At 39.7% G+C, this 576,716-nt stretch overlaps 2 protein-coding genes across 3 annotated transcripts; one reads left to right on the forward strand and one right to left on the reverse strand.

Annotated features, from left to right (window-relative positions):
- Window positions 1–18,832: 18,832 nt before the first annotated feature.
- XKR4 (XK related 4) lies at window positions 18,833–457,570 on the reverse strand. Its single transcript, XM_036999479.2, has 3 exons — window positions 455,484–457,570; window positions 198,601–198,800; window positions 18,833–36,292 (listed from the first exon to the last, which is right to left on the reverse strand). Exons 1-3 carry the CDS (start codon window positions 456,257–456,259, stop codon window positions 35,352–35,354), a joined length of 1,917 nt encoding a protein of 638 aa, XP_036855374.2. The 5' UTR covers window positions 456,260–457,570; the 3' UTR covers window positions 18,833–35,351.
- Window positions 457,571–523,500: 65,930 nt separating this feature from the next.
- LOC140847909 (uncharacterized) lies at window positions 523,501–531,453 on the forward strand. Of its 2 annotated transcripts, none has more exons than XR_012128183.1 (2): window positions 523,501–523,915; window positions 530,486–531,453. XR_012128183.1 is itself a non-coding variant. In XM_073229549.1 (2 exons), the coding sequence occupies exon 2, from the start codon at window positions 529,049–529,051 to the stop codon at window positions 530,822–530,824; it is 1,776 nt and encodes a 591-aa protein (XP_073085650.1). In that variant the 5' UTR covers window positions 523,501–523,915; window positions 528,988–529,048; the 3' UTR covers window positions 530,825–531,453. The 2 variants fall into 2 exon arrangements, 1 of the variants encoding a protein (XP_073085650.1); XM_073229549.1 differs by having other exon boundaries at window positions 528,988–531,453.
- The last annotated feature ends 45,263 nt before the right edge of the window (window positions 531,454–576,716 follow it).

The following is a 576,716-nucleotide window of genomic DNA, read 5'->3' on the forward strand; positions in this document are numbered from 1 at the left end:
AGAATTTTTCCTTTGTGGACTGGTTCTCAATCGCCTTTAGCTCAAAATTACCCATATGCCAAAGAGGCATACTTGGGGTTGCATATGCTGAATATGAAAATTTCATATTGAGTTGCAAGGTCGATTGTGTTACACAAGTGCTTTATATCCTTTATTTCAGTTTGTATAAATCAGTTGATTTATGAGGGAGAAGATCTATTGTGGCTTTTATATATCTTCTATAATATTTCTAACACGTTGTTTTGAGGTTTTGTTTTCACGAATGTATCTAATTGCTGGATTGAGGCTTGTTATCAATGTAAAATATCTCTTTGTCTCATAAATGTATCAGGTATTAATACTTCCATTTCTGTTTTCTTTTTTATCATTGGTCCAGTTTATCTGTTAATGCTTTCAACTGCTCTGGGTTCTGCAAATTCTATATCATTTTTTTGGGGTTGTTATTCCCATTTTATTTCAGTAGGCAAATTAAACTTAATGACATTTAAAAAATAAATTTTACAGTTGGTCCTATCCTTGATGTTTTGCTTTGTGCTTTCCATAAGATGTATTTTTTTGGTTGATTCTTTTCACTTTGAATTTTGTCCATTTTTCCCTTTTGTGGCTACCCATTACATTTTAGGAAAATGTTTAAATATAATATATTTGTCAATAAATATAAAGAATCACTATTTATGAGATTTAAGCCCCTTCTACCTTGGTCCAAATCATCTGGCCAAGCCAAGACCCTCAGAAAACTTTATCTTTTATTTTATAATTATTCACTTCCTACACATAATTCAGTGACCTATTGACTACTTTCTTAATTTAGATATTGTATTTTCTCTGTGTGTCTTATTCACAACTAGGGGATTCTAGGCTTTTGATTGCTGAAATTTGTTCTTGAACCAATTGGTCTGATTACAAATATTATGCAATCTCTAATTGCATCCAGAGATGAGCATTCATAAGAGTGCATGTTGTGGTAACTGCTCTTATATTAAAGTAATGTGCATATTTTATACTTTGCATTTTTTCTAAAGTAAAGATGTAATGATATTCAATTCAGTGATTTCTGCTAGTGAAACACCTCCAGTCATAATCTCTTTCAAAACAATAACTGAAAACATGTATGCATATGTAATTGATATAAACTGCACCTGTGTGAAGGCAGAGGGAGCATCATATCTGATAACTGAACCGTGCACACTCTCTGGGGTCCTTAGAGACACTAGCAGTGCATCTGAGGGCTTTGGAGTGGCCCTGCTTCACCTTCTTGCAGAGCTGCCTCTGCCTGAGCTACCTGTTTCCTGGGCCAGCTGGCTCGTACACCTTTGCCTATGCTGTCTCCTCTGCTTGTAATGGAGCAGGTCCATGAGAACAAGTTGAAAACATACTGCCTGAAAGCTGTTTAATAGAAATAAATAGATAAAATATTAAGTATTATGGTAGTATTTGATTAAACATAATGTGTTAGCTTGCTGGGGCTTCCATAGCAAAGCATCACTGGGTGGGTGGCTTAAGCAACAGAAATGTATTTTCTCACAGCTCCAGAGGTTGGAAGTCCACAATCAAGGTGTGAGCACATTTGGTGTTCCCCGAGGCCTCTCTCGTTGGCTTGCAGATGGCTGCCTCCTCACCAAATCCTCACATGGTCTTTTCTCTGTGCCCTCATGCCTGGCATCTTTTTATGTCCAAATTTCATTGTCTTATATCAGTTTGAACTCCATCCTAATGACCTCAGTTTAACTTAATCACTTCTCTAGATGTCATATCTCCAAATACAGTTGCAATCTCAGGTAGGAGGGGTTAAAGCTTCAACATGTGAATTTTTGGGGGGCCCAATTCAGCCTATAATACAGATCAGTGAAACGGGTGGAGGTGAGGGCTTGAAGATGAAGGAAGGAGGGAGAGACCCCAAGCCAAACCAGACATGGAGTATTCCATGTCTTTCTCAGGCTGTCCTCCTCACCCCGCCCCGTCTCCATCTTCAACTTCTCTAGACCACCCTTCACCCTACCAAGTGGTATGGTGCCTAGAGAAACTCAGGCATAAAAGTTACTGAGAAGCGTAGAATTCTAGGTTGAGTGTAGGCATCAGTAGGCCTGGCCTGACCATTGCTTAGGTGAGGAACTTGGTAAAACAGGGAGAAACCTGGCAGGTGCTTTGTTCTGATAGACATCAGGCGTGGTACTAATATCTTGAGACTCCTCACATGAGGTGCTGTGAGAGTCTATTTCTGAAACTTCTCTCTGCATATTTTATCACTAACAATCAGCTGCACACATGAACGCACCCACACCCCAGGCCCACTAGGTCTCCAGCTCCTTGCTTCTGCCCTCCCATCTCACTGGAACTTCTAACTTTGCTTCACTGGAGAATGGCAATACTCAGTGTTCATCTTCTCTAAGCCCAATTTGAATATATTTTCCAAAATATCATTGAATAGCTGGTTCTGTTTGAAATTATGACTCTCATAAATAAAGGACTTGGTATCTGCTGAGTGTGGCTACATTAAATTGACTAGATACTGAAACACATATGCTATGGGAATGGAAAGAGTGGGACAAGAAACATGTACGTGGATCTTGTTTGAAACATTTTGGGATTAGCAACTCCAATTTTCAGGGCATTTCTTTTACCTGCCTTTTTTAAAAAATTGCTCCTTTTGGCAAAAATTTATTGCTGCTTTTGGCAAAGATGTCATTACTTTCTAACTGACTTAAGTTTCTTTTCTTGTTAAAGACAAGTTTAATGACTGAATTCATTATCTCAGAATTTAACACTAGTTTTTAGCAACTGCCCATCATTGCAGTACCCCAAGTAAGTATTAATCCAAAGAAATCTGTATACATGTTATTTATCTTATTAGGGTCAGTTAAAAGAGAATAAAAATTCAGACCTGGAATGGAGTTCTTTTACAAATTGCTATGAAGTGAATTGTGCCCCTCCACCACCACAATTTATATGTTGAAACCCAATGTGAAGGTATTAGAAGCTGGGGCCTTTAGGAACTAATTCAATGTTGATGATAAGATTGGTGCCCTTATAAGAAGAGACCAGAGACCTTGCTTTTTCTTTCTCTATGACTGAGGAAAGGTCATGTTGATGCTGGGGTTCTTGTTCACGATGCCAAAGAATGAGCTTCATGAACACTCAAGGTAGGGAGCAAGGTACAGGGTTTTATTTAGAGATGATGTGAGAGGACAGAGCTCCTAGCTCACACCAGGAGGGGACAAGAGAGCCTTTCGATGGTGCGTTGTCTAGGGGTTTTATAGGCAATTGAGGATTTTTGTGAACATGAAAAAAAGGCTTAGGGGTGTGGACTTGTACCACCTGCCCTGCCCTCAAGGTGGGCTGGGCTATTGTCTGTTTGCTAGGGCTGTTTACAGTGAAGTCATGGGTAATGCTGAGATACCCTGGTGGAACACTCAAACATTCCAGGCCAAGTTGCTCCTGGCCTTTTGACCTTTACCTGATCTCACTGAAGATGTCTATATTCTTAGTCTGATAGCTTTTCCCTAGAGAATTAGTGTGACCATGACTTTGCATAATGCTTAACACAGAGTTTCAATAGGGACTTCTTTGTCCATTGTTACATTGCTCTGACTGTAAATATTCTGCCTTGTTTTTCCTGGAGGTCCTCACCATACTCGGGCTACACCCACAATCCCTGTCTCAGTGTGATCAGTGAGAAGGCTGGAAGTGGCTTCTTTCTGGGAACTGAATCTATCAATGCCTTAAACTTGGATTTTCCAGCTTCCAGAACTATGAGAAATAAATATCTGTTGTTCAAACCCACCCAGTCTATATTTTGTTATAGTAGCTTGAGCTGGCAAAGCCATAACTATTCACATGTGATTATCATATTTAAGAACTATGGATAAAATTGCAATATTTCCAAGGATTAAAGATGGCAGCGTGAGAGGAGAGAAAGAGGCTTTCTCCTAAAACCGTATACAATTAGAAAATATAGTTGGTGCAACTAATCCTGAGAGAGCAACAGGAAAGAGGATGGTGCCAGACTGCATACACCTGGAGAAAAGAGCAGACCTCACAGAAGAGGGTAACTTACCAAAGCTGTGGCCAGGTAGGATCTGAGCCCCTCCCCCACCCCAGCTCACTGGTGGGAGGAAGAGAAACGGAGCAGGGAGGGAGTGGAAGGCCTGGGACTGCTGAATACCTAGCTTTGGAGATCTGCTCTGGGAGCACAAACCTATATTTCATGGTGCTTTCATGATACTCATGTGATTATGGGGTTGGAAAGCTAATACAGAAAGAATTCCTGGAGAGACTGAGATTCCAGCCGCTTGTGGAAAGCAGGGATCCATACCCGGCTGCTCTGAGACAAAAGCTTATACCTGTGTGCTTGGCCCACTGGTTCAGGCAGTGGAGACAGGCATAGCAGTCGGGAAGCAGGAAACAGCTCTTTCCTATCCCCAGGCACCAATACCGCTCCCCTGCTACACCAGACATTGCTTCAGGGGCTGAGCAGCTCCAGAGTAGGGCTTCTGGACACTAGAGGGCGCCATATACAAATATGAAACACCAAAGGAACCTGGTCCAGGGTAAAATTAATATAACTCCGGAGAAAGATTTAAATGACAGGGATAGAAAGTGTCTTTGAGGAGGTAGTTGCTGAAAACTTCCCCAACGTGGGGAAGGAGATAGTCTCTCAGGCCATGCAGATCAGTCTCTCAGGCCATGGAGATCCACAGATCTCCCAACACAGGGACCCAAGGAAGACAACACCAAGACACATAGTAATTAAAATGGAAAAGATCAAGGATAAGGATGGACTATTAAAAGCAGCCAGAGAGAGAAATAAGATCACATACAAAGGAAAGCCCATCAGGCTAACATCAAACTTCTCAGCAGGAACCTTACAGGCCAGAAGGGAGTGAAATGATGTATTTAATGCAATGAAGCAGAAGGGCCTGGAACCAAGATCACTTTATCTGGCAAGATTATCATTTAAATTTGAAGGAGGGATTAAACAATTACCAGATAAGCAAAAGCTGAGAGAATTTACCTCCCACAACCATCTCTACAGTCTATTTTGAAGGGACTGCTATAGATGGAAGTGTTCCTAAGGTTTAATAGCTCTCACCAGAGGTAATAAAACCACAGTAAAGAATGTAGAAGAGCTAATTACTAAGCAAATGCAAACTTAAATTAACTATTCCCAAAGTCAGTCAAGGGATAGACAAAGAATACAGAATATGATACCTAATATATAAATAATGGAGGAGGAAGTAAAAGGAGGAGAAAAAGAAAAGAATCTTTAGATTGTGTTTGTAACAGCATATTAACTGAGTTAAGTTAGACTCTTAGATAGTAAGGAAATTAACCTTGAACCTTTGGTAACCATGAATCTAAAGCCTGCAATGGCAATAATATATACCTATCAATAATCACCCTAAATGTAAATGGACTGAATGCACCAATCAAAAGACATAGCATCACTGAATGGATACAAAGACAAGACCCATCTATATGCTGCCTACAAGAGACTCACTTTAAACCCAAAGACATACACAGACTAAAAGTGAAGAGATGGAAAAAGATATTTTATGCAACTAACAGAGAGAAAAAAGCAGGAGTTGCAGTACTAGTATCAGACAAAATAGACTTCAAAACACAGAAAGTAACAAGAGACAAAGAAGGATATTACATAATGATAAAGGGGCCAATCCAACAATAAGATATAACCATTATAAATATCTATACATCCAACATATGTGAAACAAATACTAACAGAATTAAATACAGAACTAACAGAACTAACAGAATTAAAAACAAATATTAACAGAATTAAAAGGGGAAATAGAATGCAATGCATTCATTTGAGGAGATTTCAACACTCCACTCACCCTGAAGGACAAATCAACCAGACAGAAGATAAGTAAGGAGACAGAGGTACTGAATAACACAGTAGAACAGATGAACCTAATAGACATCTACAGAACTCTACAACCAAAAGCAACAGAATACACATTTTTCTCAAGTGCACATGGAACATTTTCAAGAATAGATCATATACTAGGCCACAAAAAGAGTCTCAGTAAATTCCAACAGACTGAAATTGTACCAACCAGTTTCTCAGATCATAAAGGTATGAAACTAGAAATGAATTATGCAAAGAAAATGAAAAATCCCACAAACACATGGAGGCTTCACAATATGCTCCTAAATAACCAGTGGATCAATGACCAAATAAAAACAGAGCTCAATCAATATATGGAGACAAATGACAACAATAATTCAACCCTGCAAAATCTGTGGGACATAGCCAAGGCTGTGCTAAGAGGAAAGTACATTGCAATACAGGCCTACCTTAAGAATGAAGAACAATCCCATATAAGCAGTCTAAACTCACAATTAATGAAACTAGAAAAAGAACAACAAATGAGGCTGAAGATCAGTAGAAGGAGGAACATAATAAAGATTAGAGCAGAAGTAAATAAAATTGAGAGGAATGAAACAATAGAAAGAATCAATGAAAGCAAGAGCTGGTTCTTTGAGAAAATAAACAAAATAGATAAACCTCTAGCCAAACTTATCAAGAAAAAAAGAGAGTCTAAACACATAAACAGAATCAGAAATGAAAAAGGAAAAATCACTATGGACACCACAGAAACACAAAGAATTATTAGAGAATACTATGAAAAATTATATGCTAACAAAGTGGATAACCTAGAAGAAATTGACAACTTTCTAGAAAAATGCATCCTTCCAAGGCTGACCAAGGAAGAAACAGAAAATCTGAACAGACCAATTACCAGCAATGAAATTGAACTGGTAATCAAAAACCTACCTAAGAACAAAATTCCTGTACCAGATCGCTTCACCGCTGCATTTTATCAAACATTTAGTGAAGACCTAATACCCATTCTCCTTAAAGTCTTCCAAAAAATAGAAGAAGAGGGAAAACTTCCAAACTCATTCTATGAGGCTAGCATCACTATCATACCAAAACCAGGCAAAGAGACCACAAAAAAATAAAATTACAGACTAATATCCCTGATGAACATAGGTGCAAAAAAACTCAACAAAATATTAGCAAACTGAATTCAAAATACATCAAAAAGATCATCCATCATGATCAAGTAGGATTTATGCCAGGGATGCAAGGATGGTACAACATTAAAAAATCCATCAATATCATCCACCACATCAACAAAAAGAAGGATAAAAACCACATGATCATCTCCATAGATGCTGAAAAAGCATTTGACAAAATTCAACATCCATTCATGATAAAAATTCTAAACAAAATGGGTATAGAGGGCAAGTACCTCAACATAATAAAGGCCATGTATGACAAACCCACAGCCAACATTATACTTAACAGCGAGAAACTGAAAGCTTTACCTTTAAGATCGGGAACAAGACAAGGATACCCACTCTCACCACTTCTATTCAACATACTACTGGAGGTCCTAGCCATGGCAATCAGAAAACACAAAGAAATAAAAGGCATCCATATTGGCAAGGAAGAAGTTAAACTGTCACTATTTGCAGATGACATGATATTGTACATAAAAAGCCCTAAAGAATCCACTCCAAAACTACTAGACCTAATATCTGAATTCAGCAAAGTTGCAGGATACAAAATTAATACAAAGAAATCTGTGGCATTCCTATACACTAATAACAAAGTAGCAGAGAGAGAAATCAGGAAAACAATTCCATTCACAATTGCGTCAAAAAGAATAAAATACCTAGGAATAAACCTAACCAAGGAAGTGAAAGACCTATACTCTGAAAACTACAAGACACTCATGAGAGGAATTAAAGAAGATACCAATAAATGGAAACATATCCCGTGCTCATGGATAGGAAGAATTAATATTGTCCAAATGGCCATCCTGCTTAAGCAATCTATAGATTCAATGCAATTCCTATCAAAATACCAACAGCATTCTTCAACAAACTAGAGAAAATCATCCTAAAATTCATATGGAACCAGAAAAGACCTAAAATAGCCAAAGCAATCCTGAGAAGGAAGAATAAAGCAGGGGGAATTACGATTCCCAACTTCAAGCTCTACTACAAAGCCACAGTAATCAAGACAATTGGGTACTGGCACAAGAACAGACCCATAGACCAATGGAACACACTAGAGTGACCTGATATAAACCCAACCATATATGGTCAATTAATATATGATAACGGAGCCATGGACATACAATGGGGAAACGACAGCCTCTTCAACAGCTGGTGTTGGCAAAACTGGACAGGTACATGCAAGAGAATGAAACTGGATTGCTGTTTAACCCCATACACAAAGTAAACTCAAAATGGCTTAAAGTGTTGAATGTAAGTCATGAAACCATAAAACTCTTAGAAGACAACATAGGCAAACATCTCTTGAATATAAGCATGAGCAACATCTTCCTTAACCCATATCCTCGAGCAAGGGAAACAAAAGCAAAAATGAACTCATGGGACTACATCAAACTAAAAAGTTTTTGTACAGCAAAGGACATCATCAACAAAACAAAAAGGCATCCTACAGTATGGGAGAATATATTTGCAAATGACATATCTGACAAGGGGTTAACATCCAAAATATATAAATAACTTACACACCTCAACACCCAGAAAGCAAATAACCTGATTAACAAGTGGGCAGAGGATATGAAGAGACAGTTCTCCAAAGAAGAAATTCAGATGGCCAATAGACACATGAAAAGATGTTCCACATCACTAATCATCAGGGAAATGCAAATTAAAACCACAATGAGATATCACCTCACACCAGTAAGGATGGCCAACATTGAAAAAGGTAAGAACAACAAATGCTGGTGAGGATGCAGAGAAAGGGGAACCCTCCTAAACTGCTGGTGGGAATATAAGTTAGTTCAATCATTGTGGAAAGCAATATGGAGGTTCCTCAAAAAACTAAAAATAGAAATACCATTTGACCCTGGAATCCCACTCCTTGGAATATACCCAAAGAATACAACTTCTCAGATTCAAAAAGCATATGCACCCCTATGTATATCACAGCACTTTTTACAATAGCCAAGATATGGAAGCAATCTAAGTGTCCATCTGTAGATGAATGGATAAAGAAGATGTGGTACATATATACAATGGAATACTACTCACCCATAAGAAAGAAACAAATCCTACCATTTGCAACAACATGGATGGAGCTGGAGGACATTATGCTCAGTGAAATAAGCTGGGCAGTGAAAGACAAATGCCAAATCATTTCCCTCATTGTGGAGTATAACAATGAGGCAAAACTGAACAAAATCACAGCAGACTCAGAGACTCCAAGAATGAACTAGTGGTTACCAAAGGGGAGGGGTGTGGAAGAGTGGGTGGGGAGGAAGGGAGAATTATGGGGTTGAGGGGTATTATGTTTAGTACACATGGTGTGGGGGATCACGGGGAGAACAGTGTATCACAGAGAAGGGACATAGTGGATCTCTGGCAACTTGCTGCACTGATGGACAGTGACTACATCGCGGTATGGGTGGGGACTTGATAATATGGGTAAATGTAGTAACCACATTGTTTTTTCATGTGAAACCTTCGTACGAGTGTATATCAATCATACCTTAATAAAAAATTTTAAAAAAATTTGTGATGTTTCCAGAATCTCTTGCCTGGCCTTAGTGCATCTCCTTATCAATAGGGGTTTCCAAAGGGTGGAGAGAAGTAGTCCATCTCCATATCAATAGGTAATTACAAGGTGGAGTGAGGGAATATCTGGACCAGAGAGGGTTGGGTGGGGTCCCTTTTTGGCAGCTGGGTCGTGAGGGACATGGGCGAGCAGAAGTAGATGACTGCTTGTAAGCAGTAAATGGGTTTCTCCATTTCTATTTCTCCCTTTGACTGATTTCAATTTTGAAGGTATTTTGCCCCAGGCTGGGAAAATATTTTCCTCCCAGAGTTACAAGAACATTCTACAGTTCAAAACTTTATGAACTTTGGGGTAGGTAAAGCATTCAGTCCATGTAAAAACAGACTCTATTCCTTATCAACTCAAATCTAGATGCTATCCAGTCTGTCTGCACTGTCATGATCTTATTAGCAAGTACCAGAACAGGATTAAAATAAACACATGAATCAGCAAGTTTGTATTGAAATTTCTTTGTGTTCTATGTATATGGCAGGGCACTGGGAATGCAATGGTCAACAAGACACATAATGATCCCTGATGTTGTGCTTACAGTACACAGGAGATAGCAAGAAAACAGACAATTATAAGGACAAGTGTTCTGAAAGCAGCAGAATGGACTGCACTGGGAGCTCCGGGAGTCTGTGGAAGGAGTATGCAGAGAAGCTGAGATTAAAGGTGGTCAGGAGTTGGAAAAGTTAAAAGCACAGGAAGAATTCAAGGCAGAGCACTATTTGAGAAACTGAAATAAGTTGTTTGGGGCTAGAAAACAGTAAGAAAACAGTGTCATGAGAGATGAACCTGAAAGAGTTATGCCCATCTAGACTATTCAGGGCTTTCTGATCCATAGGAGTGTGAAGTTTATTTTAAGGGCACTGATGAACCACTGAGGCTTAATGGAATGAATTGATTATATTTACATTTTAGAAAGATTATTCTGGTTTCTGTGTGAGATGGATTGGATTAGAACAAGAAAGGAGACAAAATACCCAATAGCTGAAAATGTAACAATCCAGGAGAGAGAGAATAGAACTGGGCAGAATTTAAAGGTAGACTCACTTTGGAAGTTGACTGGGAATTGGAGGAGTCAAGGAAATAACGATAGAATAATGTACAAGAAAACAATGTCCATTGGCCTTTGTCATAGAACGGTCTGTGAGGACATTGGTGAGAGCAGTCCCAGTGGCATGGTGGCCAAACTGGGCAGCCTGAGATAAAGAAATGGAGTTAACAGGGGGGACCCTTCTTCGTTGGAATACTATTTACTGAAACACACCATTGCCCATTTGCCACATAATATATAATTGGGAGAGAATGATGTGGGGGAAAACCAAAATACTGTGTTTTCATGCTGCTGGGCAGATGGATTTCCAGAATATGGTTCTGTGGATTGATGATATTTCTCATAATATGCTTATAGGTTGGGATGAGGTTGGAGCAGAGCGGATTTCTGACAGTTCTTCACTCCTGACATTCCAACACCACTGTGCTGAATCAGAGTGGCTCAACTTTGCAACTACTTGTATACCAGAAGCCCTGAACCACTGCTTATTGCCTTGATTTGAGTTGAAAATAAAATGATAGGTTGTGGTTGAACATCTGGTCAACCAGTTGTCTTGGCTTGGTCCTAAGGTGGGTTGGGAAACAGCCTGTTTTATTCTGGCTTCCCCAAAGAAATAATACTGTTTATTCAGAGAAATTTAAAGAAGTCCTTAACCAGCCACAAGTCATTTCTACATCTAGCATCTTTTAAGACTGGAATAGGTGGCTTACAGGGAAGCTGCCAAGAGAAGCCTTGGGCAAGTTTCTTGGGAAGAAGTCAAGTTATGGCTTCCAACAGGCCAGTTTTTTCTTAAGCTGGGATAGTTAAGCTGGGAAATTCAAATAGAAGTCAATTTAGCAATTCAAGTGAGAAATAAGAGTCAATTTAGTAGTTTAAGGTGAGAAATGACAAAGATGTGAAATAGAACAGTTAGGATATATTTGAGACATTTAGATACTATAATCAACAGGACTTGGTGACAGATTGACTGTTGGGGAGGAGGGAGTGTGAGTAATTGAAGATACCACTGAGATTTTTCACTTGATGTACAGTGATGCTTTAATGAATGAGCAGAAACAGAATGATAATAATGTTAGTTCTTTATATATTGAATTTCAAGAGCTTCTGAAATGGTTAGGTAAGTGAAATTTGGTAAGCAAACAAAATTAATTATGTAGAGCTAGGGAGATGTTCAAGGTTAAGGATCAACACTATTAATCTATTTAGTTTTCTTTATTTGCTTATTTTTATGCTTCCAAATTTCAAAATAAACCAACTGAGGTCATTTTCAATATACTGGTATACCATAAAAATTTTTTTAAAGAACACAAAATGAAGAATCATCAGAGTGGAATTGGCAGTGGAGAGCAGAAGTGTTAAATTTAAAAAATCCCCATTTGTGCAGTACATATACACACAAGCCCACCCATGTGTACTTTTACATTTTGTTAGAGGTAGGCTTCTCTGAGTTTCCTATGATCCAATATGAAGAGGGAAACATTGATTTATAGTATTTACAAGATAGAAATGCTATTTGTAGATATAACTATCTTTGGTACTGAAATCTGAAAGACTTATCTTTTGGGAGTTCTCATAAAGGGCACAGGGAACAAGATTCTTGACAATATCCATAAAACTAATAATAAGGGAGCTTATATTTTTAAAAAATCATTTACAATGGGCCAGTGGCATAACACCAAAGGCAGTTCACTCACCATAATTGTTTATGGGGAATATGATGGGGGCTGGGTTTATAAGCTATCTGGTTTCAACAACAACAAAAATAAAATCTAGATCTACAAAGATCACAAGTGGTTGTCCATAGGGCATATCTGGTCAGTAGACATTGTTTTGTTTTTTTTCCCCTAATAATACAAATTCAAATAATTATTTAATAGATTAATTATTAGGTGTTTTCATATAAAACACTTATCATCTTTTGCTTTTCTTGAGCCACAGAACTTGGCACCATGGGGCCTGCCTTCCTTTACGGCACCACTTGGGTAGCTCTCTCTTTAGATGGGGAATGTGCCCCTTAGTTTGCCATAGACACCACTCATTTACATTACTTGCCTGACCTCTGTAGATATAAAATGTGCAACCTCTGCTACAGAGAGAGATATGGACTACATGCCATTCAGGAAATCCTTAATGTGTATTGTTCATTACAACTTTAGACAATTATTGTGTGGCAGAGAAATATAAGGTTATATACTATGATAACAATTTGGAACACAGGTAGTATATCAATCAGCATCTTCAGAAGACAACCATGCTTCAATAGCCAATTGCCCTTGAGTCAAGGTTGATACCATTTTATGAATTCAAAAAATTGTTGCTGAATGTAACGTCACTCTCTCTTCACCCAGCAGTGAGAGGAAAGAGGCCTGGCATGCAGGGTAAGGGTTCTCCTCAGAAAGTGTTTTGAATCACCACTGACACATGAAGAATTGCTGATAGAAGTCCCAAATGTCTGGGTATGATAATTTAGCCTTGAATACATTAAAGTTGATGTTGTACCCAAAGAATCATAATTCTGAGTAATATCATTTCTTTTTTTTATTTAAGTACTGTTGATATACAATATTATTATATTGGTTTCAGGTGTACAACACAGTGATTCGACAATTACATGCATTAGTAAACACCATGATAAGTGTAGTTACCATTTGTCACCACACCAAGTTATTACAATAGTATCAACTATATTCCCTATATAGTACTTTTAGCCCCATGATTAATTTATTTTATAATTGGAAGTTTGTACCTCCTTATCCCCTTCACTTATTTTGCCTACCCTTTCCCCGCTTCCCTATGGCAAACACCAATCTGTTCTCTGTGTTTACAAGTCTATTTCTGTTTTGTTCATTTATTTTGGGATTTAGATTCCACATACAAGTGAAATCATATGGTATTTGTCTTTATTTGACTTATTTCACATAATATAATGCCCTCTAGGTCCAAGCATGTTGTTACAGATAGCAAGATTTCATTCTTTTTATGGCTGAGTAACATCCCAGAATCATGTTATTTCCTAATGAACCCTCCAGGTAAAAAACTGTGTCCTAGATAATTGAATATCTTGACTTGCTACATGTATTTAAACCTTGCTTAAATTATGGAGATTATTTACAACACTTCTGATCTACATCTAGAAATTATGATCTACTTAGTCAAAGGGTAATTAGTTAGCAGGGAAGGTTGTCTGTAGAGGCTTGAGCCAGTGAATGCCAGTAAAATAATTTCACTGGCACATAGAATATTTCTTTCCACCACATGGGTTGGGAAGGAAGAAAGAGGATGTATCCAATTCACCAAAAATGAATATTGATTCATGAAGGTACAAGTTAAAGAGCAGGATTAGGGGCAGAACACATTCCTATTTCACCCACTGAAAACATGCACTGTATGATAGTTGATAGTCTTGATGTCTACGTAGTTTTGCCTAAATCCCAACAGAGGTGGATATGATGCATTTATAGCCTATGAAAACAAAGGATGAACAAACACCAGTAATACTAACAAACAACCTTATGCAATTCCTGACTCATTTCTCCTGAAGGCAATAAAGAATGGACTAAAATCAGTAGTGAAATAACTACATGAAAATCCCTCTGATCTTTGTGGAAATTTATTTTGGGAAATCCATTCTTGGATTATATCAAAAAGAAAGTGGGAACACCTTTTGGTTGTCTGATGATTAAAATCTGGGGGACTAGATTGTTTCTTTTCTTTAGGTCGGAGCTTATATGTCCAAGCCTAATGAAAGGAGAACCTTTACCCTGCATGCCAGGCCTCCTTCCTCCGCTGTCTGGATGAAGAGAGAGTGACCTTACATTCAGGCACAATTTTTAGTGATCTTCTGGGTAGAAGATGTTAGTTAAAGCCACAGAAATGAGGAGACTGCCTAGAGAGATAGAAGAGGAGGGCTGAGAAAGGGAGCCCCACATGGAGGCAGAGGACAAGGAGGAAAGGCCACTGAAGAGGGGAGAGGGAGAGCCTAGATGGGGGAAGATCTGGGGGGAATCCACTTTCCTAAGTTTTAGGAAGGAAATGTCCAACAGTGCCAAATGCAGCCGGAAAGGTCAAATAGGAGGAAGAAAAAGGCCATTGAACTTGTGAATTGATAAGTGATTTATATTTTTGATAAGTAATTTGGCAGCAGTAACTTGTGTTATTTATTACTGTCTACTAAGTTGTACCTTCTGAGCTAGCTGATTTCAGAACAGAATCTTTATCTTCCCCACAACCACCGTCCTTTAGATGAGAAAAATTAGGCTCCAAGAATTCAACAAATTTATCTATGGTAGTGTTCATTCATTCAAAACAACAAAACCATGATGGAATTTATGCTTTTATTTTTCTACTTATGAATGAATACTGTTATATTTGTACATTCTTCATTCAAGAAGAGTAAAACAAAGGGAGGAGACAGGAAGAGGAAGAGGAGGAAGGGCAGGACAAAAATCTAGGGTTTTGGTTTTGTCTGGGTAAGTTCAGCACTATGAGAGACAGAATGAAAATGGTCTCAGAAAAAACAAAAGACAGGAGAGAGAAGATGGAGAGATGCTCTACAAATGAAGTAAAAAATAGTTGAATTAAAAAACCTACATGGAAGTTTAAGCCTTGAGAAAAGATGTAAGAAATGTCTCTGAGTCAGTGGCAAGGATGGTTCTAAATAAGATGGATTTTGATTTTCAGGAGGAGGGCCAACATTGCTATCTATTATTTTGTCTGAGAGAAAGGCAGCAAGGGTGTCTAATCTGTGAAGGATTGGGATGGTACCAGGCACTCAGCAGGCTGGGTAGATACACAGAAATGGTACGGCATTGCCTGAAAAAGAGAATTTTAAAGACAGAACTGATTCAATCGAATGGTTTGGGTGGTTATTGGCTTTGGCTCTGCTGTTCAACTGAGATCCTATTGCATGTGGTAGGTGCTGTTACACTTTGACACCATTGCATAACCGCAAGTGCAACCACAAGTGGTTTCTTTGTAAGACTCCAGTGGTGCTGCCTTCCTGCACATGTGTTCTCAGTGTGGCTGTTTCTTATTTTCTCTCTTTTTTTTTTAGCACTCACTTGTCTGAAAAATGCAATCTTTACCTAAAGTCTCTCCAGACCCAATTCCTTTTTGCAAACCAGCTCTAGGTACAAATCCTTCAGAGCAACATGCAATTGCTCTCCTGCATGGTTACATCTTTTTCAATAATCTGTCAGATAAATTCATTTCACACCAGGTATACTTGCCAATTTCATTCTCAGTGATCGACTGGTGTGTCAGTCAAGACTATTCTCAGAGCTCCGCATATTTAGCTAGAGCCAGTTCTCTTCCCTTTCAATAATCTTTGCTCACTATACCATAATTTGCTTGGTATCCTAATACACTACTGCATTCTGTTTATAGTTTACCAAGACACTTGTTTCATTGCTCTTTACTTTCAAATGAAGTTTTCCTAATTAATATTGTTACTTAATGCAATAAAGACACATTCTGTATTATTTTTAGGTATTGCAGGGTTTTCACTATAAGGGTGTGCCATCTAATTTATTTCTTATTGCTTATTTTTCTGTTTCTAATTTCTATTCTTATTTTCCCAGTTACAAACATTTTTGTAGATACATATTTGTCCAATTGAGCAGGTTCAATTTTTTTTTCAGTTGATTTTGAACAATTGTGGTTCTTCTTTAAGGGAAGTAATGGAAATACACACATATATCTGTAACCAAGTGAAAAAGTGGCATCTCTGCCTTTATATTATATCTGTCTCCTTTGCTGCTTACTCTTTGGGTCAAAAAGCTTCTGCTCAGCCCTGCAGCACTGTACATGGGCTGGTTAATCATCAAAAGAAATTTCGCTCATGCCTTAAAATTGAAGCAACAAGTCCCTTACCCCAAACTCGCCTCCTCTGAGGAGATAAAGAAATATGTACAAAAATGATGATGAGATTGTCAGGACTTATAGGAAAATCATGGCCAGACCAATGTCAACAAAATGACTGGAGTCAGCTACCCAGGGATGAGGAGTTTCACCACCTCCTCAGGCCCTTTCTGGCATTCAGATGTCTCAAGTCAGTCACCACCTCCTGACCTCAACTTCCGACTGTTACCCACCTTTCCTAACATAAAAGAAGGTTTCAATCAACCCCAAGTTAAGATAGTGTTTTAGAACATTAGTTCCAAATAAAATCGCTTTCCTTGCCCCAACACCTTGTCTCTCCACTAACTAGTCTTGTCATGCGATGAGTGGCATGAACTTGGACTCCGTTAACATATCCATCTCCTTAGCCTATTCCTAATTGCTTATAATTCCCACCCCGCCTCTGTGTCTCTTTCACATTTGGAATAAAATTTAGAAAATATTTCCCACCTCAGGTGAGATTAATATACCATTTTTGGAGTTGTACTTTCTCACCATTTATCTTCAGTCTCTATGACCTGAGTTTTGGGTAAGAGATGTCCCTAGTGGTGAGCTGGTTATCCTAAGACTATCTGTCAAAGAGGCCATACTTTTTGTACTGATTTAAAATGATCATATATTGAATTAATTTGTATAATATGAACAGATTCTATTTTTGGACCCTTAAATATATTCCCGGGCTCATAGCACACACTTATTGTAACCTTAATAGGATGGGAGGGTAAAGCACCATCAATACATTCATTTGAAAACAAAATACTTTATTATTCTACTGCTTTATTCTTCATATAAACATTATAATCATTTTGTCAAGCTTTTTAAAGTATCTTTGTGGCTTTGTTTGGAATTATATTGTTTCCAAATTCATTAGAGGCAAATTGCATTCTTTATCAAATTAAGTTTTCTAAATACGGTGCATTTTCTTTTTTTAAAATTTCCCCTTAAGTACAAATTTTATTTTTCAGATTATAATAACAATACCTACTCATGTAGAGAATATGAAAAAGTACAAATAGCCATTTATTTTTCTCCATTTTTTGGAGGTCAGACAGAGAGAGTTGAGCTAATTCTGTATCCCTGTGGTCCATCGAATGCTCCTTTAAAAGTCAGAAAAGGCTAAGTGCCATAACAAACAACCCAATGTCAACAGCTCAACACAGCAGAAGTTTACATTTTGCTCATGTCCATTTGGTTCAGTCAGCGTAGGGTAGGGACTCTGCTCCATCCATTCATTCAGGGACCCAGGCTCCTTCCTTAGGATGACTCCCTCACCAGCCCCACTGTTCTGCGGGCTGTGTTAGATCCTCCCAGAATAGTCTGTACAGATCTCTGCTTTTGCTTTTACCACCAAATACTATAATATTACGAGTATCTGGACTCATTTCTAACTACTAGACTGTCTTCTTTAAGAAGAAGTATATCGTATTCACATTTACAAGCCCAACACCAAGCATGTCAAATGGTTGTGATTTGCAAAAATATTCCTTAAAAATCACACTGTAAAATAATATAAATGTTTGTAAAAGAGACTGGAAATAAGTACATCAAAAGGGTGGGCTTCCAGTGTTTTTACATTTAGCATGTGTTAATTATAGTCAGAAAAAAATAAAACTCTAATAAAAAAGGAAACAAGTGAATTCTTGAGTTTTTTTCATTCCTTTGTTCCTTCTAATAGTTTTCTTTATCTGTTTCTATTTGTTACTTATAGCAATTTTGAAACATATTCAGAGCTTATGCTACAGTTCCCTTTCAACATTTTATAAAGGAAGGGTTTTATAACCCAGAACTCATACCAAGTTGTGTAGAAAATGGAAAATTTCTTTAAAACAAGATAAATTAGAATGTTTTAAGAAAAACAACTGTATAAAGCCTAAACCCTAATTTTGTAGAAAACTCAGGCACTTAGACACATCATCTTTTTGAAAAGTACTTTTGTTCATTGCCAATTGTCCTTTTTATTAATGTTTCAACAAATTATTTAGGTTTTTAAGTCTCTTGGTGATCAAAGACACCTCTGAAATGTTCTGTAGCACTTTCCAGAAATAAAATAAATAAGTGAAACATATCCTAGAAATTGATGTAACTTAATTTTAAATTTCAGGCTTGATCAAACTCAGCTTTGTTTATCTTCAGGTTTAAATCACTTTGTCTTGAGACTAAGCCTGTGAATACCCCCTTCTCCTCCTATTTTCCCATCTTAGGCCCACAATGTCCTTGCTCTCTTCCTAGGGTTAGAAAAAATCAGGAACTCAGACTTCTGTTAAAATGACCACAGTGTACTTTATTTAATGATTTTGGTACCTTGTGTTGCAATAAAATAAAAAAAAATCTACAAAATCCAAATATATAAAATTTCAAGTTTTCTTTTTTTTTGTTTTACAAGAAAAATCATGTAACCAAGGAAATTTGTTCATTATGAAGCACTACTCTCCACTTCATTTCATCACAAATTGAAACTTACTTAACAGACCAAAATAGCTATGGTATTGTAATACATCAAATACGCCACACACTGTGCTTTCGACTAGAGCACACAGGGCCTCAGCCCAGAGACGGCAGCCTCCAGCCAATAAAGACACTCTTACAATCCGAACGCTAAAGAAATATTTGGATACATGGAGCTTGAGTATATATATTTACAGGAAGGAAAAAAATTTAATAACTAGTTTAATTCTTCATTTCAAATAAAATTCCAAATCCATTTGTACAATGTTTACAAAGGAAAAGCACAATAATTGCCAAGGTTATCATTCGGTCCAGGCCCTGTGCTCGCACTGGGGGAGATGTCTACACTGTTCCCTGAACACATAACCCAGGGTCTCCCAGACTTTCTGCAATGGTCATGGGAGACAGAAGCCCAGGAATGGCACTTGTCACATCAGAATGTCATGTGGAGTTGACAACAGGGAACTGAGAAATGACTGGTCCATTCTCTTTAGTTTGCTGTCCATCTGCCACCTGGTAGGTTTCCTTTTCAGAGAGAGACTTAAAACAAACAAACAAAATTGAACAGGGAAAGAAGCACAAAATGTTTAAGGCAAATTAAGCAAATATAGAGCAGCTTCTCTTGGTGTTGAGTGGAAACGAGAATTTTACCCCAAATCAAATTTAGAAAAAAGCAAACAAAATTAGGTACAACCTCCTGAGGCTGGGTTGCTTATTGTCATATACAAATTTTTGAAAATTGCTTTGCACCAAGTATCCTTTTGAAATTTTAAATGAAAAACTTGTTGGTTACAAAGTGCATGATTTCATGTTTCTAAATAAAACAACAGTAGCTGAGGTAGTTAGATGTGAAACTTACTTACTTAAAATAACTGGAGAATGAAGAACAACTGTCAGTAGCAAAAATCCTTGCATTTAGAAGCAGGTTAATATTGTGAAATGGTTTAATGCTGAGCAAAATACTCCTGTTTTTCTATTAGATGTTGTTAATTAAACCAGAATATTAATGGTGGTAGTATTTGTTTCCAATTTGCTTGGTAGGATGTTAGTACAAAGTCTGTGTCCCCAGTAATTTTGTTTGTAACTCAGACGTTAACTGTTTCTGCTTTGAAGCTGTAACATACATAAAATGGCATCAGTGATCCTGAGTATGAACTTCTGATGTAAGCTGTAAAAAAGAATTTAGTAAAAACTGTGAAAGAATAACAAGGATGATTTCACTCATATTTTATGTTTGTGTTTTAGCCCTAAATTCAATGTACTCAAAGGGGGAGGAAAACTCTGGCTCACTGGTTGCCCTCCTTCTTCTAAGGGAACAACCTAGAAGGGAACAACCTAATTTGCACATCCATCATTTCTCCCTCCTGGTTAATGAGCTGTCTGGTAACTGAGCAGAAAAGCAGGAACAATCCGGTAGAGGCAAGGTCCTTACTCAAGCCTCTCTCCCTTCCTGCCCCCCACCCCCTATTAGTAAAGAGTAGTTTCAGGTGGAAACTTCAATAAACAATTGACAAAAAGCTTCATTTTTCAGCCATTTCATTCCATCTAAATATGAAATGAGTGCTGTGATAATAATATGTCAGGGATAAGAATGGATATAAATGAGTTGGGAGACATTCCTTTTGAGCAAAAAAGAGCTTTCCATGTGTTTCCTACCATGTATTCATGGGACAGAATGTTAATGGGAAGTAACCATGAAAGCTGACTATATTTAAAAAGCATCCCATACATGATGATTACATAAGGACTGGTCCATAGTAGTGGTTCATCTCTGTGAAAACTAATATCCTGTAAGAGTCTCTTATTTTCAGGGAGAACTTTGGAGAGTTTCCCTTTGGGCTGGAAAGCCTTAAAAGAATAAAAGTATGGGGCATTCCAATCTCCTTTTTCCCAGTAATTATATGTATAGCTTGTATCTAGTAACATGCTGTCTTCACTTGTTTTTCCATCTATTTGGTAAAGGATTTAGATTCTGTCACTTCAAAGACTTGTCCAGCTCTAACAATTAAATTTTGTTTTGGACCTTTGTGGTAAAGCCTCTTAATGGCATAGTCTCCCAGCTGCCCTCTGCTCATCCTGGCCAAGCCACTTGAAAGCTTGCCACACCTTTCCTGATTTCTGTGCTCCTGCATCTAGTCGAGGTAACTGCAATGTTTCTTATGCAAAAATAAAGGAAAGTCATGGATGTTTCCTTTCAGAAATAAGGATATTCTGCTGCATTTCCAGTTTAGAAGGTAACTGATGCTAGCAACTGGGAAAAAAAATCCAGAGATATCCAAATTATTCTGACTCACTACACTCATATTTTGAGTCAAAACAACCAGCATTCATCTTAAGTCTGGTGTGGCAACTTAAATATTTTTTAAATGGATGTGATAATTGCCTCCGTTAAATTCATGCTTCAGAAAGCTTAACACCATGCATTAGAAATGTTTAACTAAGCTGGAATTTCAGCCTTTGCTACACCATTGGCAACTAGGTTTTAGAATCCAGAAGAGATTATGTTGAATGTGCACATTGTCAGCTCCAGGTGTAACATGGTGTTAAACCCACTTATCAAGATAAATAAGAGCACAATGATAATACTTATGTACACAACTTTGCCTCATGAAGTCTGATCATTAAGACATTAACTGGATTTTTAGTATAGATTCATAGGTATATCCCTGTTTATATTATTGTCTCCATGACTTAAAATGACAAATGTTTAAAACCCCAAATCATTTTATACTGGTAGTTCTTATCAAGACTAAATATTTAAGTAAGAGGAAACATTACTTTTGGGGAAGTTGTACATGTTCTCTGTGGTTGTTTCCCCATCACCTCCTTTGTCCTTAGTAGTACTCAGATCTATGCACGCAAAAGGGCATATATATATATATATATATATATATATATATATATATATATATATGTATCTCAATGTATACCAGAAGTTCTTGTATAAATACTTCTCTGAAAAATTTAAAATGTATTTACAATCTGAAAATGAGTCAACTCAGAAGTTCCAGGCAGAAATAAGGCTTTATGTTCCTTTATTGGGTTGTAAAGGGTAAGATGTGTCATCTTAGAGATGAAAAATAACCTCACTGTAAATAACACAAAATCTATTCTCAATATCTATTTAAAATGTCCCCTCCTGATAGTGGGTCGCTGAACAGCGCTTGGCAATCATTAGTACTGAACTCAGGTATCATGCATGCATTCTGGAAAAGGTGGTTTGGGATCATGCAGGCAAACTCCTTAGACATCAGAAGAAGCCAAGTTTTCTGGGTACATTTAATGAAAATGAAGTAAAATCCAGTTTTGCTATGAGGAAAATTGTTATTTTATACGAAGCTTCTCAATGTTTGTATGAAAGGGGTTACTTTTCTCCTTAAAGAGCAGATAATTAAAAAAGAAAGTTCTATGTAGACCTTTGAACACATTTCAATGTTATTAAGTGATCAGGAATAATCATACTCTCTGCTTGTGGAGTCATTGTGGTGTGTCTGTGAGCTCCTTCGCCTCCTCTAGGACAGCCTCTCCCAGGCTGCTCATGGTTCTTCTCTGCTTATGCTACTTATCAAGTGCAAAAGCACTTTACAAATCCTAATCTTCTCAACACTACGATGAGGTAGGTAAATATTCTCTCTCTTTTTCATGTGGGAGAAACCAGGCTGGGTGAGTTTCTGAGGCTGCAGTGACCCACCTGTGATGAGGACTCAAAGGTGCTGGGGTTCTCATCACGGGCCTCTCCCCTCCATATCCTTGTCTCCATAAAGGAACAGATTTCACAGTGTAAAAGGATACTGTTTCACAAAATAAATTTGAGTATACTTCAGTCATTGTATTCAACACAGGGATTTGGGGTTTTCCACTAAGCCATAAATTCCACCCAATTATTAAATAATGAAAGATAACTGAAAAATATGCCTACTGTATTTGTAGTTGCAACTGATTGCCACCTCTTTGTTGCCAATTCAGTGAAACACTGCACTGAACAGCCTGTCAGTGACATGAAGGTAAGATTTGGAAAAGGATTTAGTGGAGCAACAATTTCAAGGAAGACAAAAAGCTGTGCCAAGTCGGATTGGTACGCATCTGTGAGTGGAAGCAGCAGCTATGTTGGCCCAGAAGCTTTCACATGTCGTGTGGGATAGCAAAACAGACCTGTCTTCCAAATTTGGGTTTACAGAATGCAATTAGCACAGAGTAATGACAACACGAGCTGGAGCATGCATTTGATTTCAGGGAACTTTGGCACCGGTTGGGAGGGGGGACCCAACAAGGAAGGAGAAGGGACTGTCCACCCCCTGAAATCATTCTAACTGGGCACTAAATGTAGAGATTGACACACTCAAAACACTACCCAAGAACCCATGAAACATTTAGATTTTCTATGGAAATCCTGTCATGATCTTTGTGTAGCTGAATACCTTCCTGTGCTCTGGGTGCCGGCTTACAGTCAAGACCTCGGAACAACATCTGCAATGTCACTTCACGTAATAGCTTGCCTGGTTTCCTGTCCCACTTCAGAACAGTAAATGAGGTAAGCACAATCTGATGAAATACACACACTCACCAATCTAGAGCCAAATCAGATGAAATAAGGAAGACATGTCCACAAGTAATCACAAATACAAGAGTCAGATGAATATCTATCTCAAATTTCCCTTCTGGAAAGTGAATTTCCCTTTGACGTCACTTCTTTTTTCTGTGGCTACAAGGAAAACATCAATATTCCAATATGTGTAACCAGTTGGTCCTTGGCAGTCAGAATGACATCAAGAAACCAAAACAAAAAAGTAATGTATTTTGTTTAACTTGAGAAAAATAGCTTTTCTTCTATGGACATCTTAAAATTCACCATGAAATAACTGCATCAAATACCTTAAAGTCTTTTTATGCTTACAAGGTATAAGAAATCCTTAAAGTTAAAACTTCCTATTTGAAGAATGAAAAGTTAACAAATTTGTTTTTCCTGTGAACAATTCTGTTAAGTAGACTTTGTGAATAATTAAGATTGTGTGAAGAGAAAAGGGGCAATTATACAATCATGAAAGATGGAAAGGGCTAAGAAAAAGTGTCCTTGCCTGGAAGGAGTGGAGTGGCAGGCCTCCAGAACCATTTTCTGAATATCTATCTGTTTACAATCATGTCTGAATACAACCAAGCTTACCTTCCAAACGTCTTCCATTTGTGTTTGTCTATAGTAAATAAAAATCAAATAGCATTTGCTGTGCATTATTTATTTCTCTTTGCACAACAAAGATATTTTTAGCAGCAGAGTATCACCAGTAATAGATCACTGTACAAGAAAGTTCAATTTCATTGCCTACAACACCTGAGCACTTTCTGTCTATCTAGGCACCACCAGACAACCAGATTAAAAACTGTGTAACTCAAACATCTGGATTTTCTGAAATATCCAGATGTTTGACATCACAAAGACCCAATTTACTTGGTCATACTTTTCACTTTTCATTGGTATATTTGCATTCACGTGGACACTCTTTATGTTTTAATACCACAACTACTCCAGTTGTGTGACGATGGTTCAGCGATCATCTGGAAAATTCAGAGGTTGAAAGCTACCACATGAAAAGAAACTTAGCCATGAGGGAAAAATCAAAGCTTTAGGGCTATCTAGTGGTTTTGTCTATTTTGAAAAATTGCTTACTTGTCCACTTTTTTTACTTTTATTATTCTGAAAATCATTCTCACAAGAATTACTTTTTCAGTTTGGGGATAGATACACAGACTAAGTACTTGTAAACTGGTTTAGTGGATCTGAACGCAGAGGCTCTCGTGATGTCATGATATATTTACAATGGGATGATGAGTAAGGCTCTGGTAACCCTGAATATCATTGCTGTTAAAATTAGGGATAATTCAATGGTTCATATTCTACAAGCAAGAGTACTTACAAAACCTTAAATATCTCATAATCCATCAGAAGCTCTTGGCGTGCAGAGTTACCTAGCAGCGCAGAGGCCAAGGGCCAAGAACTGCTCCCTTCAGGACCATTAGTCTCAGATATGAAGCCACTGATGTCTCTATGTCCCGCTTCAGTCAGGTGTTGGGCTTTCATAAGCGCACGCATCTATTGTCATCATCATGGGGTAGCAGGGGCTACCTTGAACCTCTGGTCTATAAAAAGGCAAAAATTCTGTTGAGACACTGATGGGCTTCCCCTTTGACACCACACCTGCCCCTCTACAGTAATGGAAACCTTCTGTCTCAACACCACTTATCATCACTCTGACTCATGAGCCTTGTTTAAGAGGATTGTATATTGCTCCTGTGTCCCCACAGGCAACCAACTCATTGTACAGTACAGAGTATCTTTGTGCTCGTTTTGGCACTGGGGTTCAGGAAATTAACAATTTCTTCAACTTGTTAGTTTTCATTGCCTTGCAGTTGAAAATGAGTCAGGGTGGCAGGCCACTTTTTTTTTTACTATTACATTTCAGTGCTTCTGCCAAGAGCTATTTCTGAAAAATGCCTTACCCAGGAGGGAATGCAGCATGCTACTGGTGCCATAACAGGCTATCATTAGTAGCTCTTGGTACATCTTGGAGATAATCACCAAGATGGTCACTTTAGGAAGGAGAAACATCTCTGAAACACAAGAAATTATCCTTATTTATCCTTATTATTTCTGTTAGATTGCTTATGGGATAAATCTGATGACTTTCACTCATTTATTTAGGGTTCACTCTAAAACTGTTATACCAAAAGGTGAGGCAGAAAACCTTGTAAGATCATTTGGATGCCTGATTCTCTTGCAAACTCTTAAGTTACGATCTGAAGTACATTCATTCTTGTCTTGCATTCCAACCTTTTTTTAAAAATGGAGAAGCAGGTAGGAAAGAATCATGATTTTTAATTACGAGACTACCTGTGCCTTGTAAGTGAGCACTTAGGCATTAAGAATGTCAGATTGGTGATCTTAAAGCTTGTAAGCAAGGTTTTGCAGGCTCTGAGAAGCAGTAAGAAAGCCAATTCTACATACATATATACCTTAGTTTGAAACTGGCAATGCCAACACCTAGGAAAGCAGGAATCCAATTATTCAATAGCTACATCCATGTAGATTTTACTTCTGAAAGTGAATTTTAAATTCAATATTTATAAATTGGTTAGTACAATGCTGACAATGGTACTCTCAAGAAATGAAGGAAGGGCAGCAGCTGTACTCAGATCAGTTATTAGAGGTGACAATGACATTTCTTTTCCCTGTCCAAACACAAGTAGATGTGTAACCATTTAAAGGGAGTCTCTGTGGTCCAGCATCCATTCTCTGAGCTGTGCAAGCCCTCAGGATTCCATTGGCTGTCTTCCCTTTTTTCAAAGCAGTGTTACTGGCAAAAACAAATGAAGTGGCTGAATGGTCATAGCATGAATGACAAGGAAGTAGCACAGAGGCCTTTCCCTTCAGGCCTGGGCGCGTCATAACACAGCACGGAGCAAGGGCTCCTTTCCACTAGCTGATTAATTTTCCCTTGCAGTACAATATTGTAAGTCAAGAATTTGCCAGATTAAAGGGTCTGTGGAATTAATTAACTCAAATCACCTTCAGTAAAGCTGGACAAGTCCCAAGATGTTTCTGTAGAAAGAAAAGGGAATCGATAGCATCAGCAATATACAGCTTTGCGACAATCGAGGCTCACACTTCTGAGCTCCCCGCTCCTGTTGGCACCAGAGATTTTATTCTTTTCACAGAGCACCACGCCTCTTCAGACTAAGGAAAATGTTTCACCCCAGGCTTTCAAAACAGACTTCAGAGATCCATTTCCTTTTCTATATGCAATACCTTTGAAAGGTTAATAAGAGAAGTTGAGTATTTTCCTTCTTTGACAGAAGGATAAAATAAAATGACAATTATCTGACTAGCAGACAGATCTCCTTTGGTTACTGGATGATATGCTCTGGCTCCTCATGTGAATAGAATGAGAATACACAGTGGGACCTACAGAAAGCCACAGGTCCAGGGTTAATTGCTAAGTTAATGTAGCAGTACTCAACACATCCGAAGTAGCACTCATTTCCCAAAATCACAATGGCTGAAATGCCACTGTTGATTAAGACATATTCTACTGGTTTGTCATCAAAATAGGAATTTCTTACAATTGCAGAAACTGGAAATATGTTTTCAACACACCTAGGAGTGTTTTAGAACTTCTGAGAAATGAGTTAATTTGAAATAATTAAGAGTGTTGATGTAATACAACTCCATATCAGAATGCCACTAAAACAGTTAAATTAGCTTAAACATAACATCTCTATTTATTAATATTTGTAGCACTTAAATGAGAATTTGATTAGTTCTATTTTAATGCAAATCAAGCAATGGAGAGAGGAGAGGGCCACCAGCTTAATTTGGTGGATGAAAATACAATAAAAGCATGAGACCTTACATTTTCTGAAATTCTAATAACAGAGTAGGTGACAGCCTTTAATAATAACAGGAGAAAATTTCATGTTGTACTATGCTGGTAATATTTGCTTATCAAATTGATTAATACATTTTGGTGTTGATCTGTTTTGTTAAACATGATCTTTTCTCTGCAAACATTGTATCAGTAACTATGCTCTTCTCCTTGGGTGCAATGGCTAAAATAGCAGTAATCACAGTAATGAACTATAAATGGTGGCATGAACCTAGAAATCATGCCTTGGATCTTGCAGCATTATTAAGTCAAATGTTTTATTGAGGCTTAATGGGACTCACCAAGGAATTTTTAAAGTTATTCTGTGCTTGCACAAATTAATATACTTTTATCTCTCTTCCCTTTTGTTCCACAGAGGACCTATTGGTTTATGCATTCCCTGACCAGAATTACTACACTTAGAGAAAATTAGTTATGCAAGTTAATAGTTATCTTTAAACAATACACTCCTTGTATCAGTGGGAAAGCCAATCACTCAGGGCCATATTGTAGGAGAGACTTGGACTGGGTGGGATGTCAGCATGAGTTTCCGCATGAGGTGGGTCTGGCTGTCCCAACTCCTCAAGGTAATGCAGCATGTCCTGGACATCAGAAGTATGGCTTTAGAACAACCTCTCAGGCTGCAGTAACTGAGTTTTATGTCTGGAAATTTGTGACTCCTCAATAACTGGTATGCTAGAGACATATTTTATGAGCTAATGAAGGATGTTCCCTGAAGATAGAGAAGCAGCCTATTAGAAAATTCTTGAGACATTTTAGAGGCATCCTAATTTCATGTCTCTTATTAACAGAAATGTTCAGGAATATCTTCAGTGTTTATCCAGAGATGATTGATTTGAGTCAAATACTGTGTGCCAAAAGAGTATTTTAATGTTTTCATTGCTTTGTGGCCTTGTTTTAAAAAAGTCTAGTGTTGAAAATGCATAAAAACAAATTATAAAATTAGTTTCTCTTTACAGGCAGTCATCCATGGTTTATTTGTCTTTATACTTATGTTTCCTTATATTTGTCATTGTGTGTGGCAATTGTTTATTGTGAGGCTTACATAATACAATCTTGGAAAAGCTTATCTTTATTGCTCTAGTATAGAATTAAATATAGATGCAGTGGTAGAGTAGAAAAGAATTATAGTTGAAGTTATAAGATTTTAATTCTATTACTAATAAGCAAAGTGTGAGCTGCTGAAACATGGATTCCTTTTGCACTTGAGGGTATATTGCCTGGCACTGCTAATGATATAAACCAGGCTTTTTGAATGAAGGACTGAAGGAATCCTGATCACAAAAACTGTCTGATCACTTTGGATCTCAATTGTCTCATCTACAAAAAGAATGTGCTGAAGGAACACTTAGATCACTTTTAGATGCTATTTTCTGTAAAAATTAGTGACTTTTAATTTAACATCACTCATAGAGATATGCTTAGATTTTATGAAAGTAGGAGGCTGGATGATCACTTATATTTTTAATAGGTTAAATTCAGAGTGATCACTGCATATTTTTTAGAAATAAACACCAGGGTTGAGAAAACTTTTGGTTTATTATTAGCTACCTTTTTAGCATCAATTCAAACAACGCGCACAAAGCTTACTACACAACATCATCAAATGGCTAATAACTCCGTCATCCTGTATGATTAGAGCCTGTTACATCTAAGGTAAGGAGAATAAAGGGTACATCAATTGTTTTATAATCAATTCAAAAAATATTTGGTAAACATTTGCTATCTTCTTGTACCTAACCTTTCAATCTAAAACAAGGCTCCTAGATTTATATGACAGGTCAAGTTAGTGGTATAATCATCTCAAATACTAAATTTTGTGACCTGAAAGACACTGAATAAAATTTAGGGAAAATTATGGCAGTGGAGTAGAATCATGTCACTCAAGATTTGTTGATCTTTCTTTCCCTCCTTCCTCTCTCTCTGTCTCTCTTTTATTTTCCTGTCAGAGTGCTAAAATAAGTAGTTGGGCTAGTTCTCAGTCTGCCTAATTGGATGACATTAGTGCACAAGTGTGGAATAACAGAAAAGAATCATCAGTTAATTTATATTTATCACTTGCTTGAGTGTAGAGTAGGGCCATGGGTGGACAGTTGTCAAGATGGAGGAGCAGCATTTCTTTGCCTACCTGAATTAGGGAATTGAAGTAAAATTCAGTTGTAGGTGGTACAGACTTCCATTCTCAATGTTGACTTCTTTAACTTTTTATTTTGGAAGACATCTTTTACTTTCAATGAAATTTTCCTTGAACAATTTGATTGTTAGACCATGATTTTGTTTCTCCTGAAGGCTTGACAAATGAGGAATAGATTTTTTGGGGAAAATAATATTCCTTGGGCTTCTGGTAGGATTTGTGGTTGTTACAAGTTGTGTTCAACTCTAAGACCCACTGTTTCTTAGCTGTGGGACCTTTGGCAATTTGTTTAGACCTCTGAGCTGAAACTTTGTCTTCTGTAAGTGATACTTAACTCATATATGGTTGTGAGAATTAAAATGATATCCCATGGATAAAGATCTCTAGTAGAGCACTAAGCACATGACAAGCTCTCAATCACAATAAGCTACTATTAATACAGGAAACTGCAAGAAAATCTAAGGGGAAAAATAGCCAAAGAAAAAATTTGCTTTAGTTGGCATTTCTGACATGTTATTTCAGTATATTATTTATGTCCGTAAAATATTTTAGCAAAACAATTAGACACTTCAGAGTTATTAGGCTATCCCTTACTTAGCAGGACATTCCACAAAAAGTTCACTGAAATCTTACATTTCTGGGCTAGATCATTGCATGTACTTTAACAAGTCTGTTTTTTTTTTTTTTCTTGTGGAATCTAAAGGAAAAGCTTCAATAGGTTAGTGTGAAACAACATACTGCCTCAAACACTCAAGGGAGAGTTTCTGAACCCCTCATTTCTGTGGGCAAGTGGCTGCTTGCCACTTCTTCCATTTGGCTTTCTGCTGTGAGAGCAAGGCTGCATGCGAGCTAGCCTAATTGCTATAATTAGCAAAATTGAATGGCTCATTGTGTTTTTGTACAATTCCACCATATCCTGTAGAGTTTCACTTTGGAACGAGTAATTATACTATTGAGGTTGTTGCTCACAGGCTCATCGTAAGTCTTTCCATGTGCCCATTTTTAGGAGAGCAACTCGACAGGACATATGTCCCCAGAGAGAGCTCGGCAGCAGACAGTGACACCTGCCGGAGTGTGGAGAGGAGAGGCAACCCAGCTGTCAGATCCTGTACAGCCTGATCTAGGTCAGGGCTGGTGGCTTGGAGACGAGGGTTGGATGGGGTGGGCATGTGCTGGAGGGAAGTGGCCCATCCTTAGCCATTTTAAAATGCTCCAGCTTCATTTGGAAGAAGGGGTTTTATAAGTCACAAACTGGCAAAAGTGATCATTTTGATTGTTTTCAAAAGTGACAATGAATGGCTGAATTGAACATAAGTCGATCTGCGTCCCCCACTGGATTTATAGAAACGACCACCTCAGCCCTGCTGTGTCTTCACCATGCACTTCAACCATCCTCTGAGCTATACTTCTGAAAGACAGTCTATTTTTAAAAAGGCTTTAAGGAATTCTCCTTAGAAACATAAAAATTCAGGCATCTCATCCAAGTTTTTTATAGAAACAGTAATGGCTAATGGAAAAGATGTGTGAGAATGCACAAGAGCATGTATTTAGTCTAGGAAGTGGTTCTTTAGGAAAAAACATCTCTGGATTCTTGTCTAAACATTGTGCCAGAACTTGTTTCCACTCAATGGCACATGGTCCATTGAGAGGCAAACATGTAACCTTACACAGTCCTGTACCAGAGGTTTTCCTTGCTTAATTCAATCAGTTCAGAGAAAGAAACTTTGAAATGACTCAAAACTATTCTATTCAGTTGCTTTTCAAGAATGAGATCCTTAAGGAGTGATAAAGCTCATTCAAGCTCAAAGAGCTAAATTATGTTTAGTTATTTCCCACAGCATCAGAAGTGTGTTGATATCTTATAGAAATGAACTGTAATCTTGAGCTAATGTTGAAAAAGGAGTAGGAAAAAGCTTTTCAAATGAAAGTTCATGTGTTGGTAACATACCACACTATACACATGAAAGGGCAGTATTCATTTCTGTTGCTTTAGTTGTGTGTGCGTATAAAAACATGTATATGTGTTATATATATATATATATAACATATACACATTATAGTATTTTTTTAAAAAGTCACTGAGATTTCAGTTATTCATTCATTTTTAACTGGTCAGTCTATCATCTCATTTCTTCATAGAGCAAAATAAACTGGGTATTTAGAACTTAAGCATAAATACTTCATTATGCTTTTACCTTCAGATCATCTTTGTATTTTATATTATGCTAATATTTGAATTGCATATTCCTGCCATAGCAGTAAAAGAATTTATTTCATTTGTTGGGCTCATCGCATTATCATAAATGAACAGTAACCGAGTGTCTGCAAAGCCAATGTTACTGAACCAGACAGTGCATAATTAAGTAAGGCAAAGTAAAGGTGCTAAGAGAATTTAAAGGACATAGTCATTTTGGTGGACCAAACTTTGACTTACGTGGCAAAACATTTTTTTTTCACACAAATACTTATAGTCTCAGTATGGTTAATATGTGTTCCTTAACTTAAATATGGTTTCATTTATAAATACTAATTTGAAAGTGAAAATATTTGTATTTTCTTTAAAAATATTTTATGGTCCTATGCAAAAAGCAAACATTAAAAGCAGACCACCCTCTCAAAAAAGCCAAGTAGGTTCAGGCCCAGGCCATGGTATCCCACAGAAGAAGAATCCAGCATTTCCAGTTTGTATGCTCACCGTAGCTCGTTCCTTTTGGATTCTCCAATTACTTTCTGTGGAGGGTTAAAGGGCAGATTGAAAATGAAATCTTAGGAAGAACTCAAATATGAATATAAAAATCAAACTTTGTTCCTTTGTACATTGACAATGTCCCTTTAAATCCTAATACTTTAAACTCTCTGTTATCTGTGTCTTTGGAAACTAATCCAGGTTCTGATCACCACACAGTCTGATGACAGTGCAGGGCTTTCTGAATCATGGAAGCAGGAGCAAGTCATGATTTTCCTTGGAAGGAAATTTTTTTGTTTTTGTAATCTGGAGAAAGTATGTAATTTATAACATGGTGAAGATGTCCTTTCCTTAGCAAGAATTTTGGACTAACTGAACACACATTGTTATCTTCGAGAATGTTGGATAACAGAGTATTTACAGTATTTGGGAAATCACTGAGAAATTCAAACTTCTTACAGCCTCCTGACTGCAGTCTTAACTCCCAGACAAAACACCGTACATTATCTTTTGTTCACATAGCACTCATTTTGATTCTTAGCATGTTAAATGAGGGACCAAGTTGGAAATAATGTAGGACTTAAATGATTGATGAGTGGTAGGCCTGTGGTTTGTGTTGGTTGACAATATTATTCTGTAATCTGTTATTTACTTATGGAATTAAAGGTATAGTTCAACTGAACAATTTCCAAAGATCACCAATTAAAAGTTGTCTTGGAAATAATGAAGCTAATGACTTAAGTTCTGCACAAAAGTGAAGAATTTGCCAATATACTTATTATTTTTTTTCCTTCTACAATGGGGGTAGAATGTTTTCACCAGTTGCTGACAAGAAGAGCATCTTCCTGGACCTTTACTGGTGACTAGGTGATCTGTTCACATCTGAACAAGAGATTATTATTTTTTAGAGGACATCTTGCTTGGAGGATCAAATCATGGAGTACTAGGAAAGTATGTCTACTGATTAAAAATCGTCTACTTTCTACATATTGCCTTTACATATTGTACCATAAGAAGTCCCAGGTTGAGCCCACTGTCTCTTCCTGTGGATGTCATCATGAGGACAGCAGTCTCTGTGTGACACACCCACTACCGGGGTGGCTATAGCACTTGACTACTTTCAGTGACTTGGACAGTCCAAAGAACTGAATACTTAAGTACTGACTTTCTCCTTTTCCTTGACTTGACTAATATTGAATATCAGTTGGATTAATATAAAACCAGGGAAAGAAGTTTAAGACATCTTCCACTGTGGTCAGGTTTGTCCTAATGGATGGATGAAAGTGATCATTTACAGCTTTGATTTCCTGGGAAACATTGGCCAGTCTTGACAAGCCCTTTCTAGTTAAGCTGATTCTCTCATCACCTGATAGATATTTCTGATAGCACCCCTGGCCAGGTTCCTGGGGGCACCAACATTGCAAAGTAGGGTGATCTTGCAAGAGATAAGTATTTTCAATCTGCCAAGGCAGGCTGATGGAATTTGTGGACCAGTTTTGTGACCATCCCAAGTAATTATGATGCTTAAAGTATTTTAAATAATTGCAGGTCTATAAAAAAAGTGATGATGCCTATGTGTATACCCTATATTTTTTATTACAAAAATATTGAAATAATCCATGAGTTATTCCACTCTGCACCAACTATAAAAAAATACTATCAAAGTTTGACCGGCACTTTTAATGCAACAAAAAGCACCATGACCGAGGACACTGGGAACAGAAAGCGGGGAATGTTAACTTGCTGTACGGAGGTATTTAAAACCCAGAAGCTTGTTGAAAGAGCGTGACTTTACAAATGATTCAAATACAAATCTTAGCTGGATCTAGTGATAAGCCCTCAATCAGTTCAGATGGGTTTTCTCATTGTATATTCACTGCATTTTTCTGCTCATACTTACTAAAAAGTGTCCCAAAGCCTCTAAAAGATACATCATTTTGACCTTGGACTGGGGGGTGGGGTATCTGTACACAGTGGAGAATTTGTTCATTCTCACGTCCACTTTTGCGGGGCTCATTTCCAGTTGTTGGGGGCTTCCGTGTCAGTCCCGTGGTTGGATGGCGTTTGGCACGAGAAGGGTGTGGTATGGCGTGTTCTGGAGTTGCCCGCCTGTATTCACACAGAGCCACGCTTTCCCCGCCATGGAGAGCTGTTACCTGTCTCGCTGCTCTGCACCTACTCCAATGTGAGCTGTGCAGGCCGGGAAATCAGATGCTAGTTTTGCCTCGTTTTCCTACTTCATCTTTGTGTATTTATTAAATTTTTGCAACTGAATACTGAATCATGATTATTATTTAATTTACATTACTAAGTTATCAAGCTCCTTGGTCTTGTCAAAAGCCATACGTGTGCTGCATAGGATTTCTATCATAAAGAATGTTCGTAACTGACAACGTAAAATAAAAAACAAATCCTGAAATGTGTCAAAAACGAACCATTCCAAAAATTCTAATACATGTGTAAACACACTTGAGTTTGCTGTCCATTGGATAGGCTTTTCACACATTGGTTTCCAATCAATTGGTTATGAATTTGTTTCTAAGCAGTACTATCTTTTTTTTCCCTTGAAGACTTGAGGGATATATTCTCTCTGTTTTTATATTCCTGTGGAAATCAAAGCATTGCATCAAGAAAAATCATCTAAGCTATGTTGATAGAGGACTGGTGTTGTGTGTGTTAGTGTGTGGATACCTGTGTGTGTGTATGCGTATGACTGAATATTTTTTTATGCAAAGATCGTTAATTCCATCCAAACACCCAATCCAGTGGAGGCAACAATTTCCATCATAATAGTGCCCCCTGGTGGATATGGTGAAGACTGCACAAAGGGTTGTTAGCAACCAGGAGTCCTAAGGGGCTATGTCCCCTCTGGGTGGAGCAGGGGACTCTTTCTGGTCGCTATTTTGAAAGGAGACGGGCAGCTGGCAGTCAGCTGATGGAGGCAATAATCATGACGATCGCAGACTAAGAGCATTATGGCTCGTTGCCCTCCTCTCGGATGAAATTTCATTATTGCCACAGCCCTGCTGTCACCCCTTCCTCTGGAGGTCAAGGCCCCTCCAAGTCCTTCTGTTTTATAAAGTGGTTTCGTACTCCAGCCGCTCCTGAATGAGGGCATCATCTTTGTACTGCAGCCTTGGAGGAGATGGGGAACATTCAAAGGCTAAAATGGCCTTTCGTAGGCTTCGGTCCAAAACGTGTCTCTCCCACGCTGGGTACCTGTTCCTGAACAGGTCAATTTTAATGACAGATTCTTCAATCCGTGGCGGGCGAGAAGAAGGGGTGGATGGAGCAGTGGGCCTCACCTGAAACACAGGCACACAGCCGTCCCGCTCTGCGAATTTCTGGTCGCTGACAACACCACGGTTGTTGGAGATGGAGCGTAGCGTGCTTGAGGCCACTTCTGGAGGCAGAGTGAAGGCAGCAACTGGGTCTTCACAAGCGCAGCTTGGTGACTGCCCGAACCTGGGTCCATTGGGGTGAAAGAAGGCATAATACATCAGCATAAAAACAACGCCCGTTAAAAAGCTGCTGAATACCACACACAGGGCTGGGATGGCAAATGCATCTGCAATCTGGGGAGCCTTGTAGAGGTACCAGAGGGCACTCAAGGCTGTATTTTCCAAAAGGATCACAAAATAGTAAATGAAGAGCCTGCAGCGTGTCCTGCCTTCCTTGACATTGAACCAGCTGAAGATGTAGATGATCCCCACCACCATGTCGAACACAATCTCTTCCCATTTGGTGATACAGAACTCTGTCTCACAGTGGACGATCCAGAAGGTCATGATGCACCAGTGTAGGACGATGAAGATCCCGAAGTAGAGCTGGAAAACTGAGGCAAAGAGGGCGAAGGTGATGACCCTGGCGGCGATGGTGAAGAAGTGCCAGCAGAACTGGATGATGACAGCCATGTAGCTGATGGGCTTCTTGTCGTCTCGAGAGTCCCGGAGGGCCTTCTGGTAAGAGGCCAATGCCCAGGCCAAAGACACGAGGGAGGCTGCAGCTGTGAAACCTGCAGAGGTGAACAGGAAGACATTTGGTCAGAAGTCATCCCCTGGAAATAAGCCGTGTGGAGCTGGGGTTGGGTAAGGGCTTGGCACTGGCTCTGACCTCTGCAAAACCAGAATGTCCTTGAATTTCAGCGGGCCTGCACACTCAGGTGGGGTTCTAGCATCTGTCTTCTTTGGGTCCCCGGCCGTATGGAGAAGTAACAAAGCTAATGGGAATGCTATGCACATGTGATGTGGTGTGGGATCTGCAAGCGGGGTGGGTGTTGATATTCTATATATTTAGAGGAAATGTCCTCACTTATAAAGCAGATGATCTCCAAGGCTCCCTGTCAGCTTTGAGATTCCGTGATTGAAAGGGTAAATAATCACAGGAAACTTGAGGGGCTGACTGCTTTACTTTTCTGCTTCTAAACAAGAATTAATGTAGCTCATTAAAAAAAGAAAGTTGTCTTTCTTAAAAATAAGAAAATGAGTCTACAGACCTCCCTGGCAGCGGTTCTCCTGATGCCTGGTGTGCTGTCTGTCCTAACGTAGTCTGATACTCTTCCTACAGCTTCGGTCTGTCCCTTCCTGCCTTTCCCTTAGTAGAAGACTTTCTGCTTATGGTCATTCATCTCTTATTTTTTTCGTAAATTAAAGATTTTACAGAAGTCACTTCTCAACTATTTCTCTTAACATTTTATGAACTCTATTTGGTCAGTATTCCCTCCAAGGGTATGTTTCTAAAATTCTTAAAGCATTTTTGTTGCTTCCCTTCAGTGTTATTCCACCTACTGTGTCTGAAACATCACCTCTGTGGTCCAGATGTGAATAGGGCTTACGTAAAACCCACTGGCCTCCTTGAGAAGAGAGCTCTTTGGGGGAACCCCACTTTATCACTGAAATGGTATGCCAACCTGCACTGTAGTTGGTTTACTTAATGAGCTGTAACAAGACTAAGAATTTTTTGTGTGTATTAAAGTCCATCTGGCTTTTCTTCACCAAATCTATTTTTAATCATACTGGGGCACATTAGAGTCATTGGACTATAGTGGAAATAATAGGAGAGGATTTGTCAAGAACTTGTGATTGTACTGGTGGTTTTATTTTGTATTTTGATAGAGAAAATCTGTTGTCTGTGATTTTGAAAAATAAGTTTGAAAAAACTGACTCTTGTGGGAAAGAAGCATACTGATAAAAAAAAAATTCCACTTCAACAATCACTTCTTACACCTTCTCCTTGAGTAAGGTGAATTCCAAAATACAGTATTGATAAAGAAAATATTTTCCAACAGCCATTTCTCATATCTACTCCCAATAAAACCAGCAGAATACCCACGTCTTACCCTGGATCCTCAGTTTTTTTCTGGCCAGTACAAAAATCTTTCATCACCATAATGCTCAGGCAGTCAGGGCAAAATTTTTAGGTCGATTAGAAACCAGTACTTAAAGGAAATAGTATAATTTTTATGTGGTGGAAAACATCTACATCAATTACAAAGAAAATTCAGAAGTAAAAAGAGGGCTGGAGGAAAAGTTAATAAAAAGAAAGGTCAGAGGATGGGAAATAAAAGATGATGGAATAATGACTATACAAACGATACACACCAGTTTAGGATTTAAGAACGAAAGGCAGTGAGCCATTTTAATTTCAACACCTTTGTGTGGCATAGAAATAGCTAATGACCTCGTTCCTTGTCAGTGCCATTTGCGAATGTACGGATTGCTTCTTGAACCGACTGACTGTACGCTCCTTGTGCGTGTAAGCAAGCTGCGCACTGGCTCGCCCCTCCGGTCGCACGCCAGCGTCCTCTAGAACAGGGCTTAAGCACAGCGCCGCCTTCAGGAAGGCGACTGCATTGTCGGTCAGGCGCGAGCAAACAGAAGCAAGCCAGGGGACACCATCAGGATGGTCAAGGCAAAGTAACAGTTTTCACAGGAAATTGTTATTAAAGACTGTTTTAAAAGCAGTGAAAAACAGTAAAAAAAAAAATATGTACACATTATCATGAAATTATGTTTTCATATTTAAAAGTACTGTAAAATCGGCTTAGTCCAAATTCCACAGTAATCTTCACCCTTTTTTATTGCACGCCCTAAAGAAGTAAATTCAGGCTGCATTTGACACTCCAGGAACTTAAAACGATATTCTGGCAGTATTTTAAAGCCACTAGAGTAGGAGGGAGCTACTTCTAGCTTCTCAGATCTCTGATTTTGACTTGTTACGGACACTACTTAGTAACTCAGAGACTAGTTTCTCAGATGACTAAGATGCTTGTCCATTTTGAATAAATAATTTTTCAGAATAAGGGTTATGAGTCTAATACTAGCGAGTCAGTTAATCAGCATTCCATAGGGAACTGGTAGAAACTGGTATCACATTGTTCAAGTGAAGAGCAAACTTCTGAATTTCCTCCCTCTGTCTCTTTGCTTCCTATGCTGTCTTTTCCCATTATGGTGTCTCCATGACCCCTTTCCTGTCCCTCCATCCCTTTCTCCTCCTTCTACCCGTCTCTCCTTCGATTTGCTTCTGTTCTACCATTCACTTTTTCTCTATTTCCTGCTTTCTTGAACATAACATGGAATTGAATTACTAAAAGAAATACTAATAAAAAATGTGTTGATGAAATAGTATCTGGCGTTCCCCATATCTACCCTCACAACTGTTCCTAAAACTCAAATAGACTCAAAATTTGTATTTAAATGTCAATGGTCTTTTGCAAGTATTTATCTCCCTCCCCTGCTCTGAATCCTATGGCCTTGCTCCAAATGCAGATTTACTTTCAAGGCTTCCACAGCTCCCATTACCACTAACCTCTGTTTTTCATCACAAGTTACTTCTTTCTTATAATCTTCCTCTAATTTGGATCTAAATGCAATCTTAATGAGAGAGGTAGGGAGTTCTTTATATTTTATTTAGGATTATACAAAATAACAGCTTAGAGGTCTGTGGGAGGAGTTTGTGGGCAAAAGCTGTATCATCTCAATTTAAACATTCTTCCTTCTCAAAAAGAATGGATAAAGAGTTAGTATGGGGTGATTTTTGGAAGTATTATAGTCCAAGAGACCTTGATTTTACAGCCTCTAGACTAGGAAGGGGCTACTTCTGGTCTTGAAACATAAATTCATTCTCTCCACCAGCATGTATTCATATCAAATACCTCATCTGCTTCCTTCAGAACATTTACCCCAGTTTAGAATTATGTTTCACTTTGTGCTTGCTTAACTACTGTGTCTCACTGGAGTGGACATTTAGGTAAAGATACATGCTGGCCTTGCTTACTTTTCTGTCCTCTGCTGCTTGGTACAGTGCCTGGCTTATACTGAGAATTGGCACTTTATAGAGAAAGGAAGATGGAAGGGAAGGAAGGGGGGGGGAAGAGAAATCTAAATACAGAGTCACCACTACAGACAGAATGAGATATTGTAAAAATCTGTACAATTCTTCTTTGCTCTCCTATTCTGATTCTTTGCAATTTTAGTCTGAGCTGCAAATGTCAAAACACTGTGAAATAAAATCTGTACTCTTATCTTGTTGTTTGTGGTCTGGGTATAAACAAGAATTCCTGGAAATCCACAGAGAATGTGTTAAAGGATTTATAGTCTATTTCTTTAGAGGTAGGAGGCTCAGGGGATTGAACCAAGCACTCTAATTCTGTGATTTTTCAAAAAACAGAATGAGTCTGTCTCTCTTTTTCTCCTAGAAGGACATAACCACAGCCCTCCCCCTGCACTAGGCCAGCCCAAGGTTATGTCTCAGGAAGACACCTGATGGCTGGCCCATGGTCACCACCAAGCTGCAGCTGGTGAGAAGGGCCCTTTTTTTTACAACTTAAAACATTTATTATTATGCAAAATTTCAAACATATACAAAAGCAGAGAGAATAATAGAACAAATATGTCCTTTATGCAGAATCAATGAAAGCTCTGAAATTCATGACCAGGGAACTAGGGCCTTTGGCCCGCAGGTGGACCCTCTTGATGGAGCTTTGGATCCTCTCCTTCCTGGATCTTCCTGCATCTACTCTCCCCCCCACTCCTTTCCTGAACTGACAGGGAAGAGCCATGCTGATAGACTAACTTGCTGATCACTGATGTTTTATGGCACATCTTGGGAAGCCTGACCTCATAGCTCTCCGGGCCACCTAACCTCTCTGGCTCATCGTGTCCCTGCCTTTCTCTGCTGCAGCCACCCTCTCTCTTCATTCCTCACCTGCTCCATCAGACTACATCCTCTCCTCAGAGACAGGAAATGCTGTATTTCCCTTGAAAAGCCACTTCTCTCCAGTTAATCACTGCTTGTCCTTCAGTTTTCAATCTCAGCATTAGTCATTCCCTAGAGAAGTCTGTCCTGGCCTCCAACCCAATCCAGTCACCTGTTCTAAGTGCACACAATCTCGGCACTTGTTCTTCAGGCATCTCCTCAGCACACCTGTTGTAGGCCCATCTGTGTAGGTGATGATGTGCTTTCCTAGGTGGGTTGGGTCTGCCTCCTGTGGCTGATCGCTGTGTCCCCAGCATCTGTCACTCTTTTGTGTATCACTTTTGGAAATTTGTACATTTGTCATCTAGTAGCTGCTCTTCTATTGTCTCCTAACTGCCCACCATCTTGACTGTAGGTATCTTGACTTTCCTTCTCTTCACCCCATTTCTTCATTCTGCCTGTCATTTCAACAATATGGAGGAAATTAGTTTTCTCACTACTAGTTTTGGAATAGATGCTTTACAGCATAACCCTCCTCGGCTATGACAGCAAGATGTGACTGCTCATAGCATGAACATCTTTTTATAATGCACACACAATAATTTACCCCCTAATGGTACAGTGCCAAAACAAACATTGAATTTTAGATGATAATATAATATTGATTTATTGTAGTCAAAACCTTTATGTTTTCTTTGAATTTGAATCTCATGATCATAGACAAAGGAACAAGGAGCTGGTTTGTTGGGCTCTAGCTTTGCTCACAGAGATGTGCGAGTTACCTACATCCTTGTCCAATTTAAAATTTGCCGTAACACTCTGAGACAGGCACTGCTTTGCACTCAGGGGAAACAGACCCAAAGAGAGGTTACATAAGTTGCCCAAGCTCATGTAATTAGCAAGGAGGGCAGGCGTCAGAAGTCACAGATTCCAGACTCTGTCCACCATGACAATAGACAGGCATGATTATCTGCACCATCAACCAGGGAGATGAGATGTAGATAAGTGCACTGAGTTTTTTAATCACCCACAATCTAAATTCATGTGATAACAACACAGTGGGGTGTAGAGGACCATCTTCTGACAACCAAGGGGCTACATTACACCTGCTCCTTCAGGTTTGCAGTAACCACATTTGTTCCCAGGCCAAAGGATCCCATCTGGGATTCTTTTCACACAATTGGATCAGAAGCACAAGCAACTCGGAGGAAAACCATGCTTTTCCCTTCTTCACATTTTTTGAACTAAAACTGCCCTCCTAGTTTTCCTGGATTTTTATCTGAGGAAAAATGTTGCCCAGTTTAAGCTGATTCTATGATCTAAGAGCGGCAAGTCACAAAATGAATATCGTGAACCAGACCGGTTTTCCATTTCTTTAGCATGTTTAGAGCTTGTCTGTTAGTTACAGATATAAAAGCAGAGGATCCACTTAGACAAGTGAATTCATATAGTAATTGAAGAAAAGGTAAAGCCCTGTTCTGATCTTTGTTGAGCGCTGGGAAGGTAGGAACGTAACACAGCCCCACTGGTTCTAAGAAGTTCCAAAGCTTCTTGCATTGAAACTATTTTATCTCTGTTTCAAAACTTGTAATAGTCCTGATTAAAAATATTTAAGTGCTTTAATATGTTTAGTTTTGGTAAGGATACACATTCTTTTTGTAATCCATTCTGAGGATTTCAACTTCATTGCAAGGTAATTGTAAGGCTGCTAAGGTATTGATAAGGGAAACACTGAATTGAAATAAAAAGTGTTTTAATATGAAAGTACATTAAGAAAGTTGTTGAGAGAAGCAGTGTCTCCTCCTTCTAATAAATGTGGAAAGTTATTTCCTTCTGATTGGAAAAAATATCTCAGATAATCCCATTTAAAATTTTAAAATTTTATTAATTTTAGGTTTTTACTAAAACTGTCCAAGAATGTAAACATTTTGTGTGCGGGAATTTGAAAACACCCAATACTTTCTCTAGGAAAAAATTATGTGTACTGAAGGCAAGAAGTTGCTGTTCTTTGCTACTCAAAAGACAAAAAATGATAATAGAAATTGTTACTCAAAAAAAAAAGTGAGATGCCCAATGGAATTATATTTTCCTTTAGAATAAGTTTATTTTCTATAAGCATTTTTTTATCATCATGCTATTTTTCTTGAAGTTTTTCTTCTTTGGATGGTAGGGGGAGAGTGTCATTCATGGGCAATGAAGGGATATAAAGTGGAAAAGAGACAGAATTTGTGTTCTCTCATCTTTCAAGAGAGACGTGGCTGGATAACAATAAGATTAAAATAATAATTTAAAAAATCCCAACATATATCAAACATTGCTATGTGGTTGGCTTTTTCACATTTACTATCTCATTTATTTCTCACAGTATCACTTCTTTCAAATAAATATTTTGCCCATTTAAGAGATGAGGAAACTGAAGCTTAGAGAAGTGAACTAATCTCACTGGGGGGGCAGGGGGAAGGGGGGAAGGGAACAGCAAATTCTTTCTGTAAAGGGCCAGACAGTAAATATTTTGGGTATATGGGTCTCTGTCACCAGCATTCAGCTCTGCCATTATAGCAAGAAAGCAGCCACAGGCAATACCTGAATGGATGAAAATATTGGCAGTGGGCTGAATTTGGCCCACGGGCCTTATTTTCCTGACTCCTCAACTAACCTGTGGAAGTAGCAGATTTATATTCACATTTTATACCCACATTTTTCTGACCTTAAAGTCCTTACATTTTTCTCTAAGCTCTTTGAAACATTTTGGGCTAGTGATGAAACCCGGTCCCTTTGGGAACACTTTGTTAGGTGTTGTGCTGCATTGGCTGTCTGAACTAAAGCCCAGAGGCCCTGGGACAGACCAGCCAAACAAACAGAACCACAGGAAACCTCTCAGTGTCAGCACATCCTATGCACAGGATGAAGTTGGGGCATGAAGTAAGGCCTTGCAGGTTGACCTTTTGCACCTCAAGCTATCTAAAAATGAGTACAAATGCCATGCTTCAAAAACTTCTTGATCATTTCAAGGACAGCTGGTAAGCCAGGAGCTGCAAAGTGAGAGGGCAGCGTGGTCCAATGGTTCATATTGCATGTTATCTTCTGTCTCTGCCCATGGGAAGGCAGCTCCGAGACCTGGCTTGGGCCCTAATCCAAGCAGACGCATCTGAGACAGAATCAGTCCTTGTTTCTCCTTCCTTATGTTCCCAAGGTCTGCCATGCATGGGACTTTGATGGCTCACATGCTAGAAATCACCTGATAGCATCACCAGTATTGACAGTTACCAGCCTATTTAGGGGGATCTGTAATTCAGGGCATCCATGGGAGAGTGTCAGAGTCTGAGATCCCATAGTTTATAACCGAGTGTTAACTCTAATGAGAACTACTATCTGATCGCACACATTCAGAGTTATTCATGCTTAAAGGACTTGGAAGAGGGCCCAGAAGACGGCGAATGGTGACAAACCATGGCCAGGTAAATAAAACTAAGGTAAGCATGGCATGCTTGGAATGGCAGGTGTCGGGGTGGGTGGCAGAGGCAGAGCCAAGGACCTGTAGGATGGTGCTAGCATGTGATGACCATGATGACGTGAAGTGGCATAAATATTTCTGTTCATGGTCACTGACAGTAACAGCCAAAGCCCTTTTCTGGTAGGCCAGTTGAGAGTCTGCTTAAATGCAACTCTGCCTACCTTGGAAAGAGGAAGACAGAAAGAAGGCCCATGGTGGGAGAGTTTTCAAGGGAGAAACCACATCAAGAACACACAGACCATGCCCACTTGTGCGATGTGCATTTGGCACCACCTTCCGATGACAAGGGGGTTGCATCCGAAAGGCCCAACTCAGGTCCTCCCCTCCATCCCTCCCTTTCTCCCCATCCCTCAGTTCCTTCCTCTTATATTTACTGAACACCTATGAAGTACCAGGCACTGAGGGCACACATGCAGGAGGAACTGAAAATCAGTGAGGGGAACTGACATATGTTTGCACCACACATATTTACAGCCTGCTGAGCAGGCTGTGGAGAAAAGAGAAACAAGTGGCTTTTCCTTTGGGACTTTGTCTAGGATGGGAAGGCAGCTCAGGATGGGGTGCACACACCACAGCTTGTGGTACAGCCTGGCCACATTGGAGCATTTGAAGAGGAGTGTAGAGCTGGCCAGGGAACCTTGGACATAGCATAACAGATGCAAGGACTTGGACATGGGCCTCATCCTGGAGGCAGCGGCAACTGCAGTAGCCTCATGGCTAGGTGTGCATGATGCTTGAGGTGCAGGGCAAGCGAGGTGGAGGAAATGCTCCAGGCAGAGGTGGGAGGCTTTGCAATACATGTGGGGAGATAGCAGTGAAGGTGGGAAAATTTTATACCTACTAGCTGGTCACTCTGGGCAAAATACCCTATTTTACCTGTTCTTCACAGGTCAGGATGAGAATCAGTGAAAGTGCCCATTATTTGTCATCAGAAAACTTTCTATAGAAGTATGATAAGTGATTCCAAATCTTAGCTTTCTGCTTAATTTTGCCCCCTTCTGCCAGATTCTCCCTTCCCCCACTGTTTTATGTCTGGATTCAAAAGAAGTCTTACTTGGGGAGGCTGGCTGTAACAGAATAATAGGGCAGAGAAAGACTAGGATGAGAGGTGCAATCTGCTCGGTAAAGACTTTTTTCTTTACAGATATTAAAGAAATTCTTTTGACAGGATGCTATTCTAAAAGTCACTTTGAAGGAGGAGGAAAAAATACTTGACATTATTTACATAGGTGGAACATGTATTTCACTTTATTTAGGTTAAAGTATGATAAAGTAGAGGCCACTCAGATGGAAGAAAGGGATGTGGGAGAAATGGTTTCTGGGTTTGTAGAAAAAATGAGGCAGAAACAGGTTTCAGTGGCCTGGTCTTGGGAAGCCCAGGTGGCAGGGACAGTGTAGGTCCACAGGATATCCTCAAATGCATACAAGAAAGGAGGATTCCTAAAGGAGGGTGGGGCTGGCCTGGAGCCCAGGTGGGAGACCACTTCCACTGTTGCAAAATGGAAAAACTAGATGTCCGTGTGACGGCGCCTCTAGCAGGAACTTGCTGGCCATTTGCCTTGGCATCCCCAGGGACTGATGGAGCCGATGACTTGGTGCAGCACGGCAGTCTGCCGAGCTTGTTAGGCAGAAAGGGGGACATAAGTGGGTGGAGGGAGAATAAAGCCAGTAAAGCCCACCAAAAGGGACTCAAAGAGTTAACCAGATAAAACCAGAGAGCCAGAAAAGACTCACAGAGATGATTAGTTGAAGTTTCAAAGACTAGGAGTTACTTGGAATGTCCAAACACTCCCCAGATGGAAAACAAAAACAAATACAACATCAGAAAACAATAAGCACAGAAATCATCAGAACGGCCCCTGTCTTCTTTTTATCAATTAGACCAGGCCTCCAAGGCCAAAGACTGTCAGTTAAAGACTTCTCTGTCCTGCCAAGACCCCATAAAATAAGCCTCAGAGTAAACTGCCTGTACCTATCTAACCTTAGGCAGGCCCACTCTGCTCTATAGGGAGAAATAAAATTTACTTTGTCTTCCTAACTTTGGTTTTGAGTCTCAGTCTGACTTCCCTGCATCTCTGAACCAACTTTCTTCCAAACAAGTTCCCTCCCAGGGATCCTGGTGAAGCTGGAGAGGAGGCTGTGGAGACAGGACAGTGGCCTGGTTGGAGAAAGGCAGAGAGGGAAAGGGGATGGGCCCCAAACCAGCTGAGGTCCTTGGGGAAGTCAGAAGACACCTCACTTACCTGCTCTTACTGCTTGTTTTCCCTGGCTTCATTTCTCAAACAATTTCTGGTGGAAATGGATGCCAGAAAATCCTTTCAAAATAGTTTGCTTTTTATAGGATGTAGCTTTCCGTAAGGATCCTGAGTGTCTGTTTGTTTGAACTGCAGGGTTCAAGTTGAGCAAGAAGAGGCCATTTTGGAGTATGGGGTGGGGGTGGGAGTTGGAAACCCCACTTGTGTCCTATTTTCCAGGGTCCTGCCCTTTGGGCTGCATCATCTTTACAGTCAATAAAAAGAATGTGACTTGCTGCTGGACCATTTAATAAGGCAGCAATAAGTTGTGCTTTCAAGCCCAGCAATGTCTTACTAGGTGATTTACAAAACATGACTCAATCCCCCAGGGCGCAGATGTGCAGCATTAACTGTTTTTATGGTTGGACTAGCTCAGAGAAGCTCATGCTGCAAGGACCCCAGAGGGTTCACAGCCAGCACAAGGCCTGGGCTAGGTTTGGTCTTTCCAACCACCCTTTCCACTTTGGTTTTGAGTCTCTGACTTCCCCGCATCTCTGCGAATAACTGCAGAGCAGCCCCCAAAGGTCATGGTAGGGAACTCAAGGCTGGAAGGTGAAAGCACTTTGCAGGGAAGTTGTGTCTTACTATTGTGGCCTTCTCTCCAGGTGCTAAGACTTGTGCCTGGCCCCACCTTGCAGGGGTTACCTTGTGTATTTCCAGAATCTCTTGCCTGGCCTTAATCCCTCTCTATATCAATAGGTGTCTACAAGGGGTGGAGAAAAACTGTTCTCTCCTTAGTCCATTTCTATATCAATAGATGTTTACAAGGGTGGAGTGGTGAGCTTGTGCCGGGATGGAGAGAAACAGGGGAGTGAGAGTAGCTGCCCAAGAGGGACAAACAGAACCAGGCTTCTTGTAAGCAATAAATTGGTTTCTCCCACTTTAGTTTTTCCCTCAACTGATTTCAGTTTCATGGATTTATTCACCCCAGGCTGGGAACACGTATTCCTCCAGAGCTACACCTGGCAGTAGTTGGCAGGACCTCTGATCCTGAAATCTGTATTCATGGGTACAGTGTTTGGGTGGGCTGCCCCTAGGGATGGTGGGGAGATACCCAGAAATCCCCCTGTGGATGGTGGGGACCTCTCTCAAGGATGGTGTAGCTTTTTCTGGGAACCCTCCATCTGTGGGGCTTCTACTTGGAGAGCCCCTAATGGGGAACTGGTCTAGGGTAAAGTGCCTAGACAAGTGGGCCCCTCCCTAGAAGCAGGGAAGGATGGAAACACTGGTAGCTGTGGAATTAGCCCTCCATGAGATAGGGGACTGCTTAGGGGACCTGAGTGGCCAGGTGGCAGCAGGAATTGTGGAGTTATTGTTTCTTGGGGCATTGGAAAGGGTTACTGAGGAGAGAGACACACTTCGGTGTTGCTTGGATGAGCTGGGTGATGAAATATGGGATGCCTTTAAGAAAGAGAGACAGCTATTAAGAACTGAGGTCACACTGCTGAAAGACACGCCAGTGGTGAGGAAGGAGGCAGCAGGAGATTCTGAGCTGTAGGAGGCTGTGGGGGAGGGAGGAAGGAGCAGTGCTTTCAGCCCTGGTGATGGTAGAGGAGATGCTGGGAAAGGATGAGGGGATGGGGCCGAGGGTGGAACTGCTGCTGAGGCCACTTTCTGAAGCATGAGGTCCTCCCATATTAAAGGCCCACCTGGTTGTAATTAAGAAAATAAAAATGCAAAAACTGCGGGCTCCTCAGTGGGAGAGCAGCCCCCTCCCCAGGTTGTGGAGCACTCCATGCTCCACCCCTATAGCCAGGATGAGCTGGTGAATTTGAGCATCAGGTTTTGGTAGATGCCTCTGCCTACATAGCTTTTGAGTCTTTTGCATCTCTGGGATATGGGAGTGGAAATCATTGCTCTGTCGGGTTCTGAAATGGGTAGACCGGCTTCCCTGACAACTCACCCTTCCCTCTGGAGCCAGTTGCAGTGCCTGTCACACTGCAGGGAATCATGCGCTTCTGCATTGGCTGACAACAGCCATCAGGGCAGTTTGGCCTAATCAGGGTGATTTACCATACTTACCCAGTAGCTGGAAAACATATGCAAAGCTCCAACAGGTGTTACAGGAGTTGGGCTTGAAAAATATCATCTATAATATGGACCCCCAGGGCCCCGATGAGGAGTTGTTCATCCCGATGAATGAGAATCTGGTGCTCCATACAGCTCTCCATCTCTTTTGAGTCCCTAGTGACTATTCTTGCCCCCCACATAGCACAACCCATAAATGAGGCTACTCATACTTTAGCAGATCTGGGGGAGGTTGAAACAATAAGGGCACAGAGGGAAGTATGGGCTATGACTGAAAGGAGAGGTGCAAAAGGCCCCATGAAGGTCTCAAGGACCCAGATGTATGTTGATTTGATAAAGGCAGGTGCAGTGAAAGAAAAACTTGATGGGCAGCCCAGTAGTATCTTGTTAGAACTGTGGAACCAATTAAAATGAGAGCAGCAGTTCCAGCCACTGAGGTTAAAGACATGGAAGCCGGAGCAAAGTCCCATGCCCAGCTTGTGTTCCTTGAAGGACTTCCTGGGGAAGGACATGCAAAACCCTCCTGGACCTTTGCCAGAGGACAGTTTGGTGTTACAGTTTGACCAAGGGGAGGATCAAAGAACCTGCCTTGGGGGGCTGGCTGGGTCCTCTTGCAACAGAGGCCCTGTGTTGAGCAAATGATCAGTCCCCAGTGAAGGTTTAGTGTGTCCTGGCTTTGGTGAACACAGGAGCTGGATGCTTCTTAGTTTACTGTGACCCTGAGCAGTGTCCTAGGGCCCCCACTCCTATACAGGGGTGGGGCTATCAGAGTGAAATAAGCCTGACCCCCCTTGGGAATAGGGCAGTCTAATGTTGTTTATGATGTTATGCTCACCTCTGATTCTCTTACAGATAACTTTGGCATTATTGCAAGAGGTTTTGGGTCTTACAGGCTACTAGAGGATGTTTATCCCACAGTTGGCACAAATCTGAAGTCCTTGTGCCCCTTGGCACTCAGGGGCATCAGGTAGGCTGGGATAAAACATGTGCAGTCCTCCACTATTGCAAAATGGACAAACTAGATGTCCATGTGACAGGTGCCTCTAGCAGCAACTTGTTGGCTATTTGCCTTGGCATCCCCAGGGACTGATCGAGCGATGACTTGGTGCAGGGCAGAAGACAATGTGGGCTGTGGTCCATCAGTGAGGCCTGCCTCTGATGTTTAGAGAAGTCAGGAGAGCCTGGCAGGAGTGCACTGTGTGACTGAGGCCCACAGTGAGCTGGAGGCTACATGGTCTTAGACATCTCAACACACAGGCCAGCGATGGCTGGCCCTTCTGGCACCTTGGGACAAGGCCTGAAAGCTGGCCTCCTGTGTGTTCCTGAATAACTGCAGAGCAGCCCCCAAAGGTCATGATAGTGAACTCAAGTCTGGAAGGTGAAAGCACTTTGCAGGGAAGTTGTGTCTTATTATTGTGGCCTGTGCCTGTGCTTCCAGGAGTGCTACATCTACCCCTTTCCTGCCACTGTCCTATCACAGGATCACTCTCTTGAATGCATCCTACCTGATGGACAGGATTTCCCTATGTTGGTGTCATTAAAACATGCTCTTGAGGTTATTCTCTTTTACAGTCTTTGCTGCTTGGGTTCACCTCCTGGCTACATCTGACTCAGTTCTGGGAATCCTCAGGTCTGCATCCAGCCAGTGACCTGCTCTTGCATTGCTGCCTGCTGAGTGTGCACAGGGCTCCCTACCGGTTCAGCTGCTGGCCTCCTGTGGAACAAGTGAGCCATGGACTTAATCTGAATAGAACTTTGAACCTGGCTGGGTCCTCCAGGTTGAGGATTCTAATGATTTGATTGCTGTTGTTATTGTATGTTTTTTCCTTTCCAGAATCTCTCACCTGGCTTTAGTCCATCTCCATATCAATAGGTGTTTACAAGGGGTTGAAAGAAGCTGTTCCCTCCTTAGACCATTTCCATCTTAATAGGTGTTTACAAGCAGGGAGAGAGACGAGCACACATGGGGATGGGAGAAACAGTGGAGCCAGAGCAGCGGCCAGAGAAGTGGGTGAGTGGGAGTAGGTGCAGGAGAGGGATGAACAGAGCCAGACTTCCCATAAGCAGTAGGTGGGTTTCTCCCACTTTAGTTTTTCCCTCAACTGATTTCAGCTTCATAGGTTCATTCACCCTGGGCTGGGGACACGCGCCTCCCTGGAGCTGCATCTACAGGCTGTCTCTGAGACATGCTCGTGCTCCTGAGAAAGGAAGGATACGTGCTACCCTGAGGAGAGGATGCACACCTCTTATATCCTGACAACGCTGGCCCTGGAGGAGAGCTACTAGCTGCAGCTGTAAGAGGGGGTGTGGCACAGGGTTTAGGCCCAGCTGGCAGGGCCCTACCGGCTTGGGGTGAGCGGTCCCCTCCTCCTGCCCAGCTGCCCCCCTCATAGCCCCACTGCACGCAGCCTCCTGGCCTCTGGGCCCCTTCTCCGAGCTCTGCGGCCTTTTCACTGTGGTTCAGGAGAACTGGCTACAGTGAACAACTGTCAAATCCTTCCTGTGAAAACCCTCCAGGCCTCCTGTGGGCCCGCAGGATATGTGAGACCTAAATGCTCTTCCAGAACCCTCTGGCTGTGCCCCCGCCCCTACCCAGTCCTCTTGCCCCAGCCCCTCTGTGGCCTGGGTCAGTACGGGCCCCTCTTCAGCCCATTTCTGTGCTCCTGGCTGCAGCCTCCCTGCTACTCCCACCTCCTGGGCTAAGGCCCTGCACTGCCTTCTAGCAGCTTCTGTCATGGCTGGGAACCTGCAGTGCCCACCCCCACCCAGGACACAGAGGGAGGAGCCATTCTGCCTGGGAGAAGGGTCTTCCATTACTTGTGTACAAATAGGCTCAACAGAACTCCAGGCCTGCAGCTAGGAGTAGGGGGCATGGCTGTGAATGTGCTTTGTAAACTGTAAAGAGCTTTACAAATATTGGTTATCTACATTGTTCAAATAATAGAATCCAGAGGAAAGGACCTCACAGGATTATTGAGTAATACTGTGAGATATCTTTTAATAAACCTCTCAGTGTGACAGGTCTTACTTTGTGAAAGGAGAGACTATCAGGTCAAGGACCTTTCAGAAGGTCAAGGACCCTTCCCTTCTGGGAGTCTTAAAATGACGAGATGTCTGGCACTTTGGGAGTCTGCAGAAACTTGTGAGTGATAACCAGCTCCCAGGTCCTCCATCAAGGGGTACTGAGACCAATGCCACCAACCTTTTCTCGTATAATCTTATTGAAGAAACAAATGAGCCCTTCACCAGCTCAGGTTCTATATGTACCTACATGATTACAGCAAGGTTCCTCACCACACCTACTCCTAAGAATAGAAAGAATCACCTTTTAATGCATCTGTCATGTTTTCAGGTGCTTTCTCAGTTACTGTATATTTGAACCACAAATTCTGTTTGGAAAGACACAGTTACTTAAAATGACCTACATCATTTCTGGATTATAGAGATTTACAGACTGAATCAGTGAGAGAGAGAGAGAGAGCAAGAGAAAAGAAAAAAAGGAGATAAAGAAAATTAACTCAGTTTAGAAATTATTCTTGAAAGTATTTGTTCACAATTAAGTTTTGGCTCTGATAGAGTTCAGGACATTCTGTCCCCAAATATGACACCTTGGCACATTGAATATTTCAAGCTGAATTTGAGAAACAGTTAGTGCAGAAAGGATTTTTCTTATCTCTCCTTAAAGCAGGTCATAAGACCCTCCTGTGAGAGGCGCCTCACTGTACCTGGAGGAAAGGAACAGCCTGATCTCCAAAGATTGCGTGACTCAGAGAGGAATCTGAACCAGCAAGCCTTGCTTAGTTCCCCCGTTTACTATATACACTTAGCTCATACCTGTCTAGTCCTTACACTTTCCCATAACGTTCCCATCTTCATCAAACCCAGCAAAAAAATGCTCAGGTTTATCTGCCTTTCAGGTCTTTATTTCCTTATGAAGGTTTATGTGTCATGTAAAACTTAAATAAATTTTATTAGTTTAGATTAAACAAATTTGTATGCTTTTCTCTTGTCAATCTATTGTTACAGGGACCACGGCTGAGAATTTAGAAAGGTAGAGGAAGAGATATGCCTCCCCTGTAGCTCTTACAAATTATGTTTTTAAAGCAACACAGTAGGTGGTTATATGAAGATCACTGATAGCAAATGACAACATGTGTCGGGTGGCATGGTCTCTATCAAGAGTCTCAAAGACCTGCTCAGAATCTGCAGTGTCTTGAACAATGCAGGAAGAGGGCAGAGCAGTGCTCCTGAAACTGTCCTAGATGACTAAAACATGGTGACGGAGGAAAAAGGTAAAATTCTTTAATCTATGTATTAATTGATAGGTACGTGTGACTGAATCAAGTTAAACAGTCTAAATAGGTATTCAGCTATTTCATCTCAATCCCCAAATGTTTATATGTTAAGCTTCAAAACTATGTTCTATCTCCTTGAAAAAAATAGAGGGTTTGCTTTATATAAAGAATCACCTTAAAATCAGGTAACTACACTAATCCCCAGTTCACACCAGTTTGTACTCTGAATTTGGAACACCTTTACAGAGCCATACAAATGAGTAGTGGTCATCCCTTCACCGACACTGTTCACATATTGTGCTTTGTTTGAGATTCCTTCACACTCTCATGTTCAATTTCATGAACATTTGCTGGGCACCTTCCTCTCCTGCCTTGGGTCTGCCATTGGGCTAATGCTGGGAACATTCAGGGAGATTGTGGTCCTTCACCTCTCTCAAATCTTTTGGGTTTCTTGATCAATGTTTGGGCCTGGACCTCTGTCCCATTTCCCACCCCTGACCCTATGTTATCTGCATGAGACATCTCCTTTGGGAAACCTGTCCTGTCTTCCAACTGTATAAGTTCCTCTTCCGTGGTCTCTTACCACCTCAAGTGCAACTTTGATTTTAATTTTCAAGATATTTATTAGCCTTTCTTTTTTGTGGAATCCAGATGGTAGCGGACTGAGTTCTACTCATTGCTATACTCCCAGAGACTCAGAAAATGCCTAGCACACTTGATAATTACTTGATAAATTGCACTGAATTGCACTGAACTGAATTTGGAAGTGTTGTAAATTGAGGTATTGCTTGGATGCCATTCTTGCTATAATAAAGAGATACAAATGACCTGCACCTGGGATGTTTATTAGTGTCCTGGGGCCAAACTAGCCCTGAAAGACCCGACTGAATAAATCACAAATCATCAAGATTCCAAGGTGCATTTCTTCCCTGACCAAGACATGTTCCTAATAGGACAGAAGTAAATTAAATGCATGCCATCAGCAGGTGTAAAGGTTTTTCAATTAGGTTTTGTATGCTGGCAAGCAGTAAAAGAACAGTAATTTCCCAAGACAGTGACTTTAAAATGGAAATGACCAACTCCAGATACATGGCTCTAAATCTTCTAAAATTGACCAGAATAAATTATTTTAAGCTTTCTAAAATACATGTAGGGACAATTTTGATTGTATTAAGGGAAAATTAAGTCTGAGTAAAACTCTGGGATTATATATGTCTCCAAATTTTTCCATTAGTACAATGCAAGTCATGGTACAATTTGGAGATCATATTCAGGTGGCCCAATGACCATGACAATTACATGATCATTCTGAAGCAAATAGCATTTAGTTTATTCTGAATGACAGACTTGTGAAAAAGATTTTCAGCAGATAATTATAAAATGAACATGTTTAAGTAATGATTAAAAGAGAATAAGAAAAAAAAGTGATACTGCAACTCTAGGCTAATATTATAGCTCTAATTGAGCACTGAAATTTATGTCTGCATTTCCAAGATGTCAAAGTCAAAGAATAAAAAAATAAAAAATAAGCTAATGGGTTAAGTAATTCTCAATGTTGTTTTTGTAGAAGTACAAATAGTATTTGTCCTGTCAGAATATTCTAAAAGTATTGGACCAGCACATAGTCACTACACTTTTCATGGGATAAGTGGTAGGTTCAAAGACTACTGTCTGTACTATAAATTTTCCCCAAAATTTAAGTCAGGTCTGTTCCTCATGTACTTCTCCTTTCAGGTATTAGACAGAATGAGGGCAGGATGGACCTAAACTCTAATTCAAACAAGTCACCAAACCAGCTTTTACCAAAAAAAAACCAAAATCAGTGTTCTCTACAAAGTGGAAGATAGGGAGTTGGCCTTCATAGGGTTTCAACAAGGTTCTTGAGGAGACACTGAGAAAATGCAGACATGAAGACATTGCTGCTGCTGGGCAGTGACTGAACAACTCATTGTAGGACAGGCCTAGAGTACATGCTCTGACATGTTGTTGTTCCTATTGACGGAGGTCTAAGTGGGGACACTTGGATCTGGTGAGTGATTTCTACTGGGAGCTCTTCAGTCCATCTATTTGATCTGTAGGTGGTAGAGACTGCAAACTGGTGCAGGAGTCCTTTCTGTGCACTACCCACTTTCCTAAGCCCTCCTAGGATGTCCTGTGGGTTAGCAGAAATCACCAACTGAGTTGTATCTGCATTTTATGCATTCATGGGAGTGGGGGCATACCAAAACCTGTACAGAGTATAGGCTGTGCATTGGGAGGAGAATTGCAATCTACCCTTCCATTAGCCCAGGGCTATGAAAAGGTGGCTGCTGGCCTGCTAAAAGAAAAATCCAGTTCACAAATCTAGACCAGATGGTGCATAACCTGTATGACCAAACATCACAGCCCTAAAGAAAGTTGCTTCAAATGTTCAAATATATATATTTTGATATAGGAAGCCTATTTAATGTGTGGTAGATAAAGCCTGATTTGGAACAGATTACTTAAAGTATTTTGGGGTCTTCTTTATTCCTAACAATTTTTTTTAAATTAGGTGATGACCAACCAGAATGAAGACCAGTAAAGAAACAGAGGATTTGAACAACAGTGTGTACTAACTGGACATAACAGACATATGTGCAGAATACTCCATCCAATAATACCAGATATATGTTTTTCTTTAGAACACATGGATTATTCTTCATGGTAGACCACATGTGAGGACACAAAAAAGTCTTAATAAATTTAAAAAGATTAAAATTAGACCAAACATCTTTTATACTTAAAATGGATAAAAGTAGAAACCAATGGCAGATGGAAAACTAATATTCACCAACATGTTAAAATTAATACACTCTTCAACAACTAACTGGGTGTCAAAGAAGAAATCACAAGGAAAATTAGGAGATGTCTTGAGATAAATGAAAAAATATTACAACATACCAAAAACTATGTGCTCTTATATTTAACAATCTCATCTAACCTTCCCCAAACCCTACAAAATTAATGCTGTTAACAAAATCATTGTTCCCTTACCTGCCAGGGCCCCAAAGTTATTTAGGTTTGAAATCTATGAAACTCCACCTTGCATCTCTCCTGTTTCCGTCGATTTGCCAGCACACATATTTCTTGGGTAAATAGCTGTTCTCAGTTGCTGGTACAGACATCTGATAGACTGGCAAGAGATTGGATTTGGACTTCAGTTTAGATGTAGAATTGCATATTAGTTCAGCCTTCAGCAGTCCTACAGCACATGGAGCTTCCTTGTCTTATGTATAAAGTAGGGTTAACAACATTGATTTTGTAGGGTTTGGGGAAGTTAGATGAGATTGTTAAATATAAAACCACACGGTACGTGCCTATTGGTCACCAGAGGGTTCAGCAACTGTTGGTTTCCTTCTTCTCTTTGCCTCCATAAACTGTCAGTCTTCCTGTGAAAGGGAATGGTGACCATGCCATGTGATTTTCATGGATTAGTGGTAGGAGAGGATGAGAAGGGTGGTTTGGTAGTCTGTGTAAGGGACTCCTGTGGTGAGTTAAATGGTAAGATCCTAGACACTAAGGACTGGTCATTGTCTTTTATCTATAGGTCTAATATGCTGCTTAATGAGTGCATAGAGAATAATCGTTGAATTTTGTCAAGGTTGTAAAAAAACCACCAAAATGGCATTCACCTCTAGCTTTGATGACAATCTCAGGGAGAAAAATATAGGTCATCTGGACTTTTGGGAATAGAATATATCTTTCAATACTGGTGAAGGTAATACCTTATGCTTGCAGAAATCTGGAGAAAAATTAAAGGTAGGAAAAAAGGAACTCAAGGATTATGTCATTTATGATTCATTTTTCCCTTCTTGCAGCAATATTCTCATTTCTTTGTTTTTTTTTTTGGCCCAATTTGCAGGAGCAGATGCTTGTCCCATAAATTCTGACCAACTTGCTCTAAACCTGTCTTTCCTCTCTTCAGTACAGAGCATCCAGGGGCACATTGTGGGCAGACAGTGTTTCCGCTCACCTTTACTCTCAAACTCCAGAGAAGTAGGATGGAAGAGATCAAGGAAGAAAATGAATGTTTATCAAGTTTTTGACACTGGCTATTGCTTTTCTTCGCTTTTACTTTCAACCATATGCATGCCCTGTTTCATAACAGAAACTAGGAAGGTGCACCTAGGGATTGGTAAAGTCATAGGCTGGGGGAAAATCTCTAGGCTCCATCCTGAATTCCAGCTGTAGCCCAAACAAAACAAAATAAAACAAAATCAGAAAGGAGAACTGTGAGCTAAAGCTGGAGCAACAGCTGGATATTTAGCTGACCACTAAGTAAATAAATAATTAGAGACCAAATTAGTATTATTAGTGCATGATGGCTTTTCTTGCCAAGCTGCTGCAATCAGTTGCTTTGAATTCTCCCTGTAACCTTTGCAAATTTCAGCTCCATGTCCTTATAGGTCCCAGGGGCCATCTCACAATAGGTCACTGCAGATGTGGAGAGCTCTCTCTCTCTCTCTGTTAAACAGATGACACTTCTGGAATACTTTTCAAGTTCTTATCTTGTAAATTTGCAAAAAGAATACCAGACATGATATTTTTCTAGTCGTTATTTTTCCAAAGATGAAGCCCTCTGGAGCTGAAAAATTCTGAGATCCCAAGAACTAGTGTGTGCCACATGGTAAGTGGGAAATGCTTTTCAAATGGCAGGAAGAATGATCTTGAGAGAAAGTTGCTTTAATTTAAGAAACATGCTAATAACCCCTTTCTTTAATAGACCTCTATCCTCCAGGCATTCAAAATAATAATGACTCCTTGATCTCAAGTTAATGTAATAGTATTTTCAGTGTTTTTTTCATACATCATTTAGGATTCACTGTGGTTTGATATTCTTCACATTTAATGTTTAACTTCAGTGCCTATAGTTTCCATGAGATTACTATCTAGAAGTCAGTCAATACCTCCTTCTGGATTCTGAAGCTGTTTATTAAAATTTCCTCATCTAAGCAGAAGATAACCAAATTTAAAAAGATGGTATTTTATCTTATGTTTGATTGAAACACCAGTGGATAAATCTGTGGAGGCTTTATTTATGGCCACTGAAGACTTCTTTCTCACTCCAAGCTTTACCACCTAGGAAGGTGCTTGAATATCCAGTGTTAGTTACAAACAGGGTCCCCAAAGCACACTGCCTGGGTGTGAATCCTGGCGCTGTGACATTAGGCAACTCACTTTAGATGAGTCAGTTTCCTCATCTACAAAATGGAAATTCAGTTATTCAGCAAATTATTATGAACTACCACTTGCAAATCTCCAAAGCTGGGCTGTGGCGGTGAGCAAAACCCAAAATGTTCTTGATCTTCTAGAATTTATATTTTATGGAGGAACAGAACAATAAACAAATGCCTTAGGGCGAACTTGTTCTGAAGAATATTAAACTGCGGAAGAGGGTGGAGAATGATGGGTGAGGAGCGCTTGTTCTCGAGTGCGTGGAAGCCTCCATTGGGCAGCATGTGACAGAGGCTCTCAGGAAGTCCCAAAGGAGCCCTGTGGGTTTGGAGAGCGGCTGTAGCAGGCAGAGGAAGCAGTCATTGCGAAGCCCTGAGAAAGGGCCAGCCTGCACGTTAGAGGAACAGCGAAGAGGCCAGCAGGGCCGGCTACCTAGGCAAGCAGCTGGTCCCATGCAAAACGAACAGTGGGGTCCTGGCCAGGCGCGGGAGCGTCCCTCTTCCCTTACCACGGCGTCACCACACTACAGGTAGACGGGAAACACAAAGTGCAACCTCCGTGGCAGGACGCGCTCAGGGCCTGACGGGTGGCTGGGGGCACGCGGCCCCCGGGCACCGCACGCCCTGCGCAGGACCCAGCGGGGAGCGCGGGCTTCCGGAACCAGGGGCCCATACGTCCAAAGCCGCGGGGCCGGCGGTCCGGGCGCCAGAGGCGGCGCGCCAGGCGGCGAGAGGGCGTCCTGGAGACGGGAGTGAGCTGGCGGCGGCGTCCAGCCAAGGCAGGCGCCAGGCTCTGTAGGCCTTGCTTACCGACCACACTCAGAGATAACACTATTCAGAGTATCAGGAGGCGACACAGCGCCAAGCCCCTCGCGGGGGCCCTAGCGCCCTGCACCCAGTGGCAGGGTTGCCGCGGGCCCTGTAGGGCCCGACGAGGGGCGAGCGGAGCGTGGGAGGGGAGGGAGGGCCTCCCGGCCGGCCAGCACAGAATTGGCGCCCTCTCCGTGGGGCGGAAAGGCGCCCCAGGCCTTGAGCGCAGGGTGACCTATCCGGCCTCTGTTGTAAAAGGAACACTGGCTGTTGTGTGGTCCCTAGACTTCGGAGGACAAGGATGGAAGCAGAAAGGTCAGTTAAGGGGGAGCCATTAGAACAGTCCAAACAGTGGTTTGGAATACGAAGCATCGAAAATGCAAACATTCCAAATTTGCAGTTTGCTGATGGAATGGATGGGGTGGGAGTGAACCGAAAGCATCTAGGACGGCATCGCCAAAGCTTTTGGCCCGAATAGATGAGGAATGGAGTTACATTTTCTGAGATGGGATCTTCTTGGGATGAAAATAAAGATAACAGGGTAAAAAGTCAATAAAGCAAAGTTTATAACAGTGACATATAATAAACATTCAATAAATACTAGTTACTTTCCCCCCAAGCTATAGCACATTTTAAAAATACAGTAGAATAAAAATGAACTGCATATCTGGTACTGTGGTCCATTTAAAAACATTAAAGTTAAAAGAAACAAAAAGTCCCCCACAGCAGTTTTGCAGAGTTCTTATCAGAGCCTTTTTCATTATCATATTTTGATGAGCACATACAAGTTTATAGTCAATCTCTTAACTGACTTTCAGTGTTCACATTAAGTACTAAAAATAATAGGGACATGGCAATTTGATAAATGGGCATCTGGGAAATACTCAGAATTTTGATTTTAGAGCGTTAAAATATTTTTCACTGATCACTGAAGCGAGGGGAGACATTTTCATAGACCAGCTGCATTCATAAGTCAATCTCCTTTTCTTGACGCATATAGGATGAAAGCACTTAACGCTTTGCTAAATGGTAGGGCGTGGGGGGAATTCCCGGACAAGCTCTTACAGATGGAGAGCACTACTGATGGAAGAGATACACTGTCATGAATATTTGATTTAAATTATCCCCTACAACTATTCATATCTACTGAATAAATCTTGATGTATCAAAAGCTACTTTATTATGATGGGATTATAATTTACAAAAATACTTCAAACATTTGATAAGTATTGCATTTGGGAAATTAATTTCCCACTTCATGCAGGATTAGATATTTCGTGTTTTGTTTGAGATGCACTTGTAGTTTGTATGACACATAGATATTCAAATACAAAATCACATTCAAAAGCCAAATAGATTTCTTTTTGGAGTGTAGCTTTCTGCTTAGTTTTTAAGGAGGTTAATCATTTCAGAGTTGCCTGTAATTACAGGTTAGGTTTATAATAAAAATTTGCATTACTTATGCAAGAAGTATACTCTTCAATCTTGAAACATTATCAATGCTCCTAATTTTTACATGAAAAATCTGAGACTCAGGAGGCAGACTGCCTTAAGATTTCACCCTTTGTAACAGGCAGAGTCAGAATTTGAACCCAGGTCCTTGGTTGACTCAGAAGCAGGTACATTTTAAAAACTACACTATGAGGTCCTTTTGGCTGCTGTTTAAAGAGAGATTCATGTGACCAGTGCTGAGTCTGGGAATTAACTGAGATGCTGAACAAGTGATAGTAATCCTGTTGGACGTGGAAAGGGTCTGAGTCTTTTAACGTGTTAAGCATTAGAGCTTAGAAGGATTCTCCTTAACCTGAATATGTCCATCCACCTCAGTAAACTTATTTTTAAATAAACCAAGTACTCAGTAAACTTAATACTATTACTAACTTATGGTAAGTAATACTATTACTTACTTATGGTAAGTATCAGGTTGGGTTTATAATGAAAAGTAAGTACCTGGCATATTTCACTTAGCATAATACTTTCTAGGTCCACCTATTTTGTCACAAATGGCAGAATTTCTTTTTATCGCTGAATAATATTCCATTGTGTATATTTACCACATCTTCTTTAGCCATTCATTTGTTGATGAACCTTAACATATCTTGGCTATTGAAAATAATGCAGCAATCAACACAAGTGCATATATGTTTTCAAATCAGAGATTTTGTTTGATTCAGGTAAATTTGCAGGAGTAGAATTACTGGATGATCATATGACATTTCTATTTTTAGTTTTTTAAGGAACCTCCATACTGCCTTCCACAGTGGCTCCACCAATTTACATCACCACCAACAGTACAAGAGGGTTTCCTTTTCTTCACATCTTTGCCAACACTTTATTTCTTGTTTTTTAGATAGTGGCCATTTTGAATGGTGTGAAGTGGTATCTCATTGTAGTTTTGATTGAATTTCCCTGATGATTAGCTACATGGAGCATCTTTTCTTGTGCCTGTTGGCCATATGTATGTCTTTGGAAAAATTACTATTCAGGTCCTGTGCCCACTTTTTAATTGGGTTATTGTTTTGGTGTTGAGTTGTGTGAGCTCTTTATATATTTTGGGTGTTAACCCTTTATCAGATACATCATTTACAAATATATTCCCCCATATTTTAGGTTGCCTTTTTGTTTTGTTAGTTTCCTTTGTTTTGTAGAAGCTTTTTCATTCGATATAGTCTCACCTGTTTATTTTTGCTTGCCCAGGAAGATGCATCCAGAAAAAAATTACTCATGCTTATATTCAAGGGACTTTTGTCTGTTTACTTCGAAGAGTTCTATGGTTTCATGTCTTATATTTAGGTCTTTAATCCTAAATTTTTACTTTTGTGAAGGGAGTTAGATAGTAATGCAGTTACATTCTTTTTCATATAGCTGTCCAGTTTTCTCAACACCATTTATTGAAGAGGCTATCTTTTCCCCATTGTATTTTCTTGCCTCCTTAATCGTAAATTAATTGACCATATATGTATGGGTTTATTTCTGGGCTCTGTATTCTGTTCCATTGACCTATGGTCTGTTCTTGTGTCTGTATGTACTGTTTTAATCACTGTAGCTTTGCAGTATACCTCCAAATCAGGTTGGATGATCCCCCCAGCTTTGCTCTTTTTCAAGATGGCTTTGGCTATTTGGAGTCTTTTGTAGTTCCATATGAATTTTAGGATTATTTACTCTAGTTAATTGAAAAATGCCAGGTATTTTGATAAGATTGCATTGAATCTGTAAATTGTTTGGGCAGGATGGCCATTTTGACAATAATAATTCTTTCTATGCATAGGCATGGGATAGATTTCCATTTGTTTGTGCCCTCTTCAATTTCTTTCATCATTGTTATAGTTTTCAGAGTACAGGTCTTTTACTTCCTTGGTGAGGTTTATTCCTAGTTATTTTATTCTTTTTGATGCAATTGTAAATGGAATTGTTTTCTTGATTTCTTTTCTAGTTCATTGTTAGTATATAGGAATGAAACAGATTTCTTTATATTTATTTTGTATCCTTCAACTTTTCTGAATCCATTTATTAGTTCTAATAGTTTTTGATGGAGTCTAGGGTTTTCTATAGTATCATGTCATCTGCAAATAGTGACAATTTTACTTCTTCCTTCTCAACTTGGATGCCTTTTTTCTCTTTTTTTTGGTCTGATTTCTGTGGCTAGGACTTCTAGTACCATGTTGAATAAAAGGGGTAAGAGTGGACATCCTTGTCTTGTTCCTGATCTTAGAGGAAAAGTTTTCATCTTTTTACCATTGTGATGTTAGCTGTGGGTTTCTTTATTATGTTAAGGTATGTTCCCTCTACACCCATCTTGTTGACAATTTTTATCATGAATAGACGTTGAACTTTGTCAAATGCCTTTTTAGCCTCTATTGAGATGATCATATGGTTTTTTACCCTTTTATTTCCTATTAATATACTGTATCACACAGATTGATCTATGGATATTGTACCATCCTTGCATGCCTGGAATAAATTCTACTTGGTCATGATGCATGATCCCTTATATGTATTTTTGAATTCAGTTTGATAATATTTCACTGAGGATTTTTGAATTTATATTCATCAGGGATATTGATGTATAATTTTCTTTTTTTGTAGTGTCTTTCTCTGGTTTGGGTATTAGAGTGATGATGGCCTTATAGAATGAGTTTGGAAGTGTTCCCTCCTCTTCTATTTTTTGGAATACTGTAAGCAGGATGGGTATTAGCTCTCCATTAAATGGTTGGTACAGTTCACTTGTGAAGCCATCTGGTACTGAACTTTTACTTGTTGGGAATTTTTTGATTACCAGTTCAATTTTGTTATTGGTAATTGTTTTGTTCAGATTTTCTATTTCTTCCTGGATCAGTCTTGGAAGATTATGCATTTCTAGGTATTTGTCCATTTTTTCCTAAGTTGTTTGACTTATTGGCATAATTTTTCATTAAATTCTCTTATAATTCTTTGAATTTCTGTGGTGTCAGTTGTAACTATTCCTTTTTCACTTCTGTTTTGGTTTGTTTCCTCTTTTTTTTCTTTATAAATCTGGCTAGGGGTTTGTCTGTTCCGTTAATCTTCTCAAAGAACCAGCTCTTGATTTCATTGATTTTTTCTATTGTTCTATTCTCTATTTTATTTATTTCTGCTCACTCTTCATTTTGTCCCTTCTTCTACTAACCTTGGGTTTCATTTATCCTTTTTCTAGTTTCTTTAGTTGTGAGTTTAGACTGCTTATATTGTTCTTGTTTCTTGAGGCAGGCCTGTATTGCTATGTACTTCCTTCTTAGAATGCTTTCGTGGCATCCCACATATTTTTAACTGTTGTATTTTTGTTTTCATTTGTCTCCATGTACTGGTTGATCTGTTTTGATTTGTTCACTGATCCACTGGTCATTTAGAAGGTTGTTTAGTTTCCATGTGTTAGTGTTTTTTAAAATTTCTTTATGTAATAAATGTCTAGTTTCATACCATTTGTGGTCTGAAAAGATGCTCGATGCAGTGTCAATCTTTGAATTTATAGAGGGTCTTTCTGTGGTATAATATGTGATCTATTCTCAAGAATGTTCCACTTGAGAAAATGTGTATCCTGCTGCTTTTGGGTGGGATGCTATGTACATATCTGTTAAGTCCATCTGGTCTTATGTGTCATTTAATGCCTCTGTTTCTTTATTTATTTTCTGTCTGTATTATCTATCCATTGATGTAAATGGTGTGTTAAATTTCCCTACTATTTTATTGCTGTCACTTTTTCACTTTAGGGCAGTTAGTACTTGCTTTATATATTTAGGTGCTCCTATGTTGGGTGCATAGATTTTTTACAAGTGTTATATTCCCTTGTTGGACTGATCCTTTTATCATTATAATGTCCTTTTTTCCTTGTTATTTTCTTTGTTTTGAAGTCTATGTTTTCTGATATAAACACTGCTACTCCTGCTTTTTTTCTCCCTTTTATTTGCATGCAATATCTTTTTCCATCCCTTCACTTTCAGTCTATGTATGTCTTTAGGTCTGAAATGGGTCTCTTGTAGGCAGAATATAGATGGGTCTTGTTTCTTTATCCATTTTGCCACCCTTTATCTTTTGACTGGTGCATTCAGTCTGTGTACATTAAGGTAATTAGTAATAAGTATGTACTTATTGCCATTTTGTTTTATTGTAGTTCCTCTCTGTTCCTTTCTTCTTGTTTTATCCTCTTCTATGTTATTTGATGTTTTTCCTTAGGTTATTCTTAGACATTGTTAAAAAAAATTTTTATGTATCTATTATAGGCTTTAGGATTGTTGTCCTGGTTTCCTAGATATATGACAGTCTATATTAAAGTTGATAGTCACTAGATTTTGAACACATTCTAAAAAAACTACATTTTTCTTCTTCTCCACACTTCATGAATAAGATGTCATAATCTAAATCTTTTGTGCATTCCTTGACTAATTTTATGTATAGTTGACTTTCCTACTTTTGATTTTATAACTTCATACTTGCTTTGTAGATTATTGGTGTACTACCTTTACTATAGGTTTATTTTCACTGATGAAAAATATTTGGACTTAAGAATATTCCCATCTAAAGAAGTCTGTTTAACATATCCTGTCAGGCCTGTTTAATAATGGTGAATTCCTTTAATTTTCATTTATCTGGGAAACTTTTAATCTCACCTTCAATTCTGAATGATAATCTTGCTGGATAGAGAATTCTTGGAGTAGGTTCTTCCCTTTCAATACTTTGAATATTTCATGCCACCCACTTCTGGCCTACAAAGTTTCTGCTGGGAATTCTGCTGATAGCCTTATGGAGTTTCTCTTTTAGATAACTTTCTGCTTCTCTTGCTGCTTTTAAGATTCTCTCTTTATTTTTAATCTTTGCCATCTTAATTACTATATGTCTTGGTGTTGTCTTCCTGGGGTTTCTTTTGTTAGGGGCTCTCCATGCTTTTAGGACCTGGGTGTCTATTTCTTTCCCCAGATTGCAGAATTTTTCAGCTATTATTTCTTCAGAGAGATTTTCCTACCATTTTTCTCTCTCTTCTCTTTCTGGGACTGCTAGTATGTGAATATTGTTTCATTTGGAGTTGTCACACAGCTCTCTTAGAATCTTATTTTTAGAAATTCTTTTTTATCTCTGTTCCTCAGCTTCTTTTCTCTGCAGTTCTTCTTTTGCCAACTCACTGATTCTTTCCTCTGTTTCCCTGCAGGGGAGCATTGATTGAGTGACTGTATTAATTTATAAGCAAACATTTTGAGTTCATATCCTCAAGTTAATTTAACTTGAGGCAATTTTTCTGAAATATTTCTTGCATGGTGCTTTTAAGGTGTATAAACCTATGCATTTGATAAAGAACTGCGTTTACTATAAATGGATGGATACAAAAGTTATTAACTAACACAGCATTCAGGTAACACAAGCAACTAATTTCACTGTGAGAAGGAAATCAATAAATCTTTCTTTTATCCATCCCTGAATGGATAAATGAGAACTGTGCTAATAGTAACATATTGGGTAGAGGATAGTATCAATCACCTTTATGATCACCTTATGTTTCTCTAAGATGAGTCCAGAGATAGGTTGACTTTTCATTCTGTTGCTCATTAACTAATAATAAAACAAAAACCACAGTGATTTCTTATGAGTGTCCTATGTGCCAGATACTTTTCTAAGAGCCTTAGGGACTATACCTCCTTTAATTCTTGCAATTACCCTGTGAGGTAGGTACTGTTTCATCACCATTTTATGGATGAAAAGACTAAATCTTACTAGATGGAATATTTGGCCCAAGAAACTGTGCCAAGTATTATCTGTTGACAAAAGCATTTTTCTACTGTCCCTTTTCTACTTGGACTTTCCTAGTGTTCCCTAAACTACTGTGACTTTTTTTCCTATTGTCTCCTAAACCACTGTGGCTGGAAACATGAAAATCTCATTTTCCAGATGCCTTGCTTACCTGGGTCCATGGGAGGCAATCATAACTAAAAAATGTGTGAAGAAAATAGAAACTATCATATTTTTGGCAGTGGCAGGCGACTACAGACCACTGCAGTAGTTGCCAGCAGTCCTAGTACCACAAAAGTGAGCATGGATACACACACACACACACACACACACACACACACACACACACACACACACACACATACATATATACCACATCTTCTTTACCCACTTATTCATTTATGGGCAGTTAGGTTTTTTTCCATATCTTGGCTATTATAAATAATACTGCATTGAACATGGGGGTGCAGACATATTTCTGAATTAGTGTTTTCACTTTCTTTTGATGAATTCACAGAAGTAGACTTTGTGTGAGAAACAATCTTACTGTTTTCCATAATGATAGCACCAAATTACATTTCCACCAATAGTGATCAAAGGTTCCCTTTTCTCCACATCCTTACCAGGACTTGTTATTTCTTGTCTTTTCAATAATAGCCATTCTGACACATTGAGGTGATTTGCATTTTTGCATGTCTCTGATTTGCATTTCACTGATGATTAGTGATGATGAGTACAATATAGCTTTCCATTTATTTGTGTCTTCCTCAATTTCTTTCATCAATGTCTTACAATTTTCAGAATGCAGGTCTTTCACTTCCTTGGTTAAATTTATTCCTAGATATTTTATTCTTTGATGCAATTGTAAATGGTATTGTTTTCTTAATTTCTCATTCTGCTAATTCATTACTAGTGTACAGACATGCAACAAATTTCTGTGTATTGATTTTGGTATTGTGCAACTTTATTGAAATTTGTTTTAGTTCTAACAGTTTTTTGGTAGCATCCTTAGTATTTTCTATAGATAAAATCGTGTCATCCTCAAACAGTGATGTTTTTACTTCTTCCTTTCCAGTTTGGATGACTTTTATTTCCTTTTCTTGCCTAATTGCCCTGGCTAGGACTTCCACTAATATGCTGAATAAAAGTGATTAGAGAGGCATCTTTGTATTATTCCTGATCTCTGAGAAAAGCTTTCAACTTTACATTATTGAATATAATGTTAGCTTGTCATATGTGGTTTTATATTGAGTATGATGTGGACTTGTTATATATGGCCTTAATTATGTTGAGATATATTTCTCCTATATCCATTTAGTTGAAAGGTTTATCATAAATAGGTGTTGATTTTTGTCAAGTGCTTTTTCTGTAACTATTGAGACGGTCATATGATTTTTATTTGAATCTATGTTCAAAGGGATATTGGCCTATAATTTTCTTTTCTTGGGATTGTTGTTTGGTTTTGGTATCAGAGTAATGCTGGCTTTGTAAGATGAGTTTGGAAGTGCTCTGACCTCTTCAATTTTTTGGAACAGTTTGAGAAGGATAAGTGCTAAGCCTTTAACTGTTTGGTAGAATTCACCAGTAAAGCTGACTGGTCCTGGATTTTGCATATTGGGAAGTTTTTGATTATTGGCTCAATCTCCTTACTATTACTTGCCTATTCAGATTTTCTGTTTCTTCATGATTCAGTCTTGAAAGATTTCATGTTTCTAGGAATTTATCTTTTTCTTCTAGGTTGTCCAATTTGTTGGTGTGCAATTATTCATAGTAGTCTTGTGTGCTTTCTTATTTCTGTGGTATCAGTTGTAACTTCTCTTTCATTTCTGATTTTGAGTCCTCTCTCTTTTTTTCTTGGTGAGTCTAGCTAAAGATTTGTTAATTATGTTTATCTTTTTAAAGAACCTGCTCTTAATTTCACTTATTTTTCTATTATACTTGGTGTTTAATGTACTTACAATTTTTAGGAAATGTGAACTATTAAAAAGACAGTATTTCAACTTAAGAAAGTTTATAAAACTTTGACAGACTGTTCAGTACTGGATTTTCCCTCTTGCCATAAAAGGCTAGACCTGGACAAAATAGACAACTTACATAGATACTAGACAACATGCAGTGCAGACATGTATCTTAGAAAGGAAATAAATCATATAAGACCAACAATTGCCCTTGTTTTTTGCCTGGAGGAACTTTCTAAACTGTGGTGTAGGAAAGGGAACTCAAGTGGAACACTGCCCTGAAGATAGATATCAGTGTTCAGGAAAGATGAGATGTTTGGAATTTGTTGGGAAGAATACTGAAGAAAAGGATATGATGCAGAGAAAGAGCTCCATAAATCTGCATTCAAATTTTTTGCTGAATGCCAAGCCACATATGCATAAGCCAAGCAAAAATCAACTACTAGGGAGCTGTAAACTGAATAATTCTCAGAGCTTACATGGAGCTGGCAGACTGTAAGTTCTGACCAGCTAGAAATGAAAGACCTCAATTAATACCTGGAGCACTGAGAAAAGACCCCAGAAAGACATGCTTGAAAAATTAGGGCCAGCGTAATGGGTACCCCAGACTTGGCTTGGCAGTTCTTTAAAATAAACCCTGAATGATGAAGCTCATCCATAGGCAAATTAGCTTGCTAGGTCAAAACTCAACATTCTTCAAAAGACAACAAAATTCAGATTCACAATATCCATGATCCGATAAAGAAATCACTGGACATGTTAATATGCAGAAGCATGTCGCCTAAAACTGGGAGAAAAACCAGTCAATAGAAACAGATCCTGAAATGACAAAGATGATGGGCTCAACAGAGAAGGACTTTAAAACTGCTCTTACAAATCTGCAAAAGAATGTAGAAGAAAGCATGAACATGATGAAGAATGGGAGACAGAAAAAAGACCCAAGTTAAGCTTTAGAGATGAAAACTACAAGTCAGAAATAGAAAATACAGTGGATAGGATTAACAGAATATCAGGTCTCAGAAGATTAAATTAGTGAACTTGAATACATAACAATAGAAGCTATCTAATCTGTAGCACACAGAGAAACAAAGCCTGAAATAAAAAAGAGACCCAGTGACCAATGGAACAATATAATACAACCTATTATATGTGTAATTGAAGTGACAGAAGGGTTGGGGGGCAGAAAAGATATTTTAAAGTAAAATGGATCACCAGATATAAACCCAAGCATATATGGTCAATTAATAAACGATAAGGGAGCCACAGATATACAATGGGGAAAAGACAGCCTCTTCAACAGCTGGTGTTGGCAAACTGTACAGCTACATGCAAGAGAATGAAACTGGATTATTGTCTAACTCCATACACAGAAGTAAACTTGAAATGGATGAGAGACCTGAATGTAAGTTATGAAACCATAAAACTCTTGAAAACATGAACATGATGAAGAATGGGAGATAGAAAAAAGACCCAAGTTAAGCTTTAGAGATGAAAAATACAAGTCAGAAATAGAAAATACAGTGGATAGGATTAACAGAATATCAGGCCTCAGAAGAGTAAATTAGTGAACTTGAATACATAACAAGGCAAAAATCTCTTGAATATAAACATGAGCAACTTTTTCCTGAACACATCTCCACAGGCAAGGGAAACAAAAGCAAAAATGAACAAATGGGACTACATCAAACTAAAAAGCTTCTGTACAGCAAAGGACACCATTAGTAGAACAAAAAGGCATCCTACAATATGGGAGAATATATTCATAAATGACATAACCAATAAGGGGTTGACATCCAAAATATATAAAGAGCTCACATGCCTCAACAACCAAAAAGCAAATAACCTGATTAAAATATGGGCGGAGGATCTGAACAGACACTTCTCCAAAGAAGAAATTCAATTGGTCAACAGGCACATGAAAAGATGCTCCACATCGCTAGTCAGCAGAGAAATGCAAATTAAAACCACAATGAGATATCACTTCATACCAGTTAGGATGGCCAACATCCAAAAGTCAAGCAACAACAAATGCTGGCAAGGACTTGGAGAAAGGGAACCCTCTTACACTGCTGGTGAGAATGTAAATTAATTCAACCATTGTGGAAAGCAGTATGGAGGTTCCTCAAAAAACTAAAAATAGAAATACCATTTAATCTAGGAATTCCACTCCTAGGAATGTACCCTAAGAAAACAGGATGACAGATTAAAAAAGACATATGCACCCCTATGTTTATTGCAGCACTATTTACAATAGCCAAGATGTGGAAGCAACCTAAGTGTCCATCAGTAGATGAATGGATAAGGAAGATGTGGTACACATTCACAATGGAATACTATTCAGCTATAGAAAGAAATAAATCCTACCATTTGTAACAACATGGATGGAGCTAGAGGGTATTATGCTCAGTGAAATAAATCAGGCAGAGAAAGACAAGTACCAAATGATTTCCCTCATTATGGAGTATAAGAACGAAGCAAAACTGTAGGAACAAAACAGCAGCAGACTCAGAGACTCCAAGAAGGGACTAGTGGTTACCAAAGGGGAGGGCTGGAGGAGGATGTGTGGGGAGGGAGGGAGAAGGGGATTGAGGGGTATTATGATTGGCATGCATGATGCATGTGTGGGGGTCACAGGGAAGACAGTGTAGCACAGAGAAGACAAGAAGACTCTGTAGCATCTTACTATGCTGATGGACAGTGACTGCAGTGGGGTGCTTGGGGATTTGATGTCATGGGTGAATGTAGTAAGTACAATGTTCATGTGAAACCTTCATAAATTGTATATCTGTGATAACTTAATAAAAATAAATAATAATAAAAAATTAAGTAAAATGGCTGGAAATTTTCCAAATTTGATTAAATTTTAAGCCAAGAATCTCAACAAACCACAGGCAGGAAAAATGCATGCACACATACACATCCACACACAGACACATACACACCATAACAGTCCCCAGAACATTTCATAGTCAAATTGCTGAAAAGCTGTGATAAAGAAAAACAATCTTAAACCAGTCAGAGACAAGAGATATTTTATGCACAGAAACAGATAAGAATGATTGCTGACATTAGAAACACCACAAGTCAGAAGACAGTGGGAAAGAATCTTTAAGCTGCTGAAAGACAAAAAAAGCACCTGGCAAGCCAGAGTCCTATATCTAGAGAAATGTCTTTCCAAAATGAAGGCAAAATAAAGGCATTTCAAAAAAAAATAGAAGCTGAGAGAATCTGTCACCATTACAACGACACTATAAGAAATGTTAAAGGAGATTTAGGTTTGTAGGGAAGTAATAGATGCAAACTTGGATCTACACAAAGTAACAAAGAGTTCCAGAAACAGTAAGTTTTGGGTAAATACAAAACACTTCCCTTCATTTTAAATTATTTTAGGATAATCTACTGGTTAGGCGAAAATGATTACGATATATTGTGGGGTTTACATCATTTGAAGCATAATGATGACAACAGCACAAGGACTTGGGAGGGGTAACTGGAAGCACACTATTGAAAGTTTTTAACAGAGTGGTTTAAAGTGATTTGAAGGTAGATGGTGAAAGACAGTATGAAGAGCCAAGACTTCATCTGTTCATTCCTAGTTTAATTTTTGAACGTAACATTCCAGGTTTTTGTTTTGCAAAACTATCTCCAGGTTTTTATTATAAACGTTGCCTCTCTTTTGTGGAAGTCGTTAAGTAGTTTTTGAAAGGGTGGCACTGTTACTGTTATCTTTTACAAAAAGTAATAGATTTTATATTCTAGAGCAGTTTTAGGTTTATAGAAAAACTGAGTGGGAACTACAGGGAGTTCCCATAAACATCCCCCACCCTAAGTTTCCCTTGTTATCAACATCCTGTAGTAGTTAGGATACTTGTTACAAGTGATGAGACAATATTGATACATTGTTCTTACCTGAAGTCCATAGTTTATGTCACAGTTCATTCTTGGTGTTGTACATTATGTGAGTTGTGACAAATGTATAATGACATGCATATACCAATACAATATCATAAGGCATAGTTTCATTGGTCTCAAAATCCTCTGCGCTCCACCTATTCATCTCTGCCCCATGCCCCTGACAACCACTGATCATTTTACTGTCTCTATAGTTTTGCCCTTTCTGGATGTTATGTAGTTGGAATCATGCAGTATGTAGCCTTTTCAGATTGGCTTATTTTATTTAGCAATATGCGCTTAAGGTTCCTCCATATCTTTTCATAGTTTGGTAGCTCATTTTCTTTCATTGCTGGATAACAGTCCATTGTCTGGATGTACCAGTCTATTTGTTCATTCACCTACTGAAGGAGGCATCTTGGCTGCTTCTGAGTTTTGTCAATTATGAATAATGTTCTTACAAATATTTGTTTACGGGTTTTGTGTGCACATATATCTTCAACCCATTTGGGTAAATAGCTAGGAGTCTGATTGCTGGATCATTTGATAAGACTATGCTTAGCCTTGTAATAAACTATTGAACTGTCCTTCAAAGAGGCATACCATTTTGCAATGAGAGTTCAGCAGTGTGAGTTCCTTATGCTCTACATCCTGTCCAGCATTGGGTGTTTCACTGCTCTGGCTTTGGCCAGTCTAATACATATGTAGAGATAATCATTGTATTACATGGCTTTTAAATTTTTATTTAATTACATGTCACAAACCATGTGATAGGATCATATTCTTGAGTCGTTAGTAACTCCTGCTCCCCCTCCCAGAGGCAGAATTGTTGTAGAAGAAGATTGGAAAATTAAAGGAAAGGGCCATGGAGCTTGGACAGGCAGGGTTGTGCTTAGTGTAAGCTGAGGCTACTTGATTTGGGAAACTGTGTGTGCCAGGACTACCAGACAGTGACCTGCAAATGGTTCTGTCTGTTCAGGCCAGCTTGGCACAGATCTCCCCAGCCAGAGGGCTTTGTGTATAATTAGAAAATAGGCCATTCCTTCTTTCCTCTCTGCAGCTTCTCACAAGCTCTGACCTGTTTTCTCAGCGTGACTTCTCTGGGGTGAAATGGCACCCATTCCAGACCAGGGCAGTGGTTTGCCTTCTGTACCCCTATGCCTCCTGCTCAGCTCTCAGCCATGGCAGCAGCCAGTCCCTTCCCAGTAAGTACTCCAGGGCCTGGGCTGACCAACCAACAGGAGAGAAAGCAGAGGGAACACAGCAGCCAGTCTGTAACCAGTGGGAGATGTTTTTCACAAGTTTAACTTATTATAAATTTCCTGGCTGGCTTGTTTACCTCGCAAAGGCAATCATCCATAGGTTCCGTGGGTGCAGAGACACTCTCTCATTCTGTTTTTCTATGAAACCTCATCAGCTTTGTTCAGGTTCTCTTGTTGGTGCTAAGCATCACTGTGCCCTGCACATCTGAGGCTATAACTGGGCTGCGGAGAGTAGAGGAGAGCCTTTGGGGGTTTACTCGGGGCTGCCCTTTGGCTCAGAGGCTTCCAGAGACTTTCACTTCCTCTCCTCTTAAATACCCTTTAAGCTCTGTCTGCTAATCCTCCTGAACCCATTTTCTGAATGCTAAATCAACCACCTGTTTTATATGAGAATCCTTGTGTGTACGTTATTATTTGCATTTAACGAACTAGAGAAGTATTCATCCTTTGCAGCAGTCCTGTTCTACGTGTACCCCATCTGGCCTTGCCACAGCTAACTTTCCTCATTATCCAGTTCTCTATCAGTTCTTCTCTTCACCTCCCCTTCCCCTCTCATCACAGCAGGGAAGGTCTCTTTATTCTTTGCCTTCATTCAGCATTTCCCTACATTTGTTGATTCATTCATTTATTTAACAAGTACTGACTTTCTGCTTTATGCACGATAGTGTGCTAGGTGCTAACTACAGCCAAAAACTGATGCCAGCTGGTGGGGGAGGAACAGAGGGGCATGTTAATGATGATAACAAAGTGCTCGTTGCTTCTGTGGGTAGAAGTAGTGCTGCAAGGGCATGGGAAATAGCACCTCTAAGTCTTAATCAGAGCTGGGGATGGTCTGGCGAAGCTTCCTGAAACATGACCAACTTGGTACCCAAAGGCAAAAAGGGATAGATAGGAGAAAAGAGGAGTCCTGGGGGAATGTACCAGCAAAAGGGAGCTGCTTGTAAAGAAGGCTGGAAACAAGCATGTGAAGGATCTGGAAGCAGTACAGTGTGGCCAGGTCGTAGGAGAAGAGTTCTTGGGCTGGTTGCATAGTGAGTTCTGAGGCTCACTGCACAGAGACAAGGAGGTGCAGTGCAGGAAACCATGCTACTAGGGCTCTATCTTGAGAGAAAAATGGAGCCACTGAAAGCTTTAAGAAGGGCTGTGACATGATTGTGTTCATCAGTGGGAAAGACTTACCATGCAAAGTGGGTTAAAGTGGAACAAGTACATTTAAGAAGATGTTTCAGTAATCCAGGGAAGAGAGGGAAAAACTGGAATAAAGGGTAGAGGGAAGGTGACAGATTCCAGACACATTGAAAATGAACAAGTGCTCTTGGGTATTTATTTGTGTTAGAGAGAAAGAAATCAAGTATATTCCCAGTATTTTTGGCTTGGGAAACTGACTTGACAATGGTGCATTCACCTAGGTAGGTGAAATTGAAGAGGACAGCTAAAAAATATTAATAAATTACTTTTTAGGATAGTTTTGGGTTCACAGTAAAACTGAGAGATTTTCCCATATACCCCCATCCCCATATACACACGACATTCCCCACCATCAGTCTCCCTCACGACAGTAGTACATTTAATACAATTGACGAACCTGTCCTGAAAAATCATCACCAAAAGCTCACCATTTACATTAAGGTTCACACGTGGTGTTGTGCATTCTGTGGATTTGGGCAGATGTTTAACAACATGGATCCACCATTGTCACATCATACACAGTAGGATCGCTGCCTTAAAAGCCACTGTGCTCCATTTACTCATGTCTCCCTCCTCCCCATCCTGGCAACCACTGATCTTTTTACTGTCTCCACGGTTTTGCCTTTTCCAGAATGCTGTATAGTTGAACTCCTACAGTATGCAGCCTTTTCAGACTGTCTTCTTTCTTTTAGTAATGTGCATTGAAAGTTCCTGTGTCTTTTCATGGCTTGATAGTGCATTTCTTTTTAGCACTGAAAAAGATTCCATTGTCTGAATGTACCACAGTTTATCCATTCACCTACTGAAGGACATTTTGGTTGTGTCCAACTTTTCGCAATTTTGAATAAAGCAACTGTAAACATTTGTGGGTGCAGGTTTTTGGGTGAACATGTTCTCAGCTCATCTGGATAAATTCAAATGGGTGTGAGTGCTGGATTGTATGGTAAGAGTGTTTAGTTGTGTGAGAAACTCCCAAACTGTCTGCCAAAGCGGCTGTACCATTTTGCACTCCCAGCAGCAATGAATGAGTATTCCTGTTACTCCACATTTTCACCAGCATTTGGTGCTATTAGTGTTCTGGATTTTGGCCATTCTAATAGATGTATGGTACTATTTCATCATTGTTTTAATTTGCATTTCCCTGAGATATGATTTGGAGCATCTTTTCATAAGTTTATTTGTTACCCATATTTCTTCTTTAGAGAAGTGTCTGTTATGGTCTTTTGCTTGTTTTTTAATCACGTTTGTTTGTTTTCTTATCATTGAGTTTTCAGAGTTCTTTGTGTATTTTAGATAAGTTTCCATTATCATATGTGTCTTTTGCAAATATTTTCTCCCACTCTGGTTTGTTTTTCTTTCTCTTGACATTATTTTTCACAGAGCAGAAGTTTTTTATTTAAATCAAGTCCAGCTTATCAGGTCTTCCTTTCATAGTTTATGCCTTTGGTATTGAAGACAGAGCTTTGAGAGAAGATGCATTCAGCTCTGTTCTTGTTGGAGCCGAGTGCCCTCTGGATGCCCGTGAGGACTGGCTCCCTGTGGACGTCCAGCTGGGTGTAGCACACTTAACACAGAGAGAGGCTTTGTCTGGCTCACTGGGGGCCCGTCTTCTCCTTGTCTTCTTCCCCGGTGCTCATGCGCCTGCCTGGATGGCAGCCCTGCTCCCCCTGTAGGCACTGCGACCACATCATGGTCTCTCCTGGAAGCCTCCTCACATTGCCATTGGTGGCTTCCTTTGCAAAAGTAGCAATACAGATTCAGAGACAGGGAAAAGCTGCTGTTTCTTTGGCATTCTGGGGCCAATTTCCTGCTTTCTGCTGTTCAGGAAGCAAAAGCTTTCTATATACACTGTTCTCTGGTGAGAAGCTTGGCTTTACTCTAAGATATTCTTGGCTTTGCATTCCCAAATAGGGTCTGGGAAATTTGATGTTTAGTTGCAAGATGGCACATGAGAGACTGGTGGTATAATTTGGGCTCCCAAGGGATTTTGGCTCATATGATCCAGAGCCAAAGCCTGTTGGACTGACCACAGATTCAAAACCACAAAGGAGGAAGATGCAGCATGTGACAAGGTGCCAGGACATGCAAAACAGTTTAGCACTTTGCTTTCTGCCTGGAACTAGGGGAAGAGAGCGTGTCCCAGGCTGACCCAAGTGGAGTACACATGGCCACGTGGTGACTAGACCTGTTTGTGTTGCCAGTTCTTTGGCATCTGGATGGCTGTTTGCCTTAATCTCAGAAACTCTTAATAGGGACAGTCCTTCCATCTTCTGGCTTGGATCAGTTAATAACAAATGCTTAGAGATGAAGTAGAAGGAGATTCTGTAACTAGCTGCCCAAATAGCTGCCTCTTCCCTGATACCTGAACAGTACTAAGTATACAGCCTGGAACTTAGATCACCACCTGGCAGAATCCTGAATTTGGCCTAGTCATTCACAATAGACTAATTTGCAAAACAGGAGAGACTGAGTTTGATGAATGAGTGGGGCTAAGATATTTTTTTCCTTTTTCCCTTCCCCTCAATATAAATCAGTGCTCTCAAGCAAGATGTGTAAAACAGGCCCAATTCTGCACAACTGATAGAGAGTGTGAGATTCTGTATCTTTTGTCCTATCTCCCATGTCACTTCTGGAACACGAAAGCTTTTGGTTCTCAAAGTCCATAATGTCCAATGACAGCATCCTTTCCCTAACTTTGCTGCTATGAACATTGTGTCCCATTGCAGCCCACCTGTGAGGCATCTGCTTATGCTCTTCCTCTTTACATGGCTCCCCGACAGCATCTCCAGCCATTTCAATAGATTTCAATATCTATGTTGGCCTTTTGTTACTGTCTTTAGCCTCACGGCTCCTTGACCTCCTTGCCAATTAAATCACTATCTGCTAATAGCAACCACAGAGTAATACCTTACTGTTACATTATGCTGCTCTGTTTTCAAAAGTGTGGAATTGGTGTGTCCCTCTGACTTCCTTTACCTTTCTGCAACCCTGTGGAGCCTTTAGCTTTTGGGACCCAATCAATTCAGTCAGTAACCTGCTTCTGGTCTCATCTATTTCTCTGTTCAACTTAGGTACCACAGTCAGCTATTTTAACATAGCTCTGTTAATACTCAAGGCCTTCATAAGCATCCTGCCATGCCCAATTTCCTACCATTGCTATATTCATTCTTCATTTCTGCTTTTGAGACAGTGTTTGCCAAAGATAATTCTGGAACTTTGCCAACTTGATTTACTACACATTCATGTTAACTTCAAGTGGGCACACATTTCTGCTCGTAGGTCCCATCATTAATGTCTTTTATATCTCTAGAAGACTACAGTGATCTTCTAAACCAGAGTACATCCTAAAATAATTTTGAAAATCTATATACATCTTCATACATTTCAAAATGGAAATACAAAAGCTTTTGGCAAAAGTTTAAACAGTTAAAAATATGTACTTTCTGGTACAGTTAATATTAATCTTTTAAAATAAAAGTGTTGCCTTACTCCTTTAAATGAGTCTAGTATAATAGAAATGTATGGTAATTTGACAGCTGGCATTATCCATTTAAAACACACAAAGCCTTTTTTAATAGAGATTTTACATTATTCCTTTAATTTCTTGAGCTTATATTCCATTCTGCTTCCCCCCAATTTTATCTGAATGTACTTGTATGTTTAATGCTATTTACCACTCTATTAGACTTCTATACAATAAAATGCACATGTATCTATTCATTCATTTTTATTTACTATGAGTACAAGACTGTTGTATGTTAAAACATTGTTTTCTGTACTGGGTTATGATGAAAATGATTATAAAAATAGAGTTGCTCCATACCTTATAACTATATGACAGCTTGAGATATATTTATTAAAACAAATGCTTATCAGAAAGGTGTATCTTCATCAGACAGTAAGAATGGGTTATCTGGTTACTTAATGAAAGCAACTGTTGAGTTTTTTCTCTGTTTTGTACACCTGGGCAATGTATGGAATGGGTGAGAGATTTGTGTACTTTTGAGGAAGTGAAGGAAGGGAAGGTTGTAAGGGAGAGTGAAGAGAGAACTGCAAGATGCACCAACTCATAGGGTCGAAAGGATCCAAGGATCCAGAAATCAGTTTCCTATGGCACTCCTTACCTGGTGCTCCCAGGGTTCCTGGGATCCCGCTTTGAAGATCAGTGTCCTTGAGCACACCTTTCCTTGAGCCCCAGTTCTCAACCAGTGAGAAAAATGGCCCAATAGGATCTTCATTTTCCATCCCTGCTGCTGTAAAAGATCTGATCTGTTCCTATTTTCTTTTCTTTCTCCTTTTTAGAAGATGCTTCCTTGCTTGTTAAGTTGACTTATTTCTTCTCACGAATGTATTTTCATATTTTTAATTGCATCTTCTCTAGTGAACCACCTTCAATTTCTTTCTTTATAGATGCTTTTCCTTCCAATAACCTTGTGAGCTTTCTTCTGATTGTATCTTCAAAGAATTTTTAATTAAAAAAAAAATCTTCACTTGAACTTGCTGCCTCATCAACATATACGCTATTTCCCTTCTCTGTGAAGTTACATTTTAGAATTGTGTATCCAACTCCTATGATTAAGTTCTCTCAGTATTTTCTCCCACCCCCAACCTGCAATGACCAACACTTACATTCCTCCCTAGAGTCTTATCCATGTAGTCCACTCCGCAAGTACATTGATTTACATTTTCTGGATTTTCTACCTCTTGAATGCCAACTAGTCTGTCTCCTTTCCCTGTGTCCCCACGTGGTGTACTCCCAATGCACCCAGGTGGCTGTTTTTCCCCAGAACCTTCACAGACCTCTGCTTGGTGCTGAAGATCTCTTCTGATTGGGGATTACTCACTGGCTCAGACAGTCGGCCCCTTATGCAGAAGTTCAGTTAATGTATTTTTGAGACTCCATCTCTGACCCATTTTGAAGTGCATTGTTTAGCTTCCAGGTGTTTCCACCTAGTCTCCACTACCAGTGCAAGAGGGAGTGGATCAGCTTGCCTTGCCTTTTAAATCCTCCACACTCTGGCACAGTCTGCTTTCTAGCTCCATTTCCTGTTACTGCTTTCAATGGAAACCTGATTTCCAGCCTAATTTCATGTTCCATACCATTCTTTGAGTATTACCTTGGCTTTGCATTTTGCTTATATTTAGAATTCTGTGATGATCATATTTTCTTCTAGTTTCCCAGATAATGGTTGCAAAGTTATTTTAAGGCTATTCTATTTCTTAGTTTATAACAAGACTGTATTTGAAAGTATGGAACAATAATGAGTGTTGATTCTGGAGGAAAAGATACAACCTAAAAAGAGTGATCAGATTAGTGTGTAGGGTTTGGGTTGTTAACCACATACCCAACTTGTTACCAAACAATACAGAATACAATGCCTTAAAATGCATGATGAATGTCTGTTGCTATCTGAATGAATGACTATATAGTCAATTCCCACTCATATTCATTTGCTCTGAGAATTTGAGCAAATTCCTCATGTTTTCTGAATTTCTTTTGAACAGGGCTATTAATAATGATTCATTTTCAAAATGCCTGGGGTAAGATCTCATATTTGCAAAGGTTTTATATATATATATATATATATAAAATTACTAACAGCACGGTTTGAGGTCTCACAGGATATTATTATAGTATTTAATCTAAGAGAAAAAATACAACTAATTGAGGCCTGTTAAATAATGAAGAATAAAGATTTCTTTTCTGGAAACCCAAAATACCTTCGATGAAAATTATTAGGTTAGCAAATTTAATGCAAACAATATCATTCCACCATAACCCTTTGAATTTATATTGTATTCCTTCTGAAGTTCAAAGAATTTAATTAAATGACATTTTTTTTTACAAAACCAAACATATAATCATCCAATAAAAATCTACTGATTAGTAAATGAATCACAGAATAATAGTTTCTGTGTACGCCTGTACATGCATTTATAATTTCTAACATGAAATTTCACCAGTTAAAATGGTATCTGTTTCTTGTGGTGAGTGGCATTTTGACCTTTGGAGGGATCATTCTAAAATTCCTTTCCCTGCCTATGTAGTACCTATTACTTGTGGTCAGGAACACTGTGAGTCCTCTTATTGGCTTCTACCTTACAACACACATGTGCTGGGCTGGTGTGAACATCCGTCTCAGTGGGCCTCACACTGGTGTCCTTGAACTATCTCTGCCCTTAGAAGATTGGTGAAAATGCCATTTCCCAGGCTCTACCCATAGCCACAGAATCAGAACATCCAAAACTGATCCTGAAATCTGTTTTCTCTTTTAAAGCACCATAAGTTAAGTCAGAGCTCATTAAAATTTACGAATCACTGGCCTGAAACAAGACAATCTGTATTCTCAGGCATGGACTTGCTCTGTCCATACAGTAATTTGGTTCACTTGCCCACATCCCTGGGGCATTAGATATACTATCTGCTTCTGAGAGCCATTTTACATTACTTTTGTATTAGCTGGTAGGGATAGAGGTCTTCATCTTATCAGTAGTCATCAGCCTTACTACCTTGATAGCTGTGTACTGTTCAGTATCACTAATTTTATACTATATTTCTATGTTTATAGGTTATTACCTTTTGGTTTGTAGTTGCGTAACATGCATATGTTTTGAGTCCCTGACCAGATTCTATACTCCTCAAAGACAGAGAGAATAGCTTGTTTCCTTAATATTCTGGACCAGTGCCTTGCTCAGAACTCCAAGGCCAGCAGGTGTTCATTAAATGCACTTTAACAGACTGGTTTTCTGCATACATATATTCAGATTTAGAAGAACAAGTATGCCCTGGGAGCTCTATGGTAATGCAGTGACTGGATATCCATGTATAGATTACCTAATGAGATACCCAAATACAGCATTAGATACATGGCTCATTTGGCACCTCGTGAGAGGGAAAGGGGCCATTTTGGTATAGCCTTATTAGCATCCAGGAGGGATCTGTGATTAATTAGAAACGTTAGTGATCATCAGTGCCTGAGAGTCAGGGGAGATGGTTATTCAGCATCTGCTCTAATTATAACTTAAATGCCAAAAAAATTTTGCCTATATTCTAGTCACTTCAATGTATAGTTATTCCAGGAACATCTTAGAATAATAGATGGCATTTCACTTAAACCAATTAGCATATCCTAAAAACCCAAGAACACTTTGGTTTCTTCTTCTGAAAAGAACTTTGTACTCTTTTGATTAAATGGCAGTGTGTGTGTGTGTGTGTGTGTGTGTGTGTGTGTGAATAGTGTATATACAACCATGTGGACACTTAACAAGGCAACCTCACTTTTAGCTGTGATTAAGGACAGAGCACTAATATGTTTGCCAAAAACTTAGAGCTAAATTTAAAGCTCAGCTATGACAATTATGCAGAGATTTAACAGCTGAATATCTGTATTATTTTATCATCCAGTCTTGACATTTCATTCTTATTATTTTCAGAAGCCCCTACCTGGATCTCCATGGAAAATGTGGAATGAATGCATTAATGAAATAAATAAATAAAATAGGATTATTGCTTTGTGATTTTGTAGGGATAAAGATGTTGGACAAGTCATAGAACCTTAATTTTCACCTGCAAAATAAGTAGAATACTATTTTCCTCCTACTTTACAGAATGGCTGTGAGGATTAATTTAGGCCTGGCCACTTGTGAGGGAGAAATGGTGTTTTTGTAGAGGTCCCAGGTTTATAGCTTAGGCTATATGCACTCTGAGGATTCAGACATGTCATTAAGGTATGTGGGGCAGGCCCTTACACTGTGAAGGATTAGAAGAATCCTAGAAAGGAACCCATCCTAGGTGAAGGGAGGATTGAGGTGAGCTCAATTGTTGTCTAATGTTTGGGTCAATATCAGGGAGTGAAATAATTTTATTTTATAGTACGCTAGCCCTTTCATGGCATATTTATGCCATGGCCCTGGGGGAAGAAAGTACAGGCATACCTTGGACATATTGTGGGTTCAGTTGCACACCACTGCAAAAAACGTGAATATCACAATAAATAGAGTCAAATGATTTTTTTGGCTTCCCAGTGCACATATAGTTATGTTCATACTATACTGTAGTCTATTGAATATGCAATAGCATTATGTCTAAAAAAACAATGTGCATAACTTAATTAAATACTTTTTTTTGCTAAAAATTGCTAACTATCCTCTAAGCTTTCAGTAAGTCATAATTTTTCTGTTGGTGGAGGGTCTTGCCTTGATGTTGATGGCTACTGACTGATCAGGGTGATGGTTGCTGGGTTGAGGTGGCTGTGGCACTTTCTTAAAATAAGACAATAATGAAGTTTGCTGCATCAACTGACTCTTCTTTTCATGAATGATTTTTCTGTAGCATGTGATGTTTTATAGCATTTTACTTACCATAGAACTTCTTTCAAAATTGGAGTCAATCCTCTCAAACCCTGCCACTGCTTTATCAATTAAGTTTATGTAATATTCTAAATCCTTTGTCATTTCAACAATCTTAAAATCATTTTCACCAGGATTAGATTCCATCTCAAGAAAGCATTTTCTCTACTTATCCATAAGAAGCAACTCCTCATCTGTCCGAGTTTTGTCATGAGATTGAAGCGATTCAGTCACATTTTCAGGCTCCACTTCTAATTCTAGTTCTCTCCCTATTTCTACCACATCTGCAGATGGTTCCTCCACTGAAGTCTTGAACCCCTTAAAGTTATCCGGGAGGACTGGCATCAACTTCTTTTAAACTGTTAATGTTGATATTTTGACTTCCCATGAATCATAAATGTTCCTAGTGGCATCTAGAATAGTGATTCCTTTCCAGAAGGTTTTCAATATACTGGGCCCAAATCCATTAGAGGATACACATCTATGGCAGCTATAGCCTTATGAAATGTATTTCTTAAGTAATAAAACTTGAAAGTTGAAATTACTCCTTGATCCATGGGCTGCAGATGGATGTTGTGTTAGCAGGTCTGAAAACAACCTTAATATCATTGTCCATCTCCATCAAAGCTCTTGGGCAACCAGGTGCATTGTCAATGATCAGTAATATTTTGAAAGGAATATTTTTTCTAAGCAGTAGGTCTCAAGAGTGGGCTTAAAATATTCAGCAAATCATGTTATAAATGGATGGGCTGTCATCCAGCTTTGTTGTTTCATTTAAAGAGTACAGACAGAGTAGATTTAGTTAATTCTTGAGAGCCCTGGGATTTTTTGAATGGTAAATGAGCACTGGCTTCCACTTAAAGTCATCAAATGCATTAGCCTCTAACAAGAGTCAGTCTGAGCTCTGAACTTTGAAGCCACACACTGATTTTTCCTCTCTAACAGTGAAAGTCTTAGATGGTATCTTCTTCCAAAAGAAGGTTGTTTCATGTACTGAAAGTCTGTTGTTGGGTATAGTCATCTTCATTTGTTTCTTAGCTCGATCTTCTGGATAACTTGCTGCAGCTTTTCAATCAGCACCTGCTGCTTCCCCTTGCACTTTTAAGTTATGGAGACAGCTTCTTTCCTTAAACCTCATGAACCAACAACCTCTGCAGCTTCAAACTTTTCATCTGCAGCCTCCTCACCTCTCTCAGACTTCAGAGAATTGAAGATAGTTAGGGTGTTGCTCAGGATTAGGCTTGGCTAAAGGGAATTTTTTGGCTGGTTTGAGTTTCTATGCAGACCACTGAAAGTTTCTCTAATCAGCAATAAGGCTGTTTCACTTTCTTATCATTAGTGTGTTTACTGGAGCAGCACTTTTAATTTCCTTCAATAACTTTTCCTTTGCATTCACAACTTGGTTAACTGTTTGTCACAAGAAGCCTAGTTTTTGGCCTATCTCAGCTTTTGACATGCCTTCCTCATTAAGTTTAATCATTTCCAGCTTTTTATTTAAAGTAAGAGATGTGCAATTGTTCCTTTCACTTGGGCACTTAGAATTCACTGTAGGGTTATTAATTGGCCTAATTTCAATATTGTGGCATCTCAGAGAATAAGGAAGCCCTAGGTGAAGAAGAATGATGGGCTATAGCTGGCCCATGGAACAATCAGAACACATACAACATTTACTGATTAAGTTTGCTGTCTTATATGGGTGTAGTTTGTGGTGTCCCAAAACAATTACAAAAGTAACAACAAAGATCACGGATCACAGATCACCATAACAAATATAAAATAATGAAAAAGTTTGAAATTTTGTGAGAATTACCAAAATGTGATAAAGAGACATGAAGTGAGCAAATGCTGCTGGAAAAGTGACACAGGTAGACTTGCTCAATGCAGGGCTGCCGTGAAACCTCAACTGGTAAAAAGTGCAGTATCTGTGAAGCACAGTAATTTTACACAATGTCTCTATAAAAACTAGAAGAGCTGTTTCACTAAAATTTCTGTAAGATACTGGAAAATAAAGTGACTCTTTTGAACCAAGAAAAACTTCGAAGCATTAATCTACCCTTGTTGCCTCTATTCCCTCAGTTCCTATCCCGATTTCTAGACTGACACAATAGGTTACAATACTTAAGTGTCCCTTAGGAAGTCTAATTCAAACTCATTATCTTTTGCCTTCTATACTGACCAACCTACCTGGAATTATCTTAGATTCATTCTTCCCTCCTAGCCACTAGGTTGCTTTTATTTCTGTACCATACTTCACAAATCTGTCCGTTTCTAATGTAAATCATTAGAGATGTAAATTAGTGGTATTCACACTTCTGTGGTCCCAGCTGGTCTGAGGCTGCCAAAGGAAGGGGTAAGAGTAAGCAAATCACACCTTGAGAAGCACTGATTTACATCTCTACTGTTAGTACCCTAATTTTTTCTCTAATTCTTTCTCACTTGTCTTGGTCATTTTACTCTCCCTTCCCCCAAAACTCCAGTGCATCCTTTATACCATACTGTATAAACTTTCTATGATGATGAAAATGTCCATTCTGTGCTTCTTAATACAGTGGCAAGTAGCCATATGTGGCTCTTGACTCACACTTGAAATGTGGTTACTACAACTGAGGAACTGAATATTTAATTATTAAATTATTATTTAATTTTCAATGTGACTAGTGGCTACTATATGGAATGGTGTAACTCTATACTGTTGTCAGGCTGTTCCAAGACAAGAACCCATTCATATTTCTTCTTTGTTTAAAATATTCTAATGGCTCCATATGGCCTACAGACTAAAGATGAATTATAGTGTAATACTGGCTCTAATACTTAAGAGCTATGTTGCTTTAGGCCATTGAGTTCATTTTTGATTTTCAGTTTCTTTGTCTGCTACATAAATCACTTATCATAGGAAACATAGCAAGTAGTCAATAAGCAGAAACAATTTCTTATGGTAAGCTGATGATCATTACTAATATTGGTGGTAATACTAATAATTATTATTCCAAATTGCTTTATAGGGCATACAAATCCCTTCACAATTTGGAGCTTGATTCTTGATTTTTTTTTCCAATTTTAATTTTGATATGTGTCTTGTATATTAACTTCCAGACTCTCAAAATTGTTTGTGTTTTCCCCAAATACTTTTACCAAATTCATGCCTTTATGCCTTTCATTGTGTTGGCTCCTTGTTGGTCTATCCTGGTGAATACTTTTCTTTTTATATGATGTTCAAGGGATTACCTTACCTATGAAATCCTTCTGCTTGCCCCTGTCATAGCAGGTAGAGTTGACTACCTTATCCTCATTGTCTGAATAATACACACTACCTATTACAACACATATCACTCTTTCCTACATTTAACTGTCCACAGGTATCTCCTAGCCTGTGTTACTGGAAAGCGGGACCATTTTCATTTTTGTGTTCCCAGGACCCAGCACATCGCAGGCACTAAATACCTATCTGTTGAGGGAATGATGGCCCAGGACCTGTGAAAAGCTAGGTTTTGATAGTTACTTGAACTATAAAAAACTGTTCACCTCTTTGGTTCAAGATTTGTTCCTGAGTAGCTATGTGACCTTATTAAGTTGCTTCATGTCTTTGGTCTTTACCCATGGATGACTGGAGAAGAGGCTCTCAAGAGTCCATTTAACTCTAACATACTCAGCTTTCAGTGTCTTCTGCACAGATTTTTAAAAATTTTAAACTTCAGCTGTATTTCACTAATATGTAATATGTTTGAGTGAGGATATGTTTGAGTGAGGATAAAGACTTAAAATTACATATTATTTTTTCTTTTTTGGTGAAAATAGACATCCCAAACATTACAGAAACTTTAAACACTGAAAATACAAATTCAAATCAAACCAAAAAGGCAAGGAAATGGCAAAATGTAGGATGTATTCAGGAAATAATGTGTGTCTTGGATGGCTAAGACACTGGGCATACACTGGGGGTAGACAATGGAATGTTTGGAAGCTAGTCTGGGCACATTGTAAAGAGGCTTCATTACCAGGCTATGCAGTTTGTTCTTAACTCATCAGACAATAGGGAACTATAAGAAAGTCAGCTGGGCTACAGGGTTCTGGATTAATCAAATCAGGAAAGATAAAAGAATTTTAAACATTGAGTCCTGGAATGATATACTAGGAGCCTGAACTTATATTGGTAAGAATTGAAAGGATGTTAAGGAGACAAATATTGCAGTGGACAGGAATTTGGCCTAGGATACTGATTAAATATGGGGAGAGAAAAAAATGATGAAAAATGATCCCTTATTTCATCCCTTATTTCATACCAAGAAGGAGAGTAGTAAAAATTCTAGGACTATGGAAACCAAGATGTTTGAGGGAATGGCAAGAGTTTGACTTTGAATTGATAGTGGAATGTTTTACAAGAATGTATACTAGGAATCTGAAAATTAAAAAGGAAGAACCTAAAGACAAGACTTAGGACTGGGAGTTTTGAAAGGTCCAAAGAAAGAAAGGAAGCAGAAAACCCTGAGTCAAGCATCATGCAGAATGGGAATGTCATACTTCAGTAGGATCTCAGATGTCAGCTAGTGTAACTTTCTCTTTCAATAGATGAGAAAATTTAATGCCCAAGACTTCAAGGAAGGCTAAGGAACTTACTTATATCCTTATATTATGATTTATTCATCTATAAATGAAGGGAGGACTTGAGGCTACTCTTTAGCAGATAAATCATGAAATGATTTTGTTTCTGCCAAGGAAATACTTCATCGTTATTTCTTTAATTCAGCAGGGAGAACTAATCTTGCCTGAAAGACATACTCTTTCAGTTATCCAAAGTGTTTCATTAAAAAAAAAAAGAATAGTTTTAGGTCACAGAATAAATGAAAATATTAACTATAATATGAATTAGTCTTAGAGATGGGGATAAAACTCAAGATCAAAACTAAGAGCTTTAAAAAAAAGCCATCTCATACTTCTGTTTTAAAAAACTCTGAGCTGTAATTTGACAGCCCAAAGACAAAAAATGGAAAACTAAAAAAATGGAGCTGACACCTGGTATCCTGGACTGTTAAGAAAACAACCATCATATATTTCCCTCCATCAAGCCATTTGAAAGAATGATGTATTCATGACTCTTGCTGGATACCTTGGGTTAAAAATTGGTTTACATAACAATCAGAAGACTGCTGGGGGGTGCGTTATTAGGAACTTCATGTGTATTCAATTTCCCTAGTCTAGAGTCCCTGCCATGTGAGATGGGAACTGGAAATCCCATCTGATTCTTTTACTTCTGTCTTTGTAGAAATAAAAAGCTCTTTTTGCAAAGGAAAAGTAAAAATTGCCAAAGACTATACTAATCTTGATGTTAATCAGGAAATCCAAGACTTCTTCTTTTATTGCCATACCTCTGTCCCATGGTATCAAGCCAGCAGTACTTGCCTGTCTTTGTCAAAGATTAAGAATTATGATAATATCCAGTACTGGGAAAACTAGAATTCTGTGGGTGGGGATGTAAATGTTCCTTAGAAAATTTGGCCATCTGAATCATAATCTTAACAAATGTGCACTATCTTTGTGATAGACTTCTAAGAGCCCTGATTTTCCTGTCTCCTATTGTACTTATCTGTACAATTCCCTCCTCTTGAGTGAGGCAGGGCTGTAACATGACAGGTTGGCACTCCTGTGATTAGGTCATAATATATGACACAGGCAAAACCATTTTTCAGATGCAGTGAAGGTTGCCAATCACTTGACTCTGAATTAACCAAAAGCAAAGTTATCCTCAATGGGCCTGGCCTAACCAGGTGAGCTCTTTAAGAAAGGGTCCAGAGGTAAGCAACAAGGTTTAAGAGCAGCAGATGCTCTTCTGCTGTTTTTGCAGAAGCAAACTATCATGCTTTGAGGCTGATTACATGATGGAGAATGCACATGGCCTCTAGGAGCTGAGAGACAGTCCTTCAACCACAAGGAACTGAATTCTACCAACATCACTGAACTGGGAAAGGACCCAGTACCTCAGATGAGACTTTGTGTTGGCTGACATCTTGAATGTGGTTTGGTGTGATCCAGTGCCAAGAATCCAGCTAAGGCCTAACCCACAGAAACTGTGGTAATAAATGGGTGTTGTCTGAAGCTGCAATGTTTGTGGCAATTTGTTCCACAGCAATAGAAAAGTAATATATATTTTGACTGACTAATTAAATCTTACCTTGGGGATTTATTGTGAGATAATAATAAGGTATGCAAAAAAATATTGTATATGAATGTTTCTTTTAGCATTAACTATTGGTGAAAGACTAGAAACAATCTAAAAATCCAACAATAGTGTGTAGATTAAAAACATTCTGGTATGTCATATAATATATGGAGGACTATACACCAAAGTGATAGCTGATTATATGACCAGTAAAATTCTGAGTCAAGAAGTTTGTTTTCCCGTATTTTCTGTTATTTTCTTTGATAAATATCTATTGGTTTTTAAAACAGCCTTATTGATGTATAATTGAATGCTGTTAATATTTTAAGCACATAGGTTGATGATTTTGAGTAATTTATACAGTCATTACTATAAACCATTTGAGAACACTTCATTACCCCAAAGTGTTCCTTGTGCCTGTCTGTAGCCAGTCCTCACTCCCACTCCCAGCCTCAGGAACCACTGATCTGCTTTCTGCTTTTATGGTTTTGATTTTACAGAGTTTTCACATAATTGGAACTATATGTAGTCTTTGTGTGTGAATACTTTTATTTACAATACTTTTGAGGTTCATCCATATTGTTGCATCTATCATAGTTATTCCCTATGTATTGCTGAATAGTACTCAACTATCAATATACTATATTTTTTATTGAAGTATAGTTGACATTATATTATGTCATAATATTATACTACTTTCAGGTGTATAACATGGTGATTTGACAATTACCTGCATTCAAAATGTTTACCATAGTAAGTGTCGTTACCATCTGTCACATTACAAAGTTATTACAATATTCCCTATGCTGTACTTTTCATCCTCACTATTTTTTTAATTTTGTAATTGAAAGTTTGTACCTCTTTATTCCCTTCACCTATTTCACCCATCCCTACCCCTACCAGTTTGTTCTTTGTATTTATGAATCTATTTTTGTACATTCATTTGCTTTGGTTTTTAGATCCACATATAAGTGAAATCATGTGGTATTTGTCTTTCTCTGTCTGACTTATTTATCTTAGCATTGTACCCTCTAGGTCCATTCAAATTCACCATATTTTGTTTATGCACTCACCAGTTGACAGTCATCTTTTTTTTCCCCCCGGGTTTAGCTCTTCTGAATAATGTGGTTATGAACATTAGTGGACAACTCTTTGTGTGGACATGTTTCCATTTCTCTTGGGAAGATACCTGGGAATGGAATTACCACTAATGTATATTTAACTTCTTAAGAAATCACCAGACTCTGAAAACTACAAGACACTCATGAGAGAAATTAAAGAAGATACCAATAAATGGAGACACATCTCGTGCTCATGGATAAGAAGAATTAATATTGTTAAAATGGCCATCCTGCCCAAAGCAATCTACAGATTCAATGCAATCCCTATCAAAATACCAAAAGCATTCTTCAACAAATTGTAACAAATAGGTCTAAAATTCGTATGGAACCACAAAAGACCCCAAAAGCCAAAGCAATCCTGAGAAGGAAGAATAAAGCTGGGGGGATCTTGCTACCCAACTTCAAGCTCTACTACAAAGCCACAGTAATCAAGACAATTTGATACTGGCACAAGAACAGACCCATGGTCCAGTGGAACAGAATAGAGAGTCCAGATATTAACCCAAGCATATATGGTCAATTAATATATGATAAAGGAGCCATGGATATACAATGGGGAAATGATAGCCTATTCAGCAACTGGTGTTGGCAAAACTGGACAGCTGCATGCAAGAGAATGAAACTGGATTATTGTCTATCCTCATACACAAAAGTAAACTCAAAATGGATCACAGACCTGAATGTAAGTCATGAAGTCATAAAACTCTTAGAAGAAAACATTGGTAAAAATCTCCTGAATATAAACATGAGCAACTTTTTCCTGAATGCATTTCCTCGGGCAAGAGAAACAAAACAAAAAATGAACAAATGGGACTACATCATGCTAAAAAGCTTCTGTACTGAAAAGGACACCATCAGCAGAACAAAAAGGCATCCTATATTATGGGAGAATATATTTGTAAATGACATATCCGACAAGGGGTTAACATCCAAAATCTATAAAGAACTCAAATGCCTCAACACCCAAAAAGCAAATAACCCTATTAAAAAATGGGTGGAGGAGGGCGGGAGCCAAGATGGCGGCGTGAGTAGAGCAGTGGAAATCTCCTCCCAAAAACACATAGAGCTATGAAAATATAACAAAGAAAAATCTTCCTAAAATAGAAACCACAGGACACAGGACAACATCCAGACCACATCCACACCTGCAAGAACCCAGCGCCTTGTGAAGGGGGTAAGATACAAGCCCCAGCCCGGCGGGACCCGAGCGCCCCTCCCCCCGGCTCCCGGCGGGTGGAGAGAAACCGGAGCAGTTTTTTTTTTGGCGAGCGCTTTTTGGAAGCCTTAGAGGGACGGGCCCCCGTTGCTGGGGAGGCAGGGTGGCGGGACCGGTGAGGAGGTGCCTGGGAACAGCGCCGGAGGACAAAGAATATCCCGCGTTTCTCCCTGCGAGACCTGGGGGCGGGTGCCTGAGACCGGTGCCTGAGGACGGAGGAGGTCACGCGTTTTTCCCCTTTTTTTTTTTTTTTCTCTTTTTGGCAAGCGCTTTTTGGAAGCCTTGAAGGGACGGGGACCCCAGTGCTAGGGAGGCACGGTGGCGGGACTGGTGAGCGGGTGGCTGGGACCGGCGCCTGAGGACAAAGAATATCCCCCGTTTTTCCCTGCGGGACCGGTGGGCGGGTGCCTGAGACCGGCACTTGAGGACAGAGGAAATCGCGCGTTTTTCCCCTTTTTTTTTTCTCTTTTCTGCGAGTGCTTTTTGGAAGCCTAAAAGGGACAGGGACCCCGGTGCTAGGGAGGCAGGGCGGCGGGACTGGTGAGCGGGTGCCTGGGACCGGCACCTGAGGACAAAGAATATCCCGCATTTTTCCCTGTGGGACCGGTGGGTGGGTGCCTGAGACCAGCACCTGAGGACGGAAGAAATCGCGCGTTTTTCCCCTTTTTTTTCTCTCTTTTTGCCAAGTGCTTTTTGGAAGCCTTGAAGGGACAGGGACCCCGGTGCTAGGGAGGCAGGGCGGCAGGACTGGTGAGCGGGTGCGTGGGACCAGTGCCTGAGGACAAAGAATATTGAGCGTTCCTTCCCTGCGGGACCGGTGGGTGGGTGCTTTTTGGAAGCCTTGAAAGGACAGGGACCCTGGTGCTAGGGAGACAGGGCAGCAGGACCAGTGCGCAGGTGCCTGGGACCGGCACCTGAGGAAAAAAAAAAAAATCGCGTGTTTTTTCTTTTTTTTTTTCCTTTCTGTTCCCTCTCTCATTGTTGCTGTTGTTGTTTTGGTTTGGAGAGTGCTTTTTGGAAATCTTAAAGGGGCAGGACAGGTCACTTAGACCAGAAGCAGGGAATCTGGGGATCTCTGGGCACTCTAACCCCCTGGGCAGCAGGGAGCACAGAGGCCCCTTACGGAGATAAATAGTCTCCTGGCTGCTCCCCCTCTAACGGGGCTCCACCATTTTGGAGGAACAGCCCCAGCCAGGCCAAGCCCACAGCAACAGTGGAGATAAACCCCAAAGCAACTGGGCAGGAAGCAGAAGCCCTGTCTGCGCACAGCTGCCCAGCACAAGCCACTAGAGGTCGCTATTCTCCCAGGAAAAGGCTACAAACCAACAAGAAGGGAAGCTCTTCCAGCGGTCACTTGTACCAGCTCTGCAGACTATCTCTATCACCATGAAAAGGCAAAACTACAGGCAGACAAAGATCACAGAGACAACACCTGAGAAGGAGACAGACCTAACTAGTCCTCCTGAAAAAGAATTCAAAATAAAAATCATGAACATGCTGACAGAGATGCAGAAAAAAATGCAAGAGCAATGGGATGAGATGCAGAGAAAAATGCAAGAGCAGTGGGATGAGATGCAGAGAAAAATGCAAGAGCAGTGGGATGAAGTCCGGAAGGAGATCACAGATGTCAGGAAAGAGATCACAGAAGTGAAACAATCCCTGGAAGGATTTATAAGCAGAATGGATAAGATGCAAGAGGCCATTGAAGGAATAGAAGCCAGAGAACAGGAACGTATAGAAGCTGACATAGAGAGAGATAAAAGGATCTCCAGGAATGAAACAACACTAAGAGAAATATGTGACCAATACAAAAGGAAAAACATTCGTATTATAGGGATACCAGAAGAGGAAGAAAGAGGAAAAGGGATAGAAAGTGTCTTTGAAGAAATAATTGCTGAAAACTTCCCCAAACTGGGGGAGGAAATAATCGAACAGACCATGGAATTATACAGAACCCCCAACAGAAAGGATCCAAGGAGGACAACACCAAGACACATAATAATTAAAATGGCAAGGATCAAGGACAAGGAAAGAGTTTTAAAGGCAGCTAGAGAGAAAAAGGTCACCTATAAAGGAAAACCAATCAGGCTAACATCAGACTTCTCAACAGAAACCCTACAGGCCAGAAGAGAATGGCATGATATACTTAATGCAATGAAACAGAAGGGCCTTGAACCAAGGATACTGTATCCAGCACGACTATCATTTAAATATGATGGTGGGATCAAACAATTCCCAGACAAGCAAAAGCTGAGGGAATTTGCTTCCCACAAACCACCTCTACAGGGCATCCTACAGGGACTGCTCTAGATGGGAGCACCCCTAAAAAGAGCACAGAACAAAACACACAACATATGAAGAAGGGAGGAGGAGGAATAAGAAGGGAGAGAAGAAAAGACTCTCCAGACAGTGTATATAACAGCTCAATAAGCGAGCTAAGTTAGGCAGTAAGATACTAAAGAAGCTAACCTTGAACCTTTGGTAACCACGAATCTAAAGCCTGCAATGGCAATAAGTACATATCTTTCAATAGTCACCCTAAATGTAAATGGACTTAATGCACCAATCAAAAGACATAGAGTAATAGAATGGATAAAAAAGCAAGACCCATCTATATGCTGCTTACAAGAAACTCACCTTAAACCCAAAGATAAGCATAGACTAAAAGTCAAGGGATGGAAAAACATATTTCAGGCAAACAACAGTGAGAAGAAAGCAGGGGTTGCAGTACTAATATCAGACAAAATAGACTTCAAAACAAAGAAAGTAACAAGAGATAAAGAAGGCCACTACATAATGATAAAGGGCTTAGTCCAACAAGAGGATATAACCATTCTAAATATATATGCACCCAATACAGGAGCACCAGCATATGTGAAGCAAATACTAACAGAACTAAAGAGGGAAATAGACTGCAATGCATTCATTGTAGGAGACTTCAACACACCACTCACCCCAAAGGATAGATCCACCGGGCAGAAAATAAGTAAAGACACACAGGCACTGAACAACACACTAGAACAGATGGACCTAATAGACATCTATAGAACTTTACATCCAAAAGCAACAGGATATACATTCTTCTCAAGTGCACATGGAACATTCTCTAGAATAGACCACATACTAGCTCACAAAAAGAGCCTCAGTAAATTCCACAATATTGAAATTCTACCAACCAATTTTTCAGACCACAAAGGTATGAAAGTAGAAATAAATTCTACAAAGAAAACAAAAAGGCTCACAAACACATGGAGGCTTAACAACATGCTACTAAATAATCAATGGATCAATGAACAAATCAAAATAGAGATCAAGGAATATATAGAAACAAATGACAACAACAACACTAAGCCCCAACTTCTGTGGGATGCAGCGAAAGCAGTCTTAAGAGGAAAGTATATAGCAATCCAGGCACACTTGAAGAAGGAAGAACAATCCCAAATGAATAGTCTAACATCACAATTATTAAAACTGGAAAAAGAAGAACAAATGAGGCCTAAAGTCAGCAGAAGGAGGGACATAATAAAGATCAGAGAAGAAATAAACAAAATTGAGAAGAATAAAACAATAGCAAAAATCAACGAAACCAAGAGCTGGTTCTTTGAGAAAATAAACAAAATAGATAAGCCTCTAGCCCAACTTATTAAGAGAAAAAGAGAGTCAACACAAATCAACATAATCAGAAATGAGAATGGAAAAATCACGACAGACTCCACAGAAATACAAAGAATTATTAAAGACTACTATGAAAACCTATATGCCAACAAGCTGGAAAACCTAGAAGAAATGGACAACTTCCTAGAAAAATACAACCTCCCAAGACTGACCAAGGAAGAAACACAAAAGTTAAACAAACCAATTACAAGCAAAGAAATTGAAACAGTAATCAAAAAACTACCCAAGAACAAAACCCCGGGGCCGGACGGATTTACCTCGGAATTTTATCAGACACACAGAGAAGACATAATACCCATTATCCTTAAAGTGTTCCACAAAATAGAAGAAGAGGGAATACTCCCAAACTCATTCTATGAAGCCAACATCACCCTAATACCAAAACCAGGCAAAGACCCCACCAAAAAAGAAAATTACAGACCAATATCCCTGATGAACGTAGATGCAAAAATACTCAATAAAATATTAGCAAACAGAATTCAACAGTATATCAAAAGGATCATACACCATGACCAAGTGGGGTTCATCCCAGGGATGCAAGGATGGTACAACATTCGAAAATCCATCAACATCATCCACCACATCAACAAAAAGAAAGACAAAAACCACATGATCATCTCCATAGATGCTGAAAAAGCATTTGACAAAATTCAACATCCATTCATGATAAAAACTCTCAGCAAAATGGGAATAGAGGGCAAGTACCTCAACATAATAAAGGCCATATATGATAAACCCACAGCCAGCATTATACTGAACAGCGAGAAGCTGAAAGCATTTCCACTGAGATCGGGAACCAGACAGGGATGCCCACTCTCCCCACTGTTATTTAACATAGTACTGGAGGTCCTAGCCACGGCAATCAGACAAAACAAAGAAATACAAGGAATCCAGATTGGTAAAGAAGAAGTTAAACTGTCACTATTTGCAGATGATATGATACTGTACATAAAAAACCCTAAAGACTCCACTCCAAAACTACTAGAACTGATATCGGAATACAGCAAAGTTGCAGGATACAAAATCAACACACAGAAATCTGTAGCTTTCCTATACACTAACAACGAATCAATAGAAAGAGAAATCAGGAAAACAATTCCATTCACCATTGCATCAAAAAGAATAAAATACCTAGGAATAAACCTAACCAAGGAAGTGAAAGACTTATACTCTGAAAACTACAAGTCACTCTTAAGAGAAATTAAAGGGGACACTAATAAATGGAAACTCATCCCATGCTCATGGCTAGGAAGAATTAATATCGTCAAAATGGCCATCCTGCCGAAAGCAATATACAAATTTGATGCAATCCCTCTCAAATTACCAGCAACATTCTTCAATGAATTGGAACAAATAATTCAAAAATTCATATGGAAACACCAAAGACCCCGAATAGCCAAAGCAATCCTGAAAAAGAAGAATAAAGTAGGGGGGATCTCACTCCCCAACTTCAAGCTCTACTACAAAGCCATAGTAATCAAGACAATTTGGTACTGGCACAAGAACAGAGCCACAGACCAGTGGAACAGATTAGAGACCCCAGAAATTAACCCAAACATATATGGTCAATTAATATTTGATAAAGGAGCCATGGACATACAATGGCAAAATGACAGTCTCTTCAACAGATGGTGCTGGCAAAACTGGACAGCTACATGTAGGAGAATGAAACTGGACCATTGTCTAACCCCATATACAAAGGTAAACTCAAAATGGATCAAAGACCTGAATGTAAGTCACGAAACCATTAAACTCTTGGAAAAAAACATAGGCAAAAACCTCTTAGACATAAACATGAGTGATCTCTTCTTGAACATATCTCCCCGGGCAAGGAAAACAACAGCAAAAATGAGCAAGTGGGACTACATTAAGCTGAAAAGCTTCTGTACAGCGAAAGACACCATCAATAGAACAAAAAGGAACCCTACAGTATGGGAGAATATATTTGAAAATGACAGATCTGATAAAGGCTTGACGTCCAGAATATATAAAGAGCTCACACGCCTCAACAAACAAAAAACAAATAACCCAATTAAAAAATGGGCAGAGGAACTGAACAGACAGTTCTCCAAAAAAGAAATACAGATGGCCAAGAGACACATGAAAAGATGCTCCACATCGCTAATTATCAGAGAAATGCAAATTAAAACTACAATGAGGTATCACCTCACACCAGTAAGGATAGCTGCCATCCAAAAGACAAACAACAACAAATGTTGGCGAGGCTGTGGAGAAAGGGGAACCCTCCTACACTGCTGGTGGGAATGTAAATTAGTTCAACCATTGTGGAAAGCAGTATGGAGGTGCATCAAAATGCTCAAAACAGACCTACCATTTGACCCAGGAATTCCACTCCTAGGAATTTACCCTAAGAACGCAGCAATCAAGTTTGAGAAAGACAGATGCACTCCTATGTTTATCGCAGCACTATTTACAATAGCCAAGAATTGGAAGCAACCTAAATGTCCATCTGTAGATGAATGGATAAAGAAGATGTGGTACATATACACAATGGAATACTACTCAGCCATAAGAAGTGGAAAAATCCAACCATTTGCAGCAACATGGATGGAGCTGGAGAGTATTATGCTCAGTGAAATAAGCCAAGCAGAGAAAGAGAAATACCAAATGATTTCACTCATCTGAGGAGTATAGGAACAAAGGAAAAACTGAAGGAACAAAACAGCAGCAGAATTACAGAACCCAAAAATGGACTAACAGGTACCAAAGGGAAAGGAACTGGGGAGGATGGGTGGGCAGGGAGGGATAAGGGGGGGGAAGAAGAAGGGGGGTATTAAGATTAGCATGCATGGGGGGGAGGGAGAAAGGGGAGGGTGGGCTGCACAACACAGAGAGGACAAGTAGTGACTCTACAACATTTTGCTAAGCTGATGGACAGTAACCGTAATGTGGTTGTTAGGGGGGACCTGATATAGGGGAGAGCATAGTAAACATAGTATTCTTCAGGTAAGTGTAGATTAAAAATTTAAAAAAAAAAAAAGAAAGAAAGAAAGAAAAGGGGGATTACTCCTTAACAGGATAAAACTATTGGTAAATCAAAGATCAACGCATGCTTTAAATATCCTTAATGTTGATCACTTAAAGGGTGTCAGATGATCAGCTATGGAGGTACTCTTTTCTGATAATATTCCTTTCTCTTAATTAAAAAAAAAAAAAAAAAAGCAGTTCCTGTGTGCTGACCTCCAATGAGTTCTGCACAGTGGTATAGAGGGCATGTCAAAGTGTGGGCAAAGGGTCTGTTTGTTTCTACGCAGAAGATCAAGGCCTAGCTTGGATACCCAGAAAATGAACTAAGATACGATATGAGGAGGAGCTTCCGGCATCAGCACTCTCTGGAGGACTCGTGCCGGGGGATGATCATCAAAAAGCCTCCACAGGGATCCGGACGATGCTGCGGTTGTGGCTGCATCCAGCCCACCATCTCCTGGACTTGCCATGAGAAGGAGGAGGGAGATGTCTAGGCTGGCATGTGCATACAGTGAGACAACGAATTTGACTGGATCTGTACTGTTGGAACTCAACCAGGAGTTGGGAGGGGTGCAAGTTGTAGCACCCCAAAATCTCATGACTATAGACTATCTATGGTTAAAAGAACATATGGGATGTGAACAGATCCCAGAAATGGGCTGCTTTAATTTGTCTGATGGTTCAAGTACAGTTGGAAAATATCCATCATATCATAGATAAATTTTCACAAATGCCTAGGGTGCCTAAATGGTTTTCTTGGCTTCACTGGAGATGGCTGGTAATTATAGATTTGCTTTGTTTATGTCACCGTATTCCTATTATGTCAATATGTGTGTGCAAATTAGTTAGTAGTTTAAAACCTATACATACTTAAGGTACTATACAAGAAGATATGTCAAAGAAATAATCAATCCTCCCAAGTTTCCTTCATATGCTATATCTATAGCTTTTCTTCTTCCTTCCTAATTACAAACTTTAAATAGAATTCGTGCCTCATATCGAATTTACCGAGTATCATAATTCCTCCAGGTGGTAAAGATACCTCGAGACAAGTGCTGGGCATAGAAGCCACAGGGCATAAATCTGCAAAGAAGTAAAAAGCTAACCTTTGCAAACAATATGGCTTCTCTCTCACTTACCAACTTTACATTTCCCTGTATGGCCCCGGAAGATGACTGGTTAGCCAGAGACGGGTAAGATTCCTCAAGGGAGGAACAACCTAAGACAGGCACAGTCGCAGGGGGGCCATCAGGTGAGAATTTGGGGATCAACAGAGGTGAGGCTCAGAACCTCACCCCCCCTGCTTTGAGAGAAATCTTCTGCATCCGTGGATGTCTTGCTGCCCTTGTCTAGCCTGGATTAATACTTAGTCCATAGGCACACACCTGATCATCTGATCATCTACATTTGCCTTCTTACAGCACTAAACTATGTTTTCTACCTTTATCTTGCATCTACCTACCACTTCAGCATTTTATTAAAAATAAAAATAATAATAATAATAGGAGAAATGTGGGATCAACATATAAATCAAGTACAAAAATCAAATGAATATTCATATTTGACCTGATGGTTTATAGGTCATATTGCATGATCAAAACCGAAAGTTTCTGTGATGACTGCCCTTGTACTGTTCACCATGTAAGAATTTATTCACTCTGTAAGAATTCGTTCACCATGTAAGAACTTGTTCGTTATGCTTCAGAAGATTGGAGACTGACGAGAATTAGGCTTGAGATGGATTAATGATTGTACATTGAGCATTGACCCCCCTATACTGAATTTTATTGTTGTTAACAACCATTTGATCAATAAATATGAGAGATGCCCTCTCAAAAAAAAAAAAAAAAAAAAAAAAAAAATTATGTTGTAGCTTTTTAAAATTACGTAAGACTTGAAAGAGAATGTATAAAATACTCTGGCGCTCAATCATTAATGCGTTTTGGTGCAGATTCAATATTAATACTGTTAACTCAATACTGTTAAATACAGAACTTCTGGATGTAGTTAACACCAGAAATGAATAAATGCTATTCTGCATTTAAAAAAAAAAAAAAAAAAAAAAAAAATTATGGGATTTGAATAAGATTGCATTACATTTATAGATAAATTTGAGGAGAACTTACATCTTTACAACAATTTAGATATGGTATCTCAGCTCATGTATTCATATCTTCTTAGAGTCCTTCAGAAGAGTTTATGTATTTTTTGCTGATGTTGTAAATGGGATCTTTCTTCCATTTTAAAAGTCATAATTACCCATGGTATATAGGGAAGCTTTTGAGGTTTATATGTTGATTTCTTGATTTTGTATCTTGGTGAATTCTCATATTATCTTCAATAAAATTTTGCTTGATCCTCTAAAAAAAAAAAAAAAAAAAAATGGGTGGAGGATATGAACAGACACTTCTCCAAAGAAGAAATTCAGATGGCCAACAGGCACATGAAAAGATGCTTCACATTGCTAATTATCAGGGAAACACAAATTAAAACCACGATGTGAGATATCATCTCACACCAGTTAGGATGGGCAACATAGAAAAGATTAGGAACAACAAATGCTGGTGAGGATGTGGAGAAAGGGGAACCCTCCTACACTGCTGGTGGGAAGTAAATTAGTTCAACCATCATGGAAAGCAGTATGGAGGTTCCACAAAAAACTCAAAATAGAAATACCATTTGACCCAGGAATTCCACTCCTAGGAATTTACCCTAAGAATGCAGCAGCCCAGTTTGAAAAAGACATATGCACCCATATGTTTATCACAGCACTATTTACAATAGCCAAGAAATGGAAGCAACCTGTGTGTCCATCAGTAGATGAATGGATAAAGAAGATGTGGTACATATACACAATGGAGTATTATTCAGCCATAAGAAGAAAACAAATCCTACCATTTGCAACAACATGGATGGAGCTAGAGGGTATTATGCTCAGTGAAATAAGCCAGGCGGAGAAAGACAAGTACCAAATGATTTCATTCATCTGTGGAGCATAAAAACAAAGCAAAAACTGAATGAACAAAACAGCAGGAGACTCACAGAACCCAAGAATGGACTAAAGTTGCCAAAGACACATTACAATTAGCACACATAATGTAGGTGGTGGTGGGGCAAGGGAAGGCAGTATAGCACAGAGAAGATAAGCAGTGACTCTGTAGCATCTTACTATGCTGATGCACAGAGATTGTAATGGGGTACCTGTGGGGGACTTGATAATGGGGGGAATCTAGTAACCACAATGTTGCTCATGTGATTTTAATTAATGATACCAAAATAAAAAGAAAGAAATCACCAGACTATTTTCCAAAGTGACTGGATCTTTTTATGTCACCACTAGCAATGTATAAGAGTTCTAGTTTCTTCATATTTAGGCCAACACCTGGTATTATTGGTCTTTTTTTTATTACAGTCTACTGCATATGTGGTTTTAATTTGCATTTCCCTAATTGTTAAAGATATTGAGGATCTTTGCATGTGCTTATGTGATCCATATACCTTTTTTGATGAAATTTCAATTAAAATCTTTTGCCCATTTTAAGAAAATTGGATTGTTTGTTTTACTGGGTTGTAAGAATTATTTATATATTCCAGATTCAAGTTCTTTATCATATACATCATTTTTAATATTTTATTTCAGTCCATGGCCTCTCTTGCCATTTTCTTAGAGTTGTGTTTGAAGAGCAAAATTTAAAAAATCTTTTATAAAGTCCACTTTCCAATAATTTTCTTTTGATGTCACATACATTTAATAAATTGTTTGCCTAAGCCAAGATCAGAAAGATTTTCCCTGTTTCTTCCAGAAGTTTTATAATTTTAGTTCTTATAGTTACATCTGTGCTCTATTTTGAATTAGTTTTTGCATAATGTGAGCCAAGTTCATTCTTTTCCCTTATGAAATATCCAATTGTTCTAGCATTGTTTGTTGAAATGACTCTCCTTCCCACATTGGATTGTTTTGACCTCTTTGTCAAAACTCAGTTGACCATAAGAATGAAAGCCTATTGTTGGACTGTATATTCTGTTTCATAGATCTACAGATCTGTTCTTACTCCAGTATCATTACACTATCTAGATTTATGTACTTTTATGATTAGTTTAAAAATCTTGTACATACACATTCACCAAATTGCATTTCTTTATTCAAAATTGTTTTGGTTATTTTACATCTTACATTTCCATACAAATTTTAGGACAGGCTTGTCAATGTCTCTGAAAATTGCCTGTTGGAATTTTGATAGGGATTGAGTTGAAGCTATACATATGGAATCTGGGGAAGAACTGCCATAGTAACAATAAAGTCTTCTGATCCAAGAATGTGTATGCCTTTTTAAATTTAGATCTTTAAATTCCTCTCAGCAATGTTTTATAGTTTTTGGTTATAGATTTTGCCCATCTTTTTTCAATTTAATCCTAAATATTTTATTTTTTAATGTAATTGTGAAAGGGATTGTTCTCAATATAATTTTCAGATTCTAGATCTACAATTGACTTTTTAAAAAGTATATTTTATTTTTCAGAGCAGTTTTAGGTTCACAGCAAAATCTGAGTATAAGGTACAGTGACTTCCCATACAGTTGATTATTATACATGGATCTTGCATAGTATGGCTTTGCTAAATTCATTTACTAGTTTAAATAGATTTTTTTTGTAGATTCTTTAGGATTTTCTACAAACAGATCATACCCTTTGTATAAAGTTTTAACTTTTCTTTCTAATCTGTATGCCTTCAATTGATTTTTCTTGTTTGATTGTACTAGCTAGATCCCCTAGTACAAAGTTGAATAGAATCCTTGTCTTGTTGCTGATTTTAGGTGAAAAGTATTTGATTTTTTACCATTAATTATGTCAGCTGTGGATTTTATATATTTTTTTATGTGTGCACTTATCAGATTGAGGAAGTTCCTTCTATTCTTAGTTCCTTAGCAGTTTCTATTGTGGATTGGTTTGGAGTTTTAAAAATGACTTCTTATTTTGGATAAGGTTGAAGTTCATAGTAAGCTCCAAAAATAGTGCAGAGTTCTTGTTCACTCTACATCAAATTTTCTCCAGTAATAATATTTTAACACAACCATAGTGCATTGTCAAAACCAGAAAATTAATGCTGGTACAATACTATTAATCCAAGTATACTTCATTTGGATTGAGTATTGGTGTTAAAAAATTTTTTTTCTGCATGTATGGAAATGACCATGTGGTCAGTATGCCTCTCGTAAGATAAACTTCACATAGTCATTATGTATAATCCTTATTGGTTTGCTGATATTTTGTTAAGGAGTTTTGGGTCTATGTTCATGAGATATTGTTTTGTAGTTTTTAAGTCATGTCTGTGTCTGGCTTTATATATTAGGATAGTACTGACCTGATATAATAAGTTCTGATTATTTCCTCTACCTCTAGTTTTTTGAAAGAATTTGTATAGCATTTTTGGTATTCTTTCTTTCTCATATATCATTAGAGACTCTATTAGGACCTGTCCTTTACTTGTGGGAAGACTTTAAAATACTAACTCAGTTCTTTTACTTAATGTGGTAGGAAGAATTGGAAAACAGCTCAACTCCAAAGTTTCCTGCTTCATGATATACGTGTCCTGTCCTTGCATGCTGAGGGGAAATCAGAATCTGACGGCTAGGTTATGTTAGAGCAAAAGCAAAGGGGAAGTGATTTTTGGAAACATTAAGGTCTCAAGTCAGTTGACTTTGAATTTTAAAAGGGTAAATATGAATTAATCAGGGGAAAGCCCTTAAAAGAGGGACTGGGCCCTTACTGAAGAGAGATTTTCTTGCTGGGCTTAAAGAATTAAGCTGTCATGTTATGAGAGATGCTGGGAGAGGACTACATGAGAGGTCACTGCAGGCTGCCTCTAGGATTTAAGGACACCTTCCAGCTGACCACCAGCAAGACACTGGGGTTCCCAATCATACTGTAGCAGGGAAACTAATTTTGCAACAACCTCAATGAACTTGGAAGCCATCTTTCCCCAGTCAAGCCTCCAGATGAGAACAGCCCTGATGAACCCTGGCTTGTAGTAGTGTGAGACTCTGAGCAGGAACCCAGCTAAATTGTACTCAGATTCCTTATCCACAGAAACTGAGATAACAAATGTGTATTAAGATATCAATTTTGTAGTAATTGGTTACACAGTAATAGGAAAATAATATACTTGATATAGATCTATTCAGATTTTCTATTCATGAAAGAGATTTGTTAAACTGTGCCTTTTAAGGAAGTTTTCCATGTCATCTAAGTTGTTTAGTTTTTTGTTATAAAGTTGTTCAAAATGTTTCCTTAAAATCTCTGGTTCTGTCTGTACAATGTTTCCTCTTTTGTTCCTGATTTTGGTGATTTCTATTTTCTTTGTTGGTATTGGCTTATCAATTTTGTTGACATTTCAAAGAACCAAAATATAGATTTTTTTCCATTGTATTTATATTTTCTATTTCATTGATTTCTCCTCTAATCTTTATTATTTCTTTCATTCTGCTTAATCGGGTTTTGATTGCATTTTCTTTTACTGGCTTCTTAAAGTAAAAGCTTGGATTACTAAATTTAGATTTTTTTCCTAATATAAAAGATTTAAAACTGCAAATTTCTAAGCAATTTTTTAATGCATCCGAAAAATTCTGATATGTTGTGTTTTGATTCATTCAAGGTATTTTCTTAGTTACCTTGTGATTTTTCCATGGATTATGAGGAAGTGTGCTACTGAATTTTCAAATATTTTGAGATTGCCTCCATTTCTGTTGTTAATTTGTAATTTAATTAAACTGTGGTTGAACAAACTTTGCTTGCTTTCAACTGTTTTAAATTTATTGAGACTTCCTTTGTAGTCTAGCAAATAATCTTTTCTGGAATATGTTCCACATGTACTTGAAAATAATGTGTATTCTTTTCTTGTTGGTTGTAGTATTTTATATTAAGCTAGGTTAAGTCAGTTCAAGTTTTGTATATCATCATTAATTTGCTATCTAGTTTTTTATATTATTTACAGAAAGATCATTATTACAACTATAATTATTGAATTTTATTTCTCCTTTCAATTTTGTTAATTTTCCCTTTTTTTTTGGCTCTGTTGTTTGGTGCAAATACATTTATGATCATTTTATCTTCTTGATTAAGTGATTCTTTTATGATTGTGAAAAATCCCTTTTGGTGTCTAGTAATATCTCTTTGTCTTAAGGACTATTTAGTCTGATATTAATAACTCTAGCTAATTATTTACTGTTTGTATTTTTTTTGATTCTTTCACTTTCATCTTATTTGTGTATTTGAATCTGATGGATATCTTTTGTAGGCAGATTATAGTTGCATCTTGCTCTTTAATCCAGTCTAAAAATCTCTTCCCTATGTATAGTACATCTAGTCCATTAACACTTAATGTATTATTGATATAATTGGATTTGTGCCTGCCATTTTGACATTTGTTTTCTATGTCATGTACATCTTTTTGTTCCTCTGTTCCTTCTATGCAATCCTCTTTTGTGTTACACAGGTATTTTTTTAGTGTATTAACTACTCTGTTAACTTTCTGAATATTTTTGGAGTTAATTTTCTTATTGGTTATTCTAAGGAATGAAATATTTATTATGTTTGCTGAGCTTATTACAGTATACCTCAGGTTAATGCTGACTTAATTCCAGTAAAATACAGCAACTTTGCTAACAATATAGCTTGATTTGTCTCCTCTCCTCTGTGCTATATAGTATATATTTCATCTATATATGTTACATACTCAACAATTGTTTTGCAATTATTATCAAAAGATTTTTTTGAAGGAAATTAAGAAAAGTCTTTTAATTTACCTATATATTTACCATTTCCAGTGTTCTTCATTTCTCCTTATGGATTTTAGTTTTTGTCTGGGAACATTTTAGGGCTTTCCTTAGTTCTACTTACAGCTCAGGTGTGCTAGTAATTCATTCTCTCAGTTTTTGTTTATCTGGCAACATGTTTATCTTGCCTTTATTTTTTGATGAATAGTTGATGTAGAATTCTTGGTTGATAGGTTTATTGCTTTTGTTTTTGTTTGTTTTTAAATAAGCACTTGAATATGTCATTCTGGCCTTCTGGTTTCTATTGTTTCTAGTGATGTCAGTCACCAAACATATTGTTGTTTCACTCTATATTATGAGTTATTTTTCTTTTGCTGCTTTCAAGATTCTCTCTTTGTCTCTATGTCTCATTACTTGACTATAATGTGCCTAAGGGTGAATTCTGTTGTTTATCCTATTTGGGATATGTGGAACTTCTGAGAGTTTTAGCTTTTTTTCATCAAATTTGGGAAGATTTTAGCTGTTATTTCTCCACATATATGTTTTTCCCTTCCTTTCTCTTTCCCTTCTGGCACTCTCATTTCATATATGCTGATATGCTTAATATAGTCTTGCATATCTATGAGGCCCTTTTAATATTTTTAAATCTTATTTTTTTCAGAGATAATTTTTATTGATCTTTCAGTTCCTTGATTCTTTCTCCTTTCCTTTAAAATCTGTAGTTGAACATAACAAGTGAAACCTTCATATTGATTATTGTACATTTTAGCTGTAGAATTTCTACTTGGTTATTTTTCAGTTTCTATTTCTTTATTGAAAGTCCCTATCCATTAAGTTATTATATTTTTTCCTTTAATCCTTTGGTCATAGTTATAATAGCTGCCCTAAAGTCTAAGTTTTCTAAATACATTATTTGGGTCTACTCAGAGACATTTTCTATTGACAGTTAGTTTTCCTGATTATGGGTCATACTTTCCTGATTCTTTTCATATTTAGTAATTGCTCTGCTTTAAAATTGAAATTTTACATAATATATTGTAGCAACTCTGAATTCTGATTAATTCTTCTGAGAATTTTTCTGAGAATTGTTGTTGTTTAAGTAACCTCCATAGACATAAACTTACAGTATTTCTTCCCCATGACCTACAGCTATTAAGTTGACCCTGTCTGTATAGGTCAGTGGTCAGCCAAGATTTCAGCAAACAGAAATAAACCCATACATAAGTGGTCAACTAATATTTGACAATGGAGTCAAGAATACTCAATGAGAAGATAATCTTTTCAATAAATGGTGCTGGGATAATTGGATATTCACATGTAAAAGAATGAAACTGGACCCCTCTGTTATGACACTCATGAAAATTGACTTGAAATGGGTCAAAGACTTAAATGTAAGACATGGAACTCCTAGAAGAAAAAATTAGGACTAAAGCTCTTTGACATGGACTTTGGTAATGATTTTTTGCATATGACATCTAATGCCCAAGGAACATACTAAATAAATGAGTGGGACTATATAAAACTAAAAAGCTTTTGAAAATTAAATAAACTATCAAAAAAGTGAAAAGATAACCTGTGAAATGGGGGGAAAATACTTTCAAACAATGTATCTCATAAGGAGTTAATGTCCAAAGAACTCATGAAACTAAATAGCAAAAACCCCCAAATAACCCAATAAAAAATGGATAAAGCCCCTGAATAGACATTTTTTCCAAAAAAATATATGAAAAGCTAACAAGTATATGAAAAAACGTTCACCATCACTAGTCATTAGGAAAATGCAAATTTAAACCACAATGAGATATATCACCTCATGCTTATTAGAATGACTATTATCAAAAAGTCAATGGATAACAAATGCTGGCATGGATTTGTAGAAAAGGGAATCCTTGTCCACTGTTGGTGAGGCTATAAACTGGTACACCCACTATGGAAAGTAGTACAGAGGATCCTCAAAAAATTAAAAATAGGACTACCATATGATCCAGCAATTTGACTTCTGGAAACATAGCCAAAGGAAACAAAAGCACTAACTTGAAAAGATATCTGGACTCCAATGTTCACAGCAGCATTATTTGTGACAGCCAAGATGCAGAAACAACCTAAGTGTCTATTAATGGGTGAATGGATAAAAAAGTTTATGTGTGTATATATACATATATATATATATAATAGAACATTATTAATCCATAAAAATGAGGACATCCTACCATTTGTGACAACATGGATGGACATTGAGGGTATTGTGTTAAGTGAAATAGGTCAGACAGAGAAAGAGAAATATTGAATAATCTCACTCATATGTGGAATCTATAAAACTGGAAAACAGAAAACAAAAAAACTCATCAAAAAAAAAAAAGAAAAGAAAAAAGAGATCAGATATGTGGTTCCCAGAGGAGGGGGTGGTGGGAGGAAAGTGAATTGGAGGAAAGTAGTCAAAAGGTACAAATTTACAGTTACAAAATAAGTACTAGGGATGTGATGTATGACTGATGACTATAGGTAACACTGCTGTATGTTATGTGGGAAAGTTGTCAAGAGAGTAAATCCTAAGAGTTCTCGTCACAAGGAGAAATTTTTTTTCTCTTTTCCTCTTTCTTTTCTTTTTATTGTATTTATATGAGATGATGAATGTTAGCTGAATCTGTTTTGATAATCATTTAACAATGTATGTAAATCAAACCATCATGCCATATTCCTTAAACATATGCAGTGATGTATGTCAATTCTTTCCCAATAAAACTGGAAAAAAATGACTTGGGCAGAGATCTTTCTCAAACACTATGAGCCCATAATGCTTTACCTTCTGCTAATCAATCTTTTATGAGTTCGAAAGCATGCTGAATTTTACCATTCTCAGCTCTGCCTTGGTATTAATTTCCCACCAGCCTCTCTTGAGTCTCTGCCACACATAAGCATAGGCTTCCAGGAGGCCAGGAATATATGGAGAGCGTATCCAGCTCTTCTATGGGTCTCTCATTTCCAGCATTTCTCTGTTCAGTTTTTCATTGGGCTGCCGCTTGTCCTAACTAGGATTGCAACCTCAGGCTGGCATAGCAACAACTTTCCTCTTTTGTTTCATACTCAGTCTGCCAATTTTAGAAGACAAAGCTATGGGATTTTGAGCCATTTCCTCCCTCAGCCCCCAAATGGAATCATTCCCCTCTGGCACCAAAGCTGATGGTTTCCATGTCCAACCCCAAGCTGGTAAAACTACTGTTTTCACTGATAAACTGGCACAAGGGATGGAAGCAGTTCTTGTGCAGAAGGTCAAAGACTTCCACTGGACCTGTCTGGAACTATATAAACTTTTCAAGAACAAATGGGTCTCAATTTGTTGTTTTCCTTTAGTCAATTTGCATAGTTTTAACATGTTTTGGCATTTTTTTCCAGTTTAATACGTTTTTTTTTTCTCCTGAGAGGATTTTTTGAGCTCTTAACATTACCATGGTTGCAAAAGTTCAAGTCCTCTATTATTCATATACTAAATAATAAAATTGGATTTCAGGTCTACTAGAACACTGTTTCAGGTCTGTAGGGCTCTTGACCACAGAGCCATAAGGAGTGTATTCTTCCAGGGTCACTCTCTGATTTCTTGATCTGTATACATGGCTGCCTTGGCTGGTTCACCATGGTTCTTTATAATATTGTGAGCAGGACATAATGTGCTTGCTTGGTCTCTAGCCTCATTTCTGTTCCAGGAAGCAAAGCTCTAGAAAACTGGGTTGATCACACTGCATTTCAGTTGACTGATTGTGTTGGCCATAAGGAAGATCTTCAGTGGTGGAGATAAATGGTGGATAAAAAACCAGAAAACCAACAATCATAATCATCTTATTAAAGGGTAGAATCTCAATAAGAGAAAAATACATAAAATGTGCTAGTTAGGAAAACCACCTGGAGCCTGTATCTCAGACCACAATCTCTCCACTGATTAAAAGTATCTCACTTATGAAATAGACGTTACACCCAAAAGTAGATTTTGGTTTAATTAAATTCCAGTCGCATGGGTTTCCCTGGATTCATTTTGATTGCAAAGATCTCTTCAATCAGTAACTTGTAAAAGAAATGTTTAGATTTTTGAGACCGAGTTTTACTTTGCAAAATGGTTTTCATTTCATTGATTGTTCATTGTACACACTGCATCTTGTTTTCTGGCTAGAAGTCCAAGTATATGGGAAGATGAGCACTTTATTGAGTCAGTCTTTTCCAGAGCAGTGACTATTTTGTATGAATAAATTGAAGTTTATTAAATCATCTGGTAATGACAGGCTTATGAATAGAAATATATAAAGCATAGAACGGGGAACGGATTTCTGCCAACCTAAAAATACACTGAAAAAAGAAAGGAACTGCAAGATTGTGCAAGCTTGGCTGTTCCTACTTTTACTGTTCTTTTTAGCAAAATTGACAGGCAGCTTGCTTGCCAGCGAGCTTTGTACCCACAACTGACTCAATCTCAAGAGTGAGCATGGCAGCTTGGTGTCATTCACTTGCTGACTGATATCCTACCAAGAGTATCTGACAGACGGGCACCATTTACTTTGAGGGGCTAATGTTACCCTCCTTCAAAATGAATAGTTTAATAAACCAAGCATCAAAAGGGAGTTAAGGAAGTCTCAGATTCCCCAGTCTCAGGCTCCAGATCTGCTGGAGACAAAACACAGATGGAAATATAAGGAGCTTATTGGCTGTCTGTTAAAATTCTACAGGTTAGAAAGGGCCTCAAGAAAAAAAATCTTGTCTGAATTTTATTGCAAGCTGCAAAAGGATTGCTGGTGATGAGCAATTTCTTTTCTGTTAAGGGAGACCTATGAGGTTATCTTTTAGATAGTAGAGGACAGATGCCATTTCATGGCACTCAACAAACTCAGTGAAGGAATGATAATGGTGTATAGTGATGCTAACATAGCAGTAAAAAAATATCATCAAAGGACTTGCCAAGTGAGTCTTTGCTTCCGCCCTTGCTGTTACTCTTGTTCTTTCCTTTCTTTCTCTGCCAGCCTTCTTGGAAACCAGGCTGTATTTGCTATTTTCACTTCCTGCCCTCTTAGCCCATGACAAAAGCTGGAGGGTAAGAGTGTGCTGTCTGTCTCCCATGGTTTCACCCTCAGAATGATGTACCAATTTGGCTTTCACTATGCATCTGATTTAAGTCATAGCCTCTTTTCACTCTTGCCACATAAAGTGGTTTCTAGTATATTCCTGTGCTCTCTGGCCCAACTGTTAGCATGTTCCTAGATTTAGCTTTGATAGTCTCATAACTGGCAGATCATACCGCTCCTATCTAGATAAATGGCCCACATAGGTCTCCATCTGTGCATTTTCATTGGTAAGGGCTTTATTCACCACTTCAACCCTTGCTTTATTTTTTCAACCAGATAGGCTATACCATCATTTCAAAAAAATGGGTGAGAGATAAGACTAAGTTTCTTCTCTGGGGTTAATTGAAATTAGATTTTGTTCTATCCAGTTTTTTTTTTTTTTTTACAAAAGAGAGATTGAAGTTTTTTTATAATAAACATAAATGGGAAGTATACTATACTTTTCTGCAAGGTTTTCCTCCTTGGAGATTCACTGTCCCTCACTTTGTAGGTATTGATTGACCCAAGCAGGTGGCCACATCCTTGAATAGTTGGAGGAATCTCTTCTAGAAGATACTGGAAAAAGGGCTTGGTTGTCACTGAGTAGGTATCTATTTGATGGTGGATACATGAAGCCACTTTACTGGGCAAGCTCATCGCAGTAGAATTACGTTGCTGAAACTGGTGAGCTAAAGCAGTTTTGTTTCAGTCTGAAATCTCCCAGTGTCAAAGTTCTGCAGGAACTGCCAAGCCTGCCAAGTTCAGGCCCCATGAACACACTGTAGCATGTAGACATGTCCTATCCTTCGCATTCCTAGGGATAAGGCTGTAGATTTGGGCTGGAGGCAGAGCCTGGAATTGGGGTGCGGAGAAGCAGGAGGACTAAGTCCAGAAGCACAGAGGCAGCAGGTTAAGGACAGTTATCTGCCTGGCTCACTCACAGTCAGCCCTGCACGCAGAAATGGCTCAGAGCCCCAGACAGCACGAAGAGACTTTTCTTTGGAAGATTAACAGGCATGCAGTTGGGGACATGGGGTTATGCAGCTGGCATTGCAGACACAGAATGGCAACCTATTTAGCAAGGCTTGGTACTGAGCATCCATGCACGTGAGTAAGAATAGCTGGAATAATGTTGCTACTCTTGCTGTGGTCAATTACTTTTATAACTGCTTTTCTTATTTGTCAAAAGCTTTTGGTGTGTGTTGTGGGGAGGGACAGATCATGTCTTCTGAGTTAACTAAGGACAATCATGCCTTATCAGCTGGGGAAATGGGAAGGCATCCCATTCAAATCTTCCTCTCCAGCCAGAGCATGTTCTGAGGAACCACTTGCTATCTGTTCATGGTCCAGAAATGCCCCATACAAGGTATAATTTCAGGCCAGACCAGAAAGTTCAACCCATTATTACTAGGCCCTTTTCTTTTAGGGAAGAAATATTTAGGAAACCTTCTTTAGTTCAGTGAGAATCTCATATTAATGGGGGCAGGCATATTCATATAATCACTATATATAAAATTAAATGTATATAAAATAATCAGAGTGCAGTGCCCTTCTGTGATTTGCTTCTCCCCCTCCATTCAATATTATGTTTTTAAATTAACACATGTTAATATAATTGTGGTTCATTCATATTCATGGTAGTATAGGATTCCATGAGATGGAATTTTTACTTTTCCTCTTTACAACCAATTGACATTCAGGTTGTTTTGTTATGATTACAGATAATGCTGCTATGAATAATCTTATACTTATCTCCTGATATGCATGCAAGAATTTCTCTAGTGATTATGTATTGTGGTGGAATTGCTGAGTCATTGGATGTGTGTATATTAATAGGTAATGCCAAAAATATTGTTTTCCAAAGTGATAGTATGATGTATAATTACCATTTGCAGTATATGAGAGTTCCCAACTCATCAACACGTGATACTGTGTAACTTAAATTTTTATCTATTTGGTAAATATGGTTTTAATGTGTATTTCCACAATTTCTAAAATGTTTGGGCATCCTTTGCAAAGTTTATTAGTAATTTGTATGTTTCTTTTTTTAAATGGCCAAATGGCTTATTTTTTTATTGACTTAAGAGAATTCTTTATATATTCAGGTTATTAATCCTTTGTCTTGCAAATGTCTTCCAAATAGTGACTGGCTTGCATACTTGCATTATTGCAACTGGGCCTGAAGGAGTTAAACACTGGTCTCTAGCTCTCTGTGGCTGGCAGGAGGAAGATAAGGGCAATGGGACAAACAGGACAACATTGTTTTGTTCCTGGTGTTTAGAAATGGAAATAGTCCAAAGACAAACCAAGGATGGGGGGTTTCATGACTCTCCTCAGACCCTTACTAATGTCCAGATGTCCAGTTTTCTGTCACCAAGTATGACACAGCATGCTTTTTCCTTCACATAAAAGGAACTTGAAATCAACCCTAAATTAAAATGGGCCTTTAGGACAATAGTGCTCCCATCTTCCAACCTGCTGGCTTGTTGAATAAAGCTCTTTCTCTACTTGATACTCTGTCTTTGAGTGTACTGGCTGAATCTGGTGGCAATGGAGCCGAACATTCATGGTTACATTATCATTCTTTGGTGAGGTGTTTTCATGGAACAAAATTTATTTGTTTTAATGAATCTGTGCATCATATTGTTTATGGTTTCTTCATTTTCTGTATCTCAAGAGAAATTAACCCGTATCCTGAGTTCATGAAAGTTTTTTTCCTTTACTTTCTTTTAAAGATTTAAAGATTTTGCCTTTTATAGTTTCATATCTTATATTTCTTCATCTGGAATTGCTTTTATGTATGATGAGTCTCCTTTAATTTTCTATACCTGTATTTAATCCCCAGAAGGGTCCTTCCTTTCTCACTGTTATAAAGTACCAGTCTGACATATGTCAGGTATGCATATAGGCATGGGTCCATTTCTTGGCTATATTATTTTGTTTCTTTGATCTCTTCATTTATATCTGAAGTATTGCTTTACAGTTTTAATAACTAGTGTTGTCTCTTAGTCTTCATGTTTGGTCCTCTTTGAACTATTTTTAAGCCTTTGTTTTTCTGTATAAATATCAGTTATCTTGTCATATATACAAAGCTCAGCAGTAAATTTTATTAGAATTACATTATATCTACATATCATTATGGGGATAGCTAACATCTTTACAATATCAATATTTTCCACATGGATTTCTCTCCATTTATGGTCTTTTAATGTTTCTGAAGTCAGATTCTGAATTTTTAGATAAAATTCTTATGCATACTTTAACTCTGTTTCTAGGTATGATGCATTTTTCTGCTGCTTTGAGTATATAATATCTTCTTGGAAAAAATTTTCTAACTATTGTTGTTAGAGGAAATATAATTGAATTTTTCATGTTGCTGTCATAGTCATTTAATTTTACTGAACTATGAATAACTAGTAATTTTCCCATAGATTTTTCATGCTTTTTAAAATGTAAATGATTGTAAGTCTGAAAATACACAGTGCTGTTTTTTTTTTCTCAATCCTTACATCTCTTGTTCATATGGAGTTAAAAAAATTCAGTCATTCAACATCATTGTTGCTGAGGAAGTATCTTCTTTTCATCACTACTGATTGTTAAATTTTATCAGTAATGTTTCTGTGTCTATTGAAATGTTATTCCTTCATTAATCTGATAATGTGGTATATGATTGTCATATATTTTCTAATGTATTAACTTGATACTGGTCCTTGACCCTGGTGAGTTATCTTATTATACATTGTTGGATTCAGTTTACTACTATTTGTTTATGATTTCTGTATCTATGCTCAAGAAAAAATGTCCTATACTTTTTCTTTCTTGGTATCTCTTTGCTGTTTCATGATTAATATTGTACTAGTATGATAAGACGAGTTGTGCAGCTTGACTTTCTCACCTCTACAGAGTTTGTTAAAGACATAGAATTCACTTGTAAAATCAAACGGGCCTGATGTTGACTTTGTAGAAAGATTTGAGACTACTGATAAGAACATTCAGACTTTCCATACCCTCTGTTTATTGAGTTGTAATTCACATGTCATAAAATTCACCTTTCTAAAGTGTTGTACACCATCTCCTCCATTTAATTCCAGAAGATTTTTATGACTCCCCGAAGAAACTGTTCCTCTTAGCATTTACCCCCCACCACTTCCCTCTCCCTCCAACTCATGGCAGACTCTAATCTGCTTTGTGTCTCTTTTGAACATTTCATATGAGTGGAATCATATAGTATGTGGCCTTTTTTGTCTAGTTTCTTTTACTTAGCATAGTGTTTTCAAGGCTCATCCATGTTATAGCTTGTATAGTATTTCATTCTTTTCTGAGGTTGAATAGTATTTCATTGTAAGGATATACCACATTTATCTACTCAACAATCCATGAACACTTTTTTCCCTCTTTTGGCTATTATGAATAATGTTGATATAAATGTTAATGTACAAGCTTTTGTGTGGACATATGTTTTCAATTCTTTCGGCAATAAGCCTAGGAACTGCTGTGTCATGGCATGTCTATGCTTCCTCATCTTTGGCTGCTTCATTATTTACTGAGAGCTGTGTTAAAGTCTGCTTTGGTGTTGAATTTGTAAATTTCTCCTTACATTTCTGAAAAATCTTTGCTTTATATATGTTGTTGGTATATTATGAGATACCTATAAGTTTATAAGTATTGTATTTTCCCAGTGATTTATTTATTTTTAATTGTAATTACCTTCTATTGCTGTGTTGTACCTTAAAGCTTCTATTTTGTCTCCTGATAATTGTACCAGCTAGCTAGCCAGCTAGATTTTATCATATTTTCATCTTTTAATCTTTTTGAGTCCTTAGATTTTAGGAGCATAAGAGTCTGAAAATTCTTGTATTTTAATTGTTGATTATACAGTCCATTCACAACCATTGTTATTTTCAGTATGTTTTCATTTATCTACCATATAATTTATACTTTATATATGCCCTACTCTTTTAGTCTCTTTTACTTTCTGCTTTTCTCGGCATTATTTTAATGATTAATATCTCCCCTTCTTTCCGTTTTTCTTGAAACTAGTTTGGAAGTTATATACTCTATTTATATTCTTTTAGAGGTTGTCTTAGAAATTTTTTAACCTAAAGTTTAAATTGAAACCTCAAGTAATTCCAAGACCATAACTTCTTTTCAATCTGATCACTCTGTCCAGATTTATAAGCTATTACTTTAATTGTACCTCAAAATCCAAAACAAAATCATCCATTGTTGTTTATTGTTTAATATCATCACTGTTTGCTTAGATTTACCTACACTGTGATCTCTTTTTTTCCACCCTCTGTCCCCATCCGTTCATGCATCTTCTTTATGGAATCATTCTTATTCTACCTGGAGTTTCACCTATGTTATAATTTCCTCTAGTGAAGGCCTGCTGATATTAAAATATCTGTTTTGTTGCTATGAAAATATCTTTATTTATCCCTTTCATTGAAATAGATTTTGATTAGGAATATACTTCTAGGCTGACAGTATGTTTTCTCTCCACACTTTGAGATATTATTCTAACATTGCCTGATTTCCCTTTCTGTTCTTGAGACCTAGTTTTTAATGTAAAACTAATTTTTTGTAATTATCTGTCTTCATTGTCCTTCTTCCCACCCCACAGCACCTTATATTCCTCTACTTATCATTATTTCTTTGAGGTTCTCAAGCTTCACTATGTTATGTCAAGTTGGGGATTCACTTTTATATAGTCTGCTTAAGGCTAATTGTTAGGTTGCTTGAATATGAAGATAGGCATATTTAATCAATTCTGGAAAATTCTCAGCCATTATCTCTTCAAATATTGCCTATCCCTAATTTTAATTTATTCTTTTGCAATTGCCATTAAATATATGGTGACCCTTTTTAGCTCCATCTTCTACATATTTTAACATTTTAAAAATAGTGTCTATGTCTTTGCTTTTTTGTGCTGCATTTCTTCAGATTTCTTTTCCACCTCACCAATGACTTCCCTGGATTCATCTAATGTGCTGTTTAATACATCCATTGAGATTTAATTGTTCATTGTTTTACTTCTATACATTCTATTTATAGGATTCTAATTCTATCTCAAAATCCGAAACCCCTAAATTTGACATCATTGTTTATTGTTTAATACTACCAGTGTTTGCTTAGATTTACCTACATTGTGATCTCTTTTTTCCATCCTCTCTTACCATTCCTTTGTGCATCTTTTTTATGGAATCATTCTTTTTTTTTTTTTATTGAAGGGTAGTTGACACACAGTATTACATTAGTTTCAGGTGTACAACACAGTGATTCAACATTTATATACATGATAATTCTAGCTACCAGCTATCACCATACAAAGTTGTTACAATATTTTGACTATATTCCTTATGCTATACATTATATCCCGGTTACTTATTTATTTTACAATTGGAAGTCTGTACTTTTTGTTTTGTTTTGTTTTTGTTTTTTAAGAGGGCATCTCTCATATTTATTGATCAAATGGTTGTTAACAACAATAAAATTCTGTATAGGGGAGTCAATGCTCAATGCACAATCATTAATCCACCCCAAGTCTAATTTTCATCAGTCTCCAATCTTCTGAAGCATAGTGAACAAGTTCTTACATGGAGAACAAATTCTTACATAGTGAATAAGTTACATGGTGAACAGTACAAGGGCAGTCATCACAGAAACTTTCGGTTTTGATCATGCATTATGAACTATAAACAATCAGTTCAAATATGAATATTTGTTTGATGTTTATATTTGATTTATATGTGGATACCACATTTCTCTTTTATTATTATTTTTAATAAAATGCTAAAGTGGTAGGTAGATGCAAGATAAAGGTAGAAAACATAGTTTAGTGTTGTAAAGGAGCAAATGTAGATGGTCAGGTGTGTGCCTGTAGACTAAGTGTTAATCCAAGCTAGACAAGGGTAATAAAACATCCACAGATGCAGAAGATTTCTCTCAAAACAGGGGGGGTGAGGTTCTAAGCCTCACCTCTTTGATCCCCAATTTCTCACCTGATGGCCCCCTATGGAATCACTCTTGTTCTACCTGGAGTTTACTTGTCTTATTTCTACACTATATTTTCATTTCTCTGAAAATATTAAAAATCCTTATTGTATATTTAACTCTGACAATTCCAACATCTGCTGACTTAGCAGATCTGTTTCTGAGGTCTTCTGGATCTCACTCATGGTGGCTCGTTTCCTTGTATGTTTAGAGAATTTTGGCTGGGAAGGAGCTCATGTTCCTTGAGACTTCATATGTGAGAATTGTTTGAGGTATATGTATTTAAAGTGCAGTTGTGTTTACTTCTGACAAGTGCTTGGGGAAAAAAAACAACCCATGGCATTTTCAATTAAACTTATAGCATGAAAATTTTCAGATCCCACAAGTAATGGGAATTTAAGACACATATTCATGTCAGACTGAGCAGCGGCTGCAATTTCTTAGAGGAGATATTTTAATTTTATTTGCTTCTCTGCTTAGAGTCCAGGCTGAGCTATGTAAGTTCCCCTGTGCAAGATTGTTTCCTCCATTTCTGCCCTCCTCTCTGCTGTAGTTTTAGCACATTTGGGGTTTCTGGCGTTATGGGAAGGGGTCTGTGATAGGCTCTCTTCACCATAGGCTCTCTTCACCAGGTTTTCTGCCTGAATGACTGGATGATTGGATGAATGGATGATTTCCGAGTATAAAGTGGCTTCATACTCAAAACTCTGGCTTTCCTGTTGTTTGTAGCATCTCTTCTTCTTATATTTATGTCAACTCAGCTATGCCTCAAAATATACTTTACCCAACATTTTATGAGTTTTGCACCATAGGGTTTTCTTTGTCTGTGTAATAGGCCATATTGCCTAGCATAGATGACCATGGATTCCTTAAAATTGATTTGGGGAGGTTCATTCCTTGGCATCTTCTATAAGCTTCTCTCTTTGTGTTTTGCTTCCTATTCCCTCATCTATTCACCTTCAAGGCAGAAAGGAACTTGTCTGCATTACTGCTCACTGAACATGCGGGGCTATGTTGGCACATCACTTTAGGTATTCCTCTTCGAATTGAGTTCAGGCCTAAGTGAACTTCTTCTGGTAATATCATTTGGTAATATGCCCCTAGGGTCCCCCTTCCTGAGTCATTCTGGATCCAAACTCTCTCTTCAGCTGCTCTAGCTATCGTAGCTTCTCTTATGATTACTTCTGGGACAGTTTCAGTTTTAATCCATTCGTCTTGTTTCTGACCCTTTAAAGGAGATCCCATGATTCTGCCTCTATGTTCTTTGTAGCTCACTTAATATTTCCTTTTAAAATTTCACATTCTTATTGCTCACTCATTTAAATCAACAGTTGGGTGTATTTGTAAACTGCATTCAAAACAATTCTTAGTCACGATTTATAATAAATGTAGACCTATTATTTGCTAACTTGACTTGGGTATTTTCTATGTTCCATGTCTTGGTTTAATCACTGTTTAGCATTATCTCATTTAATCATCCCAACCTCCCAATAAGCAGGTATTACTTTTACTTAAAATTTTAATGTATATAACTGTTGAATCACTATGTTGTATACTTGAAGCTAATATGTCAATTGTACTTCAATTAAAAAGAAAAAAAGTCCCCATTTTATAGATAAGGAATTTGAAGCAAATTCAGATTAACTAACCACATTATTGTCTGTGAGCAAGAGTAATGCCATCTTGACAAACCCACTCTGATGACTGCTGCCTCATCTTACCCCCTCCACACATCCTGTATGTCCATTAAACAGGGCACATCCCATAGTTAAGATCTCATTTGGAACAAACAACTTTGGGAATATGTCAGCTCTTGCTTTGGCTAAACACACAGATGGCCCCTGTGTAGTGGACCCTTTTTCCTTGCCTCTATAAATTAGCATCCTTAAATCAAAGTGGTGTGGATATTTAAGCATCTGTGACTGCCCAGGACAAGCCTCTGTAGATAAGCTTTCTGCAATAAACCTCTATGGAATTCAAGTTGGACTTACTAGCCTCTTTCTTTGGTCTCAAAGCCCCTTTGGACTTCAGGGGTTGGTTCTCTCTTCTCCAAGTGGAACACCTATATTTTATTATTATTGAATAGTGTAGGTGGATTTGACCTAGACAGTTGATTTCAGAACCCCTATCTTTTCCAGTATGAAACTGCTTTCCAATAAATAAAAATTATGTATATTAACTAGCACTGTCCATACCACACAGTAGGCGCTCAAGAAGTGTTTGTTCCTCCTCATTACATCATTCACATTCACTCAGCTCAATATGGTTTTGGAGAACTGGTGGAATTTCTTTACAGCAAGTCTCTAAAATTAGCCATGCAGGTAGCTGGGGAGCCCAATTACAATACGGAAGCTTTGGACTCATGCTATGAACTCTTGAAATTAGATCAGAATCCCTCAGCCACCTGCTGTATTGCTACTTAACCCTGATTCAAAAATCACATGTAAACTTCTAAACTTGATTTGGGCTAGAAACCTCCCTCTTTAATATAGCAAATTGAATAAGCTACTTGCTAAAATCATCTTCTGATTCAGGTTGGGTATTAGAATCCTGCTATCAATACCTTTATGCACAAGTTCCTTCCTTGACAAAAACTTTTTTCTATGAAGAACACATATTCAATCTTTAATCTCTGTATTGAATTCTGAGCAGAAATGGCAAATCCCACAACCTGTGTAACATAGATTTAGTTTCCTTGTTTAGAAAACTAGATAGGACAGAAATAGCATGAAAGTCATGAAAAATGCTGAGCACAGACATATGTGTCTGAGAACCCTCTCAGAGTACCCAAACCCAGGGCTCAGATGTACCAACAGCCAGACCTTCTATGGTATCTTGACCAATCAGCTCTTGAAGCATGAATGGTCCATAATGATAATCAAGTCCAACACTTTTACTTTGCAGAGGAGCAAATGGAGGCTCAGAGAGGAGGGAATGACTTGCAGGGGGCCAACCCTGAACCCTGTGCCCAGTGTCACAGAAGCCAAAGACCAAGCCATTTTTCTCTTCTCTGTATGTGTGTGGTTTAGAATAAAGGACATTTCTTTGACCTGTTTTATAAATAGCTTCATAACTGAACATGGCTGCATAATAAACTGTGTGTAATTTCTGTTTGTTGCATTAAGTCTGTGCTACCTGTATTTTTCTATTTCTCCTGCAGATGAAGACCTACAAGAGATACAGGATTTAGCCCCAAGAGATATATGGATACTTAGTTTGGCCAGTTTTCTGACTATGTATTGGTGAATGACTACTTGTGAGATTCATGTGCCCACTTGTCTGCAGTTCAGAAAGCTCAGGAGGAGCCTCTGTGGATTTTCTTTGATACTGTTTTAACGAGGCCTCAGATCTAAAGTAATGGCTGTAATCTATAACAGCACTGTTCAATCTAGGATAATGTGTACAGATAAGTTTATTTTTATTTGAAAAGAATATTTATTTTATGGTTATGTAGAGTTATCTATTTAGTTTTTAGGAAAAAAAAACTTTTTCCTTTATGTCATAGGCAGCATTGGTAGCAATAGGAGCAATATTAAGGGCCAGGCCATTTCTGATGACATGTACTTGGCAATAAACTGTCAATGTGGGATGTTAGAGGTCCAAAGACCATAGGGAGAAAAATCCTCTTTGAGTTATAAGAAAAAGTGTGGCCCAAAAAAGCCAAAAGGTCTTTCTGAAGTAATGGAAAAAGACTTCTGAGGTCAAATCCAAACATATTTCCGGAATTTTCCAGGATAAACTTCAACTTCTGTGCAACACCATTCTAATTTGGTTGTGGTAAATATAGGTTTCTGATCAGCAACTTGTCAAATACATTTATTTTTAAACCCTCTTTACTTAAAAGCACATCTGTGGGCTATTCTTAGAAAAGCTGCAATACCAGTGACACACTCATTTCTTAACTGATTGTGGTATTGAAGGATTCTCAAGGGTTAAATTTTGGTTGGCTAAATATTGTCATTAAAAATAGAAGCACCATAAAGTAAAGCATCTAGGCATTCTGTGCAAATCAAGAACCTGTTAATTTACCTTAATAAGGAAAATGTCTGTGATTGAATATATTAAGTGGCTGTTTTAAAAACCCAATTCATCAAATGGCTTGTACATTAAAGATTAACATAGATATAATAGATTTGCATGTGTAAGGAAAATGGAGAACTTGATAAATATGTAGCATTTGAGGAAAATGCAGTAGACCCTTGAACAATGAGGGGATTGGGATGCCAACTCCTATGCAGGCAAAAACCTGTGTGTAATTTTTGACTTCCTAAAAAACGTAACCACTAATAACCTACTGTTGACTGGAAGCCTTACAAATAACATACAGTCAAGTAATACATATTTGGTATGTCATATGTATTATGTACTGTATTTTTATAATAAAGTAAGCTAGAGAAAAGGAAATGTTAAGAAAATCATAAGAAAGAGAAAATACACTTACAGTATTGTACTGTATTTACCAATACCATAAGTTTACATTGTTTATAAGTAAGATGAATCATTTTTGTCAGTACCTACAATAATATTGTCTTAGATGATACAAAACACTGTAGATGTCATTTGTATTACTTAGCTTAGACATCAAAAATGAAAAGATAATATGAAAAAGAAATTCATATTTATTTACAGGAATAACAATTCATACAAAGCAGCAATATGATTGCTTTATGGTAGCCTAGTATAGTCCATACAATTGCTTAGCCTATATATGCATGATTAAATCATTAGAACATTTTATGGTATAAAGAATTATAATCATATTCATAATACAGTATTAGACATACCTAACTGGTTCTGATTTTTTTCAATATTTCTAGGCTATGCAGTTTGCCTGCAAGTTTTTCCAAATTGATGCAAATCTCCAAAAAATTTTCCATCATATTTATTGAACAACATCCACATGTAAGTGGACCCACGGAATTCAGACCCGTGTTGTTCAAGAGTCATTGGTGCACTGTATTGAAAAATGCTTTGTAAGAGGGCAGCTTGTTTTGGGCAGCCCAATGTGCAGAAAATTTTGCAGTGTTACACCTTTTTGTCCTCAAACACAGTACTAGCAGCACTTTGAGGATGAGAAGGATGGTTTCAGGAGCAGCTAACTTATCTCTAAGTATTTTAAGTGGATTAAAAGTTAGGATTCTTGTTGGGTCAAACCATAGGCAAAACTATGAAATGGGCAAAATGTGCCTGGATGTTCCTTTCGTTCTGCTGCAGGCATATTCTGGACTCTTTATGCCACTCTGTGCCTCACCCTTAGTGGGGTCATGGTGATCTCACTGGATGATCAGGTGCACGAAACCCTTGGAACACCTTGCCTTCAAGCTAGTTGGAAGTCCTATTCACAGCAGACTTATCTGTGGGACTTGAAAGGAATACAGCAAGAACACATATGTACACCAATGTTTAGCCATCCCATTCTTTATAATTAGGAGCAAGTAATGGACAAGGGTTCGATGCAGTGTTCAATCACAAAGTTAGAGCTTAGGCTCATAGGAGCAATTTCCAGGGCAGGTTTGAATTCAGCTTCACCAGCCTTAAACAGCAGGCTGTTTGCAAAGGGATTGCCACTCTGTGCCTCACCCTAAGTGGGGTCATGGGGTCCATGAATGCCCTAAGCTTCAAATTTGTCTCCTTTCTTCTCACGGATGCTTTCCTCTACTGCACTCCACTTTAAGGAAGGAGACTCCTGTGTCTAGGGCACAATGGGTAATAATGGGTCAATAATTCAAACTAATCATAATAATGTGTCATTAAACTAATATATGAACCTTATTAAGTGGGTTGAGTCTTTGAACCTTGGCAAAATTCATGCGTCTTCTGAAAACCCTCAGCGAGTGACCCTGAAGCTGGGATTGGTACTACTCTGGTAGACTGATGGGGTATGGGTAGACCCATACTGTGTTTTGACCAGGTAAGACTTCTGATACTACTGTGTGGGTGAGTGCCCTGTTTTCAAAAGCATGAACATTCCTTAGACTTTTAAAAGTGCCTGTACGCATGCTTAGGTTTGTGTGTGTAGTAAACTCTTTGAGTTTTGTGGGATGAGGAATTGTATGTTGGGCTGCAGGGTGAACCCCTCCTTGCAGGTTAGGAAAGGGAGAGCTGACTATGCGTGCCTGCTTTGAGTCTTTGAAGCCAGACAAAATAGTTCTGGGGCTTAAAGAAGCAGGCATGGTGTAACCATGCAAGGAATTTTTGAATTAAACTGTCCTTCTACCGAACAAATAAAAAGGCAGTTAAGTAGAAAACAGTGGGATTATCTTTCCCCCACTGAGTGGGTGGAAATCCCATTACTAGGAATAGATTTACACATGTAAGTCCAACACATCCACAGGAGACTGTTTGCAAACATTGTATGATGAATAATAATGATAAAACTAAAATCTTAGGACTGATTATTCTGTGCATGTTAATAGGGTATCCATGATGGAACCTCATTTTCAATCTGACTTGTACACTGTGATCTGATTTCACCCAGTTAATTAATATCTAAACAGTCTTGAATGTCAGAGGGAAGTTTAGTATCAAGCAAAAACAACAGAAACGAAGATTTTCAAATTCACATTAAGTTCTTCACGAGATATTTTCAAAGCTGCGTTTAATTCTTTTCCATTGGTAGAACTATTCAAATTGACAAATATTTAAAATAGGAAGGCTCCCTACAGAGCTGATTGAATTATGTTATAAGTTTTAGAGAATACAGAAAAAATATGCTATAGATTTATACTGTGGTTCATTATTAAATGTATCTAATATATATACATAAGCTCATCATATTCCACATGTATGTATATATATATTCTAAAGTAAACAATTTTAAATAATTTTAAATAAAAAGAGAAGAACATTATTTTGACTTGGCTTTTTCTTTGGTAATAGCTAATTCTTAAAAGAGCTGGACTTGTGCTCTCCATCCCTTCCTTCCATTCTGATGTGGAGTTTTACATCAGAAAATTAGCTCCTTTCTCTCCTCTTCAATCCTTCTGATTAGTCTTGCTTTCCCAAAGAGTTTCATTCATTCAAAGAATATTTGTCCCTTTGGAGAGATGATAATGTTTTTTTCTCTGGGGTAAAATTCAGACTCATAGAAACTCAAACTTCTTTTCATTTACTTATGACATCAATGAGCCAGAAGAAGGGCCCCATTTAAATCAGGAGTCTTGAAAATAAGAGTATAAAAAAGTAAAAAAGCTTGAGTTAATGATTTGCTATTATTGTCTATCTCTATATTAACCATTATTCAATCACAGCTATAATAAAAGGAGCTCCCAGATTCTATTGGCAGATAACTAAAATGCTATCACTTACTGAATGTTGTATAAATTCACTATTATTGTATGCCATTAATGAAAAAAATCCCTCTGTGGTGTGTTATAATTCAAAGCAAAAACTTGCTTGTTAACTGACATTGAAGAAATCATAAGCCAATTGCATTTATAGATAATTTTTTTCCCCTCTGTGATACATTTTGTCTTAATGTTTTGAATGGGAAAAAAAATTCTTGGGCTCCGGAAAAAAAAAAAACACTGCCACTGTAAGAGAAGTACCATATATACTTTCAAAAATAATTTGTATTTTAAGTGTAAATCTTAAATGTTTTAAGTAAACTAAAAAGCAATGCCCCTCTAAGAGCCTGTTTGTCTCCTTGAAGGGTGGACACAAGAGGGCAGACAGGGAACAGTGAGTTACTGATGATCAGAAAGGAGGGGCAGCAGGTTAAGAATCTACGTGCTACCTTGGTGAGATGACGGGGGAGAACCGCAGAAAGACCCAAACTGACCCATGTGTTCCACGACCTCCCTTTTCCTTGCCCTTCTCTGATACAAGGAGGGTATAAAGTCAAGGAAGGAAGAAGCTTGGGCAAAAGAGAGCCAAGTATGGCCTTTTCATGGAAAAAAAAAGGGATAATAAGGTCAAGGGAGGCAGTTAGATAAGAAGCCTTTCTGGAAAAAATGAACAATAAGGATGTAATTCACATAATTGCTCTGATAAATAGAATTTCCTGAGAACTTCATATCCCCCCACAAATATTTTCATATTCACAAAACAATAAACATATATATGTATTCATCTACCCACCCTTTAGCCTGTGGTGAGGATTACTGCCAATACCCATGAAGTTCCCAGGGCTGCTGCCCCCTCTTCCATTCCCCATTTCTTGCCATTATCTGCCTTATTCTATCTAGCTGGAGGTAAAGCCAGATTGGATACCAGGATAATAGAAGGAGTAGGTGATTTACAACAGCTCAGGATGAAAAATATGCACTTACACAATGCTTATTTGTGTCAGGTGCTGTTTTAAGAGCTTTAAAATAGTTAATCTTCACAAAATCCCTAAATGATAGGTACTACAATTGCCCTCATTTTACTGATGAGGAAATGGAGGCACAGTGAAGTTTGAGATAGTTGCTCTAAAACACATAGCAAATGAATGGTGGAGTTGGAATTTCAACCCATGCAGTGGTGCTCCAGAGCTCATGGCCTTAAACACTATATTCTGCAGAGACAATAACCCGCTTCGTGCCCCCGCTATCTCCTGTCCCTCCACAGGTCAATGTCCAGATTGCAATGGGCTCTTTGTAGATAAAATAAAGCTCTTACAACCACAGAGAGATGGTTTTAAATTATAGAGAAAGCTAAATGCTGCAATTCATAATGTTATATAGGCATGACTGGATTAATCATCAATGGGTTTGCTCTTCCTGTCCATGAAGAAAGAATCAGATGCTAGAATGGTTCAATTGAGCAACACTCAAAAAAAATGCGTCTTCTCTGATAATAGTGAGTTTTTCTTGAGCAGTTTGTTAGCCTTCCCAGGAATACAGCTAAGAAAATATAGGAGAAAGTATAAGATGATAAAGAAATTTAATACAAAAATTGTTTATGCCAGGAACCCAAAAGTACAGTTTCAGATTAATCTTCACAAAATCCCTAAATGATAGGTACTACAATTGCCCTCATTTTACTGATGAGGAAATGGAGGCACAGTGAAGTTTGAGATAGTTGCTCTAAAACACATAGCAAATGAATGGTGGAGTTGGAATTTCAACCCATGCAGTGGTGCTCCAGAGCTCATGGCCTTAAACACTATATTCTGCAGAGACAATAACCCGCTTCGTGCCCCCGCTATCTCCTGTCCCTCCAGGAGGTTGTAAGGGGTTGAGATGTTGCACACACTATATATATATATCAGACATTTTTGCTAAATGCTAACAAAGAATTCACTTTGACAACATAGACAAGCATGCACTTCTTATGCTCAAAAGAATAGGAACAACATGAAAAGTCCTCCAGCTAGGAACAAACCTACATTCCTGGAATCTCAGCAGACCAAGATAATTGATCTTTAGTTGTAGTTACTGATATTATTAAATAGTGGCATTAAGGGCATTTTGAACTTTGATTCTGAATTCCTTTTAACTTGAACTGAATTTGCATTCAATCTGTATGTAGAGTTACACAGTCTAGTAATGTTTTGGGTATTAAAGGAATTCTGTCAATTAAAATCACTTAAAAGCTTCTCTCTATATAAAACAAGCAGGCACTTAGATGTTCTTTCTCTCTTCTAATAACCTTTTGCTTTATCTCAGGGAGAAGACTAAACTTCTTTGGGAACAACCCTAATTACTCCTTCACTTAATCAAGGTCTAGTTACTTATAGTATATTTCACTTATTAATCAAGCACCTTTATGCATGCTTTTTTTTACTTTATTTTTTGGTATCATTAATCAACAATTACATAAAGAACAGTATGTGTACCAGGCTTCCCCTTTCACCAAGACTCCCCCCAACAAACCCCATTACAGTCAGAGTCCATCAACGTAGTAAGATGCTGTAGAATCACTACTTGTATTCTCTGTGTTGCACAGCCCTCCCTGTGTCCCCCACTCCACATTATACATGCTAATCATAATGCCCCATTTCCTTTTCCCCGCCCCTATCCCTCCCTTCCCACCCATCCTCACCATTCCCTTTTCCTTTGGTAACTGTTAGTACATTCTTGGGTTCTGTGATTCTGCTGCTGTATGTTCCTTCAGTATTTCTTTGTTCTTATACTCCACATATGAGTGAAATCATTTGGTACTTGTCTTTCTCTGCCTGGCTTATTTCACTGAGCATAATACCCTCTAGCTCCATCCATGTTGTTGCAAATGGTAGGATTTGTTTTCTTCTTATGGCTGAATAATACTCCATTATATATATGTACCACATCTTCTTTATCCATTCATCTACTGATGGACACTTAGGTTGCTTCAATTTCTTGGTTATTGTAAATAGTGCTGTGATAAACACAGGGGTGCATATGTCTTTTTCAAACTAGGCTACTGTATTCTTAGGGTAAATTCCTAGAAGTGAAATTCCTGGGTCAAATGGTATTTCTGTTTGAGCTTTTTGAGGAACCTCCTTACTGCTTTCCACAATGGTTGAACTAATTTACATTTCCACCAATAGTGTAGGAGGGTTCCCCTTTCTCCGCAACCTTGCCAACATTTGTTGTTGTTTGTCTTTTGGATGGTGGCCATCCTTACTGGTGTGAGGTGATATCTCATTGTGGTTTTAATTTGCATTTCTCTGATAACTAGCGATGTGGAGCATCTTTTCATGTGTCTGTTGGCCAACTGAATTTCTTCTTTGGAGAACTGTCTGTTCAGCTCCTCTGCCCATTTTTTAATTGGATTATTTGCTTTTTGTTTGTTGAGGAGCATGAGTTCTTTATATATTTTGGATGTCAAGCCTTTATTGGATCTGTCATTTATGAATATGTTCTCCCATACTGTAGGATACCTTTTTGTTCTATTGATGGTGTCCTTTGCTGTACAGAAGCTTTTTAGCTTGATATAGTTCCACTTGTTCATTTTTGCTTTTGTTTCCCTTGCCCGGGGAGATATATTCATGAAGAAGTCACTCATGTTTATGTCCATGAGATTTTTGCCTAGGTTTTTTTCTAAGAGTTTTATGGTTTCATGACTTACATTCAGGTCTTTGATCCATTTTGAATTTACTTTTGTGTATGGGGTTAGACAGTGATCCAGTTTCATTCTCTTACACATAGCTGTCCGGTTCTGCCAGCACCATCTGTTGAAGAGACTGTCATTTCCCCATTGTATGTCCATGGCTCCTTTATCGTATATTAATTGGCCATACATGTTTGGGTTCATGTTGGAGTCTCTATTCTGTTCCACTGGTCTGTGGCTCTTTTCTTCTGCCAGTACCAAATTGTCTTGATTATTGTGGCTTTGTGGTAGAGCTTGAAGTTGGGGAGCGAGATCCCCCCCACTTTATTTTTCCTTCTCAGGATTGCTTTGGCTATTCAGGGTCTTTCATGGTTCCATATGAATTTTTGAACTATTTTTTCCAGTTTGTTGAAGAATGCTGTTGGTCATTTGATAGGGATTGCATTGAATCTGTAGATTACTTTGGGCAGGATGGTCATTTTGACTATATAAATTCTTCCTAGCCAGGAACATGGGATGAGTTTACATTTGTTAGTGTCTTCTTTAATTTCTCTTAAGAGTGTCCTGTAGTTTTCAGGGTATAGGTCTTTCACTTCCTTGGTCAGGTTTATTCCTAGGTATTTTATTCTTTTTGATGCAATTGTGAGTGGAATTGTTTTCCTGATTTCCCTTTCTGTTAGTTCATTGTTAGTGTGTAGGAAAGCCACAGAGTTCTGTGTATTAATTTTGTATCCAGCAACTTTGCTGAATTCCGATATTAGCTCTAGTAGTTTCGGAGTGGAGTCTTTAGGGTTTTTTTATGTACAATATCATGTCATCTGCAAATAGTGACAGTTTAACTTCTTCTTTACCAATTTGGATTCCTTGTATTTCTTTATTTTGTCTGATTGCTGTGGCTAGGACCTCCTGTACTATGTTGAATAACAGTGGGGAGAGTGGGCATCCATATCTAGTTCCTGATGTCAGAGGAAAAGCTTTCAGCTTCTTGCTGTTTAGTATGATGTTGGCTATGGGTTTATCATATACGGCCTTTATTATGTTGAGGTACTTGCCCTCTATACCCATTTTGTTCAGAGTTTTTATCATGAATGGATGTTGAATTTTGTCAAATGCTTTTTCAGCATCTATGGAGATGATCATGTGGTTTTCGTCCGTCTTTTTGTTGATGTGGTGGATGATGTTGATGGATTTTTGAATGTTGTACCATCCTTGCATCCCTGGGATGAATCCTACATGGTCATGGTGTATGATCCTTTTGATGTATTTTTGAATTCAGTTTGCTAATATTTTGTTGAGTATTTTCGCATCTACGTTCATCAGGGATATTGGTCTGTAGTTTTCTTTTTTGGTGGGGTCTTTGCCTCGTTTTGGTTTTAGGGTGATGTTGGCTTCATAGAATGAGTTTGGGAGTATTCCCTCCTCTTCTATTTTTTGGAAAACTTTAAAGAGAATGGGTATTATGTCTTCTCTGTATGTCTGATAAAATTTTGAGGTAAATCCACCTGGCCCAGGGGTTTTGCTGTTGGGTGGTTTTTTTTTTATTACTGCTTCAATTTCATGTCTGGTAACTGGTCTGTTTAGATTTTCTGTTTCATACTTGGTCAGTCTTGGAAGGTTGTATTTTTCTAGGAAGTTGTCCATTTCTTCTTGGTTTTCCACCTTGTTAGCATATAGGTTTTCATAGTATTCTCTAATAATTCTTTGTATTTCTGTGGGATCCATCATGATTTTTCCTTTCTTGTTTCTGATTCTGTTGATGTGTGTTGATTCTCTTTTTCTCTTAATAAGTCTGGCTAGAGGCTTATCTATTTTGCTTATTTTCTCAAAGAACCAGCTCTTGGTTTCATTGATTTTTTCTAATGTTTTATTCTTCTCAATTTTATTTATTTCTTCTCTGATCTTTATTATATCCCTCCTTCTGCTGACTTTAGGCCTCACTTGTTCTTCTTTTTCCGATTTCGATAATTGTGACATTAGAGTATTCATTTGGGATTGTTCTTCCTTATTTAAATATGCCTGGATTGCTATATACTTTCCTCTTAAGATTGTTTTCACTGCAACCCACAAGTTGGGGCTTTCTGTTGTTGTCATTTGTTTCCATATATTGCTTGATCTCTATTTTAATTTGGTCATTGATCCATTGATTATTTAGGAGCATGTTGTTAAGCCTCCATGTGTTTGTGAGCCTTTTTGCTTTCTTTGTACAGTTTATTTTTAGTTTTATACCTTTGTGGTCTGAGAAGCTGGTTGGTAGAATTTCAATCTTTTTGAATTTACTGAGGCTCTTTTTGTGGCCTAGTATGTGGTCTATTCTGGAGAATGTTCCATGTGCACTTGAGAAGAATGTGTATCCTATTGCTTTTCGATGTAGAGTTCTATAGATGTCTATTAGGTCCATCTCTTCTAGTGTGTTGTTCAGTGCCTCTGTGTCCTTACTTATTCTCTGTCTGGTGGATCTATTCTTTGGAGTGAGTGGTGTGTTGAAGTCTCCTAAAATGAATGCATTGCATTCTATTTCCTTCTTTAATTCTGTTAGTATTTTTTTCACGTATGCTGGTGCTCCTGTATCGGGTGCATATATATTTATGATGGTTATACCCTCTTGTTGGACTGACCCCTTTATCATTATGCAATGTCCTTCTTTATCTCTTGTTACTTTGTTTGTTTTGAAGTCTATTTTGTCTGATACTAGACCTGCAACATCTGCTTTTTTCTCCCTGTTGTTTGCATGAAATATCTTTTTCCATCCCTTGACTTTTAATCAGTGCATGTCTTTGGGTTTGAGGTGCATCTCATGTAAGCAGCATATAGATGGGTCTTGCTTTTTTATCCATTCTATTACTCTGTGTCTTTTGATTGGTGCATTCAGTCCATTTACATTTAGGGGGATTATTGAAAGATATGTACTTACTGCCATTGCAGGCTTTAGATTCATGGTTACCAAAGGTTCAAGGTTAGCTTCTTTAGTATCTTACTGTCTAACATAACTCAGTTATTGAGCTATTATAAACACTGCCTGATGATTCTTTATTTCTCTCCCTTCTTATTCCTCCTCCTCCATTCTTTATATGTTAGGTGTTTTATTCTGTGCTCTTTTGTGTTTCCTTTGACTGCTTTTGTGGGTAGATTTTATTTTTTGCCTTTAGTTAGTATTTGGTTGGTCTGCTTTCTTTGCTGTGATTTTGTTTTCTCTGGTAACATCTATTTAGCCTTAGAAGTGCTCCCATTTTGAGCAGTCTCTCTAAAGTACCCTGTAGAGGTGATTTGTCAGAGGCAAATTCCTTCAACTTTTGCTTGTCTGGGAATTGTTTAATCCCTCCTTTATATTTAAATGAAAATCTTGCTGGCTACAGTATCCTTGGTTCAAGGCCCTTCTGTCTCATTGCATTAAATATGTTGTGCCATTCTCTTCTGGCCTGTAAGGTTTCTGTTGAGAAGTCTGATGATAGCCTGATGGGTTTTCCTTTGTAGGTGACCTCTTTCCTCTCTCTAGCTGCCTTTAAAACTCTGTCCTTGTCCCTGATCTTTGCCATTTTAATTTTTATGTGTCTTGGTGCTGTCCTCCTTGGGTCTCTTGTGTTGGGAGTTCTGTGTGCTTCCATGGTCTGAGCGACTATTTCCTCCCCCAGTTGGGGGAAGTTTTCAGCAATTATTTCTTCAACTAAAGTTTCTATCCCTTTTTCTCTCTCTTCTTCTTCTGGTACCCCTATAATGCGGATATTGTTCCTTTTGGATTGGTCACACAGTTCTCTTAATATTGTTTCATTTGTGGAGATCCTTTTATCTCTCTTTGCATCAGCTTCTCTGCGTTCCTGTTCTCTGATTTTTTTTGCATTAATGGCCTCTTGCATCTCGTACATTCTGCTTTTAAGTCCTTCCAGAGACTCTTTTATTTCTGTAGTCTCCCTCCCTACTTTGTCCGCTAGCTGTTGCCGTTTTCTCTGCAGGTCCATCAGCATGGTTATGACCTTTGTTTTGAATTCTTTTTCAGGAAGATTGGTTAGGTCTATCTCCCTAAGCTCCTTCTCAGGGGTTGTCTCTGTTTGTCTGGTCTGGATCAAATTCTACTGCGATAGAGGTAGTTGTGGGGCGCTGGTTCGTGTGTCAGCTGGGAGAAAGTCCCTTCTTGCTAGTTTGTGGCCTTCCTCTCCTGCAAGAATGGTGACCACTAGCGGCTTATGCTGGGCAGCTGCACTCTGATGGGTCTCTGAGACTGTCCCAGTGGCTGTGCAGGCAGCTCTGCGTGGCTGCTGTGGGTGTGGCTGGCCTCATGCTGCTGCTTCACTATGGTGGAGCCATGCCGGAGGGGGAATGGGTGGGAGGCTGTTTATTGCTGTGAGGGGCCTCCAAGCTGCACTGCTGCCCAGGGGGTTAGGACGCCCAGAGTTCCCTGGGATTCCCAGCTGCTGGGCTGAGTGTGCTGGGACGCTCCCGTCCAGCTGTGGAGTCCCTGTCCCTTTAAGACTTTCAAAAATCACTCGCTTTTCTTTTGTCCCAGGTGTGCTGGCTGCAGGGACCTGCACCCAGATTTTACTGTCCCATTTTCCTCATATCCAGCACACCACACATTGTGTGTCTGTGCTCCAGTGAGGATGACTAGGGCTTGGGTATTTAGCAGTCCTGGGCTCCCTCTCCCTCCCTGCTCCGACTCCTCTCCTCCTGCCAGGGAGCTGGGGTGGTGGGCGGGTCCCGCCAGACCGTGGCTTGTATCTTACCCCCTTCATGAGGTGCTGAGTTCTTGCAGATGTGGATGTAGTCTGGCCATTGTACTGCATCTTCTGGTCTCTCTTTTAGGAATAGTTGTATTTGTTGTATTTCCAAAAATATATATGGTTTTGGGAGATTTCCACTGCTCTACTCATGCCACCATCTTGGCTCTGCCTATGCATGCTTTTTAAATTAAAAATTTCATTTTGAGATAATTGTAGATTCACATGCAGTTGTAAGAAATAATATGTAGAGATCTTGTATACCCTTTACTCAGTTTCCCCCAGTGGTAACATCTTAAAAAACTATTGTACAAAATTACAGCCAAGACACTGACATTGATACAATCATGATGTGGAAGAGTTCACTAACATTAGGCTCCTTCGGGTGCCCTTTTATAGGAATGCCCACTTCCCTCCTGAATGGGGGCAACTACTAATCTGTTCTTCATTTGTGTGATCTTGTCATTTCATGAATGTTACGTAAATGGAATCATATGTTTGTTTAGCCATTCATCCACTGAAGAAAATCTGGATTGTTTCCATTGTTTGTGTATTTTGAATAAAGCTGTTACCAACATTCGTATATAGCTTTTTATGTGAACATAAGTTTTCCTTACTCTAGGATAAATGCCCAAGTGTGCAATTGTTGGGTTATTTGGGATTTACAGAGCTAGTTTTTAAGAAATTGGCAAACTGTTTTCCAGGGTGACTGTACCATTTTAATTCCCACCAGCAATGTATGAGGGATTCAGTTCCTATTTATCCTTATCAGCATTTGGTGTAGTAACGATTATTTACTTTAACCATTCTGATAGGCATATGGAAATATCTCATTGAAGTTTTAATTGATAATGATGTTGAACATCTTTTCACATGCTTATTTGCCATCTATATATCTCTTTGGCAAAATGTGCTTTATGTCTTTTACCCATGTCTTAGATTGCTTATTTTTTTTGCTGTTGAGTTTGGGGAATCTTTATATTTTCTAGATACTAGTTCTTAGTCAGATATGTGATTTGCAAACACCTTTTCACAGTCTGTAGCTTGTATCTTCATTCACCTAACAGAATCTTCCACTGAGCAAGTTTTTAGTTTTTATTAAATACAATTTATTAATTCTTCTTTTTATGGATTTGCTTTCGGTGTTAAGTCTAAAAATTTTCTGCGTAAGTCTAGATCTCAAAGATTTTCATCTGTATTTTTTTCTAAATTATTTGTAGGTTTGCATTATACATTTAAGTCTATGATCCATTTTGAGTTGATTTTAAATAAGGTTGGAGACTTAGGTTGATTTTTTCTCCCTATGAATATTCAGTGGCTCCAGCACCATTTGTTGAAAAGGCCATCTTTAGCCTATTGAATTTCTTTTGCATCTTCATCAAAAATTGGTGATATTTCTGTGTCTGTTTTGAGGGAGTTCCACTGATCTATGTACCTTCACATGACTTGATTACTGTAGTTCTGTAACACCTCTTAATATTTCATGGACTGATTCCTACCATTTTGTTTTTGATTTTCAAATATCATTTTAGCTATCCTATTTCCATACAAATTTTAGAATAATCTTGCCTGTATCTAGAAATAACATTGCTGGAATTTGAATCAGAATTCCATTAAACCTATTTATCAATTTGAGAAGAATTGACACCTCTACAATGTTGAGTCTTAAAAGTGATAAGCATGGTGTATCTCTCCATTTACCTAGGTCCTCTTAACTTTCTTTCATCAGTGTTTTATAATTTCCACTCTAGAAGCCCTGTACATGTTATACTGGATTTACACGGAAGGAGGAGAGTGGCTTGCTGACAGCTGGTGGAGGCAGCAGTCTGGGGTCCCCACATGATCCCTCCTTACAGGAGGAACTCATTACTGCCTGGTTGGAATGGAAGTACAGGTTCCTTGCTTGCCTTTTCTAACATCACCCTGATGGGGCTTGGGCAACTTGTTACAGCCTGATAAGGGGTAAGTATAGGCTCCCCACTCAGCCTTGCTGGTGTGAGTAGATGTAGGATGGCAATGTTTTTTGTGGTATTTGATTGGAGTACAGCAGCTATTGTTAAAAGTTTTCTATTTTGCTAGGTTACCACTCTCCTGGTCTTTTAGTTGGAGAGAGCAGGTTTTCTCAGGGCTTTGTTCTCTGCGCTCATTGGTATTTCTAGGTTTTCAGGCTTAAATTTCTAATCTGAGATATATGTAGTAAAAAGAAAACTTGGGGAACTCACTGCTGTGCTGTTCATTGGGTACCAAGGTCCCTCAGTAGTTTGGTTTATTCTCTGTACCTTTCAGAGTCTTATATTTGTTTTATATATAATGTCCAGGATTTTTAGTTGTATTTAGTAAGGATAAGGATATGAACATATATTCCATCTTCCTAGAAGTGGAAGTGCTACAAATATTTTTTAAGATACAGTAAGTTACATAAACCACATTCAGTTTCCATAGACTGAAAAAATTACACAGCATTCTATTTGTCTCAACAGAATTTAGTTCACACAAATGATAATCTTCCCTTAGAGACTGCCTATTGCAGCTCCATTATGAGACTCTGAGTACTGGTTTCTCAAGTAGCTCATCTGCAGAATTGGAATAATGACTCTAAGCTCCTAGAGGAGGGACCATGCTTATTTTTCACCATTACAGACTTGAACACACACTAAGGGCTTAATAAACATTTGTTGGAGGGATAAACAAATGACATCTCTGGGATGATATAACTATTAAGTAGGTATTGACTTTTGGAAGTCAAGACATTTGTTCAAGAACATTTGTTTGAGAGCCTATTATTTAGTTGGGAATAACTAGTGCTTCTAAAACTAAATTAAACAATTACACAGAGTGTGTATGACAAATGGACCTTTCGATCATGTTATTTATAGAGAGATGGAGAAAATGATTTTCCTTTGCATTATGTATTTGCTTGTAACCAAAATTTTAACATACAGTTAAGCATTGATTCTAATTAATACCATAAAAGTATATCAACTGTGATATACTTACTCATATCCAACCACAGATAATTTAGAGTTAAACCATCCTTTTATCTTTTAACCATTTTGGTAATAATCATCTAACATGCTTTCACTTTGATCATATCTCTTCCAGTTATTGGATATCTATTCTGTATACAGTAAAGCATTGTTTGTAACTTTTAAGATAACCACAGAATATCAAATTTAATAATGTTGCTATTATCCAAATATATGTTTACATGAATGAAAAATGTAATATTACAACAATAATCTAAAAGGCTGTTACTAATAGTGACCATCTTTTATATGTAGCACTGACCTAATTTGCTTTTACTACCTGGAAATTCTGGTAAATTTGCTGTGAATGGTAAGAAATCATTATTTCACAAACGGTATTACATCATCTAAGAATTTACAGAAAGTCAATACTAAGAAATCAATTTATCTCTGTAGTCAAGGGACACCATTCATTTGTCTAAAAATACTAAGATATTTGGAAAAAAGAAAATATATCCAACTGCTCAACTTTTTAGCACAGTTTGGGTTGGTTTCCTGATTGGGGATGATAAAGATGTCATCTGATTTTAAATTATTGGTTTGAGTTGCTTCTAGCTCAACTTATCCTAAACATCAGACCCTTATTTACTATCTGAGCCACATTTTAAGTTTCTGGTGTCTTTTGTTTGCTCATTCATTCCTTCATTTAGTAGCTTTGAACTACTCTGTGCTTGGTTCTGGGAGTCTTTGCCCTTAGACATGTACAGGTCTAGTAAGGGAGATACAAATGTGAAAAGATAATTAAGATATGATTTATTAAGTTCCATGGTAAATGTGTGGACATATCCTTAGGGGAGTATAAGTTAAGGGGACCAAACCTAGCCTGTTGTGTGTGTGTGCGTGTGTGTGTGTGTGTGTGTGTGTGTGTGTGTGTGTGTGTGTGAGACAGGGTGACAGGGGTTGGGATGCTGTGAGTTACAAAGAAGGACTTCCAGGAGACTGTGCAGAGTTTTCAATACCAAGTAAGAATTATCCAGGCAAAAACAGAGGGAAGAAAAGGAGTAGAGTTAGCATGACTGAAGCAAAGCAAACTCTACGATCGTTTCTACCTAACTTTGAAAGATCAAGTTCTTTCAATTAAAGCATGGGCTTCCATTGCTATGTTTATGAACAAGAGTCTGTCTTACAAAAGTCTCTACCTTTTCATGTTCATGTCACATCAGAGATCATTCCAGTCATTCATTTAATTTTTACTCAGGGAAGTCAAAGCAGTTTGGTGGTGCTGAGGAACCAAGAGGGAAGTAAACTGTGGTGGGAATTCAGTCTGGAGAAGGGGTGGGGCAGAAGCGGCTGGACCCTGAGGGCCTCTGTCACAAGGGAGGGAAAAGATTTTAAGCACTTGGGGACACCCAGAATATTTATTTTTTAGCTGGTCACCCTGATGTTTCTGTCGGGTGGCCTTGGAGAAGCCATGGACAGGACAGCTGTTACAGGGGATGGGCCAGACCGTGAAGCTCAAGCCAGGAAGCAGCAGAGAAAATACATTAAAGATGATGGGCTTGAGAAATATTTAAGTGATAGAGTCTCAGGCAACATGAGAGGGGGAAAATCACAGGACACCCAGACTTCTGGTGTTGGTGACTATAGGGAGCCATCAACACATACCTCCACAGGGGAGGAGATCACAGAGAAAGATGCATTTGCAGGTTTGGACAAGCTGAACTGGAGACTTCGCCAACACCTTCAGGGTGATGTTAAAGGAAATGGCACATGACAGCCTGATGCTCAGGAGAAGGGTCCAGACTGGGCTTCTCCATCTGATGATCACCACCCTTAGGGCAGTAGCTGCAATCCAGACAGTGAGCAAGGCTGGGAGAGAATGGCAGAAGGAAAATGAACAAGTGGGTGGGCACAGGTGATGACAGATTAAATTCCCAAAGGGCGAGGAATTGCCCTGTAGGTAGCATGTTAATTCCAGAATTGGCACTCATGCTTTCTGTGACTCTGAAATTATGGATGGCCTAACTCCAGGCTGGACTCTTAGTTACTCTAGCTCTGAGTTTACTATTTGCCTCAAGGGGCCAGGAAAATAACATTAGTTAAGGTGCTTGACTGAAAGGCAATAAATAAATGTCCAGCTACTGAGGGCTCCCATGCTGATTTAACGATGCTAAGGCAAGGTGGTGCCTGAGGCAAGCAGAGTGTGCGCCCATCTGAAGAAGGCAGCCATGGCTCGCAGAATGTAAGTGGAAGTTGTCAGGTCTTCCAGTTTTTCATAAGAATTAAGAAATTGAGATTCTTACGTAAAATATTCCACTTTTTCAATCTTGGCAGCTAATTAAAATTCAAAACTCAATGCAGAGAGCTAGGGGAAAGTAAAAATGTCTGTGGTCTCCTACTTCGTATTTTCTGAAACAGGCAGTTTGGGTGGAAACGACAGAGAATAACATTGGGGGTCAGAAAGTGGTGAAATCCCATTCACAGGGACCACAAATCCCATCAACAAGTACTTATTTCAAGCCTGATATGTGGTAGGTTCAAGGGAGTTAGTGGTGAATAAGAGAGTCAAAACTCCTGAAAAAATGAATTACACATAAGGAGCTATGCCCCCCTCTCGTTTTTCTCTTTGTGATACTGACATGTGGTTGCAACAAATCTGCATGTTTGTGGTGGAAGCATGAGGCCAGTGCTTGCCGGCATCACATGGCTTCATATTCAGCCTGTGACTTATTTGATGCCATATATTTGTCTCTCCAACTCTTAGAAACAGATCCTGGAAAGGTTCTTGAATTTTCTGTGCTTCTAATGTAAATACTAACTTATAGAATGACTGTGAAAATAAAGTGAGGTGATGTCTATAGAGTGCTAAGTAAGCCCATGTTATGGCTCATATTACCTATGAAAGAGGTTAGCCATAGTGATCATTATGGTATGAGACTTGGCAACCTGCCCACATGTCTAAAACAGTGATTTTATAATGCTTACAGGATGCAAATATGATTTTTACTCATGGAAGTATGAGTAGCCTTTTGAGAGGCAGCCCTACACATTTGAAATCTGCACTGAAAAGAAATTGATTCCTGGAGTACAGGGCAATGTCTGGAAGTGATCCTAAACAGGTGCAAAATCAAATTAATTGCCAGTCAGTTTCATGCACTAATACAAATAAGATCTCGCCTGCTGAACTCCAGGGCACAGATGTGTATTTGGATCCTGTCGGGACTGGGGGTTGCTCTTGACAGTAGAGTTGCTCCAGAAAGATTTGTTCACATGGCTACAAACTGACATTTCTTGTACTTCAAGTGAACTGATTCACAGAAAATCATTTGCTGACCCTCTGTGGTGAAAGGGTCTGGCTGAACTCATGAGACAGAAGCTGTGAGTTTGATTGGGTCTGACAAAAATTACGCATATCAAAGAGTCTGTCTTGTAACATAAAGCATTGCTTCAGTATCAATTGGGTGTTTCCTATGTGCTAGGTGCTGAGACAGGTGCTGGATATGAGAACAAAACAAGAAAATTCACAAGCCTTCAAGGAGCATAAGTTAAGGCTCCTAGTATAGCACAAGAGGGAGCACTTAATTTGAGGGCTAAGCAATGGTTTCCCAAAGGAAGTCATGCAAAAAGTGACACGTAAAGTTGAGTAACACAGAAAGCCAGACAAGGGAAGAAGTTGAAAGTGCAAAGATGAACGTTTATTCCGTTACGAGGTCAAATAAGGTGTCTTTTGACTCAGATGACCACCATTTTGCAATGTCAAGGTTTGGTTTTGGTATAATTTCCAAGACATGTTGTTGTTGATCTAGTAGTTTATATTATTAAAGTACACAGCCTAGGAGCATCATCTTGGACTTACTGCCTTTTTAAAATGAGCATATCACCTGTCAATTTCATGGATCTCAGAGACACTGCATGTGCAATCCATGTTAGAGACAGATAATCCATCTCCCATTTATCCCTCTCTCTCTCCCATTGCCTCTTCTCACTTAGATCTTGTTACTGAACTAATACAATATCGTCTTCACTGATTTCCTTACCTCAAGTTCTTCTTTTCCCCACTTCAATTCCTTTTATGCTTTGCTGCAAAATTAAATTTCCTGAGGGGCAACTCTGATTCTACCATCCCCGTGTTTGCAGTTTCTCATGGAGTCCCTACAGCTTGAGATGTTGGTAATAATTCATTCATCCTGGCACTCAAAGCCTTCTGTCTGATTCAGCCTACCTTCTCAGTTGCTCTTGCACTACTCTATCCCATGGGAGTCAACACAGACTACTCGGTGTACTGCTTTCCCGTTTTATTATTTTTAGTTTACAACATCCTTCAGCTCTGAATGCATAGCTCCAGCCTGTGCATGTTGAAACAGCCACTTCATGGACCAGCTCAATTGTTCCAGTGACTGTGAAGTCCAGGATGAACCTCCTCACTGTCTTTTGTATTTTCTCCTTCCTTTAAATCCCCAGCACTATACCCACATGCACAGTACCATGTGTATATCTCTTGTTTTGTACTTGTAAAATTATGTCTTATTAGCATAACATGTGTATATAATCTGATGCACTTGAGGTAAGGGTCATGTATTCCTCAACTTTGCCCCTTTTAGACCTTTTAGCATAGGATCCTTCACATTGGAGGTAACTAATATTTACTGAAGTCTAGCAATTCTGCTAGCTAGTAAATTTTTTTTCACTGCTGAAGTGTTATTATTATCAGAAGAGGGAAATTAAGTAAGACTTTGAATTCAATTCTGTTAAGAAGTTTGAGTTAAAAGTCTAATTAACTTACCTGCGAGGCTAGTTTTTTTCTTTATCAAGCCAAGATAGCATAGAGTTTGCTAGGTTATTCTGAAGTATTACATACAAATACTTTATATTTTCAACTTCATTAATCAGCTTTAATAATTAAACTACAAGGAATGAGTACAACATTCATAATATATAAAAATAATAAAATATAAAATAAAAATGTACTTTAGCAAACTGAGCATGATTGCAAAAAAGATACTTGTAAACACCCTTCTGGACTTTTCTTGCTCTGGACTAGGAAGATAGCATGACTTCCTTTCATGCATAATATTTTTAAACTAAGAGGGTTTGATTCCATTTATTGTTCTTTCTGCATTCTCAGGGAGAAAGGTTTCATCTAAAAAGCAATAGCAACATAAAACCTAAAACAAACACCAATTCTCATCAAAACAAAACAAAAAAAGAGCTTTCTGTGTACATGGTGGCTCTTCACTGAAAATACCAACAAGGCTTTTTATTACAATGATTTGAGTGATTCTTAGTTCAGAAATCAAATAGCAATAATTTTCCCCTGACTTCAAAAGGACAGCCTGTTGTTATCATTGTGTTATTAAAAGAACTGGGGAGAAGAGGAAGGAACTAGAAGAAGCTGATGAAAGCTAGTGATAGTTCCAAAATCTTTTCCTTTCTACCCATCTGATTCTCTTAATTATCCTAAGTGAAAGCAACAACCGATCCAAAACAAACAAACAAAAACTTTCTTGAAGCTTTGTGTGATGAAAAGAAAATGGTCAGCTATTGAAGAGAATGAGAAACTGGACATCAAGGAACAACAAATCAATCTGTTATTAATTTGTTAAGTAGTTGGACCCTAACTAGGTGTCAGGAATCATTTTGATTCATTATCTACTTAAGAACATATCATTGCCTTTAGATGCCCCAGGGAGCTAGCTCACTTACATCGTGTATCAAAAATATTTGAATATATCAGTAGTAATAACAAAATGCTACACTGAAAATTGTTAGAACTAGTAGTAAGTATTGCATAGAGGCTAAAATGGCTGGTTTTAAAAGATGAGTCTAATACATCAGAACATCAGTGAGGTGTTCTCTGAGTTTTGCAACTTTTGTTTCTTTCTTGGTATTTCTATCGATGGATTGAGCTTGGACCATGTGCCAGGCATTGCTCTAGGGGTTTGGAGATTCCAGTGAACACAATAGACAAAAACCCCTGCCTGTCCTAATGGAGCTTGCCTTCTATGGGGAAAGACAGTCAACAAGTACATGTAAAAGGAGAAAAAGGCAGGACAAGGACTGGAAAGGCAAAGCATCAGACGGAAGCATGGCCAGGAAGGCCTTGCTACGAAGGTGACTTCTGAGTAAGCGCTTGAGAAAATACAGGAGGGGGCCAGATGGATGTCAGGAAGGGTGTCTAGGCAGAAGGAATAGATGCTGTTAAGACCCTGTAGAGGCTGGAAGCAGCAAGGGAGAAGGGATGGTGGCTAATACCCTTCCCTGAAGTTGGAATGGTGACTTTGTGTGGGTTGTGGGGGCCTGAGAAGACCTGGGAAGATGATAGAGAATTTTGGACAGAGGAGTGAGAAGATCTGCATTTACATTTAACAAGAGCACTTTGCTGCTTATTGGAAATAGGCGGAGGGGACAAGGGCAGAAGAAGAGTGACAAGTTAGACCAGTTTCTCACACTCATGTAAGAACTGGACAAAGTTATTGTATCACAATAATGGGGGTGGAGGGTGTGAGACACAGTTGAATTCTGGATTTATTTTTAAGCAGAAACCAATAGGGTTTCCTGATGGAAGAGATGTGGGTGTGACCAATACAGTGTAGTTGAGGACAGCAGCAAGGCTTTAGCTAGAATAACTGGAAGAATGAACTCACTATTAACTGAGATGGGGAAGTATGAAAATTAGCAGGTTTGGGGAGAACTACCAGGAGTTCATTTAAGGTTCAAATGCTGTTCCTATTGATGGCTCTTGGCTGAATTACTCTCTGGGCATTACCCCCAAAAAGGTGCTGCCTTGCCAAGGTTGTGCCTCCTCTATGAGGACAGCCTAGTTCCAATCCAGTGGCTACTCGAGGTGGCCTTGCCCCAGGGGAAGGCCTTGTCCCCTGGCCTTCATGAGGGACCACTGCAAGGACTCCTGGAACTGGCTCAGGCCTCTGAGGCAACTACATCATCTTTCAGCACCCCCGGGCCCAGTGCTGTTCCCACTCCTGCCCCCAGACTCCCATATACACACAGTGTCATACCTAAGAGCATACCCCAATACATTTTCTGTACACAAATAAGACACCTTCTGTGGGTCCCGCCAAATAGAAATTATGTCTTTCTTCTTGGGGTAGCTGACCCTATCCAGTTCCACTTAGCACCTGCTTTGCAAAGAACCATAACGATTATCTCCTCACCCAGATTATACTGGCTCCAGCATTGTGCTACACTTGTATCTATAGTTGGCTTCAAAAAGTTATGGAATCTTGGATAGATGTTATGTGGTTAACAGATAACTGAATGACTCTGAACAGAAACTAGAAACAAGAAACTGAAGAGGAAAAGCAAACTTTTAAATTGAATTCAGATATATTTCTGTTTCTTTGTGATTCATATAGATCAGCAAAATAGGAATAACCCTATAGCTATTGTTTTCTTGAAAATTTGAGTGCTGTTAAGTCTGTCAGCATAGTGACCAGTTTGCTATTAACTGGTTTTCTCCTCAGGCCTTTAATGTACATTTGGATCTGCAGTTTATCCAAAACTTGAAAACTGAAAGATCTAGGCAACTATAAGCAATTATTTTTGTCAACATTGCACCAAAGAACATCAGATTTGACTGTATCTTTTTGAATGGACTGATCTCTGAACTGAATTAACATATTTGTGAAACATTTGGCCATTCTGTCAGCGTGGGAAGAAAATAAAAGAGAAGCATTTCTTACAAACCCGTGAGCTGGGTGCATAATGGACTTCAAGGCCTCATCTGGTCCATTTTCAAAATGCCCCCTCAGAGAAGACCCATGTGACTCCTGAAAACTGTATTTAGTGGAAAAGGGAAATAGAGTTTATAGCATGGTTAACCCAAGCAGTCATTCTTCCAAGTCAGTCTGTCTGTGTGATACTAATGTGTAGACAAGGTTGCAAATCGCTGCTCATCAGGTAAAATACATTTGTGGCTAAAAACAATGGAATGGAAAGCATCTGACCAGATACAGTGTAACTAAAAGCAATTGATGGTAGCAAGTTGCTTGGTATGATCCTGCTGCTGTCCCCTGACACTAACCTTTTCCTGTCATCCGCTTGCTCATGATGCTCCCTCCAGCCATGCTGGCCTTCTGGAAAAAGCCAAGCTCTTCCTGCTGCTGAGGACAGCGTGCCCCAGATCACTTTGAGCATTTTAATGTCACCCAACTTCCTACTGATGAAATTGATCCCAGCCAAATAACGTCTAGTCGGATGCTTGAGCGCTCTGCCATTGCTAAAATTCCAGCAAATGACATTGGGAAGCTGTGGTTCAGAGAGCTTAAGAAATTGGCACAGCAAGTAAGGGGTGGGCATGTAATTCAAACCCACAACTAAAACATCTTCGAAAAAGATTCTGAGACTTCCTGTGTTAGCAGAGAAGTTTCTTCTGTATTATCATCTAAATGAAACGAGTAACAAACCATCCTTCATGGCCCCTAAGTTAGCATCCTTTACAGGACTCTTTTCCTTCTCAGTAGCTTCATTTCTTATGGGCTTATCTCATTGGCCTGCTTTTCCAGCCTTTTAATCACTCGCAGTGCTTTCCTCAGGGAGCTCTCCTAGTTCTACACATTCCTTTGACTTGCAGGGTTCCAGACCAGGCCTTTAATTACAAATATTTAAATTATGGCAGGTGTGGAAACATAATAACCTCATATTACTTAGTGCTATGCTTGCTTCTAGAGCCAACATCATTTTGTTTCTGTTGCATTAGCTTTAGTTCAAGGTTGCTCTAAGCCACGAGGTTATAATTATTCTTATCAGTGTGATTATTATTAATAATGATGGCTTCCACTTACTATACAGTTACTATACACCAAGTTCTGCACTAGAGGCTTTTCAAGAGTTGTATTATTTAATCTTCATAACTCTGTGAATTTAAGCCTTATGTCCAAAGGTCACAGTTTTTAACTTGCAGGGCCATGAGCAAGCCTAGGTCTCTCTGACCCCAAAATCTATGTGTTTTTATTACATAATCATTCTGTCCTTAAAACAATTTTCGAATTAGGTTTTATTGTTTGAATGTTAGAAAATAAAAACGTTGGGACCAGGAATTCTTTGTAATAGTAGCCTTCGAAGGAGTCTACTGGTTTCCAAATACAAAAGAGGATACTAGTTTCCTCTAGCAAAAAGTTGTTGATGTATATTCAGATTTTTAGAAATTCTTCATCCATGGATTCAGCAACCACTCATAATAGGAATGCAATAAATGCTTGCTGAATGCAAGGCAAGGGTCTAAGGGATTTCTTTCTTTTCCCACATTACATGAAGGTAACTTAGTTGCTATGCCTTTAGCTTCTAATGTACTCATGACTTTTTACAACTGTGGTTTTCCTGGCCAATTAACACATTTTTTTCCAACCTATCCCCACATTTAGGCCTGGCTTGCCAGTTCCAGGGTGCTTCCCTGCCCTCCCTGCCTCACACAAACTTAACAGGGTAATAAATGGAAGTTCTGAAGGATAAAATTTCACTTGACTCCCAATCTGAATCACCTGAGATAAAATCGTGACTTTGAAAAGGCAGTACATATTGCTGTCTGGCATTTCTTTGTGAAGCTGTCTTTAAGATTTCAGTTCTTTCTACTGCATGATTACAGACTATTGTTAGCTATGCAAGCTGTGCTCTGCCTGTTTTGACAGGACTAAACATTCTGAACAAGAAACAAGGAGAAGAGATGTGAAAAGCGCTCCTGCACACCTCGGTCTCCTGTCCTGGAAGCACTTCAACACCACATTATTTTCTAGCATGTAAGATGCTTGAGATGGCTAGAAAAAAAATATTATGAATCCTTAATAATATATAGAAGGCAGAGGAAACATAGCATGTTTGCCCCCTTCCTAGAGTTCTTATTAGACTTTGGATTCAAGATAATTTTGGAAAATTGGATGGGCAACTCTAGACACAGCAGTGAACCTTGTTGTCCTGTGTTCGCATTTAAGTAGGACAGTGGTGGGCAACCTTTAAGATGGCCCCAGGGCTCCCCCTGTCCTTGTCTGCCTGTGCTTGTGTAATGCCCTATCCTCGGTTGTAGGCTGGACTTAGTGAACAGAATATAGCACATCTGAGATTAGGCTGTAAAAATACTGTGGCTTCCACTTGAGTGCTTCCTCTTAGACCAGTTGCCATGGAGGAAGCCAGCAGTCAGATCATGTGGCAGCCCTATGGAGAGGCCATGGGCCAAGAATGAAGGCTGGCCAGCAACACAAGAGTATGTGGGAGAAGATCCACCCCTCCCCACCTCAACCTGGTTGAAACTTCAGATGAGATGGTGGCCACAATCTTAACTGTCAGCTCATGAGAGACCTTCAGACAGAGGAACTCAGTTCAGCCACACCCACAATCCTATATGACAGTAACTATGAGATAAATAAATATTTGTTGTTGTAAGCTTCTAAGTTTTGGGGTAATGTATTGAACAGCAATAGATAAATAATATATTAAAGGTGCAAAAGCTTTCCTTCTATTAACTCAAGTGCATTTTCTTCCCCTTGTCCTTTGTGATAAAATACCAACACATTCTCCTATGGCATTCACTACTTTGTAACTTTTATTATATGGGTCATTTTCCTGCTTGTCTGTAAACTTCTGGAGAAAACTCACTGCTGCTGATTTTTTAATTTCTCTAGGTCCCAGAAATGAGTCTCACACAGAACAAATGCTAAATAAATATCTGATTAGTAAATATGTGAATAAATCTTGTCTTTAAGGACCAAGATGCAGGGGGTAACTTGATGTTAGACAAGGCTTCTGCATGACCTGCTAATCATTGCCTTGATTCTTCACACATCTTATATCTTACTATATTAATAACTTACTTTCAAGTGTAGTTGCTGCCAAGATTTCTTTTTCTACATAAGTTTGGGTAAATGACGTGGGTTCATTATTTCTTTATGATGTAGGTAATTTATAACCTGCATTCATAAATTAAAGGATAATCTTCATTCCTATCATCAAAAAAAGGATGCATTTAGGTAAAAATGAGTAATCATTTGAAAGTACAGAAAAAATGAGCTGTCTTTATCAGCAAGGCACAGAACTGCTGCTAGTAATCAAAGCAATATTTTCACTTAAAAATTTACTTTATATTGTTGGCCAATCTTAGTTTGTTATTGTTTTCTTTTAATACAAAACATAACTGGCATAGGAAGGAGAGGAGGGTTACTGAGAAGTGGAAACTGGGCCTGACATACACGATGTCACCTGTGTAACAGCATGTGCCACTGTGATTATTATGTGAACTGGTAGAAATCAGACTGAGTTTTGAAGGACTTGAACAGAAACAAAGGTTTTAAAAATTGTTTACAGAAAAGGACTTAAAAAGGGCTCTCTTTTGCTGCCATCCCAAAAAGAAGCAATAAGAGAAACAACTTAAAAGTGAAGACTGTCAGAGGACAGTGAAGATATGTCATTGCTGTGTGGTCAATAGAGCCAGTGACTTTTTCATCTTCATTTCTTCTCACATAAGAGGAAACAATCACTAAAATGCTGTCATGTATATGATTAGATGTGGACAACTATGACTAACTAAAAGATCTGGAAATGTCAATAAAATTATCCAGGGTGCATCTGGGTTCCTTCGTCTCCGGGTCCTGCCCTGCAGCATGGACATCACTGTCGATGGTTCTGTTATCTGACTCAAACATACAGATACTACTGCTGGTGGCTTTAATTACTTTCTCATCAGAGCCATATTGGACAGTCTCAGAAATTTCTTCTTTGCCTCCCAGGACACCTTAAAGGACAAATGATCCTCCTCCCTGTGTTGTTCATCAGCAGTGGCAGGAAATCATTTGGTCTCGCCAACTTGAGTCAGGTTCTCTGGGAGCTGTGTGTGCACAGTGGCAATGGAAGTTGGTGGGGAGGGGCTTCCCATCTTCTCACAGCTTAACTCAGTCAACACAGTGGTTCTTCCAGAGCCAAGATTCTCCGATTCAAATCAGGCTGACTAGAGTTAAGGAACTCAATGGTCTTTTTTTCAATTATTTCAAATATCCTTTTATAAATGAATTCTTTGAGGGCTTAAAATGCTTCTGTTTCATCTGTGTCATATGGCCTCTTGTGACTGAATGAAGGGGACAGTGTGTGTTGGGTGAGCAAAGGACACCTGGAGCAAATGTTGCAAATAAATGAATGTGGGGTCAGGAATCAGGGCCCTGGGGGCTCGTCTTGGCTCTGCCACTATAACTTAATGGATTTTACATTTTTTTAATAAAAGAGAGGGCTATTTTCCTCTTTACTTATCTGAGAGCTGTGCCTGGGATCACAGTTCATAGAATGATAACTTTGGAGCTGAGAAGCAGTTTGGATATCATGTTGTTGCCTGCTCCTACTCAGATTTACAGTGAGGCCAGTTCTCATGTTCATGGTTGATGGATGAATGCCAGGGCTGCACAGACAGCTGGTTCAGACCCAGCCCACAGCCACCCTGTTTTTCTGTTTTCCCTCAGTGACTGCCCAAAGGGTCTCTATAGCCTCCACCCTCTGCCCTTTCTGACTGCCAGCCACAGATTTGGGTTTCCTCTCTCTGGAGCCCTACGATAATTTCCAGCTGCCCAAAGGAGGCTGATATGTGATACCATGTTTCCCTGAGTCATCCTCCTACCTGATTTTTGGGAGACTACATGTGAACCTTCTAAGATGTGCAACTTCCAGAGAAGCAGGCTTTTCAGGGAAGCCACTTCCAGTCCATGAGCTGACAGGATGTCTTGTCACTGGGCTTCATGGACGAGTGCAGCCTGAGGGCTGGCAGGCAGTGTTGAGCCCAGGGGACCCAGGTGCCCACTGTGATTGATCGTTACTGCACCTGGCCCAGTTCCCTCCACTGGTGATGGAGAGGCCACCCGCTTGATCAAATTCCATTTCACTCAGCTTGAAGCAGATGCTGATGGCCAGGGGGGAGAATGCCGACCTACTTAATGAGGCTGCCCTCATTCCCACATAGCCAGGGGGCTTTGGTCTTTGGTTTCTAGCCTGCTTTTTCCATTTGTGTTCTGGGCATCAGTGTTAGATGGGCAGGTGGCCAACTGACCAAGAACTAGCAGAAGCACTAACTTCACATCATTCTTAAGTTGCTTTCATGTGACCCTGAGTCTCTGGATTTAACACTTTTTTGAAATCTCATTGAGTGCTTTTCTATTTTTCTTGGTACAAAACTGAGGAACGAATAATAATTTATAAAATCAAATCTCAGACTTATGGAACATGTGCAGGACTGTGTGCTAAGCACTTTACCCATGTTGTGACTGTCAGTCTTCCTGGGAATCTGATCCTCATCTAACACCTCAGGAAAGGAGAGCGATTTGGCCATTGGAATCAGGTTTCTGGTCCCAGGGTCCTTCTCCAGGGAGGCCTGCCAGGGGCCAGGTAAGAGGTGGCGAGGTCACAGTAGAGCAGGGACAGGTGGGGATGGGCATGAGTAGACACGTGGAGCTGGAGGTCTGGTAGGCCAACTACATCAGAATCTTGGGACCAGGGGAGGACTCGGGCTGGGGATTAGATTCAGAGGGAAGGAGGGTGAGCCAAGAGACAGGAGGAGAGGCCTTCAAGACAGAAATTTTCCTATCTCCATTTCAAAAGGCCTTACTTAGTTTTTAAAGGCAAATGAGAGAGATGAATCAACCAGCCACACAAACAGAAATGCAGCAATCCCCCATCATCTCCCAGCTCTAGTCACACTGTTCAACACCATTTATTTCAAACAGATGAAGATGTGCTTCCCTGTAGCTGGGAGCAGTCAATTAAAGAGATTAAAAGCAGAAAAGCTACTGCAGCAAAAGTATTTAGGTTCTGGTTCCTTCTGCAGCTGTGCTTTCTCTACTTCTCAGCAACCCACTTCCTCACCCTCTGTTCTCTCTGACTGTTGGAATAGAAGGGAAGTTATTTCTTTTTCTCCTACAGGATTTTTCTTTGTTTACAAAAAGAGATACTAAGGTCATAGATTTCCATTATTTTCAGTATTTATATTATGTATCGCCTAAGCACAGGAATGTTTTATTTAGCTTCAATTACCTTAGCATGCCCAAAGAACTCATCCCTCAATCCCTAATTTATAGCTGAGCGTATCAAAGTTAAAGGTTTTCCTAGAATTACATATTGTAGGTCAGGCAGCTTCAAAAAAAATCGAACCTTTGATTCCTGTTCCATTGATCTCTCCAGACAAATCACCCTTCAATATCTATTCTTGTTGATTTGTGATGCTTAGAAAAAGTCAGAGACTTAAAATTGGAAGGTGCTGTGGAAATTATCAAATCCCACTTCTTTTTACTGACTTCAGCTCCCTCTGGTTAAATAACTTTCCCACAGTCCAGAGTGCCTGAGCATCACCCCCCACCCCCTGGGCAGGAGGGACTTCAGAAAGCCTAGCCGTCAGGGCACCTGCACTGGCTGCCAGACCGGGGGTATCTTTCTGGCCCAACTTTGAACACACAACTTCGGTGTCACTGCTGAGTGTGGGACTTCAGCACCCCAGTTTCAGTAACTGAAGGTCTCTGCTGTCTCTGGGCCTCAGTGTCTGCCTTGGACCTATGCCTAGTAGCTTAGTCCCTCCTGAACACTGGAACCTGCTTTCCCCACCTCCACCTCCTGATTCCACAGCTCTGTCTTTGAGTTCTATCAGCCAGTGCTTGGGGCCCCGCCACCTTCCCAGAGATTGTGAGCTTGGACTGCTCATTTCCTGCTGCCAGACTGCCCACCTGTCAGGAGACCTCAGGGCTGTCTCAGGTCCATTGTGTCTACAGCCTCCCGAAGTGCCTCTGCCAGGTACTCTGGACTCCTGGTCCCCTTGGGGTTGTTCAGCTCCTGCAGGGCCTGCACCAGCGCTGGGGGGCTGTTCCTGAGTCCTGCCCCCTCACCTGTCTTCTTCATCCTGGTGCCCTGGTCCACAGTCTGAGATGTTACATAAAACGAGTAACAAAGCCAGGACCATGAACTTCTGAGCCTGCAATGTTTTTTATTGAGTCATGCTTTCTCTTTCATTGCTGTGTGACCTGGGCCTGCCACTTGCTAGCAGTATAATAGGGGCAGATTCTTCCACTTCTCTGGGCATCATTGTCATTGGATAGAAATCAGGTGATAATATTAATTTCCAAGGGTCACTAGGAGGATTAAATGAGATAAAAGAGTTTGTGGTATCTACTTGGCCCTCACAAAAATCATTTTATCTTAACTGAAGGTTCTTGTTTTTTTTAAAGCAACAGATATTTATTGTTTTACAGTTTTGAAGGCCAGAAGTAAAAAATCAAGCTGTTGGTGGGACTGGTTCCTTCTGAAGGTTCAGAAGGAGAATGTGTTCCCCGACTCCTCAGTTTTGGTAGCTGCCAGTAACCTTTGGCATTCCTTTGGTTGCAGCTCCATCATTCTAATGTCTACCTTTGTCTTCACATCTCCTTTCCCTCTGTGTGTTGTTTCCCTGTTCTTTCTAAGACGATGTCATCTCAAGATCATTAACCTCATTATATATGCCTAGACTCTAATTCCAAATAGTCGTATTCACAGAGACTGAGGGCTATGACTTGGACATATCTTTTCTTGGAAAACACAATTCAATCTACCACTACACTCCCCAGTGAACCACCTGGTATTCATGTCTTTGTGTAGTCCCCTCTTTTGTATGTGGGTGGGCCCCAAGACTCACTGGTCACCAATCAAGTGCCTCAGAAGTGATGCTGTGTGACTTACACGGCCAGCTCAGGAAGGGCCTTGCAGTTTTCACCTTGATCTTTTGGAACCTTCATTCTCAGGGTAGACAGACACCACATAAGAAGTCTTACTGCCCTGCTGGAGGTATCACTTGGAAAGGACTCAACTAAATATAGAGAGGGAGTTGGGTAGCCTTCCAGACTTCCTACCAGGGCATCAGGGGAGTGAAACCCATTTCCTAGCTTCCATTTAAATAGTACCAAGTGACTCCACTTGATGCCATATGGAGCATCTATTGGTTACACAGCCAAGAACTGCCAAAATTCCTAACCTACAAAAACATGACAAATAATAAAATGGTGTTGCTTTAAGTCACTAAATATTGTGGTGGTTTATTAATAGCAACAAATTGGAAGGTTCTTGTTTTTTAACACTCATCTTTTTTTTTTTTACTACTGACCTGCCTTCTCCCTATGCTAAGAAATGTAACAGGGAGTCTTCAGCAAGGCAAAGCACCACCTTTTGTGGATCTACACTGGAGCAGCCTATCAGCTAAGCTCTATTGTGGCTTGCTATTGAAGGAACTACTCATTCATGCCTTCATTTATTAAACTACTGATCTGGTTAAGTGCTGAGAATGCTTTCAAATGCTGGTATCATGTCTTCAGGTTAGCTACACAAGGGCACCGGATATTCATGAAATGTGATCACTTGGCCCTGTTTTCAAGGTTCCATTGAAGCCTTCCTTGGCCTTTGTTGTGTTTTTCATGAAAGAACGGGCATGATGATGCTCCTTTCTGAGGGTGTGAGAGCAAAAATAAAGGCACATATCCCACATGGAGCAAAATCAAATGAGACTGGTTCACTGAAATGCTTACCAAGGAGAAGTGGCCTGTCTAGTGCTCAGTCTCCTCAGGAACTTCTTAAGGTTTCTGCCAGCACTATGGTACTTGGTGCTCCATGTACATTATCTTGGTCCTCACAACCACCCTGGGAGAGGGCATTTTAAAATTCATTTTGCAAAAAGAGAAAACTAAATCTCAGACAGACTGAGAAACTCCCCGGGAGACACCAAAAGTGAGTAAGAGGTGGAGCTGAGCTTTGAGCCCAGGTGCATTTGACCCGAGGGCTGACTCTGCTCCACTCTGGGATGCTGCCTCTCCAGTCAGCTGGCCTGTGAGCACAAGACAGGGTCTGTGACATAAGGGCTGAGAGCTGATGACAGTGGGACCTGTGGATGACACTGAAGCTCTTGTAAGCCAGTAATTCTCAAGTGTGATATTGAAAATCATTCTAATGACCTCTGAAGACCTATAATCAGATGCCTGATTTCCTTTCCCTCACTTCACAGGACGATGATTTAAGGGGACAACTGTCAAAGGCTCAGCTTGAGTCCTGACAATTTCCCCTTTTCACTGGAGACGACTTCTGCCCCTAATCAGGACCTGAATACTGTTTAAAAGCCCAAGTGCGCTCCATGTGAAACCGACCCTGTGTGGTCCTTTCTAACCGTGGTCCTTGTGGGGTGGGTGTGTGGCCCTGCCTCTCAGACTCCCTGCAGTCTGGAGTCTGTCCAGCTGGGGGTCTGCAGACATCTCAGGACCTATGGAAACCCTTGGTGAGTGATGATAAAGGCCAACGGGGCCAAGAGAAGGTTAACTGTATTTTCTCAACTTCATGGTTTCCTGGCACCAAGAGTTTGGATATGGGCAACAAGAACAAAATGATGTGAATCCTTTTCAATACGAACTACTATAAGCTATTTATTTATTTCTAACAAAGTCTTATTGGATATTTTGGTCAGCAATCATGACCTGTCTTCCTCCCTGCCCTCTGTATTTACTGACTCTTTGAAGGAAGAAAAGGAACCAATAATGAGAGTCTTGATAGTTCATTCATTTGTTCATTCATTCTTTCTCCCATGTATTCCCTCAATAGACACTGAGTGATTCATATGTATCAGATACTGCTAGACTCCATTCTCCCCATTTCACCTTTTCAGCAATGAGTTAAGTATTATTATCCCCTCTTGCAGCTGGGGTAAATTAACTTCAGAAGCTTTAAATAATTTGCCTCCCCTCACAATGTTAATAAAAGTCAGGGCTGGGATCAAATGCTTGTTGGCACATATACTGACAAATGTTCATTGGCCAGAGAGCAGAAAGCAGGGAACACCTTAATTCTGGGGTCAGGCTGAGCTGGGTCTCTCTCTCTCTCTCTCTCTCTCTCTCTCTCTCTCTCTCTCTCTCTCTGTTGGATATTTATGTATAAGCTGTGCAATCGTGGGCAAGGTACCTAAGCTTTCTGAGGCTCAGTCTCATCTGTGTAATGAGATGGACCAGCATCCACCTCAGAGAGTTGCTGTGAGGCCTGAATGGTGCATGTGCAGGCCTGAGCACTGTGTCTGTTCAGGTAATACTCTGAAGTAGTGGTGACTATTACTGTTATATTATTTCTCATAACAAATCCAGAGGCTGGAAGAAAAGAGGCAAAAAGGGAAGCACTTGACTGTCTTCATTAAAGTATTAGCTAAACACATTTTACAAGTCTTATGGTGGTCAAATCACTGTTATCCAAAAGCCATGACTCCAGCCAGATGTCCTTCCCCAGAGGTTGTAGGAGGAAAAGAGCCAACATCCCTGTGCCACAGGCCACCTGATCAATCGCAAATGGTTAAAACTGTAAGATCCACCTGTGGTTTAATGATGGCCCAGAATCGCATGGCCATGGTGATAGTCACGGCTGTGGGTCCAGACGCTGGTCAGTCCTGCATGCAAACGGAAGGACTCACTTAGGAATAAGGACACCTACCATGGAGTCACGAAGGTCTATTTCCACAGTACGTGTTCCTTAAAGGAGGCCCTCCGAACATACCAGCTAAGGAAAGCTGTGAAGTTATTCTTGTAAAACGACTCCATTTTTCATAAGTCATACTCCTCTTGGCCTAAGAGAGCACTTCTGAACCCACCTTGTTGTCCAGATACCCTGGAAGTAACCATTCTCCAACATGAAGGGATTCGGGGGGCCGAGGAGCACCAAGAGCGCTGCCCGTTCAGTACCTACTGTGGCCTCCTCACCAGCTTATCAGGGCCTGCCGAGTCCTCGTCAGAGCCAATGGCTACAAGGCGTGAGTTATAATGTGGTTCCATCTTAACTTGTTGCCATGTAACTGATAGAATCTTAGAAGCAAAGAGGATGACACACTGGCGTCTCTCAGCTCTCCTCACCATCGAGAAGAAGGTGCGGTTTCTGAATTTTCCGGAAGCATACAATAGAGCCAGCTAGCTATGCTTTCCTGAGGATGGGTGCCGTCCTAACTGTCATTTAAGCTTTTTCAGGGAGCAAATCCTAATGTGGGTGTGGTTTTACCATCTACTGCTATCAGATTTCTTTGTTTTTTCTCTTACCCCTTTCTCGGCTTGCCCATCCAGGCTGCCAGGCCTGATTCTTTGCTACACATGTCTAATCTGACCATGATAATACTGACAGGTGGACTTCCAGAGAGGATGGGAGGGTTTCTCTTCTGGCCCAAGTTAGACCTAGGGTATTACTGGTATTTCAGGCAAACAGCCCACGATTCTCACAAAGCAGAGAAACACTTTAAAAGAAATGTCTAAATCACCTGGTGTATTAAGGCATCAAATTCTCGCACAAATTGTAACAGACATTCTTTTCGTTGCGGAGAGACAGAGATTTTGCGAAGATGTCAAATCGCGTAAAGCCTCAGCACAACACAGCATCAAAGATGTAATCTGTGCCGGTCGCTTTGTGAGGCAGGAAGGCAAGTAGGCATTAATTTATCCCTTGAGTGAAGTGGATCCAAACAGTTTATGCCTCCACCTGAGGAGCAGGTGAATGCTTTGCAAGAGTTATCGTCATCCTCTCTGCCCCTAGATATCTGCTTTCTTTTTCTCATCTGCAAAGCAGCCAGCAAGACAGGCTGAAATCAAGAGCTGTATATATTAAGAGCTTTGGTCAAAATCTTATTCTTGAGAAATGAGATGAGCTGGGACCAAGCAGTTCAAGCATGTGAAACATATGGCTTGTTAAGTATTGATCACAAAAATTAAAATAACAACAATGGGATTAAGAAGATAAGTGGACACAAGGGCATTTCTGTTGGTAGTGTGGAAATAGAGGTTTACTTGATCTTTCTTCATGCTGGAAGCTCTTGGGGGATGAGTCCACCCTCCCGCCAGCACAGAAGATGCAATACAAGATTTGCTGCTCATCACAGTTGCTAAATACGACTTCAGGTAAATTTCTCTGATCCCTAATCATGGAATGAAGGTATTGTGCTCTAAATATCTATCTATCTATCTATCTATCTATCTATCTATCTATCTATCTATCTATCTATCTATCTATATCATCTATCATTTATCTCTTGTCTGTATTATCTATTATCTATTTCTGTACATACACACATACATCATTTACCCCTCCTCATATTAACAGATAACAGTTGAAAATGTTAATATTTTGAAATTAGGATACGATAAAGCAGAGTTTAAGGTAATCGAATATATATATATATATATATATATTTATACACATACAGACACACATACACATACATACACATATATATGTACGCATACAGAGACATCTATACATATGCATATGCACTCTTTCAGAAACTGCTCCTGGGACTGTTGTCTATGCGCCTCTTTCTCCAAGGCAGTAGCAGGCTAGTGGAGAGCATAAAGGAGTCCCAGCCGACTGATAAAGGCTATGTTGACGTCAGGCTGGAAGGGCGCAGCCAGCCTGTGCTCTGGACGTTCTGTGAACTTCTGAGATGTGAAACATTCCAGGTCTCAGGAGCGAATACCATAAAGTTTGTGCCTGGGGGAAACGCAGAGTTCCTTACTACATGAAGGTGCTTACTAAACGTTTATTGAATGGATGAGGGAAAGAGGCAAGGGAGGGGAAAAAGAAGAAAGTTGGCAAGGAGAGGCTAGATGGAAGCTCTGGTGGTCTGTTTCAAGCTCTCAGAAGACTGGTAATGTTAAACTGTCTCAAAAAGCAACTTGCTTTCCATGGTTTTGCTTATAATGGACACTCAGTGCAGAACTGCCAGATTAACACACGGTGACGAAACAAACGCAAGCAACCTTTTAATTACTTAATTGCTGGTCATAAAATGATGGCTGACTGCCCAAAGGCTAATGCTTGTCTGCAAAAGGATGGCATCTTTTGAAAGGTAAGTCTATTTATAATTTATTTGTCCTTCACTGGCAGATGTTCACAGTTTGAACGAGATACTTCTAATTTACTTATCTTACTAAAATTATAAGTTGTTCCCACATAAGTAGCCTAGCTATAAAGTGAAAACATGGTAGAAAGTTAGAAACTATTTAAAAGCCCAAGTAATAAGTCAGAGGTAATTTTGGACCTTAAAGGCAAAATTTGCAAAGTTAATGGAAATGGCAGTTCAAAAAAGATGTTCATAGAAATCTTTAAATGCTCAGAGCAGACATGAAATATTACATTTAAAAATTAACAGGATTTAACTACTCATAAAGTTGAATATCCTATTATGTTATAGATCTATAAACTATCCTATTATAGAAATGATGTTAGATATGTTCTGTACAGACACCTTATGGCTTCAAGTGGAGCAACCAGCAAGCCAGCCCTCAATATCTGAGACAGCTCTCACTGCCCACATAGTGTTTCAGGATGGAAGCCAAGCCCCAGCCTGCCCTTGCCCTTTCTGATTCTGATTTGTGATGCCCCTGACCTTGAGCTGAGTAGGCAGGGGTCTGTTTTCCTGACCACGACTGGGCAGCCTGACTGGCTGGTGTTGCTGACTGCTGTATTTCCCTGCTGGGCCCTCATTGGGGTTCATCTGGCTCCAGCTTGTTAAGCTGACCCAGGGCCTTGTGTGCTTCCCTTGCTTGAAGGTTCGATTCAATGGCCATTATCCTGAATGCTACTCTGACTCTGCTTAACCAGCCCCACAAGGAGAGAAGCAGCCAGTGCCCACTGTCTTGCCCCATGACAATATGAGGGTCTATATGTTAGCAAAAATGAAAGTAGTGCTTTGTGGTAAATGTCTCAAATCATTTTGAACACAAGCTGCAGATACACAGAAGAAGGAACTTATGATGGTCAGTCTGGAAGAGTGGACCTGTGCATGGCTTCCCAGGGTGTGGCAACCCCACTTTCTAAGAAGCCCAGCCTCGCAGGCATCACATGAGTGACAAGGCTACTCTTTCGGACCCACACTGGCAAATGGGAAACCATCTTGTCCTCAAAGGAAGCCTTAACCCTGAGATCCTTGGAGCAATGTTTCTAAGACTGATTTACATGGTGGTTCATGATCTAAGTGACAGGCCTGCATTGGTGAAGGTGGCTCCAGGGTACTGCCCAGGGCAGACCCCACCAGTCCCCTGCAGGGTGTATGTCACAGTGCAGCAGTTCTCAAACTGTGGTCTGGAAATGGAAATCCCTGGGGTCTCTGACACCCTTGCAGGGGGTGTTCAAGGTAAAAACTATTTTCAAAATAATACTAACATATATTTTATTCATCACATGAGATCCAGTGGACCTTTCTAGAGGCTATATGATAATAAAGGAACAGTTTGAATATAGAAGAATATACAAGAATCCATTAAAGTGATTTGCAAAAAATGTAAAACAGCATCATTCTCATTAATAATTTTTTTGTTTTGAACAGTAAGGTTATTTTTCGTAAGATAGGCTGTTCTTATTTACACTTAATGTTAATTGTATTACTGTTAACTTAAAATGAATTAAATGTATATTTAAAATTTTTCTGTTTTTATTTCTAAGATGGTAAATGTTGGTATATATAAGCAATACAAACAAAGGCCCTTTGGGGTTTTCAGTAATCTTAAAGAGTGTAAAAAGGTCCTGATCTCAAAATGCTCGCAAACTGCTGCCCTATTGGGAAATACATGGGCTTTGGTGTCAAAGAGATCCAGACTTGAATCTGGAGTCAACCCAAAGCACTAAGAACTTTAGCAAGTTTCCAACTGTCTCTGTCCTTCAATTTACTCATTTTGGAGTGAGGATAATACTCAGCCCCAGGGAGACCCTGCAGCCTAGCTGAGTGAGATATGGCATGGTGACTAGCAGGCACTCTGAGAGTGGGGGCCATGGAGGAGGGTGGCAGCTATAGCTGTGCCCACAGCCACCCCTCAGATCCCTTAGCTGCTGGCTGGGGAGGTGACCGACAGCATCTGCTCCTTTGTCCTCAGCCTGGCGTTAAGGAGAAGGCTGCTTTTGGTGAACTTCAAGGACCTGATTCACTCATGTAGGCTCCTGCTCCTTTCCTCCTTATCTTGTCCTCTCCTGAAATGCATGATAATTAAAATGCCTCCTGCCACTTTATGCTTTGGAATACCAGATGGTCGGAGATGGGCCATTTCACTCACAAAGGGAACCACCCTCAGGACAGCCAAGTAATCACTAGCTCAGCTGGCATGTCCGCTCTGGCTACAGGTGGTGCAGGTGGAGCACAAAGCATCTGACCAATATCTGCCATCAGTGGTGATCCACATGTAAATGATACCTCCTATGTATCTTCAGTTGGCTGCTCTTTGCAGATGCTGTGCTTTCCCAGTGGCAGGTACCTGAGGTTGAGGGAATGAAGCACTGTGCCCGCATGAAGGCACCACAGTGGGAGCCTGCAGGTTGCGAGCTAGGTGTGCAAGGCTGAGTTGATGCATCCTGCTCGTTACTTCCACTGCCTCTAAGACTATGATCTCAAGGTCTTTCTCTGGGTGATTCCACAGGGTGCTCAGGCATTCACAAGGCAGCTTGGAGTGTCACAAGAGCATAACACACAGGTAGGCCAGCTTGTGGACACAAGTTTGAAGAGGGAACACAAAGCACAGTTACTTCAGGTTTTGAAATCAATGTGTAAGTATGTCCAAGTCTATGTCATTTAGGAAACCATTGCTCACCCAGCTGGTACAATCTACATCTGTTGATTCACTGTTGGGATGGAAACCTCTTGGGATGTGGGCTAGACCTATTCATTTGGAAGCAGGAGGAAAATTTGACTTGGCTATGGACTCTCACGCTCATGCTGTCTTACTGCCATCCCCCTGCCTCAACCCTGCTCTGACCCACTCAGAACGATGCAGTGGGGTTTCTTCCTCTAGCCTTGTCCCTTGACCTCAAAGAGATACGATCCCACAGGGACCATGCATGCCGTATAGTTCCTGTATCATCAAGGTAATGTTTCTCCAAGAGTGGTGTGGTGACCGTACGTTCGTGGGAGCCACTCAGGCAGGGTGCATCAGGATGATTCGGATGGGCAGTCTGAAGGGAGGGCTGCCTTTATCAGGCCCCAAGATGGTTCTTACATAACCCAAATTTAAGAATTATTGTGTAATGATATCACATATTTTCATATAGTGACCTTAATTTAAAGGAAGTTTTAAGAGCACACTTGCCTGAGCTTGGGGATGGGATCTACCTGAGTTTTTTCATAGAAGATTCCAGAGTTGTGTGTAACTGATAACTGGGGCTAGGAAGGAGGTAATGGTTTTGGAGGTGCAGAGAGTTGCAACCTAGTTATGAACAGGGCACCAGAAACTAGAATTGTGGGGCCATGGGGAATCTAGGTCTAAACTAGATGTTTTTGCATTTCTTAGAGACGATACTTAGGCAGATCACTTCTGTGCAGTGGAAAGTAAGATGGCCAAGGGCGGCCCTGGAGGGAAGGAAATTTGAGGGCACCTATAACAGGTTAGAGAATTTTAGGTCTAGGAAAGGCCTTTACTACACCTGTTGGTTTCCTCCATATCTAAAACCTATAATTTGGAAAGCTGAACTTAAATGGTGGCTGTATTCTCCGAAATGATTTTCCCCAGCATATAGGTATTTGAGACTTCCAGCCTGTCTGAAGGGTGCCAAGGACAAAGGTACAGATGAAGCCTTATCTGTCCTAGAGTGTGAATTTTTATGTGAGAGTAGCACATACTTAGTATGTCGGGGATTGTGGGGAAACCCCACAGGGTAGGAGCAAAGTGGGGACACGGAAGTGCCTTGAAGTCCCTCCCAGGGCCCTGGGCATGCTGGGCTGCTCCTGGCTTGACAGTTCCATGCTCTACATACTGAAGCCTCACTGTGGCTCTGCCAGGCTCTCCCTCTCTCTGCTGGTCTTGCATTCCTGATGCTTACCCAGCCCTCCTGCCCAGGAAGAAGGCACCATCCTCCTGTCTGACCCTTGGCTGTCAACATTCAGCTCCGCCCTCCCTGGTGGCTGAACTGGCAGGAGCCCCCATGTCAGAGAACTGTGCGAACACTTTCCTTCTCAAGGACAGCTGCGATTACATACTTAGATTCCTGTCTGTGCCCTTATTTTAAGATCTCAAGGTCTTGATTGCATTTCTACACATTTTAGAGGTGGGAATGGAAATAGGAACATGCATTTTAAATAGACAGAAATAACATGAGAGGTCTAATAAAGTCAGGTAAAAATCAAAATTACAGACTATTCTGCTCACATAGTGAACATGTAACTTATGAGCTGTCACTGGGAAGAAGTTAACTTACAAACCTATTGTTTAGCCCTGGCTTGTTTCAGAAAAAGTGGCTATAAAAGCCACTTGTATTTTAGGCTGAATTATACTTTTTTCCTTTGGTCCCTTCTGTCTCCTTCCATGTCATACATCCATCTTCTATACATGGGGGCAATAAGAGGTGCAGAAAATCCTAGCCCTGTAGAGGGCTATGCCTAATAGTCTTGTTGGGGCACATGTTGTGGGAAATGAAGTTGGGGGCAGAAGAAAGACTCCAGTCCCACTCTGAGTAAATCTCTTTCCTGGAGGTAAACCAGGACAACAACTCAATAACTTACAAATTCTGGAGAATCTTTGTTGGTGGAAAACAGAGAAATGGGAAACAGTGCTTTTTTATATGAAAATATTGCCATGATGCAAAATAAAATTTGAATTTGAAATGTTTATGAAATCAACAGGCAGGTGAACGTCTATAGAAAATCATTACTGTTTCTACAAAGCCTCAAACATGTCAAAACATCATCTTTTCAGATGATGATATTTGAAGGCCACAACTTTAAAGATCTTCTGGCAAAGGTTCACCCTGAAACAAATCTGCCAACATGTTTTACTTGGTTTCAGAATTTTATATATAAATTTTCTTCAGGTTGCCAACAAGCCCTATTTCCTTACAACTGTCTTTTCACTCATTACCAATTCCTTCTTGTCCCCTCCTGATGGTTATGAAGCTGATGCTGCCTTTTTCCTACTGTTTTCATTTCAAAAATAAGGGCCCAGATTGTTTATAGTTCATGATGCATGATCAAAACTGAAAGTTTCTGTGATGACTGCCCTTGCACTGTTCACCATGTAAGAACTTATTCACCATGTAAGAACTTGTTCATTATGCTTCAGAAGATTGGAGACTGTTGAGAATTAGGCTTGGGGTTGATTAATGATTGTGCATTGAGTCCCCTATACAGAATTTTATTGTTGTTAACAACCATATGATCAATAAATATGAGAGATGCCCTTTCAAAAAAAAAAAAAATAAGGGCCCAGAGAGGTGATCTACCCATAGTCCTAGACCCTATTCAATACCCAAGCAAAGATTAACACCCTATCCCCTACCTCCACTGTGTCTCTTTCACCCCATGATGATGCCTCACCTTAATTTCTTAAATCCAGCCAACGAAGAACAAACCTATTCTGATGTATTTCTAGGTAGCATGCTATTTTGGACTGATACAGAAATTTTCAATGACATAAGACAATGTATCTGCAGAATGACTGTGCTGGACCAAGTCTAAACCATATGCAAACAAGGACCTTCAGCCACTAGCTAGCTTTCATTTTCTCCCTAAGTTAGCCAGGTAGGGGGAGGAGGACAGTCCTCGTTGCCTCTTTCCTGCAGCGGCTCTGGTGATCTGGCTGGCTGAGTGAGCAGGTGGGGGTCAGCATCACTTCTGGGGACTGTTTTGGCTCCGGGCAGCCTGTTTTGAAGAGAGAAAGATTTGGAGGAGAGAGGGGAAACTTCTCTACCTTCCATCCTTTCAAAGTGCCCCTATACTCGGCAGGGCTTCAGGAGTCTTTTCTATATATAAAAACTAGGTTCTGTTATCCCATTACTTGAAAAGAACTACATAGGTTTTCACTAAAATTGGGAGATATTTGAGTTGGCCTGATTTGACATAATGTCACAGCACATACATGGATGACCCCCAAAGACGAAGTCATCCCTTAGGGGATAGATTGGAGCCCCTAAGGATGGTTCACACTCTCAGAAAAGTTCAGATCCTGGGGATGGGGGTCATGCTCTTAGGTGGTGCCCTGCCATGAGTAGTAGCAGGAGGCCCCGAGTGGTCCTCTAATCCTACATCGAGTCAGGTGACTGTCTCAGGACACTGAGGGCTGGGCCAAGGCAGCAGGGTTTTTCAAGATGGTACAGTGAGGCCTACAGACCACTGACCAGTAAGAACCTTAGCTGAAAACTAGCTGGCTGTGATAAGGGGACTTAGAATGCACATGGGGCTTGAGAGGGGTGTGTGTGTGTGTATGTCTGTGTGTCTATGTGTATGTGTATCTGTCTTCATGTGTAAGTGTCTGTATGTGCATGTGTTTCTGTGTGTGTATATGTGTGCATGTGTCTGTATGTGCATGCATGTATGTGACAGGGTAGAACAGCAGGAAGGAGTTTCTAGGAGATATATATAGAGAAAGTTGTACTTCATTACTGACAACTCAGATAACAGCAGAGTCCATCCCACCAACTGTTCAGCATAGATCATGGTTGTCCCTGACTGGGGCACTCAGACACCTTACTTCCAGGTCACAAGTTTCTAAATCCAAGTTAATCCACCACCGAGAGATGCTTGTTTTACCTTCCATGCGCTGCCCAGAGATAGGCAGCCACAGCCTTGTGAATACAGCTATGTGAAGGGTTCTGGTTTTCCTTGCATTGTTTCTTGAAAACCTTTCTATTGAGATTATATGAAAGAGGGAAGAATTAATGTGGCAGAATAAATTTTAGATAAAACTAGCATTATTTACAGATATTTAAGTGAATGCTCATACAATTCACCTCTTAAAATTTTTTCAGTTGAAATAAAGAGAATAAATGAAGCAAAAATTTTGCTCTGACTTAGCTACATATTGCCTTCTTTCTCATTTTTGTACATGTTGACATAGAATTAGGGGTAGAAAAATGATGCGGAAATATCAGTCTTAAACAAAATGACAGAATTTAAAAATTACCCTACATTTCCCTTCTCTTACACTGTTTTACAGGTGACTGACCATACACAAACTACTCTCTGAAAATGGAAAGATGGCAACAGTAAGTAACAGATGTTGGAAAACAGTTTCACAGAGATTTCTCAGTAGATTTTATGTTTTACTTATAAATGACATGACTACAACTCAGCCCACTACAATGGCTAGAAAAATCCAAAGTAAATACATATGAATTCTTAAAAGCATAGTTTTAGTTATTGCAGTACTATTAACCTTACTAATTTACTTTAAAAAAATGAAACCATGGCTGGAATGGGGCGTGAGCACAGATATGTCCCTTTAGGATATACTCCTCAAAGAAACCACAACAATACGTTTTCCTTTCTGCCTTGCTATTCTAAAGTCAGCATGAAGAGTGAGGAAATGAAGAAATACAAGGGGAGTTGCTGGATTACGAACAGTTGTGAAGAAGGGGAAACCTTTCTTCATGCCCCTCCTTCTGTACTATTCTTGTCTCTCCTCCCTCTCTGGGGCTCTGCTAACATTCCTCTTTCCTTCAGCCACGTGATGCACTCAGACTGACCCCCGAGTGCCCAGAATTTTCCACAACATCAATTTCATCCCTTGCCGTGGAATCCCCTTGCCCTCTATCCCACCAAGAAATTTGCAGGGTGTCTGCCTACCCCAAGTGATAACCCCATGAGAATCAGGTGTAGATTTGCTGCTGTGCATTTTCCCTAGCCAAACAGCAAAGGCATTTATTTTCAAGGGGCCTTGAGTCTTGTATGCACTGAGTAATATAAAAATTGTCAGCAATATATCAAGTATAGTGAGAAAATATCTTGTGAAAGGCAGTTTTCTCCATTGCCCCTAAATCGCACTTCCTGGAAACTACATTGCTACATGCTTGTCCCCCAGACCTAGGGAGCAGGATGGCCCCGACAATTTAAAAACTCTCCTAATGGGCCTTTGCCCTCATCTCTTGCTTATTTAGCCCATTTATCATGTTCCTCAAGATGAGGGACCACCTGACAGTACTAAGGGCCAGGCCCCCCTCCCTTCAAACCTCCCCTGCCTCCCCATTACCTGTTAATCCTAAACTCCTGTTCTGTCATCCCAGGCATCCTCCTTCTAGAAGGCTGGGCCAGCCCTGCCTCGCTGGCTCTTGTTTGACCGCGCCCCTGCACGAATCCTGTGCACGTTACTTCCCATTTCTCAAACACCTGCTCTCGTCTTCTTCATGGCCATGTTCTTCCTCAGCCTGGACCACCTCTCCCTCCACTCTCCGCTGGCAAACTACCACCTTCCTATTTCCAGATTCGGCTCGCTTACTCCTTCCTCAGAAGTCTAGCTTGAGTCTTTGCATGCCCTATGGCATCCTCCACAGTAGAGACCACACTCTTCTGGGTGGCTCTCTATTGGAAAGGGGTATTGGTCCTATTCATTTGAGGACCATTCTCAATGACTCCTAAGCTCCCTTTCCCTTTCCCCAGACCACTTCCAAGAGTTCCTCAGCAGATGTGAGAGGAGGAGAGGTTGCATGCTACTGTTCGATTTGTACAGTGCTTGTTGTCTGAGTACTAATTGTCCAAGTCATAACTAGGCCACTTCACAGAGAAGTAAATATTATGAATAAACTGACCACTTATGCAACTAGTTTCCTCTTCAATTAACACTAGCATCTATTTTGATGGAATATCTTGGTCAGTCTTGCTGATTTTTGGATGGCAATTCAATGTAGTGATGATAAAATGAGAGAAAAGACAGGAAAATTTATGAAGTTGATGAACTGATGCTGGGAACTCTAAAGCACAAACCAGATAAGTGGGTATTGGCAAGTGAAGGCTAGATCAGTGAAAAAGAGAAAATAAAAAAACAATTGAGGACATGATAGATGCTTCTAGAGTGAATGATTTGAAGAGAACAGAGTCAGAGATACTTATCGGAAAGCTGGTACAATGTGTGTGTGTGTGTGTGTGTGTGTGTGTGTGTGTGTGTGTGTGTGTGTGTGCATGCAGTTGTGGTGTGTTTTATGCTCTTTATGATCCTGCTGTGAGAGTCAAATGGGAAGGGAGAAATATTATACCATGTAAAATATTATATCATGTTATTATAACATTCGTTGCTAAAGATTATGCCCACACCCTCCATTAACACACCTAACTTGGTGTTCTGTGAATTATGGTGTAAATATAAACTATGTCTTATTAAATGCGATAAAATAAATATATTTTCATGATGTTTAGCTTTATTTTTTAAGATGAGGACTCAATCAATCAATATTTTATATGCCCACCTTTTCTATGAAGTTTTGGCCCTTACTTATGAGAGCTCTTTTAACTTGTCCTTTTCTGGTATCAATTTTCTTCAAATAGTAAGTACTTCCTATAGTTATGCAGTTGTCTGATGACCTTAGCAGGGGGTAAGCATCTTGCAGGCATGAACCATGTCTTCATTCTTATATGTACACTATCCAGTCTGTACTCAAGGGGGATTAAATGAAGGGGAAGCTAGTTAAAATCAATAGTGAATGGCAAAGTTGGGTTGGTTTTCCTTTGCTTAGCAGGGTGCTAAGAATAGGATTCTCTTGGGCTTTAGAAATGCAATCTAGTCTCATAACTTGGTCTACCAAATCCAGAGTTAGATTTGTTTTTTTCTTATGTCTATTTCTTAAATTTATTCTATGTTCCCAATTAAACTCCTCATGATCAGGGTCTGTGCTTTGTTCTAAATGCTGTGTCAACTCAAAATTCCTGTTGTAATTCTAATACCTAATCCTAATGTGACAGTATGGGGCCATTGGGAGGTGTGTAGGTCAGGAGGGTGGAGCCCTTATGAATGGGAGTAGGGCCCTTATAGAGAGTATCCAGAGATCCCTTGGCCCTTTTACCATGTGAGGACACAATGAAAAGGTGCCAGCTCTGAATCAGGAAGAGGGCCCTCTGCAGAGAACATAATCAGGTTGGCACCTTAACCTTGTACTACCAGTCTCTAGAACTGTGAGAAATAAATTTCTGTTTCTAAACTACTGATGCTTTGGTGTTTTATTACAGCAGCTCGAACAGATGACGACTGCCTTCTTTTTTAACCTTACTGTGCCTGAAATGCATCTTTCTGTATGTCAGACAGAAAGAGCTCCGGCTGGTGGACTAGCTTGCTTGAGCAGAAGGGGATTACTCAGATGGGCTCACAGGCACAATCTTAAATTCCAGAAAAGAGAAAATTCTAGTTCTCACTTATTCCAGTTCTCATTATTTATCTACATTTTACATTAGTGTTTTAAGATGATTCAATTGCTTCAAAAAGAATGTTTGTTTATTATGAGCAACCTACCATCTACACTTTGGATCCTCACCTGAAACTAGCAGCCAGCTTGCTGTCTTTCAACCATGACTTTATTGCCAGGTACCATGTTATCTACAACTGGCTTGATTATTGCAGACAGCAGGGCAAGACAAACTACTCCAAGGTTTCTTTATTGCATAAAATGTTTTCTTAATTTTTCATTAAGATTCAAACAAAACCAAAGTGGAGAAACTAGTCTAACAAGCTTCTGCATATCTATCATATAATTTCAACTGTTACTGTTTTGCCACATTTGCTTCATTTTATCCTTCCTTCTTTTCTTCTTTAAGAAGTATATTCCATTCATTTGTCATTCCATCCTTCCTTACTGTTTGAACAGTACCAGTTAATGCTTTTGAAACGCCATCTTTTAGAATTTCTGCTTGATTCCTTGTGGCGTTAATTCAATTTGATTATATTTTTGCTCTTTCTGGAGAGGAGGTGGTGATGGGCCCTTCATATGGCATCCTTTTAGGAGAAACACAATGTCTTGTCCCCTTTGCACCATGCTAAGATGGTCTGATTTCTACCTTATAAAGTTTCCCATTAAACTTTTCATTGAATGGCTTCATCCACTAATGATCCTTGCTGAGCCTGTTATTCCCTTTGGAGTTTCAAAATGATGATTTTTCTAATTCTGTCACTTTTCAGACATAGGAACTAAAATTCTTTTGAATAAGGATTTTTCCTCAACTGAAGCAATGTGAATACTGCAAAATGCTGTTCTTATAGGAGAGCAAGCTAAATGTCTAGTTCATTACTTTTAACTGCCAACTTTTGGAGTAAGAATTTGGAATGCTAGTTATTTCCAAAGTGCTTAATAAATTTTTTTCTTCTTTGGGCTTTTTCTCTTTTATTTGTGAATCTCCATTCAAACATTCCTTTTATATATATTAATGTACTTCTATCAATTGCATTCACTATTTTTTTTTAATTAAAATCATTTACTCTTTTGCCAATGGAAGTTCCTTCATGTTGCCTTTGGTTTCTTTTTCATATAATCTCTGATTCTTTGGTAGCTTCTTTGCTTTCCAGGACAACAAGATGTTCCAAGGCTCATCTTGTGTGCTTCCTCCTCTGGCCTGGGAATCAGCCATTCCTCCAAGGAATTCCCTTGCATAGAAAATAATATTCAGACTTGCCAGGCAGGGCTCTTGCTGTATTAGCTGCAGCCAGGTTATCGTGTATTCTATTCCTTTTTCCTTTTTAGTGGTCATGTATACAAAATGTATTTTTTAAAAGAATCATTGCTCCTACTATGTGTCAATTTAAACTGGAAAGAACAAGCTTTTTATTTATCTTCTACCATTGTATAATTATAACTCTTCTTTTACATTGATGGACTTGGTTCCTAACATTAGTGTAATTACTTTTGCATCACACCACAACATATACAGAATAGTTTCAAAATGATTGGTACTAATATTACAACTGCAAATGTGACTGCTGAAGGTTCAGAGGACCTTGCAGTTCTATTTTTCTTTAGAGTATGTTACACTAAGTTAACATAGTCAAAATGCAGTTTTAAATATCTTTGAAATAAATTTTTTCTTTATAGTTATGTTATTAATTAGGCCCAGGTAGATTGATTCATATACTTATTTTTATTTTTTTAAGTATTTATATGGTATCTTATGTCAGGTTATTTCCCAACTCAACTCTAAATAATGAGGCATATATAGAGAAGTACCCTTTTCCTATCCTATTCTTAACCATTTTCTCATCCTATTCTTACCCATTTTTATTAATTTTCCCTTCCAGTGTTTCCTTTTGTAAAAATAAGTGTGTGTGTGTGTGTATGAGCTTGTGTATGATTTTACCCTACATAAAGGACTACCTACTATACATACTGAAAAATATTTCCCATTTCTCACAATATATCTTGGATATTGCTCCGATTAGAACATAGATTTACTTTTTCTCTTTTCTTTTTAAAGCTGAATTCTGCCCCAATGTGTCTATGTCTCAATGTGCTCAACCAGTCCCTCATTGATGGACATGTGGGTTGATTAACATTTTTGTTATAAGTAATGCTATAATGAACCTATTTGCTACAAATGGCTTCATATCTTGGAGGTGTATCTTCAGGGCAGATTCTCAGCTGCTGCAGGGTTGAGGACAGATGCAAAGACAAACTGTGCTGGCTGCCCCGCAGCACGGTCTCAACCACCCACCGGGGCGTCAGTGCACGGCGGCTCCTGTTGGTCCACAGATCCCCAACAGACAGTGTTGCCAAACATTTGGATTTTTGTCAATGTTAGAGGAAAGAAATGCTGTCTCAATGTAATTTCTCTATTATGTATTTCTCTATTTGCCTTGAAGGGAGGCAAAGAATTTTTTCCTGTTCATATGCCAACAGAGACTGTTGTCAAACTTTTGGGTTTTTTAGTGTGAGGCACTTAATCAAACTCACCATGTAACCTGCCAATTGGGAAACTCAAATTTATTTTGAGGTTTAAAAACTTGGTAGCAGGAAAAGAAAAAGATGAGAATGACTTTCAAAGTTTTTTTTCCTACAATTATATTGGGGGGTTCCCTCAGATAATTAAAACTCTCCCGTACCTGGCAATGCACAGGGAACAAACTCATTGTCATGGTCACCACTGTGGCCCTGCAGAAATGACAGGCTCCAGGTGCTTTAGGGTCAGAAGTTGATGTATGGAACATAGCAGCAGAGAGAAAGCAAAACAACATTGGGCAAACCAACATGCGAGAAAAGTGACTACAACACAGGTGCCCAGCACTGCACTTTAGTGAAACAGGATTCTCGTCCCCATCCCAAAGTCTGAACTTGTTCAAATGTGGGTTTTAATGGGAAAAGAAAGTTCCAAAGTCTCAATCTTACAGATGTTTACAGAGTCTCCCATACGTCAGCAGAAACAAAAAAAACATTTGGTGCAAATTATCACGTCTGTTGATGGAGTAAAGATGCAGTGTGAAAAAGCCTTTCTGGAATCCTCTAATGTGAGAGCAAATGGTACAAGGCAAAGATGAATTTCCTCTTGATATTAAGATTTTATTCATTATCAAGGCTTTATATTACTAATCATAAAATTTGGATTGAAATTGATAAATGACATCAGTAACCTAATTTCTTCAAGTTTTTGGTGTGACTCACAAAAACATCAGTAGAAGCCTGAGACCAAGAAATTAACTAGAGGAAGAAAGAGATTTTCTTTTTGTTTTTAAATATACCTCAGCCAGAAACCTCCACAGGCTCACAAATGAGTTGTGAAATTTATCTCTTGACCTATGGGGAACCTTGCGGGAAATTGAGATAACCACAGGCCAATTCCCATTTGTCAAAATTTGGCTCTTTCCCTTAGTATTTTGTCCTGGGATCTAGACTCACTGCAGAGGCCTCCGTACACCCTGCACAGAACAATTAGGGCACAGAGAGCAGCCTTTGGCACAGACTTGGTGAGCCCTGGGTCAGACTGAGGAAAAGAGAATCATTAGATGTACAGGGTCAAGCAGGCACCAGGAGTCTGAGGGCATGGATGTGTTTCCAAGTAACTGGAAATCACAGTAACTAAGCAGAGATGAGAGTGGGTTGCCAGGGACTTAAAGGCAGGCTTACAACTCCACTTTATTTCAGCAGATATTTAATAAGCACTAGAAAAGGCTGGCAAAGCAGACACTTACTCAGTAAATATTTGTTAAGCAGTAGATGCTACAGGAGATAAAATCCAGCACTAACTTTATTTTTCTCCCATGTATGGTGTATTCATGTTCCTTCTTTATTATTTGCCTGTTGACTTATTTCATTTCTCCTTGAAATTTCATATTAAAATGCACATCTCCCGATACATTTTCTGATGGACTCCTTGAGGCAAACAGTATCCATCAGCCACTAATGTGGTCTTCATCTTACCTTGTTCTTCCTTTTAGAGTTAATTTAATAATCATTTTGGGTCCTCTGAACATTATGTAAATTCTGAGTGGGTTACAGGTGACAGTTCCGAGTGACACACTAATCAGTGAGCAATTGTTCTCCATCAGTATGATGACTGCATTGGTTGGCTAGGGCTGCTGTAACAAAATGAATGGTGTAGACAACAGAATGTACTGTCTTACATTATTGGAGCTAGAAGTTGGAGATTCAGGTGTTGGCAGGGCCATGCTCTCCTTTAGGGGAAAGTCTGCTCCAGGCCTTGCTCCCGCTCCCGGCAGCTCCTCAATTTATTGCCGGATGACTCCCTTCTCCACAAGGCACTTTCCTTGTGCACATGTCTGAATCCAGATTTCCCCTTTTTAAAAATAGACTTGTGATATTGGATTGGGGCTTACTCTACTGACCTCATCTTAACTAATTAAATCTGCCAAGATCTTATTTTTAAATAAGGTCCCATTCTGAGGTCCTGGGGGTCAGAACTTCAACATATGAATTTTGGGGTATCACAATTCAGCTCAGAGATCACAGTGATGAGATCATCAGTGGAAATTAATTGATTTTAAATGCATGGGTACAATCCTAGTTAACAGATCTTAACGTGGAATTAATGGAACCTAATATCCTCTTGTTGTGAGGTGGACATGGCTGTGAGGCCTGTCAATAAGAAAAATGTAAGGGTAAAAAACTGTAAATAAATTAAAAAGTAAATTTTTTTTTATTCCAAAAGACGTCTTCTGAGAGTATACCAAAAAGAATACAAGATATATCTTGTCCTTAAAGGAAATTGTCCTTTGGATACCTGAACACATGTATTAGAATTTATAGAGCAACCTCTTAGTTAATATTAATGACAGTCTTCTGATCCTGCAATGAAAAGCTGAATATTCAGATAGATATGATATTAAGGTAACTGTCATATGGCCCTAAGGGACTATTTCAAATGGGGAAGCATCTATTCAAGAAAATCTAAATCTCTGTAAGAGAAGCAAGACACTGTGGTATTTGAGCCAGGACATGCTCACATTCACTCCCCACCTCCCCCAGCTCAGTGTGACAGAAGCCCCATTCTGGGTGAGTATGGTTAAGAAGATGAGGATCCCTTTCCTGTCTCTCAGTCTGTAGCCAGAGTCTCGCCATAGCGGGGGCAGGCTGTTGGCGTGACTCACTGCCCCAAGCTTCCAGCTCTGTACTGCATAATTTTGATTCCAGATGGTTACAGCCACAGGATGAGGCAGCCTTCCCCCACTGAGGCCCCACTTGTAAGTCTAAATTCTAATCCAGACCCAGCTGGTTGAGAGCACTGGGCCCTGGGCTCCTCCCCTGCCCCAGCTCACTCACTGGGCAGAAGATCCATTCTGGGAGCAGCTAGCTGAGGAGACTAGGATCTACCATCACTACTGTTCTGAGAGAAGTTGGCTGTTGCCACCAGCCCCGGCTCAGGGGTAGTGGCAGAAAGGTTCTATCTGGGAGAACAGGCAGACCTTGAGAACAGAGAATTCCAGTGTGTCTGCCTAAAGGGAATGACCTTTATTTGGAACTGACCATGGGGAAGTTGATGCCTAAGGGCATTGTCAACCTGGAGATCTTGGTGGTGAGCAATAAAGAAGGTGATCCATGATACAGCAAAAGTGAAATGGTTAAGGGAACCAAGAAAACAAATTGGGAAGAACCCTCTTAAGATTGCAGCAGCCTCAAAGACTGGCAGTGCCTTGCTCCTATAAAGGGACACGACTTTAACAGGATCAGACTATGGGGCAATTTATGCCACAGGGTGTTGTCAAAACAATTAGAGTGTTCAGCTAATAAGTAGTGGAGACTAGTGGCCAGGCTTGATACCAAGAGAGGCAGACCAGGCAGAAGCTTGATGGGAAGATCAGGAAACAGAAAAAGAGCCAAGCTAAAACCATACTAAAATTGCCAAATGAAGAAAAAGATTTTAAGTCTCTGATTTCATGTGGTATTTCATGCAGCATTTAATGCTGTTAATATTTGCTATGTGTATGTAGATCTGGATTTTTTAGAAGGGAAAGACTATGGTATGTAACACATGTTTAATGAAGTTTCTTCACAGAATAGAATATTTGCCTAAAATTAAAATGAAAAGAAGTGTTAGAAGAGAGAACTCCACCAATTGAAAAGGAGGTGCATTCATTCCAATGGTTTGTAATTCCCCTCCCATTGTGCAATACAAGGGTGCAGAGTTTGGCTATTTATCCTGCTGCATACTTACGTGTTCTTTGCTACTGTATTCCATGAGAAATTAAAACCAAATTCCCTAGAGGCAGCGTGAGTAGACTCACCTTCCCTTTCATGTTGTCAGTACTGGGTGGGACTTCACCAGTTCACAAACTGCTTATTGAACCAGCAATTACAAAAGTGGGAAAACATATTGCAAAGATGTCAGTTTGCCTGGCCATTGTTTGAACGAATGCCTTTTGGGTTCAGCTATACCCAGATCATAAGATGGGCTTTTATAAAAAGGCTTCAATCAGTGCTTTGTAAGGTGTACTAATTGACTACTGGAGACGAGCAGCCACGATGAAAGGTCAGGGCCCGAACTCCCTCTGCAAGGACTGTCAGGCTCCCCGAGGCATGTGTGAAGGTCACGTGTGGAGCAGGGCAGGCTGTGGGAAGGCCGAGAGGATGCATGCGTGGTGATGCAATACATTCCCAGATGCCGGTTGGGGGTTCCTTAGGATTTGTATGTTCCTGAATTTGCCATCAGGGACATTTTAGCTCCTGTTGGTGATTATTTGCTCTTCCCTAGTCCTTTAAGTGGATAAGCATTTTGATGTTGTGACATTTCCTCAGGCACAGGTGTAATCTCCTGCAGAGAGTAGCTGGGCTGCTTTCAGAGTCTCTTTACATATGCTTTGCATAAAATGATTGAAAAATAATTTTTAAATCTTGTACATATGAAATATATAAGCCATTAAGAGAAAAATACAGGTAGCACACAGAATTTGATGGCATCAAATAAATTTTTGTTTCTATTACCTTCATTACCAGTTCTTTTCAGAGTGTTTTTGTTGGGACAATAGAATGTCTGTTCTCTTGGTTCTTTCCAATGCATTAAGCAAAATATGCATGTCAGTGAGACTATGTACTTTCTAAAAGCTGAGACTAAAGACGAACCAGTTTCTTAACAAACAGTGCACATCAAAGCTAGAATTACTGATTTTTCAAAGCAATTTTCTTAGGAGGTTGTTCTGTCTCCTCTCTTCTGTGATGCTACTTTGCTTAACATTCACTGGAAGTGGCTTATTTCATTCCATCACTCAGCAAATATGTACTGAGCACTTATTATGTGCTAGGTACTCTACAGAAGCTACAGATACAAAGGCAAATAAAACAGGATTCTTCAAAAAGCACATGGCCTGGCGAGGAAGGCAAAAATAAGGTACATGCCAGTGGGTGTGTGTCTCAATTTCTACTGGGGGTGAGAGACAGCTTCACAGCAAGCAGGTAATACCTGAACCAAGTGTTAAAGGGCAGGATTTTGCCCAACTAAGATGGAAAGGGCTCATGGGTGAGGCCTAGTGAGTTAAAATGAGGACCCACAGAGCCCTGGAGTATTGAAGCCTATTAGCTAGCCTTCTAGGAAGCTGTGTTTTTCTCTCAATCAGGGTGAGAAGGAAAATGCAGAAACAATGGGCCAGCTGGTGGGCAGGGCTTCTGATAGAAAAGTCTTAGTGAAACACTATAGATCCTTGTAATCACAAATTTTGGTTAACCCTAGAGAACACTGAAAATTTAGAGCATCTTTCTTTACCAGACTGAATTTGTTTTTTTTTTCACATACTCAAAAAAAATCACACCTACTCCCAAAGAAAAAAAATAAACTATTCATGTATTAAGGACATTCAAAAGAATGGCCTTCAGTCATGATGGCAACTCTCAAAGATTTTTTGGTATATTTTTAGCTATGACAGTAACTCACTAAGTTTACCCATGGAATCTGCTTTGGAGGTGCCAAAAACTATTTGAAATTTGTATGTTGGTGTATTTGCTGAAGAATCAGACCCACTGCCTTACAAACACACTCATGTGGGCTGATAGATGCTTTTAGAAGCAGCTTGCAGTCACTCTCTGCTATTAGCTTTGATTGGTTTGCTTGACAGCCTATATTTACTACCATTATGCCTAATCCCCTGTTTACTAATTTATAGGTAAATATCTCCATGGTGTTTTGCTGTCTTGCTATTTTCAGGGATCTTTTTCCCCCAGGTAGAGTAAACTTATCTCCCTGAGTCTCATAGCCAGTGGTTCTGTTAAACACAAACAAAGCCAAAAGCACACAGTCCTCACCTGGAATTGCCATTTCTTATCCCATCTTTTGGCTATTATTTTCTCCCTTGGTAAAAATATTTCAGCAGTTCAAGTCTTAAGTTACAAGGCTACTATTTCTACTTTACTGTTCTGACCCTGCAGCCATTCTTACTCTAACCATGATCTGACAAGTTAACCACAGCCAGTAAAATAATACAAAATAAATAACACACTTGATCCCACACATTTTTCCCAATGTGCACTTCCCTTTCCTCTAGAAAAGTGAAAAGGATTTTCCTGAATGCTTTCTTCTGCCTGCAGGAGCACCTGACCCAACTTATTCTTCCAAACTGAGCCCACAATTCCTGTAACAGGCCTCATGCCCTGTGCTTTGATGTGTGCTTCTCCCTGAAATATTAACACTTTACACACTGACGTTCTGCACGTCCAAAATGATGCAGTACCACTAAAGAGAATTTGCCAGGGGCACTCTGGATTCTCCTTGACTCCTCCCCTCACTAATTATATATTAAAATATAAGGCCATATGTGAGACAATTTATGGGCGAAGATGGTTTGTAGTACAGTGAGGAGGCTGCATGTGCTGTCCCTGCATCCAGAATGCCTCAACTGGAGTCCTGGTTCTGTCCTTTTTCTTCCCAGGACTCCAGACAAGTTACTTCTCTGCAACTTCTCTTCTTTTAACATGACATCCGGGTAACTAAGTACCTATGCAACCTTCTCATTACCCTCAGGTACATAAACTAGACATTACTGGAACTTTAAAGGCCTCTGGAAGGATTAAATGAAATTAATACCTTAACAATTAGAACACTGCTCTAATTATTAGGAAAATAGCAATCATTTCAGAAATGTTAACTATTTAATACTTATCATCTTAGCAAATCCCAAATTACCAATTCACCAAAAATAAAAATCAGTTATGCAAGAAAATGAATACCCAAGCCCCAAATGCCTGTTCTTTCAAACACTCAGAATGCCTAAACTGAGAGTGCCTGGGTGGCTCCCTTTGCTGTGATTAACTCTCTTTCTCCTTGTCCCTCTAGGCACTTAATGCAGTTCCTGTAGCTCTTTGCTGTTTGCATTGAGGATTAAAAACTGTGCCAGAAACTTCAGATACATAAGAGAGCTCTTTAGGTTCGAGTCGTGATCAGGCAGGTGAAGGCCAGCTGAATGCAATTGCCCTTCAGTCTGTTTAGGTTAGGCATTTGCATATTCATTTACTCACCCCACCTTTGCCCTGGTCTGTCACATACATGTCTATGCATCTTACACTCCCTACCATTCCTCCCAACCAGGGGCATATTTTGGAAATTAGTAAGACCAGGTACCTAAAATCCTGAATGATTAAAAAAAGAGCTGCTTAAAAATTAGTAAGCATTAATAGAACTTTCAGATTACAAGCTGATAAAGCTTGGTATTAGTTGGGTGCTCACTCAACCTTCTGTAACAAAACAAATTTTTACAAACTAATTTTCCACCTCTAGCATGTTCTAAGTGTCATTGGAATCAATACCTAATTGTAATCTTCCAGAATCGAAGTTCTGACCTCCAAATGCCCTCCTTTCGCCTCCCTTTAATGGTCCCACTGCAACACTCTTGGCAACATTAAGAATCACCTGATTACCTTTATTGCTATAAACTCTAAAACAAACCACCTCAGCCATATCAGCTAAAATATATTACCCCTCAGTAAGTCACTGTCATATTTTATTCTGCCTCTCAAAACCTAGTAGCTAGCATTTTATTCTTTGGAATATATTCACAACTGTCTTTAAAAAGTGGTTGTATGACAATAAATGCTATTGCTTTGTGTAATAGTGTCATGTTCACAGTGATCTTGTTCCAGGTCAATGACCATTTTCATTCATTACTGCATAGTCCTGTTGGAATTGAGTTGAATACAAGTCTTACTTTGAGTTCTTCTACTTAATTGTCAAACCTCAGCATCAGACAGATAATTATTGCTTTTCTTAGCCATTTAGGATGAGAAAAATTGACAAAGGCATCTCTAATTATAATGTTTTACAGAGATAAAGAACAATGCTTTCTTTTAATAGCAGCATTTAGAATTTGCACAATATTTAACTTTTTGAGGAGCTTTATAACAGAAACACAACGTAACTGGAAAATAAGGCACAGGTCTCTTCCTGACCCTCATCTGACCTCTCCCTTTAGGCCTGGTGTTTAGCCCTCTGGATCTCAGCTCCCCATTTAGAAAATGGGAGCAAGAATATAGATTCCACCTGTGCAGAGAGGGGAGGCAGGGTAAAGGCAGAACCACTTGGATGAAATGATGCCATCTAAATGTTTATTACAGGAAGTTCCACTTAATTTGAAAACCTATTAAACATCCTCAAAGAATTCGTATTTAACAATATTAAGACACCTTATTATTGATTCTAATTATTATCCTTTGCCTTGGCAAAAAAATATTTCTCAGTTAAGAGAAAGAGGCAAAGGAATAAATAGCATGAAAAAATATGAAAGCTGAGATCTGAAATACATTGTATTGAAAATAATTTTATTTTCTTCTTGAAATGAAAATATCATCTTTTTTTCAACATGTCTTACAAATTTGGACTTTTTTATAATACTTGGTTTTATTATCAACTATATGGACTATATGTATTGCCAAGTCTCCTGTGTTGGATGTTCAACACATCAGAAATTAATTTATTTTTAGATGTGAAATGATTTTTTTTATTGTATGAATACCAATACATTTTTATTTATTTATTTTTGTATTAGAATGAAATCTTTCAAATCCATACACATGGATGAAGTCATAAAACTAATTTGGCAGAATGTTCCAAATACGTACAGATTTGTCTTATGTTAGGTTTTTATTCCATTGCTTGCATTCATTTCTGTTCCTTTCAATACAAAATCTATGATTTATAGCAGTTCCTATTTTCTTTATCCTATAGGTATTTCTTGCTGAGATCTTCCAAAATGTTCTTCTGTCCTTTGCCTCAATTGAATCAATATGGGGCTTCAGGAACATTTATTGGTCAGCTGAAATAGATTTCCCACTACATAATTTTTTTTTTGAGAAGGCATCTCTCATATTTATTGATCAAATGGTTGTTAACAACAACAAAATTCTGTTTAGGGGACTCAATGCACAATCATTAATCAACCCCAAGCCTAGTTCTCAACAGTCTCCAATCTTCTGAAGCATAATGAACAAGTTCTTACATGGTGAACAAATTCTTACATAGTGAATAAGTTCTTACATGGTGAAGAGTGCAAGGGCAGTTAGATGTGAAATTATTTTAAAGGATAACTGTTACCTTAATATTAGATCCACCGAAAGAAGGTGGACAGAGTTTTAGTAAAACATGTTTTTGACGGAAATAAACATGATTTTGCTTATTTTGAATCTTAGATTTAGAGATGACCTAGCTCAATTCCTTCTTTGAGTGCATAAATCACCTGTGCAGGATTCTGTTCAGAGTCTTCCATGATAATAACTAGTTGGCACAAAGCACAGAGCAGTTGCTAGAGATACAAATTCTGCAAAGCCAACAGAGGGAAGTCCTGGAAGCACACAGGTGGGCTGTTAGAGGCATGGGTTCTCCTTTGCGTGATTTAGTGGATAAGCCTAGTTTCTGTGTTTGCAGGTGGGCTTAAACCCTACCTACTATCTCATACGAAGTCATTTGCTGGTTATCTGAATAAACAGAAAACACCACAAATAAGTAGGAATGAACAAAATGAGAAAAATACAGCAGCTGGAAGTTCACTTAAATTGTAAGTTTTTGTTACTCTCTAGATGTCTGCATAAGCAGAAGAATGTCCCAGAACTCAGATTTAATTTCCTGAGGGGTTTCCTTTTCCTTTTCACATTTAGAATGAACTTCTCTTTTCTCAATAATTTCGATTATTATAGGAACAGCTTGTACTCTTCTACATGCTGTCACAGACATTTTGTAAACTTCTCTTATTAATCCTTGAAGGGGCTGGACTAAGGAAAATGGCAAAATCCAGCAGCCTTTTGATGACATCAGTCTTTTGATTTTGCTTCCCAAGATGTCACGACACATTCAGTGCCCCTGGCCCCTTAATTTAAGCATATGCTTAAATCTGATTATTCCTCAGGGATACCTGGACATATTTGAAAGACTAGGATGCTGCCAGATTCCCTCAGCTGGGCTCTCATCAGAACCATCAGAGCAGGAAGGCAGCAGGCAGTTCTGAGGACAGGGGCTTTCCTCATTGTGCACTTCATTATTTTAGGACAGTAAGAGGATGTACACGTAATGTTTTAGAGTTAATACTAAGTGCCAGGCCTTGAGCTCAGTGCCTTAGGTGTGTTAGGCCATAGTAAGTGTTCCCAGCATTCATTAGACACCCAAGGAGGTTCTTTGTTTCAGAGGGAATAATTTGAGCCTCTGAAAACTTGCGACATTTGCCTCAGTTTTCAGTGTGTGGTGCTCAACTTGAGAACCCCAGTGGTGGGTTCTCCCAGGGCCTCTGGGAGTTCTGCTTGCAGGTGGCACAGAGTTCAGGAAGGAGTCTGAGGAGCTGGCTGGGTGACAAAGTGCATCTTGCTCCACTGACCTTGAAGCCTGAAGAAAAACCAGAAGTGGAGGACAGCAGCCCAAATCTCTCTATTCTCATTTCCCATACAAATCCAAATGAGTAGGAGGGAACTCCAGGACCTGAGAAATTACTACAATGTCCCAGAGGACATTTGTAACAATTATGTCTCCTATCTGGGCTCTGAAAGTAAGTAGGAACCAGCAGCCAGCACAGGGCATTGTGCACTGTAGGCACTCTGTAAAACCTTGTGGAAAGAAAGAAGTAAGACGATGGTTCTGTCTTCTTGATTCTGCAAACCAAAAGGGAGCATCTTCTTGAAACTCAATTGACACGGTGATCAGCGCAGTCTGAAAAGCAAGTTATTTCTGGGTAGTTTGTCGGGGGAAATGAAGCACCTGATCACTGAACATGAAATAATTAGATGCCTCTTAAGTTCAGCATGTTGCTAGTTTGCGTGCAGGGAAGTTGACAAGCCAAGCTGACAGACACAGAGAGAAGTGCGAGTGTTGGTGTCAGACAGGACCTCTGACCCCCACATTATAAGTTCCATCATCAACCTCATAATATGGCATCTTGTAAAGCATCTCCAAAATTCTGCTCAACAAATAGTGGGATTACTTATAGTGGGGCTCAGCTAGGATAAAAGACTAACTTACTCTGTAGTCAAACTGAGGTAGATGATTGGATGGTAACTGTAGGATTTTTGGTTTCGCATGACAAAAACATAGTATTTTCCCAAAATGATTAATTCAGCAATATCATATTCCATGTGATAAATATAGAGTGGATAGTTTTCAAGCTGGGAGGGAGGCTACTGACCATTTAGCATGCCTTATTTTATAAATGAGAAAATTGAGGCTCAGCCAAGGTGACATGCTAATAATCACTTAGTTAGTTAGTAGAAGAGTCAAGACTTGAATCCACTGCCCCTAGTCCATTTCCTTGTGATATTTTATTCTCCCACTCTACCTTCAAGTGAATTTTTATTGTGAATATATTTCACTACAATACCCTTCAATTTAAGAAATTGAAATTATCCATGCCTATGAAGCCCCTTCCTCCCTTGGCTTCATCCCCATGAGCGACCACTTTCCTGAATTCCAAGTTAATCATTCTCTTGTTTTACTCCATAGCAGGCTACCTCTCTTGATTTGAAATCTCTTTTACTATGAGAGCCAAATGCACAGATGTTCCCTGAAGCACAATGGCTACTTTATAGCTCTAATATAAGATCAGATTTTAAAGTCGTAAAAATAGCCAATTAGGCTTCCAGATCAATCTTGCCCTGGCACCCCATTAGTCACTGACTCACTCTCTTTGGCTCTCAGATGACACTGCTTCTCTCCTGACCATTAAGAACTTGCTTTTTGGCATTTCCACATCCTTTGATAATGTAAATGTAAAGAATAATGAGCTCCTTTGGGGGATTCTTTGTTTCTTTAAACTCACAGCACTATTTCATACCCTACTCATTTTAATGTACTATGGTTTCAAAACCAGGAAATAACGACAACAAAACTAGATCTCTCCTTTCCCCAAGCACTAACAGAGCTTACGGGGACAAACACAGTTACACTCCAACGTTGTCAGTTTTAATTTCCATTCCCAGATGAAGACAACAATCTGATTGGTACCATGGCAACATGTTGCCTCGAGCATTGAATAGGTATTACTCGCACACAATCTTGCTCACAAATTCTCTTTATAAGTGTTAGGAGAGGTGTGATATTCTCCTAGAACTCACTAAATTAAAAAAGGCTGAGGAAAATCTAATTAGTGTTTCCAGAAGTGCCTTTCTGGGGTCTGATAGTATCAGATTACAGTTTCATATTTTTTTACTGAATCTCTGAGGTGAAAGGTGCAGCATGTAGAACTCCCATCAAGCACTGAGTATGCAGAGAATTAAGCCAACAATGGAACGTGCAGGCCCAGTGAACTGATGGAGTTCTGGCGTTTTTCTTTCAATTTTTGATATTTCAGGTTGTTGAGCTTTTCTCCTACCTTCCTGCCATCTTTTCTCCCTCCCCCTTTCCTTGAGGAAAAAGAAGTGGTAGAATTCCTAACTAAATCCCTGAGTTTGTTTGGTAGGGAAGTCTTGGTGCTGTTTGATATTTTGGTTATAAATGGTCTGCTCTTTATTGTCTGTACTGACACATCACAGTTAAACATTCCCTATGGAAGAGAAGCTTCTTGAGTAGCTGCCACCTGCCAGGTATGATGTGGGACATTTACCCTTTAGTGTCTCAGCAGGTTCTGCCAGACGCTTGCTCTGTGAGATGGGGCTCACTTTTCCCATTTCTTCAATGAAGGAATAGATGAAGGCAGGTAGAGAAATGAGTTACAGCTCAAAGATATTAGGTGGGGGAGCCAAGATTCACAACAGTCTTTTGAATCAGAACTTCCTCTTCATGATGGCCCTTGAGGAGCCAGCCTGCATCTCTCTCTCATTCTCTGAGTTGTGGTGGAGGTGGAGGACAAATGTCATTGTCATTAGGCATCATGACTTGTAAGTTTGAGAAGAAGTCTGTGCCTAAAACACTAGGCACATTTGTGTTTCTGTGTGTGTGTGCATGGCAGGGAGTGAGAGAGGCAGCAAGAAAGAGGGAGAGAGAAAAGGGTGTGAGATGAGGAAATGGAAAGAAATATAATCACTTATGATTATTCATTTATTGGACTAATGCTTTTCATGGAAATAAGAGTGAACCCTCTGTAAACTATGGATTTTGTGTGATGATGCATCAACACAGTTTGCTCTTGGTAACAAATGTGAGATGTCTCTAACATCAAGAAGATATGGCAGGGAAGGAAACAGAAGGTGTACAGATTGAGAAAGAATACAACTATCTTTGTTCACAAATGACATGATTATTTATATAAAAAATCTGAAAGAATCAACAAAACCACCCTGGAACTAATGTGATTATTGCAAGGTTGCAGGTACAAGGTTAACATTGTTTTCCTATATATAGCAGTGAACAAGTAGAATTTGAAATGAAAAACATAATACCATTTACATTAGCACCCTTACAATCAAAATACTTAAGTATACACAAAACAAAATATGTTCAAGAGCTAAAGGGAAAGCTACAAAACTCTGGTGAAAGAATTAAATAAAGACAGAATTAAATTCAAGACAGTGTGTTATTGATGAAAATTTGGCAAAGAGATCAGTAAAGAATAGAGTCCAGAAATGGGCCCACATATCTTTGACAAAGGAGCAAAGGCAATAGAGAAAAGACAACAAAAATCTAGAAACAGACATTATAATCTTTACAAAAATTAAGTCAAAATGCATTATAGACTTAAATGTAAAATGCGAAATCACAAAACTCTGGAAGATAACAGTGGAGAAAATTTATAGAACACAGGGTATGGTGACTTTCTTAGACGCAACACCAAAAACACACTCAGTGGAAGAAGTGGAAGATAAGCTGGACTTTATTAAAATTAAAAACCTCTGCTTTTCAAAAAGCACTGACAAAATGATAAACTACAGACTGGGAGAAAATATTTGCAAAAGGTATATCTGATAGAGGATTATTATCCAAATACAAAAAGAACTCTTAGAACTAAACAATAAGAAAATATAACAACTCAACTAAAAAATGGGCCAAAGACCTTAACACATACCTCACCAAAGAAATACAGATGGCAATAAGCACATGACAAGATGTTCCACATCATTTGTCATCAGGAGAGCATAAATGAAAAGAACAATGAGATACCATTATACATCTATTAGAATGGCCAAAATCCAAAACACTGACATCAAATGCTGTGAGAAAATCTCATTCACTACTGATGGGAATCCAAGATGGTAAAGATTGGAACCATCTGTACCTTGGAAGCCAGTTTGATGGTTTCTTACAAAACTAAACATACTCTTACCATGTAATCCAGCAACTGTGTTTCTTAGTACTTACCAAAGGAAGACTTATGTCCACACCAAACCCTGCACATGGATGTTTATAGCAGCTTTATTTGTAATTGCCAAAAAGTGGAAGCAACCAAGATATCCTTCAGTAGGTGACTGGATAAACACACCATGGCACATCTAGGCAATAGAGTATTATTCAGTGCAAAAGAAATGAGCTATTAAATCATGAAAAGAAATGGAGGAACCTTAAATGCATATTACTAAGTGAAAGAAGGCAGTGGAAAGGCTACATACTGTGTGATTCCAACTATATGACATTCTGGAAAAGGCAAAACTATGGAGACATTAAAAGATCAATGGTTGCCAGGAGCTGGGGGAACCAGGGCAGCACAGAAAATTTTTAGGATGGTGAACATACTCCGTATGATACTACAATGGTAGATACGTATCACTATACATTTGTCCAAATCCACAGAATGTATAACACAAGAGTGAACCCTATGTAAACTAAGGACTTTAGGTGATAATGATGCATCAACACAGTTTAGTCTTTGTAATAAATGTATCATCTGGTGGGAGATATTGATAATGGGGGATGCTATGTATCTGTGGGGCCAAGGGGTGTATGAGAAATCTCTGTACCTTCCCCTCAGTTTTGCTGTGAACCTAAAACTCTTCTACAAAATAAAGTCTATTTTAAAAAAGGAGGTAAAACTACCAATTTAAGGAATCTTATACTTTTCTAGGACTTTAGAAAATATCTCAACATTGATGATATGAATGCTAATAAGCTTGTGTGAAAAAGAAATTTTGATGTCTAATGAAGTGAAGATGATGTGTTTTCTAAATTTTCTAAATTTAAAGACAATGCACAACATTTTTTTCTCCCACAAATGTGCATTCTTTCAAAAAAAAATCAAGGTTAAAGGTATTTTGTGCTAAAAATATAGGTCAGTGAAGAGATCAAAGCCTAAGTGGTATTTGCTAGAGGATTTCTGAGGTTCATAATCCTCAGGGAAGACTCTAAGTTCAAGAGACAAGAGCACAGCAAATGCACTTGGTGCTGGCTCCAGAGGGCGTGAGTGACCTAAGGCCAGACAGAACTCTTGAGAGAAAGCAAGTTGATATTTAACTTTAAGGTTAGGTAAAATGAGTTCAAAGTGGTCTATGGTCATTTAAAAGAGAAATCAGATTGAATTATGAACCTCATTTTACAATGCAGACACATGCTGAGGGTGCTCTTCCCCTTCTCCATGAGACAGGAGGGGAGGAAGGGAGAAGATGGCACAGGGGACCACTGAACACCTCGTGTGCCACACAACAGGCTTAGGTTCTTCACACTGTTTGATCCTAACACAACACTGCAATTTAGATATTCGATTCTTTTCTGGTCAGAGAAGGTAGGCTTCAGTGTGGTTATGCAACACCCTTAAGGCTGCAAGGTGAGTGAAGATATAAAGATGACTCCGGATGGAATTTCTCTACATCAAGGTCCTTTGCCAAAGGGAGGGAGTCTGGATGGAACCCTGGGCTCTGGTCCAGCTCCCTCACTGGTAGGGTCTCCTTTATCAACTCACTCTAACCTTTGTTAACCATCAAGGTAGCTGAGCAGGACCTGGATTAGAGAGAGACATTGCTTTTGTTCTGCTTCTAAAGTCTGTCCTACAATGATTCCTCGACCATAGTCTTGTTTGTGTGTTTTTCCTGAAATTTGTAAGCTTAGGTACTTCACTGATTGGATTCTTCCCTTTATGGTCTCGAAATTCTGTACTTGCTACCACTATTTCATCTTGTCCAATCTGCATTCTCACTTCTCTCCTAAACTCTGCACTCAAATGTTCTGGTGTGTTCAGTGATGTCGTAATTGTCAGATCTAACTGATGAGGTTCAATTCTCTTCTTGACCGCTCTCTCACAGCATTTATTTTGAAACAGCTGCCTTGCTACCATATCACTGTGCTCTTTGATCTTTCCCCTTCTCTTGATTTCCTTCTGCACACAGGCTCCTCTTCTATTCTGCACCCTTAAAAGGCAGCGTTCCACCAGGATTCTGTTCTTGGCCTTTTTCTCCACCACTGATCCCTATCGCCGTACCCACGGCAGCCTTTGCACTTACTCATCCACATGTCGCTCGCTCTGACTGGGCTGGAAGCCCTGCAAGGGTAAACGGTCTTAGGCATCTTCATTTTTCCAGGATCCAAACCAGTGCCTGCTGACTGAGTGAATGAAGATTTCCTTCAGGCCCTAAGTAAGACATTGCAGCCTATTGTGGAAAGATGTGAGGCTGGACCTGAAGTACAAAGAGTGATTTTCAGGACCCCCAAGCTTCAGAATCCTGTCCTGTTTGCTGGAACTGGCAGTCTTAGCACCCACATGCCTCATGATCTGACTTCCCTCTCAGGGCCCACAGATCTCCCAACCATTTCTACATCCAGACTCATTTTCCTCATTCTTTAAGGTCCCATAGTCCCTCTTTCACAAAATGCCCTGGCATCCTTGAATTTGAAATACATATCTCCTTGTGTGTTCATAAAAATATTTCAGAAATGAAATTTACTTCAAGTGGTGTTTGTAGTGGCTTCACTATGTTGATTTTTTAAACCTGTGATTTTAAAAATCCGTGCATGTATTTATTCAGTCATTTATCCCAAAAGCCTATGTTAAAAATATTTGTTTCCTATTTTTGTCATAGGAGATGCATTTTAAGTTTTTCCAATTTGAATTTTCACTCAGTGTTACAGCTATCAAAAATCTGGAAGTACTTCATCAAAACTCCTATGTTGGCTAAAACCCCACAGTTGGAGAACTTCATGCCCTATAGAATTGTCCAAATTGATAATATTATGCACATTTGAAAAGTTTTGGAGCTTGGAGTCTCGTTAAGTCTCCTGGGCACTCAAGCTTTTTCTACAGCTGAGTGGAAAGCTGTGGAAATTTAGGATCACAATGAAAGTGCTGACAAAACCTCAGGCAGGCAGCACTCAGCAAGCCCATCCTTCTGCAATCAGCACTTCATTGTCAGCTTTGAGGAGAGAATCTCCATGCGGTTTTAGACTAAGGGACGTTTCCATATCAATTGAATCACTTGCTCTTCTCACCGCCTGCTTGCATCTGGCTCTGACAGTACGCGGGTTACTGGATCTCTCTCCACTGCATACATATACACTGCTATGCATGAGCAGTACATTTTCTTAAAAAGCCTTTCTTGAATCATTCAACAGGAAATGATACCAGTTTTTATTCCTGCTGAGTCATCAAGAAGATATTAGCTTACATGTCAAAGGGCTGCTTTAAGGCTCAGTCTAACTCCAACCTGCCTGATGAGCGCAAAATACAGTCCTAGGTCAAAATGTGCACTTTATGATGGCAAATGTTTGCTCATAGTGAGCAGGCTGCAAAGTGAAAACTATTTAAGTGGTTGTGGGAGCTTCCCTCATCCACCCACCCAATCAGACCTGGGCCAGAAAATCCTGATCCTGTCACTGCCTGTGGCTTCCTAGAAAAAAAGCTATTTAGGAAAATACCTGAGTAAGCCACTTCTGAATTTTGTATTAGGTTGACCTCAATTTGCCCTTGCTTGGTAGCATTTTGAGTATTATTCACACTACTTATTTTTAGTATTTAGAAATAATCATTACAGAATGTTAATATTCAGTGAAAGTAAACATCTGCTCTGAGCTTGGGCTAAAGTCAGGTAAGTGGAAAATAAACATGGGCTTCCGTGCCCTTGAAGGTATGAAGTCTGAAACACTCCTGATATCTGGGGAGGTTGGCAAATTAAAAAAGGCCTTGAGAAAGGCAAGGGACAGTGAGTGAATAGAGACAGAGTCACTGCAGACTCACCCACTATTCAAGTAGAAGCCTCTGCTCCCAACAGGGTGTGCCAACCACTGTGCACTTGTCTATCAGATCTCCTCTCCCCAGCCATGCATGTGCAGTTATTTACATTCTCTGTCACCCCCTCTAACCCACAGAGCCCAGTGTATTGCCCTGTGCCCGAACATACACACAGGCTCACCACATCTCCCAGGGATGGAAAGAAATGGAGAGAGAAGGAATACTGAGTGGAAAAATACCAAGATTTGTGCTTGATTATTGGAGATAATTAAGTAGAACCCAAAAATAGTCAGGCCTTTATTTCATATTATGTTCAAAACGATTCAAATTCAAAACTATTCACAGCTGTGCTGGGGGCTGATAAGCCGCATAGAGTTGATTTCAAGCAGTGGAATCAACGATGAGCAAATGAAGCTTCTCTCTGTTCTTCTAAGTATAACTTGGGGTGGTACCATCATGACTGAGAGGCTATTGAATATGAAATAAGGATCAGTAACATCATTACCCCCATGGCACTTATCTTTTACTCTGCCAATACTTTCCAGTAGAGTGGAGCAGTGTGGCCAACATGCCATGTCAGTTTTACAAGTCTCTCCTTACAAATATGATGACAACTCTTTAAAAGCTCAACTTCATATATGTATTGATTGAGCAGACTGGCATTGTACTACTTTATTGATTTATGTATCGGTAATCCCAAGCACTGAGCAATGCAAAAGCACAGGCTGAAAAGTAAGAAATATAGGACAACAGGTTGTGTTTTGCTTAAACCATATATGTAAGGATTTACCCTGCTACTGGAAAGACCTTTCAGTGACCTGATTATGTGCTGTAAATGGCATCAAGAATCCCATTGCTTCAAGGAGACTATCATCACCACCATGGCGGAACAGACAGATGTGGACAAAACCACCAGCTTCCCCTTTCTGCTTCAGTTCACATTGCTATCCTTTCCTTATAGAACGATGAAATGTTAGGCATAGTTTGTGATGCAGCTCAAAGGCCACTCTTCTCAAGAAAACTTTCCTGATCCTCCCAATATTCCCTGACCCTCCTCTTTTGAACATGGACAGCATGGCATTCTACTTCCTTGGTGCCATTTTCCAGAGATCATCCTGTGTCACCAAAGGGTCTTAACATGGCCACCAGTAGGATCCAGCTTATTGAGTTACGATAATTTTCTGGTCTTTCTTTTCCATTAGGTTGAACTCCGTGCAAGCAGGGGCTATGCCACTTGGTTTTGTATCAATCACACCTAATGAAGGGCTTTGTCACACATCAGGCATTCATTTTTCCTTTTATTCAATACATATCGATTGGTTGCCTACTATGTGCTAATTGTGGTGGTTCCATGCTGCTGGGAAGGAATGTGTAATGGCCTTTGAGTTCAAGCACTGCACTGGTGTCACCTTGTCTGCACAGCCTCTAGGAATTTGTCAGCACCAGCAGGGGAGAATATGCTGTCTTCCTTATACCCTGTAAGGCTTCACACTAAATGCTGTGGAATACATTTAACATATTTATAAAGCCAAAGAAATCACAACTGTCCAGTGGAGGCAGCTGCTTTGTAATCTCTTCAGGGTTTAGCTCTTTACAAGTTTTCTTTGGTCAAATTTTTGGCTTGTACTTTGAGGAATTTACATTTGCTTTCCTTATATTTTGTTTCAAATCAAGTATTGATGATGCTCTTCTTAAAATTTTGTTTCGTCAGTAGTGAACTGCTGTTGCTCAATGGGCTAGATTTAATAAAGTTTAAAAGGTGTGGACAATGAAGTAACAAGGGAAGAAATTAGGACGCTTTCTGGAATTAAGCCCTGCGTATACAAATGGTAACTATTAAGAGTTCTTTCTCCAGTTCTCAAGTGATTTGTCCCATTCTCAGTCACATTTATTGCCCTCATTGACTCCCTGTGCATTTGGATCAGAAACCTGAGACACTGCAGAATTCTTCTTAAGAAATGTACTATAAAATTGCCAGTGTAACAGTATGTATAGAAAGTCTTCAAACCCTGCTTCCTCTTGAGTCCAGTAATTTCCCTTTCAGATATTCATCTTTGACCTATAATTAAGACTATCTACAAAGATTTGGTTCTTAATATGTTTATCATAGGGCTATTTATTATAGCAAATATAGATGATAATGTATGATTTCAAAAACAGAATTAATGGAAAAGAAAAAGATAATCCTTACATTGGTAAATGATGCAGTCATTAGAAATGATGTAGAATTATGTATATTTTAATGGGTGTATATGTTCATGAGGTGTCAAAAAAAGGTTACAGAATAGTATCTATATATTAATTATGTTTTAATGTCATATATACTAAAACAGGAAAGAAGTCTATAAAGATAAGCAGCAAAATATGATAATTATTTTTCAGTGGCAGGATTTGTATTATTTTTGAGTAGTAGGAGGCCATTTTTATTTTCTTCTTTGTGCATATTTGTGTTTTCTATTTTATCTCAACTATCAGGTGTACTAGAGAGTAAAAACTTAATGTTTTAAAAATTCCAAATACATAGAAGTTTTAAAAATATAATATTTGGCAGGGGTAACTCATGTCTTTCATTTATATTAAAAAAAAAGTATGATTTTCCGTGGAAACTTAATCATCAGTCTGTACTGCTTAGTTCTGTTGAGAAGCCAATAAAAAATAAAATAGCTCCTAAGTATGCTAATTACATGCTAAATTCTGTAGTCAGATACTATTTCAGGCTAGTTTCTATACTCCTTGCCTTCCAGGAGGGGTGACAGAGAAGAACAATACTAATACATATGAATGAACACAATTTCAAGTGGCTATGGAGAAAATAATGGAGATAGGAAGAGTCTAGCAGTGGGGGAAGGTGACAAGTTTTAGACATGATGTTCTAGTGTGGTCCTGAGTAAGGAGAATGAACCATGTGCAGGTCCAGGATGACAAGGCAAAGCAGCAGCAAACGCAGTGTCTTTGATGGGGAAGCAAACCTGGCTAATCCTCAAAACAGCAAAAGGCCAGTGATGCTGGCCTGAGGGAAGCAGGGAAAGGGCAGAGAGGTATGGACATTCCAGACCAGGGTGCCTTGTCACACATTCGTTACAAAAAGTTGTACTTGTTTTAACTGCAATGGAGAGTCATCAGGGTTCAAAAGAGGGAAGTAAACTGACAAAAACCAAAGCAAACCCCACTATGGCTGCTGCATGGCAAACAGACAGCATGGAGGCAAGGAAGCCAGACAGCAGTTCATTGGAGAAGTTCAGCCAGGAGGTGGCTGCGATGAGGGAGTGAGGGTAGTGGTGAAGGGCGATCAGATTTGGAATGTATTCTGAAGGCGGAGCAGATAGGACTTCCTAATGGATTGGGTAAGTGGGTGAGGAAAGAGACTTCTTGATCTAGAATACTTTTTACCTTGATCATTATAAAGAAATGCAAATTAAAATCACATTGAAATACTGCTCATCGCTAGAATTAAGAAGACTATCAATGCTAAATTTCGGAAGTGATTTGCAGCAATCTCCACACGAAAGTACTGCTGTAGGAATGTAAACTGGCACTATCACTTTGGAAAACACTTAACATTATCTGCTACAGTTCAACGTGCCTGTACCTAAGACTCTGCAGTCTCACTTAGTATTAACCCAATAGAAATATGTGTATACATGTATCAAAGACATAAAACCCATTCATAGTAACATTAGTCATAATGCCCCCAAACTGAGAAGTGTTCATCAACAACAGAACCGATAAACAAATGGAAGTTCATTCTTATGACAAATTATAGAACAAGAATGAGTTACAGCTACATGCAATTATACTGCACAAGCATAAAGACCAATGAAAGAATCCAGAAACACACATATGTGTGTAACACACACAATCATATATGATTCCATTGATAGAGAGCTCAAAACCTGTAAAATGCATCTATTCAAAATATTGAGCACACTTGGAAGAGGGAGATGCTGATCTGGAAGGGTAAGAGTAGGGCTTCTGTGACGTTGCTAATGTTTCCTTGGTGGTTAGTTTCTTGTAAGTGCATACTTTCTGTGTATATGTTACACTTGAGAAATAATGTTTAAATACTATGAAACAAAAACAGAGACAGAATAGGAAGTGAGGAAGAGGAGAGAGTATAGACAGATCTTTCAAGGAGTTTGTGAAGAGCAAGGAAGTTACACGTTAGTAGGTGATGTGGGCCAATATGTTAAATCAAGATGAGGGTTATGACAGTATGCTTGTTTATGTGTGACTGCAATGATCCGGTAGAAGGGAAAACTCAATAATGCAGGAGAGGGACAGAGGGGATAGTTCCATGAACAGGAAGCTTGGGCAGGGGACGGGGGATGGAATCCAGTGCAGAAGAGGAGGGGTCGGTAGATAGGGGCCTGGACAGTTTATCCACTGTAGACAGAGGGAAGCCAGGTAGATGGAGGCAGTGCATGTAGAGTGGTAGATTGAGTCATGGAAAAATAAAGCACTTTTTATTTTATTGCTCCTTTTTCTCACTGAAGAAGTGAGGTTAGCAGTCAGAGTGATGGCGGCAGATCACTGGGAGTGGAGGACACAGGAGAAGGTAGGAAACAGTCAGTTTGGAGCAGTTAAGTGCAATTTCGAGGAGAAACCAGGTTGGGTTGCTAGGCAATACTGTGTGAACACCTGAGATCTGTGGTCATAACGTTTAAGGAGCAGCGGAGCTCGGCAGCTTGGACTTTTTTTACACGGCACAATCTCCATGACCTTTGTGCCTTTGTCCCATATGACAGTCTTTAAGGCTTTTACTAGGAATAGCTTTAACAAGCTTGGTTTTCAAGTTTCTCAGCTGGAAGCAGACAAAAGCAACAGAACAGAATGGGGAGTGTATGCCAGTCACCTCTTCCCTGGGAGGCAGGGGCTGGGACTGTGGCTGTTTCCCAGCTTCTGGCCCATTAGGTTCTGCTGAGAGGGGGCATTAGCTGGGGCGGGAAGGTGGGAGGAGAGCACAGGAGACTTTTCCAGCTTCCAGCTCCCATCAGCATCCTATCACCATTGAACCTCCAAGGCTCCTGCCTGCAGCCGGGCTTCTTACAGCTCGCCCAGCAGGCAGGTGGCTAGGACCCATGCCCTCAGCAGAAGGGATACTGGGGGATGCTTTGCTCCCTAGCTGCCTGGCTCGCGTCCCGGGGCAGGCTCAGCAGCTGCTTGGCTGACCCTTTGATCACCCAGCACTCATCAGGCTGGGCCCTTCCCCAGGGATGTGAGCACTTCTTCCTTCCTTCCTCTGGCCCTGGAGGTAGGAGCGCCCTCCTTTAATTAGGAATCTCTCACTTTTATGAGCATCTGGTTTTTGTCCTCTCTGCTTTCCAGCAACTGTGGAGTAGTTTCCCTGATTTAAATCCTTTCTTTTTGAAAGGGCTAACATGTGATGCTTTCCTGCTTGGGGATGGTGCTGTACTCGACACCTCATCATAAAAAGCAAAACTCAGCAGGTAATAATCAGAGATATGACACCAAAACCCACAGAGTGGTTTGGGGACATTGGAGGTATGTGCATACAGCTCTTGGCAAGCATTGTACAAAGACGAGTCAGTGGTGCACAAAGCAGGCTGCAGAAGAGCAGAATGGCAGGTGCACGGCCCTCATGATCCACAGCATTCTAGGGCAGCACTCGCCCCCCTAGGAGCCAAACAACGGGAGGCAGGAAAGGGGTCCTGATGCTCTGATGCTGTGTGATTACAGGAGCACACTGCCCTGCTCCAGTTCCAAAGTTGTCAGCATAGATCTCATAGAAACAGCTCTCTTCATTCTCTTATTCCGTCAGTAATAAGCAATATCAATTAAACTAAATGGTTGCAAGAGCAAGGACATTAAAATAAACAGCTTCAGAAGCCCAAACTGGCTCTTTGCAGCCTTAGTGGGGGAGGGTGAGCTAGTATGCCCTGAGGGCTCCCCCCCAGATGGTGGAACTGCCTGTTCTGGAGTACACCCAGATAAATTAGGTGTTTCTAAATATGTTTTGTCACATTGTTTATAATGTCACATCACAGACTTTTAATAAAAAGTGAACTTTTTTTAGGCCATATTCTTCAGAGCTTCGCACACCATCATGCACACAATAGACATTCAGTAAATGTGTTAATTAACTAATGAAAATAGCAACCTCAAAGTAGACAGATCTAAGGGGATGTGGGACGCGATCCCACTCACAGACTGGAGCTCTCGCCTTTTCCTCCCCTGCAGAAGTCCAGAGGTGGGGCCAGGCACAGGCAGGGACAGGGCACTCAGCAGAGGAGGAAGGCGGAGCTCCTGGGGGTGGCTGGGCTTCTTCTCTAACCTGGGCCTCAGACAGGCAGCTGGGTATGGCTCACCTGCTTCACTGTGAAGTTGAGCAACTGAAATTCAATGATGTGGATCTGGAAAGTCCTATCAGGTCATGACAAGTGAGGTGTTTTCACACTTCAAGGTTCACAGTTACCCACTGGGTACAGTCCAATCCCATATCCCATGTGGATTAGCTGGGGACAGAGTTTGCCAGATGTTTGAGGGCAGTACCCTCACTTCTGACTTCCCTGGTAGTCTCGGGATGCAAGACAGGAAAAGAAGAGGAAACTCCCTCTAGTCCTCTGTCCTCCCTTCCTTTTAGGAAGTATTCAGGGTAAACTGTCAGCAGTCCTGGGCACATGACCTGTGGGAGGGCGTTTGTTAGTAACTCACTTTGCACATCACAGCTCAAGATTGTAAAATGAGAGTTTCCCACAATTACAAGGAAAGGTAGAAATTGGAAGTGAAGAACTAAAGCCATCTGGAAAGAGTAAACATTTGAAATGGTAGGTTGGCATCCACTCACATCTGGTGAAGACCTTATTTTTTGTTTTATCTAAGTGGTTTCTTAAATGGCTCCATTGGGTGGGCCGTCGGTGACAGATAACCCCACGCTGCGGGCAGCCCGGCTGTGGTTTGCACGCACTCATCGTGAAGGTTCAAACCGTGAACCATGGTGTGCCACGGTCCTGCAGATTCCCAGGGCTGCTCCTAGGAACATGGCCCTAAGCAGCACTCTGTTGCTAGCGAAGGCCTGGGGACAACTGTTTGCATGTGAATCAGTATTTTCTCTTCCAACTATGAGAGGCTGGGCCTACACAACAAACAGGGTGTTCAGATAGTCATGCTCACAAAACTAAAAGTGACCCTCCCATCCAGCCTGATTATTGCACACGTTCTCCTGGTCACCCAAAATGCCAGGTAGGCTAACTTCTGTCTCTGGAGGTAAAAAACTTTCTACCTTGGTTTGCACCATTTAGATAGAATCAAAGATCCTAGATAGGTTTGAGATGTCACTTGAAAATAGGATTTATAGGTCTTGGACCACATCTTACATCTTTAGCACCACGAGCTGTGTCCTCTACATGGAGACTAGTAGGGCACCACTGCACACCTCTGCTTACTGGGCAGAGTGTATATTCCTCCTCCCCTCTCTCCATCCCTCTGTTCTTCTTCTTGGCCTCTCTTTCTCTCTCTCTCTCCTGGTGTGGACATGGGATCGGATTGGAAAACCATAACAAGGTGTGAACTGGAACCTCTCTAAACACAGAGTACTGTACCGAGAGCAGCCTTACCTTACTACGTGCATCTTAGTCATGCATGTAGAGAAAGGCTGGCTTCCTTGGAAATTTTCTATACTCCAGATATAAATGTCAGCAGTCCTGGGCACATGGCCTATGGGAAATTCCAGGTCTAAAAAAGAGCAGCAGCTTTGTCTAAGGTGACCGTGTGGACTGAAAAGAACTGGATGTTCATGATCGCGGTTGCACTCTGCCCTGATTCTTGGTCTCAGAACAGGAGTCAAACTGTCCTTTCTGGGACGGTACAAACTGAGGCATGAGAAGCAATGATGTTTTTCTGAAACAGCTCTCCATGGAGGCTGTGAGCCTCCAGTACAACAAGGTACCTCTGACCTAACTATTCAATAAGTAAGGAGAGCTGGGGTGGGATTTTCACAGCTAACAGTGTTTTAGGGATACACCTACTTCCATAAGGAGGATACAGTTTTTAAGCATCAGTTTTGGAATGTCATATTTCCTGTTTGATTTTCTTATTGGTTTTAAAAGAGTATCCTTCAAAGAGTACTAAATGGTTGAAACTGGGTTAAAAAAAGCAATTTTCCTTCTATCTGTAGAAAAATAACAATTTTAGACACTCATATATGGAAATGACTTGCAGACTTAGGGCCACTCTCTATCTGCCAAATAAGAATATTTGAAATATTCTAATTCAGATCTGTTTTCAAATCTTTCACAGGTTTTATGCCATTGATTCTTTGCATTCATTGCAGAAAGTTGTGTTTTACATACGAGTCCCAGGAATCTTTTACAATAAAGATGTATGAAAATATATGTTGGCCTAGAGTCTATCACATTTATTTTTCTCTTCCTAGAGGGGAAAAGCTCTGTTCTTCTAATTCACATCAACTTATAACCTGGTTCATTTGTAAGTGGGGCCATCTATCAACAGAGAGTTGAATTTAGAAGTTCTCTCCAAAGATAGGTTTCTCTTCAACATGCAGAAGAATTTAGACAGTGTTTTCTGAGATGGTCTTCAGTTACTGGAAGTAGCTGTTTGTTGTCAGGTATTTCTACTCTTTGGTCTTTTAACAAAACTTTTGGTCCACCTCTCTTGTTAAAAAATAGCAACAATAAGATCAGCCTAGTGGGCTATTCCTCATCTCATGCTCAATGACTTGCATTGACCTTAGTGATCTTTGGACTAACCTGTCTTTTGACCACTTTGGGAGTGATACAGAAGGTATTTTCCTCATGGCTTTCTGATTCCAACAGCAAACCTTGCCTTGGTGAAGGATGAGGTCCAGCTCCCAGTCTGCAACAAGCCTGATATAAATGTGAGCTTAGCATAAACTGGGGGCCCCAGGTGTCTGGGAAGAACCACATTTCTTACGAGACATTTTGACTCCTATGTTCAGAATGAATAATCCAATAAAGACTAAGGATTGCCTTTTTCTACTTTTTTTTATAAAACTTCACAGAAAACTCTCAAACTGAAAAGTTGACCTCATATTCTTAGACTCTCTCTTGCCTTTCCTCCTCTATTGCCATCATCTTTAGGATAAAACTTTTTGCGATTTTCTACATGTTTTAGAAAACTAGTAGAGACACTCAGTGATTAATCTTGAGCCACAAGAAGGTGACTTGCAACATTCTACATTTGGGTTTGGATTGCCAAGTTGTTCTGGTGATGAGGACTAGCTTCTTTGATAGAGATTCAGTTTGATGCTGCCTTTGAGCTTGTATCCTCATTTACAGACCGCTTCCCCCTCACATTTCTGGCCCTGCAAGTTTACTGGACACTCACTGATGCAAAGATGTTAAGGAGCTTGGAGATCATCTAGTTTAGTTTGTGACCTTTACATTTGAGAAACCAGGGCCCCCAGAGAGATGGGGTGACTTGGCCAAGGTCTCACAGCAAGACAGTGAGATACCAAAGCCTTGCTGTGCAGCTCATGGTCTTCCCCACTAGGCATGGTTGTCCACAGCTAATATATATGCCTCACCTTCACCATACTTTCTTCTTCTGTTTCTGTGCCCACACATCATTTTCTCTTTCTTCCAATTTGCTTTCTAGTATTTCAGAATCACACCCCATGGATCTTGTTGACACTTTTCTCAAACTTCTTGAACCCAGCTATTCTAGTAATGAGCCAGGGTTGGGCCAGGAGTTCATAAATAATGGGTCATATAAATAAATGGCTGCCAGTACACCTCCATCTCTCTTTTCCTATAGTATGCTTCCCCCCACCCCCTGTCAATTAAAGCACTCAGCCTAAGCTAATGTGCTCCCTGCTATAAAAAGTTTTAGGGACACTGTGGCGATTCCCTAGACCAACCAGATCAAGTCTCAAGTTAGAGCATGGCCCAGAACATAACAGGGTATGTGTACATAGGAGAAGTCACAGCAAGGCTCTGCTGAGACTGAAACAAAATGAATACATTATGATGCATTTAACTGTTTCACAACATCTATTTAGTTATGGGATTGACAAATTACCAGCAAACTCTTTACTTAGAAAATGGCTACCATCATTTTCTAAGTAAAATGGTAATCCATCATCCATACCCGCATTTACTCATCTACCTACCCACTGGTCCTGTCTAGTTTTTTCCTGCTTCTAGAAAAGATTTGAGCAGCAGGTCCTAAGGAAACATCACAGCAGATTTGTTATAAATGGAATTGTCTTCCTGACGAGATTATGAAACAGGAAAGCAAAACACAAAAATATTAATCTGATGTTTGTTTTCTAAAACTTAGTATGTAAGCAATATATTGTAAATATTGACAACATTTTTTCCATGTCACCATTAAAAAAAAGATATTAAGGTAATCCTGATCATTTCCTTTAATCTCTCTCTGTTTCTTAATGTCAAAAGGAAGTAAAGGAAATAGTTACCCTAATAGTCAAATACATATAATATTTATTAAATATATATATATATATATGATGTTAGAGAGAGAGAGCTATGGCTTTTTTTTCAAATTTTTGGAAATTACTCTGTCACACAAACCAGAAAGCCTCAGTTGACTCTACTATCATATTCATCAAGTATAAAATCATAAAGATTTTTTTTCCACTCAGAGGGCCGGCTGAGGGCAAAGAAGAATTGTCTTTCTATAAATTAGCCATGACAAACAACAGCAAAGAAGAAAATATGCATCTTTCACACATTCCCGCATCACACAGCAAATGAACCACAGGGGGCACCATGGCTGTGCTGACAAAGGGTATTAGAACAGTTCCTTGGATTGTGACAACAGTAGCCAGCCAATCTTCCCCCAAATTCAGAAACCAAATTGCAAGCCCTTACCTTGGAGGGCCTGTAAGCTATGAGTCTGTACGATAATGCAGAGCTGCAGGACCAGCTGTGGAGCACTTTCCAGAAAGGTGGCTAGCAAATGCAGCATACTCACGTCTGCATACTCATACACCATTCTCCAGTAAAACCTCCATCTGTCACTCTCCCCACTCTGGCGACTGCGGATGCCTAAGTATATTGTGTGGAAATATCTAGAAAGAAAACATGGAGAATAAGAGAGATGAGTGATAATTTGTCATTGAAACACCAGGGCTGTTTTTCTTTTCTGCAAGTTGCCATCTGCGAGCACACCCAAAAAAGAATTATCTAGTGGCCTATAATGAAAGTCTGAAAGTTAACCTTTTAGGAGGACTCTTATTATTCAATCTTCACTTTGAGAAGTCACTGTAATTTTAGTCCCCACTAAAGGCTTTCCACTGAATTGCAATGGGAAAAGTGAGGTGAAATGTGTTGGAAACTCACGTATTGAAGGGATTTGCTACTTTGAAAATCTATGTTGAGACTTTCTTGTCAGTGCCTCTAAGAGCTCAATGATAATCAGGAGGTGGATTTCTCTAGGGCATGATGCAAATTTGAAGTACTAGAATGTAAGTGCCTGTAACCCTCCTGACATCTTATTAAGAACTTGTAACTGAAAATTTCAAACCTATATAAAAGGAGGAAAAAAATAGCATACTGGGTCTACCCAGATTAATTATCCATACCCTGCCATCATTTTTCATTCATACCTCTATGTACTCCCTGATATTAGATTATCTTGAAGCAAATCCTACACATCTTATTATTTTATTGGTAAATATTCTATAAAAATGATTTATAAACATAAATGTAATAACATTATTACAAATAAGGGTAGTTTCTTGATAGTGTCAAATACACATGTGTTCATATTTTCCTGATCATAGTTATTTTTTCAGGTTGTTGAAGTACCACCCAAACAAGGCTCACACTTGATGATTATTTGATATGTATCTTAAGTCTCTTTTATGTTTCTAACATTTCCTGCATATTTTTCATTACCTTGCTTTAGATGACTGTACTCTACTCACAGGGTGTGACCAACACATCAGCCCTTTGTGTTTTCTTCATTTGGAGAGTTAGTATTAGAAGTCTGATCAGATTCAAGGTGGATCATTTTTAGAGGTGATGTTAAGCGCTTTCTCTTTATGAATGTCATCATCCGAAGATGATCCTTTCCCAGATCCACTTATTCACTAGCAGGTGCCAAAGGAGGATATTCTGTGTCCACCACCATTCTTTTTTTATGGGCTAAACTACTTTTCCAGCCTTGTGTCAATGTCTTTACAGTATGTTTTACTGTCTGGAGCTTATTCTCTAGTAGATTCCATAAGAAAGGTACATAGGGATAATGTTCTCTGAGTTCTTGCGTATTTATCACAGTATGTGCCTATCACTCTTCTCTTGGGTGGGGAAATGATACCTTTTTCTATGCAGACCATGACACCTCACAGTTTTAACTGGACACCAGTGCTCTTTTTTGGAATCTGTGGAAGAACTGCACCTACCCAAGGCTATGACTCACAAATACCAAGACAGAAAGATACCAACCAAGTGCCGAAACAGAAGAGCTGGGCGACCTTTTCACTGGAGAGTCAGGTCGGATAATAGGACCCATGCAAAAGTGAAGATCTGCAGTTTATTTGAGCATATTAAATGTTACTTCATTGTTTAGTAGCATTAAGTGTTGCTATGGAAGTCTGATAAAAATCTGATTCTTTCTCTTATAAGCTACTTGATCTTTTTGCTTACATGTACAAGAAATACTGATTCTTTTTAAAGACCTATAGTTTTATTAGAATGTATGTTGACAGCAAAGCTCCCTCTCAAAGAGTTATTTTATTTCTAGTTTTCACCTGGGGGAGGAGATTATGCAGATTCTCAGCTCTTCTGCCACAGGCTAAAAAGTGACAAAATGTGTCTCTCAGGCCTGTGGCCCACAGGGACTTGAACTCTTCTGGTGCAAGGAAGCACTTGGTTTTGTGGCCTCCAGGAGCTCCCAGTTAACCTGATACTGGTGATAGGTTTCATCACAAGTATTTGTCCTCATGGGGTTTTATATAATAAGACACAAAATCAAGCCTTCCAATAATGAACACAGAGAGTTCAGACACCTATACCAAGGATGGTAAGAAAAGCTATTTCCAGGTTCTGAATGGGAGTTGTGTTTTTTTTTTAATTGTGGTAGAATACACATAACATTAATTTACCATCTTAAATATTTAAGTGTTTAGTTCAGTGGCATTAAGTACATGCACACCAATGTGATTCTATCACCACCGCCCTTCTCCAGAACTCTTTATTGTGCAAAAGGGCAACCATGAAACAGCTCTCCCCTCCCCTCTCTCCCCAGCCTGTGGCAACCATCCTTTTATTTCTTCCGTCTTTATGAATCTGACTACTATGGTAGGTATATCATATGAGTGGAATCATACAGTATTTGTCTTTTTTGTGATCCTTCCTAAAAATTTAACATAATGTCCTCAAGTTTTATCCATGTTATAACAGGTGTCAGAATTTCATTGCAGTTGGGGAGTGCAAAAATGCTTGAATCTTTGTTTAGGAGGAAACTGTCCATCCAGATCCACCTATGGTGCAGGGACACAATAAAGTGCTCTCAGAGCAAAGCCTGGAGGGGATGGAATTAATCTGTAGATTCTATACAATGCAGTAAATCCTTGATGAGTCCAGCTCACAAAAAAGTGAAATGGGATACTATTCACCAATAAAGCTCCATCAACTAGCCTGAAAGTGCTGCCACTAAGGAACAGGGGGCAGGGTCAGCATGGGTAGAGTGCCAGGTGTCCCAGTCATATTTTTGCTCTTTAAAAATAATAAGTAGCACACATACACAAACAGTTCCCTAAAAATTAGCTAAAAAGATATAGAGCATAGCATTATTTATAATATAAAAAATGGTTAAACTCCAAATGTCCAACATAGGGTTATACAACAAAATTACATTACATTCGTTGTATGTTTTTAAGGCAAAAGGCAGGTCAAAACAGCATGTGCAAAGCATTCCATTAATAATTTTCAATGTGTGTGTTTGTGCACCCAGAATAAAGATTAGAAACTTAACAACAACATAATATTAACATGGTAATCTCTGAGTGGGTACCGAGCATTGATTTATTAGTCTTGAAATTCATAAATGATGACGTGATAAGCTTTCAGATAACTAAAATTTGAGTTCTAAAAGAGCTTTACTATTTTTTATATATTGTATATATTGTAAAATTGCTCTCTAGAAAGACTGTAACAATGGCAGCATGAGTCTCATTACTTTCTTAAACCCTTATGTGCTATCATTAAAACGGACTTCTTGTTAATTTTATGAAAAATAACATAGGTTTCAATCAATGACTTCCTTATTACTATTGAGGTTTAACATTGTGTCTACTGTCCACTCATTTTCAACTTTTATATGTTAATTTTTTAAGGCCCTGATTCTCAAATTTGGCTCCATCTATGGACCACACTAATTAAATCCCTGACAAATTCCCATCTCATAACTTACACTATAATATTACAGACTAGAGTTATGAAAGGCTGCATGTAACTGGGAAGATTTAGGAAGAAGTGGTCCTGGGTTCCATGGCTGAAAAAAAAGCTAGGTCAGGACCCCAGATATTTGGATGCCAAGTCTCATGATCTTTTATTAACATACATCCAGATCTAATTATTCCAATATTCACTATATACACAAACAAAAAACCCAGACACAATTTGGTGTATTTATTCTGTTTTCTACATTTGTTTGTTTAGGTTAAAAATTTTTTATTCTGGGGATAGAACAGACTCCAATCTTGGCTCTGCCAGTTTCAGGACTCTGAGAAATTATATTTCCTAAGCCTTAAGTTTCCCTTCTGTTAAAAAAAAATGATGGAATAATTAAAAGTGAGATTCAGTGATGTAAATGAATTACCTAGCAAGCAGTCAATAAATGTTACATGTCATTAGCAATAAGCTGTTTTAGTTTTCTCAGAAGTAAAATGGGAGGTCATGTCATGAGACTCAAGGATATGAGTCACCTTATCTCAGAGGACTCTAATTCTATGAAACATTATCATCTATCTACTATCTATATCTGTACTATCACCTGTCTTTATCTATCTATCTCAATCTGTCATCTACCTATTCCATTGTCCAACCATCCATCCATCTCTGTTAGTCTTTCCAAAAAGAAACCAAAATAAAACAATAAAATTACCCCATTCACTGAAGAAAGTTTCCTGATAAATAATCACCACTGTGATAATATTAAGTGTTACATGTTAATATTCCCAATATGGAAAAGTATGAGAATGAACAGCAGCTTGACAACCCTAAAGCCAGTGTTGTTTCTTCCTGGGTGTGAAGGCCAGTACATTTCATCCTGACACACCTGTGTTTGTTCTCTAACAATGAAAAAGAAGCTAAATCATCTTAGGGAGAGACACAGACAGGAGGGCATAGATACGACAAAGAATGCCAAGCAGTGAGTCTCTGATCTAATTAACACTCTGCTTTCCTGTTCCTGGAGGCACTCGACATGCTCATGGCTTTGGATGAGTTCTCAGACTCTGGACCTGGAGTATGGCCAACCCTAAGAGGGACAATGTTTCTGAAACGTTTCCTCCCTATCCTTTGCTTTTGGTTCATTCCCTAGGGTCATTATAGAAAAAATTCAACCATCTTTCTATACAACCTTTGAAATACTGGAAGACAACTGGGAGTCCTTGGAGAATTCCCTTTTCATCTCCTCCGTGATGAAAGTCCTAGCATCCACAACAATTCCTCCCCTGACACCCAAGCCCCCTGACCATGCTGGATACTCTGATCATGCTTCATTTGCTCCTTCACAGCACTTGGAAATCTAATCACTTGTAAAAATAATATGGATTTATGTTATATTTTCCCTCACTGTGAAGCCAACTCTGCTACCATTGTCTGGGTCAAGGGTATCACGGGCAGCATTTCCATGCTGCTTTGACACAGTGCTGACTTATTTATGTAAACTAGGTTTGTATATTATCCCTTTGTGTTCTATTTCATTTTTCATTCAATAAACAGTATTTGAACATTTGATTCTGGAACAGAAATAGAAAGTGGTTTTGCTTCCCCTCTGATGTATTAGGGGACAGGGCATCGGCAGTGGGGAAGGTAGGGAAGTTTGTTACCAGAGTTGCTGCACATTTCATGCCTCAAATCACTGAATATTAGGGTTGCCTTCTCACTTGCAGAAGGTTGACCAGAAAGTTGAGGTCCTTAGAATAATTTTATCTATTTAAAAATTCAAAAGTTACCCAATACATGTATGTGTACATATACATACATACTTTTTATACATGTAACATCCATGTGCAAAAGATTTCAGAATTTTTGAAATTCAGAACTTGCAAAAAAAAAAAAAAACCTCAAGAACTTCAGGCCAAGGGAACTACATATGCAAAGGCACAACCCAGGGAAAAGTGTCCTGTATTCTGAAAGTAAGTGCCTTTGCATATGTAGCTCCTTTGGCCTGAAATCTATTTTGCACATTCATGTTACCGTTTTTTTAGAATGGCCTTCCTTCTTTTCTTCACTAAAGAAATTTATATTTGTGGTTTAAAACTCTGCCAGTATGTCTCACCACAGCAGACCTTCACTGATGGCCCCCAACCAGGAATCACTCCCTGCATCAGCCTGATGCATACCCCCAGTACTGTACGTCTTTCCCTGAGTTGGCATTATTTACTGATATACTGGCTTCCACCCAGACTTTCCAAGGCCGGAATATGCCTTTTGATCACTGAAGCTATACCACTTGACACTATATTTGTGTTCCAGGGATTCATCAAATGTGTGTTGAATTAAGGGAAAAAAATCTCAAATTATACTTCTTTATAAACAGTTATTTTCATGAGATTAACAAGTAGCCTATATCATATCAATTTTTCTTTCAGTGGGAAGCACACCATGGTTTATGATAGTTAACTAACTCTAGCACGGTTATGAACGTAACTTAGTCCATCACTCTGTCATGAGGAAATGTCAGCTTGGGCTTTTCTCAAGTTTATGCTGCAGAAGATGGTGAGTTGAAGAGACTATACAATCACATTGGTTTTTTTTTCCATCTTGTCATTATGTAAAGAGTTTACCACATTTTGGTCATATTATTTTTTAACTTTTTCTTCATCTGCTGCCAGAAGGAAAGGTTGAAGTAGGAAAGAATCAGTGAGGGTGAACATAAGCCTGTACTATGTGTCACACATGTTCCCATTTATTCCTCACAATGCCGTGAGAAAAATTTGCCCAAGTGAGTGGGAGAATGGAGACATAAATTTGCATCTCAATGTCACATTCTTTTCCCTCTGCCATTGCTACCGCCTGTATAGGCCACTTGACACTTGCCTTCTGGTTGTAAAGCAAATCCTGAGAGAAGTCTTCAGTTCTTCAGCTTTTGTTCAACATAGGACCACTGTTCAACCCACATGTGCTTCCACAGCATGTATGGCAAGAGGTTTGGTTTCAGGGAGGGCTGATATCAAAATGATTTTTTTCTCAGGACAAGTATTTCTGTCTGCATTGACAAAGAGCCTCAAACAGCTGTCCCCTAACTAGTAATATGGCCTGTTCTTGAGACAAGCCATCAGTGCAGAGAGCAAAGAAAGACTGGCAATATTTGTCATTCAATTCTAACAAGTGCGGAAAAATGTTGTATTGTTCAAAGAAGCTACACTGGCCTTCCATTATGTTTTTTGACTAGTAATTTTCATAGGGGACTGAGAAATAAATGTAGAAGGATGGACCCATGAGTTCCTTTTATACAGAAGTTTAGAGTAACATGAAGAAGAGCTTGCATTCCAGCAAAAATAATTGTATTCCTGAGACAGAAGCAAAATTGTCAAGTTTACTCTTCCACGGAGGTATTTTTGTTTATTTTTTTAATAGCTACCTGGTCAAGAACCTTGAAGTTACTTCCTATGTAAAGCATCTTTAGGCTTTGATTGGGTTTCAAAAAGGAAAGGGTTTTAAGAGTGAGTATCTTCTGTAAAGAATTACAATCCATTTGGCGAGAACTGACAATGTGCTAGATATGAGGCCTCAGGTCTGGAACTGAATCCCAGGAGATGGGTCCCTGACTAGGGATGGCAGTGTAAGATCACTCGGAATCATCACAGGGACAGAAGAAACTTGAGAGGTGCTGAATTCCACCTGTTGGTCATAGATAGATACAGTAGTAACATTAGCCTCTGCTGTCTACCATCCCCGTACGGACCCTCATCATGACCGCCTTTGCATATTCACTTAGCAGATCTGATAAATGCATCTACCGTGCTCTGTCAAATACACCAGGGGAAGTCAGGAACTCAGATGCTTGTCAGAGATGTGCAGGTGGTACTCTAGGCACTGAGATGGCAGCAGCTTGGTCCATATGACACCCCATTTCAGCTTTTGAATGGTTTTTGGAAGTGATCAAATGGGTAAACAGAGTCAGGAAGTTCATGTTTGTGAGCTACCCTCCTAGTCTAATCCCTATCCTTCACACTGCATTAGAACTACAAGTCCACTCTGACCCTGGAAGAGAGCACAGCTGTCCCTGAGAAATGGCCCTTTCTATAGATGGAGGCAAAGGCCACACAATCTTGTCCCCTTGGCATCCATGCTATTCTCATCTCACTGGAGAGGATTCTCTCACTCTGCTTCTTACAGCCACTTAGCTTTTGAGTCAAGTGAGGATGATTTGCCTCCCTCACCAGCCTCTGCGAGGGCTCAGGGAGAGGCTGTGCCTTGCACACATGCCTGGCTCATGACAGCAGCACTGCTGTTCACCAGGGTTGCTGATGTTCTGGGTTCTTCTATATGCTCATCTTTTTTACCCTAATAATTTAAGATAGTTTGATGTCTCCAGTTTTCCCCATTTTCTTTAGGCATTTTTCTAGGGAGTGTTTCCATCATGTTGGATCTGGCCTTCCCTTGATCTTCCAGAGGCAGATGAAGATTGCCTAGAAACAAGACACTTTCTAGAGCATCTCTTAAGTGTCAAAAGAATCCGGCTGAGTTTTAGTGGGGAGTCAGGGGGACTCACTAAGGTTTTTCTCCTTAGGATTCTGCTTTCTGTCTTGATGAAAGAAACAATATCTCTGAAGAGGGCATAGATGACCAAGGCAGTTCATAGTAATGGAAAACTTCAGTGCTTCTTAGACACTCATACAGACAGCTGGGAGGACTCATAGAAAGCCATATCTACTGTTAAAAATTTAGCACATTTACCAAAGAGTATCATTTAAGATGGGAAAAAGGGTTCAAAGCTTTGCCATTGAGGATTAAATATGCCCTGAGTGCGAGAGAGCAGTGCCTTATATACACAATTCTCATTAACGTTAATGGGAGATGTCCCCAATACATGCTCTCTCCGAAATGTCAGTGTGTCCTGCCTCCTCCTCCGAGGCAAACACACTGAGAAGGCATTGGCTGGCCCCACTGTGCAGCTGATTCGCTTTCTAATTGAGTCATTCTTACTATTTACTGCCTTGGAAAGCATACAAATGGAAGATACAGTTTTCTTGCATCACAAAGGTCACCAGGAATTCTGCACTTTATCAACATAATCTCAATCTAAAAATATCTTGACTTTGTGATCTTGTCAGGTTATTGAAGATGCGTACACAAACTCATCTACATAACTCCCTACCACGCTGCACACACAGACCCCCAGGCAAAAACCCCTCTTCCCATACACACAGACACAAAATCAAGTTCAATGATTTCCTGAAGATTTAAATTGCACTTAAATTCCAACTTCCTTTTCATCCATACTTTCCAAGTGCAAAGAGCAGCCTGGACTAAAGTCACAGCATTGCCTCCCTCGTTGCCAACTTCAGTCTAGACGTAATATGGCGAAAGCAAGAAACTTGGAAGGAAAACTCCAAATCTTTGACATGTCAGGCATTATATAGCTGGTATGTGTTTAACCCAAAATTTAACATGATTGAGATCATCCTTCCATTATTTGTGGAGAAATGAGATGTGTACAACTCATGTTTCAGATAGCCTGTATTTATAATAAATACCTCAATTTTAAACAATATTTGATCAAATGTTAACTACTGATGTCTAAATAATTGAATCAGAAATCATTAATAGCTCTGAGGACGTGCATATATATATTCTAATATCTTATATTCTTTTATAGTACATTAAAGACTTCAGCTGTTAACAGCTATTATTTTTAGTATCTGAAAAATACAGAGTAAAAATCTGTGCAGAAGAGCTTTAAAGAAACAACATTAATAACCAGTGATTCCAGCAAGTGGTATTTTCTTCTGTTGCCTGGCTACAAACAAAGCTGTACACTCTCTATATGTATTATATTTATGGTATATTTATATTTACACAGCCACACATGTATAAATCTGCTCAACAGTGGGCACTAGTAAGTAACATTTGAATGGTTTGTCACCTTAAGAAGTTCCTTACTGGATACATTAAGCGACAACAAACACTACAGCTTGTTTCCACCGCAGAACATCAGGTTTCTACCATCTCCATTTACGCTGAATAACAGTAAAATGACTAAAAATTCTGGCCATATTTCCATGCTGTGGGAAATTTTCTTAATGGCAATTGGTTTAAAATAAGATCTATTTCTTAGTCATCATTCAAAGGGGAGAAAATGTGTGTTCAAGGGGGAAGATGGAATTGGATGACCTTACATCTGACACAACCTTAGGGGTCACAGCTGTAAGAGGATGGTCTGAGCTGCCGTCACCCCGAGAGGACGGCAGTGAGCTGTACCCACACCACGGAGCCGCCTCCTCATGCCACCCCACTCAACACTGTGACAGTGCCCTGAGGATGCCATCTCTGTCCAGAAGCGCACGGGGCACCCAAACCAGTGGGCGTGTTTGCAGGGCACCTTGCAAGTTCATGTTGTGGATACTTGGCAATATGAAAAGAGAGACAGGTGCATATACCCAGGTTCCCTCAAGAGATCCTTGAATGGGACAAAAACCTGAACACTTTTTCCTCATTTATGGTATGTTGATTTTTTCCCTGAAGGGTAACGCTGTCTCTCAAACTAACATGGGTTTGGCTTTTTCTGCATGTATTTGACTGGTGAACTGTATTTTTGTTGCTTTAATCTCCTGCTTGCATAATTAGAATTAGTTTGGGTCCTCAGTAAAGAATAGAACTCTGCTTCTCATGGTATATAGCAATCTTATATAATATAAGCTTATACAAGGTAAAATCATGGAGTTATAACTTCTATTTGATAAAAGTCCTTTTTTATTTATTTTATTTTTATTCTTTTGTGAAAATAAAATTTATCTATGGGACATAGTTATTTTTTTTTGTTTGATTTTCATGCATACCTCTTATAAAGATAGTTATTACATAAATAGGCAATCTTCATATATTTCCTCAAATCTGGAGTAGAATATATTAGAGTTATTTTTCCACCAAATCATTTCCCTGTAATAGGCAGTGTGGCCAAGGCCTCCTGAGAAACTTGGTAAGTCCAGCTGAAACAGGTGAGAGAGTTACTGAACTTAAAGATTCTTTATTCACTCGTAACACCTCACAGCAACTGTTAGTTAGCTCTTAGCAAGAACAAAAGAAGCCTTTCTTCCCTAATTATTCTTTTCTTTAGAGTCCTAATATACTAGTATTATAATAGTAAAATGTGTGATAAAATGGAGAAAAGTGGTATGGAGAAAATATAGCAGTCTACTATCTGACATAATATTGATATGGTATAACTTACATTCAAGTCTTCAAATGATTAAAAGATGACAGGCAGAAATTATTAACCATATTTTTTTTCAAAAACCAGGTTAACAGAATATTGTTCTTATATTTGTTATATTTGTTCTTATAAGAAATAGTGATTCTGATAGAATCAGAATCTTCCTACTAAGCCCTTTTTAAATGGATTTTATGGACAAGCAAAATTCTGAGAGTGTGTGTATATATATTTGTGTAACGTTTTATTCTTCTTAAAAGACAAGATATTGCCTTGTAACCTTTAAATTCTTGACTTCAGCAGACTTATGGACATTATAGTTTTCAGAGTTACCTGAAAATCTATAGGTCTGGGACATTTGACCTGTCACATCCCTTGGGTGGCCAAGTGTGGGAGGGAGAATGAGGTGGCCAAAGGTGTCATACCATGGACACCTTCTGACAGCCCAGAGGGGGCTGAGTTCCTGGGTGGCTTTGGGGTCCTGTCTGAAGTAGCCACAAGCAGATGTACATTACAAGGTCTATTTCACCAGCATCACTGAATCCTTAAAGTTGTTTTGGGTCCAAATGCAATCATTTTGCATTCTCTTTAAGACAAACTTTATTACTGTTCATATTATTGTCAGTATAATTTTACTTATTCATTCACCCAGAATCTTGGAAGAATTAGACCATGTAAAATAGTGTTGTGGAAGGATGAGGGAACTAAAAAACCACAGGTCTCAACACCTCATAGCAACTGGTAGCTAGCCTATAGGTCTGGACAGATTGGGTCGGAAATACTGTAGTGCTTGTGCCCAGGAGAGCTCTACCATAAGCAGCGATTCTCTGCCTTTGTGTCACAAGCCTGCATGCGTCATTTTCTACAGAGGCCTTCAATTGTGCCCTGTGTGGCAAGATTCGGAGATGGGAACATTAAATGTTTGCCTGCCCCAAGTCTATATTGGCTGAGTTAGTCTAGAATTTATCACACTTTTGCCCTTGGCAGCCTGACTTCCAAAATTGGAGAGCTGAAAGGCTCCAAGGGTCAGAGATTTGAAGCGTGTATTTCAGTTCAGTAGGAGGAAAGTATGATAGGAACTTCCTGTGCTGAGCGCCAACTCTTGTCCTAAGACTGGAATGTTCCCTCTTGGAGGTGGCTAACATGATGTACAATACAGAGTGGTTCATGGAGATGAATCTAGGAAAGCGGGAAGACCTCCATCATTATAGACATAATGATTTTCTTATCCTATTTGTTCCACAATCTGTGTTTTCTGTTTTTAATGCCCCTAGGAAAACTGTCATACTGCAATTGGCTGTAAAAATTTAGCAAATGGGATGTGAAAAAACAATGTGCTAAATATGGCAGGGCGCTAAGCCTTTGTCCAAAGAATCTAAAGGCATGTAGAGTACTGTTTGGGAAGTTCACAGTCTCAGCTTCCACAATCACCTCTAAACTATTAACTATAAAGATTGTTCAATAGGAATTGTGCTTATAAATGAAAAGTTCCGTGTTTCTAAAGGCAAGTCCCCTTTGCCTAAAATAATGAATTAATTTACTCATTCATTCAAATATTTATTGAGCACTTATTTGGAGATTGGCACTCCTTTGACTATGGGATTATAGCAGGGAATGAAATACGTACTTACATCTACTTGGAGAAGGCAGGCCATAAGCAAGATAAACAAGCAGCAGACAAAATATTAAAGCTCAAAGTATAAAATAAGCCAGAAAGCAGGAAGGAATGTTGGCCTGCTTGTCAATTCAATTATATAGCCAGAGAAATATACTGGTGAAATGAAATCTGGGTCAAAATCCAAAAGAGAAAGGGGAAGTAAGCCCTCTTCATTTAAAAATCTGTGGAAGAACATTCCAGCCAGAAAGGATATAAGGATTAAGGTGCTGAGGTGGGCATGTGCCTGGTCCATTCCAAGAGCATCAGGTAAATGGATATGAGCAAGGGGGAAGCAGTAGCAGTTAAGATCAGACAGCAAATGGGTGGGTCGGACCACGAAGGTCCTTGTAGGTTCTGTACAGACTGTAGTATGAGTGTATAAGGAAGCAATTTGAGGATCTGAACAGGTGAAGGACATGATCTGGCCATTTTGCAATGAAAACCTAATAGTTGTGCTAAAAAGAGAATGAAAAGCAGCAAGTACAGAATCAAAGGGCTATTGCAATAATCTTGGCAAATGATGATGGTTGTTTGGACACAGATAGTAGCAGTGGGGACTTAGGCAGATTCAAGTATTCATTCGAAAGTCAGGGTCAATGGAATTTGCTGCCACATCAGACATGGGTGTGAGAGAAAGAGGAGGCAATGCTGAATCCAAGATGTTTGTCCTGAGCTACTACAAAAATGGAGTTGTCATTTACTGAGATGAGGACACTGAGATGAGCAGACTAGCAGGTGATGATGATGAATTTCACACAGTTACTTTTGAAATGTTTCTTAAATATTCAAGTGGAAATCTTGAGTAGGTCATTTGATAAGTTTGGGATCCAGGCCCAGTCTAAGGATGATTTGGAGACATTATAATATTTCAAGCTACAAGACAAGGTGAGAACTCCCCTACTTATGGTGAAATTGAGCAGCCTTAACAAGTTGGTGCCCCTCTTCACTAGGTATGGGTTTGATGACCACCAAGGGAGAGTATCTTACTTCATAAGGCACCATGCCTAAAAATATATCAGGTGACTTCAGGCACAGGAAATCCAGGTTCTCTTGGGGAAGTGTGAATGCTCAGGGGTCTCTCCCTTCCCAAGGACTGAAGCAGGGAAAGAAGGCTGCCTAAGGGTACAAGGATTATTTCAGACTCCTAGGAGAAAGTTGAACAGGATGGGTTTGAAAGTAACATGATGATAACTTATCCATTACATCTAACCTTAGGTGCAATCAGGTCACCTTTTCTCAATAGATATGCCGGTGAAAATGACAGTTTTCTTCTGAAAGTTCTTCCTTATAGTAGCCAGAAATTGCTGGGCTAGCCCTTAATTGGAAAGGGAGAGAGGAAACAAAATCCAGGTCACCCTCAGAGTTTTTCTCTAAACCTGTATGGGCAGCTTGGAAGGACTGAGGAGTTAATGCCCTGGGTCAGCCCTCTGTCAATGACAAGGGGAATGGATGGATAAATACCCAGCTGCTTCGGGTGGTGTAATCTCTACTGCCTTGTAGAGTCCCTGGTGGCCCAAGTCCCAGCTGCCTGCAGTGGTGACTACTCATTAACACACACTCTTCTGACTGCCTTCCCTTCCCTGTACACTTCCTCACCCCTACCAGTGCTTCTTGGGATAGCCTTCAATGAGCCATGTCGTACACTCAAGTCATCTTTATTTCATCACAGGTTCACAGTGGCACCCCGATGATATGCTTTCCGCCTCTGGACATAAGTCCTCTAAAAATACACTGGCATCATATCAGCGCAATCCTCAATTACTCATAAATGCCACTCAATTTTCCTGTGTGTCTTCATTCCTCTGCTAAGCTCCCCAAATTTTATCTTATCAGGTCCAAATTCATGGGATATCTTCTTGTGTGGCAATGCGTATGTGACCCATGTGGACTGTCTCTCCATTTCCGAGTGCCCCGCTACTTCCTCCGCTGGTGATCACTCACATTAGTCCTTCTGCTCAAAGTACTCAGCCACATCCAAGCACTGTTCCTCCGTGCTTAGCTTGCTTTCCCTCACCACTACTCCTGCCACTGTGATCCTTATCTCCTGAGAGTTTATTGAACTCAGCACCAAAAGTTTTGATACCCAATCATCCCTAATCCATGACTGAAAAATAGGTTTTGTTTTGCATACTAACTCTGATCCCTTTGAGGAACTGTGCTGAGAAGGATTCTGAGCTAGTCTTTGAGCTTCTTAGGTATTAATTATTGACACTTGCCATTTGATGAGCAATAGCCAATGCAACAGGTATTTGCTCAAATTGCTTCATGTCTTATTCAGTTTTGACTCATGAAACTATAAACCCTCAAGTTCTATGGTACTTATTTTCTCCCTCCTTTGCCCCTATCAAATTCATGAATCTAAAAAGATTCAGTAATCTAAATGTAAAGCTGAATTATGAGGTTTAAACTTATATATATATATATATATGAGGTTTAAACTTATAATATATATATATATTATATATATAATATATATATATACGTGTTGGGTGTATTGAACACCACCACCATCACCACACACACACCACACATCACACAGGTCAGGTTAAAAGGCATCTCTGTTGGCTGGAAGTTGAGAGTTAGCTATGTATGCAATCAAACATAATGGCTTTTAAACCACTTTTGTTCTCATCTTCTGAGCATTCTGCTATACAGACCTTCCTCTTATGCCAAATCATATTTTATTATTAACTTGTGTGTCCCACCCAATTTGTCTCAAAATCACAAAATAAATCAAGAGAATTGGGGGTGTACACTTGTTCCTTGAGGATATAATTTGTACTGTTTTGGTAATCTATGAACTGAAGTAGTATGTTGTGCTTTGGACTCAATTCAGCAACATCAGGTCAATGGGACCTGATTTTGTGTTTTCTAACATAGAGGAGAATCCAATTGATTTCACACTTTATTTAGAGAATGGCTTTAGTTGAGGAAAAACAATACTTGTAAAAATCTTACACACTCTTATAAGCTTTTCCCAAATCTGTATTGTGGTTTATGGAAATGTGATTCATGACAATGTATTAAATATTAAAACAAATGTAAGATTTAATTGAAATTTATAGGGCAGCTTTTCTTAATTTACTATCTATCGCATAATTTTTAGCATGCTACATAAATAACAAACACTGCCTACATCCTTCTGTTGTTTTACCCTATCCCAGAATTAAAATTAAATCTGCTGACACTATAAAAGAAAAAAGGAAGGCACCATGCAACCCAGACTCAAACTTCCAAGTTGGTTTTGAGTGGCAGCTGAGAGGCAGTACATGGAATTAGTCTAGTATATGTGAGCAGTTTCAAAGTTTCCTTCTGCCTTTCAGCCTTCTGCTATGAATGTGCACAATCAGGCAAAGGGAATTAACTCTTCACCTAAAATACACAGGCACTGGATAAAATGCTTTATGAATGTTTTTTGAAGGTGATATCATTTACTGCCTTTGACCCACAAGGAATCCTTGCCATAAGAAGCTTAGGTCGCTTACAAAGGTAACACAGTTAGTGAGCAGTTGAGCTGACCACAGATGCCATTTCTGTCGGCTTTCAAAGTCCATATCATCCAGACACAGGCTGACCAGTGTGTGCAGCATCCTATGGTGTCAAACAACCTCTGTCTCCCAGTCCAGTCAGCTCCCCAAGCCCAAACACCACTTGGTCTTATATTACAATGTAATTTGGGCCAGAACTAACCAGTTCCCTTAATATGACATTGCACCTGATAACTATGTGGTTCAGAGCAGGCTTTAGAGTGTGAACTTCTAGAAGGGAAGGCTGGGATTCCTACCATGGGTCCTCAAGCAATTTGTTTGTCAACAGCTGCATGAGACAACTCAATTGATTGATCGATTAACTTTCTACAAACAAGCATGATTTCTCTTGAACATGTTTTTAAAATTGTCTATGCAAATCCAAAACATCCAAAAATCAAACCCTAAGGCTTGACCTGGTTGAGGAGCCCACAGCTTCAAGTGTTGAGGAGTGACTCTGCTTAACTCCCCTCACTATGCCTGCCTCCGCACCTCCAGCCCAACTGGATTTCAACTGTTGCTGAGTTCACTGGCATCTCACGAGGAAATAGGATAGCATTTTTTTTTTCCCCCCATCTTTGCCTCAGATTTCTCACCCTTGGGGCCACTCTTGATCAGTGAGGATCGGAGGAGTCACTGGTTAAAAGCTCCCCTCTTCCTCATCCAGGATCCAGTTGCCCACTGTGGCGACCAGCTGGATAACCCCTGGGCTGGGAGTCCCTCCTTTTCTGTCTCCCACTCCTGTTTCCCGGGACCACCTCCCCAGATGAACCGCATGCACACTAGCTCTTGTTTCAGGCTCTGCTCTCTGGGGGATCTGGGCTAGGACACTTATCATAAGGGAATCTAGAGCTCCATTTTTCTCATCAAGGATTGTGTGGGAAGGGGGACTAGGTAAGTGACAGTTGCCCACATTAAAGAAGCAAAATTGAAAACAAAATTTGGGGAAGCAATTATCATTTTTAAAAGCAGATCCTATTTTTATATTTAAGAGCAGATCTCAAATCCATGTGACTTTCCATTTTCATGACCCCTGACAAATTTCTTACATTTTTTAACTTATTGCTCAATTAAGTTTGTCATACAGGGTATGCCAAGCCAGTTTATTTCTGTAATCAGTTTTTGTTTCCAGGCATCTCAGGCAAGAGACAATACAGGAGACACACTGCTCACAGCCAAAGGAAGACACTTGATATTGAACACGGCAGCAAGGTAATCAAATGTCACATGTTTGCCTTATAACACACTGAGGAAAATACCCTGCCTTTTCTGTCAAGAATGAGAAAACTACTTATCTTATTCTTAGAAAAGACCACAGGATTCAGAGGTAAGAAAAGCTAGCAAAGGGTCTTCCTTTAGAAATCTTCATCTAAAATAATTCAGTAATGTTTCAGATCATGTAAACTTTTCAGAGCCATTCCTTGCATGCCTACCTATTTATGGAAATACCGATTTATTTTACCATTATCCCTCCCAGCACATACACATTTTCTCTCTCACCCCCTCCCTTCTTCCTTCTCTTTTACAGCTTTCACCCTTCTCCATGTCAATATTTGAAATGATAGGCCCTTCCTTTGAAATGATAGGCCCTTCCTAGATGTTTTCACCCTTCCCCAGCATAAACTGAGAACAAAGAGTAAGAAAACACAGCCGGGTTTATTTCTGAGCAGCCTTCATTACACATTTAAAGACTGCAATTACTAGTTGAGAAACATGGCCTTGATTCATAAAATATCATAAAGGAATATTAAATTATTTGCAGGCCCTCTTAAGGTAAAAGAGAAGCATGAGGAAAATATAAAAACTACTGAAACAGAAAGTATGATTTGATTAATGGGGCATCATATTCAAGAGTTCAACTTGGGTTCCAGAAACCAGCATGTTGCCATTTCTTGTAACTATAATATATCTTCTGTTGAAAGGCAAATCTTAGTAGAGGAGAGACTTAGGCCCTGCTCAGTGATGAGACCACATTGCCTCTACATCTGCTATTTCTCACTGAATTCATGAATTTATTGACCGCAGTCACATCCATTTTGGGGTAAAAGCTGGACATGATGTAATTGTATCACACAGAAATGTTTCAGACCCAAATATAAAGCACGATGGTTAAAGTATGTATGTACAAAGTGTCAACATTCCACAAAACAAAAAACTAAAAAAACTTGTAAACTTAAAAAAACTTGTAAACTTAGAATTGTTTGCTTTTGGAGATCTGCTATGAAATATATTCACTAGTTCATTTGTTTAATAATAGAATGAGAGTTTAATGTGACCCTAATTTATACACAACACTATGCTAGTCACTGAGAGATCCTGAAATGATTAATAAACAATCCTTGACCTCCTGGTGTTCATAATTTAGTAACAGAGAACTGTAACTGGAAAATGTATGCAACATTCTAAGACACAGGTATTCATTCTTGCATTTATTCTGCTTGCCTGCACTTCTTTATTAAACAGCATTGCGCTAAAAATATTTTACTTTCTTTTTCCACCCAGTGTATGTTTTTAAGATCCATAGGTATTGCTAAGTGTATATCTAATTCACATAAAGATTATTTCCTTTAATTACTGCATAGTATTGCAAAGAAGCTCTTGATTTCAAATAATCCTATAAAGAGCCATTCTGTAAAGTAAACAATTCCTTGGAAATATATATATCCCATAAATAATTTGCTTAGTGAATTTAGGTTTCTATGTATTAATTCTTCTTAATATACTGTTTATTTTTATTGTCTCTGTGTTTGCTTCATGGTCTTACATGTTTATGAAAACATTATCAGATACTAATAACCACTGTCTAAATTTCAATCCAGGGCATGCATGATTAATGGGGCATTATATTCAAGAGTTCAACTTGGGCTCCAGAAACCAATGCTGTCTGAGAATAGTCTAGAGCTCATAGCAGCAGAGCTAACCACCCATGCATGGAACAGTTCCATAGACCCATGCTCTTCCTGTAGGTTGCTATCAAGCTCACAACAGCTGATTTTGAGATCTGCTGATCTCAAGCCTACGACTGTAAGACCCAGAAATAGCATGAAGTAATCCAAGAGCAGTGTTATCATTAGCAAAAGGCCCAGAAAAATTAGCTACAGGCTTCAAGTACATGATTTTCACACAGGACTAGAGGTCACATCTCCTTAGTCCTTCAGACACAAAAATGTTTCTATTTTTCTGTGCAGCTTTCTCATACAGAAGGGAGCAATTTTAGGCAAGGCCCACATATTATCTATTCTATCTCCATGCATATCTCAGGTGATCAGGCCATCAGTTGCTTTATTAAAAATTTTTTAAATTTCCTGAAGGCACAGGTATAGAAGGATGGTATTTTTGGTGATTATAGGGAATTGAGATTGGAGAGGCGGGGTTAGGAATATGGGTACAAGTTTGATCAGATCAAACTCAATCACCTGGACAGCTGGGTAAAACAAAGGTACCAAGACGCTCCCCAGGAACTTCTAATACTGAGATCACAAACAGGGAAGAAGAATTTGCTGCTGCTGCTGGTCTGGGGGACCACATGCTGAGAATCTCTGCTATATATGGGGTTGGACAAGAACCCAGTTCTGAACCCCAACTGTGCCAGATTAATATGTACACCTGTATCAGCCTTCCTGATTTTATTTGTATTCTGTAGACTGACAAAGGACATCCATAATTGTATTTGTATTTACCCAATATGTAGTTTCTGGCACAGTGAATTCTGTTCCCCTACATAGTTATTTCATAGCAATTACCAAATATGAGTTTCAACATTCCATGCCATTCATTCCTCTCAGTCATCTCTCCTCCAGTAATGCCCACCATGCACATATCTTAGGGTTAAGTAGGAGATACTCTTTTTTGTTTCTATTTTTTTGTTTATTAAAATTGTACAGTGAGTGGTATCAGCAAAATAGCTACCTAGCCTTACTCTCCAAAAGAAATATTAAATAAATAATACAGACTGGCTAAAATAACTATATAGGAGCTATAAAAATTAGTTCAAAGATCTACGGCAACCAAGTGAACTCCTAATCAAGAAAAAGTCACATTGAAAATGGTAGTAAATTCATAGTATGTTTACTCACCTTTCACCCACCTCTGCCACCCCTGCATTGTGCAGCATGGTTTGGGGCAAGCAGTGGCCAGGTCCCTAGGTACCTTCCACAAACCAGGAATAGGAGAGCAGACAAAATATGCAATGCTTTAATCTGTCAGAGGGAAGCCTGAGGGATTGGTCTCTGTGTGACCTCATCTGGAGCAGACAGCTAAAAGTAGCACAACTCAGATATCAAGTTAACTGAATCCCTGGAGGCAGTAGTCATGGTTCAAAAAAACTGCAAGGGGACTACAGACTTGAAGCAAGAGAGTACTGATTGAGGAATACAGTAGAACAGTTAAGGAAGGCCCTGTGAAGAAGCAGAGGTGAGACTCCTAGGAAAATTAGGACCTTTAAAAGCAGTCACATATATAGGAGAATCAGAAAGAAACACACACATGCAGGCTCAGGGAAAAGTACTCATAGTCACTGGACTTACTGGATAAGGACTTTAAAACATCTCTTATATATGCTCAAAGAGCTAAAAGAAAACATGGACAAAGAACTAAAGGACATCAGAAACATGATATGTAAACAAAATGACAATATCAATAAAGAGATAGCAATGATAAAAAAAGAAACAAACAGAAACTGTGAAGCTGAAAAACACAATGATTGAATTGAAAAATTTACTAGAGAGATCCAATACCAGGCTCAATAGGTAGAAGAAAGAAAACTTGGAACTAGGTAATTTGAAACTATTGAGTTTGAGAAGCAAAAACCAAGAAGGATGTAGAAAAGTGAACAGAGTATGAACTTGAAGAAATAATGGCTAAAAACTTCCCAAATTTTATGAAAGACATATCATATGGTATACAAATAAAAAACTCAACAAACTCCTCCAACTAAGATAAACACAGACACCACACTGAGATACATTATAATTAAACTGCCAAAAGTCAAAGACAAAGAAAGAATACTGAAGAATAATGAAGAATACTGAAACAGAAAAAAAATGACTTAACTATGTGTAAGAAATCTTCAACAAGATTTCCAACAGATTCTTCAGGAGAAATCTTACAGGCCAGAAGGCAGTGGAATGACATATTTAAAGTACTGAAAGGAAATGAACTGTCAACTGAGAATTCTATATCCGGCAGCATTGTCCTTCAAAACGAGGGGGAAATTAAGACATTCCCAGGTGAAAAAAAGCTAAGGGAGTTCACTTCCACTAAACCTAAATGTAAATACACTAGCAATAACTTGAAGTCATATGAATAAATAAAGATCTCTGGTCAAGGTAAATACATGGACAAATGTAAAAACCAGCATAATTATTTATGCAACAATCCTGACCCAAATAATAGCAAGCTGAATTCAGCAATATATTAAAAAGATTATCTATCATAATAAAGTGGAATTTAATTGTACAATGCAAGAATGGCTCAATATATGAAAATCAATTAATGCAATAAACCACATGAATAGAATGAAGGGGGGGAAAAACCATATGATCATCTCATGCAGAAAAAAAACATTTGAAAATATTCAACACCTTTTTTCATGATAAAAACATTCAACAAACTATCAATTAAAGGAAATTACCTCAACATAATAAAGGACATATATGAACAGCCCACTGCTAACATCACATTCAACAGTGAAACACTAAGTTTTCTTCTTAGATAAGAACAAGCTAAGGATATCGGCTCTTGACACTTTTGTTCAAAATAGTACTGGAAGTCCTAGTCAGAGCAAATAGGCAAGAAAAATAAATAGAAATAATTCAAATCAGAAAGAAAGAAGTAAAAATAAATAAGTAAGTAAAATGTAAAATTTAGGGTAGAAAACCCTAAAGATTGTACAAAACATTGCTAGAGCTAATAAATTCAGTACAGGTACAGCACAAAAACCAGCATACAAAAATAAGTTGCCTTTCTATACATTAAATTTGAATGACTTGAAAAGGAAATTAAGAAATAATTCCATTAACAGTGGCATCAAACAGAACAAAATACATAGGAATAAATCTATCCAAGGAGGTAAACGGCCTATACATTGAAAATTATAAAATATTGCTGAAAGAAGTTAAAGAAGACACAAATAAATGGAAAGACATCCCATGTTTATGATTAGAAGACTTAATACTGTTAAGATGTCAATACTACTCAAAGCAATTTAAAGATTGAAGTTAATATCAATGCTGTTTTTCACAGAAATGAAAAAACACCATCCTAAAATTCATACAGAATTCCAAGGGACCCTAAGGCAACACAATCTTAAGAGGAAAAACAAAGTTAGAGATCCCACACCTCTTGATTTCAAAATTCATTATAAAACTACAGTAATAAAAACACTAAAAATATGTAGATCAATGGAATAGAATAGAAAGCCCAGAAAAAAGCTTTTCTATGTATGGTCAAATGATTTCCAAGAAGGTGACAAGGTGGTTTGATGGGGAAAGGACAGTACATCAACAAATGATGTTGGAAAATTGGATATCCACATACAAAAGAATGACTTTGGACCCTCACTTTACACCATATGCAAAATTAACTCAAAATGAATCAAAGACCTAAATATAAAGACCTAACCTAACATACTCTTAGAAGAACACAAAGAAGAAAAGCTGTATGACATTAGATTTAGCAATTATTTCTTAGAAGTGACACCAAAAGCACTGAGAGAAAAAGAAAAAGTAGATTAATTGGATTTCATCAAAATTAAAAATGTTTGTGCATCAAAGGATACTGTTAAGAGAGCCACACACAGAATGGGAGCAAATATTTTCAAATACTACAACTGATAAAGGATTAATATCCAGAATATATAAAGAACCTTTAAAACTCAACATTAAAATATAAATAACTTGATTAAAATATGGCAAATGACTTGCATATATATTTCTCCAAAGAAGGTGTGCAAATAGCCAATAAGCACATGAAGACATGCTCAACATCACTAGTCATTAGGGAAATGCAAATCAGAACCACAACGAATTATCACTTCACTATCATTAGGATGGCCATTATTTAAAAAAACAGAAAATAAGTGTTAGGATGTAGAGAGATTATTATCTTTGTGCATTGCTGCTAGGAATGTAAAACGGTGTAGCTGCTGTGGAAAATAATATGGCAGTTTCTCAAAATTTAAAAATAGAATTACCATATGATCCAGTAATTTCATTTCTGGGTATATCCACAAAATAATCAAAGCAGGGACTCGAACAGATATTTGTTCACCCATGTTCATAATAGTGTTATTTACAATAGTCAAAATTATAAGCAATCCAAGTGTCATCAATAGATGAACAGGTAAAACATAGTACATACATACAAAGGAATGTTACTCAGCCTTAAGAAGTAGGAAATGTTGACACATGGAACAACATGCATGAATCTTAATGCATTATGTTAAGTGGAATAACATCACAAGGACAAATACTGTATGATTCTACTTATATGAGGTACTTAGAGTAGGTACATTCATAGAGACTGGAAGTAGAGTGATGGTTTTCTGGGACTGGGATGGAGGACTGGAGACTTAGTGTTTAATGGGCATAGGGTTTCAGTCTGGGATGATAAAAATGTTCTTGAGATGATGGTGACGGCTGCATGACAAGGTGAATGTACTTAATGTCACAGAACTGTACACTTAAAAGTGGTTAAAATAGTAAATTACATTACCATGCATAGTTTACCAAAATAAAAAAGATTGTATAACATGGAAATGATCCCTATAGACTCAAAACCTGAATAAAGTGCAGACCTTGCTGGCTAGTCACATGAGCCAGCACTGCGGTCCTCCCCCACCCTGCCACCTTGTTCTGGTCAGCAGGAAGCACTTATGGTGAGAATGCTATGACCCCGTGAGGAAGAGGATGAACCCCATCACGGAGAACTGTGAAGCATGCCTGGATATGGACAGCTAAGGGATATGCAGGTGAATTTCAGGAAGTTTAGGATCTTGGTAGAAAGCTTAGGGTGAGCATGAACATTACCACTGACTTCAATCACTTTGGGTAGAAGAAGCAACCTCTTAACTACATTATATCAAGAGGAGTCAAATGACATTTAGTTTACTGTGAACCATAATACATGTTTTTATAGAATGGCATGTTTTTCTCAATTTTTTACTCTTAGAGAATTCAATACTAAGATGAATCATAATTCACTACTTTTCATGTGTCAGATACAATAGTAAGTCCTTATGGGCATTTCCTCATTTAATCCTCATTTCCTGCCTCTCCCTGTGGTAAAAACCATCATTTTTCTCATTTTTCAGGTGAGGAAACTGGATCTTAGTGAGACTGGGTAACTGGAGAGAAGTCACCTAACTAGTAAGTGGCACAGCTGGGCTTCAGTGTCTGTACTATTAACTCCTTAGCTATATTGTCTCTTTATTTTGGGGACAGGTTCTAGCAGAAGAGAAATATTACATGACAATTAAAAAATCATCAATAATGTCTAATCTGGCTCAAAGATGATGATGATAGTGATGATAATTATGATAGTATACCTTATATTTATAACCACACTCAATTCATAAAGGCTTTTACATATGTTCTTTCACTTCATCCTGGAATTAACAGTGAACTCATTCTTGTTCCCATTTTCCAGATAGATCTTAAGGCTTGATGAGGTTAAGTGAAAACTAGAAACTGGTAGAGATCATATTTAAACCAAATCTCTGCACTCTGTGTCTAGTATCTTCTATCACATCATGTTGCTTCATGTATTGGTGTGTGTGCTTTTGATAGTTGAAAATAGGCCCAGACATGGAAACATAAAGCAATATTCTTGATGATAAAATAAGAGGATTTATTTTTGTGGGTGGACTGATGAAACCTTATCATTTCACAGTCACCTTTTATATGGAACATTGGAAAACCTTATATATCTTTGAGAAAGAGCAAGGGAAGGAGATTCTGTAAAAAGTCTGAGAGGTACAGGCTAATAAACAGATATTACATCTTCAGAATCTCTAATTATTAAGTTATGTCAAACGTAATTGTTTTACCTTTTATGTAGTATAGTATTATTGCTTAAATGTAATCCATGTGGAATTTTATGTAGACTCTGTAGGCTAATATGGGATTGTAGACCCCTCTTTCCCTCTACCTTTTCTCTACTCTATTTTTCTTCATGATTTTAAATACATCAACTATGTTTTTTACCACCCTGGGGTAGCGGCCAGCACATGAGGAGATTTAGAAACCCAACATTTCTGGTTGAAAAGAAAGTAACAGACAATCAAATCAGGGTCACTGGGAAGATCCACACATATTCACTGAGGGTCTACCTTATTCCATGCACTGTTCTAGGTGCTGGAGAAAGAGCTGTGAGCAAAGGGACCCTTGTCTCAGGGTATCTACAAGGTTGTGGAAGTGAGACCAGGAGCAATACATGAACAGAGTAATGTCAGGAATAATAATAATTAAAACAGAGAGTGCACATACATGGCGGTGGAAAAAAACTGAGTCAGCAGTTAGGGAAGGATTCTCTTAGGAGGGGCCCTGTAGGTGAAATTTGAATGAGATTGCAGTGTTAACCCTGAGGAGTTTCAGGAAACAGAACTGCAAGCAGGAGGGTGGTAAGTGCATAGGCCCTAAGGCAAGCATGGGCTTGGTATGTTCAAAGAGGAGGGAGAAGGCCATGTAGAGGGACTGCCATGAGCAAAAGGAAATGATATTAGCGAGGGAGCAGGCTGGGTGAGGCAAAACGAGCAGCCTGAGCCTACCTGCTACCATGTGGAGGCTGGATTGTGGGGAGTACAGGTGGAGGCTTTTGTATTCTCGGGGTAAGACAATGATGGTGAGGTTGAAAGGCAGTAAATGGGTTGTACATATGTTCTGGAGGCTAAATCAATGGTATTCCGAAGAACTAGATGTACGAAGGAAGGAGACGCTTCCCAAGGTAATTTTAGAGAAGAGGCATTACTGAAATGTTATTTCATTATGGATAACATTCTCTGGGCCATTGCTGTTAAGTTCTGGAGAAGGTGGGCTACCCAAAGATAAGGACTGTCCCTTCTGTGTCACCATGGACTGCTCCAGTGACATCATGAGACTTTCATGTGAAGGTAACACATGACAATTCAATCCACAGAGATTGGAATGTGAACTTTTCTAAGACTTGACATCATCACTACACTATACTAGCACTCTGATTCCAAAGCTGTATCTCATTTTGTACTGCAAGAGTTAACAATGGGAATTTGGTAACTGGCATCTGATTTGTTGTGGATGAAAGGTCAGGCAGACTTATTTTTCTCCATTTAAAAATGTCAAAAAATTTGAAATTATTATAGGAAACATTTGTTTTTACTCCGTTCCTTTGCTGAGTTCTATGTCAAATATGGTTCTTTATGACTAAAAAACATTAATTAAGCTTGAGGCAATCACTGAAAAGATACTATGCTACACTTGTAGTTACTAAGGACACAAATACTATTTGACTACATGGTCTCATTAACAAATAGCTTCTGCACAGTACAACCTTGAAGCAATTTAAACTTATAATGAACTTAATAATCATGAAGCAGATAGGCTTAGTTGAACTCCAGTTTGACCTCTGTGCTATCTACAGCAATGAATTAATAACAGTGTTTGCTAGAAATTAAGGGGGAAACTGCCTTCAATAAATATGTGGGCAGTTTGTGTGTTTTACAGGCACCACTTTTCCTTCCTCTAGATTTTGGGACAGTATAAGAGGACTTCAGAGCAAGGAATGGATTCTGAGTGTATATTATAAACGGTTTATTTTTTCTAATGAGGAAAATAAAACCTCTCGACTTTAATAAAAGGTCTCTCTTACATAGGTCACATCTAGGCAAACTGTGAAGTAAGTTCACAGGGTTCTTATCATTGCCCTGCTCCCCTCGTTTCTGGGACAACTGACCTTTTGATTTGGTTTCTGGATGAGCTAGTAGAAGCCTTTTATCTGATATGTTTTATATAGGCCTTGGAGTGAACTTAATTGAATGTGTTTCTTCTGGTACTATGGCATCCTCGGTTTGCCTTGGGTAAAATGATTCCATGCATGCAGAAGCAAGTGGGAGGAGCTTCCTCATCATTCCTGAGATTATCTTGTGTTTGTCCTGCATTTGACTCTCGGCCATGTTCATTTCCTGGCCTCTTTGGGTCTCCCTGTCTTTGAAAATTGAAACCAATTAGGGTCTGGAGCTCAAATAAAATTTTTCAGCCTACTTTCAAGCCCAAATAGACTTAACTTTCACAACTTGGAAAACGAGTTGAGGATAACATTATGTAATGTACCTTAGGATTCAGTGACCTGATTCATAAGCTCATCAAGAAAATCACTTAATCGCTGCGAAACTTTCTTCATCTGCAAGATGAAGACAGTAACACAGACCTTGTTTGGTTACTATGAGAACTGGAAGTAATGTATATTAAGGTCCCATGACAGAGCCTGGAATAGCAAGTACTAAACAGATAGTTGTCATTATTATCACCAATATCCCCATCCAGGTGTATACAGTTTCCTGTCTGGGCAATTTTAATGCACCCCTACAGGGTTGCCTGCCTCCATGCTTCTATCCTCTACATTTATCTTCTTAAATATCACTCACATCAGATCGTTCTGCAACCCAGATGTTTCACTGGTTTCTGTTGACAACAGGATCAAGTCCAAACATTTGGTTTGGCATTCAAAACTGCATACTACACAGTTTGACTCAATCCACACTTCATCCTTATCTCTGCTCTAAACTGAGGCACACTTATGTTACTGATTTGAAATCTATCATACTCTACCTTGTACAATAGCTTTTTTTCCTTGTGAACAAACCTTATCACCCCCAACTATATATAAATTTCCTAGAGAGGAATTATCATGATTTATTCTTTTGTAAAAATTTTCCCATAGAATCTATTTGTATAGTGTCTTTTAAATAGGAAGCTTCTAAAAAATTGTCTCATGACAGTGGTAAGATTGTAGGTCAGGAAGACAGGAAATCATCTATCATAATAATCAGGAAAGTGGACAATATTTTAGTAACTGGTGTTTTTGAATTCTGTCATCTCTTCTTGAATCCTTCTGAAATGAATTAGGAAAGAAAAAATAATATTGAAAGTTGACATAAAAACATTTGCATAAAGGAAAAGGAAGCTTTTCTTACAAAGTCTTCAAAACTCTCTGGGTTATAACACATTTTATTTATATTCAAATTCAAAGGGCAAAGTTTTCAACTTAAACTGAAGGCCCCAAGAGTAAACTTTTTACTCATGCCTACACAGTAAATGAATAGAGGATTTGGGATCAGAATCAAATCTTTCTACCTTGCTGTCTGGATACTCAAAACAGAGATTAATGGAAAGAATTCCTGAAGTCAGGAAGCTGTGGAAGCAGACTCAAAGGTTAGTTTAGCATATATATAATTAAACCTACCCCATCAAACTCAAAATAATTATATGGGCAAATATATAGGAAACATGTTTTACAGTGTATGCTCCTCTGATTTTGTTTTCTGATTATACCATACCAATATTAACATCTTCCAAATGGACTATTCTTTGCAGCTACTGGCCAAAACATAGCTAAAATTATGCCTCATATCTTTACCTTTGACTACGGCTTTATTTTTATTCTTTATTTTTTTCAAATCTCTTTAATATGATTTTACTTAGCATCTATTTTGTGATATGTAAATTTTGTGGTACATGAAAGACGTACATATTTTTTGAGAGATACATAAAACACAGTTTTCACTCTCAAGAGTATTTCATTCTTATTGAAGAAATAAAGTATACATTAATCAATGAACCTACAGGATTATGTACTGAGAAAGGTGGTAAAATATTTGCATAGGAGGCCACATTGAAGGCTTTTAAAGTTTGACATGGTAAAGGAAGGCTTTGAGAGTGTGAGGGAAGTGGTGGTAAAAGAATAGGTCTTTGTGTTAGACCCCGCTCAGTTAGAACCCTGCTGCTGATGTACTAGTTGTATAATCTTAGAAAAAACTATTGCCTGTACCCTAGTTTCAACCTTCTTCTATATAAGTCAGGGATAAATATACCCACTTTACTGGGGCATTGCTTTCTAATACAAGGCCTAGTGTGTACCAGGAACTCAAGAAATGACAGTTTTCTCCTACACTGAGTTAAGCCATAGTAAAATGTGACAATGTAGAGATAGAGGGGAAGGTATTTGAGGTTAGTAAACATTGAGCAAATCTCCAAGTTCAGAGGAAAATGGTATGTTTGTATAATAATGAATATGTGTCTACTTAAGCTACAGAGCCATGGGAAATCAAGACAGGTAGACAATCAAGCAGTAGTGTGGGAACCTTGGGGAATCTGGATTTGTAAATAGCAGGGGAGGAATTAGGATCTGAGCTCTTAAAGACGTGACCTTTCTATATTAAGATGTAACTGAAAGCTCATTTTACTGACTCTTGTTTTTTGTCTTAGTTTGCAACTAGTTTGTTCTTCCTAGATTCTTCTATACCCTTAAGAGTAAAGGAGGGGGAATTGCTGTAAAAATGGAAATAGACTTGGCAGAAGAAATTCAGGGATGTGAATGTAGATGAGAGAATGTAATAAAATACTTCCGTAGCTTTAGAAAGAGGAGATGGAATGGGCCAATATGCTAGAGAATGAGAAGGGAAAAAAGATCTGAGAGATATTTAAGTATTGTCATGATTAAGTAAGTGATGGTTTGGTTCTAGAGGAGGATGAGAGAGAGACGAAGGTATCCAGAATGACTCCTGGGTGGCCACACAACAGGAGGAGGGTGTTGCCTTTCACTGAGAAAAAGAATTATTGATGAGAAATAAGTTAGCAAACTGCAGGTCAAGTGTTGAGTTTTGGATATTGAGTCTGACAAGCTTTTGAGTCATTCAGATGGAGAGTCCCATAGGCAGTTTCATATCTGTGCTTGGACTGAGAGCAGTGGTTCTCAACCTGGAAATTTTGTGCCCACCCCAAACCCCTCCAGGGGATATTGGTCAAAGCCTGGAGACATTTTTATTTTCACAGTTGGGGGAAGAAGTATTATTGGTGTCTGTCCAGTGGGTAGGGCCAGGAATACTGCCTAACATTTTACAGTACAAAGGACAGCCACCACCCCAGCCCCAATTAAAAAAGTATCTGGCCCCAAATGTTACCAGTGCTGAGGTTATCAGCTCCTAAGAAGAAGGAGGAAAAAAGGAGAAGAAGGAGATCCCTAATTCTGTGTATGAACCCAAAGTGTCAGGCTGCTTTCTGAGCTGTGTTTACAAGCAACAGATGCAAAGCACACAGTAAAGGTTTTGAGGACCAAACTGATATTCAAACCACCTTCCAAATCTCACACTAACCTGAGAGCGGTGCCTGCACCAGAAAGATGCAAATGAGAGGCTTTGAAAGCTGAATTGAGATTAGAACTGCCACCCAAAGAAGCTGAGATATAAATTGTGGCCTGCATAAAACTGGATTGATTTCCTCTTAAAGGAACAAGCAAGGCAACATTAACATACTACAGAAGATAATAACAAGATCGAGGACACAATCCAAAATTACACAACATATGGAAACTAGAAAAATATGACCAATTCTTAAGAACAAAAACAACCAAGAAATGTCAACTCAAAGAGACGCAGATATTGGAATTATAAAAAATATTAAAGCAGCTATTCTAACTATGCTCTATGAGATAATGGTAAATATACTTAAATAAATAGAAAGGTAGAATGAATAAGCAGTGAAATAAAAGTTATAAAAATGAATTAAATGGAAATATTATAATTGAAAAAATGTAATTTCTGAAATTAGAAAAAAAATCATTTCCCAGAGTTAATAGTGAAACAGTGATGACAGAGAAAACAGTCAGTGAACTTGCAGATGGATTACTAGAGATTATTCAGTTTGATGGACAAAGACAAAGCAAATACTGGGGAAAAAATGAACAATGCACCAAGGATGTATGAAACAATGTCCAACAGTCTAATGCAATGATCTGGGAATCTCAGACCTAGGTTGTTTACACAGGAGAAATGGAAATCTAGGTTTATACAAAAATCAGTATGTGAACATTTATAGTGGTTTTATTCAAAATTTCCAAAACCTGGAAACAACCCAAATATTCTTCAGCTGGTGAACAGATAGACAAATAGTATATCCCTACAATGGGAAATTATTCAGCAATAAAAAGGAACAAAATACTGATAAACACAACAGGGCTGAATCTCAAATGAAGGGATCTCAAATCTCAAGTGAAAGAAGCCTTCCTCAAAAGGTACACACTGTATGATTCCACTTATATGACATTCTAGAAAAGACAAAATTAACTAGACAGAAATCAGGTCAGTGATTGCCAAGGGCAAGAACTGGAGTTGGGGTTGACTGCAAAGGAATAGAATTAGTGAATATTTGGGATGATAGAGCTGTTCTATATCTTGATTGCACTGGTGGGTACAGAACTGTATGTATTTGTCAAAACTCAGAACTGTACACCATATAAATTTTACCATGTGTAAATTAAAGAATAATAATATTAATAAATTCACATTAATAAAGGAACAAGATCATACGATTATTTCAACAAGTGCAGAAAAACAGCTTGTTATAACACAACATTCATTCATGATTTAATTTCAACAACTTTAGCAAACTAGGACCATAAGAGAAAGTTCTCATCTTAATATATTTACGTACAGACCCTTCCAGGAAACATCATACTAAATGGTGAAACATTGAAATATTAAGATAAAGAAAAGGATACAAGGTTGACTCTTTTCACTTTTTTCCCCAAACATTTACATTGGAGGTCCTATCAGTAAAGTGGCAAGAAAAAGAAATACATGATATAAAAATTGGCAATGAAGAACAAAGTTGCAATTTTTTGACAGATGTTATGATTGTTTCTGTGTTATACCAAAAAGAACCTAAGATAAATGATTAGAATATTAGCAAGTTTGTATTGTAAAAGGTCAGCAGAAGTCAATTACAAACATAATTTTAAAAGAACATGTTCCATAGCAGGAAAGTGCAAATTAAGACTTTGATGAGATACTATTCTACATGTATCTGATCAGCAAAAGTAAAAAAGTATGATCATATCACATTTGGTAGATTATACAAAAAAAGTTCTCAATCTCTAATAGTAGGAATATAAATTATTTTTAAAAATCAGAAAACAATTTGTTAGTGACAGGGAAATTTAGAAATGTTCATATCTCATGGCCTGGCAATTTCAAGGTAAAGTATATCCAAGAGAAACCTTTGCACATCTGTAAAACATGACATGTGAATGATCATAGGTGCTTTGTTTTTACTAGCAAATAAATTGGAACAACAAAATTTTCATCAACAGCAAAATACATAAATAAAAGATGATACATATGATATGCACATATACACATTTTAATACTACATATAGGTGACAATGAAGGAGTTACATTTCTAAACAAGAACATGGAAGAGACTTAGAAACATATCATTGAGTGAAAAAGTCACTTTAAAGAAGACTACAATATGGTTCCAATTTATACAAAATTCAAAAACATGCTAAGTTAAGCAGCTGCTTAGTGATAAAGTACATGGCAAAACGGTAAGCAAGAATGTAAGCATAAAGCACACAAATTAGACTAGTGGTTATCACCGAGGAGAAGAGAACAGAAAGAATGGGGCTGGGAAGGTGAAGAAGGGATTTCGAAGATAATGGAAAGCATGTATTTTTAATAGGTGGTGGGCTCAGAAATGTAAGTTGAATCATTCTATTTTATACCATTAACATATATTACAGATAGTCTTTTTATTTCTTCAACACTTAGTAAGACGAAAGGTAAAATATCTAATGGCTAGGTTGGGAAGGACAAATCTACAAAAAACACGGAGAATATGGAGGAGTAAAAAATGAAGCGTGATGTCACAGATGCCAAGGCCACTGTCTACAGTTTCAGGTGCAGCTGAAAACCCCGTAAAAGGACAAAAAGTTCCTGCAGAGTTCACTGTCACACAACTCCTGGACAGCTTCAGAAGAATGGATTCAGTGAAGTAACTAATGGGTGGGATGGGTTGTGTAGAAAGTCAAGGTTAGAATTGGAATCCATAACTATAGACAACACTTTCAACAAGCTATAGTTAGTTGGTGGCTGGGGTCACTGGTGATTTGGTTTTATGAGAAAGCAGGAGGAAGCAATGATTAAAAACAAAGCTAGATAGAGGGATTGGTCCTAGATAGAAGAAAAGTTAGCTCCTCTCTTCTATTATCAGGAGAGAAAGAAGAAAGGGGAGGTGAAGATGGAGATTTAATGGAGGCAAGCTAAGGGGTTCAGACCTGACTCTTCTTTTCTCTGTAAAGAAGGATGTTTGGAGAAGGTAAGGAGGTGGATGTCTCAGGCTTAAAGAATGTAGAGAAGGTTTGAAATAGTCCTTTTGGATACAAAGAGTAAGTCAATCAAAGGAACAGAGTTAGGTTATCAATACTATTGAGGAGAGCATGGGGTGGGTGATGATGCATGTCTAGCGGCACTAATCTGTCTTGTTGGAACGGCTGTGGCAGTGCTCCACTCCGTGGGGCTCAGCTGCTCTGATTCAGCTGCAGAGCTGGGTTCATCCAGGACTGGGACTTAGCAGATGTAAGTGACAGGAAAAAAGAGTATCTTGGGAGTTTAGGATCCTGGTAAGAGTATTATGTCAGAGTGAAGACAGGAGAAGACTGATTGATGGTCCTTTCATTCAGAGAGCTTGTGGCTACCTTAAATTTAGAGGGAGACACACAAATAAATAACTATGACAGGAAGCTGCTCTGGAAGGCACAAAGAGGGGATCATGTCCTCTGTCTGTGAGGGGATCATGTCTGACTTTATGGAAGGGATTAACATTGAGTTGATTCTTGATAAATGATGCAGCATCTTATTGAGGTGGACTACCAGAATAAGGCAGGATTGAATCAGGCAAGATGCAGTGCAGATGGAGTAAAAGCACATTATGCTCCCTAAAACACTGGCATATTAGGCAGACCTAACGTAATGTAATTAATGTACCCTCAATTTAAAGTCCAAAGAAAACATTTCTACTTTTGTGAAAAGAAACCCACCCACTGTGAGTTTTCGTAGTACCCGTGCAAAAAACAGAGCACTCCTTCCTCAACAGTTTCCTGGAGCAACCAACTTCTGCTGCTAGGGGCTGCTAACCCCACATTTGCACAATGGTTCAGTACCAGTAGGCTATTTTTTGACATAATGGTGAGTGACTTGATTTACACTGAACTCAAAGCTCTTCCATTATTCTGCATAGTTACTTAAGGGCTAGGTAAAGTACATGAACACCTACACATTACCAGGGCAACTTCTGAGCCTAAAGGGTGAAGTGCTGAGGCTACACAGAAGTCAAGCAAGGGGTCTGGCTTTTTTTCTTCAATAAAAATATTCATTGTTTGAACCTACTTATAATTTGTTGTTTTGCTCTGTTAAGTACTGCCTTTGAGTGACTTTTTCAGATCAATACATAGTAACGCTTTCCAGCCTGCCTTACCTGATAAAACTCATTGCAATGTGCTGGCTCCTTCTTAAGCCCTTGTGTTCTGCAGGAGAGGGCAGAAGGAGATGAAGTGGAGAAAATGACAGAGGATAGAGGGAGAAGTCAGTTTCACCTTTCCAGCAAGGAACTGGGGGAAAAATGATCATAACTGCTCTTAAGCCTCCTTTATTTTACTTTGATTAGTGTGACCCCCTCTTGGTCACAATGCTTTGCTGAGAGTTACCAATTATAGGTTGCACAATCATACAGACATCATTTCTGCCACTGCCTATCAGGGAAACTGGGAGAATTGTAAAGATTCAGAAATGAAGATAGCTTTTGCCTAATGTAGGCCTTTAATATTTATGTGTATTTTACAGACTTACCATGATGTGTCTTGAATGTCACAGTTAAGTATGTCTACATTGTTTCCTCGAGTTGACTGTAAGCCCCTTAAGTGAAGGAGTCACAACTTATTCATCTTTGTGACCAGCAACACATATTACAGTTTCTTGCTCATGAATTAATGCAAATTGGAGAATGGTTATTTTCACATTTTTATTCTTAGAACAGAATGGCCTTTAGGACCATGGCAAATGACTTCAGTATAGTAACCTTGCAGTAGTCAGCAGTGTGTGCACCAAAAGAGCGATATATTTGATATGCAAAATGAATTTAGATACTTATATTTCATGATGTTAATGGTTAAAGAACAATGCTTTTACTTTTCTGTAGGGAAATTATTTAAAATTCACCAAAGAATCACAAATTGCAAAATGTACTTTATGTCTTAGTAACAAGTAAAAATATGTGAATATAGGTTCTACATCTTTTATCAGAATTTTTGTTATAAAAAAATCACAGAAAAAATAAGTAATGTAAGAGTTTCTTTGATCTGACTTGATTATGAATTTTTCCCAGTGCTTTTCTCTCTTTTCTCTCTCACTCTCTGTAACAGGATGTCACAATGACCTTAATAGTTCTCCATGGAAAAAAATTAGATGCAAAGAGAGCAAGCTACCACAAAAAGAAACAAAATGAACAAAAGTGGACAGTTTACAATCTTGGGAGGCACTGCTTTTTTGTTTTGCAATATGTACTGTACTAGAACATTGTTATCCTACAATTTTAATATTGAAACTGAATTTATTATACCCTAATTCTCTTTCTGGTTGTGGATCTACATTGCCCTATTTGTTGATTTGTCACATCTGACAACAGAGGACCTTTTAACAACTCTTCCTGCAAAGTGGGAAGCACTTTCTTGTATGAAGTACTGGAGTTGAGGTTAGGTGTCTTATGGGAACAGACATGCTCCATTCTAGGGATGTGTTCTGTGTTCTCTTTGCTTCTAGACTGTAAGCTATGTCAGGACAGTAATCACTCGGTATTCATCTCAGCATTCCAAGAGTCCAGTGCAATGTTGGCCACACAGAAGGTTCTCGATAAACGTGTCCAGATGGTTAAGCATAAACCCCATTTCCCAATCCTGATATTTCTCATTTCACAAAAAAAGCACATTTGCGCTTTCCCTGCACCCCACTTTGAGGCCATGCAAGGGAGAACAGTCCTTTGGCTTCTGTCTGAGGTTGAAACAAACTACTATTCAGAACAGAGGAGAGGCACTGAGGCCAGAATTGTTTTGTTTCTGCCATCTTGGCTCCCTGCACTTTTTCCAGTTGATAATAGGTGTTCAATAAACATTTGTTGATATGAATAGAATAATTTCATTAGATCTTTACTGGCAAACAACCACTTCTCAATGATCAAGATATTTATAATGCTACTTCTGCCTTCACCAGTCTCAGGATTATCTGTTCTTTTTGTACCTATCTGTCAGGATTCAAATTAGATGGAAGAGATGGGCCAATGATTCAGGATAGTCAGGGTAATTTTTAGTAAGATGTTTGCAGAATAGAGGATCACTCTGTCTCCTAGCCCCAAACCTAAAATGATCCAAAGCCGGCAGACAAGCCAGCAATTGAGACAACTTAGCATCAAGGCAACTTTGGACTGACTTTAATCTGACTATGAACATTGGTTTTAGTAAATGGGCTTGGCTTATTACTTGGCCCCTGTGAATAAATTATATCCTGGTACTACATTTTCAGGAAATGGCTTCCTGTATGGCTTTTGCTTTTGTTTTTGTTTCTGGATTCTTCAAGTGTGCCATCCTTGGGCTACATCACACACCTGGAATCAGGTTCCCATTCAACATCTAATCTCTACACCAGTATTTCATACAAGACAGCACTTCCCACTTTGTAGGAAGAGTTGTTACAGGTTATGAAATATGACAAATCTGGTCCTGTTCTGAAGTTCAGTCTCTGGGGACAGACCCTGCTACTTCCTGTGGACCTCTTTGCCACCAATCAGTTCTGTACAGCTGGGTGATTTCCAAACCGTTTTCCTGACATCATGCTTTTTCTGATCACCTGCTGCTCAGGCTGTCACGGCAGTCTGTCACCCACAGTAGTGAAGTGATCTCCATACAGAGCCTCCCATCACTGCCTGGGCCCAGCATGGATGACAGCAAAGTCTGTCATGATCACTGGCTGGTGGTGAGGGCTGACTCTCAACAAACTCTGTGCTGAAAAACAACACAGTAGCATTTCTTCTCCATAAAGATACCAAAGCCAAGTTAACATACAAATGCCATATAATATGAGTCCTACTTTCTCAGAAGTGGTATGAATTCTTTCTTCTAACAAAAATGAAATAATAGGAGCAATATTTTAATTTACCAAAGCCTTGCTCAAAGAACTTAGACTAAAACCCCAGACTCAAAGACAAACAATAAATATGAGGTTTTACAAAAATGAGGGCTAATTACAGAGAGGGGGTTGGCTTTTTTTACTTATCTGTGATCAATCTTTCAGAGACATTTAGATGCAAAACAGACTAATTCTATGCTACTTTAGATGTGAGTAATTGTTTCTGCCACTCATCATCTATGGTAATATGCCAAGTAATTCAGATAAATATTTGAAATGAGAGACCAAAATCTTTCAGAAATGAGCAAGCTAATGATTACCTCATTTTTTTCCCCTAGTTTGAAATTTTCTAGGACAGATGTCTTTGTATACTCTGGCATAAAAGAGATTTTTGTTAATTTAGAGGGTAGTAGAGGTGGTAGGAGAGATGAGGGTGCATAGGGATGGGGGGGGTGGATAGTGGAAGAGAAAATAAAAATCAGTGTTTAAACACAGAAAATTGATTTGTGTTTATTCTCTTCAGGTATTGCACCACTGTCCTACATAATATAGGAACAATAACTATTTTAGGGTGGAAAGATCTGGCACAAGGCCACAGTTATTTTTGCAGGGGCAACCTTAGAGAGTTCACACAGGTAACTTTTTTACTTTGTAGATGAGGACGCTGAGGACCAGTAAGATGTTGAGAGCATGACCCACTCTTACAAATTCTCTACCTACCACATTATGTAAACTTCTACATAAACATACATTTGGATCCCTCTTTCTTTGGGGAACTATGTCAAAGTTTGTTAACAAAACACTGTATTCTATAAATTAAATGGTTGCTGTTCTAAACTCTTTGCAGGACAGATTCAGTGAGTGAAATTTTAAGGACAAAGGGGAAATGACCCAGAAAAGAAAGTGAGGTAGAGCAGGGACATGGGATAAGCATCATGATTAATTTTTCCTGCCTATGAGCAAAGGCCTAGTTTATTCTTTAACTTAAAACTTTACCATGTTGTTTCCCCTTGTTCTAGTTACATTACTCAATTAAATACTACTGCATCTGAGACAGGGGCCATACCTCCAGAGTGTAACCAGGACAGAGAGCAGACTCTGGAGTGTTAATGAACCTATGTATCTATTTTGATGGATAAAGAATGGCAAAGTACAAATCAACAATGACAACCCCATTCTTAAGACAAAACTTCCAAGGAATTATTAACCACCTGTATACATCATGCCTTTTACTGGCCCCGACTCAAAAGGCTTTATAAAAACCTATACACAAACCTTTAAGTGCACCTCTTCTCTGAGGCTGTCCACACTCCCCTTTCTTTGCAATGTGTACTTTGCATTAAATAAAACCTTCTTGCTGCTGAGCTTCTTACACTTTGTTTCCAAGTTCTTTCAGGCCTTTTGGGAGGTAAGAGACCTGTTTCCATCACTGGTAAGTGACTTTGCTACCTTGCTATTTTGTTCAACTTTCTAGTCATAAATGCAAGCCTTTTCTCTCTTCCTATTTTATTTCAGACAAGTAGGGAAGTGGCCGTAGAGACCTCTGATTTGGGGGCTTGCACGTTCCCGTCACCTGGGCGACCCAGACAGGGCTGCAGCCATACATACGATCATGTTCTTTAACAGCCTGCCTGAACATCTCCTTTTCTTTATTTTGGGAAGTTCTAAGACCATAAACTCATTCCATCCAGGGTTCTGCAGCTTCCCAAGTTCTGGGGTGGTAGGGATATAATCCCTACACCAAGCAGATCCAGAAGGACATTGGAATGCCGCGCGACCCCGGCTTTAGCAGTAAACAAGGGATTTTCCCTTTGCTGAGCTGTACTTTAATGAACTTCCCTCTCCTTCCTCTGTTCTTTCTTGTTTTCCACTTACGTACGTGACTGCATGTATAAATGGGCCACTCTTTCTGGCACTGCTCAACTTTGACACTTTTTTTTTTTTTTTTACTTTGTTTGTAGTGAATTCCTTCTCACTTCTGCTTGTTCGACCTCCTTGTGAATTCTTTCTCAATCAGAGTCAGGGACCTTCTCCTGGGTTGAGGTTTCATCTAGAGTGCAGAAAAGAGACCACCCGAGACAAGACTGCCTGGCAACAAAAGGACATAAAAAGAGGAGGAAAATGTAAAGTAACATGACTAAGGATAGAATGCAAGTGATGCTTAAAGTTGAAAAGTTTTAAGTATAATAAGCAGGTGCTTTAAAGAAACAAAATTCTGGAGAACTCCAATGAGTTAGGTGCTGATATCAGCCACCACTAATTCAAGTCTTCCTGACACAATCGTTTCATGGGAGATACTGGTTACAGATTTAATTGACCAAGTGCCTCTTATATGTCAGGAAAGAAATATTAGTCCTTAACTATTACAAGTAAATTTAATCAGCCTCAGGCTATTTTTAACAAAGGCTACAGAGTCATCTCCACACTCTCCCTAACTCCTCTGGCAGCTTTATTTTTTAAGCCATAGAAATTAAGTGTTTATTAAAAGCTTCCCAGCCAGTGATTCTTTTCAATTAGCAGTCCCCTTAAGATCTGATATCCTTCTGTTATTCCCTTTAGAACCATTTTAGCAGCAATCGCACTTAATATTGAATTTGCACCAGAGAAATTCACTAGATACAAAGAGTGTAAGAATTCCTTTATACATTGCAGAGGTTCTTTTAATTCAGTTCAAACCACTGTGCCTCCTAATCATATCAAATACGCTTGGGGGTTGAGGTAGAGAATGGGTGGAGGGAGCAGGACCAGAGGAAAGAACAAGGTGAAAGAAGGGGAACTGGGTGTTCCCTCTACGTTAGGGACAGTACAGGGAAGAGGTGGAGCAGGACCTGAGGAAGGGACTAAGGCAAAGAGGGAGGAATGGGGATTTCAAGTGCATTAGCTGGAATACGAGGCAGCTGACTTTGTAAACCATATTTCTAAACCCAGGTCAATGTGGTTTTCTTTCATGCCCTCTAAAAATCATAAATCTCCATAACAGCATTTCAGCTATAGATATATTTGGGCTCTAATCAACTTTGAAAAGGGGGGTTTATCTAGACAAGTCATGATGTTATTCCTGAATCAAAGGTACAGGCATGTCCTAACCTCAACCACTACGAGCATGAGTGCGGGGTGGACTGCCACAGCCGGAGCCTGCATGTCCCCTTCTTCACAGCCTGAGACTTGGTGCTGCTGGTCACAAGAGCAAGGACAGGAAGATTCGGCATTTGGGTAAGGAAATTCCCTCAAGAGACGTTCAAAATAAGAGAAAATGCATGTGACCATGCTTTAGAAATTGTAAAATATCAACATGAATGAGATATCATTGTTGTGGAGGGGGATCCCATAAAATGGTTCATCTAAAATCTGGCAGAGCCTTAAGTTTTAAAGACTCCACTGCATCAAACAACCAGCTTGAAGGGCCTTTACTTTCTGTTGATTTTGGCTTCATGCAGCCGTAAGCCAAGACCTCCCAGCCCAGGACAGTAGGAATCTAATGAAGCTCATCAACGAGTCTTCTTGATTTTAGTTCAAGTCACATTAAACCGTGAGGGTCCACCCAGGTTTTAGGATTTCCAGAGAGATGCTATGTTTTCCTGTGTTAAGCATTTTACTCAGGGAAGCGCACTGAAAATATGGGAAGTGCATTAAAAATGTCAGTGTTTCTTTAAATCTGTAGTTGTGGACAGCCACTTTCTCCTTTTCACAGAACACTGGTTAAGCACATCTTGGGTATTTTCTGGACTGAAAAGGCATAAAGAGGTGGTTTCGTAGAATGAAGAGTTTTTCCAGTTTGAAAGGGTTCTAGGTTCCTCCTGGGAATGACACAGCCCAAGGGTGTGGTCACCAGCGGTGGAGCTGCCCAGAAGTCTCCCTCAGAGAGCAGGTTAGTTGTCCTGGCAAAGCTCTGTTTATTTATTCTGCAACATTGCCCAGAAAATGCTCCTTGCTGACACTGACTCAGACTGGACAGGAAACTCAACCCTTTATTGCATTTCCAAAAACTCCTTTGGAGCCATTGGACGGTAAACTCCTGACCTTGAGCACCTGGCTTGCTCATCTCTGTGTCCTTGGAGCCCAGCACAGTGCTGGGTACACGACAGCTGGTCTATGAATGAGTGAGTGCTAAAACTAACTGCTAATGAAATTACTACCTGCCCTTTAAAATTGGTCTCCCTTTCCCATTCCACTCAGGTATAAAGTTGACACATTGCTCTACCCTGGAATTGCTCTTTCAGTAGGACAATCAGGAAATACACTTTTAGTCTTAAAGATTGTTAGTAATGAAAACAATGCCATAAAATCACCCAGTTCAGGAACAGCAAATGCATGGCATTGTGTTCTCTCTCACCTCTCCTGACCTTGTAGTCAACATTGCTGGTCCATCAGGACATTCCTTCCATGTGGACCCTGAGCCTTCTCCACACTGAGCTAGCACTGCAGGAGAACCTGCCTTCCCTGCCTCATCTACCTGATTGTACCATTTTATGGATAGAAAAGCTGAGTTCTTCAGAATCAGAACGTAAGCCGGCTCTCCCGACAGTTGGGCCCGAGGACAGGATTAGCTCCCAGGCGTCAGCAGGGGACTCTCATTGTGTTCTCTGTCCCTCTGTCCAAGCTTTTTTTGTTGTTAACTGCTTTGGGTGCAGAGAGTAAGAACATACGGATTAACAGCAATGACAAACTTTGCAAAAGTGTTTTCTAAATTTATGTTCTTCCATAATCATGAGCAAAATGAGGGTGAACTGACTTAAAAATTCTAAATAGAAAAAAAGAAAGCTTGAAATTGTGTACTTGTTTTTAGCTATGTCTAAATATCACCTCATGAATACCATACTGGCTGTATACTTGCTGTCATATAAATAATGCCTTTCTTTAACACTGATGGGGAAAGTTTTCTCTACATATGAATCTTTACCATGAATCTGCTCACAGTTCCTAAACAACAAAAATTTAAAAAAGATTAGCATTAGTAGTATACCTTAAAGGCAGAATATTTATGCTGGAAGGAAAATATTATGCTCAAAAAATTCTACTCCTTAAAGAGAAACACTTACACTTCATCTTATCAGAAATACTAACCAATCCTCCAGCAATCTTTGTGTAATAAAAAGGTGTTTGTGTTAGCCTGGCAGTTTCTCAAGGAATTGAATGTCAGAACAAATAGTGCCCACCTGCTGCTCTTCAAGGTCAGTACCCCAGAGATGTGGGCTTGGGGCAGGAAGAGCATCCCAGGTTATCTTCAGCCAAGGAAGACCTATTAGGACTACCAGGTTTCCCAGGGTCAAAACCCACATGCCTGGGGTTGGGATGTAATTGAATTACCTCTGGTACAGGGAATAACCTCCCTGACCTAAATTCAGAGAGCTGTCTGCCATCTTTTGTTTGGCACTGGGTGGCTCATAATTTGATTCACATTTTAAAATCTTAATTGCTACAATAACCGTGCCTGCCAAGTTCACCATTTGGCCAAAGCCTTAAAAGAATTTTAACCAAAGGATGGAATTTCCATCTGGGGTTGGCTGAACCCTGGAATTACTGCTGCTCCTGCTGGGTGCTCTCTTCCTCAGATTCATTCACTTAAGGGCTGACCACATTTGCAGCCCACCTGTAAACCCTAAGTTACCATCACCTTGGAGAGCTGTTGCTGACAAGAATTAGTCTACTCACTGGGAAGACAGAAACTGTAGGGCCTCAGGGTTTAAACAATGGGGCCAGAATTATTCCTAACTCTGGAGAAAAACTGAGCAAAACAACTCACTTTTATTCTAATTAGGCATTCTGGAATGACTGGTTTCCCAGAGGACCACCACTTTCTACCAGGAGCCCCAGGGAGCAGATCTATGGCCATCCTTCCCTGGTCAAACCATCGGCGGCAGCAGGGGCCTCGGCAGCCTTGAAGTCACTTCTGATATTCAGTACATGTCCCTTTCTATAAAGGAATGGCACCCAGTAGTATGGAACTTACTTTTGTAAATTACCATTATAACCTTTCTTTCTTTCACACCAGCTGGCTTATGGGTTATTTGACCAGACTGAATAAGCAGACACCCCCATCTAGTGGCTTCCATAGCTGCCTGCTATCTCTCAGCATCTTGGGGCTCGTGGCTACCCAGACATCACACTGCTGCTGTGTAGCTCCTGCACTTACTTCTGTTGGAGCCAGAAACTGCCAAGGGTACTGCATCCAAAGCCATAATGCCATTTTTATCTTTTTCTGAAGTAAATTTCAGCAAATCAGCTCTCCCTTCACTCCGCCCATTGCTCTAATAGCGTCCTCAGAATGGGTTGGACAGTAAGCTTGTACAAATCAATGTTACAGCTTCTTGACAATTACTGTTTATCCAACCCTAAAGTATCCCTCCTACTCATGATACTGATGTAAAAAGAATACAATGTCTATAGCAATTTTTATTTCAAAGAGTGAATTAGGGAATCTATCAAAGCACTAAAAGACTGGGAAATGCATAATAATAACACTTTTTACTAGGGATTCAATCTACCAAGGGAATTATGTGTGCTTTATATAAACCACAATATTAAAACAGCAATTAAAATGCTAAATTCCTATAAAGGAAGGAGAATAATGTAACCAAACAACTATGTCATGTGTTTCTTTAAGCAAAAATAATCAAATGCTCTGTCTTGTTTAAAGAATCTAAGTGCAAAACTAAGGGACAAGACTAAAAGATGACCATCTAACGACCACAACAATCTGGGTCTTTCCTCTTTCTCCTTGTCTTGAGCCTCCTATGAGCTGAAGACGACAGGAGGGGTCTTAGACTATAGCTGGCTTTTGGATTCTCGTGATTTGAGCTTTATCAGAAAGATTTCAATTAATTCTATCTTTTTTGCCTTCATTATAAAAACAGAAACTCATGAAATTCATGAAAAGAGACTACTTCTAAACAAGATCCTGATGGGCATTAATTACACTGATGATGGACTATTGTTCTACCACTATCTCAATAGAAGGAACATTGGTAACCATGTAATCGATCATATCAATGAAACAAGTATCATATGTATTACTTAAAGTCTCATGTAATGAGCCTTGAAAAAGACAAAGGTTTTATTGTAGGTTGGCAAGGTACAAATTATTGGTAATGTGAATCAACAGAAATATCTAAAGTGAGTCTCCTATTTTCAGAAAGAAATCTCTCACTTTTCCCATCAGGGTAAAAAAAAAGTTAGGGTGGGCACAGACAAAAACTTTAGTACCTACACCTAAAAACTACAGAACAGGGTTAGAAGTGGTTACATTTGCAACTAAAAATCATAAGAGGCTCAGGGCTAAAAGCTTTTGGATAAATTATCCTCATTTGACCATGAAATTAAATTGTGCTAGAACAGGCTTTTCAGAGCAAATCTAAACAAGAATCTACTGATTTGATGGTAGACTACTCTGGACCACAGAATGAGGAAAATCCATAACATTATTAACATAATCAACCATGGAAGCTCTTCTTGCATTAATTTTTTTAAGCTGAATTACAGAGACATTTTTTGTTGCTTAAGGCTTTACATAAATTTTGTTTCATCTTACATCATGCAAAGATTATAAGAATTTTATGTCTACCTAGCTTCAATTCTTTAAAAACAATTATGTGTTCCCAGTGACTCCTCTCTCTAAAATAGGTGGATGTTAACAGGAAAACAGAATCTAGTCTACAGGTTATCATCTCATTGTAAATTAGGAAATTTGGATCCTCTTCTCCACTGATACCTGTTTCTACTCAAACTGTGTATGACGCTAAGACTACAAATTAACTCACATCACTCACTTCCTGGCCCAGCCCCTCCTCACCTTCTAGCCTTTAGCTGTTCCTCTCTCCTTCAACCCACTTATCCTGGCCTTATTTTTAATTCCTGGAATGTCATGTTCTCTTTAGGTAGTTGGACATATCTCACCATTTTCCTATTTTGCTTTGCTAGTTTTTTCTTTTCCTTCATTTTTCTCCTTAATTACTCCCTCAGCTGCTCCCTGGCCCCTAGGCTGAATTAAGGCCATCTCCTCTGTGTTCTTCCACATCCTGTGTGCATTTAGCCCCTTCTAATCATGTGTCTACATGTCACTTTACTCCACCACATTACAAGTGCCATTAAGAGAGAAAAGCTCTGCCTTGCAGATGCTGCCAATACCTTCCCCATGCCCCCTTGGGTCCCTCTTTCATTTTCAGGGATGCCAGCTCCCTGTGTGCTTTCACTCTTCTAAAAGCCAACAGTTGCATTTTTTGCCAAAGCGCTGCCCTCAGGCCATCACAAGTTGCTTTGCTAGCTCATGTGCAGAGCAGGTAATGACTGCGAATTTTCCTAAGTGCGGACTGCCTAAAATAATGATGGGGGGTTGGGGGTATAAGTATCACAGTTCCCTGGTAGAGATGATGCTGGTGGTGATTTTTATCATCTCTAGCGCTCTCTGCAGGACTGACCCTAAGACACCCTCTGTAGGTCTTAGCTTGACCTTCTCTATCTCACAGCACCCCCTGCCCCATTTTTCCTGGGTACTACAAATAAACCTATTCTCATGAATCCCCTGCTCAGGGTCTGCTTTTGGGGGAACTCAACCTGAGTCTCAGGGACTCCCCATAAATGATTCTTGAGTGAATTGATGCATCTTGGTAACTGGTGCAGACACAGAATCACTCCAAATCAGAGTCTTAACCCGCTTATTCTATGGTTTGGGGCTCAAAGATGGTCTCACTTGTCCAGACTTGGTGAGCCAATGACAGAGCAAGTTTGCTAACACCGATGTTCCTTCCACTCAATTGTTTACCCTTTATTCTGTGATTTTGCACAGTTCCTTTGACGAGAATAATCTGAACCTTTAGTTCTTTCCATCTGAACCATAATAATCAGGCCACTGATAAGAACTAATATTTATTGACTTCTTGCCATGTGTTAAGCATTATGCTAAATCATTTATTGCATTACTCCATTTGAAACTCACAACAATCCATGAAATAGGAAATACTATTTCCTCATTTTATAGATAAGAAAACTGAGGCTTAGAAAGGATGAAAGGATGATAACCTTGCCAAAGGTCACAAACCTACTGGATACAAATTAAAGTGTTTGCAGGTCTGTGTTATTTTCTGAAGGTTCTAGGAAAGAATCCATATCCTTGCCTTTTCCAGCTTCTAAAGACCCCTGCACTCATTGGCTCACTGTCCCCTACATCTATCTTCAAAGCCAGTAGGAATGGGTTAGGTTTTTCTCACATTGCACCCCTTCAACCTCCTCTTTGCTTCCCTCTTCTATTTCTGGGGACACTTCAAATTAAATTGGGCCTATCCATAAAACTCAGGATAATATCTCCATCTCAAGGTCATCTGATTAGCAAGTTCAATTCCATCTGCAATCTTAATTCACCTTTGCCATGTAATATAACATATTTACAGGTTCTGGGGATTAGGATATAGACTCAGTTTGCTTATCCATTTACCTTTTGCAGATAGTTAGGACTGATTCTAGTTTTTATCTATTTCAGATAAAGCTTCAGTGAACATTCAAGTACATGGTTTTGTGCAAACATAAGTTTTCATTTCTTTAGTATAAATGCTTAAAATAGAATTGCTAGATTGTATGGTAGGGGTATGTTTAATTTTATAAGAAACTGCCAAGCTATTTTCCAGAGTGGCTCTACCATTTCAGATTCAATTCACCAGCAATGCATGAATGATCCAGTTTCTCCACATCCTTACCAGCAATGGGTATTGTCACTATTTTTTATTTTAGCATTTTGATAGCTGTGCAGTGATATCTCCTTGTGGTTTTAATTTTTACTTCACTAATCACTAATCATGTTGAACATCTTTTCATGTGCTTATCTGCCATCTGTAAATCTTCTTCAGTAAAATGACTGTATCTTTTGCCCAGTTTCTAATTACATTGCTTGCTTTTTATCTGTTGAGTTTTGAGAGTTCCTTATATCTTTTAGATACTAGTTCTTTGTACAAGTTCTCAAACTCAAAAAGACATATGCACTCCTATGTTTATTGCACCACTATTTACAATAGCCAAGATATGGAAGCAACCTAAGTGTCCATCAGTAGATGAATGGATAAAGAAGATGTGGTACATATATACAATGGAATACTCTTCAGCCATAAAAAAGAAATAAATCCTACCATTTGCAACAACATGGATGGAGCTAGAGGGTATTATGCTCAGTGAAATAAGCCAGGCAGAGAAATGCAAGTACAAAATGATTTCCCTCATTTGTGGAGTATAACAACAAGCAAAACTGAAGGAATAAAACAGCAGCAGACTCACAAACTCTAAGAAGGGACTAGCAGTTACCAAAGAGGAGGGGTGGGGGAGGGCGGGTGTGGAGGGAGGGAGAAGGGGATTGAGGAGTATTATGATTAGTACACATGGTGTGGGGGGGATCATAGGGAAGACAGTGTAGCACAGAGAAGACAAGTAGTGACTCTGTGGCATCTTACTAAACTGATGGACAGTGACTGCAATGGGGTATGGGGGGGACTCAGTAATATGCGTGAATGTAGTAACCACATTGTTTTTCACATGAAACCTTCATAAGAGTGTATATCAATAATATCTTAATTTTAAAAATTGTTTAAAAAAAGAACTCATTGCCTACTCTTATATCCTAAAGGTTTTCTCCTATGTTTTTTTCCTAAAACTTTCATACTTTACGGTTTTACTTTCAGTTTATGATTCATGTTAGTTAATTTGTGTATAAGGTGTGAGGTTGAGGTTGAGATTCACTTTTGTTGGCCTGTGGATGCCCAGCTGCCCAGTACGAATTGTTCCACTCCAAGGCTAGCCTTCTTTCATTGAGTTGCCTTTACGCCTTTGGCAAAGTTGAGCACATTTCTGTGGATCCACCTATTTTATAGCATGTTGCTTCCTTATCTTTTTTGCACTGTTTTAGGAGCTGATTTTCTTATTCTCACTTATATTTTATCTTTTTCACTGTGTCTCTATTCTTTAAAGTTGAATAGCTACCTATAGGACATGCTGAGTAGCAAAGTACAGTATCACTGAAATGAGCATTTCCTTAAATGAAATCAGCCCACTATCCTTTTCAATGTTTATGAACCATGTAAAGTTTATCTGCCCGCACAGCTTTCTGACAAAAAATGCACACAGCTTTTATTTATCTGTTTTGGAAAAGGTAAATATGCCCTACTTAAAGCAAAACTGTGGCATGTGAAGTTTGCCTTCCCCAGGCATTGTCTAGATCTCAAGATTCTTGTCCTGTTTTCACCCAAATTTTTCAGCCCCTTTGGCTAGTTCCTCATAGTCAGAAAGGGAAGACAAAGTGATTTATTTACATTTCTTGATTGAATTCATTGGAATTCATTTATGCTTAAATGTTACACTTGAAATTTATTTATACGTGAAAGCTTTTGATACCTGATTCTGGTAGGAAAGAGTGTTACTTTAATTGGTGGGAGGGTGATAAAGATATTTCATGAATCAGTAAGCAAACTCGGAATTTTTTTCCTTAAGTGATTTGAGAGAGAGGGTTATTGAATTTGGTGAGTCAGAAAGGGGGACTGCTGGAATTCTATTAGGCATATTTCCCAGACATTAGTGGTATTATTCCTAATGTTTAAATAGTGCTGTGTTTTTTAAGTTAATAAGGAGAATTTTATACACTATTTAAAATATAATTCTCTCCTGGCCATTGTTAGATATTATTATACCCAATTTAGATAGGGAAAGTCCGTGACATGTAAATTTAACTGAAGTCATCTGACTTCAAGTCCAATATTCACTCTGCTCTAACAAGCTCACAGGCAATTTGGAAGAGAGAGGAGAAGCTCCACAGTCTTACGGACTGCACTCCCTTTCTCTAGATTTCCTAGAACAACGAAGGGTCCAGGAATGCTTCTCTAAGCCCAGGAAGCTCCTTCTAGAGCAATACTGTCCAATGGCACTTTTTGCAAGGACAGAAATGTCCTATACTGGGATGCCCATGTAGTGGTTACTAGCCAAATGTGGCTATTGAATACTTGGAATGTGGTTATATGCTAGGAGGAATTTAATTTTAATGTTACTTAGTTAGCATTTAAATCTGAATAGCTATTTGTGGCTAGTGGCTGCTGCACACGACAATGAGTTCCAGACTTTCCATGTCTCTCCCATTTTCACTGGCTGAGTACAGTTTGGGTGCCTTCCCACCATCTCTGACCTTGGCCTACTCCTTAGCCTTACCAAACACAAATTAAGTATTTTAAATTTTCAATAATTTATTTAAGTGTTTAGTGATCTCATTTTTATTATCTCTCTTTTCTGATGTCATGAAGCTTATTTTTCTGCTTCTATATAAAGTATCTGATGAGAGAACATCCTTATGGACCTCACTTTATCACGATTATTCTCAAGTTAAAATATATTCCTCCTTTACTCCTAGCCTTATCACACTCAGCTGTTCATTGTTCCCTCCTTCCCCCACCAAACTTTTGCCTTCCAGAAACCCTATTCCCAGGAAATTCTTCTCCAATGGTGTTGTCATCTTTTCTGGGGTCATCATCTTGCCTTAATGAACCTGACTTTGTCTTGCAAACCCTCAAGTGAAACCATCTTCTGACCCCACGTTTAGTAAGAAGCCCACACTGAGGGTGGCCCAGTGTCCTCTCCTCTCCCTAGGGTTGTTCCCCACACTTATCCCTCCTCCTTGCTCTAATGTCTCTCCTTATCATCTCTCCTTGCTGTCACTCACCAAAGTCTTTGGTACCTTGTCATAAACTTACTTTTTACTCCAAGACCCATCACTATTCAGATGTTTTCATCACCCACAAGGACAATATACCTGAGACTTGACAGCTTTACCTACTCGAATCCCTTAACCTCAAGGACTTCATTGTCACCCACCTTATAGCAATTGCCTGTCGCTATCCTTGACCTGGGCGTCATTTTAAGTACATCAAGAAACTCTGGAACACAAACATCCCCGTCACTGATCTACACCCCTCTATACCTCCCTTCTTCTCATTCAGATAAAGCTACTCATCTGCTGAACCAATAGAGGCTCATCTTCAACCCTCCATAGAGCTTTGCTTCCTTCAATGGGCAGCTTAGAATCGGTCCTCTAACATTTCAGTTGTTCATATACCAGTGATTTCCACTCCCTTCCTTTATGGCCTCCTCCCACACTCACCTGTTCATCTGAATAGCATCTTTTACCTTTTCTATACCTGAGCTATAATGTGCTGCCTGAGAAGTCACCCTATCTTCATGCTCTTATCTATGAACTTACGGTTCTCCAACTTCAGTGAGGCCATCAACACTGCCAGACAGTCCTCCTCCCATGCTCCCAAATCACTCTTCAGGCTGGCCTTACTCTCCAGGGATACAGCCTTCAGCCCATGGTTACACTGACAGTGCGGTAACGATGCCTAAGTTTGTATCTCTGGCACAAACCTCTCTCTTGGAGTCCTGGAGGATGGCTGTCTTTGGATGTCCGACAGACATCTCGAATGTACCATGCCCTAAATGATGTCCAGCCTCTTCTACCATCCACAGAGCTGCCTCCTCCTGGTTCTCAGCCTTAGTGGCTTACACCAGCCGGCATTCTGTGCACACAGCAGCATTTCAGGTGTGACGCGCCCCAGTCTCCCCCTTTACGTCACATCACCATGTTCTCTAGATTGACTACTACATTTCTCTCAATATGTTCCATCTTTTCATCCTCACTTTTACAATAATCCAGATCACAATAATTTTAACAGAACTCTCAGCCTGTTCTGTGCTCTCAATCAGATCAATTCACTGAATTATCTTTAACCTTATCATTCTAAGAAATAAAAATTATTATGTCCTTAACTGAAATGCTCCCATGATCTCCATTGCCCTCAGAATTGAGTTCACATTCTAAACCCCTCAGCACCCTCTGGATGATCTCTAATCCCACTGCTTGCTTCTCCCTTCATGCTTTAACTCCACAAATTATAAGCAGGTCATACCAAGCCTCTTAAATTTCCTTACTGTCATACATACACTCTTGCTCTCTCTGCATTATGCTCCCCATGCTGTCACGAATACCTTTATTCCCCATTTTGTCCTATGTGTACTTATTAGCACCTATTTATTAAGATTAGCAGGGAAAGATGAACTCATTTTTGAGAGCCATTCTATAAAAGAATTGACTGTTTTTCAAAAAATGTCAATGTAATGAAAGGTAACATAAACCTGAAGAAAACTAAAGAAATCTGACACCTAAATGCAACATACAGTCCTGGACTAGATCCTGCGTTAGAGGAGAAAAAGGTAATAAGGCTGAACAATTGGAAACAGAGCAATAGGGACTATAAACCAGTAAGGGATCTGTATCAATGCTAATTTCCTGAATTTGATAACTGTGTATTAGATGTAACATCTATTATTACATTAGAGAATATCCTTGTTCCCTGGAAATCACACTGAAGTATTAAAGGGTAAAGGAGCATGATACATCCAGGTTATTCTCAAATTGCTCAGAAAAAAATAAATTTTACACACACATATTTTTTTCCCCCTTTCTCCCTTCCTCCCTTCCTCCCCACCTGCCCTCCCCTTTGGTAACCGCTAGTCCCTTCTTGGAGTCTGTGAGTCTGCTGCTGTTTTGTTCCTTCAATTTTGCTGTTGTTATACTCCACAAATGAGGGAAATCACTTGGTACTTGTCTTTCTCTGCCTGGCTTATTTCACTGAGTATAATATCCTCCAGCTCCATCCATGTTGTTGCAAATAGTAGGATTTGTTGCTTTCTATGGCTGAATAGTATTCCATTGTGTATATGTACTATCTCTTCTGTACTCATTCATCTACTGATGGACACTTAGGTTGCTTCCATATTTTGGCTATTGCAAATAGTGCTGTGATAAACATAGGGGTGGCATATGTCTTTTTGAATCTGAGAACTTGTATATACACACATATTATTACATGTAACTATCTACATATACAGTGGTATATATACACACACCCATGCAGAGAGAAAGAGGAGAAAATGATTAAACAAATGTGGTAATATGCTAAACTTGGTGATTTTAGGGCAAGGGGCAAAAGAGATCTGTGTATTCTTCTTGCAACTTTTCTATAAGCTTGAAATTATTTTACCAAAAAAAGTTAAAAAGGAAATTCTAGGATTTGTGATTTCTAGTTTTGTAAATGTTCTCAGGCAAATGTTCCCATCACTATTTTTGGTATGTAAGAGCTAAATTTAAAAGGTGTTATAGAAATTCTTACAGTGTAAATTTTTTTAAATTGCTGGGTAAAAGCCAGCAGAATAGACTGGAAGCATAATTAATCGTTATGGACTGTTTAGAGAAATTCTGATTGTATACAAAATTATGTTGTCACTGGATGATAGAATTGTTGATGTAATTTTATATGATTTTATTTTCTTTACCTTATTGTTTATTTTTTCTAATGTAATAAAGTAAATGTGAGTAAATTGGTTAATAAAATTGAAAATAAATTTAAGATGCTTTAACAATGAACAGAAGAGAGAAAAGAAAGTAAATAGGCTCCATCACCCCCACAGTCTTGATTGCTAGGGTCTGGGAATAAAGCCCTTTAGACAGAGCCTTCTACTTTAGGAACATCTTATGTTACTTGATTGTCCACAGGCCTAAGGAATCTAAGTATGTTATTCTTAGAGAAAGAAGTATTCACAACAGTTTTTGTATATTTAAAAGTTATGACAATTTTCTACGTCTTCCTTATTTCCATCCCTTTTCCAATAAAATAGCAACCCTGGGTTCTACCTGATAAGGACATACTTTTACATCCCAATAGATCACAACAAGATGATATGACAGGCACCTTATGCCAAATCTCAAAAATCCCCTAAATTCTGTGTCCTATATACTAGTGTTGAATGTTGTAGGTTTTTTGAGGACCAGGACCCTGTCTGTTTCAACCGCCGTTGAGTACCCAGCATTTAGTGATTTTTATCAAATATTTCATGCAGAAATAACACCATTCTAGCTCATCTTGCTTCAGTTGAACATTGTCTACTCCTTCTAATTTTTTTATTTTAATTTAGCATAGTATCTTGGTTTTAGTTCATAAAATATGAATTAAATATTTCTTATTCATGAGATTTGATGGCTCCAGTCTGAACTTGGAGCCCCTGCTAAGTCTGTTCCCCAAGCACCTGACACCTCCTCCTGTTACTGCATCAACCAGACTGTATTGCAATGAACTGTTTCTAGTCTGTGCAAACCCTCCAGGCCCAACCTAAGAGAACAGAAGCTCCTTGAAGCATTTATTCATATGTCTAGAATATCATGTGGTACAGAATTGGTTTTAAAAGTGTATCTTCCTTTGTTGATAAATCTAATTTGACATTCTTATTTTAAGATGAACAAACAGAGGCCTTGGGCAGTTAAACCTCTTGTTCAGGACCACACAACTAGATATTTACAGACAGTAAAAGAACCCAGACTTCTTCATTACTTGCCACTGCTCTTTCTTTTAAAACATAATGCTGTTCTTTCTTTTGAATATCTGTGTATGCTCATAAACACACAAATGTGTCATTCCAAAATAAAAGCTATAGGGAGTGTGAAAACTGCTGATTTCAGCTGTCTTGACTGACTTTCCCAATGTTAAGTTCTCCCCTGAACCTGCCTCTTCTCAGGCAATTTCTTTCTATCTAAAATTCCATCTTCTGATCTCAACAGAAGCTCAACCATGACCTTTTATGTATGCATGATGGGTCATTATTGTTCATTAACTCCCTAAATTTTCATTGAAATTGGTTTCCAAGGATGAGTTTCTGTCTGGGATCTGCATTTGTTTTCCCCATAAGGAAAAAATAATAATAATGGCAAATTAGGAAGATGGATAAAGGAGCCAAGGCCTTAATTAACAATGAAATAACTTGACTGTAACTTAACAGATAATTATGACACAACCATTAGCTGCTACCCAATACCCAATCCAGACCCTTCTTTTTTAATAATAGGATGCCACATTTTAGCTGGTCATATGGCCATTCAGCCATGGAATCATTTTGCAGACTCCCCGGAGTCCATGGAGGGTGGCCCTGGACTAACTTTTGGACAACGGAATGAGATTGCAAGTGATATGTGCAGTATCTGCTCACCCCCTTACAGGGAAAGGAGATGGCCCTGCCTGCCTCTCTTTCCTGTTGTGCTGCCTGGAATCCCAGAATGTCAGTGGTAGACAGAGCAGTCATCTTCAATATAAGATGGACGATGTGTGACCAGGCTATCAGAGCAACAAGATATAAGCAGCCTGGATCTGTCCAGCCCCATACCAGCCGTGGCCCATTTGTCATCCTTCAGTATGAGAGAGAAATAAACTATCTTATCCATGTCACTGTTACTTTGCATTTGTCTGTTACAGCCTACAGACTGATAGCCTATGAAATACAATCTTCATTTAATGCTATTCAATCAAAGTCAAAGATTTGTGGAGTACGAAATAATAAAAATGGAACGAAACAACTAAAACCACTTGAACTTAAAGTGAATTCATATGATCAATAAATCTGCCCCATTTATATGCTATCAGGAATAGATAATTAGTACTTATACTCAATAGGGCATTTTAAATGTCATTTTTTGGCAATAAACTTAGTGGACAAAATTCTAATTAAGAAGAAGGTTGAAATCCAGTGAGTGCCAAGCAAACATACTGTGTAAATCAGTAAGTGCCTCTTCTTATGCCAACGATCCTATTTACATGTACACAGCTTTTACCCCTTATGTCCCACCACTTCACACAACCCATTTCTGCAGCTAAGCTGATTTACAGTTTGATGCAAGAATCATTTCATATACTGTTGCTGTTTCTTTGCCCATGCTACTATACATATTACATGCTCAATTAATATGTATGGAGAAAATGGTTGGACATTTCTTCAGTCTAGTCAAAATTAAAGCACAAGCCTCAAAATCCATCTCCTCCAAGAAATATTACCTGATGCTCTTGGCTGGAAAGATTTCCTCTTTCCCTGACTTCTCATAATACCTTTCCTTTGTCTCCCTCATGTCATTTATCACTATTTGCTGTCACAGAAATTCATATTTATTTCCTCCTCCTGCCTATGTGGAACTTGGAAGTAATGGCAGATGTGAACCCATGCCAGAATCACCTCTCCATTCCTTGTATGGCTAGCATAATGTCTTACACTTAGTGTTAGTAGTATTAACACATACATTAATACACAGTATGAAATACATGTTTTGCAGAGATATTTTTAGCATGAATTATCTAAAGTGGTTTTGCTGATTTGGCATGGAGAGGAAACAATGAACAGAAAAGAAATGAAAGATATGTTAATTTGATGGTCTTCTATTGGCTTCTTAAGGAGCAAAGGGGAATTGGATTGGATGAGGTTAATTATGGAGATGCAGTTGGGTAACATTTTCAACTGGTTTTGTATGAATTTCCTCACTGGTATCCTGAGGGTTTCCTCTCTCCCCTATGTCACTAAGTAAAACCAGAAACAAAGGTTGCAAATACTCAGCTCTTAAGCAACCAGAGCAAGCAGTCCAAGTGACGGAAGAATTCTGGGGACTACTATGAGAATGATTTTTCCAAATCCTGAGATGCTAGGTAGGCAGATTTAAGAGTTCTAGAGACAAAGAGGGAGCCACCGAGCAATCGTAAACCATTCCAGGAAGCTGTGGAGGTGGAGTCAGAGTGAATTGTTCCTCTTGATACCACCTATTGAGGATTACCAATCCCCAGATGTTGTCCATCAACTGTCCAGTTGGAAGTACACTTATTTGTGTCCAATCCTTTTCCTGGTGGTAACTAGAATGGATAGCTTAAATACAGATATACAGAAATCACAAATTGATTGATATTTTTACCTGAGTATTTTATTGCCCAACTGTTAGTCTAAATTGGCCATATCAAGATAATTATGACAGAAACATGATTTGACACTGAAATCATAAATCATAAATCAAATCATAAAGGAAGATTAATAAGTGTCATCAAAATCAAAAACTTTTGCTCTGAAAAAGACCTTGTTAAGACAAGCTAGGTTCTGGGAGGAAATATTTACAAACCACATATCTAACAAAGGTCTAGTATCTAGAATATATAAAGACCTTTCCCAACTTAACAGTATAAAAGTAAATAAACAATACAGTCCAAAAATATGAAGAGACTCTCCACCAATAAGGATATACAGATGGCAAATAAGCACATAAAAAGATGTTCAACATCATTAGCCATTAAGAAAATGCAAATTAAAACCATAAGATGTCATTGAGTACCTATCAGAATGGCTAAAATTAAACAACAACAACAAAACACCACCACCAAATGCTAGTGAGGGTGAAAAGAACCTAGATCAGTCATGCAGTATAGGTCAGAATGTAAAGTGGCCCAGCCACACTGGAAAATAATTTAACAGTTTCTCAGAAAACTAAACATACAACTTCCCTATGACCCACAGTTGCACTCCTGGGGAGCTATTCCAAGGAAATTAAAATCTATGTTCATACAAATGTATATAAGTGTTTATAGCAGCTTTATTCATAATAGTAAATACAAGTAAAACTGGAAACCATCCAAGTGTCTTTCAACAATAGTAAACAAACTATGGGGGCATCCATGCCTTAGAATACTACTCAGCATTAAAAAAGGACAAAGTTTTGAAACAAGGAACAACTTGGATGAATCTCCACAAAACTACTCTCAATGAAAAAGAACTAATCCCAAAGGTTACATACTGATTATTCTATTTACATAACATTTTTGAAAAGAGAACAGATTTGTGGTTGCCAGGGTTTAAGTCAGGGGAGGGAGTGGAAAGAAGTGAGTGTGGCTACAGAAGGACAACTGGACTGTCCTTGAGGTGGAAGGTTCTTTCTTGACTGTAACAATGCCAATATCCTAGTTATAATACTGTACTCAAGTTTTGCAAGATGTTACCATTGGGGAAACTGGATAAAGAGTACAAGGATTTACCCACATTATTTCTTACAACTCCATGTTATTCTACAATTTTCTCAAAATAAAAAACCTGAATGAATAAAAACAATAAAAAAAATCAGCAGTTGTAGAAAACCATAGCATTTGCTTTAAAAAAAAATCTGCTCTGTACTGAGTTTAAATATTCTCCAAGTATAAAATTATTATTTGGTGCACTAGGAAGATAAGACAGAAATTACTTTTAACAAGTGAATTATAGTATCTAGTTTCATTCCAGAAAGTACCTTCAGGATCCATTGTAGAAGCCACTGTTTTGAAGTTTTTAAGTATAAGATTCCTAAGTGAATTAAATGAATTTTACATCCTTTAATTTTCTTGGCAATACCTTTAGCTATTATTTTTTAACTACTGTAAAACAGCAAAGCCTAAAATTAAGTCGCTAGACATTGTAATCTTCACAAACAACAGGGCTCTTTGCCTGAGTCCTTGAACACCAAGACACCGTCTTTGTGTGTGACTGCACACTGAATGTCCCCCTGGTGGGAACACACTGCTCTGATAATGATAGAATCCCTCATAATCTTAGATGAGAGGAGGAAAGGAAGGGGGAACATGTCTTGTGCAAAGGAAATTCAGTCAGGTTCTAATAGTAAGTCAGGGCTGCTCTTTTTTCTACTAACAGACTCAGGCTAGCAGTACTCAGAGAAAGCCTCTTTTAAAATTTTCATTTAGCAGAATTTTAGCAACAATGCCCAACAACGCTTCTAATTCCCACAAGCAAAACCCCTTAGGAATGGTGTTCTGTGTAAGGCCCTTAGGGTGAACAGGGGTGGGGAAGGAAGGGGCACTGGCTGGTCTCCTTCCCCCAAATAGCAAGCAACCTGTTAGTCTGCAAAGAAGGCCTTCTGGTAAACCCACTGCATCTGGCTTTGCTGGTATAGCTGGTATTATGAGCACACAGTGTCTCTTAGCATCCATTTCCAACATCCCTTCTCTCTTCTTAGGTAACAAATTTTCTTTGGCTCTGGGTTCCCTGACTGGAATCCTAAGACCTCTTAAGAGGAGTTGAAATATCTTGGATATTGAGAACTAGTATTGGGGGAATCCTAATGTTTATTCTCACCAGAACTTCAGGCGTAGGAGATTTGCCTGACATCTCCAACATGCAAATGTACTGAGGTCTAAAGTGATTTCCAATATGGCCTTGAACATAGCCACCCATCACAAGGTTGCCCTTTGAAATCTCCAGTGACCAGTATCTGATTACTTAACAGATTGTATTCCAATTCTGACACTTCTAATTTGCCTATTTATATTTTGATTTTTTGAAAGTACAAGTTGGTTGAAAATGTTGGGTGATTTGTTGATATGTACATATGTTAATTTAAAATGCTTCCTGGGTTATGGGCATTATTTTCAAGAAGTGTTTGAAGTAACCTTGTTTGGACACTTCAATTTTCAACATTAAAGTGTAAGTTCCTCTTCTGTACTTCAATGGTCTCTAACCAGCCAGATTTTGTGTGCCCTATTTTTATATAGTCCAGGTATGGATGAACTAGCACCAATATACTTTAAAAAGAATCTTTAAAGCATGGAGAGAAAAACAGGGATACCAAAAATGAAAAAACAATGTAAGTCAAGGAGTATCACAAAACCATGCTGTATTTTTGGAAGTTAATAATCCCCTAGATACGTAACTTTTTTTTACTAAAACATCATTTAAGGACAAATTTTCTGGAGGTCATTATTTTGGTTCTGAGCAAAAATCCATGTCAGGTCACTTCATGTATCTTTCCTTAGAACACAGACTCTTGAACATTTGGCTCTAAATATTATTAAATCTTGGTATTTTGAAGAAGGCTCTCCTATTTGATGGGAAGTGGGCACTAATCACATGTAAGCAAGTTCCCTATCATGCACACTTACTGAAGGAATAAACCCAAAGACTCTGGTGCCATGAAAGAGAAAAGGAGCACAGCCTTCCAGATGTCATCAGCTTTCCAGCTGAAGGGCGTGCATCTCTGTTTCGTGGACCACACTGGCTGCTGGCCTCATGCCGGACATCTGTGCCAGCCTGATGTTGGAGGGCAATCCCTCTCCAAGGGTGCTCACTCCTGTCTCCCTGTGGGCTCACCACTCAGAGCACAATCCGCAGTGCCATGTCCTTGTGAAGCCAGAACACACAGCCTCCTACCCAGTTCTCCCAAAGTAGAGAGGTTGCCACTTGGCACAATGCCTTTGAAAGATGTCTATACTGTGCATTCCTACCAGGACATGGGGGAATAAATGCCACCTACTGTCCAACAGTAACCCTGAAGACTAAATACTTTCTCTGGCTGTCTTATCTCCACATTTTCATAAATTTTATGTTCCCCTTTCAGACTACCTCCAGCCTCTCCACCTTTTGACTTTTCCAGACAATCTCACTGTGATTTGACTCCTTTCTATTTCTCTGTCCTTTTTACTTTCAGACCCAAAACCACTCATTTCCCAATTGTCATCTTGAGATAGGAGACCCTGAGAAATCCTCTTTGTTTTGCACTGGGGCTCTTTGACAATAACTATGACGATTCTTTCTTCTTGTGGGAAATAAATGTGGCTATTATTCTCAAGCCAGGGACTGCAGGGCTCCATGCAGCCTCCTCAGAAGACAGATTCACACATGCAATGGGGGAAGAATCAATAATGTCTGTAGAATTCCTGCGAGGTCCCTCTTGTTTCCATTAGAAAATAAACACATGCTTGCTTCTCAGTGTCCTGAATGAGCCAATGTCAGTTGCCTTGAATAAGATAAGAATGGTATCACAGACTGACATCAAGGGTAGCTGTTGGGAGGGTGATAAATAAGGTTCAGAACAGTTGTTCCCACGTGCCTATAATTCTTGGCTACAGTTCAGCTGCACTGGGTAAAGCCATCTGATAGTCCCCAAGACCAAGTGAACTACTCAGCTTGGAACTTTGAACCACCTCTGATGGAGAGGTGAAAGCAATGAGTGTAATATTGAAATACAGAATAAAAGGGCAGAAAAACTCATTGAGTGGGTTCCCCTCCTGTTTCATTTCAATTAAAAGGCATTAGCAGGCCCCACTCTAAATATACCTTTTACTCATCTATCTATCTACCTACCCACCTATCTATATATAGCTTTCTTACGTCTTCTTTCTCTCACTCTCTCTCTCTCTCTCTCTCTCTCACACACACACACACACACACACACACACACACATCAATCAGGCTAATTTAATTCATTCATTCAGTTAAAACCGTGTGTTGCTACTTTTTTTAAATGCAATATATATATTTTTCCAACTCGAGTTTTAACTCTAGGGATTTCCTACTTCCCATTTCAGCCTTCAAGAGTCTCTCCTCCCCTTTCCCTCTATGTATCCTTTATGGGAAGATAAGTCATGCCTACGTTCTTGAGCACCAGTAATTTTGTAGAGTAACATAATCAACTTTACTTCATGGATATGTGTGATTATTTGATATCAAACTTAATTTTGGCCACCCAATTCAGCTGAGATCAGAGGATCAGAGGGAGCGAAAAATAGGACACATGTCCAAAGATGGAGACAGGAGCCGAGGGGCTTACCAATCACTGTTAAGAACTTGGGCTTCTCCTCTGAGAGATGGGTCATGATCTGTTTTATGTTTTAACAGGATAAATTTGACTGCTATATTAAAAACAGCGTGAAGGTTGGGGTATGAAGGCAAAACAAGAAATTATAGTAACTAAGAGCAGCATCTGAATTAATAGTACAGGGTTGGATTCTGGGTTTATTATAAAGGTATAGCCCACAGGACACACTGATGGATTGGTGTGCATTGTAAGTAAAAGAAAGGAGTTAAGGCTGATGCAATAGTTTAAAAATATGTCCACACATTGTTTGACAATCCTCCCTGTAGAAGGTGGAGACTAATCGTCTTCCTCTTTAGTGTGGGCTGGGCTTAGTGACTCACTTCAAATGAATGGGAAGTGGTGGAGGTCATGAAGTGTGACTCACAAGACTAGGACATAAAAGGCACTATGGGCTCCTTCTTGCTCACTCTATCTCAATCGCTCGCTCTGGGGGAAGTCAGCTGCTGTGTCATGAGGCCACTCAAGCAGCCCTATGGAGAGGCTCAGGTGGTAAGGAACTGAAGCCTCCTGTCCAAAGCCAGTAAGGAATGGAGGCTTCCTGTCAACAGCCATGAGGGGAGCCATCTTGGAAGTGGATCCTCCAGCCCCAGTCAAGTTTTCAGGTGATGCAGCCCTGCACGATATTATCTCAGCAACCTCATGAGAGGTTCTGAGCAACAGCCACACAGCTAAGGTGCTCCTGAGTTTCTGACCTGCGGAATTGGGAAAAAAATAAGTACTTCTTGTTTAAAAACAAATTAATGAATCATTAAAATGTAAGAAAATAACAAATATTAATAAAGATGCAAATTACATAATTTAGTAAATTTATTGATTTAATTACTGTATTTTCTCACATAAAAAAGAGAAAATATTTTCTGTAAAGAAACTTAGCACCTTGGCCATCATCTCCTCCTAATTCAAGCCTCTTTATCTCTATTATTAAAATCATAAATAATAAATAGGTCTCTAGGCTTCAGTGAAAAAGAGGAGCGGAGAAAGCATTTGCCTGTACCCACGAGTTAATCATATTCAACTTCTGTCGTGGTTAGGCTTCAGTGAGTAATCAGGGCAGGGTTAGTAGGGGTGGCTCAAAGCAGCTACCATGTTCTAGTTAAAAAAATTACCAAGAGTAAATTCCCTGCTACGTCCTCCTTCTCATTCCTGGTAATTTCCCAATAATGCCAGCTGTGAAATGGGCTGGCCTCACGTCAGACCTGAGAAGAATGGTTGGGAGTCATACACAGACTTCAAGGAAAGCTATCTGATGAAACTTTAATTTCCTTTGCTATTAAGGGAGAAATATATGTACTTTTAGATGCACAAAAGCAAATACTTTGCTAATTATAATTATATTGGCACTTAGTTATTAAGAAGGTGGATCTGGAATGGAAAAAATTACCAGCATTTGCCTCCACAAAACAGCTCTGGCTGTCAGGATGGTAGTGTCTATTCCAGTATGCCTCTGCTGGATCATTTTAAGCAGTCAGCGCAGACATTTGGATAGCACTTTACAGTTTATAAAGCACTTTCTACACATGTAGAAATCTGTCATCTAAACAGTTATGTTGTTTATACATTGATAATGATGTATAAAGTAGACAGACAGGATTCTGAGTCTCAGAGAAGGTTGGAATTGCTCTGGGCCACAGAATAGCTGGTGGTGGAGATGGTATTCAAAAGCAGGTTTTCTAACTTTGGGTCCACTATTCCATAGTTACTTCTCCAAATGTTCCACTTGTCACTTGTCACAAGAAATAAATCACTTTGCATCATGCCAGGTATATTATAATAGCATAATAAATGATTATTACCATTAAAGGAGCAAAAATAGCACCCTTCTCTGAGAAAGCACTGTGGCTGGAATTCTTTCCTTGGAGTAAGTTTAGGTTATGGACCTCTCTGACTCCACCCCAAGGGAACCCCCAACCGACTGCTAGTCAATATGCAGTCTGACAGCTGTGTTTAATGTTCAGCATGTAAAGTTTTGAAGAAGTCTTTCTTGAAAAAAATCACAGAAAGGAGTTCACTTGGGGATTTTTTGATGGAGCATTGCCAAGGCCCCAGAATATAAACGAGAAACGTGACTTAAAAAATCTCTCCCATCATCTCCCAACCCGCTTCAAATCAAGAATGAATGAGTCATAAGAAGTTTTTCTCTTGAAGTCCACAGTTTCCTCCTTTCTTAGAGGTTAGCAACACTTGACATTGGCTGTGAGGCTCTCAGTTCAATGTGAGTGGCATGTATGTTCCTAAGTTTTTCATTTGAAATAATTTTTCCAACTCGGCTTTTCACTTTAGGGATTTCCTGCTTCCCATCTTAGACTTTGAGGCCCTCCTCTCCTCTCTTCCTACTTACATACATTTCTTATGAGAACAAAAATGATGTCTGTATCACTGAGCAGCTAATAATTTTATAGAATAAGATAATCAACTTCACTGAATGGGTATGTGTGCCTATCTGATGTACTATTTAATTCTGACCAGCTAACTTGACTGAGATCAGAGATTATTTAGGGTAAACCAATATCATCATAAACCTAGTAATTTTTCCAACATTAAGAAAAATTAATATTAAAATTCTCTTAGGAAAGAAATTGCCCAGCTGCTACAGAGAGAAAAACTAAAACCCAGAGAAATTCTATGGTTTTCCTAGAGGCAAATTGGAGTTTATTTTTTCATTGGTACCTATTGTCATTTGAAACCTGATCCACCATTAAAAACCAATCTCTCCTAGCTACAAAGCAAAAGGTAATAGAATATGCAGTTCTTTATATAATATATTTTAACAAAACTGTTAGGTCAAGTTCAGAACAAAATCTTCTTAGACCAGTCTAGAACTGTTAATTAGGAGATTTTTGCATTGACATTCACAAGAAAGTAGACAATTTTTAGTCTTCAAATCCATTGTCCTGTAATATTTTAAAGTCTAGAATGGTTATTATTTAGTCCTCTCTTCCAAATTTTTATTAATTCTAATAAAACTATTGATACCTCATCTTATTAAAGAGTCTCTAAATGATTTTTATTTTCGTATCTAAAATCACTTAAAAAAATCCCAAATATCTTACTAGTTCAAAGTGATCATAGTCCTTTAAAAATGATTATGATCATGGCAAGTAAAGAGTTCATGTATTCACACTCATTTAAAAAACCAGAAATAAGCGAAGTGTAGGCTTAAGCTGTGTGTCTCATTTATATGGTCTCACTGTAATGACACAGAACAATAATTTACAAGCTGATTAATGGCAGGGAATTCAAAACCAAATGTTCTTGTTTAAGTGTCAGGACACCCTGAGTTAACATAAGCTTACCTCATGGGTTTGCCCGTTTGCACATTATGAAATGCCAATGATACTCTCAATTCAATCTGATGACTCAGTATGTACATAGCAAACTCTCTTTAGTGCCAGAAGGAGACAGGAACAATGGCTCAGACAAATACAAAAATACTTCGGTTAATTCTTAGTTACTTGAAATACACCCTTGGATTAGGGGAATTGAAAGCTTTTCTAGTCTCTTGATACAAACCTTAATAAAATGGCTTTATTTTTATTTCAAAAGTGGGCACTCCTCCAAACAAGTAGCTTGTATTGAATGAAACACAAAAATATATTACAAAGCCAAACAGAAATGATTTGTCCATCATTAACGATAATGTTACCTTTAGAAATTGGATTCATCTCTCAAACAATTGAGAAAGCTTTGTCAACTCTTTTTCACCCTCATTTCACCCTTTTTATGCCCTCATTACCATTGGCTCATATTTGAGAGATGAACAAATCATGGCTTTATTCCGTAAAGTATAACTGTTTGCATCTAATCTGAGCATATTCAGCCATTTGGCCTCCACAGGATAAAACTCCCAGAGAAAGTATTGCAGGCAGTTGGCACCACTCCAGAAGAAATGAGTGTGCCTTCATGATGAAGACTTGCTCAAACTGGATAATGAGGTTGGGAGAAAGGGCTTTCCTAGCATCCAATCCTAGCTCATAAAATTAGCATTTGAAGAGGTAGCCCAGGCAGAAAATAAAAGGCTCTTCTCAGACAGTGGCAGCTTTCAAACCAGCGAAACAGGACAGTTGTGTTGAAACTATATTCACTCTACTAAACTATATAATTTGCTGTCCTCATCACTTCTGATATATCAAAATATAGGAGATGGATAACAGGTTAACTCAACAGCAGTTGGCCCACTAAAAAAGTGGACAAAAGGTCATATCACAATTGAAACAACTCAAGTGGGCCCTGCCAAGTGACAGCAGAGGCCACTGAAGTGTCCCACCTCAGTGTCACTGGCAAATTCACAGAAGTACAGTGAGTGGAGATCAATGGCATGGTATTGGTGGTTTGGACATTTTAGACGTGGAAAAGAGGAGCCCTGCAATTCGCAACACATTCGTGGTTAACATTTTCAAACTTCAGAGACATATCACTGTAGGTCTTGCTTATGTTCTCTAGACAAAAGAAGACCTCAGCTGAATGCCTTCAAGTTTTGTTATTTTGCTGCCAGAGATGATGCTCTTTGATGTGGGGGGAGACTACAGAAGTGGAATCACTTAAGAGAAAAAGAAAAAGAAATTAATCCTTGTGTTTTTTTTCTTAGAAGGCATAGACATATAGGTTCTTGAATAATGGAGAATGAATACCCAACAACTACCAAATTTTTTTTCTTTTTTGGTGCGTCTCTTCATGTTCTAATTTATGGTTCCTGAGTTACCCAGGAAGTAGCATGGTATCTGAAGAGCTGCCCATGGAAGCTGGAGAACATTTTGAAATAATAAAATATTTAACATGTCATTAAATAATTAAATTTGCTTATATGTAGCATGACAGAAGTGCCAGGCCAATTCTTTACTTAGCTATATGGGTCCAGCTATTGTTTCCAGAGGGGGTGAAAATCATACTTTGTGACTGGCAATAATATAATGAAATTAAAACATTTTGCAATATTTCATAAAGTAATGACAACTTATCATGTATGATCGCTTATAATATCTAAATATGAGCATAATCTCTGAATCTAAGTATTGCCTCAAAAATTTCATGACATTTCTAGTCGGTACTTCCTTATTAGAAGGAAGTTTCCATAAACTGAAATGAATGAAAAAAAACCTAAAAACTACAATAACCCAAGAAAAATTACTAATTTGACATTACAACATTTAGGACAAAAATTGTGTGAAGGTACTGATTATAGCAACTTAGTGATTTGTTGAAATAAAGTTAAGAAAAGCAATATTTTAGAATAGGTATATAGTAATTTGTGAGATATATGCTTGATTTTATTACTTAGCAAGTGCTGCTGATCGACAGCCTAATACGTAGACCTTTTTTTTTTTTTTTGCCCATTCAGGATGATTGTGTAATCACTTTATTTTTATGAAAGGCTTAACAATTTGAGGTAAAAGAAGAGACTAGGGCACTTTTATCAATAGGTTATTAGGGAAGATTTTTGTAAAAACATTAGATTTATGCATTGATTTATATATATATATATATATATATATATATATATATATATTATTAAGGTATTATTGATACACACTCTTATGAAGGTTTCACAAAGAAAAACAATGTGGTTACTACATTCACCCATGTTATCATGTCCCCCAATACCCCATTGCAGTCACTGCCCAACAGTATAGTAAGATGCCACAGAGTCACTATTTGCCTTCTCTGTGCTACATGTCTTCCCCCCAATCCCTGCACACCATTATGTGCCACTCATAATGCCCCTCAGTCCCTTTCTCCCTCCCTCCCCACCCACCCTTCCCCACCTCTCTCCTTTGGTAACCTCTAGTCCCTTCTTGGAGTCTGTAAGTCTGTTGCTGTTTTGTTCCCTCAGTTTTGCTTTGTTGTTACACTCCACAAATGAGGGAAATATTTGGTACTTGTCTTTCTCCACCTGGCTTATTTCACTGAACATAATATCCTCCAGCTCCATCCATTTTGTTGTAAATGGTAGGATTTGTTTCTTTCTTATGGCTGAATAGTATTCCATTGTGTATATGTACCACATCTTCTTTATCCATTCATCTACTGACAGACACTTAGGTTGCTTCCATATCTTGGCTATTGCAAACAGTATGGCAATAAACATAGGGGTGCATATGTCTTTTTGAATTCTGAGAAATTATATTCTTTGGGTAAATTCCTAGGAGTGGAATTCCTGGGTCAAATGGTACAGCAGTGTAGGAGGGTTCCCCTCTAATACTTAGACTTTTCATTAATAATTACAGTCAGTCATTATTGATATTTTGATGACTTTCAGCCATATAGAAGCAATATAAACAATATTCACAAGTTTTTTGTTTTGACATTTTGAAAGTATATTTATCAAGGTAGGAGGATGAACACAATATAATAATTTGTAAGATAAATTTATGATTTTTAAAGAATTCAACATGATACATGGGCCTCCATCTGTATTCTTATTCCATAGCCTGGAAATGTTCATGAAATATGTGTCTGAAGTATATACATATACACTTAGAAAATAGTTATCAAATAGTGTATCAGTGGATATGTTGTCTTATTCCATTAGCAGCACCTTACATTATGGATATAAATGATGTGTAGTAAATAAATGATGATATCTGAGGGATGAACATAATTGAACAACAAACATTTGGAGGACCATATATCCATAGCTCACACTGACCCCCATGGGAGCTGAAAGAGTGTTCTCAAGGGCAGGATCTGGACATCAGTCCTGGGAGGTGGTCATTCTATCAAGCATTTTTCAATAATCCAGCTTGGCTACTAATTGGCTTCTCCAAGTACTGTCAGCCTCAACTATACACAGAAGCAGCCAATGAAGTCTAGTCCTCCAGTTTAAATCCTGCATAAATAGTTACAAATGGTCCACAGTAATACTGTAGTTTACATAGCTTTGCCTAAAATATAATTTATTTTTTCTATTGTCTGACTGGGTTTATTTTGCTCTTTCCCTTTCCAATTCAGATATTGGATGTAGATGATCTCCTGAACTTATAAGAAAAATAAAATTGTCCTTTAAAAAAAATTATTGCAAAATAGAATAACAAGCAATGATTTGTTTCTGTCTTGACATTTCAAAAACAGCAATTAATGTGTCCAATATTTACTGAAATAGTGTAAGTCAAATTTATCTCTGCTTATTTAGAAAACAGTTAAGAAAAATGGTTGACTATTTCACAGCAGGATTCTCTGAAATTTTGGGGTTCTAAGGAATGAACAAGAAATAGAAATTACTTTAGATTTTATCTTTGGATCTCCATCTACAAATTAATGTGAAGAGTTGGCACTATGGTTTCCGGGTGTTCAAGCTTTCTTCTGGGAAGGGTAGAAGATGAGGAGTGATTATTGATGCCTATATGAACTTACTCTTATTACTACTGTTGTATTATTACTATTGTTATTACTATGGTTATTACTATGGTATTTACTATCTATGCTCTGACTACTTGATAAAGGGAATTAGAAAGGCAAGCCATCTTCTTATGCATTTGTCAGACTACTGAAATAATTTTGTCCCACATCTCCTGTTTTGAAGGAAGTAAAGTTTATTGCTGAGAAGCTTGATTTCTCCAGATGAACATACCTTAGGGTTTCCACTATTCATCACTGAACCAGCATCTTCAAAGAAACTAAGCACTGAGGGGATCCTGTTAAATACAATCTAAGAGAGCCAGAAAAATACTGGCATTTTAAATGTGGTGTGAAGGGCATGCAATTACAGGGGTGCACCAAGTACGGTGATTTGGGACATTCTAGTAGAGGAAATTATTTCTACCAATTTGCCAGAGGCCTGAAGAATCCTACTTTTGGCAGCACTGTTAAGGGAGGTTTGGAAGATTGAATATGTGAATGAGCCGTCAAAATGCTAACGCAAACAACTTTAACATTCTAACAGGTTAAAGTAGAATCTGGAGAAGGATTCTTCTCCACCTGGAGAAGAGGACATATTAGAAAAGCTGGCCCAGGTGAGATGTTTCTGCCCAGTAGAGAGATGATCTGGGGGGAATTCAGCAAAGGAAAAGCACTTTACGGTTCAGCCCTGTACACCAGGTGATTTGTACTAATTTGTATAAACTAGATACACTTGGGATGAACTCAATAAACTGATGGAGTGAAACTGTCTTGGCTCAGCAAATTGCTCAAGAAGAAATTCATGAGGAGTATGAGCAATATCATGTTGAACTACCAAAAGGTATTTTGTGACAGAATATCAATGCTACAGATCTAGATTCTGGGTTGAGGGATGCATTTCTTCTTAGGATGACCCAGTTATGAGGAAAGATCACTGAATTTAACATTACTAACTAAGATCCTGCCCTCACATTCTTTAGCTTAATTACACCCAACCCAATAATGCTGTTTATGGTGTTCAGCCCAAAATGAATATATTTATTATAACAATACCTTGGAGGAGCCAAAGATATCCATGTGATTAAAATTTTCTTTCCCTATGTAATTAAAAACCAAATTTCACTATCATATTCCTTTTTTTGAATATTCAAGCTGAGTCAGTTATCTTATATTTATTACCATGAAATATATTCACTATCTTCTATAATAATAGCATTTAAGATAGCCTTAAGATATTATACTTTAAAAATCACATGCTTTAAAAAACTGTTTTTAGATATTTTACTCTACTAAGTATCAAAATAGAAACATGAAATGATGTACACTTCTTTCAAAATTGAAATTATTTTCTTTAAAACTAAAGCATTATATTTATCTTTCCAACATGTTGTATAGACGTTCATCTTATAGGAAAGATTTTCTGCAAAAATACATAAACTTGTTAAATTTAAAATAAGACTTCAGAGTTCTAGTATTCTTGTACTTCCCAAGGAAACAAGATACACTTTCAGATTAATTTCAGTGCAAGCGTCCTGTTTTTTGCCCAAAACACACAGTAAAGAAGCCTGCTTTTATTGCAGTAGGTACCTGATATGGGTTGAATTTTGTCTCCTGAAATTCATATGTTGAAATCCTAACCCCCAGTGTCTCAGAATGTGACTGTATTTGAAGCCTTAATCAAAGGGATGATCAAGTTAAAAATGAGCTCTTCAGAGTGGGCCCTATTCTGATATGACTGGTGTCCTTATAAGTGGAGGAAATTAGGACACAGACTCACATAGAGGGAAGACCATGTGAGGATCCGGGGAGTAGACAGCCATCTGAAGGCCAAGCAGAGAAGCCTCCCGAGGAGCCAGTCCTGCTGACACCTTGATCTTGGGCTTTCAGCCTCCAGAACTGTAAGAAAATTAATTTCTGTTGTTTAAGCCCCCAGGCTGCTGTATTTTGCTATGGCAGCCCTAACTAATACAGCACTAGATGTATTATATTAGTGATAGTGACACTGACACTTACTTGTTTTTCACATTCCTGGATTCCCATAATCATTATCTTTATCTAGTTGGTATGAACCTGACCTTGTGCAATGCCTTCATTTCAGTTTGCTGAAAATTCTTATACATAAACAGTGAAAGAAAGAAAACAAGCTTTTTTCCTGTTTTCTCACTTTAAGGCAAGAATTCAGAATCAGAGCACTGTGTATTCCCTCTCCTTGGAGTATCACTGGGTGGTATCGACTCAACAAATAAAGGCATAATTAGTCAGTGAAGGCATGGCAATACACACACACACACACACACACACACCTTTTCCTGATATTATATTACTTTTATTCCATTCTATTCCTATTACGCTTGGGGAAAAACTAAGCTAACAGATCCTGTACTGTTTTCTCCCACTGAATGTGATTACATCACCTTGTCACACCCGACAGGCTGAGATAATCTAGGCATTTTTGTTGAAATCCAGTTAACTGGCCCAAATAAATGACGTTGTTTATCAGAGAAGTTTATGTCAAATAGTTTAGGTATTTCCAGACATGATTAATTAACAGAGTAAAGTGTGTCATTCTACAGCTAATTAAAACTTACTCTAAAGCATAATACTTGGAATTCTTCTTTAAAGGACAAAACAGAGTAATAAACTATTCACCATACTGGTAGCTAAACACAGAAGCATTCATCTGCAGCAAATGTTCAGCGAAAGCACACGCTCAAGGATAAAGCAGCATCTGTTGTGTCTGCTGGCTGAGCATGACTTGGGGGTGGTAGAGACAGATCTAAGGGAGAGGGGCAGGTTGACACCAGGTTATGCAGACGCGGAAGACGAATTTGGTGAGAGATCCTGGAGGAGAAGCTGAGGCTGGCAGATGGACAATTAACAGAATCTGGTATGAAATGCTAAGACCTGTCAAAGATGTTCCAAAGCTGCACTCTAGGAAGCACATTTTGATCTCAAACTGAGGATTGTGATATGCTCTGTGGCAAATGGTAACCTCTTAAAACCCTGTTGAATATCTTCCCTTTGCCAATCATGTTTACTGGGTTCCCCCATATGCAGTGGCTTTCCCTGATGGCAGCTTTAAGGCACTACTTACATAGTTCTACGATGTATTTACTATCCAATTGCTTGTTAATCTTGGATTACTGACTTGCTCCAGATTTTTGTTTTTTTAAATCAAAAACCTTCAGTTCTGTACTTGCTCTAATAGTGGTATGAAGATGCCCTTTGTCATTTTAGTAGCTGCTTGTCTTAGGGAGAATGACATCATTTCTTATTCATTGCTCTATTAACAGTTGCACCTCTTAGGCTCTAGCCCCACCAGAACTCCCCTGTGGCCAGCTCTCCCCCGTTCCTGCCACCCCATGCTTATGCACAACACAGCAAACCCTGAGGTCACATCTCCGTCTTGAAAGACTTAATATACAAATGGACAATAGCCAGATGACATATATAAAAAGAGCACTTTGATTCACAACCTGCAGCAACCTGCCCAGGAAAGCAAGCCCTTACCTATGACAAACAACACAGGAAGCCGGTGAGCTGTAAGTCAGACTCCAGGAAGCCAGACTGCTGTCTCTAGTGACAATCCAGCAAGCTGAACAATAACTTCTGTAACAACCAGCCCCAAATGGCCAGGACTTCATTAATAACTGACAGCTTCACTAATTTTTGTGCCTGTTTCCAATTTAGGGCCAACCAGAGAAAGCCAGCTATGCTCCCCTACCAACCTCTGAATACCCAGCTTCTATTTAGCCCACTTTCAGCTTCTCCACACCAACAGGTTCCCATCATGGCATGCATCAGAAGCCTTCCTGTTTTTGCACCAGAAAGATTTCCCACTTCTCTGCCTGCCTTCAAGTCTCGGCAAGTAAGATGGCTGACCCCTTTGCTATGGCAAATCCAAAATAGCCTTTGCTTTTCTCATTTGGCTGGCCTTTGTTTATCTCTGCAATCTCTTCATTCTCTGCCTTCTCTCTGTATTGTTACTTTTTTGAGCCTTTAAGAACAAAAACAAGCCATCAAAGATATGTGTACTTAGCCTTGCCCTCCATGGCTTTGTTTTCCCTTAGGATCAAAATTTACTTTATTTCCTAATAGTTGCTACTGTCACTCTGCTTTCCCACTCTTCCATTCCCTCAGTGTATATTAATTAATGACTATGTCTGAGATATTGTGTTCTTTTAAGATAGGCAGCAAGCAGTGGAAAAGGAAAGACTTCACAGGTCAAGACTGTCTAAAGTATAGTCTTTAGACTATAAAGACGGATGAGAAAGAAGAGTTAGAAGGCAAAGATGACATGGTATTTTGAAGCCCAATGATGGGGATATGATCACACCTTCAAAGGCAAGAGTGGCAGTCTGGAGGAAGAGCCTTGTAATAGAGAATGCTAGCTCTCCACCAGCATGGATGCTCCCCATTCTTCAGTATACAAATGGAACCCATATTCCATCTCCCTGGCTCACAGGTTCAGCCAGGGGATGGTATTTTGGTCTATGGGACTGAGCAGAAAAGCTGTGGGCATGCTGGGTCAGAGTCTTTACAGCCCAGGTTTAGACCCTCTTCACCCCCTTCTCCTGGCTGAGATGGCCGTGTGTGGAGTGTCCGGAAGCCATGTGTGGAAGAAGGAATGAATGACCTAAATCGGTAAAATGAAGTAGTTATCCTGGTCATTCATTACCTGTTCCATACTCTAACACTCCAAATAATTTTGGGACTTCTTGTTAAATCAGGCTAGCCTGCAGTTTCTAAAGTAGGCAAGCTGGAAACATATATTCTCAGAGCAATATAATTAACCTTATGACTTGAGTACCTGTAATGCTCCAGACATTATGTTAGACCCCAGGAATATAAACCAGGTAACACATGGTGTCTCCTTCAAAAAGCACACAGTGGGATGAACATATAAAGAAATACACCAGAATCAACACCTCAGCAGTGCTAGTCCTAAGCACTGAGGCTGGTCGAACACTTAACTCTTCCTGTGTGCGCAGAGAGGGCTCTGAGATTGGAAGCCTATGAGCTGCCACTTGAGGATGATTAGAAGGTTGTCAAGTGGTCAAGAGCTCAGCAGAAGCAAAAACAGTCAAAAGGGAATGAGTGGTGAGCCCAGCCTGGCAAGGCACAGAGTAGCGCCTGTGTGGCAGCCAGGCAGCCTGGGGGCTGATTTAATCTGGCATTTGACGCACAAACCGCTGAAGCCTCCCAGGCACAGGGCCCGGTCCCTCTAGAGAAGTAGCCGGAGTGCAAGGAACTTGCTGCCCCAAGAAACACATCCTCTGCAGAACACACCTGAATGTCGGATGTTTTCATTTATACTGAGTTAAAACAAGGAGCCATAACACAGTGAAAACAACTAACTCATAGTTGGCTGATTATTATAAAGAAAACACAAAGTAATGATGCCAATGACTCCAAAATAACCCCTCCAAAAATGCAGCACAATTATACCATCAACTTACCACAGTGAACCTTTTACTGGCTTAATTGTTCAGAACTTATTTCCTACTGTGTCTATAATAGGGGTCTCCAGATTTACCTATTTACCAACTTACATAGGGTTCCTGAGCACTATTACACCATGAAAGGATGCAAAACCCACAATGGACAGAGCATCCAGGTTCCATACTGCAGGATTCCTTTGGGTTTTTGTCAGCTCGGTCTGTGCTTTTCGGCAGCTGTGACAGAATGGGTTTTTGGAGGCTAATGGTAGCTCTGACCAGGAGCTGCCTCCAAGACCAGCTTCCCTGCAGCTGGCTCTGAGCCTGGCTGTTATTAACTACGGCATAATCTTTGCATGATAGCTCTCATTCTCACCCCTCCTCCCTTCATTCTTCCTCTGTCTACTAGGAAATGCAGTATTCTGGCAAAGGAGAATTTACACACCTTCAACAGCTCTCGTACTATCACACATACAGAGGTGCATTTTTTGCCATGGCATCTAAAACTGGAGGCTTTCATAACCATACTGGTGAGTTTAGATTAAACAATTTTTAAACTGCTAATGGTGTAGTGATCAGAAACAAATTATAGAAAAGAAAGTATTGATAATGTTTCCTTCATGCAACATGTGCAAGGGTATCTCATGTAGGCCACAACCTAACTACACAAATCATGGCTTAAAAACAGAGGAGAAACCAAAAAACAAGCAAACAATGACTAAAAGCTCTAGAGCAGCCAGCACACATGACATTTATTTCCAAAGTGCATTACTTTTTAGAGCAAGTTCATCCAGGCCCAGAGTTAAGTTACTCTTATTTTACACATAGTTCTAACTATTTTGGTTTCTGTCAGTCTGACATCACTCAGAATAAACAACCAAATTAAAACAAGATGAAACATCTGAAAGGCATCATAGTACTCTAGCCATCAAGGAAATATTTCCAGAATTATCCTGTCCTGTGGGACATGTGCCACATGCTTTAGTACAGGCTCATCCAAAATGATTAAAACAAATGTATGGACTTTGAATATATCTTCATTTGTCTGGAAATGAATTTATGGGGATCAACTTAGTCTCTGACAGACACGAAGAAACTTTCCGAGCCTCCGTTTTCTCATCTATAACATGAGAATTGAAATATGGCACTTTTACAGGGTTGTTGTGGGGATTCATGATTTAATGCCAGTAAAAACAATCAGCTGTAGAGCTAGGCACACTGCAAGCACTCAACAAACATTAGCGCTGCTGTTATCATTATTGAGTGTTGCATGTATGAGAATTGCCTCCCTAATTAGATCATCTCCTCTTTGAAGGTGGAGACTATATGCTAAAATTCTTTTTATTTTCTATACCATTTAGGACAGGGCTTTACTTTTTGTAGGTATGTGTTGACTAAGAATCCTGATTATATGATACAGTAATTTTCATATGCATATGAAAATATCTATGATTAAAATATCAACATCAGTTGCAAACTGTCCTCCCTTGGTACTGAATCACTTCAACATTTTACTTTGAAGCTACCATTGTTATCCTTATACTTATTTACTGTTAAGATAGAAATAAATCCCTTTTAAAATTATTATTTTGTAAAGTTCTCATCTGCTAGATCTCAATTAAAATGCTTAATATATGACATACTTTCATTTTCTCAAAATGAAAATGACTCTAATTTATGGAGAATCTTGTAACTCCTGTCATTCATTTTAATCTTGCAAAGTTGAGTATAATATACTCATGATGGCAAAATCAATAAACTCCTATACTAATTTCTACAATGTCTTTTCATAATTATGTATCATCCATTAGTTGATGTAATGCACCTCTAATATAGGGCATGGCCGAATTGCATGGTTCCTTTTTTTTCCTAATCTCATTTCCTTACTTCTTTTATCCCTTAGCCAGGATTTTTTTTCTAAATGAATATCATTTAAAAGAGAAATAAGGCTGTCAAAGTTTATACATAACTACAAACTATTCAGCAGGTCAGCAAATATTTCATGAGACCACTCTTCTTCCTGCAGAATGCTTACATTCTATGTGTGGTGGCAGAAATAATGTAATGGAATGCAGGAGGTGGGAGATGTACTTAAATAACCCTGTCCTCCCAAGATCAGAAACTGATAAAAGGAGTGTCTGTTGTTAATTATAAAATTACTATGGTCATTATAAATATAATGAAATTATATTGCAAAAATGCAAAAAAAATTACATAAAAATAATATTCCATAAGCCCACCACACTATCACAACCCTTGTTAACATGTTGGTTATAATTTAATGCCTGAAATATCTTAGTGAGGCTGCAGCTACTTTTATCTATCTATCATCTTTCTACGTATCTATCTATCTACTCCATAATCTATCTATTATCTATTACCTATCTGTTTCATTAAGGAAGAAATGTGCTTCTGTTTACTAGGACACTATAATCAGGGAACTGTTTGTTTCAGCAGCTATCGTGCATGATCCTAACTAATACAGTTTCTGTGTCTGCAGACAGAAGTGTAAGTTTTTCTGTGTCTCACTTCAACTGTAAAGTGAGGATACTAATACCACACTTTTTCTACAGAATTATTGGGAAAAGCAAAGTATTAATTATATGCAGACATGCTTTGTAACCTATAGAGTGTCACATAAATATTAGTTACTAGTATTAGTCTGGATGTGTGCTTGAATTTTATTTGTAATACGTGACAGACACCAGATATCTGCTGTATAGTAGCCCACAGTTTTTATTCTCCAATTATACTCTGTCAGTCTCTAAATTAGTCCTACTGATCTTTAGCTTCTCTTCCTTCCTCCTCTTGTACACACTTGGTATCCTCAATCATACTCTGATTATACTAAAACCTGTAAAATACTTCCTTCTACCCCCATGTAAGGAACTTTGTTCCAATAATTATTAAAATATCACCTCCTCTTTGATATTTTCCTGCATGATAGGAGAAGACGTTGCAAATTCATTTGGCAATCACTGTTAGTACATGCAAGTCCCAGGTTTCCTCTGTCTTGGCCACTACTGCACACATAACATGCAATTTATCCCACAGATGTGAATGATACTCAGACATGACATTAGCTTTTTTTTTAATCTGTGCTTTCTACCTTTGAAAGAGGTGAAAGAGGTTTGAATAAGAAAACTCAGAAAGAGGCTTCATCTCTTTAAGAGGATAAATGGGCCCAGGCAGGGTTGGGGGTTTGGAGGGGTGTGGAGAACAGGTCATTCTGATGATTGCTTGAAGAGAGAATCACAGCTTGCTGATCCTTTAATAGCAACACATGGCCACACCATCCAGAGTCACAAAACCTTTCATTTCTGATCTTGTATTTGAGCAAATTGCTTTTCCCTCTCTATATATGTACACCCTGTATTTGATACTGGTTGAAACTGACCCTGGTCTTCAACTTTTTCAAGGGTGTATTGAATTTCTATCTTCTTTTGAAAGGACTGAACACTCCTCCTTTCTTGGTGTGCTATCATTAGTAAATGTCATGGGCATTCTTTCTGCTCTATTATCCTATTCGTGGATGCAGTCTGTGCTCACCTTGACTGTGGACTGCAGTCAGGCCTGGCCAGCACTATGTAATGCACTGATGAATCCAGGTGGCTCAAGAACACAGGCCATTGGGAACCGTGGGCTTGCTCCATGCCTCTATTTTCACCTTTGCTCCTGACTATACACAGCCAGCTCTTGGGCAGCTTTGCCTCATAACTGCTCCCAGGGTTGCCTCAACAGACTAGACAATCAGATTTATACTTTTCCATTTCTTACCCTTATCTTGAACATGGCTTTTACTACCTCTCTAATCATTTTCCCTCTTTCCTTCTCTGGGTAAGTCACAGTGCCCTTCAAAACCAGCTCTGGTCTTCAGGACCCCACTGCTGAAGGACATCTGCCTGGATGGGTGCACTTCCAGGCCAGCCCTGGGACCATGTCAGGGAACTGAACCTCTGGAATAATTCACAGCTGCTCCCAAATAGCAAACAGGCAAAACTGAATTTGGTCCTGAAATAGGCGCATGTCTAATGTATGTTTGGAAGTAATTGTAGATCTCACGTGACACACACATTTGCTAGTCCTTATTTTTTGACATGCGGGAAAACACTTAGCAGAGATGACAATATGCCAATGATCTGTATGACAATGGATCCATACATTCAGAATATTTTTTCTATTAACTGACAGGACAACCAGGTTCTGGAATACAGTCCATGCTGCCAGTCCTGAAGCCCTACTTACTGGAATGCCCTCTGCTTGATGGAACAAGGGGAGGAGCTGGCTGACAGTAGAATATACAAACAAGTGTCCTATGGTGAGTGCTTAGTGGTTAAAAGAAAGAAATGCTTCAAGCCCTAATTTAAGACAATATAGATAGTCTGGAATTCTGGGAAACAGCTATAGCTCACAGAACCATCTGGCAGCTAACAGAAGAGACTTGTTTTTTTGGAAACACTTCGGGATTTTTCACATATATCACTAAGTCTTAAAATTCTGTCTTCAAAAGCAAATAAAAACCATGCATGCTATATATGTGTATGTGTATTATATACACACATATATGCAGAGGGTGTGTATGTATCTATGTATACATATACTGACTATATTCTGTATAGACAGAAATAATCAGACATATGAATAATAACAATGATCACATTCATGATGAGAATTTGCATCGTAGTTAATAAGATATGTAAAAGTTTCTGCCTTGTGACAATTTGTAGACCATGAGATTACCTTCCCTTCACATAGTTTCTGTTTAAAATTACAAGTCTCAAACAACAACAAATGTTGGCGAGGTTGTGGAGAAAGGGGTACCTCCTACACTGCTGGTGGGAATGCAAATTAGTTCAACCATTGTGGAAAGCAGTATGGAGATTCCTCAAAATGCTCAAAATAGAAATACCATTTGACCCAGCAATTCCACTTCTAGGAATTTACCCTAAGAATGGAGCAGCCCAGTTTGAAAAAGACAGATGCACCCAGATGTTTATCGCAGCACTATTTACAATAGCCAAGAAATAGAAGCAACCTAAGTGTCCATCAGTAGACGAATGGATAAAGAAGAGATGGTACATATACACAATGGAATATTATTCAGCCATAAGAAGAAGACAAATCCTACCATCTGCAGCAACATGGATGGAGCTAGAGGGCATTATGCTCAGTGAAATAAGCCAGGCGGAGAGAGACAAGTACCAAATGATTTCATTCATATGTGGAGTATAAGAACAAAGAAAAACTGAAGGAACAAAACAGCAGCACAATCACAGAACCCAAGAATGGACTAACGGTTACCAAAGGGAAAGGGACTGGGGAGGATGGGTGGGAAGGGAGGGATAAGGGTGGGGAAAAAGAAAGGGGGCATTACGATTAGCATGTGTAGTGGCTGGGGGTGTATAGGGAGGGCTGACAACACAGAGAAGATGAGTAGGGATTCTGCAGCATCTTACTAAGCTGATGGACAGTGAGTGTGATGGGGTTTGTGGGGGGGACTTGGTGAAGGGGGGAGCCTAGTAAACATAATGTTCTTCATGTAATTATAGATTAATGATACCAAAAAAAAAATTACAAGTCTCATGGAAATTCAAGAATAGTTTCATGTACTAACTTATTAATTGTGGCTATAGCATCGATTTTAAAAACTGAAGAATAGATAACTAAGCACAGCTGTAGATGAATATACTGACTGTTCTATTTGTATCACAGATATTGGTCACAGGCCATTTGTTCCTCCCTTTATTTATTGATTCATCAAATATTTACTGAGGGCCTCTATGTTTTGGGCACAATTCTAGGCACTAGGGGATACAGCAGTTAAAAAATACACAATGTCTTGCTTCATGGAATCTGTATTATGGAAAGGAGAACACAGTTAACAAATAAACATAAAATCTACCAGGTGCTGATAAAGGCAAAGAAGAAATACAAAGTAGAGAGTCAAGAGCCTCCAGGCAGAACAACAAGTGCAAAGGTCCTGAAGCCAGAGCATGCCTAGTGTGTTCTCGTAACAGAAGGAGGCAAGAGTAATCGGAGGACGACGAGCAAGTAGAGAACAATGAAAGATAGCAAGTAAGGTCAGGAGGCAGATTCCCTATAGTTCAGAAGTACCCTACCTGTTTATTGTTTTATTTTAAAGCACTCCTGCCTACTTATTAATAAATACCACCTTTTCTATATGGTGAAAAGTAGCATGCTTTTACACAACTCATGTACAGAGGCTGCTCTGGCCTTCAACACACTCATAATTATTATTTTTCTAATTCCAATCAAGAAAATAAGAGTGGCCCTAATGGGCCTTTGGTACATTTCTGCACACCTGAGTGTGGCCTGATGACTGCATTTCCTCTGATATTGGTTACAGCTGAACACTGCATCAGTCTGCGCCTAGAGAAGGCACAAGTCGTGGAATGCAACACCTGTGTTAAATAAGCAGCTGCCTACAGTAACTCAACAGACTACCCAGTGACGGTTTGGAAGGTGAACAAGGGGAAGAAATTCAAGGGGACAAACAAGGGGAAGAAAGACAGCATTTATAGTCCAGTTTAATGAAGAATGGCAAGGATTAGAAAGAGAGTATCTGTAAACTGCTTTGCTGGTCTTTGTGTGAAAAGGTGTTATATAAATAGCACTACAGTGATTACTTTAAATATGCATTATTTATATTTGCATACAATTTCAGTTCCAAACACTTAATCATTTATTTTTGTATTTCTTTCTGCCTGTTTTCCTAGAAAAGCAAGCCTGCTTACTGGATCTGGCTGGTTCTAAGGAGACAAGCAGGGGAAGGATTGAGAAGAACTGTCTCAGGTCATACAAAGGAGACACAGCAGAAGGGGCCCAGAGCACAGCCCTAGGGTGGCCTTGGGGTGGGCTGAATTTTCCACAGTAAAACTGTGGTCCACAGTGATGCTACAGACCACAGTGATGCTGTGGTCCCTAATGACCGTCTATCCCATGTGTTCTCAGGACACGGATACTTCCTCCACTGTACCTTGTACCACTGAAGGATTTAAAGCAGGGAAGTATTGTAAGTAATTTTTAAAGAGATCACTCCAGGATTATTAGAGTGCACTGAAGGAAAAAGACTGAGGGCAGAAAGCCCAGTGGGGAGAGAAGGGAGAAGGTGCTGAACTGAGGCAGGAAGAGCAGGGCTGGCCAGCAGGGACAGATTTGAAATAAGTAAAGAGGTAGATGCTACAGGGCTTAGACACTAATTTTGCATGGGCATATGTGGGAAAGGGAGAAACCCAGAAATGTGTCTCTACTTCCTGGGCTTCTACTTTGGTAAGAAAGGAATCTCCATTGGGTTCTAGTCCCTTGGACCCCAGTGATCCAAAATCCTTTGGTGCATCCATCTATCCAATGCAATATCCCCTCACTCATGACACTTCCTGATCCCGTATCTTCAGTGGTGTGGACTTTGAAATCTGACAGAGCTGTGTTGTGATACCAGCTCTACCACTGTCTTAGCACAGGCTGCTATGACAAATCCTTCTGATCAGATGGCTTAAACAACCAGCATTTATTTCTCACAGTTCCAGAGGCTGAGAAATCCAAGATCGAGTTGCTGGCAGGTTTGGTTCTTGGTAGGATTCTCTTCCGGTCTGCAGACAGCCACCTTCCTGATGTGTGCTCACGTGGTTTTCCTTGTTGGGCCATACTCACGGAGGCACAAATCTCCAATCTCTCTTCTTCTTATGGGGATACTAATCCCATTGTGGGGCTCCACCCTCATGACCTCATCTACCTAATCAGCTCCCAGAGGTCCTGCCTCCTAACACCATCACACTGGGGTTAGGGCTTCAACACATGAATTTAGGAGGACAAACATTCAATCTGTAACAACCACTTGTTAACTATTTATTATTAGGCAAGTTAGCAAACCTCCCTGAGCCTGTTTCCCCATGTGTTTAATGGAAAAATAATATCTCCTTCACAAATTTTTGTATGGATTAATTCTGGCCAATTAATAGGAAGGATTTGTTCAGAGAATGTGCTTATAAATGTCAGTGACATTCTACTTACTATGTTTCACTAATGAATTAATTTATTCATCAACATTCTGCCTATTAACAGCCATAAAATATTTACATGTACATTATCCATTAATATTATGCAATGTCAAACTCATTTTAAAATTTATCTGTAAAAATTCATCTATTTTCAGATGATAACTGAAAGATGTTGGTTTTGAGCTTATTCATCAAAGTTCCCCAACTTAGTGTTCTCATGAGGTCTCATTTTACAAAACTGATAACTCTCTCTCTTCCAGGACATGGATGAAGATTGATTATAGTCTGAAAGGAGATACTTTGTATGAATATACTTCAATTTTTAATCCAACTCTTCTACTTTTCAGTGGAAAGAATTTAACATTGCCAGCAATAAACAGAAGAGTGACCTGTCAGCTTATTAAAGACCAAAACCTGCTTTTAAATTCCTCTCATTTCCCATCCCCCATGGAGAGTCAACATGGTATTTACAGAAGGAAATCTGTTCAGCTGCCGGTTTCCAAATCCCCATTAGTTACAAACCGATTTTATTTTCAAAGAAATCTTGAAGTTTTATTTCGCATGTTTTGCATGAGTCCAGAGAACAAATTTAACAGGTTGCCGAGGGCCATTTTCCACCAACTGTGAAAATCATGACTGTCTTGCCAATGGGTTTCAGCCCCGGGTGAGTTCGCTATGGATTCAATGTGACCAAAGAAATTGACAGCAGAACATTCTTTGGGGTGAAAGGGTTTATTACCCAGCTTGTTCTCCGGCGGTAGGTCGAGCACTAGTATCTCTGCCTCCGCCCAGAGCACTGGGCCGAGCTCTCTATATAGCGCAATAATAGCTTATTGCCTAAAGGTGTGGAAACTATAGCTTAGCAACAGGCCAGTTACATCATTAGGTGGTTTAATTTCAGTGAGGATCCTGGCCATAGGAACCCCAACTTCCCCACAGTGACAATTTTTGTTTCTATTACTCTTCAGAAAATGAAGGGGTAGCTTAGGTGCAAAGGAGCTCAAAACAGAAGATCCTTAAGCTAAACTTGTTGGATCACTGCAATTCCTATAGCATCACAGAAAGAAGTAAAACCGTGCCCTTGACATTGGAAAACATTTTAAGTTATCTTTAGTCACAGAAGGTTAGACCTCTGGAGAATGCTGAGGTCATCTGATCTGACCCATTCATTTCCCAGGAAGAAACCTTAATTCCAAAGAAGTACAGTGTTTTCCCCAAGCCACACAATAAGTAATTGTCATTAGAACCCAGTCTGACACCTGGCCTATTATTCTTTCCTCTATGTCTTTTCCTCCTTCTCCTTTTTTCCCTTTAATACTATACTAATACAGTTTTCCTAAAGTCCTGCCTCTCTAGGTATCATGATAGAAATACCGAACAGTTTTTTCCGTGCCTTTCAGAGAAACAAATTCAATACTTCTAAGGCAAATAGACCCATATTATTTATTTACCAGTTTAACAGAGGTCACAGTAGGTGATGAAATAGAAAGTAAACTCCATGAAGAGTTTTAGAAGCAAATTGTAAAGGGGGATTTGGGTTCTGGGGAGTAGCCAAGCTGAGGGGTGGGCACAGGGAAGACAGTAAAGAAGCCTATCCACTCTTCAGCAAGCAGTTGTTGAGCACTAACTGATGAGGCTTCCACCTGCATAGGGGACACAGCACAAGATAAAGGAGTGAAGTAGAGAATCCTATATATTGGTAAGTGCCAAGCAGGACACGTAAAGAAGGGAGCAATAGGAAGCTTCTGACATTGGTTGAGAGCACCTCTCTGTGTATGCATGTTGTGTGATATTTTAGAGAGGATGGCTAGGGCAGGCCTCACTGAGATGCTATTTGAACAAGGCTTGAAGAGAATTAGGGTCAATTAAGTTGAATAAGAATTTTTCATTTCTAAGTGTAACATAGTCTGTTAGAATTCAGAGCACTTAATTAATATAAGCCTTCAAATTCTACACTAAAGAGTGCCATAAAAATGACCAGATGGTGTCAATAGTGCTCATAATTTACATCATTATAGTGCAAGAGCCTTTGAAGAAATACACCAGCACCCTCAGCTCTCTGAACGCGTTGCACCTGCAGGCACGGTGAGTGAGGGCCCTCACCCACTGAAGGGCGCTGTGCTCCCACTCCTTGGAGCACAGTGTGTCTCCGAGGCTCTCAGATGGCAGAGGGGCAGGGAGTTAGATATACCTGAGAACAACCCTACCTCACCATTCTCCAATAGCTCTGTAACCTTGGTAGATGTCATTAATTAATTCACTGTGCGCCAGAGTCCTCATCCACAACAGGGTAGTAAGGACTAGGTCAACTAATATAATATTAACAGCCATCATTCATGTAGTGTTTATAAAATGCCAGACACCATGTTGAGCCCTTTACATATCTAATTTAACACTTATAATTAAATTAGGTGTTATCATTGCCATTTCACAAACACAGAACCCAAGGTTGAAGAATTTTCTCAAGAAGGATCTAAACCCAGAACAATGGATCAAGGATCACCACTGGGCCACATTCCCTGCCCGGGCATCCTCTCCGGAGCTGCAGGTGCTGTCAAAGGGTCTGAAGCTCAAAGGTGCTTGGTCAACATTAACTTATCTTTTTCCCATCATGGGCTGCATTGTAGGGTATGATTGCTTAAAGACTCTGGGACACACTTCCAAATGTGACAGAGTCCCAATGGGCAGACCATAATGTACTTGCTGAACTAACCCCTTCTCAGGGGCCAGTGAGTACCTGCCAGTAAAAAAAGGCAACAGCCGAGCCATTAACCTGAGACGAACCCTCTCCATTGGCATATGCAGAGTTTATGACAATAAATGGATGTCTCGGTTACACAGCTAATCAATGTTATACTTGTTCAATGTTTGTGACACTTCTCTCAATAATCTAGAGAAATAATGGAGGTAAAGACAAGAGAGGTCTGTAAGGACCCAGAACTTGCCAGTCAAATCCAGAGTGAAAAAAGTCAGAAGAGTTGTTGAGTTTCCTGATCACCCTCTCAGATTCAGCTGGAAGTTAACATTCTGATGAGGGCAATGCAAACATAAGATACTCCCACATAATAAACCTGAGAAGAGGTGGAGAAAGGGGGCAGAAAGGAGGAGGACAGAGGAGTACGAGTACAGGATGACATACAGGGAGTGAGGACACAGAGCAAAGAGCGCTCAGCCACCTCCCATTCCCCTCCAGTTACAGGAATGGAGCCTCAAACTGTGGGGCCCTCAGATATCTCTTCCTGCTCTCAGGAATCCATGTAGAGGATATTAGCGCATTTAGGTAAGGCTCAGTCAACCACAGCCTACATCCCTTTCCCATAAGGTATGGCACAACTACACTGAGGGGCTGGTCAACTTAGACACCCCCTGGGTGAAGGTTCTTTTTGCATACATGGCTCCTTAATTAGAATAGGGAGAAACTTATCTCTGTATCCCAAATAAAACCAAAGAATGTTGTAAGGGGATTTCTTCAAGGGCAAAAACTGCAATTTAATTTTATACAAGAGGACCATCTTGCCCCAGGAAAAGTAATAGTAGGGGTCAGAACAGCACTCCCCAGCTCCGAGTGTGGTGGTACCTGCGCACACTCAGCAGTGAGGTAACTCGTCTGGGGTCAGCTCACGGGGCCACACCAGCACGGCCTGGAGGGGCCAGGGTCTCTGGTGAAAGTGCAAGCAGGGAAGGCAGCACCTGAAGGTCCTAGTGTGTGCTGACTGCACCTGTCTGTTGTGTCCCGAAATTTCAGTCTCCTTGTGAGGAAGGCACTCAGTTCATCATCTGGCCAAGATGATTTGGACAATTTGGACAATTCTAAGCAAGTCTGTTTACCATGGCCACCCTCCTCCCTGCTGGCCTCAGGTGTATTTTACCAGCCTGCCCAGTCCCTGAGCTTCTGAGGGGACAGCAAGGAAGTTAGAAGCACCTAGAGGCCCAATGCCCAATGGAAGGCAGATCTGATCATCAAAATAATATTATTATTATAACATAAATAATTATATATATAATAACATGAATACAAATAATAAAAAGTAAGATTGTTCTTTGTTAAGTAAATAATATACTGTGGTTAAATAATAGCAATGATTGCTCCCCCTGGAGTGTTTACTGATACCAGGCATTGGGCTAAGAGCTCCACCTCACTCATTTCACCACCCACAGCTCTGAGACCTAAATGAGGATGTTTGGACTTGATGTAACCAAGACACAGCTGTAAGGTGCCTCACCTGGGTCACTGGCTCAGAACCCAGTGCTGGGATCTGAACCAGGCCAGGCTACTCCTACCCAGAGCCTGTGGCCTGAAGGACACACGGCCACAGCCCAGCCTGTTGGGCTCCTGCCAGGTGCCCACTGGCTGCAGGAAGAAGCCTGGTGGCCAATGGAAGAGCCACCTTAGAGGAAAGAACAGAGTTTGTGTACAAGGACAGTGTAACCTGAGAAACATTTTCAAAGTCAGAGAGACCCAAAGCAAACACCAGAATGCAGACCTTAATAGTTTTCCTGTTTCTAGGCCTTGGGAATATTTTCCCTTCATTTGAGAGTAGCCATTGGTATCAATTCAATATTAATAAAATGTCACATGCCCAAACACACTCTTCAAAATTAAAATCCATGCAATTTGAGGTGCACATTTAATATTGATTATATATATATTTGTATAAAAGTTTTACTTTCCTCACTTAAAGAATAACAGGCAGGGACTGCTGTAGGATTTCTAGTCCCCTCTGCACATGAGTGGCCAGGAATTCTGTCTATGAACTCCAAATTCTCATGAGCAGGAATTCTTTCTCCTCCCATGAGATTTTCGGTGTCTCTCTCTCTCTCTCTTCCCCTCCCCGCTTTCCTCTCTTCCTTCCTCTGAATTGCTCTTTATTCTTTTTCCTTTACCCCCTCTCTTTCCCTTTCTTTTTATGTCTATTCCACTCTTCAGAGGAACAGAAATACCTTTTTTTTTCTATATTAAACCGCAAAGATATATTCATTTAATGAACTCTTTTGATGCCATTTTCGACTTTAACATGCGTGAGTGAGCAGCGTCCTCTGATTCCCCAGGAAGCTCTAGGAGGCTCAGAGTAGTCACGGAGGGGTTCCGATCCTCCCCACACCGGATCTGTTTCCTACTTAGATTAGGTATCCATGCTAACTGGTCACAGTTTATGCCACAGAACTACCTCACAGGTGAAATTCTTGTCCTTCTTGGTGCAGATGACCCCACCTCTCTAGTCTAGGTTTAAATCTCTTCTCTGAGTTAAACTCAAACACCTTTAGCCTCTAGTGGGCATCTCTGACTCGCTTCACCCCCTTCCCCACCACACCCTTCATCCTCTGGGATTCTCTCTCTCGGGATGAAATCATCTGACAACCAGCCATGCAAGCGAAACGCCTCAAATTGTCCTAAACTCCTCCCAACTCAACATCAATAGCCCCTCGATCACCAGTTTCTGCTGACAGTTATTTCCTAAATATTTCTCAAATCACTACCTCCTTCCATCACAGCCTCCTCACCCGGCTTTCCAGTTTCTCAGACTAGTTGCAAACAGTCCCTCAATTGTTGTCAGACCCAGTCCTGTCTTCCTCACACCTATTCTCCACAGAGCCAGCACAGAGATTCATTCAAAATGCAGTCTGGCTGTGCTGCTCCTTGGCTTAACATTTTTCAGGGAACGAACTACCAACAGGATGAAATTCAAGTCATTTAATAAGATCCATGGGGCGGGTCTCCAGCCTCCTCACTCTCAGCTCCTATTTCACCCTCTAGCAACATAAGGTTCTATGAAGCTTCTACCTAAGTTTGCTAAGCATCCTTTTCCTGGGACTGCCCTGCCTTCCCCACCTTCCAACTTCCCACCTACAATCCTTCTACATTGTGCCAAGGCAGGGAACTGTGCCCCTACCCACCCCCTGCATCCTGGGCACACCTCTATCTTTGCATGTCTCTCTTGCTGATGTAACTCTCTGACTACGTCTCTCCCACCATTCTCTTGCAAGCTCACGATGGACAGGAAACACCCTTCATGCACTTTCTACCTCCAGCACCTAGAACTTTACCTGGCATGTAATGATACTCATTTTTATCTCTGTGGCTCCCATTACAAGTAATTTGTTTATCATAGCTCATGTAACTCATGACTTCACGAACTTAAAAAGAGTCACTTCTAAATCTCTTAAACCATCTCTCCTATTCATGTAGTCTTTGTGTATGGGTTTACTTTAATGTTTAACTATGATCCTTATACATATAAAGATGTGATTATTACTATTACTTAGCATGACTCTTTAAATTTATTCATTCTCCCCTGAACATGTACTGATTTCTTTCTTTACGCTTAAACGACACTGTAAGTACTGAGAATTCAAAACTGAATGACCCAGTCTTTGCCCTTATGTTTATAGTGAAGCATTTATTTATTAATTTGATAATTTGATGAAAATAAAAAGTTGTTGGGGTATCTGCTGAGAGATGTGGAGGAAATGATGATGGTAGCTGGTCAATGACAGGTGGCTCCTTTGAAAATGCTACTTTCATTAAATACTCATATGCACCAACACTGCTGTTGGTACTTTATAGATTTTCTCTTCAGTTCTTACTATAGGCTCTGGAAAGTCAAGTAACTTGCCTATGGTCACAAAAAAAAGCCAGTAAAATTTAAAACTAGGTCTGTCAGCTTTCAAAACACAGACTCTTCACTATCCAGGAACAGAGAACACCAATAGAGAAGTTTTCGCTAAAAAGCCCGTGAATGCAACTGTGGAGACATGCAGGTACCTAATGGAAATATACTCAGGAAAGTATATTATACTTGAGAAAGTTGTACAGAATACAGAAACTAAAAACCTATGCTTGGTTTTAGCTAAATTCTGCAAGCTGGCTGTGGGAATGCTGATTCTCTTCTGGCACCCACTCAGCGCAGCTGTCCTGCATACCATTGGCCTGTATAGACTGTGTATCATTACTTCAGAAATACAATTTCTTGGTAGATAAAATCTTCTAATATTGAAAGCCTATGTGGAAAAGTAGTAAAAAGAGCCCTTGGGAGTGAGGAAGTTTGTAACTATTAAATAAGGCAACTGAAAGTTGTGAAAATCACTTTGAGTCTGGGCTCCATTTCCTGGGCCTGGAGCGGGGACTGACGAGGGCAAGGTGCTGGGGGCTGGAATGACTGGCTGATTTAGGTAGCATGTGCTTCTCAGGCTCACAGGGATACCTTGGGCACACCCCTCCCCCAGCCTCCAGGACAACCTAACGCCCTTCCTGCACCAGACACAGGATTATCTGGGGCACTGCTGGTGTCAATGCAGTCTTTATCAGAGCATGGGCACTTCTTTCTATTTTGAAAAGGGTCACTGGTTCCATGAGATTACTTGGCCAGACATTGTATAAGGGCCATTTATAGATTTCTTCTGAAAAAAGAAAAGCACTTGTCCTTTACCCTTGACTCTTTGAATTGCCACAAACCCTGTCCATAATAAGTGTGTGCAGTGGAGATAGGCACACCAATGGTGACAGGATTACACACACCCATCATTTGGTTGGAACAAGCAGCTCCAGTGTGTTTAAAATTCATTCGGGTCCATTCTCACAGACACCGTGCAAACAAATAATAATATTTTGTATTTGGAAAGGAAGAGAAGAGCTGAAAGAGCTTACCTCGTCTCACGCTTTCCTTTTGTCTCTTTTTGGAACGGCACAGATAGGAGGAAAAAAGACTTAACTGAAAATTTTAATCTGTATCAAAATGTAACAACTTCATGGCAAGAAGCACTTTCACTTGTTGGAGAGAAAGGTAAGACCAAGCAAAAGTGATAGAGGAAAGACAAAGGGGTGCAGGAAAGTGCAAGATGATCTTTGAGAGATCCTTGCCAAACACAGCACTGTCACGAAAACCCCTCCCCTCCTGGCTTGGAGCTTTTCTAAATAAAACGGGACTTGCTGCCTGCAGTGAAGCTCATCATAAATCCCTGAGGGAACAAGATGCAGTCTATATGGTGCCCAAGAACAAACAAAACAGGACTGGCCTGTCATTTTTCATAATGGTTAGTCTGAAAAAAATTAGAAGGTTGAATATTATTTTTTTGCTCTTTTACTTATTGCTATAAAAATAAACCCAGTAGAACTTGAACATGAAAGTTACCAAAAACGTGTGTTCCCTACCATCTATGTGATAAACGGTATAAATTCATTGTCTTTGGGAAGAAGCATGCCAGGAAAAAAGTCTGGTGGTATGTTGCCATGCTTTGCATTTGGCTTCCATAGTGTATAAAAATTCAGTGGTGCCTTTTTTCTACCACTGAGTTGAGGAAAGAAAAGAAAATTTACACTGGAAGGGAAAAAGCACACAATGGTAACTAACATTTTGAGATCACCCAATATTGTACAATTCATTTTAGGATGTTAGGTTATTTTTGTTTTGCTTTTCTAAATTGTTAGCAGTATGAACTTTCCTAACAGTCCTCTCTTCCTAGTCTTATACACCACACCAAACTAATCTTATTAAAAAACAGCTCTACATCTTACTACACTGATGGACAGCGACTGCCATGGGGTGTGGGAGGAACCTAATAATATGGCCAATACCACATTTTTTGCAGTGTTTCTGCACACAAAACTTCAGTGAAATACTTAAAATCAAACAGATCAACCTGACTTGTGTTTTGGCCACTCACCTATGCCTCTTTGCACCATACTCTACTTGCTCTGGTTTTAGGAAACCTAGAGACCAGGTGAATTCTCTCCTTTTCATCCACTACCTGAATATAGTGCAAGATGGGGAAGGCTGGAGGCCATGAGCTCCAGGACTGGCCTGTGCTTATTCACTTGGTCTCTGCTCTGTCTGATTTTGACTCACTTGCACTCTCAATTGTATCTTCTGCCTCAGACCCTCTAGTCAGGTGAGTAAAAGAGCTAAGCCCAGCTGCTCACCTGTCATATCACCTCATTGACTTTGAGAGGGGTCTCTTCCTTCCAAGTAGGCTTTTCCAACAACCAAATGATCAGTAATCAGTACCCCAGCACACTTTTGGCATAACCCACTGAAGCCCTTACTTATATATGGCCCTTGAGGCAGCTTATCCTGGGAATGGCCCTGTTTACTGAGGGCAAACCTCTGTAGCTTACGCGTAAGACCTTGGACTGAAAAATCTTACAGATTTCAGATTATATTTGCAGCAACACCTGACTTTCCATCTGTGGCAAACTGCTCCTCCACACTGTTCAGTCTCCCAGGCAGTAACCCTCGTCCCACATCAACTACTCACTATTCAACAGACACTTACATGTCTGCATTGTTCCAAGCTTAGGCAATCAAAATACAACCATAAAACATAGAACAGTTCCTGCCTCTCAGGGTGCATGGTTGAGATCCTTAATTTGGGGAAACAGGAAAATCAAAGGCAAATAGTTTATACAGTTCTACAGCTGCATTTCTTTTGAATAAGAAATCTCAGCAGACTTCCCAAACTTAGTATCAAGAATCTAACTGGAAAAAAGACATCATGGACCCAGTTGCTTTTCTTATGATTAGTTTGTAGTGCTGCTGCTCTGAACAGTTCTTTCTTAAACCACTGGGACATACTGAATCTAGTTGGGGAAATTTTCTACAAATGCATGCAATTTAAATCTGTTAAAAAAGGATGACATTTTTACAAAGTTTTATTCATTCAAATCCAATGTGGGACAAATATGGATTTTACATCTGGGAAGAAACAGATCCTTCTACAGAAATACAAAGCCCTGGGTGCTCATGGGATTGCCAGTTAGTATGACATGGTGTGAAAAAAATAATTATCCTGACCAATAATGGCAAACAGAATAAGTCCATGATGTAAAAATTGACCAGATGTTAGAAAGCTAGTTCATTTGTTTTAAAGACTAACAAACTATGTCGACGTATTTTCTTACTAGTGACTCAAGCCAAACATTTGTTAAGTCCCCAAAGGGTAAAAAGAATGTTACCCTCATTGTTTTACTGAGAAGCATAAGGAGCAAAGTATTAGAATAATGATTTCATGCCCCTTCTGACTCTCCTAGGCTACTGTATTAAAACCAATAAAGGATCAATGACTTTCCTCATGGTTTAGAGATTTAGATCTTGATTCTTTTTTAATTTTGTGGATTATTTAACTCAAGCTTCCAAATCATTAATAAGAAATAGCCACTCACTAGCTCCCAAAGCTGTAGGCATCTATAGGACTCCTTTTTTCTAGCTCCATAACTAATTATCTCGTTCAATGGCATTTATGTCTCAAGAAAGTTAATAGCTTGACAGTGGCAACAAAGACAATATTCCACATAAACCTTGCAGAAGATCCAGCTGCCACTTACATGCAATTTGAAATTCAGCAGCCCCCTTAATATTCAGAACTGAAGGCTGTCTCTGACTCCATTTAGCTTGACCAAAAATGAGTTTGGTTTTATTTTCAGAGGTGCAGACAATTATAGCTAGTGCTATTCCTATTCCTATAGCCTTCTGAGGGCATACCTGGATCCCTGTTGGATCCTCAGCATTGCCATAATACTGTGGAATCTATGAACACATTGTTCTCCCAGAAATAAGGATGAATTATGATGACCACAGAAAGTGGCCTAATACCAGTTTTCTGTCAAAGTGCCTAATTATGAAAGTTTGCACTCTTTTAAGGTAAAAGATCACTTAGTATTTGAATTATTCAAAAAGTACGAATGGATTGCCTGTATGTACTAAGTCATGTCTTCACTTCTATTTCAACTGAACATTCTGAAATTGACATTTACAGTTGATCTTATACTTTTCCCATTTCAAACAATACGATCACAAGCCAAAACAGTGAAATGACACCTATTAAAAAATCTTTTTAATACAGGAGAATCCATAGCCAGTTGGGCCAGGGAGGAGGGACTGGGTGAACTGAGATGATAACTTTGGGTCAGGCTCACGCACAGTGATCCTAGATGCATACAGGAGTTAGGGAACTCATCAGTGCTCTTAGAGAAAAGTCTCCTAGGAAGCTCTAAATTAGACATCTGAAGATACAGAATCAAGGCATCCAGAGATGAGAAAAAGCAAAATGAAAAAAGGAGAATCCAATGGCTTTTTAAAGATGTTCCTCAGGATCTATGGATTTCTTGATAGTAAATGTCTCATTCTGTCATGTTATTGTTGGAAGAGAGATAATTTTGGTTTTATGTATGGAAATCAACTTGCTGCATCTCTTCTAAAAAAAAAAGTGTTCTTTGATTCACATATAACTATTTTTTGGCTGTCACTAAAGTTCATATTTAAATATCGATAACTTTCTATTCAGACCATCAGAAAACTAAGTACTTTCTCTGAAATGAAATTTTTAAATGACCTTGAAAAACATTTATTAACTTAAATGCCATTAAGATTATAGTGAGTGAGATAAGGCTAGTGCAATTTGCATATGCTAGAAAAAAAGACATATTAACTTTTCAGATAATTTCCCTGATCCAGAAGATATATAAAACAAGCATTCATAAGTAATGCCTTAGTTATTCAAGCTTTTTGTTTCCCACCCACATTCTTATACATTAGAATACCTCCACTTAAAACATTAAAATAGATGCTATTTAATGATGTATAATTCTATATAAAATGAAAGTAGTCAATATGGATATAAAGTAAGAATCACAAAAGTTGACACATTAATTCTACAGAATACTAAATCTAAATAGGACACTAAATTTGACATGGCTACATCACTGGCTGGTGTAAAGAAAGTCTCTCTATTTCACCTCTACATAGGTCTTTGTGGACATTTTTTGGTTCATCTTCAACTATGTTTATTATGATGGAGATGTGAGACAGTTGGAAAGAACATAACCTACTGATAGATATCCCAAAGCTTAAAACTCAAATGGCAATTTGAAATTGTCAACTCACAAAACGTGTGAGCAGCATTGTGCACTGGGCCCTGGAAGGGAGTCAGCCCACTGGGTGGACAGGGCCAATCACAAGAACAGGAATTCAGAGATCCACCTGGGAGGTCATGCGAAGCCAGGTCTAGGCAGCCATTTGACTAGGTGTAACTAGAACAGACAAAGCCAGGCTACAGGAGAATGATGCTGCAGTAACAACTTCAAAAATACAAAAGCCCGTGATCGGGTAAAGCGGAGAGAATCATTGCTTTACCTTTAGTGACTTCCCAATTTCGTATCTAGTTCTTCATGAGTATAGATCCTATTTATGCCCCTGAATTGCACAACATGCCCTTTTTGTTAGCTTGAGTGTATTTCTTTTGATATAACGAAACAATCCTAACAAGACTACGAGGTTCATGAAAGTAGAGATATTGCTTTTTGGCCATGATTAAGAACCATACTTAGCAATCAACAAAGGTTGTTGAATGAATTAGCATAGAGAGAAATAAACACTCTGCCCGAGGAAGCTGCGAAGAATAGATGGTGAAGATAGAAGAGAAGCAATGCCTAGAATACCAGGCAGGACTTGAGTGAGCAGAGAAGAGGAAGAACTTTCAGGTAGATGGTGGCACCAGAAGAGTGTCTCAGATTTAGATTTAACCAACATTTAGTAGGTGTCTACACTCCAGGAATGGTGCTAAGTGACTTTGCAGACATAATTAACAGAGCAGGTCACCCTGCTGTTATGCATCAATGCCTTAGCCACACCTTAAACATCTCATCGTCCTTTGCAACTCTAGGTTTCAGGAGGCCTGTCTTTATGTCTCCACTGAGACATGAGAGTGAAGTGGTAGACGGGAAGGAATGGCTTACAAGTTAGTGCAAGACCACATAAGACCACCTGCTCTAAGATTCCAGCCTGCCTACCCTGGTCACTGTAGTGTTTTATATACAGATTTCAAATAAATAAGGACAGAGGAGAGTCTGGGAAGGGCGGAGGAAAAAGGAAGTAAAAAGTTTAACTTATGTGAAGGAATACTAAGTTTGAAAATATGCTGATATATATCTCTCCTTGTATAAGAACATTTAAATTATTTATATGCAGGTGCCCCTATGAAACATACAACAAAGCCTGGAGATAAATGAGGCAGAGTGCATATCTGAGTGCTTTGAGAAGTAGGAAGTCTCCCTCTAAAACACAAGTCACTCTTACTGTTACATATTATTTGATATACAATAAAATATTCATCATTGGATGAGGGACATGGAGGGAAAAACTGTGTGTAATGCAATTTGATTTTCCAACATGGCCGACATATCTGCTAATTTTGAGCTATGATGCGAGTAAGAGCAATCGCATGCGTGTATGAATGTAAGATGACAGAAATTAAATTACAGAACAGAAGATGACTGCTCTTCAGTGGGGATGAATCAGCTACTTAGAAAGCACATATAGTATTGTAAGCCAAGGAAAAGGAAAAATTAAAAATACTATTGGAAACTGGGCTTCTTGTGAAGGACGATAAATGTTCCAGGAAGAGACTTCCAGGCTTTCTCCACTGGCTCTTTGGTAGGGGTAAGAAAGGAAAAAATAATGATAGCAGTTCTATTCTGGTTCCTCCAAGCAGCCTGGTAGAGCTCTGCACCCAGAAGAGAAAGGGCACAGCACTGTGCTTGTGGTTGTGAACTGCAGGTTTTTAGTCTGGCAGAGAATGCATAGGGGATGGAGGCATGTGGGTGGCTGGGGAGCCCCAGCTCCATCTACCTAAGTGTTTAGCAACATTTCTGTGTTAAGAGAATTGGGGACTTGCAGCTGGAGGTCCCAGGATTCCATCAGACTATATCACCTGCTGGCTATCTGGGCTCAAGAAAGTCATTTAATTTCTCTAAGACTGTTTCTTCATCAGAAAATGGTAATGGCTTTTGCTCTAAGTAAGGAATTGTGAAGACCAAAATGGCTAATGCTTGCAAAAGTACTTTCAAAACTGGTGTTATATAAACTCCATCATTAAACAACTTCCTTTGAGGGGTCCTGGGGCCAGGCTGGGGTCAAGTAGTTTGGGAAGTAGTTTAAGCAGAAGGGCCACTCTCCCAACGGTTCTAGGAAAGCTTCTAGCTCAGTCTCTCCACCTCCCATCCACACTCACCACTCCATGTACCTCAGGCTTCCTTTGCCATCTGGAGGCACATTTTCACTTTCACAACTCACCTTATCTGCATATTGACCCAGTTTCTCCTCCTTGGCTTCAAAATATTGAGGAAAAGGGTGGAGAAAAGCAATACTTGGGACAATTTTTCTTAGCTCTGGTCTCCCGAAGAATGCGCTTGCCTTTCCCTTATCCTCCTGGCTTGGGTTTTATGCAACCCTCCCAGACACTGAGTTATCTTATCTCTGTGTCTGCAGGTCTGCAGTCAGCCCACCCCGAGGGCATTTCCTTCCAGAAATCCAGAGCGCTGTGAATGAAGGAGGAATTTCCGTGATGCTCTGGAAGGTAGACTGTGGCAGCTCTCTTGACCCTTATGTTACAAGTGTGAAGGTAGGGAACTGAGGCATTGAGTAACTGACTCAAAGGAGCACTCTGAGTCACTGATGAGTCTGAAAATGGAATCCGAATCTCCTCAATCTGGACTCAAAATTCAATGAAACTGTTCTTTCTGAGACCCAGAAACCTCCCAGAATGCTCATCACTCTATGGCTTTGCAGGAATTTGCTTTATACAGCCCAGATTGAGGAACAAAGTAAAACTCACCCACTCAATATGAATTACACACTTGGCAGGTAGAAGAAACCCTTTCAAGGGATCAAGAAGCCTGTTCCATAAGCCACAAAGTCCACAGCTGATCAGTCCATTTGAATTGCTTGAAGGTACAACTGACTGCAAAAGATGGGACCAGGGTTTTCTTCTGTTCCCCTCCCCAGGTATGTTCTGGCAGCTGACATGCTGGGGAAACCACACCATGTTCTCCTGTGATGAACTCTTCTCTTCCTCCTACTCCCTGTGCTGCCCATGACCTGCTTCAGGGTGCCCACTGCTGCTCAGGCATCAAGTCACACACAAGGGTTCATCCACAACAATTTTGCTCTGAGCCCTCTTTGGGTCCTCATCCATTTCTTCAGTTCCGCAGTGTATGTCAGATGCTGGCAGGTGCTACGGACACTACAATGACCAAAGGAGACCCAATCCCCAAATAAAAATGTAGAAGGCAGAGGCTATCAAAGGAGGAGAGGGATTGAAGGGTCAGGTGAGTGTGTGTGTGTGTGTGTGTGTGTGTGCAAGCTCACCCTATCTTAGGGCGGTCAGGAAAGAAGAGAGCTGGGTGACACCAGAGGAAGTGAAGGAGTGAGCCATGAGGAGAGCTGGACTAAAAGTGTTCCAGATGACTGAGCAGCAGAGTAAGACTCCTGCCTTGCAAGCACACTGGCACTGTTAGAGAACAGGTGGTGGGGAGCAAGGCTGGAGAACAGTGAGGGGGGCAATGTGATGGCAATGTCATGCCCGGTGCACAGAGGGCTCAGTGGATCAGACCATGTAAGGCCTTACAGCCATGCTAAAGACTTTGAATTTCACTTGGGAAATTCACATTTCAGATGGGAAGCCATGGGAGGTGGTTTTAGTTTTTTCCACCCACCAGATGGTCTTAATAGAGCAGTAAAACAATCTGGCTTGACTAAGAATACTGTAGCTGCAGGGTCAAAAAGTCCTTGGATGCAGAGTCCAGTCAGTGGAAATGGTCCAGGTGAGAGATGATGGTGAACTGGACGTGGGTGTTTGCCCTCAAGGTGAGAAGTGGCTGGGTCCTCAGGTGCACACCTAAGACAGAGCCAGTTGGAGCTGATGACAGGTCGAGTGTGGAGAGAGGGGGATCAGGGAGGACATGACGATTGTTGGCCTATCCAGCAGGAATCATCAATCCCTCACTGAGACAGGAAGACTTCGAGCAGCAGGTTTCTGTGTGAAATTCAAGAGTTCTGTTTTGGACTTGGTAAGTTTGATGTGCCCGCTCAGCATCCAAGTGGAGAGGGCGTAGAGGCATCAAGAGCAAGAGAAATGGGACCAGCTAAAAACCTCCGAGGAGCAATCAGAAAGCTCAAGACCAAGTGAGAGCAGGGGCTGATTAGCTGGGAGACGTGTGGACCTTTATTTAAAGTTACTGCACTACACTGCAGGAGGATTTTATTTTGAAATATAAAAGGTTTTTTTTTTCCTTACTCCAAAGGAATATAAATGGTTTTTTAAAAAATACAAAATACCCAGAAAAGAAAAATAAGAATCAGAATGTTTAATATTCAATTTTCAGTTTATAGACATTACTTATTTTTCCCTAAATGAGCATTCATGCACATGCTCATATAATAATTCTTGTCACAATGTTTATTGAGTGCTTATCATGTGCATGGCAGGCACTGTGCATGCATTTACATGCATTATCTCACTTAATCTTCGCCACTACATATCAGGGAGGTCCTACAATCATCACCTTTCTCCTAGAGTTGTCCCCTTGGCAGAGGTGTGACTGGAACTTGGGTGTTTTGATTTTCGGACCTGATCTTTGCATATTGCACTTACAAACCTAACGGAATTGCAATTAACATGTACATATTGAGCATAAACTCTCATTCATTGCTGGCGGGAATACAAAATGGTATAGCCACTTTGGAAGGCAATTTGATGGTTTCTTACAAAGCTAAACATACTCTTACCATACGATCCAACAATCAAACTTCTGGGTATTTACCCAAATGAATTGAAAACTTATGTCCATGCAAAATCCTCTATGCAAATGTTTATAATTCGTAACTGATGAAACTTGGAAGCAACCAGGGAAAAGACATGGAAGAAACTGAAATGTATACTACTAAGCAAAAGGAGCCAATCTGAAAAGGCTGCATAATTGTATGGTTCCAACAAGAAGGCATTTTGGGAAAAGCTTAACTATAGAGACTAAAGAGATCAGTGGTTGCCAGGGGTTTGTGGGGAGAGAGGGATGAATAGGTGGAGCACAAGGTATTTTTAGGGCAGTGAAATTATTCTGTGTCATACTGTAAATGGTGGATACATATTATATACATTTGTTAAACATACAGAATGTACAACACTGAGTGAAATAAGCTCTGGACTTTGGGTGATGACTATATGTCATTGTGGGCTCACTGATTGTAGAACTGGGTGGGCAGGGCCTTCACACTGAACTGTGGGGATGACACTGCCACCACCCTGGGCCTGGGGCAGAGGATGGAACCAAAGGGGATCATTCTTGAACCTTAAGACTGACTAGAATTTGCTATGTTTTGGACTACAGTTTGGACCCCTTCCTTCTTTCCTACTTCTCCCTTCTAGAAAGACAGTCTCTATCCCAGGCCTGCCTTACCATATTTGGAAGCACATAGCTATCTAGTCTCACAGGGTCTCAGCTGGAGAGGAATTTTCCTACAGGATGTATCAGAGTCTCACCCACATCTGATTTAGATGCCATTTAAATGAGACTTTGGACTTTAGAGTTTGGGTTGATGCTGGGAGGAGTTAAGATTTGGAGGACTCTTGGGATGGAGTGGATGTATTTTGCATGTGAGAAAGACATGGATTTGGGGGGGGTCAAGGGTGGAATGTTTGGACTGAATGTTTATGTCCCCCCAAAATTGGTAAGTTGAAGCTCTAACCACCAGTGTGGCTCTAGGAAGTAATTAAGGTTCAATGAGGTCATAAGGATGGGCAGCTCTGATAGGATTTATGTCCTTATAGGAAGAAACACCAGAGCACTCTCTCTCTCTCTGGTGTGTGTGTTCATGAAGCAGAGAGGCCATGTAAGGACACAGCAAGAAGGTGGCCCTCTGCAAACCAGGAAGAAAGTCTTTCATCTTGGACTTCCAGCCTCCAGAACTGTGAGAAACAAATGCCTGTTGCCCCCCAGGCTGTGGTATTTTTTTATGGCAGCCCAAGATGCCTATGATGCTCATTATAATTTTCCTCATGTAGTGGATATCTTTATATAGAAGTCTTCAGGCACATTTCTGATAACATCCACAGAATAAATTCCTAGAGCTAAAACTGTACGCATGCTTCCTGTGCTGTACACTGCTGACTGTCCTCTAGAACCATGGGACTCCTGCAGAGTCTGTTGCAGTGTAGGCTTGTTCACCAACAGTTTGAGTTACTGCTTATGACCATGTTGAAAGTGATAATGGCACCTCACCAATTACTCTATTTGCATTTCCTTGATTATTTTTTTAAAACATTTTTATTTACTCTAAAATTCCTTTCCTTTTTGAATTGTCCAGTTGATTAGGAATCCTGGCTGTACCTCTTCCTTTTTAACAGTCTTTGTAAAGGTCTTGTCTCATTTCCCCTTTCACAGTTGATGGAGCAAGTCCTGAGGTCAGCCTGTCTCCCTCTAAGATTTAGGAAGATGCTCGATGCTGGTATAGCAGTGATGGGACTGAGGCAAAGCTACCATAGGCCGGTCCCCACCAGACCCTTTGTATTCATAACCTATACACAGTAGAAGGACACCAAGGAGGGGCTGAGGCTGACTTCTACTCCCAAGTGGAGTCTCTAAAGAAACGTGTACCAATCAGAACAAGAACAAAGCTATGGAGCCCTATAGCAGACTGAAGGAGATCCAGAAGGGATTAAGTTGAATGAAAGTGAGAACAAAGCAAACATTTAATTGGTAGATAAATAAGTAAGCATAAGTTGCATTCATTTTTTGGTACTTAAATTTGGCACTAAATAATTTAGGATATAGCAGAGTTTATTTTTTTAATTAGTAATGTTTTAAGAAAAAAATAACTAAAAGTTTAGGACTTAGAAATTTGTAAATTCATTTATAGCCATACTTAACTATCAGTATCATCATCATTGCTGTCATTGTTATTACACATAGGTAGGACGTTAGGCTCACATTTACGGTTTAAACTACATACTAGTTACAATAATTATATATTAGCTATATTAGCTATCATTTATTGAGTCTATACTACATGTCAGATGCTAAGTACTCTATCAACATTATCTCATTTGATTAAAATCCAGCTCTGGAACTTTGAAATATCAAGGCAGGAAGAAGAGGTATTTGCATCAAGTTCCTTAAGCCAAATATGAGAAGTAATGAAAGAGATCTAGGCTGAAAGATCAGAACTCTGAAGTTGAGATTTTGGAAAGAAGAGGTTATGAAGTCCCCCCAACATCTGAGAAGTCCAGAAACTCCTTCAGTCAGGAAACAAAACATACATCCAGAGATGCTGGCTGTTCCAGGGTCTACAGGCCAGTCCTCAAAAGACCTATGTTTGGGGGTGGAAGAGATTGCAGTGAATATAGAGAGGCTAGCTTTTAAGGGCTTAAAAGAAAGAACTCTATTCACTCATGTTTAAAGGGCTCATACAGCTCTGAGTAAGTGAGAAACAGAAGCCTACAAGGAAGAGCGGTGCAGAAAAAACAGCCACTGAATGCAAATCTCAGGACTCAGCTCAAGACTCCCAGGAAAAGAGAAGGGGCTGGTATGTAAGCACCATGAGGGCAGGGATACAAAGGAATATATGAAGACTCCACACAGAAATATACAAAGTGCTCAGAAATTCTTGTTGCAAGAGCGAATGATTACGTAAATGAATGAATGAATGGGTTGGGAGTTCCAATAACAAAAACATGATGAGCTAAGAGCCAAAGTCCATGGTATATTCAAAATCCATTGTACATTCACTGTCTGACATTAAAGTCAAACACACCAGTTTGAACAAATTCCTTTTCTTTAAGTAGATGTACGCACAGGAAGTTAGAAGTCTTTGTCCTTAAAATGAACTGTTGGCTAAAGACTCAGTCTGATTAGCATGTGAAATGGTCTGTTTAAGGGAGGGCCAAGCAGTTCTCTGCAGGTGGTTTGCAGATTGGCTTACCTTCTGAGTAAAGCAGCACATAACACTGGAAATAAGGAAATTCTCTCAAGTTGGAATTGCTTTGTCACCATGTGTGATTCAGTTATTGTCTCATTTCTGAGCCAGGATAGTCTTGGAAAGTGTCATGGTCATCAACTTAAAATTACTGTTTTCTTGCGAAATGAAAATTTATAGAAAGGTTTTGTTTGTTTTTGTTCTGTTTTTAGCAAATGGCTTCCAGAGACTTGAAGTTATTCCCTGGCCTGTATATCCTGAAATCTACTAATCTGCCTCCTGTGTTTAATGTTCCCATGGGGAAAATAAGAGTTTTCTTCCTCTTGTCCCCCAGGAGGCTCAAATAATTCCCAGCTGCCATTTTCCATTCCACTAACTCATGATCTCTCTTGCTCTTTAACTCCAATTTTCTATTTCCCCTGCCCCTGGCTTACCCTTTCCTGCCTCCAAACCCCCGGTACAAACAGCCTCCCAGCTTCTTTAGCCTTTCTTCTCTCTCTGCCATGCCAGGTTCAGATACTCCTTTGGATGCTGGTCAAACTGTCCCATGATTCATCAGTGTAAGTGATAAAGCCCTTCAGCTCTATGCCTTTAAATTTTTTATGTATGTAAGAACATGTAGATTGCTTATTAGTTGAATGCTAACTTTCATGTCCAATATCTTTCATTTTCTCATTTTGTTAAGACTGTGTTTTTAGAGCAGTTTTTGATTCACAGCAAAGTTCAGGGGAAGGTACAGAGATTTCCCAATATATATCCAGCCCCCACACATGCAGAGCCTCCTCTATTATCAACATCCCCCCAACAGACGATACATTTGTTACAACTGATGAACTTATGTCAACACACGGGTTCATTCTCAGTGTTATACATTCTATGAGTTTGGCCAAACATATAATGACATGTATCCACCATTATGATAACAGACAGAGTACTTTCATTGTCCTAAAAAATCCTTTTATTTACTACTCCCCCTACTCCCCAAACTCTGGCAACCACTGATCTTTTTACTGTCTCCATAATTTTACTTTTCACAGAAGGTCATGTAATTGGAATCATACGGTGAGCGGCCTTTTCAGACTGGCTTTTTCCACTTAGTAGTATGCATTTAAGTTTTCTCCATGTCTCTTCATGGCTTGGTAGTTCATTTTATTTCAGTGCTAAGTAATATTCCATTGTCTAGATATACCAGGGTTCATCTATTCACCTACTGAAGGACATCTTGGATACTTCCAAGTTTTGACAATTACAAATAAAGTTGTTGTAAATGGCTGTGTGCAAGTTTTTGTGTGGACATGTTTTCAACTCTTTGAAGTTACATGCCAAGGAGCTCCAGCACTGCAACATATGGTGAGTATGTTTAGTTTTGTAAAAAAACAAAACAACCCATCAAATTGTCTTCCAAAGTGGCCATAACATCTTGCACTCCTACCAGCAATGAGTGAGAGTTCCCAACACCAGGATTTGGTGCTCAGTGATCTAAACTGCAGCCATTCTAATAGGTGTGTAATGGTAGCTTCTTGTTTAATTTGCATCTCCCTGTTGCCATATAATCTGGAACATCTTTTCATATGTTTATTTGCCATCTTTATGTCTTCTTTGGGGAGGTGTCTTTTAAGGTCTTTGGCCCATTTTTACTTGGGTTGCTTTCTTATTTTTGAGTTTTAAGAGTTCTTTGTATATTGCAAGCTTTGTTTTACATTTATTTTTTTGAATCCTTATGATCCTTACTATTGGGGATGTTTAATCAACATGTTCTTACTGTCTGACTCTGAGAAATCCCTGGAGGAAAAGGATCTGTTTAATTCAACTCAAAGTTGCATCCACAAGAAACTTTGTGACAGCACTGAACCAGATGACAGGGACAAGAGTGTGGCTTTGCCTTAAGGATCTTATAGTTTAGAGGGGAAACAGAAATACATCCAAGCTCAGCAAGGCGTTCAAAGTGCAGTGATGGAGATGCAAGTACGATGCAAGCAAGATCACAGAAACAGGGTGTTTAGCTTGGCCTGATGGTGTCAGTGGGGGCTGAGATCTGGGAGAGAGTGTTGGGGTCACACGGGACCAGGAAGTACTTTGGGTACTTGGTTTGCGGGAGCTTCCTCAAAGTGCCAACCAGCACACAACCTGTGTGAAAGGGTCTACTTTGGAAAGCTGCAGGATGGGGTGGGAACCTGGGTAGAAAAACTGGAGAGGGGATACTGGAAAATTATTATAAACACCAGGAGAGGTCATGGCTAGGCATATAAATTTGGTCATTTCCCAGATTCTTGAAGAAATGGGAATGGCTAGGTTTTGAAAAGAGAACAGCCAGTGTGAAACGAGTTCCAGGGAGGAATGTTAGAAGAATGTCCACACAAGAGGCCAAGGAAGGAAGAAGAGCCTACGGAATGACGTGCAAGAGCAGGAGGACATGGCCCAGAGCCACAGCGTGGGAAGGGGATGAGCAGGGATGCCCCAATTCCTGGGGCTGGGAGTCAGCAAGAAGATGCTGCTTAGTTTTCAAAAAGCAAGAGGCATTTCTAAACCGCTCTCAGCTGCAGGCGGTGTCTTTTGCATATAAAAGAACATGATATGGTAGAGCATAGAGGTTACTGATATTGATCTGTTGCCTTCCTTTTCTATCTGAACACAATTTGAGCTATCACCCGAGACCGAACAACAAGACACTTCATGTATAAAGTGACACAAATTCATGAGATCTGTACCTGACACAGAGCAATGAAGCTAACAGTGCTTTTCAAGCTCAAGTATCCTAAGAATCTACTGGTATTTCCAACATCACTGTAACAAGTCATTACATAATTGTAAAGAATACAGAACATTAAACCAGAGCCCAAATATTTACATTTTTGTTATGGGTTAATAAGAAAAAACAAAATTTGCTAATTAGCCATGGAAACTGAAAGACAATCTTAAACTTATTAGCTAATGTGAAGTAGTCATTAGTAGAGTATAGGGAAATATATAGCTTTGGAAGCCAGATTTAGAATTGAGTCTTCACTCCACCATTTACTCATTTGCTATTTACGTGAACACATATAAATGATTCATGTTCTCTCAACCTCATTTATTCACCCTTAAAATGGGATCAGAATAGCTTTGTTGCCAACATAACTGGCCAATACCTGAGATTTAGTTAAAATTGTTTTTATTTTTTCTTGTATGGTATGTGGCAGGCTGCTGACCAGGCTTCTGTATTCATTCTCTCCTTCTCCTTTTAATAACAGAGACACCCCTTCCCCTGTCCTTATATTGATCATCTACTATATGCTAGATCCCACACTAATGGCCAAGGCATGAAAGTGTCTGAGATGCATTCTCTGTTCCCCCATCCAGGAAAGTCAGCTCAGTGGGGAGCCAAATGGGTACAAAGTTTTCTATAGCACGCTGTGGACTCACAGATGGAAAGTAAACAAGCAAAAACTACCTCTGCTTTGGAGTGTCCAACACGTCAAATCAGAGTGGCATTTGAACTAGACCTTGAAGTGAAGTGCAGCTAGAAGAGACAAAAATGAGAGAATTCATTCCCCACCCTGATTATACATGTTTCAATAATAAATGGGTGATAGGTTGCCAGGAGGTTTTAAGACCATCACTGTCAGAGAAGCAGTGGCAATGCAGTGTCTGAAGACAGCGCTGGAAGGAGATGGGAGATGGGGGGCGGGGGGCCGAGAAGAGTGGCCTGGATTCCAGCAACCCTTACTCTCCCCTGTGCAAACCTGGCCTTGCTTCTGCTTTAAAGATACAACAGAAATTGTCCAGGCGGGAAGGAGGGAAGGACAAATGCAGAGACCAAGAGGGGATAAGGACCTAGTGTTCAGGGGATTGGTGAGCAGCTATGTGTGGAGGAGCTGCGGCCAGAGGTGAGGAAGGGTGCATGGATGGATTAGGGGCAGGTATGACTTACTGGTCCATCAAGGGCACTGCCCATCAGGGCTGGCCATCTACAGTGTGAGGACAAGATGTGTCAGCCACGCAGCAGGTGCTGACAGAGTCCACCCAAGGGCAATGCCACGCACCACCCACTGGGCTGTCTTTCCTCTGGCCAAGCAGGCTCAGGTGACTCCCTTCACATCTGCATTTGGAAAGACCTTCAGCCTGGTCCGGTCTGTACTGAAGCTAGGCTGAAATTACCTATGCATCACTATGAAGGGCCCATTCATGTGGAACAGAAGACACAGGGCAGGAACCATAGGAAATCTGGGCCACGGTGGATGGTGTGCAGGTGTGGGCCCCACCTCAAGCACAGTTCCTGTGCCAAAGGAGGGAAGGGAAGGGCAACAAAGTGTCCTGTGCCCACCTTCTATTCAGGTTGTATCTGCTGCCTTTTGTGCCCGTCTGTGTCTGGGTAGTTTGAAGCCATCATTCCTGCCCCTCCACAAGCCCCTACTCATATGTCCCAGGAGGCCACCCTGGGCCTGTAGACTGGGAGCACCTGTGCTTCATGATGGGAGCAAACCAGGTATGAGGCCTACACCAGCCAGTGGGCCTGTAGTAAGACAAGCTATGGCGTTGGAAATACAGTCAGAGGACCACAGTTTTATGCCAACAGGCCTGAGCTGGCTCACTCACTTTGAAAAATCAGAGCCTGAAGCTCAATCAGAGGCAATTTAATTAAAGTGAGTTGGTTATCTAGGCCCAACAAGGCTTGCCAATTTGTAACTTGGCAACCAGCAGCCACGAGCTCTTTGGATGGATTCCTCACCCTCCCCACCCCCATCACCCAGGATGGGCTGTGGATGGTTTGGCTGTCTGCTCTCTTTCTACTGCAGCGGCAGTGTTTTGTGCCATGGCTGGCCTTCAGGTTTTTGCCTATATCGTGGACAGTTTGGAGGTAAAGGGAAAGGGAGTAGGCAGAGCTGGTATTGAAGGGAAAGATGATGTTCTTATAAATGTAGCTGCAAAGGATTCTATGACAAATAAAAATGAATTTATGTTTGTTTACTGTGATCTTTTAACTCACTACTACAATTAACAAATAAAACACATACACTGCTTACCATGTACAAAGTACTTTTCTAAGCACTTGGTCTCCAGTGCCTAACCTATTACACCCGACAAGGCCCCTTGAGGAAACTGCAGTGAGTTGAATAGGGACACTCAAAATTCATGTCCACCAGGAACTTCAGTAATTTATTTGGAAATAGGGTCTTTGCAGATGTGATTAAAGTAAGGACTGAGATGAGAGCATGCTGGACTAGGGTGGGCCCTACATCCAATGACTGCTCTTATTGTAATAGAAAGAGAACCTAGAGGACCAGAGGAGGCCACGTGAGGATGGAGGCAGAGACTGGGTGATGGAGTCCAAGCCAGGGAACACCCGGGACTGCCAGTCACCCCCAGAAGCTCGGGAGAGGCATCAGATGGATTCTCCCTCAGAGCCTCGCCTCCAGACGGAACCAAATCAACCCTGCTGACGCTTTGATTTCAGACTCCTGGCCTCCTGAACTGTGAGAAAGTAAACTTCCATTGTTTTAAGCCACCCAGTTTGTATAATTTGTTATGGTGGCTACAGGAGACTAATAGGGCAGCTGGAGCTCCTTCCTGCCCAGGGACATGCAGGAGGTAGTGCAGAACCAGGCAGTCAGGATCCAGAGTCCATTTCTAATCACTGCTGTATTGCCTCCTCAGCCAAAAGGCTGTGTGGATGTCCTGAGAGGTTCCCTAAAACCATCTTACCTGCTTTTCACTGTATGTCTTTAATGCATTTGATTAGTGTATTCTTGGTGATAACCATTCAATATCCTCATTTGCTACCATATTCCTGTATTTGCTTCACTGGCTGCTAGATTACAATGCCTCTTTAAATAAATATGCTTCAATTACCTTAAAATCACTCCACATTCCCAGTGTTCCTACTAACATAAAACTACTGGAGTGATACAAATTTTAACAAGAGTTTGAATTTGGAAGTAATAAGGTTTTGTGATATGTGTAATGTGGAGTGATCTCAGCAGAAGACATTTAGAAATGTCTGGTTCAGACTGAAAACACTTAAGCTCAGAGGCAGTCTTCAGACGTTGTCCCCAAAGGTATTTAACTTGGGGTGACCTAGAAATCTGTGCCTCTTGTTTTTTTCAATCATTTTAGTTCAAAATTCATGTATGTTTTTTATGAGAAGTATTTTCAAAGTAATTATAAATGGACCAGGATGGAAAACCAAGTATTTTTCCAAAACTCTGACTTTGCATTGCCTTAAGAGCAGTAAGAACAATATCCAAATCTATAGGTTGGGTACAAGCCTGACAGCATTTTCAGGTCTGAGGAGCTTTAAGCTGTTAAAATTACACCAGTGTGAAATTGAAAGCTGCATCTATGTGGGTAATGAAGCCTTCTCCATTCCAAGTCCATGGCAATTACAATTTGCTATTATCTTCCTTGACCACAGTTTCCTAAATCTCGTGCCATATCAACTCAGACTTCAGGGAACTGATAATCACACGGACTCTAGTACATACCAATAAGCTCCTTGTGGCTCTAACACGTGTTTTCTGGGTTTACCATTTAGGACTGTTTTTCTTATCTGACTTTTGTCTTTCATATTAAGTCCACAAATGTAATCATCACAACCTCTGAAATACTGTTTTTTGCTTTCACATTTTTGTACAGTTTATTCAGTGTGTTTGCAACAGGTATTTGCTTGTTGTATTTTCTTAGCCTGATTTTAGAGGAGGCTGTTTCAATGGGGCTAAGGAAACAAGGGTCTAAAGCAAATGTGGGGAAAATACAGGAAAATGTGTCAGACCACAGTTCTGCAGGTTTCTCTTCAAGTCACAGTGCAGGCACAGCGGGGCATTCCCCCCTCCCCCTGCAATAAGTTCTATGACTGGGAAACCAGGTGCACCTCGCTGTGGCAAGTGCCATGGCTCTTGCCTGTAATTAGATGCACTCTGCAGGAGTAGCGTGCCCACACCTTCTCAAGGAGTCCACTTTCTTCCAGAGGCTGTGGAATGAGTGCAGGCAAGAGGCCTCACCCTTCTCCCAGCACAGCTGCTTGGACCAAGCACCGTCCATGAGCTGAAAGGGGGCCTGCACAGCTGGCCAGTAACTTTGGCTAAGGAAGAAAAAAAGATGGGCTGGATCAGATTTTCCTAGGGGCTTTGGAATGGATAAGGACTAAGTTAGTAGCAGGACATGAAGGAATAGAGATCCATTTCCTATGAGCTCTTCACAGTCCCGTCAAACTCCATGAGCTACTGCTGCAGAGCTCAACGAACACACTCCCTGAGTAGCCCTTTCCGAGGCTGGGTGTGGCAGCTTTCCCTGTAGGTCTGTGAGGCTTCTCTGGGTCCTTAGAGAGAATTTTCCTTTCCAACTAAGTGCTTGAACTTCCAGTCGATTGCCTAGATGAAATCACTGAGTAAAAGTAACCCATGAATAGAACTTCCCCTTAACTAGGCTGCCCAGACCCCATGTACCCACTTTTGCTCCCACAGATGCATCCTCCCTCCTTCCTTCATCCATGGCCCACTCACAGTGGGCAGAAAAGACATTGGTGAACTCAGAATAAAAAGGATGCAGGCACAGAGAGGTCTGTGGGAGACAAAGGATCACACAGCCAGAATGCAGAGATTGGGAGAGATCAAGTTGCATGAAGTAGAAAAACCCAGCCCAGGAAGGAGGTCTGGGCTGTGGGCTATGGATAGTTCATGGACACACACTAGTTGATCCCTGGAGTGGCTAATTTCATGTGTCAATTTGACTGGTCCTATAGGTGTCCAGATTAAACATGATTTCTGGGTGTTCCTGTGAGGGGCTTTGGGATCAGATGAGCATTTGAGTTTGTGGACTCACTAAAGTGGTTGGCTCTCCCCAGAGTGGGTGGGGATCATTCAATTCATTGAGGGCGTGAATAGAAGAAAAAGATGGAGAAAGGACAATCTGCCCCCTTTTGCTTCCTGCTCGCCCACTTGAGCTGGAATACAGATCTTCTCCTGCTCTTGGGCTGGGATTTACACCACTGGCTACCCTGGACTCATGGGTGTCTTTAGACTTTCAAGGTCTTTGGACTCAGACTGGCCCTACACCACAGCTTCCCTGCATCTCCAGACTGTGGAGAGCAGATCTGGGGGCTTCTCAGCCTCTGCAATAGTACAAGGCAGATCCTCTTGGTAAATCTCATCATATATATATATAATACATTGTATATAAATATGCTATTGGTTCTATTTCTCTGGAGAATTCTGACTATAAAATCACTAATCTTTTGTTGGAAATGCCTGCAAATGAGATGGGATACATGAAGGACAAAACAGATGCTTTCTCAAGACTATGGAAAGCAACCATCCTAAGATTTTGATCCACTGTTACTATTTTTACTTTTTTATTTAGCTCATGAATGATTTTTTAAAATATGGGCTTTGCATTTAACAAAATACTATTATGGGAAAAAGCCAGGCTTATACATGATTCTCTGTATGTTCATAAAGATAAAAACACTTGATCATTCATTTGATGTTTCCAAATAAACCCCATGTACACATAAACATGTTGGGGACTGACCACAATTTTTATTTTTTTTCCTTTTTAGGTCTTACGGATAAAGTGTTACAGTGATTGTGGAGTATGATTCATTTTCGCATGCTTTCCAAGCCACCTGCAGGATACTGAAAGAAGAAGCACAATTTCCAGACTATGAACAACTGATAGCATGCTCCACATTCCAAACCATAGTGGCAGCTGGGTGCTAATGGGCTTTCCCAGCAGTGCACTCAGTTAATGGCCTCTTCCTGGTACTTGGTCAAGCATCACTAACAACCTATAAGTTGCCTGTCCACAACAACAGTGAAAATTCCATTTTGGTATTTATGGAGAACTATCCAGGGGTTCCTTCCTTTGGCCATGAAAGCCAGGGGATTTGGATGCACTGCATAATAGGATGCACTCTTGAGGGGCAAGATGAGATCTGTGGTCAGGAAAGACAAGATGGAGATGGGATTCAATGTTGAGCAAACAATCCCATGTGAGGAAGACACAAAACTGTCAAGGACAAATGCTTTTTTTTGTTATGAGCCCATCTATCAGTTTGCTATTGATGTTAATATCAAAGAAATATATGAAACCCTCAGTTACATTAAATGCTCTGAAGTGATAACCTGCCCTTGATGTTGGAAATGTGCACCTGAATAAAGTGCAGTTAAGTATCTCAAGCTCTCTCAGCTCTCTGCTCCTCATGTACACAGAGTGGTAGGGGATTTTTTTCAAATCAGATCAACTGGGGTGGAATGTATAGTGTTTATAGGTACTTCAGCTCTGCAAGTGCGCTCCCACTATAGACCCTGGGCCCATGTTCTACACCCATTTTTCTCTTGCTCAGAACTATTTCCCAGATAGTACTGGAACTCTACAATACAGACTCATGGGGTCCCATCCATCTGCTAAGATTAGGAATCACAGCCTCATAATTCCTTTGCCAAAAAATATGAAATGATATTACTGATTGATGACCCCCTCCTATTTTTGTCTGGGGTTCCTTTAATTTGAACTCTGATGCAGTCAGAGTGGGAGGGTTGTAGTGGGCTGGAGGTATATAAGGCAAAATCAAAGGGATTAAAAATAACAATGTAAGTTAAAATCAATGATGCCTTCATAGCTAAATGCAATGGGAAAGTGACATTCTCTTAGGATATCAGTGATGTTTTATTTTTTTTCTCACACTAAAATTACGTGTATGAAATGCGTGTTTTCATCATACTGTCCTACTTTCTTTACGATGTTCCTTGCCTTCCCAGTTTACCGATGTCAAGCTAACCAGGTGTGAATAAAGAACTGTTTCAATTTCAAACTTTGATTTATTACTAATCCTCTGATGGGAAAATCCTTACCTATAATCCTCAATATTTTAATTTGGGTTTATATAATAGAAAACCAGACTTAAATAGATATAGCTCTCATCTTTGATTAGGTAAATCAATCAACAACATAAGACTTTAGAACTTCAAGAATCTCATTATTATCAACTTCAAAAGTATGAAAGTCTTCATTTTAAAGAGGAGGAGAGGGCCCTAAGGAGGTCAGGCAACATGTCATATGCCTCGTAAGTAACATCACCAGTGTACATATGTGCTTAGACCAGCAGCTGCCAGCAGGAGGGGGAGAGATGAGTGCAGACGACACTGTAGGTGTTCTGTGAGGTTCCACAGGGCTGGACAGTGGCGGCTGCTGCAGGGGTGCCACCAGTCCAAGGAACAAGGAGATAAAGGTAACCACTGGTTTGGGCTTTCATAAAAGCATTGTTTCCAATTTAAAAGGTTGTCTTAATCTGAGATTGTGCCATTCCTACTTTTTTAGGATTAAAATGTCTGTGCCTGGATGTAGTAATGGCTACTATAGATGACTATATAAAAAATTTTTAGTCTTTACTAGGATAAATAAAAGAAGAGATTTCCTCCCTAGTTTTTTCCACTTTTGTTTTTTTCTAATTGCTTTATTTACTGCTCTATCATATCTAAAATTCTGGGAAACCACTGCCTTAAGCCATAATGAGTCACTGGAGATTTTTAAATCAGAGAGTAACATGAACAGAGAAGTAATTTGGGAAAATTAATTGTTCTTTGGTGGATAGTATCAACTTTAGTGGGAAGAAAATGGAGTCAGGAAGCCTGCTTAGAAAACAACAGCAACCCAGTCAGCATCGGGTGAGAAGAATCATCTGGCCGTGGGCTGGCGGGAGGGGATGGGACGTGCGGAAACAAGCAGAGCAGGCACGGGAGAGGCAAGAGGCAAAGACGACTATGAGGTTTCAAGCCCTCAGAGGATGATCACTTACATAGGGACCAGGAGAAGTTAGGGGTAAAACCTGATCAATTTGGCAATAGCTTTATTTGGTTTGAGATGTGGTAAATGCATATGGAGACTGTCCAGTTGGAATTTGGCAATGCAGGACTAAGATTCTGTAGGGATTTCTAAAGAATCCTATGGGAAACCCACAAAATGTAGTAGTCGCAAGAGTGGAAAGAATAGAGACACACAGAAGGCCCAGGGCTGGAGAGAGCAATACGCCCTTTACGGAGGAGGCTATGCAGATAGTGATGGAGACAGAGAAGACATAAGCCCAAGATAGAGAAGAAACCCAGAAAGAAAGGAGAGTTTTAATTTAAAAGAATAGTGTTCACTTACCCCTCTCCCCCTCCCTCTTTCCTTCCTTCTTTTCACCTGTCTATCCATTCATCCATTCAACTATTTATTGAACGCTTACTGTGTTCAAGCCTTGAACTTCACTCTGAAAAAACCAAAGGCTGCAGTCTAGGAATGGAAAGACTGAAACAATTGTTCAAGGAAGGGCAGACCCACAGTAAAGGGTACACCTCACCTCTGTCACCTCCCTCTCCCAGTTCCCTCTTCCCTTACTGTGCTCTTTGCTCAGTCTCTGGCCCTGCCCCAAAGCTTCCCTCAGAGTGCTGAGCTGACATCAACAATCTGTGGATGGTGAATGCCGCCGTCAGTCCTTCAGGCACGCCTGGTAGGCTTCCATCACTGCCTTCGGGACAGGCAGAACATATTTCAGCAGGGACTGTTGGGATCCTTATCCAGGGCAGGTAGGCTCAGTTTGGGAACCTGGGCACAGAAGTCTGATAAAATATTTCCAGGAGGGGACAGCAGCTGCTGCTCTGCTCCTTTGCAAAGGGTTATTCAGGTATTTAAAAAGGAAGTGTTTTAATGGCAAGACACAGGAATTTCTAACTGAAATTAGAATTTGAAACATCATTTGGATGGCAGGGAGCCCCCAAATGAGGGTTGTTTAGAAACTGCCTTTCTTTTAGACAATTCCCAAATCCAAAATCACAGTTTAGAGACTGTGTGTGTGTGTGTGTGTGTGTGTATGCACATATATACACAAGCACATATACTATATGTGTGCTCATACATTTCAACAAATATTTAATAAAACACAAAATGAAAACAAAATAACTACAACTAGGCAAGCTATGAGGAATTTAGATATGGTGTTACTATACAAGAAATATCAGGAGGGGGCCTACATTGTTAGATTCAATCTATTCATTTTGGAGATGCGGGTAGAGGCCTTATTAAATTCTTTAAGTTGTTAGATGTTTTAAATGATTTCTTCAATTAAATTGTGAACAATAACATTACATTGATTTTTTTTTCCTTTGTGGGTATTTTAGCTATTGGACTTAATTATTCCATTTATATTTCACATGTGTGCCCAAGGCTTCTGAAAAATGACAGCACTGGTAATAAGTCAAATAAATAATACATAGTAAATGAAATTCATTCTCAAAAAGCTTTATATTAAAATTTGACTTTTCTTACAAGTTCCCATTTCCTGTAGGTTCATCTTTAGATGAATGGTAGTTATTTTTTTTAAGTGGTTCTTTTTGATATTTGATATTTACAGCAAATTGTACTTAATAACTGTAAAATTTGCTATTATCAAAGATATGTACGCACTGTGTTTCCTGTCATTGACTATTTCAGTTCCCACGTGACAGGCATGACAATAGTGGCATCATGTGGTGTGCACAGAACCAACGGAAGTCATTTCTATAAATATGCGTCTGAGAGGCACACTCCTGTTACACCAGGTGGCATGCTGAAGGCCAGGATGGCACTAGGTTGCATGCACAAGCTTTGTGCTGGGGCTGCTCTTCAGCAGCCACCCTGCCACACTAGCCTTTCTTCCTCCCATCTGCCTCTCAGCCTTCTCAAGCTGTTTGCACTAAAGTGCCACCACTGTTAACGGCAAGCCAGGCAGCTCATCCAGAGTGCTTTCTAGGCTGATTGGTTCAGGCAACTAATTTTGTTCCCATATTTTAAGGAAGAAACATTGGTTAACCTTGATCAAAAGTGGACAAGGTCACCAAGATGGCAACAGAAGTCATTCCTGACTTTGCTTTCCTCCTAAGAAAAACAGACAACTATTCATGAACAAGACAGCACTGAAAGCATTCTAGAACACAGGTGTGGTTGAGGCACCACCTGCACCTCAGAGATCAGACAGGCTGCATTAGAAGCCGGGAGTGGCTGCAGGCTGACCACAGTGCCTTCCCCCAGGCCAGCTCAGCACCACATGGAGAGGTCTCTATGGGCTTCCTTTCCTCCAGAGGGAAAAGAGCCCTGAGGACAACCAGTTTGTGGGAGGCCTACTCTGATCTCATACCACAGGGACTGCAGGGGAGTCTGGGGGTCCCAGCCACTGGGAATCTGACTGTGATGAAGGGAAAAGGGGTTCACAACAGCCAGCACAAGGATCTTGGCAACCCCAGTTCATACCTGCAGTGCCCAAGTAGTAATCCCAACCAGAGTCTTGGCTCACCTGCAGAAACAAGAAGGGGATGCACTTAGACCAAGGAACTCAGCAGGGTGCAGATCTACCTGATTTCAGATCCTCAAAGTAGGATCTTTGCTGGCCCTAGAACCTGGTTTGCCCACACTCAGGCAAGGTGCTGAGTTATAGCCCCACCCTCTGTGGAGAGTGTCTTCCAGCCCTATCTTACCAGAAGGGCTGGCAAGAACACCTGGAAGCTGTGTGGTCCAGTGGAAATTCAGCAGAGAAGTGGGTAGGCCGAGCTGATGCCCTAGAGCAAAGCTACTGCCAGGCTTGGAGGGCTCCCATGCCATGCACAGAGGATTACTTCCCAGTCAATGCAGAGGGTAGCCTGCAGCCCCTCCTAACCAAAAAGCCTCACTGGGAAATTCAGAGTAGCCAGGAGCAGTCCCTCACCTCCCTGCCCAGACAAGAAAGCAGAGACAATAGCCCCATCCACAGGGGCTTCAGTCCCATTGACCAATACTGGCAAGAACACCTATAAGCTGTGGGGCCTAGGAACACTTGAGCTGAGATAAGGGCAGGCGGAGTTGATGGTTTGTAGAGCAAAGCTAGGGAGGCCCTGTTCAGCCAGGGAACTTGGGGTGCAGGTCAGTTTGAGTTAAAACAACAAAGAGCTTAACTGGCTTTAGAGCTGCTTCTCCTACTGTGTCCAGGCAGGGAGACTAACTTGTAGTCCCACTCATCACTGAAAACAGCCATCAGAAAAAACAAAAACAAAAACAAATAGAAATCCTAGAGTTCAAACATACAGTAACTGAAGTGAAGAATTCATATAGAGTTTCAAAAGCAGACTAGACATGAAGAAGAAAGAAACATCAACCTGGAGGATAGGACATTAGAAATTATCCACTCAGATGGGCAGAGAAGGAAAAAGAATGAAAGACTGGAGGAAAGCCTATGAGATTTATAAGAAACAATATTTGCATTTGGGGAATTCCAGAAAGAAAAAGGGACAGAAAGTATATTTAAAGCAACAATGCCTGAATATTTCCTGAGATTGAATCAGTAATCAAACATTTCCCAACAGCAACAAAAACAACACAGGGCTAGATAGCTATATTGATGAGTTTTACCAAACATTTGAAGAACTGACACCAATACTTCTCAAACTCTTCCAAAAAACTGAAGAGGAGGAAATACCTCCAAACTGATTTTATGAATCCAGCATTATTCTGATACCAAAACCAGAAAAAGACACTACCGGAAAAGAGAACTACAGGCCAATATCCCTGATGAATATAGATACAAAAATTCTTGATAAAATACTTGCAAACTGAACTGAGCATCACATGAAAGGAACATTCACCATCATCAAATGGGATTTATCCCTGGGATGCAAGGATGGTTCAAAATACGCAAATCGATCAATGTGATCTACTACATGTTTAGAATGAAAGAAAAGGATTACCTGATCATTTCAATAGATGCAGAAAAAGCATTTGACAAATTCAACATCCATTCATGATAAAAACTTAATAAATCAGGCATAAAATGAATATATCTTAATATAATATAGACCATATATAACAAGCCCACAGGTAACATCATACTCAAAGGTGAAAGGTTGAAAGCATTTCCCCTAAGATCAGGAACAAGACAAAGCTGCCCACTCTCAGCACACCTAGTCAACATAATACTGAACGTAGCTAGAGAGGTCAGGCAAGAAAAAGATGTAAGAGTTGTTAGAATTGAAAAGAAAAAATTTTTTCTCTACTGGCAGCATGATTTTATTTTTTTATTTTTAATGTTTAAATTGAAGTATAGTTGATATATGATCTTATCACATGATTTTATATATAGAAAATACTAAAGTCACAACCAAAAATTATTAGATATAATCAATGAATTCAGTGAAGTTGCCAGATACAAAATTAATTTATAAGAGTCAGTTATCATTTCCATACACTAACAATGAATTTTCTGAAAAAGTAATAAAGAAATTGATCCCATTTACAATAGCATCAAAAACAGTAAGATAGTTCGGAATACATTTAACCAAGGAGGTGAAAGATCTATACTCTGGAAACCACAGTGATAAAAAAAAAGTCAAGGAAGACACAAATAAATGGAAATATATCTCATGTTCATGGATTGAAATAATTAAGTTGCTAAAATGTCAGTATTACCAAGAACCATCTATAGATTCAATGTAATCCCTATCAAGATTTCGATGGCATTTTTCACAGTAGAAAAAAAAAAACTCCTAAAATTTATATAGAACCATAAAAGATCCCCAAAAGCCAAAGAAATCCTGAAAAAGAATCACAAAGCAGGAGGTGTCACACTTCTTGATTTCAAGCTGCACTATAAAACTACAGTTCAGCAAAACACTATGGTACTGACAAATCAGACAAACACAGTAATGGAACAGAATAGGGAGTCCAGAAATAAGCCCAAGCAACTGATATTTGACAAGGAAGCCAAGAATACTCAACTGAGAAAAGACAGTCTCTTCAGTAAATGGTTCTGGGATAATTGGTTATTCACATGTAAAAGGATTAAATGGGCCCCATATTTTGTACCATACCATTCACAAAAATTAACTTGAAATGGAATAAATATAAGACCTAAACCATGAATTTCTAGAAGAAAAACAGTAATAAAGCTCCTTGACATAGGTCTTGGTGATGACTTTTTTTGCAATTGACACCTAAAGCACCAGCAACAAAATGAAAAGTAAACAAGTGGGACTACATCAAACTGAAAAGTTTCTTCACAGCAAAACAAACCATTGACAAAGTAAAAAGACAGCCTGCATAATGGGGGAAAATATTTGCAAACCATACATCTGATGAGGAGTTAATATAAAAAACATGAAGAACTCATACAACTCAATACTGAAGAAACCAGTAACCCAATTAAAAACAGGCAAAGATATTTCTCCAAAGAAGATATATGAAAGGCCAACAGGTACAGAAAAAGGTGCTCAACATCACTAGCCATTATGGAAATGCAAATCAAAACCAGAATGAGATATTTCTTTACACCTGGTAGAATGGCCATCATCAAAATGCAAATCAAAACTAGAATGAGATATTTCCTTACACCTGGTAGAATGGCCGTCATCAAAAAGACAAGAGATAACAAGAGATGACAAATTCTGCCAAGGATGTGGAGAAAAGAGAACCCTCCTATGCAGTTGATGGTATTGTAAATTGGTGTAGCCACTATGGAAAAAGAGTATGGAGGATCCTCAAAAACATAAATATAGAACAACCGTATGATCCAGCAATTCCAGTTCTGGGAATATATCCAAAAGAAATGAAACACTAACTCAAAAAGGTATCTGTACCCCATGTTCATAGTGGCATTACTTACGATAGCCAAGGCAAAAAAAAAAAAAAAAGAGCAAATTCATAGTTTAGGTCTTATATTTAAGTCTTTATTCCATTTCAAGTTAATTTTTCTGAATTGGTTGATTAATGGATAAAGAAGTTATAATATATATATAACAATGGAATATTATTTAATGATAAAAAATGAAAAAATCCTACCAATTTCAATAGTATGGACAGAAATTGAAGGCATTATGCTAAGTGAAGTAAATCAGATGGAGAACGACAAATACCATGTGATCTCACGTATCTGTGGAATCTAAAAAAGAAAGAAGCAACTCATAGAAAAGGAGCTTAGAATTATGGTTACCAGAGACTGAGGGTGGAGGTGAGGGAACTGGAGAAAGGTGGTCAAAAGGTACAAATGTCTAGTTATAAGATAAATAGGTACTAGGGATGTAATGTACAATATGATGACTATAGCTTACCCTGAGCATGATACACAGGAAAGTTAAGACAGTATATCCGAAGCTTTCTCATCACAAGGAGAGTTTTTTTTCTTTTTGTTTTTTACTATATCTCTATGGGACACTGGATGTTAGCTGAACCTACTGTGGTAATCATTTCACAATATATGTAAATCAAACCATTATGCTGTATGCCTTAAACTTTAACAGTGATACATATTAATTATTTCTCAGTAAAACTAAGGAAACAAAGTGGAGAGAGTGTGGGTACAGACTCAGGCAGATGTGGTTGCTGCACTGACTCTGGGACCTCAGGACGGAAGAAGAGCCTCCTTTTCCTCATCTAAGAAAAGAATGATAAATCTTATCCTGCAGTGTCATTGTGAAGTGAAGTGAGCAAAACACTCTCCATGCTGGGCCTCCTTGGTCTCTCAACAGTTATTTACTGAATAAAACCATGGCCTGGAAATCGTATATATTGAACAAGTGAAAATTCTCATGTCTTTATGCACAGTGTAGTGGGACCATTACATCATTAATGTGTAATAATAATAATGATAATAATAGATTAGTAAGTATTAAGGCCTATCAAATGTCAGAGTTGGACATGGTCTAGGGAAGGACATAGATAAGAAAATAGACAGTCGTGATTCGTGTGATAAATGTCGAGTTCACAGGGTGCCCGAGAAGGTGGAGGGCTCCTGACACACACCTGGAGGGCATATGGTGTTGAGGTGTTCCAAAAGGGGTTCTTGAATGAGCCAATTCCTGAAAATAGGCAAAGGTAAGCAAGAGATGGGCAGATACAGGGGGTGTACTTTATGAAGCAGCCAAAAGGAGAAGCAATGTAATAAAAATGTTCAACTGTCTTGTTCAGGGTCTTGATTTTCATCTTGAAGCAGATGGATAGCCAATCAAGAATTCTGAGTTACAGGATGACAATCAAATTCATGTTTTAGAAAGATTACTCTGTCAGCAATAGAATTTTTACCAATATGTACTGAAAGGAAGGTGGGTGGGTGAGATCTTTGAGAAGGTGACTTTGGTAGTCCAGGCAAGAATGATGGGGGCCTGAACTAAAGCAGTGACAGTGGGGATGGAGAGGAGAGCTATTTAGCAAGTAGGACAGGGCACACTGGATGACTTATTGGACATCAAGTTTTAAGGAAGAGGAAAAATCTAGGAGGAATCTTTAAAAAATGAGTTGGGAATATGTATCTTTCACCCAATAGGATGCTTCTCTCATTCCCTACCTCTAGCACAACTGCCATTCTTCTTCGTATTTGAAGTATAAACGTTTTGTTCCATGGGTAGATGATCATTTCATAGGTCACAGGCTGTGTGAAAGCCCTACTTTATCATACTTTCGATTTCACACCTACTAAAATTTCTCCCTCAGACTAATTTGTATGCTCAGTACCTCTACTGGGTGTGCCCTTTCTTCCAGGAATTAATGTAGTCCTGTAGATCTGAAGAAAGATTTATACTCTTGCCTTAGTTTTGAAGTTACTTAAACCATATTTGCTCCTTTCCTATATTATTTCATGAATCCTTAAATAAATTATACTATGCTAATCTTTGTATATAAAGACAATATTGATCTACCTTCATCAGGGTATGTTGAGGTTCTTGGTTATACTTGAAAAGCTTGTTTTAAATGCTGCCTCATTGATTGTTTTGGCCTAGGCATCTGTATGGACCACAATCCCTGGTGGATGCAGAGTGGGGAGCCATGGTAGAGGGTAGAGTTGTCTGGTTCATATGGAGACATGAGCCCCAGGACTTTGGCCACCTCTACTCTTGCTAATTCAAGCTACTAAATGTCTCCTATATTATTTACATGCAGCAAAACACAATAAACTTCCTTACTTCAAGAAAACAAATTAAAACACTTGAGGCATTATAACAATACATTTTATGTGAACTGCCTAATTTCACTTGCTGGAAATGGTGAAATTGGTGCCCATTTCTAATGCTCTTAAGGAAACCATGACAACTGTTGGCATTACACAGTGCAATGTCATTTGTTCACAACAACCAGTTACTATGCTGGAACAAGATTGATGTGCATATGTTCATATGGGCATTTTGCTAATAATGTGATGGTTTCATGCACAATTCAGCCTCTGGCTCTGGAAGAATATGACTAAAATGAAAACATGAGTCTAGGAGCTAGCACTGTGGGTCACTGCTAAATTCATCATCTATCTCCACAGGAAGAGAATGGTCCCATAGGCCTTTCCAGATGTAGCATATCATTAGTATGACCATTAGTAGTGCCACAGTCCACCATGATGGGGCCAGTGCAATGATCCTATTATACAGTCCATTTAGGCTATAGGAAATGCAAAAAAGGCTAACAGGCAAAGAACAGCATATAGTTCATCATATAGTCTATGCCACCTAAAGTGCAATTTCAAAAAATTATAATTGTGCTATAAAATGTATACAGATAATATACTTATCTGCAATTAACTGTTCAGCTTGTAGAATTTGTCATCTTTTAAAAATGTAAATTTTAAATTGAAACAGTATACCTTATCAAAATAAAAAACAGTCAAATGAGGAAGTAAAAGACTCATTCAAGCTTGTGAAATCTGGAATATACATAGTCACATGGCATGGCTTTCTGATGCATAAATCCTAAATGAGACAGATTTACTTACTGGAATAGACTAAGGAGGCACAGGGTAAGGAAAACAAGGGTAAATTAAGGGTATATTAAGTTTTATATCATGTTTTATTCTAAGTATTTATAATGTACTACTTTTAAATTATCTTATTTAATTCACTATTATAATGTAACAAAATCAGTATGTGTACTGATCTTAATACCAAAAACACTAGTTCATCAATGTCAGAAAACACACAGTTCTTATTTTTTTGAAGTGAGTTTATAGCCCCTTCATTGCTTCTGAAATTGTACAGTAAATGCCATTACTTGAAACCAATGTTCTGTAGAATGAGAAATGTTACAAAGCAATATTTAGATAATCTAGCATGTTCCAAAGTGTTTACCACAAAATAATAAACCTTTATGGTTCTCTGTAAGAAAACAATAACAATAACATTTGATTAAATAAGTTTAGGAAGTGTAACATATACTATATCCTATCTTGTTGGCTCTCAGATGAATTCTGAGAGAGAAAACTTCAGTGTTTACTTAACCCAGGACTTCCTAACCCATTCTCTTTCCCCTAAATACCGAACATTTAGTACTTGCAGAACTAGAGTTCCATGTAGCATACTTTGGGAAGTGCTATTTTAAAAGGATTTTATAGCCCAAGTCGATTGTTGAGAGACAAGATAATTAAAAGCAAATGACACAGCTGAGCGTGAACAAAGTCAGATGAGAAAACTCACTGCACCGGTTCCAGGTTGCAGGACTGCCCAAGAGCCAAATATCTTCCCTTTTTATTTCCTACTCCAATATATTAGTATGCAAATTCTAGAACTGACATTATGAAACTTCTAAATATTTCCATATAGAAAGGTAAACTTACTTTCAAGACACAAATATTGTCCATAGTGTTTGTTTGAGAACTGTCCATATTCTTTACCCTAAAGTTAGCCAAACTGGACTCAGTTAATGGGAACTAATACTAGGAGGTGGAAATTTAGTATTTCTGGGTGAATGAGGACTATTGCAACACGTAAAGAAACAAAATTCTAAGTACTTGAAAGAACGAAAGAATAAAATTCATAGGAAGTGAAAAGGAAAAGGGATAGAAAGAGGAGGAAAAAGGAAAGTTTGGAAGTAGGGAGAAGATATATGAATTTATACAAATTTAGTGACGTAATTTTCTTTCCATCTCACTAAATATAATGTAAATAAGCTTAAATAATTTTTTTTCTGAAAGTTCAGTAATTTCTTTTCTTTCTCTCATTTGATTTCTTTCACTTTCTACTACTGACAGACGTGTATATGTTGCACAAGGAGTAAAGAGAAGCTTGGTGGATGATCAAGCAGCTTAACCTTATCATGTCCCACACCAAATTATTTGTCTTCAGAAAGCAAATTTGTTGCCTTCCAATGACAGGTAACAGTATCTGTCCAAATGCCCACAACAGAAATCTAGTTTTCACTCTAAATGTCTTTCCTTTATCCCTATATTAAATCAACTGACAACTCCAGGCACACACTGTTCAAGGAGGTTTGGTGTGAAGGTAAACAACTATATTTTTCATTCTAACTACTCCAAAGAAGTTAGAGGAATTTCAGCTACTTTCTAGGAATGCACTGGAAGAATTTTAGCTACTTTCTAGAAATGCAGAATAAAAGAAACGCTGTCATTTACTTTATAAATTTGGATGCATTCCTATGTTGAATCACTTCCTTAAAGTGCTAAATGTTTTGTTCTTCCATTTAGACTATAATCTATGGTAGGGGAGTGCTCTGCTTTGTTTTTATCCTATAAATTCCCATAGTGTCTCCTTATTACTGAACACAAAATGGCATTTTAAATACTTTCTGTATAAATAGGTTAATGATAATATTTTTATAAAATCAGAATACAACAGAAGTCCTCCATGGGAAACCTATTCGTTTATATGCACAATCAGAGAAATGAAGGGTTTATAAGATTAAGAAATATTATCTCAGTTACTTAGCCTATGTCACACCCTGGTAGTCATTGCTGATTCTTGCAAAAATGGTAGTCATACAAATATGTGCATATTGGACATCCATTGGTTTTGCCTGAACAATCTTATTATGGTAACAGCATCACAGTTTCTCTTTGAGCAACTATTGCCTCCCATTGGACGCCGGCTCACTCTCAGCAAGATGCTCTGTCCTCTCTTGCCCAAGAGAGGGACATGAGATACAAGTTTGGCCAATCAGATGCTCTTTTCTAGGAGTTTGAACATTGACTGAAGATCACTTAACCTCAGGGTGTTGTCTTAAAGAGAGAACCCCTCATATCTACTACCTTGCCCCCTGAAGCTGCCTGGATCCTATTCCTCCTGTGGCATGAATGACCTTATAGTCCTAAAACAAAAACAAAACTCCCTTGCTTTAAAAAAATAATTCACCAGAATCAGATAAAAGAAATCAACAGAAAATCAAAATGCCCTTGAGAACCAGACTTCCTTATATATACATATGTGATTTCATTCATACAAGGTTTCATTCATTAATTCAATAATCCAGCTAAGGTGTGCCAGGGACTTTGTGCTGGGCATAGAATGGTCACAAGACAAAGTTCAGCCTTTGTGCATCTTTCATTTTAAGAAGACAGAAATAAAGACCTAAACAAATGAATAAAATACATAGATTGCTGTAAATGTTATGAAAGGAATTAAATTCTGTGACAAAAAGTAATATTAATGACCTACTTTAAAATCAGTGATCAGAAAAGGATCTCTGAGGTGAGCAGATGTGTCTGCATACAGACCTGCAGCAGAATGTCAGTAGCTTTGTATGAAAAGGTCTTAATACAGTATTTTTTGAACTGTGGGCTGTGACCCATTAATAGGTTAAAAAATCAATTTAGTGGGTTGTGATCATTATTTTGAAAAGGTTGAATAGACTAGAGTAAAATAGAAAATATTAGAGGGCATGGCATATAGTAAAGGTGAGTGTTTAATGAAACTTGTGTTGCCATGGGTCATGGTTCAAAGGAGTTTGAAAATCACTGTCTAATAAAAGTTCTTAGAAGGCAATGATTATACATGCTACAACTAATAGTACGGGGACTGTTAAATCTTAAAGCAGGGATGGGCAAGTGCAGCAGAGGATGTCCCCAGCATCTCGGAGTTCCTGAGGTCCACAAGAACTCTTCCTGGGATAGGAAAAATACAGGGTCCACGGTCTTCTGGAACAGGCTGATTTTGGGGTGAAGAATCCATCTATTCTACATTCAACAAACACAAAGTGAAGAATCTACTCAGTGTCCAGTCCTCTGTGTCTGGCAAGACAGAAGTGGATTCGATGTGCTCTGTCCTCATGGAGCTGAACGCTGTAGCTGGTGACTGGAGTGGCCAGTTTATAACCATTGGTGTTACCCCAAATCCCAGCAAACAGAGGAGAACCTGTCCCTGTGAGAGCCTCTGGAGAAGGTTTGTGATACAGTTCAGTAAAGAAGCTGTGACGCTAGAGCCCTCAAGGAGGACACACTCCTCCCCTCCCCACACTGCTCCATTTGGGGAAGCTGTGAAGGAGAGTTACGGCTGGTGGGAGAAGGAACTTCCTGAGCTCCAAGACTGTGAATGACAGTGGGGAGCGGGTCATCTAGAAGTAGTGTGAGCAACACAAAGATAAAAAGCAGTTTATCTAAGGAAATATAAACTCTGAGCTAAGTAGGCTTTGACCATCAGGAGGGCTCATCAGGGCAGTGCTCCGTAGTCCTCGGGGTGCAGGGGAGAAGAACTACCACACACTATTTGCCAAGAGACTGGGAGGGCCTGCTAAGAAGAAAGAATGAACCCTATGGGACTTCTCAGGATAAAAGGAGAGTTTCATTGGCTTTCTCAGAACCAGAAATCATCATTATTGTCATTTTATCCCTTATATTGTATCATAATTACATGGTAGTTAGGTTGACAAAATTCACCTGTGACTCAGGCTCATAAAACACATTGTCTACTTACCAGCTATAATTTTTGTGCTATATCACCCATGGGTTGACAGGCAAGGAAAGGAAGAAAAAACCTGGAAGACTCCAACCAACAGGGCTAGGATCCATACTGGTTGGCCAGCCTTGCAAATCCTATTACTCAAAGGCCAACTCTTACAATCTAATCTAGCCTGGCAATGATACTCAAAACATCTAAGCCAGTGAGGGGGTGGAAGAAACAATAAGTATGTCTTGGCAGAGGTGATAATTGAAGATGGGTTGTAAGGAGGGGTCTATCCACATTGGACTATTAGTTGTAACAGTAACCATCACTAATGTAGAGTGTACTGTATGTAAGGCACTATATTAAGTATGTTACATTTGGTCCTCATAACAGTCCTTTAAATTAATACCCTCATTTTAAAGATTATGCTTAAAGATTACAACTGAGATTAAGTAACTAGTTCAAGATAACTAGATGGCAAGTGGTAAAACTAGAACCAGATATTCCACATAGGGAATAGAGGTTTTAGCCCCTGAGGAAAAAAGAGATGGCAAGACCTAGAAAGAAGTCAGACCCCAAACCAAACTAGCTGGGGTTTAGAAGTGAGAGGGTGTGCAGTTCAGTGGAAGACTCCAGTGTTGGGCCACTTGGGTCCATGAAGCCCTTCCCAGTCACACTGGGACCTTCCCATCCTCCCCAAGATCTGGGCTTGATGGGTAGTGGCTCAGGAACTGCAGGTTTCAGTGCCTGGAGCAACAGGCACTGCTGTGCATTTTCTTTTTAATTTTGTTTTCAATTTTTAGAAAATTGTGATTATTTCTATTTGTAATAAATTGAAATATTTATGATCACTTTCACTGGCATTGCATTTTTTGTACAGGATGTTTAATGTCTAAGAAGACTTGTGTGCTTCTTTCCCTGAGGCATATTAATGAACATTTTCAGGGTATTTGCCTTTGTTACACTTAATCACTTGCTTATCCTATTCATTGGATTATACAAGCCAAGATTTGAAATTTGCAGTTTTCAATGCTATCATAAATTTTTCACCTAGCAAATTAAGAACTCAGTCACCTGGAGGGAAAGATAGATGTCAAATTAGACTCATATACTCTGAAAATTTTCTAGGACTTCCGATGTAAGCAATGGGCTTGCTATGGGCACATACTCCAGTATTTTATGGGAGGACATGCTCCCACTTATTTTTTGAGAATTTTTGACCTTAGCAATACCTATTTGTTGCTTGCATACTTCAAGATTCTGGTGTCTATAAGTTATCAGGAAACTTACAGGACCAACTTTAAAGAGTTGCTCTAAAGACTGCAATAATGTAATAAATCAACTCATTAAGCTCTTCTTTCATAACACATGTACCAAGTGCCAACCATGGGCTACAGAGGGCAATGTGAGAATATAAAGAAGAAAATATGGTCCCAGCCTTTTGGAGTGCATGGCTGTGTAGGGATCTAAGGTAAATATATATATTAAAAAAAAAGAACTTTCAATACTTTTCTTGAAGCTCCCATTTTACATATATCCAACAGAATATATATATAAAAAGTTTAAGCTCTTTCTATGCCCTTGTCACCAAAGCAAAGAAACTACTGAAGATTATAGGAGGGTAAAAGTTAAGGGATAGCTCACATACCCAATAAATTTTCCTAATTTATCAAAAATTGACAGAGGAGAGAGTAGTATTTATTAATTTATTACACAGAGTTGCACACATCCTTTTCAGAGTCTAACCAAAATACTTGCAGAAGTTGAGTTTTTGGAGCCTGTTGGTTAGCAGGTCAACTTTGAGAAAGCTGAACAGACGAAAAACCACCAAGGCCCATTCCCACCAGCCCGCCCCAGCCAGCCATGCTTGCCCGGAGCAGTCACACAGGAGCTCTGTAATCCAAGTCATCGGGAGGCTTGTCAAGAATGAATTGCTGCTCTCAGCAAGAACTGCAAGCATCCAGAGGGAAGTGGGAAGAACAGGTTCTGAATGGAAAAGGAACAAAGATCCACGGCATGACCAGGAATGGACCAGCTATCATTTACTATGTAAGGGTCCGGCAAACAATGCTGCTTTTGACAGGTGCCTCAGATATTACTGCCATTTCCTGTAATTACTTCAAGATGATGGCAACTCAGCGACTGATTACTTGGGGAATGGCTTACAGAAGCACAAACTTGACAAGGGACACATGACTCTCCTGTGCTGGGTTGATGCCAGAATAAAGGCTTCTGCCTAAAGGAAAAAAAAAAAGACTGCTTCTAGAATTTGGTGAGGTGGACCTTACTGTCTTTGAGACTATTAAATATCTTTCTGCACCTGAAAGTGTTTGGAAAGCCTGCTTTTGTATGTGCATCAGATGCGAGGACAATTCCTGCAGAACACTAAAGCCCAGTAAACCACGTCATGATTGCGAGCAGATAAAAGGAATGCTTCTTTTTGCAGAAATGCAGTATTTCAAAAATTGTAGAATCATTATCTATTGTTTGTTCAAATTTTTACTTATTTCAAAGAATGTGATAACTTGCGATAAAGGTACCTTGTAGCTGAAAACTGAAATGTTCTGTATGAAGCATGAAGAAAAACAAGATCTATGGACCCACAAATATCAGAATTACCTTTAAATCAATTTTCAAAAGAAATGTACAATCTTTCTATTTCTTATAACTTAGAAGGTACTGGTTGCAAAGATTTTGATACCAGTCTTTGCCCTTTTAATTTAATTCTGATGGAGAGTTTTGTTTTTATCACTCAAAATCTATGCAGAATAAATACATATGAAACATTACCTCAGTCTCTTCTGATATATGGATAACTCCCACTTAAATTTTAGGTTATCTTACATCAGATTATGTTTCAGAAGGAATTTAGTTTTGTGATAAGAGCAAATTGAAAGGCCTTCACTTCCTAGGGAAAATGTCCTTTGCTCTTAAAAGGTAATAACCACATACCACATGATGCAACTGAATTACTCAACACAAACATGGGTTCATAACACAGATGTGAATTCAAAATGGAGCTCTATCATTTTAGAGCTACATGATGCCATGTGGATAATTAGGCTTTCCTGGCTTTGCTTTTCTCATCTCTAGGGTAAGTAATGTTAATATCTAGTTTTCTGGTTCTTGTGAGAAGTAAATGAAAACATTTGCTGAGTGTTGACCCAGAGTCCCCTCTCCATCTCCAATTACTTTTTGAGACAGAAAACTTCAAAAACATTTAGTGAAAAATGAAGGGAGAGAGGCATGGGGAAGAATCAGAAAAGAGCATCTACTGTGATTTTCCTTTGTTTTGTTATTCAAGTACTGAATAGAAGTTTTCTGCTCCCATTACCTTGCTTTCCACCAGGGGTTAACTACTCTTCTTAGGTTTGCACACATGATTTCATTGTCCTTGCAGAAAAAAGTCTTCTGAGACTATATTGTCATATTTATATTTATATCTACATCTATCTATCATCTCTACGTCCAGACATACATACTGCCTGGTTTTGCCCTGTATACTTTTAATCTTTTTAAGAAAAACAGTATGGCACTTATATAGAACTTCTGCAACTGGCTTGTATCAACAACTCACTTGTTTATAAAAAATGACTTTTCAGATTCAAAAAGACATATGCACCCCTATGTTTACCACAGCACTATTTACAACAGCCAAGATACGGAAGCAACCTAAGTGTCCATCAGTAGAGGAATGGATAAAAAAGATGTGGTACATACACACAATGGAATACTATTCAGCCACAAGAAAGAAAGAAATCCTACCATTTGCAACAACATGGATGGAGCTAGAGGGTATTATGCTCAGTGAAACAAATCAGGCAGAGAAAGACAAATATCAAATGATTTCCCTCATTTGTGGAGTATAGATGATTCATTTTTATCTCTGAGTAATATTCTGTCATTTGAATATACCACAAAAGTGCAATAGTATTTCCAGGTGACAGACTCAGGAAAGGAATGGTTAGGTGAGACAGTAGTCACATGTTCTAGTTTCTGACATAACATCAAGTTATTTTCTAATGTGGTGGTACCAATTTATACTCCCACTGGCAGTATCTAGCAGATCTTCTGGTTTCAAATTTCTTCTAATGCTTTGTATTATCAGATTTCTTAATCTTTGCCAAACTACCTGATATAAAATGGTATCACTTTGTAATGTTAATTTGGATTTCTCAGGCTACTAATTTAATTTAGCATTTTTTCATGTTTATTAATGATTGATCTACCTTTTTTTATGAAAAACTATCCATCTTTTTTACATAGTTCTTTTGAACTTTTTTTTTGCCAAAGGTATTGATGTATTTGCAATTTTAATTCTTTCTTGTTTATATATATGGGAAATACCTCATTCCAGATAAAAGCTTGTTCTTCCATTATCTTTATGGTAATTTTATTAACAGAAATTTCTAGTTTTAATATCATCAAACTCATCAATCTTTTATGCCTAACACATTTTATTATCTTGTTTAGAAAAATCTTTCCCTGTCCTGAATTCATAAAGATATTACCGTATATAGATTTCTAAGAGCTTTGCCTTTAATATTTAAGCCTTTAATCTCTGTGGAATTTATTCATTTACTTATTTTTGGTTAGTATGAAGTAAGATTCAATTCCAATTTTACCATATTAATAAGCAATTAACTAAGCACCATTTATTGAACAGTTAGTTCTCTCCAGTCATTACTGGAGAAATTATTCACAGTGTTATCTGAATCATAATCAAGAGACCACAGATATGTAGTCTGATTCTGGGCTCCTAATTCTGATCCACAGCCTTTTGTCTGTCCTATACACTTCCTTGATTACTATAGCTCTATCGTTAAGTCTTCGTATTAGGCAGACTATGTGCCACATTAATTACTTCTTCAGGAGAGTTTTGGCTATGCTTGCCCCTGTAACCTTCCACATGTATTTCAGAATCACTTGGTCAAGTTCCTGTGAAAGTACTCTATGGAATTTGATTTGGTTTTCCTTGATCATTACGTAGTATCAGTTTGTGGAGAACTGATAAGGCATGAATTTTAATCTTCCTATTCAAGACTGCATATACATCACCTATTTAGTTCCCCCCTTTAAAAACTTATAAACTTTTTCCAGGAAAGTGTTGTTTACTTTTGTAACATATATTTTTCTTTAGCAATTTATGTGTCTAGCTTCTACTGTAAATGGTATTTTGGGGGGAAGAAGGATAGTTTCTAATGTAGACAATCATGCCATTTACAATAAAACAGTTTGGTTTTTTCCTTTTCACTCATTATAATTATCTTTCTTGTTTTATGGCATTAGTTAATATCCCAAAAACAATCTTGAATAAAATGAGCATTTTTGTCTTGCTCTTGATTTTAAAAGAGATACTTCTATGTTTCATAGCCTTTATTAGTTTAAGGAAATATGTTCATTTTTGTCCTTGTTTTCAAGAGTTTTTTTTTTTCATTATGATTAGGTGTTGAATTTTATCCATTTTAATTCTACATCTAGTAAAATGATTATGTAGTTTTCAATATCATCATTTACTATTATGGTGAACTACAGTAGTAGATTTCAATGGCAAATTAATTCTTGCACATTTAAAATTAACCCAATCTCATCATTGGATTCAGTTTGTTAGTATTTTGTATAGTAATTTTACATCTGTATCCATGTATGAGACTGGTCTGTATCTTTCTTTTTTTTAATGATTTTTCTAATTTTAAAATTAAATAATAAGTTAGGGGTGTACCTCCTTTTTTATTCTTTGGGAAAAAATTAAGATTGAAATTCTTATCTGCTTAATTCAGAAAATCCTTATTGTGCTATATGCCCCTGAAGGACTTCATTGGACCAGATTAAGGTATATAGTCTATAATAGTGTTTGGACATGTTATGACCTCAATACTAAGTCCTAAGGGGTTCCTTCTAATGTAGTAGGAGATGAATGAGGAAATTCTGATCTGTCCCATCTTGATGGGACATTCCTTGCCAGCTGAATAAAGAGTAAGAGGAAAGAAAACTTGACCTAGAGCTCAGGAATTGTGTTTACAGTATTCTCTAAACCTGAATCAGTTTAAGAGGTGTATGATAAAGATGTTAAAATTCACAATATAAGAAGTATTAACTGACAGCAGAACCATAATTTATTATCCTATTTTGCTAAGAAACATAGCTTTGAGGAATAATTTCTGGTGTATTTTCTCCTTTTGTGCACAGTTCTAAAACATGCACATTTTATAAACCAAAATTATCTGTAACATCAAGAGCAAAAACTTGTTCAATAAATGTTTTCTTTTGTCTTGCTACTAGTCCCATTTGCAAGTATGAACGTCCTTTACAAAGTGAAATGGAAAGGTAGTTTCTCTTCCTTCTCCTTCTCCACCCAATTACCTACAGATAAACTGGTAACTTCAGGGTCAGTGCACACTGCTTACTCCACTCCCCAGACTTAAGAATTATACCACAGATTACCATAGTCATTCAGGGATGCAAATGACCTCAAGTCAATGAGACTGAGGGACTTGCCTAAATGATACTGTGTTGTTTTCAGATGAAAAACCATCATATCTCAATACAATGTGGTAATGTTTACATATGAATACAATCAATGGTAGCTGGGTATTCAGGACAAATTAATCTTTCATTCATTTATTTATTCTTCAACAACATATATCAGTCACTATAGTTAAGGCACTGAACTATGTAATATGCAGGAAATGTAAATAAAATATTCCATTAAGTAAGCATTTATTAAGCACCTTAATCCAGAAGGCATCATGTTAAGCATTGTGAAAATTATGTAGTTAAGAGAGCATCATTGCTTTGATGACCTTAGAAAGAATACTGCCCTCAACATGTTTATAATATAGCATTTTTATTCACAATATGCATACCAAAGCATTTAAAAAATTTACTGAGTTATATGTTAGTAAAATTTAATTTTCTCTTTTGTTTTGTCTGGGCTAATCCTGTATTGATAATAAGCTTTTATTGATTCAACTCCTGTTTACCAACTCAGTGAATAAGTGTGTTTAACAGTAGCCTGCACAAAAAAAGATACTGCAGCTAGGGAAAATATCTGACATGGTTACATGGGAAGTTTTATAATGGGTTGATTTCACTACTAAGTGCAAAGTAGGAGTTGGAGAGATAGATAAACTTTAATTACTTTAGATCTCCTTTAGGAAGTGACTCTACCCCAACGTGTTTAAAATTCCCCTTCATTGCCACATCACATAGACCAAAGACAGTCACAAAAGACAGAGAGTATATCAAAGGATACATAAGACTGACTGGCACTTGACACCTGGAGGACTTGGATTAGGGAGAACTGCAAGGCCAGGCAAGCGGACAGCAGGCACTCCAGGGTGACACGCAAGGCAAGCAGCTAACATTATGCAGAGCAGTGTGAAAAGCACAAATCTCAGTAGGAATCAGTGGGCAATGCCTACCTGAAAGATGCAAAGATAAAGAACTATTTCCTAATAGTAACAAAGACTCTGGTACAAGAAAATAACAAATCTCAACTTAGACTTTTGGGTCAAGATTTGGGTAAGACACCCAGAAAAAAGTCAACAAAACTTGAAAACGTTTTCAACAATTTCTACTAAGAACTAGAAATGTCCTGTCCAAACTCTTTTCAATATTCCTTATTGTTCTGTATGTTAATACTTACTAAATGTATCATAAATAATGTTATTCTTGGCAGACAGTGTGCATCATTTTCAGCAAATTATATTCTGCTGTTTCAATATTCTTTAATAAATGACTGCTTCAGATTTTGCTATAAATTGATATAAGAACTGGGTGAACAACCCCAACAATTTAACCAAAAGTATTTGCTAACAAAGAGAAAAACTAGGAATACATCACCCCATACAGAATGTTACTTTAATGAGATTTACTTCTGTCTGAAGTAAGTGAAGAGGGTCTATATTAGCCTCTCTAGACTTTTAAGACCAAAATAACAAGGCAACAAGGAATACTTGTGGAGAACTATCTTTCCTTGTCTATAACCGAACCCAGTAGGTTAACATATGATTGAGCATGACACACTTCAGAAACAACTATAAACAGCATTATTTAACATCAGGGGAAGATAAAGCACAAACTTTTTTCCCCAGCTGTACTGAGATATAATTCCCATCTAAACATAAATCCTTTTAAAGATAGAAAATTGATGTCTAAATTTTTCACATGGAATTATCCAGTAAAACTAACTGGTCATTCTTAAAGGAGAGACCTGGAATTGTTTTTAAGAATGAAATAACTACAGTGACTTACTTTGGTAAACAGTCAACTTGGGTTGGAAGTCTTGTTACACTTTTCCTTTCCTGGGACATGACTGGCAGGCACTTATCAAAAGGATTGTATACTGAATGTAGATCCACGCAATCAAATCTTGATCTGTGCAATGTTCGTTTTGACAAAGTACTTGGCCTAGAACCTAATTAACTAATCTTCAAGACCAAGTCAAATCAGGGAGAGGGCAATCAGATTTTCCTTTTGTTTGAAACTGATATATAAACAATGAAACAGTGATGTCTAAAGCTTCAGAATAAATAAATATAGCCATATGGTGAATGACATTTGGCTGTTTTAGGACTTCCTAATGAAGTTATCACTGACCAATTAATAGTGTAGGAACCCAATTTGAATCTCTCAAAAGTTTCAATTTTCTTCTTACATTACTTGTAAACCTGCCATTTTATCCATGGGAGAGAGATAAAAATATGCAAGAGCTCTGACAGTGGTCATAGAGATTTTAATCTACCACATTAGGCAGTCTTGATCACACTTCCATGTGGCAGATTTTTCAGAGAAATCACCAACTGCAGGACCAGAAGAAAATAACAGAGCGGGTGAAGACACAGACTCTAGAACAGGTGAAATCTGTGCTTCTTGGTCTAGTCTCCAACAGGAGTTCATTGTTCAACCTTTGGGCAAATCATTGGATCCTTCCATACTAGGTCTGCAAAAAACAAGTGCAACCAAAGATTCTGTACTCGTTTCCAAAACATTTTGACTCAAAACATTTGTGTACAAAAAGAAATATGGGTATAAAAACATAAAAAGACATGGGTTTTAGTCCCGGCCCTGCCATTCAAATCTTACTTGGAAGTTTCGCAGGAACCCAAGCCATTCACGGGCCCTCTCTGGGAAGGGTCTGCTCTGGCTGATGGTTGTGGCCCCCAAGAGTTCTGAGTTGTGTGGAGAAGAGAGGAGATGCCTCCCAGCCAGCAGAGCAGAAGACCAGCTGCATCCAGCAACAGACAGCAGGGCACTGTGCAGTCAGGTCCTCCTCAGAGCCACGCGTAGACTTAAGCACACTGGGACCTTCTGCAATAAACCTGCTCTCGCCATCTGTGTGTCCATTGCACACACCATGCCAGCATGTGAAAGGACTTGGTAAACTCTGCAGCTGTGATTGCCACCCCTCACCCTGCCCTCCCTATAAAAACACCTCAAAAAGACATTTTAACAGGTGGAGACCACTCAGGGTAGTTTTTCAAAGCTCTGGAACCAGACCGCCTGGGTTCCAAATCCAGATCTGCCCCCAGCTAACATGAGAGGCCAGATCACTAGCTGATGCACTGATCTCTCCGTGCCTGGCCCACTCCCCTGTAAAATGGGAATAATGGTGCTGCCAGTGCTTAACAGATGGTTATGAGGATCGAGTGTGCTAACACAGGTGAAGGAAGCCTCAGGACAGTGTCTACACCCAGGAAGTACTCGGCGAACACGGGAAGATAAATGGCATGCAGAGATACTGCTTTCTCTCTTTTCCTGCCAGGTTTCTGAAAACCCCTTCCCCAAATTAAAAATATCCTACATGAAAGGGAGCTCAGATAAGTGCTGTCTTTGGTATTGTGCTCATGGCCGCCCAGGTATGCAACTGGGCACACTCACTTTACAGCACTGGGTAATGGTGGGGCAGAATGCAGGGAGGAGACTGACTTCCTGAGGTGAGACAGCTAGTTCCTGCAGGCCTCAGCTACAACCCTGGGCTCCTGTGGGCCTAGAGTGGATCTTTTTGGGAGACATTAACTTGAAAAATGAGAGGGGAAAAAAAAAAACAAGAAAATGAATGACACTGCCAATGACTATAGACTTATCTCTTCAACCTCTTTTTCCAATGATGTGAGTCCATCCAACAGAAGGATCATGTTACCTATGGCAGGGGATTGATAAAACAGCAGCTTGTTTTTGCATACATATCCGCACAGGCTTCTGGGGACAGGGAGTAAGGACCCTCACATAGTATGTTTTTTTTTGTTTTGTTTTGTTTTGATATCATTAATCTACAATTACATGAGCAACATTATGGTTACTAGACTCCCCCATCATCAATTCCTGACCACATACCCTATTACAGTCACTGCCATCAGCATAATAAGATGCTATAGAATCACTAATTGTCTTCTCTGTGCTATACAGCTGTCCCTGTGCCCCGCCCCCATAGATACATCTGCTTACTGTAATGCCCCTTTTGCCTCTGAGACCCTCCCTTCCCACCCATCCTCCCCAGTACCTTTGCCTTTGGTAACTGTTAGTCCATTCTTGGGTTCTGTGAGTCTGCTGCTGTTTTGCTCCTTCAGTATTTTTCTTTGTTCTTATACTCCACATATGAGTCAAATAATTTGATTCTTGTCTTTCGCCACCCGGCTTATTTCACTGAGCATAATACCCTCTAGCTCCATCCACGTTGTTGCAAATGGTAGGATTTGTTTTCTTCTTATGGCTGAATAATATTCCATTGTTTATATGTACCACATCTTCTTTATCCATTCATCTACTGATGGACACTTAGGTTGCTTCTGATTCTTGGCTATTGTAAATAGTGCTGCCATAAACATAGGGGTGCATATGTCTTTTTCAAACTGGGCTCCTGCATTCTTAGGGTAAATGCCTAGGAGTGGAATTCCTGGGTCAAATGGTATTTCTATTTTTAGTTTTTTGAGGAACCTCCATACTGCTTTCCACAATGGTTGAACTAATTTACATTCCCACCAGCAGCGTAGGAGGGTTCCCCTTTCTCTGCATCCTTGCCAACATTTGTTGTTGTTTGTCTTTTGGATGGTGGCCATCCTTACTGGTGTGAGGTGATATCTCATTGTGGTTTTAATTTGTATTTCTCTAATGATTAGCGATGTGGAGCATCTTTTCATGTGCCTGTTGGCCATCTGAATTTCTTCGTTGGATAAGTGTCTGTTCAGCTCCTCTGCCCATTTTTTAATTGAATTATTTGCTTTTTGGTTGTTGAGGTGCATGGGCTCTTTATATATTTTGGATGTCAACCCTTTATTGGATCTTTCATTTATGAATATATTCTCCCATACTGTAGGGTACCTTTTGTTCTATTGATGGTGTATTTTGCTATACAGAAGCTTTTCAGCTTGAAAGAGTCCCACTAGTTCATTTTTGCTTTTGTTTCCCTTGCCCAGGGAGATATGTTCATGAAGAAGTTGCTCATGTTTATGTCCAAGAGATTTTTGCCTATGTTTTTTTCTAAGAGTTTTATTGTTTCATGACTTATATTCAAGTCTTTGATAATATTTTGAATTTACTTTTGTGTATGGGATTAGACAATGATCCAGTTTCATTCTCTTACATGTAGCTGTCCAGTTGTCCCAACACAGCTGTTGAAGAGGCTGTCATTTCCCCATTGTATATCAATGGCTCCTTTATCATATATTAATTGATCACATATGTTTGGGTTAAAGTCTGGAGTCTCTATTCTGTTCCACTGGTCTGTGGGTCTGTTCTTGTGCCAATACCAAATTGTCTTGATTACTGTGGCTTTGTAGTAGAGCTTGAAGTTGGGAAGCGAGATCCCCCCTGCTTTATTCTTCCCTCTCAGGATTGCTTTGGCTATCCGGGGTCTTTTGTGGTTCCATATTGAATTTTAGAACTACTTGTTCCAGTTTGTTGAAGAATGCTGTTGGTATTTTGATAGGGATTGCAGCGAAGCTCTAGATTGCTTTAGGCAGGATGGCCATTTTGACAATATTAAGTCTTCCTAGCCAAGAGCATGGGATGAGTTTCCATTTGTTAGTGTCCTCTTTAATTTCTCTTAAGAGTGTCTTGCAGTTTTCAGAGTATAGGTCTTTCACTTCCTTGGTTAGGTTTATTCCTACGTATTTTACTCTTATTGATGCAATTGTGAATGGAATTGTTTTCCTGATTTCTCTTTCTCCTAGTTCATCATTTGTGTATAGGAATGCCACAGATTTCTGTGTATTAATTTTGTATCCAGCAACTTTGCTGAATTCAGATATTAGTTCTAGTAATTTTGGAGTGGAGTCTTTAGGGTTTTTTATGTACAACATCATGTCATTTGCAAATAGTGACAGCTTAACATCTTCTTTACCAATCTGGATGCTCGTATTTCTTTGTTTTGTCTGATTGCTGTGGCTAGGACCTCCAGTACTATGTTGAATAAAAGTAAGGAGAGTGAGCATCCCTGTCTTGTTCCCGATCTTAGGTGGAAAGCTTTCAGCTCCTCGCTGTTAAGTATGATGTAGGCTGTGGGTTTGTCATGTATGGTCTTTACTTTGTTGAGGTACTTGCCCTCTATACCCATTTTGTTAAGAGTTTTTGTCATGAGTGGATGTTGAATTTTGTTGAGTGATTTTTCAGCATCTATGGAGATGATCATGTGTTTTTTGTCCTTCTTTTTGTTGATGTGGTGGATGATATTGATGAATTTTCGAATGTTGTACCATCCTCGCATCCCTGAGATGAATCCCACTTGATCATGGTGTATGATCCTCTTGATGTATTTTTGAATTCAGTTTGCTAATATTTTCTTGAGTACTTTTGCATCTATGTTCATCAGGGATATTGGTCTGTAATTTTCTTTTTTTTGTTGGGTCTTCGCCTGGTTTTGGTATTAGAGTGATGCTGGCTTCATAGAATGAGTTTGGAAGTATTCCCTCCTCTTCTATTTTTTGGAAAACTTTAAGGAGAATGGTTATTATGTCTTCTCTGTATGTATGATAAAATTCAGAAGTGAATCCATCTGGCCCAGCAGTTTCGTTCTTGCGTAGTTTTTTGATTACCAATTCAATTTTGTTGCTGGTAATTGGTCTATTTAGATTTTCTGTTTCCTCCTTGGTCAGTCTTGGAAGGTTGTATTTTCTAGAAAGTTGTCCATTTCTTCTATGTTCTCCAGCTTGTTAGCATATAGATTTTCATAGTATTCTCTAATAATTCTTCATATTTCTGTGGGGTCTGTCGTGATTTTTCCTTTCTCATTTCTGATTCTGTTTATGGGTGTAGATTCTCTTTTTCTCTTAATAAGTCTGACTAGGGTCTTATCTATTTTGTATATTTTCTCAAAGAACCAGCTCTTGGTTTCACTGATTTTTTCTATTGTTTAATTCTTCTCAATTTTATTTATTTCTTCTCTGGTCTGTATTATATCCCTCCTTCTGCTGACTTTGGGCCTCATTTGTTATTCTTTTCCCAGTTTCAATAATTGTGACTTTAGACTATTCATTTGGGATTGTTCTTCCTTCTTTAAATAAGCCCGGGTTGCTATAAACTTTTCTCTGTGAACTGCCTTCACTGCATCCCACAGAAGTTGGGGCTTTGTGCTGCTGTTGTCATTTGTCTCCATATATTGCTTGATCTCTGTTTTAATTTGGTCATTGATCCATTGATTATTTAGGAACGTTGTTAAGCCTCCATGTGTTTGTGAGCCTTTTTGTTTTCTTTGTACAATTTATTTCTAGTTTTATACCTTTGTGATCTGAAGAGTGGGTAGAATTTCAATCTTTTTGAATTTATTGAGGCTCTTTTTGTGGGCTAATATGTGGTCTGTTCAGGAAAATGTTCCATGTGTACTTGAGAAGAATGTGTATCGTGCCGCTTTTGGGTGTAGAGTTCTGTAGGTGTCTGTTAGGTCCATCTGTTCTAGTGTGTTGTTCAGTGTCTCTGTGTCCTTACTTATTTTCTGTCTGGTTGATCTGTCCTTTGGCATGATCAGTGTGTTGAAGTCTCCTAAAATGAATGAATTGCATTCTATTTTCTCCTTTAATTCTGTTAGTATTTGTTTCACATATGTCAGTGCTCATGTGTTGGGTGCATACATATTTATAATGGTTATATCCTATTCTTGGACTGCCCCTTTGTCATTATGTAATGTCCTTCTTTATCTCTTGTTACTTTCTTTGTTTTGAAGTCTACTTTGGCTGATACAAGCACTGCAACACCTGCTTTTTTCTCCCTATTGTTTGCGTGAAATATTTTTTTCCATCCCTTGACTTTTAGTCTGTGTATGTCTTTGGGTTTGAGGTGAGTCTCTTGTAAGCAGCATATAGATGGGTCTTGCTTTTTTATCCATTCTGTTACTCTGTTTCTTTTGACTGGTGCATTTAGTCCATTTACATTTAGGGTGATTATCAATAGATATGTACTTATTGCCATTGCAGGCCTTAGATTTGTGGTTACCAAAGGTTCAAGGGTAGCTTCTTTACTATCTAACCGCCTAACTTAACTCTCTTATTAACCTATTATAAACACAGTCTGTTAATTCTTTATTTCTCTCCCTTCCTATTCTTCCTCCTCCATTCCTTAAATTTTAAGTGTTTTATTCTGTACTTTTTTGTGTTTGTTTTGACTGCTTTTGTGGATAGTTGATTTTAATTTTTGCCTTTAGTTAGTATTTGGTTGGTCTGCTTTCTTTGCTGTGATTTTATTTTCTCTGGTGACATCTCTTTAGCCTTAGGAGTGCTTCCATCTAGAGCAGTCCCTTTAAAACAACCTGTGGAGGTGGTTTGTGGGCGGCAAATTCCCTCAACTTTTGCTTGTCTGGAAATTATTTAATCCCTCCTTCAAATTTAAATTATAATCGTGCTGGATACAGTATTCTTGGTTCAAGGCCCTTTTGTTTCATTGCATTAAATATGTCATGCCATTGTCTTCTGGCCTCTAAGGTTTCTGTTGAGACGTCTGATGATAGCCTGATGGGTTTTCCTTTGTAGGTGATCTTTTTTCTTTCTCTGGCTGCCTTTAATACTCTGTCCTTGTCTTTAATCTTTGCCATTTTAATTATTATATGTCTTGGTGTTGTCCTCCTTGGGTCCCTTGTATTGGGTGATCTGTGGGCTTCCATGGTCTGAGAGGCTATTTCATTCCCCAGCTTGGGGAAGTTTTCAGCAATTACTTGTTCAAAGACACTTTCTATCCCTTTTTCTCTCTCTTCTTCTTCTGGTACCCCTATAATGTGAATATTGTTCCATTTGAATTGGTCACACAGTTCTCTTTATATTCTTTCATTCTTGGAGATCCTTTTATCTCTCTTTGCCTCAGCTTCTCTGTATTCCTGTTCTCTGATTTCTATTCCATTAACAGTCTCTTGCACCTCATCCAGTCCGCTCTTAAAACCTTCTATTGATTGTTTCATTTCTGTAGTGTCTCTCCAGACTTTGTCCCTTAGCTCTTGCATATTTCTCTGCAGGTCCATCAGCATGGTTATGACTTTTATTTTGAATTCTTCTTCAGGAAAATTGGTTATATGTATCTCACCAGGCTCTTTCTCTGGGGTTGTCTGAGTGATTTTTGACTGGACCAGATTCTTGTGCCTTTTCATGGCAATACAAGTGGTCACAGGCAGGTGGTGTGTGTGTCAGCTGGGAGAACGAAGTCCCTTCCTGCTTGCTGGTCACCTTGCCCTTCTCCACTGCCTGTGCTGTCTACCTGCACACCAGGAGCAGTCTCTGGGATAATCTCCTGAGGTGATGTGGGAAGAGCATCCCTCAGTTTAGCCTAGCACACTGCACAGGGTTTGTAGCCACGGCTGGTGTGTTCACCTGTGAGAATGGTGCCCCTCATGCCTTCCGGTCCTTGCTCTGGCTTTTGCTGTCTGTGCCATCTACCTGCATACTGGGAGCAGTCTCTGGGATAATCTCCTGAGCTGCCATGGGCGGCGTGGCCCTCGGGATAGCCTAGCACACGGCGGGGGTTCGCAGCTGTGTGGCTGTGTTTTCCTGTGAGAACAGCACCCCTTTGTGCCTTCCGGACCTTGCTCCGGCTTCTGCTGCCTGTGCTGTCTGCCCGCACACTGGGAGCAGTCTCTGGGATAATCTCCTGAGCTGCTGTGGTGGGGCAGCCATCAGGATAGCCTAGCACACTGTGGGGGATGGCAGATATGCCTGGTGTGTTCTCCTGCAAGACTGGCACCCCTTCGTGCCTTCCAGACCTTGCTCTAGTTTCCTGTCTGGCCCAGTTAGCTGCGCGCTGGGAGGAGACTCTGTGTGGTTGCTGTGGGCGGGGCTGTTCTCCAGCTGCTCTGCAGCTGTGGTATGTCAGCTGGTCTGCTTGCAGTGCCAGCTAGGGGGAATGAATGGTAGGCTGCTTATTGCTGTGAGGGGCTTCAGAGCTGCACTACCCCCCAGGGGTTACTAAGCCTGAAGTTCCTCAAAATTCCCAGCCTGCTGGGCTGAGGGTGCTGGGACAATTTTGTCCAACTGTTGAGCCCTTGTCCCTTTAAGACTTTTAAAAAGTGCCCACTTTTCTTTTGTCCCAGGGGAGCTGGCTGTGGGGACCCACTTGCAGTCTCCATCTCAGATTTTACTTTTCTGTTACTCTAATATCAAGTACACCATGCAATGTGTGTCTCTGCTCCTGGTGCAGATTTCTAGGGCTGGTTATTTAGCAGTCCTGTGCTTCCACTCCCTCCCCTCTGTGATTCTTTTCCTCCCACGGTTGAGCTGGGGTGGGGGGAGTGCTCGGGTCCTGCCGGGTCACAGCATTGTATCCTACCCTTTTCATGAGAAGCTGAGTTCTCACAGCTGTAGATACAGCCTGGCTTTTGTACTGTATCTTCTGGTTTCTCTTTTAGGAATAGTTGTATTTGTTGTATTTTTAAAAATACATATGGTTTTGGCAGGAGATTTCAGCCCCCCTACTCACGCCGCCATCTTGAGTCCCCTCTATGGTAGGGTTTTAAGGTCCCTTTCCCAAAAGAAAACAGAAAACCACAGCAACAAGCAACTTCACTCCCACTTAGTCACTGTATTTAAAATAACATAACCAGGAACATTTAGAAAAACTAAGTAACATCTCTCCTTTAGCTTACAGGTATTTTCTTAGGTGGTTAAGTGGTGTATTGCAAAATTTTCTTATCACATCTCTGCAACTACATAGGTCAAACAAGCTGGTCTGGTTCCATGAACTTGAGTTTTGTTAACCAAAACTCAAGAGTTAGACTACAGAATCTCTACAGATCAAAGGCGTCCATCATTCTGTTCAAATAGGAGGGTAACAGGAGGTTTACATGTCAAATATCACACCAGGACACTTATGAAATTTTTCCCCAAAGCAGTTTAGAGAAGGAGAGTTGAGGGGGAGAGAGAGAGAGCCAGTAGCACTTGGTACCTGAGCAGGAACGGGTGGGGTGGGGTCTCGACACCAGGCCTGACTCACTGGTTTGCTTAGAACTAATCACGTTGCCCATGTGAAAATGGTTGCTTTTTCCCTCCTATTTGTCTTCCTCTGCCTAGTTTTCTTTTCCTGTGTGGCCTGAGCCACTGTCTGAGAAGATGAGCAGGGATTAAGTTCCCATTACGAAGCATTCTGTAGGAGCAAGAAACATTGGGTGTGTGTGTTTTGGGGTGGTAGTGAATCTGTATTTTGAAGTAGGATGGGGGCAGCAATAGAGGACAGAGTAGGGATGGAGCTAATGATGACCATTATAATGTGACCTGTTATAGCAGAACTCAAAATGTACTAGAGTTGACAAGAACATCCTGCCACAATAAAACCCGGCAGAAGAACACTGTGATTTACTCCCGGGGAACAGAGTCACAGGATAGTTAGGGTTAACTGAGAAAAGGTTTGGGGACAGAGAATTCCAGATTGACCAGCATTCTGAAGGAAAGCAGGCTCACATCAGGGAGCAGAGGGGCCAAGCCATCTCCACCTGTCTTGAGCTGGGTGCACAAATGGCCCAGAGGGAGTGACAGGAGTATTGGGCAGGTCACCCATCTAGGTCAAGTCTGTAGCCACTGTATCTCTGCTCCACCAGCCCTCAGGAGTCCTGCATGCTAGATGTTAAATAACTAACTAGCAAACTCAGAGGCGGCAAAAAAAAAATGCTGTCCTTAGCACTGAGGCTGGGAAAAGTGGAGAATGGGAGGTGGCAAAGCATCAAGTTATTATTTACAGTTTGCTTCCCTGTCCCTGCTCAGTGTACTAGCAGAAAAGAATGGTAAACTTCAACTTGGTTTGGGAAATTGGGGAGGTGAAATTTTTCTTCCAAGCTTCATTCTTAGCTGAGTGCTGTGAGGTCCACAGGGCTCAGAGAGCCAGATTTTTCCTGATTAAGCAGACTGTTCCTTGGGGTGGATGGCATTCTAATACATGCCAGTTACTCTTGAGCAAGACCAGTCCCAGTTCCCTTCCTGCAGAAATGGTCTATCATGCTAAGCCTTGGTTTGCTAATTCTAATTTACCTTCTGGTGCAATAATTATACGGAATCTCCATCACTTTCAATCTAAATCTTCACTCCTAGCCATGAAAAAAAAAAGGTTTCCTATTTTGGACCTTTTTCCAAAAACATAAATATGCAAAATCAAGTGCCTGCTAAGGTGGATAATGCAGCAGCTTCTCCGACAGTTCAGTTTCTGTTAGAGAAAAGATGTTGGGATTTTCTTTGCCATAGTACAAGCTTGTCCCTACTCTCTTGTCTGGCTCCTAGTGGGCGCTCAGTACATATACATACAAAAAAACCTGTATCATTATTGTGTGTTGTGAGCAAAGGAAATTTCACACACTTTATATACTATTTTTATGTGCATAAGAAGATATGCCACATAAAATTATCATCATGGGATGTTCCAGAGACAAATCACTTGGACTTCCACATCTGATGTTTAACCAAACATAGAAACTTTGTTGTGGATTTATTTCATCCTTAAAATGATTGAATAAACTATTTTGCAAAAGAATGGAAACTGAACAATGTTGATTTCTCTTGGTCAAATGTTTCAGTAATAATTAATTTTTCAAATGAAGTTGGAGGACACATTCTTTTCCCAGTATCCCCAAAGAGATAACCCTGTGTCTTTTTTTTTTCTGAATTTGCTACTTCCAGTTTTCTGACATCGTATGTTTGTTCATTTATTCCCCAAGTCTTTATTGAGACTCTCAGCATGGAAATAAAAGAGAAGGAACATTCCTGAATCTGAAATTGAATCTAACTAACAGCAAATGCATATCAACACAATCTTGGTACAAAACAACATAAAACATCTGAAAGTGAAAGTGTATGTTGTATGACATGAAAATTTTGAGACATGATAAACTAGGCAGGAAAGTTTTTGCTCCTTAAAAAACAAAACCGAACAAGAAAGAGTGCAGTAATAGTCATCACCTTTGTTCAAAATATGATTTTTTATTCTTTATGCTTTAGTAAATATGAAGAAACATGGAATCAAATGGGTGTTCATTTTTACAGCCATAGCAGCAATAATCAGAACACTTCTGGAAAGACTTAGAGGACTGCTTTCATAGTCAGTAAAGTGGCAATTAGTAAAGTGAGTGACACCTAACACACGTAACCCCCAGTAAATGCCTAGCTGGGCTTCCAGCATCCATCCCACCAGCCTTCCAGCCCATTTGCAAGGTGGCCCAGGGGAAAGTTGCCACAGAAGTTTATTATTTACTTCTGAGAACATCAACATGTATCAATTGATACATTCTTGTAATCTCTCACTTTGTCATCTCTGTTATTTTTAAAAACTAAGAAAGTGTAGAAAATTCGCTTTTTATAAGTATTCTCAGGTATGAGAAGTTGTACACTTGAAATCCCATCTTAAAATACACTTTCCAGGGATGCCCTCTCTAGTCCTCTCCAAATTCTGATCTTCCTCTACTCTCTGTACCCTCAGGTGGATGTTACTTGGTTTTTAATACCATTTTACATGCGATTTGTTGCTCAAGAACTGGGAATTCAATTCATGGACATCTCTCTAAGAGCGAACCACAGGCTCCAGAAAGGTGGGGCCCTTTCTGTCAAAAAATAAGGCCACATATCTTACAGTGCAGTGCTTTGTACCCACGTCAAATGAGTGCTTGTTAGAACAGAGACTTTCCTCACAGCTAGAAACTCCATTATGAGTCATTCCCTCCAGTTCCATGGTTCTCAATCTTGGCTATACATTCAAGTGACTTTGGCATTTAAAAGACTGCAATGTTTGGGTCCATGACCGAAGACTGTGCATGAAGTGTCCGGATACCTCCCGAACTTCAGGGTTTTCCCAGGTCCCCCGGTGCTCCGTCACCAGCCATGGCTGAGGGCCAGTGCTCCAGCGGCACTCCTCAGACTGCCCTGAGAAAAGTCAGCTGGAAGCTTATTACCTACACTGATCACCAAGGCTGTCCTATCAACTTCATTCAGGGGGTCTGAGAAAGTCTCCCCACATGTAATCTAATCACCTCCCTCCAGGAATTCTCATCATCAGGGAATATGGGGAGGCAGAGACAGTCCACAGCTTCCCAGAAAGCAATGAGGTGCACTATTGCCACCTCATATTCATTAGTGCGACATTATTTTCATTCTGCCTTCAAGTCCCTTTTCCCCAGTGAATTCGGACATAAGCTGCGCTAAGACACAATTGGGCAGCAAGGGAAGCAATGGTGGGGGGAGACAGCAGAGTGTGAGTCCAAGTTACAGCTTCTGGAAGCAGGGGCAATGGTTGGCAGGTGTTCATGTCTGCTTTGTTATTACACACAATGAGTCACAGCTGGTCACAGCTGGTGCCAACTGTGACGCATCCACTACACGCCAGTCCTTTTATTCAATGCCCTAGTAGCTATTCTACACCAGGCTCCCTGCCCCACAGTTTGCTAAGCCTACAATCATTTGAACTTCACTACACATGGAACAAGCACTCAGTAGCGTGGTCTCAACAGTCATCTCAAATGCCCGTAACTTTGGGGAAATACTCCAGCTGTGGCTGGACTCAATGGCTCCCTCTCCTGAAAGGTCCAGGTGGGTGAGCAGGCAGAGCTGCTCCACAGACTTTGCAATCATTTTGGAAATTGCCATTTCTCATGGCTGCTCTTTTGGACCTTGTGAAAAATGGTGTTTGCATTTGAGCTTAGGAAAGGTGTCCTTTTCTTTCTTTAAATCCTCATCAAAGATGATACATTTTAACCTGTCATTTGCTTAGATGCAGAATTAAATCTTATCCAGATGGAGGCACTCTTCTACCTTCAAAGGGTTACAGGTGTGCACAGATTCCTAGGGAGGGCCTTGAAGTAGCAGGAGACCCCAGATGACTGGCCTCCAGCTATAAATGCTTATCATTTCCAGGTGAGCTGTGATGGCAAAACTTTGGGAAGTGCTGCTTAAAGAGTCTTCCTGGTAAGTTAAATGCTGAGCAGTAGATGTAACATGCATGAGAAGCATAAAGACTTCATCAGGATAAATACTGAAATGTTACCTGTTGGTCCAGAATCATTTAGAAGGCACTGAAGATGAATTCAAAGTCTGCGAGGGGGCCCCTTGGAGGGGCATCTTTCCAGGGTATCGCTACATTCTAGAAAGTACATTGTTTAGTGCTTTCCTTTAAGACTGCCGTGGCTGTCCAAACCTCCCTCAGTAGCCATCCTACTCTGGTTCTATAAATCATTTCATTTCTGGTAAGGCCTCGAGCCAATTGGCTATAATGACATATCGAACTTTGGGTCCCTCAGGCCCCTGACTGATTGTATATTCACTACCTTTTAAAAGGCAAGTCCAAGCTATTGAGTACCCTTCAAATTTGGAACCAATTCCCTTGGTAAGGTTTCAACCTTATTAGAATCTGAATAACTGTTGGCACCAGTTCTTTCCTCTTCACACTATTTGCCTAAGTGGGAAAAATTCTTGAGCAGTTACTACTCTCTAATGCAGGTTACACTGAGCAGAACTAATATCAAAGCCTCCATATTGTAAATACAAAAGTTATTTCTCAGTTTTCACAACCAAAGAATGATGTTCCTTAATATTAAAAGGACATCTGCTTTAATAACACATTTCCCAAACAACACAGAGGTTCTATTCAGACAACAAGATATTGATTGGAAGCTGTTTCTTCCTATAAATGCTTAACAATGTAGGCAACAGGAGTCTGTACAATAACTCGACGGGAATCCCTGACAATTGCAGGACCTCTCCAGAACCATCAGATCATTGGCTTTACATTTGGCCATGCCCTTGTTTCACAGAACACTGGAAAATTCCAGAATCAGATCTAAAGCTTCCTCCTTCTATCTCATGACAGCTCCCCAATAGCTCTCTCTCCCTTGCAAGCTCTCCTACAGACAGTGCAAGAGGTGAGCTGGAGGGAAGAGGCGGCTGCCCGGTGCTCAGCAGCTAGGTACTCCTTTATGAATTAAAAAAACTCTCTGGGTCTCAGTTTTCCCAGACATGTCACGATAAAAGTGACATATTTTAAATTACTCCAGAAACCACCAATGACAGGGCTATGTAAGTGTAACACAGTGGCCTCCTTACTGTTCAGGTTAAACTAAGTTTGCATGATGATGGCATGGGCTCTGTCACCATACCAATTGTTGGCATAGAAATGTCTCAATGACATAATAATTTTTCAGATGCATTGTCTTCTCAATTCAGCTGCAGCCAGATATTTCTGAGTATCTTTTATTTGCCTGCACTGTCTCAGGCAGACAGAGAAAGTATTGAATAATCTTGACTCCTAGACTTTCAACCAGGAGACATAAAGCCAACTTTATTCAATTGCTTTAATTTTAGATTCATGTTTGTTTCATTATCTGTGCTGCAGCCAATACCAATCCATAAGAAAACAAGGAAAAAAACAACAGCGACAACAAAATTCCCAAAGAGATTCATATTATGCTCCACTGAAAGGAAATGCCACTGAAATAAGCAGCACCTCATTATTAGTTAACATAAACTAAAAGGATATTTCAGTTAGATTCGGTGAGTCGACACTGTTAACTATGATTCAATGCTGCTGCAGCTTGAGCGACTGTTTACAAACATTCAGTTTGTTTTAGTTTGTTACCATATGTTTAACCTATTTAGTCATTATTAAAACATTACAAACATTATTTTTTCTGCTGACATACGCCCCAGAAGTCAAGGAGGTATAGACTCTGACGGAGATTCAGATGTAGAGTCAATCATGTTACAAATAGCATCTCTCCCTTATAACTTTCGTAAATGAGGCCTTCTTTCTTTCAATAGTAAAAATCATACTAAGTCATACTACTGTGGCATCATATTACTGCAAATCTGAAGTAGAGAATGAACTGATTGATTGGATAAGAAAAATGATTTTTAACTCATTTCTAAAATGCTTGAAGAAGTAATGATCATTTCTATTTCCAAGAACATTTTCCAGATATTGTTTTTACAATTAACTTACAGATCAAATATGAACTTTAGGATTGCTTAAAATGTCTGCCAAAAGTTCTGAATATTTCATTGTATCAGTAATAATTTTTCTAGCTACCTTTAGCCTCACTATCTCTTACTGGAACTACAAATAGGGTGTAGTCATATGTTGACAGTTTCTACAACTTGCCAGTTATGTGACCTCAGGAAAGTAACTTAACCTTTTTAGGCCTCAGTTTCTTCATCTAAAAAATGGAGAAGACGACAGCACTTACCTCAGAAGGATAATGAAAGGACTAAAGGATAGTTTGGGTTATAGCATTTGGTACAATGCCTGTCACATAGTAAGCCTGGGATAAATGTAAGCAGTTAATATTACACAGCTATTTTATACATAATCCAACACTAAATCACTCATTACTTAATTAGAGGACCTTTTATTTATCTATTTCATCAATGTCAGTGGAACATACCCATTGTCAGAAGAGCTGGCATACTGTGGAGGCCATTGAATCACAAGTTCAAAGACTTCGTCTACTGATTCTATAACTTATTAACTCTGAAACTATGTGCAGGTGATTAATGTCCCTAAGCCTTTGTTCCCTTTATGTGCACAGCAGGGACATAACTTACAGAGAGGTTTGTGATAAAGATGAAATAAAATAACCATATGTACAACTATATTGTAAATTGTATAGCACCTAAAAGATGCAAGTAATCGATAACAGATGTTTTAAGTAAAAGGAAATAATAATGAATTGGTGATGATAACCAACAATTATTTGGTGTTTAACATGAGGCACAGTGCTAAGCACTTTAGATGCATTATCTCCTGTCCCTAAGAGTAATCTAAAAACCATATAAAGGGAATACGGCAGTTTTGCAATCTCTGAATGGTTGAATCATTGTTTTAACCTTTTTTTACCTTATTATTATTTTTTAAAATCAAATTCTGACCAAGTCCCTGTAGTTTTGGGAAATGCCTTTGACCTTGTGTCATTGTGCTATTACCTCAAGCTCTGTAACGGACCATTTTACAATGCTACATTAATATGTTAAGAAGTAGCACTACAAATGCATTTATTCCCTTAATCTTGTTGCCTATACTGAGATAAGTTTTTAATAGCTTCTTTATATGTGAGCTGAATACTTTCTTCCTTTTTAAAAAATTGCTTTACATACCCTTTCCAACTGCTGGAAGCTGAAGTGTTTATAGCTGGTTCAAAGGCTAGACTATCAATTTTCTAAATTTAAGGTCAAATTATATTTTCTGTAGACATAAGGATACATAATATCTCTCAGAGATGGTTAACCGAGATGGTTAAGATGTGTTTGTTATATATGTCCTAATGTTACAAAAGGACTCTGGCCTACCACCTGCATTCACCAGGGTACATATTGTACAGCTGTAGGAGTGCCATTCAGTTTGTAATGATTATATATTTATTATGATATGTTTCTGAAAGATAAATTTTTCTAAAATTTCTAAAATATGGGTATAATTTTTCTAACAAAATTAACATTTTATTATAATTTTCTAGTTGATGACAAGTATAATTCAAAAATGGAACCCACTTCTTAATTACATAAAGGCACCCATATGGGTTGTATCTATATAAATATATATGTACATTTAAATATAACATATAATAAAAATATTTATATATTTGTAAAGTTATACTTACAACTTTTCCTGACTTAGGCCCTCAATCATTTGATTCTCCTCATTAGGTTTAAGTTGTTCTTTTACTATTTTTATTGATTTTTGATCATCTATACTATATTCCATAAAAAGGTTATTGAAGTTCAGGGAGCTGTGTTTCAGATTTGACATCAACTACAAGTTACCCAGGTAGAGGAGATGAGTTCACATCAGTGGTGTGATCCGCCATCACCATGATAAAGTCACTATCAGGACAGCACAGAAATTTCAGTCCATGGAGACCCAACCTGGTTGATATGTACAGGCAGACAATTTTTACTCTCTACTTCTTGGTTGCTATATTGGAATCAGTGGCAGCCATGACAAAGATATTCTGGTACTTCATAAAAAACATAAGCAGGCCTAGGGCCTGATACTGTTTTTGATTTTCAGAAAAACATTTTAAGGGGCCAGTGCAGATACTTTTAGGCTGGCCATTTATTTTTTCTGACAGTCTCAGGATTCTTAAGACCACCATAAAATTAGAGCTTTAGTGAAAATTTCTTACTATAATTTTAATCAGAAATCTCAATCACAAAGCCTTTTTAAAAAAAATTTGGCTGAACCCCAGTGCTTTGGACAGATTCCATTTTAAGGTTTAAAATATAAAGCTCATAAGGAGCTTATTTCATCTATCCACTTAGTTAAATTAAAATGATCACAAAATGAATACCTTTTGTCCAAAAAGTAACAAAAATCCAATTTTTGTGAGAAGCTCAAGAATGGTTGCTGTGGCTAAGGACATTTACTAAGTGTTATTAATACATCAGCAATAAATTTCCTAATATGAAGTTATATGGATACACCCCATTAAAAAGGTCACAGAGCAAAAGAAAATCAGATTTTAAGTATATGAAAATGACTGAGATGATGATTGAACTGAATCATCAGGAGTTTTGGCAGTCTTACACTTTATTACCCAAAAACATAAGTGTCAATTATCACAGCTTCTGAATCTGCAGTGTAAACTACCAGCTCTAGGGTTCTCCCTACAAACATCCTAACCAACAGATTATAAAAGGGAATGTAGATTGTTTTTTCTCATCCATCTTCTCTTCATTCAGGGTTGTGTTACTAGTTGTTACCTTGCATCCATTAATCACACCAGGAATACATGAGCCTGGAGGTGTTCCACTGACCCCACTCTAAAGGTGCAGCTCTCCTTCTAGGGTCTGATCACATAGCATCCCTTCCGTGTGAGCCTGGAAAGCACCAAAGAGAAGGCTACCCTTCTTTCCTTCCATTTCATGTCTTAAAGACTGTAACTTATTCTCCTTCTTTCTAATTTATTTTTGTTCTTGTAATAAAAATCTAGATATTAGCACTGTTTTTTCTGACTCTTTTACTGAATAAATTCAATTGTCTCCTAATTTTTTTCAGCACTTAAATGAAATAAATATGTCTTGATCCCCATATGACATTTGTTCTTGCAAACCCATAATCTGGTTTGGTTTTTGAAGGTTGTAAGAAAACACTGCAATTTTTTATGGTGTTTTTCAAAGTTCCAAGCTTTGAAAACATGGATTCAAAATCCCTAGTGAAAGGGTAACCACACATTCCTGTGGGGGTTTACTACAGTTAGTATGCAGGAGTAGGGGGAAACTGCTGCTCATTCAGAGATCACCATATATCAGGTACTATAGTGTCCTCTGAAGGGCATAAGAAAGACTTTTGCAGCCCAGAAAGGAAAAGTGCTTTGCCTCAGGCCACATAATCACCAAGTGGCAGAGACCAGTGCAAGCACAGGTCTCTCCGGAACTAATGGTTGCTCAGTCTATATCAGCTGTTGCTTCCCTGATATCTCAGAAGGCAGCATGAGGAAACCACCTTCAGCTCTGAGACCTAGAGAAGAAGAGCTCTACGATTGGGTCTGGATACACTTGGGCGGTGTCCTTTGGTGACCTAAAGCAGTGGAGAGCAGGCCAAACATTCAGCTCACTCACCTGGAGAGATTTATAAAAATTCTTATAGATTCCTAAGCCACATGGCCAGAGATTCTGATTTGGTATTTAGGGTGTGGCCAGGGCTTTGGTATTTTTTGATAAAATGAAAAATACTTGAAAGTGGTCTTGATAGACTGATATCTTTAGAACCATGGTCAGTATCTTAAACATAAGTCTTCAAATATTTGTTTGTAGACTTAAAATAATTTTAAAAACTTGACAGCTCCTCTGGCATATAGCAGAAATCTAAAATTTTTCATTATAGTTTAAAAAAATTTTAAAGGATGTAAAATTACTGCTGTTTAAATTTTTAATTGTTATGTCATACTTTATATTTGTAATTGAATCTAAATATCTAAGCAATTTGATAGCCAAAATTGTTCATCTAAAAAATACGTGGAAAATGTGGAACCAAAGCAATTAAAGTAGCCAAAATAATCTTGAGAAACAAAAACAAAGCTGGAAGCATCATGCTTCCTGATTTGAAACTATATTACAAAGCTACAGTAATTATACGGTATGATATTAGCATAAAATTAGGTACACAAATCAGTGGAACAGAATAGAGAGCCTAGAAATAAACCCATGAAAATATGATCACTTAATTTACAACAAAGAAGCTAAGAATATACACTGGGGAAAGGACAGTCTCTTTAATAAATAGTGCCAGGAAAATGGCATAGCCATATGCAGAAGAATGAAACAGGACTGCTCTTTTACACCACAAATAAAAATTAGCTCAAAATGGATTAAAGACTTGAACATAAGACCTGAAACCATAAAACTCCTAAAAGAAAGCATGGGTGGAAAGCTCACTGACATTGGTCTAGACATGACTTTTTGGATTTGACACCAAAAGCAAAGGCAATAACAGCAAAAATAAACAAGTGGGATACAGCAAACTAAAAAGCTTCTGCACAGCAAAGGAAATCATCAACAAAATAAAAAGGCAATCTACTAAATGGGAGAAAATAGTTGCAAATCATATATCTGATAAGGGGTTAATATCCAAAATCTGTGAAGAACTCCTATGCCTCAATAGCAGAAAATAAAATCCAATAAAAAATAAGCAGAGTGTGAATACACATATTTCCCAAGAACACTTACAGATGGCCAACAGGTGCATGAAAAGGCACTCAACATCACAGAAATGCAAATCATACTACAACGAGATATCACCTCACCTGTCAGAATGGCTGAAAAAACAAGTGGTGGCAAAGATGTGGCAAAAATTTAGCTCAGCAGCTAAAATCAGAAAACAGTATAGTGGTTCTGCCAAAAATTTAAAAATGGAAATGTCATATGATACAGCAATTCTACTTCTGGGTAATTTATCCAAAGGAAATGAAAACACTAACTCATAAAGATACCTGCACCCCCAAGTTCACTATAACATTATTTACAATACTCAAGACAGAGAAGGAACCTAAGTGTCCAACAACAGATGAATGGATGAAGAATATGTGGTGTGTACACACACACACACACACACAGTACAATATTATTCAACCATAAAAAAGGAGGAAAGCCTGACATTCACAAGAACATGAATGGACCTTGAGGGCATTATGCAAGTGAAATAAATCGAACAGAGAAAGACAAATATGGTCTCATTTATTTGTAGAATCTAAAAACAGAACAAAAATAAAAAAAACAACCTGACAGAGAACAGATTGGTAGTTGCCAGAGCACAGAGGAGTGGGTGAAATGGATTAAGGTGGTTAAAAGATACAAAGTTACAGTTATAAGTCCTAGGGATGTAATGTATAGCATGGTGACTAAATTAATAACACTGTTTTGCATATTTGAAAGTTGTTAAGAGAGATCTTAAAAGTCTCATCACAAGAAAAATAAATTTATAACTGTATGGTGATGGACATTGGCTTACTGTAGTGATCATTTCATTATATATACAAGTATCAGATCATTACATTATATACCTGAAACTAATATAATGTTATATGTCCATTATACCTCAATAAAAATACATAAAGATTTTTTAAATAACTAGATATTTTCTTATAATTCCCTTTTCTTCTTGAATTTTTATTTACATTTCACTTCTCTTTTAGGCTAATATAATGCATTTTTATTTTGCAAATGTAATTGATTATGCTATTAGACTTTCTAAATTATGTATATAAATTATGTATATAAATGAAAATGAAAAAATATTGATGTGACTTTGACCTCCAAAGTGTTAAAATATTTTTTCATTACATTATTATTAGTGTACAATTGATCCAAAACATAAATATATTATAGGTTTGATAATTACTAACATTAAGAGTCAAATTTGATAGTAAATGTCTCTAGTAATGAGATGCATAGTGCCTTTTCAGTTTGTTCATGTACTCATCTGAAAATTATTTATTGCTGGAACGGGCAGGGGTCAATATCAACTGTTTCTTTGTTCCCCTTTATTTAGAATTGAGTATAAAAGCTGTGTCCATACTAATAAATAGGAATGGAAAGAGTTTCCCTGTAATGACCCACTCAAGTCATTGTATTCTCTCCAAATTATATGTCCCAAATCACAGTCATCTGTGATTTTTAATCATCTATCATCTGACAACTTTCCTCAACTTTGTTAAAAGCCAAGAATGAGAAACCAGCTAGCTTGTAAAAGGATTTGCTAGCCATAATTGTTACCCAATTAACAGTACCACTGATATTTTTCAACAACTGTATTTGAGTAATCACTTTATTTGACACCTGGGAGGTGTTTGAGCCATAGGGCTATGAACCATATTAGGGTTTCAAGTGGACATGTCTTTCTTATAAAGGTGGAAGGCCAACTGTGAGCATGTGGTAGAAATGGAGAGCTATGTAAATTAACGTTAGGACAATGCAGTGAGAAGCAGATGACCTGAAAACCCTGAGTCTACGCAGCCAGCTGAAAGCCACTGTGTTTCTCCAAAGGTATGTTTAGACCATTATCAAGACTCCTGCCTTCCAGTGTGTTGGGGGTCTCTACGACAGACTGGTGTCCATGGGACAGCTAAGGAAAGAATGGTGTCAGACAATCGGGATATATGGGCTAAGGCACCCCAAACCCAAATCCTCACTGGGGAGAAGGGATGCTCACTTGTGAGGATCTCTAGGTGGGCCAGTCTTGTGACTTCATGTAGCACCCAAGGTAGTACTCAAGGAGGGGAGGACTTCCCTGAAGCAGCCAGAGAGAGTGGGCTGGGCTGGTACCTCATAGTCATCAGGGTTTATAGGGAGCCGACTAATCTGCAGGGCTGAAGGACGTCATTTCTGTGGCTGCTGGCATCAGTCTGCAGAACAACCAGATCATTCAGTGGGGATTAAGGAAACACACTCTTTCTCTGAAACATCAGGAAACCCAACTTGGCATTTAGTTACTTCCTCAGGAAGAGAGCGGATGCCCAATGGAGCAGACTCAAACAAGAGGCGGGGGCTGCAGGGGGTCTAGGATGCAGACTGAGAGGTAGCCAATGGGCACTGAGCAGAGACTCTGTAACCTGGGGCTAAATGCCGTGGAAGGCCACATCAGGCGCCCCCCAGGAAGAGGACACAAGGCCAGCAAGGAGCCTGTGGGGGCTCCATGGTCTCAGCCGCTGTGTTTGAGTTTGGGAGAGTGGCCCGTCGGGCGACCGGTGTTCCTGACCAGAAGCACAGCGCCTGTCCTTCAGCTATCTCATACCCGGGGCCCCAAACACTGACCCAGTAGGTGACATCACTCTGCACCAGTCCCAGTGGCCGAGGGGGCCTCCTGGCCCTGGGTGTCTAAGAAAATCACACAGACAGGCTCCAGTCTTTCCCTGAGCTCCAAGGGCTCTGCGCTGCACTGGGCTTTTCTGGCCTGGGGACTCCTGTGTCCTCAGAGGAGCAGCCACTACAGGAGGGGACTCCAGCAGCTCACCTTTGCAGGGCGCCCTCAGGAAGGGGACCACAGAGGCATGGGCCCAGGAGCGCGGGCTGAGGGCCCACGTGGGGTCCCAGGCCACCCAGGTAGCTGCCCAAAGATGTGCCACGTAAGAGAGGCCAGCTTGAGCAGAGTAGAGGGTAGGGCACAGGAGGACTGGCGTATTGTGTGGGAAACATCCTCGCGGTTCTCTAAGTGGGAGAGAGGAGAAAATGCACATGGGGTTGGTGTTGAGATCTGGGGAGGGAAGACTGAGTGACTATAAAGAAACATAGACACAGAAAAGGGGAAGAAGCTTGGACTTTAAGCAAGCATCTGTGGGGTTAATTACTGTAGAGTGGTTAGAATTAAAAAGGAGAAATAAGAGCCTACACAAATCAGTTATTTGCCTCAGGCAGCACAATTTGATCTCTTATGGGGGAAAACTGGGAATGCAGCTCTAAACCACTCCAATACATTCAGACTTCTTCATCTCAAGACCTCAAGTTAAGGAGTTTTACAAGAATTGTATTAAAAGAAAAGGAAGAAACTGAAAATGTAAGCACAGCCTAATCTTAAGAGCAATGGTGTGTGTTTACATGGCAGTTGAAGGCTAATGCTTTACTTGGACATTAAAGCCGCACTCATCAGACCCTTTTAATGAATACTTGGGGAATGAATAATGGGCAGATCCCTAGAGAATAAGCCTGCTCTTTAAAAAAAGTCAGTTCCTGTGCAATAGAGATCCAATGGCAGAGATCTGGTTTCCTATAAGACCTCAGTGACAACACCCATGGGACTAACTTCAACAAGCACTATAAACAAACAGGAAGTTGGCCACTCTGTGATCTGCTCTCAGCTGTACTCCAGGACAACGTCAGGATTTGGGCATAGAGAGGGACAAGGCAACAGGCCTGGAAGGGCTAAAGGAGGGACTTCAGAGCTTCCACAAAAGCTTGGTGTGAGCATGGGCACCCACAAAAAAGAGAGATTCCTTGAAAGCCTGTGTTCACCCAGGCTTGAGAAGACAGATGAGGCTTTTCCCACAGTGCTGTGACAAGCTAAGGAAACGCCACTACGAATCTTAGGGAAGAGCCAATGGCTCCTCCTCATAATTATAAGGGCTTTTTAAGGGCCAGACATTTAAATAACAGCTCCTACTGATCCTACAGCCCTATTTTCATAATTTCAGTAAACAGTAGAAACCCTTTACTGACAAACAAAAAGGCTGACATTGTCAGGAAATCTAGTCCTTAGAAGATGAGATGCTGGCAGAGACAGGAAACAGGTTAGTCTTGTATTGTTCCAAAGACTGAAAAAGCCCTATTTTCAGTATCTTCAAAAATAACAGTTCTCCGATTTGTCAAGGCCACAAGTCACATATGTGTTTCCATAAAGCAAAGTAGTTCTGGACTCTGGCACTCAGTTCTATCTCCTGTTGGTCTAGAATACAACCTACTTGAAAAATATTTGAGTTCTTGTCTTTCTGCTTTAGCAGATTTCATGTTTTCAAAACTATTCTTTTTCACATACACTTTTATTCTTATTTTTTATCTAAGCCTATTTAGCAGTGGCTCTGAAACTTAAATAATTGTAAGAATCAGCTGAGTTCTTCTTAAAAGTACAAATTAAAACACCCATCTCCTGGATGTTCAGCTTGGTAGCAGAACCAGGACGTAGTTTATACAGAGCCCAGGTAAATTTAGGGAAAGGTTTGGAAATGTTGTGATAAAGACTTATTGATTTAAGCAAGAACTGCTTTTTCCAGCTCATACTCTCTCAGAAGAAATATTTATTTTCCTCATCTTATAGCTATGGCCACTGGCAAGGAAATGCTCTTCTCTTATTACAAGCCCAGTAATTTGACACCCAGTAATTATTCCTCCTATCATTGGGCATAGAAAATTCTAGTTGGTGAGAAAAATGCTTGACAGTGATTCTTGCTCTTAGCTCAGCCATTCCAGCCTTCAACTCCTGCTCTCATATCCTTGGGAGAAGGAAACATACAAGCAGCCATAGAAAACGGCCCTTCACAGTCTCCACTCACAAACAGGGTTCCATAAAGTCATTTCAAAAGATTCCTAATATAGATACATCAAAGCCTGTCTGTTTCAGGTACATTTGGAAGTTATTAGGTCTAGTGATACACTTCCTTTAGGTGTATCTCTCTGGACAAGGGAATTGGTGATTCTTTCCTGAACTGGAATTCTGGTCATGTTTCATGAATATATTTCTGATTAACAAAACCAAAGGTCTTTAAGGAATAAGAAATGCAGTTTTAACTAACTGAAATATGACAGAAGTGCCTGCCATGTAGATTTTCAGGCTGGGTGGACACCCATTTCTAATTCCCTTTCCTTTCTCTCATAAGAAATTTGAATTATTACAACCCTAGCAGAAATTCACAATCAAATGGTGGCAGAAAGGGGACTTTATAATGAACAGGAAACATAAATCCTGACAAATACAAATATTTACACATCAACTGTGACATTTCAAAAGATTCCTAATATAGATATAGATATTAGGCAAACATTTAAAACACTTTAGAACATTTGCATCTTCGAAAAGAAGTTTAAAAAAAGATTGTCAGCTGACAAAGTTCTATCTTGCTCAGATTATTCTGGCTTCTCTCACTAGGCATATATCTAGATATGCTCATACTTAGGGAAAAACCTGAAATAAACTAAGTTAAACAGGAGTCACAATTCCACTGAAATCACAATTAACTCATCAATTTAGAGTCCAGGAACTAATACAGCAGAGGGGTAGTTCAAGATTCCAAACCTGTGTTTCTAAATTTGTACCTTGAATTGTAATTGTACACCTAGATTTCTAGGTCCCAGTCATGACGACAAGAGAGATTTGTGTATCCTATCACCTAGCACAGAGCTGGTACTCCATGCACTCCATACATGTTCACTGAAAAAACAACAAAAAAGTGTTCGTTAATTGAACACTTGGTATGAGCCAGATTCTGCGTCAAGGACTTTAACTTGCATTATCTTGTTTAACCTTCCCAATGACTCTATAAGTAGGTATTATTACTATTGTCTCTTTATAGATGGGGAGCTTGAGGCTTAGCAAAGTTAAGTAATATGCCCAACTTCACACAATTACCAGGCATTGGCACTTACTTGTCACATGCCTAGGAAGGGGTGGAACAAGGATTTAAAATTGACCCTAGACCCAAAACTCTTGAGCATTTCTTTCTACTCTTTTATACATATCAAATCACTGGGACAATATCAGGAATTCAGTGTCTCTATTTTTTAAAATATGTCCCACCTCTCTCTCCCCTGCCTTTAAAAGCAGAGGATTGTTGAGCTTGGGGGTGCTGAACTACTGAATTCCCTTGGGGAAGGCTGCACTCTCCATTAGGGTCTTATTCTTACTATCTGGCTTCTTTTAATCACTAAGGATTACTTTGGACAAATTAGAGATAATGAAAAGATCTCAAAGAGTTTTGCAGTTGCTTTTAAGGGAAGTGAGTAATTACTTTCTTAATAAATTCAATTCGTTATAAAGTAAAATTCAGAATGAATCAAAACAAACCAACTTCGTGGTTAATTAATTGATAAAACAATAAAATATGACCATTTCTCATGAAACACTACATCACAACTTTAAAAGGAGGTTAGTGGCAAGAACTGTTCTGTAGATTTAATTCTAGTTGTGATTTAAATATACAGTCCCATAAGTTCCTATGAATTCAGACTCAACTACTTCAATATCTGCATTTCTGAAACTAAATTAATAGCATTCCTTTAACAGAATATTTCTGTAAGTTTAAGAAAATTATACCATGAAAAGTTGTGAATTTTGTCTTCATTGAAAAAGGCAAAAACAGATATACACATTGCAGAAAGCTCTTAATTTCTAAATAGAATTAAATCTTCAAATATTTGTGAAAGAGATGTTTTTTATAATTAATTTGAACTTGAAAAGCAGGGGAATCTTTAACAGAAAAAATAAGAACCCCCTTCCAACTGTTAAACCATCATATTATTTCCAGCAGTTGGTAATCTGGCCTCTACCTCAGTTTCTCTGTGCCTGCCACAGCTCTTGCTCTCTACTTATGCAGAGTGAATAAACATGCAGAATTATGCAGGATCTAAGAAAACATAAAGCATTCCCAAACAGAGACAGAGACAGTAACAGCCTTGAATCTATAGGTGTTTTCGTTAAATAGAAATTTTTAAAAATGCTGTTATCTCTAAAGTAAAATTCTTGTCACAATGTATCAGTTAAAACAAGATCTTGATGGGCTAGATGATCAGATTCCTAGGAAAAGAATGCCACTCCGTTCAATTCACATGTCTAACAAGGTCACTAAGGGTCCTTAACATTCACAGGCTCAAGCTCTGAGAACTCTGAGAATTCTCAAGTTCAGTCAAACATTTCAGGATATAATTTCCCCCACTGTTTAGTTTTTCCACATTTATGACTGTGTTAGTCTGTTCTGGCTGCTATAACAAAATAGCACAGATTGGATAGCTTACAAATAGCAGAAAAACTTACTTTTCCCCGTTCTGAGTCTGGAAGTCCAAGACCAGGGTGCCCGCATGGTCAGATGACTCTTTCCTGAGTCTCATGCAGATGTCTCCCCACGTCCTCTCAGGGCTGAAGGGGCTGCTTTCTAAGGCACTGACTCCCTTCATGAGGGCTCCCCCCTCAAAACATAAGCATCTCCCAAAGGTCTTACCCATGAATACCATTACCTTTGGGGGTTAGACTTTTGACATATGAATTTTGGGGGAATACAAATATTTAGACCATAGCAGCTATGCTCCCTTAGTGCCATCACTATCAGTACTAGTACCTCTATCATTGTGCAAAGCCTCTCACCTAGATAAGAGACCCTGCACACTCGTGGCACTGCAATGTGATGCCAGGTGGCCTAGGTTTCTGCACTGAAACGCTGCAGTGAATAATTCAAATCCATGCTGTGCAGTAGTTACAGTGGCACTGTCCTTCCAACTCCTAGCCACCAGGTTGAAATTGAGAATGTAAAATCCTGAATGCCAATGGTTCTGGTATTCAATCTGTGCATAACAGACACACAGTCTCTCAGACCAAAACAAACATTCTCTATGGATTAGGAACTCTGTTATGTAAATGACAGTCTGAAAGAAAAAAAAACACACACACACAACTAAGAGGGGTTTATCTTTCCTTGTAATTACTTCTTTAGTAACCATGGCTCATGTAATTGCTTGCTCCCTAGAAACCGGCCACTTTTTGGTGACTACATAATTACTGATTACAAATATAACACTCTATTATTTCATTACTATTATTATCTTAATCTAGAAAACATAATTTCCTTCAAGAAAAGCAGGATGTATTATGAAGCACATTTGAGAATGAAAAAAGTACATAGTCTGTACAGAAGAATTCATAGTCGATAATCTCAGATGGATCACCCCTATTTGAAATTTTAAAACCAAATCTCGTTTTTAAGTTCCCACTGGTATCATCATCTCTTTGACCTGATTACTTTGTTGACATAAATGGGGTCCTTGCATCAGCACGAATGAGAAAAGAACTTTTTTATCTAAACTACTGGTGTGCCTCATTTTATTGCACTTCACATTATTGTACTATGCAGGTGTTTTTTTACAACTTGAAGGTTTGTGGCAACCCTGCAGAAGGCAAGGGTATCAGCATCTTTTTCCAACAGCATCTGCTCACTTCATGTCTCTGTGTCACATTTTGGTAAGTCTCACAATATTTCAAACTTTTTCATCATTATTATATGCGTTATGGTCATCGGTGATAAGTGATCTCTGATGTTACTATTCATATTGTTTTGGGGTGTCACAAACCACACCCACGTACGACAGTGAACTTAACCCATAACTGTGTGTGCTCTACTGCTACACTAACACCATTCTACAGTCTCTCTCCCTCTCCTCAGAACTCCTTCCCAAAGACGCAACAATATTGAAATAAGGCCACTTAATAACCCTACAGGGGCCTCTCAGTGTTCAAGTGAAAGGGAAAGTCGCATGTCTCTCACTCTAAACCAAAAGCCAGAAATGATTAAACTTAGTGAGGAAGGTGTGTCGAAAGCCAAGGCAGGCCGAAAGCTGGGCCTCTTGTGCCAGACAGGCAGCCACGCTGTGAAGGCAAAGGAACAGTTCTTGAAGGAAATGACACGTGCTGCTCCAGTGACCACATGGATGGTAAGAAAGTTAAACAGCCTTACTGCTGATGTGGAGACTCTCCTGGTGGTCTGGATAGAAGATCAAACCAGTCACAACATTCCCTTGAGCTGAAGCCTAGTCTAGAGCAAGGCCCTAGCTCTCTTCAAACCTATGAAGGCTGAGATGGGTGAGGAAGGTATAGAACAGCTGGAAGCCAGCAGAGGTAAGTTCATGAAATTTAAGGAAAGACACCATCTCCATAACATAAAAGTGCAGGTGAGGCAGCAGGTGCTCATGTAGAAGCTGCAGCAAGTTACTCAGAAGATGCAGTTAAGATGATTAATGGAGGTGGCTACACCAAACAGATTTCCAATGTAGATAAAACAGCGTCCTGTTGGAGAAGATGCCATCCAAGACTTCCACAGTCAGAGTGAAGTCAATGGCTGGCTTCAAAGCTTATTCTCTTTGTTCAAAGCTTATTCTCTTAAAAGGCTGATTCTATTGTTAGGGGCTAATACAACTGGTGACTTCTAAGTTGAAGGCAATGCTCATTTACCATTGTGAAAACCCTAGAATTATGCCAAATAGACTCTGCCTGTACTCTATAAATGAAACAACAAAGCCTGGATTTGTTTACAATAGTTTACTGAATATTTTAAACCCACTGTTGAGATCTGCTCAGAAAAAGATTCCTTTCAAACTATTACTGCTCATGGCAATGCCCTGGTCACGCAAGAGCTCTGATGGAGATGGACAATGACGTTAAGGTCGTTTTCAGGCCTGCTAACACAACATCCATTCTGCAGCCCATGGATCAAGTAACTTTCCAGTCTTATTTAAGAAATATATCCCATAAGGCTATAACTGACATAGATAGTGATTCCTCTCATGGATCTGGATAAAGCAAGTGGAAAACCTTCTGGAAAGGACTCAGCATTCTAGATGTCATTAAGAACTTTCATGATTCATGGGAAAGGGCAAAAATATCAACATCCACAGGAGTTTGGAAGATGTTACTTCCTATCCTCTGGCTTTGAGGGGTTCAAGACTTCAGTGGAGGAAGTCACTGCAGATGTGGTGGAAATAGCAAGAGAACTAGAATTAGAAGTGAAACTTGAAGAAGTGACTGAATTGCTGCATCTCATGATGAAACCTGAACAGAAAAGGAGCTGCTTCTTATGTATGAACAAAGTGGTTTCTTGAGATGGAATCTACTCCTGCTGAATATGCTGTGAAGACTGCTGAAATGACAACAGAGGATTTAGAATATTACACAAACTTAGTTGATAAGCAGTGGAACAGTTTGAGAGGATTGACTTCACTTTTGAAAGAAGTTCTACCGTGGGTAAATGCTATCAAACAGCACTGCATGCTACAGAGAAATCATTTATGTTCATGAAAGGAAGAGTCAAGCAGTGCAGCAAAACTCATTGTCTTATTTTAAGAAATTGCTCCAGCCACCCCACCCTTCAGCACCCACCACCCTGATCAGTCAGCAGCCATCAACACAGAGGCAAGATCCTTTACCAGTAAAAAGATTACAACTTATTGAGAGTTCAGATGATTGTTAGAATATTTTAGCAGTAATCTAATTAAGGTATGTACATTGTTTTTTAGACATAATTCTGTTGTACACTAAAAAGAATATAGTATAGTGTAAGTACAACTTTTATATGCACCGGGAAACCAAAAAATTAATTTGACTCCCTTTGTTACTATATTTACTTTATTGAGGTGGTCTGCAACTGAATAGGTGGTATCTCTGCAGTATGTCCGTATTACTTCCTTGTGCTTTAGGGAAGCACAAATTGGCAATTTTGTCACAAAGGGCCAAGCTTGTGCTTATACTGATCTTTCTCACTCTGAGAGATCAAAGAGTCCATTGCCAATGACGGTGGGAAAATTAGTGAGTTTGCAGTTTGTATCATACTCTTTGGGGGTACACTGAGTGTCTGAAATGTAGAGAGATTCTCACTGGTATAAATATGAAGCACTTCCCAAAAGACATATAAATAGTTTAGCAATTAATAACCTTTTTTGATGATCAATTTCATGCTTTGGTTCCATCAACAACCCTACTGGCTTTTTCAGGCCTAAGACATTCACAGAAACTTAGCAATGATTTGACTGCATTAATAAGACCTTGCGCTGTGCGAGGATGGCAACATAGTTAATACTGATTAGCCTCCTTAGGTGAAATCAAACTCATATTCTCCTCTGGAAAATTCCTGTTAATAAGTTAGTGATCTATCATTTCACCTACAGCCATGATACATATGATTTTCTAATCAGAACTACATGTTTTAACCAGGCACTTTTTATCTAACCAGAGAAAGTGATGGCAAGCCCTTAAAGAGTCCAGAGTTATTGAATTCCAAATAATGCCTAAATATTTACAGCTGCTTTTCATCCAAAAGTTCACCTAGTTCCATTCCTATTACTCTGAATATTATACTAATGGGAATGCTAGCAAGAGGGCCTTTCATTAGCTTCTGAATTGTCCTACAATTATTAAAAGGTCATTCACATTGTGGTTATTTTCTGTCTGTGTCCATCTGACAATCCAGTGGATGTGAAAAATAGCTTCATGAAAGGGAGTGTGTATACATCAGATGTACGAAGGAGTTAAGGGAAGAATAAAGCAACAGAAGGTGACCTTTCAGTAGGAATCACTGCCTCAAAGCCTTTAGGTAGAACTGGGATTTCTAAACTCAAATGTATCAATACTGAAAAAAATTACTCTAGGTCATTTACATAGTGATAGATGGGCTTTGGTTTAAAATGGCTTTGCAAATGAGATTGCCTCAAGCAGTAAAAACAGGATCCCTATATTTCTCTAACCCATTTTCATCAAGCCAAGCTATTAAAAAATAAATTTGCTTTGTGTCACTGCTTAACAACAGAACGTCTCAGAGCAGCTTATATGTAAAAGCTATTGCTTGTCTATGTGTGTGTGTGTGTTTTTTTTTACATTTTACAATCTTAAACTGAACCTCCAATGGTATACAATTAGATGAATTATAATTAATGGTTGGTATTCATTACTGAATAGATATTGATATTCATACCTCTTTGGAGTTAAGTTCTTTAGTTGTATATTATTATGCTGTGGCTAATGAGTTAGCCCTAAAAAAGGAAAAATAGAAATACTCCTGAGAGAAATGATTTCTATTATCTAAACACATGCACGTTCTGATTAGAAGACAGAATTAAGGCTAATGCTGGAGAAATACTGCTTTGGAGGCTGTAAAAGTGAGTGATGTTCAGCATAGTTATCACTGAGATCATCACTACTCTTATTTAACATGTACTCAACAGTGAGACCCAGCATGGACAGAGATTTATAAGCAGTTTGTTTCCAAAAAGGCACCAATGTAATTATACAGACACACAGAACAGATAGATACATGTGACTGTAGAGGAGAAGAGCAGAAAAATACCCAATCCCATTGTGAAAAGCCAATGCTCAGAAATGTGCAGGAAGATGTAAGAATATCCTGCCAGTCGACAGCTTCAGTAGACCCTGATTCCTACAAACAAAGGAAGCCAAAAGACAAAACAGCACAAATTACTATCAGTGAAATAGTGGCAATAACAAAAACAGATTTTCAATTCTCAGAAATATTTGTGAGGCATCTGGTTTCAGCATGATGTAGGGGTGTCTCTTCCACTCTTACAAGCAGGAAAAGGCTAAAGAAGCAGCAAATTAACAACTTTTCTTAAATCTATGAGAAAACTCAGGTTGGAGAGCAACCAACCAAGAGGACATCTGGGACAAGACAGGCACCTACAGGAAGCAGCCGAACCCACACAGGCACTTGCCTGAGCAAGCACCACTGCACACCGTGCGAGCTGGGAGAGACTAAGCTAAAATGTTAACAAAATGCTAAAGGCTAAGTGCGTGCTCTCAAGAGGGCTTTAGTTCCTGGGGATGTAGAATCCTATAAGGATTTGAGCAGTTTGTTCGGTTCCTCTCCACCAACCCTGGCAGGTACTGAGGCTAGTTTGGTGAGAATCTGGAGAAAGCTTCCTTGATGGAGCTGATCAGTGAGGGAAGAGTAGCCATCCTAAATGTGTACACATCTTACACAGATTCACATCACAGGAGGACAAAATGAATACAACAGAAGAGAGAAAGAGACAAATCCATGCTGTAGCTGAGACTTCGTAACACTCCTTTCTCAGTGATTGATAGAATAGGCAGAAAATAAGTAGGGATATAGACGGCCTGAGCAACGCTATCTGCCAGCTTGCCATAATTGACATTTATAGCACATTCCACTGAACTGCATAGTAGACACTCTTTTCAAGTACTCCTGGAGCATTCATGACAACTGACCATATTCTGGGGCATAAAACAATGTAACAAGTTTAGAAGAATAGAAATAATACAAAGTATGTTCTCAGATCATATGGGATTAAACTCTAAATCAATAACAAAAAGATATATGGAAAATCCTCAAGCATTTGGAGATTAAGCAGCACACTTGTAAATAACCCACAGATCAAAGAAGTAATGAGGAAAATGTTTAATTATTTTGAATTGAGTAAAAAGGAATATATGCTATATAAAATTTGTGGGGCACCCAAAGCAGCACTTACATGTAAGTTTGTAACATTAATACTTTAAAGAAAAAAGAAAAAAAGTCTCAAATCATTAATCTAAGCTTCCACCAGAAGAAATCAGTGAAAAAAGATCAGTTCAAGCCTAAAACAAGCAGAAGAAAGGCAATAATATCTTTTATTTATTTGTTAGAGCAGAAAACATTGAAATTGAAAATAGAAAAAGAATATCTGTGAAGCCAAAAGCTAGTATTTGAAATGATCAATAAAACTGATAAAACTCTAGACAGACTAAACAAGAAAAAAGAAAGAAAACTTAAATTACCAATACTGAAAACTGAAAGAGTTTCTATCAGTATTGACCCCATAGATATCAAAAGGATGACAGACAACTATGAAAAACTCTATCCTCATAAATTTGACAACTTAGGTGAAATCAATAAATACCTGAAAGATACAAACTGCCAAAATCATTCAAGAAGAAATAGATAATGTGAATTATCCTGTATCTACTAAAGAAATGGAATAATAGGTAAAAATCTTTCAAAATAGATGTCTAGTCTCAGGTGGCTTCACTGGTCTAGAACTAGTATGTGAATTTAGCCAGGTCACAGGATATGACGTCAATGTACAAGAGCAAGTCTTATTCCTCAGTACCAGCAATGAGCAATTGGAATTAAAAGGAAAAAAATCATAACAGCAACAAAAAATAAGCATAAAAACAAGAGTGTGTGAGAAGGAAATATGTGTAGGATTTATATGCTGAAAGTACAAAATGCTCATTGAGTAAAAGTCTTGAATCAATGGAGAGAGATACCATATTCATGGATTTGGAAATTCAATATTGTAATATTGTTAACATCTCGGTTTTTCCCAAATTGATCTACTGCTTCTACAAAATCCCAATCAAAATCCAAGCAATACTTTTTTATAGATACTAATTAGAGGTTTCTAAATTTTATATGAAAGGCAAAGTACCTAGAACAGCCAGACCAATATTTAAAAACAAGAACAGAGTTGAAGGACTCATACACAATTTCGTAACTTACTATAAATGAACAGTAATCAAAAATGTGGGTGAAACCAGACACATAGATAGAACAGCATAAAGAACTCACAAATAGATTCACATAAATGTAGTCAATTAATTTCTGACAAAGGTCCAAAAGCAATTCAATGGAGAAATGAAATTCTTTTCAACAAATGGAAAAATTATACATCCACATGCAAAAAATAAATTCTGATGCTCCTCATACCTTATGCAAACATTAACTCAAGGATTACCACTAAGTTAAACATAAAACTATGAAACTTCTAAAAAAATATAGGAGAAAATCTGTGTTGTTTGCAAAGAGTTTTTGAAATACACCAAAACCATGGTCAATGAAAGAATAAATTGATAAATTGGGCTTTAATCAAAATTTAAAATTTATTTCATGAAACAGAATGCTAAGATAAAAGACATGCCACAGACTAGCAGAAAATATTTATAAATCACATGTCTGATAAAAACTTTCCAAAATACATAAAGAACTCTTAAACTTGAATAATAAGAAAACAACTTAATAAAAAATTGGCAAAAGATATGAGTAGACACTTGATCAAAAAATAATTATGGATGGCAAATAAGTGTATGCAAAAAAGCTCATCATTAGTTATTCAGGAATTTCAAATTAAAAACTACACTGAGACACCACTACACACTTATTAGAATAGATAAACAAAACTGGCAATACCAAATGAGGTGAGGATGTGGAGCAACTGTACTCTCGTACTTCACTGGTGGGAGTGAGTGTATGAGAATGTTACAGCCATATTGAAAGTCATTTGGAGTCTCTTATAAAGCTAAATACATGTTTATCATGCAATTCAGCAAAACCACTCCTAGATGTTTACCCAAGTGAACTGAAAATTTATGTTGCTACAAAAGGATACTGGCAGCTTTGTTAATAATTGCAGCTTTGTACACAATTGCCTCAAACTGAAAACAACTTACATGTCAGTACATGTCCTTCAGTAAGTGAACAGATAAACCATGGTAGCTCCATCCATATGATGGAACAAAAGAGAATGAGCAATTCATTCATTCACCAAGAGGAATGAATCTTAAATGTAGTTTTCTAAGTGAAACAGCTATATATTATATGATTCCATTTACATTACTTTCCAGAAAAGGCAAAACTATGGAGACAGAGAAGTGATCAGTTGTCACCAGGTTTAGGATGGAGTGAGTGGTTGACCACAAAGGGGTAGCATGAAGGAAATTTTAGATTTCTAGGACATCATGTATGATACTATGGTAGGCTGACACTGAATTTATCAAAACTCATAGAACTATATTCCACAAAGAGTGAATTTCATCTATTTAAATGAAAAATAAAAGTCAACCAGGATGTGAAAGGAATCCAAGATGGGTACAGACTGTGACAAATAAATCCAATTGTATTCTAATGTATACATAACCACAATGAAGGCAAAGCTGCTGCCCTAAACAGCTTTGGAAAACAGTTTTGACTAGATATTGTGAGGCTAAGGACAAAAAGATCTGTACACACACTCATACATTGTATTCTAGTTTGTAAATTTGTTTCTCAGAGTTCGGTTAGCAACTCTAAAACAACTTTTTATGTTTACCAGAGATATACAAGTAAGGACATACAGCATATGTATGAGAGTCATGGTCTCAACCTCGGAGACTAAAGCTATAAATAAACAAAGGGGACTGCCGGAATGGACCCCATCATGCTGGACTGAGGGCTCAAGGTATCATTCAGAACTCATTTTAACAGAAGGAAAGAGAGAAAGAAATGATAGCTAGACTGATAGATATAGATAGATAATAAACAGGCTGATAGATAACAGAACTACAGATAAGTACACACACATGCTTTAGTATTCACACATGTACTTCCCAACTGTCTGCTGAGAGGGATCAGAAGCAGTGACCCTCAAGTCAAAGAACAAAATGCATATCCATTAGTCCATGCAGATATAAATAAGTAATGGAAATGTAAACAAATGGGGAAGAAGGGACAAGTCTTCCTTACAGAAGAATTGCACTCAATAAATACCAAAAAACATAGAGAACTGAAAATCACCATTATATAGCAAGCACTATGACAATAATTGCTACAGGAAAAAAAATCTATTGATGACCTGGCAAACACTACCTTAATCGAATGATCAAAGTTAACATCACCAGTAATAAGACATACTGATGAGATAGTATGATAAAAAGGGAACATACCTTTGGGATATCTTTCCCACCAACTCCACAACCTTGGGTCAATCATGAAAAAAATCACACAAAGCCAAAACGAGGTCCTTATTTATATTCTATGAAATACTTGGCCAGTATTTTAAGTGTATCAAGGTCATAAAACAAAGTAAAAATGGATGGAGGAACTTTGAGAGATTGGAAGACTAAGGAAAAATGAAAACAATTTGTGCTACCATTGATTGGATCCTGAAACAGAAAAAGAACATTGGTGGGAAAACATGGAAAATCTGAATCACTTCGGAATTTACATAGTAGCATTAACATGAATTGTTGCATAAATCAATCATATATACTATATTAATTATACTATATTAACATTGGTTTTTACATTTTGATGATTATCCATGGTTTAGGTAAGATGTTAGCAGTAGGGGATTCCAGGTGGAGATATACCAGAGCTCACTCTGCAACCTTTCTGTATGTCTATAACTATTGTTGTCTTACTAAAAACTTAAAAATGTATTTGCAAGTTACTCAAAGAATTCTGACCTACATTGTATGGTAGGCTGAAATTCATAGAAGTAGAGTGTGTCTTCAGATGTAAGAAAAATGGTCAAAAGAAAAACTGCTGAGGATCTGTGACCCATGCACCCCTGTACTGCGTGCATAAGATACAATACTGAACCATGTGCAGCCTCAGCCTAGAGGAAATGACTTTCAGATGTTGAAAATCAACAAAAACAAATAATTTCAATTTAGTATAGTGTAATGGAAATCAAGAGAAGGGAGAAATTAATTCCATCTGAGAGTTCAAAAAAAATCATGGAGGAGAAGACAGGACTTTTAAGCTGGTTGAGTCCTAAATTACCTAGTGAATGCAGAAGTTCTTATCTCCTTTCTGCCCTCACTGCTCTAATGCACACGTCCCCTGCCCAACAAACCAGTCTCGAAGTGCTCTTCATTTTACCATCCATCTTCCTCTCTTTTCATTCTCCTTGTCTCTCTCCCCAAAGTTGAAGTCCTTATCCTTGCTGGCATGCATGCAGCAGGCTCCTAATAGGTTTACCTGCCTCTCAACCTTCCCAGACAGATGACCCTTCTAAAATGAACATGAACTATTCCTCACTCAATCCACAAATGTTTATCAAATGCTCAGTCCATGTCAGGTAGCAGACCCTCCTCTTGCTCGGGACATTTCAATAAAAATTCCCAATAACTGTTCCTGGAAGGATCAAAGGAAGAAGGGCAAACACAAAGGGAAAGGCCTGAAGGAGGCAAAGAGCAAAGGGAAGGGTATAAGATGCAGATACTCAGGGCAGGAGGCAGAGGCCTCTGGAATGGTCATCAGAGTGACCTATGTATAGGATGCATGTTGGGTGCCAGGAGATGCTGCTGCTGAGGAGCTTAGGGCCAAAATGAGGCCAATGCAGAGAAATAAATTGAAACCCAACAAATTAATCCTTACAAAGAATAATCTGGAGAATGTAGAAGCTTATTTGACAATCAAACCCAAGTATTAGAAGAACAACACCAAAGCCAGGGTAGGGATGATAAATAAGACTTGGTCCATTTCCTTGGAATTGCTTATTTATTCTCTTGAGACATTCACAATAAATCTCTTGGATTTATTCACAGAACACCTGCCAATAGGCCAAATTTACTTTAAGGTTTTATGTAATGGGTTTATCAATCAATTTGCATCAATAATCATCAAATGTTGGCATCATTCATCAATACTACACTTCAGTAAGTTTGTTGTGATCTGTGTCAGGTAGCTTCTCATTACTTGAGAACAAAAAATGAATCTCTTGTAGACAAGAAAGTCTTGAGAGGGAGAAATAATTACAGAAAACATACAATATTTGTGCACAAGTATACACAGCCATACTAAAAAAAGTGACTCCCAAGTTCCTTTGGCCACATTGACTGAGCTATAAAAGATGCATAGGAAATGAGTTACCTCTTAAATAAAGCAGGCAGGTAGCCTTCACTAGAGCTATGAAATCTGCATATTTATTTTCCTTACCAAAGACCTCAGTACCACAGCTGCACATCCATTCAATGTATGTTCATTCACATATAGGTATATTCACACACCATTCCATGCAGCCCTTGCCTATACCTTATAAAGGTCACCTCTGATGGATCAATGGCAACAAATACTGAAATGGGTGATGTCACTGACGGTCTTAATAAAGTACCTTCTGACTCAAGTCTTTTCAGCTATTCAATCTAACATGATTTAATTAATTTGAACCAGTATATTTCAAATAGAAAGGTTCATAATCCATGAGTTGACATCAAGATATATAGCTCATTATACATATAATTATAATAATATTACATTTAAACCTCACTTAACACAAAGAATTACTAAAATCAAGGTCTTCTAGGAGAATACTGGATAATCCTAGTTTCTGCTAGAAAAGGAAGAAGCTCTTCTATAACACCTTCTCAGCAATCTTCAAGTTTCATTGAAAAGAAAATAAGACCATATTTAAGTAAGTTACTAGTATTTTTATTATAATATGATATTAATGGAAATAGCACAAAACACAAATAAAAAAGGGTAGGGTGAGAGACTTCCCACAATATTCCATTACACCAGCCACACTTTGCTGTTTATTACAATCCATTCTGTACTATTGCTGTGCATCCAGAACCTGAAGCAAAGCTGTATTATTACCTAGGCAACAAAAGTAGACTGACACATTTTCTAGTGAAAAATGTAGAGAACAAATTACCCTCCTCAAACTAGCCATGCCTTTGACATTTGCAGATCTGAATGCAAAGCTGAAACTTGCTCCCTCAATCTTTACAAAACGTTGATTAATAAATTTGATTTTAAAAAGAATTGATCATTTCAGGCTCTAGATTATTTTCCAAAGATCAGCTGCACAGCTCCAAAGCAATTAATTGGTAGAAATTCACAAGTGGATACCAATCTGAATGTATGAGATAGACCTGTTTTAGGGACCAAATAATATCTTCTTGCTAAAACTGGAGAATGTTAGGACTAAAAAGGATTTTGAGAAGTCTTGCATGTCAGCATGGGGCCACGGCAGGCACTCACTAAGTGCAGGATGAACAAGTGAATAAATAGGTGAGGCACCCTCATCCTCCCTGCCATTGGACAGAACTGTACTTAAGCCATCTCAGGAAAATTAAACTGTTTTAAAGTTTCTAAAGTAGATACTTCAAATATTGTTTGGTAATTGAATTCAGTTATTATTATCAGGATTTTTTCTACTAACAAACTCTAATATTCTATCACTCTGTACCAATCTCCGATTCCATGACTGCTAGCTCACTCTGCTACATTTAAGCTCACTTCCCCTTGTCTAATTTTTCAGAGAACATAAAGAACAGGTTCTCATTATCACTCATATTTCCTCAGTGCTCACCACACTAATGACAAGGAAAAAGTGAACATTCTGAATTCTTTGCTATTTAGGAAAGTAGGATTGGATAGTCTTTGGGGGAAACTGAAGTACATGGGGCCATAGTAATAACCAATAGCCTGAAAAGGGAGGGGCTGTTTTCATAATTGTAGACTCAGAACTGTTAGAGATGATGGTGCTCTTAGATGACATGTCTTTCTGTATTGCCTAGTCTTCATGCTGTATGTGAGGAAGTACAAATCAAAGAAGTTGGATTAATTTACTGAGGTCATAGGACTAGTTAGTGTCCCCTGGGGCTAGAACACAGGTAATCCTGATGGTTAGCAGGGCTCTGTCCTCTACCATAGAATGTAAAGCCTGTTAGGCTAGTGACCAGAACATGTGACAGAATGACAGTAGAAGCTTCTGCTGGCTAGGGTCAAGAGATCTGCTTTAGTCATAATACTAGTAGTTTTCATTACTGTAAACATTGTTTAAAACATGACAGCACGCAATGCTTGACATTCAATATTGTCTTTAATCTTCACAACAATAACTCAATGAATTAGGTGATATCATCAGTTCCATTGTACAGATGACGAAAAGGAAGCTGTTAGCCCAAGAGCACAGAATACAAAGCTTGTCCTTGAAACTCACCCAACTACATCACTTACCATGTCTCAGCTGTTACTTAGTCAAGACAATAAGGGGATTGAACTCTAAGGCCAGATCGTTTGTGAAGTAACTGTAATAAGGAATAACTGTTCTATGCTTTGGAGCAATTTTCCTAGAAGGCTTCCAGTACCTCTTACCTCTGTCTCCATTTGGATGTCCACAAGCATAAGCATGTGTGCAGCCTCAATAAAACCAGCAGGCAGTGCAAAGCATGCTGACTGTGGTTTGTCCTCTGAGAAATCACTGCTACCAAAGGGTTTTGTTTTAATCCTTGATGAGACAAACTAGAGAGCACCTCCACAGGGCTTTGGGTGCCCCTAAAGGAGCCAAGGCTGGCCCTTGCAGGGTGCTGGTCCCTGAGGCCACCCATATGCTTCTGGGATTTGAAGGGAAGGGGCTGGAGTTGTAAGGGAAACTGTAGACATAATTTTAAAAGACCTGCTTTCAAGGTATGAAGAACAATAACAAGAAATGCAAAACAAATCAGGACCATCTCAAAATCCATAGCTTCCATGCTAGAAAACCAAATCCTCCAGGAAAGAAGCAATGTGACATTTATAACTTCAGAACAATGACATTCTTCAGTTAGTGTCAGTGAACATTACCTACAAGGAACAACTAAGAAAACATCTTTCCCCAGCAGGAGGGAATTTGTCTGAGCACACAGTCCTGCTCGCTGTGACCTACAGAGCTCAGTTAAGTCAGGGACAATTCCTTTTAAAGCCAATAGGAGGTCCATATTTATGAGTAGTATGCCTAGTAAGAAAGAGATTCAAGGGGGGCACAAAATCCTCCTTTGCTACTCACATGGTCTATAGCATTCAAGTTCTACCTGCAAACTCAACTGTGCCCAAGATGGCCCCTGCAAGGGAGCCCAATGCCTGACTGTGCTATTAAGCATCCTAAATGTACTATCAATCATGGAGAAATATGTTATCTTATCATTAAGAAGGGTAGACTAATGACATATATGAGTTTAACATTTCTTCTGTGGTTATTTGAAAATTATTAGGCAATTATATCTGTTACTTTACAATTTGGCTGGGCACAAATTTGCCATGTGCACACCAAGATTGATGTTGGCAGACAGATGTGAGTGAGCCAGGGAGTGAAATAACTGACCAGAACTTCCTCGGCTCAACCCATTACTGTCACCCTTGGCTCCTGAGTCCCAGGAAATCATACACCATTATTTACTTGTGAGAAAAAAGAAACTGACTATTCAATAGGAAAAAATTTCATAAATGTGAAAAGTATACCAAGGTGTGCCATGAGGCTTATGAACAGGAAACACGTGATTCTCAGCAGAAATAAGGTCAAATCAAAGTCAGAAGCCTGTACAGATTTGAGAATTTGGACATTTACAAAGGTATAGAGAGACAATCCTTGTGAATGAATCAAATTTCTTTCAGAAAGAATGGCTTTATGCAGTGCTTCCAAAACCTGACAATCAGAATTAACTGTGTAGCCTTCCTACATATGCACAGACACACATTCTCACACACCAGCCCCCAGCCCCTGAGTAGGAGCCTCTAGGACTATGCATTTGAACATGTGTCTCCTAGAGGCAGTGCTTAGCAGACAGAGCACAGGACGTAGAGCTGATTCCATGGTGAGCCCTTCCAGTCCTGCAGGGACCTAATCTGTCTATGTTGCAGAGTTAATCCCCAACTCAGAATGCTCTATTTACAGAATATATACTTCTGAGCACCTTGAAAAATGATGCAATGTAAGTGTTATATACCAGAGATAAATATTAGTGGCTGTGCACAATTTGTTCTTCCATACTGACAACATAGATTTCCATTTTATCACGGCAACCTGCATCTCTATGATTTACTTTATTAGGTAACTTACAAAGAGGATGTGTGCTTATCTCAAGCTTTCGGAGGGAGTCTCACCATCATATCTGTCGAGTACAAACAGAAAAAAATCTTACATCTTTATGGATATTAAGAACTTCATTCTAAAGACTGTGAAGTAACTGTTCAGTGACTTAATCCATTTCCCAGAGTTTCACTGACTAGGAGAAAGAGCTCCTACGTCCCCAAACATCGAAATGTGCACTTTCCCTAAAACGTATGACTCACTCACATAATTAATATATGCTTATTCTATTTATTTACCATTTGTTTTAAATATTTATACACACTGGCATGTTCTTTCTTATCTACAAGTGACTCAAAGGCAGATCATTTCTTATAAACAAAACCTAAAATAAAGCTAAATCAAACATAATGCTTCATTGCTATTCTAACAGTACTGATATTCTTTGGTGCTTTTATATCCATGACAAAGGCCCAGCCATCAAGAAAGCTGAAATTCTGAATAAGATTCTTTCTTCATGGATCTAGCATCCTGACATACCTCTGAAAACATATCAGAGTGCTTAAAAAAGACTTCTTGAGTCATTGAATGACCAACCAATTTTGATTCATTCAGTAGGGTCTTTTAATTATGAAACTGGACATTTAAAAAAGGAATAATGTTCATCGGTCAGGTAGCTGCATCTCTTAACCACAGTCCTAAGCCTCTGGAAGCCAGAGCTTATATTATTCATAATCTGTCTAAGTTGACTCCATAGCAACCAAAATACTGGATACAAAACTGCTCTCTGACAAAGCCAATTTCTAGTAAAGCTTTGAGGTACAAAACCTAAGCTTCTCATAAAAATGTCTTAAAAGCCTCTCGACCATGAGGTGAAATTATGGTTTTAAATCTCTAATTATTCACAGTAGACCAGCATCTCCTATGTTTCCTGACAGATCTCATATAGATGATAGTGATGTTCCAAAAACTATCTTAGGGTGTATTCTGAGCCAAATGCAATAGCATTTTATTATTTGCTATTTCGTATTATACTATTTAACATCCATGTGTACGTCCATATAAAATTCTGAAGTCTACTAATGAACTTACTTTTTTCCCGGCCACCACTGAAAAAACTTGTCTTGGCCACATCTCTCTGGTTGTCTTCTTATCTGAGGAGGAACTTGAGAGTCCTGGTTAGATCCAGGAGGACAGCCTGAGATGAACAGGCTACGGGGTGGGGCTGCTGTGGAGACAATCACACCACGCCCCAGGCCACGCTGTAGAGAAGTCTGGCACTGCTCAATCAAACCTCTTAACTGATAAATGTTGCCTGAATTATCTTTAACTGTCAACTGGGAAAAACTAGTGAGAGTCACTACTCCAACCAATTGCTAAACAGCACTGGGGCAAAGCCCTCCATCTTCCTACCTTCACCTACGTACTGCCCAAAACCTTACAAGGAGCCATTCCACCATGGATGGAAGGTAGCAGGAGTTTACCTAAAATCACAGAACAGTCGCTTTATTTTTTATGAAGAATATGTTCAATTAGACATTCAACAAGCATTGCTAAGGGTTGTACGCCAAGCATGGTGTGAGGCAACAGACACTCAAATCCGTGGTGTGCTCTCCACCCACAGTCCCTCGTGCAAGCACCATCCTTTTGCTCTTTGGATGCTCACTGCAGGGTGCAAAGAAATTGGCCTTACCCTTCTTTTATGTGGATGTTAGATCCATTTGTACCATTTCTTTTACTGGAAATAGAAACTGGCCTATAAAAACCAAGTGTCTTGACATCTTGGGATTGATGGGCTTATGCAAGAAATCCAGAAGACATTTTTTCAGATATTTTTCTGACATGAAAAATGAAACTTGTCACTGGTTTAACCATCCATATCCCTAATTAGTGGTACCACCCTACCAGGCAAGCATGTCTGGGAAAGGCTTTTGTGCCAGGCCCTCTAACCATGCTAATTAAAAAGCATTTTTTTTACCAAGTGCTTGGTACTGTGTGCAGTGGATTGCAGAGATGAGGATAACTATCAGAATAAAAGCCAGCACCTCCATAAGAAGTCCCAGAAAAAGTGCTGTGACAGCAGAGCAGAGAGTCAAGATGAGAGGGCAGCACAATTACAGGCAGAAAGTATGAAACAACGCCAAGTCCTAAAGCTTCATGTATTTTTAAATCAATGGGGCATGAAGTAGGAGACACTGGAGGAAGGGGAATATCTAGAAACTAGGCTAGAGAAAGAAGGAGGGGCAAGGTCATCCTGATAGCAAGAGCAGCAAGAATAACACACTTTGAGCCTGTGTGGCATGCCAGGAATTGGTCTTTGTGGGCACACATTAACCCATCTGGGCCAGCAGGGCACCCACCAGCTGAGCACACACAGGAGGCAGAGCAGGACAGCTGCAGGGGGTGAGCACTTGTAGCAATTCAAAGCCCAAGGTCTTCGAGAAGTTATAAACCGAGGAGCAAAAGTACTTGCTCCAGCTGCAGAACCGTGTGCCAGCAACACTGCCATCTTTCCCTGCAGCCATAATGAATAAGCAGGTTCCAAAGACAGAGGAAGAGAAAAGAAAACAACCATACTATACACTGAAACCAATCAACACCAAGCAGCAAACAATAAAAGAGGGTCAAACCCACCTAGCTCTAGTGCCCAAAATAAATGAAATTTCAAATTTCCCTACAAATTGCTGATGTCCTCACAGAGCCATTTTATCCCTGGCTTTTGCTTTGCTGATGTCTGAAAATGAGCCCTGGACTTTGTGGATATGCTCATCATGTGAGAATATGACTGTTTCTCTTAATGAACAAACTGTAAACTTGGTAAAACCGGTAACGTGTATTTGCGTTTTAAATACTTGTAGCTGGCCACCTTGTACTTCTGCATATTAATCTCTTTCATTTTCTAAATGCTTTTGACTCTGAGTCACCTTTATTAGTGTAAGAAAGGGGGAATTAAGAATATACCTATACACACACACACACACGTACACTTGTATACGTGTATGTGTACGCATTCTATTTGTATAAAGAAACTCTGAAAGGATGCAGAGAAATTAAAAAACCTGTCGCCCATCTGGAGCAGAGGAGCAACTGTTTGGGGGGAGCAAGCGTGGGAGTAAGATTTTTCCCACTGGTATGACTTCTGAATGGAAATATATTACCTATTTTAAAACAAATTTTTTAAATCCTGTAAGGCTGCACACTACTATTATCTACATTTTAGGGATGAAGAAACTGAGGCAGAGAAAAAGTGACTAACTGCCCAAAGCCCTTCTGTAAAGGAAAGAAACTGCTGAAGAATTTTAATGACTGGACCTGTGCCTGCTGTAAAGATACCTACAGGAGCAGAGGGAAGAATGAGGATGAAGAGGAAGTGGAAATGGAGATGGAGATGAGGCGGCAGCCAGGGAACCAGGGCAGGAATTCCGGGGAGGATCTACTGGTGAGGATCCGAACTCAGATGTGCAGATGGAGAACGGCTCAGGGATATCAGGTGACGTAGGCTGAACTCATTACCTGAGTAGCACATGAAGGAGAGGAGTGCAGGGCAATTCCTGGGGCTGGGGCTGCAGAGGGAATGGACTGCCGTGTCCCAAACAGAGAAAGGAAAACAGCAACATTCGGATGGGGACTTCAGTCACACTAGACAGCCACGCAGAGGTGCAAGTCAGAGCTGGAAATGAGGGACCAGGAGACCCCAGAGAGAAGACTAGATGACACAGTGAACCTGATAACTAGCTGAAACGATGCAGTGACCCTATGAAGAAAGACCTGTGCTATCCCATTGTGTAGGTGGACCTACAAGGACCCTGAGCTCCTGAGACTTTCAAAAGGTCTCAGTGGAGCACTAGATGTGGGATTCAAACCCAGGCTCACCTGGCTCCAAGCTGCATTTGCTTTCCTTCTTCCCACTCTGCCTTCCTTCAGATGCTGTAACAGATGCCAGGAAGGGTGCGTTGTCCATCAAAGGCCTCACAAATAAAATTCAGCATTCTCACTTCAAAAATACTCTTTCATTCCAAAGTGCACTTCTATTTCCTCTATCATAACAATGGGGAATCATCTACACTACTTCCTCAGCTATTTTTTCATTGTATAGTATATATAGGTGTATTTTGATACAGTTTTCTGCCTTTTACTAAAGAAATATCATCTATGAAGTAAATGCACTCACTATTTTTAGAAATATTATTTCTAGGAGGTATATAGTAATCTGATACCAAAAACACCTCAGAAGAATTGACAAGAGAATTATGAGAGAATACTTTCAGGAAGCACAAAGTTCACTGCTTAAAGGAGAGCAGAGACACTTAGCAGTCCTGTGATCTGACAGGGAAACTATGAGCTGTGTGTCTCACCCTCAGCCAGTCACAAAGCATCATCCATATTCAGACAGTTTCAGAGGGGGATTTTAGTCCAGAAATTCAAACTGTAAGGAGAAACATTCCTATCCCAAAGGCTCCTTTTTCTGCTGACCAACAAAAATGTTTCTACAGAGCCCACCATGGTGGCTTTCTGCCCTCCAGATTACAATGAGAGCAACCAATAGATACAGGAGGTGATGAACGCATATGTCTCATGAATGCATATTACTACTGCTACTGTAACAAACTTAGTACTTAAAACAGTACAGCGAGGCGGAGCCAAGATGGCGGCGTGAGTAGAGCAGTGGAAATCTCCTCCCAAAAACACATAGAGCTATGAAAATATAATAAAGAAAAATCTTCCTAAAATAGAGACCACAGGACACAGGACAACATCCAGACCACATCCACACCTGCAAGAACCCAGCGCCTTGTGAAGGGGGTAAGATACAAGCCCCAGCCCGGCGGGACCCGAGCGCCCCTCCCCCCGGCTCCCGGCGGGTGGAGAGAAACCGGAGCGGTTTTTTTTTTGGCGAGCGCTTTTTGGAAGCCTTAGAGGGACGGGCCCCCGTTGCTGGGGAGGCAGGGTGGCAGGACCGGTGAGGAGGTGCCTGGGAACGGCGCCGGAGGACAAAGAATATCCCGCGTTTCTCCCTGCGAGACCTGGGGGCGGGTGCCGGAGACCGGTGCCTGAGGACGGAGGAGGTCGCGCGTTTTTCCCCTTCTTTTTTTTTCTCTTTTGGGCGAGCGCTTTTTGGAAGCCTTGAAGGGACGGGGACCCCAGTGCTAGGGAGGCACGGTGGCGGGACTGGTGAGCGGGTGGCTGGGACCGGCGCCTGAGGACAAAGAATATCCCCCGTTTTTCCCTGCGGGACCGGTGGGCGGGTGCCTGAGACCGGCACTTGAGGACAGAGGAAATCGCGCGTTTTTCCCCTTTTTTTTTTCTCTTTTCTGCGAGTGCTTTTTGGAAGCCTAAAAGGGACAGGGACCCCGGTGCTAGGGAGGCAGGGCGGCGGGACTGGTGAGCGGGTGCCTGGGACCGGCACCTGAGGACAAAGAATATCCCGCATTTTTCCCTGTGGGACCGGTGGGTGGGTGCCTGAGACCAGCACCTGAGGACGGAAGAAATTGCGCGTTTTTCCCCTTTTTTTTCTCTCTTTTTGCCGAGTGCTTTTTGGAAGCCTTGAAGGGACAGGGACCCCGGTGCTAGGGAGGCAGGGCGGCGGGACTGGTGAGCGGGTGCGTGGGACCAGTGCCTGAGGACAAAGAATATTGAGCGTTCCTTCCCTGCGGGACCGGTGGGTGGGTGCTTTTTGGAAGCCTTGAAAGGACAGGGACCCTGGTGCTAGGGAGACAGGGCAGCAGGACCAGTGAGCGGGTGCCTGGGACCGGCACCTGAGGACAAAAAAAAAAAAAAAAAAAAAAAAATCGCTTGTTTTTTCCTTTTTTTTTTTCTCTTTCTTTCTGTTCCCTCTCTCATTGTTGCTGTTGTTGTTTTTGTTTGGAGAGTGCTTTTTGGAAATCTTAAAGGGGCAGGACAGGTCACTTAGACCAGAAGCAGGGAATCTGGGGATCTCTGGGCACTCTAACCCCCTGGGCAGCAGGGAGCACAGAGGCCCCTTACGGAGATAAATAGTCTCCTGGCTGCTCCCCCTCCAACGGGGCTCCACCATTTTGGAGGAACAGCCCCAGCCAGGCCAAGCCCACAGCAACAGCGGAGATAAACCCCAAAGCAACTGGGCAGGAAGCAGAAGCCCTGTCTGCGCACAGCTGCCCAGCACAAGCCACTAGAGGTCGCTATTCTCCCAGGAAAAGGCTACAAACCAACAAGAAGGGAAGCTCTTCCAGCGGTCACTTGTACCAGCTCTGCAAACTATCTCTATCACCATGAAAAGGCAAAACTACAGGCAGACAAAGATCACAGAGACAACACCTGAGAAGGAGACAGACCTAACTAGTCCTCCTGAAAAAGAATTCAAAATAAAAATCATGAACATGCTGACAGAGATGCAGAAAAAAATGCAAGAGCAATGGGATGAGATGCAGAGAAAAATGCAAGAGCAGTGGGATGAGATGCAGAGAAAAATGCAAGAGCAGTGGGATGAAGTCCGGAAGGAGATCACAGATGTCAGGAAAGAGATCACAGAAGTGAAACAATCCCTGGAAGGATTTATAAGCAGAATGGATAAGATGCAAGAGGCCATTGAAGGAATAGAAGCCAGAGAACAGGAACGTATAGAAGCTGACAGAGAGAGAGATAAAAGGATCTCCAGGAATGAAACAACACTAAGAGAAATATGTGACCAATACAAAAGGAAAAACATTCGTATTATAGGGATACCAGAAGAGGAAGAAAGAGGAAAAGGGATAGAAAGTGTCTTTGAAGAAATAATTGCTGAAAACTTCCCCAAACTGGGGGAGGAAATAATCGAACAGACCATGGAATTATACAGAACCCCCAACAGAAAGGATCCAAGGAGGACAACACCAAGACACATAATAATTAAAATGGCAAGGATCAAGGACAAGGAAAGAGTTTTAAAGGCAGCTAGAGAGAAAAAGGTCACCTATAAAGGAAAACCAATCAGGCTAACATCAGACTTCTCAACAGAAACCCTACAGGCCAGAAGAGAATGGCATGATATACTTAATGCAATGAAACAGAAGGGCCTTGAACCAAGGATACTGTATCCAGCACGACTATCATTTAAATATGATGGTGGGATCAAACAATTCCCAGACAAGCAAAAGCTGAGGGAATTTGCTTCCCACAAACCACCTCTACAGGGCATCCTACAGGGACTGCTCTAGATGGGAGCACCCCTAAAAAGAGCACAGAACAAAACACACAACATATGAAGAATGGAGGAGGAGGAATAAGAAGGGAGAGAAGAAAAGACTCTCCAGACAGTGTATATAACAGCTCAATAAGCGAGCTAAGTTAGGCAGTAAGATACTAAAGAAGCTAACCTTGAACCTTTGGTAACCACGAATCTAAAGCCTGCAATGGCAATAAGTACATATCTTTCAATAGTCACCCTAAATGTAAATGGACTTAATGCACCAATCAAAAGACATAGAGTAATAGAATGGATAAAAAAGCAAGACCCATCTATATGCTGCTTACAAGAAACTCACCTTAAACCCAAAGATAAGCATAGACTAAAAGTCAAGGGATGGAAAAACATATTTCAGGCAAACAACAGTGAGAAGAAAGCAGGGGTTGCAGTACTAATATCAGACAAAATAGACTTCAAAACAAAGAAAGTTACAAGAGATAAAGAAGGCCACTACATAATGATAAAGGGCTTAGTCCAACAAGAGGATATAACCATTCTAAATATATATGCACCCAATACAGGAGCACCAGCATATGTGAAGCAAATACTAACAGAACTAAAGAGGGAAATAGACTGCAATGCATTCATTGTAGGAGACTTCAACACACCACTCACCCCAAAGGATAGATCCACCGGGCAGAAAATAAGTAAAGACACACAGGCACTGAACAACACACTAGAACAGATGGACCTAATAGACATCTATAGAACTTTACATCCAAAAGCAACAGGATATACATTCTTCTCAAGTGCACATGGAACATTCTCCAGAATAGACCACATACTAGCTCACAAAAAGAGCCTCAGTAAATTCCACAATATTGAAATTCTACCAACCAATTTTTCAGACCACAAAGGTATGAAAGTAGAAATAAATTCTACAAAGAAAACAAAAAGGCTCACAAACACATGGAGGCTTAACAACATGCTACTAAATAATCAATGGATCAATGAACAAATCAAAATAGAGATCAAGGAATATATAGAAACAAATGACAACAACAACACTAAGCCCCAACTTCTGTGGGATGCAGCGAAAGCAGTCTTAAGAGGAAAGTATATAGCAATCCAGGCACACTTGAAGAAGGAAGAACAATCCCAAATGAATAGTCTAACATCACAATTATTAAAACTGGAAAAAGAAGAACAAATGAGGCCTAAAGTCAGCAGAAGGAGGGACATAATAAAGATCAGAGAAGAAATAAACAAAATTGAGAAGAATAAAACAATAGCAAAAATCAACGAAACCAAGAGCTGGTTCTTTGAGAAAATAAACAAAATAGATAAGCCTCTAGCCCAACTTATTAAGAGAAAAAGAGAGTCAACACAAATCAACATAATCAGAAATGAGAATGGAAAAATCACGACAGACTCCACAGAAATACAAAGAATTATTAAAGACTACTATGAAAACCTATATGCCAACAAGCTGGAAAACCTAGAAGAAATGGACAACTTCCTAGAAAAATACAACCTCCCAAGACTGACCAAGGAAGAAACACAAAAGTTAAACAAACCAATTACAAGCAAAGAAATTGAAACAGTAATCAAAAAACTACCCAAGAACAAAACCCCGGGGCCGGACGGATTTACCTCGGAATTTTATCAGACACACAGAGAAGACATAATACCCATTCTCCTTAAAGTGTTCCACAAAATAGAAGAAGAGGGAATACTCCCAAACTCATTCTATGAAGCCAACATCACCCTAATACCAAAACCAGGAAAAGACCCCACCAAAAAAGAAAATTACAGACCAATATCCCTGATGAACGTAGATGCAAAAATACTCAATAAAATATTAGCAAACAGAATTCAACAGTATATCAAAAGGATCATACACCATGACCAAGTGGGGTTCATCCCAGGGATGCAAGGATGGTACAACATTCGAAAATCCATCAACATCATCCACCACATCAACAAAAAGAAAGACAAAAACCACATGATCATCTCCATAGATGCTGAAAAAGCATTTGACAAAATTCAACATCCATTCATGATAAAAACTCTCAGCAAAATGGGAATAGAGGGCAAGTACCTCAACATAATAAAGGCCATATATGATAAACCCACAGCCAGCATTATACTGAACAGCGAGAAGCTGAAAGCATTTCCACTGAGATCGGGAACCAGACAGGGATGCCCACTCTCCCCACTGTTATTCAACATAGTACTGGAGGTCCTAGCCACGGCAATCAGACAAAACAAAGAAATACAAGGAATCCAGATTGGTAAAGAAGAAGTTAAACTGTCACTATTTGCAGATGATATGATACTGTACATAAAAAACCCTAAAGACTCCACTCCAAAACTACTAGAACTGATATCGGAATACAGCAAAGTTGCAGGATACAAAATCAACACACAGAAATCTGTAGCTTTCCTATACACTAACAACGAATCAATAGAAAGAGAAATCAGGAAAACAATTCCATTCACAATTGCATCAAAAAGAATAAAATACCTAGGAATAAACCTAACCAAGGAAGTGAAAGACTTATACTCTGAAAACTACAAGTCACTCTTAAGAGAAATTAAAGGGGACACTAATAAATGGAAACTCATCCCATGCTCATGGCTAGGAAGAATTAATATCGTCAAAATGGCCATCCTGCCGAAAGCAATATACAAATTTGATGCAATCCCTCTCAAATTACCAGCAACATTCTTCAACGAATTGGAACAAATAATTCAAAAATTCATATGGAAACACCAAAGACCCTGAATAGCCAAAGCAATCCTGAAAAAGAAGAATAAAGTAGGGGGGATCTCACTCCCCAACTTCAAGCTCTACTACAAAGCCATAGTAATCAAGACAATTTGGTACTGGCACAAGAACAGAGCCACAGACCAGTGGAACAGATTAGAGACCCCAGAAATTAACCCAAACATATATGGTCAATTAATATTTGATAAAGGAGCCATGGACATACAATGGCAAAATGACAGTCTCTTCAACAGATGGTGCTGGCAAAACTGGACAGCTACATGTAGGAGAATGAAACTGGACCATTGTCTAACCCCATATACAAAGGTAAACTCAAAATGGATCAAAGACCTGAATGTAAGTCACGAAACCATTAAACTCTTGGAAAAAAACATAGGCAAAAACCTCTTAGACATAAACATGAGTGATCTCTTCTTGAACATATCTCCCCGGGCAAGGAAAACAACAGCAAAAATGAGCAAGTGGGACTACATTAAGCTGAAAAGCTTCTGTACAGCGAAAGACACCATCAATAGAACAAAAAGGAACCCTACAGTATGGGAGAATATATTTGAAAATGACAGATCTGATAAAGGCTTGACGTCCAGAATATATAAAGAGCTCACACGCCTCAACAAACAAAAAACAAATAACCCAATTAAAAAATGGGCAGAGGAACTGAACAGACAGTTCTCCAAAAAAGAAATACAGATGGCCAAGAGACACATGAAAAGATGCTCCACATCGCTAATTATCAGAGAAATGCAAATTAAAACTACAATGAGGTATCACCTCACACCAGTAAGGATAGCTGCCATCCAAAAGACAAACAACAACAAATGTTGGCGAGGCTGTGGAGAAAGGGGAACCCTCCTACACTGCTGGTGGGAATGTAAATTAGTTCAACCATTGTGGAAAGCAGTATGGAGGTGCATCAAAATGCTCAAAACTGACCTACCATTTGACCCAGGAATTCCACTCCTAGGAATTTACCCTAAGAACGCAGCAATCAAGTTTGAGAAAGACAGATGCACTCCTATGTTTATTGCAGCACTATTTACAATAGCCAAGAATTGGAAGCAACCTAAATGTCCATCTGTAGATGAATGGATAAAGAAGATGTGGTACATATACACAATGGAATACTACTCAGCCATAAGAAGTGGAAAAATCCAACCATTTGCAGCAACATGGATGGAGCTGGAGAGTATTATGCTCAGTGAAATAAGCCAAGCGGAGAAAGAGAAATACCAAATGATTTCACTCATCTGAGGAGTATAGGAACAAAGGAAAAACTGAAGGAACAAAACAGCAGCAGAATTACAGAACCCCAAAATGGACTAACAGGTACCAAAGGGAAAGGAACTGGGGAGGATGGGTGGGCAGGGAGGGATAAGGGGGGAGAAGAAGAAGGGGGGTATTAAGATTAGCATGCATGGGGGGGAGGGAGAAAGGGGAGGGTGGGCTAAACAACACAGAGAGGACAAGTAGTGACTCTACCACATTTTGCTAAGCTGATGGACAGTAACCGTAATGGGGTTGTTAGGGGGGACCTGATATAGGGGAGAGCATAGTAAACATAGTATTCTTCTTGTAAGGGTAGATTAAAAATTTAAAAAAAAAAAAAAAAAAGAAAGAAAGAAAGAAAGAAAAGGGGATTACTCGTTAACAGGATAAAACTATTGGTAAATCAAAGATCAATGCATGCTTTAAATATCCTTAATGTTGATCGCTTAAAGGGTGTCAGATGATCAGCTATGGAGGTACTCTTTTCTGATAATATTCCTTTCTCTTAATTAAAAAAAAAAAAAAAAAAGCAGTTACTGTGTGCTGACCTCCAATGAGTTCTGCACAGTGGTATAGAGGGCATGTCAAAGTGTGGGCAAAGGGTCTGTTTGTTTCTACGCAGAAGATCAAGGCCTAGCTTGGATACCCAGAAAATGAAATAAGATACGATATGAGGAGGAGCTTCCGGCATCAGCACTCTCTGGAGGACTCGTGCCGGGGGATGATCATCAAAAAGCCTCCCCAGGGATCCGGACGATGCTGCGGTTGTGGCTGCATCCAGCCCACCGTCTCCTGGACTTGCCATAAGAAGGAGGAGGGAGATGTCTAGGCTGGCATGTGCATACAGTGAGACAACGAATTTGACTGGATCTGTACTGTTGGAACTCAACCAGGAGTTGGGAGGGGTGCAAGTTGTAGCACCCCAAAATCTCATGACTATAGACTATCTATGGTTAAAAGAACATATGGGATGTGAACAGATCCCAGAAATGGGCTGCTTTAATTTGTCTGATGGTTCAAGTACAGTTGGAAAATATCCATCATATTATAGATAAATTTTCACAAATGCCTAGGGTGCCTAAATGGTTTTCTTGGCTTCACTGGAGATGGCTGGTAATTATAGATTTGCTTTGTTTATGTCACCGTATTCCTATTATGTTAATATGTGTGTGCAAATTAGTTAGTAGTTTAAAACCTATACATACTTAAGGTACTATACAAGAAGATATGTCAAAGAAATAATCAATCCTCCCAAGTTTCCTTCATATGCTACATCTATAGCTTTTCTTCTTCCTTCCTAATTACAAACCTTAAATAGAATTCGTGCCTCATATCGAATTTACCGAGTATCATAATTCCTCCAGGTGGTAAAGATACCTCGAGACAAGTGCTGGGCATAGAAGCCACAGGGCATAAATCTGCAAAGAAGTAAAAAGCTAACCTTTGCAAACAATATGGCTTCTCTCTCACTTACCAACTTTACATTTCCCTGTATGGCCCCGGAAGATGACTGGTTAGCCAGAGACGGGTAAGATTCCTCAAGGGAGGAACAACCTAAGACAGGCACAGTCGCAGGGGGGCCATCAGGTGAGAATTTGGGGATCAACAGAGGTGAGGCTCAGAACCTCACCCCCCCTGCTTTGAGAGAAATCTTCTGCATCCGTGGATGTCTTGCTGCCCTTGTCTAGCCTGGATTAATACTTAGTCCATAGGCACACACCTGATCATCTGATCATCTACATTTGCCTTCTTACAGCACTAAACTATGTTTTCTACCTTTATCTTGCATCTACCTACCACTTCCGCATTTTATTAAAAATAAAAATAATAATAATAATAAAGGGAGAAATGTGGGATCAACATATAAATCAAGTACAAAAATCAAACGAATATTCATATTTGACCTGATTGTTTATAGGTCATAATGTGTGATCAAAACCAAAAGTTTCTGTGATGAATGCCCTTGTACTGTTCACCATGTAAGAATTTATTCACTAGGTAAGAATTCGTTCACCATGTAAGAACTTGTTCGTTATGCTTCAGAAGATTGGAGACTGACGAGAATTAGGCTTGAGATGGATCAATGATTGTACATTGAGCATTGACCCCCCTATACTGAATTTTATTGTTGTTAACAACCATTTGATCAATAAATATGAGAGATGCCCTCTCAAAAAAAAAAAAAAAAAAAGTAGAGCTCAAAGTTGTATTATTCTAAGTCCTATACCAGAAAATAAGTTATCAGTTAGGTAATATACTATAATAATAAAATGTATAATAAAAATTAAAAAAAAAAAAAAAAAAAAAAAACAGTACAGCCTTATGTGCTCAGAGTAATGTAAGTCGATGGTCTAAGATGGATCTCACTGGGCTCTCATCAAGGAGGCAGCTGGGCTGGTGGTCCCTCTGGAGGAGGAACATGTCTCCTTGTCTTTGCTGGCTTCTGGAGGCCAGACACATGCCTTGACTGATGGCCCATTCCTCCAGCTTCAGCTTCAAAGACAGTTTATGTTGTATCTCTCAGATCTCTCTTCTGTACTCACATCTCCCTCTGATTCTCTTTCTCTGCCTCCCTCTTCCACTTGTAAGGAGTCCTGTGATTACCTTGGGCCCATCTGGAGAATCTAGGATACTCTCCCTACTGTTAAGTCAGATGCTTAGCAACCTTAATTTCACCTGCATCAGCAAGTCCCCTTTGCTGTGCATCCTAATATATTCACAGGTTCCAGAGATTCAGATGTGGGCCTCTTTGGGGGCCATTACTCTGCCCACCACCATATCTCACACACTTGACTAGTTCATCACACACAACCAAGAGTGGCATGTTTGGAAATTCTGGTTGATGTGTATGACTATGACACTATGAATATCAGTGTGCATTTAGAGAAGGATAACCATTGCCTCCTAGAGTGTAAGTTCCTTTCACTTAACATACATGTAGTATTATAAAATGGCAGATTAATATATCTTAAAACTAGGGTTAAGAAGATGTTAATTATAATTATTCTTAAAAGAGTCGATATTGGCTAGGAGAGTAAGAGCTTACATCCAATGATCCTTTTTTATTTGGGATTTCTTGGCTATATAAACCTTTATCAAAGTCTAAAATTTAACTTCTGAATAGTATATGTATCCATTGTGGCTATACAATTTTAAATGTTTATTTAATTGAAGAAACAACTTAATATCACTTTATCTGAAATAAATAACTTGAGTTGGAAGAGCAGAGAATATTATTTTTTGCAGACTCATGTTTCCGAGCACCAATGAGGAGGCTGTCCCAATCCTGAGGGCCCATTCCGTCCTTTGTTAAAGGACCAGCCCTGAGGCTGGGTCTTTGTCCACCTGGTGTCATGTTGAAAATGGGACATAAAACACAGTAGTCCTTGAGAAAGTGTCGTACCGAGGCGGTACCCTTCTGTAACCCTCAAATGATGACTTTCATGTTGGCTTTGGCATTTACCGTTCAGATTCAATCCTTACGAACAAAGGGATGAAACCACTGAGGGGCATTATTGCCACCTCGCCTGCCCTGCTGTCTTCCTCCTGCAGTATGTGGCTGAAATGGGCTGGTCAGCAACCACGTCTAGTAGAGAGGCTCCAAGAGCTGGAGAGCCTTCCCCAGCACCAAGGTCATGCAAAATATGAGTTGTATTTTACGCTGTGCATAAGACATGAGCATATGCACCACATGTAAGAACTTTACATTGTCAATATTTTTAAGGGCAAGTGTTAAAAATTTGACTACTTAACTTTTCAGAATTTAGGGCAACATGCATCTTGAAAGAACAGAGATCAGATAAAAAAAATAGTTTTCAGGGAACATGATTTGGAAAATACTATTTGTTTCTGAAATTCTCATTAAGAAGCAAATGCAAAGTGGATTTTCCATACGCCTGCAATTTACTAGGACTGTTCCATGGGACCACAGTTAATCAGTTAAATGGATACAGGCAGACCGGTAGACTCAGAGTATGCAGTGTAGCCACTTCAGAGGTAATTGCCATGTTCTTGCTTATAAAATAAAGGCAAAAAGCCCTGGAATTTCTTGCTCATAGGAAGGAAAGAAGATGATGAGCAAGGAAAAGCTGAAAAGGTGATCTGAAAAGTCTTCAGACGTGTATGGATGACCTCAAATAACTTTTACCATGATTTTGACAGAAGAAGATTCCCAGGATTATAAAACCAGAGTAATCAAAATAAAACATATCAATGAGATGACACAGGGTGAGTGAACAATAGGCATCCATTTTTCCCACGGTGAAGATCAGTGCCTTATGCTAACTATCTCAGAGAAGTATTTCCAGAGTAATTTTCCTGACTCTGTAAAAGAATGCACAGGAAAGGTGGGAGGTGTACAGAAGTAGAGAAATGGATGTATTTAAAAACTATTATAAAGTAATAACCTATCAGCTCTCTGGTTGTTTAGAATGAAACAGAATGAAATGAAGGATTCAATATGTGTCACCCATCTCCCACTTCTTAATTGAAACCATCCATCTTTCCTTTTTATCCTCCATGAAAACCACCACCACAAACAAACAAAAAAAATGCAAATAAACAACTTTTCAAGTTCACCCACTTGGTCAGAAATGAGGGAAAAGGAATGTTTGGTCAACAGAAGATTTACAGGTAGTAAACGAGAAATAGATATTTCACTGGGTATCATTTAGAACAAGGTACTTTCTATATGATTCTTCTCTCCTTAAACAATGGCTTGAGTTTTTAAAGAGGCTTAGAATTTCCCAATCTTCATGGTGGTATTATATTCCACTACAAGCTATCTTCTCTCCAAAATTACCTACGCTTGGCCTATCAGCTTCACTTCACAGTGTATCATTCCCTCCTTGAAATTATGCCTCTTGAAATATTACACTCTCCTGGTTGTCCTTCTATTTCCCTGGCTACCCCTCCTCTGGCTTCTATGCTGGCTCATCCTTCATCTTCTTGATCACTAAATATTGGAGTCCTCAAAAGTCAATCATTAGGTCTTATTTTCCAGTCCATGTTCATTCTCTTGGGATTACATCTACTGATAAGATGCTAAAAACCCATCTACAAGCTGGTGGCTCCCAAATGCATATTTCTAACCTGAGATGTTAGTGTAACACTAATATTTGTAACAGATAAACCACCAAATGCATATCTTAATGCAACAAAAGTTTATTTCTTGCTTCCAAAATCTAAAATAAGCATTCCTAACTGGCAGGTAGCCTTAGACCTGGTTATTCAGGGACCAAGCCTCATTCCATCCTTTGGTTCTGCCTTGTTAGAAGCCCTCTAACCATGGGAAGGAGACAGGAGCACCATGCTTGCGAGGCCTTCACAGCCTATGTCTGGAAGCAATGTGCATCACTCATGCTCACATTTTCAGGCTGGAATTTGGCCACAAAGCCAGACTAACTGTAAGGAGGTAAGGAAATATAGTCTAGCTGGATGCCATGGAAGAAGAAGAAAGTCTAATAGACATCTCAATCTTAGAATTCCCAAATACAGAACAACCAATGTTCCTCCTAAAAAAAAAAAACTCCCTTTTTTTCTGGAGTCTTTCCTATCACATTAAGTGACAACTCAATTATTCCAGTTGCTCAGGCCAAACACAGCATCATCCTCTTTCTCTCACATCCCACATTCAGTCCATCAAGACATCTGTTATCTCTTCAAAATTACACAGAAAATCAGGTCACATCCTGCCTATTTTGTCACTTCTATCCCAATCTAAACTTCTCTCATCCTTAAACTGACAAAAGCTTTAAATTTCTACCCGTGCCATCTTGCAGTGTATTCTCAACACAGCCTAAATGGTCCTTCTGAAATGTAAATCTGATCATGACTCTCTGCTCCAAACCCTCCAGTGGACTCCATGTCTCCCTCAAAGCAAGACCATCTTTGCTCTGGCCCACAAGGTGGCTCTGGATGTGAGTCTGTCTTTATTCTTGCTCTTCATCCCCACACTCCGATTCAAACATGACTTTCTTGCTTCCCTTGCACATGCTATGCAAGACCTCTCTTAGATCCCTCTACCTGCACATCCCACAGATGTCACAGAGATCACTACCATCTTTTCAGGCAGATTTATATCATTCCCCCCTCTACCAAAAACTCCCTGTGCCATTCTCTGCTTTATGTTTTCTGCACAACACTTATCATCACCATACAGATTATGTGCTTCTCTTCTTAAGACATCTAATTCTGTTTCCTTCCACTGACTGAGCTCTACAGAGACAGAGACTTTTGCATATTTTTTGTTTGTTTCTGCTATTGTCTCTACAATGCTGGCTAGTGTCTGGCACTTGGTAGAAGCATATTTTTAAATGAATATTTAAAAGTTTTTTTAAATGAATAAAGGAAACACATCTTTAAAAACTCAGGCTAGATGCCTGTTCTTCTACAAACCAGTTTCCTCATGCTCCAGCAGGATAATGCTGCTGAAACTTCTTTAGAAATGTGGGGTCCAATTATCCGTGAGCATTACCACAGCATCACGCATCATGGCAAAAAAGATACCTTCTGCAGCCACATACAACAGCCTGAGGTTGATTATTTACTGCCAATGCAACATTTATTGGGCCACCCTAGCCCTAGTACTTCTTCTCTCCCCCAACTCAACTGCTTGATAGAGAAGCCAAATCCACACTTAGCTACACATACAGGTTCTGGTTAATTTTTTTCAATTAAATGCCCAGAGTCATTTCCGAATATATCACACTTCACTCTGCATGGGAAAGATATACAAAGCACAAAGGTAAAAAGTATCCTAACTCATTTTATTTGTACGAAAGTAATTACTTTCTCTCAAGACATGTAAGCACTGACATCCAATTTTTCCACAATTTCTTTGACTCTCAACTACCATTATTTGTGAGCTCTCACCTGAAGAAATGAAAATTGAGGTCACTTTGATTTCGAAATGCCTCTTGGCAGACATGGACTATGACACCAAAATTAACTGGCAATGTTTAGAATTTAGGGGATGTTTTGGAGATTATTTTCAGTTTTTGGCTTTTTCAAAAAACATTCTTCATTATATTTGCAAGCTTAATACTGCCAAATTTTATATAAACTACTCAGGCAAAAACAGCTTATTTGCTGGTACTGATGATTAATGTTGTGTAACATTGAGAAAATTAAAAATATATAATTGTCATGAATACTAATGGTGCATAATATCTATGAAGGTCATTTCATGGTCAAGGAAAGATCTTAAAATAGCTAGCATTTTGATTAGCCCTGATTCCTCTTTTGTCTTCCTGTACATTCATTCATTAATATACCTCTAACATGTCATTAGTCTCACATTGAGAGGTTCTTGTAAGTTAGCACTCTAATTTCAAATAAAGACCAGTTAAGCAATTTCTCTCTTCATCCAAAAAGGAACCACTGGGGAAAACAAGTATATTGAATTTTCATTGTCTCACCTTCTCTGGGACCTGACCATCCTACTTCCTCTGTGCCACCAGGCCATAATTTCACAGATTTTGCCTTTTGACAAGAAATGAATGCCTTGCCTTCATGTGAATTCAAAGCACTGATCCTGAACAGCAGGTCTGAAGGACACTCAGAGATAGGGGTGAGTCAAGGAATCATCTCTGGGGAATGAGAAAGCAGAGTACACCACTTTTGGGTATGAAAAATGGCCCTTATTTTATTATATATATATATATATATATATGCCATCTTCTCTTAGGAAGATTTGCAATAGAGCACAAAATAATAAAAAGAAATTGGTAATGGACTTACACATGGATCAGATTTGACTATCTTCTCTTGTCCTCCCGCTCTCTGCCATCTTTAAATCAAAACATGTTAGAAATGACCCACACTCTCCTTGCCCCTTTCTCAGGTCCAGCCCTCACAGGGGCTGGTCCTATGGGTATTGGTTTTGCACCACCCTCAGGGCAAAAACAATTCTTAAACATTGTCTGAGGACCAATATGCTCAGGACGTTGTGCTAGCAGCTGGGTAGAATACCCAGATAAAAAATTTCAATCTTCAAGGTGCTTATATGTTACTTTTTTAGGGATATACCAGGGAAACACAAATATTAGCTTATAAAAGTCTAGATCTCTGAACATGTGGGTATTTACTTCGATTCCAAGGGTATTTCGCCCACCGTGCAGCAATGACTGAAAGCATCCTGCCCAGCAAGACAGTGGAAACGGTCAGGGGAAGAGGGATGGGGAAAGGGGGGTGGGTCCCAATGCCTCTGAAACACAAGAGGAATGCTGAAGAAAAAGTGGGCTGGGGAGGACGCCCATGTGCCCTCCCAGTAGTGCTCCATGCTCAGGGCAAGCTCTCGTGGGGCAGGTCTGGGTTGTGGCCTAGACAGAAGACAAGACAGAAGTCTCAGTGTGGGTCACAGGAAAGGGTAAAAGAGCTTCTTGAAGCAAAGGTGCATGTGAGAGGGGTGTGTGTGTATATGTGTGTAACCTCACTCACATGTGAACATGCATGCAGGTGTTAGTGAGCTGGGCACTTCTTAATGAGCTTTCTCACTCTATTTTAAAGGGAATTTATTTGGTACTTATAATTATATATAATAATGCTAATTATTTAACATGGTTACCTGTGCTATGGAATCAAAAGACAGAGAGTACATAGGAACAAAGTAAGAATATTTTGAAGTCAACGCTGAAGCAAAATTCTATGTGGAACCACAGGTCATCTGCAAAACCTGAGTTGCCCCCTTTGCCACTTACTTATTGCTGTGTTTTATCTGTCAGACCCACAGGGTTTCACTGTCTCTCCCTGCAGCCCCTCCCTAAACACAACCAAGTTGATTGGAAGGATCTGAAAGTCACTGGCACTTAAATGCAAACAGCTAACAGTAAGTAAAGGTCTTCTCTTCCCAGGGTTAGCTGCATGTTAAGAGATTGGACCCTTGCATATAAAGAATTAAACTTTAGATGTTCTAGTATGTAGGTGTACGTATGGAGGAGAGGGCAGGAGGATTTATTTTAGGAAGGAGGCATTCCCATAGGGCTGAAATTACAATATAAATGCTCTTGCCTGGTTACAGGTAAGTCCAGAACTAGAAATGTATATGAATTACAGGCTTTTTGTACACTGTACATCAGTAAAAAGTGGAAAGAATTAATATATTATATATTCATATAATATGTATTTCATAACACATTGGGTTATTATATTTTTTAAATTGTGCCCATCATATGTTCAGATATACATACTGTTAACTCTAGATATTCTGCAGTGTTTACTAGGTCAGAAAAACCATTTCAAATGGACAGATAAAACAGTTTTCCCATTAGAAAAAAACTTGTAGTATAAATTTTGCACATTTCTAAGTACTTATAATATTAAAAGGGCACAAGTAGCCCAATTTCATATAGTAATGCCCTAAACTGTACTCTTGAGGCCCCACTGATGAATATACATCTAGCTTGCTTTCAAGGAGACTTTCAGACAGTGGTGGGAAGAACTATTCTGGAATTAGACTTGGGCTTGAATTCTGGCTTTAAAAATAATGGTCATAACAATAATATTATTCATTCATTGACTGTTATGCACCAAGCTTTGAGTAAGCATTTAAAAACATTGTTCTATTTAATATTTATAGCATTTGTATAAAGAAGACACTACCGTCATTTTACAGATGAAGAAGATGCAATGCTAAAAACTTAAGAAGTGTAGTTCACTCAGCTCGTTAAGTTAAGGAAGTGATATCAACATTTCAGTCTGTATGATGCCAGAGATTGTGGTCTTCCCCATGAACTTCACTTTCTCGCTTCCATGCACAGTGCTCAGCATAATGCTGGGTGCTGTGGGTATGAAGACAAATAAGGGAAGGCTTGTGTCCTTAAAGGCCTTTCAGTCTCACCGAGGGATACGGTGTGTGTTCCAGCAGACTGTAATGGATGTCATGAGGATGAGAAACAAGGTTCTCCAGGGCTCAGCGGAGAGTGGTGGCAGCCAGACTTCGAGTTAGGTTAGGGAGGGCTTCTGGAGGAGGAGATCCTCAAGATGAGCTCTGAAGGACAAGCAGGAATTACTGAGACACAGAGGGCCAATCGGTAGGTAAGGGGACTGGCCCTTACTAATTTCACATGATCTTTCTAAAATCTTGTGAAAATATCTTTCTAGAGTGTTGAAACTGTATGATTCTATCAGCTCTTCTGTCAGATCAAAGGTATGGTGGGTAGAAGAGGAAAAGAAGAGGCAACTGGAGGGAGAGGGAGCCTAGATCATGAAGAATGTATCTGAGAAACATAAGAAGTACCTCCGGATGTTCAGGAGGAGCTGACAGGAACACAATGGTTTTTAAGACCTCAGATATTTAATTTTTCTAAGCTCCAGTCTGTCACCTGTACAATGCACAAAACAATATAGCAATGACTAAATGAGGTAATACATACAAAGCAATAGGTGGCACCTGCCTGGAGCAACTGCTCAGTAACCAGCAGGGAGGACCCAGGTGTTTCTAAACATGGTCCAGGTATTATTAACCCATTCGATCTTCACTGCAGCCTTAAGAAGTACGAACTGCCACTCATCACATTTAACCAGTGAAGACAGATGGAAGGTTTCAACATTGCTTACTTGCTTTTCTCTGCCTCTCGTGATGGTGGCTGTGAAGGGCCCACCACCACCCACCCCACAGCAGGTGCTCGGAGACTCCAGCTCCCCCTCAGGACAGCAGGGAGAATGCAGGAGTTAGGATGTGCACCATGACTCAGAGGAGGGAACCAACCAACTCCACTGCATGGGAAAATGTCATTTACATATTTGAGTCAGTCTAGGCCTGTGTCTTACATTCCAGGAAACATGTCTACAAATGAAATAAATACATCTGTGAAAGCAGAAACAAGAGTATCTAGTTTTATGACACGCACACAGTACCTCTGACTGTAAAAAGAGCACTTCCCTGCTCTGCACTCACAAGTCCTCCATTCTGCACGGGCAGCCACAGGCTGTTGCCAGTCCCATGTGCTAGCAAGACCCCAAGGAGAATCACCACTAGAGTGGAAGTTCAGGACACAGGGTCTGCTGGGATTAAGGAAGCCATCACACAGCTTGCTGGCTGCTGACATGTGTCCAGAAAGACCTTTTGCCTTTCCATTAAGTCGCCTGTATACTGCTGAGGAACTCCATCCAGTGGAACAGAGCACATGGTGCCCTTGAACTTTTGTGTGGGGGTCTATTTATGGAATTGGATTTATTTATTTAGAAACATTTAGTGAAATTCTATTGTATGAGAGACATTATGATAAATACTATAAATATAAATATAACATCATTGCTACCCTCAAGAGGTTCAGACTAGTGAAAAAGGTATTAGGTTGGACCATATGAAACTGCCCTTTTCACAAGCAGACAATAAAAAATTGGCAATTTCCTGTGGTTCAACCTACTATGCTGATGATGGTGGTGGTGGTGGTGGTGGTGGTGGTCATGGTGACAGAGAAGATAAGTAATTCACAGAGAATTATGGAAATGCAGTGAGGCACATGAACTTCCCCGACGGCTTAGAGAAGGCTCTGCCGGAACTGTGTTTGCAGGATGCACATATCTGGCACCCTCTCATCTTTGGACTCACTCTAAACTTTGTCTTTCCCAACAGCTGCAGTTAGCAACCACTCTCAAATCTCAGTCCCTTGCAGTCTACTAACCAACCATCACCTCTTCCCTTCCAGTTCATACCTGAAGAATTCCAACTCCAATCCTACTGGAACTGTTGATCAGTGGATCCTACCACCTCTTCACTATCCCTCTCCTGTCCCCCTCTGTTCCAGTTTATACTACATGGCAACCATTTAAACACTTCTTGCACTGCATGCATATTGCATTGTTCTCACTTGGAAGATATCACATCCTGACTAAACCAAACTTTCCATCCACTTGAAGTCTGCACCCAGGAGGTGATTATGGCTGGAGTGAAAATACAACCACAAAGCTGGTCTCACTTTACATCCCTGACCACACCCACACTGCTTCCAGACAATCCCACCTCGCCATGTTCATCTGTTCTCCATGTTCCTATATGGCTTTTATACAACTTCTCTTCTTCACTTAAGTCCAGAACACCTTCTTCCTTCCCATCGTTACTCTTATCCAGTGATCTCACTTAAAGAAGTAATCAGAGAAGAACCACATCTACCACATCTGCTCATCAACCACACGGCACCCACCCGAGCACAGTGGCAACGTCACACCACAGGTGCCAGAGGTGACCCAGGCTTGTATGGAGCTCAAGCCAATTTTACATGTGCCCTAGATACCATCCCTTCTCCAACATCAATTTCCCCCTCTTGCGGATCATCCCCATCAGCTATTATTTCTCCAACCTTAAACAAACACACAGAATCTTACCTTGCTTCCTTTTGATGTTCAATTTTGCATCAAAATTGCTTTGAACAGTCATCTATACTCACTGTTCCAATTCACTCCTCTCCTCCTGTTCTTTGCTGCAGGCTTCCAGTCTTTCATCCTTACCATTCCGCCTGAACTATCATATTAAGGACAATACGACCTCTTCAATTTTTGCTCAAAAGATACTTTTTTGTAGTATTAAAATTGCATGTGCCCTAAAGCCTCCTCATGCTCCTCTCCTTTTTATGGCATGCATTGCCCTGCAACATAAAATATGTGTGTGTGTATAAATAACTTATTATTTTTCTCTTGTCCAGTAGAATTTAAGCTCTAGGAGGACTGGGGTCTTTATTGTTCACTGATATATCTCAAGTGCTCTGAAGTGGATAGCATATAGTAGACATTGAGTTCATGTTCCTGCACTAAAAGAGTACTTCCAAAAATGTTTTGAGGTTTAAATGTTTTTCTCATGTTTTTAGGAGGATAAGCATAATATTAAGAGTTGAAATAATGTTCTAGGTTACGAACACAGACCACATTTCATGTTGCCCTCTACAGATAACATGCATTCCTCTATCATTATTTCTTTAATCCTAAGAGAAAAAAATCCTTAGATTTATAAGAAACTTGAAAGAGTTTGATGCAAGAAACTTCACTATGCAAGTTATATACTTATAATGCTCTATAACTAAGTAAACCCATGTCCTATTATTTATAAACACTCACAAGAAGTGATTACAGAACTATATAGACCAATCAAGAAATCATACTATAAGGATTACTTTACATGTGTTCTAGATACTACAGTAAACAAAACTGAACACAAATCTTCTACATGAATGGCTATATAAGTTACAAGAATGCCATACAATTGCATCTTGAGCAGGCTTGGAAATACTTACTGAAAAATATAAAGACACAAAGTGCTGTGCACAGTGGGATCAGAACCATACAGCAAATGAAAAAAGAGAAGTTGGCTTTAAGTAGTATAACTATAGATGGTTTTTAACTTTTAGTTTTACTTTCCTTTATTCTTAAATTTGCTTATAATAAGTGTACAGTAAGTTAAAAGTAGAAAAGAGATACATTTTGTGGTTTTTTTTATATGTCCCTAAATTTAATTTGACTTTCACACCATTTTACAGGCAATGAGTAATTTCCCTTCCACTCACACATCCAACAGCTCCACATTGTCTGCAGTCTCCTGCCTAAGCACTTGCAAAAAAGGTCATTCCTGGGGTTGGGGTACCCTCTGTGAACTGAGAAATACTCACAGAAAACTCCAGGTCAGATTAGGTACAGATTTATCTACTCCTTGTGGCATACAAAGGCTTCCTCCCCTGCCTACTTTCCACTAGAGTCTGCTGAAATGATGGTCCCGGCCACTCCAAGAAAGGAAAGGAATGGCTCTTAAACAGATTTGAAGCAGTCAAAGCAGATGCCTTTGCCCAGCTCTACAGATTATGTTCTCCCCCTTAGTACTTAAAGCCCAGTGGCCCCAGAAGCCCATGGTTACACCCTGGGTTTAGTTTGCTATGATCCAGTGTGTGTGATTAGGACAATCATGCCCAGAAGACACTTCTTAGAGAACAGCTCTAACTTTGTGCTCTTGTGTATCTCTGCCTATGCAGACCTAACACAACTCCCTTCCTTGGTAACTAAGCCGCATGGCGGCTCTCTAGGTGATGACTACGGGACAGCTATCTGAGAGACCGTGGCATAGCTCCTGGAGTGGTTTCCAATCCCAAAGCTGTGGGCATCTTGGTGGCTAAGAGGAAAGGGGGGAAAAAAGAAAGGATACCAACTATAAGGTGGTAAAGCCACACCCACATCAGAGCTGTCTGACACATCTAAGTCCCAGAAGGTTAAAAGCAACAGATGTTAAGAGTTTCCCAATTATCTCTCTTTTGTCTGGATTGTGCTGATTTTCTATATTATTCTAATTTCACAATGACTGCTTTAAGTTCCATTTGTAAGTTTCCCACTACTTCTATTTTTGAACCTATCCATAAATATCTTTATAAATAATGTACAAAGGGGATCAATGTTTGTTCAACAGATTAAACAAATTCAGCAAAGTTCATAAAGTCCTTCTGTTGGAGGGACCACGCCCCAGGCTAGGGGGCATGTAACAAGAGTTTGACTCTGAACACTTACTAAGTACATCCCTTTTCCTCTCTTTATTTCTTTAAGGATTTTTAAACTTTTGTTAGAGTTTAAATCTGTATCATTAAAGAAATCAAGTAGTATTAAGAGATTTTCATTGGAAAAAAGGGCAACCCATGCTCCATTTTTTTCAGCTCAAATTCCCATTTGCACACACCAGACACAAATATGGTCAACTGTTTCAGGTTATTTCTTCAAGCATTTATCTCCAATCTCTTTATGATTCTATTTGCTACCCCATGTATTTTAGACATGATTACAGAATTAACTACCTACTGAGGTCGAGGTTTAACTCACACCCACCTCACTTTTGTCTCCCCTTACCATCTTCTGTTGTGCTGATGCAAGCATTATCTACTGTTTTGTGCACTTGCTTACATGCCCTTACTCACAAATATTTATACACTTACTTGAACTTGTAATTGTCCCTTTTTGCATTTGTTTGTCTTCTCATATACCTATTGTTAACTTCTTTCCAAGCATTCCAACTCATCTGCTAAAAGCCTGGCAAGATATTTTTCCAAATATACGGAAACAGCAGACATTCTACCCCTGTTCTCCACATGGGAAACCACACTTCCCCCAATTATACTTCTCAGCTCCAATCAAAACTGGCTGCTCCTGAAGGCCACTCTCGTATGTCCAAGGCCCAGTTTCCTGCATCTAATGTCTTACTCATTCTGGTGTAATACTTCTTTTGGCTGACTCACATCTTCCAGCAGTTTCTTAAGATAGGTTGTTGGAGAGGTAATTGCGTGTGTGTGGGTCCTTGTATGTCTGAAAATATCTTTGTTCTGTTCTTACACATGATGGATAAATGGCTGAATATAGAATTTTATATAGGAAGTAATATAACTCTCAGAATTTTAGAGTATATCTCCACTATTCTCTATTATCTAATGTTGATATGAGGCTAGACCACTATTCTCATTTTAACACTTTTAAGATTTATACTTTATCCTTCTTAGATATTTCATGGTAGTTAGGACAGATATGTATGTATTTCCTTTTTTTTAAATTACACTGGGTGTTCCATGATCTCTCTTAATTTAGAACTTGTTCTTTGCAATTTTATTGTTATTCTTTGAATAATACCTTCCTTTATGCTTTTAGGTAAAACTTGTTTTTGGAACTTCAACTAGTTATGTTAAACTTTTTGATCAATTATTTAAGAACATTAACTTTTTTCTCTTATGGGCTTTACTTTCCATATTAATTGACTTCTTCCAAACCGAACAATTTTTTTTGACATTTCTACCTTATTTTAAATTTCCAAGAGCTCTTCACTGTTTTCTGATGTTCCTCTTATTCCTCTTATTACAGCACTTTTTTATATTATATGCATATCTTGTCTTTTCAAAACATATTGCTATTTTGACATTTTTTCTTCTGACCCTGTGTTACATTTTCTCTAAGTGCTATTTTAAACAAATGCTGGTAAGGAGGAGGAGAAAAGGGAACCCCTGTGCACTGTTGGTGGGGTTGTAAATTCATACAGCCACTGTGGAAACCAGTATGGAAGTTCCTCTAAAAATTAAAAATAGAACTACCATATAATCCAGCAATTCCACTTTCGGGTTTTTCTCCAAAAAAATGAGAATACTAACTTGAAAAGATATCTGCAACTTCATGTTCACTGCAGCATGACTTACCATAGCAAGATATGGAAGCAACCTAAGTATCCATCAATGGATGAATGAATAAAGATGTGGAATATACGTACACACATACCATGGAATACCAATCAACTATAAAAAAAATATGGAAATCCTGTCATTTGCAACAACACGGTTGGACCTTGTGGATATTATGTTAAATGAAATAAGTCAGACATAAATGATCTCACTTAAATGTGGAATCTAAGAAAAAGAAAAACCAAACTCATACAAAAAGAGATCAGATGTGTGGTTACTGGAGGCAGGGGCTGGGGCTGGGGGAACTGGATGAAGGTAGAAGAAACATACAAAGTTCCAGTTGTAGAATAAACAAGTACTGGGGATGTAATATACAACATGATGACTTTAGTTACCACTGCTCTATGGTAATTTGAAAGTTGCTAAGGGAGTAAACCCTAAAAGTTCTCACTGTAAGGGAAAAAAAGTTTTGATAGCTATCTGAGATAGAAGATGTTAACTTAATGTGGTAATCATTTCAGAATATACATATGTGAAGTCATTATGCTATACATCTTAAACTTATGCAGTGCTGTATGTCAATTCTATCTCGATAAAATTGGGGGTGGGGAGAGCTGTAGTTATTTACTTAGGTCCCAGTTTTTCACAATGGGAAAGTTCTTTAAATGTCTGGTGATTTTCACTATCTGTTCACATTAAGAGTTATTTGTGATTTTGTTTTCTCTGGGGTGTTCGCTTTCTTCTGAGAAAGGTAACTGAGGAGTAGGAGGCTGGGTGCAGGCTCTCTGGGAGAACAGCAGGGTCTGGGCTGGGATCTCACTGGGCAGCATGCTGCAGTATATTCCATCTCTGTTTTCATTCTTACATTTCAGCCTTACTCTTCCCTGGACTTGTTGACCCAAGCTGAGGCTCTCTGGATTGATTTCTCTAGAGAATCCATTTCTGGTCTGCAGAAAGGGTGATAAAGCAAAGTCATCCATGTGCATGGGGAGGAGAAGGGAGCCCCTTGAACTGCTCAGGACACCATGTGTTTAATCTCCCATTTGTAACAGAGGTCTTGTTTAGTCCTCACATGTACACCAGTGATATCTGCTGACTGTGCGAATATAAATTTTATAGTGATTCTTCCCAGTCAATACATACCCCCAAATCTCCATTTAATTGACCTATTTCCCCCTCAATAAATTAGCTGGTTTTAATTAATTATAACTGCTTTCAACTAAAACATTTTAAGCGGTTAATTTATTTGCAGCTACTAATAACCTAATGATGGGAATGAGTTTCTTATCTTTATTAACAGTGTCCTGATGAATAGGCCACTGCCCAGTATATTGCCAGCAAAAGCTTTTCAGAGGATTTTGCGTAATATCATGGATATGGGAAGGATGCTGTATGGTATGAGGTCACAGATAAACTAAAGGAATTTGGCTAATCATTTCCTACCCAACATCGTGACACGGCTTGATAGAACCTAATATCTTATGTCAATGACATTAAGTACATTTTTCTCAGGAATCTCTAATATTTTAAAAGAAAAAGTTGCCCAAATATTTAGAAATATTGACCTTTGCTTGTTTTTTAAGGTTACAGTACATATGACAGGTATTATTTTATACATAGGAAACACTGTAAGAATGATGTAAACCACTTTCATACAACTGTCTCAAAATGTCCTTTCTATAGACTCAAAAACCATGACTTGAATTGCCATATTTAAAGTAATACTATTAAAATATCTCAAGAATTAGAAAAAAAAATCTCTTGAAATAATTACTGAGTGAGTAACAGAATCTGAAAAATAGATTTGTGAATTCCAAAGGTGTTAAGACCAGCAAGGAAATGCTACTAACCTTCCCTGTGTATGTAGGGAAAGGAATTCAATCTTCTTTCCTGTCACTGAGCCTAAATGTAATCAATGGGCCATATACGCTCTAATCTGTGCCTGGAGCTGCAAGAAATGTCAATAGAAACTGTGTTGGAAGATCAAGGCAATGAGTTTATCAATGTGTTTACCCTTCCTGCAAATACACTCTCATCAAAAGTACACTCTAAACCAACATACTTTATCAATTCCCCAATATCGTTGAATTGTGTGTATGTCTATTATCTCCATGAATTAAAAAGTCTGGCTTTCCTTTTTCCAAACGGATTTGCATAGACTCAAGACAGCACTGGACCTACCAGTTTAGTGGCAGAGGAAATACCTGATCTGTCTGCACCAAGGACTGGATCTCTGTTTTCATGCTCAGAAGGGAGCAGAACTGGGCACTTAAGAGCTAGGTAAGATCTGGCAGCAAAACAGTCTTCCAAACAGGGAGAAACTATTTTTAATCTGAGCATACTGCTTTGTATTGGAACTCAAGGAATGTTCTCAGGGCTCACCATATAAACTATGAAGAAGCAAACAATTCAATCTGACCCACTGTGTTTTATTTTTGTCATTAAAGTGGATACACATCTGTGAAGGTAGTTTTTCTCCTAGCAACCGCAGTGTGACTGATGGTCAGTGACTGCATTGGGGTATGGGTGGGGACTTGATAATATGGGTAAATGTAGTAACCACATTGTTTTTTCATGTGAAACCTTCATAAGAGTGTATATCAATCATACCTTAATAAAAAAAATTTTTAAAACTTGACAATGAACCAAAGCAAGAAGTGCATTTTATTTTGAGCTTTATCATACATAAACATATTTATTAAAAAAAACAAACTGCAGTGCGAATTTCTTTCTGGACTTGTACCTGGAAGGCTGAAGCATAGTTATGTATGCTCTTTGAAGGGTCTAGAAGTCATAGAATAGTCTTTGAACATTTTGTCCCATTAAGGGTCCAATGTTTGAGACATAATTGGTTCTTTCCCCCTTATATCTTCCCTTTGGGGAAAAACCAGATGGTGAAAATATAGGAAAAATCAATTTTTTAATGTTTGTTCTAGTAAAAATTCTTCTACAGCACAGTTGGACCATGAATTGTATGTAACTAAGTAAGCAAAATCACCCACCCATTTTAAAATTGGGAGATCCTTGAAAGGCCAATCTGATGCTTCACTTTATGTGACGCTTAAGGTCAACTCTAGTGTGGATCTTGAGTCTTGATTATTCTAAACCAAAGAAGCACACTAAACTCAAACCAGCATGAGCCTAGACTCTGCCAAGGGAGTACCAGAAAAATACTGGTTGGAAGACATCCCCTGTAATGGAGCTACAGCCTCATGTTCTTCACGTCAACCCCTAAGCCATGGGTTCATCCTTATAAAGCACACGTACTGTGCTTGAGGTTAGACCTTCCGGTTACAGTGCATCACGCAATCCTCACACTCCACACGTGAGTAACTAAACCTGAGAACCATGAAGCAACCGGCCCAAGGTCAAATCTGGTTAAAGTAAGGAGCTGGAATTGGACCTCAGTATCTCCATCCACAGGGCTATTTGATATCTTCAGTTCTCAGGTACGTTTCAGTTCTGAGCCGGATCTGACTGCTGAACTGACTGAACTAACGGCAAAATCAATCAGATGACTTTCCCGCTCACTTCGTAGTCAACAGTCTAGGGCTTTCCAGCTTTACACATCACCAACACAGCCTGAATAACTTTTTTTTTCCTTTTTATTTGGATGAGTACCATTGCTAGATTTAGTATATATAATTTATGTTACATGCAAGTTGGAAAGAATCAATTAAAAAGTGCTCTACACTTTGTGAGTATTAAGAATTTAGGAATCGAAATAACTGACCATTCACTCACCATGCCTTGAGGCCCGAACAGAATATTCACAGCCTGTGTGATATTTTCTTAATTTTTGCCTCTTTAAAGGTTCTGTATAAAACCTTCCATTTTTCTGGGAAAGATAAGTGGTTCATGATGCACATATTATCAGATTTCAAATCAGGCCTTAAAACTCCCTGGAAAGTTCTCTAAAATTACATTATATCTATCTGTTAGCTTTAAACAGAGAATGGAAATGTTAAAGATAGCAAACTATCACATCTACAAACTCATTAAGCCTGGCAGATCTGAGATCCAGGGTCCTCAATCACAAATTCATCTCATGTTGAAAGCATCTGTTCATGTTTCCATTTCTCAGAAAGATTTCTAGCTAAGGTTAATTCAGACTACTTTTTCTATTGTAAAGGTGTGATTTTCATTTAACTACACTTTGCTGTTATTAGAAGACATGTGAGATAAGATGGGTAATTCGCCATCATATATATCAGGGGCCTTACAAATCTTCATATTTTGACCCGGCAATTGTATCTCTGGGAATTTAATTTAAAGAAAGAAAGATGCACACCAAAAAATTATGCTCAGTTCTTCATTGTATGTAGACAGTAAAAATAGTGAAAACACTAGGGAAATGGTTAATTATGACAAATTCACCCACTATTAACAAGGCATTTAAATTATGTTTTTCAGAACCATTTAATGGTTTGAGGAAATGCTCATGAAATAGCAAGTAAAAATAGAATAAAAAAGGCATTTACAGCTGGATTCCAATTCTATCTATGGATTGATCTCTCTTTGCAATTCAACAAAAATGCATGAAAATACTGATAGTGAGTGAAGGGCACAGAGTGATTTACATTTTCTTTTTTTATACCATTCTAAATTTTATAAGAAACATGTATTATTCTTACACTTATGAAAAATACTGTCTACATGTCTGTGAAGTGCACTCTGGATGATAATTGCCTGTTTTTGGTCAGACATCTGGCTATCTGTACTAAAAAGACATCATAAGGTCTGCATTTTATGTGTGGCTTATTCACTGATCACTTACAGTCATGTCATGTATCAGATGACAAGGAGACACACATTTGCTGTGCAACTGGCAGATGCCTCTCCTTCAGACAAAGTGGGTGATGGAATTCTCCTTGAATTCCTGTCATTTCTCCGTCTCAGCTTCTTTTACTGTTAGATCTGATATTAGACCAAAACAATTTTTTATTTTTTAAATTTTAACTTTTTAATCTGGTCAGACACTGTCTTTTCAATATAGTTGTGAATTTTACTTTGCAAACTAGAAATTTCAGTGTCAATTTTAGATATAATAAGATAGTGCTATTCTTGTTCAGTAAATATTAATGTGCTGCTGTGTGAGATAAGCCACTGATAGGCAACCTGAGGCAACCTGGGTATGTATTACCTATAGCTTGACAGACAACATGCCAAAATGAAAAAGCCTTGCACTGACAAAAAGTACTAATAGGTTATATTATTCAACTTCTTTAAATACTGAATGCAAGTTTAGTAACTGCCAACTCAAACGTTGTGATTTTCAACCAGTTATACATTGGCAAGGCATCTGCTCCTTGAAGAGCTGAAATGGGATAGGAAGGGGTAGTATCAACCATCCCACTTACTGACATAAATCTAGACAAATGCATGCATTCATTCTCCATTCTTCCATCACTCCTTCCTTCTTTCCAACAGTGCTTTTGGGAATCTACTGTGTGCCAGACATTGTGGAGATTTCTACAAAGAAGACACCATCCTCTTCCAGTGGATCTCACCATTCACTGGTGTATAAAAACACAAAAACAGCTGTGACAGGTGATAAATACTACATGAGAGATACTTACAATGGGGTTGGGTAAGTTCAGGAAAGAAAAGTTTAATTGTCTGGTCACATCTGAACTAGGAATTCCAGGATGAGGAGAAGTTTGCTGGGCAGAAAAAAGGGAGTGGGGTATGGTACAGGGGGCATTGGGAGGGGTGGTGGGAGATGGGGAGAGTTAAGAAGGGTCATGCATGATTTGGTAAGTATGAGCAATATCTTAGCAAAAGATCGTTCTGAAATTGTTGGGTGCTAAAATTATATTTGAGCTACATAGTCTGGAATAGCTCAATCTAGTCCTTTATTAACAACTTTCTCCCTCCCACTTCCTCTTCAGCAACTCATACAGTATACTAAAACATACCAGCATCATTCTGCAATAAGTCTGCTGTGTTTAACTTATAGGCATAGGTTTGAATATAAACTGAACCAAAACAAGACAAGAAAGAAATGGCAGAAAAACACAGTTACAGTTACCAAAACATTTGCACACAGTTACCAAGTGTTTGATGATGAAAATCTTGCTATGATTAATTTCTAGACTAAGTCATATAACCAATGATAATTTTAGAAGGTAGCCCATGAAGTGGTGCTTACATCATCTGAAAGCTATAAGGCATGATTAAGGTCATAGTATTCTACATTTACAGATGAACAAAACTGAGGCTTTATGCTGACCTGTCCAGGAAAACAGTGTAGGGGTAGAATGGCCAGTGCTGGGTCTCAATCTCCAGGCTCACATTCCCCGCACTGCACCATGGTGCCCCATTGGGAAGCAGCCTTTTCCAAAATAATTAACAGTGTGGTATGGAAATATTACCAATCAATGGTCAAGGTTCCCAGCAAGAGTGCTGAGAGGGAAGCCTCCCTACTGCTGTGGATGGTGCCTGAGCATTGCACCAAAGCCAGCACTGCTTCCACAGGACATTCCAAAGAGCTAGGCTCCATTGCCACCACTAGCTCCTACCAATGCCCGCCTGATGGCTGCCACCCTTCTGTGGCCTCAGCCATCAGTACTCCAAGGACAGAGCCTGTGGCATCTTCTGAAATGCTCTTGCCAGCTGATGACCATCATGAGAATGGTCACCCTGTAAGTTATCAAATACGACCCCCATGTTGCCGAGAAACCCTGAGGAACATGACGTAAGTCCTATACTTAAACATTTTCTCAGTTCCACAGGCTCAAACAACCCCAGGGGAAGCTCACTTCTTTTCTTCATTTCTCTTTCTCCTACTTGCATGTGTGTTAAACTTTTCATATGCATCATCAATAGGCTCCTGCTCCCAATACCAGCCTCCCTACTTCACATGCTTCAGGCAGCTCTTTCTGACAATAATACAGTATTTCTTTCCCCTCACTAGCACTTGGACAAAGGGGGCTCCATTGAAAAAGAGAAGTAGTTGACTGAGGTAAGTGAGGGGAACTTAGTCAGATGGTTCAGTGGGCAATTAGAATACTAGTGAAAATGCATTTCCCGAGAAGTACTTTTCGAGTGCCATCTAACTAAGCCGTGGGAGAACGTGTCTTATTTGTACTTGTGTCTCAATACCACCTTCATTCCCCAGGATGTAAAAGGTTAACTGCAGGAAAGTAAATCATTAAGGAGAGCCCATTCTCTGCTCAAGACTCTTTCTGTGACAGAGCTAAGGAAGTCTTCATGCCAGCTTTGAGAAATAAATTACCAACTTAATGTAGCTGCACATAATTTTAATTTCCCCTTAAGCCAATTGACCACCTCATGGACCAAGGTTTGGGTTTTAATTGTGAAAGGGAATAAAGAAAAAAATTTCTTTAATTATTCCAAAGACAAATAATAAATTATAATCCTCTAGATAATTAAACACAGTTTATTGGGGATAGGGAAGGAGAGGGGAAAGGCCAGAATTTAAGTATTCCATGCTATCATGTATTTTACAGTATTTGACCTGATAATTCAACAATGACTTAAAAGAGCTAGCTCTCCAGCACATTCCCGGCCTGGACATGACCCCCTTCTCATCATAGGGACAGGCATCTTCAGGTCCTGATCAACATCAGCTATGGAAATTCTTAGGAATTCTTAGGAAAAGAAGGCTATATGCCTCTGTGAAATGTTTACTTTTTTAAACCATACTTCTTAATATTCATGTCAAAACTCTTGTATTTATGGGGCTTGAATATTTGGTAAGAATTAATGCTGTAACATGGACTAGTGTGCCTGTACAGCGACCTACCTGCCTTTTTTAAACAGGCTAGAGAAATGAGGACTGGGAGCCCAAGGACACGAGAAGTCCCAGCCTGTCCCTGCACACCTGCTGGCCTATCCTCCAGACACAAGACAGCTACTCTAACAAAGGGCAGAAGTGTTGACTCACAAATCTAGTAGCTTTAGTTTCTTAATTTATGTCATTCATTTGGTTCTATTTCCCCTTTGGGCACAATTTCATATTTATGACAGGAACTTACACAATACACAAAATAGGACAGAAGTATCAAAACTTGAAGAACTTGTGGTTTTACATCTTGCCCATCATCGGTAATTTACCTACCTGCCACCACATGCTTACGGAGATTCTTCCAAAGTCTCGATGTCATTGCTCTAGTAAGCACTACACTTCAAGCCAAGTGCACAGGTGTAGGAGAATGGCAAGGGGACAGGCAGGCAATGAAGCATCCTGCCTCTTATGACCAGGAGTGTCACAGCTGTGGGCGAAGACCCTCCACTGGGAATCATAGCATGGGGATTTGAGTAAGCCACATAGTCTGCTCTTGATAAACTGGAAATAATTTAGCTTGTCACTTAAGAGTTTGGAGATTCTGTATGGCATGCAAATTAGAATCTGAATCATGAGGTTCAGCACAAAATAAGATGTTCTTCATAATTAAAAGATGAAAGAGGTTATTAGATCTCTTCCTTACAGGTTTTTAAAAATAGGAGAGATGTTCTTCCCTTTCAGTGCTGCCAACTCATTCCTGAAAGTGGTCTAGCGAACCTCTCCAGGGCTCTCCCAGCCTCTTACTTGGGGTGTCACACTATTTGATAGGACACTTTATTTGTTAATTTATGACCAGTGATTTTTCCAAATAAAGCTTCAGTCTCTTCTTTTTAAATGAAAACAGATGTTAATTGAAGCTTTAACATATGAAATAAAGCAGATGTGAACTGATTTTCTTCTGTACCTGCTTCTCACATTTACTGGGACACATGCTGAAAAAAGAGATGTCTGACTTTAAAGGTTCCTAGAACCTACTTTAATGATAAGCACGAATATGTTGAATGTGTGGCCTATCATATTATATTGCCCTTGCCTTTAATAAACTATTTAAGCTTCTCAAGTTATTTTCAAAAATAGCATTTCATTGTATTGGATATAGTTTGTCCTTCTATGAAGTGATGAATTTCTAAATCACAACACCTGCTGTTGGAGAATGGGGCCAGCCTGGGCAGAGGCAGCTGTCTCTCCCCACCCACAGCACAGGTACATCCCAGAGACAGTGGAAGTGTGGGCACTCTCTCCCTTGCTCAGCAGCAGCCAGGCCTGGCATTCACACTGCACATCTTCCCTTTCCCCAAAGACTTTTGCCTTGAGAAATTAAAAGGTAAAGACCTTCCCTGAAGATATTTGGGAGTTCTTGACCTGAACAGAAGAGCAAAAATTATTTTATTTTAAGCTTTTCTAGAGACATGAAAAATATGTATTTTCCTCCAAAACAGTGCTGTCTAATATGGTAGCCAGTGGTGGCTATTTGTACTTACATTAATTAAAATTAAAACTTCAGTTTCTCAGTCACAACTGCCACATTTGCCACATTTCAAGTACACAATAGCCAAGTGGTGAACAGCACAGACAACATTTCCATCCCTGCAGAATGTTCTGCAGATGGAGAGTGCTACTCCAGAAAATTTATAATAAAATGGTATTTCTCAAACTGGAACCAAATGTGCACCTCATTGTAATTATCACATGCTATTACCTTTTCATTCTCTTTTCATTAACTTCTCGGAAACGCCCGTATTTCTCACCCCCACTCCAAGATGTCCTCCCTGTCAGCTGTCTTTGCTGTGTGTATAGCAGCTATTCAGGAGGGCTCCCAGGGCAAGTCTCGGCTTTTCCTTGGGAATTTGAGTCTTGCTTTGGACTAGGTAAGGAATGCATACATCCCAGATCTCCTGCAACACCAGTAGTCAAGTCACTTTGCAGAACATCAAAGTACAATTAGAACAGTGTAGCCTTAGATCACATTCCATGGTCTGGGTGACTCAGGTTACAATCTCATTTCACCATTCCCATTTCCTAAGCATCAGCTTACCCCACAGCTTACCCAACCAAGAAAAATAGAACTCGAATAATATCTACATTACCAAATGAGCCTGAAATATTTTTTTCCAAAATCTAAATGAATTATAATGTCTTTGTTTCACAAACAGACCTGATTCCAATAGTGAATCTCTTCACAAGAGCACTAGAGTGAACTAACCAGGTAAGAGATGTGCATTCTACATTTATCACACACAAAATGTATGGGATGGGTAGACATAGTGCTTGACCCTGTTCTTAAATGACTTCACAAGAGAAATGCACCTTCGTAAGTATGCATGTAATTTTAAAATTTATTTCAAAATCCAGACTATTTAAATCTGCTTTAGTTTTTTAAACAGCAAATAAAACATCTTGACTTAGTCTGTATGCGTTGCAACTAACTGAATAGTTGCTAAAATGTTATGATCATTTTAAAGAGCCGTAGTTGCCATCTCACATTTTATATGATCAATCAGCCAAAAAAACCAGTTACTCTCTACATGCTCCAGATTATCTCAAATATTGCTGGGGGTCAGGGAGGACAGGATGCCATAACACGGATCAAAAAACACGAGAGCAAACAACCTTCTCGGGAAAATTAAATTTAAAAAAATCTATTATGGTAATGGTACCAGTGATTTTAAATACACAGGTTTTAAATCTATTCTGTTCAGAAAAAGGAGAAATCAATGTATCCTGAAGGATGAAGAATGGTTCAAAGGAGGAAGTAGGATGTCAGGCAAGTTTTAGGGAAGAGAAGGAAGTGGGTGGGATGGTGGCGGACAGCATGAGCAGATTAAAATTCAAAATTGGCCAAAAGATGGCCACAAGGATGAATGGATATGTTCTATAAAGAAGGCTGGTTGCGGAGTGGGCTCGGGGGTAGATCTAACTGAAGCTCAGCGCCTGTGTTAGGGACAATGGGAAGAAATGCTAACAGCAAGAGTGGTCTAGCTACTGAGGGCAGTGCCTTTAACTATCTGATGGAGGGCAGAATTCAGCTAACTCAGGGTCAGACTTGACATACACAACCTTTTTCTCTTGTTTGTTTTTGACTTACAAGGCTTTTTTTTCCCCCAAAAAAAGTTGGGATTAGATGCCAAAATCTACTTATGAGGATATTTCACAGAAAAATTTGCCTTTTTCCAATTGAAAAATTGTAAGATGTAAAAACACAAGGTCAAAATCCATCACAGAAAGAATTGCTTAGAGCTGAGTAGCTGCAGACAGCTCTCTTTAAATGGGGAGTCCCATCATTATTTTTAGTTGGGCTTGTGCTGTTGGTTTTCTTTTGTAGAGTTAAAAGAGAAGTGATTTTTTTTGACATAGTCTTTTTTTATCAAATCAGGAAATGAAACCTAGACCAAGAAGTCCCTGGGTTTCAGGAAAATGGAACAGAGCATATTTCTCTATAGACTTAAAGAATATTACTACTGCATAATATGCAAAGGCCATTACTTGGCCCTTCTCATGCATATGCATCACCTGCCCCCATAGGTACATGGGTGTGGAACTCTGGTTGAAGAGTATTGACCAAAAGAGATGCAAAATTAATACGTCATTTCACAAAGACTAATCTGATCAATAATATGATGAGACATATTAGAGATGACAGAAGACACAGTTGGGGAACCCAGCCAAGAGGATACCGCAGCAATTCAGTCCTAGACAGATGAGGATCTGAATTAGAGGAAATGTAATGAAAAGAGAAAGAAAAGGTTCCATTTGGTATAAATGACTGGTTAGCTATTAGAGACAGAGTCAGGTAAGAGCGAAAGATCACTCCGGCAGAAATAATGTAGAAATTGGTTTTCCAATAAGGGCCCTATACTACAATGGTCCTTTCTGCCTTTACTACAATTTCCATATTGCTTAGTGTCCTGAACCTGCCCAAAGAAGGATGCCAACCTTGTTTGCTGAATTGAATGACAATGGAAAGAGCATGAGTCACATAAATAAGGGACGCTGAGGCAAGGCTGCCCTGCCACTCTTTCTTGGTATGACTGTGGTATCCCCTAACCCTAAGGAATGTGTTTTATATCTCAAAATGCCCTTGATGACCTCTGCAAGCTCTTTTAGTTGAAAAACTCTAATTTCTTTTGCACCTTTTATTTCTTTGAACAATGATTCCTACTCTTTCAGAACTGAACAAAATGCAGTTTTTACACTATAAAGGTATTAGCTTTTTGGAGAAAAATAAAAATTGTATCAGAGATTAAATAATTTTTTGACACATTTAAATCATCATTGAGAGGTGAAACAACTCTGGAAACATTTGGGCAGTGTCTACTAAAGTTGAATTGATAACAACGATTCCACTCTCAGTCATACACCCAAGAGATAGGTGCATATGTGTTCACCAAAAGACATGCATAAGAATGATTGTAGTAACATTTTCTGTAGTAGCCCAAACTGGAAATAAACTTCCAAACATCCATCAACAATTGAATGATGTGGTAAATTGTAAGAGAAAACTACACAGCCATGAGAATAAGTGAACCATAACACACAACAACTAGGATGAGCCTCCTCAGTTTAGTGTTGAGTGGAAGAAAGGCAAAAATGAATATATATTGTATGATTCCATTTATGTGACATTAAAACAAATGCAAAACCAACCCAGACTGTTAGAAGTCACGCTTGTGGTCACCCTTGAAGGACTGCTGGCTGGAGTGGCATGAAGAGGCTGCTGGGTTCTGTGGGTTCACTGGGCTGGGCTCACCCGGTGAGCAGTCATCAAGCTGTATTTCATCATGCATGTGTGTGCACGTATGTTATACCTCATACATCATGCAATAAATGCTTACTAAAAAACAACAGAAAATGTCAATCAAATATTTCTAGCTTCAAAGTTCAGAAGACTAGTAGATTTACTTACCAAGGTGGGGAACTTTAAAAGGAAAAAAGTTTATTGAATACTAAGAGTTAATACATTTATAGGTCCTGGAGGGTGTGGGAGGTTTTTGGTTTTTTTACCTAAATCTTTGGTGGTCAATTCGCAAAATCTAAACTGTGAAAAAAAATCATGATCCACTTGGAGTAAAAAATTTTAAAATACAATTCAGTAAAAATTTCTAATATTTTTAAGTATAGACATTTTTTTCATTTTCAGCAAGCTCTTGGCCTGCATGAGGCTCTCAGGCCCTGAGGTCTGCCCTTCAGAAAGACCTGGGGGGGTGGATTGGACTGCTGACAACCTTGTGACTATTAAATGGGACCCAGGGGAGGGAGAATTTGGGCCCTTAATAAGGACAAGGAGGTAGGAAAGAGGTAGTCAGTCAGTAAACTGAGGCAGCATTATGTTCTCCATCCCACTCATTTCCAGGAGAATGGTGACTTCTACTTTTAAGAAAAATGGAGAGAGAAAGGAGAGGGTTCACAGCCAGCTTGATAATAGGAAGTTCTCTAATTAGACCAGCAGACAGAGAGGATAAGCCAACAAGCTCAGAAAAGCACAGGTGAGTCAGCGCCCTGGGTTCCCTGTGGTGGAGGAATGGAAGTAGGGAGGGCACCATGGCTTGTTAACAGCTCCCCAGAAGCTGGGAGGGTCACCAGGGGGTTGGTGTGGCCAGAGCAGGAGGAAGAAATGTGGGTCCAGCCCTGGGCCTTTTAAGACAGCCAAGCTCAGGCTTGCTGACCATCCCTGAGGAGGGCAAGATGGAGCTGGGGCAGCATCCCGGAGGAGCCCCAGGCTAGCAACTGGTGCTGTGGCCAGCGTGTCTCTTCTCTCAGCCTCAGGGTTTCCTTCCTGGGAAACTCAGCTCCTGCTGAGTGTGCAATGGGTGTGAGAGCCCCTTCGTGCCTCCCATAGGGCTGACTGACTCAAAACCAATTTTTGTCAAACCTATTTTCTTTTCTGAGAGCCTATAACTGAGATTCTGGGATTTGGATCTCTGGCAAGCTGTTTTGGGAACCACTACTGACTGGCTAGAAGTTAGTGGAACAGAAGAGGCCAGAATACTGAGAGGGAGAGAGAGAGGGATGAAGCAGAGAACCAGGAGAAGCAGGAAGGAGAGCCCAGGCTCCCCCCAACACACACAGAATGAGAACTGACACCCACAGCTGCCCAGGTCCCAAAACTGGGACTCCCCTGGCCTTCCCCGGCATCTCCCTCCCTTGATTAAGTCAGTTTCAGTAGATTGCTGATTAGTGTGAACCACATTCCTTAAGGCAGATAGGGTTTGGGGCTCCAGTGGAGACTGAGGGTAAGGAGGGGGGCAGAGGAGAAAGCAGATGCCCCCACTCTGTGAGCTAAACCTCAGGCGACGCCAAGGCAGTGACAACAGGGAGGAGGTGATGATTCCCGAGGGTCAGCAATGGGGAGGAAAGCCCCACAGGGAGATGGAGAAAGGGCCCTGGGACAGGGGGAGGAGGAAGGGCTGTCCTGGAGCAGCCATGCTGGGCAGGGCATCCATACTGCACAATTAGGATAAAACATTTTCTGCAGCACAGAATGAACACTACAATGAGCATCTTCAGTTCACCTGAAAGGTCCCTCAGGATGGTCTTATGATTTTAGCTTTATTTTACTACTTGATGGAAAGTGTTCCATTAATACAATGGGCCCAAGTCCACCCTTCGTCATATAAGCTGAGATCCTCCCTCAAACATAATACAGGATGCACCTGACCTGGAGCCAGGCAAAAACAGCCCCCTCTCAGACCAGGGAGCCTGCAACACTCGAAGTGGTACTTCATACGTATGTCCCAAGTCCACACTTTATGTCCATTTCAATATGAAAGAAAAAGAGAGAGAAGTTGAAAAGTTGAAAACCCCCAGAGGAACATACTTTGCAGCTCTTGTGTGGAGCCGGGCTATTTGGTGACCCTCAGGGCAGCTAATGGAGCAGGAAGAGTGACCAGCACAGAGGTGTGGTGGGGGGGTTTGGAACCTCTACCCCCATTCCTGAGATGAAGCCATTCAAGAAACTGAGGTCCTCAGGTGCTGCTATGTGGGCCCCACTAACAGGCACACCTCTCAGTAAGCAAAATAAAGACAATTCTCTGTCCCACATAGTATCATACATAACCTTATCTGAAGACTTACTAACAATCTATGACCAAAACAATGGCCCCAAATGCAAATTTTAACAGACTTCTAAGACCACATTCCTAAATTTTCACACTTCTCTCCCTAAGAGTTGACATGAACTCCAGCAATTGAAACTAAAAATTATTTATTAGTCTACAAATAAAACTCAATTTTGATGTAAGTACAGAAGAAAACAGACTCTGTCAAGAATGGTACCAACTCGGAATAATTGAGAGAGAATTTTCATGATAAAGAAAGTTTACCTTGTAAAATGGTCAAAGAAAGTAATATTTTTCTAATTTAACAAATAAAATAGGATGTGAACTTTTTTCACTGACTCACCCAATTTTTGTTAACTTAAAAATCAGCTGGTAGCTAAGTGGAAAAGAATCAATGATTTGTAAATATATTAACTTTTAATTATGCATAATTTGGTAAATTAAGGCCATATGCTCAATGGTGTACATATCAATTAAGTAAAAAGGTTTTATTATTGTTTTTTATTGATGAAGAAAATAGAAATAATAGCTAATCATTCCTGAGTACTCTTTGTATGCCAGGCACACTTTAAACATATTACCTCTTGAAATGTTCACAAAAATCTTTTGAGGTAGCAACTATTATCATTCCCATTTTGCAAATGGGATGTTTTAGTTCAGTGTTTTCTCAAAGAAGATAATTGTTCTAAAAGATTATTCTCTCTTTAATATTAGACGTATATTTTCTAGGATCTGCAGTTTGACAATACAGCACTGATAGCAAGTATTTTCCTCTGAGTAACCTGTTTCAGTAGAATCCTATTTCACTTAGGGCTCAAATGTACTTAAATGGCACTTCTTACCTCTCACTCCCTACAAGTCCTTTCTCACTGATGCTCTGGATCCTCCTGGGACGGAGATGGGATTAACATTACTACTGTCTTTTCACAGAACATGGAGTACAGTGTAAAGTCAGACAGCTGTGTGGGTATTAGAATTTAGGTTTCCAGAATCTTGTCCCAATGCAAAAAAATATACACACAAGCACCATTCACATTTTCACATTTTACTATACACAGGATATGCACAGAATTTAAAGATTTCAGCTGCCCCATTTCTTATTCAAAGGTCAACACTTAATATGTGCTCCTGAACTGATTGCCTCCACTCTATTCTAGGACTGGCCTCAATAGTTCTGCCTCTCTTCCCTGCACCTCACCTTATCTCCTCACCTGAGTCCTTCACAGCCAGCATCAATTCTCTCTCACAGCAAAATACAAAATGAGTAAGCACAACTCAACAAACCTAAGAATCACCTCCCGTAACTCTGCATCCCCAACCCAGGAAACTTCCCTATCACCTCCCTTGGCACAGTACCTGACATATTATAGATTCCAATCATACCTGTTGAGTAAGTGGGTGAGCTGAATGTAAGCCTCATTGCCTAAGCATGGATCGACAGCCACCTTTAATCAGACACACAGTCTTTGCTTTGGCAGAGCTTAGCATCAATTCTTAAGACACTGTATTTTAGAAATATCTAGGTTCTCTTTACCAGTCATTAAAATTTGAATCTATTTCTATAATATCTAAGAAAGAAGCCTTCACTTTTAGCCTTTATCTTTTTGCTACAAGAGTCTCTGAATATTTTCCTGTGACTTCACATTAAAAACTCTTCTCATCTCTCCAGTTGCCCAGATTCCTTCCCTGTCTCCTCCACCCCTGAGCACACACTCATGGGGACCTATCAGTGGAGGGCTAGAACAGCAATGAGTGCTGAGACCTACAGATGACTTAAAACCCTTGTTATATCAGTGGGCTTCGATCTCCAGTTCGGCTTTTAACGAACTTACTAACAGCTAGGAAACTTGCCTAAATTAGCCAAATGTCAACAGAGGAATAATTGGTGAGACAATCCTAAAAAAAGGAATTACCCTTTGGACAGAGGAGTCATAAACAGAAACATGCTTTGAAACTAGCCCCACCTTTCTGTATCCATTTTAGGACCACAAAGTAATGGCAGGCTTTAAATTAATCAGCCAGCCTCCCTCCTATCTTTTCAAATACATAAATCTATATTCCCACTCCACCCAAAAAAACTGTTGGTCTAAAGATCTTGTCCCTTTATCAGTAAAGATACTGTCCCAATATCAGACCTTCCTTAGAGGTGCAAGATTTTAAATTAAATATGCAAAACCAGCCACTCTTTCAAGATTCCAGAACTTGTTCCTTAATACAAATAATACTCTATGTGTGCCGTCTACACTAGATAGTATTAAATAATTTATCCTAGTTATTCTTTCATGCCAAGGTTGAGTCTTCTCTTGTTTGCAATTTCCTGTGAAGTGTCTATGCCTCTTATCATTTTTAGCTTTGGATCATCATTTAAATTATTTCTGGTATTTTTATATTTTCTCTCTCCAATTATATACTAACCCCTTACAGGGCTTAAGGAAACCTGCTGTTCTTTACATTCTTCTTTAACTAAATGCCTTGATCAGAGTAGGTGCCAAAAGTGTAAATTGGTTGGAAAATACTGGACAACTTCCATAATCACCTTTAGGGTAAACTGTAAGATCTCTAGGCAGAGATTAAGAGGCCTGGGAAGAATGTCAGAAATTCTTTTCTTCACCTCATTCTTCTCCCAATCTCCATCCAGGAGGTTGAATCTATGAGTCTCAAGTCTCTGTAGCTCTTGTGGACGTTTTCACTTTATAAGCAATCCATAACTGAAAAGCCTCCAACAATATTAACTTTGCTGCGTCTCCCATAATGTCAAAATATCTCTGGAAAATCTTCATCTCCATTATTTGTGATTAAATATTCAGACAAAATTAAGTGCTAAATAATTCTCCCTATCCATCTCTTCCTTTTAATTGATGACAGTTACTAAGGAGAGCAAACATCATCCATTATGTATCAAAATACCTAAGTGAAGACTTTGACAACTTTGACTAGTAAATACACTCTCAGTTCTCCTATATTCAGGAGTGTTCAGTGATCTTCAGTATGACGGCTACAAGCATCAGTCACTCTGCTTATTCAGTACCCAATTCCCACTCACAAACCACACTTTTGCCCTCTCTGCTACACCAGCCACTGACCTGAACCATGTTAATAACACTTCGCCCCCAACAGCACCTAATGTGTTTGCATTTGATGGGAACTGCACGTGTGTGTTGAGCAGACTTCCAAGACTTAGGCTCTGAAACTTGCTCATCCATGCTTCTGCGCAAGATGCGACAGGTACGTCTCACCCAGCAGTTAAAGCCAGGGCAGTAAATAAGTTGTACCTTCATTTACCCCTGCATTTATCCTTCACGGTACAGTTTTTTAGAACTCTATTGCTCACCCATTCCATTATGTCCTTTCCCATAAACGTGAGGCTGCTTTTCAATACTCCTTCCCATTTTTATGACTATATATTTGGAGAAATGGAAGGAAGGAGCAAAACAGACAAGGCTCATTGTTGCTCAGGCATCAGTGAGTTTCTCTCTTTCCTCCCCCACCCACCTCCGCAGTGTATCCAAACTTATCTTCTTTCAGGGACCAGCGTGGTCACTTCTCATTCACAGGCCTAACCCCACCCAAGCCAGGATGAAGGCTGACTGACCATCCTTGGTTTCCAGCCCTACTCAAAATCTTCAGTGGCTCCACATCAATAGCACAGGGAGCCCTCCAAGCTGGGGCACCCCACTTGGAGTAACCACACATCTGCCTTTTTCCTAGCCCTCCATCTCTTTCCCACTGTTCTTACTACATACAATTCTATTCCCACATCTTGGAGGCACCACACCCCACTTACACCTGAGTTTTCCCATTCTAGGGCTCCTCCTGAACTATTACTAGTAGCCACACCTCCTTGAACTTTATAATCAGACACCTCAATTTCTAACTTGTGGTTCTAGCACAAAGGTTAATACTATGTCCTAGAGTTTGTACACCTGGATTTGAAAGTTAGCTTTGCCTATTAATTATATGATCTTGGACAAGCCATTTCACTTCTCTCTCAACTACCTGGTAAAATGGGCAGTAACAGTGCTTATAGGTAAGGGTTATGAGAAGGTAAGGAGACCATTTATGCAAAACACAGTGCCTGGCATGTGGCCAAAGTTCAATGCATTGAAGCCACTGTTAACAGTCACCACCATCATGCTCTACCCATATGGGAAGATGTTCAGTTGCTTGGATGTTCCTATGACCGGACTGATGACATGGGAGCACCATACCCCTTGGGCTCCATGCTTTAGCTACCAAATGAAACTGCTCTGCCAGGGCAGAAACACAATCATTTTATCCCTAAAACAACTTTCATGAAGCCATGCACAAGGCCAAGCATTAACAGCACTCATACTGCAACCTAAATCGGAAGGTTGGAAAAGCTTTATAGCTATCCTTTTGAAAAGTATACTAATCATGCAGTATGAGCTATTGAACACAAAGTTCAGGGGATACTAAAGTGAAGCATTTGATAAACTGAAGTCAACCAAGTTTCAAGGTCAGAGAACTCTTATCTAGAAAGACAAAACAATCTGGATCTTCAAAGAAAAGATGAAACAGGAATAATTTCCCATTGCACAAGTAATCAGAGGATGTGTACTCTATTTTGTAACAAAGTAATTACACAAATCTCTCTACTTTGCTCAAAGAAAATAGAGAAGGCCTGTTATAATGTGCTTAGAACAAGAAGGATCTCAGGAGAATGATGTTAAGTAGAGAAAATAAAAACCCTCCAGTTTTTTAAGGATCTCTAAAGCAAGCTTCTCCAGTTTAATATGCATACAAATCACCTGGGGATCCTAATATGCAAATTATGATTTAGAACAATTAGACTTGACGTGTGGCCCAAGGGCTTTCACTTCTTTTTTTTTTCATTGGAATACAGTTGATATACAATATTATATTGGTTGCATATGTATAATATAGTGACTCAATAATTATATACATTACTACATTACTTGCCATGGTAAATGTAGTCACCCTGTTACCATACCAAGATATTACAATACTATTGTCTACATCATACTTCCATTCCTATGACTAGCTTATTTTATAATTTGCAGGTTGTACCTCTTTAATCCCCTTCATCTATTTCACCCATCCCCTCACTGCCTTTCCAATGGTAACCAATAGTCTTTTGTCAATATTTATGGGTCTATTTCTTTTTTGTTTTGTTTTTTAGTTTCCACATATAAGTGAACTCATATGGTATTTGTCTTTCTCTGCCTGGCTTATTTCCATTACTATGATACCCTCTAGATCCATCTATATTGTCACTAATGGCAACATTTCTTTTTTTGTGTCTGAGTAATATTCCATTCTGTATATGTACATCTTCTTTATCCATTCATTTATCCATGGGCATTTGAGTAGCTTCCATATTTCCATACTGTTAATAATGCTGCAATGAACATAGGCATTCATTGCTAACAAGCAAGCAAGGATGAAACTGGAGTGTAAAGACTGAGTCCCAACAGTGGCAATGCCAAGTAAACCCCAGGTCAATGGGTCACTTCCACACTTCAGGGGCTAACTTTAACCTCTCATCAGCAAGAAGACAAATGTGTGTTTACACACATCTGCATGCAAACACTTACACACACAAGTTTTGTGAACTCTCTCACTGACAGTGGAGGCCTGGTCACTGGTTACTCACACCTGCAGGACTATGGTATAGAAACACCATCCAGGGCAAAGCCAGAATAGATGTGCACAACCATGCAAACTGAGGCTCAATGCAAAGCCAATTAGATAGGGGGCAACAACTAGAAATTGGGGGATCCTCTGCCCAGTCTGTCTGCTCCACACTGCCCCCAGGTAACCGAGCCTGTGTGTGGGGCAGCCACCCTGCCCTGTTATTGTCCCTGATCTCGCAGAGGACCAGCACTCAGCAAGCCCTCGGCACAGTGTGCTGGAAGAATAGACAGCATCTCCTCTAGGCTACCTCCTGCACCACTGCCCACAACCTGCTGTCCACCAGGTGGCTTCCTGAAATATCAGCAAAGCAAGTGTCCCTCAAGGTCATGAGGTATGACAGTCCCTGGACCATTTCACTTTCCCAATCAATTCCCTTCTTGTCTCAGTGCCTTTCTAACCAGTTTGGATGCATCCCTCTCTTCCAAATGCCCTCAGCTTGTGCTCTTCTGTCTTGCTCAACATCCCTGGTGAACTAAGGCTGAACCTCATTATCATCCTTCTACAGCCTATACCCACTCACTCAAATTAAAATCCTAAGTCATTACTGTGGCCAAGCCCCTGGAGCATGGCCTCCTGCTACCTCCCTTCATCTTCCTCTGCCACCTGCTCCCTATGCTCTTGGATCCCTTTTGTTAGCATCCCGGGTCATAATGCAACCAGGGATGCTCCTGCCTCAGACATCTGTGTGGCTGACTCCCTCACTTCCTTTGGTTCTCTGCTCAAATTACCTTATTGGAAACACTCTGCCTAACCACCTTATATAAAAGAGAACCTTTCTCCCTGCTCTCTCTGTCCCCCACTTTACTTTTTTCATAGCATGTATCACCTGACATATGTGTTTATTAGTTTTCCTAATTCTTGTATTTTCTCATTGTAAAGTTACGTTGTATTTATTTCGTGCAAATAATAGTACCTGAATAAAAGCTGATTGAATGCTGATAAATGGATACTTCTGAGAATCTGAAAGCTGCAGAGAAACATCACAAATCAGGTAGATCAACAGTGCTCAAAAAACCAAGGTCATAACACTCAGCTGGGACTGCTCACCCTTCATCTTGCCAGATTGCTCTAATCAGGTTATTTTTCCACTCTTTTAAGTCACTATTCCCACCATCATTCCTTCAAACTTGTAAATCCTGCCCTAACCATACACCCACCCCTTCCACAGCACACGGCCTTGTCTCCTAATTCAGAGAGGAGAAGTCACCAGAAGGTCTGCAGCTCCTAAATTAGCACCATCCTCTCCTTCCTCCACCTGAGGTAGACCATTCTTTCCTGTGCTCTGCATCCCTTTCCTCTCTGCCTCCTAGAGAAAGTTTACATGTGGAATCAAACGGGGCCTGAGGCGGCATCCACCTCTGTCTCTCCTCTCTCCCTCTCTGGGGTCCTTCCCAACCATATTCAAATGTTTCAGACTCTCCCATTAAAACAGAACAGTAACAAGGTGCAAAGGGAAGAGTAGAAAAGAATAAAAGAAACACTAAAAGCTTCTCCCTGGACCCATGTTCCCGTCCAGCCCCTCTTCTGGGCCTCACAGCCAGTCTTTTCTAGCGTTGCCCACATTCACCCCCCCCCAACCCCGCCCCCACGTCCCTGCCTCAGCTTCAGTCCTCTGCCCACAGAACGCTAGCTCTGTCCGCCAGGCTTCAGAACTGCTCTCGCCCAGGTCACCTGTGACCAATCACCATGTTATTAAATCCAGTTTTGCAGTTGAGAGTTAAGATCCACATAATTGGGCTCAAACTGCTCTAGTCAGTGAACAGAACAGTTTGTAAAACTCAAATCTTCCTTTAAAACTCCACCTGACTTCATAGGTAGGTACAGCTCTGAGAACACACAGTTTTGCTTCCTGGCACCAGACTTTGAGACCATAGGAGAATGTAAGATTTTTTTTTTTAGGAGAGCAAGTGAGAGGCTTTCATTTAGAGATAAAGCAAGAGACAGAGCTCCTGGCTCACGCCAGGAGAGGACAAGAGTGTCCCGGAGTGGTGCGTTGTCTAGGGGTTTTATAGGCAGTTGAGAGACAAAGGGCTAGGGATGTACACTTGTAATATTTGAGTCCATTTGTAATATTTGCAATATTATTACATAAAGGGATAAAAAAAATGATTTTAACATTTTTTTCAGGGCATTCTAGTGCCTCCTAACAGAGTGGTTTAAAATTGGAGAAATTCTCAGTTTGCCAACCAGTTCCTTGCATTCCTCCTGTTCCCACAGTACTCCATGAAACCTGTGGACATAGTATTTAACCATGCTGCATGGTTAAGACTGGTTTTCTAATCTGTTTATTCAACTGGATGAAATTTCCCTGAGGATGACAACCCCGTGCCCTATTCATCTCTGAATCTTCTTTCATTTTTTAAAAGGATTCCTAGTAGAGGTTCTGAAAACAGTAGCTTCTTGAGTTTTATATGTTTTAGGAAAAAGACATAGTATAAATCAAAGTACACCTGAATTCATCACTGTGGTTTATCTGGTGATCCATTTCAATGAAATTTGACTCAATGAGTAAATGTTTAGACAATACGTTTTATGAGATTTCAATGGGGAGACCCAAAAGCAAATCTAGCTTTAATTTACAGAAGTGTTTTTCAGCTGTAAAGTAGCTAGAACTAAAAATCTAATGGAAACCTCATGGAACTTCCCTTGGTTTTGAGTGGCATGTTTATTTACATGCCTCTGTTATCCCTCCACCCTCCACCCCTACCTTCCAATGATCAAAACACAGTTTTACTTTCAAAATGTATCTGTTGAATCAATGCCAAATGGTTTACGTAGAGAAAGACTTATTACAGGGTATTAGATAACTTGAAGAATTTCCAGGTGATTAAGGAACCCAGCTGGGACCCTCCGCAGCTGGGGACAATGCAGCTAGAAAGGCTCACCGCACTGAGACTCACTGCCAGGGGGTAGCTGCCCGGCTGCCCAGCACTCAGGAGGACAGGAACAGAGAGTGCTACACTCCTGATCACACTCTCCTCAGAAGAACAGTACATTCCCTAACACCGATGTCATCTTACATTACCCAGTATCATTCTAAGTCACCACAAATGACCCTTTTGCCAGAACCTGGGTTCTCTAGCTGCATGAAAGGACTGAAACATTTTTTTCCTCCATCTCTACCCCACCCCTTCCTTCTTTCTCTGCTTCTCTATTTTTTAAGCTTTCCAGTTTCTATCATGTAAGACACACCAGAAGGGCACTGGAATGGGTGTTCAGTGAGTCCATTTGTAATATTTGCAATACCATTACATAAACAAAGGGATAAAAAGATCTCAACTTCTCCAGGTGAAAACTATGGACAGGATGTGCTTCATGGGTGTGTAGCTGGGCCAATACAAGGCTCTGTACTTTCAAGAGACACAAGGCAGATTTTCTACATCGAGCAAATGCAGACAGAGCTTGAAAATAAAGATAGTTTCTTTAATTGGAAGTGAAGTTGCTCGTATTTTTGGTGTGCTTATTTTTTCTTTTCTGTGAACTGTCTACACATGTCCTTTGCCCATTTTCAATTGGTTATTGCCATTTGTTCTTAATGATTGATGAGAAGTTTTTGTTAGGAGAAATAGCCCTTTGTCAGCTGGTAATACATAAAATGTGTTGCAAAGATAGTCATCCAGTTTGTCATATGTCTGTGACAGTCTGTGGCCTGGGTATGTGTGTGAAAGGATTTTACCATGGGTAAGCCAATGTAAAAAAGTGAAAACCATCAAGTTAATATTGGCAGGCAAATAGTATTTCTTATAGTTTCATACACAATCTCTGCCATCTGAAAAGCACCTGCTAAACTGGATTTCTTTATTCAATGACATCAAGTGTACTTATTCCCTCCTATCAACACCATTTTCCAGGAAAATGGCCTCATGTTAAAACTTATAATTTATGACTAAAAAATACCTGCATGGGATTAATAGAGGTTGGTGTTGGTGCAAATGGCTGCCTAACATTTGATAGGACCTTATTAAATATTTAATAAATCATTGAACACAGTATTTCAAGCATGGCTAGATGAACTATAATTGAAGAAAATGGTGGTCACCATGTATTGCACTTTAGAAATCTCAGTCTAGCTTTCCAGTCAAAACCAAAGACACTGAAAATGGTTTGGATAGCATCTATGTCTCTGAGACAAAAACAGTGAAACCAGAGCTAAACTGCCATATTACCCAGATGCTGAAAACTCTTCTAAAGGTCAACATTTATGCTGATGCTATCAAAGAAATTATAATAAAAATACACTTAGCTTTAAAGTTTGTGGAATGCTTTGAAAAAGATAAAAGCTAAACCAAACTAATACCAGGAGACACCGTATCGTGACCACTACTGCTACTACTAATGTCATTAGTAATCATGTCTTTAGATCTTACAGCAGCCCAGGTGTTCAGACATCAACTGAAAGGAAGCCTGGGCATGGGCCAGTCACACCACGTGTTGCCCTGTCTTCGGGAAGAATGACGTGTGCCTTGCCCGAGCAAGAGGCTGGGCAGGAGGGACTCAGATGCAGACTCTACTCCTTTCATAGGAAGAGCTGACGAGAGGGGACAGTAATGGGACAGGCAGTAACAATAAAACAAGTGACTAACCAAGAAGCACAGCAGGGATGACATTGAGAAAGCTTGAAGGCCAGTGTGGGAAAGGGGTGGACCTGACATTCCAAGCCACACCAGTCAGGGAAAGCATCCGTCAGGCACACACAAGATAATAGCACTGGGGAGGTGGAGGGAAGATGGGGCACAATTAAAACATGAGAATCCATCTAAATTTACCTGTAGTGGTAAAAAAAAAATGAAACTTTGAGGAACTGCTATAAATAAACGGACTTAATGGTAACAGGCCAGCAGGTGAAAAAGGTGTGCTGCTATGGTTACTCTGCCATTTGTTTTTGTCCAATCTGAATTACTAAGTGTACAATGTAGGTTTAGGGTCTAAGAAAATGGTACAAATTATATCTCCTGTTCACTCTTACTCCACAGACAAAATAAGAATGGAACCAGCTGGAGTAATAAATCACAGCTGTCACTAGGAAGCCCCAGGGGATCCTCCTTGTGGGACACACACTGCAGGAGTGTATTTTACAAAGGCAGGTTTCAGAGGCTGCTTCTGCGAAGGGGCAGTGTAACAACAAGACCAAAGCTTCTACTTTCTAAGGGCCAGGCTCTTCCGGGGTCTGATGGGCACGCCAGCTTCCTTGGGTGGATAGCCACTCCTGAAATGTTCTCAGAGGGAACCGACAGGCAAACTTGGACTGTGTGGAGAAGTTGGGGTTCCTATGGCCAGGATCCTCACTGAACTTAAACCACCTGATGATGTAACTGGTCTGTTGCTGGGCTGCTGCTTCCACACCTTTAGGCAATAAGCTATTATTGCACTATACAGAGAGCTTGGCCCATTGCTCTGGGCAAAGGCAGAGATGCTAGTGCTTGACCTACCTCGGGAGAACAAGCCCGGTAAAAAACCCTTTGACCCCCAAGAATGTTTTGCTGTCTATTTCTTTGGTCACACTGAATCCATAGTGAACTTGCCAGGGGCTGAAACCCATTGGCAAGACAACTGGCGAACGCCAGCAGGGTTCACTGTTAAACAAGGAAAAAGACAGGCTGCCCTTATGGGAGGCATGCTTCAGCAGGCTGCCCTGTGAATGGGGAGACAGTGGATCGTCCCCCAAAGAGCATGTGGTCTGAGGTGGCTTGCCTCCTAGAGGACTGGGCCCCACCCCAGGACTGGAGGCAAGTGGAGGTGACACCTGAGGCAGTAGGGGTGGCTCTTGATATAGCAAGCAGATCCTTTGTGAAGCAGAGTGCCCGGTAAGCAGCAGGGACTGTGGGTTGGGGCTGCTTCTCACAGTCTTAAAAAGGTGTACAAAGAGACCCAAGAAACGGCAGCATGAGAACATCAGGTGCGAAGCATTGAGCTGAAGGTAAGAGAGCTTCTGAAGACTGAGGCAGCATTGCTGCGAGGCACAGTAGAAAAGGTAAAGGTTGTAGCAGAGGACGCACTTGGGGGAGGAGAGAGAAAGGTGCCATCAGCCCCAGAAATGGAGGAGCTGGGGAAGGATGAAGGGGTGGTGCCGGAGGCACTGGCCCCTCCTGTATTGAAAGCATGCCCAGTAGTTGTAAAGAATATAAAGACCCAGCAGCTGAAAGTTCCCCAAGGAGAGGAGCAGCCCCCTCCCCAGGTCATGGCGCACTCTATGGTCTGCCCCTATACTCAGGTGAGCTGGTGGATTTGGGCTCCCAGTTTAGGCAGAAGCCCTCGGAGTCAATATCAGCTTGGCTCCTACATCTGCGGGACTTAGGGGTGGATGGAATTGTTCTGTCGGGATCAGAGATGGGAAAGCTGCCTTCCCTGACAGTGCAGCCCACCTTGAGGCAGTGATTACAAAATGCGCATCAGACCCCAGGGAGTCACTCCCTCCTCTATTGGCTTATGGCTGCACTTCGTGCTGTGTGGCACAGTCCAGGTGATCTGCCATCCTCTCCTGTTAGATGGCAGACATATGCTGAGCTCCAACAGGTGCTACAAGAGCTAGGCATAAGAAATGCCATCTATAGTCCAGAGAATTATAACCCAGATGAAGAGATTTTCACTACTGGGATGAGAAATATTGTACTTCAAACAGCTCCTACATCCCTCTTTGGGTCTGTAGTGGCCATTCTTTCCCCTCACTTAGGTCATCCGATAAGCGAGGTGGCACGTACAGTAGCAGACTTAAGAGAGGCAGAAGTAACGAGAATCACAGCTGTCACTAGGAAGCCCCAGGGGATCCTCCCTGTGGGACACACACTGCAGGAGTGTATTTTACAAAGGCAGGAAAGAAATAAGACCTGTTACTCACAAGAAGAATTTACAGGGCCCTATGAAGGTTATGATGACCCAGATGTGGGTTGATTTAATATGGGCAGGAGCAGATGGAAGGAAATTAGATGGAAAGTCCAATAGGATCTTACTAGAGCTATGGCAACAGCTGAAACTAGAGCAGCAGTTCCAGCCATTAAGACCAAAGAGGCAGAGGTCAGAGACAGAGCCTCGAGTCCGGCCTGTGTGCTTGCAAGACTTCCTGCTGGAAAATGAGCCAACCTCACTTGAGCGCACACAGGAAGGTGATTGGGAACACGGTTTGACTGAGGGAAAGGTCAAGGTATCTGCTCTGAGGGACCAGGGGGGGACCAGAGGCCACATATTGAAATAGCTATCCATTGGTCCCCAGTGAACATACAACGTGTCCTGGCTCTGGTGGACACGGGCTGAATGTTCTCTGATTCATGGTAACCCTGAGCAGTTGGGACCCTCACTATTATAGATGGATATGGGGGGAAGGCTATCAGAGAAAAAAAAGCCCAAATCCTTTTGGGAATACGGCGTCTACCCCCAAAAGAGTATACTGTGTATATATCTCCTATTCCTGAGTATATTTTGGGGATTGATATCCTGCAAGGTCTATGGTTGCACACCACTGCAGGTGAGTTCAGACTGAGAGTACATGTGGTGAAGGCAGTTCTGAGGGGACATTCTAGGCACCTGCCCATAGTTTTGCCTGTGCCTCGGCGGGTAACTAACACCAAACAATACAAACTGCCTGGAGGGCATAAAGAGATTGGAGAAACTCTGCAGGAGCTGGAAAAGGTGGGCATTATAAAGCCCCCCACCATAGTCCTTTCAATTTCCCAGTGTGGCCAGTAAAAAAGCCAGATGGCTCCTGGCACATGACTGTGGATTACAGACAACTGATTAAAGTCATACCCCCTTTGCAGGCTGCTGTCCCCTCTATTGCAGGCTTGATGAATACCCTCAGTCATGAACTAGGAAGATGTCATTATGTGGTAGATCTTGCTAATGCCTTCTTTTCCATTGACATTGAGCAGGAAAGTCAGGAACAGTTTGCCTTCACGTGGGAAGGACGGCAATGGACTTTCACTGTCCTCCCACAGGGATACCTCCACAGCCCCACCATCTGTCACGGACTTGTAGCTCAGGACTTGGCTACATGGGAGAAACCACCAACAGTGCGGCTGTACGATTATATTGATGATGTCATGCTCATGTCTGATTCTCTTTCAGATCTAGAAGGTGCAGCACCTAAACTGCTGCAACATTTACAGGAGAAAGGATGGGCTGTGAACTGCACCAAGGTTCAGGGACCTGGTTTGTCAGTCAAATTCTTGGGGGTCATCTGGTCAGGTAAGACCAAAGTTATACCAGAAGCAGTTATAGACAAACTCCAGGCCTTTCCTACCCCTACAACTGTAGCATTGCTACAGGAGTTTCTGGGTCTTCTAGGCTACTGGAGAGTGTTTATACCACACTTGGCACAAATTCTGAAGCCCTTATACCAGTTGGTATGAAAGGGTGTCAGGTGGGACTGGAATGAGACATGTGCATCTGCCTTTACTACAGCAAAATGGGCAACCAAGGGGCCATGCAGGCCTTGAGTGTGATTGACCCATCAAGGCCCTGTGAGCTGGATGTTCATGTCACTGAAGATGGTTATGGCTGGGGTCTCTGGCAGTGGCTTGAAAAAACTCGCCAACCCGTTGGATTCTGGTCACAACTCTGGAAAGGGGCAGAGGTCCAATACACTTTGATAGAAAAACAACTGGCTGCCATGTATCACGCCTTGCTGGCTATAGAATCACTGGAATGGCCTCAATAAAGGTAATAACCACCTATCCCATCTTGGGGTGGGTACAAGACTAGACCCAAAAGCCAAGGAGTGGTGTGGCACAAGCACCCACACTAGCCAAGTGGGGTGCTTACCTACAGCAGTATAGTGCCCTCTCTAGTAGCCCCTTGAGTGAAGAATTGTTAGGGCCGGTGACATATACTAATGAAAAGCAGGAAGAACTTGCTTTTGAACCATTAGTAGCAGAGTGTCCCTGTCGGGAGGGAACAGCCCCTATACCCGAATATGCATGGTACACAGATGGCAACCCCCAAAATAGAGGGCCATGCTTCCCATCCTAAGACTGAGACAATACGGTTGGAAGATGGTGAGGGGAAGAGCAGCCAATGGGCAGAACTGCGGGCTGTGTGGCTTGTGATCAGCAAGGAGCCCTCCCCTTTAGTTGTCTGCACTGACAGCTGGGCTGTCTATCGGGGCTTGACCCTGTGGCTACCAACCTGTTACCATGCCAACTGGCTGGTTGGCCACCAACCCCTTTGTGGGCAAGAATTATGGCAAGACTTATGGGCCTGTGGTCAGACTAAAATAATTACAGTATACCATGTGACAGGTCATTTGCCACTGGCATCCCCAGGAAATGATGAGGCAGATAAATTGGCCCAGATATGTTGGTTAGAAGGAATGCCTGCCTCTGAAGTAGCCCAATGGCTACATCAGCATTTGTTGCATGCAGGGCAAAAGACAATGTGGACTGTAGCCTGTCAGTGGGGCCTGCCTTTGACCTTCGAAGAAGTTAGTAGAGCCCAGCAGGAGTTTGTCATGTGATCTTAAAGGGACTTACACTGAATTCCACAGCAACATGGAACAATAGCTAAGGGGCCTATACCCCTCGTCAGGTGGCAGATAGACAATATTGGGCCTCTACCTGTCAGAAGGATATTGGTATGCGATGATTTGTCTGGACACAGCTACTGGACTTCTGGTTGCTTTTCCTACCCATAATGCAGACCAGCAGATGACCAAGAGGCCTGGAGCATCTCTTTGCTGCCTATGGCCGACCACAGGTGATTGAGAGTGATCAGGGCACCCATTTTACTGGACATACACTGCAAGAATGGGTACGACAGCTGGGAATCAAGTGGAGGTTTCATGTGCCATACAATCCTACTGCAGCAGGCATGATAGAGAGGCACAATGGCTTGTTAAAATCTGGACTAAAGTCAGATGCCAATAGTCTGAGGGGATGGTCAGTCCGCGTATGGACTGTGCTATGGCGTTTAAATGAGAGACCCTGAAAGGGAGCTCTGAGCCCCATAAACATGTTAACACATCTGGCTGCCTCCCCTATACACCTCCAAGTACAAAACAAGGAAGATCACTGAAGCCAAGGTTTGGCCACCAGAATAACATCTTGCTGTCAGCACCAACTGCACTGAACCCCGGAGACTCCATTGAGTGGACGTGGCCTTGGACCTTTCAACACATGGACCAACGATGGCTGGCTCTCTTGGCACCTTAGGGACAAGACCTGGAAGCTGGCCTCCTGTGTATTCCTGGAATAACAGCACAGTGGCCGTCAAAGGTTACAGTAGTATATCCTGAACGGCCAGAAGGTAAGAGCATCTTACTGGGGAGTTTTGTTTCATCATTATGGCCAGTGCATGCACCTCCAGTAGAACTATATATAGACCCTTCAGCAACCCCCATGGGGAAAGGAGTAAAAGTATGGTACACTAGACCTGGAAGGGACCCCCTTCCTGCTACAGTCCTATCACAGGACCACTCTCCTGCATGCATCCTCCCTGATGGACAAGATTTGGCTATGTTGGTGGCATTAAAACATGTGTCTTATCACCCCTAAAGTCTTTGTAGATGGGGAACCTCCTCTGGCTTGAGGATTATTATAATTTTTGTATCAAAATCTTGCTGTATCTTAATTTGTATTATCTCTAAGTTGTTATCCTCTGTTGCTATTGCGGAATCTGGTTACAGTGCTCCAGCTTTCTCGCATGGGGACCATTGAGGAAGATTGAAAGCATTTAGATTGTAAGGCAAGAATCCTGGATGGGTGGAGTGTGGGGAAGTTGGGGTTCCTATGGCCAGAATCCTCACTGAACTTAAACCAGCTGAGGATGTAACTGGCCTGTTGCTGGGCTGCCGCTTCCTCACCTTTAGGACATAAGCTATTATTGCACTATATAGAGAGCTCGGCCCATTGCTCTGGGTGGAGGCAGAGACGCTAGTGCTCGATCTACCGCCAGAGAACAAGATGGGTAATAAACCCTTTCACCCCAAAGAACGTTTTGCTGTCAATTTCTTTGGTCACACTGAATCCACAGCGAACTTGCCCGGGGCTGAAACCCAATTGCAAGACAACTAACTGTGTTGTGCCTTTGCTGGCAGGAGGCTCTGAAGTCCTGGTACCCATGCTCTGGGGTCAAAGTCAGTCCTGACTCTGGAAAAATCCAGTCCTTCCATCCACTGGCCTGAAGCCAACTACGAAATTCAACAGGGAGGTCACCAGGCATCTAGAAGGGGATGTCCTAGCACCGTGTGCTTTTTTAATCCACAGAATAACTTTGCAAGTAAAGCAAAACATACAGAAATTAGAAGTTTACCCAAGTCTTTCATTGAAAGGAAAATAAAGTCCTCTAAGAATTTTCTGATTTTCATTTCATTCATTTAATTGACAAATATGTATTAAATGAACACCAGTGTGCCAGACACCATCCTATATACTGGGGACACTGCAGTGAACTAACCAGTTTCCACTTTTACAAGATGCACATTACAGAAAGGGTCAGAATTTACATATGAAACTGAGGCTGATGAAATCAAGCATCAATCTGAATAACTACATTCCAAAATAAGCAGGAGATACCACTGAAGAAGTGCAAGCCAATACACAAATAATGGGTCCAGGTGAGCTCACAAGGTATGTTTACATACATACACGTGACCTGCAGCCTGCCTGTCCTCACCCTTCCCATCCTTCCAGTTCATTCTCCACTCACTCACCTAGCAGCCCCTCCTCCCAGGTGCCACAGGAAACCTCAGGGGACTGCAGGTTTCACTAATTACTTCTTATACAAAGAGCACTTTCTGCTAATCAGAGCCTCCAGACTGGAGTTCACAGGAACCGTTTCTTTTTCTATCTTCATTGTATCTCATCTTACTCTTAATTCAGTAGATCTCAGAGCTTTCATGTCTGTGTCAGATCAAAACTTTGTTCTTCCTCTAAAGCACTTGAAAAACTGATTCTTTAGCATTTCACTGTTAATTAAAGACAAAGGACCACAGACTGCACATTCACAAATCATCCCATTCTGATCAACAGACTCAACGTTTATACAGAAGCATCTCAATGCTTTTCAAAGATAAGATCTCAACTGGAGAGAGTGGCTGATTCTGTTAAATAAACTTAGTAATGTTTTAGTGCCCTTCTCAGCCAGACAGCCTTACTAAAATTGCTATTACACATCATGCAAAATTATCAGTTTCACAAATATTTGTATACACTTAAAACCCAAAATGTTGGAGAGATGGAGACAAACTTGGGAACATGTACTGAAATGGGTATTTATGCAAAGATAGGCAAATATAAAGACATTTGACATGGGTACCCGATGCTATTTTGATGTAGTACAAAAGAAATAAGAAAATTATCTGATTTTATAATTTAGGCTAAAAAGGATTAACCTGCTCATCTTATTTGTTGCTTGAGTTGAACAGATGAGAACAAAATTTTTAATCCATTATCTGCTTTTAAGAATGACAAAAATAATTCAGCTCAATGTCACCAAATAGTCTAAAAATCCAAATAAAGATTCTGACAAGGCCTTTTAAAAGGTAGAGAAACTGATTTTCCGCCATTCATCCATGTACAATCTCCATTCAAGTCCATGAAGGGTGAGTCAGGTAAGACTGCTGCTACCCCAGGGCACCTGTTCAAGTCTTTGGCAGAACTCCAGAGTATTTCAGACCATGTGTGTATGGATAGGGTGTGCAGTGCATTTTTTGTCTAAAAAATAAAGTATGCATCTCATGGTTTAGTGTTAAAGAAATAATCACCAAGCAAGGTTATACATCCATGAAAATCACTAATCCCAAAAGTACATTAAAAAAAAAAACTAATTTTTTTCCCAGTAGTTTTTCTTTCACCCATGTGAAACCAGAGAGCTGGTACCAGAACTTACTGTCTAGATAGCTCACACAATAATTTCATAAAACTGTTTAAATGCATCACTAAAACAGTTGTGGTACTTTACTGTAATTTAAATGTTTATTGTTTTAAGCCCATTTCTCATTGAAGACTAATTACGTGATTTGTATTATAAAGTATAGATCCTAGTCAGTAAACTACCCCCAAGTTTTAATTTATCTGCAACTTAGGTAAGTTCATGGTATCTTAATGCTTTGTAGAATAACTTTTTGTGCCCTCGCTCACTAACTTTGTACCATGAGGGACATTTGGCACATGGTAGGTACTCAAAAGTTGTAAAGTGTGGGAAAATAAAATGGTACAGCCACTTTACAAAACAGTTTGGTCGTTTCTTACAAAACCAAATATACAATTCCCATAAGACCTGGCAATCTGGTTCCTTAGTATTTACCCAAAAGAGTTGAAAATGTATATCCACATAAAACCTGAGCACAAATGTCTACAGCAGTTGTATTCATTATTGTCAAAACCTGGAAGCAACCAAGATGTCCTTTAGTAGGTGAATGGATAATTGCAGTGCATCTATACACTGGAATATTATTATCTTGCCAATGGGTTTCAGCTGCCGGCTTGTTCTCCCAGTGGCAGGTCGAGCACTGGCGACTCTGCCTCCGCCCAGAGCAATGGGCCGAGATCTCTATATAGCGCAATAATAGCTTATTGCCAATGGGTGTGGAAGCAGTAGACTAGCAACAAGCCAGTTACATCATCAAATGGTTTAAGTTCACTTAGGAATCCCAACTTCCCCACACTTTACCCCTCCAGGACTCTTGCCTTATAATCTACATGCTTTCAATCTTTCACAATGGTCCCTGAGCAAGAAAGCTAGAACACTGTAACCAGATTCCACAATAGCAACAGAGGCTAACAACTTAGAAGATAATAACAGAAATTAAGATACAAGATTTTGATACAAGTAACAAAAATTATAATAATCCTCAAGCCAGAAGAGGTTCCCAATCCACAAAGACCTTAGAGGCTATAAGACACATGTTTTAATGACACGAACATAGGCAAATCTTGTCCATCAGGTAGGATGCATGCAGGAGAGTGGTCCTGTGATAGGACTGTAGCAGGAAGGGGGGCCCTTCCAGGTCTAGTGTACCATACTTTTACTCCTTTCCCTATGGGGGTTACTGAAGAGTCTATATATAGTGCTACTGGAGGTGCATGCACTGGCCATAATGATGAAACAAAACTCCCCGTAAGACGCTCCTACCTTCTGGCCATTCAGAATAGACTACTGTGACATTTGGCGGCCAGTCTACTGTTATTCCAGGAATACACAGGAGGCCAGCTTCCAGGCCTTGTCCCCAAGGTGCCAGGAGAGCGAGCCATCATTGGTTCATGTCTTGAAAGGTCCAAGGCCACATCCACTCAATGGAATCTCTAGGGTTCAGTGCAGTTGGTGCTGGCAGCAAGATGTTATTCTGGTAGCCAAATCTTGGCTTCAGTGATTCTTCCTTGGTTTCTACTTGCAGTTGTATAGGGGAGGCAGCCATATGTGTTAACACATCTACAGGACTCACGGCTCCCTTTCAGGGCTTTTCATATAAACGTCATAGCACGGTCCATAAGCGGACTGAATATCCCTGCAGACTTTAGTCTGGATTTTAATAAGCCATTGTGCCTCTCTATAATCCCTGCTGCAGTAGGACTGTATGGCACATGAAACTTCCATTTGATTCCCAGCTGTTGCACCCATTTTTGCAGTGTATGTCCAGTAAAATGGATGCCCTGATCACTCTCAATTAACTGTGGTCGGCCATAGGCGGCAAAGAGACACTCCAGGCCTCTTTTGGTCATCTGCTGGTCTGCACAACGGTAGGAAAAGCAACCAGAAGTCCAGTAGCTGTGTCCACACAAGTCTTAGCATACCAATATGCTTCTGACACAGGTAGAGGCCCAATATAGTCTATCTGCCACCTGACAAGGGGTATCAGCCCCTTAGTTATTGTCCCATACTGCTGTGGAACTCGGTGTAGGTCCCTTTTAGAGCACACGACACACTCCTGCTGGGCTCTTCTAACTTCTTCAAAGATCGGAGGCAAGCCCCACAGATGGGCTGCAGCCCACATTGTCTTTTGCCCTGCATGCAACAAACACTGATGTAACCACTGGGTTAAATTCGTGGCAGGCTTTCCTTCTAACCAACATATCTGGGCCAATTTATCTCCTTCATCATTTCCTGGGGATGCCAGTGGCAAATGACCTGTCACATGGTATACTGTAATTATTTTAGTCTGACCACAGGCCCCTAAGTCTTGCCATAATTCTTGCCCCCAAAGGGGTTAGTGACCAACCAGCCAGTTGGCATAGTACCAGGTTGGTAGCCACAGGGTCAAGCCCCGATAGACAGTCCAGCTGTCAGTGCAGAGGGCTCCTTGCTGATCACAAGCCACACAGCCGGCAATTCTGCCCATTGGCTGCTCTTCCCCTCACCATCTTCCAACCGTATTGTCTCAGTTTTCGGATGGAAAGCTATGGCCCTCCCTTTTGTGGGCTGCCCATGGCTGGAGCCATCTATGTACCATGCATCTTCAGGTATAGGGACTCTTCCCTCCAGATAGGGACTCTCTGCTACTAGTGGTTCTAAAGTAAATTCTTCCTGCTTTTCACTAGTATATGTCACCAGCCCCATTAAGCTTTGGAGTTCTTTACTCAAGGGGCTACTAGAGAGGGCACTATACTGCTGTAGGCAAGCACCCCACTTGGCTAGTGTGGGTGTTTATGCCACACTACTCCTTGGCTTTTGGGTCCAGTCTCATACCCACCCCAAGATGGGATAGGTGGTTATTAACTTTATTGAGGTCATTCCAGTGATGGATTCTATAGCCAGCAAGGCGTGATACATGGCAGCCAGTTGTTTTTCTATCAAAGTGTATCAGACCTCTGCCCCTTTCCAGAGTTGTGACCAGAATCCAACGGGTTGGCGAGTTTTTTCAAGCCACTGCCAGAGACCCCAGCCATAACCATCTTCAGTGACATGAACATCCAGCTCACAGGGCCTTGATGGGTCAATCACACTCAAGGCCTGCATGGCCCCTTGGTTGCCCATTTTGCTGTAGTAAAGGCAGATGCACATGTCTCATTCCAGTCCCACCTGACACCCTTTCATACCAACCGGTATAAGGGCTTCAGAATTTGTGCCAAGTGTGGTATAAACACTCTCCAGTAGCCTAGAAGACCCAGAAACTCCTGTAGCAATGCTACAGTTGTAGCGGTAGGAAAGGCCTGGAGTTTGTCTATAACTGCTTCTGGTATAACTTTGGTCTTACCTGACCAGATGACCCCCAAGAATTTGACTGACAAACCAGGTCCCTGTACCTTGGTACTGTTCACAGCCCATCCTTTCTCCTATAGATGCTGCAGCAGTCTAGGTGCTGCACCTTCTAAATTTGAAAGAGAATCAGACATGAGCATGACATCATCAATATAATGGTACAGCTGCACCACTGGTGGTTTCTCCCATGTAGCCAAGTCCTGGGCTACAAGTCCATGACAGATGGTGGGGCTGTGGAGGTATCCCTGTGGAAGGACAATTGCCATTCATGTTCTCATGCCACAATTTCTTGGGTCTTTTTCACGAGCATGTCCTTCTCTTCTGTAGACTTTTTTAATACTGTGAGAAGCAGCCAACTCACAGTCCCTACTGCCTCCCAGGCACTCTGTCCCTCAAAAGATCTACTTAGTATACCAACAGCCACCCCTACTGACTCAGGTAACACCTCTACTTGCCTCCAGTCCTGGGGTGGGGCCCAGCCCTCTAGGAGGCAAGCCACCTCAGACCAATTCCCATTAGGGGATGATCCACTGTCTCCCCATTTATAGGGGCATCCTGCTGAAGCACCCCTCCCGTAAGGGCAGCCTGTCTTTTTCCTTGGTCAACAATGAACCCTGCCAACTCCACCAATTGTCTTTCCAATGAGTTTTAGACCCCAGCTTGTTCTCCAGTGATAGGTCGGGCACTAGAGTCTCTGCCTCCGCCCAGAGCACTGGGCTGATCTCCCTATATAGTGCATTAGCTTATCATAGCTTATTGCCTATGGGTGTGGAAGCAGTAGCCTAGCAACAGGCCAGTTATGTCATCAAGTGGTTTAAGTTCAGTGAGGATCCTGCATAGGAACCCCAACTTTCCCACAATTATTCACTACTAAAACAAATGAGCTATCAAGACACAAAAACATACAGAGGCACCCTAAATGCATATTGCTAAGTGAAAAAAGCCAATCTGACAAGGCTACATGCGGTACAATTCCAACTGCATGACATTTTGGAAAAGGCAAAACAAAGGATAGTGTAAAAAGATCATTGTTGCTAGGGGCTGGGGAAGTCAGGGATGAACAGGAGGAGCACCGCTTTTTAGGGTAGTGAAACTATCCCACATCATACTGTGATGTCATACAGAGAGATCACTATACGTTTGTCAAAAGCTATCAGGTTTACAACAGAAAGAGAAAACTCTAATAGAAAGTATGGACTTAAGTTAATGATAATGTGTCAATATCAGTCCATAAATTGTATCAAACATATCACACTAATGTAAGTGAGGGGGTGAGGGGCAGTATATGGGAACTCTGTACTTTCCATTTAACTATTTTGTAAATCTAAGACTGCTCAAAAAATAATAATAAAGTCTATTAATTAAAGAATAAAATATTAGAGTTGTTAAGTGATGATATACTGAAATAAAAGAGGTCAGTTGGGTCTCAAAAGTCCCTTGCTAGGAGGATTCCTTCATGAGCTACAGGTCAAAGATGGAGAACTTCACCGCATCCTGAAGACGTGAACGGCCCACCCCATTCAGGGAAAGTTCCCCACCTACAGTGGTCTCTTCTAGAATAGAGTTCATCTACCTGAGAAGAGAACAAGTTCATTTCCTAAAGTAAGAAAGGTAAATCCTACTGAACACAAAAACAGCACCGAGAGTCAAGGGAATCGAGGAAAGGAAGAATCAGATTTACAACCACTCTTTGTGGGCTCACCAAGGAACCCAGGATCGAGGAACCTTTGGTTCAGGAGGTTAATCTGCAGGCTCCACTACCAGGCATCCCTGATTAATTTCTGTGAGGGAAATTTCCTGGCTAACTGGAGTTGACTGTAAAGGCAACCCCTCCCTCTGACGCACACTCATGTTAATGCACCATTGTAAGAGTTCAGGATAGTTATTACCGAGTTGTCACAGGCCCATTAATTATCCACTGTACTGTATTTAGCTTTACTTGGGTAAATCACGTTTAATTGCCCAGCCTGCATTTACAGAGCATCTTTATTTAACATGCTCCCAACTCTGTTTATGTTTATGCCTTTTCCAATAGCTCATTAAATAGAGTTCTTAACTAGTACTATCAGAATCTCTCATGAGAACTGGCCAGGCCCACTCCAGGCTTCCATTTCACTCACTCACAGAGAATATTTTAAAGTTCTGAATATACTTCAATAAACTTCTAAATATACTTCCCCCTCGCTCACATGTTTCTCCTGCCTCTGAGGAGTGCAAAAGACTTCCTTCCCCAATATTTCCAGACTGCGATTCAATCTGTCCCACTGCTAAAAGGTAATTGTTTGAAAATACTATCTGAATGTGCCCTGAGACTCCACTCACCAACAGAATCCAGTTTGGGTTTCTCAGGAAAAGCCCCCAAGGCCCTGGGTAGCTTGGTCCCAAACTCATAACTCATCTGCTGACATTCTTTCCCTCACACCTTCCATTTCAGCCCTTCATAGAACACAGCTTAAAAAGTCTGTCCTGAGAAGACAAGTAGTGATTTTACAGCATCATACTATGTTGATGGACAGTGACTATGAACGGGTATGTGGGGGGGACTTGGTGAAGGGGGGAGCCTAGTAAACATAATGTCCTTCATGTAATTGTAGATTAATGATACCAAAATAAAACTAAAAAAAAAAGTCTGTCCCTTCTTTCCTTTTGCTTGGAATTCTTAGGTCCCACTCCAATGTTACTCCCTTGTGAAACCTTGACAGAGGTCCCTCATCCCTCCCCCATCCTCCCAAACAACCCTGTTCCTGCCAGTGTTGATGATACACTCCCTCTGAGGTATAAACAGATATGAATGAGACTCTGTTGCAGGACAGTGAACTTTACATCAGAGTCCATTGCATGAATCCTGCTGTGCCCAGAATTTACGTACAGAGAATGCATGATAAATACTTACTAAATGAATGAATGAGGTCATTTTCTCTTCAGACTGAATTAAATTAAATCATTTCTGCTCTTTCCAGCATATCTCAATCTAAAAACCACATAATCTATGTGATCAGGTGTATTCACCAAAGGAAATCATTAGACAATTAACAATGATATAGACATGCATGTTTTTTAGAACATATTACTTAGGAAAAAAATTCCAGCAAATTAGAACCCATTTAGTGCCATGGCCATTAAACTATACTTTGTAAAGATGCCCCTGAATTAAAAAAGAAAAATGATAATGCCTATTTTTTTGTGGAATACCACACACACAAAAAAAATTATAGTACGAACCAAAGGGCAGTTGCAAACCCTGTCAAAGCACTTTTCCAATTATGGGGGCTGGGGGTTGGCATCTTTTAAAACAGACACAGGAGAATTCTCTTGATTTTTAAAAATGCACATTTGGAACTCTGATAAGGACCAGCTAAGTCTGATTCTGAGAAGTGTGAATTGTGTGCATTTGGGAGTGAATTTTGTAGCACTTGCATATGCTGGACTATTAGAGTTGGTCCTCTGACAGGACTTCAGAGTTGAATTTGAAGTTATGTCACACAGATGTAAATCTTCAGAGAGATGTGACTAGCAGGAAGGAGGGCTCTGCCTCGCATGCTTGCAGTTGAATTCATAATTCATGAACATATGTAGGGTAGAATACTAGTATATGCAAAGCATGACTGCATGTGAAATGAGGATATAAATACAGGTTAATTACACACCATTCACACAGGACTGCAGCCTACTTAGTATTCTTAGTGTCATGCATTTCCCAATAGAAATAACTTGTATTTTACTGGCAGGTATCAAATAAAAGTGACATATCCTGGATAAATTGGTCCACAGTCTGTGTTTGAAGTTTGGTGTTACTATCAATCCCAGGGGTAGTTTATTAGAAACCTAGCCCAGGTCAATAAAACATGAATATTGTTACTCAAGTGAATATTCAATATGGTACATAAAAAGTTGATATGCTCCATTTGGGCACCAGTTTCATAGAATTATAGAGCTGGAAGGGACTTTAGAAATGATCTGATTTAACTCCCACCCCCACCCCCCTACATTTTACAATTGAGAAGTTTACACAGGTCAAGAATGGAATCTGACCACTCCTCACCAAGTATGTCTTTCTCCTTCATGGTAATCAGAGGAAAATCCCATAATTGATCTTAACTAATTCCCACTGATGTCACAGAAAAATTTAACACATTGCACTCTGCAGCACAGTTACCAGTCTAAAAGGTCCGGAAATGCATCTCCAAGTGATTCTCTTGAATTAACTGAGGAGGAGTAAGATACACTGAGGAAAGCCCAAGATTTGGAAGCTGAAATCATGAATGTCAGGGCACATACTTGCTACTTGGTAGCTGTGGGCAAGGCTCCTACCTTCTCTGAATCTGTCAGTTCATCTTCAAATGGGAACAACAATAATATCTGCCTTGAGAGGCTGATGAGAAAACCAGATGGTTTAATATGACTTCATGTGTCTGGCAAGCTCCAGTAGCACTTACAAATATTCGGTCCTTATTGTCATCATCAAAACCACCTAATAAGCACAGCATGTCACTAGGTCTTAAGCACTGCAGGAAGCAGGGAAGACAATGGGGCTTTAGTCATATTAGGGATTTTATCCCCCAAAGACTCAGTTTTTTACCAGCAGGTCATCTTATTTGCAAAATCTATGAAGTCAACTTGCTTCAGCACTGAAAGCAGCTCACTGCCCTGTCCCTAGCGACTTTTAATAAATTCTTCTCTTAGGCTTTCCTGAGCTCTGACATTGTCTACAACAGATCTGTCAAATAAAAATATAATGCAAGCCATATATGTAATTTTAATTTTCTGGTCACATTTAAGTAGTTAAAAAAAAGCAAAAGGTAAAATAAAATTTAATATTAAGTTTCATTTATCCCAGTACATTCAAATATTATCAGTTCAACATAATAATTGTGAAAATTATTAATGAGGTAAGTGCCAGCCTTTTTTTTTTTTTTGCCACATTAAGTCCTCAGAATGCCCTGGGGCATTTGGCACTCACAACACACCTCAACTGGGAATAGCTACATTTCAAATATTCAATAGTGTAGCTACTACAAACACCTGTGTAGCTAGTAGCTACCATATTGAAAACCACACAGGTCTAGAGCCTGGCAGGGTGACCACAACTAGATAAAGCAGACCAAGAAAAATTACCTGCGTAACTCTCCATGGGGACACTTCAGAACACGGGTGGAAACAATCGCATCCTTATGCTCAGATGGGAGAAGAAGCCCTAGCAACAAAAGTGGCAGCTTAGCAACGCCAGCCGTTGTACAAGAGGGAAATTAGGAAACTATTACTTTGAAAAGAAGCATTTCTGTTCTGTTTAATGTGTCATAAGGAAACTGATAATACATCTACACAAATATACATTTTATAAGGCACCATTCTCTTTCTCTCCTTATTCTATCCTACAGACACTGACAAATTTTGCCATATTGTTGAATGTTTTATTTCTCCCCTGTGGGGAAAACTGCAATATTTCCAGAATCTCTCACCTGGACTTAGTGCATCTCCCTATCATTAAGTGTTTCCAAGGGGCAGAGAGAAGTAGTCCATCTCCGTATCAATAGGTGATTACAAGGGCAAGCAAGGGCGTATCTGGACCAGAGAGGTTGGGTGGAGCCCCTTCTTTTGCAATGGGGTCATGAGAGACAAGGGAGAGCAGAAGGGGACAACTGCTTGTAAGAAATAAATGGGTTTCTCTCACTTTATTTCTCCCTTTGACTGATTTCGGTTTCAAAGGTATTTTGCCCTGGGATTTTCCCCCAGGAGTTACACTCACATAAGGAAGACAAACAGTAAAGCATGAAATCAGGCCAAACGAACACATTTCTTCCCATGGTATAGCCTACCTATGGACCTCATGAGTCACTGTAAGGAGCTGAACTGTGTGGGGCAGGTTGACTATCAGAAATCTTTCCACATTAACTTATGAAAATACCTTGCTAACTCCTAGCCAGGGCCTTCTCTTGCAGTCCTGGAGCCCTAGTTCCAATTTCTCCTATCTCTCCTTTAATCCATCTTTCCCCATGTTGACATGGAAGCTCCTGGATCTATCGGACTACAAGCTGGAGGTGACCTTCCTCTCTTTTACCCGCAAAACCCAATGTGATGTTTTCATCCTCACAGCTGCTTCTTTTTCAGGGAAGTATGAGTAAGAACGCCACAACCAGTCCAGCTCCACCTCGGCAGCCCAGGCAGCAACCACCGTCCTGGTAAGAGCCGCCTCCCCTGCATTCCTCTCCTCCTCCTCCATCATCAAGGCCTGGTCCCTTTGAACGCAGGGTTCCTCAGTGTTCAGACCTGGGAGAAGGCCTGGTTCTCCCTCACCAGCCCACATGTATTCCATCCCAAGTGACCTAATGGCAGAGGCCTGAGCACAGTATAAAACTGTAAGACATGGCGAGTCAGTGTGCTAAACTGTTTTCCTAGCGATCAGTTGTGAACAACAAAACCATAAAGTAGTGGATGTTTAATAAAGATTTTGCTAAAATCTTTCACTTTCTTTGCCAATGAAAGATTTTGAATTTTTGCTTCTAAGACTATAAGGAGGCTCCTTTGGGTGTATGTGTAGTCTATTACTGCTATCCTTTCTAAGCACCAACCCTCAATTTCACACTGAGTTGAGTGACTTTGAGTAGAAAGCCAGTTAAGACATCTGGATCAACCATATTTTCCATTACTGTACAGCTCTGATTAGCCTTCCCTGACCATTTCAGCTCCATCCTCTGTAGCAGAGTAGATCCTACTCTACTTCTCAAACTTTAATGTGCATAATAATCCCCTGGGGATTTTGTTTCTATCTAGCTTGTGATTCAGTAGGGGTGAGCCTGAAAGTCTGTAATCTTGAGACACTTGTAAGAGAGGCTGATTGCTGTCTGCAGGTCCTACCTTGAGTTGCAAGGCAATAGCTCCACTTCCAGCCAGTCATCACAGACAGATTTTGGGGTATGAATGTGACTTGCCTCCCTTCCTAGACAGCAAGACCTTTTAAGAGCACATTCTTCTCAATATATGCTCCTGACTATGATTTTAAGCAGATGTGTGTGGAATCCATCATTAAAAGGTTATCATTAGTCACTTATTTTTGTTATTCTATTCTCAGCAACCAGTCACAGCAACCAAGTAGTGATTTAGTCAATGAGCTACTGATGAGTTTACACATGTCAGCAGTGGTGGGGTGAGAAGCTGTCTGCAGTCCCAGCTCTTTCCTCTCTTCTCAGTGGGATTAGAACTTGATCTCTATTCTGAGGCCTTACTCTCAATATCTGACTGGGTGGCAAACGAATTTCCCTTTAGTTTTACATTTTGAAGCACAAGTGTTACAGTTTGCCCTCCTGATGCCCTTGATTTCAGATTCTTACCCACCTTTACTATTAGCAAGTTTGTTTCTGGCCCTCACTTGGATTCCCAGGTTTCTAACACCTTCCTGTTTGTGATGTGCCTTGGACTTGACCCTCTAACCGCTGACTCCCTGCCTACTTCTTTCTGATCTCTGTGATAACATAGGACTCTGAGCCCAAGCACCCTCCAGCTATAGACCCCACTAGTGCCCTCAATATCAAGGTGACCCCCAGAGCTGACCATTATCACAGCTGGATTTTTGTCTCTTTTGTCCCTAAAACAAACTTATGTAATGGAAGCTTTGCCTGACTGGCAAAGCCTGCTTTAATCTTTGCTGTCATGGATTTTATAATGGTGATCAGTGCAGTTTTCCCAGCCCTACTACCAAGGACTGAAATTTCACCCTCAAATGATGGGAAAAAATTCTCCATTTTTGCTTATTTCTCTGTTGGCTAAATTTTTCTTCCCCAAGCTAATAAATGCATGCCTCATCTACAACACCCTCATGCTCTATTAGAGGTCAGAGAGTAAGTGGGGCTCAGGATAGTTTTCAGGGCATTTGGACCTTGCTTCCTTGATAAAAACTTGAGGTTTCCTCTTCCTTACTCATCTGATTCCAACCATATTTTAAAGTAAGTAGATATTATATCCTTAAACAACTGTAACTGTAACTATTGATATTGGTTGCTTTTCAAAAGTATGAATACACTAATATTTATGCTTTCATTAGGATGATGTGTGTTCCCATCAAGAAAAATCCTACAGGATATCTGTGACTGTTACTCTTAATAGCAGTACATCCCTGGGAAACATGAAATCTTATGGGACATACTTCTTAATTTATGTTATAACAACAGACCCAAGTGTTGTAAATCACTTTGGAAAGCCCAATGGGATTGCAATACATTAAAAATATATATTATTATCATTATTATTATTAATTATACTTTTGTAAAACAGGACATTAATTCATAAGCTGCAAGTCTATTGAAACAAAAGAAGACTTTACAAATCCTTTCTTCTGTTTTCCTGAAGGATCATTTCTTTATTGTTACTGTTATGTGGACAAAGTGAATATGGTACAAACTAATAATGGAAATTATGGGGGACCATGTGTTACTGGTACTGCTACAATAGCTATCTTTGTTTTGATTACTGACTCACTGCAACAGAAAAGTAAAGAATTCAGCCCAAAACTGGTATCTTTATTCATGACTTTTCTCTGAACTGCAGAAAGAGGAAGTCCGACTGCTTTTTACTTGGATGAAATCTCCCCAATTGGTGGTTCAAGAAGGTGACTTTGTCCCTCTTGAATGCTGTGTACTTGCTGGGAAGTCAAATCAACATGAGTGCAAGTCTTTTTAGACTAATACTCCCTGTATGTCATACTTATTCTATAGATGCATGGTTTCCATCTGACTAATCCTCACCCACCCAACACACTGCCCACTGCTCTGTTTATATAAAAGGATTCCCCTGACAGGAAAACAGGGCACGTACATAAATTAAACAAAAGAACTGATTCAAACAGCCTACTTACAAATCATGAAGATGAAAAAATAGTTTGACATACTTCAGTTAATTTAAAAATAGATGCTTAAATTTTTTCTTTTTATCTAAAAATCTGAGATGTCACGAGGTTGAAAATTATTCAGCTTCACAACAGATCTCTAACATCCTTGAGATCCAGGCAATTCCCATCCAAGAGAGGTTAATGCATTATTCTCATCTTCTAGCAGAGTGTAGCATATCCCTGTTCTCTAAAAAGCACAGGCCTGGATAGAGTATCTTTGTATACAGTTTAAATTCAATTTCTGACATATTAAATCACTGACAGTGTAACCCAGGACAAGCTTTTAATTTAAAAGCAAATCTAGCTCTGACAACTGCCTTCTCATTGACATAATAGATAGTTCTCTTTAAGCCTGTGAAGCATTGTTCCTATTTACTAATCACAGCACTCCAGCTGTGCATACCTCCCTCCCTGAAACACAGATGGCAATTTTGGCTTCCCCAGTCTATATGGTATGTATCTTAGAACTAGTGATATGGGAACTCTTTTTCACATCAACTTCAAATGCTTAGATATAGGTTTTAATGAAAATAGTTTTATTTGATTCGAATTAAAGTTTGGAAATGACACAAAATAAGTTGCATTGTACAAATCATAATAATACACTTAAGATTCTCTCTTCATGTGTAAATAATACCAGTTCCAGGCATTTGGACACTAATGATATCAACTCTGGGATATCCCTTGTAAATCCTCTCTACCTTACATTACCCAGAGAACCACTGTAATGATGGCCTTAGCAGACACATAGAGACTTTCTGGTGTGTACACCCTGGGGACGTGGCAAGCAGAAAAGACTTTGTAGTAAGAACAGGACCAGAATTTTAGTTCTCGAAAGAGCCTTGGACATTATTTTTTGACCAGGCATGTCAGACAGATAGAAAATTAAGACTCAGAAAAAGGAAACCAAAGGACGACTTAGACTTTGTGGAGATCCAGGAGCTGTGCTGTGCCATCTATGCACGCTGGCACACATAATCTGGAGCAGCTAGGTGACCAGCCTGGGGTCTGAGTTACTGTGCAGCCATATCATCTCTTCTGACCCTCATCTTGGTCCAGTTCCCCAAGGAACAGCTGCCTAAGTAAGATCCATCACTGATAATCTGACTATGACCCTCTGTCTCTATCTTTGGGTTGGAAAAGATCTAATAGTGTCATTCAGACCACCTCTAGGGAACTTCTGGGCTGCTTTATTTCCATTTTAACCCTTCTTTAGTTTTCCCTTGCAATCAGTTATCTGTATTATTTCTGAATATATAAAACATGGAATTAATGTTTCACGATGATAAGAATTTTGATGATGATGGTGGTAGTGACAGTAATAGTAGAAGCTACAAACTTTCTTTGCATAGAAAAATAGAAGCACCAAAAATGCCAAAAAACATTCCATTTATAAATATATCCTCAGACAGTCAAGTGTACGTAAGAATCAAATGAAAAATATCCATCCCAAAGTTTTTCCAGTCTGATTCTTCTGTCAGCAAGGAACATAAAAAGCCAGATTTCTCAATGCATCTTTCTCAAACGAGAGCCAGTACTTTATGAAATTTAGCCCCACTTGCCTAATACTAGTAATCCAAAAAAGAGCTGATGAATTGTGGTATCTTTGTGGTAGCACTGTACCATTAGAAACTCAAGAAGCAACCAAGCAACAAATTCAGCTACACTCTCATAAAGAAATGATGCCTAAGCTTCATTCACAGATCAGTAAATATTCACTGAGCATGTATTCTTATATATCTAAGTTCTACAACCGCTAGACTTACTTCATGAGGACTTGCCCACAGTCTTCCTTCCCAGCTGGCCATGCCATCAGTTACCAGTGACACCATCACATAGCTGAAAGGCAGCCCCTTGATGTGATGCTCAGAATTAAGGCATGCCATTCAAGAGAATGTTTTTGCCTTAGGCCCATCAATCCAATACAACCATTTTGTCCATTTTGTAAGATTACACCTGATAAGCACTGATACTTATCACACTGCACCACACTGCACCTTATATTTGATAATACATAAGAATAATAAATCCAATTCGAATTCCAAGTCTTGTTTCCATAGGCCTAGTTAGTGTGTCACTCAAATTTTAAAGCAAGTCAAAGAAACATGCTAATCAATCAGAGTAGCAGTGTGTCCATATAAAGGTGAATCATCCTATTTATCTGTTACTCATAGTGGTACTATTTAAATCCACGCATAGACTATTTCATTCAAACTATGAAATAGAGAACATATTTAATAGCAAGTTGCATACTTGGATATCCAAACATTAAGGAATTATTTGTAAGTGGCTGAGCAAAGACCCAAAGATTTGTGGACATTATCCAAAAATGATAAATGATAGCATCCATTTGTATAGATACTACTTTAAACTGCTCTGTGAAGGTAGTTTTCAATTCCCTTGGGGCATAATAAGTATAAATATATATATATATTTTACCCATGTGAAACAAACTGCATATAGTTCAAGTGAAGAGAAAAAAATTACAATCTTTGCACTAGTTAATGCATAGAACTGAAATAGGCATATCTACCACATAAATTCATGCATAAATTATTCCAACTCATACAGAAACCCAAGTAAATGCACAGAGGACTGTCTGATTTGGTGTGGATTTATATCTTTAACTAACTCAGAGATTTAAATACCAAGCCTAGTACTAAAAGAGGTTGCATGGATTTGTGGTGCTCCAGGGAAGACACTGGGTCCATAAACCAATGAATAGATTTCGAAGTGACACAACTGCAGTATTTCAAATGAACTCCTACTTCTTTCATCACCAAAAAGCAAAGGTTAGTTCACTATGTTTGCAGCAGCATGTAATGACAGAAATTGCTGGAAGATGATCCTCTGTGTTAAAGTCTTTTCTACTGTAACTCTGCCTAGAGCTTTCCAAACTGTGCTTTGACACTCCAAAGTTGGGGAACTCACTGAGTTTTGGATCCCCTTGACTAGTTAAAAAAAATGTCTCCTTACATTAGTTCGAAATCTCTTCCACTAGGTCCCATCCATTTTGCCCCAGAGGGCCTACACAGAAGTCCAGTGCCTTGTCCACTGTATATATAGCCTTCAGTACTCGCCAGAGAGCTCTCAATGTCCAGGCTTCTCTCTCGCCATCAACCATTTTCATGCTGCTTTTTCCTTTGCTTTTTCCTTCCTACACCAATATTGAATTCTAGCCTAGAATCTGTGCAGAACCATGTGACCTAAAGGAAAACATTGAAAATTCTGTCTCAATTTCCACATACGCAAAATGAAAGTGCTACCGCAAAGATTATTCTGAGGATCAACTGAGACACTGAAGCCCTCTGAAATTTAAAAGTATTATAAAAATATAAGGAACAAGTTTCTAAGGACCAGGAAACTTAAATTTCTATAAGGTGAAGACAACCGTATTTTAAGGAAAACCTCTTTAAAAAGTAACACAAAATAAACTTTTGCCAAGAATTTAATTTACTATAAATACAATGAAAAATTTCAACCAATCTGTTTTTCTGATAAACAACACTTCTACTTTGTTGGGCCTATTTATATACCTCAATTACATCCAGACTCAAATACTTTGAAATCAATGAATAAAACAAACATGACTGAATCTGAGGAGGAATTGATGACAATGCTCCGAAACTTTCAACTTTTTCGCCATTCCTTTGGGTAACACAGTATTTAACACTTTTGTTAACAATCCCTCCCCCACATAGTCCTTCAAGGGTTCCTCAATGCCTTCAGAATAAAATCTAAATTCCTTTTCCTGTTCAGGCCAACCAATTCTCCACTCTCTTCTCTAGCTGTTACCTCGCATTTACTCCCTATTCAAAGCACACCCTTAATCTACCTTGTACTTTCTTGCCTCTCTGCCTTTACTCCTAGTTGTGTCCAAGGCTCTACAGCCAATATCCCACTTTAATCAGATAGCAGATTTTCTCACATTCAAACCTTTACTCAAACATCCCCTGCTCCAGAAAGTCTCACTTGAACCATTATGATGGTTTGAGCTTCCTGTGCTTACTTTCCTGTATCGAAATTGTCTGTTTACTTCTCTGTCTTCCTCATCAGACAGTGATTCCATGAAAGATGTGTATTTTATTCATCCTGGGATAATTAGTAACTAGAACAGTGCCTTGCACAGAGTAAGTGTTCAACATATGCTACATGAATAAATTGATATGCAGTAGAAGAATACAAATATATAGTGACCATTCAATAAACTCAGGAAAGGGCATCAATCCTGCCTGATCTGTATCATACATTCAGAACTAACTCACAAACAACAAAGTAGTTTTTCAATAGTCGAAGATATAACCTAGATGTTCTGTATTTTCCTACCCATTCCTTATCTATCATTTGCAAAGCACTTCCTGCATGTTCACATGCATTATGCCATTTAATCATTAAAGTCACTAATAACATAAAGATCATGTTTATTCAGCTGAGATTTAATGCAACAATCTTAGCATGTCCAAATGGTGTAGTAAGAGGAGTACTGGTCTCAGAGTCAGACAGTCTGAGCTCAAGTCCCTGTTCTGTCATTTAACTAACTAGTGGTGTGTTACTGGAAAGATCCTGACCTATCCAAACTGCAGCTCCCTCTCCCACTTTGCCATCCTTAGCCAAGGTAAGTTGTCATTTTTATACGCTGTTGTCATTATTGTCCAAGCTAGCATTTGGAGGTAAGTGAGCCAGAAAGAACATAGACATTAAGAACACAGACAAAATGGCCTTGTTTTGACTCTTAGCTGTATCAGGAAAATTAGTTGAGTAATTTTGTGCTAGTGAATTAATCTCTATGAGCCCAAGGGATACTAATGATTTCCTCTTAGGTTATTGCAAAATTTAGATACAATAAGGAGTATAAAAACATTTTTAGATTTTTTTAAGTGCCATATACATTGTCTGTTGTTATTATTATTATTATTATCATTCTTTGGACAGGTCTTAGAATGGCAGACACAACATTTCTCAGAGTGCTTTTTGTGCCCCATCATCACATAAGTACTTAATAGGTGTGCCTTTAAAGTTTTTGACAACTGCACATTAGCTTATTAAAACCTATGAGCAGTCCTGATGTAGAGAGATCTGTTTAATTCTTTTTAACCTGCCATTTTCCCAGTTTGACTATGGAGCACATGTTAATACCTTGTGGAATATCAAGCATGGGAAGAAGAGAACAAACTACTCTTTCACCAGTTTTTCCCCACATGACTCTGATGATAGATATTCAGAAACAAAAACCAAAAATGTAAAAGTAATAAAAATAATCTCCACTCTACCATCCACTAACTTATTGTTTGCAATAAGCCTATTTTCTAGAAAGCAACTGAATATGTACATATATACACAGGAGAAATTCAGGTAGAATTTTAAGAGTAAGTCTTAAATTCTAAAGGAAGAGGACATCTAGATATAACTGATCATGCGTATGAAAACTAAAAACTGATTGGCCATTTGTGATTTCAACTGGCTGAACTACTTGGTAACTGCTGGATTCATCTGAATTGAAGAAGAGAAAAGTACTTTCTCATTCATTTGCAAACACAGTTCTTTTAAAGTCACAATTGCTCTTTTCACCTGGTAGCAAAAGTTCACCTCATTATTTCAAATGGCTGGTTCCCAGAATCAACTCCTACAACTTTAAAAGCTGCCATTAATTCCCCACTAGTAAACTTTAATTAAAATGGGTATGTATCATTGTTTTCAACAGTTGCATTTGTAATAAATGTATAAATACATTCAAATTTTGTCCAAATGTTACAAATAGCTATCTCTGAACAAGCGAACACTGTGATGTTATTTAAAAGGATTTCATCTACAGAAAGTTTTTAGAACCCGGTCCTTACCTAAAATAACTAGAATTTTATGGAAATACAATGAACAGTTACCAACTCAGCTAAAAACAATTTTATTGATCTTAGAAAGTAGAATGTTAAAACATGAAGAATGACCTCTGAGCTTTGAACCATTCAGTACCCTGGTGTTTCTGCAACATTTATGTGCAATGCATTGAGAAGAAAAGCTAGAAGGGGCAGACGAATGCTCTTAATTTAAGGAATCATAGTGGTCTAACATATGGTTTAATACAGTAATCTGAAATTACTTGCATTTTACCAGTTTATTGTCAAAGATGCATCTACTCCTACTCAAAGTTCCATTCAAATATTCTACACTCCAAGAGGTTGGAGCAATGTAGAATGCATCTGAGTGTTGAATTCCATGATCTTTCTGATCCTTTTTCAATTCCCTACATTAGGCTAAAGTTGTGGTTAACATATTTTATAAGGAGAAAATCAGGCTGAATCTCAGACCATGCTTCCACCAAGCTACTCCACCATCCCCCAAATATCTTATCCAGAATCTAACAACAGTTAGATTAGATAATTCAGACTTACATGTTAAACACATTATTTTGAAAATGTACACAAATATCTGAAAATACTTCCTTCCGGACAACCATGCGTTAGCAGAATAAACTTCAAAGCCTCTAAGGAAAACACTGTAGAAATGTTTAACAGAAAGGAACCACCTGTGACCATAGTTTCTGGCTGGGTCACTTAATGCATTTGTCTGACAACCAAGCTTTTTCCTTCTGCAGTCAACCTTACCCTTCAGTCACTCTTTCCCCTTTGATAGCTTTTCTGTATGGCCAGCTGACCCAGTGGCTGTGCTCTCACCGACATGTGTTTAAGCCCTTTTCTTTTCCTAATTGTTTCTGACTTTCTGCATTTTAAGTCCTGAGATAATTAAACAACATTTTACAACTGGGAAAACGATGGCTTAGAAGGTCTTAGTAAATACAGCTGATATTAAAATGACTTATTTAGCTCATAGAATCTGATATTATATTTTTCATAAAGTATCAATCTGTAGGAAACATGGGTAATTCTTCATTAATAGAATTGAGAAGTGTTTGAATTATTTACATAAATCTAAACATTTTTAAGGTGATTGAAAGTGACTTCAAAATCCTGCATAATTTGCAAAAGTTAACAAATGGAATGTTAAGCTTCATTTTCCGCAGTATCAGATTAAAACGGCTAATCATATGCATCCTAGCCATAAATTTCCATTTGAAGTAATTAAATCAAGCATCTGAGTTCTTCATCAAACTTGAATAAGACCATCACACTGTAAGACTCCACAATAGTGATCCATGAGACATACAGCTAATCACATTTAATTGGTATTTCCAAAAGTCATTTGAGTCCAAAATATGGAGGTTTCCAACATCAATTTGTTTGACTGCATATCATATACACTTTTCCAGAAAGTATCTGCTTGAAGCAAGTTTCACAATCTGAAAGTTCACCAACTGTGGCAATGCTTACCCTGCTTCACAGAAAAATGGTTCCAGGAAAGGTTGCAAAGTATCACACTTGCTCTTCTCAATGAAAACACTACTGTTCACTATAAACAAAAAAGTTTTCAGTTCCATTCCTTTCATTCTCTGAGTTGTTTCCACATGGGATACCTCGGCATAGTTAATGACTTACAATGTATCTATCAGAAAAATAACTACAAATGAAATTGAAAAGGACACTGCCATAGCAGAATGTAGCCCCATATCAGTGCGCTTGCTAGGAGTTTCCTCATTTTACTTATTCTACAAAGTCACTATGTCATTTTAACCAAATAAAGTTTCAGATGTTAGCTTCAATACAAAGAATTTTTGTAGATGCAAAATACTGCTTCGAAAACCTATTAAAAATGTATAAAAGTCAGAACACATTCCTTAGCATACTGTTTCATTATATTCCTACTTCTAAACAGTGACTTGTAGGTTCAAATGCCCTGCAAGTGTACCCTTGTATTCCAGTTTCTAAGTGGAAATGATACCTGTGCAAAGACTTGATAGACTGAATGACAAGTAGCAAAACAGCCAAAGAAGATGTCCATTAAAAGTTTTTTTAAAACTTTGCAAGACACACCACCCCTTTTCCAAGGTTCTTAGTTATATGAGAAATCAGATAGGGGAATCTTGCAAGATTATCAGAAAAGTAAGTCTGGGTCCCTTAAAGTGCCCTTATTTGTAGACAGATGTAGATACAGATAGTCTCCAAAAAAGACAGGCCATGTCCCTACTAGGCTCTCCACTTGGAGCACACTACTTCCCTAGCAGTAAGAATTAAAATGTGGGTACTTCTGAGCAGCAACAATTCCCAACTAACTAGAATCAGCAATTTTTCTCAGGGAACAAAAGAAGCTATCCAAACTGCAACATACACCTCAAATTCAACATAACAAAAAATATTTTTTTAAAGATGTGACAGAGATCCTCTTCTACTCACTGAAACAGTATCACTAAAAAGGAGAGGGAGGTGTAGCATGAGAGAAGCTAGTGAAGCAGACAGAAGGCATGAGGTGACCAAAACCAGTTTGCTGCCTAGTCCTTGTTCCTCGCTTCAGTCCCACGCTAGGTTGTGACCACAGAATGTAAAAATGGAAAATCCAGGTGAGAGAAGAAAAAACTGAAAGAGTGTGACTAGGGTTACTACCACAGCAACCCTAAACAATTCTCGTGCAAAAGCAAAGCAGTGGGTGTGTAGCAGCGACAAAGTCTCCCTCGTCCTCCACCCCTGATACGGTACCTCCAGATCTGCCCGAGCTGCAAGATGTGGATGAGTGACTGCAGGAGCCAGACGCAGAAGGAGCAGGACGCAGACCTGTGCTTGCCGCTCGCCCGGGCTGCCCCGCTGCCGTTGCTGCCGCCGTTGGCAGCGGTGATGTTCTTGCTGGCGTTGGACGCTTGCCTCTGCGGCGTGGAAGGACGAGCCTCGCCTTCCGCGGCCGAAGAGCCACCGCTGACCACGGTCTTGCAGTCGGCTCCGGGCTGCGGGCAGCTGGAGGCGGCTGCGGCCGTGGCGCTGTCCTCGGTGCTGAAGTCGTGCACAAACCAGCGGAAGCTGAACACCTGCACAGACAGCGAACCCAGCACCACGAAGAAGAGCGTGAGCCCGAACCACCAGCGCTGGCCGCGCAAGTAGTAGTCCACGGCGAGCCAGATGTCCGTGCCCACGTCCGCGAAGTACACGGCCACAGCAGCCAGGATCCAGAGGCAGTCCCACAACGAGTAGCGCCGCTGCTCCCTGCCCAGGCGCAGGCACAGCGCAGCCGAGCCCGCCCCACCGCCGCCCGGGCCGCCCGAGCCCACGGAGCCGCCGCCCGAGCAGCAGCAGCGCGAGCAGCCGCCGCCGTCCGGGCAGCAGCCGCCCCCGGCCGCCTCCTCGTCCTCGGCTCCCGACCCCGACGGCAAGCCCTGGGCGAGTCCCTGCACCGAGCCCGAGTGGTCCGAGTTCTGCAGCGGGGTGAACGCCACGTCGCTGCTCTTCTTCATTTTCAGCCTCCCGTCTGATTTAGCGGCCATGATGCCTCCAAACCGGAGGAGAGCCCTCCTTTATCTGACACCTTTCCCCGCTGTCTCCTCCTCCCGCCACCTCCTCGCCTCGCCCCGGCTTCCCTCCCCGGCGGTGGGGCTCCCCCTCCTGCTGCTCCTGCGCCGGCTCGCCAGCCGCCCGTTGCCCGCCGGGCTGGGCGCTGGGCCGGGCTAGCGGCGCGCCCGAGGCCGGCAGGAGCGCCGCCTGGCTGCCTGCGCGGAGCCAAGCTGCTCGCGGCGCCCGGCGCGCGCCCCTGCCCGCCGCCCGCGCTCCTCGCCGTCCGGGCCCCGCGGCTGCCTCCCGAGCCGCCGCCGCCGCCAGCAGCTGGAGCAGCAGCGGCCGCCGCGCCGCTCCTCGGACCTGAACATTCCTCTCCTCCCCTCGCGCGCGCTCCCTCCTCCCGCTTCCTCTCCTCCACCAGCTGACTCCGAGGGAGAGGATGACCTCATCCCTTCTCCTCCGGCTGCCGCGGCTCCCGCCCCAGCTCGGGAGAGGCGGGGGGAGAAGGGCCTCGGAGGAGGGGCGGGGACCCGGCGGCGCGGCCCGGCGGGGCGGGGGTAAGAGGCTGGCGGGCTCTGTGGGCCGGAAGGCGCGGCCGGTCCGGAAGAGGGCCACTGTCGTGGGCCCCAGCTCACGGGATTTCGGGGAAACCTGGGTGGATCTGAGAGACACTGGGGGAAGGGCGGGACGGCTCGGAGAGGAGGGGTCCGGGCGTCCAGCCTTCGCGGAGGTCGCAGAGGAGTGGATACAGGCGGATGTGGCGGCCGCGAGGGCGAGTGGGTGCAGGCTTCTTTGTATTCCGTTCGGATCTGCGGGTACCTGGAGAAGGGCTGGGCGTGCAGCTGGGGCTGGCGAGGGTTGGGAGACCAGGTTTGACTCGGACGCCAGGGCCGCGAACGCCGGCCGCTCAGTGGGTGTGCCGGGTCTGGGAGGGCTGAGTGGGAGAGGGTGTGCAGGGCGCATCGCGAAGCGCGTACCCCGGGCCGCACAAGGCCACCGGGAGCCCGCGCCCTCGGGGAAGGAGCCGGCAGCCCGAAGGCTCCAGGCTCTTCCCGCAGGCCCGGGCGCCCAGACTCGGGGGCTGAGGAGGCGGCTCTGGCGCGGTTCGCTGCCAGGCCCACGCCTCCCGGCCAGTCCCCCTTACGCCCTCTCCGCGGCCGGGAAGCCACCACGCCAGCAGGGGCGGTACCCTCACGCAGGTAGAAACGCAGCACCCCTGGCGGCGGGGCGGGGCCGCAGCCGCGGGAACCTGGTACCTGCGGGCGGGGAGTGGCGGAGCGGGAGCAGGCACCTCCTCCTCCAAAACCAGAATTTCCTTCTCTTAAAGAGATAGGAGTTACATACTTGATGTGTGGCCGCGCAACACCCGAAAGGACTGGAATAAATTAAACCTGCGGTCAGAGTGGCTCACCACATTAGATATAAAGAGAATATTAAGTGTTTTGCGGCTTGAAAAGACTCAAAACCCAATACAAAGAGAATCTTCATTTTTTAAATAAAACTTTGTTTCTGATTTCTCTCATTCAACTTTTGCAGTCTAAGAGACAGAGAATGTAATTCTTACATTATGCTGTGACTCACATGTTTTAAGACCAGAGGGAAGTGAAGTAACACATGTTACACTGCCACTAAGAGCACCAGTTGTGGTCTTCTAAATTTGGAGGCAAAATATAACACCTTCCCCTCTTCCTTGCTGTAGACACCAAGCTCTTTTTGAAGTGGTGTATGTGTCATTCTTAATTAGTAGCATTATGTAGCAGAAGTGCATTTTAAAAATCTTCTGCATGTAGAAATATCCACCCCAGACATCTTGTACTACATACAGCTCATCTGCTGTTTTAGCACTAACCTGGACAAAGTGGGGTTTGCCACTCTCCTGCACGCATCTTCCTTTATTATTTACAGACTGGTGTCTTGAGTGCAGCCTTATCTCTCCTTTGCCTGACCCGGGGCGGTCGGGGACGGGGGGAGGTGGTGGTCCACAAAGCCTATAAACATAACATGGCATGTACAAATCCAGTATTTCTAACAAAAGTCATGGCCAAGTGGTGAAGGAGGGTCAATGCAGTACCACTGAGCCAATTAGGATGCCAGGCAAAGGCTGTATTTTTTAAATCTAGCTTTGAAATTGGACCCTTTGCAGTAGGAAAATCTCTTTTTGGAAAACCCCGGTTCTGTCTTCCTAAGGTCCAAATCTAAAATTCCATCTCCAGGGCACACAGCTGATCTTTAAGAGGAATGATCTCTTAGGAAACTGAGTCCTCAGGGATAGAGTGTATTCTAGGCCAAAGGCACTGCTTTATATTATACCAGGCATGAAAAGGCTCTGCGGAATATCTGAGGTTCTAAAGGGCTGAGCTCATCACTGAAGTTAACTTTAGAGCAGAGATATTTCTTATTCAATTGTATCCTTTGCACCTGCACACACTGTTTGCTCAATAAATTAGTTGAATGAATTTTTAGAAAGAAAGTTGAATATAGTTGAATGAATTTTTAGAAAGAAAATTCTGCAACAGAAAGAATGTTACATTTTCTACTAACTAATGTTCCCATGGAAACAAGGAATTATGTTATCCTGTTAGGTTATAAAAAAATTAGTAATAGTTGTCTTATTAATGTATTTATTTAAAATTGTTTGGACCCTTTTAAAGTGTCTAACTGGCCCATCTCTGGAAAGTACTGGTGGAATTTGATGGAAGGGAGGTCAGAGGATGAACATTTACATCCAGGCTCTGCTACTTACTGGCCCCATGATCACGGCCGATTGCTTAGTACACAGAATTAACATGAGGATTAGATGAGATAATGCATAATCCTGGGCTTTGTACATGAGAGGTTCTCAAGAGTCTAATCCCATAAGTCTATTATATCTCAGGATGCAGGTTTTAATATCACCTCTATCAAAATCACTGCTGATGGCCATAATAGTTAAAAGCTCAGAGTTTAGACTCAGACAGAGGTGCTCTCCTTGGGCATGTTACTTAGCCTCTCTGGCCCTCATGGTCATCATTATTAGGAATAATAACAATCTCTAGCATCCAATGTTGTAAATAAAATAAATAAAATGATGCATGTAAACTGTTTGACATAGTGTCCAGTGCAAACACTCAATACACAACATTCTATTAATACTCTTCATGCTTCTCCTCACCCCTCATATTTTCTGATTTAATTCTAAAACTCTATGTTTAGCTAGTCAACTCTCTGTAAAAGGAGATTTCCTCAAAACATAGTCCTTGGACCTCCCTGCATCAGAATCAGTGGTTTTAATATGGATTCCTGGTCTTCAGTGCTGTGACCTCCGATGAACTTGCCATGCTATTTCAGAGGTTCATTTCCATTGTCATAACCTAAACCATGTCATTACCCAACAGCTTCATAATATCAATTGCAAACAGCCCACTGAATAATCCCTCCTAAATGATTAGATCCCTCCCTTATGTGCCCTTCAACTCAATTCTCCCTCCTGTTCATGTCCCTTACCCCTTCATGCCCTCACCTTTCTTCTTACACAAATTTAAGTTCCATGACCAACCAACACATCTTCATCTCTCTTGACAAAACACCAGCCCTATTGAGACCCTGCTCTCCATTGACTTCAGGCCCGAACCTGTGTGACTGGCTGTGGCTGCACCAAGGGCATGGCCATGCCACCAGTGTGCCTTTGAGATCCACAGCTGTGAGCCTGCCATGGGGCCAGGGTGACTCAGCAGCTGCCCAATGTCTTGCTAGCCCATTTGCTTCTCTTCTTTTTTTATTTCTTATGTTCCCTTCTCAAACTTTAAACACCTCTTTCTCCATCCTTACTTTCAGCTGATGACTCTACTTCCCATTTCATTGAGAAAAATGAAGCGATTAGAGCAGAACCCACCTGCCCACCTACCAGCATTTGTACCTACCTATGCGGCTTCCTGCCTCTGTAAGGGGACACCACTTGTTCACCAGCTTTCATTCCTTCTCACTGCTCAAGAGCAAAACTCAACACTAATTTCCACAATTGTCTTTTTGCTTCTGCTGGCTTATCCCAATCAGCATACGAACTTGCTCTTATTTATCCACTAGTTAAGAAACAAAAGAAAACAAAAAACAGCAAAACTTTTGATTCCACTTTCCTGTCTAGCCACCACTGCATTCCACTGGAACCTATTACAATAAACTTCCTTAGTTACCTAACCTGGCTTTCTTTAATTCCTTCTCTCCAACCCTCTTGAATGCAGTCAAATAAACCAAGAACCACTCCACTGAAACTGCTCTTACCAAGTCCATGACCAAAAATATCCACTTACTAAACATCTCAGCTCTCACTTGAACCCTTCAGCAGCATGTCACCTAGTTGATCACTTTCTACTCATTGAAATTTGTCCTTCGCTTCGCTTTTCCTATACCACACGCTCCTGGTTTTTTCCTGTCTCAAAACCTGCATCTTTGCTAATTATGGATCCTTTGCTATTTCTTTCTCATTTCCTCTGTCTTTAAATAGACTCAGTCCTCAAATTGTTCTCTATGTACTCTTGCTCCCTGGATAATTTTGTGAAGTCTTATGTTTTAAAATGCCACCTATATGCTGATTTCCCTTATTGATTTATCCACGCTGGATATAGCCCCTGAACTCCAAAGTGTGTCCTACTGTTTTCTCCACATTTGTATTTGGATGCCTATAAGACATCTCAAAAAAATAGTCTGAGACTGAACTTCAGATCTGCCTGCCACCCCACCCTACCCCCCTCCTTCCTCATTTCAGTTAATGGCAACTCTGTTCTTCCAATTTCTCAAGCTAACAGAAGATGGAATCATCCCTGACTACTTCATTCTTTTAGACCTTGTATCTAATCTGCCAGAAAATACTTTTGGGTCTACCTTCAAAATTTATTTTTATTTGACCATTTCTTACCATTTTCCCTGATATCACTCTGATTTCATTCTCAATAATCTCCCTCCTGGATTCTTACCTCCTCCCTGTGCTTCCCATTATGCCCTTGCTCTCCTATAGTCAATATGCAGTCAGAGTGATAAAAAAGCAAGCCAGATCATGCTATTCATCTACTCACATCAGTATCAACTACATAATCTGTGGGGCCAGTGCAAAATGATATGGCAGGACTCTGGCCAGGGGCAGGAAAGTCAGTATCTCCCCTCCCATAGGCCTCTGCCCCAGCCCACAGCAGACAAGCAGTCCCTGAGACTGCAGCTAAGTGCCTGGATCCTGGGTGGGCAGAAGCCGGAGCTGAATGCACCTTGTATGCTGGTCCAAGAAGCGGGGGGCAGCCACCTTGCTTAATCCCAAAAATCCATGGAGCACAAGCCTGAGCCCACTTCTGTGCCCAGGTTCCCCCTGGGGGCAGAGAGCAACAGTGACGATGAGAGGGAATGAGAGTGAGGTAGGGAGGCCAGTCAGGGCTGGAACAGCAGGAGGTGGTGAGTGGGGAGCAAAGAATCCATCCTAAGGATGCGGGGAAGCAGGAGACAGGACCACTCTTGAGCTGAGGCCACATCCTTTGCATATATATGTTCCATTGTCCCATCAGAATTCACTTACAAAATGCAAATTCAAAGATGAGAAGATGACAATTGCAATGTATTAAACCGTGAGGCCCTTCTAAGCATGGAGCCCTGTGCACCTGCACTGGTCACACACCCATGAAGCCAGCCTGACTCATATTTATCCAACATCTTCTCATCTTGCACCATATAAAAAGGGAAGCTCTCCTATGGCATATAAGGCCTGACATAATCTGCCTCCTGAGCAACCAGTTTCTCTCTAACCCCATTTCTTGCCATCCACCCACTCCCTCCCTCCTCTCCAGCTACACCTTTCTCCTTGTGATTTTTCAAATACACCAGGAAGGCTGCTGCTCAGAGTATTTGCATGTGATGTTCTTTCTCTCTAGGATGCTCTTCTCCACATATCCATGGAACTTGTTTCATTTTCTTTAAGTCTTTACTTCAAATCCTTGTTTGTGAGACCCTTCAACTCCAGCTTGGTCATCCTTGTTTTGAGTAGAGATCCTCTATTCACCTTAGTTATACACTTAGTCCCTATAGCCAGGCAAGAGGAAGAAGCCTTTAACCTGTCTACCCACAATTCTGGTTTCCTGTTCCAAGTTCCACCTTGTTCTGTGGCAGCTAACATGGGGAGACAGGACAACCCCCACGTTCCGCAGAGAACCCACACACTTCCCACCAGGCACTGAGCCCATCCAGTAGATTCCAACACAAACAACATATCATAGTATGCATTGATGCTAACATTTACCCAAAAGATTCCTATCACGTGAGTCCGGAGGGTGGAAAGCAGAGTAGGTTGGGTTCACCTAAGGTATGCTTCTCTTTTCTTACAACTCAAGTTCAGAGAGAGACTATAAGGACTCAGGGGAGAGGTAGGGAGTAAGACAGAGACAATATTAAATTTTCTGACTCAGTTTATTTGACCCTGAAAAGAAGGTGAAATAAAGGAGTAGACCCATCTTTACCCTATGGCCAGCCGGGAAAATCAGTGATTAAATACTAAGCAAGTTAAAGATTCCACTTACTGTGTGTTATCAACTGAATATTTGTGCCTCTATTAGTGCCTGATATTTTTGTAGACATAAGCATTTGATAAATAGTCTGGGATAAGGTTTCCCAGACAAACAGTCTGTACTTCTTGTGAGGACTGTTAAAACCATATAACTGTGATTTTCAAAATGCTAATGCTCCAAAAGCATAGAGACTTCTTGTTTTGCCAGTAGGTTTCAGCCCTGGGCAAATTCACTATGGATTCAGTGAGATGGAGGAATGACAATGGAGCATTCTTGGGGTCAAGTGTTTATTACCCAGCTTGTCTCCTGGCAATAGGTTCAGCACTAGAATTACATCTGCATCAAACAGTCTGCAGATCTGTAATCCTCTTTTGTCTCTGCCTCCGCCCAGAGCACTAGGCAGAGCTCTTTATATAGTGACTCAGTCAATAATAGTTTATTGCCTATAGGTGTGGAAGCAGTAGCCTAGCAGTAGGCCAATTACATCATCAAGTAGTTTAGGATCAGGTGAGGATCCTGGCCATAGGAACTTCAATTTTTCCCACCCTTCTGAAATGCTAAAAAAACTAACAAAAATGGTGTTTTAACATAATTTAGAGCAATATTAAGGAATTTAAAGTTTAGAAGTAAGTTGGGGAAGAGGCAGATTAGTGTGAAGGAGTTCAGAATCACAAATGATCATTAGAGGAATTTAGAGGGTTGACTTGCCCCAATATTTTAATTTCCCAATTGGCATAGCAGCACGAGCTGAGTAAAAGAAAATAGAATAGGATGCAATATAGAATCTGAAATAAAGTGTCACAAAATCTGGGAACACAGGTTTAGATTTGATGCACAAAGAGGGAGCTCTGGGTTTCTTTCTCTGCTTCATAATTAAGCCTCTGGTAAATATATTTTGTTTCTGAACTGTGTTAGTGAGTTATGTTGTTCTTAAAATGCATTTTTCCATCAGAAGGAAATGATGAATGGTGACTGAGTCTCCAAGCCAGCCAATAAAAACCTGTTTAACCCTGACATAGTTGAAGTGTACCTTTGCAATAAAAAAGTAGAAAACAATTCAATTCCATACTAGCACTTAGACAAATTTAAAAATTACTGTAGTATTGATTAAGAAAGTTTTATTTATATTAGATTCTGGTACTTGAGAGGAGAGTAGAATGAAAAATCATATGAGCCCCTTCAGGAGGAGCTGAACCCCCTCCCCTTCCCTCCCCTCCCCCTCTCCCCAAGTGTGACCAGCACTAGCAACTTGCTGCCAAAGGGTAGAGTGTGGGAGGGAGGGGTAGTCATTTTCCTTTGGAGAAACATAACAAACATTCCCTTGACCAGGTGACCTACACAACATCAACACTAAAAAATAGGATGAGGACTCTTCTCCTCTGTAGTCTCCTCTGTAGTCTCCCCTGTCTTGCCAATGGGTTTCAGCCCTGGGCAAGTTTGCTATGGATTCAATGTGACCAAAGAAATTGAAAGTAAAACATTCTTGGGGCGAAAGGGTTACACCCAACTTTATTCTCACAGTGGCAGGTCAGTCACTAGAATCCCATTCACTCAGAGCAAATCTGTGTGCAGCAAGCTGTTCTCTGCCTCTAGGCCCCTCTGCCTGCACAGCCATCCTCTGGGCCCCTCTGTCCACACAGTTGTCCTCTGGGCCTCTCTGCACAGTCATCCTGCACAACCATCCTCTGAGCCTCTTTCCTTGGCGCTGCCACCACTCCAGCCTCTGCTCTGCTCTCCTGCAGTCTTGCAGCCCTGCCACCGTGTCGCACCCAGAGCACTGAGTGGAGCTCTTTATATAGAGTCAACAGCCATGTATTGCCCACAGGTGTGCAGTGAGCTAGTCAACCAGGGCCAGGTGAGAATCCTGGCCACAGGAACTCTCATTTTATCCACACCTCCAAAACCTACAGCCCAGTGTAAATGTGGGGAAAACATCAGACAAATCTCAACTGAGGAACATTGTATAAAATACCTGACCAGTACTCAGAACCATCAAGGTCATCAAAAATAAGGAAAGCTTGAGGAATTGTCACAGCCAAGAGGAAGCTGAGGGGACATGATGGCTACATGTAATGTGGGCTCCTGGAATAGACCTTAGTGGATAAACCAATACAATTCAAAGTCCAAAGTGTGGTTAACAGTAACGTATCAATGTCGGTTTCTTAGGTGTGACACATGTATCACACTAATGTAAGATGTTAACAATAGGAGGAACTGAGTGAGAGGTATATATAGGCACTCTCAGTTCCATCTTTGTAACTATCCTGTCAATCTAAAACTATTCTAAAATCAAGTCTAAAAATGTTTAAAAATTGGTACTTTGTGAAGATTAAAAACTGGCAGAGTTAAAAACAAGACTGGTCAAGAAAAAGAGAAAACAAAAATTACCAATGGCAGGTGTTCAAGAGGGGGTATCACTTCAAATTCTACAGACATTGAAAGAATAATAAAGCAAGGGACTATCATATGGGCCAGCATTTATAGTCCTGGGCACTTATCTCAGAGAAATGAAAATTTATGTTCACATAAAAAGGAATGTTTATGGCAGCTTTGTTTGTAACAGCCCAAAACTGGAAACAATTCAGACATCCTTCAATAGGTAAAATGTTACACAAACTGTGGTGCATCCACACTGTGGAATACTACTCAAGAATTACAAGACACACATCGGTGATATGTGCACTAGGGCAAGTCTCCAGAAAGTTACATTGAAAAAAGCCAATCCCAAAAGATGACATACTGTGGGATTCCCTTTACATAACCTTCTTCAAATGACAAAAACAGAAATGGAGAACATGTTTGTCATGGTCAGGGGTTCAGGATGGAAGGGGTTGGCTATAAAAGGATCCTCAAAGTGATGGAACCCTTCTGTATCACGACCATGTTGGTGAACATGCCAACCTCCATAGGTCATAAATTGCATAGCACTGAATACACACACACAGATTAAAAGGGGGTGATATGAACAACTCTATGCCAACAAATTTAAAAACTTAGGGAAAATTATATGAATTTCATAAAGATATTGAAGGACGCAATGCTTTTGAGAGCATTAGAAGCTGATGACAGAGGTTCTTTATCTTAATTTTATTTTAAAACATAGTCCTCCTTTTCTTTGATTCAGATTGATGACTAGCATTTTAAAATTTGGGGCTTTGAGGATGGAGAGGGTAACAAATGATAGGCATGCAAGGAAGGGGAGGACATAAGAAATAAGTGGGGCATGACTTCTGTGAGGAGTCAGTTGGAATTTGGAAGAGAGCTAGGAGGAACAGAAAGAACAAGAATGTGATTATAAAGAGATGAACTTTCAAGACTTGAACAGAATGAGGCAAAAGGGAGCAAGTCAGCCCAGGACTAGCTTGGGGACAGAGGGCAGCCAGATGGAACCTCAGGCAAAGGCTTCACCCCTCTGCTCCTGGATGCTCCCTTGCAAGATTAGGGATTGGTACCAGTCAGGGTTCTTTTGGACACAAGTCTGTTGTTCCATGTGTGCACATATGCCTGGGAGGGCAGAAAAAAGGAGGTAGATACTGGGTGGGGAATATATTCAAATGCAGATTGCCCAGTGACTGGCTCCCATGGATCAGGTTTACTGGCAATGGAAAAGACCTAAGGAGGGGAAGACCAGATAGGAAGGGCTGGGGATGAAGGAACAGCAGTGGGCACCATACCACTGACAAGGACAGGGTCCATTGTAAGGGATACCTTTAGAGACACTTTTTCCCCTAATGTTCCCCCAAATTCATGTCTACTTGGAACCTCGAAATTCAACCTTATTTGGAAATTAGGTCCGCAGGTATAATTAAGGTAAAGATTGAGATTAAATCATCTTGTATTAGGGTGGGCCCTAAATCCAATGAACATGTGCTGGGACTTCTGAAAGGTGATGGTATAGGAATATCCTGAACTCAACTCCTCCTCAATATGACACAATACAACAGCTACATACGGATCATTTCCTTCTGAAAAAGATCTGAAAACTAGATGAACTGCTTCTTCAAACAAAAAATAAAAGGACCACATCAAGATGTGTAGGAGAGGCAGAGATACATTCACAGCAAAAACTACCCCCAGATCCCATCCCAGGGCAGTGACATTAGGGAGGGATGTCGCCAACCTGGTGCATCTCCCAGAGGACTGAAGGTTTGGTCAAAAGGTAGCCCTACACCTGCGATCTGTACCAGAGAGATGAGTCTCCAAAATGTCTGGCTTAGAAAATCAACAGAGCTAATGTCCAAGAGACCTGAAGTGCTACAGGAAATGGAGATTCCACTTTTAAAGAGTTCCACTGCTCCCTGGCTGGAGAAGATGAGCACAAAAGCATTCTCCCACTGCTAGCCTAAAGCTGGCACAGGTGCAGAGACAAGGCACTCTCCTGCTGCAGTCTCCTGCAGTCCACAGGTGTGCAGAGTCAACATATTTTCCTTGCTAACTTTCTGAAGCCATCGAATGGTGCCCTGCCCCCTACAGTCACCAGCCAGCTAACTAAAGTTGGCAGATGTGCATAATCTACATAGAATTGCCCCATAATTGCCTGGCACTGGTGGCCGAGGGGTCTGGCATTCCTGAGCTCTATGTAACAATCGGAAAGACCATCCTTAGTAGGCCACCACCCCTAGGGCTCTGCACAGACAGGAGACTGAAATACAGTCCCAGTCTTCCTGGGAAAAAGGCTGATTTAATTAGATGGGAGCTTCAGCCTACAAGACAGGCTTCAGGTTTCCCACACATCTAGGAGCTAAGTCACTCCCATGAATATAAGGAGGGAAATACTATTCTCGCACGTCTCTTCGACCTTGCTACAGTTTGACACAACTCCCAGAAAGGAACTTTACACTCACCTGGAGCCCTGATTTTTTCAGGTGTCACAGAGACACCTCCACATCACTTGGTCTGGAGGCCAGTAAGGATTATGATTTACATACTTTACAGCTGCTTCCAGAGCATCTGGCTTCCAATCAGCCTGAAACTAGGTGTCATATGAGATTCCTCCTCTTGGATTACTGACAGGTCTTGTCACCCTCAATGAAGGGGGCACAGAAAGAATAAATCAGGAGATTTAGACAATCACAAAGCTTCAAGAGGCCACCAGGATCTAAAATAAGGTTGAAAAGGAAGGCTCATCACCAACATGAGGCCACCCCTTCAACGCTGGAGAGGTAGCTGTTTAATCTAACACATGGAAATAAACACAAAGTCAAGCAATGAAGAAACACAAAAATATTTCCTAGACTAAAGAATAGGATGAAACTTCAGGAAAAGACCTTAATGATATGGAGATATGTAATCTACCTGAAAATAATTCAAAGTAATAGTCACAAACATGCTCACCAAACTTCCGAGAAGAATGGGCGACACAGGGAGAACTTCAGTAAATAGAAAATATAAGAAAGCACCAAACAGAAGTCTGAAGAATACAATAACTGAACTGAAAAATACAGTAGAAGGGTTCAACTGCAGTCTGACTGGAACAGAAGAACGGATCAGAGAGCTGGGAGGCAAAGCAGTGGAACTCCCCCAGACAGCAACAAAAAGGAAGAAGAATTTAAAAAAGAGATGACTTAAGGCACCTACGGAACAATATCAAACAGAATAATATTTGCATTATAGGGGTCCCAGAAGGAGAAGATAAAGAGAAAGAAACTTATTTGAAGAAATAATGGCTAAAAACTTCCCTAACCTAGGAAGGAAACATTCATTAAATCTGGAGAGCTAAGAACTACTTCCTGCAAGTCTCAACCCCACTGTTCCTAGTAAGTAACACTCAGAGGAGTATTCCATACTCATACACTTTCTTGAAAGATCTAGGTTGGTGACATCACAATGGATTGACACCAGGAATGAGTCTAAAGCAGGCTTGATAAGGGCAGAGGTGCATATCAAAATGAGTACTATGTTTGACTACATTCAGATTTCCCATTATATAAAACCTGAAGGCCATAATCAATTCTGAGAAGCACTTTTGGAAAAGAAACAGAAGAGTAGAAATATCTTACATACAAGGGGCCAAAAGAAACATTTCATTTTTTTAAAAGTAAATATAAGCCATAGATGACAGGTGTTTAATTCGTCTCACGGAATTTACCTTCTCCTTTTTAAAATCTTACATTTGTGCATATTAAGAATATATACTATAACTTACAAAATTTTAAAATACAAGAGTTAAAATAAATTGCTATAATGGAGGACAGAAATATGAAAATTTTATTGTATTTCATACATATCATTTAATTAGTCCTATTAACTACTACTAATTGGCACTATTAGTCCTACTGTTTTATTTATAGCAGCATATATGTTATAGAAAAGTAAATATACAGAAAAACATAATTTAAAATGAACATCTATTTTCTTATTTCAATTTTTTGTCTATTGAGGTACATACAGTAAATATGCACAAATCTGTGTACTGCTTGAATTTTTGACATGTGTATACACTTATGTAACCTATTTTCATATTTTTATATTAAAGAATATCTATTTTCATATTGTCATATGTTTTATTTACTGTTTTAAAAAATGAGAGTTTCCTTCTAAGAGACAGAAAAGGACACAGAGACAAAAGGGAGAAGGTAATGTGAAAACAAAGGCAGATTCGGAGGGATGTGGCCACCAGCCAAGGATGGCCAGTAGCCACCAGAAGCTGGAAGAGGCAAGAAAGGATCCTTCCATCAAGGAGCCCTGCCAACATCTTAACTTCAGATCTCTGTCCTCCAGGACTACAGAGAATCAGTTTCTGTTATTTTAAGGAAAGTAGTATACACTTGTACCACAAATATGCAAGGAAGAGATCTTGCATAATAATGATGTAATTATATTACTACCTGCCCTTTTGAACTCATGGTGGATTTGTTTTTGTTCCACCATTTTGATGATGTGTCAGACCTGGAATTAATTCTGTTTCAGCCTGTTGCATTTACTGGGCCACACAGTTTGATGTACACTTGACCACATTTTTTGCCTGTTTGCAAGAGAGGAAAAGACAAGACAGAAAAAAGATCAAAAGAAAACTATCATTTTAATAAAAGGAGAGGAGCAAGTGTGTGTGTGTGTGTGTGTGTGTGTGTGTGTGCGCGCATGTCAATGTTGAATGATCGCTATCTTCAAATCATAGGTTATGCAAGCAAATTGGAAATAAAGTGATTTCCTTGTTACATAGTTTCTATATGGAACATACATTTTCAGAGCCAACCACATAGTACCTTGATTTTATCTAGTATACTTTATTCCAGTCTATTTTCTAGGTCCTTTAAAGTTGGGAAGATGTTTTTACATGAAATTATTCCTACTTATAGGATGGTAAGAAACCACATCCTTATTGGAGGTAATTTGGTATAAAAATGTAATGTGTATAATAGAGTTTGATGATCAACTAAAAGAGAGGTATTATTACAGTCTTTGTTTAATAAATTTATAGACTCCATTCATGTTTTAATATATTTTTACTTCTCCTTCTCATTTTCCTCTTCCTCTCTGTCTCTCTGCCTACCTGTTTTCTTTTCTTTTTGTACCTTCAGATAATCCAGTGAAGGTTGCAATTGCTGTGTTTACATAGTTCGGTGGGAGTAACAATTTGTTTTGAAATTTTGTCTTCTGGTTGTCCTGAGGGTCAAGTAAAATTATCTCTGAACTTCAACAATATTTTCCTTTATAGAAAGGTTACTAAAATAAAAAAGTAGGAATAGAAAATTAGTAGCATTATTGTTAAATAAATAAGAAAGCTTTTTTAATAAAAACACAAAAATGGAATTTTAGTAAAGTTACAATATCAGTGCTTTTTAAAGAGAATGCTGACATTGAAATAACCACTAAGTTGAATTTAACTCTAATTCATGATTAAACAAAAACACTGATTAATTGAATTAAAATTCAACAAAATCAATCTCCTTAAAATTGTCTCTCTGCTTTTTGAGGTCTATCACTGTTCTATGTTGTTGTGAAAATACAGAGCTGAAGCTTCATAATCAAGAGATGGTATAGTGCAGCTAAAGAATCCCTGCCCCAAGAGCCAGGAGAGCAGGGTTCTAACTGCTACATGTGCCAGGATCCCCTTTTTGTGGAAGTGGCATTTGCAGATCCTGGTTAACAGAGCATTAAAATAAATGGATACAAGCTCTGGGTCACAGAACCGTGGGAGATTTTTGTGATGTGATTTTTCTAGCCAGCATTACAGGGACAAAGTTTTGAAGGTCTCCAATCTCAAGTAAGTATTGTGGCCAAGGCTTACATACCAGCATCACCTTCACCCACTGCAGTATTTCCTTGTCCTTTCCTAGATTTACTCTTTTTTTGCCCTCCCGGCAGTGTCCTGCATCACTATAACCAGTCGCCTCCAGCAACCAGCAGCTGGGGCACTGTTAGGAGAAGCCAGAAGTGTGAATTTTATTGCCCAGTTTGTTTTGGGCATCTCATGCCATATTCTTCTCACGAGTTCTCATCATCACACACCCAAGGCAAAGAAAAGTTTGCAATAGATGGGGGCTTATTTCACACTTTGGAACCGAGGGAGTTTACACTCAATGTCTTATCCCTTGGTCCCCCATACTCCACTTTGAAGACTTGCACAAAGCCCACACATTTAAAGGTGAAGGTGTGATGATTTACAATATAAGGGGGTACAGGTCATTCACAGTTGGTCTTAATTAAAAGAGAAGAAAACATAGAAAAATGAAAGGCTAAACTGTGTTTAGTGATTAAGAATAGAGGGAATATGCATTAACCAAAGTATTTGTTGGCTCCACATCGTGAAGCCATGGTGTAAAGTCCAGATGCCTACCAATTCTGATTCAAGTTCCTTCTCTATTAGTCCCCTCTCTGCCACTTGTTAGCTGGTTAACTTGAGACAAGTCCTCTAACCCTGTGGATCTATCCTGTTTCATGTGAATGTAAGGGAGGTGCTCTCACTGTTTTGTGGACCCCACTATTCATAGTTATGAACCACCTACTCCAGGGTTTTTTTTTTTACTTCTAGGATCTATTTCTAGAGACAGACATCTCTCTTGTTGACTGTGAGCTGACTGTCATACACATGAGTGGTCTGAATTTTTAAAATTAGTTACTTTATTAATTCAGTACACATTGATCACACACTGAGTGTCTGGAATTGTGATCCGGTAGAAGTTTTCAGGAAGTGAGAAGAGTGGTACCTTAGGAAGCCTGGACTTTAGGCCCCACTGGCCATGATTTCAATCTGGACTACACCTCTGGGCACTTGGCCTTGGGAGTGTTGTTTCTCTGAACAACATTCTCGGAGTCTCAGGTTCCTCACCTGAAAATAACTTGGAGTTATTGTATCTTTTTTGTGTTATGGTTGGAAAACTGCTGTAAAAAAAATAGAGAAAATATCAACAATTACAGACAACTTGATATATATTTATAGATAATAAACCTGGCACCTGGTAGGGAGCATAATAAGAAGACAAGATGTGAATCATTCCTTCAAAAAGCTTTTAGTCCAGTTTGGCAAACATATACTAGAACTAGTAATATAGTATGAGAAGTATATTATCAATACATTTAAGATAGAATAAGATTCAAAATAGTCTGTAATTAACCCTGTGGAATCAGGGATGGCTTTGCAGAAGAGGTGGTGCTTGATTATGGTTCCTAAAGAATTGGTAGGTGTTCATCAGGCAAGCAAGTGGGGAAGTGCATTCTATGCAGAGCAAGTAGAATTTCTAAGGGTAAGGAGGCATGAAATAGTAGAGCACATTTACTGAACAATATGTAATTAAATTTCTTAAGAAAAGTACATAGGGATGAGAATTCTCAAAACCATGAATCTAAATGGAATATACTCAAGACAGCAAGTGAAAAATGGGTCCACAAAAATCTTAATTATTGTAATGTAAATGTTTCTGATGAGCAAATTCTGTTCCATGGCACTTGATCCCCGGTACACTTAATCCTCCTCCCTGAGCTTCCATCGTCCAAAGGGAACATAGGGAACAGACTCTGAAGTACCCAAGACCCTGGACTCACCTGTAAATGCTCCCCTGTGAAGAGCATGTACAGGAAGGGCTCCCTTTGCAGTCTGAGAGACAGAACTGGGCCCTGGTCCAGTGATTGTTGGTTTCCTTTTTTATAATTAAGTTTTCAAGTTCCTTGAGATAGAGTATTATAGCAAACAGAGCTGATTCATGCACGCCTCAGAAAAGATGAAGGTGTGGAAGACAGTAGAAATGGAAACTGCCTATTGTCTGTCTAATAAAACTAGAAGTAATTGAAAAACCCAGTAGCTTTACATTTCACTTCTTCATATATTATATTTGGACATAGGTTGTTTTTAATTATTCTGATAAAAAGATGTGACTAGACATAAAAATTTAAATGGGCAATGCTGGCACAATTCTCTTTTCTCTCATAGTTTATACTACACTTTCAAAAACAAAACCAAAATCAAACCAAATCAAACCAACAAATAAACAAAACCACCCAACCCTCAACCAGAATTATAATAGGTACTTAATGTTGTAATATTTCTTCTGCTACCACAATGCTCTAGTGTATGTTATAGATAAATTATGGAAATATAATAAACCACTTGTCAGGAAGAATAAAGATGTGATAATCTTTTATATAAACAGTCTCAGGAGAATTTTAATTCAATTGAATAAAATTGAATTATGATAAAATTTTTAAGGTGACAATAAACAGACATTTGTTAGTAAAACATCCATGACAATATATAGATATTATTTTGGATAATGGGAAAATCCTAAGGAATTGCTTAAATAAATTAGAAATGTATAGAGGACTAATGTGAACAATTAAATAGAATAAAAAGACTACCAAAATAATTCCTCTATTCAAATGCAGTTTTTAAATTTGCAAAGGTTAGGTCTGTCTGCTTCACGTAGGAACAAGAACAAAGAGAACTGTGGTCTCCCATGAAATAACCCTCAGACGGCAGTTTCAGATGAGAAATTTGATTCTCTTAAGCATGTTAGGAACACATAGTGGATATTGTGTGAACTGCTTACCCATTACCATCTCCCCAAGAACTTGAAAGACCCTGGATTAGTTGCTAGGAAAATATCACAGCATACATTCAACACATGCATGGTTTTAAATAAGCAAGTTATAAACAAAATTGTCATGTGCCTCATTCACAGAGGGTCTGGTCTGGATGAGCCCTGGGTGTCACTGAGTCCAAGGGCATGAAGGTCTATTGGACTTGGTTATTTCCCAGATAGGATTAGGTTTCCTGCCTTTAGAATTTAGGGGAAGTCAGCTGACTACTATGATCAAGAAAGTGGGGGTTCTACAGCTTTTTTCATAGGTGATAGGTGTAGGCAGAAGAGATACTTAATAGGAAGGAAGAGAATCTGGCCAAGGTGGGGGTGACAGAAGTCAAGATTTGTCACTGCTTTGGTTCTAGGATCAATTGAGACTACAGATAAGCTCTAGACTCCGGAATCTAGCTGCACTTGAACTCTGAAAATAACCCTGTTGATAATCATTAGCTGAAGCCCTAGAGCTGCCAGGTTGTATTAAAGTGTTCTCGCCAAGTCATCCTTGGGGATGGTTCTGTTTCCAGGTGTGAGTAAAATTGCAATATTTCCAGAATCTCTTGCCTGCCCTTAGTGCATCTCCATATCAACAGGTGTTCCCAAAGGGTGGAGAGAACTAGTCCATTTCTATATTAATAGGTAATTACAAGGGCAAGGAGGACTTATCTGGACGGGAGAGGTTGGGTGGAGCTCCCTTCTGCTACAGCCGGGTGGAGAGAGATTCGAGACAACTGCTTGTGAAAAATAAATGGGTTTCTCCCACTTTATTTCTCCCTTTGACTGATTTTGGTTTCAAAGGTATTTTGCCCCAGGATCTTCCCCCCTAGAGTAACACCAGTTGTGTTGAAAATATAGATGTAAGGACAAGTAAGAGATGAGGAATGGGTGAAAGAGGACAATGACCCTCACTCGGAAACACTGGATCAGTTACCATGCAGCCAGCTGCTAATCAGAGTCCCCTGGGGCATGAGGGCATAATTTCTCCTTTTGGCTGCCATTGAAGAAGCATATCAACACTTAAGGAAGGATTTGGTTATGGTTATGCTTTTCAAATACGTAAATAAGTCAGGTAAAACCAATGAATCAAGTGAGCTTGTATTTTGAGGATTTAAAAACAAAAATCTCCTGTGCACTACTCAGCTTGTTGTACTGAAAGCACGCTGTAAGGAATCATGGAGGGCACACATCCCATAGAATAAATTATTGATGTAATTTCACCATTAGGAAGCCTTCAGTAATGTTCATTTCTTAATATATTAGTAACAACTGTAATATACTCAAAGTGGAGAAGTATTCACATGCATATTGTTGGAAAATACTCAGTAGAACAAAATTCTATGCCTATGGCATCCTACCCATCATCTAAATGTTACAGGTAACAGTGGTAACAACTTCCTTGTAATGATAGCCAAAGGAGACAGGAGCAAAGTTATTAGAAGTAACTCATCAAATACTGTCAACATAGAAATGCTTTTTTAGTCCTTTGTACATCTTTTTACCCTAATGAATCATAAAATCTCCTATTTGTTTCCTGACTTAGATGAATTTTTTGGAGTGATTTTATTTACTAATAATGCTTCATATGTATTATGCTAAACATATACTCACATATCTGAGTCTCTACCAACTATCCAGAATCTTCTAAAGATCTATATGAAGTGTTAAAAAGTTTAGAAAACAGAAAGAGAAGTGTCCTTTTTCTTTATGAAAATTGGATCCCCCATTCTTCAGTATCTGCCTCCAGTTCCCCTTTCAAATAAATGCTTTCAGTTATTCATTCAGTGTTGGTTTTCCCAACACTCCATGTATATAAGCAAATTTGAAGTTTCTCTCTTCTTTAAAAAGTTCTCTCCTCTGTAACTCCAATCGCTAAGGACAATCTCTAAAACTAGAGAGGAAAATTGCCACCCTCACTACATGATCAAAATAATAATATATTTGAGTAAATTTTAAGGTCAAAATACATTTTCTATGTTGTTGATCCCCAGTGGATGTGCACACTGATCAGACAGGTGTGGTAAAGGTCACTACCCATTCCCCTAAAACAATGCAGCCACTAACAGAAAGTACTCTTCATCAGTAATGGAAAACAAATTTGTTATCCAGGGCTTATTTACACATAAAAATCAAACATGGTATTGAAGAGAATTAATGTCAAATACAATTAAAGGCATGGTAATGAAACAGAGCACATAGCTAATCACAACAAGAAGTTTAGTATAATGAATACTGATATTAAGTAACTGGACTATACTCCTGAGATTGGAGTTAGGATCCATCCCAGACACTGCTATAGCAGTACAAAAGGAAATTATATTAACTAATACTATGTCACTATTTGTCTTCTTGGGTCCTCTCAGGAGTCACTTGCTTTATTACTTATAGGGACACAAAGAAAAAAAGATAAACTCCCAGGATAATCCTGTGGTTTTCTGTTGGGGTACAACCTGTAATTGACAGTCAGTCAATAATCCTGAATCTGATATTTTTTTAATTCATTTGTTATCATTAATCTACAATTACATGAAGAACATTATGTTTACTAGACTCCACCCTTCACCAAGTCCCCCCAACAAACCCCATTATAGTCACTGTCCATCAGCATAGTAAGATGCTGTAGAATCACTACTTGTCTTCTCTGTGTTGCACAGCCCTCCCCATTACTCCTCCACATTATACATTCTAACTGTAAGGCCCCCTTTCTTGTTCCCCACCCTTATCCCACCCTTCCCACCCATCCTCCCCAGTCCCTTTCCCTTTGGTAACTGTTAGTCCATTCTTGGGTTCTGTGATTCTGCTGCTGTTTTGTTCCTTCAGTTTTTCCTTGTTCTTATAATCCACATATGAGTGAAATCATTTGGTAGTTGTCTTTCTCCGCCTGGCTTATTTCACTGAGCATAATACCCTCTAGCTCCATCCATGTTGGTGCAAATGGTAGGATTTGTTTTCTTCTTAAGGTTAAATAATATTCTATTGTGTTTATGTATCACATCTTCTTTATCTATTCATCTACTGATGGACACTTAGGTTGCTTCCATTTCTTGGCTATTGTAAATAGTGCTGCGATAAACATAGGGGTGCATCTGTCTTTTCCAAACTGGGCTCCTGCATTCTTAGGGTAAATTCCTAAAAGTGGAATTCCTGGGTCAAGTGGTTTTTCTATTTTGAGCTTTTTGAGGAACCTCCATACTGCTTTCCACAGTGGTTGAACTAATTTACATTCCCACCAGCAGTGTAGGAGGGTTCCCCTTTCTTCACAACCTCACCAACATTTGTTGTTGTTTGTCTTTTGGATGGTGGCCATCCTGACTGGGGTGAGGTGATATCTCATTGTGGTTTTAATTTGCATTTCTCTGATAACTAGTGATATGGAGCATCTTTTCATGCGTCTGTTGGCCATCTGAGTATCTACTTTGGAGAAGTGTCTGTTCAGCTCCTCTGCCCATTTTTTAATTGGCAGCTCTTTATATATTTGCTTTCTGTTTGTTGAGGTGCGCAAGCTCTTTATATATTTTGGATGTCAATCCTTTATTGGATCTGTCATTTATGAATATATTCTCCCTTACTGTAGGGTACCTTTTGGTTCTATTGATGGTGTCTTTTGCTGTACAGAAGCTTTTCAGCTTGATATAGTCCCACTTGTTCATTTTTGCTTTTGTTTCCCTTGGTGGGGGAGATACGCTCATGAAGAAGTTGCTCATGTTTCTGTCCAAAAGATTTTTGCCTATGTTTTTTTCTAAGAGTTTTATGGTTTCATGACTTACATTCAGGTATTTGATCCATTTGGAGTTTACTTTTGTGTATGGGGTTAGACAGTGGTCCAGTTTCATTCTCTTACATGTAGCTGTCCAGTTTTCCCAGCACCAGCTGTTGAAGAGACTGTCATTTCCCCATTGTATGTCCATGGCTCCTTTATCATGTATTAATTGATCATATATGTTTGGTTTAATGTCTGGAGTTTCTATTCTGTTCCACTGCTCTGTGGCTCTGTTCTTGTGCCAGTACCAAACTATCTTGATTACTGTGGCTTTGTAGTACAGCTTGAAGTTGGGGAGTGAGATCCCCCCTACTTTATTCTTCCTTCTCAGGATTGCATTGGCTATTTGGGGTCTTTGGTGTTTCCATATGAATTTTTGAACTATTTGCTACAGTTTGTTGAAGAATGCTGTTGCTAATTTGACACGGATTGCATCAAATCTGTATATTGCTTTGGGCAGGATGGCAATTTTGAAGATACTAATTCTTCCTAGCCATGAGCATGTGATGAGTTTCCATTTGTTAGTGTCCCCTTTAATTTCTCTTAAGAGTGACTTGTAGTTTTCAGGGTATAGGTCTTTCACTTCTTTGCTTAGGTTTATTCCTAGATATTTTATTCTTTTTGATGCAATTGTGAATGGAATTGTTTTCCTGATTTCTCTTTCTATGGATTCATTGTTAGTGTATAGGAAAGCTACAGATTTCTGTGTGTTAATTTTGTATCCTGCAACTTTGCTGTATTCCAATATCAGTTCTAGTAGTTTTGGGGTGGAGTCTTTAGGGTTTTTTATGTACAATATCATATCATCTGCAAATAGTGACAGCTTAACTTCTTCTTTACCAATCTGGATTCCTTGTATTTCTTTGTTTTGTCTGATTGCCATGGCTAGGACCTCCAGTACTATGTTCAATAACAGTGGGGAGAGTGGGCATCCCTGTCTAGTTCCTGATCTCAGAGGAAAAGCTTTCAGCTTCTCACTGTTCAGTATGATGTTGGCTGTCAGTTTATCATATATGGCCTTTATTATGTTGAGGTACTTGCCCTCTATGCCCATTTTGTTGAGAGTTTTTATCATGAGTGAATATTGAATTTTGTTGAATGCTTTTTCAGAATATATGGAGATGATCATGTGGTTTTTGTCCTTCTTTTTGTTGATGTGGTGCATGATGTTGATGGATTTTTGAGTGTTGTACCATCCTTGCATCCCTGGGATGAATCCCACTTGGTTGTGGTGTATGATCCTTTTGATGTGTTTTTGAATTCTATTTGCTAATGTTTTATTGAGTATTTTTGCATCTATGTTCATCAGGGATATTGGTCTGTAATTTTCTTTTTTGGTGGGGTCTTTGCATGGTTTTTGTATTAGGGTGATGTTGAATGAGTTTGGGAGTATTCCCTCCTCTTCTATTTTTTGGAAAGCTTTAAGGAGAATGGGTATTATGTCTTCTCTGTATGTCTGATAAAATTCCGAGGTAAATCCACCTGGCCCCGGGGGTTTTGTTCTTGGGTAGTTTTTTGATTACTGATTCAATTTCTTTGCTGGTAATTGGTTTGTTTAGGTTTTCTGTTTCTTCCTTGGTCAGTCTTGGAAGGTTGTATTTTTCTAGGAAGTTGTCCATTTCTTCTAGATTATCAAGCTTGTTAGCATATAGGTTTTCAAAGTAGTCTCTAATAATTCTTTGTATTTCTGTGGGTTCCATCGTGATGTTTCCTTTCTCGTTTCTGATTCTGCTGATGTGTGTTGACTCTCTTTTCCTCTTAATAAGTCTGGCTAGAGGCTTATCTATTTTGTTTATTTTCTTGAAGAACCAGCTCTTGGTGTCATTGATTTTTTCCATTGTTTTATTCTTCTCAATTTTATATATTTCTTCTCTGATCTTTATTAGCAGAAGTCCCTCCTTCTGCTGACTTTAGGCCTCATTTGTTCTTCTTTTTCCAATTTTGATACTTGTGATTTTAGACTATTCATTTAGGTTTGTTCTTCTTTCTTTAAATATGCCTGGATTGCTATATACTTTCCTCTTAAGATGGCTTTCGCTGCATCCCACAGAAGTTGGGACTTTGTGTTGTTGTTGTCATTTGTTTCCATATATTGCCTGATCTCTATTTTAATTTGTTCATTGATCCATTGATTATTTAGGAGCATGTTGTTAAGCCTCCATGTGTTTGTGAGCCTTTTTGCTTTCTTTGTACAATTTATTTCTAGTTTTATACCTTTGTGGTCTGAAAAGTTGGTTGGTAGAATTTCAATCTTTTTGAATTTGCTGAGGCTCTTTTTGTGGGCTAGTATGTGGTCTATTCTGGAGAATGTTCCATGTGCACTTGAGAAGAATGTGTATCCTGTTGCTTTTGGGTATAGAGTTCTATAGATGTCTATTAGGTACATCTGTTCTAGTGTGTTGTACAGTGCCTGTATGTCCTTACTTACTTTCTGTCTGATTGATCTGTCCTTTGGAGTGAATGGTATGTTGAAGTCTCCTAAAATGAATGCATTGCATTCTATTTCCTCCTTTAGTTCTATTAGTGTTTGTTTCACATATGCTGGTGCTCCTGTGTTGGGAGCATAGATATTTATAATGGATATATCCTCTTGTTGGACTGAGCCCTTTATCATTATGTAATGTCCTTCTTTATCTCTTGTTTCTTTCTTTGCTTTGAAGTCTATTTTGTCTAATACTAGTACTGCAACACCTGATTTTTTCTCCCTGTTGTTTGCATGAAATATCTTTTTCCATCCCTTCACTTTTAGTCTATGCATGTTTTTTGGTTTGAGGTGAGTCTCTTGTAAGCAGCATATAAATGGGTCTTCTTTTTTCATCCATTCAATGACTCTATGTCTTTTGATTGGTGCATTCAGTCCATTTACATTTAGGGTGATTATCAAAAGGTATGTACTTATTGCCATTGCAGGCTTTAGATTTGTGGTTACCAAAGGTTCAAGGTTAATTTACTTACTATCTAAGAGTCTAACTTAACTCACTTATTATGCTGTTAAAAACACAATCTAAAGGTTCTTTTCTGTTTCTCCTCCTTTTTCTTCCTCCTCCATTCTTTATATATTAGGTATCAAATTCTGTACTTTTTGTCTATCCCTTGTTTGACTTTGGGGATAGTTAATTTAGTTTTGTATTTGCTTAGTAATTAGCTGTTCTACTTTCTTTACAGTGGTTTTATTACCTTTGGTAACAGCTGTTCAACCTTAGGAGCACTTCCACCTATAGCAGTCCCTCTAAAATAGACTGCAGAGATGGTTTGTGGGAGGTAAATTCTCTCAGCTTTTGCTTATCTGGAAATTGTTTAATCCCTCCTTCAAATTTAAATGATAATCTTGCCACATAAGTAATCTTGGTTCCAGGCCCTTCTGCTTCATGGCATTAAATACATCATGCCACTCCCTTCTGGCCTATAAGGTGTCGGCTGAGAAGTCCGATTTTATCCTGATGGGCTTTCCTTTGTATGTGATCTTACTTCTCTGTCTGGCTGCTTTTAACAGTCTGTCCTTATCCTTGATCTTTTCCATTTTAATTACTATGTGTCTTGCTGTTGTCTTCCTTGAGTCCCTTGTGTTGGGAGATCTGTGGATCTCCATGGCCTGAGAGACTATCTCCTTCCCCAGATTGAGGAAGTTTTCAGCAACTACTGCCTCAAAGAAACTTTCGATCCCTTTCTCTCTCTCTTCTTCTTCTGGTATCCCTATAATGCAAATATTGTTCTGCTTGGATTGGTCACACAGTTCTCTCAATGATCTTTCATTCTTAGAGATTTTTTTTTTCTCTGTGTCTCACCTTCTTTGTATTCCTCTCCTCTAGTTTCTATTTCATTTATCGTCTCCTCCACCATACCCAACCTGGTGTTGTTGTTTTTTTTTTTTGAGAGGTCATCTCTCATATTTATTGATCAAATGGTTAACAACAATAAAATTCAGTATAGGGGGGTCAATGCTCAATGTACGATCATTAATCCATCTCAAGCCTAACTCTCGTCAGTCTCCAATCTTCTGAAGCATAATGAACAAGTTCTTACATGGTGAACAAATTCTTACATAGTGAATAAATTCTTACATGGTGAACAGTACAAGGGCACTCATCACAGAAACATTCGGTTTTGATCACGCATTATGAACTATAAACAATCAGGTAAAATATGAATATTCGTTTGATTTTTATACTTGATTTATATGTTGATCCCACATTTCTCCCTTTATTATTATTATTATTTTTACTTTTAATAAATGCTGAAGTGGTAGGTAGATGCAAGATAAAGGTAGAAAACATAGTTTAGTGCTGTAAGAGGGCAAATGTAGATGCTCAGGTGTGTGCTTATGGACTAAGTATTAATCCAAGCTAGACAAGGGCAGCAAAACATCCACGGATGCAGAAGACTTCTCTCAAAGCAGGGGGGATGAGGTTCTGAGCCTCACCTCTGTTGATCCCCAATTTCTCACCTGATGGCCCCCATGTGACTGTGCCTGTCTTAGGTTGTTCCTTCCTTGAGGAATCTTACCCGTCTCTGGCTAACCAGTCATCTTCCGGGGCCATACAGGGAAATGTGAAGTTGGTAAGTGAGAGAGAAGCCATATTGTTTGCAAAGGTTAGCTTTTTACTTCTTTGCAGATTTATGCCTTGTGGCTTCTATGCCCAGCACTTGCCTCGAGGTATCTTTACCACCTGGAGGAATTATGATACTCGGTAAATTCGATATGAGGCACGAATTCTATTTAAGCGTTGTAATTAGGAAGGAAGAAGAAAAGCTATAGAGGTAGCATATGGAAGAAAACATGGGAGGATTGATCATTTCTTTGACATATCTTCTTGTAGAGTACCTTAAGTATGTATAGGTTTTAAACTACTAAATAATTTGCACACACATATTAACATAATAGGAATATGGTGACATAAACAAAGCAAATCTATAATTACCATCCATCTCCAGTGAAGCCAAGAAAACCATTTAGGCACCCTAGGCGTTTGTGAAATTTTGTCTATGATATGATGGATATTGTCCTACTGTAATTGAACAGTCTGAGAAAAATCAGACAAATTAAAGCAGCCCATTTCTGGGATCTGTTCACATCCCATATGTTCTTTTAACTGTAGATAGTCTATAGTCATAAGATTTTGGAGTGCTACAACTTGCACCCCTCCCAACTCCTGGTTGAGTTCCAACAGTACAGATCTGGTCAAATTCGTTGTCTCACTGTATGCACATGCCAGCCTAGACATCTCCCTCCTCATTCCAATGGCAAGTCCAGGAAACGGTGGGGTGGACGCAGCCACAACCGCAGCATCGCCCGGATCCCTATGGAGGCTTTTTGATGATCATCCCCCGGCACGAGTCCTCCAGAGAGTGCTGATGCCGGAAGCTCCTCCTCATATCGTATCTTAGTTCATTTTCTGGGTATCCAAGCTAGGCCTTGATCTTCTGCATAGAAACAAACAGACCCTTCGCCCACACTTTGACATGCCCTCTAAACCACTGTGCAGAACTCATTGGAGGTCAGCACACAGGGACTGCCTTTTTTTTTCTTTTTATTAAGAGAAAGGAATATTATCAGAAAAGAGTACCTCCATAGCTGATGATCTGACACCCTTTAAGTGATCAACATTAAGGATATTTAAAGCATGCGTTGATCTTTGATTTACCAATAGTTTTATCCTATCAAGGAGTAATCCCCCTTTTCTTTCTTTCTTTCTTTTTTTTTTAAATCTTTAATCTACACTTACATGAAGAGTACTATGTTTACTATGCTCTCCCCTATATCAGGTCCCCCCAACAACCACATTATGGTTACTGTTCATCAGCTTAGCAAAATGTTGTAGAATCCCTACTTGTCCTCTCTGTGTTGTGCAGCCCACCCTCCCCTTTCTCCCTCCCACCCATGCATGCTAATCTTAATACCCCCTTCTTCGTCCCCCCACCTTATCCCTCCCTGCCCACCCATTCTCCCCAGTTCCTTTCCCTTTGGTAACTGTTAGTCCACTTTTGGGTTCTGTAATTCCGCTACTGTTTTGTTCCTTCAGTTTTTCCTTTGTTCTTATACTCCTCAGATGAGTGAAATCATTTGGTATTTCTCTTTCTCCGCTTGGCTTATTTCACTGAGTATAATACTCTCCAGCTCCATCCATGTTGCTGCAAATGGTTGGATTTTTCCACTTCTTATGGCTGAGTAGTATTCCATTGTGTATATGTACCACATCTTCTTTATCCATTCATCTACCAATGGACATTTAGGTTGCTTCCAATTCTTGGCTATTGTAAATAGTGCTGCGATAAACATAGGGGTGCATCTGTCTTTCTCAAACTTGATTGCTGCGTTCTTAGGGTAAATTCCTAGGAGTGGAATTCCTGGGTCAAATGGTAGGTCTCTTTTGAGCATTTTGATGAACGTCCAAACTGCTTTCCACAATGGTTAAACTAATTTACATTCCCACCAGCAGTGTAGGAGGGTTCCCCTTTCTCCACAGCCTCGCCAACATTTGTTGTTGTTTGTCTTTTGGATGGCAGCTATCCTTACTGGTGTGAGGTGGTACCTCATTGTAGTTTTAATTTGCATTTCTCTGATAATTAGCGATGTGGAGCATCTTTTCATGTGTCTGTTGGCCATCTGTATATCTTTTTTAGAGAACTGTCTGTTCAGTTCCTCTGCCCATTTTTTAATTGGGTTATTTGTTTTTTGTTTGTTGAGGCGTGTGAGCTCTTTATATATTCTGGACGTCAAGCCTTTATCGGGTCTGTCATTTTCAAATATATTCTCCCATACTGTAGGGTTCCTTTTTGTTCTATTGATGGTGTCTTTCGCTGTACAGAAGCTTTTCAGCTTAATGTAGTCCCACTTGCTCATTTTTGCTGTTGTTTTCTTTGCCCGGGGAGATATGTTCAAGAAGAGGTCACTCATGTTTATGTCTAAGACGTTTTTGCCTATGTTTTTTCCCAAGAGTTTAATGGTTTCATGACTTACATTCAGGTCTTTGATCCATTTTGAGTTTACCTTTGTATATGGGATAGACAATGGTCCAGTTTCATTCTCCTACACGTAGCTGTCCAGTTTTGCCAACACCATCTGTTGAAGAGACTGTCATTTTGCCATTGTATGTCCATGGCTCCTTTATCATATATTAATTGACCATATTTGTTTGGGTTAATTTCTGGAGTCTCTGATCTGTTCCACTGGTCTGTGGCTCTGTTCTTGTGCCAGTACCAAATTGTCTTGATTACTATGGCTTTGTAGTAGAGCTTGAAGTTGGGGAGTGAGATCCCCCCTACTTTATTCTTCTTTCTCAGGATTGCTTTGCCTATTTGGGGTCTTTGGTGTTTCCATATGAATTTTTGAACTATTTGTTACAGTTCTTTGAAGAATGTTGCTGGTAATTTGATAGGGATTGCATCAAATCTGTATATTGCTTTGGGCAGCATGGCCATTTTGACGGTATTCATTCTTCCTAGCCATGAGCATGGGATGAGTTTCCATTTATTAGTGTCCCCTTTAATTTCTCTTAAGAGTGACTTGTAGTTTTCAGAGTATAAGTCTTTCACTTCTTTGGTTAGGTTTATTCCTAGGTATTTTATTCTTTTTGATGCAATGGTGAATGGAATTGTTTTCCTGATTTCTCTTTCTATGGATTCATTGTTAGTGTACAGGAAAGCTACAGATTTCTGTGTGTTAATTTTGTATCCTGTAACTTTGCTGCATTCCGATATCAGTTCTAGTAGTTTTGGAGTGGAGTCTTTAGGGTTTTTTATGTACAGTATCATATCATCTGCAAATAGTGACAGTTTAACTTCTTCTTTACCAATCTGGATTCCTTGTATTTCTTTGTTTTGTCTGATTGCCATGGCTAGGACCTCCAGTACTATGTTCAATAACAGTGAGGAGAGTGGGCATCCCTGTCTTGTTCCCGATCTCAAAGGAAATGCTTTCAGCTTCTCTCTGTTCAGTATAATGTTGGCTGTGTTTTTATCATATATGGCCTTTATTATGTTGAGGTACTTGCCCTCTATTCCCATTTTGCTGAGAGTTTTTATCATGAATGGATGTTGAATTTTGTCAAATGCTTTTTCAGCATCTATGGAGATGATCATGTGGTTTTTGTCTTTCTTTTTGTTGATGTGGTGGATGATGTTGATGGATTTTCGAATGTTGTACCATCCTTGCATCCCTGGGATGAATCCCACTTGGTCATGGTGTATGATCCTTTTGATATACTGTTGAATTCTGTTTGCTAATATTTTATTGAGCATTTTTGCGTCTACATTCATCAGGGATATTGGTCTGTAATTTTCTTTTTTGGTGAGGTCTTTGCCTGGTTTTGTTATTAGAGTGATGTTGGCTTCATAGAATGAGTTTGGGAGTATTCCCTCTTCTATTTTTTGGATCACTTTAAAGAGAATGGGTATTATGTCTTCTCTGTGTGTCTGATAAAATTCTGAGGTAAATCCGTCTGGCCCCGGGGTTTTGTTCTTGGGTAGTTTTTTGATTACCGTTTCAATTTCTTTGCTCGTAATTGGTTTGTTTAAGTTTTGTGTTTCTTCCTTGGTCAGTCTTGGGAGGTTGTATTTTTCTAGGAAGTTATCCATTTCTTCTAGGTTTTCCAGCTTGTTGGCATATTGGTTTTCATAGTAGTCTTTAATAATTCTTTGTATTTCTGTGGAGTCTGTCATGATTTTTCCATTCTCATTTCTGATTATGTTGATTTGTGTTGATTCTCTTTTTCTCTTAATAAGTTTGGCTAGAGGCTTATCTATTTTGTTTATTTTCTCAAAGAACCAGCTCTTGGTTTCGTTGATTTTTGCTATTGTTTTATTCTTCTCAATTTTGTTTATTTCTGCTCTGATCTTTATTATGTCCCTCCTTCTGCTGACTTTAGGCCTCATTTGTTCTTCTTTTTCCAGTTTCGATAGTTGTGATGTTAGACTATTCATTTGGGATTTTTCTTCCTTCTCTAAGTGTGCCTGGATTGCTCTATACTTTCCTCTTAAGACTGCTTTCACTGCGTCCCACAAAAGCTGGGGCTTAGTGTTGTTGTTGTCATTTGTTTCTAAATATTCCTTGATCTCTATTTTGATTTGTTCATTGATCCATTGATTATTTAGTAGCATGTTGTTAAGCCTCCATGTGTTTGTGAACCTTTTTTGTTTCCTTTGTAGAATTTATTTCTACTTTTATACCTTTGTGGTCTGAAAAATTGGTTGGTAGAATTTCAATATTTTGGAGTTTACTGAGGCTCTTTTTGTGAGCTAGTATGTGGTCTATTCTGGAGAATGTTCCATGTGCACTTGAGAAGAATGTATATCCTGTTGCTTTTGGATGTAGTGTTCTATAGATGTCTATTAGGTCCATCTGTTCTAGTGTGTTGTTCAGTGCCTGTGTGTCCTTACTTATTTTCTGCCCGGTGGATCTATCCTTTGGGGTGAGTGGTGTGTTGAAGTCTCCTAAAGTGAATGCATTGTAGTCTATTTCCCTCCTTAGTTCTGTTAGTATTTGCCTCACATATGCTGGTGCTCCTGTATTGGGTACATATAAATTTGAATGGTTATATCCTCTTGTTGGACTGAGCCCTTTATCATTATGTAGTATCCTTCTTTATCTCTTGTTACTTTCTTTGTTTTGAAGTCTATTTTGTCTGAAATTAGTATTGCAACCCCTGCTTTCTTCTCACTGTTGTTTGCCTGAAATATGTTTTTCCATCCTTGACTTTTCGTCTGTGCTTGTCTTTGGGTTTGAGGTGAGTTTCTTGTAAGCAGCATATAGATGGGTCTTGCTTTTTTATCCATTCTATTACTCTGTGTCTTTTGATTGGTGCATTAAGTCCATTTACATTTAGGGTGACTATTGAGAGATATGTACTTATTGCCATTGCAGGCTTTAGATTCGTGGTTCCCAAAGGTTCAAGGTTAGATTCTTTAGTATCTTACTGCCTTACTTAGCTCGCTTATTGAGCTGTTATATACACTGTCTGGAGATTCTTTTCTTCTCTCCCTTCTTATCCGTCCTCCTCCATTGTTCATATTTTGGGTGTTTTGTTCTGTGCTCTTTCTAGGAGTGCTCCCATCTAGAGCAGTCCCTGTAGGATGCCCTGTAGAGGTAGTTTGTGGGAAGCAAAATCCCTCAGCTTTTGCTTGTCTGGGAATTGTTTAATCCCACCATCATATTTAAATGATAGTCGTGCTGGATACAGTATCCTTGGTTCAAGGCCCTTCTGTTTCATTGCATAAAGTATATCATGCCATTCTCTTCTGGCCTGTAGGGTTTCTGTCGAGAAGTCTGATGTTAGCCTGATGGGTTTTCCTTTATAGGTGACCTTTTTCTCTCTAGCTGCCTTTAAAACTCTTTCCTTGTCCTTGATCCTTGCCATTTTAATCACTATGTGTCTTGGTGTTGTCCTCCTTGGATCCTTTCTGTTGGGGGTTCTGTGTAATTCCATGGTCTGTTTGATTATTTCCTCTCCCAGTTTGGGGAAGTTTTCAGCAATTATTTCTTCAAAGAGACTTTCTATCCCTTTTCCTCTTTCTTCTTCTTCTGGTATCCCTATAATACGAATATTATTCCTTTTGGCTTGGTCACATAGTTCTCTTAGTGTTGTTTCATTCCTGGAGATGCTTTTATCTCTCTCTATGTCAGCTTCTCTATGTTCCTGTTCTCTGGTTTCTATTCCTTCAATGACCTCTTGCATCTTATCCATTCTGCTTATAAATCCTTCCAGGGATTGTTTCACTTCTGTGATCTCCTTCCTGACATCTGTGATCTCCCTCCGGACTTCATCCCATTGCTCTTGCATTTTTCTCTGCATCTCTGTCAGCATGTTCATGATTTTTATTTTGAATTCTTTTTCAGGAGGACTGGTTAGGTCTGTCTCCTTCTCAGGTGTTGTCTCTGTGATCTTTGTCTGCCTGTAGTTTTGCCTTTTCATGGTGATAGAGATAGTTTGCAGAGCTGGTACAAGTGACCGCTGGAAGAGCTTCCCTTCTTGTTGGTTTGTGGCCTTCCTCTCCTGGGAGAATAACGACCTCTAGTGGCTTATGCTTGTCAGCTCTGCGCAGGCAGGGCTTCTGCTACCTGCCCATTTGCTATGGAGTTTATCTCCGCTGTTGCTGTGGGCATGACCTGGCTGGGGCTGCTCCTCCAATGTGAGGGAGCCCCGTTGGAGGGGGAGCAGCCGGAAGGCTATTTATCTCCGTAAGGGGCCTCTGTGCTCCCTGCTGCCCAGGGGGTTAGAGTGCCCAGAGATCCCCAGATTCCCTGCCCTGGTCTAAGTGTCCTGTCCTGCCCCTTTAAGACTTCCAAAAAGCACTCTCCAAACCAAAACAACAACAGCAACAATGAGAGAGGGAACAGAAAAAAAAAAGAGAAAAAAAAGGAAAAAAACATGCGATTTTTTTTTTTCCTCAGGCGCCAGTCCCAGGCACCTGCTCACTGGTCCTGCTGCCCTGCCTCCCTAGCACCGGGATCCCTGTCCCTTCAAGGCTTCCAAGAAGCACCCGCCCACCGGTCCCGCAGGGAAAAACACACAATATTCCTTGTCTTCAGGCGCCGGTCCCAGGTACCCGGTCACTGTTCCTGCTGCTCTGCCTCCCTAGCACCGGGGTCCCTGTTCCTTTAAGGCTTCTAAAAAGCACTCGCCAAAAAGAGAAAAAAACAGTGGTAAAACGCGCAATTTCCTCCATCCTTAGGCGCCAGTCTCAGGCATCTGCCCACCGGTCCCGCAGGGAAAAACGTGCAATATTCGTTGTCCTCAGGCGCCGGTCCCAGGCACCCGCTCACCGGTCCCACCGCCCTGCCTCCCTAGCAACGGGATCCCTGTCTCTTTAAGGCTTCCAAAAATCACTCGCCAAAAAAAAAAAAACCACTCTGGTTTCTTTCCACCCACCGGGAGCCGGGGGGAGGGACGCTCGGTTCCCGCTGGGCCGGGGCTTGTATCTTACCCCCTTCGCAAGGCGCTGGGTTTTTGCAGGTGTGGATGTGGTCTGGATGTTGTCCTGTGTCCTCTGGTCTCTATTTTAGGAAGAGTTTTCTTTGTTATATTTTCATAGCTCTATGTGTTTTTGGGAGATTTCCACTGCTCTACTCATGCCGCCATCCTGGCTCTGCCTCTCCCAACCTGGTTTTAATACCCTCCATCTTGCTGTTCAACAATTGGATCTCTGACCTGAATTCATTCCTGAGTTCTTGGATGTCTTTCCATACCTACATTAGCATGTTGATGATTTTTATTTTGAACTTCCTTTCAGGAAGAGTCATGTGGACCATATCATTCAAATCTTTCTCAGGAGTTTGGCATTTCATATTTGTATACGGCACCCTCTAGTGTCCAGAAGCTCTATTCTGTAGCTGCTCAGCCCCTGAAGCAATGTCAGGGGTCGCAGGGGAGTGGTGTTGGTGTCTGGTGGGAGGAAAGAGCTGTTCCCCGCTTACTGGCTGCTGTGCCTGTCTCCACTGCCTGAGCCAGTGGGCTGGGCACACAGGTATAAGCTTTTGTCCCAGAGAAGTCGCATATGGACCTCTGCTTTCCACAAGCAGCTGGAATCCCAGTCTCCCCAGGAACTCCACCTGTCCCAGCTTTCCAATCCCATAATCAGAAGAGTATGATGAAAGCACCATGAAATGTAGGTTTGTGCTCCCAGCACAGATCTCTGGAGGTAGGTATTCAGCAGTCCCAAGCCTTCCACTCCCTCCCTGCTCAGTTTCTCTTCCTCCTGCCAGTGAGCTGGGGTTGGGGAAGGGCTTGGGTCCCACTGGGCCATGGCTCTGGTATGTTACCCTGTTCGGTGAGGTCTGCTCTTTTCTCCAGGTGTATGCAGTCTGGCACAGTCCTCTTTCCTATTGCTCTCTCAGGATTAGTTGCGCCAACTATATTTTCTAATTGTATCAAGTTTCAGTAAGAAGCCTCTGCCTCTCCTCTCACACTGCCATCTTTAATCCCACCCTAAATCTGATTTTTGAAAACAAAAATTTTCATCTCAATTCTGATATTAGAATTATCACCACATATACTAGTAAGCAAATGACTGCTGTGAAAACAAGCCAAGTCAGGACAAAAATTTGGTCTATATATAAAGAAAAATTAGGAGAGCCTAGATATTAACAGGGCCTGGGTCTCATATTTGAAAGTTCCCATGTATATGTGGAACTAATACTTTTCAAGTATGTTATTCTGGTAAATTCTCCAACCTCAACACTTTTTATTCCTGATCATAGCAAGAGGCAGATGCCAAATCTTACAAGAAAGGCTGTTCACAGGGTATTTCTAGCCTGTCTGAAAATAGGAAGTGCTAGAAATTTCATAGGAAAATCAGTTCTTGCTAGCTTTCTGATTCAATTAATGTAGATTATCCAAAGTAATTTGGATAATTAGAGCCTGGGAAAACAATGATATCATAATTATTACCAAAGGGAGTGACCATCTATGTGAGGAATCAATAGAGTATGATGAAAGACCACTGGACCAAGATCAAGACACAAGGAATTTGTTTAATTTTGAAATTTCCCATGAGCTCAAGGACAAATCATTTAACTTCCTTTAGGCTCAATTTTGTGATCTTTAAGATGAGGTGTTTAGGCTGCATTAGGAGTTCATATATTTAACTGAATAACAGATTCTTCAAAATAAATATGTGAATACTAAACAGTAAAAACAGATAAAAATAGAGGTGCTGCTTTTCAAGAGATGGTGCTTTTCACATAGTATGTGTTCAGTAAATATTTGGTAAATGATTGACTCTCAGACTCCTGCTGGAGGCAGGTGAGGAACTCCACAGAGTACCTTGGCTAAATCATTTTGCAAGTTCAAATAAAGAGTTAACATTTGTGGAGTATAACAATGAAGCAAAACTGAAGGAACAAAACAGCAACAGATTCACAGACTCCAAGAAGGGACTAGCGGTTACCAAAGAGGAGGGGTGTGGGAGGGCAGGTGGGGAGGGAGGCAGAAGGGGATTGAGGGGTATTATGATTGGCACACATGGTGTGGGTGAGTCATGGGGAAGATAGTGTAGCACAGAGAAGGCAAATAGTGACTCTGTGGCATCTTACTACACTGATGGGAAGTGACTGCAATGGGGTATGGGGGGGACTAGATAATTTGTTTTTCCATGTGAAACCTTCGTAAGAGTGTATACCAATAATCCCTTATTAAAAATAAATTGAAAAAAAAAACTAATGAAGAGTTAAGGCCCTAAAAGAAAGATCCAAAGAGATAGAGAAGGGCCCCAGGAAAACTACCACTAAAATGAAGTCAATGTATGGCCCTTTCTTAGCTCTCTGGAAGGTTGTATCCTCGGCATGCTTTGGTTGCCAGAAATACAAAGAATGATGCAAACTGGTCTGAGAAAATCTGGCAATCTATTGATTACAATTATTAAACCATCGTAGATAAAGTTTCAGGAGAGGCTGAATCCAGAGGTTTTCAAGTTGCTGAACTGGGGTTTTCTCTCTGCAGTCCTCTCAGCATTGGCTTCCTCTGGGTGGGGGCATCATTTCCAGGCAGAGATTCCCTGGTAGTTTCATAGATGCTACATATCAGACCTTAAATTCACAGCACATTTTGCAGAGAAAGAAACTCTATCTCTGCTGGTAGCCCCCAAAGAAGAAAGAGGCAGGTTCTTTTCCAAAGGCCCCTCAGTAAGCATCTCAGTCTCAGGCACCCAAAATTGCAACATGTGTTCATCCATAAGAAACCCCAGACGGATGGAACACAGTGATTGTGCTAAGTCAAGGCTCACTCCTGCAGTGGGCCATGAGAGCAATCCCACTCAAAGACACAGCTGGGAATGTATGGAAAGGGAAGGAGGAAATGCCTCCAACAAATGTCTGGTTCAGCTACTAACGTTATTAACTGAGTGCATTGCTATGTTTCTGCATATAGATTGAGCAAAAAATTCTTTTGAGAAAGAAACATGTCCATGTATGATCATCCCTCTCCCATGTGGCCTTATTAAAAGACACATGGACAATCAGCTACTAGGTGGAAGGACAAGGTCTTAGTTCAAAGCACTGACAATGAGCTAGCTTGAGTATATTAAAAATACACATAGACAATAAACTCACAGCATGAGTTTTCATTTGTTCTTTAATTACATATCATTCTAGCAACATACTTTGCAACTGCGAATGGATTATATATTAAAGAGCTTTAAACGCTATAATGTTATTAATGCATTGTTTTGACATTCTTCATAAATCATTATGGAACCCTTATAATTTCATGCGAAGATATCTGGGAAATATAATTAACATATATTTGAAAAAGAAAATTACATGGATTATAAATACTGGAGCAAAATAAAATCAAATTCACTGGTAAAGCTTCATAACAAGGATTCTGTTGCTATCATCCTCCATCAATCACCCATGTGGGGGAACAAGAAAACAAGCTTGCCTAAGGTACAGCCCAACATAGCTCCAAGAAGCAGTTAGCTAATATGCTCACTAATTGTAAGGACTAATCCCCACTTCATCTGAAACCCAATCACCCTGCTCATGCCCTAAAGATGAATTAAATTGCTATTTCTAGTATCTGTCTTGCATGCCAGAAGAATAATTGGTTGCTGTCTAAAACTCTCCCTAAACCACACATGCAGTAGATACCTATTGAAAATCTGCTTTTTCATCCCAGTTTTATTCAGTGCCAGTAGAAGATAGGAAGGAAATACCTGGAATTCTTGTGAGAAAACTTTGTTATTTTACTTTTTATAAATATTACTTGTTTGGCATAAAACTCTGCAGCAAGAATAAATATCTGGCTTCTTTCAGGTATCAACTGGGCTTGTTATATAGGTGAATAGCAGGTACAGATTGAGGATATGAAAACAGTTGTTAAAAATCCAAGGACAATATATACTTTCTTTTGAAAATGTAGTTCAGGGTAGTGAGAAAGGAAGTTGAGGATTAAACTGCATGACAGCAGAATGCCAAAGGCACATGAAAAAGCTTTACTCCAAAGACAGGGAAAGCAGCCCTTCATCAGAGAACTGTAGGGACACTGGAAGAACCAAATGCCCTTGTGAGCATCATTAGGTACACCTTGATGGTAAGCAGTGACTGAAGCAGTGGGCCAGATGAAGTTTCCACCACAATCCTGCTCCACCTCTAGGGGAGGGAGCTCTACTAAGCAGTGTTTTGGCATCCTGACCTACTTTAAAGCTTTGCTAAGTTTTGTTACAAGACTTCAATCTGTTGCAAGGGACAAACAATTGAATTTCTCTGAGATTCAGTTTCCTCATCTGTAAAGATATTAATACATTCTCCGTAGGGATTTTATAGCCTTTAAATGAAATACATATACAGTGTCCCATGTAATATCTGGTTCAAAGTTTTTGGGAAAATGCTCATTCCCTTCCCTTCCCTGCTTTATCGTTCAGACACATGTTGTGTTGTGATTCTGAGTTAGTGGTGCCAGTAAGAGATGACTGAGAGGTAAAGCTGAAGCTAAAAGCAAAGCAAAGAGTCCAGGTGAGAGATTTATTATTTCTTCTCTTTTTTTGGAGGGGATGGATTATTTAGATATTTCAAGACAAGGGAGAATTCCTATACATGAGATAGTTCTTGAACTATAGGTTTTCTTGCTGGTTCATAAACCTCTTGGATATCAGTCAGATGAGGCAATCAGTGAAGATCTGAGGGCCATGTTGAAGCAAGGAGAATAGCCAAAGAGGAACATCTCAGGTTTGAACAATGTTTCATGTTCTGTGCATGTAGAAAGCACTCCTGGGAAAATTAAAGTTTAACAGCACTATAAAGATGAGCCCCTTAAGTGTTGGGCTTGCAATGTAAATCTCCAAGCTGCCTTTTTGGGTGCCAGGTCTCTCTGAAGGTCGTGTCGGTTCCTGCAGGAACAGACACCCAAAGGTAGGTAATCACTCTAAAGCTGTCTTTAGGTATGCTACAAAATTTGATAGTTCCACTGGAGTGAAGTTATCAACAAAGCAGCATAGGCTGCCTGTCACTAGGCTATGTGTCTCCAACATTAAAAGGGATCAGAAAGTCAGAAGCTGATTGGCAGCACAAGCAAACACAAAGAGAAGCAGAGAAACTAAGAGACAGGAGGGGACACAGTGGTTGGTCTCTAAATTCAACTTGATATCTGTTCTTCTTTCATCCATTTATTTATCCAATTATTCCACAAATACTCACGAAAAGCCTACCATGGGCCATTCTAGGGGGAAAAGGGAAAATAAACATAAAGGCATATATAGGTTGAGGTATTGATCAGTACCATGAAGAAAGATAAAACAGGGCTAGGCAGACAAGAACAAGGAACGTACGTCTGTTATATATCAGGTCTTCATGGAGGGCCTCTCGGATGGATGACAGTGAGTGAAGGACTGAATGGAGAAGCAGTGAGCTGCATAAACATCGGGGTTTCCCCTGCACAAAAGCTTTGAAGCAGGAGGACTCCTGGCATCTTGGCAGTACAGCCAGGAGGATAACGAGGCTGGATGGATGGAGTAAGGGGACAGTAGGAGGGCCGGTCAGAGACCGGAGAGGGAGCCAACAGGCCACGTGGGTCTGACAGAGCTTTCCTACAGCCTCAGGGTTTGTTCTTTTCCCCTAGGTTCTTATAAGACCTGTCTGCTTCCTTCAAAAGAAGACTTTCCTGCTTTATTTGAGCAGGTTTGGATGGGTTTTAGGTTCTTGAAACAAAATAAACTCTCATGGAAACATATTTCTTATAGCATTCTGCCATTTCTATTGCCCCATAACTAGTTGAGTATTTCCTATCGCCTAGGTGAGTTAGGCTCTGATAAAACCCCAGAAGTTTATGCTTCAGAATTAGGGCAGGCCTTGTTAAGAACAGATCAGAATGCTCTGGGAAATTTCAGCACAGCTCCTTTCCTCTTCCCCTTGCCAGACTATGAGGGAAGATTTCCTCCTTTACCACTGTGATAACCTGGTAGGGTTCTGGAGATAAAAGTCACAAAAGTGTGGGGATCCCCTATGACTAGGTCCCTCTAGAGTTTTTAACTGTTGATTGGAGTCCCCCATAATTAGCCAATTATAGCTTAGATTTCCTACCTTGGGACTGGTTCTCTGGAAGTTTCCACTCTTGGGATCCTGCTCCATTAAGTTGTGATTCTCTCTATCTGCTTGTCTGTCTTCAATTTTGGAAGCATCAGTTTGCCCTGCGACCTCAGGTTTCTAGTAGATCTAAGAAAAGTAGTTGGTTTCTAGTTTCAAATTTCTTCTTGCATGTCTGGCAGAGAAATGAAATGGGAAAATTCCTGAAAAGACACTAACTACCAAAATTGACTAAAAAAGAAATGGAAAATATAAATAGACTCATAATGAGTTAATAGTTTAAGTTAGTAATAATAAAAAAAATATTCCAGGACTTAATGGCTTCACAGGTGAGCTCTATCAAACATTTATAGAACTGAACTAGTGTTCAAAAACTCTTTCAAAAGAGAACAATTCCTAACTCATTCTTTGAGATCAGATATTCACTTTCAGGTTTCTATTTGCTCTAAAATTATGGATGCCAATACTTCCTATCTTATATTAGAGTAGAATTGTCCCACCTTGGAGATTGAACAGGTCAGCCTCACATTCCTCTTCTCAGCCCAATATCATTGGATGGAATGAACAGGTGAAATAAATACATATAACGTTTCTTTTGTTCATACATGTATATTCTCTGACTTTTGCCTGTGTGTGTAAGGAAGAGAATGGCTGCTAATTAAAAGGTAAAAATTAAATAAATGAAAGTAAAGAGACCGGATAATAGCTGTGTGATTTCAATTCATGGATGCATATTTTGCCATTTTTTCAAGGCTTGTGTGTACTGTATGTCTCATCTATATGTTTGCTGTTCTCTTCAAGAGGTTTTCAAGACTCTTCCTTAAGAGAAAGTAGGGATATCAAAAAACTAGAGGAAGATTAAAAATTTGGTTGAGAGTAATAATTAAAAATTAAATCCCTGTGTCAATAGTGGAGAAAGAGTGTTTTATAGGGTGATATTTCGAGTAATAGGATATAAAAGTTAAAATTGGGGGATTTTGTATGGAAAGGAGAATGAACTAAATAATAATAAACAAAGTAAGCAAAAAAAGTCTACATTTATGGAAATCCCTAAGGATATCACTTTCTGAAGGTAAAAGATCTTCAAGATTCAAAGAGAAAACTTAATTCAATTTATTCCTAAAATGGGCATTATCATTTCTTTTTCGCCTTTCTTAGACTCTCTAATAATTATTGCCTTTGGGCAAGGATAAGTTATTTTATTTTATCAAAAAGTGCAGTAAGTCTAAAAAATAACTCTGGCTTCCTACAAGTTATAATCAGGCAGACTTCAGTTTTTCTCACCCTGACCTTCATCTTGTTCCTTCTCCCACTCAGTGTTTCTCCTCTTTCTTCTTAACTTTCTTCTCCTCTTTTCTCTCAAACAGGTTACAGCTTGCCAGCTATTATCACCTTCTGAGACAATCCCTGGCAAAAGTGTTCCAAACCTGGGTGATTTAATGAGAATTCTCAGAGTTTCTCAGGCCACCATTCTTCCCCGTTATGACATGTGATTCACAAGGCCATCTTTAGGCACATGCTGTGCTCTCAGAAAAATAGGTCTTTGCAGTAGGGTATAATTAAGAGAGAACAAAATCTGAAGTCAGAAAACCTACATTTGAATCCTATATCTGTGACTTACCAGTTATGTGACCTGATAAAATCACAATCCCACTGAGGTCCCTTCCTCACTGGAAATTAATGACATCGAACTCAGTGGTGGCTTTGAACACTAAATGAGAGAATACAAAGCTCTTGTATGAGGCAGTTTTGTGCATCCATATAATAATGTATATATCATTGTAACAGGGGGCTCTTAATTCAAACCTGTTCCACTATCCCAAATTGCTAGTCTTTATTCTCAGTTTGAGAAGCAGAGGGAGAGAAATTAATAATAATAATAATAATAATAATAATAATAATAATAATAATACTATCGTTGGTAAAAATGGTGTTAGTGTTTATTAAGAACTTATTGTCATCACATGTTATGCCATATGCATTGCATGTATTATTTTAATAAATCCTTATATTAACCAGTGGGGTAGATGCTGAAGCTTAGAAAAGTTAGGGTCACAAAGTCACTGAATTATTAAGCTGGGAATTGAACCTGGATATTCTCTGATGCCAAAGCCTGTATTCTAATAACTATGAAACCTGTTTCCCATCAGCACCTCAGAGGTCTAATTCTCTCCTTTTGCAGTAAAGCTGCACCCACCCTTACTCATGGCAGAGAGGAGAGTGGGAGGCTCATATAAGGGACAGTAACTAGAGAATACCCCTGGTGCTGAAGAAGTGGTATTTCCTCAGAAGGAGTGGTGGTTAGTTGTTAGTAGCAGTGACTTTGTACCTGTTGGAGTCACTCCCTGCTGAAAAAACTAAAGCCAAGTGTGCCAAACTGTGGTAGCTGCTATTTGGGGTCTTCCTAGCACAATTCCAGCCACTTTATTCTAATCATAGCACCCCTTTCTGATTACAGAACTCTTTCCCATTCCTGGAGGTTCTGATGGAGCTATCAGATATGGTGCCAATCTCAACCTCCACCAACAGGGTGAGCATGAAACCCAGGCTGGACCTGTAACAGTAACCCATCCTTTTGGCAACAGTTATTAATCTATGTTGGGGACCTAACTCTAGAAGGCCAATCTGAATCCATTCCCTGAAATGGCATTTGGATGGGGAAGAGATGAAGTCTCAAGGGTGCTAAATGGAGATGTTCGAAAGTTGTGATTCTGAAGTTCCATATTGCCTTTTACCCTACCTAGAGTGAGCACATCTTCAGTAAGAGAGAATCAAAGGAAATAACAATGATATGAAACTAGAAATAAATTACATGAAGAAAACAAAAAAGGTATAAACATATGGATGCTAAACAACATACTTCTAAATGATCAATGAATCAATAAACTAATCAAAGTAGAAATCAAGTAATACATGGAAACAAATTAAAACAAAAATACAGCAGTTCAAAATTTGTAGGACACTAAAAGCAGTTCTAAGAGGGAAGTACATAGCAATATAGGCCCACCTCAAGAAACAAGAACAGTCCCAAATAAATAGTATAAACTCACAACTGAGGAAATTAGAAAAAGAAGAACAAATGAAACCCAAAGTTAGTAGGAGGAGGGACATAATAAAGATCAGAGCAGAAATAAATAAAATAGAGAAGAATAAAACAATTTAAAAAATCAATGAAACTAAGAGCTGATTCTTTGAGAACATAAACAAAATATATAAATCCTTAGCCAGACTAATCAAGAAAAAAAGAGAGAGGACATAAGTAAATGAAATAAAAAATGAAAAAGAAATAGTTACAATTGACACCATAGAAATCCAAAGAATTATAAGAGAATTCTATGGAAAGCTATCTGCCAAAAACCTATAAGTTACCTGCCAATAATCTTCTTGGACAACCTAGAAGAAATGGACAAATTCCTAGAAAAGTACAACCTTCCAAGACTGACCCAGGAAGAATCAGAAAATCTGAACAGACCAATCACCTGTAACAAAATTGAATTATTAATAAAAAAACTCCCAACAAACAAAAGCTCAAGAGCAGATAGCTTCACAGCTTAATTCTACTAAACATTTAAAGAAGAGCTAATATCCATCTTTCTTGAAGTATTTCAAAAAGTAAAAGAGGAAGGAATATTTTCAAACTCATTTTATGAGGCCAATATTACTCTAATACCAAAACCAAAGATACTATAAGAAAAGAAGATTACAGACCAATATCCATGATGAACATATACACAAAAATTCACAACAGAATATTAGCAAAATGAATTCAAACATATATCAAAAGGATCATGCATCACAGCCAACTGAGATTTATTCCAGGGATGCAAGGATAGTACAATATCCATATATTGATCAATGTGATACACCACATTAACAAAAAAATAAATAAAAACCACATGATCATGTCTATAGATGCTGAAAAAGCATTTGAAAAAATTCAGCATCCATTCATGATAAAAGTTCTGAACAAGATGGGTATAGAGGAGACATACCTCAACATAATAAAGATCATATACAACAAACCCACAACTAACATCATACTCAACAGCAAAAAAGCTGAAATCTCTTCCTTTAAGATCACAAACAAGACAATGATGTCCAGTCTCACCACTGTTATTCAGCATAGTACTGAAAGTCCTAGCCAAGGTAATTACACAAGTTAAAGAGATAGAAGGCATTCAAATTGGTAAGGAAGAAGTAAAACTGTCACTATTTGCCGCTGACATGATACTATACATATAGAAAACCCCACTAAAGACTCCACAAAAAATTGTTAGAATTAATAACTGGACTCAGCAAATTTGCAGGATACAAAATTAATACACGGAAATATGTTGCAATTCTACATATTAACAATGAACTAGCAGAAAGAGAAATTAGGAAAACAATTCCATTTACAATTGCATCAAAAAGAATAAAATACTTGGGAATAAACCTAACCAAGGAGGTGAAACACCTGTACTCTGAAATCTATAAGGCACTCATGAGAGAAGCAAAGAAGACACAAATAAATAGAAATCTATCCCATGCTCATGGATAGGACAAATTAATATTGTCAAAATGGCCATCCTCCCCAAAGCAATTTACAGATCCAGTGCAATCACTATCAAAATACCAACAGCATTTTTCAATCAACTTGAGCAAATAATCCTAAAATTCATATGGAACACAAAAGACCCCAAATAGCCAAAGCACTCCTGAGAAAGAAGAACAAAACTGGGGTTAGTATGCTTTCTAGCTTCAAGCTCTACTACAAAGCTACAGTAATCACAACAATTTGGTACTGGCACAACAGACTCATAGATCAATGGACACACACAGAGAGCCCAGACATAAACCCACACATATATGGTCAATTAATATATGGTAAAGGCACCATGAATATACAATGGGGAAAAGACAGTCCCTTCAATAACTAGTGTTGGAAAAAGTGGACAGCTACATGCAAGAGAATGAAATTAGATTACTGTCTAACTCCATACACAAAAGTAAACTCAAAATGAATTAAAGACCTAAATGTAAAACATAGAACCATAAAACTCTTAGAAGAAAGCATAGACAAAAATCTGTTGAATATAAGCATAAGCAATTTTTTCCTGGACACATCTCCCCGGGCAACAGAAACAAAATAAAACAATGAACAAGTGGGACTACATCAAACTAAAAAGCTTCTGTATAGCAAAGGACACTATCAACAGAATAGAAAGTCACCCTACAGCAGTGGAAGACTATATTTGTAAATGATTTATCTGATAAGGGGTTAACATCCAAAATATATAAAGAACTCATATGACTCAACACCAAAAACAAATAACCCAATTAAGAAAATGGGCAGAGGATCTGAACATTTTTCCATAGAAGAAATACAGATGGTCAAGAAGCACATGAGAAGATGCTCCATGTCACTAATCATCAGGAAAATGTAAATCAAAATTACAATGAGATATCACCTCAGGCCAATCAGAATGGCTACTGCCCAAAAGACAAGAAATAACAAATGCTGATAGGATGTGGAGAAAAGGGAACCCTCCTACACCGTTGGTGAGAATATAAATTGGTGCAGCCGCTGTGAAAAGTATTGTGGAGGTTCCTCAAAAACCTAAAAAAAGAATTACCATTTGACCCAGTAATTCCACTTCTAGGAATTTATCCAAAGAAAACAAAATCCCTGATTAGAAAAGATATATGTACCCCTATGTTTATTACCACATTATTTACAATAGACAAGATATGGAAACAACCAAAGTGTCTATCAATAGATAAATGGTTAACTAAGTGGTGGTGCATATACACAATGGAATATTATTCAACCATAAAAAAGGGAAATCCTGCTATTTGCTACAACATGGCCGGACCTAGAGGGTATTAGGCTAAGTGAAATAAACCAGGCAGAGAAAGACAAATACCACATGATTTCACTTATTTGTGGAAAATAAAAAACAAAGCAAAACAAAATGGACTCATAGACAGTGAGAAGTGACTGGTGGCTACCATGGGGAGGACTTGGGTTGGGTGAGTGGGGAGCATGAAGAGGATAAAGGGGCACAAAAATTCTCTATCATAATATAAGTTGGTCATGGGAATGGTAGTACAGCATGGAGAATATAGACAATGATTCTGTAACATCTTCCTATATTGACAGATAGTAGCTGCACTAGTTGGGGTGAGAATTTAATAATGTGTGTAACTGTTGAACTACTGTGTTGTATACTTGAAACCAATGTAAGATTGTATTATCAACTATACTTCAATTAACAAAAAAGATCAGGACATGACTCACAATAAGCATTCAGTAATGATAAGTACCAGTTATTCAGTGCATAAATATTTCCTCTGTGCTTTCAAATTAAGGGAAAAAAAGGAAAAAAAAAGAATCAAAAGAACTTTTGGGAAAAAGGAGAGAGACAAAAAGAGAAAGAGGTGACATTATTATTTGAGTTCCTAGTTGAAGTTGAACTTTGAGTTGAGAGTCCTTCTCAATCAAAGTAATCTTGATTCAGATCACTTAATATAGTGAAAAAAGCTAGAAGGCTTAGAGGTAGAGATAGAAATGTATCAAAAGACAATGAATACACAAATTATAACGTCTTTTCACTCCAAGACAAAACACAAATTTGTATAAGGACTATTGGAAAGAAGGGATAGCATTTTCTCCCTGGATTTCAGTAATTTTTACTTTAAAAAAAAATGTGTCTGTAATCTATAGAAGAAAAGTACTCAAGTGACAAAATATTTTAATATACTAAACATTCAGAATAGACCAAGAATCTCTGTTACTATTCTTGTAACCTGAAGCTTGTAGTGAAATACTGCCTGAGAGGTTTTTCTTATCATCCTCATACCCCAAAAGCCGGAACATAAAGGCTTTGGATCATTTTAGAAAGTTATTCAGTTATGATGGTGGAGGTTATGAGGACAATTCTCAAAACTCTGAAGGTGAATTTTGATCTCATTTAAAGTACAATCCAAATGGCAGCTTAGTGAATCACATCAAATTAACAACATAAAGCAATACAAGACCAATTTCTACATCTTGATATTTGCTGCTTCCCCTACTGTGAAATGCTATTAAAGAATGTTGTTAGAACCTACTGATGTAGATCTTGATGCTCTGGCCACGTAAGACAGCAGCAAGTCATGGAAGATTTTTTTTTTTTTTCTGAGAAAAACAGAGATTTCTGAGGAGATCAGACTTAAGAAGAGAACTTTTACTTCATCACCTTTGGGCTTTACTTTGTATTTATTCATCAAATTAGCTGAGAGTTTTGTAAACACATAATAATTCCAGATTCCCATTTTGAATTCTTCAAACCAGCTGTATCTTCTGCTGTTGAGGCCTCCTTTGCTGACTTAGGTGATACTGAGGAAAGGTCAATGAATTTGGTCCAAAGATAACAAGCTTTGTCATCTTCAACTCTTTGAGCTTTAGTTTATTTAATTGATAAAAGTATAAGATTATAAATCACTTATACAGCCCTACTAAATGGTAACTTATCCCCAATACAAATGCCAGGACTAATCCCAAGGAATAGTATGAGATAGTCTTGCTTATACAGAATCAGCTCCTTCTTCATTAACATTTCAGCATAGTTCTGGCATTTAATAAACATGAGTGGTTGTTTTCTTGGCCTAAGTGATCATGACAGTCTAGAAGATTTGTGTTTATAAAATGTAAGAAATATACTTTTCTACCACCATTCTAAGGAGAAATGCTGACATGTAATTCATTGATCTGATTTATGACAAAACACATGAAGAGAACAGGAGACATAAGCAGATTTAAATGCATTTATAAGCGCTCACTGAAATCTGATTGAAATGTATGACTTTATGCATACTTATATTTTAGTAAAGACTATTATATATCCAGAAACTGACTCCCTAAGTTAGACAGTCTGCCTGTAATATTTTTAAATCATAGGTAGAAGGGGATGCCTACATATTGTGCATATTTTTTCTCATGACCTTTAAGCTGATGAAGAAAGACAAGGATTTTTCAAAATCCTTACCATGATCTTAACTGGAAGGGGAGGGTAGATAATAAAAAACTGATTAAAGCCATCAATTTGTCGACTAGCCAGTGTGGGCAAGATCATGGCCAGTTAAGACACTGGAAAACTATGGATTTGGTAGATTCTGTTGATTTTTGTAAGCTGTACACAAAATTGTTTATGTGAATGAAAAATTTTTAGAGCTTAATTGTTCATTTTTATAAATTATACATACAGTAAATCATTTATTTCTTAAAACAACTATGATGTAGATAGTATTATTATTGTCATGGTAAAGATAATTCAACTGAAGGAGAGAGAAGGTGACTAGCTTTCAAAGGTCAGAGCTCACAAGGGGCAGCACCCAGTGATGATGCCGCCACGCTTGTGACCCTGACACCATGGTGTCTCTCACCCTGGGAAGAACGACTAGGATGGACTTTGGAGGGTCTTGTATGTTTATATCAGTTAGACTATGGGAAGTTCACAAGTTGTATGTGGATATTTTAGAGTGGTTTCCTTTGAGTGCTGTTGAGAGGGAAACACTAGAAAGTGGCTGTTTTCTCTTAGGATGTCCTGATTGATGAGAAGAGCTTGAAGCTGCATTCAGAGTCCCTAAGCGCCTAGCTGAGGGACACTGGGCTCCAACAAACAGAGCATTCTAGTAACACAGGAGACCCTGCTGGGCAGGAGTGTGTGGTATTCAATGTCAGTGAATATAGGCCTGAGGCATAAAATGTCTAGAGCCTGGAGGATGATGCAAGAAATCGCATTCTGCTGGTCAGTCACACAGTGAGGGCGTGTAAGCGTGTGGGAAATGGATGTTACAATGTTATATATCCATCTGCATAAAGCCAGAGATTTTCTTCACCGGTTAAAATTCAGAAGCCATCATCACACTCTGTTCCAGTGGGGCAGGGTGTCCAGTAAGCTGATCACAGACCACCAATCAAAATGGTGGCCATGCCCCTGTGGGGCTAGTGGGTAGAGTGAGGGGGGTCAGGCTGTACAAAGCCTAAATGTCAACAGGACAGTGGAATTTAAAGCCATGCAGCTGGGAGGCTTGAATTTGCCTCAGACTTCCTGTGCATTGTTCTGGGTGGTTTAACCAGTGTCATCAGGGAGTCTATTCCCATTAATAAATCCTTGGGTGGGAACAAAAAATGGAGACCTTGGAATGCAGCCAGTGAACCAGCTCTACTAAAACATTGCTTACAACTTCTCTGCTGCTCCAGATGAGGCTGAGGTATGACTGTGGCTTTAATAGGTAGCAATCTCAACAAAGAGAACTGAAAAGGGGAAACAGAAAACCTGGAAAATCAACATATGCTGGTTTGCAGTCCCAAGCCCAGGAAGGTGGATGGAGAGCAGGTGGGCATGGGGGCGGCTAGAGAGGGCATGGCTTTTCTTCTTTGCTTTCTTTTCATACTTTTTGAAGGAGGCAGAATCAAAAATAGCAACAAGCTCAGCAAACAGCATCTCCAGCTGCTAGGGAAAGAACAGCCTTAATTCAAATGCACTGCAGAAAGGAAGCTGGTCACACTGGTCTTTTCAGCCTTCCTCGTGCACATATTTAGCAAGATAGTCAGCGGCAGTATCTTTGAATATAAAAGACACTGATAGATATCTGGGATAACTCCAATTCTGTTACACTTTCCTTAAGGAGAATTTACCAAGTCCTTTTCCATTATGCCCAAATTCAGTCCTCTCTGGTTGTCCCAGATTCTTTGTTTTAATGTGCAATTTATGTCTCTAAAATAGAAAGGGTGGGGCTATTAAACCAGAAAGAAGTCAGAGCTTTGTAACTTGAGATCTTGGCTGGTTCAGGTTTGTTATTGCACCAAATAGACGGATGACAGGATGTGTTATTTTCTTTTGGAGTTAATATTCTCTTCTTTAAACATGAGATATTACTTTCCAAGTTATCAGCTGACAATTCTTGACTTGGAAGCAGGGGATGTAGAGTGATGGAGTCCCCACGGTAGCCATAGCACATGACTTGACAAATGGACTCAGCAAACAGGCATTTAGTGTCGCCAAGGTTTTACACCCTGCCGTGTTAAGGTCTGCAGAAGACATCAAATAAGGAAGATGCCTGCCTTTCCCACAGGAAGGCATTTGCACTCAGACATGGGCAGAGCTGGTGCACAGACAATTTATCATACAAGGCAGCAAGGCAGAAAGAATTAAGTGCAGACACGCAAACCCGCAAATGCTCTCAGGGAATAGAAGGCGGGAGAGTGTACATCAAGGAGAAGGAATCAAGAAGTGATTGGAGGTGGACCTTAAAGGATTAGTGGGATTTTCACAGATGAGGATTTGGGGATGGTACGGGGGTGGGGAGGAGTGAATTAAGGACATCATAAGGTCACCCAGTTTCTACGTAAAAGAGAAAGCCAAAGGGGAATGCTGAGACTGACAAGAAAGAATTTGAATTTTGGTCTAAAGGATTTTGAGCAGGAAAGTGGCATGGCTGGAACTTCAATTTAAGAAGACACTCACTATACTGAGGTATTTTACATTTCCTTCTGTTGCCCTCTGCACACAGGAAGCCCAGTAGTAGGAAAGGGTAAGATAGAGTAAGGGTGAGATAGAAAAGGGTAAGATGTGCTGGACTTTGTTGTGTTGCTCAAACTCATCCCCGTTGTTAGTTTGGAAATATAAGATTATTTCTCAGAATCTGATAGTTAAAAGATGGCAATAAATTCCAAATTAAAACCTTTCTTCTAGAGCACTATAAACACAGACGAGAAAGAAGCATGGTTGCAAAGCCTGTCCCAATAATGGTCATTAATCCAACGCACTCTTACAAAAGTAGGGTGGAGATTCTCATCTGCATTTTCCGAATGGGAAATTTAGGTATCACCTGAGGGTGTCAGACCTGGGACCTGGCACACCACCACCTGCTGACTTCCACAGCTCCCTCTCCTCCCTCCTGCTCCACTTTTCCTTCCTGTTCTTCTCTAGTAGTTTGTCCGTTGGAGTTTTGACATTTAAAAATATCATTGGTAGTGTAAGAAGCCCTTCACTAGTCTCTGCCTTCCTTCTTCATAAATCTATTTTGGAAGATCTAGCAGGCAAATGTGGTTGTCAAGGTAAACATTCCTTGCTAGGAGAGACAATCTCGAAGGATTTTGAAACTGATTAACATTACAATGTGGGAGGGAGACCAGGAGAACAGCCCCAGAAAATCCTCCCAGACCTGTGTGACTATCACAGTACCTAGGAGTTAAGGGCAGAACATGACTCTTGCAACTATAGCAGATTTGAAGAGATAAATTTAACTCTGAGGATGGGGGTGAACACTCCCTGATCACCATCATATCCTAAATCAACCATTGAAGGCTTGTACTTTTTACCCAGCCTACTCCCTTACCTATATATTCAGGACAGTATGGCAGTGTGGCCAATACTCTGTTTCTTAATAAAAAGAAAAAAGGAGCTGATGGAAATATCATGTATTACAAAGATTTCCTTTAAATCAGAAAATGAAGAGAATGCCAGAGTCTGGGTGAGTAATGCTGATTTACTTAACACAACAGACTTAGCAAAACTCACCTTTGGTCTTTCAGAAGGTCTGACTGTCTGAGACAGGGCAGCTGCAGGGGTCAGATGAGCTCTCTTTTCCAGACAGGCATGCGGCTGTCACCACTCCTTCCTGTACCTTTAGGTCACCTGTATTCACTTTAATTTGGTCATGCAGCATCCAGGCCTTTCGCCTCCTGGGAAGTAAGAATGATTTGAGCCCCAGAGTCAGCTCTGCTTTTATATCAATAATGGAAGAGACTGAAATCTTTTTTCTTGAATTTCAAGCTTATCAGTGTTCATAATGAACTTTCTTCCAAGTAAATCAATGGAAAAACAAGATTTAATAGCACTTTTGCTGGGAAGTGTCAGAAAAACAGGTTAAACTTGGGTAATAAGCTAGAAAAAAAGTCTGGGAGGATTACCCAGTTCCTATCATGGAGAAGAGAGCTCAAACCTAGGCTTCTAGACTTAGGAGAGGCGTGAGTCACCTCTGCCCCTCACTGATGGGTGCCCACCACAGAGGAGCAGGCTCTGGGCGCACGGGTGTGAGCAGAAGGTCTTCCTGCCTGGCTGTAAAGTCAGCTCCCTTCTAGCTTTATGGGAGACAGCCTCCTTCCTTTCTAAGCAGGTAGTTTGTGCTCTTAAATCTGGGTCATTTGTGCCAGAGAAGAGCCATCTGTCAAACCGGTACAATGCTAAGATAAGAGATGAAGGAAGCTTGTCATTTTCAGGGATATTTTGATTTTTAAAAACATCTAGAGGGTGCAATGACTGTTCCCAAATTATGGATCTTGTGTTGTAGAGCTCCTAGTGGCTGGTGTATCAGGGATGAGTCCCGTGGGCATGAGGGGAGGCTCGGGGGCAGTGGTGTGCTGAGCAGGTTTAGCCCACAAATCACTCTCCTCAGTCTACTTACTCTTCTCAGGATCCACAGCATTGCTGAAGCCTGGTCCTTTTGTCCAGGGACCAATCTAGAAACCGGTGAAGTAAGGGGCAGTTTTCATGGGCACTTTCCAATACAGCCTTGACTCTCGTTGGCTCTGGGACCTCAAGATAGCAATCTTGCCTCTCTCAGCCTCAGTTTCCCAATCTATCAAGTGAAGATGATGACAGTAATATGTTAGGCAGTGATAGCAATGCAAAGCCATATTCTCAGTCACACATTCTAACACGAATGCAAGAGCTAATCCTGCCCCTCCACCATTGTCCTTTCTGTCAGTTCCACCCCTAGAAAGAAGAGGTCTGATGTGGGTCTCAAGTCCTTCAAGGTCACAGTTTGGAATAAAAAATTTGAAAGTCTTTTTTTCTACTTGAAGGGCTGTTTGGTGGACCCAGGTCTTTTGTATCCCTAATTTTTTTTTTTTTTTGAGAGGGCATCTCTCATATTTATTGATCAAATGGTTGTTAACAACAATAAAATTCAGCATAGGGGGGTCAACGCTCAATGTACAATCATTAATCCATCTCAAGCCTAATTCTTGTCAGTCTCCAATCTTCTGAAGCATAACGAACAAGTTCTTACATGGTGAACGAATTCTTACATAGTGAATAAATTCTTACATGGTGAACAGTACAAGGGCATTCATCACAGAAACTTTCGGTTTTGATCATGCATTATGATCTATAAACAATCAGGTCAAATATGAATATTCGTTTGATTTTTGTACTTGATTTATATGTTGATCCCACATTTCTCCTATTATTATTATTATTTTTATTTTTAATAAAATGCTGAAGTGGTAGGTAGATGCAAGATAAAGGTAGAAAACATAGTTTAGTGCTGTAAGAGGGCAAATGTAGATGATCAGATGATCAGGTGTGTGCCTATGGACTAAGTATTAATCCAGGCTAGACAAGGGCAGCAAGACATCCACGGATGCAGAAGATTTCTCTCAAAGCAGGGGGGGTGAGGTTCTGAGCCTCACCTCTCTTGATCCCCAAATTCTCACCTGATGGCCCCCCTGCGACTGTGCCTGTCTTAGGTTGTTCCTCCCTTGAGGAATCTTACCCGTCTCTGGCTAACCAGTCATCTTCCGGGGCCATACAGGGAAATGTAAAGTTGGTAAGTGAGAGAGAAGCCATATTGTTTGCAAAGGTTAGCTTTTTACTTCTTTGCAGATTTATGCCCTGTGGCTTCTATGCCCAGCACTTGTCTCGAGGTATCTTTACCACCTGGAGGAATTATGTTGTATCCCTAATTTTTAAAAATTTTAATAATTCTCTTTCAGGATGATACCTCTCACTTGGAAATTTCCTCCATTACCACTCCACCCACTTTAGAACAAGAAGGAACAAAGACCAAGGAAACAGATTTATGGAGCAGGTTTTAGGTCTGCCCTAATGCAGAACAACACTATCAGCGGGTGTCCTCTCAGGTGCCAAAGTGGTGCTCCGTAGGGAAGGATCCTGAGGCCACATCAAGTCATGATGGATTGTCAGTCTTTGCTACAGGTGTCTCATAGAGACACAGAACATTATGCAGGCCTTGAACTGCATCCCTCAGTGGACGAGATACCCTCAGGCTCACAAGGGAAGGGTTTGGGTGATTTGAGTCTAAAGCTGTAGCTTAATAATACAGCATGTACTTTGCCTTTAGGGTCTTACTGAGTTAATTTTTGCTGGGTATTTATTGGGCTGTGGCCTTGTTACCCATCAAGGATCTGGGGATCCTGCTCACATCCCTTTCCCTTAGAATGAGAAGTCTGGCATTGCCCAGCACACTGAGTTCAGTGTGTTCACCAGAGGCTGGGTCCCTCCAAAGCCCCAAACTGCAAAAGCAGCCTCATAGCCTTTTGATGCACTTTTATTCAAGAGAGGAAAGCTTTGGGGGACAGGTTTGTATACGGGTGAATCGAGGCAATCTCATTGCAGCAAAAGCCAGGGGCAGCCAGGTGGACCTGGAGGCCCATGCCCCCACTGCTTACAGGAGAGAGAGGGGTCCCTCTGGGGCCAGGCAGGCCTGCCTTGGAATAAGCAGTGATCCCATGGGGGTACTTCAGCTAGGCCTTCTGGTACTAGTGAATGAAACAACATTTGCTTTTCCTTTCTCCCTCCTTTCCCGGGAAATGCAAAGCTGTGGCTGAGACTGGAGAGCTTTCTGTTTATAAATGCTCACAGGAAGGAAGATTGTCCTAAACCAGACATATATCTCTATTCAAAATTAAGGTATCAGAAATGCAGAAGCTAAAGATGAAGGGTAAAAATGTGTTCTTTAAATATTAAGCGTGGTAAAGAGAATAAGGTGGCCTTGGGGAAGATCTAATGGCTAGTATTGCCTGCACTGAAAGTTTCTAAAAATCAGTCAGAAAATAGTGTTTTTGAAGACACTCCTCTTAGAGGAGGTAGTCTGAAGAGTTGTGGAATTTTTTTGTGGTTAACCTATTTAAGAGAAACGTCCCCAAAATGCATTTTTAACTTCACTGATGACAGAGTCTTGATAACTGAGATAAACATAAACTAAAATGCCTTTCTTTTTCTCTCTTCTCCCCTTTCTCTATGTTTTTTCTCCCCCTGGCTCTGGCTCTGTTTTCCTGTACATTTAATAATGGCATATAGGTCTACAAAGCAGCATAATTTGGCTTAAGGAATAGCCCCTTTGCTGGGAGACACTGCTGTTTAAGGTTCTTTTATGCACATGGGCTGTCAGCTATTGTAGAGGTCCCAGCAGGCCCAGGCTTTGGCACTTTCAACATCTTATAAATGTGGGGTGGTGGCTGTAATTCACAGTTGTGTTCACTTAGCTCCTGAAACTGAAACAAGGGAAATGTAATAACGTTAACATTAGCTTATTTCACCTTTGAAGGTGCAAAAAGAACTGGATTAATTCCAGTGGAAGCTGACCCAAACTTCAGCTACAAAAAGCCAGGGACCCCCCCAACCTGATGTAATGTATTATCCTTTTATATTATTGCTAGTTTTAGTTAGCTAATACTTAGTAAAGACTCTATGTATTGGTTCATTATGAATGTTGGTCTTTAATTTCCTTTTCCTGTAATGCTCCTTTTCAGGTTTTTCTTTTAGGGTTATGATAGTATCATTCAATGAGCTGAGAAGCAATAACTTCTGTTTTCTGAAAGACTTTGTCTAAGATTGCTATTATTCAAGGTACCCAATTAGACTTAGTGTTTTCTTTAGGGAAAGGTTTCTGATTATAATTCAATTTATTTAATAGAGAGATATTCACATTTTCTATTTCTTCATATGCCAGTTTTGACATTTTTATCTTTTAAGTATTCTGTGTAATCTTTAAAATTTAGTAATGTAAAAGGTGTTTATAATTACTCTCCTTTTAATGTTTATGTGATCAACAGCTATGTCCTCTACTTCATTCCTACTATTGGTAACTGGCCTTTTAAATTTTTTTTTGAATAGCATTGCTGTAGATCTGTCAATTTTAATAATATTTTCAAGGAACTAGCAATGGTTATGTTGATTTTTCTCTATTTTTTTTTATTTTATTGATTATTGCTTTCATTTTTATAATTTCCTTTCTTCTATTTACTTTGGGTCTAACATGCTCTGAATTTCCTAGACTCTTAATGTAAAAGCTCCATTCATTGACTTTAACATTTTTTTCTTTTCTAATGTAAACATTTAAAGAAGATATTTTTTTCTAAATACTGACGTAGCTATAGTACATTCATTTTGATATGTTGTTTCAATATTACCATTCAAAATATTTTCTTATTTCCCTGTGATTTCTTCCTCAAAGGACATTGCTTAATATTTAATTATAGGGGACATTTAAAAATACGTTGCTGTTAATGGTTTCAAATATATATTATTTTACTCTGTTTAAATTTACTGAGGTTTTTAAAGCCCCAGAATATGGCAGATCTTGGTAAATGCTCCATGTGCACTTGAAAAGAATGTGCATTTTGCTCTTGTTGGGTGGAGTGACCCATATATGTCAATTAGGTTAAGACAGTTGATTGTGTTGGTCAAACCTGTATTCTTACTGATTTTTTGTCTACTTGTTCTCTCAATTACTAAGGGAGAATTGTTAAAATACTCAATTGTAATTAAATTCAATGAAATTTCTCCCTTTATTTCTCTCAATTGTTAATACATTTAATTTCGAGACCCTAATTTCAGTTAAAAATGCATATAGGATTGTTCTGTTTTCCGAGTGAAATGATCTTTTTCATTATGAAATATCTGTCTTATCCCTGATAATATTCCTTTTCTTGAATTCTACTTTATCTGATAATGATGTGATCACATCAATTTCTTGTGCTCAGTGCTTTATATTTTACATCATTTCCATGCTTTCACTTTCAGCTTGTCTTTACATGAAACTTTAGAAATTACATGTAGTCTGCTATGTTTTCATCTGGTTTGAAAACTCTGGTTTTTAATGATGATAGTGTTAAGTCCATTTACATTTAATTTAGTTTGGAAAAAGCTTTGTTTTTAAATATCATCTCTTCATTTGTTTTCTGATTTTTCCTCTATTCTTTGTTCCTTTGTCCCTTCTTTCTTGCCTCTTTTTTCCTTTGGATTGTTTCAGTATTCTTTAGTATGCTATGTAGAGGAATGCAGGGAACAGGGCTGAGCCAGCCAGTTTTCGTAGAAACTATGTGAGGCTAACATTCCTGGACCCTGCCCTAAGTTAGATAACTAGAAGCCAGAAACTACGTGAGGCTAACATTCCTGGACCCTACCCTAAGTTAGATAACTAGAAGTAAACGACCCCCCTGGGGTCGAAACTCGTGATAAGTCACATAGGAATGCTTGTGCAAAGGTCAGGCACCTGGTGTATCCCTGTTCCAATTTTATTGGCCAAAGTATAGAATGTCTTTCAAATTCATTGGTTGGGGTAATGTGCAGGCTCCGGTGCAATGACTGTAGAAATCCCATATAAACCATACCTAAAGTTGCTTGGGGGTCGGCAGCTCGGACTTGGCCTGCATGTCAGGGGAGGTGCTGTCGACCCCAGCTTGCTGGCTGAATAAAGACTTTGCTTGGATTTTCATCTCTGTGTCCATGTGTCTTGTTCTCTGGGAAACCCAGGAGTCCTGGACCCTAATATGCTATTCTTGTAATTCCCACTGATCTGACATCAAATGCAATGGAGTATGTTTTTCCTACATATATATATATATATATATATATATATATATATATATATATATATATATATATATATATATATATATATATATATAACAGAATTATACACAGCAGTAATAGTAGTATAACTCCATTTGGGTTCCTGGACACAATTCCAGTGTGGGAGGGGGTCTTCCCACACATTACCCCAAGCAGTTCTTGAACACCAAGTAGGGTCTCTGAGAACTCAACTCAATTCTGATGCTATCTGCCTGGAGACAGCCCCAGATTCACCAAATTAAGGTCTCTGGCCTACAAGACTGCCCTCCACAACCCCCACCCCAGATTCTGGTCACAAGCCCCAGGGAGTTACATGTACTTCTGACCTACTGGCTACATATTGGAGATTCCAACTGACCTCCCCCTTAGGTTCAGTTAATTTGCTAGAGCAGCTCACAGAACTTAGGGAAACACATTTACCCATTTAATAAAGGACACCATAAAAAAATACAAGTTAACACCCAGATGAAGAGAGACACAGGGGAAGGCCCCAAATAAGGGAACTTCTATCCTCTTGGAGCTTGGCGCCTGGCTCGGTGACATGTGGAGGTGCTCTGGTTCTCCAAGCATAGAAGCCCTCTCCCACCAAGTAGCAGGATCCAACCAAGCACAGCAGGCAGAACAGAGCAGAGAGAGAAGCTTTTCTCCAGGGTTTCTGTGAGGGCTTAATTGCATAGTCATGATTGACTAAATTATGGGCCATTGATTCAACCTCCAGTCTCTGCCCTTGGGGGGATCCAGAAGTCTCCTATTAACATGGCAAAAGACCTGGTTCACCTTGAAGACTACAGTGTTTTCAGGAACTGTGGATGACGACCACTATACCTGGGAAATATATTTGGTAATATGATTCAATGTTTGCATGTACTGTGGAATGATCACCACAAGTCTGATTAACATCCATCACCATACAAAGTTGCTATTAATGTTGCTAACCTACACTGTGTTTTTTTCTAATTTCTTAAATGCCTCTCTACAGCTAACCAACTTTTCTGTATGACCGTACCTACCTTAGGTACCTGGCCTCATTTATGAAAGCTGCCATTGTTTCTGGTTCATCAATTAAGAGCTTATTTCCCTCTGTAATTCAGTGCATCAAGGCTGGCTTGTATCACTATTCCTTGCCAAGTCCTATAAAGACATATAACTTTATCTGGGTTTCTTTTATTGTTTTCAAGAAAATAACGTTTTCTTATCTTTTCCCAAACCTTAACCAGAGCATACTTTTCAGAGGTGGGTTGGGGCAATGTCAAATTGGTACAACATGAGTACAAAAAAGCAAAGACACATTTGGAAAACTGGCTTCAGAAGGTTACAGAGATTTTTCTGGTAATTTAGTTATCCTTTCTTGGGTAAGACATTGACATCACTAGGATCCTCCATGGGTGAAGAAGGGCAAAATCTCCTCTGTCATCTCATTTCTGTGGAGAACTGCTGAGATAGATCACTGCCAATGACTATTGGGCAGAGACAATATAGTGGTGCTTTGGGAGAACACAGGATAACATAGTTCTTGATTTTGTGTGGAATTGTTGACAATGAGTTATTTGTTTTTTTGTTGGTCTTGTTTAGACTCCATATTTCCACTTTGGAATACCTTCCCCTTTTACAGCTAGTCTTCCACGCAGCTAGAGACCTAAGATTTATCTGTGGCCTCCTCACATTTGGGACAGGTGGACTTCACATGTCCCAGAGTAGGGGTAAGGGTAAGGTCAGAGGAAAGGGGGTTAAAAGGAGAAAGACTGAAGGTTTATCTTAGGTCCAGCCCTTTTCACCAGAGCAAAAGACCACAGAAGGATTTGGACCCCAAGCTTTGCATGGTGTTTGACTTGTTCTTTGCTGGGAGAATTCTGTGAGACCATCTCCATCAAAATGTGTGGTAACTGTAGACAGCTGACAAAGAATTCCTTGTTTGGAGAGTTTAGCCAAACATTTCCCCCCCATAATGCATAACATTTATTCTGTGGTGTTGTTGTGAGAATAGATGAGCTACTATATAGATAAGAATTTTTCAAACCATAAAGTTGTCTGTGAATAATCACAACTATTTTTATTATTATTATTATAATGCATATTCCTGTAAAGAGAGAGATTAGTTGGATTACATCCATTGGGAGATTGCTGGCTCTCCCTGTTAAAGGGAGAGAAAGCTGCATTAGTAGCATGAACTTTTAGTCATAATTAGTTTTTGTTAGGCATCCAACGTCTGTCTTGACTTTGGGCTACAAAAGACTGGAAAAACAGAACTGAACTTATGGGCAGGAGATGGCTTCCAGCTCCAGTTCTTTTTGCCACAAGCTATGTCCTTTCTTAGGCTGCACCATCCTTCCCTGTCAGAGCTGGGTGCTGCCTGTCACTAGGTGGCCCCTGCCTGGACTGGGAGGTGGAGTATCTTCATGAATAATGTAAAAAAGCCCTGTGGTCCCCAAATAGCAGAGTTGAGCTCCATGATAACAATTGGCTTTCTATCCCATCATGAGTGAATAAAACTTCATCTTCTGCCTTTTTCTAGGGAACCAAGAATGTTTTATAGGGTTTACAATGGCTGAAACTTCTGTCCTGTGTCCTCACAGTGTGCTCTGTGAAAGCAGTCACAGGGTTGTTGAACACAACCCATATTTATAGGTCTAGAAGTGAGGATGTTTAAAAGCCTTATTGCTTTTTATATCATTTCATAGGCAGCCCACATTGTGTGGGAATTAGCCTGGTGAGCTTTAGGGAAACATTTGACCCTTCATACGACAGTTTGCTTTTCTCACATACGGGAGAGATTCAGAAGTCTGCATATTTGTTAAAAGTCCTTCTCTCAAGCTCCCTACACACCAGATTGTCTGGTGAGTTTTAAGGATCAAACTTATTTATTCACTTCAAAAACATAAATGAGACTCCTCTCTGAGTTGCCTTCAGATGTAGCGCTTTAATATCTAATTAATAGCCAACAAAAGGAAAGAAAGTAAAGTAGCATTTATTTGCAAAGCTTATCCAACTTTCTTCTCTAAATACTGGCTTTAAGCAGACATTTAGTGCTCCCAGGCCATCTTACCTGTATTCTATTTCCTGCCCTCCAAACACAAACTAACAAATACTAGCCACTATTATTATTCCTTTCAATATATGAGAAATATACTTCATTATCCCCATTTGACAGAAGTATCAATTAAGGTTGAACAACTTCCCTAAGATTGTAAGACTGCTAAGTGATAGCGATGAAATTCAAGATACAGTCAAGTCAGTGAACTACACCTGCTTCCTCCTGACTTCTCAGTAAGGACTATTCCAAGGATTATCTGGCTCATCAGTAATGGAACCAGGATTCAAGCTACAGTCTTTCTAATTCTCCAACCTTTCTCTTTCTGCTTCACCTCCCCTTCTTTCAAGGTCCAGCGAGAAGATAATTGGCAGCCTCTAGGATGCTGAGAGGCAGCGACTATGCACAGATTGCTAACTCCTTCGCCAGCAAGTGGAAAGTAAGGTGGTTAACATTTGGTTCACATTTTACTTTACAAAACACTTTCAAATGTTCAATGCTTTCAATGCTCACAATAACCTGGAGAAGCAAGAATTCATATTTTTATTTCCATTTTGAGGAAGCCATGGCCCAAGACTCAGGCCATTTGCCCAAAGTCTTTGTATTCAACTCTGATCTACCTCACCTGGTTTCAAACTCTTTGTTTTTCCAGCATACAATTTTACAAAAATATTTTACCTTGTGGACAGCTGAATTCTTCTATTCCCTTAAAATAAATCAGAGCTACTGTACTTTCTATTAATGCGAAATTTGCTTGATGGTAAGCATGTTTTCAACTTTAGCGTGGCCTGTGGACTTTTCATGCCCAAGCAGAACTTCAGACTTTACCTGGGTTATATTTATAAATATTGTATATATATCATTGTATCCCATATTATATTTAAATGGATATATACAGGTATATATGACACAGTACCTGCATAATGATTAGTTTCCTTTCCTCTGTTATTCAAATTCTCCTTTTGCTAGAAATGCTCTACGTTCTACTTCCTGCAGCCGTTCACAGGAGATGTCCAAACAAATCTCCCTGACTGTGCCCTTCCTGCTGTGGGGATGCAGAGTGCTGAGGGTTTTTTCCCCATCGCATTTCCCAGGCTTTCTGGGGTCAGCAGGGGTGAAATCCCAGGGCCAGACTTTGGCTCCTATGCCTGGGTGATGATTTTTCTGCATGACAAAGGTTTCCCATGTCTCCAGAGATTCAGATGAATGATTTTTATTTCAACTCTTCCAGCCAACTTAAAGCAAATATTTGAGTTGCTAATGGAGAAGATAATACGACACAGTTTTCCCAGTTCAATAGCCCCTAGGACAGTCACACAAGAACAATAACAATAAAAACATCCAGGATCACGATCAAAAGAGAATTGGGAAAACACTATTAACTCAAGGACAAAGAAAATACGAAATACATTTTGTAGAGAGAATGAAAGGTAAAATACCTTTCTGCCTTTTCAAGACATGCTTCTGATGAGAGATAAGGTCTGTGTATCTCTCCTAGTTCTGAAGATGAAAATTGAAAGGTGAACTCAATTCACCAAATCAAGAAAATAGCTAGAAATCATCATCATCTGATATATCCACACTGTCACGTGATAAGGAAAAAACAGGCTACTGCTCCAAACATAACTTAGAAATTTGTCTTTAAAAGATGGCATCATCACTTTCATTTAAAACATAACCCCTAAAAAATTGAAAAAAATTTCACAAAGTAGTGACATAATTTCAGGTTTTTACTATAACTTTCATGATTGTAATATAACAATCACATATTAAGTATGTTTTATTTCAGAGAATTATAATTTAACTTCATATATACTTTTAGTATATGTAAATAAATACATGTATATTATAATATTTATATCATATTGTGTAAGCATATATATAACTTTTCCTTTCAGTAAAATATATTTTGGTTCTGGAGCTTTAGGTAACAAATTATTTAAGAAAGGATAAACCCTGAGAAAAAAGTGTCAGTTAAAAGTTTGCCACAGCTATTCAGCAAGCCCAGAAAGTGTGGATATTTTATGAATGAATTCACTTATTGAGTATGTATTGTACCCAACCTTTGTGTCAAGTACTGTATTTGGTGCTAAGGATACAAATAGTAGGTGGAATTTTTACTGCTGTTTTTTGTAAGCTAAAAACAGTTAATGACAATTAAACAGTAATTTCACATGATTTAACCTAAAAAGTAAAACACAATCCTTGTTCTAGAGCTCCGTCTGGTAAGGAAAACAGACTTATAAACAGACATACACAAGTGCAGGGTGAATAGAGTGGCTATTTTATGGTAGATTAAGTATTTTTTTTAAGGTAGGAGCAAAATGGGTGATATGACAACAGATGGGCTAAATTGCAACAGATTTGAGCATTCAATAGGAGTCGAAGGAGTGGAGACAGAAAATGTAGTATATCATTATTTAAAGTTTGGCTGTGAAGCTGAGAGCTACAGTTGTATCTGAGCGTGGGTGGGATTGAGGATGTATTTGCTTATTTGTTTTTCTTTAAAGATGAGAGAGTTTGTGTGTGAATGGAGGAAGGGTCAGAAGAGTGGCCCTGAACAGGCTGGACTGGAGGGTTTCTGGCACCAGGCATTTACTGGAGTCATAGGATTCTGTGTACTACGCATGTGACTTAGCAAGTAGGAGGCGCGCAACAAATGTTTCTTGAACTGAGGTAAAAATATTGCTGGATATTTCTATCTAATTTTTTATGGTAAAGTGTTCTTGTTTAGGGAAAATAGTTGATGGGAGTCAGTTCTGGGGAAAAGTCTTGAAATTTCATCTTAAATGCTTTAAAGTAAGTAATACTACAAGGAAAGGAAAGATGAAAGAAGAGGAAACATATTTTTAAAGACTTGAACAGAGTCCAAAGCTCAGTAAAAAAATAATAACATCAAAAAAAACCCAAAAAACAATTGGGTAGAAGCAGGAAAGAGAGAAGTGTTACATTCAAAGAGAATGAGCCATGTATAAAAAGGATAAACGAATGAAGACCTGGGTAAGAAAAAGATATGAATGATGAAAAAAAAAATCATGAAAATGAGAGAGGCTTTTGAAGCCGAGAGCAGAATATACTAAAAAGCTAGCAAGAAAACGATTAGTCCCTGTTGACACAGACAATGTTATCAAGTACTCAGTGGAATGTAATGGCCATCCCTTTTTCTGACAGAAAGCTAATCCATGTAATGTGTGAATGGAGGATTAGCAAACGGTTATGGGAGGCTGCCCTCAGCTGAGAGGACAACATTTAGAAGAAAGTTTATAGTCAGGATGAGTGACTGGGTCCAAGAATCCTACTTCCTAAATGAATGGGGGAGAGAGAAAGTCAGAGACAGAGAGAGACTCCTGGACAGTCAAGGAATATAAATCGTTCTAAAATCTTGAAGTTAAAGTAAAATAAGAAAATATTGAGTGGGTTTTTATGTAATCTGATTAGTTTCCAAATATTTCAGGCCAGTTCAACTTTCATTTCAGAGTTTTCTCCACGAAGTGCTGTCTTTACAGAACAAGGCTCAGACACTATCTCCATCATGCAGGGGACAAGGGCCACTCTGAAGAGTGCCAGTCAGGACAAGAGTGGTGCCATTTCAACTCTCCCTCCTCTTCAACCTGTCCTTCCTCCAGTCTTATGTTTGTTAAGATATGTCCATGAATCTCAACTTGAAAAACATTCTGTAATTTATTTAACCTTTTAAAAATGATCCTTGTTTGTGAAAATTGTATTTTCTTCACTAGATGTCAAAGTAGCTCTCCTAATCCCACCTTTCTCCTCCCCTCCAGCCCTCACCTGGTGACTTGCCCTAGATGGTCAGTAGGCATGCCTTAACCACCAGTAAATTTGCACTGGGTTCTGTGTGGTGCCAAGTGTGTGTCCGAATTGTGTATGTTACTACTTCACAGAACAGCAGTGCCCACTCAGCCCCCAGTGTCCCTCACTTGGTCACCACTGGGAGGAGAACCAGCTTACTAAAAGTTGGAACCCCCAAACTACCAACTCTTTGTCGATACTCTGGAAGTCAAAGAGAAAGATCAAGTAAATTTGAATTATTCTTTAAACAATATACAAACATTTTAAGAGCATGGGCTTCAACTCAAATGGATCTAGGTTCAAATCCTAATTAATAGCCATTACTAGCCAAGAAAGCTTAGCAGAGTGACTTGACCTTTCTGAGTCTCAGTTTCACAAAATGTACAAAGAAGACAATAATCCCCATGGGCAGCACTGAGGTATTAAAAATGCTGTAGGTGAAATTCCCAGCACTATTCCTGGCTCAGGGAAACCACTCAACACACAATATTTTAACTTTTTTATATGGCCTATGTCTTCTCAATTTTTCTAGAATACTAAGATTCCCAAAAGAGCACCTCAGTGTGCATCAAGGGTCATGATGAAATGGCTTATGATGTGCAATAGATCAGAGTTAGGGTAATGTATATACCAGAGTCTCCTGCTTAAGAACACCCTGCAGGTGGGTGGATTCCCCTAGCACCAATACTTCCCTGTCATAACATTCCACTTAAACAATCTATAGACAAATAAGAAGACCTTAATGATTTAGCATATTATTAGCATAATGCAGTGTCTGCTTGGAAGGCGACTTCGAACTGCAGTTGGAAATTTCAAGCAAGTGATGTTTTTAAAGGCCACTCTGTTTTTTTGGCAACTTTCCATTGACAGCATGTTACTTTTGCTTTCTTTGTCAAGCACAGAAAAAACAGGAAGCACAAAATCAATTTGGACTGGGGGCGGGGGTGGGAGAGAGCTGGCAGAGAAGCAGGCTATTTCTTGCAGTAAGGTCTGATCCATATTATACGGCAAGAGATCACTCTGAACGTGGCCTGGGTCTCCTGGTGGGCTCTTCCTCTGAGCATCTTGGGGCACAGACAAATTCTTCTGTACATGTGGGGTTTCTGAATCTCCCCCAGGACGTGTTTTTTGGTTTTGTTTTGTTTTTTTTAATGTCTGCTGAGTGTACAGGGCAGTGGAGTGGGGAGGGAGGGTGACATGAGAAGACTGAAACATGGTTGTAGATCCAAGTCTGCAATGAATTCATTATGTGACTGTGATAAAATAGCTGAATATCCTATGGCTTCCGATTTTTCACCTGTGAAATACTAAACAAGAAGTTTCACACTCAAATTCCAAGCAAGACATATACTGGGGGAGAGCAGCAGAGGTGACCCTGAGAGGCTAGTTTGGGCTGTGGCCTTGCAACCTTGTACGCAATCTGAAGACGTTTGAATCCCATTAAACAAATTGCATATCCCAAGAGAGAACACTTGTTAGGTGCTGAGTCGAGCGCTCTGGATCAAATGATGTATAAGGTCTTTTTTAGTTCTACGACTAGGGCCACCCTGCACCAGAAAGTAACACCAAAGGTTACAGAAGCTTGTGAAACTAGAGCCAGTTGCCAAATAACATTTAGCTGTGTGTTATAAGAAAAGCTTGAAATTTGTGAAAAGTAACCTTGCTCTAGATACACTAGTTCTAAGAAAGAAAATAAATACATTCCAGTTTAATCAGACTTAAATCTAGGATTAATAGATGGCTTTTCAGGAATTTTTAAATGTACCAAAAATATACTACTTTGAGAAAAATGTTTATCAGATATTAGCTCCAGAGTCATTCATTTATAATCTTCCAGAGCGGCCAGATTATACCTATCAGACACTGCTTCCCTTAATGGCCACTCAGCAGGGACTCAATCCATCTATCTCCATTAAAGGAAAGAGGAAGTGTTTTATTTATAGAACGACTCAAAGTATCAATTGTTGCTTTATGCTGCATTTTAACATAATGAAGAAACACAGATGTTGCCTCCCAAATTCATCAGCCCAAGTAGGATTTTTTTTGATCATTCTGGTTTCAAAGGAATGAGAACCTAGATGGCAGTGACCTAAATTATCACCTGATGGACAAGTTTCTCAATAAAAATAAAATCGCCTATACTTTAAAGGGCTCCTTGATTCTGTAATGCGGGGTGTCTTACAGAGAGAAAGTTCCATAGAACATCAGAGACTAATTAGGATTTTTTAAAACTTTTTGTCTTGAAATAATTACAGGTTTATAGGAAATGGCAGACGGCACAGAATAGACCTGGGTACCTTCACCCAGTTTACCCTCACTGGTTACTTCTTATGTAGAGTACACTATCAGAACTAGGAAACTGACATCAGAATAAAGTATGCGATTGGTTCCGTCAAGTTATTGCATGTGTAGATTTGTGTAACCACCGCCACAGTTGAGATACACTGCTATTCCTTCACCACCAGGTTCTCCTGTTGGGTACATCTTCATAGTCACACTATTCCCCGCCATCCCTGACCCCTGGCATTAATTTATCCCCCATCTCTGTAGTTTTGTCACTGTGAGAATGTTGTGTAAGTGGAATCATATGGGAAATTATACAGTGGCTTTTTCTATATTGGATTTTTTCAATTGACATAATATCCTTGGTATTTATGCAAGTTATTCCATTCTCTTATTTCTGTGCATTCCTTTTTGTGGCAAAGTAGTACTCCATTGTATGAGTTTGTGTAAACACTCATCTCTTAAACATTTTTTGTTCTTTCCAGTTTGGGGCAATTTCAAGTAAAGTTGAACAATCACATATGGCTTTTTGGGTGGACATAGATTTTATTTCTCTTGGATATTCATTTATTTTTTGGGATTTATTTCTTGGATAAATGTCTAGAGGATGATTGCTGGGTTCCACACTGTGAGGTAAACTGAAGAATTTCCAAAATCTCCTACCTAGCCTTAGCTCATTTACATATCAATAAAGTGTTTATAGATGCAGCCTCCTGGAGCCTCCAGGGCAAGGGGTGGAGAGGTAATGGCCATTCTCTCCTCCCCTCTCATTCTGGTATGCAATTGGTCTGGTGTCTGCCAGTCAGCAAGGACCCGCCAATGGAGTTCCTCCTGGAAGGGGCAGGCAGGAAATAGGGAATGTCTAAGGCGGCAGAGCATGAACAGGGTGGGAGGAGATGGGTGGGCTGGGCATAGCCAGTGAATTCACACAAGCTGTGAGGAATAAAAAATGGTTTCTCCCAACCTGCCCTTTCCCTTGACTTATTTCGGTTTCTTCAATTTCATAGGGTATTCGCCCCAGCCAAGAACACCCTTTCCCCACGAGCTACACATGCTAAGTGTATGTTAAGTTTTCTAACAAACTATCAAACTAACTTCCAACATGGCTCTACCGTTTCACATTTCCACCAGCATTATATGAAAGATCCAGTTTCTCTGCATCTTCTCCAGCACTCAGAAAATAGCGCCCCATGCAGGGCAGCCGGAAGGCCCCGAACTTCCTAATGACAAATCATCCCACACCACTAAACTACATGCTAATTGCGCCTTGGCATAAGGACCAATGAGACCCACCAAATGGTTATGCTAATAAGGCATATGGAGCCGCACCAACCAGGTCAGAGCATGAGAACTATATAAGCAAGCCTCTCCTTCCCCTCTGGGTCCTGCCCAACTCATTTGTTTCACAAAGAGCTGAAGAATAAAGCTTTCTGCAGAAGAATCCTGCTGTTGTTGCGTGCTGTTCTTGCCGGCGAGGACAGGGCACGCGACAAGTGGTGCCGAATCCCGGGAACCAGAACATCACCGGCACAGGGAGGACCCTTCAGACATCTGGAGAGGATTCAGAACTGCAGGTCAGAAGAAAGCCCGGAGGGGTAAGTTCCGAGAGGCCCCTGCTTTTTAGGATGATGGTTGATGGTTCTCTGTAAATAAGGAGGCACCATGGGGAATGCACCGTCATTAGTCACGGCGCTGCAGACAGCTCTCAAAGAGCGAAACTTGAAGGTCTCCAGCAAAGTCTTAGGATCTTTTGTGAAGGAGATAGACCGTGTGGCCCCCTGGTTCATTTGTTCAGGGTCCCTCTCAATCCCGAGCTGGGACAAACTGGGGAAAGATCTTGATAGAGAGGAGGAGGAGGGTAGCCTGAGGGGAGGCACCAGGCCCCTCTGGAAACTGATTAGAGCTTGTCTGCAAGATGAGAGATGTGAAAAGGTAATAAAAGAAGGTCAGAGAGCATTGACAGATATCCAAGAGAGCATGTCAGAAACGGAACGGGAAACAGAGAGCGCGCGCGGCCGAAAAAAGGCCACAAAAACGAAGGTAAAGAAACCTCAGAGTGAGGGAGAAAGCCCACCTAGGGCAAAAGCGAAAGAGCCCCGAGAAGCGAGTGACAATCGCCTCGGAGAAAATAGTAAATACCCCTGGAAAGAGTTGAGGGACCTCCAACTCTCCAATAGGGAATCTGAGGAGGAATTAACGTCCGCAGAGGAAGGGGAAGAAAATAAAACCGCAGAGTGTAGAAGTAAGGGAACCAGCAAAGTTGAAAAGCGGACCAAGGAAAAAATGAAAGCAGGGTGTCCCCCGACGCCCTTTGCCCCGCCACCTTACGTGAGTGGCGCACTCTCCTTTTGCCACCCAGATACTCTTCAGGCAATTAGACAAATGTTTCCTGTATTTGAGGATAACGGTGTACGCTCTCACCAGCCCCTGAGCCATAAACAAGTTAAGGAGTTAGCAGAATCCGTTCGGGCTTATGGAGTCAGTGCTAACTATACCATAGCACAAGTTGAGAGATTAACAGAGACAGCCATGACACCCGCAGACTGGCAATATGTAACTAAGGCATGCCTTTCTAGTATGGGGCAATACATAGAATGGAAGGCATTGTGGCATGATATCAGCATGACCCAGGCACGCGCAAACGCGGCCGAAGGACAGCCTGCATGGTCATATGATATGCTGACGGGCCAAGGACAGTGGGTAGCCGACCAGACCGCCTTCCCCTTACAGGTATATGCACAAATAAACACGTGCGCCGCCAAGGCATGGAAAGCCCTCACCAACAAAGGAGAAGTATCAGGCAATTTGACAAAAATTATTCAGGGGCTGAGCGAGCCATTTTCTGACTTTGTCGCTCGTATGATAGAGGCCGCAGGCAGAATATTTGGAGATCAGGAACAAGCAATGCCCCTAGTGGAGCAATTAGTGTTTGAACAATGTACCAAGGAATGCAGACAGGCGATAACACCCTGGAAACAAAAAGGGATACATGCCTGGTTGAAAGCCTGTAGAGAAATAGGAGGGCCACTCACCAATGCGGGCCTAGCCGCTGCCATATTACAGAGCCACAAACAAGCCAGGATCACTAACAGAAGTATCAAATGCTTTCAATGCGGGAAATTAGGACATATAAAGAGAGAGTGTAGGAGCCCAGCTTCAGAACAAACAACCCAAAAGACCCCTGAATTGTGCCCTAAGTGTAAGAAAGGCAGGCATTGGGCTAATGAGTGCCGGTCTATTAAAGATATAGAAGGGAAACCCTTAGAGTTGCCAAAAAACGCCCAGAGGGGCCCCCGTCACCAGGGCCCGCAAATATATGGGGCAACCAGCACGCAAGTGTCATTCGGGAACAACCAGGCCCCCCAAGGAGAGCCACTTCAGGTTCCGCGGGATTGGACATCCGTGCCACCACCAGAATAGTGTTGACTCCACAGATGGGAGTTCAGCCTATCCCTTCAGACTTTAAAGGCCCCCTACCACCAAATACCATTGGGTTACTCCTAGGGCGCTCTTCTGCTGCATTGAAAGGCCTGGTAGTTCATCCCGGAGTCATAGATCAAGATTATGAAGGACAGGTAAAAATCATGTGTTCGGCTCCCAGAGGAATCTATCCTATATCCCCGGGAGACCGCATAGCCCAGCTCTTAGTTTTACCTAGTCTCCACGCCAATTATCCTGCTACCAACACGGAGAGGGGAGAAAGGGGCTTCGGCTCCTCTGACTGGGATTCAGCCTTCATAGTATTAGATTTAGCAGACAGACCAAAATTAACTCTTCAAATAGAGGGAAAGAGCTTTGAGGGAATCCTAGACACTGGAGCAGATAAAAGTATTATCTCTGCAACCTGGTGGCCCTCCAAGTGGCCTGTGACCCAATCCTCACATTCATTACAAGGTTTAGGATATGAGTCAAGCCCTTCAATTAGTGCCAAACCATTGAAATGGCGAGCCCCTGAAGGACAAGAGGGTACAGTCACCCCTTATGTACTCCCTCTACCGGTCAATTTATGGGGGAGGGATGTCATGAGAGACTTAGGCCTCAAACTCATTAATGAATACTCCACCCCCGCCCAAGGCATGATGATGGACATGGGATACATCCCTGGCAAGGGGCTGGGGAAACACCAACAGGGACACATAGAGCCCATCCTGCCCAAAGTAAAGAATGACCGTCACGGCCTGGGTTTTTCATAGGGGCCATTGAAGATGCCATGCCCATACCTTGGCTCACAGAGGAGGCCGTATGGGTTCCTCAGTGGCCCCTATCCTCTGAAAAATTAGAAGCAGCTCATTGCTTAGTGCAAGAGCAGCTCCAAGTGGGACACCTAGAACCCTCTGTGTCCCCATGGAACACACCCATATTTGTAATCAGGAAAAAGTCAGGATCATGGAGGTTGCTTCATGATCTGAGAGCAGTAAATGCTCAAATGAGAATGCTTGGACCCGTACAACGGGGACTGCCACTCCTCTCTGCCTTACCCAAAGAATGGAAAGTGCTCATAATAGATATTAAAGATTGTTTCTTTTCTATACCTCTAAGCTCCAAGGACAGGGAAAGATTTGCTTTTACTTTGCCAGCTATTAACCATGAACAACCCGATGCCAGATTTCAGTGGAAGGTCCTCCCTCAAGGAATGGCAAATAGCCCCACCATATGTCAACTGTACGTTCAGCGAGCGCTAGACCCAATTCGTAAGACCTATCCCACGCTAAAGATCATCCATTACATGGATGACATCCTTCTTTGCTCCCCACAACCAGCGGAAATAGAAGAAGCATATATAGATCTCACTAGATCCCTAGAAAATTGGAGACTGAATATAGCAAGCGAGAAGGTCCAAAAATCTAGTGTTAGCAAATTCCTAGGAGCAACCATTTACACAGATGTAATTTGCCCCCAAAAGCTTGAGATAAGACATAATCAATTGCGAAATTTGAATGACTTCCAAAAACTCCTAGGGGATATTAATTGGTTGCGCCCATACTTAAAGATACCCACCACTGAATTGACTCCACTATTTAAAACCCTAGAAGGAGACCCACAACTAACGTCACCGCGCTCCCTCACACCTGAGGCATTACAAGCCATTCGCAAAGTAGAACAGGCTTTGATGACAGCACAATTAAATAGAGTGCAATCGAATGAACCCTTTGAGTTGTGTGTCCTTCCCACCCCAGAGCTGCCAACAGCAGTCTTATGGCAGCACGGCCCACTGATCTGGATTCATCCCCAAGCCTCTCAGGCTAGGACAATAGAGTACTATCCAGCAGCCGTGGCCAAACTTGCTTTGAGAGGAGTAAAAACCTCCATGACACATTTCGGAGAGGCTCCAGCTAAAATTATAACCCCTTACAGCGTAGAACAGATACAAGTATTATGTGCTATGAACGATGATTGGGCCATACTTGCTTACAGTTTCTCAGGAACCTTTGATAATCATTTCCCTAAACATCCCCTCATCAACTTCGCCAAAAATCATCTCCTAGTATTTCCTCGGGTCACTAGCCTAACCCCGCTGCCTCATGGAAAAACAGTTTACACGGACGGGTCTAAGACAGGCACAGGTGCCTATGTCCATGATGGCAAAGTTGTGACAAAAGGCTACACGCCTGACACTCCACAAATAGTGGAATGTCGCATAGTCTTAGAGGTCCTACAAATCTTTCCTGAACCTTTAAATATTGTGTCTGACTCCTGTTATGTAGTTAATGCAGTCAAATCTCTAGAAGTGGCCGGGCTAATCAAAGCGTCCAGCCCAGTAGCCACTTTGTTCAAACAGATACAATCAGCACTACTTCATAGGCAATCTCCTTTGTATATAACTCATATCAGAGCACATTCAGGCCTTCCCGGGCCTATGACCCAAGGCAACCACCTGGCAGACCTCGCAACCAGAAATATAGCTTTTCCCCTGCTAGACCCTATCACCACAGCTTCAAAATTCCATACACAATTTCATGTCACTGCCGAAACACTGCGCAAGCGGTTTAGCATAACCAGGGCCGAAGCTAGGAACATTGTCCTTAGCTGCCAACATTGCTGCAGCTTCCTTCCCACACCTCATGTTGGGATCAACCCCAGAGGTATTAAGCCTTTACAAGTTTGGCAAATGGATGTGACGCATATTTCGTCTTTTGGGAAACTGAAATATGTACATGTATCCGTGGATACTTGTTCAGGAGTCATCTTTGCCTCCCCATTGTCAGGAGAGAAAGCTTCCCATGTCATCCAGCACTGCCTTGAAGCTTGGAGCGCATGGGGGTTACCACAGATTCTGAAAACAGACAATGGCCCAGCCTATACCTCTACAAAATTTGCTCAATTTTGTCATCACATGGGGATAAAACATATCACTGGCCTTCCCTACAACCCACAGGGTCAAGGGATTGTGGAACGCGCGAACCGCACGCTCAAATCCTATTTACTTAAACAAAAAGGGGGAATTGAAGATATACCCCCCACACCAAAAACTGCCATAGCCCTAGCACTTTTCACTATAAATTTTTTGAATCTGGATGCTCAAAGCCATACAGCAGCGGATCGCCATAATCAGTGGCCAAAAGACCCACAAGAACTAGTAAAATGGAAGGACGTGTTATCTAACCAATGGAAGGGCCCGGATCCAATCATAATCAGATCCAGGGGAGCTGTGTGTGTTTTCCCCCAGGGTGAAGAAAATCCCTTCTGGATCCCGGAGCGCCTAACGAGGAAAGTCCTAAACAAAGGAGATGACTTCGCTGTACCTCCTGACCCTGCTCCTGACACTGGAGACCCCGACTCAGGGAGTATTGAGATGGGGAATCCTGTCTGCCTTTCCTAAGCCTATGCCTGTCCGTTTCAATGCAGCCGTTTTTCCGCGCTTTTTCACTACCAATACTAGTATGAACTTGCCCTACTTAGTTAAAGACACCCTAGTAGCTCCCCTGGGAGAAAACCGATCCTTCGTAACTAATGGGTCATTATGCTTCACCACTCAGAATCTAGCTGGCTGTATCTCCCTGAAACGGAGGAAATACGGATGGTTCAGTGACATAATTCTAGAGGCCAGTAGCCTCCCCGTTATGTCAGCTAAATTTGAAGGGCCTAATAAGGAAGGGAGCCCGTCCTATAAGAACATGACTATCCACCAGATGGTTCTCTGGATCAATGGCACATTTGTACACTCTCCCAGGAACAATTCCACCGACAGGCCTCGTCAACCCAAATATGCCTCCCATTGTGTGGGCGACTATGAGGGAGAGCTGTGGCCCTGGACTGACTGTCAGTCAACTGTAGTAACGTGGGCAACTGAGAGGCAGGAGTTTACCATCTCCCCAGATATGGAGGGACGGCCAGCCAATGAGGCTTGGTGGCCAGTAAAGGTGCTCGAAGGCGAGTTTCGTCAGCAGCTGAGCATGAACCCCTTCCATAAATGGATGCTGTGTGGAGTCAATGGCTCGTGTACCGACCTCTCCCCCTTTTCCGCCCTCCAGGGTGGGGGAATCGGTGTAAAAAATATCACCTTTTGGTGCGAGAATAACCACATGCGCGCACACTGGAACATGATCATGACCCATAACAACGAGAACTACACGTGTTCAGCAAAATCAGGTCCAGAGTCACCTAATTCCCTTTTTCCACCTTCTCCAGTATGCGTATACCCCCCATTTCTGTTTATCTTATCCAATAGTAGCTTTGACTCCTGCTCCAATGAAACCTGCTTTCTGTCTCAGTGTTGGGATGCGCGTAACTTTACCAATGCTTTGGTAGTCCGCATCCCCCGTTGGGTCCCTGTTCCCGTAGACGCCCCTAACACCATGACTCTGTTTCGAGAAAGGCGCGATTTCGGTGTTACAGCCGCCATAGTGCTCCTGATCTCCGCGACCGCGGTCGCAGCCACCGCCGCTGGTATAGCTTTAGACACCTCCATCAAATCGGCTACAGAGCTCAATAACCTTGCAGCCTCAGTAGCTTCTGCCCTGGACCAACAGTCCACACTTGATGGCAAACTGAAAGGAGGAATAATGATCCTCAATCAACGCATAGATCTCGTGGAGGAACAAATGGAGGTGCTCTGGCAAATGGCCCAATTGGGATGTGAGCGGAAATATCGTGCCCTCTGCATCACTAGCATTCAATATAAAAATTTTACACGGGCAGCTAATCTGTCACGAGACCTGTCCCAGTATCTTTCAGGAAACTGGTCCCAAGACTTCGATGGGACACTAGAAGAGCTGCGGCGAGAAATTATCCACATCAACTCCACCCGTCTAGATATCTCCGTAGCGGAAGGACTCTCTTCCTGGTTCCTCAGAGCTCTCTCCCACGTCAAGGAGTGGGCGGGCATGGCTGGGATGGGCGTGTTCCTGCTTGGAGGTCTCATGCTCTTACTCTGGTTGTTATGCAGACTCCGCAACCAACATAAGCAGGACAAGGTGATCCTTGCTCAAGCCCTAATGGCGATAGACGTTGGCGCCTCTCCCCAAGTGTGGCTCAACATGCTTAAGAAGGAAGCTCGGCTTTAGCTTGAGGTAGCTCTTGCACCCTGAGCCCATGTGGCACTGCACCAGGCCCGAGTACCTCAATGCTTAATCACAGCTTTCTTTAAGAAGCTCATGGTGCAAGAGGGTTGAGAAAAAGGGTCCAAACCCTTTGTACCAAGCGGTCCCAACGCCAGCCAGAGGATGCGAGGCAAAGCACTGCAAGAGGTCTTGGACCCCTCTGAGAGGCATGCCTGACTGCATAGGGGTAGATGCCCAGAACCCCTCTCCAAAAAGGGGGCATCAGGAAGTATGATGGAGGTCAGGCCTCTGTCTCCGCCTCTGCTGGCAAGTTCCGCCTTGAGCTTCTGTTAGACAAAAAAGGGGGAGATGTTGGCAGCCGCGCTCAGAAAATAGCGCCCCATGCAGGGCAGCCGGAAGGCCCCGAACTTCCTAATGACAAATCATCCCACACCACTAAACTACATGCTAATTGCGCCTTGGCATAAGGACCAATGAGACCCACCAAATGGTTATGCTAATAAGGCATATGGAGCCGCACCAACCAGGTCAGAGCATGAGAACTATATAAGCAAGCCTCTCCTTCCCCTCTGGGTCCTGCCCAACTCATTTGTTTCACAAAGAGCTGAAGAATAAAGCTTTCTGCAGAAGAATCCTGCTGTTGTTGCGTGCTGTTCTTGCCGGCGAGGACAGGGCACGCGACAACTTGGTATTGTCACTAATTTTAAATTTTAGTTGTTCTAATAGGTAGGTAGTGCTATCTTATTGTGGTCTTGACGACTAGTGATGTTGTACAACCTTTATGTCCTTATTTGCTCTCTACATATCTTCTTCAGTGAAATTTCTCTTTATACTATTTGCCTATTTTCTAATTGTATTGGTTTGCTCTTTGTTGTTGAGTTTTGAGAGTTCATTTTTATAGTCAAGGTATGAATCCTTTAACATATATGTGGTTTGCAAATACCTTTTTACAGTCTATTTCATTATCATAACAGGGTTTTTTACAGAGTAAAAATTTTAAATTTGATGGAATCCAATTATATTTTTTCATGGATCATGTTTTCCATATCTGAGAACTCTTAGTGAAACCTAGCTCTTGAAGCTTTTCTTTCTTTTCTTTTCTTCTAAACTTCTTAAGTTTTATATTTTACATTTAAATCTATGATCCATTTTTAATATTTTTTTGCATTAAGGCAATGGGTTTAGATTGAAGTATATATATTCCATTTCTGCTTCTGCATGTACAATTGTTACAAGATCATTTGTTGAAAAGACTTTCCTTCCTCCATTGTATCAGTTTTACATCCTTGTTAAAAATCAGTTAGACATATGTGTGGGGGGCTATTTATGGGTTCTCTAATTTATTCTATTGATTGATGAGCATACCCCTCCACCAATGCCACCTTGTCTTAATCACTCTGAGTCTTAAAATTGGATACACTGATTCCTCTCACTTTATTCTTGTTTTTCAAAATTAGTTTTAGCTGTTCTAGTTCCTTTGCTTTTCCATACATTATACTGGGATAATTTTTTCTTTATCTATAAAAAATCTTGCTATGAATTTGATAGAAATTGTATTATACCTATTTGTCAGCTTAGGGAGAATTGATATCATTATTATATAGTCTCCCAGTGTATGAACAGGTATTCCTCTCCATTTATTTAGATCTTCTTTATTTCAATGGCTTTTTGTAGTTTTTAGCATACAACTCTTATACATATTTGTTAGATTTACGCATAAGTACATTCCCACTATTTTGGGGGGTAATTGTAAATGGTATTATATTTTTAATTTCAGTGTCCATGTATTCATTGCTACTAGATCAATGTGCAATTCACATAGTGGTATTGATCTTAAATCCTGCAACTCTACTGAATTCAGAGATTTGTTCTATGTTTATTTTCTTTCTTTTTGGTAGATACCTTGGAATTTTCAAGATACACAATCACACCATCTGCAAATAGGGAGGGTTTTTCCCTGCTCCTTCTCAAATTGTATGCCTTTCTTTTTCTTGCCTTTTTTAAGTGGCTGGAACTTCTAAAACTATGTCCAATAACAGTGATGAAAACTGGTCATCTTTACTTATTCCTGACTTTAGGGAGAAAGCATTCAGTTTCTCATCATTAAATATCATGTAGGTTATTGGGGTTTTTTTATATAGATGTTCTTTGTCAATGAAGAACTTCCCATCTGTTCCTATTTTTCTGATATTTTAATCATGAATTGGTGTTGAATTTTGTCAGTTTTCCTGCATTGGCTTATGTGATCTGTATATTAATATGATAGACTACATTATTGACTTTGAACTAACTTGAATTCTTGGAATAGATGTCATTTGGTCAAGATATGAAACTCTATGTATTGCAAAGTTATATTTACTGCTGTTTTATTAGGGATTCTTGGTTCTATATTGTGAGTGCTATTGGTCATTTTCTTTGTTTTATACTGTTTTTGATTTTTGTATCAGGATAACATTAGCCTTATAAAATGAATTGACAAGTGTCCCTTTTCTATTCTCTAGAAGATATTGTGTAGCATTTGTGCTAATTCTCCTTTAAATTGTTGATAATTATTTTAAAAATCAATTATCTAGTGGAACCATCTGGCCTGGAGATCTTTTGTGTAAAGGTTTTTAAATTACAAACAGTTTTCTTAGTAGTGGTGGAGCTATACAAATCATATAGAACATCTGTAGACGTTTATGCTTTTTGGGGAATTGGTCTATTTCATCTAAGTTGTCAAATTTATGGACATTGTCTTGTTATGCTTTTGATGTATGATTTTTAATGATACCCTATGCTTTGTTCTTGGCATTATTAATTTGTGACTGATATTGCTATTTTTGTAATTCTTGCTAAAGGTTAACAATTTTATTAAATTTGTAGAGAATCAGGTTTTGTTTTCACTAATTTTATCTTTTGTTTCTTTTACTATTTCAGCTTCATTGCATTCTGCTTTTTATTCTTTCTTTTTTTCTGCTTGCTTGGGTTCATTTTGATCTATTTCTGGATTCTTGATATAAGACTTAGATTTTTAACCTATGATTTTTCCTTTTTCTAATATAGGCATTTCATGCTATAAATTTCCTTCTCAGCATGACTTTACCTATGTTTCACAATTTTTGATATGCTTTTTTTTCATTCCTTGAAGTGTAATTTTAGTTTTCCCCTCAGACTTCCTTGTTGACCCATGGTTTATTTAGAAGTGTGTTGCTTAGTTTACAAAAAAAAAATTTGTTTTGCTACCTCCCCTTTTTTCTAATTCGGTTTCATTGTGGTCAGAGTACACTTTTTGTATGCTCTAAATTCTTTTAAATTTGGTGGTTTGTTTTGTGGCCCAGGATATAATTTATCTTGTTATTTGTTCCTGGGGTGCTTGAAAAGAATGTGTAGAGCTCTATAAATGTCAGTTGATATGTTGTTTTCCTATATCTTTGGTGACTTTCTGTCTAGTTACTCTGTCAATTGTTAAGAGAAGGCTGTTGATGTCTCTAATTATAATTGTGGATTTTTCTCTTTCTCCTTCTGTTCTCAGTTTTGTTTCATATATTTTGCAGTTCTCTTTGGAGTACATACAAGGATTGCTATTCTTCTTGGTGGGTTAACCATTTATTATTATGTACTGGATCTCTCTGTCCTTGGTAATTTTCTTTGCCCTAAATATTATCTGTTATTAATATAGCCACTTAATCTTGTTTTGTGTTTTCATGGTGTATCTTTTTCCATTCTTTTACTTTCAACCTTTTTATATCATTATACTTGAAGTAAGTTTCCTACAGACAGCATATAGTTAGGTCATGTTTTTAAAATTTTTAATTCTAATTTACCAATCTTTGTCCTTCAGTTAGTACATTTAGACTGTTTATATTTAATGTGGTTTTTGACATTATAAGTCTTACATGTATCATTTAATTTTTTGTTTTCTGTTTGTTCTGTCTGTTTTATACTTTTCTTTTTTTCTGGGCTAATTGAACTTTTCTTTTTTAAGAATTTCAGTTTTGATTTATCTGTAGTGTTTTTGAGTATGCCTCTTTATATAGCTTTTTATACAAAGATTTTCAGTGGTTTATTTAAGTATTATATTATGTATGCATAACTTGTTCCAGTCTCCTGATTCTACTAGCTTCAGGGAAGTATAGAAATATTTCCACCTTTTACATTCCTTTGCCCTCCTCATTTATAGCTATTTATATATTTCCTCTCCATACATTGAGAATTACATCATTCAGTATTATAAGGTTTGCTTCAACTGTCAAACTTAATTTAGAAAGCTCAAGAGAAGAAATTGGTATTAATTCATATTTTTCTATCTTTACATTGTTCTTTTTGCTGTACTGATGTTCCAAGAATCCTTCATTTATCATTTTCTTTCAGTTTAGAGAACTTCTTTCAGTCATTCTTTTAAAGGAGGCCTGCTGGCAACAGTTACCTTAATTTTCTATCATCTGAGAATGTCTTTCTTTCCCCTCCATTCCTAAAGGACATTCTCACCAGATACATAATTCTGGTTGATACTTTAAATTTCAGCACTTGAAAATAATGTGCTACTTCCTTCTGGCCTCCATGGTTTCTGATAAGAAATCCACTGTAATTTAAATTGTTTTTCCTCTATAGGTAAGATTTCCTGCTGCTTTCATTTTTTCTACTGTTACTGTTACTGCTTTCATTTTTTTTTCTTTATTTTTACTTTCAAGAAGTTTGACTGTGATGTATCGTTGCATGGATTTCCTTGGATTTATCTTGTTTGGAGTTCACAGCTATGTGAATCTGCAGGTTTTATATCTTTTACCAAATCTGGGATATTTTCAGCCATTATTTCTTCAAATATTTTAGCTCCTTACTTATAAGGACTTCAATAACATAAATATTAGATCTTTATCATTATAGTTCTCCCAATCCCTGAGGTTCTATTCTCTCTCTGCCCTTATTTTCTATCTGTTGTTCAAATTGGGTAATTTCTCATGTTCATCATCAAGTTCACAAATTTTTTCCTTTGTCACCTCTATTTTGCCCTTGATCCCATTCATTGAGTTTTCATTTGGTTAATTCTAAAATTTCCATTTAGTTCTTATTACCTTATACTTCTTTGCTGAGATTTTCTGTTTCATCATTCATTTCAAATATGTTCCTAACTGTTTGTTGGATCATTTTTATGATAGCTGCCTTAAAATCTTTGTCAGATAATTCTAACATCATTGCCATCTCAGTGTTTTTGTCTATTGAATTCTTTTTTTCTCATTCAAGTTGGGATTTTTTTTGTTCTTTGGTGATATTTAATTGAAATCTAGACATTTTGTATATTATGTTATAAGACTCTGTATCTTACTTAAATAATCTTTTTAAGTATTATATTATGTATATATCCTCTTCTGACACCACTCTAATGGAGGAGAGAGCACTGCCTCATTAATTCCAGGTAGAGGGTGGTACAGTTTCTCTACTTGACTGGCATGACACTGGAGGTGGTATGATCCTCATTATTGCTGAGTGGGATGGATGCTCCTGCTAGGCTTCTGCTGGTACCACCCTGGCTAGAGGTGGCAGGAGTGCCTTGTTAATGCCACCTAAGTAGCCCCCACTCACATCATTAGGGAAAGAGCATCCTTGTTACCCCTGGTGGTGGTAAGTGTCCTGCCTCTCCACTAATCTACTCTGATACCATGTCAGGGAGGAGGTGGAAGGGCACCTCATTGCTACTAGATGAAATGGGATTTCAGATTCCTAACTCACTTGTTACTCTCCAGTAGAAATGAAACTTTTGATTTCTTATTCATTCCTCTCTGATATCACCTGTCTAGGGGATTGGGGCATCTAAGGATGGAAATCTATGCTTTTCACTCAGTCTTTGGTAACAGAGGTGGGGAAATGGTCATATTTTTTTCTGTGGCGTTTGGCTAAAACAGGCTGGTTTTTCCCTAAAAAATTTTCTGTCTTTTTAGACTGCCCATTTCCTGGGCATTTGACTAGGGAGAGCAGGATTTTTATTATCTTTTCTTTTCTTGCCTGTACCCACTGGCATTTCCAGGTTGCTGGCTTCTCCAGTATTCAATCTGGGATATCTAAGGCAAAAAGAAAACCCAGAGAATTCATCTCCATGTAGTTATGATGTTCCTGATCAGTCTTTCTTCTTTCTACCTTTCAGAGTCTTCTTACATCTGTTATACATAAAATATCCAGGGTTATTAGTTGTATTTAGTGACAGGAATATAGAAAAGTGGAAAGTATTCCTATTCTATCCAGCTGGAAGCAGACATTCCCTCAAATAAGACATATTTAGGACAGATTTTTCACATTCTTGTATGGATTCTTCTTGTAGCTTCAGGCATATTTTCCATATGCTTTCTGACCAAATTATACAGGGATATAATAAATGTAAGATCAAATTTTTTTCATGATAAAAACTGTGATAGCCAAAAACATTCAGGAAAAGGAAATACATTTTCAGTTTCTTTTAATTAAGCATTTATCTGGTCAGCTCTGCACTCAACAGAGTATTCTTTCTATTATTTATATTGCTTCTACTTTAGGGTAGAAAGATGGACATTTGGGGGAACTGAGCAGTTTTAGAAAACATGTTTCTTTTGAAGTGCAACTTATACTAGACTCTAACTTAGGGACCAAAAATAAGTTACTCTAATAAAAAAACTGTGTATTTTGACTGGATAATATACTCCAAACATATTTCCATTTTTGAGTAGCGCAATGAAAATGTAAAAGGACTTTCTTGCAAAAGGCAAGTCACACATAGGTATTAACAACTAACATAAGAGAAGATTTAAACTGACTGGCACCATGTTGGTGGCAGTGGCATATGCCTCCCCTGATTTTCAAAGTTGGTGTCCTAGTGGTAAAGCATTTACATTTCTGTTTTCTTCGATTTCTAATCGAAAAGAAGATTGAAATCCAAATTAATGTTTTGGCAAAACAGTACCTAAATGGTAATGAGCATATGAATACGTTTATGGTTAGGTAGTTGAATATCATTTAGATGAAGATTAAACTGAGAAGTCTACAAGGTGATTTTCTACTTAACTTTAGCCATCTACACACTGCTCTGCATAATGAGCTGATTCGAGAACACACACAATATTTCAAAAAGCTTTACATCTAGACACTCCCTATTTTTCATTTTTAATTATTACCCTCACTGGTTTGGCTATGTCTGAATGAATCAGATATTCTAATACCACACTAATTACTTAAATCATAAAAAGATACAATTGTATACATAAAATGCAACTTTTTTCCTTTGATTTTATAGTAAAGTCAGTAAAAGCCTTTTGTGTTCATATTAAAGTTTTCAATAATTACTGTTCTTAAGAATTACTTGTGAAATTATCGAGACTTCTTCCAGATTTTTAATAGCATATTGTCTATAACTTAATTTGTTATAAGCAGATGATGATTCACTTCCTTTCACAAAAAATAATAAAATTAGACTAGATAATTAAAAATTAGAAAGCAATGTACACACTAACAACTAACAAGTAGTGGACTGCATTATTGTCCTGTGTAAATAGTGCAGAGTAAGTATCAAGATATTTTCTTGTGTTTCTTATAATATAAATAAATCATAAAATCCGTAAGAGGTAAGCATTTGCTAATTTGCAATTGGATCAAAGTGGAACCTTTTGAGAACAGTAATAAGCAGATCTAATAAATTCCCAGATTTCAACTTCCAATTACATTTCCTAATTAAACAAGATGAGATGCAGGAAAGGTCTGTTTTGTGCATGATACCAGGTCTTGTATAAGTTGTACATGCATGGGTCATTCAATTAAATCTCACAATCCCTCTCAGTTGCTAGAGCTCAGAGAATTTAAGTTTTGTTGTTCCTGGAGTGAATGTATTATTATTTTTTTCCAAGTTCTTCCAATAAGTAAGCTCCAAAATTGAAAGTAAAATAAAGTTTTGCTGACTCCAGCTCTGCCTATTATGCTGAGTCTAGTCCAAGCTCCTATGTTTGCTATAAAATGGAATCAGTTATGATGTTCTCTAACAACAAGAGGAAGAAACCTGCTTAGCCATATCATTCTCTTCCAAAGCTATTTTAGGTATCATTAACAAAATGGCAATTATTATAGGAATGATTTTTTTTTTTAAAAAAAAGGAAAACCAGTGACCTGTGCTTTTCAGTAACCAGTGCATATTCTGACCCATTTCCGAGCAGAAGTGAGGCAGATATAGCAATTCTTTGCTTTCATGGGTGCCTCCCTTACCTTTTCTTTTTCAAATGCCAGTCAGGGCCTTGACTCTTTTCCACAGCTGTTTGCAAAAGAACAAAGACAACAGCTTTCACCCTGAGCACATCCACCTGCCAGAGGTTGCATCATAGTTAGCAGGAGTGAAGCCCAGATCTGCAGCCTTAAAGAAATGTGACAAAACTCTCATTGTAGGAAGAACAGCTGACTCTGGGTGAGGCTGAGTCATAAGCCCCAGCCTCCTCTTTTTGTGAGAGAAACTTAAGAGCTTGTGTTATGATCGTTTTACATACTATTGGATCCATAAGTCTTTCCAAGTGCAGCATTTTTTGTAAAGGCCATCCCTGAATGGGACGGTATTGTGGCAGCAGTTCATTTTAGCACCAGGAGGTTGTGTTGAGTTGTCTGTGAACTGGCTGAATTCTTTCTTCCTCCATCCGTTGTCATAGGGAAATCCTCACTAAAGCACAGGTTTGAATTGAAGAAAAGATGCTAGTGCACTGGAAATACATGATATGGAATCTGGGTCCCACAGCCATGTGATGTGTTCAGGCTATTTAGGCCTGCTTAAGCCTGATTCCAAACACACAACTTCTATTAGATTGTTGCTGTGGTCACCTGACCTTATGACTTACTAGATATGAAAATTTTCAGTTTATGATGTGTAGCTCAAGTCATATAATCATCTCATATCCCATGGTCATGCATTTAGTTTCTGCTAGGGCCCATGAACTGTTTCTCAAATTGAAAGTAATTCTCTACTGCAGAAGTTAGGGCCTTCTTCAGAACCTTAGGTTTTGTACTTTATTTATTTATTTAATTACTTTCGATTTAAAAAGTTTTTAATTGATGTGTAGTTTACATACAATATTATATTAGTTTCAGTTGTACAACATAGTTATTCTGTAATTAGACACATTATGAAATGCTCACTGCAATAAGTGTAGTTACCATCAGTCATCATGCAAAGTTATTACAATGTTATTGACTGTATTCTCTATTTTTTTAATCTCCATGACTTATTTGTTTTATAGATGTAAAAATTATATAAGTGTATAATTGTATCTTTTTATCCCCTTCGCCTAATTTGCCCATTGCCTCCTCACCCTGCAGCCACTAGTTTGTTCTCTGCATTTATAACTCTGTTCCTGTTTTTGCTTGTTTTTAGATTCCATATATAAGTGAAATCATGTGATTATTTGCCTTTTTTTCTGTCTGACTTACTTCACTTAGAATAATACTCTCTCTAAGTCAATCTATGTTGTCACAAATGACATATATGTGGTATATATATATATATACCACATCTTCTCTATCCATTCATTTATGGATGGACACTTAGGTTGCTTCCATATTTTGGCTATTGTAAATGACTCTGCAATAAACATAGGGATGCATATATGTTTTTGAATAACTGTTTCCATTTCCTTTGGGTAAATACCCAGAAGTAATTAAGAGAGGCATGCTTGACCAACTCTGCCCAATGCGTGGTTCTAAGTGCAAAAATCTCTCTTCAGAAATCCCTTGGAAGAGGTGCTTTCAAAACCAGGAAAATCATAACTTAATATATTAGTTTTTTTACTTTAAGGGTGTACAGGTAGATGACACACTGCCTTAAATGAAGACACAAACACCATTACCATCAGGTTCTTCCAGTGTAAAGTTTAGTATAAACTGTTGACTGATTCAGATTCATCAGAACAAATTGTCAGCAAGAAAAAGGGTGGTGGGGGAGAAAAATGAACAAAAATGTATTGAATGCCACCATACATATTCTTATCATTGAATTCTTACAACATTCCTGGGAGGTTATGATTTTCTCTATTTTGCCATGAGCATACAGAGACTACGAGAGGTTAAATAATTTGCCCAAATTCTGATAAATAAGGCATAGAGAAACAATGATGCTAAGAGTTTCTACTTATTAAGCATCTACAAATGTGCTAGGCATTATACTGATCCCTTATGTGACCCATAAATTAAGTGGTATTTCTCCTTTGATGGATAGGTAAATTAAGTCTCAAAGGGGTTAAATGGTTTGCCCAATGTCAGGTGGCTAACCAGTCAGGACTCTGAGGAAAGCCCACCTAACTCCAAGGCTTCTTATTATCCCACCTGCTGCTGCTTTCTGTCTGCCTGACTTCAAGGCATACAGCTTGTCATTATGTCACAATGCCTCCCAGCAGCAAATATTCATAATCAAAATATCAAATGTGGAAACTTTGAGCTCCTTAAACAGCCCAACTTAATGTAAAAGTCACACATCATCTATTAAAAAAGAGTTTTGAGCAGTTTTCTAGTACAACATAAGGTGGAGAAATGGGAGTTAGGGTACAACTGTGTCACCTCTTAAGTGTTAGTTTGTTGCTTCCAAGGCCATTTTTCTGGAAAGAGAACAGATCTGCAGGTTTGGAGCAGCCTCGTCAGAACTCTAATCTGGATTCATTTCACTGGACCATTGTTTCTCACCCACAAAATCATATGATTAGATTGAGTAATAAAACTAAAACCTCCCCAAATTTTTAAAGGATGTTTATAATAACCTGAGAAGCAAACTTATTATTGTATCCATTTATAACAGACTTCACTTAGAGATATATAATGTATAGCAACCTAGTATTCCTTAATACATTTACCTTTCTCTTCCAATAAAAGCTAAGGTCCCTTCAAAACTTCGCAGCACCTTGAGAAAAATACTTAAAATATTTTAGCATGTGTGTCATTATCCCTAAAACTAAATGAAAAATTGAAACCTGGTAACTAAAGCAAAGGAAGGCTAGGGCTATTGACTGAAGTGCTAAAGCTATCACAGATGAATCTGAAACATTTTTACTGTGATGACCTGTCATTTTAGTCAAAGAATTTCCAAAATCAGTGTAGTCCTTGAGTAGCGTCAATTGTCCCAAGGGACTTGTTTGTGTTTGCTCAGACCCTGCTGCCAGGTGAACCAAGGGGTGGTGTCTTCATGACAATCAGGCCTAATGGTAGTTTTTCCTTAAGCACAGAAAACAAAGCAGTAGCTTTAATGGGAATGGCCAAATAAAAGTATACATACATGCAGATATCACATATAATTATTTAAACAACATAAAATAAAAACACACTTCTCCACATATTAATGTAAAACACCCAATGGAAAACATTTTTAAAAGAACCAGAAAAAATGTAGCCACTTGGTCTGATTTATTTATTTCTGTGCTCTCACGGGACTTGTTCAGTCAATGTAATTATTAAGCACATGAAGGCTCCTATGAGGAATAACCGAAGAACTTGGCCATAAAACATATGAAGAGCTTCCAAGTTAACATATAAAATCAAAATATAAAGAATTGGATAAGAGATCCACAAGGTCATCCTGGGGACACACGCTGACTGCTGTACTACCATGGTCTGATCACAACTGACTGAATATATGAACTGGTCAACAAGAGGACAGTTGGGTCACCAAGGAAAACAAACAGCAGGAAACAAGGGTTGCTGTTTCCAATGCTGTCTGCTGCTGAGTGCACCGTCCAAGGGGTGTGTGACATCATGGCAAATGTTTATTTGGTATTTGTCTCTAGTTCCTGGCATAGGGCTCCTAAAGTCCTTGGAATTTCTTGAGTGATAGGAACTTCTTTCATTATTCAAAAGCCCCTTTTAAACATACCTGAGTTTATGCTCATGAAGTCATTCTGGAGGCCCCCTAGACAGCTTCAGGTCGGGGGTTGGTCACCAGAGAGACAAAAGTATGATTAGAGGGTTGGAACTTTCATTCCTTACTACAACCCCGATCTCTGGGAAGAGAGAGTTGCTGAAGATTGAGTTCAATTACCAATGGTCAGTGACATAACCAATTATTCCTACATAAGGAAACCTTCATTAAAAACCTCTTAAACCCTGGGGTTCAGAGAGCTTCTGGGTTGGTGCATGTGTTGTGGGGTTGGAAGGACAGCACACCCAGAGAAGGCACAGTAGCTCTGCACCTCACTACTCACCCCAAACCTTGCACCATGCATTTCTTCTATATGGCTGTTTGTGAGTTGTATCCTTTACAATAAACCAGAAAATGTAAATAAGTTCTGTGACTCATTCTAGAAAATTACTGAAGCTGTACAGGGGTCATGAGAACCCCTAAATTTGCAGCCAAATCAAATAGAAGTGCAGGGAACTTGAGGCCCTGGGACTTGGAACTGGTATCTGACCTGAGGGCAGGCTTAAGGGACTGGGCTCTTTAACTCACAGGGCCTGCATTAACTCTGGATGGTTAATTAGTCTGCTTGGGCTGCCATAACAAAATACCATGGATTAAATGGCTTAAATAATTAATTTTCTCACAGTTCTGGATCTCACAGTTCAAGATTAAGGTACAGGCATAGTCCATTCCTGTTGACAGCTCCCTACCTGGCTTGTAAACAGCTGCCTTCTTCCCATGGCCTCACAGGGTCTCTACCATGCTTGTATGCAGAGACAGAGACAGAGAGTAGAGAGAGACAGAGAGAAAGACAAAGAACACACCCTCTGGTGTCTTTTATAAAGACATTAATCCTATTGTATCAGAGCCCAACCCTTATGATGTCATTTCATCTTAATTACTTTCTTATTCCAAATACGGTCACACTAGGGGCTGGGGCTTCAACATAGGAATTTGATGGGGACACAAAACATTCAGTCTATATAGTTGTCAGAATTGGAGAACTGGTATTGAAAAGACACCACGATTTGGTGTCAGGGAAAATCCCACTGAGTAGGCAAACAAAATTTATCTTTAGGAAAAAGCTTGTCTTTTGATTAGGAAAGCACTCTTGTTTTGAGATCTATGAGTTTATGTTTACTTTTTGGTATGCAAGAATTTAGTCTTGAGAGGTAGCCTAAGATGAGAAGCTGAATTGCTTTTCAGACCCGACTAGCATGATCCCCTCAACCCTATGCCCACCTGCCCTCCTCCACTGACTAGTTCTCAGCCTCTCAGATCCTTGGTCTCTTTTGTTGAAAGACTCTTCTCTCCCCCTCAACTGCACACTGTCAGAGTCACACCCAGGACTTGTCACCACTGGGAGCTGATTCCTCCCAGTTATCCCCCACGCCCCCTCTGCTCCTGTCCTTCCATTTCCTCATCCCTTGTTCCCACTGTGTGATGTTTCAGCAGCAGATGCCTCCAGTGTCCCGATCATCCAGACTGTCTTCCCATTGCTTCGTTCCCTTCTTTATCTATTTTAGGGGCAGTGTTGTCACTACCCTAAACTGCCTTTTTCCTTTCCATCCTATCCACCTCCAATAATCACTTCAAAATTCCTCTACTTTCCTCCCACCTACAACTCCACACAACCATCTCCTTGCCAAGCAAAGATTAAACTTTCCGCTTAACAGAAGTGGAAGCCATCATTTGCAATATTCTTCAGCTTCCCAAAATCACCCTGCCTATATCTAGAAACATCCACCTCTTTCTTCCTGTTTTGTTCAGCAGTGCCACTCTCCAACCCAGAGTTAATCCTTGTCCCAGGGTGTTGATCCTGAAGAATCCGAGCTGATCAGTCATCCTCCACCTAGTATGATCGCCCATAACCATCAACCCCGCCATTGCCTCAACATTTAAAATCCCGCAAGAAAGCCACATGAATGAAAAGCCAAACTTTTGCTCTACCTTCTCCCTGAACTTATGCTCTTCTCCTACTTCCTTAAAAGCTTCCTGAGGGACTTGCCCCACTGACTGGCTTCTTCCTGTTCTGTCACCTCATTGCCTCACAGTCCAGCCTCCTTGAGTCTCTGTGACCTGACTTTGCCTCCCAGCATTCCACAAAAACAGCTGCTGATAAAGCCTGCAGACCTTTATGTTAATCCAAAGAGTATTTTCTTTCAGTTCTTCTTTTACCTGAAATGAGAAGCATCCCCATGTAAACTCCCTTCATTCTGAGAGACCCCGTTCTGTGGCACCCGCAGTCCTCACCCTCCTTTCTAAACAGCACCCTCCTCTCCACAGCCATGAATCACCGGTGCTCTCACAGCTCAGGTGGAAGTCTTTTGCTCTTCTCACTTTGTAGTCTCTTGCTGGATAATCTCATTCGCCTTCTACTACACCTCCAAACCAGTATTGCTTAGATAATTATACCCTAGTTCTTTTTTCTGAGCTCCAGTCAGCGTATCCAGCCACTACCAACAATTTGACTTGTGTACCTCAAAGGTGCCTCAAACTCAACATGCCTCCAAATCCTGCTCTTCTTCTTCTGGAGGTTCCCATCTCAGTTTATATCTCTGTCACTTCAGGAGTGCACTCACAGTCCGAGTGCCACACTTGTGGCTTTTCCTCCTGACTGAGGCCACTCTGCCCCAGTGCCTACCCTAGGCTAGAAGCTATTGTTTAATGCTCTCCAAATACCATGTTTCTTTTTTTCCTAGTACTAACCTCATATTGTAATTACGCCCTCATTGTGTAATTATTTTAACTAATATTAGGGAATATGGGCTATATTTTTTTCTAATCTTCACTGCATCCCAAGATCTCTGACAGTGTTTGGCACATAGTAGGCATTTAATGAGCATATACTGAAGAAGATCATATAATTATATAAAAGAAGCTATGGTATTTATTTAATAAGGGATTTTGCTGTTGTTTTTCCATGTAGGCTAGAGAAGGGCGCTTGGGAGTTTGGGGGCTGAAGGCAGCAAGCGAAAAGATAGAGAAGAGATTTCTAATCAGAGTAGGGTAGGGCATCAACCACATAGTAGTAGAGACACTGCCAGTAAGCCTGTGATGGATCATCGCCAGTAATCTTTGGGAGCAGTGATACCTGGTCAGCTATTTTTTCCCTTCTTATTTTGAAATTCCTTAGGACACACATTTCCAGGAAATAAGTTAACCAGTATAGTCAAGTGTTCCTCTTTTGCTGAAGGATGCAGAGGTTATGTACAGAAGTTGTGACTACATGGACTAGTGAGAAATAAAACAACATATAGAGATAGAAGTTCAAAGCAAGAACTGACTAAAGGTTGAGGGGGCAGTCTTGGAAGCAGTAGTTTGGAGTGAGACAAAATAAATGACAACGAGGACAAGAAATTCTCAGAAATTTTGAGATATGACTGAATTTTTTTATAGTCACACCATATGGGAGCCATGAAGTATTTTATTTGGATATTAAAAGGAAGGTTTGATCCAAGAAGATTATAAAACAGGATAATTAGTTTACATAGAGAGAAAGAATAGCCCAAGATTCGAACATTGGTTTGAGTGTTTGCTTAGCCAATAGATAAAAAGTTTTATTTCATTGGCAAGATAATCATGACTATGGAGATAAATTCATCAGTATCTTAGTTTGATGCCATTAAATATTCAAATCACTTATTGATTTTCCCTTGATTTGACTCCATGTTCACCCAGTAAACTTCTGATTATATCTGGCTTCCCACTTGGGACTGACCAACAGACATTGCCCTTCAGTGTTTATGACAGTTCATTTCTCACTGTGAATTAATAAATCGATGTTCTGATTTTATCCATCAACCTCATGCATGCATTTATTTTAAAAATGAAACCACTCTCCATTTGCTGTTGGAACCAATTTTCAAAGCTAAGAAAGGGAAAAACTAGCCTCTTGTGCATAAAATTGCAATACTTCTAGAATCTCTTGCCTGGCCTTGTGCATCTCCAAATCAATAGGTGTTTCCAAGGATGGAGATAAGTGGTCCATCTCCACATGAATAGGTGATTATAAGGGTTGGGAGAGCAAGGGTATAAGTGGACCAGAGAAGTTCTGTGGGGTCCCTTTTTTGCAGTCAGGTGGTGAGAGGCATGGGCAAGCAGAAGTAGACAACTGCTTGTAAGCAATAAATAGGTTTCTCCCACTTTATTTCTCTTTCTGACTGATTTTGGTTTTGAAGATAATTTACCCTGGGCTGGGAGAAAGATTCCCCCTCTGCCAGAGTTACACCTCTCTACTATGAAAAGTTTTCCAAGGAATTGTCATTGTTTGGGGTCCTGTTGTAGAGGAATGCAGGGAACAGGGCTGAGCCACCCAGTTTTCGTAGAAACTACGTGAGGCTAACATTCCTGGACCCTGCCCTAAGTTAGATAACTAGAAGCCAGAAACTACGTGAGGCTAACATTCCTGGACCCTACCCTAAGTTAGATAACTAGAAGTAAACGACCCCCCTGGGGTCGAAACTCGTGATAAGTCACATAGGAATGCTTGTGCAAAGGTCAGGCACCTGGTGTATCCCTGTTCCAATTTTATTGGCCAAAGTATAGAAAGTGTTTCAAATTCATTGGTTGGGGTAATGTGCAAGCTCTGGTGCAATAACTGTAGAAATCCCATATAAACCATACCTAAAGTTGCTTGGGGGTCGGCAGCTTGGACTCGGCCTGTGTGTCAGGGGAGGTGCTGTCGACCCCAGCTTGCTGGCTGAATAAAGACTTTGCTTGGATTTTCATCTCCATGTCCGTGTGTCTTGTTCTCTGAGAAACCCCGGAGTCCTGGACCCTAACACTGTCTGAATGGGGTCCTTTCCCAAATGATGCTCCACTTTGCATTTTCTCTGTCCATCCACCTACATGAGAGGATCTGTTATTAAAAAAACACTTATTATAAAAATAATCATAAAAGTCTCTTATTTTGAGAGTTTACAGACTCTTTAGGAAGAAAAAACATCTTCACAAATACCTCCATTCATTCAAAATATTTACTGATTGAATAGTATTATATGTAAGAACATAAGTACTAGATATAGAAAGTAAGTACTAGGATAGATACAATTAATTTTAAAATAAAATAAAAACTGCATTTAGGATACAATAAAATAAAATAAAATAAAATGCATCAGCTACAGCTAGAGAAATCAGAAAAGTACATGGAAAGAGTGAACCTTGAACTAGACTTAAAGGATGAGAGAGATTTCAGTAGAAAGAGATCTTAGGAGAGCAGAAAGAGCAAGAGTAGAGGAATGCAGGGTGTGGACCAATCTTGTAGGCAAAACAATACCACTCGTTATGGGTTGAATTGGCCCTCTTCCCTGCCTTACCAAATTCATATGCTGAAGTCTTAACCTCAGTATCTCAAAATGTGACCTTATTTGGAAATAACTTTGTTACAGTTATAATTACCTAAATTAAGGTGAGGTCATTGGGATGGGCTCTAATCCACTATGACTGATGTCCTTATCAAAAGGGGAAGTTTGGGCACAGGGAGAACTCATGGGAACTTGGAAACATGCTGTGAGAACGCAGTGAGAACACGAAGACATCTTTCTGCAAGCCAAGGCGAGAGGCCTGGAACACATCCTCCCCTCACAGCTCTTAGAAGAAACCAACTGCCCTGGCCCCTTGCTGTGGGACATCTAACCTCCAGAACTGGGACACAATATATTTCTCTGGTTTAAGCCACCTTGGCTGTAGTACTTTGTTATGGCAGCCCCAGCAGACTAACACACTATTATTGTAATGGCAGTTCCAGCCACAAAAGTCACAAGAAATAAGATTAGAGAGGTGTTTGAAAGTGTTTTTTTAAACAGTTGTAAACACCAAGCAAAGAATTCATATTTTGACTTGAAAAGGGTGGAAAAGGACAGGAAAATAATTGTTTATGAATCTTCTACCAGTTAACAAGTATTGTTAAGCAATTTTATCTCATTTATTTCTCACAAGCTACCATGGGGAAGGTGTTACTAACACAGCTATAAACCGGATACCACTTATCAGAACTAATCCATAAATCTGTGTTAAGTAAGTGAACAAGGAGTGGTTCTCTGCACTTGCTTGAACTCAGCCTCTCCAAAGTCTTTGCACAGTGTTTCCTGCTTAGTAAGTATCTCATAATACTTCTTGAGTAAGTTGCCAAATTTCCTGACTTTCTCCAGAGGTCCTGTTAAATATGAGAAAAAATAAATTTTCTCACTATTTTATGGGTTAGTATCTCAAACATGATCCATTTCCCCCTTCTTAATAGCAAGTTTATAAGAAACAGAACAAATGATATTTTAACCTGAAAAACATATTTTCACAGTTACAGTTCCATATGTGCACTGCCTACATGCCTTATCCTCTTTTTAAAGAAGATTAATTTTTAAATTTCTAACTCATATTCTTCACTAGGACATGGAGAATATAGCAGCATGGAGAGTCTAAGGAAATGCTTGCCTTTGGTACCATCTTCCATGTTCCCATGCATTCTGCATCCTCTCCTCCTCAAGCATTTATGACCAGATTAGGTAGAAATTAGATGAAAGGTCAAAGGAGACCCTTTCTTTTGCCAGTAAAATTATATATTCTAAGTCTCTTTTATTCTTCTTAAGGTTGATTGGCCAAAAATAGTGATAATGTAGAGCTACCTAGATCACTGTAAATCCTACTGCAATCAAACAAGAAAGGAAAAAAAACACTGACTTTCCATTCCTTTCTAAAAAGTATTATGGAATCATGTGACCTCGTCCACTTAGCTCACCTATATAATAATGCACATTTCTCAATAATGCAGGGGAGAGAAATGTCCAAGACAGACAAACATGTAAATACTCTTAAAGAACCAAATTGAACCCAGTCTGGATTCATTCTCAAATTTAGGTCTATGGAACACTGGTAAGGGTACCATCACATGAGAAACTAGACAGCCTCCTAGAAAAGGAAGAAAGAATTCACCTAAAGGGAAGAGAAAGCTGAGGTGTTCTAAGGTAAGGATCATCGAGAGGGAAGAATGATTTAAGCCAGGCATGCTGCCTCTTGCTCAGCTTGTCTCCAGGTGTGGTCACCAAATAATCTGAGTCCTAAGGGAAGAAGACCACCATCACAAGAATGGCATGAATAAAGAGCTATTCTATAGGCACCCTGGCACTGGCATATGCCACCATAGTAGCAACCCTGGGCACCTGACTTAACCAATGAGGCTGAGGTAGACACATACTCTGCCCTTTAGATCCCAAGGGAGGGTGCTTCCCAGGGGTCCCCAGACCTCTCTGAGGGGAGCTTGATGACGTGAGTGCTTCTGAAGAGCATGCAGGTGATGGATTAGACACACGCAATGTGGTACTTGCCTGGCATTCACTACTCTTCCTCCATACTGGGCTTGTACTTGTTTCTGGAATATGGCAGGGCCATTCTCTCTGAAGAGCCTTTGCACTGCTGTCCTCTCCTGGGAATACACTCTCTGGGTCTCGGGTGCACCAGTCTTCCCATCACTTGAATCTCAACTCATTGGTCAGCCTTTCAGAACAGACTTCCCTGAGTTCATCCATCATCCGAGCCCCATCTTATGAAAACTGCCTCACTCGGTAGTTTTCACACCTCTTACCCACATGGCATTCTCAATGTATGTCTACTATATATGTATTATTGTTATTGGATTTTAAACTTTTAAGTTCCCAGTGAATTTACGCTCCGAGAAGACAAGGATGCTACCTGATTTGTTACTTCTCTATGTCTAGTGCCTCAAATGGTACTGGGCAAAAGTAAGCTCTCAATAAGAACTTGCTGACTGCGTGAGTTCTGACCATCAGATAGGTGTGCAGGGAAAACATGGGATACAAACTTACTTTATCCATATCTTATTATAAAATGAGCATCTAGAAGAACCCTGGGACTCAAGCTGAGTTGGGTTGTTTTAAGGCCAAGACAGAATTATTGGGAATCAGAGAAGTCTGGATCCAGGTGTGGGGAACCAAAGTACAGAGGCTCATTTCCATCCTTCCTTCAGCCATTTCCTGGACTTCAGGGATACAGGGTGATCATGGTGCTCAGACGGCCTTCCTCCATCGCAGGGGTCCAAGAGCAGCCAGGCACGCGGTCTTGGTGGGCACTATCTTTAATCCCACTGAGTGGCTCCTTGGAGCCTGCCTGCACCTCCCTTGCTAACATTTCTTCACGCAGCGGTTGCCATGGAACCGACCTGCCTGCTTGACGTCTAAATATAGTGATAAAAGATTTCATCTGCTCTCAGCTACTAAAAGACAAATTTAAGGAGCAAAGAAAAATACATGTTCCTGTGCCATTATTATTATTTCTTTGAATTGGGAGGATGCCTTTTAATCTATTATTTTTCCGATGTAAGGAAAAATGATTTATAGTTTTTATTTATATTTAAGGGGTTATATTTGGAATTATCATATTGATGTTGTATTAAAGTTTGTTTTTTTAAAGATCATAAGCTTTCTTAGAGGTGGGGCTGATAAACAACTGTTTTAGAATAACTATCTTCGTAATTCTCAAGTAGGTATGACATACATGGAAATAACCCAGAAGAAACACCCTGTGATAGCTCAAAACATTTAGGCTGAGGAGAAAAAATATATTTTAAGGGGGAAAAAATGGGGAGGGATTTGTCTATTCAAAACCGTAACTCAAAGAAAAAGGAGACCTGTGCTGTTTCATGGCTGTAGATAAACCTTCTGTGCATTACAGGATACTTCAGTTTAGGAGCAGCCAAGATGACAATCTTTACAATGGTCATATTTATTAAAAGGCCTTTGAATGCAATATAAGAATGGGTTCCTTCCCTTTTCAAGCATACGGAGCAGTAACCTGAACTCACAAAATGTGAGCACACATGCAGAATGCATTAAATCATAAAAGTACTGTTTGGCTCTGGAGCCATAAACTGTTCATGTGAAGCAGATGAATTTATTTCAACACCAGCCCCTTTGAACAATGTGCCAAACAAGTTATCCCTTTCTCTGGGGAGAGTTCTCCCACTAAACATGGTTTACCAAGGAGCTTGGAGTCGGAGCCCTGTGCACTTCTGGGTGCAGAAGTGGGCTCTGTGCTCATACTTTATCCCTAAGCTTACGCGGAGCCCGGCACATGGAAGGACTGCCTTCATCAAGTGTCCTTGGGTGAATGCTGAGAGGGACAGCGGTGTCTCTGAGGCTCACATCCTGAGTGTAAAATGGGGTTTGGCCAAGACTGTGTCGGTGTCACCCCAGCTCTAACATTAGAGGATGTCAGCTGCTGGTCTTCGTTAACTCAGACCCCGTAAAACCCAACTCCCACATCCTCATACTGAATAATCACAGAGGTAGAGAATAGGGTCCCTCAACAGGGCAGGTGTGAAAGATGCCCCGGGAGGTGCTGCTGGCGGTCTGGGCTGCTGTGACGTGAAGCAGTGTCTCTGTCTGCAGAGGAACAAACTCTGGGAGAGGGAGCTGGTGCTGTGCCAACCCTGCATGTGTCAAATGCATCAGGCACTGATCTCCTGGTGCTCTGTTTACAGAATGTCACATTTAAAAAGGCTGCCTCAGTGCTGAGCTGGGTGAGCACAGTATTCACAAAGGGGCTGTGTGTGGGTCTACCTGCTTACCCTCACACAAACCAAGTGCTCAGCTGCGCACACACAAAAAACTCTGAAAAATTAATTTCCATTAAGATGTTAATCACTTAGTAGATTTCAACACCAAGGAGTGTTTACTTTTGAGAAGATAAATGAAGAAATAGGATACTATTTAATCCAAATACTTAAATGGCTAATTCTCACTGTAGCTGTTTCTCAAAATAACCACATAGTCATGAAAGTATTCTATTTGAGCAAAAGTTGAGAAAAGGAACTAGTCATATCAACTCAGCCAGAGAAAAGTCACGTGGCAGCAGAAGCAAGCCAATGGACTCCATTAAGACCTAAAATGAACTTTCGGAGATGTCTTGAATTCAAGAATCTCCATCCTTGAATTCATATTTTGTTTCTGTGATCATGATTTAGTGCTCCATTTATGAAACCGACTGAGCACTGATTCTCCTATGAATTTCAGGTGACTGAGTTTCTATGTCTTTCTGGGGAGAAGAGGAAGAGGTAAGGTAAATATGAACATTTCTCACACCCTACCATGGCACTTCCCCATCTAAACAACCTCTCCCTACCAGTTTTGTTACACCCATTCAGGCTTAATAAAATATCCTTCAAAACCTCCAGTTCATCTCACTCATTTTCCTTAAATGCCACAGTATTTTTGATGCAGAGAATGTTGCACAACTGGTCTCCCTCCTTCTATACAGTTCTCTGGTTTATGTTTATAGTTGCATACCCCTGCTGCATTCCAAGTGGGTTGAAGTGAGCAGTCATTCTTTCATTCATTTAACAAACATATACCCTAAATCGCTCATCTCTGATCAAGTGGAAGAAAAGTCACTGAACAACAATAAGAAGTGCATATGATTATAACTCATGACAAGTAAAAAGAAAAAGAGCCAAAGAGTATGAACAATGAATATCGACTGAAGCTTAGTGATGAAAGAGGAAATTGATAAAGACTAGCGCAGTTAGTCAGGGGAGTCCTCAGACATCACACGCATAGATTGTATCCTGAGGCCAAAGGCATCCCATGAAAGGACTGAAGCCAGAGAAGGAGGTGATCTGTTCTATAGTCTGTCATGTATTTCTGTGAAGCAACCAACCCAACTTTAGACACATAGTAGAGTTTATTATTCAGGTCATGTGAAAGAAAGAACAGAAAGTAATGAGTTGAATTAGAAGCCAAAGACTTTCGGACAGATGCTCAGTAGTGACCCTCTACCCTTACAAGGAACAAATACTGGGAAAGGCTACAGCTTGCTGTGTGACATTCCTTTTCCCCCTTTCCATTGAAAATTTTATCAACTTAAATAATCTGGTCAAATCCATAAGCTATCAAATTTAGCATCTAATCACCATCCCTAAAGAATTCTTATTTTGAAGAGAATTTTTTTTTATCAAAGAGTGATTTTTAATGTGTTTAGGCTCTTTAATGAGTTAAAGCAACTTACGTCTCTGTCAGTTGAAAAAAAAACTTCAAACACACAAAAAGCACATTATCCTCTCCATATGTTCTTCGAAGATGCAACTTAGCTAAAATCCTATGATATGGTTCTTCAGTATCTTGAAGACTATCTCTCAATCTGCTCAAACATACAGACTAGCTGTGATGACGTATTTCCTTTATTCAGTCAACAAGTATTAAGCATCTCTTTAATGTAAAGGAATCTATTCTAAATATTTGCTGAAATCCTGGGACTGATCAGTATCCTAGAAATACGTTCTTTGCTATCCCTCCACCTTTTATACTGGGTCTATTTGTGGATACCGGATTTGATTTCCATTGTTAGTGTGTTTGAATATAAAACTGAATGTGAAATTAATTTCCATTGACCCTCCAGCTGGTATTTGACTCACAAGAAGGAAGAATCTATCATTTTCTAAATGAGCTTTCAGTTCATGGTGAATCATTTTGAATGTTGATGCTTTCCATTCTCCTTTGAATCTTACCAATCTCTGGAGTGCAGAAGACCTAATATTTGAATTCTCAGTAGCTTATCATATACCTACCTTAATATTTTGACAGCACTGTATTTCAATGGTAAAAGATAGATGCTGTTTACTAACATCTTTGAGGCAAGATAAAGTCTTACAAGAAAAAGAACATTTTTTAAGATGGCCAATGCAACTTTAAAAACTAAAAATCCATTTCTGTTACCTTCACAAATGTTTATTTTCCAGTCCTAATGGAGCATTTTTCTACTTGAAAACTATGTGGAACTTAGGCATAAATGACAATTTCACCTTTTAAATATCTTCCCTCAACTCATTAGCTCAAAACCGTATTTTGTCATTCACTGAAATCATCGATCTATTTACTGAAATTACCTTATTTTTCATCATATAATAATGCCTATTCATATTATTTTGTATTGGATGATGTCACTAGTGCCCAAATAATACTAAAGAGCATGTAACCATCCATTAGACCATAGTGGTTGAGAGTGACATTTCTGGAGACTAGTGGGTGTGGGGTTTAGCAGGTTAGATTTGGTGTTGGGATTCCAACTTTGACTTTTTACCATCTATCCACATCTTATCACCTAGAGTAAGATATTCAACTTAATGGTGTCTACCTTTCCTCATTACAAAAAGGGATATTAATAGTGCTTGAATTATGTAATTATTTTATAGAATAAGTGCTGATATATACTGAGTGCTTAGAAGAGTACCTAGTACAAAGAAATAACTCAATACAAGTAGCTTGATTTCTGTCACATATAAATATGACAACAATGCTAGGACTAGACAGTATTTCTTTAAGATAAAGGCTTGTTTTTAAGTCTTTGTGAAGACACAGAAGGAGGAGCATACAGCCTTGCAGGGAGTCCTCTTCTGCTCCTGAGCCTTCCTTTCTGAGCATTAGACTGGATCACTGCAGGGCTGTGTCCCTCCAACTGCCAGGCTTGCTTAGAACTGCACCTCTGCCTCCCGGAGGCATCCAGCTGATATGGGAAGGGTCACTGACGCGCATGAGGAGATTCCGGTTCAGAAGCAGTTTCCTATTTAACCCATCAGGTGGCATTTTAAAGCCCCTCAGCTCAGATGGCTAGAAGGGCAAGTTCTTTCTGAGCTCCCTCACTCTCTGAAACTAAACTAAAGCCTGTCTTCACATTCCAGTTCCAGTTATGTCTTTTTACAGCAACTAACAACCAGGTTGACGAGTCTGATAGAGCAGGGATTTGGAAACATCCATAACTACTGCAGCCACTGGAGAGCCAAATAATGTCTCCAAAGGTAGAAAGCCAAGGGTCAATATCCTTGCACTGGCTACTGTTATCCTTAAAATTGAAACAGTCAATTATCTTACCAGCAAAAACAGGTTTATTCAGGAATAGCAGAGAGTTGCAATCCAGGACACGCAAACTACAGCAGAACTATATGCATGTCCAGAGATCAAAGGAGAGAAACACTGTCTTAGAAAGGAAGGTGCTGATTTAGGAGGGCTGTTTCTAAGCAGAAAGCCCTTGGAGTAAACTGGGATGCCGGTGAGAGGTGACTTCTCACTGGCTGAGCTTCGACAGTCTCCCATGGGCTGGGCTGTAGTTGGGAGGCAGAAGGTGCAAGCCTTCCTCTTCCTGATGGGGGGAAAATGGCTAAAAGAGTCTGGCATCTGTCTCTTCAGATGGGATCTGATATTTGCAAGGAGAGATGGGCATGTGAGCTTGTGCAGGCCTCCTGGCACCATGTCAGTGAGGTTTCTCTTAATTTTCACACTAACCAAAGATCCTGAAGAATTCAAAGCTAAACACACACCCATACAGTGGGTAAAATCGTAACATTTCCAGAGTATATCGCCTGGCTTTTAGTACATCTGCATATCAATAGGCGTTCAGGTGGAAAAAAGTGTGGCTTTAGTACATTTGCATCATTCCTCAGGGGTGGAGAGAAGTCCATCTCCTTATCAATGGGTAATTACCTAGGCAAGGAGGGCTACTCTGTACCCGAGAGAGAGGGAGAGCTGGCTTTGCTGCTGCTGAAGCAGGAGAGAGAGAAGGCCCAGGACTGCAGTTTGTGTGAGCAGCAAATGAATTTAAACTTCATTTCTCCCTTTGACTGATTTCGGTTTTTAGAGGTATTTTGCTCCAGGACTTCCTCTACCTGGACTTACACATACCCACCCACCAAGAGAAGGAAGTGAGGAAGGAAGGGAGGGAGGGAGGGAGGGAAAGAAAGAAAGAAAAAAGGAAAGAGAAAAATAAAGGAAGGAAGAAAGATGGACAGAGAGGCAGATAAAAAGGAAGACAGACAGAAAGAAAGACCATAGGAATGTTCTTGTCAAAACTTTCCTGGCCAGCGACTGTTATGTGAATTGACCTCCTAAGGTTTGGGGATGACTTGCACTCATTATGTGCACCTGTGGATCTCAAACTGGGGACCAGGGCTCTGGGAATAAACTAAGGTGCTATGGGGGAAGGCGACAAAGGTGTCTGCCAAGATAGGGAAAAGGGATGAAAATAATATTGTGTCCTGCAGTTTCTTCTAATAAATCAGCCTAAGTTGGTCAGTCAATTATTCACCATGCATTTCTTAGCTGCCCTTGATGTCCCTTAATACTAATCAGTAATAACATACTAGGACAGGAACCAGGCTCAGATGTGCAAACTATCTTTCTCAGAGGGAGCATATTATTTTCAAGAGAGGAATCCCTCTTTGAATTTAGAAGTACCAGAGCCCTCAGGCAAGGTGATTACTTAACTCAAGGAGAACTGTCCTTCTGGGGCTTTGAAGTGCTTCTAAGTAGCCCAAGGCCATTCCCAAATATCTTCTCAGGGATCAGGGAAGGAGACACTTGCCCTTCGAAGGAGTATGGTCTCATTTTGGCCTGTGAGGTTCTATTTTGATTAATCGAGCAGTGAGCTATTTCCTAAAGAATGCAGCAACAATTCTGAAGAATTCATTCACCTTCAGAAGGTGAAGAAAAAGTAAGTTGGTACAGCTCAAGCACTCAAAACCGCTCCTGATATAGATAGTAATTATTAGCTTTACTTTTCAAATGGGGGAAGTGAGGCACCAAACTTAAACTGCTTTGTGTAAGTGTCCAGGACTGTGTCTGTGTGTTGTTAAAAGGAAATACTCAGGTTCAACATGGTGTCACTTCTGCTAGGCCAAGTGTAACTCTGGTGGGAAAATATTTTTCCAGCCCAGGGCAAAATACCTTTGAAACCAAAAATCAGTCAAAGGGAGAAATAAAGTGGGAGAAGCCCATTTATTGCTTACAAGCAGTCGTCCACTTCTGTTTGGGCTTGTCTCTCATGAGCCAGCTGTAAAAAGGGGCCCCAGCCAACCTCTCTGGTCCAGGTATGCCCTCACTCCCCCTTGTAATTACCTATTAATGTGGAGATGAACTACTTCTATCCACCCGTGTGAAACACCTATTGGTATGGAGATGCACTATGACCAGGTGAAAGATTCTGGAAATACTGCACTTTTACTCACATCAAGTCACCAAACTCGGGCTTAATACCTAAATGTCATGAAACCCGTGACCCATCAGAGCTATGGGTTACCCAAGGCGGCTGCTTGGCTGTTCTTGGTTCCCTGGAAAATTTCATTTTTGTTTGTTTGCATTCTGTTACCTACCTTTGTAACGGGAGTGCAGAGAGCATCAAGAGTCAGGAAAAAGAACTAATGACACTTAACCTGACTGCCTAGAGCGAGAGCCACCCAGTCTTTTCTTGTGTAAATTACCGGAGGCTTCTGAGAAATGCGCCTACCCTAAGTTAGATAACTAGAAGTGGGCAACAGCCTGGGAACGCCTGGGAATGTAACCCGTGATAAGTCACATAGACATGCTTGGGTAAGCAAGAGATAACAATTGAAGTGGGCAGGCAACTGGCGCGGTCCCTAAAAAGGTTACAATGTTTCCCATTGGTTACAATATAGAGTGTGTTTTAAACCTATTAGTTGTAGAACTGCGCGGGCTTTGGTGTAACGGCTGTGAAGATCCTATATAATCAGTACCCAAAGTTGCTTGGGGGTCGGCAGCTCGGACTCGGCCTGCATGTCAGGGGAGGTGCTGTCGACCCCAGCTTGCTGGCTGAATAAAGACTTTGCTTGGATTTTCATCTCCGTGTCTGTGTGTCTCGTTCTCTGGGAAACCCCGGAGTCCTAGACCCTAACACCTTAGTGCATTTAAGAGAAATGTTTTGGTCTCCAGAGACCTCAGACCACCCTCTAGGCTTTTTGAACACTTCATTCAACTGCTGCTTAGCATGTGTTACCATATGTATGTCTTTAGGATGGGGTGAACCTTCCTCTGCCATATCAAAGAAGCTGTTAGAGAATGTGTCAAGACTGTCACTGTACAAAGCCTTTGCTGATTCCTCATTGCACCACCGTGCTAGTCTGCCCATCTTTAATGCCTTAATGCGAAAGCCTATCATCAACAGGTTAAAGAAGCCTTCCCATTTCTGGGAAAACTGAAACTTGGTTACATAAGATCACAGAACAAGCCACTTCGTTGGCTGTTAAAAAGGTGACTCTGGAGGGGTCTTCCTTTGATTTGTTTGATTTTGATTAACTTGGGTCTTGGACCATGGGTCTGAAAGACTCTCCAGAAAATGGGAATTTTCTGCTTGTAATTTATCAGTCCCCCTGGCACACCATATCCTCTCAAAAGCTTTAAATACATGTAAGCAGCTGCTAACCACCAAGCAAATGATCTAAGACTGCAACATCAGAAAAATAATGAGGAACATGACCCACTTAAAACTTGTGAGCCTGAAGTTGAAATCTGTGAATATCACAGAGCTTAAGCAAAACCATCTGACCCGTGGATGCCACTGAAAAGGAAAACAAAAGCTGCAGGAACTTCAGAGCGGAAGCTGAGAGTGGTGCTGATGCCTCAAATTTTGATCATGTCTGTCAGTTAAGCTGAGAATCTGAACAAAAGGCGGGAATTGTTAAAAAGAAATACGCAAGCCCAACATGTGTCATTTTTGCAAGGCCAAGTCACCAAACTGGAGCTTAATACTAAACCTAATGACAGTTTCAACCTCAGTAAGAGGGCAGGAAGGAGAAGGGAAAAGGATGAGAGAAATATCAGGAGAGGGCAAATAAAGGGGAAGCTGAGAGGGAGAATGATGACTTCAGCTAAGAAAAGCCAGGGTCTGTGGGGAGCATGTGGAGGGGCAGGGCAGGGAAACAGCACACTGTCCCCCTAAGGCGAGACCCCTGTTACCTTTTCCACATTACAGGCGCCAAGGCATGTAAGGTATGTGATGAGAAAATGATCAGTGGCAGAAAAATTGCCTGAGTCCTTGAAGAAATAAGTTGCCTAAAATAGTACATTTAAATGTCCATACCAAAAAATAACCACAATTCAGAAGAAAGGAGAAAAGTCATGAAGTCTGAAAAAGTACCCCACCCACTTTTCCCTTTGCTGAATCTCCTTCTCCCAGTGACTGTTCAGGACCCCAAAGCCTGACACATGCTTCAGCTGAGTGCCGGGCCCCGTAGTGAAGGAAGGAATGACTTTTCTCTCTGAAAAAAGTGCAGTTGCTATCATAAAGTAAGCACTTTGTTAATGGATACACACCACAGCTGAGTCTCATGGGACCTGTCGGCCTTATTTCCATTGGTTTATTTCCATTTTCAGTGATAGATGGAGCTATGGCAAATCCAGGACCTTTGCATTACCATTAATTTTACCATCTGATTTGATGACCCAAAAAATTTCTGTCTATAACTTTGGGATTAAATCTTATTGTAAATTAAAACACCCTTATTAGGTATAACACTATAAATGGAAATTATGCAAGTTAAGAACATGTCATTGTTCATGTTTCTAGCCGTGTGCCTGACATTGATGCCTCCATGAGGGTCCCTAACGTGTGTGTGTGTTGGGGGGGGGCAGGTGTAGACAACTACCAGAGGTGATACATGTGGAATTTTCCATAGGCTGAGATGATAGAACCACACATAGCTGAAGAGGGTTAATAAAGAAACAATGGTCCTTTTTTCCAAAGAACAAGTATGGTAATAAAACCTGACCTGTGGGAATGGTTTCACATCTCAGAGCCTCAGTTATCTCACAGACAAGAAAGGAAATAGCAGCGCCTACCTCATGGTGTCTGTGAGGAGGATGAGAGAACTGCGTGCCAAGTGCTAACAGAGGTCCTAGTACATAGTAAGTGTCCAAGTGTTCACAGTGATCTTTTAACTATTTACACCATCAGAGATTTCTGGCTCAACACAGGTACTTTATAGGAGTGGTAAGTTCAGCATTATCAACTGCATTTAAGTTCCTAATAAAATTAACTTTTCAAGATTAATATTTATTTCACTAAAACAATGTTCTACTTCTTGTGGAAGCATTGAGCTGTTTTTCCAGTTGTTGTAACTGTCAGCTCTTTGTTTTGACCTTCTTATTCCTTTCAGTCACTGAGAAACTTTGGAAAAGGAAAATGATTTCATTAGAGAGTAAATTAGAATACATGTTCATCCAAACTAAGGTCTCAGAACATTGAGAATTTGAAAATCACATATGGTATTTTTTAAGTTGAAGCCCACTTATAATAAGATGAGATCTAAAAAAGTCGTACCATTGCCCACCATCCCATGACCCTGTTGACCGACCCATCCCATGCGGAGTCTTCTAATGCTCATTTGCACGCCCCTACGTCATTTGAGTTCAGGTGATGTAATTATTCAGTGGCCCATTTCAAGTGATCTAAAATTAGAAACGAATTAAGAAAAGAGCACTTTTCAAGGTAACAGAGAGAGATAATCAAGGCAATTTCTTAGAGATAATTTTTCTTATTTTAGTGACAACATATTTAGAGAATTAAAACCTCCACAGTGCACTCCATTTTGGTTGGAGGTAGATACAGCGTGGCGCTGGGAATGACGTGTCATCTGCCAGCCTGCCACTCAAAAAGTATATGTCTAAATGATCCATAAGTAATGTAACAGAAATGTTATCTTCACTAGGGTAATTTTTGGATGTTGTGAGATAAATTGTAGAACTTTAGAACTGAAAAGAAAAAAAGAGGCCATTTATCTAACTCACTCACTTTGTGGATAAGGAAACAGGTCTAGAAAGGTCTAATGCCCCCCCAAGAATAGACTTTGCATTTCATGTTAAAGGAAAATTACTGAAAGTAGTAGCAGTACATTCTTAGGCAAGAGCCCACTGGGTGACAGATACCTATTTTATGTGACTTAAAAGATCAACATCCAAACACATTGCTTGACCTTTCAGTATTTGAAACAGAATCATGACAAATGTGATGGAGAAAAATAGCTGGTCATGAGAACGGTGCCCTCTGCCACTGTGCCTCTTTCTGTATTTGTGAAGAACTTCAGGGGAGAGAATCCTAAGCTCCTTTGACTTTTTGGTGCTCAAAATTTACATGAGTAGACCAGATTGAATAGTTTCTTCCACAAGTAGTTATGTTGGAGTGATAAGTATTTTTCTCCCCACGGCAACAAAGAATTGAAGGGCAGAGACACAGTTGTAAAGCAGAAGGAAAGTTTTATGTGAATACACTCCAAGGGAGGAGTGGGCTAGAGTTCAAGTAGATAAAGGCAGATTTACTTGCTTATCTGGAGTAGGACAGAGAGTGAAGACTTATGATTGAAGTCTGGAAAATGGAATGGAACAGCAAAGTGACAAAGACACCATGGGAAGGGCACAGCGATGAAGTATAAGTTGAGCAGTAAAAAGTCTTTTGAAAATACACACTCCAAGAAAGTGGAGCATGGGCAACCTCAGAGAGGAGGAGGCACGCACTTACGGGCTTAGGATTCTGTCTTCTAAGGCTCTCAACAATGGGGTAAAGATAAAGGTTCAGGAGGCGTAGGTTTAGCAGTTGGTTTCATGACATCTATTTCCAGTGAGAGACACTGTCATTGTCTATAGCCAGTTCTCTAGGTAATTCTGTAGGACAAACCTTTTGCTCCTCTCTTAAGATAGTGGCTATTCCCAAGTATTGGGAACACATCAGTTAAGACTGACTTCTTGCCTTGCTTTAAGATAGGTCATTGGCTGGTTACCAAAAAACGTTAGTCTAACTTCCCAATTCTCCTTCAAAAGTGGAACCTCAGCATTAAAATAAGTCTCTTTTGTTCTTATTATGCTAATCTCAGCATTTCTTAGGAAAATAAATCATAATGCTTGTCCCTTGTCCCTGCCCTATCTCACCTGCATTAGTTGGAGCAAGTCTCCAGGTCAGCCCAGATCCAGAGCATGTGGAATGAACTCACATGGCAAAGGGCGAGGGTCCTTTCTAGCTCTCTGGCTTAATCTGATGAACTCCTTGAGTTCTTGCTGGGCTCCACCCTCTTTTCATCCTGCTCCTATCTCTTTCTTCCTAACAGTTACACTGGCTACATGCCACCTTAACTAGCAAATAGTTACATACTACTCAAAACATTACATTATTTTAAGATTAAAACCAAAATCAATTGAAAAAAATATGCTCTGGTTGATGAATCATCTAAGGATTTTCTCCACCACTGAGATTCCAAAAATAACATCTCTTCAAAAAGAGGTCATGCCATGGCTCAAGGGCAAAAGAACATGATGCTCTGGGCTTAATCTTGCCATAATCAATGCCATTTGTTTCCACTAACTTTTTCCCTGGGTCACCTTTTACTCTTAATAACAACCTTCTGTTAAAAAAACAAAATCAATCAAGTAAATTTGAAGATATGATTGGTTTTATTAATCTGTTCATGAATCGAGCAACATTCCATGAAGCAAGCAGAGAATTGCTCCAGGGAGGTGTACAAAATGCAAGGTTTTTATAGACAGGAGGATGGGGCAAAACGTTATTAACAAAAGAAGAGATTAGGGACTGTTTCAAGTCAGGTCATCCTCCTCCCTTGGTGGGAGCATGGGGTCTCAAGCAGGTGGCTTCACTGATGGAGGGCAGAGACAGGAGACAAGCATCAACTTTTCCTGTCTATGATGAAAAATGATGAGATATAAACAGTATAATAAGAACAGGAAGGATTCCATCTTAAAGCTAAGATTCCATTTTAAAATTCAGGAAGTTAGGAAGCAAGATTTCTAACATATTCTTTAGCAAACAGACAATAACAATCCACTTTGGGGGCAGGGCAGGCAATCTTGATTGGTATGTTCCCAGAGGGAAGCTGCTATCCTGGAGAGGAACTGACTGATTTCTTTTGTTAAATTGATTTTGCAGAATTATCTGGAGGACTGATAATAGAAGGGACTTAATATCTCTCATGGGAGATAAGCATTTTGACAAGTCTATACTGCGTCGCCATTTGGAAAATCCTTTAAAGAAGGAACCCCCAGCCTTTTTCCATGCCTCCTCTCTGAGGACACTGTACTTCTTCTCCTTTTTAAGTGTATAATTTTAAATAAAGCTTTTCCACTACTCAACTTAATTGCATTTTGTCTCTCTGCACTTTTCCAGTGCTAAGCGTCTTTGTTTCTTTGCTATTTCATTCTATTTCTAAGTCTTCACTTAGTTTCCACTTTACTCCTGATAAGTAGGGAGGAGCTGCTGAGAGCTCAGATTTGGGCCTGCAAGTTCCCATTGCCTGGGTGACCAGGACAGAACTGCAGCTACAGGAACCTGCCTGAAAATCTCCTTTTTTGGGGAAGTTCTCAGAACATAATCTAACTCCATCCTGAACTCTGCAGCTCCCCCAAATTCTGGGGTGGTAGGGGTTAGTCCCCATGCTGTGCAGATCCGAGCGGACATGGGACCCCAAGTGACTCTGGCTTTAAGAGATGGCAAGGGAATCTGCCCTATACCAAGAAAATGTTCAGCAAACTTTCCCTCTGCACCTCTGCATTTTCCTGCTCACAGCTGCCCGCAAGGTCACTGTCATTCATTTCTACTCTTGCTTTAATGAATTCCTTCCTTACCTACTGTGGGTAAAATTACAATATTTCCAGAATCTCTGGCCTGGCTTTAGTGCATCTCCATATCAATAGGTGTTTCCAAAGGAGTGGAGAGAAGTAGTCATCTCCATATCAATAGGTAATTACAAGAACAAGTGAGGGCACATCTGGACTGAGAGACAACTGCTTATAAGAAACAAACGGGTCTCTCTTACTTTATTTCTCCCTTTGACTGATTTCGGTTTCAAAAGTATTTTGCCCTGGGATTTCTCCCACTGGAGTTACACCTACACTCATCCACCCTGCTCAAGAATTCTCATTCAGAGTCAAGAACCTTCCCCAATCTAGGGTGAGGTTTCCCCTGGTGCACAGGAAGAGACCTCCCAGAAGCCACTGCCAGGTGACATCACTAGGCAGTTCAAAATTGATTGGTTTAAAATTCCACTTCTGGGAGAGTAAGGTTGGGTAGTAAGCCCCAGTTTGGTGACCTGGCTTAGAAGAAGTGACCCAGTGTTAGGCCTGTGTTTCTCTTCATATCCAGTGGAGGAAAGAATGTTAAGATTCTTTGGAAAATTTGCTGAATTAATAATTCTGCCTCTCTTCCACACAAATTCTTTAGGCCTAACAAAAATTTCAGAGCAAAGCACTTATGGTTACAGTAATAGGATAATTTTAAGTGAGTAATCAAGAAGATGAGTAGTAAATCAAGTGGATCTGGTTTAAAATGCCTCTACGATAAATGTAAATGTATAGAATACAGATATTTTTGGAACAAAACATTTTATACACGCCAGACATTACTTTCAGTCTTTGATACACATATCAAGGATCATGGAATCTCTTGTATTTTATTTTATTTTTGGTTTTATGTAGTGGTTGTCAATTCCCCTATTTTCCATTTATCATTCACATGTACATGTAACATTCTTCTGGTTTAGTGGGCAGAAAATATATTGTCCCTTATCTCAAAGCATTTATTTTTGCCTTTGCCATTAATTAATTGATTAGCACAGGTATCACGTTTAATGTAATCATCACCACCTTGCTGCTTACCTACCTTGAAAACCAATTCACCAAAGTGCCAAATCTTTTGATCTAATGAACAAATTTACACCTGCCCCCTACCCCAACTCCATTTGGTAGTAAACTCTACCAGAATGTCAGTGCCTTGATGATGGTATGAGAACCTAATCAAATAGAACTTAAAACCTAAATCCACATAGTATTTCCCAAAAAAATGACAACTGAAGTAAACCTAGATCAGGATTTTTAAAAGGAATGTCTGTAGAAAAAAAGGTATAGTTAAACCAGCTGTTCATACAGAAACACGAGTCAGTCCCCAGCATCAGATTGCCTGCCCTTCCTCACTGGGATGAGGCTACTTTCCCCCTTCTTGTGTTTGCTTATCTTGGCCTTTCCCCTGCTGGGATAGCCTTCCTCTTCCTAATCTTTTTAACTGGTTAAGACTTACCTATATTCTAAAGATATAACTCAATTATCATTTCCTTCTTATTGGAAGGATTCCTGTTCACTTCCAACTTTATACTTAAACCCCATTGATCCCTCTCAGTGTGTCTATAATTCCCAGCTGCCTCTGCATACCTGTCAGCATTCCTCACTGTGCCATAATGATGTCTTACTATCTGACTCACTTACTGGAGTTATAAATTTCAGTGTATGGTCCATAAATGAATGCATTATAATCACCTAATTATCATTAAGTGAGGTAAGACCTGTAACTCTGGGGAGAAAATCCCAGAGCAAAATACCTTTGAAACTGAAATCAGTTAAAGGGAGAAATAAAGTGGGAGAAACCCATTTATTTCTTACAAGCAGTCATCCTGCATCTCTCCACCCAGCTGCAGCAGAAGAGAGCGCCACCCAATATCTCTGATCCAGATAAGCTCTTGCTCACTATGTAATTACCCATTGATATGGAGGAGGCCTACTTCTCTCCACCCCTTGTAAACACCTATTGATACGGAGATGCACTAAAACCAGGCAAGAGATTCTGGAAATATTGCAATTTTACCCACAGGACCTCAGCTAGGCCTAAGCCTCAATGCAGTGCAATACAATCTATGTATGTATGATCCAGAAATATTCATTTTTTATTCACATTAAAGTTTGAGAACAATGCAGAAGACAATGCATTCCATGAGTGCAAGAAAAATGATGCCATTGATAATCCCAGAACATTAGCATAGTGGCTGGCACTTAGAAAATGTATGTGGAATAAATGAGTGTAAAGATAACTGAGTGTAAGTCTGGGGAGAGGAAATGCCAGGGCAAAATACCTCTAAAAACCAAAATCAGTCAAAGGGAGAAATAAAGTTTAAAACCCATTTATTGCTTACAAACTGCCATCTGGGGCCGTCTTTCTCCTCTGCTCCGGAAGAAGCCAGCAAGCAAGCCAGCTCCTTCCCCTTAACCTCTCAGGTTCAGGCACACCCTTGATTGCCTAGGTAATTACCCATTGATATGAAGAGGAACTCTCTACCCCTGAGGAATGATGCAAATGCCTTAAAGCCATACTTCTCTCCACCCTTGAGTGCGTTGATATACAGATGTACTAAAGCCAGGTGAGACATTCTGGAAATATTACAGTTTTACTTACAATGCGTCAACACAATACAGAAAAGCAATAAAAGAAAAGTTGTTTCTTTGAAAAGATAAACATTTGGGAAGGTTTAATGGGTGGCTTAAACAACACATTTATTTCTCATAGTTCTGAAGGCTTGGAGTTCAAAACTGAGGTTCCAGCTAATTAGGTTTCTGGTGAGTGCTCTATTTCTGGCTCATAGATAGCGGTGTTCTTGTTATGTCTTCGTGTGACCTTTCCTTAGTTCCTGTTGGTATCTCTTATTTTAAGACAGTAATCCCGTCAGATCAGGCCCCACCCTGATGATAATTTAGATATTATCAAGGCTATCACTTCTACCACAACCTAGAGGCAGGGCTGGTTCCTCCTCAAAGGGTACAGACACCTCACTGGTTTGGAGGAGACAGAGTATCCCCATCCAGTGCCTTAGGGGCAGGATCCTCACAAAAGGCTGTGAGGATGAGTGGCCCCAGGACTCAAAAAGAAGAAATACAAAATCTGAACAGATCTATAAGTAGAGATTTTGCAATTTAAAAAAAAACAACTAACCATGAAGAAAATTTCAGGTCCATATGACTTAACTGATGAGTTCTACTAAAACATTTAGGGAAGAATTAACACTATAATTCACAAACTCTTCCAAAAAATTAGAAGAGAAGGAAACACTTCCCAACCCATTCTGTAAGATCACTATTACCCTGATACCAAAATCAGTAAAGATACCTCAAGAAAATAAAATTACAAAACAATTTCCCTTATAAATATAGAAGCGAAATTGTCAACAAAATACTAACAAACCAAATCCAGCAATATATAAATAGAAAGATACACCATGACCAAGTGGAATTTATTGCAAGAATGCAACCTTGGTTTAACGTTTGAAAAACATCTAATGTAATGTAATATATCATTCCAATAGGATAAGGGCAAAAACCATATGTTTAACTCAATATATGTAGAAAAGACATTTGACAAAATTCAACACCCTTTCTTGGTTAAACAACAAGAACAAGTCAACAAAGTAGGAATAAAGGGGAATTTCTTCAGCCTGATGAAGGACATTTAGGAAAACCCATAGCAAGCAGCATAACTAGTAGAGATACTAAGTTTTCCCCTTGAATTAAGAACAAGACAAGAAAGTCTGTTCTTACTGGTTCTAGTCAGTATAGTGTTGGAGGTGTAGCTAGGGCAATTTGCAAGGAAAAAAAATAATGTCATCATTTTGGATGGAAAGGAAGAAGTAAAAGTCTTTATTTGAATATGACATGAATATATATATAGAATTATGAGGAATCTAATTAAAAAAATGATTAGAGAAGTGATGTCAGAAAAAATGGAGGAGTAGGTAGCTCAAAGAGCCTATCTCTTAACAACAGCAAAAAAAAACAGTAAAAACTATCTGCATCAACTCTGTCATAACTCTCGGAGATTGCCAAAGGTTTACAGCAACTAAGCAAATGATGAATCAAGGAAAAGATAATTTAAAAGCAGTAAGAAAACTTTGTGGCATTTTTACTTGCCCTTGTTACTCCCTCCCTGGCTTGGTGGGCACATGATGTATAAAAATCTAATTTGTGATGATAACAACATAAGAGGAGGGAGCTATATAGAAGCAAAGTTTTTGTATGCTATTGAAGTTAAATTGGTTCAATTCAAACTATAAATTAGGGTGTTTGTAAGGCTGGAGGTACCAGAGGGAGAAGGGCGAGGACAATGCAGGTGGAGCAGAGACAGCACCAAGTAGCTCTGTGCCCTGTGGGGAAGGAACGAACAGCTCTTCCTGGATTCCAGTCCCATAACGTGCCAACAAATCCCGTATGCAGACCTGCTCCATCCAGAAGGAGGAGACCTCTGGCTGTCCATCACCCGACCCTGAGCCGATAAAAATTCCCCACATACCCCTAGCGCAGCCCACTTCCCCCTCCCTTCCCTGTTCTCTTAAAAACTCCCCACCTCCCCTCCTGGGTGCAACTTCCCCAGCCTGCGTCCCTGCAGACTGGTGAACCTTGCCTGGGAATTGCGCTCAAATAAACTGCCTGGCCCTTTGTTGCCTCTTGTCGCCTGCTTATTTTGGCTAGAATTTATCTTACAGTGTTGTCATCCCTATGGTAATTGCTAAGGAAACAACTAAAAAATAGAGAGAGAGAATCAGTAATGAAAAATCTCCCAACAAAAAATTCCAATACCAGATGGCATTACTGGTAAATTCTAACAACCTTTTTAAGAAGAATTAACACCAATCCTTTTAAAATTCTTCCAAAAACAAACCAACCAACAAAAAATAGAAGAGGAGGGAATAGTTCTAACTCATTCTATAAAACAAGCGCCAGCCTGATACCAAAACCAAAGACACTACAAGAAAAGAAAGCTATGCATCAATATACCTTTTGAATATCAATGAAAAGGTCCTCTAGAAAATACAACAAACCAAATACCACATCATAATAAAATAATTATACCCATGAACAAGAGACATTTTTTCCCAGAAATATAGGGATGGTTCAACACAAGAAAATATGTGTAACACACCACATTTTTAACAGAATGAAGAAAAAAAATCATCACTTACACATATTGATTAGGAAAAGCATTTGATGAAATACAATACCCTTTCATTTAAAAAAACAAAAGCAGAAAACTAGGAATAGAAGGAAATTCCCTCAACATCCTAATGGGCATTTATGAAAAATCCACAGCCAACGTAATGCTCAATGCTGAAAGATTAAAAGCTTTCACAGTAAAATCAGGAATAAATAGGGACACACAGTTCGTCACTGCTATAAACATTATACATGAGGTTCTAGTCAGAAAAACAGGCAAGAAAAAGAAAGAAAATTCATTCAAACTAGAAAGGAAAAAATCAAACTACTTTTATTTAAAGATTACATAATCCTATATGTAAAAATCCCAAAGAATTAAAAAAATTACTCTACCTAATAAATGAATTTAGCAAAGTGGCAGGATACAAAATCAATAAACAAAAATCAATTGTATTTCAAGACACTAACAATGAACAATCTGAAAAGTTAATTAAGAAAATGATTCCATTTACAACTGCATCAAAAAGATAAAATACTTAGGAATAAACTAAGGAGGTGAAAGATTTGTAGACTGAAAACTAAAAAAACATTTCTGAAAGAAAATTTAAAAGATCTAAATACATGGAAAGACATGGACTGGATTAGTTAATATTATTAAGACAGCACTACTGCCCAGAGCAATTTATAAAATCTCTGTCAAAATTCCAGTGATTTTTTTTTTTGTTTGCAGAAATGGAAAAGCTGAACCTCAAACTTATATGAAATTGTAAGGGGCCCAAATAGCCAACACAATCTTGATAAGAACAAAGTTGGAGAATCATACTTCCTGATTTCAAGACTTACTATAAAGCTATAGTAATTAAAATGATATATAGTCCATGGATAAAGACAGACATATATTCAAAATAGAATGAAGGTCCAGAAACAAACCCACACATATATGGCCAATTGATTCTGTTTTTATAAAATGTCTAGAATAGGTAAATCCATAGAAATGGAAGGCTGACTAGTTGTTGCCAGGTGTTGTAGGTAGATAACAATAGGGAAGGACTGCTTATGGGACACAAGGTTTTATTAATGGACAGTGAAAGTATTTTGTAACTGGACAGAGGTGGTGGTTGCACAACAAGGTAAAAATACTAAATGCCGTTGAATTGTACACTTTTGAAATCTTTTGTTATGTGAATTTCATGTCAATAAAAAATAAGTTCAGCAAGGTTGCTGGATCCAAGATCAATATTAAAAGATCAATTGTATTTGCATACACTGATAATGAATAATCCAAAAGTGAAATTAAGAAGACAGTTCTATCTGCAATATCATTAACTGTATAAAATACTTAGGAATAAATTTAATAAAGAAGTGTAAAACTTGCACTTTGAAAAATGCAAAACATTGTTTAAAAAATTAAAGATCTAAGTAAAAGGAAAGACAACCATGTCCATGAATCAGAAAATGATTGTTAAGATGGCAATACTCCCCAAATTGATCTAAAAATTCAACACAATCTCTATTAAACTCTCAGCTGACTTCTTTGTAGGAATTGATAGGCTTATCTTAAAATTCCTGTACAAACTCAAGGGATCAAGAAAGGCTAAATAAATCTTAAAGAAGAACAGTTACAGGGCTCATATTTTCCAAGTTCTTAAAACTTCCCTAGTTTTCGAAAACTAACTGCAAAGATAAAGTAATCAAAACAGTGTACTGCTGGAATAAGGATAGAAACATAGATCAATGGAATAGAATTAAGAATCTGGAAATAAACCCTCACATTTTCAGCCCATTAATAATCAACAGTGCAAGGCAATTTAATGAGAAAAGTCTTTCAACAATGGAGCTTGGATAATTGGATATCAACAAGCAAAATAATGAAGCTGGATATTTATCTTATATCAAATATAAAAAAGGAAATGGATCAAAGACCTAACTGTAAGAGCTAAAACTATAAAAGCTCTTGGAAGAAAACAAAAGTGTAAATCTTCATGACTTTGAATTAGACAATTGTTTGTTAGGTATGACATCAGAAGTACAAGACACAAGAGCAAAAATTAATAAATTGAGTATCAAAATTAAAACCTTTTCTACTGTAAATAAAACTGTAAATGAAACCACCCTTATGTGAAATAAAATAGGAGGAAACCCATGGAACAGGAGGAAATATTTGCAAATAGTGTATCTGACAAAGGACATATTCTAGAATAAATAAAGAAACCTTCACCTCAATAAAAAATATAACACAAAAAATGGATAAAGTTGCTGAATAGACAGTTCTCCAAAGAAAATATACAAATGGCCAATATACACATGATAAGATGTTCAGTATCATTAATCATCAATGTAACTTAAAACTATAAGGAGGTACCACTTCACACTCACTGGAATGAATAAAATAAAAAAGACAGATAATAACAAGTGTTGATGAGGCTGTGGAGAAACTGGAACCTTTGTATACTTGCAGAGAATGTAAAATGGTGTAGCCATTGTAGAAAATAACATGGTCGCTCCTCAGAAGGTTGGATATAGACTTACCCTTTGACCTGGTAGGTCTCCTCCAAGGTATGTAATGAAGAGAATTGAAAACAGGTCCATACAACAATTTTTACATAAATAATTCAGAGCCGCATTATTCATAATAGCCAAAAAGTGGGAACAACCCAAATGTTAATCAACTGGTGAATGGATAAGTAAAATGCAGTATATCCATACCATGGAAATGAAGTACTGATATAGTACTGCAACTGTAGTTAAAGCAGCTACACATGGATGAACCTTGAAAACATGTTAAGTGAAAGAAGCCAGAGCCGAAGGCTCATTACATACTTACTGTGATGTGAGTGAGTTGAGTGACTTTTCTAAGCAGCTGCAGTGCCCCAGATCCTGAGTTGTATACACGGATCCCAGACAAGTGACTAATAAACCACTTAACTTACAGTAATATAAGCCTGTGACATTAATCAAGTATGTGATCCAAAAAACATTTCAAAGAACACAAGTGTTAGATTTTGAATGATTTGTAGAATGAAAACAAACATTAAACTAGAGCTTTGCTTTCTCATATTGGAGACCAAAGACAGATTTTGGCCTTGTCTATAATATCAAAATGCCTAGTAAATTCTGGCAAAAACTATCTGCTCAGTTTCAGATGACTGAATTACTTTATCCTTTTAAGAAGTTTAAGAGCATGAGGGAGCTTTTATTGACAAGAATAGAATGGTTGAAAAAATATTTTCTTTGGTATGTGTACCATAAAACTGTACTAAAAATTTTTCTTAGCAATCAACTTTGTGAGTTTGCATTGATAGATAGTGAGTCCTCCATGTATGTGCTTTTATTACAAGTTTGGACCTTATCACATTAGAGCCCTACCTACTAACTGGTCCTATAATTCCTGGATTTGATATTATAGAAATCGGTGATAGCTAATAGTTGAGGCATGTTTGCCAGTTGATGCAGCATGTTTACAGCTCTTGACCCACATAATCCTACAGCAATCCTGTAAAACAGGCATTCTTGCAATGCTGATTTACAAAGGTGAAAACTGATGATAGGTTAAGTGTCTTGCTCAAAGCTAGTAAATATGGATCTCAAACTCAGGTCTTGATCCCAGAGGCAATGCTCCCTCTGCAGTGCATGACCTGGAATTGTTGAGCCCCTGACCAAAAAGTCTCAGCTTCACTTTTCACATCACTCTGTCACACTTCTGTTATTCCCCTCCACACTCAGTGAACAACTCCCTTGCATGGAGAGGGTGAGAAACTCTCTTAAGACAAAGATCAAGGAGTCCAATCATGAACCAAGGGCTGTGGTAAAATATCCACTACTTCAGTTACATAATTTTTGTTCTGGAAAAGACAATATACTAGTTGCTAAATGGCTAAGATATAAATTGTCTTTATGAGAACCCAAATGGTAAACCTTGAAGCATTGGTCTGCCTCTAGCAAGAACCCTGTGGCTTTATTATTATTCTGTGCTTGTACCTTTGCTCTTCATAAAGTCAGGTGGTCCCAGATGGGCATATTCTATTTTGGAGGCAATGAAACGCTGTGGCTGAAGCAACCCCGAACATATCCACCATTCTAGAAGGCCGCTGGAGCAACACAAACCACCAGGATGTGGTCCCCAGACACGCTGCAAGTCAGTATTGGGCCAGGTCACTCTGGGCTTTGTGACATCTGTGGTTTAGAGTGTTTCTTTGTGGACATACTGATACTAACCCTCAAAGTGTCCTTGTTTCATTCTCACTGTGGTTCTTTTGCAATGTGAGACACACAGTAGATTGGGAATCAGGAAATCCCATTGCACAGCTCCTCGGCCGTGTGGTGTTGGGCAAATGCCTGCATGTCTCCAGATACCATCTAGATTATCTTACTGCTTTTTAATGTCAAGGAAGAGCAAGTCAGTAAGTATATATTTAAATATTACAGACAGCTAAAAATTATATTTTTGGTTAGAAATTATAGTACTAATGAGGGCATTTTGAAGATAAGAGCCACTTGTGTAAATTAGGTAAGGAGAAAAAAACCCTGAAAAACTTTTTCTGAATGTGAAGGGTGATTGTGTATCTACATACATAATGCATAAATGTACATTATTTATGTGTGGTATTATTAGGCCGATATTGAACATCCCTGACATTCTATCAACTAGGAAGCCTATGTGTCGAAATTCTGACTATGAGCATGTTCATTGCAAAGAGCCTTCCAGACAATTAGCTAACAGCTCCTGTGGCACAGGCACAGAACCCAGAGGGTGTGATTATCATTATGCTCTTCAGACCTGAACATGCTGTACAACGAGACCCTCCCCTCGGTGTTTGTCATGAGAAAATCTGACATACTTCACAGCTGATGGGAACAGTGATGCCAGACTGACACGCCAGCTGTGGAAACCTTCGGGGCTGCGGTACTACTGTGACTTCAGGAGCTCCCTTCATTTGACATGGCTTTCGCTGAGGGTCCTGAGCCCCCAGTTAATTACAAAGTTCTAGCTCCGAATATGTGCCTGCTGCTGAGATCCACAAGCCAGCAAGTGCCGTCTTCAAAATCGCTTTCAGACTGACCAACAGACCTCACACGTGTGTCTTTCACAGGAAGATGAAGGTGAAATTGGCAGGTGGGCCTGCAGATTAGCGTTCGCTGTTTGTTTCATCATTCAGCCAGCGTCAGCGCTTAACAACTGATGAAGAGGTTTTCTTCCTAGACTTACAAAGGAAAACAACAAGATATTCTTAGGTACAGGCTTCTAACCCTCCAAAGGAGAATTTTTTCTTGTTCTTTTTTTTTTATTGCAAGGACAAATGGATTAGGATCTAATCTGCTTCCTATTGCAGCACTTGCGCAATGATTTTGATGCGATCAGAGGATTATCTTCAGCATTCTCAGACAAACTATTCATTTCATTTTTAGCATGTCAACCAAAGTGGCAAATATTTTTGTCAAAAGGCATTCCCAGAATCTCAGTTGACTACCTCTTTGGAGTTATATGTCCAGAATATATGACATCCAATTTGTAATTATGTTAATAATCTCTTGCATGCACACAAAAGTGTAAATGGATTGAATTGGGAAGCTCTAAACTTGATTTCTGCAGTTGACCACCTCCTGCTCTCTTCTAGTTAGAAATAATTTTACAATTCATAGATCATCTAATACAAATACATGAGATATGTTTTTCCATCACATATAAAATCTTTAGTGCTTAGATTTAGCAACTAAAATTAAAAAAAAAATAAGAACCTTATGTAGTAGTATATGTCATTAGCACAATTGTAAAAAAGGAAGTCTAATTGTGCTGAGTTTTATCATAATAAATGATCAGTCAAATTCCTGCCCATATGGCACATGATGACTGGCCCATGTATAGTTCCTGTCCTTCAGGAATATTAAGTAAAGACAAAATACAAACACAAGAAATAAGACAATGAAAATGATTTAATTTTTTATGTGATGTCATTGGCTGATTTCTCCTTTGGGGCATCTCTGCTGTGCAGGTACAGTTTTCCTATGGCCCCTTCCCACGTATTTGCACTGCTGCCTCTGAAGAGAGCCTTTCGGGACCAACATTGCTGCACAAAGACCCTGATCACAGCAAACTACAAAGGGCATTTCAGGGTTCAAGCTTTGGTAGGAACATTACTAGTCTCCATGGTGATTTCCCAACTTCCTATTTTTTTAACAGCACAAACACAAACAGATAAACTCATGGCCTTCTATATATATAGCACTTGCACTTTGATATTTTCTTGTAGCCTCATTAAAAAGTTAAAAGAAAATGTGAAATTAATTGTAACAGTACATTCTCTTTAACACTATTCTAAAATATTCAATTTGTAATTAATATAAAAATAGCAATGAGAGGCTTTACTTTTTTTTCATTCTACATGTTAGAAATCTGTGGTATATTCTGCACTGACAGAGCAATTCAGTCTGAACAATCACATTTCAAGTGGCCAAGAGTCACATGTGACTGGTGGCTATCATATTGTACAGTGCAGGTCTGGATTACAAAATATACATTTTGAACTTCTGTTGATGCATGTGATGAATTTGATTGCACATATTTTATGCATTATTCATCCCGGTGAATTTTTTTTTACTACTTAATTTTTGACCATATTTGTTTAGTTTTTGGCTTCCTTGTGGTTTATGCCCTTGGCTGCAATGTTAACAGGCAGTGCCTTCACGAGCGGTGACGTAACTCACTAAGTAAGGGGTGTGATTTTCCTGAAGTGTGCCTAAAGATGCTGCTTGCCTGGGGATGTAATACAGAAATCAAAAGATTTGAGAATTAGGTTTGAGAACAAAAACATACAGTTTAATCATGAACTTCTGACAAGTGCAAATCCTGCAGAAGAAAGCCCTAGGTCTCTACTGTAGTTTTCTGTGCCTTGTATTAGCAGAACTCTGCCTCCTGTCCGGCTTCCTTGCTCCGCACTCCCTTACGCCCTCCCTATGACCAAGTCATAGGGAATTAACTTGTAGTTCCCCTAACATAATTATACACAAGCCTACGAAGCCGGTATTTTTACCACTATGTCACAGGTTAAGGATGTAAAGTTTGATGTGGCTACATGACTTGCTAAAGGTCACACATGTGTTGGATGGCAAGGCTGGGAAGCAGATATTCTGACACCTAGGCTGAGCCTTTCCCACTCCTGAGGTGGCCAGAAGACAGACTTTGCAGATCCTTGGTGAAGGGTGTCCTTGGCTTGTCAAATGATAGCTCAAGGAGCTGGAGCAACCCTGGTGACGGTGTACCTTTAGCTTGCTGCTCTGCATGGGGCAAAGTATGTCATTGCAACCATTTGACTTATGTTTTGCAGTAGAATAGTATACACATTCACCAAATACAAAGAGGCAAGAAATTATGGTTTTGTTTCCATTTCAAATGGCACTTAGTATTTAACTTCTGTTATTTCAGAGGCAGATCAGTCTAAGAGCTTGACAAGGTAATTTGCGGGAACATTACAACTGATGCCTTTGAAACTACTGTTGTGGCTTTGGGTTT

The sequence above is a fragment of the Manis javanica genome, chromosome 2 (genome assembly GCF_040802235.1).
Source record: "Manis javanica isolate MJ-LG chromosome 2, MJ_LKY, whole genome shotgun sequence".
In the NCBI taxonomy this organism is placed as follows: domain Eukaryota; kingdom Metazoa; phylum Chordata; class Mammalia; order Pholidota; family Manidae; genus Manis; species Manis javanica.

Coding starts and splice junctions, on each gene's coding strand:
- XKR4 (XM_036999479.2), bottom strand. CDS start 456,259: ATGGCCGCTAAATCAGACGGGAGGCTGAAAATGAAGAAGAGCAGCGAC. Junction 198,801..455,483: donor CAGCTCGGGCAGATCTGGAG/GTACCGTATCAG, acceptor TTTTCTTTCTAG/ATATTTCCACACAATATACT. Junction 36,293..198,600: donor TAGCTTACAGGCCCTCCAAG/GTAAGGGCTTGC, acceptor TCACCTCTGCAG/GTTTCACAGCTGCAGCCTCC.
- LOC140847909 (XM_073229549.1), top strand. CDS start 529,049: ATGACTTCGCTGTACCTCCTGACCCTGCTCCTGACACTGGAGACCCCG.